The 571,885-nt window shown below is 47.1% G+C and overlaps 7 protein-coding genes and 1 pseudogene across 20 annotated transcripts; 4 read left to right on the top strand and 4 right to left on the bottom strand.

Annotated features, from left to right (window-relative positions):
- Positions 1-718: 718 nt before the first annotated feature.
- Positions 719-59,959, bottom strand: GALNT11 (polypeptide N-acetylgalactosaminyltransferase 11). Of its 5 annotated transcripts, none has more exons than XM_057732472.1 (12): positions 59,817-59,959; positions 36,321-36,653; positions 32,767-32,890; positions 31,202-31,368; positions 28,700-28,825; positions 21,132-21,381; positions 9,448-9,565; positions 7,957-8,109; positions 7,231-7,449; positions 5,721-5,825; positions 1,631-1,768; positions 719-1,405 (listed from the first exon to the last, which is right to left on the bottom strand). In XM_057732472.1, exons 2-12 carry the CDS (start codon positions 36,613-36,615, stop codon positions 1,274-1,276), a joined length of 1,827 nt encoding a protein of 608 aa, XP_057588455.1. In that variant the 5' UTR covers positions 36,616-36,653; positions 59,817-59,959; the 3' UTR covers positions 719-1,273. The 5 variants fall into 5 exon arrangements, with proteins under 5 accessions (XP_057588455.1, XP_057588458.1, XP_057588457.1 ...); XM_057732475.1 differs by lacking the exon at positions 59,817-59,959 and adding an exon at positions 33,663-33,765 and having other exon boundaries at positions 36,321-36,457; XM_057732474.1 differs by lacking the exon at positions 59,817-59,959 and adding an exon at positions 33,657-33,765 and having other exon boundaries at positions 36,321-36,457.
- A 4,414-nt stretch (positions 59,960-64,373) lies between these two features.
- GALNTL5 (polypeptide N-acetylgalactosaminyltransferase like 5) lies at positions 64,374-130,924 on the bottom strand. 3 transcript variants are annotated; one of them, XM_057732044.1, is made up of 10 exons: positions 130,767-130,924; positions 129,242-129,337; positions 121,584-121,884; positions 111,679-111,799; positions 100,882-101,048; positions 97,122-97,244; positions 84,066-84,315; positions 79,070-79,187; positions 68,248-68,397; positions 64,374-64,711 (listed from the first exon to the last, which is right to left on the bottom strand). In XM_057732044.1, the coding sequence occupies exons 3-10, from the start codon at positions 121,843-121,845 to the stop codon at positions 64,556-64,558; spliced, it is 1,347 nt and encodes a 448-aa protein (XP_057588027.1). In that variant the 5' UTR covers positions 121,846-121,884; positions 129,242-129,337; positions 130,767-130,924; the 3' UTR covers positions 64,374-64,555. The 3 variants fall into 3 exon arrangements, with proteins under 3 accessions (XP_057588027.1, XP_057588028.1, XP_057588029.1); XM_057732045.1 differs by lacking the exons at positions 64,374-64,711; positions 79,070-79,187; positions 111,679-111,799; positions 129,242-129,337; positions 130,767-130,924 and having other exon boundaries at positions 68,333-68,397; positions 121,584-121,698; XM_057732046.1 differs by lacking the exons at positions 64,374-64,711; positions 68,248-68,397; positions 79,070-79,187; ... (1 more) ...; positions 129,242-129,337; positions 130,767-130,924 and adding an exon at positions 82,141-82,250 and having other exon boundaries at positions 121,584-121,698.
- A 58,819-nt stretch (positions 130,925-189,743) lies between these two features.
- PRKAG2 (protein kinase AMP-activated non-catalytic subunit gamma 2) lies at positions 189,744-464,418 on the top strand. Of its 8 annotated transcripts, none has more exons than XM_057730691.1 (18): positions 189,744-190,480; positions 267,426-267,497; positions 271,962-272,241; positions 365,659-365,870; positions 403,934-404,003; positions 424,119-424,225; positions 440,093-440,174; positions 441,222-441,280; positions 448,526-448,571; positions 450,287-450,341; positions 451,339-451,465; positions 454,147-454,312; positions 454,636-454,673; positions 456,094-456,240; positions 459,204-459,297; positions 459,447-459,525; positions 461,068-461,217; positions 463,295-464,418. In XM_057730691.1, exons 1-18 carry the CDS (start codon positions 190,367-190,369, stop codon positions 463,428-463,430), a joined length of 2,034 nt encoding a protein of 677 aa, XP_057586674.1. In that variant the 5' UTR covers positions 189,744-190,366; the 3' UTR covers positions 463,431-464,418. The 8 variants fall into 8 exon arrangements, with proteins under 8 accessions (XP_057586674.1, XP_057586675.1, XP_057586676.1 ...); XM_057730692.1 differs by having other exon boundaries at positions 424,122-424,225; XM_057730693.1 differs by lacking the exon at positions 459,447-459,525 and having other exon boundaries at positions 189,745-190,480; positions 463,295-463,429.
- Positions 322,739-323,373, top strand: LOC130851022 (protein BEX4-like). The gene has a single exon (XM_057730699.1). It carries the CDS (start codon positions 322,846-322,848, stop codon positions 323,218-323,220), a length of 375 nt encoding a protein of 124 aa, XP_057586682.1. The 5' UTR covers positions 322,739-322,845; the 3' UTR covers positions 323,221-323,373.
- LOC130851023 (40S ribosomal protein S29-like) lies at positions 334,520-334,849 on the bottom strand. Its single transcript, XM_057730700.1, has one exon. It carries the CDS (start codon positions 334,778-334,780, stop codon positions 334,610-334,612), a length of 171 nt encoding a protein of 56 aa, XP_057586683.1. The 5' UTR covers positions 334,781-334,849; the 3' UTR covers positions 334,520-334,609.
- Positions 464,419-489,892: 25,474 nt separating the features above from the next.
- Positions 489,893-533,929, top strand: RHEB (Ras homolog, mTORC1 binding). Its single transcript, XM_057732067.1, has 8 exons — positions 489,893-490,131; positions 514,739-514,810; positions 520,423-520,490; positions 526,062-526,144; positions 526,806-526,862; positions 526,983-527,030; positions 527,796-527,877; positions 533,432-533,929. The coding sequence occupies exons 1-8, from the start codon at positions 490,080-490,082 to the stop codon at positions 533,522-533,524; spliced, it is 555 nt and encodes a 184-aa protein (XP_057588050.1). The 5' UTR covers positions 489,893-490,079; the 3' UTR covers positions 533,525-533,929.
- Positions 533,930-535,944: 2,015 nt separating this feature from the next.
- LOC130852493 (diphthamide biosynthesis protein 3-like) lies at positions 535,945-536,441 on the bottom strand (annotated as a pseudogene).
- A 16,241-nt stretch (positions 536,442-552,682) lies between these two features.
- CRYGN (crystallin gamma N) lies at positions 552,683-560,659 on the top strand. Its single transcript, XM_057733858.1, has 4 exons — positions 552,683-552,703; positions 554,747-554,995; positions 556,539-556,684; positions 560,524-560,659. The coding sequence occupies exons 1-4, from the start codon at positions 552,683-552,685 to the stop codon at positions 560,657-560,659; spliced, it is 552 nt and encodes a 183-aa protein (XP_057589841.1).
- The last annotated feature ends 11,226 nt before the right edge of the window (positions 560,660-571,885 follow it).

The following is a 571,885-nucleotide window of genomic DNA, read 5'->3' on the forward strand; positions in this document are numbered from 1 at the left end:
CAAGGTGCCATGACAGCTGGACTTCATTTCCAAGAGTTGAGGACCCTCCCACAGGTCACCTGACAACACTTGGTGCGGCCACATGGACACAAGCCAGGGTCATTTGGACCCATTTATATTTAATCAAATTACATGTAATGTGATTATTGTTTCTGGTCTTTGAAGTTGAGTGACAGATAAAATGTTTAGTGTGTGTATATATATACACATAGATACACACACAATATATTATTCTCCATTTTTCAAATATGGTACTTAAACTGCTTTGTGCTTCAAGATAAAATAATAGAAAATACCCTATAATATAAGACTATGTCTCCTCTGAGATATAATTTTGGTGAAAAAAAACTTGCTTTATATTTGGACAGTTACAGTATATACAGATGATTCCTAAATTTATATCTCTAATTGAGATATATCTTGTGAAATCCTGACTTCTGTATCTACATAGATATAACACCTATTGAACAACTCTACCTGGGTGTTTCAAAGGCAACTTTGAAGCTGAATGTATGTGAATTTGAATACTTTGAACTCACATAGTTCAAGCTAAGAAACGAAGACATCCCTAAGATTAGGGCTAACACCTGCCTAGCTTATTGGTTCATCAGCCAAATCCCAGTCTATGTCTCACCATGTATCACATACCTAGGATAACTCAGAGCAGAGGCCCCAGTACAAGAAGAAAGGTAGAGCAAACAAAAAGTCCTAGGTAAGTGATCAAAAGGATCTTTTATTGTAAATGCAGACAGTACCATAATTTCTCAAAATAATTTATAATAGTTAACTGCCTCTTAAATATAATCTTATAAATGATGCCTTCTGAAGTTAAAAGTAATGTGGATTTAATCAGTTTATTTAAAATTATTTAGAACATCGTTAAAAAAAAATTGTCACCTACGAAATCTTCTAAGAAAGGAAATCATAACCAGTTTCTGATCAGATAAACACCACGCCATTATTTAAGGGTGTTAAGAAGAAGCATAAATAAATTTGAAAGACATGTCAATTTCCTGGGCTTTATCCTTTTACACAAACCTGACTCTTTTAGAGTTAACACTGCATTCTGGTTTTCTAGCATAAGTAAGAAATTCCTTAACAACAGTTCAGAAAGGACCCCAAACCTCTTGGTGAACCACACTTCTTCACCTCCTGATGGTCACGCGGTGCTCCAACCTCTACCATATCTGCCGTCTCACCTCTGCGACTGTTCCTAGGCATCTCCATGTCAGGGACGAGCCTGACAGATCACCGTTCCAGCCACAGCATCCACCTAACCTTCCAAATGCCACTGCTGTGAGGAGGAGCCATCACAGATTGCCATGGCAACAGAGCCTCGGTGACTCAGTGGATCAACCACTCTCAGGCACTGTCCAACTGACACCTGGTACAGCCGATTATTCCTCTGAAAATAAAGGGGTAGCAAGAAAAAAAATACTGCCAGTTACTTGCTTTAAGTTTAAAAACTTATTGCCAGAATATTGTAAAGGAGAGAAATCTAGAAGAGACGTGGAACATTTAAGCTTACTTACTTATTTATGGGACACGACAACTCAGAACAGCTTTCCATAAGGTAGAATGTGAGTCCCTCCCCACACATCCTCCCATCACCAGCAAGCAAGCTCCTCACCCCGAAGGTCCACTGCTGGGATCCTCCTGACCCGTGGCACTTCATGAGTCGTGGTGGGTCCGAGGAACGAGTCTCTGACATATCCAGGCAAAGGAGATTATTTAAAACCAATTCATGCTCTTCATTATAAATCCAAATCTAAGGCAGAAAATAAAAGATCAAAACCTCAAGTTTTGCTTTAGGTTCTGAAATTCAGACTGCACGACACCTGACACATTTGTGGAAGAATGGGCTTATTACGTATGGTCTCTTACAGCAGGAACAGACCAGCTTCGTTATCTGAAAATGGAATGAATTAACACAGGATGTGCAATTCCCAGAAGAAATGTAAGCACTGGTTGAATTAACTTAATTGTCGGAATTTGCAGATCTTTCCAATTCTAGGGTTTCACAATTATACAATGCTTTTAACTTTCAGACTGTGTAGAACTGAAGGAGCCCAGTGAGGCTGCTGGTTTGCCTTCTGTACACAGAAAGCACAGAAGGCTCTGGTTTTCATTTTTCCCTCATCTGCTGGGCAGTGATGGTGAGCCTGAGCTGTTGTACACATCATGCTGTGGAACAGTACACTCTAATCCTGGCTCACAATAACATATGCACTGAGATTACAATCTCATTGACAGCCCCAAAGCAGGATTTTCCTTAGATTTGCAAATGATCTTTCAGGATAGCTGTCTTTATGGTCTCTCAGATTATTTTCAGGAACAAAGGCCTGAAACTGGCTGAAATGGACAAGTGCAATGAATAAATGTATTCTCCAGCACACACCATCACTACATGCAAAAGGAAAACATTTTCTCCTGTCTTCTGAATTATTTTACTCATTGCTACTTCTACCTACAGGCCCCAAATATACGTCTGCGTCTTTGTTAACACGAAGAGAAGGCTCCCCATCAGTGCCATAACAGAACACCAATAAAACATCGACACTAACTTAAATCTGTGTTGTCTAACAAAGGAGCCACTGGCCCACGTGTGGCTACTGAGTCCTGCAAATGTGTCAAGTGACTGAGGAAATGAATTGTTAATTTTATGTCCTTTTAATCAGCTTAAATTTCAATAGCCACATGTGGCTACTGGCTAGGGTGTAAGTACAGTTCTGTGCAGTCATGACATAGTACGGATAGGAGACTGTAACTCCACCTCCTCAGACTTCTTACATTTCCTGAAACGATTTTCAGCAATCTCATCCTAAACCAGCAAAACCTCACTACAATTTAACACTTCCGTGTCTACAACACTGACACCTCTTGCACCAGATGTGGCAGAAAAACCTTTTTTAAACCATGTTTTCCAGTATGTTAACACTTTAAATAGTGTGCATGAACTCTCCTAGAAATAAGATGTGTTCTGTGAAATTTCAGAGGACACACTCTATCCAAAAAAGGCCCAAGTGTTCATTCCTGAATGACCCCATTCACCTTTCAAATGGAAATGTAAGTAAATAAAGCTGGCGTACTTAGGACATTTTGTGAGCACTGTAGTAGCCTTGAGGCAGTACACCTAGGAGATGAGACCAATGTTGGCTTATGCTATTCAATGAGATAAACTATCAGACAAAGCAGTCTGCAGTAAGTTTTCTGCTTATTTTTAGGTTCACTTAGTATCACTAAAAGGACACATACAATCTGAGAATAAATTATGTGAATGACATGAATTGAAAATTTGTTGTGGTTCCTCTGAACTACTAAAAATCAGTTAGGAAAACTCAAATTCACAGAAAACTCTAAAAAATATATTCTGATTCATCCAATGCAGATGTAATGTTCTTGGCGAGAGAGAAGGTGCACTTCCTTTGCCATTTCTAACATTCATATAGCTTTCAGTTCTATATAATTCAAACTCATTCTGTATAACTGCAAAGTACAGATGATGCTCTAAACAAACAAAATACTATGACAAACAATGAACATAGGTAGGAAAAATGTACAAAGGAGACAACAATAGTAATAGATCTCTATAATTTCTAAAATCATTCCCAATGTAAACAATAATTTAACTTCAGCAAGTAGTATTGGGAAAGCTGGAGAGCTGCATGTAAATCAGTGAAGTTAGAACACACCTTCACACCATACACAAAAATAAACTCAAAATGGCTAGAAGACATAAATATAAGACATGACACCATAAAACTCCTAGAAGAAAGCACAGGCAAAGCATTCTCTGACATAAATTGTACCAATGTTTTCTTAGGTCAGTCTCCCAAGGTAAAAGAAATGAAAGCAAAAATAAACAAATGGAGCCTAATCAAACTTACAAACTTTGGTACAGCAAAGGAAACCACAAACAAAACAAAAAGATAGACTACGGACTGGGAGAAAATATTTTTAAATGATGTGACCAACAAGGGCTTAAATTTCCAAAATATATAAACAGCTCATACAACTCAACAACAGAAAAACAACCTAACTGAATAATGGGCAGGGTACTTCCCTGGTGGTGCAGTGGGTAAGACTCCGTGCTCCCAATACAAGGGACCCGGGTTCGATCTCTGGTCAGGGAACTAGATCCCACATGCTGCAACTAAGACCCAGCGCAGCCAAAATAAGTAAATAAGTAATGTTTTTTGTTTTTTTTTTTAAAGAAAAGAAAAATGAGCAGAAGACCTAAATAGACATTTCTCCAAAGAAGACATACAGATGGTTGACAGGAACATGAAAAGATGCTCAACATCACTAATTACTAGAGAAATGCAAATCAAAACTACAATGAGGTACCACCTCACACTGGTCCGAATGGCCATCATCAAAAAATCTACAAATAATAAATGCTGGAGAGGGTGTGGAAAAAAAGGAATCTTCCTACACTGTTGGTGGAAATGTAAACTGGTGCAGCCACTATGGAAAACAGTATGGAGGTTCATTAAAAATCTAGAGCTACCATATGATCCTGCAATCTCACTCCTGGGCATATATTCGGAAAAAACTATAATTCAGAAAGATACACACACCCCCAATGTTCATAGCAGCACTATTCACAATAGCCAAGACATGGAAGCAACCTAAATGTCCACCAACAGATGAATGGATAAAGAAGATGTGGTACATATATACAGTGGAATATTACTCAGCTGTAAAAAGCAAGGAAACTGGGACATTTCTAGAGACATGGATGGACTTGGAGACTGTCATACAGAGTGAAGTGAGTCAGAAAGAGAAAAACAAATACCGTATATTAACACATATATGCAGACTAGAGAAAAATGGTACAAATCAACCAGTTTGCAAGGCGGAAATAGAGACACAGATGTAGAGAACAAACATATGGACACCAAGTGGGGAAAGTGGGGAGGGTTGGTGGGGACTGAATTGGGAGATTGGGATACCAAACTGTATGCTCTAAATATATGCAGTTTATTGTATGTTAACTGTATCTCAATAAAAAAAAAATGATTACAATACAGTAATAGAATACAAAATAATAAAATATAAAATATAAAGAAAAATAAGTTAACCTGCACTTGCCTTTAAAAAAAAAAAAAGATGTGGTGTGTGTATATACACACACACACACACACACACACACAAAATGGAATAAAAAGAATGAAATAATGCCATTTGCAGCAACAGAGATGAATCTAGAGATTATCATACTAAGCGAAGTAAGAAAGAAATACCATATGACATCACTTTTAAGTGGAATCTGAAATATGACAGAAATGAACTTAGCTACAAAAGCAGAAACAGACTCACAGAACAGACTTGTGGTTGCCAAGGGGGAGGGATGAATTGGGAGTTTGGGATTAGCAGATGCAAACTATTATATATAGAACAGACAGACAACAAGGTCCTACTGTGCAGCACAGGGAACTGGATTCAATATCCTGTGATGAGCCATAATGGAAAGAAAGTACATATAACTGAATCACTCTGCTGTACAGTAGAAATTAACACATTGTAAATCAACTATATCTCATTAAAATAAATTTTTTAAAAAAACAACCAACCCCCCCACAAAACATTATAATTTAAGAAAATCAGATTAAAATTTTTATCTTCACCCGTCCCTCCTCAAGAGCGACTGCCAGCAGCATCCCTCCACTGAAGGACACCATCCGCGGACCAGCTGAAAGCCCAGCGGCCTCACTCACCTGATCTGCGTCACTGTAGTCACATGCCTTAAGCACTACTAGGCCTCCCTTCTGACTTGGGCGGCCCTGGGCCGCCAGACACTTGTGGGTCTGGAGGTGATAGAGCTGTAAAAGAAGAGACTGCTCTTGACAACCTGGTAGGTATAGAAAGACCAGTGGCAGAAAACGCCTTAACATGCTAGAAAAGGAGGTTTTAGATGAAATATTAAAATATTATTCCAGAGGTATGGATTCCAAAGGTCATAAAAAGATAAACATTATTTATTACTGAATTCTAGCTTAAGAACATAGGAGCATCACAATAGAGATTTCAAGGTAACAGGCAATTTTAACAACATATGCAGGCAGTGTCAAGTAGAAATTCCACCTCAAGATACAAGGTTACTAATCTACTATAGGGGAGGAAGGAAATTAAGTACCATCTCTGCACTAAAGAACTTTAAGATGAAACTGAGGAAATAAGAACAAAAAAAGATACAGACTACATAATTATATGTAATGTACACACCTAACTGGCGATATATACAGATTATAAACGCCACAGGAATTCCAAAGGTGAGAGACATAAAAGCAGCACAGAGTACCTAGTCTAGGTACAACAATTAGTTTAAACATTAACTCTGTTTAGATATGCAAGGCAAAAACAATGTAAGGGATTTCAACTCTATGGACATACACTGGTACCTATTTTTACTTAAAGAGAAAGCACCTAATGATAAACATCCTGATGACTTTTATAAGGTAGAGAGAACAAGATAGCAGAAAGTGCTAGGCTTAATTCTAGCCACTTAAGAATTGCTGGCATTGTGAACCCAGAGAGACATGTCTTGTTTATAGCACAAAAGAGAAATCCAGGCAACAACTGCAACATCTACGCTTTTAGAAAGCAAACTCTAAGAAATGGTTCAAGAAGAAGGTATGATTTTTATGGCTAGACCCCTAAAACTGAAGTGAGATTATAAAACTGAAGAAATTTTATACAAAACAAAAGGGAATATCTAAAAAATTGTGGTTGATCAATGGGTTTCTGCTAAGCTCAGATGGTGGCTCAGGACATCGGGTGTAAAATCTGACCTCACACCTCTTAGACCCTAACCACCACTTTCCACTTCCTGTCTGCAGTCAGTTCCAGAGCTGAAGCCAACAGTGTACAGCTGCCCCATTTCTCCTTTTGTTTTCCTTTTTGGACTGGTCTCTGCCAAATGAATTGTATACTCACTTGCATTGCTTTTATTTGTGTATTCACATTTATATCCATCCTCTTGGAAGCTAGCACAGAACTTAGAGAAGTCATGTTCTCTTTAACACTGGCAAGTTAAAGGATCTTAATATAAACAGCAGAGCTACTAAAATTGCTAAGGTCTTACACTCGAGTTGAGGAAATTCTCCTAAAAAGAATACAATGGAAGGCAAGCTAAAGCCTATCCTTAAATATTTTGTTACGTCTACAGTGTCATTTATTATATCACAAAACATTCAATAAAACATTTTGATAAGATCACTTTCTTACCCTTCCACGCTGAAGGACTTTGGGGCGTTTGGGCCCTCTATTGATAAAAATGGGTTGCTGGGGTTTGGCATTGGGCCCAGATATCTGCATCTCTGGATAAATATTATCCAAATACCACTTAAATGATTTACAGTCCAACTTCTTCCTCAATTCAACACGTTCACTGATATTTCCATAACTCCTGGTTCTCAGATCAGGTCTTAGAGAAAAATACTGCTCCTAAAATTAAAAAAGAAAAATAAGAGAATGGATTTTTTGTTTGTTTAAATGAATCACACCTCAATAAAGCCATTACAAAGAAAATACTGAAAGCTGCATATGGCAGAAGAGGAGGCAGGAAGGAATATGACATGTGCAGAGTCTTGACAGGGGAAGCAGGGGACTGGATCAGAGCAAAGCCCAATGAGCAAAAGAGGAGCCAGGTCCCTAGGGAGTCACAGGAGTGGGGCAGGAGGAATAAAGAAACTGAAGAAAAACGGAATTTCTTCTGATGTTGGCTACATTACCTCTCAGAGACTAGACACTTGGAAAATGTAAAAAGGAGTCAGAACAAAAAATGAGTGAAAGACTGGGTGAAAAGAAGAGAGAAAAGACACCCAGAGGGAGGTGGCCCTAAAGCAAAGGTCATGAAACAGAAATAGGCAAGAGAGAAAAGCAAACAAAGCCATCCCCAAAGGAGTGACTGGCCTTATCATCCATCCTTCTCCGTGAGAGATTTAATCTCACCTTGTATTCATCCAGCCAGACGTGTGCCAGCCGCAAGGAGTTGTGTGTCATGGTGTCCTGGCCCTCAGGAGAACCATATGGTCGCCTTTTCCGGAAAATGTGTCCCACTCTGGAGCAAGGGATGATGAAGAGCTGGCCCCCGCACATCCAGATCTGGTCAGGGCGGAACACGTGTTAACAGTTCCTCACAGTGCTGAGACCACCATGCGCATTTTCATGAAACCTTGCAAGCTGCTTTATCTTATTAGATATAACTATTCAAATAGAATAAAGTCAAAGTGTATATTTTTGAAAATTATCTGTTTTTATGATTAAAAAGAAACAAAACTCTAAAATGAGCTAATATTCTTTTACTACCCTGTGTCTAAAATTGTACTTACCATACATGTTGTTTTAACAGATTAAGGAAGTTGACCTTCAGGACTTAAGGACAAAGAACGCTTACTAATCAATCCTCTAAACTCATTTTTTCAGGTACTTTCTCGTAACACACGTGCACACACACGTTTTAGAAAAAAAATTTTTTTCCTAAAATATACAGAATAACTCTAGATTAAGATTCAGAAGATCTTAGTTCTGGTCTAAATTTTGCCCTTGACTGAGTTACTTTATATAGTTATTCTAATTTTTATAGGACTCAATTACCTTATATACAAAGTAAGACTGAACTAATAATATCTATTATACCTTGCAACTTTCAAATTTTAAAGATAATGTAGGGAAAACTGCCTTTTAAAAACACTGTGGTCAGTACATTTGCAAAAATACAAAATGACATACGCACCAGGTATTACAGTATCTGAACTGGGATTCTGTTACACAGACCAGGAGATGGGAGGCAGGGAATGGGGACATCTGCCAAGAGCGAGAAATCTGAATTCCTTTCCTTGCCCTCTTTCCGCCTTTTCCAAAGACTGTCTTAGCACCAGCACAACTGAGCCACAGACCCCACCCACAACTGTCATCTTTCCAATCTTAGCAGTTGGAGGAACCTGAATATATGAAGGATTCGGCAACCTATACACAGGGTGTTGATATAATTTATCTTATCAACTGGGCTACTCCTGAAAGTGAAATAAGGAGCTGTTAATAATTTCTCCAGGAGAACAGGTGTGAACCAGGATGGTCTCGGGCAGTCAGGAAAATGTGATGACCCCAGCTATATATATCCAGGGTAATCAAATAAGAATAGTAAATAGACAAAGAAAAAACAAAACTACAGATTAAATGCACATGAAGATTTCTTAATTTATACCCAACTATTCATTACAACTATCACTTTTAAATTCTTACAAAATAAATATAAGGCTTCTTACAGGCTTTTGGTGTTTTGAATGGGTATTATCCATACAATAGATTACAATAAAGTAGTATTCATTCAGGACAATCTGTTAATAAAGACAGTCAAAGTCACAGAACACATGGGATCATGGATGAAAATTATAGTCCACTGCACACAGTTAATAAGCAAGCATGAAAAAAAAAATTTACCCGAAATGATATTTCTAAATTTTCTCCTCCCCAGATATCCATGCCACTGTCATACTGTCCAAGTTCATTAAAATAGTTTCTGTTCATGGCAAACAATCCTCCAGCCATTGTAGGTGACCTAGAAAAGGAAAACAATTACTGTACCAATTCTAGAGTCAATTATCTACTGTTTTTGTTTTAAAAAATTCAGTGCAGCTTTAGAACATTACTAATAGAAACTAGATTAACTATTATGAAATATTTTATCTAATTTATGAGGGAATGAGCTGGGCCCCATAACTTAATTTTCTAGATCTTGAGACCTGGCAAATGAAGGCTACTTTTCTAAGTGTCACAAGTACTTTTTAAAATCTATTATAGCTACTATTGACAGAAATCCACCTGAATTATTTAATTCCTTTTGACCGTCTCACAGAAGCACTGGCAGAAAACCTGGGCTCCAGGGCCTGTCAAGGAGAGACCAGACAAACGCCATGCTCTGAATGAGACTCAAACGTGTTAGACCAGTGGTTCCCTGGAGACATTTTTAGCTGTCACAACTGGTGGGGGAGGGGGTGCGACTGGCTTCTGATGGGTTAGGACAGGTATGCTGCTAAACAGCCTAAAATGCACAAAAGAGCCCCCACAAGGAAGGATTCTCTGGCCCTAAAGGTCAATCCTGCCACAGATGAGAAGCCCCGGGCTGGTGCTCGTGAGAATCTGATGCAGACTGGCCCCTCAGAGACTCGAGCCAGGCCTCCAGTCACCTCACTTCCTAGAACTGCACCAGGGGGTCGTGGAGCCTAGTGTTCTGAGCTGCCTCCCAGAAGAGAAGCAACATTCTCTGCAGGAGAAAACACCACCCCAGTACGAATGTATTTCTATAATTTTTCATATACAATGTCCAGCATTAAACAAAAATAAACAAGCAGACTAACAAATAAACAGGCAGTCAGGAAGATAAATCACATGAAAGAAAAAAAATAAGAGAAACAATCTACAAGAGAAGCAGACATGCAGGGGTTTCAAATAACGGAGTTATCAGGCAGAGACTTTAAAATAGCTGCTTAATATGTTCAAGCATAAAAGACAAGACAGAATTTGGCAGAGAATTAGATGCTATCAATAAACTAAATTTATACATATCTGAAAAACACTTCTGACAAAGACAGAAAAAAAAAAAATGTAAGCAGCCAATAAAAGAGATTACCCTCAAAAGAAACGAAACTAAGACAGTTCTTGGCTTCTCAAAACAGTGGAAGCCAGAAGGTTGTTTTTTGTTTTTTTGTTTTTTTTATTTAGCCATGGGGCTTGCAAGATCTTAGCTCCCCAAACAGGGATTGAACCGAGGCCACAGCAGTGAAAGCCTGGAATCCTAACCATTAGGCAACCAGGGAACTCCTGCCAGAAGGTTCTTGAATGATACCTTCAAAGTCCTGAAAGAATATATCTGCCAGTCTAGAGCCAAATATCAAGTAAAATTATTCTTCAACATAATGGTGAAACAAAGACATTTTCAGAAATAGAGGAGTAATAACCTGAGGGTCCAACCAAAAGAAATACTAAAATGTTTTCTTTAGTCAAAATGAAAATAAATCCTAGATGGAAGCTTGTAGATGCAGAAAGGTGAAAAGGTAATGTAAAAGAGGAAATATTTGGGTAAACCAAAATGAATAATGCTTACATAAAAAAGTCTCTTAGACTTAAACACACACACACACACACACACACACACACACACACACACACACACACACACACACACACACACACACACAGGAATTCCCTGGTGGTCCAGTGGTTAGGACTCTGCACTTCCACTGAGGGGGCCCAGGTTGGTTCCCTGGTTAGGGAACTAAGATCCTGCGAGCCTTGCAGTGTGGCCAAAACATACAACGATAAAAACAAAAAAACCAACCAAAAAAAAAAAACAAAAAAACCCAAAATCTCTCTCTCTCTCACACACACACACGTGTATATTTCAACAACATAACTTGAAGGGAGATAACTGGAGTATGAATATTCTGAGATCTTTGCATTGTTTGGAGAAAGTACCAATTCATATTACACTTTGATAAGTCAAGCATGAAGGTTGTGGGAGAAGAATCAAGATGGCGGAGTAGCAAGACGTGCGCTCACTCCCTCTTGCAAGAGCACCAGAATTACAACTAACTGCTGAACAACCACTGACAGAAAGACACTGGAACTCACCAAAAAAAACCACCCCACATCCAGACAAAGGAGAAGCCGCAATGAGACGGTAGGAGGGGCACAATCACGTTACAATCAAATCCCATAAATGCTGGGTGGGTGATTCACAAGCTGGAGAACAGTTATACTGCAGAAGTCCTGAGGGTTCTGAGCCCCACGTCAGGCTTCCTTACCTGGGGGTCCAACAACGGGAGGAGGAATCCCCAGAGAATCAGACTTTGAAAGCCAGCGGGATTTGATTGCAGGATCTCCACAGGACTGGGGGAAATGGAGACTCCACTCTTGGAGGGCACACAAAAAAGTGTGTTCACCAGGACCCGGGGGGAAGGAGCAGTGACCCCACAGGAGACTGAAGCAGACCTACCTGCTGCTGTTGGAGGGTTGCCTGCAGAGGTGGGGGGCAGCTGTGGCTCACCAAGGAGACAGGGGCACTGGCAGCAGGGGTTCTGGGAAGTGCTCACTGGCATGAACCCTCCCAGAGTCCACCATTAGCCCCACCAAAGAGCCTATAAGCTTGAGTGCTGGGTCACCTCAGGCCAAATGACCACCAGGGTGGGAACACAGCCCCACCCATTAGCAGACAAGCAGATTAAAGTGTCACTGAGCTCCACCCACCAAATCAGATTAAAGTTTTACTGAGCTCCACCCACCCAGCCCAACCCACCATCAGTCCCTCCCATCACAAAGCACCCACGAGCCTCCTAGACAGCTTCCTCCACAAGAGGGCAGACAGCAGGATCAAGCAGTATCAGCAGTATTTCAACTTGTGGAACTGAAAATCACAGCCACAGAAAGACAGAGAAAATGAAAAGGCAAAAGACTTTGTACCAGATAAAGGGACAAGATAAAACACCAGAAAAATAACTAAATGAAGAGGAGACAGGCACTCTTCCGGAAAAAGAATTCAGAATAATGATGGTGAAGATGATCCAGAACTTTAAAAAAGATTGGATGCAAAGATCAAAAAGTTGCAAGAAAAGTTTACCAAAGACCTAGAAGAATTAAAGAGCAAACAAACAGAGATAAGCAACACAATAACTGAAATGAAAAATACACTAGAAGGAACCAACAGCAGATTAACTGAGGCAGAAGGACGAAAAAGTGACCTGGAAGACAGAATGGTGATCATCACTGATGCAGAAAAGAGTAAAGAAAAAAGAATGAAAAGAACTGAAGACAGCCTAAGAGACCTCTGGGACAATGTTAAACGCACCAACATTCGCATTATAGGAGTCCCAGAGGGAGAAGAGAGAGAGAAAGGACCTGAGAAAATATTGGAAGAGATTCTAGTTGAAAACTTCCCTAACATGGGAAAGGAAATAGCTACCTAAGTGCAGGAAGCACAGAGAGTCCCAGGCAGGATAAACCCAAGGAGAAACATGCCAAGACATATAGTAGTCAAACTGACAAAAATTAAAGACAGAGAAAAATGATTAAAAGCAACAAGGGAAAAACGACAAATAACATACAAGGGAACTCCCATGAGGTTAACAGCTGATTTCTCAGCAGAAATTCTGCAAGCCAGAAGGGAGTGGCATGATATATTTAAAGTGATGACAGGGAAGAACCTACAACCTAGAATACTCTACCCAGCAAGGATCTCATTCAGATTCAACAGAGAAATCAAAAGCTTTCCAGACAAGCAACAGCTAAGAGAATTCAGCACCACCAAACCAGCCTTACAACAAATGCTAAAGGAACTTCTCTAAGTGGGAAACAAGAGAAGAAAAGGACCTACAGAAACAAAAACAAAACACTTAAGAAAATGGTAATAGGAACATACATATCGATAATGACCTTGAATGTAAATGGACTATATACACCAACCAAAAGACACAGTCTGGTTGAATGGATACAAAAACAAGACCCATATATATGCTGTCTACAAGACACCCACTTCAGACCTAGAGACACATACAGACTGAAAGTGATGGGATGGAAAAAGATATTCCATGCAAATGGAAATCAAAAGAAAGCTGGAGTAGCAATACTCATATCAGATAAAATAGACTTTAAAATAAAAAATGTTACAAGAGACAAGAAAGGACACTACATAAAGATTGAGGGATCAATCCAAGAAGAGATAACAATTATAAACATATATGCACCCAATACAGGAACACCTCAATACATAAGGCAAATGCTAACAACTATGAAAGAGGAAATCGACAGTAACACAATCATAGTGGGGGACTTTAACACCCCATTTACACCAATGGACAGATCATCCACACAGAAAATTAACAAGGAAACACAAGCTTTAAATGACACAATAAATCAGCTGGATTTCATAGATATCTATAGGACATTACATCCCAAAACAGCAGATTACACATTCTTCTCAAGTGCACATGGAACCTTCTCCAGGATAGATCACATTTTGGGTCATAAATCAAGCCTTGGTAAATTCAAGAAAATTGAAATTGTATCAAGCAACTTTTCCGACCACAATGCTATGAGATTAGAAATCAATCACAGGAAAAAAACTAAAAAACACAAACACATGGAGGCTAAACAATACGCTACTAAATAACCAACAGATCACTGAAGAAATCAAAGAGGAAATCAAAAAGTACCTAGAGACAAATGACAATGAAAACACAATGATCCAAAACCTATGAGATGCAGCAAAGGCAGTTCTAAGAGGGAAGTTTATAGCAATACAATCCTACCTCAAGAAACAAGAAAAATCCCAAATAAACAATCTGACCTTACACCTAAAGAAACTAGAGAAAGAAGAGCAAACAAAACCCCAAGTTAGTAGACGGAGAGAAATCATAAAGATCAGAGCAGAAATAAATGAAATAGAGACAAAGAAAATAATAGCAGAAATCAATAAAACTAAAAGGTGGTTCTTTGAGAAGATAAACAAAATTGATAAACCTCTAGCAAGACTCTTCAAGAAAAAGAGGGAGAGGACTCAAATCAATAAAATCAGAAATGAAACAGGAGAAGTTACAATGGACACCACAGAAATAAAAAGCACCATAAGAGATTACTACAAGCAACTACATGCCAATAAAATGGACAACCTGGATGAAATGGACAGATTCTCAGAAAGGTATAACCTTCCAAGACTGAATCAGGAAGGAACAGAAAATATGAACAGACCAATCACAAGTAATGAAATTGAAACTGTGATTAAAAATCTTCCATCAAACAAAAGTCCAGGACCAGATGGATTCACAGGCGAATTTTATCAAACATTTAGAGAAGAGCTAACACCCATCCTTCTCAAACTCTTCCAAAACACTGCAGAGGAAGGAACACTCCCAAACTCATTTTATGAAGCCACCATCATGCTGATACCAAAACCAGACAAAGATACTACAAAAAAAGAAAACTACAGACCAATATCACTGATGAATTTAGATGCAAAAATCCTCAACACAATACTAGCCAACAGAATCCAACAGCACATTAAAAGGATCATACACCATGATCAAGTGGGGTTTATCCCTGGAATGCAAGGATTCTTCAATATATGCAAATCACTCAATGTGATACACCATATTAACAAACTGAAGGATAAAAACCACAGGATCATCTCAATAGATGCAGAAAAAGCTTCTGACAAAATTCAACACCCATTTATGATAAAAACTTTCCAGAAGGTGGGCATAGAGGGAACCTACCTCAACATAATAAAGGCCATACATGACAAACCCACAGCAAACATCATTCTCAATGGTGAAAAACTGGAAGCATTCCCTCTAAGATCAGGAACAAGACAAGGATGTCCACTCTCGCCACTACTATTCAACATAGTTTTGGAAGTCCTTGCCACAGCAATCAGAGAAGAAAAAGAAATAAAAGGGATCCAAATTGGAAAAGAAGCAGTAAAACTGACACTGTTTGCAGATGACATGATACTATACATGGAAAATCCTAAAGATGCCAACAGAAAACTACTTGAGCTAATCAATGAATTGGGTAAAGTTGCAGGATACAAAACTAACACACAGAAATCTCCTGCATTTCTATACACCAACAATGGAAAATCAGAAAGAGAAATTAAGGAAACAATCCCATTCACCATTCCAACAAAAAGAATAAAATACTTAGGAATAAACCTAACCAAGGAGGTAAAAGATCTGTACTCAGAAAACTATAAGACACTAATGAAAGAAATCAAAGAAGACACAAACAGATGGAGGGACATACCATGTTCTTGGATTGGAAGAATCAACATTGTGAAAATGACTATATTACCAAAAGCAATTTACAGATTCAATGCAATCCCTATCAAATTACCAATGGCATTTTTCACAGAACTAGAACAAGAAATTGTACGATTTGTATGGAAACGCAAAAGACCCCGAATAGCCAAAGCAATCTTGAGAAGCAAAGACGGAGTTGGTGGAATCAGGCTTCCTGACATCAGGCTATACTACAAAGCTACAGTGACCAAGACAGTATGGTACTGGCACAAAAACAGAAATATGGATCAATGGAACAGGATAGAAAGCCCAGAGATAAACTACAGTCAACTAATCTATGACAAAGGAGACAAGGATATACAATGGAGAAAAGACAGTCTCTTCAATAAGTGGTGCTGGGAAAACAGGACAGCTACATGTAAAAGAATGAAATTAGAACACTTCCTAACACCATATACAAAAATACACTCAAAATGGATTAAAGACCTAAATGTAAGGCCAGACACTATAAAACTCCTAGAGGAAAACATAGGAAGAACACTCTTCGACATAAATAACAGCAAGATCTTTTCTGATCCACCCCCTAGAATAATGGAAATAAAAACAAAAATAAATAAGTGGGACTTAATGAAACTTCAAAGCTTGTGCACAGCAAAGGAAACTATAAGCAAGATGAAAAGACAACCCTCAGAATGGGAAAAAATATTTGCAAACGAATCAACAGACAAAGGACTAATCTCCAAAATATATAAACAGTTTGTGCAGCTCAATATCAAAAAAACAAACAACCCAATCAAAAAATGGGCAGACGACCTAAATAGGCATTTCTCCAAAGAAGACACACAGATGGCCAAGAGGCATATGAAAAGCTGCTCAACATCACTCATTATTAGAGAAATGCAAATCAAAACTACAAGGAGGTATCACCTCACATCAGTTAGAATGGCCATCATCAGAAAATCTACAAACAGTAAATGCTGGAGAGGGTGTGGAGAAAAGAGAACGCTCTTACATTGCTGGTGGGAATGTAAATTGATACAGCCACTATGGAGGACAGTATGGAGGTTCCTTGCAAAACTAAAAATAGAACTACTATATGATCCAGCAATCCCACTCCTGGGCATATACCCAGAGAACACCATCATTCAAAAAGACACATGCACTCCAGTGTTCATTGCAGCACTATTTACAATAGCCAGGACATGGAAGCAACCTAAATGTCCATCAACAGAGGAATAGATAAAGAAGATGTGGTACATACATACAATGGAATATTACTCAGCTGTAAAAAGCAATGAAACTGGGACATTTTTAGAGACATGGATGGACCTAGAGACTGTCATACAGAGTGAAGTGAGTCAGAAAGAGAAAAACAAATATTGTATATTAACACATATATGTGGACTATAGAAAAATGGTATAGATCAACTGGTTTGCAAGGCAGAAATAGAGACACAAATGTTGAGAACAAACATATGGACACCAAGTGGGGAAAGTGGGAAGGGTTGGTGGGGAATGAATTGGGAGATTGGGATACCAAATTCTACACTCTAAATATATGCAGTTTGTTGTAAAAAATAAAAAAATAAAAAGTTAAAAAAAAAAAAGGATGAAGGTTGTGTTCTCTAACCACTGACAGAACAGTATGTAAGAATTTATAATGTCAGGACTTCCCTAGTGGCAGCAGTGGTTAAGAATTTGCCTGCCAGTGCAGAGGACATCAGTTTGATCCCTGGCCAAGGAAGATCCCACATGCTGTGGAGCAACTAAGCCCCAAGCGCCACAACTACTGAGCCTGTGCTCTAGAGCCCGCATGCTGCAACTACTGAAGCCTGCGCACCTAGAGCCCGTGCTCCACAACAAGGGAAACCACCGCACTGAGAAGCCCGCTCACCACAACAGAGTAGCCCCCGCTCGCCACAACTAGAGAAAGCCCACGTATAGCAACAAACACCCAATGTAGCCAAAAAAACATAAATAATAAATTCAAAAAAATTTTTAAAAAAGAATCTATAATGTCTAATAATGGGTGGCAGCTGGGAACAGAATAATAAATTGGAATTCAGGCCAAAAGCAAGTAAGAGCAGGGTGGGATGAATTGGGAGATTGGGACTGCCATATATACATTACTAATTAAAAAAATATCAAATTGTACACTTTAAATATATGCAGTTTATTGTATGTCAATTGTATCTCAATAAAAATTCTTTAAAAAAAAAAGCAAGTAAAAGCAGAAGAAAAAGTATAGAACAGATAGAAAGCAAATGGTACCACTGTAATCATAAACACAAAAATATAAGTAATATTACCGAATGTAATCAATTAAGCCCTAATTAAAAGACAAAGTTTTCCACACAGGTTTAAAGACAAAACAAAAGCAACTACATGCTGCTTACTAGGACACACATAAATATACGACCATGGGAAGATTGACAGCAAAAGGGAAGAAGAGTTACATAATTAAATACTAATGAAAACAAAACTGGACAGCCATATTAATGTCAGACTCTATAGTGAAGTTTCACTATTCTAGAAGTAAAGGATGAAAGACAATTCATAATGATAAATGGTTTCATCACCAGAAGACTTAATAATTCTAAACTGTCATGCTTCTATTAACACAGCCTCAAGAGATATGAAGAAAATATGTAAAGAACTACAAGGAGAAGCAGACAAACACAATTGTAGTGGGAAATTAATATACCATTTTCAATAACTGATAGAAAATGTGAATTAAAAATCAATAAAAATATAGAATATTTGAACAACTCAATAACTTGACCCAACAAATATAGAATCTTATCTTTAATAACTGCAGAAAATACAAATTCTAACTACAGTGTAAGCCAGGATTAAATAACAACTATAAAGTTTCCATATGCCTGTGAAATAATAAATGCACTGCTAAATAACCTACAGGTCAGAGAAGACATAACGATGAAAATATTTTGCAATAAATGATGATAAAAAATGATGTATCACAATTTGTGGGATGTAGCTAAAGCCATGATTAGAAGAAAAATTATCATCTTAAATACATATATTAGAAAAAAGCCTGAAAATTTTAAAAATCTAAGCATCCAACTCAAGAAGTTAGCAACCTTGATGTCATAAAAGTGAAATAGCTTACAAACAAAAGGGGAGAAAAAGTAGAAAAAGGAGAAAGGGGTGCTCATAGCCTCACCGTACAAAGAAGAATGTCAAATGATGCTGTCAAAAGTCAACAGAACAAGAAACAGATTTCTTTTTAAAGTATCAAAAAGAACCAATACGATAACAAAATAATTCTACTAAAACAATAAAAAGTACATGGGAGTAATATAAATGAGCTAAATCTTCATTTTTCCAACAGAGAGAGTTTAAAGTTGGTTTGATGTTGAAAAGAGGACTATGCATATAATTCAGAGTTCAGGAAGTAAGAAACGGAAGGCCAAAAATAAAAATGGTTAAAAGAATTTGCCTCTGGGGAAAAGGACTGAGAATGAGGAGGGAAGGGGTAGAGCTGGCCACTTTTAATCCTAAGTTTTCTATACTATTTGACTTATTATGGTGAATACATGTTTTTGGTTAAAAACATTAAAAATTAAACAATGAAAAACAAATACCCACAAAGAGGATGAAATAGGCAAAAACTGGCACTGCACTAAAACTAAGAATGAGAACACCTAACAGTCTGAGGAACTTTCTTCTTGCACTGGCAAAGGGAAACTTAAAATGGAGTCAGCACTGCTGTCTGCCTGTGAGGTCGCAGAGCCCAGAACACAGGACAGTCCCCGGATGCAGCCCTGCTCTCCCGAGCGATGTGCTCTAGCATCTAACTCCCATCTGCAGAACTGCGGAGTGGAGGGTGGGGAGAGACCCACACTGAATGCCCTAATAGGAAGAAGGGTTGCAAGCATGTGAAGACTGGAGGGCAAGGAAGAGCTGGGTGTGCTTTTTTTCATGGACTTCACAAAGAACTGCAACAGATTGTCTCACAAAGCCTGAGAGTGGAAGACAAGCCCACCCTTCCAGAAGAGCACCGCGGCCACCTGAGCCAGGCCAGCTCTCTGTCAGCCTCCCCTTCAAGTCTGGTTCACATGGAAGGAAGCTGGGAAGTACCTGGAGGCCAGCTGAGGAACCAATGGCACTCTAGTCACCTGAGGTGTGGGGAAAATGTTATTGACTGAAGGTGAAGACAGCGTGCCTATGACTGGGCATTTCACTCCTGCAAGCCAGAAGCCATGAATAAGAATGTTGGCAACAGCACTGTGTGTAAGGTAAAAAAAGGCAACTGAAAACTCAATTGCCCTGCCCACAGTAAACTGGATGTTATGATACACTGATATAATAGAATGTTATATAGCAAAACGTGAATCAACTATAGTTATATAATGCAGCAGAGGCTTTTAAAGCAATGCTGACTGAAAGAAGCAAGACAATGATGAGTCCAATGGCTTCATATACATGAAGTCCGAGAGCAGGGAAGTGGACTATATTACCCTGTTTAGAAATCATAACAGGTGGTACAAGTCTCCAGGAGAGCAGGGAAACGATGCATGGGTCAGGTAAGGACACCTCTAGGGACAAGAGCAGGGGCTGTGACCAGGGAGGGGTATACAAGGGGCAGGTGGGTGCTATTTCTTGATTGGGTGGTAGTTTCAAAGATGTTCACACTATAATCACTTATTAAATCATATGCATATATACATACATGTGTACTTACTACATATGCTATTTTTTACAATAAAGTTTTTTAAAAAAGTAGGTGCAAAAATTTTAAAAAGTGCAGACAAACCTCTCTGAAATCTATATGACAAACTTAAAAAGAAAACAAAAATGAGGAATAACATATAAGAGCAGACTTATAATATTAGAGAATATGGATGAAAATTGAAAATAAATCACATACTGTGACTTAGTAATTGTATGAGTAGGAATCCATCCTGAAATCCTAATTGTAGAAAAGGCGTATGTAGTACATGCTCTTCACAGCACCACTCATACTAGCAAAGAACTGAAGATGTGTTAACAACTAACGCAACAACCACGGTGTGTGACATAAATGACACAGCACGGGGGTCCGCCCAGGCTATCCTGTGCAGCAGTTACCCCAGGGTATGGCTGACTTCTGCCTTTCTCACTAAGATATAAATCCTTGAGGGTCTGGACAATTTCTTATTCGTAACTCTTTCCTTAGGACTTGGCAGAGTATGTAAAATTCAGTAAGCACTCAAAAATTTTTAATGGACAAAAAATTAAGCCAACACTTTTGCTTCTTCCAAAGAAAAAGGAACTATCTTTGAATATGTTTTCTCTTTGGGGAACTTTTCACATATACAGGAGAAATCTTACTTTATTGGTGCAGTAGCTCCGTCTGGTCCTCCGAGCTCAGAAAGGGGAACGAGGTCCCATTTGAAGTGCAGCCCCCAGTTGAACCCTCCGCGCACCACAGGGGACGAGCTGTAGGCCAGCGTGTCAGCGCTGATGATGTCGATCACTGGGCACACCACCGTCTGCCGGTCCTCCCAGATGGCAGCCAGCAGGGGCTGCAGCCACATCACATTCACCTCACAGTGGCTGTCCAGGAACACCAGGACTTCTCCTGGGGAGGCAAACAACAGAGGCCCTGAGAGCAGCACTGCACTCAAATTAGGGATGGCCACCCGTTCAAGTGCTGATGTGTTTACAGGCGTGAAAGGTAACTGCCACCCTTTCAGCCCAAACTATTAAACCAGTACTTGGGGAGTAGCAAGAAGAACTATACTCCTGCAGCCTGTGAATTGAAAACCACAGCCACAGAAAGACAGAGAAAATGAAAAGGCAGAGGACTTTGTACCAGATGAAGGAACAAGATAAAACCCCAGAAAAACGACTAAATGAAGTGGAGACAGGCACCCTTCCAGAAAAAGAATTCAGAATAATGATGGTGAAGATGATCCAGGACCTCAGAAAAAAACTGGATGCAAAGATTGAAAAGATGCAAGAAAAGTTTACCAAAGACCTAGAAGAATTAAAGAGCAAACAAACAGAGATATGCAACACAATAACTGAAATGAAAAATACACTAGAAGGAACCAACAGCAGATTAACTGAGGCAGAAGAACAGATAAGTGATCTGGAAGACAGAATGGTGGAAATCACTGCCATGGAACAGAATAAGCAAAAAAGAATGAAAAGAAATGAAGACAGCCTAAGAGACCTCTGGGATAACATTAAATGCACCAACATTCACAATATAGGGGTCCCAGAAGGCGAAGAGAAAATATTTGAAGAGATTATAGTTGAAAACTTCCCTAACATGGGAAAGGAAATAGCCACGCAACTCCAGGAAGCGCAGAGTCCCAGGCAGGATAAACCCAAGGAGAAACACACCAAGACATATAGTAGTCAAAATTGACAAAAATTAAAGACAAAGAAAAATGATTAAAAGCAACAGGGGAAAAACAACAAATAGCATACAAGGGAACTCCCATAAGGTTAACAGCTGATTTCTCAGCAGAAACTCTGCAAGCCAGAAGGGAGTGGCACGATATACTTAAAGTGATGAAAGGGAAGAACCTACAACCTAGAATACTCTATCCAGTAAGGATCTCATTCAGATTCGATGGAGAAATCAAAAGCTTTACAGACAAGCAACAGCTAAGAGAATTCAGCATCACCAAATCAGCCCTACAACAAATGCTAAAGGAACTTCTCTAAGTGGGAAACATAAGAGAAGAAAAGGACCTACAGAAACAAACCCAAAACAATTAAGAAAATGGTAATAGGAACATGCATATCAATAATTACCTTGAATGTAAATGGAGTAAATGCTCCAACCAAAAGACACAGATTGGCTAAATGGATACAAAAACAAGACCCATATATATGCTGTCTACAAGAGACCCACTTCAGACCTAGGGACATGTACAGACTGAAAGTGAGGGGATGGAAAAAGATAATCCATGCAAATGGAAATCAAAAGAGAGCTGGGGTAAGCAATACTAATATCAGAAAAAAATGACTTTAAAATAAAGCTATTACAAGAGACAAGGAAGGACACTACATAATGATAAAGGGCTCAATCCAAGAAAAAGATATAAGAATTGTAAATATTTAGGCACTCAACATAGGAGCACCTCAATACATAAGGCAAATGCTAACAGCCATAAAAGGGGAAATCAACAGTAACACAGTAATAGTAGGGGACTTTTAACACCCCACTTACACCAATGGACAGATCATCCAGACAGAAAAATTAATAAGGAAACACAAGCTTTAAATGACATAATAGACTAAATAGATTTAATTGATATTTATACGACATTCCATCCGAAAACAACAGATTACACTTTCTTCTCAAGTGCACATGGAACATTCTCCAGGATAGATCACATCTTGGGTCACAAATCAAGTCTCAGAAAATTTAAGAAAACTGAAATCATATCAAGCATCTTTTCCAACCACAACACTATGAGATGAGAAATTACAGGGAAAAAAACGTAAAAAATACAGACATGTGGAGGCTAAACAATACACTACTAAAAAACCATGACATCACTGAAGAAATCAAAGAGGAAATCAAAAAATACGTAGAGACAAATGACAATGAAAACACAATGATCCAAAACCTATGGGATGCAGCAGAAGCAGTTCTAAGAGGGAAGTTTATAGCTATACAATCCTACCTCAGGAAACAAGAAAAATCACAAATAAACAATCTAACCTTACACCTAAAGGATCTAGAAAAAGAAGAACAAACAAAACCCAAAGTTAGTAGAAGGAAAGAAATCATAAAGATCAGAGCAGAAATAAATGAAAAACAAAACAGCAAAGATCAATAAAACTAAAAGCTGGTTCATTGAGAAGATAAACAAAATTGATAAACCTTTAGCCAGACTCATCAAGAAAAAGAGGGAGAGGATTCAAATCAATAAAATCAGAAATGAAACATGAGAAGTTACAACAGACACCACAGAAATGAAAAGCATCATAAGGAGACTACTACAAGCAACTATATGCCAATAAAATGGACAATGTGGAAGAAATGGACAAATTCTTAGAAAGGTATAACCTTCCAAGACTGAATCAGGAAGGAACAGAAAATATGAACAGACCAATCACAAGTAATGAAATTGAAACTGTGATTAAAAATCTTCCAATTAACAAAAATCTGGACCAGATGGCTTCACAGGTGAATTTTATCAAACATATAGAGAAAAACTAACAGCCACCCTTCTCAAACTCTTTCAAAACATTGCAGAGGAACACTCCCAAACTCACTCTATGAGGCCACCATCACCCTGATACCAAAACCAGACAAAGATACTACAAAAAAAGAAAACTACAGACCAATATCACTGATGAATTTAGATGCAAAAATCCTCAACACAATACTAGCCAACAGAATCCAACAGCACATTAAAAGGATCATACACCATGATCAAGTGGGGTGTATCCCTGGAATGCAAGGATTCTTCAATATATGCAAATCACTCAATGTGATACACCATATTAACAAACTGAAGGATAAAAACCACAGGATCATCTCAATAGATGCAGAAAAAGCTTTTGACAAAATTCAACACCCATTTATGATAAAAAAAAAAAACTCTCCAGAAAGTGGGCACAGAGGGAACCTACCTCAAGATAATAAAGGCCATATATGACAAATCCACAGCAAACACCATTCTCAATGGTGAAAAACCGAAAGCACTCCCTCTAAGATCAGGAACAAGATAAGGATGTCCACTCTCGCCACTACTATTCAACATAGTTTTGGAAATCCTTGCCACAGCAATCAGAGAAGAAAAAGAAATCAAAGGATTCCAAATTGGAAAAGAAGAAGTAGAACTGTCACTGTTCACAGATGACATGATACTATACATAGAAAATCCTAAAGATGCCACCAGAAAACTACTAGAGCTAATCAACGAATTTCATAAAGTTGCAGGATACAAAATTAACACACAGAAATCTCTGGCATTCCCATACACTAACAATGAAAGATCAGAAAGAGAAATTAAGGAAACAATCCCATTCACCATTCCAACAAAAAGAATAAAATACCTAGGTATAAACCTACCTAAGGAGGTAAAAGACCTGTACTCAGAAAACTTTAAGACACTGATGAAAGAAATCAAAGATGACACAAACAGATGGAGAGATATACCATGTTCTTGGATTAGAAGAATCAACATTGTGAAAATGACTCTACTATCCAAAGCAATCTACAGATTCAATGCAATCCCTATCAAATTACCAATGGGATTTTTTACAGAACTAGAACAAAAAGTTCTAAAATTTGTATGGAGACATAAAAGACCCTGAATAGCCAAAGAAATCTTGAGGCAAAAAAAACAAAAACAAAAACGGAGCTGAAGGCAATCAGACTCCCTGACTTCAGACTATACTATAAAGCTACAATAATCAAGACAATATGGTACTGGCACAAAAATAGAAATATAGATCAATGGAACAGGATAGAAAGCCCAGAGATAAACCCACACACCTATGGTCAACTAATCTATGACAGAGGAGGCAAAGATATACAATGGAGAAAAGACAGTCTCTTCAATAAGTGGTGCTGGGAAAACAGGACAGCTACATGTAAAAGAATGAAATTAAAACATTCCCTAACACCATACACACAAATAAACTCAAAATGGATAAAAGACCTAAATGTAAGGCCAGACACTATAAAACTCCTAGAGGAAAACATAGGAAGAACACTCTTTAACATAAATCACAGCAAGATCTTTTTTGACCCACCTCCTAGAGTAATGGAAATAAAAACAAAAATAAATAAGTGGGACTTAACGAAACTTAAAAGCTTTTGCACAGCAAAGGAAACTATAAGCAAGATGAAAAGACAACCCTCAGAATGGGAAAAAATATTTGCAAATGAATCAACAAAGGATTAATTTCCAAAATATATAAACAGTTCGTGCAGCTCAATATCAAAAAAACAAACAACCCAATCAAAAAATGGGCAGAAGACCTAAATAGGCATTTCTCCAAAGAAGACATACAGATGGCCAAGAGGCATATGAAAAGCTGCTCAACATCACTCATTATTAGAGAAATGCAAATCAAAACTACAAGGAGGTATCACCTCACATCAGTTAGAATGGCCATCATCAGAAAATCTACAAACAGTAAATGCTGGAGAGGGTGTGGAGAAAAGAGAACGCTCTTACATTGCTGGTGGGAATGTAAATGGATACAGCCACTATGGAGGACAGTATGGAGGTTCCTTGCAAAACTAAAAATAGAACTACCATATGATCCAGCAATCCCACTACTGGGCATATACCCAGAGAACACCATCATTCAAAAAGACACATGCACTCCAGTGTTCACTGCAGCACTATTTACAATAGCCAGGACATGGAAGCAACCTAAATGTCCATCAACAGATGAATGGATAAAGAAGATGTGGTACATATATACAATGAAATATTACTCAGCCATAAAAAGGAATGAAATTGGGTCATTTTTAGAGACATGGATGGACCTAGAGACTGTCATACAGAGTGAAGTAAGTCAGAAAGAACAAAACAAATATCATATATTAGCGCATATATGTGGAATCTAGAAAAATGGTACAGATCAACCAGTTTGCAAGGCAGAAATAGAGACACAGATGTAGAGAACAAACATATGGACACCAAGGGTGGGGGCAGGGGAGGATTTGGGGGTGGGATGAATTGGGAGACTGGGATTACCATATATACATTAATATGTATAAAATAGATGACTAATAAGAAAAGAAATCAAATTGTACACTTTGAATAGATGTCATTTACTGTATGTCAATTATATTGCAATAAAATTCTTTTTAAAAGGAAAAAAATAAAAACAGTAACAATAACAAAACTAAACAAAACAACCCCCACTACTTAGAAGTCTTTTAGCCAGGAATTCTGCCTGAAGTGTAATGCTATGATTGAAGGATGTATGCAAACAATATGCACGACTCTTGAAAAAATTTTAAGTCATATTCTCCTCAGTAAAAAGATTCAAAGTGTCACAGGAACAATTCAGTTCTCAGGACAGTCACGTAAGGAGTGTGGTGCAATGAGATTGGTCAGCTGTGTGTATTTTTATCACAATTAGCATAATGGAAATATTTATAAATTTACTATGTATTTCCCTGACTTAGTAAACAGAGGCTAGAGAGTGTAACTCATTTTCACTGTTGACTCAGAAACACAACCCCGGTTACCGATTACTGCTACAACACAGCAATTCTCAGGAGTGAGAGAGGTGTGCACCCCTCACTGTCAGTGACAGCTTTCTTCTCCTCGGATTCACCACCTGACTGCCACATGCTCATTTCTTTTTCTTCCATTTCCCACCCTTCCTTTCTAATCCCCCCAGTCTCATTAGCCACGGCATGCACTATTCTTCTAGTTAGTAAAATAAAAATAGTAAAGATTTTATCATGCATTTTTAACTACTCTTGATAAATGTGAGCAGGAGTGAGGGTTTCTTTGATAATCCCAAACTTCTTTGCTAACTCAATGGTTATTCTGAACAGCTGAGAAACTTAGAATCTCATCGTCAGACAGCATTATTATTATTCCAAAGGCTTATCCATGAAATGTATTGACATAGATTTTACACGAATTTCATAAAACACCAGATGCATCCTATTCCAATTAACAGCAGAAATACCTCTGGCAAGAAAGTTCTCCAGGATGACAGTGACTTAGCCGTGTCCTTCAAGGCCTGTGAATGACCTTATGAGGATGTAAGGAACATACAGCTCACCAGATGTCATTCAACGCAGGAAAGCAAAATGTTCAACCTGTACACTAGTCAAGTGAAGTGAAGTCAATTCAATCAAGGTTCCTTTGAGGAGAAAACATATTATAGCTTCTCTTATTCTAAAAATGTTACTTTTTCAATTAAAGCCAATTTAAATGAAGTTAGATAATTTGGTCACATTGAACCTGAGATTGATATCCCAAAAACTGGCTTATTTTTTGACAGATCCTAAACTATATTTGAACAAGGACCAAAAGATCATAAAGAAAAAAAACTAAATGACTATTGTTACCTGAAAAAAATAAACTCTCAGTAACAACATACTATAACAGTATGATGTCCTGTGACATGATCTTGCCAGTCCCTACAAACACTCCACAATTTCCTATCTCATGCCTTCAATAAGTCAAAACTGGACTCTAAAGAAGAAAAATTATAAGCCTTGAATTCAATCTGCATGTGACTGGAACGAGGGGGGTGGTATTCTCATTTTTTGTTAATGCTCCTGCTCACTGCAGGTTTAAGAGAAAGGAGAGAAGAAGAAAGATTCTAAAAATGAAGTCACAGCTAAACCCAGCCAATGGGACGGTGGCTGCACAAGAGGAGTGGTGGCATAAGCAGGACCAACTACCTTAAACCCCAGTGACTGGTTATCCTGAGGAGAGCAGTGATGGGAAGGGAGGAGATTTTTTCACTAGTAGGGAATGCCCCCCAAAGTTCTGAAATTCTAAAATTATCTTCATGATTTTTTTTTTGCCATATCCAGGCACAGTATAAGATACCTAATGTTTTTAAACAAATTCATTTGTTTTAACTTAAGTAAGTGTATTTTAAAAGGAAAAAATTTTATCAAGATCATAAATGAAAATTAGGATCACCAACCTTCCATAGAGGTAACAGTAAGGAAAGACATTTGAATTGATATAATGTAACTGAAGAAAAACCAGAAAAGCAGACCAGTGAGGACTCCAGAGCTCACCTCCTTGGAGCCTGCGCTTTGGGACAACAGAGCTGGACTTACGGAAACGCCTTTCCCAAACTGAACTTGTCCTGCTGGCAGAACCCACTAAGACACCACTTTTCCCAGACCGATGCAGAATCAGGAGAGTAGGAAACTCAGAGCCCTCATCACTCAACGCCCACCAAGAAAAGCCAATGGGAAGTTCTACCTGTTGCGTGGGCTGCTCCAATCATTCTTCCTCGAATCAATCCCTCACGCTTTGTATTTCTTATTACTTTAATTTTTCCAGGGAGGTATTTTTGAATGTATTCATCTAGTTCTCCTTTCAAATCATCTGAAAATGAAGAGTCCCATAATTGTTCAAACCACATAAGACATGCACAGACACTTTACAGGTACTCTAGAGTTGTATCTGGTACTTGCAACAACAAATTTTCAAGTAAATATTATAGAATCTTCTGCTTTATTTTAAAAGAAGATCATAGCTTATCCTGGAAGGAAGCAAAAGGAAGAAAATGAGGGGTAAGAGTTGGAATACTGAAGGAATCATTACTTAAGTTATAGACTTATTTGTATTTCCATAGCAAGTAACACAACGCTTTGCATAAAGAATGTTCCAAATGAGTATCTTAAGTGAATGAATGTTTGGCTGACTGCATATAAATCAGATTTAAAACAAAATGATATGTAAATGTCTTTTGTTTTAAAGTAGTTTATTAAGTCCTACTCCATTTCAGAATAGTTGAGAAACAACTTCTGTTCCTCAACTATTCTGCCCTACCAAGAATTATATAATAGCAGCAGGAAATACATTCTTTAATTTAGCACCTTCCATGGGCACTAAATATTTTTTATAAATTCTAGCTCATTTACCTTTAAATTTCATAATAACTACAAAGATCATATTCTTTGAAGTAATAAGAAGTAATTCTTTCCATAGTTAGTATAGAAACCATTGTAAATGATCATGAGTTTTCCATTTTAAAAAAAATACTCACAAAATGAAAAACAAAATACAGGCTGACAAAAAAAAAATTCAACACCATAAATTCTAGAATTATATTATTTAGCCAATCTTCTACTTGGTCCAGACTCAAATTCTTGGTTTTTTTAATCATTCATTTTTGAAATTAAATTTTTTCTATTTCTCCTATGAGTTTTTAATGTTTACCAAGGTTGGAGAATTTTGCTCCCACTGGTCTCAGTGGACATTTCCTCATTTTGTATACTTAAGTATACTGCCATACCATTTCCGTTGTTGACGTATAAGAGATGCTTAATAAACACTTGAGTTGTGAAAAAATATGTAACTGACATACAGTTTATCAGTGTATCTCTGCAGCTTACTGTAATGAAAAGAGCAGAAGGCCTGGAGTTACGTGGACCAGGAGTCTAATTTCAACTCTACTACTTAACAGCTATGGGACTGAGCAAATTACTCAATATTTCCTCCTCTGTAAAATGGGGATACAACCTCTCTCACAAGGTTAAGGACAGCCCTCCATCCCACCGTGTGTACATGAAATCACTCTTAGGAAAAGTCTATGTTGAATTAAAGAAAGGTGTGAAGTATGTACTGAATCATAAAATACTGGCCTTCAGAGATCATCTAGGAGCTATCAGAATGCAATCCACTTTATCGGGAGACAGCTGATGTAACAGACTGACGGGATAAACCTATGTCAAAGTGTCACATCACGAAAGGTCACATACTATATGATTCTGTTTATATAACATTCTTGAAATGACAACATCAGAGAGATGGAAACAAAATCATAGAGATTAGGGTTGCCAGGGATTAGTGATGGTGTGGGGAGAGAGGTGGGTGTGAATATAAAGCAACAAGCAGGTGGGAGATCTTTCGGGTGATGGAGTAGTCCAGTCTGTACCTCGAGGGCAATGCTGGTTACAGAAATCTAGTCATGGGATAAAATGACAAATAACTGTACACATACTGTGCCAGTGTTAAATTCTGGGTCTTGCTATTGTACTATAATTATGTAAGACATAACCAATGGAGGAAACTGGGTGAAGGGGGACACAGGACCTCTCTGTAACTTACTGTCCATCTATAGTTATTTCAAAGTAAAAATATTCTCTTTTAAAAAGGTAAGCCAAGGGGACTTCCCTGGTGGTGCAGTGGTTAAGAATCCGCCTGCCAATGCAGGGTACACGGGTTCAATCCCTGGTCTGGGGAGATCCCACATGCCGCGGAGCAACTAAGCCCGTGCGCCACAACTACTGAGCCTGTGCTCTACAGCCCGCGAGCCACAACTACTGAGCTCACGTGCTACAACTACTGAAGCCTGCTCGCCCAGAGCCTGTGCTCCGAGCAACATGAGAAACCACAGCAATGAGAAGCCCATGCAATGAGCAGCCCCCGCTCACCACAACCAGAGAAGGCCCGTGTGCAACAATAAATAGCAAACACAGCCAATAAATAGAAAAAGAAAAAAAAAAAAGGTAAGCCAAAGGAAAAATTTCAAGGGCCAAATTTGGGTAGCACAGTTTTGAAAACAGATTCGAAGATGATGCAGTTTCTCCGAAATGACCCTGTAATCAAGCAATTAATTGTGGTTGGCTCTGTTGCAACTGCATGCGTGAGGTTCCTCCTATCCACTAAGTATCGAATGGCCAGCTCTGCTGATGTGGTCAGTACTACAGTGAACAACAGCAGAGATCCCATGCTGCCAACTGCAATGTTCCTTACCGAAGTCACTGTCATCGTCCACGAGGATAACTTCATGAAGAAGCCTGGCTGGCGTGCGGTCCAGGACGCTATGCACGGTCCGGAGCAAGGCAGACAAGGCTTCATTGTAGAAACAAATAACAACACTCGCGACTGGCAGATCTGTCGGGTAAGACTTGTCTTTACATCTATAAAGATGGATACGGGAAAATTCTGACATCTTAAAAAGCGCAAATGTTTTAAGGTTATTATTCACTAAACATTAACTGTACCCTTGTTCAGGCTCTTCCTTATAAACAGTTTTTAAAAATAGTTTTTAAGAAAACAATGTGGTTTCTTATTCAAGAGTTTTACATTTATTAATAATTTCTCCCTCCAATACCTGACACTCTGCTTACTTTTAGGTCAACGTTTTAAAAACTTGAATTTTTTTTTCTTTTTTGGTACAGAGGTTACATAAAAATGTGTTTTTATTGAAATCACTACAAGTTTTTAATGCAGCACTCATAAGCTGATGTTCAGTTTTTTCTCCTCAATGAGGTTTCAAAAGGAAATAATGGAAATATGAAATTTTGTATTTGAAAATTTTATTTTTTGCCCAATAACAGAAAGAGATTTGAGTAAACTACGACATATATGAGGATAATGGAAGCACTTCCATGTAAGCAACTATTTGATAAAAAGGGTTAAGTGGCTTTAAGCAACCACAATTAAAAAAAAAACAAACCACTAACTTAAAGAAGAAAATCTGGAATTCCATGTTCTATTGCATGGCATACAACGCCTTCCACTGTAGGCCCTGCCTACCTCCAGTCTCCTGCCATTCTTCCACGACAGGCAAAGTGAACTGTTTGAGTCCCTCTGACAAACAGTATAATTTTATGTCTCAATCTGTTTCCTATATAGGGGAAATCCTTCCCTTATATCACTGCTAAGTCATCACCCTCTGTGAAGCCTTCCTTGGTCACTCTGGTTTGGAGGCCCCCATTTCACCCACTCCTATCACAGGCCTCATTCTTGTGGTACTGTAATTACTCACTTCCTTATCTACCTCCCCTGCTAGACTTTAAGCCCTGTGAACTGAGGGACTATGTCTTATTTTGTTTATTTCCAGGGCCTAACAGAATGTCCAGCAAACAGAAGGTGCTGAAACAGATCTGTGGAATGAATGACTGATTGACCATATGAATGAAAAGCCTTTGAAGAAACAAAAATAATGAAAACAGAAAAGTGAGATGATGAGAATTCTTCACCGATATTAATTCCTTTTTGCCATGAATCCAATAAACAAACATTTAAAATACACTTATGCTCAGAAGGTTATTTAATTATATGCAGTTAGCACCTTACTCCTTTTTTCCACATGATTTCAAATTTCAAAAGAAACACAGCAAGCTCTAGAACTTTGCCAGTACAATCTCAGACCATGTGGCTTCAAGCATAATAAGTGAAATCTGTCTTAAGTTTTCTAGTATCCTGAAGAATAAGCCGAACTGCAAAATATCAGCACCATCCCTACAACCTAGTATGGTGGCACTAAAAGCACGGTCATTAGGATGATTAGCAGAAACGAATAAGGAACGTACGCTGCATTCCTTGTATCTGGCACATCTCTGTGGTAGCCCAAGCGGTTACTAATAAGCATATTGAAGGCATGTTTCTGATACCCCAAGTCTCTCAACTCTTGATCACGTTCATTAAAAATCATACCTGCAAAAGAGTGACGTCACAGTGCATTAAATCTGAAAAGGAATGCTACAATTATTGCTATATTATGATCTTCAGAAAATCTTGACTTTAAGTTTGTCTCCATTTTCAAAAAAGTAAATTGAGGTTTAAGTCAAATTTTTACCAGTTTAGCTCAAAAAGCAAGTGTACCTTAACCATAAATGACACCTGCTCACTAGCCATAATCTTAAGAATATTTTCAAGAGAAAAACTTACCTATGTTCAAGAAAAAAGAGACTTAATGATGATTTTTTCCATAAAAGCAACAGATTATAGAACCCCATTTGGACCTCAACAGTCCCCAATTAATGGCAAGGGTTTTGGGGCGGTTTCTTTTTGTTGTTGTTTTCTGTTTTTCTGATTTTAAAAGTATTTTTTAAATCCTTTTCTTATTTTTAAAAATTATCTTTACTCATAGTTACTAAGTAAAGAACCACAGAGTTAGTCCAGGAATCTTCAAGTTGGGGGAGACCTAAAAAAGCATCTAAATCAGTACTTCCCACCAATTCTCTGCTATTAGGTGACTTTTTAATTTTGTTTTTAAATTTCTGTCTAAAAAAACTTTTTTTTAACATCAAGTTTTTATATGAACTCCTCCACTAAAAAATTAGACCACTGATAAATCTTTTATATAAAAAGTCTCTGGTTCCAGACTTTGATCAGCTTCATGGTCAAGAGAATCCTCCACAGATCTAATCAAAATCACTATAATTTAACATCTTTGCTCTAAAATCGCCAGAAATCTTACCTTTACCTAGAACAATAAAGCCTCCTTTTGCTTTCTCTTTCCCACATCAAACCTTTAGCGTCTCCTCACAGAATGACTCCCAAAGTCTGGTCATGGAAAACTAATTCCACTGGACATTAATAGACATTAAAAAAGAAAAAAAGATTTCACAGTCAAATAATTCAGGAAAACACTGGATTTTATAAGTCAAGTAAGGGCATTTCCTGGTGGTCCAGTGGTTAGGACCCACGCTTTCATGGCCGGGGTCCAAGCTGAGTTGAGGAGGTTCTTTTTTTTTTTTTAATAAATAAATAAATAAATTTATTTATTTATTTTATTGGCTGTTTGGGGTCTTTTTTGCTGTGCGCGGGCTTTCTTTAGTTGCAGTGAGTGGGGGCTACTCTTTGTTGTGGTGCACGGGCTGTTCATTGCCGTGGCTTCTCTTGTTGCGGAGCACGGGCTCTAGGTGCATGGGCTTCAGTAGTTGCAGCACATGGGCTCAATAGTTGTGGCACACGGGCTTAGTTGCTCCGTGGCACGTGGGATCTTCCTGGAACAGGGATAGAACCGTGTCCCCTGCATTGGCGGGCGGATTCTTAACCACTGCGCAACCTAGGAAGCCCTCTGTTTTGTTTTGCTGTTAAGAATGCTGATTCTTCTATGGATACCCAGGTGTGAGGGGATGAGACACAGAACGCAGTGTCTCCCCAGTTTATTACTTGACTTATCCCCATGATTTCTTCCAAGGGTTTTATGGTCTTGGATCCATCCTGAGTTAATTTAATATGATATGAGGTAAGGGTTTGACTTCATTTCTTTGCATGGGGGTATCTAATTGTCCCAGCACCATTTGTGTTGAAAAGACCATTCTTTCCACGTTAACTGCTCTTGGCACCCTTTCTGAAAATCAACTGACCACAGATGTTACTTGTCCTCAGGTATTACTTGACCACAGCAGTCACAGAATGTATTTTTGGACTCTCAGCCTATCCTTTGACCTATTGATATATATCCGTTCTTATGCGAGTATCACCCTGTTAGGAAGTTTTGAAATAGAGAAGTGTGTGTTGACCAACTTTGTTCTTTTTCAAGACTATTCAGGCTATTCAGAGCCCCTTGCAATTCCTTATCAATTTTATAATCAGCTTTTCCATCTTTTCAACAAAGGTCATTGGGATTCTGATAAGGTTTACATTCAATCTGTGGGTTGCTTTGGGTGGTACTGACATCTTAACTATATTTAGCATTCTATCCAGGAACCTCTTTCCATTTATTTAGGCCTATTTTTATTTCTTTCAATAGTGCTTTGTAGTTTTCAGTGTACAAATCTTACAACTCCTTGGCTGTATTATTCTTAAGTACTTTATTCTTTCTGATTCCATTGTAAATGGGCTTGTTCTCTTAATTTTACTTTTGGACTGTTCATTGCTAGTGTCCAGAAATACAACCAGTTTTTGTGTGTTAATCTTGCACCCTGCAACTTTGCTGAATTCATTTATTAACTATAATATTTTTTTGAGATCTTTAGGATCTTTTATAAAGAACTTAGTTTTTCAGGTAGGCAATCTGGGTTTGTCACTTCAAATACCTACAATTTTCTCACTACTTTCAAAGGCAAAGTCCATTCAAAATGGTAAACCCAATGTTCCTTCTTTATAAAAATTTTATGAAAATTATAAACAGGCAAAAAACTAGAAATTTTCCCATTAATGCTTTTAAAATGTTCAAATAGCTGTTTGAAAAAGATTAGAAGGTATGTTTTATGAAAACTAATGTAAGTAATAGCTTCCATTTCCTTATGTAATTTTAAATATGCTCAACCTCCTGTATTAGGAAGTGATTAAATCCTAGAAACAGATTTTATTATTTGAAACTATTATGAAATGAAAAAAAAAATCTGTTCTAACATTTCCTTTATATTCTGTGGCTCTTTAAATCTTTCAGAATCTCTTACTATATGTTTTTACTCTTAAATTACTTATTATTTGGTGGTTCAGTGAAGATCAAAGTCCTCTTTTAAGTTTCAAAGATAACCAAAATGGCTCATTTATCCCTTAAAATAAAATTTGCTGAAACCAGGACTCTAGAATTACAGTATTCAGTCTTACTTCCAAATTGAACAGAACATAATTTCTGAAGAATAAAAAAGTTTCCATTTTATAAACTCCTATATTTAATAAATATATTCCAGCACCTGAATAATTCTTATAAGTAAAAATCTTATTCGATATAGGTAATCTCAACTTATTTCTAAACTCAATGGTTTATGTTCTGTTTTAATTAACTCTGCCTTTCAAAATGTTAAATATAGTCACTTTTCATCCATTACTTTCCCTTAAATAATTCAATAATGCTAGCAATTAAAATCTTTCCCCATAGGTTCCATTTTCTTTCCAGCCACTTAATTTTTCCTTTTTTTTTTTTTCTTCCCCTAATCTGGACTTCATTAGTTTCTCCCAAGTCCTCATAAAATATTGAAGTCAGAACTGGACAAAACAGAATATAACTCCCTACTGAGTGTGCAGAAATCATATGACCTCAGCTACCTCATGAACGAAATAAATCAGTGCAGAAAAAAATGTCACATTTCTAACCGTCTGAACAATACATGATTTAAAGAATAAACTTAAACTTTCAATGATTAAATACTTTGAGATGCTGCTAGCGAAAATCAAATACACTTACCCAATTCAGAAGAGAATTTCATGTCGCCTCTTTCGGGATCTTCAATATGATTATCCATCACATCTTCAATTTTGTTTGCTTTGAACTGTGATTCTAATACTTGACTCGGACCTCGAGTGAAACGGGGATAAAATTTTTTGGGGAATGGTCCATGGGGCCCAGACCCCTTGATGGGCACATTCTTAAGTGGCTGAGTCACTTCACTGAAGTTGAAATAAACAAAAAGCAAGACCGTCCAGGTTGCAGATGTAAAAAGGCATCCGTAACAGAAATATCGAACTGTGACACTTCCCATTATAGACCTAGCATAGCTGAAGGGCCATTTTCAATTTCCTAAAAGAGAAAGACAAATATGTTAGACACATTAAGACACTTATAAATCAACTACCGAGTTTACATTCGCTGTTTTCCAAACTACCAAGTAGCACTTCTAAGCAATCTATTTAGGACCCCTATGCATACCATTAATCAAGAGTCAAATAAAAGAAGATATATGGATAGCACTGAATAAAAAAATGAAGGGATTCAACAATTAAAACCACAAGCCAATGGGTTAGTACTGGGAAAACCAACAGCAGCAAAATAGCTGACTTATTCACTTACCCATGTTAATGGATACTTCACCTTTGTTCTGGTTCGCTTTCAGTTTGCTAATTTTTTTTCAGGTTCTAACTTTTCATAAGGAAAAAACAAGTAATACATGTGTCATGACAGTACATCTAAGGTCCCTTCTAATTGTAAAATTAGAGGACTAAATCTTTTCATCCAAGGATATTAAAATGTCATTAAAAATAAGCAACTTGAAAAAATAGTTATACTTTCCAACAAAGATTAAACCTGCCCTAATGTCCACTCTAGATTCAACCGTTACATTTCAGATTTATAACTGAAAGAGTTCAAATAATTCTATTTTCCCTCTCCTTATGATGTCCTATAAACAATATGGCATTGAATAGCAGTTTTTTCCTAAGCTTTCTGATATCTGGTCTTAAAGAGCCCAATGCACATATAATAGTTTCACTGAACATGAGGGCAGAGAAACCCTTTTTAAGTAATGTAAATACAGAAGAAATCTACAAAGCAATACTACTTATACATTATTACTTATTTCTGTAGTATGAAATAATTTAAAAAATAATATTATCATGCCCCCCAAATCAGGACAAAGGAAATCAGCATCAGTAAATTCCAACTAAAAAAATTAAGCTATTTTGTACAATGTTATGCCATAAGCCCAGAAGACAGTAAATAGCTCAATTTCTTAACTATCTGCCAACCAAGAACTATTAGTTATTTCACTACATGTTAAAAAACAAAAGAAAACACCACCACCACCACCCAAACAAACAAAATCTCCCACAAAAGTAATGCTAAAGGGAAAGGACTACAGCACAAAAGAGAAGTCAGGTACCAGTGAAAGTGCTGTCATGTGGTTGTTAGCACACACAGGAAAAGAACCACTTTATTTAGAAGTGGAAGACATGAAAAAATAAAAAGTTGCCAATTTGCAACTCTGGAACGAAATACAGAGTAGAAACATTTAGGTGAAATAGCAGACTTGGACTAAAACAAGCATTATAACTTCCTAAAACATTTGCTTAGAGGAAGGAAAAAAGCAAACAAATATCAATAACATCAAAAACAAAAGCACTAATTCCTCAAAAGGCCATGAAATTCTTTAGTTCAAGACTGACTGCACAGGCTGCTCTGATTCCATAAAGAACTGTGCATCTAAGGAACCAATCGCTTCTTCAACTATACAAGGAGATTTACATTTAGACTGTTTTCCTCAAACCACTCCAGGTCTTCCCAGTTCAACCTTGGCCTCTGTGACCCCTGAAAAAAAGGGAGCCACGCAAAAGGGACCAAGAGAGAAAACCGGCAAATCCCTTCTCTAGTCACAAGAAGTTAATCAAGGAGTATTCCATCAAGCAGCTCTGGACAACAACTGGACACTCTGACATTTCCTTCACGTCTTTTTTCTTTATCCCAAACCCCACCACCATGCTGAGCGATGTCCAGAATTCTTCAAAACCCTCGTTTCAAGATGTCTTGACTCATGTCCCTCTTACAGCCTTCACCCACATTTTACTCAAGGGACCCTGCCCCTATCCTTGATTTCATCATCATCCACAACTGATCAATGAACCTCTTTGATATTAAATGAAAACCTCACTCTCTGACCACAATTCTGACTCCCCAGCTGTGCTGTTCTCACCCATACTAGCAGTTGTCCCTTCATATCTGTCTGGGTTGATTTCCAGAGCCCCCGTGTATACCAAAATCCGGAGATGCTCAAGTCCCTTCTATAAAATGGTGCATATTACAAGGAATACAGCTGGCCCTCTGTATCCATGGGCTTCATACCCAGGGATTCAACCAATGGCAGATGGCAATTTCTATCTGTGGTTGGCTAAATCCGCAGATTCAAAACCCGTGACTACGGAGGGCAAACTGTATGTTTATTGAAAAAACTCCCCAGATGAGTGGTCCCAGGCAGTTGAAATTCCTGTTGTTCAAGAGGCACCTGCACTATTAACTTACTCTTTCTGTCTCACTGCAGGTATCCAATCTCACCCTTCTCCTAAAGCTTACATTCTGTTTCTGTCTCCAGGCACACAGCCCTTAATGACTTGACTTCCTTCCCCACCCAGCTTTGAAAACACTGGTGGGTAATATTAGAAAGTGATAAGTGCTAAGGAGAAAAAATAAAGCAGGGAAGAGCTACCTGAAGTAGAAGAGAGTATGTGAAATTTTAGGTAGATGGCTAGGAAAGGCCTCATGGAGAAGGTGGTATTTGAGACAAGGCCTGAAGGAGATAAAGTAGCGAGCACTGCAAATATCTGGAGAAGAGCTGTCCATGAGAGGGCAGAGCGAAAGCAAAGGCCCTCAACAAGTGGGGTCAAAGAGTTTACATGCCGTGATCACTAGACAACTAAGTTAAAAAAACAATCAGTGGGGCTTCCTAGGTGGCACAGTGGTTAAGAATCTGCCTGCCAATGCAGGGGACACGGGTTTGATCCCTGCTCCAGGAAGATCCCACATACCATGGAGCAACTAAGCCCGTGTGCCACAACTATTTAGCACATGTTCCGCAATTACTGAAGCCTACATGCCTAGAGACCATGCTCCACAACAGAAGCCACCGCAATGAGGAGCCCACGCACCACAACAAAGAGTAGCCCCTGCTCGCAGCAACTAGAGAAAGCCCACGTGCAGCAACAAAGACCCAACACAGCCAATAAATAAAATAAATTTATTAAAAAAAAACAATGACAAAAGGATAACCAGAAAACTCAAAAAACGTCTAAATGGAAATTAGAAACTATTTAGAACTAAATAGTGAAAACACTACTTTGCAAAACTTATGAGATATAGCAAAAGTCAAATTTATAGCCTAGGATGCTAATATTAGAAAATACAGACCACAAACAATGAATTTAGAAAAATAGAATAAGCCCAACAAAAGCAAAAAAGGGAAACAAAAACAGTTACATCAAGAATTAACAAGAATTGAACCTGGTGTACCCGCCCCCCAAAAAAAAAAGAATATATATATATATATATAAAATCTTTCTATAAATCTAAATATGTATATAACTCATGTATATGTACACACACATTTGAGTATATTTGGAAGTAGAATCCATGGGTCATTGGTAAGCTTGTGTTCAAAAACAGTATATACTTCCAGAGTTTTCCAAAATGATTGCATTAATTTACATTCTCATCAGTAATGTATCCCTGCTTCATACCCTCGCCAAGGCCTTGTACTTTCATACTTAAGAATTTTAGCCATTCACTGTGATTTTTAGTTTCATCTCTTTGGTGACCTAGGAAATTTAGTACCTCTTAATGTCTTAATGTGCTTGTGGGTCATTTGAATGATCTTTCATGTGAAATGTAAGTTCAAATATTTTGCCCAATTGAAACTGGATTATCTATCTTTTCATTAATGATTTGCAGAAATTCTTTAAAAAAAAAAATTAACAGAAAATGAAAACGAAACAAGTTAATAAAACCAAAAGTTGGTTCTTTAAAAGATCAATAAAATTAACAAAGCACTGGCAAGACTAATCCAGAAAAAAAGGAAAGAAAGCATAAGTAAATAATACCAAAAATGAAAAACAGAGCAAAAACATAGATGTGGATTAAAAATAAAAGCGTTGTTCATAAATTTAGGTGAAACGGATAAATTTCTAGAAAAATAAAATTCAAAACTAAGACTGAAAAACCAGGAAACCAGGATGGCTGTAATAGTCCTTTTGAATACTAAACCATTTCTAGACAAAAACATTTCTAGACAGTTTTACAAGTGAGTTCTATCAAACATTTGAGGAACAGATGAATACAGTTTCATATTACTGCCTCCAAAGAACAGAAAAAGAGGAAATGTTCTGTCTCACTTTCTGAGGCTATTATCATCCTGGTAACACAACAGGGACTATGAGGAAGGACTACTGAAGACAATCTCAGAGAGATTATAAAAATCTTAAAGAGAACACTAAAACTGAAACAAGTAATAGTTTTAAAAAACGAATACATACTAACAAGTTGTATTTACGAGTACTTCAGGAATATAAGGCTGGTTCAATATTTGAAAACCTATTATTATTATCTACTACCTTAAAAAAATTAAAGGAAAAATGCATATGATTTGGTCAGTGGAGGATATAAAGAGCTTATTAAAATTCAACACTCAATTCTTAGCAACTAGGAATAGGGAAATCCTTAATCTGACCAAGAGCATCTCCAAATATCTTATAGCAAAAATGATCCTCAATGGTGAAATGATAGTCATTTTCTCTAAAAACAGGAACAAGATAAGGACGCCCACCATAAATATAATACTGAAGGCAACAGTTCCAAAATAAAGGAATCCCTAAAGTGCTTATTACAAATACAGATTTCCAGGGCTCTGTGCCAAATACGCTAAACAAGAATTTGCAGAGCTACTGTTAAGGAATCTATAGCTTTAAAAAGCTTCCATAGTTAATAAGTCAACCAGATAGATATGGGAACCAAACAATGCTATAATGAAAAGACAAGATTAAGTTCTAACCCAATTGTCACATACTGGCTATGCAGCTTTGGAAAAAGTACCGAATTCTCTTAGCCTCACTTTCATCAACTGTATTCCAAATTAACAATACTGTCTATCTTATTAGATACTTAGAATTAAATGAAATACTTATTAGAATTATGTAAGATAATATATGTAAAGCATCAGGCACAACAATTAACAAACACACACTGATTTCCACTGGACCAAGATAATCTCCACAAAAACTGTGGCTACTTTTTGTTGCTGTTTCTTTGCTCACTGTACTCCCTTCACTTAGCACAATAAACAGCACATAGAAGACGCTGAAAAATATCTACAGAATGAAAGAATACAGCACAACTTTAACAAGTGTTTCCTCCTCATTAGGTCTAAATTTAAAATATAATGTGAAAGGTATTTGTGACCATCTGTTCCTTACAATGGCCTACAAGTCTCTATATAATAGCCTCACTATATCTCCCACTACTTCCCTCCTCATTCATTTCTTCCTAGACACAGGTCTCCTTATGGGTCACTAAATGTATTAGGGACTATGCATTGTTCTTCCCTCTGCCTAGAGTACTCTTCATCCCAGCTAACTTCACCTCTATTGAATCTTTGCTCAAAGTTCTATCTAGACTACCATATTTAAAACTGCAACTCAACCGCCAAAACACTAGCACTTCCCACCTTCCCTACTCCATGCAGCTTACCACCTTCTTACATACTACATTAATTCCTTATTCATTACGTTTATTATCTATTGTCTATCTCACCCTTGCTAGAATATAAGCTTCATCAGAGCAAGAGTTTTTTGTCTGTTCTATTTCCTGCAGTATCCCCTGAGCTTATAACAAAGTCTGACACATAGCAAACATTTAATAAATATTTATTTAAATTAATGAAAAAATTACTGTGATATGGTTATCAATATGCTTGCAAAATGCTGGGAACTCAAAACAAATGTATTACTATCCTGTTTGAGCCAAGCAACACCTCACTGCTATGCATGGAGATCATGACGGCCGCACTTCAGCAACAGTAAGACAACAGGCAGAATGGCAACCGTGTTTATTACTAGAAGAGATACAAAAAAACTGCCCAAATTCACAAATTAAAAAAAGCTCTTTGTGATAAAAACAGGAGGCTACTTCCATTTTGTTCACTACATGATTTTAGGCTACCTCTTGGCTGCCAGCACCTAAGGGCAAAATGAAAAAGTTTTCTCCTAAAGACCTCGCCCAGGGCTTCCTAGGTGGCGCAGTGGTTGAGAATCCGCCTGCCAATGCTGGGGACATGGGTTCGAGCCCTGCTCCAGGAAGATCCCACATGCCGCGGAGCAACTAAGCCCGTGTACCACAACTACTGAGCCTGCGCTTTGGAGCCCGTGAGCCACAACTATTGAGCCCATGTGCTGCAACTACTGAAGCCCACGCACCTAGGGCCCATGCTCCACAACAAGAGAAGCCACCAACAAGAGAAGCCACGGTAATGAGGAGCCTGTGCACCACAACAAAGAGTAGCCCCCACTCATAGCAACTAAAAGAAAGCCCGTGCACAGCAACAAAGACCCAACACAGCTAATAAAATAAATAAATAAATAAATAAATAAATTTATTAAAAAAAAAAAAAAAGACCTCGCCCACAAGACTTGGCCAGCTCTGTCCAGATTCTTCCCAGCATACCCCCAGCTCATCCTCTCCACACAGCTCAACATCAAGAGTCCTTGTCCTGAACTGTAAAATGCATTAACTTTCAACAATCCTATCAAGTAAATATTATTTTTTCAAGCCATATTATGGTAATTTTTTAGAGAAATTGTTTTATGCAGTGAAATCATTATACTAAATTAAGGAACCTATAAAAATAAGAGGAATTTACAAAATCAGGTCATGTTTAAAATATAATTAATCACATATCTTCAGAAGCAAAAGACCTTAGAAGTCTTTTAGACAAGTGAAGAAGTTAACAACCAAATATAAAGAAAGTGGAAACCAATGAGATGCCTGTTATATATAATAACAGGTCCTTAACTGCTTAAGGAAAGAAATTAAAACATCCAAACAAAAAATCAAAAGGCTAAAAATTTAATCTAACCTATGCTAACAAATAATGAATCCAGCATCTATACAATAAAGTCTTTTTGCTTCATGCTGTTTGCCATTCCTTGTATATACCCATGGCTTCAACATCCAAGGCTTTGAAAGCCTTTAAAAGGAGGGACAAAGCAAACATTTAAGGTTAGTTAATACAAAACAACTAGTAACCAAACACTTTCAATCATAAACTTGAATAGTTAATACAGTGAACACTTCAGCAGTTAGATATCAATGTAATATATTAAAAAAATTAAATGAATAAAAGGCCAACCACCTGTTTACAAGAATTTGCAGTGAGACAAGATGGTATGGTTTCATGTTTCCTCTAGCCCTTGTCTGGGAGCTGCTCAGGAACAGGTGCCCTGTAAGCGGAGAGTCAGGGCTTGCCAGGGAGGTACAGAAGAAGAATGGGGAAAGGTATCCGCAACGTGCTGACCAGACTGACAAACCACAGATTTCAGCCAGACAAGGAGAAGTGAGGATAAGGAAGACGGAAGCAGGATGAAAAACCATGGACAGGCCAGAGGCTCTGATGTGACAGAATGATTGCTGGAGTAAGGTTACCCAAGACAGTGACCTGGAAAGACTGAATGCTGTGGTTAGAAAATGAGATGCCAACACTCAGATTCTGGAGAGGTACAGTTAATGGTAGAAGAATCCTTTCCAGATACAGGAACTGGAGCTATCTCAGTGAACACTGTGCCTGCAGGAGCAGCACTGGTATACTTACTGCAAGCAAACCCCTCAGGACAGGGTCATTCCCATCTTTTCAAACCCAGTATGTTTACCACAGTATCTGGTGTTAATAATTAAGATATAACTGTACAATTTTTAAGCTGTATTTCTGTTCCAAAAGAACTTACAGGACCTTGTTTACATTCTGTGCAACGAGAAATCTTAGAGTATAATATGTAAGCAGAGCACATTCTGGGAAAGAAATGTTTACTCTGAAGGAGGAAGAGGAGAGGAAGAAGACAGCTAAACAGTTTACACAACAGTTTCGTCATTATTATTTTACTTTTTTCACAACACACTTACAATATTATATTAGTCTCGGTTATACAACAGAGTGATTTGGTATTTTTATACCTTACAAAATGGTCACCACGATTAAGTTCAGTTATCATCTGTCACCACAAAGTTATTACAACATTATTGAATGTACTTCTTAGTGCTGTACATCTCATCCCTGTGACTTACTTATTTTATAACTGGAAGTTTGTACCCCTTAATCTCCTTATCTATTTCATGCATTTCCCCACTTCCCATCCTCTCTGGCAACTACCAGGTTTTTTTTTTTTTCCATATCTATGAGTCTGTTTCTATTTTAAGTCTGTTTGTTTTGTTTTTTAGACTCCACATATAAGTGAAATCTTTCTCTGACTTATTTCACTTAGCATAATACCCTCTAGGCCCACATCTTCTTTATCCATTTATCTATCAGTGGACACATAGGTTGCTTCTATATCTTGGCTATTATAAATAATGCTACAGTGAACACAGGGGTGCATACATCTTTTCAAATTAGTGTTTTATGTTTTCTTCAGAAAAATACCTAGGAGTGGATCTGCTGGATCATATGGTGGCTCTGTTTTTAATTTTTTAAGGAACCTCCATACTGTTTTCCATAGTGACTATTCAAAAACCAAGCTTATTTTTGCTGCCCTGAGCATCTACTGTTATGTCAAAAATGCTTTGTGGCAAACTATTTAGGTCACAAAAGTCTAAAATCTCATGAGATCTCACTCAATTTAAATTATCAGATTAGAATGAAGGGTATCTCTCAATAGTTGAAGCTAAGAAGACACATTTTGAGATGCTTTTCACAGTCACCTTCTAGTAACAGAGTACATACCCACTACTAAATTACGCTCCATAAAGTAGCTAAATTATGTAAAGTACACTAAGACAATGCCTGTTTTACAACGTCAGTCCACAGATGATACTTAAAATCATTCCATTAATTTTCCAGTCATAGCCTATTAGATATACTAAACAACCCAACATTTTTCTTCTGAAAATCATTAATCCTAAAGAAAAGGCTAACGCTGGGAACACAGTAGGAGCTTCATAGGACACCGTGCAAGGTTCTGGGGATTGATACTTTAAGTTCTGTTATTACGCTAAAAATTCAGAAAATACACGTGTTGAGGAGCTGGAGCCGGTGTACTGAATTAAGAGTGCTGAGTGAGGAGGCACGAGCCACCTACACGGAGGCAGCAGGTAGCTCCCCTCAGCATGCAAGCTCTCACTTTGGAGAAGTGAAACCCACCGGGTCATTTTGACTGAAGGCAGTGTTTCAGTATACCCTCACAAAGCATGGAGGGTCACAAGACATAGTACCACTTACGGATCCCAGAATCGGGGTGGGGGCACAGGACAATAAGCCAGGGGCAGGGCAGTCCTCTGCCCTAGGTCATGAGCAGGAGACAGAGCCGGATAGCAAGCACCTATTACTTCCCGATTGGGGTGGCCCAGACGAACTTTTTGCAGGCTTAACTCTAAGTGGCTATTTTAAAAGATGCCCTGGGAAAAGCAAAGTGGGAACTTAGGGCAGGCACCCTAAACTCAAACTCTGATCTAAATGTCCAGACTCTGGGTGTGAGTAGAGTTATCTTAGTGTAAAATGCCTCGGGAGCAACTCAGAAAAACAAAGTTGTTTTCCTCAAAAGTTGTCTTTCTCATCACAATGCAGATGAACCAAAAGTTAAAAATTAAAATCCCCCTGAAATCTCACCACTATTAATGTTTTCTGTAAATTCTACTAGCTACTTTTAATCTTGCTACACTAGCCATATAATGTTATACTATTTGCAATTACTGAAAAATAAATTTAATAGATCCAGGTTTGCAGCATGATGGATAATGTTCTACCTACTTCATTTAAAAAAAAATACAAAGAATATATTTCTTCAATATCAGGGTAAAAATTTTCTTAGGAAAAAACTTCCTTTCCTAACTTAAAAATATAAGAACAAATTTGGAGAGGATTAAATAGTTTAAGGCTTCAAATGAAATATATGGCTTTTCCTTTTAACCTCAGAAGCAAAGGAATTTTAGCATACTTAAAGGAAGAAATATTTTAATTCCATTAATTTGTCAAAAATTTGAGAATAAAACGTGGATACTAAACAAATATTCTAAAAGCATAGGGACTTTCCTGGTGGCTCAGTGGTTAAGAATCCACCTGCCAATGCAGGGGACACGGGTTTGATCCCTGGTCCGTAAAGATTCCACCTGCCATGGAGCAACTAAGCCCAAGTACCACAATTACTGAAGCCTGTGCACCCTAGAGCCCGTGCTCTGCAACAAGAGAAGCCACAGCAATGAGAAGCCCACGCACCACAATGAAGAGCAGCCTCCACTTGCCACAACTAGAGAAAGCCCACGCACAGCAATGAAGACCCAATGCAGCCAAATAAATAAATAAATAAATAAATAAATAAATAAATAATTCTTTTAAAAAAAAGCATGATTTAAAAAACGGTTTTTTCTCTATAAATCATCCTCTAGTCTGAAATTAGCATGCCTCTTTGAATATCCATCTCTTCTTTTTGTTTTTTTACTCCAAGACTATTAAGACAATTCCATTTAACTGAACAGGACAGGCCTCATTTTCCTTCAGTACAAAATAATTTTCATAATATTTAATGGAGTTTAAAATGTCTACCTTTAAGTGTTAAGTATTTACCTTTCAGTGGTTTCCAGCTATTTTCTCATCACTATACTCTCTATTCCAAAGGGTCAAGCAGCAAACATTTGTTAGCTTTTCCCATAAAAGAGACATATTCATATTTTAACTCAGCTGTTGTCATATAAGTACAAATACTGTTTTACAAGTGTCCTTCCTACATACCCTCTGAAATTACCAGGTGATGACAATACAAAAATACTTTCTCATTCCTTATCTGCTCTGCAGACTAGAAGGAAATGTATTTCATAACTACAAATAAGGCGATTATTGAATTAGGAAAGGTTCAGAGCAAATTCCAGACATCATATGCTCCCTGGGAACAATCCTTTGACCTCTGATATTTATGAATCTCCTCTCTACAACAAAATCAAGAAGCAGAAATACATGTTAATGTCTATATATTATATCTCAAATGCAGATGAAAACCACGTGGTAATGTGGATTGGAGACAGAAGCAAATTTAATTAAACACTAAAGAAAAGAAAGCTAAAAGGATAGTCAATATGCCAAAATACTTAAAATATCCAAACTTAGGGCACCTGCTTGGTCAGTGACCATGGGATGGTAAAGGCTATTAGCAGAAAGAAGCAGCTCTCCCTGGTTAGGCCCTGTGGAAGACAATACGGAGAAAGTGACCACAGCCTCATAAGGCCTGTGCAACAAGCATGTACATCTGTAGTCAGAAGCCAGGCAGACAGAAAACATGAGAGCGGTGGCAAATGGCAGGGCACGTCCCCCACCTGAAGCAATTCAAATTCACAAACTGCAAAAGCTGTCGACCAGCCTCCAGACTGCAACTTCTTACGGGGTGCATAAAATGAACAGTATGTAAACATGAGCCCCCAAACTATAAAAACCATTACCTCTTGTTCCCTTTCTGCCCATAAAAAGGAGAATGAAACCAAAAGTACATCAGATAAAGATGAAATTAATGAACAAGAAAAAAAAATGGTTGCTAGAAATGTGTACTGAGATATCCAAGTACGATACAGACAAGCTACGGGCTCACCCACGGTCAACAAAGTCTCCTACAGCCAGCTCTGTCCTCGGGGCCCAAGACACACCAGCCTTAAACCATGGCTGTTGAGTGTTTTATTCTGCTAGCACGTCATAAGCTTCTTGGGGTACACAGTACCAACAAACTGGTTTATGTACATTGGTCAAGTTAAGACTAACAAAAATAGAGCAAAATACTAGTCCAGGGTGTAAAATATGATAGGGAAAGAATGATGCTTCTTATCTTTTTCCCTCTTGATTTTAGAGAAATTAAGTAACTTGCTCTAAGGATACATAGCTAGTAAGGGGAGAAACTAAATTTGAATCCCGGTGATCTGATGTCAGCCCTATGTCCTTAATCACTTTGTAATACCACCTGGCATGGAATAGACCAGTGACTTCCCATTTGCCACTCTTTAAAAAACATAAGTCATTCAGTGATTTTTTTAAACATAAATTTATGTTTCCCACAAGAGTCAAGATATCAGGAATTCTCCTCCCAAGCAAGATGTTCACCTCTCTCCATTTCTGTCATCTCCTAAAATCTGAGCCCAGAAATTCTTTACTATTTTGTAAATTCTCAGACTTTTCAGGAGCATCAACTAGCTTGAATGAAGTTACCCAGTCTGCCATTACCAGAAGCACAAGGCCAGGGTTACGTTCTAAACCGCTGCTTTTGTATTTTGCCTGTGTTTGGTTTGTTTTTTGGGTTTTTTTCTTTTGCTCTTTTCTTTTTTGGTTTTTTTTTTTTTTTTTTTGTCTGCATCACATGGCTTGCAGAATCCTCGTTCCCGGACCAGGGACTGACCCTGGGCCCTCGGCAGTGAAGTTAGGGCTGGGGGTCCTAACCATGAGACTACTACTAGGGAACTCCCTGCTTGTGTATTTCAAAGTGCACAGGCTAGGTACTGCCAAAAAGAGACCATCAGCAAATCACAATGTGACAGAATCTTGGGCTTTTTTCAGAAAACTTATTTCTGAATGCAATCTACCACCTCAAGAGGTTTAGAAAGCTAACAAATCTAATTAGCAAGCAGTCAATTTCTACCCCAGCTCATCCTGCTGAATCAGGCTGTAGGAAATCAACACAGCAGACACTGTCATTTGCCCACCTCAGGTCTGACTTGAAACTGCCAGCACCTGCATCTCCAGCCTCTGGAGCCCACCTGCCCACCTGCAGGGCAGGCCCACAAATATGCAGCAATGTCTTTCCCAAAGGGCAGCCCTCAACAGTGGACTGGTGAAAAAGCCCAGCTCCTTCACACCCTCCCTACCACATCTGTATTCTACACTGGCTCCCAGTGTTCCCTAGCATGAGTAAGCTTTAACTGCCCAGAGTGGAAACTGCTTTAAAAACATGCTCTTTAGTGGCTGACTTTCCTACCTCCTACTTTCTCATTCCCCTACTGGAGCGTCCTGAGAGTACTCACCAACAATTTGGATTTGAATTTATCTCAGGATTTGCTTCAGGAGGAACTCAAACTAACAGAATCAAGTTTCAGCAGATAAGGGACAATTTGACAAATTCTTACATGTACTAATTTTTTAGTTCTAAATAGAAAAGTTGATAAAGATGGAGCTTCTACAGCTTTTGTTGCCTATAAAATGCAAAATAATGCATACAGGAAGTTTTTCTGAAGAGCTGCAAGATATTTTTATACTGGAAAGAAAAGAACATTTCAAAGTGATAAGCTTTTCTAAGGAAATCATAAGCTATTGAGCAAGGCAGCTAGAAATCATTATCGATCAGCTAATAAATATGAAGTATCAATTTAGCCTACATAATCAACTCCAGACACAGCACCACAGTCCTGAACCTATGTATGTATCTAGTTCACTCAAGATGGTAACAAGTCATAAAGTCTGTTAAAAAGCATGCTTTCAGCTCCAACATGAAAAGAGCTTAGAAGCCATCTCTTCCAAACTTGTAAGAACAAACTGAAAATCAACGACACTTTTGAACCCATCAGTGAACCAAGGTTACAGGACAAACTACCACCCAAAACCTGGAGACACAGCTGAGATCTGCTTACCTGGAGCAGAAGCTGCTAGAGCCATAAACTGGTGCTGGAGACTAGGTGTGAATTGGTGTGAAAGTGAAAAACTGCAGGGTTGCAGTCTTGGGGGCGAGGGGTCACACTTCTGTGGGCTCTACCTCCAGGAATCCCACCAGGTCTGCACTGTGAAGGTGAAGGCCCCAGAAGTACAACCTCGTGACTACAGCAGGGGAGGGGAAGAGTAATCACTGCAAAACATGAAAGGAGCCCAAAGTTTTCTTCATAACAAAGGCATATGCTCCAGGGGAAAAGACACAGCCAGAGCTTTCTCCGGATTAAGAAAGGGCATTCCTCCCGCTCCAGCCCCTCCCAGCCTTCCAGTCAAACCTAAGGGGGAAAAAGTAACAGAAAACAGACTGGGAACTCTGCACCTAGGGAAGGGAGTAGGCTGCAGGGAGGAAAAAAGCCACAGCAATGGAGCACACTTGTGAAGGTCACAGACACGGGCTGAGATTTAATTGGAAGACTGCAGAACTCTTACCTTCCCTCACACTTTACCACCACACCAGCAGGGCTCCAAACACCACACCGGTGGGTGACAGCTGAAAGAGCTTCAAGACACACACTCTCTCTGGGGAAGAGTATTTAGAAAACCCCGGAGTCAAGAGGGAAGATATAAACAAGGGCACTAAAAGAATTTGAAGCCTCTGGCACCTGTAGCTGCAGCAAACATTAAACACTGCCAAACCACTATTAGCCTATTACCTGATACATGTCAGCCTTTCAAAAACAACAACGACAACAAGGCACAATAAAAGACAAGAAAAAAGTGATGGGACAAAGCAATCATTAGAACCAGGCTCAGATGACACAGATTTGGGAATTATCAGACAGAGAATTTAAAATATCTGTAATTAATATGTTAAGGGCTCTAATGGAAAAGGACAACATGCAAGAACAGAAGGATAATGTAAACATATGGAACCTATAAGAAAGAATCAAAAGGAAATGCTAAAAAGCAAGAGCACTGTAGAAGCCGTGTGGAACACCTTCCACAAGCTCATCAGAGACTCCGCACAGCCAAAGAAAGACGCAGCGAGCTTGAATATAGGTCAACAGACTATGCAAACTGAAATGCAAAGAGGAAAAAGAATGGAAAAAACAGAACATCCAAAAACTGTGGGACAATTTCAGAAAGGAGAAAACATACACATTATTGAAATATCAGAAAGAAAAGGAAAAGAAAAGGAAGCATTAGAAACATGTGAAATAATAATGGCCAAGAACTTTCCAAAATTACTTACAGACCCCAGGAAGCTGAGAGAACAGCAAACCGATTAAATATGCTCAAAAACCTTCACCTTAGGTACACCATTTTCAGAAAATCAAAAGACAAATAAAAATCTTGAAAGAAGCTACAGGGAGGGAAAAACACCTTATCTACAGAGGAAAGAATAAGAATTTCAGCGGACCTATCAGAAATCATGCCAGCAAGCAGAGAGCAGAGTGAAATATTTAAAGTAAGGAAGAAACTCCACCACCACTTTAGAACTCAACATTATAATTCAAAAGCGAAGGAAAAATAAAGGCTTTTTCAGACAAAAAACTGAGGAATTCATTGCCAGTAGACCTGTCCTGCAAGAAATGTTAAAAAATTCTTCAAGCAGATGGAAAATGATACAGGCAGAAACTTGGATCTATATAAAGAAAAGCGCATCAGAGAAGGAATAAATAAAATGAAGATAAAATCCTTTATTTTTTTATTCTTAACTGATCTAAAAGACAACCATTTGTTTAAAGTAATAATAGGAACAATATATTAGGTGATCAAAGCACACTGATAAGTGAATGAATGACAGCAAGGTCACAGGGGTGGGAGGGAGACACTGAGACTACTCTATTAACAAGGTATCTATACACATCAAGCAATATGGTGTTACTTTACGGCAGATTCAGGTTAATTTAAAATGTATATTGTAAACTCTAGGGCAATCACCAAAAATTTTTTTACATAAGTATAATTGATATGCTACGTGGTAGGCAGAATAATGGCTCCCAGAAATATCCACATCCTAATCCTTAGATGAAGGCAGCAGACAGAATAATGTTGCTAATCACCTGACCTTAAAATACAGAGATTATTCTGGATTATGTGGGTGGGCCGATGTAATCACAGAGTCCTGTGATTATGGAAGAGGGAGACAAAAAGGAGATAAGAATGATGCAATATACTGGACCCACTACTGTTGGCTTTGAAGACAGAGGAAGATGGCCACCAGTCAAGGACTGTAGGTGTCTTCTAGAAACTTAAAAGGCCAAGGAAATGGATTCTCCCCTAGAGCCTCCAGAAAGTAACACAGCCCCGCCAGCACCTTGAGTTTAGCCCACTGAGACCCATTTCAAACCTCTGACCTATCAAACTGTAAAATAAATTGTTATTTTATACCACTGAGTTTGTGTTCTTCTGTTACAGTAGCAACAGAAAACTAATACATGCTAAGAGACAGAGCTGAATCATACAAAATGCCAACTAAAAGGAAACAAAGAAAAAAGTAGTGAATACAAAACAGTTACAAACATGGAAGGTATTTATCCAACTATATCAATAATCACTTCAAATGTGAATGGTCTAAAAAATCCAGCAATAAAAAGAGAGATTGTCACAGTGGACAAAACAAGATCCAACTATAAGTTGTCTATAAGCAACTAACTTCAAACATAAAAATTTATATACATTAAAAATAGGGACTTCCTAGGTGGCGCAGTGGTTAAGAATCCACTTGCCAATGCAGGGGACACGGGTTCAAGCCCTGCTCCAGGAAGATCCCACATACCACAGAGTAACTAAGCCCCTGCACCACAACTATTGAGCCTGTGTGCCACAACTACTGAAGCCCAAGCGCCTATAGCCCGCGCACCACAATGAAGAGTAGCCCCCACTCACCACAACTAGAGAAAGCCGTGTGCAGCAACAGACCCAATGCAGCCAATAAAATAATTAATTTTTTAAAAAAGTAAAGGATGCTAACACTAACCAAAAGAAAGCTGAAGTAATTAACTTCAGACAAAGCAGACTCTGTCAGATAATTAGGGATAAAGAGGGTCATTATATGATAATAAAGAGGTCAATTCTCCAAGAAGACATAACAATCTTGAACTTGTGTACACCTAACAAGAGGGTATCAAAACACATGAAACAAAACCTGAGAAAAATGAAGAGACAAATCCACTATTATAGTTAAAGACTTCAGAAACACTGTCAGTATTTGATAGATCAAGCAGACAGAAAATAAATTAGGAAATAGATGACCTGAGCAGCACTATCAATCAACTTGATCTAATTGACACTTAAAGAAAACTCCATCCAACAACAGCTGAATACATATTCTTCCCTAGCCCACATTCACCAATGTAGACCATGTTCTCGGCCATAAAACACACTTGAAGAGATTTAAAAGAACAGAAATCATACAAAGTATGTTCTTAGACCCAGTGGAATTACTAGAAATCAGTAACAGAAAGGTTAAAAAAAACCCAAAAAACCAGATATCTGGAAATTAAAATCTCAAGAGAAATTTAAAAACATTTTTAACTAAATGAAAATGAAAATACAACTTATCAAAATTTGTGGGATGCAGCAAAATCAGTGCTTAGAGGGAAATTTACAGCATGAAAATGGATTAGAGGGACTTCCCTGGTGGTGCAGTAGTTAAGAATACACCTGCCGATGCAGGGAACACAGATTCAAGCCCTGGCCCGAGAAGGTACCACATGCCACAGAGCAACTAAGCCCGTGAGCCACAACTACTGAGCCTGTGCATCACAACTATTGAGCCTGCATGCCACAACTACTGAAGCCCACACACCTAGAGCCTGTGCTCTGCAACAAGAGAAGTCACCACAATGAGAAGCCCGTGCACCACAACAGAGTAGCCCCCGCTCACGGCAACTAGTGAAAGCCTGTGCGCAGCAATGAAGGCCCAACACAGCCAATAAATAAATAAATAAATTTATTAAGAAAAAACCTCTACATCTTTAAAAAAAAATGGATTAGAGTTTAAAACATCAGTATGAACACATTTAGCTTAACGTGTTAGCTTTAGATACAGATGGTTACACATATATTTACATATATGTACATGTATATTTCCTTGCTTGTCAGCTGAGAGGACCTAGAATAATGACATCCCAAGTGATGACAAGCATACATAGTGCCCAAATCTTGGTTTCTAACAGCATCCTCCAATAAAAGGAACCAAAGTGCCTTGAAGAAATGACCGACTCTAGGACTGGGAAAGGAAATATACAAGATGAGCCTGAAGTAACTTGTAGTGCCAGAAAGTAAGGCAGTACTCCCCGCCTTCCCCTCCCCCCGCCCCCAAACACCGCACAGAGAAAACCCACAATGATGGAGGTATGTCAAAGGAACACATGGAACCAGCTGAAAGAGCTTACAGTGGCCACAGCTAAATCAATTTGAGCAATAAAATAGAGTGGTATTGCATTATAACCCAAAGTAGAAGATAAATATCCTTGAGTTCATAGTGATAGGGATTACAGATGAAAAAGGGCTGTCCATTAATAGGTTATTTAAAATCTATTAATTTTCTTCATGTCTGAAATTTTCCATAGAAAAACTTTTAAATATATATACGTGTATATATATATAAATGTGTATATACAAATGTGCGTGTGTATATGTGTGTGTGTGTATATATATATACCCACCTACAAACCCAACAAATGCTCCTCTGACTCTGACCTTTACACTACCGTGTTGCGTTCTGTGTGTATGTTGGTTTCTAGGGGTTATAATGTGCTTACACGACTAAGTCCTCAACTAATCTTGTCCATGGAGTCACAGGACAGATTCTAGTAGTCTGTCCTTATGGGTTTTGTGCGTATTTGTATATATCAACTATTTTCTCCTCACTTCTGCTTCCTCCTCATTACTTAACACAAGATTCCCTGGAGATCAACTTTACAATTTAGTCTGTAGCTAAGAGAATGTTCACATGGAAATGCACGTTGTAGGATGAGTATAGATGCAGCGTATCAGGAAGCGTGAATTGCACCGTTAAGTCAGTCTCCTAGCTCCAAGTCCACTCGCTATACTCCAGCAGTTCTCAGCCAGAGCCTGAGAGATCTGGCAATGACTGGGAAAACCTGGCCACCATGGGGGTCTTTTGGTAATGTCTGGAAATGTTTTTGGTTATCACAGATCGGGAGATCCTACTAACATCTGGTGGGTAGAGGCCAGGGATGCTGCTAAACATCCTACAATGCACAGGACAGCCCCTAGTAACAAAGAATTCTCTGGCTCAAAGCGTCAACAATGCCAAGTCTGAGAAACTCTGTTTTATTCTGTAACGCTGGGGCTGGGACTCTACATATAGCACTTGTCAAACTACAGCTGATCCTTGAACAACAAAGTAGGTAGAAATGCCACAACCCTCCACGCAGGTGAAAATCCGCTTATATAGCAGGCCTTCAGTATCTTCAGTATCTCCGTATGGGAGGATTCAATCAATGGCAGATCTTGTTGTAGTGTAGTATTTACTGTTGGCAAAAAATCTGTGTATAAATGACCCTGCACAATTCAAATCTGTGTTGTTCAAGGGTCAGCTGTATTGATAAATGAAATGATTTGCAAATACACAGGAAATGTATTGAAATGAACTTGGAAATGCATAGGAAAAAGTCTTCAGTCTCAATAATTAATAAAGACATGCAAATAAAAATAAGGTACTATTTTCTAACTCTTAGATTAGCAACATTTTCAGCATTCACTGAAGTACATGTAGTTAAATGCTACATTTATCAGTGATGAAAGTAGTAAATTGCAGGGCCTTTTTAAAAAGCAGTTTCACAAGGGCACAGGAGCCTTAAAAACCTTTACACCCTTTGGTCGGTAATCCCACTTTCTTAAAGAATACAAATCCTAAAGAAATAATAAATTAGGTGAAAAACTGGGCATATCCTAAAGCAAACTCTAAAAAAATGCTACAATAAAGATATAAATAAACCACAGTATATAGAAACAAGTATGAAGGACAAATTAATTTTATATGAAAAACTTGAAGGAAATGCCTTATAGAAGTTGATTTGTTTGCCTTTAAAGATTAAGACTTCAATGGCCAAAAACTGAAATATCTCAAGCAGAAAGCAGAAATCTTGAGAAAATGCAACATGTATTTGTTTTTTTAAAGGAGAGAATGTTATCTTTTTTTTTTTTAATTTATTTTATTGGCTGTGTTGGTTGCTGCACACGGGCTTTCTCTAGTTGCGGCAGAGCAGGGGCTCCTCATTGTGGTGGCCTCTCTTGTTGTGGAGTACGGGCTCCAGGCACGTGGGCCTCAGTAGTTGAGGCACGAGGGCTCAACAGTTGTGGCCCACGGGCTCTAGAGTGCAGGCTCAACAGTTGTGGTGCACTGGCTTAGTTGCTCTGCAGCATGTGGTATCTTCCCGGGGCAGGGATCAAACCCGTGTTCCCTGCATTGGCAGGCGATTCCCAACCACTGTGCCACCGGGGAAGTCCAACACGTATTTGTTTTTAAGTTTTCCAAACAGAATAACAAGTAGGATGATTAGCAATAATGAATACACACAGCTGGTCAAGGTTAGTGGAAGGTGATTAATTCTATGAGGACAGGCTGGGGCTGGGCCCCTGAGGATGAGAATTAACTTGTTCTGCATGCAAAAGGAAGCTAGCTAACTACTGACTTTAAGCAAATATATCTTAGGAAGAATATTCTAGGAACAGTGGGTAAAGTGGTTTGGGACTGAGGAAAAAAAAAATCTAGAACCAGGGAGACCAGTTAGAAAAACTCTGATAAGAGGCAATCCTGGCTTGATTTAGAGCTGTGGAAATGAGTGGAAAGGAGGATCAGAGGCAGAACTGTCTGCACTTAACAACTGGACCACACAAGAGGCCCTAAGGGAGAAAGGAGGAATAAAAACAACACTCACTTTTCAAGTCTCAGTGACACTTAGGAGCATGGAGAGAATGGGTTTGGGAGGATTAATAGAAGATAAATTTTGCTGTGGACATGCTGCATTGGAGAGAACAATAATATGGAGGTACCCATAGCTTGAAATTCAAATCTAAACCTCAGAGAGAAGTTAAAAATAAACATCAAAATTACAGTTTGTTACATGGAAATAACAGCAGAGGAAGGTTTATGAAGAGAGCAAGATAGATTACTGAGCAAGCACTGAAACCCTGAGGATATGCATATTTAAGGATCTTGTGTAGAAGGAAGAGACTACGAAGGACCTGAGAAGGATTATAAAGTCCGAGAACTTCAAGAGGGGTGTACTGACCAGCAACACGAGGCGTCACAAAGATTTACAGAGACGTCAGATCAAGCCAGCATGAGTTGAGGTGGGGCCATCAGATTTAGCAACCAGTAAGGTATGAGGCCTTTAAGAAAGCAGTTTTTAAAATGCGAAGAAGAGTTTGTTAGTTCCTCCAAAAGTTAAAACACAGATTTACCATATGACCCAGCAATTCCACTCCTAGGTGTACACCCCAAAGAATCAAAATCAGCCTCACACAGACACACGTAAACAGCAGTGTTATTCACAGCAGCCCTAAAATGGCAACAACCTAGTGTCCCTCAATGGATGAATGGATAAACAAACTGATATAGCCACTCAAAAGAATATTTTCCAGCCACACAAAGGAATGAAGTCTGAGATACACTACAGCATGGATGAAACTTGAAAACATTAGGTGAAATAAGCCAAACACAAAAGGGCAAATATTATATGATTCCAATTCTGTGAGGCATCTGGAATAAGCGAACTCAGAGACAGAAGGGGCTGAGGGATGGGAAATGGGGAGTTGCTGCTTAATGGTTACAGAGTGTGTGTTTGGGGAAACAAAAAGCTTTTGGAAACAGGGGTGATGGTGACACAATATTGTGAATGTACTGAATACTGAAACAGGAGGGAAGGGCACAACCTCTGAAAGAATGACAGCCTGAGGACATACTATAAACTGATTAAAACCAAATGGGTCCAACATGGTGGACAAGTCAACCTCCAGCCACCATGACAGTTCCAAGGCAGACCATGGGGATCAAAGAGTGGGTGGTGGCCCAATTTTGGAATTCTCCGCCCATTCATTGGCCTATGAAATTACCCAGCCTTACAAAAACTGACAACCCGCATACCCTGGCCCCTTTTCTCACCTTCTGAGACAGCCCACACTCTGACTGCAGAGTGTGTTTCTCTCTAAATAAACTTCTTACCTATCAGTTTGTCTGTCATTGAATTCTTTCTGTGATGAGACATCCAGAACTTGAGCTTCGTTAAGTCCTGAAACCAGGTGTGTGATTTCCGTTGGAAGATCTGGGTTTTGGCCAGGTTTGAGTCCCGGCCTCCTGGGTTCAAGTCCCAAGCTGAGGTGCACAGTTTCAATATCTCTGAGTTGTACACTTAAAAATGCTTAAAATGATAAACTTCATGTTATGTGTATTTATATATAAATAGTAAAAGAGTAAAAAAAAAGTGAAAGTACTCACATCGCAAAGAACAGCACAGAAATTGTCAAGAGAAAGCAGAAGTGTGGACTATTATTTAACAGACGTTTAATTTGAAAAGCTCAAACTGATAAATATTGAGGGTAGAGAGACGTTTTCTGGTTTTGATTCTTCTGAAGGCAGAGTAAACCTTAACATACGGTATATATCTAGGACGTCTAGGTAAGAGCGAAGAATTCAGTGTAGTTAAAAAAAAAAAAAAAGTCTGGCCTAAAACTGTTATTTGGGGGACAAGAGTTGCACCACAATACTTTATTGGTACACAACAGTATGAGAAGCATTTCAAAGTTATAATTTCATCTTACATTTGGAAAACCAACCGACCAATTGCTTTCCTAACGCAAAGTAAAAAGGAATGCTGGACCAAGTCTTCTTCGATGATAAAAAAATGCACAAAGCTCTTCCATCACGAGCATATGAATATTCCTCAAAGGGTGAAATCTATCAGAATCGGAGGGCTGGGACTTGATATTTCCATATTTATCCAAACGGCACGTATTTAAGAGCCCGGGAAACTGTACAAGACAAATAACCCAATTTCTTCAACAAATACAAGGGAAAGAAAAAGAAAAGGGAAACTTAAGATGCTCATCGACCGAATGCCATGCCCGGTCAAATCCTGAGTGGCACAAACCAACCACTGGAGGAAAAAAAAAAAAAAACACCAAACCAAAAAAAAAAACCCACAGTTGTTTTCTGGTTTATTTGCTGCTGCTGTTGTTGAATTCTTGCAAGGGAATGTGCCCACTGCCCCAGTACTGTGGAAACTGAGGGCTGGGTCCCGGGGGCGCACCCTCCCATTCGCTCTCGTTCCTCCGTCCGCGATGTCCCGCGGTCACTCCCGAGCACTGCCTTCTCCCAGCGCCCGAGCCGCCCCGCCCGGGGCCGCCCCCGCGAGCCCGGCGCCTCCCCGGCCCACCCCCGGCCTCCCCGGCCGCGCCGCCTCCGCCGCCCGCGCCCGGACGCCCGGCCTGCGGCCAGACACCCGCGGAGGGCGGCGGCCCGGGGGGGCGAGCGTGCGACGCCCGGGGCGCTGCGGCCGCGGCCGCTCGCCTGAGGCGCTGAGGGGACGGACGGAGGCCGCGCGGGCTCCCACGCCGCCGGGCCCTCCGCTACTCACCCCAACGCCGGCAGCACAGGACCCCGGCCTTTCGGGACTCGGGCTGTGGCATCCTCCCCTCCCGCCACGGCCCGGGACCGAACCGCGTTCGCCGCAGCGGGCACAGCCGCCGGCGAGGACACGCAGCAAGCGGCACGCGAGCGCCCCCCCCGGCTCGCCCCGCGCCCGCGCCCGCGCCCGCGCCGCCGCCTCGGCCCGAGCGCGCGCCCGCCGGGACCACGTGACGGACGCCCGGGCCGCGCGCGTGACGTCACCGCCCGCGGGCGCGGGCGGTCTTGGGCTGGTGACCTGTCGCATACATGGGCTCGTGAAAGACAAATGTGGTAAACGTATTGACAGGGGTGAGGCCCCCCTTATGGTAAAAGAAACGTGGGTTAAAGTGGCAAGGCTTGGCCGACGCCGTGTGAAATCCTCGGGAATGGGGGGTGAGGGGGAAAGTGCAGCGCCCCTGCAGAGCGGCCGCCGGGAGATGCTGACTCTCTAGCCACGTATCAGCAAGCCGAGGATGTCGCAGCCAGCAAGCCGTCACGTGACAGCTACCTCCGCCCCCCCCCCCCCCCCCCCCCAGCCTGAGCCGGGGGTAGCACCAGACCCCAGCCTGTGCGGCCTCCCGCAAGGGGGGAGAACAAGATGCTGGCTCTAAAAAAAAATGACCTCTGTAAGCCCAGGCTCTTGCATCTTCCCTTAGAGAAGCACTGAATTCCTTAACCTTTGAAGTTCTGCCTGGTCTTTGCTGCAAAAACTCCTCTGTCTCCTAGCTCCTCCCTTACCTGGTCCCAGCGGGTCCCTCAGAGCTATCTCAGAGGCTGCATGACAGGCTTAAGTCCTCAGTTTTGTCTGCAGACAAAATGCAATTCTCAACATTTAGGTTATGCATTTTTTTTTCAGTCGGCAGGCCCAGCTGCCAGACCTGCTTAGTAATCAAAATATGCATTTTACCTCGATCCCGAGGTGATTTACATACAAATTAAAGTTTGAAATCAGTGTCCTAGGATACAGTTGATGCAGGAAACCTGCCATTGCCCCACCTTGATGGTGTCAGATTTAAATATTTGCCATTCTGATATGCAAATATCTGAGTGATCTGTATGGAACAGATCTGTTTCTAGCTGTTATTTTAAACAGGTTCATACTGTGCCACCAAATTATTGTACCATCCCAGAAATTGAAGTTTTGGGTTAGCTCCAATTTTTTACCATTAGAAAGAATGACATGACAATGCTTTTTGCAGTGTAGCGTTTAAACCCAAGGTCTTTGAGGCTGGGCAGATTAGGCTAGCCTATGGGCAGTGTTCATTTGTCCCTAAAGTTGCCAGAGGAAATACAGGAGGCCTAAAAATTTGAATTTGAGATAAAAAAATAATGCACTGGTGTGTCCCATAGAATATTTAGAATATACTTATACTAATATATTATTGTGTATCCAAAATTCAAATTTACCAGGGCATTCTGTACTTTTTTTTTTTTTTTTTTTTTTTTGCCTAAAGGCATGTGGGATCTTAGTTCCTTGACGGAGAATCAAACCCCTGTGTGTGGGAAGACATTCAGGAGTCTTTCTGAAACCTTGAAAATGTTAAAGTATGTGGGCCGAGCAGAATGTCCTGCTTGAGCAGTGGAGGAGCTAAGGGTGCTGGGCGTAGAGACTATGGGGGCATAGGCAGAAAATTGACCGTCTCTGGGGGCGCAGCCCCTTTCTCACTGCATTCCTCACATCACCCTGTTTGGCCCTGGAGGATGGCTGGTTAGCCAGAGACGGGTAAGATTCCTCAGGGGAGGAACAACCTAAGACAGGCACAGTCGCAGAGGGGCCAACAGGGGTGGGGCACAGACCCTTAATCCTTCTGAGAGAGGTCTCCTGCCCCCAGGGCTGCTTTGCTCTCCACGCCCAGCTCAAATCCGCACCCTGCTCAGATCCACACCTGCTCAAATCAGACCCAGGAGGCAAACAAAGATCATTGCCCCAGTCATGTGAGGCCTTTGATTGTTTATGGGATTAACCTGGGAGTGTTAGACCCTTAGGCTATGCCGAGAACTCAAAAGCAACGTGGGATCAATCAGCAAGGCTCTTGATCCTAGAGGTCTTGAGTCCCCCGGTCCCATCTTTCTCTTCAAATCTGTGTCTGTGTTTTCCTTAAGCTTGCGGCACCTGTCACTCACCTCGGGTCGCTGAGCTGGTCTCGGCACCTGTGCCCCCTGCAGTGGGAGAGGAGAGTCTTAACCACTGGACCTTCAGGAAAGTCCCCATCCTGTATTTTTATTTGCTAAATCTGGCATTGCTAACCCTGGACAAGTTCTCACCTTAGTTTTCTGGTTTATGAAATGGTAATAGTAAATAGGAACTATCTCATAAAGTTGTACAGATGAAAGGAGATAATCTATGCAGAGTACTTACCAACGGTATGAAACATAGTGAACTTAATAAGTGTTAGCTCTTATTTTTATTTCATATCGGGGTGTGTTATAAGATAAATTCCTGGAAGTATGCTTTCCTTACAGAATTCTCTGGCTACTTTAAGGCTTGTCTGAGTGTTTGGTCATACCCAAAACTGTTTTGTGCAAAGCCTTGAGCAGGTGAGCAGATGCTTTCTCAAGTAGCTCCAGAGTACAAGTCAGATTTTTAAATTTCTGTACAAAACCCAAAATTGCCACCTACGGGCAAGTATGGATTTCCTTTCAACCACACCAAATACTTGGATGTTGATTCTGATTTTTTTTTTTTAATACATTTATTTATTTATTTATTGGATCTTCGTTGCTGCACACGGGCTTTCTCTAGTTGTGGTGCACAGGCTTCTCGTTGCAGAGCATGTGCTCTAGGCATGTGGGCTTCAGTACTTGTGACACTCAGGCTCAATAGTTGAGGCTCACGGGCTCTAGAGCGCAGGCTCAATAGTTGTGACACATGGGCTTAGTTGCTCTGTGGCATGTGGAATCTTCCTGGAGCAGGGCTCCAACCCACATCCCCTGCACTGGCAGGTGGATTCTTAACCACTGCGCCACCTAGGAAGTCCCCTGATTTGTTTTCTATTCGAGTCAGCTGAAACAATATTTAAGAGGAGATTGTTGAAGCAACATTCTATATTCCTAAGACTTACTCAAGTTATCTAGTACCTGAACTAAATTACATTAAAAAACTAAGATCGAATATTAGGCCCATAGCTCTAAGAAAAAGAATATTTTTCTTTTGGCAAAGCTGATATTTACAGCATCCTTCTTTATGCTTACCAAACGAGAGATTCTCTGAATTTATACTACAATTCTTTTTTCCTTCGGCTACAGAATTTTTATTTTGCATTTTACTCTAATTTTAATAGATTCATAGGTTTATTATAATCAATTTTTTATTACTTTCTAGAAGCAGCTAAGGTCTAAATATGGGCCCAGAATAGAATAATAATGTGGCAATTACTTTGTGCTGCCAGATTGATCTTTTAAATCTCAACCAAGTAACCCTGGCCATCGCTAATACATGAGCACAGGTTTTTCCCATCTCTTTCTAGCTATAGATTTTATAGAGTATTTTGCCAAATACCCGGGTATAAAGACATTATAAACTGTTTTTTTTTTTCCTTTACATTGTATATATTATTTCAAAGAACACAAGCTCCAGGAAGGGAGGGATGCTTACCTACCCCATTGTCTGCTGCATCCCAGCACCTAGAAGGACACCTGGCCGGCGATGACCATTCAGTTGTTGATTAAATGAGCGTTAACAGATGAGTCAAAGTTGTTTTCTGCTGTAAAAAACTAGTTTATATTTTCTCCAGCAGAAGCTATATTTAGTGATTCTATCCTAAGTCTCCTCCTTTTTACTCCTTTCAATGTGTTCCTTCCCTCATTTTCTCATCCTGTTTGTTTTGTGAATTAAATATATTTTCACTTTTCTAGCTGCCTTCACCAGGGTTAATGCCACAGCCATCCCTCTAACCTGACAGAAGCACTTTAGACACCTGCGAGTGTGTCCATGCAGGATAAATATGGAACCCAGTTACTTCTTCCCCAGTCCCAGCTAAACAGTTCTTGAGTCACGTCGAATATAGGTTATCAACAAGGCATGCAGGCCAAGACGTGTCAGGGGAGCTGCAGGCCAGAGTCAGAGGAGGGAACAGACATGAAAAAGGCAAAATCAGAAGTAGGGAAGAGGGAATGTCTCCAATTAACTGAAGGGCCGATGGAAACACACAAGGAGGCTGGCCTGAAGAGCCGAACCAGGACGTCCAGGCAAGTGACTGGACATCAGAAAACTCAGGAACCCAACCAAGCAACGCGTCAAGGCCAGAATCTACCCTGGCAGCAAGAAAGGAGCTCAAAACAGTTGAGCTAAAGTCGGTATGGCCAACCAAGGCTCTCTGAGAAATCTTTCTGGGGGAGTCACTGGAGTAGGAACTGAGTTGACCAAGAGTGGAGCAGCCCTTATGGTCTACCAGGACGAAGTGAGCTTGGCAAATAACTGGAGATAATACACTTTATCTCAATCAGTTTTGTGATTGTCTTAAGTGTGTGACAACACACATGTGTAAGGTTTAAGGTCTTGCCCCCCCAGACATTTGGTGGCAGATGAAAAACAAAGAGCTATCATTAAAGGAGGAAAGAAAAGTCACTTCTTTTGTAGATGATTCTGGTTGTATTTCTTACTGTATGTCACATAATTTCATGATGTTCCAAACGTGTCCTCTTCTCTACGTTGAAGGACTACGGGACTTTTTAACCCTTTATTAATGAAAACGATTGGTTTTCCTTTCACGAGACTGTCTTAGATGCCTCCAATTCTGGGAAGACAGTATCCAAATACCACTGAAATGACTTGCAGCCCAATCGTTTCCTTAATTCAACACGCTCGCTAATATTTCCATAGGCAAGAGATTTCAGACGAGGTCTTCGTAAAAAAAACTGCTCCTACATGGAAAGAAAGTCATTTCATTAAACCCAACAAATCTTTGATAATCAAATCACCATATCTAACATCGCAGTATATATTTTCAACATCTGAACTAAAAACAAAACAAAACAACCAACAACAAAAACCTTTCCTCCGTATGGGGAGGGCAGACACACACGTAGGACCTGGGACTCACTCACCCCGCACACATTCGCAGGATGTGCTGTGACAGACCAGGAGGAAAGTAGTATGGAGGGACTCAGGAAGTCTAGGCTCTGCTTCTCAGGAGCCCTGGAATCACAGCCACCGACTGTAACGTCCCCCTTTCTCCTGCTCTCTCAGTGATGCTCCAGGACAAACCCCTCCCCAGTCCCAATCAACACGTCCATGGTTTCAGAGATGGGGGGTGGGAGGGGGTGGCTGAGGCCTCAGTGACTCTGAGGAAGACAGCCTGGCTTCAGTTTCTGGTTCTGCTATTTATTAGCTATGTGACCTTGGCCTCTACCCTCATGAGACTGTGGTGAGGACTGGACACTTTCACACACGCAAAGCTCTTAGGAGGCGAAGGCTGGCACATAGCAGGTGTCAAGTCCATGCTGGCCATTATTACCACCACACCTGGTTAGTCTTGTCCGCACTCTGATTTAAGGAAGCACCAAGTATGAGTGTCTAATGGACTCAAGCTCCCCCATGTTAAAAGAGGCAGTCTGAGGAGACCAAAGCCTCCTTGAAAGCAGAACCTTTGTATTTTCATCTGTGTATTCTCAGTGCCTGGTATAATAGCATCGTACTACTGTTGGATGAGAGGAGCTTGCTTACCCAAATTAGCATAGCATGGGCAAACCACGTTGGCTTCTCCCCAGGGATCGTTAGGTCTTTGCCATCATGTCTTGCCACTCCTAGTTCCCCAGGGGGGACTGGTGCAGGGAATGGGCCTGAGGGAGGGTGTCTTCGTTTTGGAGTGAAGGCAGAGAAGACCTTAGGCCACACCTCCCTGTCCAAAGCCTGACGTCCAATGGCACTCACTCAACTTCCCAGCAAACTGTCATACAGTCCATTGATTTTATGCCAAACATTACATGCTTTTTATATTAGATGGAACTGTTGGTAACTATATCCCCCATGAAATTCAGTAAACTACTCAGTCCTAACTCAAGTCAATCATTTAAATCTGTGACCTCTGATCACAGGGAAAAAAAAAAGAAAGAAACCTCAAAATCTCTCATAGTTAAAGAAATGCAATTTTAAACAATAAGATATCATTTTTTAACCCTAGAAGAAATACAAAGTTTAATGAAAACCAAGGTTGGAATAGTTGTGGGGAGACAGGCACTTTTATAAAATACATTTGATGGCAGTGTAGGTGACAGTGTGGACAGTGAAGGCCACTTTGGACATTATTCATCAAGATTTAAGATGCACTAATTCATGGTCCACGAGTCCATGTCTCTAAGATTTATTCAATTTATATCTGCACAAATGTGCAATAAGATATGTGTAAAGGATGTTCATTTCAGCAGGGTTAAGGAATATCAAAGCTGAGATGATCTGAGTGTTTATTTCTGGGCGCTATTTATAAATGGGATCAATTTTAGGAGACCTACTCACCAAGGAAATATTTAAAAGAATGATATGTTTATATGCTCTGGTTTTGAAAGACTTTGAAAGTATTTTTTTAATTCTACTAATAAATGGAAAAATTGCAAAACAAAATATTGCCGTTCAAATCTAGTTATGTAAAAGACAAGGGTACATACTTGTGTGCAGGTTAACAGGACACTACAGACTGTAATTTAGTGATGGTTTCTGAGGGGCGGAACTGTGAGCTTAGAAAGCTTACTTTTTAAAAAAATGCACCCGCTTTACTTTTTTAAAAATAATTTTTTAAAAATCAGGAAATATAAACATACCCCCCCCAAAAGCACATAAAATATAAACGTGCACCTTAATGAACTGTTGAAAAATCAACCCCAGTAACCCTGACTAGGACAAGAAAGAACATAACCAGCATCTCAGAAGGCCCTTGCCTTTCCCTTCTTGATCATAATCCTCTCAGTTTGAAGTGCTATCCTGATTATGTCATCATTTCTTTGCTTTTCTTTCTAGCATCGATGTCTAATTATTCATGCATAGATTACAAGGTTTGACCTGTTTTTTTTACTTTATAGAAATGGAAAAATACATTATATATTCTACAGGGTTTGGCTGCTTTTGTTCACCATTATAGCTTTAAGATTTACCTATACTGCTGTATGTATATCTAAAGTTGATAAATTTTCATTGCTACATACAATTATACTGATTAAACATATCATATTTATCCATTCTACTCCTGATGAACACTTGGGTTGTATTCCGTTTGGGCTAACAGAAACAATGCTGTTTATAAACATTCTTGTTCGCGTGTCCTGGGGCACAACAGCATGCATTCTGCAGTGTATGTGCAGGACGGAATTGCCTGATCGTGAGATATTCATATCTTTTACTACTTGATAAGCTGTTTTCCAAAGTGAGTTTGTAGCAACTAGTACTCCCACCCACAGTGTCTGAGACTTCCTGCGCTTGCCAACACGTGGTCCCATCAGACTTTGAAAATGTTTTGCCAATCTAGGTGGCTGTGTAGAAATGTCTCATTGAGATTTTAATTCATATTGCCCTGATTACTAAAGAAATGAAGTATTATTACTTTTATAATTTAAAATAATAAAGAAATATTAGATCAAGACCGGGATATATAATATCACAGAGAGATTCTTACATATTTCCACCCATGTATCTGAAATGAGGTCTTGTAACTGTCCAAATTTGTTTGAACTTTCAAATTAAAATGAAGCTGCATCTATATGTTCTCTGTATGTGCATTCTAAAGGTCCCAGCAAGGGACTTAAGTCATGGGAAGATGCACAAATGAAGGGACCTGGCTTTGATGTAAAAATCTTTGACTGTTAGAGAAAAAAGGTAGCAGAGGTTCTCATGTGGTCCCCAGACCAGCCGCAGCCTCATCACTTGGGAGCTTGCTAGTGGAGGAAGAGAATCTAAAACTTTGCCCATGGCAGCCTGGATGGGAGTGGAGTGTGGGGAAGAATGGACAGACGTACATGCACAGCTGAGTCCCTTTGCTGTGCACCTGAAACTACTACAACATTGTCAATTGGCTATAAAAAAAAAAAGTTAAAAAAATAATAATAAAAAATAAAAATTTGCCCATGGGAATGGGGACAGAGAGAGGTATTTGCCACAGAGGGGCAATCTTTGGGAGGGGAAAATAGATCTAGGGAGAAAAAAAAAAAAAGACTTCTTGTGTTGGTTGATTTACTTCTGAGAAACTTGAGTTTCCCTAGTTAAAAAAAAAGAATAAGGTGCAAGTATAGCAGCTTAGAATGAATTAATTGAGAATAGGGTCTGAAAATGTGTGGGTGAGCTGCTGAAGGGGGTACCCTAATTTAAGGAAAAGTACAAAATTTGGTATCTGGAAGGCAGCAGAAGGCTTCTCTAGAGCCAGTGCCTCTCCATACTCTTACTCATCTTTCCAAACCGAGGATATGTCCTTCACCTTGTATTCATCTAGCCAAACGTGCGCCAGTCTGACACTGTTATATGCCAAGGCTTTTATAATTCCAGTGCAGTTTCCGACGTGTTGCTTAACAACATGCCCTACCCGGGAGCAGGGGAGTATAAAGAGTTGGCCTCCGCACATCCAGATCTAGACAGAAGAGAAACAGAAATCATATGAATGGTTAATGTGTATTTGCTAGTAACAGGCAACTGCTGAATTAAAAACCAAAAAGAACAATTATTGAGTTTCTTATTTCATTGACTCCTCACAACAACCCTATCATGTAGGTACTGTGATCCTCCCTATTTCACAGACGAAGAAACTAAGAGGTACGTTGGTTAAGAAGCTTGCCCGGTGATACGGCGGCCAAGCACACATCTGGAAGTCTGGCCCTACAGTCAGTGCTCTGAAGACTAGGTGATCCGGCCTTGCTTGTACATGACCAGTTCTGACGCTGATTATGTAGGAAGACTGGCAAGATATTTTATCTTGGGATATTCTCAAACAATATTCTGAGAGTAACATTTTCTGAGGTGATTAAGTATTGCTGGATGTAAGCAAGTAACGAGAGAAATACTGATAGTGGCTGAATTCAGTTATTCATCTTTTTTGTACTTAAGATTCTTTATAATGCTTATTTTTAATGCTTATTTTAATTTTAATAACTTTTTATTACACAAAAGCAAAATATGACCATTGAAAAACTAATAAAATGTAGAAAAGCACACAGAAAAAAGTAAAAATCACTTTTGTTTTAACATTGCCAGTCAACATTAAGCCAAGTAAGTATACATCCATAGATACACAATATTACGATAACTTGCTTCTTTTCATTTGATGTTTTCTGAAGTTATTTTTAAAAATCAATTAATTTCTTTTTTGCTGTGTTGGGTCTTCATTGCTGTGCACAGGCTTTCCCTGGTTGTGGCGAGTGGGGGCTACTCTTCGTTGTGGTGTGCAGGTTTCTCAATGCAGTGGCTTCTCTTTTTGCGGAGCACAGGCTCTAGGCACGAGGGCTCAGTAGTTGTGGAGCACAGGCTTAGTTGCTCCGCGGCACGTGGGATCTTCCCAGACCAGGAATCAAACCCATGTCCCCTGCATTGGCAGGCGGATTCTTTTTTTTTTTTTAAGAACTTTTATTGAGATACAGTTAACCTACAATAAACTGCATATATTTAGAGTGTACAATTTGGTATTTTTTTTCTTATTAGTAATGTATATATGGCAGTCCCAATCTCCCAATTCATTTCCCTCCAACCCTCCCCAATTTCCCCACTTGGTATCCATGTGTTTGTTCTTTACATCTGTGTCTCTATTTGGCAGGCGGATTCTTAATCACTGTGCCACCAGGGAAGTCCATGTGAAATTACCATTATTATTATTTTTAATAAATTTATTTATTTATTTATTTGTTGGCTGCTTTGGGTCTTCATTGCTGCACATGGCTTTCTCTAGTTGTAGCAAGTGGGGGCTACTCTTCATTGTGGTGCACAGGCTCCTTATTGCAATGGCTTCTCTTGTTGCAGAGCACGGGCTCTAAGCATGCAGGCTTCAGTAGTTGTGGCACATGGGCTCAATAGTTGTGGCTCACGGGCTCTAGAGTGCAGGCTCAATAGTTGTGGCGTATGGGCTTAGTTGCTCTGCAGCATGTGGGATCTGGAGCAGGGCTTGAACCCATGTCCCTTGCATTGGCAGGCAGATTCTTAACCACTGTGCCACCAGGGAAGTCCATATGAAATTATTTAAAAAGTCTTGTATTGTTGGACATTTTGGTAGTTTTTGATTTTTATTATCATACATAATACCACAAAGAATGTGCTTGTGACATAAATCTTGTGTATGGTACACCTGCATGACTCTTGTGTTTACTTTAATTCAGTGATTCTTGCATGGTCTCCAGACCAGCAGCATTAGCACACTAGGGAACTTAGAAATGCAAATCTTTGGGCCCACCCAGACCTACTGAACTAGAAACTCTGGGTCTGGGTACCCAGTAATCTGCATTTTAACTAGCTCTTTAGGTGATTCTGATGCATGCTGAAGTTTGTTCTAATTGATTAAGGTCATTTTTCCCAGTTTTATAGACATTTTCTTAGGAAATCCACCTAATCGTTTAGGGAACAGTAATAGGGAAATAAGAACTCACTGAAAGCAATACTCAGAAGTATTATGGAGAAATATATCACTCAGATAGAAAGGAGTATGTTAAAGAAAATGCAAAAGCAGAATTTCTGATATAACATGAGACCTAATGACTGGTGCAAATAACCTCTAGAGTTCTTTAGAAATACCCAGAAACATCCCCACAAAATGCCTAGAAAATATCCATTGAATTCCTTCTCTAAAATGGGTGGCACAGTAGAAAAACCCTTAGACCAGAAATCCAAAGAATTAGGTTCTTTTACCACCTCTGCCACATGCTTCTGATCAGACATACCCTCTCTGGCTCTCATTTTCATCTGGAATTGAGAACTAAATAGTTGCTCATTTAAGCTACTGCTTGGGGGTGCTTTGTTATGCAGTAAAAGCTAACTGATACTAGCCATCTATAATATCTTATTCTCTTTTTTTAAAAGTGAGAACTCAAGGAATTTGGGGAATCATTAATATCTGTTTAATAATTAGAATGGATACAGAAATACTTGTTATTGTTGGTACATTCTTGTGTTCAAAATATCTCTTTATTAAAAAAAGAAATCTGGCTATGAGTACAGAATAGAAAACAAAAGTCAAGTAACAAAAGTGATAAAGGAGGAACAAAAGTAAAAAAACATATTTAGAAACCTTCTCAAAAATCAAATTGAGGGAAGCAATTGCAATTTAGCCCAATCTTCACAGGACCCACGAAGTTGCTCTTTTCCTCTTGGTTCACTCTCAAAGGGACATGATCCATCTGGACATCTGCTCATTGTTCATGTAGGTGATGGTCAGCTTTCTTTCTCGCATACACTGCTGGAAGTAGTCTGTCCAGTTCCCTGTTTCTACTACTACTACTACTACTACTACTACTATTATTAGAGGAGGAAGAGGATGATGAGAAGGCAGAATATCCCCTTAAGAGTTAGTACAGTGCAGTGGTTCAGAGCACAAAGTCTGGGGCCACTCAGTGTGGTTCAAATCCCCTATGAACTGCATGATCTGGCACAAGTTATTGAAGTTACTCAGCCTATTTGTGTCTCAGTTTCCTCACCTGTAAAATAAGAATAACAACAGTACCTGCCTCATGGGATTGTTACGAGCATTAGATCATCTGATACTTGTGAAGTGCTCAGAGTTTGTGTTTTGTAAAATTAGAGTGCATCTCTGCTGTAGTGAAATGTGGTAGATTGCAAACGTGGCCACAAATGCTCAACATTCCTACATGCACACTTAATTGTAATATAACTCTGTACTTCATTCCATTAAGAAGTAAGGTTTATTTCTCCATCTCTTGAACCTGGTCTTGGCCTTGTGATTTGCTTTGGCCAACAGGACATGTACAAAGGTGACGCAAACAGATGCTTGCAAAGCATTTGCAGCACTCCGGGACTTGCCTTCTCTTGCTGCTCTTGGGAACCTTGTGACCACTTCACTGTGAATGAGCCTCTCTAGCCTATCTGACAATGAGAGACAAATGGTCTGGACACCTCCACTGCCCAAGCTATCACTGGGCCAATGTCCAGGCATGAAAATGAGTCTACCCCATACTAGCCAGCACCAGATGAGGCTCCAGATGAACACCAGTAAAATCAGCCACCCTGGCTATGACCAAAAGAACCACTTTAGCAACATAACAAATTTTGAGGAATAACAACTGTGTGTGGTTTTAAGCCACTTATTTTGGGATGGTTTGTTATACAGCAACAGCTAACTGATACATGAGGGAAGTAAACAGGACCTCCATCCACTTAGCTGCTCATTCCTGAAACTTGGTGTGATAGGTGGAAATTCTGTTCAGCAAATATTATCTCACTCTCCAACCCTCACTAAGGGGCACAGTCTATTTCTCTGACACACTGACTTTGGGCTTGTAAGCAGACACGAAGCCTGTGGAGGCTTTAAGGATGCTGTGTAGTCTGGCTTGACTTTTGCACTCCTGCCTGTCAACATGAGAAGAATGTGCCCAGAGTTGCTACTACTAGAATGATGATCAGAGCTGACCAAACTCAGAGCCCAGAGCCCAACCCTGCCAGCATACACTCCGAGGCACAGCCGCGCTGGCCAACCCACAGACGTAGGAAAGAAAAAAGTAGATGCTTCCTGTTCTAAGCCACCCAGCCGTGAGTTGGTTTGTAACAAGCATCACCATGGTATTAGCTCACTGATCACTGGGTTGGCCATGACACCCCTTTCTCTCAACATCCACTCTGCTGGTCAGTCTCCAGGGTCCGTCCATTCTACTTGTAAACACGCCTGGAATTTGTCGAGTTCTTTCCAGCTCCATTGCCACTGCTCTGGTTCCGTCCATCGCCACCCTTTGTCCAGGTTATTGCAAGAAACTCCTGGTCTGCCAGCGTCTCCTCTACTATGTCAGCCTCCACGGCCACTGTCACTCTCTACTTAAAACATATAGGCGGCATTTCACTGCACATAAGGCCTCCACAGGGTCCTCTGCGGCCTCCCTTGCCAGCCTTAACTTGCCGTCCTCTCCTCACTCATTCTGGTGCAGCCTCCCTGGCCTTCTCCACTGACGCATATGGGTTGGAAGGCTGTCCACTTTCCAAGTCAGTGGGCAGAAACCGGGGCATTACTGAGTATCTTCCTACTCTCCGTCTGTAATCTGCATCTGGGAGGGGAAGCAGGGCGCATTGTGCAACAAAGCAGGGTAGGAGTTTCTCAGCTGACCTTGCTGGCCTCACAGTTATGGGGCTGCCTCCCAGATACAGGCTGCCTATTCATTTTAATTTCTAGTGGGATCTCATCTTTTCCAGTCTCAGTAAATATCTTAGTAGAAAGCCAGGAGAGGCCGCTGCCCAGATACCATTTTAAATTAGAACTCTGCGGCAGCTGTAGCATAAAAAGAAAGGCACGAACATTGGCTGAGGGCACTTTAGGGGCAGAAGCTGTGTCAGACGCTTTAGGCACGTGGCCTCTGTGAACGCACACAGCAACCCTGCAAGGAGTCTGCTCTTCTGATCACTTACACATGGGGCCCTTTGGACCCTGAGTGGTTCAACTACTCAGCATATACTTCTCGACTATTTTTTACATAGTCAAAGTACCAGGTGCTGAGAACACATTTTGAACAGGCCAGACCTTGTCCCTGCCCTCACGGAGCTCACAGCTGGCGGGAACGCACAACGGGCAGGGCCCAGCACAAAACAAGAATGGGGTCTCAGGATCAAAAATTATTAACAGATGGCAACAGCAGAGCATTGTATCAAGGGTGGGGTCCCTCTAAATGTGGTATCGCATGCCACCATACAGGCTGCGTGTCTACACAGCCTGCCCTGCACACACAGACAAGGGACAACTGTGACACAGCACAGTAAGTGCTGTCACGGGGGGAGCATGCATAGGAGGAGAACGGATCCCGGACTTGGGCGCGCGCAGGTGTGCACGTGTGTGCAGGGGGAAGGAAGATACCGTCAAGAAAGTCTTCCTGAAGAAATTACATCAAAGCTGTAGCCATAGATTACGGTGGCGGGAGAAGAAGAAAGTGGTGATTTACAGGTAGAACTGCCCAGATAAGGTGAGGTTAACGTGGGGCAGCAGAGGGAGAGCGGAGTCTGAGGAGGTTCTCGGTGTGGGATGTGGGCGGGTACTTGGCGGGGTGGCGGAGGGGTAGCATGTCATCCACTCAGAGAGGGACCATGGGAGGAAGGATCTGGGGTTAGCGCAACTGTGGGACATTCCTGCGATGGTAACGTGTAGGCAATTGGCCACACAAGCTTATGACTCAGGAGGAGGAACTGGGAAGGAGCGAGACGGTGTCATCGGCATCCGTTAGTCAAGGGACTGTGACGTGGATGTGGCTATGGAGAAGACGGAGCAAGCAGAGAAGGGGGGACTTGGGGAAACCCCTGAGGGGTGGGAATTCTGAGCAGATGGGCCAAGAAAAGTAACCCACTGAGGCCGTGGAGAGCCACGGTCCGAGCAGGGGCCTGGGTGCTGAGCGACTGGCCCAACCCTCCCCTACTCAGACGCAGGAGAATCAGCTTCAGCCTTTCTCTACCGCAGGCACGGGCTTTTTTGCTCTCAAATCACAGCATCCAAGGGATGTAGCAACCCTGGGCTGAATCTGAGCTGGTACCCGCGTCTAAGAAGCTCAGTCTGGAGGGTGAGGTAGGTGATCCTCCAAGTGTAGGGCAGGGGCCCTGGTTCCTGGAGGAGTGTATCTTGCCCCTCTGGGGACACCAGGATGGAACCCTGCGGCAGTGGGGCCAGTCGCAGAGCGGACTGTCTGCTCTCTCAAGGACACAGAAATGCCAGCTTGGAGCCTGGCTATGAGGCCTATTCAGAGGCTGGGAGAGAGGCTGCAGCTTCGTGGGCTCCGGCAAATCATCACTTTCCACAAGCAATGGTGACAGTGAGCTCAGGGCAACTGAAACAAATTCGGGGCATTGGAGGCTTCCAATATCCAGCCAGCCTTAGAGAGAAGGGACTCAGAAACAGGGTAACCAGAGCTGGGAGGCGGGGAGGTGCAGTCTCAAGACCTGAAGTTGAGAAGCTCATACAAGGCAGAAAGCAACAGGTTTGGAGCACACTACTTATGAGCACTGTGAACTCGGGCGTTACTGTACCTCTCTGCCTCAGTTCCCCCATTAAAAATAGGAGATGATGCTGAGTTAGTATCTGTAATCTTCCAGAGCAGGGCATGTCACACATAATAAGAACTTGAAAATGAAATACATTTTTCTCCTTTACATCACAACTTAAATCCACTTCTGCAGTGGCACACACATACCTCCCCCAAGACAAGGTGAGGCTCCTCTTTTATATGATTTCATAGTACTCTGTATTTCTACTTCACTGTGTTTATCAGAAATAAAACTAAATAACTAAACATCTCACTCTACCCCAAACAGAATGGGAGCTTCATGCCATTCGAAACCACTTTTGCTTTCAGTGCTGTATTTTAGCACCCAACACAGCGCTCAGCACATACCAACAGGTTCTCAATAAATATTGTTGAATGAGCAAATGAATGAATGAGTGAGGACTGTGTCTTCTGATGCCCAGCACGTGACACAGCCTGATGCAGGAGGTGCTCCTTAAACGACAGCTGTGCTGAACACTGAACGTCACTAGAGCTCCCAAGAGAGTCCTAAACGGAAGTGAGATTTGGGTCTTGCCACCACACAGGTGTTAGTTACAGCCATGGGAGTTGATGTAGGTGTATTAGGAAAAGTATTGACAAGGACACGCACAGACGCTGGCCGAAGAGAATACAGGTGCCGCCACAGGTCCTGGTGGCCCTGCCCCGCCGGGTGCTACCCTTTTGTTTTTGGGTCACGGGAAGGCTGAGATGTGGAGAAGGGAGGCATGGTGGGCGGCGGGTGGGAGGTATTCAGCTGGCTCAGAGGAGAGGTTCTTTCCCACCAGATGAGGAAATCATGCACTAAGTTAACAACTAGCGTGGCTTCACAGGTGCAAAGTGGCTACACGTCAGCCCCGAGCCCTGAAGAGCACATGGGGCGAGAAGCGAGGGTTGACCAGAAGAGCAGCCTTGGGAGCACTTGTGGTTAAGAGACCCACAAAAGAAGATATTCCTGTGAAGGTGATTGAGAACAGCCGAGCAACACTAGGGGATTTTTCTTGGATTTTGTCCTAAAACCAAAGAAAACTTCGGGAAAAGACTACTATGTCAGATGCTACAGTAACCTCAAGTACATGGATGATCAAAAGCACCAATTAGGGGCACCGATATGAAACTGGTGACAGTGCCAGAAATGATGTCAGAGGAAGGATGCTGAGGGCCTCCAGGATGCTGATTTACTGGAATGAAGAGAGAGTGAGAAATGAAATAGATACAGGTGTAGCTGATCTTTCCTTAGGAAAAACCAGGTTACTCAGGTAGAGAGGTCTGCTGGTGTCAAGAGAGTGCCTAGCTATTTATTAATTTACATATTTATTTATGAAAGGAGAGACCCAAGCATACTTAAAACATATGAAGGGGCTATTTGGAATGAAGTAGCTGAAAATATTGAAGCAAAGATAATAAGTGCACTTGAGTAATAAGTTAGCTGTTTTTTGCTGTCTGGAGGGAAAGTAAGGCCAAGACAAGGGATACAGTCACTTTTCAAATATGTATCACTCAAAAAATTGATTCTATTCTGAGACACAAGAATGTGCTTATTAAGTTACGAGGTCCTGAAAGGGGATATTTCATATGCTTCCTTCTCAGAGAGCAGTGTAATAAAATGAGGAATAATCCACCAAGCAATAGAAAGTACCAAAGGCACCGGTTCACAAAAATAATACCTGGATCAGAAGGGAACAAATGAGTGGGAAAAAAAATAAGCAATGAAAATAATGAACTTACAGGATACTGCCAAATAGGGGCTTGGAGGGAAAATATATTGCTCTAGATATTCCTATGTTCAAAATAAGGTATCTGAAGCATTACAAAGGAAGACTGTGCTGGAACTAACTTTTAAAAATGTAGAAAGTAGCCAGCCAAAAAAAGAAAGAGGGAGATAAAATCCAAAGCAGAAAAAAACTGAAAAAACACAAAAAGCAAATCTGGTAAACATGCTGAGAGAAATGCAATTCAAAGTATAATCACTGCAGATGGTTTCAGAGAGTACAAAGAACAGATGGCAGCATTTTAAGTAGAACAATCATTGCTGTCACTGATTTATCAGCTCCTATAAATCATCTCTTAATTTTACAACAATGTTGTAATAGAATTTTTTTCTTCATTTTACTTGTAAGGAAACTAAAGCTCAGAAAGAATAGGAATTTAGTCATAAATTAAGCTGTCTTCTCTACACCTGGTTGTCTCTGTTGGGAAAAGAGAACAGAGAAAAGGGAGAAACAAATGTGAAAGGCAATTATGGTGAACTCACAGCCCAGATTTTTATGCACAGTTCAAAGTGATCATTATAAAAATTTATTAAAATTCAGTCAAATACAAAAAATTACCTATAATAAACATATGATAAACGTTTGAATTGTCATACCATAGTATTTTCTTCAGACTCTCCAGGAATATCTACTATGTACCTTATTCTCCACCCCAGTTATTTCATTAAATTTTTTTTTTTCTGAGCGTGCAGCTTGCAGGATCTTAGTTCCCTGACCGGGAATTGAACGCAGGCCCTCAGCAGTGAAAGCACAGACTCCTAATCACTGGATCACCATGGAATTTCCACATTAAATCTTTATAAAATTCTGAGAATGGCATTTTTTACTATTCCTGTTTTAACTGGTGAGGAAACTGAGAACTAGAAAAAGGAATGACCTGCCAAGAATCATGCAGCAAGTGAGTGGTAGGGCTGAGACTCACCCTAATGTCTAATGTCTAGTATTCTAATATCATAGGATTTTTAAAAAAAATTAAATCTGTTTTTATTGAGATATAATTTATACACCACAGAAATCCACCCTTCTAAAGTCTACAACTTGGTGATTTTCAGTGTTTTCACAAGGTTGTGCAAATCATCACCACCTAGTTCTGGAACATCTCACCACCCCACGAAGAAATCTGGTACCCGTTATCAGTCACTCGCTTCCCCCTGCATCAGTCACTCACTTCCCCTGGCCTCTGGCAACCTCTACTTTACTCTCTGTTTCTGTGGATTGCCTTAGTCTGGACATTTCATGCGAATGGACTTATATGGCCTTTTGTGTCTGGCTTCTTCTACTTACCATAATGTTTTCAAGTTTCTTCCCTGTTGTAGCGGGTATCTCAGGATTTAAGAGCTAGGAGACAACTCAGACATCTTGTACCAAATCCTCTCACTTTACAGATGGAGGAACTGAGACCTAAGACAGCCCATATATTCAGTGACACCCAAGTCCCCTACCTCTGAATCCTGCGTTTTTTTCCAATGTGCTGCAACTACCAAGGCAATCAGTAATAATAAAAAAAGATCCCACAAATAGATTAAAAATATCAGGTCAATTTGACATACCATACATTAGAAATAAAATAGGTAAGAAAATCTGATATTTTATTAAAGGTTTTCCATTTCTATAAGGAATCCCATAAATCAGCAGTCCCCAACCTTTTTGGCACCAGGGATTGGTTTCGTGGAAGACAATTTTTCCACAGACGGGGTGGGGGGGATGCTTTCAGGATGATTCAAGCACATTACATTTATTGTGCACTTTATTTCTATTATTATTACATTGCAATATATAATGAAAGAATGACACAACTCACCATAATGCAGAATCAGTGGGAGTCCTGAGCTTGTTTTCCTGCAACTAGATGGTCCCATCTGGGGGTGACAGGACCGCCTCAGCTCCAGGCATTAGATTCTTAGATTCTCATAAGGAGCATGAAACCTAGGTCCCTCGCGTGTGCAGTTCACAGTAGGGTTCGTGCTCCTATGAGAATCTAATGCTGCCACTGACCTGAGAGGATGTGGAGCTCAGGCAGTGATGCAATGGATGGGCAGCGGCTGTAAGTACAGATGAAGCTTCACTTGCTCGCCTGCCACTCACCTCCTGCTGTGCGGCCCGGTGTAATAGGCCACAGGCCGGTACCAGTCCCTAGCCCCGGGTTTGGGGACCCCTGCCATAAATCATTTACTTGATGGGACACCTGAATGGCCCCAGATGCTACTGTAGGGAAACAGGGAATAGTTGCCACAGCATATCATGTGACTTAAAGTTAGATTTTACTTTCTGTGTACAAAGGTAACTATTTAAAACAAAAAATCTGAATTACCCTTAGTGAAAGTTCCAAATTTTCTGCTCCCCAGAGACTCATGCCCTTGTCGTACTGTCCAATTTCATTAAAATAATGCCTATTTATAGCAAAAATTCCTCCAGCCATTGCAGGTGATCTAAAAAGGACACACAAATATTAAATTGATTCTACATATTCATTCATTATGGATATTGGCCAAAATTATATTGAATATTGGTGGTAACAGTTAAAAACTAGGAAACACCCATATTAACTAACACCAAAATTTTCCTAATATACATTTAAGTTATGTCAAATTACTAAGTTAAAACCACAGCTACCACAAAATAGGCAACAACAGCTTTAACTTAGCTCTCACCAAATTTTGTAAGCAATCTATTGTAAAACGTTGTCTGGTGACAGGGAAAATTATCTTTAGTATGTGAGCTTCCCACAGGGATGAATTGGGTAGTGGGAATTTAGAGATCTCTCTTTCTAAAGGTACTAAGTGAATTCTCAAATTTACTTCTGGGAAAACCACAATGTTACAAAGCACCTTTTTGTGTCCACCAAGAGCAGGGCCTAATAATACCAAATTAAGTAGTTTGAAAATAATTACATATTCATTCATTCATCTGTTCTAAAAAGTATATGTAAAGCCACTATGATGTGTTAGGGATAAATTAGTTCATCAACAGGCAAAGGTGAAAGTAGGGAGACTAGTTAGAGATTGTTGCCGTGGTCCCAGACAAAGACGATGGAACCTTGGATAGGGCACAGCAATGAAGGAGGTGAGATGTGGTTGAATTCTACATAGATTTTGAAGCTGGAGCCAGCAGAATTCGCTACGGGTGGGATGTGGGGAGCTAGAGGAAGAGAAGGGTCAAGGTTGACCCCAATGTTTTTGGCCTGGGTAACCTGGAAGATAGAGTTACCATGCACTGATTTTTTTGGCTTTGTTTTTGTTTCTTCGGCCACGTCACACATATGGGATCTCAGTACCCGACCAGGGATCGAACCCATGCTCCCTGCAGTGGAAGCGCAAAGTCCTAACCACTGGACCACTAGGAAATTCCCTAGAGTTACCACACAGTGAAATGGGGAATGCTATAGGTGGAACAAAGTTTTGGTGGGAAGGTTCAGTGTTGGACCTATCTGAGATGTCTGTTGAGCATGCAGGTGGAGGTGTCAGTAGGCAGCTGGATAGATGAGTCGTGTTCTGAGAGAGGTCAGAGCTGGAGGTGTACGTCTAGGCATCTCCAGTACAAGGTGGATGAGAAGCGCTCCGTGAGCAAGGGGAGCTGAAGAGGACAGAGCCCTGGGCACTCCAACAGCGAGAGGTCGGGGAGAGGAGGAGGAACCGGCAAAGGGGTTGGAAGGAACCAGTGGTGAGGGAGGAGGAAGAGCTGGGGGCCGTGGTGGTCTGGGGGCCACGGGAAGGCGGACCGTCAAAGAGAAGGGAGAGGACGCGGCTGATAGGCCACGTGAGACCAGGACTGAGGACTGGACGTGACAGTGTGAGGTAGCGGGGAGGGCAAAGCCCACCTGAAGTGAGTTTAAAGACGAGTGAACAGTTTAACAGAACTGGAGAGAGCGATCCTGACAACTCTGTCTAGGGGTTTAATACCAAGGAGAGGAAAGGAAAGGGGAAATGGCTGATAAAACAAAATCACGTTATTTTTTTAATTGTGAGAGAGAACAGCATGCCTGCATTCTGCTAGGAGTCATGCTATCTGGTAACTGGATGAAGCTGGTCCCTGCGTGTCCCCCTCCCTGGGGGCCTATGAGTGTCACTGGTGGAGACTCAAGGCCACGATTTTCCTTGATTGTTTTAAGTTTCACCTACGTTCTTACATATATTATTATACATTGTAATTGTATTATAACACATACGTATCATATATATTCCATGTGTAATATATACATATATAATCACACAATTGGTGTTACACTGATATGTCTTTTTTAATTGCAGTAAAGTTGGTTTACAATGTTTTGTTAGTTTCTGATTTATAGCAAAGTGACTCAAATAGACATATATATTATTTTTCATATTCTTTTCCACTATAGGTTATTAAAAGATATTGAATATGGTTCCCTGTGCTACACAGTAGGTCCTTGTTGATTATTCATATTATATATGGTAGTATATATATATGTTAATACCAAATTCCTAGTTTATCCCTCCCCAGCCTTCCCCCTTCGGTGACTGTAAGTTTGTTTTCTGAGTCCGTGAGTCTGTTTCTGTTTTCCAAATAAGTTCATTTGTATCACATTTTAGATTCCACATTATACTGATTTAAGTTTTTTATAGCCTGATTTTTTTAAATTGAACATACTGTGAGAATTTTCCTTTTTGGTTAACTAGTCTTCAAAAATTTTAACTCTATAATATTCTACAAAATACGAATATACTTTTTTAACCATTTTAGTATTGAACATTTGTGTTGTTTTGATTTTCTTACTAGAATAAATATGATACAATATACAATTCTGGACTTATCTCTCAACTCCTTAAGGATAAATTGTAAGAAGTAGAATTAAAGAAAAGGAATATTTATAAAACTTTTATATTGCCAACTTTTCAAAAAGCATTTACAAATGTATATACAAGAGTCGCAAAAATGCTACTTTTCAGCAATGGAATATTAGAAATCCAATTTCCATACTGAATTTTTAGAGCCTAAAAAATATTTAAAATGTGAGATACAGAAAAATTACAAAACTTATGTCAATTTTTTGGTAAATGGCATACTTCAGCTACTTCTTACTAAAAGTAACTTCATTTTAATTACTTTGAAATGAACTCAAAAGATTGATGCTTTATTTTTTTATTTTTGAGTAAATCAAAATTTTTACATATGTTTTATTTAAATGAAGTATATCTTTGTTCCTTTTCATGCTGAAGTCTGTAACATTAACAATAGCTACCATTTTGCGTCCTCCATGTCAGGCCTTTAGTTATGTGCTTTATAAGTATTGGCTCATGTAATGCCCTCAATAATCCAGAGAGGGAGGTATTATTATTATCATACCTACCATTTTACAGATGAAGATACTGAAGCTGGGACAGGTGACTGGCCCAGCTCAGGGCTGCCTTAATACACAACTCCAGGGATGCTGATCACCTATAGTCTTTGTGAGCAGTGCCTTCTGGAAATGTGCAGTGCACCGCCTGTGCAGCTGTACATGGCAGTCCTAAACAGCTAATAAGGGATGGCTGGGGCAGAGGAAAGATCAGAGTCATACACAATGGAAGTTATAGGAAGGAATCTGCATGTTATCCTAAAGGCAGCAGAAAGACAATAAACAAGATTGGTGACAGGCACCAAGTGGTGTTTTAAGAAAATTAACGTAGCACCAGAGAGAATGGAATGAGGAGGAGCTGCAAACCAGACTGTCCCTTAGGGTGTAGAGTCTAAGCCTGGGGCAGTGATGGCTTGGGCCATGAGGACCATCAGAGAGATAGACAGATATGATTTGAGAATCATCACAAAGGATGGGTCTCCTGGAGCTGGTTAATCACTGGATTAGAGGAGGCAATGGGAGATCTGGAAGGTGGCTATGCAGTGTTCATACGTGGTCATGCTTAACGGCTGCGTAATAGCCCATTATATCCTGGCATAAAGTATTGATACTACAGAATCTCCCAGTCATTCCTCCCGATTCTTAGTCTTTATTTCATCCTTGAATTAGGAGGTCAGGTTGCTTACTAAGAGTAGGGGTTCAGGGCAGGGGCAGCTATTGGGATTAAGGGAAGTAATAGAGTAGAACTGGAATACCCACTTTTGGGAATGAGTGGATAAAGGGATGCAGGGCAGCGTGAGGCTGGAGACCATCAATGTCTAGACATATGAATTCGCGTCTCTTAAAGGAACAAAGGAAATAGATGGTGGAATTGAACCTGAGTTGGGGCTGTGCAGGGCCATCGTGGCAGAAGTACAGTGGGATGTGGCAGCTGATGGTACTGGCAAGAAGAGAAGAGAATTTATAGATCAGAAAGTCTAGACCACAGAAGCAGAAAGAAAACCGTGAGGGGTAAAATCAAGGAACTGGAGATCCTGATGATGTCCAAGGGTGGGTGTGTGGGGAACAAAGCAGGAAAAAGCTAGAAGGGTCCTAGGTTGTGGCCACGAAGAGGGATATCTGCTAATTTAGAAGATGAAAGATCCAGCATATGGCTATAGGAATAATATTAAATATCTAACATTTATGTAGCACTTACTATGGACAGATACTGTCCTAAGCTTTGATAGATGTCATTTAATTTTCATAACAGCCCTGTGAAGTACTGTTATTCTCCAGACTTATAGATAAAGAAATAAGGTGCAGAGAGGTTAAATAGCTCGTGCAAGATCACATAGCTCTAGCTAAATTAAAATAGAGGCAGAGATCAAGGACTTGCTAGGCTATGGTGTTAGAAAATTGACTCATGTGGTTTGCGAAACAAAGAAGTTAACATTAAAAGAGAAGTGAGTCTGGTGTCAATGTTACCAGTAAATGTGGCAGTGATCTGGAGGAAGTCTCTTGAGAAACAGTCTCATAAATGCAGTTAGAAGTCATAATATTCAAATTATTCTCATATTTAGAAACATATTTTCCAAGACTAATATTCCAGGAAAATCAAATTCATCTCAACCTACAAAATTACAGATGGAAGCACTTGCATAAATATTTTATATATGAATTTGGCAAAGATATTGACTTTTTCTGGGCTATTCACACTGCTAGTATTTTGATCACTGATCAACATGCAACCTGTTCCTGAGAAGCAAGTCCATATTTTAAAGCTGGACATCTGAAATCAGAGGGATACTAACCATGGTGGTACTCCGAACTGGACTGAGATGCTCCTTTTCAATTAAAGAAACAAAACCTACCACATTCTATTACTGTAGATTTCTAGAAAACGAGGTAAATTAAAAAAAAATACTTCTCTTCATTAAGCTTGAGAAATCCAAGTAATAATCTCTGAAAGCTTCCCCCTGCTCCCAATACCTATATGCTATTTTTCCATTACCAGAAGAAATCTCACCGGATAGGTCTAGTAGGTCCTTCTGGTCCATCCATCTCATAAGAGAAAACATGATCCCATTTAAATTGTAGATGCCAGTTGAAAGCTCCCCTTACAACAGGAGAGGGCTTGTATTCCAGGGTCAGATAATCAATGACATCTATCAGAGGACACACCACCATTTGGGGGTCCTTGGCAATGGCGTTCAGCAGGGGCTCCAGCCATACTTTATTCACCTCGCAGTGGCTGTCCAGAAACACCAGAACGTCCCCTGGGAAGGCAAGAACAGGCGAGTGTTAGTGCTTGTGTAAGAAACACTCGACAACCCAAATCAACATTCACCACCACAAGTATTTGTCCAGCATTTACTATATGCTTGGCTGTTAAGGGGCTTTCAGTTTTGCTGGGAGGAGACAAGAAACACATATTTTATATTCTATCAAAAATGCAGGACATTGTGTGCCATAGATATTCAGGAGAAGCTGATGAACTGTGTGTTAGAGAGTAGTTTGGGGATGATTCTACAGAATCAGATGGATCAGAGCTGACCTTCAATTTTAAAATATCATTTTATCTCAGCCTTGACTGATCAACTCAATGTAGCAAATGTTACTGCAAGGAAACCTTCCTTGATATGTAGTTTGGTGCTTAGGATGCAAAGATGCATAATTATTTTGGCTCTTGGGTTCAAGCTTTAATGAGGGTCCATTCTGCTTAGAGAAAACAGAAAAACTTGGTGAAATAAAGAATATGTGTTGTTAAAATATATTAGGTGGTCTCAAATTGGAAGGGACCTCAAAATTCAGGTGCAGTTTAGCCTTCTTGTAGCCAACACAAAATCACAGGAAAGTATGAAAAACATTCTATATTTAGATCAGTAGACTTAGTATTATTAAAATGGTTATAATCTCCCAAATTGATCTACAGATGCAATTCAATCCTTATCAAAATCCCACTGGCTCTTTTTACAGAAATTGATCCTAAAATTCATATGAAAAGGCAAAGGATCCAAATTAACTAAAACAATTCTTGATAAAGAACAAAGTTGAAAGACTTCCTGCTGTCAAAACTCACTAAAAGGCAACAGTAATCAAAACAATATAATATTGGCATAGGATAGTTATAGACTAAAGGTACAGAACTGAAGGTGCAGAAATAAAACAAGCATCTATTGTCAGTTGATTTTTAACAAAGGTACCAAGACAACTCAATTGGGAAAGAATAGTTTTTTCAATAAATGTCCTGAGACAACTGGGTATCTGCCTCAAAAGAATGAAGTTGGACCCCCTACCTCATACCAAACACAAACATTAAGTCAGATGGATCACAGACCTAAAAAGGTAAGAGCTAAAACTATAAAACTCTTAGAAGAAAACAGCCATACATTTTACAGCTTGGGTTAGCTAATGGTTTCTTAAGTATGACACCAAAAATACAAACAACAGAAAAAATAAAAAACAAATTCGACTTCATCAAAACTAAAAACTTTTGCAGTTAGATACCATGAAGTAAAAAAAAAAAAAAAAAATCCACAAAATGGGAGAAATTATTTACAAATCATATATTGGATAAAGGACTTGTATCCAGAATATATAAAGAACACTTGCAACTCAATAACAAAAAGACAGCTTAATTGAAAAATAGGTAAAGGCTTTAAATAGACATTTCTCCGAAGAAGATATACAAATAGCTGATAAGCATAGGAAAAGGTGCTCAACCTCTTTTGTCATCAGGGAAACACTAATCAAAATCACCATGAGATATCACTTCACATCCACTAGGGTGGCTACAATCAGTAAGACAGACAATAGCAAGTGTTGGTGAGATTGTGGAGAAATTGGAACCCTGTCCATTGCTGATGGAAATATAAAATGTTGCAGCCACTTTCAAAAATTATTTGGCAGTTCCTCAAAAGGTAACACAGAGTTACCACACACCCCAACGATTCTACTCCCGGATATACACATACACAAGAGAAATGAAACTTAGGTTCACACAAAATCTTGTACATTAATGTTCCCAGCAGCATTACTCCTAATAGTTAAAAAAAAAAAGTGGAAACAACTCCAATGTCCACCAATGGATGAATGGGTAAACAAAATGTGGTCTATCCACACAATGGAATGTTATTTGGCAATAAAATGAAATGAAGTACAACATGAATGAACCTTGAAAACATTACATTTAGTGAAAGGAGCCAGTCACAAGAGACCACATATTGTATAATTCCATTCATGAAATTTCTGGAACAGGTAAATCTATATATAAAGAAAATAGATTATTGGTTATTTAGGGTTTGGTGGGGGTGGGGGTGGAATAAGATGACAGGGAATAGTTGAGTGACTCCTCAACAGGTATGGGGTTTCTTTTGTGAAGTAAAATTCATATTTTATAGCAAGACAAGAAAAATTTACACATAAAAATTCTTTTCTGCCCCTTGGCCTCCTTTCTCCCCACACTGCGCACTGTGTGTCTGCATGACGCATCCAACAACCCTCTCCCATCGGCAGGAACACCTGCTCAACCATAAAGAGCAACATTCTCCCAGCATCGAGACAACTGCTTAAACGATAACACTCCTCCTTGATCTTGTGAGGGGTCACATGACCCACCAGGAGGTCACTTAGATTTGGATTATGTAAACTGTCAATAACACGTCATTTGATGTACAGTCCTCTGTCTCAAAAAAAAAACTTACATAACTGTGCTTGACTTCTAAAGGGCGGAACAGTTCTCAGAGCTTTCTGAGATGCTCTTCCCAGGTTATAATCCTCAAATTTGGCTTGAATAAAATTTTCCAACTCTTTCTTAGATTGGCTGATTAATTTTTCATCAACATTTTGTACTAGGACAAAAATGTTCTAAAACTACATTGTGGTGATGGTTACACAACCCTGTGAAAATATTAAAAAACATTGCATTGTATACTTTCAGTGGGTGAACTGTGTGGTAGGTGAATTATATCTCAATAAAATAGAATCATTATGAATGAAAAGAGTCATATTGAGAAGAAAGAGTACACCTTCCAAATATTACTATAAAATACAATGAGTATTATATACACTTCACAACAGAATTTTAAATCATTAAAAATGACATAACCTTTATCTCTCTGCTCAGATCATGGGTTTCTTACTCTTATTCATCCATCCAAGATCCTGTCCATGTGTCTAAGCAAATGTTCGTGTGTATTGGTTCTACCAGTACCCTGAATAAGCAGGACTCAGGAAAAGCAACCTAGTTTTGCGCCTTTAAATCTAAAGGGAGGCCTGGTCCATTCCCTGCCATCGGTTACAAAGCAGAACAGGCCCCAAGACGTCTCTGCTCTAACTCTTAGGTTAGTTGAAAGTCTCATTAGACAGTTGAAGTTGAAAATGGTCTCAGTCTAGCAATTAAAATTCCCAGTCCCCTGTTACAATCAAAACTTCCCTGTCTGCACACAGAACCCACCTGTCATTGTCCCCACCACCCCCCACAACGGGTGGCCCTCTGCGAAGGTCATTTGCCTTTGCATTAAATCTTCTTAGCTCTTCCTTACTGGTCTCCTTCCCTAGCTTACCCTCTGTGGGGTTTGTTTGTTTGTTTGCTTTTTTAATTTTTTGAATATTTATTTATTTATTTGGCTGCACCAGGTCTTAGCTGTGGCCACGCAGGATCTTCATGGTGGCAGGCGGGATCTATCTGGGCCCCCTGCATTGGGAGCACAGAGTCTTAACCACTGGACCACCAGGGAAGTCCCACCCTCTGTGGCTTCTGACCTCATTAAAGCCAAAGCAGGGTGAGAGACCAGTGAATGGGGCAGGGAAGTTCTTTTCTGGTGAGAGAGCAGGGTGCTCGGAGCTGACTGCTTCCATCATCATGAGGCTGCATGGTAATTTTGAGCACCCCCCAGCCCCACCTTCCCATCCCTGGTAGTCTCTCATCTGCACGTCCCATAAACCGGGCAAGGGCATTCTCTCCAGGTGGTCTAGACTCCCATCTCAGCAACTTGGGGTCCAGTATTCTACTTCTAGCTTCTCCTCTGCTGAGGTCTGTCCACTCTTCTAGATCATCCCATTGGACATGATCTAAGACGATCTTTCTTGCTCTCTTACCCAAACATCATTGCCTGAGCAAATGCTGCCATCAGAACAGATACTGACACAGAAGCAAATGTCCTTGGTTCCACAGCCCTTCTTCCGCGCTTCTGATTCCCCGGAGAGAAGCCAACATCAGTTCATTTCTCTTCACCCCCAATATGTTTCTGATTTTGTTGTATGGATGTCTGAGGATGTGCTGAGCTCCCAGCACAGAAAATTCATATCAAGTTCCTCTCACCAGGCTTTAGCAAGCAGCTTTCTCCAAAAATCATCTCTCATTCTAACAATCTGATTCAATGTAGCTGAGTTCTCTTACTGCTTCTCAGATATCTATTTTGAATTTTCTTTGTGGTACTGTGTCGGACAACTCACTTTGGAATATCACATCTGTTGTCTCATGCCTCAATCAAAACTGAGCTTAAAAGAATCCCATTTTTAAACATAACAGTTTTTCTTACTATTGGCAGCACACACACTATTGAGTCACCACTTCGCATTTTTTGGCCTAAAATAGCTCCTATAATATTACATAACAAACATTTTAAAATCATGTCGTCTAATTTGATAGGTGAAAAATAATATCTGGTTCTCCAAAGATATAGAACGTCCAACAAGCACATGAATAGATGCTCGATATCATTCATCATTAAGGAAATGCAAATTAAAAACACACTGGACTTCCCTGGTGGTGCAGTGGTTAAGAATCTACCTGCCAATGCAGGGGATATGGGTTCAAGCCCTGGTCCGGGAAGATCCCACATGCCACAGAGCAACTAAGTCCACACACCACAACTACTGAGCTTGTGCTCTAGAGCCCACGAGCCACAACTATTGAGCCCATGTGCCACAACTACTGAAGCCTGCATGCCTAAAGCCTGTGCTCCACAATAAGAGAAGCCACCCCAGTGAGAAGCCTACTCACCGCAATGAAGAGTAGTCCCTGCTTGCTGCAGCTAGGGAAAGCCCGTGCACAGCAACAAAGGCCCAATGTAGCCAATAAATAAATAAATTAATTTTTTAAAAAAGAGTTCACATGCCACAACTAAGGAGCCAGCAAGCTGCAACTAAGGAGCCGGTGCAACCAAATAAATAAATAAAATATTTTTTAAAAAACCCAAAAACACAGTGAGGTACCACTTCATATCTACTAGGATGGCTAGAATTAAATCAAAACTGAAAAGACAGAAAATAACAAGTGCTGGTGAGGATGTGGAAAAATTGGAACTCTCATATATTGCTGGTGGGGATGTAAATGGCACAGCTGCTGTGGAAAACAGTTTGCAGCGCCTCAAAAAGTTAAACAGAATACCATGTGACCCAGAAATTCCACTCACAGGCACATAGGAAAAAGAACTCAGACACATACATGTATACACATATCCACAGCAGTACTCCTTACAATAGCCCAAAGATGGAAGTAGCCAAATGCCCAGCGACAGATAAATGGAGAAACACATATATGTATACAATGGAATACTATCTAGCCATAAAAAAAAAATAAAGTGCTGATACATGTAGATGAATCTCAAAATCATGCTACTGAAAGAGCCAGACATAAAAGGTCTGATTCCAATTATATGAAATATCCAGAATGAGTGAACCCAGAGGCAGGATACAGATTGGTGGGTACCAGGGGCTGGGAGAAGGGGAAATGGCAAGAAACTGCTTCATGGGTGTGGGGTTTTCTTTTGGGATGATGAAAACATTTTGGAACTAGATAGGGTGATGGTAGTACAACATAATGGCTATGCTAAATGCCCCTGTAATGCTCATTTTAATCTTATGTTAAGTACATATCTCACTTCAATAAACAATACCTGGTTAGTTTTTTAAAACTTATTGGTGAGGTTGAACTTTTTTTTCAGGTGATTAGCCATTTGCAAATGAAATGTTTGTACCTTTTGACCATTTATATATTGGAGTCATTTTTTTTAATGGCTTTGTAAGTACGTTTTACACAGTAAGAATATTAACTTTTTAATCTATCTTAGTTATATTATTTCCCTTAGCCTACTCTAATTGTATCATTTTTTACTTATAGTAGTTTTTCATTTTTTGCAGTATGCTCTGTCTTTTCCATTCTTTTTCTTTATTTTATTATTTATTTATTTATATTTGGCTGCATTGGGTCTTCGTCGCTGTGCACAGGCCCTCCCTAGCTGTGGAGAGCTGGGGCTACTCTTCGCTGAGGTGCGTAGATTTCTCATTGCGGTGGCCTCTCTTGTTGTGGAGCATGGGCTCTAGGTGCAGGCTTCAGTAGTCGTGGTACACGAGCTTAGTTGCTCCGCAGCATGTGGGATCTTCCTGGACCAGGGTTCGAACCCGTGTCCCCTGCATTGGCAGACAGATTCTTAACCACTGTGCCACCAGGGAAGCCCCCATTCTTTTTCTTTTTTAAGGTAAAATTGACATATGACATTATATTAGTTTCAATTGTACAATGTAACGATTTGATATTTCTATATATTGCAAAACGATTGCCATAGGAAGTCTAGTTAACATCTATCACCATACGTAATTACAAAAAGCTTTTTTTTTCTTATGATGAGAATTTTTCAGTCTATTGGTTTCAAGCTTTGAAATTTCTTCTTTATAGAACAGGTTAAGTATTAATCTATGTTTTCTTTTTCTATTTAAAAATTTTTCTTATAACAACTTAAATGATTTGACCTTTGAAAACACAATTATTAATCCAACCAGAATTTTGGGGGGTGTGGTATGAGACAAAGATTAAAATTCTTCCCAAATAACGCAGCACCATTAAACAACAACCACAACATAAACAAAACAATGCCTTTCTTCCCCTACTAACTTGCAGTGTCTTATTTATCATATATAGCATACGTACCCTTGGCATTTAAAGAGTTAAATATTTTCAACTTTGACAATTTGAATGACCCAGAAAGACCACAAATATAACATTATAAACTGCAAAATAATTAAAAATTATACCTCATGTAAAGTAATATTGAGTTTTTCTGAGTACTAATTTAAATTACAAAGCACGTGGGAACAAGCTACCTAGCCCCTACATTTCAATGAAACGTGATCGTTTTTTCACTCATCATAAGTAAGTTTCTGGGGGAACCTTACATGCTATAATGAGAACAAACGGGTACTGGGGTCCCTCCTGGCTGCTTCCCTCAGTCACAACAATATTTTGTGGGAATCTTAGTTTATTGCCAGAAAGTGGAGCAGTTGTTTGACTTTTGTTGGCCTTGGTAGTTATAGAAAAGATTGTGCTATTTATTTTACATGCAGAGAACCTGCATGTAATCATCAGTATCTTATCTAAAACCTTGTCTTCCCAGATTAAACCAACTTCTCCTTAGGATCTAAAAGAACTGAAGGGCATGAGGTCCAATCTGCCTGATAAAGGATCTTTCCCATACTTCCTTCCAAAAAAATATTTTGTGGAATGTTGAAAACTGACTTGCTCGCTCAAGTTAAAAATTGGAGGATATATTCATCTTTCCCTGAGTGGAAGCTTGCTTCCTGCTTTCCTGTAGCAATCCGTTTGCACAATTTCTCTAGGGATTGTGGTTTGCAAGTTTTGTTACCCTATTTTTAAAAAACAACAAATGCTGTATCAATCTCACTCAATATTCTCAATCTTTTTCTCCTATTTCATTTTCTGCTTTTCTTTAGTTTCTACATTTTTACATTTAAACATAACATATTTATTTTGAATATTTTCGATTTTGTCTCTAAAGCAACCATTTTTAAGGTCTTAAATATTTTCTTTTTTTTTTTTTTTTTTTGGCACACGGGCTTAGTTGCTCTGTGGCATATGGGATCTTCCTGGAGCAGGGATCAAACTCATGTCCTCCGCATTGGCAGGCAGACTCCCAACCACTGCGCCACCTAGGAAGCCCAATATTTTCATTTTTATTAACCTACATATTATGTTACTGCTATCTCCCTTTTTCTTTTCTTTTTTTTTTTTTTTTTTTTGGTCCTTGTGTTTAAGGATGTGGTGTGCAAAATCTAGGTTGGGGAAATTTACAGAGAATCTCGTTGTGCTGAAGTGTATGATCAACTTTTGTAAAATATCCAAGCACTTCCATTTCATTCACACTATAAATCTGTTAAACATAGCCATTTGGATTTTGTAAAAAGCAATCGAAGTGACGATGCTATTTGAATTTCTCATTTTTTGTTTGTTTGCTATGTTTCCATGACCTAGGAGTGTGATGATACTATTTACTGCAATGGAAATCAGAATTTTGGGGTCTGAGTCCTGAATTATGTGACCTGGGACAAGTCTCTGATCTTCTGGGGAGATTAACTTCCTTAACTAGGAACTAAGGTTGGTGAGTTCTAAAACCTCCAACAGACTTGCCACCATGAATGTTCTATATTTTCATTATTCATGCCCTGTATTTCTCCTAGTTCTATTTTATGTATTTTATCATTTTGAAGCATATAAAGTAAATATTTGTGTTTACATTATTTATTTACTTGTACCAGTCACTTTCTAATAAGCATTCGTTTAACATTTAACACAATGCTTAAAAAAGAGTATTCATCATTATCTCATTCTATCATTGCAACAATCGCATTAGTTAGATATCTTTGTTCCCATATCATGGATTGGGAAGCTGAGGTTCAGAGAAGCTGCTCGCCCAAGATCCTGTAGCTGGTCACTGGCACCTACCAAACCTGAAACCAAGGCTGTGGCTCAAAAGCCAGTGCTCTCTGTACTGTCCTGTGTCACCTCCCCTGGGTGTTTGTGGTGGAGAGTCAGACACTGCCCTCTGCAAGGGCCCCTCTCCCCCCAAACCATCCGGCCCCTCTGTTCCGACCCGCAAAGCTTCCCAATCAGCCTGAGCAGCAGCAATTCCAGAAGCAGCTGCACTGTCACATAAGAACCACCCTCCAACTCAAGGTCAAGCACCTACAGAGGCCTCTTTCTAGATATATTAGTGTTCTCTACATACGCTCAGTGGCATAAAACAACAAAAATAAATTCTCTTACAGTCCTGTAGGTCAGAGGTCCAACACAGGTCTTCCTGGGCTAAAGATCAAGGGGTTGGCAGGGCTATATTCCTTTCTGGAGGCTCCAGGGGAGAAGCCTTTTCCAGCTTCTAGAAACTACCCACATTCCTTGACCCCTCTCATCCATCTTCAAAGCCAACCACAGTGGACGGAGTCATGACGCACATCTCTCTGACCTTCTGTCCACAGCCTGGAAGGTCTTCCAGACTTAAAGGCCCATGTGATTGGATGGGGCTCACTGGATAACCCAGGCTCATTCCCTATCCCAAGGCCCTTAACTTCAATCACATAAGACACGTAAGGAAACATATTAACAGATTTGGGGGATTAGGACAACCTCCTTGGGGAAGGGCATCACTCTGTCTACCATATTAGGCAACAGAATCATCTCTCATTCTGTGTGAATGTCAAGCAACAAGGCAAGCTCCCCAACGGGCATGTAAAATTATCTTAATCGTTTGCTTTTAGGGCAGCAATTGAAATCTACACCGCATCTTGGCCATCTTGGCTGCTTGCCAACCATCCAGGCCAGCTCAGTGGAAGATGCTCTGTTCTCACACCCAGATTGCCCTGTATTTATTCCCCCAAATTTCTCTTCCATTGTGGACCACCCTTTTACCCTTTCCACAGTTCTCTTATTTAAAGTAAATTTCCCAGGCTTCGCTGGTAGCACAGTGGTTAAGAATCTGCCTGACAATGCAGGGGACACAGGTTCAAGCCCTGGTCCAAGAAGATCCCACATGCTGCGAAGCAACTAAGCCTGTGCACCACAACTGCTTAGCCTGCACTCTAGGGCCCGCGAGCCACAATTACTGAGCCCATGTGCCACAAGTACTGAAGCCCTCGCACCTAGAGCCCATGCTCCACAACAAGAGAAGCCACTGAAACGAGAAACCCATGTACCACAATGAAGAGTAGCCCCTGTTCTCTGCAACTAGAGAAAGTCCGCACACAGCAACGAAGACCCAACCCAGCCAATAAATAAAAATAAGTAAATAAATAAATAAAATTATTCAAAAAAATATAAAGTAAATTTCCCTACACTAATTTTTTTTTCCCACAAAATTCTACAGACCTTCTTGCCTTATGTAAACCCAGACTCTCCCTAGAAGATGCTATTTCCCCAGCAACGTTACTGATAGAAAGTTCCTCCTTTTCCTCCCGGACTGCATGACTCCTTGGGTCCAGGGCAACACCGGCATTTCCCAGCTGCTCATAGCTGACTCCAAACCATAACATCTCAGCCCCTACGCAAAAAAGTCCCCTTTCCTTTAAATTCAGGCCATCTGATTATAGCTTCTCTTTCGCACCATTTCCCAATTTTGCAAAACCCTCACCTTCTAACTCCCCCCGATGGAGTTATGCACCCAGTTGCTGTCATTTTCCTTCCTGCCCGAGGGCACAGCACACAGCTCATCACAGCTGTCTCAGCTACTGCAATTTATTTATTTATTTCCTTCTTCCTTCCTTTTTTCCTTCCTTCCTTCCTTCCTTCCTTCCTTTCTTTCTTCCTTCCTTTCTTTCTTTCCTTATTTATTTATGCCATGCAGCTTGTGGGATCTTAGTTCCCTGACCAGGGATCGAACCCGTGCCCCCTGCAGTGGACGTACAGAGTCTTAACCACTGGACCACCAGAGAAGTCTCAGCTACTGCAATTTAAGGGCAACTTCAGTTGCCAGGTGGGCAGCAGTCCCCACACAGTCAAGTGGACAGGTAGCCATAAACATTATGAAGAAAAATCCATCAGAGGAAGGATAACAGGGAGGAAGAGGGGCTTGCTGTTTTACACACGGTGATTGTGAAAGGCCTCTCTGATAAGGTGACATCTAAACAGAGAACTGAACAGGGTGAAGTAACAGGTCATGCAGTGTCTGGAAGAAGAACATTCCGGGGGGGAGATCACATTCAAAGGCTCTGAGATAGGAGTACAGCTGGTATGTTTGAGGAGCAGCAGGAAGGTCAGTGCCACCGGGGTAAGTGATGAGGTTAGAGTGACAGCGGGGAGCGAATCTGAAGGCTCTTCTAGAGAGAGAGTCACGTCCTGAGAGTGAGAATATCAGCTCCTTGGGAAGCCAACACAACTCTAAACCTGCTGGTACGCGTGAGCATCGTATGAAACCGGTATCTGTGTTCAGTGGGTACACTTTATTTTATGTAAATTGTATCTCAATAGAGTCGATAAAAATTAAAAAAAAAAAAAAGAACAAATGCTCATGGGACTTCCCTGGTGGCTCAGTGGTTAAGAATCCGCCTGCCAATGCAGGGGACACGGGTTCGAGCCCTGGGCCGGGAAGATCCCACAAGCTGTGGAGCAACTAAGCCCATGTGCCACAACTATTGAGCCTGCGCTTTAGAGCCTGTGAGCCACAACTACTGAGCCCACACACTGCAACTACTGAAGCCCGAGCGCCTAGAGCCCGGGCTCCGCAACAAGAGAAGCTACGGTAATGAGAAACGCTTCGTTGTGTACCTCAACGAAGAGTAGCCTCTGCCCTCCACAGCTAGAGAAAGCCCATGCACAGCAGTGAAGACTGAACACACTCCAAAATAAAAAATAAATAAATAATAAAAAATAAACCTATAAAAAAAGATTCTCAGAACAATATAGTACGATTCAATCTATTAAAAAATCTTAAACCTGTGTGTGTGTGTGTGTACGTGTACGCATATACACACACTCATGTATATTAATGCATAAAACCAAAGTTCTGAAAAAACACATGCCAAGCACTTTTAGTGGTTTATATGGCATTTTGGACAATTAATGTGTAGTATCTGTACAGTTAAATAAGAGACTGTCTCAACTGATCAGGCCAACATAGAAAAAAAGAATCAGATTTTGCTTTTATCTGGCTTTCTAGTCAATTAGCAAACAGCCTTGCTAAGGAACAGAGACATTTCCTCAGATTGCCACATGGCCTGATGAAAGACCCCCTAGACACTGCCTTTGATCCTAGTTTAGCATCCTGCATACAACCCTCTGATCATGTGGGCTTCCGGGAAGCTTGAAAGCCCGAATGCCCAGATTCCTCGCAGGACTCAGTCCACGGCCCAGGGCTCACAGCTGAGCCCCTCCCCAGGTACTGCCCTTGGCAAGGACGGGGCTGCCTGGCGGGCAGGGGGTGTCCTCATCCCTGCCTGGTCCCCTTACCTGGGCCTGGTGGGACAGCTCTCGCTGCTCCTGGTGGCAACCCCGGGAGTGTGCTGCTCAGCCCTCCCTTCAAGAAGAGCAGGTCTGACAGCTTCCAAAGCTTTGGAATCTTCTGCAGGAGTCACACCAAGGCCACACCCGCCCAGAGGGCTCCCAGCCAATCACTGAGCACACTGTGTAGGAGGCCAGGCGGGGGACGACCCCAGGTAGGACTCCTCCAATGGGCAGTCTTTGCTCTGGGGCTGGTGGGGACCCGCTCCATGAGCCTCTCTGGAGCCACGCAGCAGCCGGAAGGGCTTTCAACTTTCCCTTCCTTCCCTGCCTCCTTCCACAGGTGTCAGGCCAGAAGCTCCTTGTCCACGTATCTCACTCTCCCCTTTATCTTTCACAGACATTTCTCTGTAGACACCCCTCCCATTTCGTTTTGGCCTCTGCTTCCCAGAGGCTTGAGTCCCCATGGGTGGACAGCTGCGTCACAGCCCCACTCTCCCCATAAAGTCTTGCTTTCCGCACCCCCATACATGGTTCCCAAGAGTACCCCGGGGGGTTCCCTGCATGTACAGCTCCATCCCAGAGTGTGAACCTGGGGGAACTCATCCTGTAACAGGAGGCTGACATTATGGCCACTGCAAAAGAATATCCTCTATTTGAAATAACAAATTAACAGTTTGAAGCAGAATCTTTTCAGAGTCAAAAGAAGATCAAAGACTCACATGGCTGAAATATATTTCCACTCTTCTGCTTATGACAGTGGAGACTTGGAGGGTCTCCATGAGGGTGATTTCCGCTGGGGCAGGAAGATTTCCGTGACACAGACACGGGGTCATGACCCCAATGACATGTGCATACCTGAAGCATGCGAAGCTCCAATCAGCCTTGCTTGAATCAGTCCCTCTCTCTTTTTGTTTCTTATTAATTTAATCTTGCCCCGAAAAATTTCCAGGTGAGAGTCTAGTTTCTCTTTCAAATCATCTGGAAGAAAAGTCAACACTTGACCGTTGGAAACTGTAACTACAGAAATTAAACCAACTTCTCATAATTTTGATTGATTACTAAAAACTATGCCATACCACAGACTTTCCAACCTTAAAAGAAAATTTTATCAAACGAACATGCACAAAACGTGAACAAAAACAGATTCAGCATTGAAATCAACAGCAAATATTCTTCTAGGTTTCTAGTGAAATACCTCTATTTCAATAAATCACTATTAAAATTTTAATAGAAAAAGCAAGAGTTATGACACTTAGCAGCGTTATTACTTTATTATTAACAATTGTGGGGCTTCTCTGGTGGTGCAGTGGTTAAGAATCCACCTGCCAATGCAGGGGACATGGGTTTGAGCCCTGGGCCAGGAAGATCCCACATGCCTCGGAGCAACTAAGCCCGTGCGCCACAACTACTGAGCCTGTGCTCTAGCCTGTGAGCCACAACTACTGAGCCCACATGCTGCAACTACTGAAGCCTGAGCACCTAGAGCCCATGCTCTGCCACAAGAGAAGCCACCACAAAGAGAAGCCTGTGCACCGCTACGAAAAGTGGCCCCCGCTCTCCACAACTAGAGAAAGCCCGTGTGCAGCAACAAAGACCCAATGCAGCCAAAAAATAAAATAAAAAATAAAACAAAAAACAATGGTGCTCCTAACTCTGTGATAATTCCTAGGCACCTTATCAAACCACTGGAGCCTCAGTCTCCTCATCAGTTAGAAGGCAGACTTACCATATCCCTTGCAGGGCTGCAGTGAGAAGAAGAAATACATCATGAGCACAGCGCCTGGTACCTAACACTCAGTACTTGGAGGCTAATCTGGTGATGATAAAGGAGGCTGGTCCCTGGTGAGATGGGCGCAGATGCCTCCAAGGTTGAAACTCCTAAGTCCCAGGAATCTGGGTCAGGAGGCTGGGAGCAACAGAAGCCTGTTCATTGTAGTCTTGCCGGAAGGAGGGATCTCTTTCCTCGTCTTTAGAAAGAGAGCCAGGGCCCTGCTCAGGGGCAGCCCACAGGTTGCACAGCTCTGCTTGCAAGGTGGGGGCAGCATCTCAGCTCAGACGTCTGCAAACTCCTCCCAACATCCGGGACTCAGAGGAACTCTGTGAGGCAGACCTAGGAGGAAATAAGGCCATGCTGGCAGCAGTCATTGCTGACCTGAAGGGGAGGGTTTGAGTCGTTGAGAAGATGGTCACGTCGCTGGCTTGCAGTCGAGAGGGATCAGGACTATGAGAACTAGTAGGACTAGCAGGTTAGCTCTGGACATGCCTGTTGTGTAACTCAATGGGGGTGGTTGTCTGGGCCCCCCGACCCCTGCTATCCCAAGTTCAGGGACTGCATCAGCAGTACCTGCTGGTATGAGCTAGAAAAGACTAGCTGCAGTTCAAGAAAGTTCTCCTGGAGCCCACGTGAAATCACTGTGGATTAAAAGCAGGGGCACATCAATCCTGAGCTCCATCAGGACACAGAACACCCCATGTCCCCCATTTCCTGTGTCTGAGGTTCTGTGTGAGTCGAAGACTGAGCTCCTTGGGTGAAATGACCACCAACCAGGTGACCATGGATCCAGGCCGAGAAGTAGAGCGTCTGGTCAGCAGCCCAACCATCTCTCAGTCATCAGCAGTGAGTCCCCTGATGCCTAAAGAACATCTGAGCAAGACACCAGGTGTGTCTCTGATCTCTTGGTGTCGTTCTGAAAGGCTGTGGGGGGTTCTCCGGTCCTCCTAGAATTGCATCTCCACGCAGGATCCTTGTCCTTCTGGGTGAGAAGCTGGAACTCCACAGTCCAGCAAAGACCGCACCCTGCTGCCGGCCCATGGCTTTATTGGGGCCTTCTTGCCCCACACGTGGCCAGATGTGTTGCTCAGTGTACTGGTCAGATAAGAAACCTGGCCATCCCTCCACATCCCCTCCCGTACAGTGCCTGGCCAATGAGTGAAATTCCTAAATGTAGCTGACATTAGCTTGAGTTCAGTTTCACTTTTTTTTTCCCTTTCTTTCTTTCTTCTTTCTTTCTTTCTTTTTCTTTCTTCTTTCCTTCTTTCTTTCTTTCTTTCTTTCTTTCTTTCTTTCTTTCTTTCTTTCTTTCTTTCTTTCTTTCTTTTTCTTTCTTCTTTCTTTCTTTCTTTCTTTCTTTCTTTCTTTCCTTCCTTCCTTCCTTCTTTTCTTTTTTGCTGCATTGGGCCTTTGTTGCTGTGCACAGGCTTTCTCTAGTTGCTGTGAGCAGGGACTCCTCTTCATTGTGGTGCGCGGGCTCCTCAGTGCGGTGGCTTCTCTTGTTGCAGAGCGTGGGCTCTAGGTGCGCAGGCTTCAGTAGTTGTGGTGCATGGGCTTAGTTGCTCCGCAGCATCTGGGATCTTCTTGGACCAGGGATTGAACCCATGTCCCCTGCAGTGGCAGGTGGATTCTTAACCACTGCACCATCAGGGGAGTCCTCCCATTTCACTTTTGAGTTGACTGATCTACAGTCACTTCTCTGGGGTTGAACCTCCTTTCTTCCCCTGCCTGTTCTTCTTCTACTGTTTCCTCCTCTTTTTCTGTCCCAGCCCATAGTGGGTCAGATTCACAGTGGATTAGGTAAATTTTTAGGTAGAAAACTTATCCAATATAGATACATTGCTCCCATGAGAAATGGACCTCACAGGGAACCTGCAGACTCCAAAGAGCTTATCCTTAATCTGGGTCCTCTTGGCTTGCCTGAGTTTGTAATTAAGTTGTAAAGTAGACACCTAATCTCAAATGCTAAATGGAGTTAATCAGATTTTGTTCTAGGGTCATAGTTCTTTAAAACCAGTGAACGTGGAGGAATGAGCCCTGAAGTGTAGTCGGTGTGATTAGAATTCTTGCATGTAAAGTACCTGGATTCTGTCACTCCCCTGCCTTAAGCCTTGGAGTCTGTCCCCATTTTCTCCAAGTAAAACTCCAGCAATGCCTTCCTGAGGGGCTGCCTTTGTACATTTCTGGTTTCAGGCCCGCCCCCCCCCCCCCCCAAATTATACTCACACATAATTTACATAAAATACACAGCTATCCCAAACTCGCAGTGTTTTCTCCTGCCTCTGGGCCTTTATAATGCCACTTCCTCTGCCTAAAATACTTTTTCCTTCCTCTCCATCTGTGTAGCCCCAACTGAGCCTTCAGACCTCAGTTCACCCATCACTTTGTAAAAAATTTACTTTATTGAAGTATAGTTGATTTACAATGCTGTGTTAGTTTCTGCTGTACAGCAAAGCAATTCAGTTGTGCATATATGTACATTCTTTTTCATATTCTTTTCCATTAGGGTTTATCACAGGATATTGAATATAGTTCCCTGTGCTGTACAGTAGCACCTTGTTGTCTTTCCCTCCTGTATGTAATAGTTTGCTAGATATCACTTCCTGGACATCATCCACGACCTCTAAAGACAAGCCTGCCCCTACATTTGTCTCATGGAAGCACTCGCCATCCCATTAGCCCAGCACCATAAGGACAGGGACCAGCTCTCACATCGCCACCGGTGCACCAAAGTCCCTGCCTCAATACCCACCAAAAACTGTTCTTTGTGTAAAATAACTCAAGTGCCACAGAGATGGCGCTGCCATCAAAGTAGATTAGATAGATGATTAGTGCCTGTCTTACCAAATTCACTCATATCATCTACCAAAATAATTTCTTCAAGGATGTGCTGTGGTGTGAGGGCCATGACACTGGACAGCGTCCGAAGCAAGGCACTGAATTCTTCATTGTGGAAACAAATGACAATGCTGGCGGTAGGTAGGTTGGATGGGTAATGTTTTTTATGACACCTGCAGGCATAAGCAAGAGGAAGAAAATGATTTACCTAAAAGCCTTAGATGTTTTGAGGATTCATTCAAACACTTTTCTTTATTCACATTTTTTCCTCTTTATTCCTTTGATCGATGATTAGATAATAAGGTGACAGTACATTTAAAATACAAAAATTAAGATACAAAAATTTCTTTCAACTTCTTATGCTATTCTCATATTTTCTAAATCATGGCCCCCTTCTCAATGCCAGTAATAATTACCTTTTCCTGAGACTCTGTTTTGATAATATTCATTCTGTTTTGAACATAGTAGAAACACAAATTATACCTATACTTTGGTTTCTATTATGAAAATGAATTAATAAACTTATACACACTAAAAGGTTCAAATTAACTTCACTATCTTCAAAGAAAATCCACATGCTATTCTTACATTTGTGAGGTCAGTTGCAACAAAGAAATGTAATGGATATGATGTAATCAGATTTCTTCCAAGGATCTGACAAAAATGTTTTATTATTTTTTTGTGCACACTTGAGAGAAAAATAGACACTGAATTCTAGTAATATTAGTTTTTAGCTGTTAAGTACTGTTTGGATTGCTATATTATTTGGTTGTATCTTGAAATAATTTGGTTGTACATGACAAACCCACTGGAACTAGCTTAAGCACAAGAGAGGTACACGATAAAGGGGACCCAAATGTCCCACAGGACCTGGTGACAGGCAGGCACCTGGAGCCTCCAAGAACAGTTCTAACTAGAGGCTGGAAAGCCACCTGGACATGCTCCATTTCTGCTCTTGTCTTTACATCCGGGAGTAAAAATAATAATGATGATAGCAGGAACTACATCAGCCTACCTCATAGGTTGTGAGGTTTCAATGAATTCACACAAGTATTGACAAAATGCTCGGCTCAGTGCCTTGCAGGTAGTCAGCATTCTCTAAGGCTCATTTTCTGCCTCTTACTCTCTCTCTACAACCTGGGTTGTTGCCCCTTCTTTACCCCACAGAGCAGGAAATGTGGCTGATGTCAGCATGCCCTGTAGTCCAGCATCCAAGGAGAAACTGGTAAGACTTCCTCCTTCCCCAGAATTCACAGGACAGGGTTCACTGGCTCAGTACGGCTCCGGTGCCCATTCCTGGGCTACTTGATCGTGGCCAGATAGTGGAGTCAGAATAGAAAGTCACTCTTCCCACTGCCACCATGTGGAAAGGGGGGGTGGGGTGGGAAACCTCAGGGAAGGAAGTGCCGGGCAGGCAGCCCCACAGGGACCCCGGACAGACCTTCAGGATATTCACGGATGGATGTCAGCATGGAAGAAGAGGACCTTGTCCTGGTCAGTATTTTTATCCAAGAGTAGCTGAAGGTATAGAAGGTGTGCCCACGAGGCGGAAATGGACCTTGTGCTTCAAGGAATGAGAATATGAAATGAAAGAAGCAAGAAAAAACCTGAGGGGATGGGAAAGGGGGTGAGTGCTGTGGGCTGCACGTGGTCTAAAACATCAGGTGGGAAAATGTGGCTTCACAGAAACAGGTAGGATTAAAAGGCTTACATTCCAGTAAGATCACTGAGTTATCAAAGAGCAAGTAGACGAGAGAGGAGAGAGAGAGAGGGTGACTCCAAGAATGAGAGAGATGATGGTCCAGGGTGAACTCAGGCTACTCAGATCACATCTCTTATACTGTATTTAGTCCTGGGTATATCGTTTTGAGAATACTATAGATAAACTGAGTCCCTTCAGAGGAACGGGACAATGATACTGAAGGAGCCTGAACCCAGTGACACGGGTTTACCCCCCTAAGAGAAGTGTGACGTGCATGGGTTTCCCTAAAATTAACTGATGAATGTTGCTGTGGCCTTTCTGTATAGAAAAACTTTTCAGGCCTAAATAAGCTGCTTTTCAGGGTGAAAGTAACTTGGACAAGGCCTGCGCCTCGTCGTCCTCGGGTAGCTGGTCTCGTCTTTGCTATCACGATTCCCGACAGTATAGTATCAAGCAGGACTATCAGGGGTTGAAGTGTGTGCCCCTCCCCCCAAGTTCATATGCTGGAGTCCTGACCGCCAGGACCTCAGAATGTGACCTTTGGAAACAGGGTTGTTGTGATGAGTGAGATGTCGCTAGGGCGGCCCTAATCCAGTAAGACTGGTGTCCTTACAAAAAGGGGACGTTAGGACACAGAGACAGACACAGAGTGATGTGAAGAGACACAGGGAGAACACGGCCATCTCTAGGCCCAGGAGAGGGGCCTGGAACAGATCCTGCCTACAGCCTTGGAAAGAACCAAGTCCGCTGACACCTTGCTTTCTGACATCTGTTATTTGAGCCCCCCCAGTTTATGGTACTGTTACAGCAGCCCTATCAATCCAACAGAAGAATGTTAAATTTTAATGTGCATAGATGCCACCTGAGCTTCTTTGGAGGTGCAAATTCTGATTGAGTACATCTGGGGTAGGGCCTGGGGTTCAGCATGGCTAACAGGCTCCCAGAGGCTGCCAGTGCTTATGGTCTTCAGACTATATTCTGAGTTGGAAGGGTCTAGTGGGCACTACTCAGAATGACAAATGACTACCTTTCAAGCATTTTAGAAAAACATGGTGATAGGTGACTGATAAACTCATTTGTAAATACTTATTAATTTGTCTAAACCCAATCTTAAAAAATTTCTAAATAAGTCTTGGGCCAAAGAAGAAATAAAAAGTTGCAAATTATTTAGAGATTAGTAAAGATGTTAAAACCTAATGTATGTAGCTAAAACCCTAATCAGAATAAAATGAATACTTACAAATGTATTATCATTATTAAAGGAAGAGATGAAATAAACTATTTAACCTTACAAACGGGCAAAAAGACAACAAAATGCATCAAAAGAAAGAAGAAACAACCCCGGAAAGATAACTAGAAATTAATGAGTTAGAAGACCCAAAAAGTAAAATTGATAAATCAAACCAAAAGGTGGCTTTCTGAAAGGTGACTAATATAGACCAATTCCTATCAAGCTTTTGACAGAGAGAAGAAAAATGTACAACAATAAGAATAAGACAGAAGGTAAGGTACCAGAGGAGATAGAAAAGAATTATGAAAACAGGATGTGTGACTTTAAGCCAATAAATTTGAAAGTAGGTGAAATGGATTTTTATTAAAATAGATAGTCCTGAATAGACCCTAGAGATTGCAAGCTTGAGCAGAACAATAAATAACCTTAGAAGAAACTGAAATTTTTTCAATGTCTGACACCAGAAAATGGAGCAGTGATTCATAATTACCAGACAAGTTCCATTTCAACATAAGAAATAGATAATGATATTATTTCAGCAACTTTAGAGCACAGAGATGTAGGGAAAACATCCAAATTCATTTTATGAAGCTAGTATGAACGTGATATAAAAATCTGATGACGGTAGCTCAAAGAAGGAAAACATGAAGCAGGATTTCTTAAAACTTGAGTCATACATAGACTCAGGAGAAAATAAGCTGTCAATCTCCAGGGTCGATTTCAATTGCTTTAATGTTTCCTAAATATGCATATGCAAACAAAAGTCAACCTCCTGGTGCTTATAAGCTCTTATATAACTATAAATAAAACAGTAAAAAAAATAATGAAATACAGCTAAGACCAGTTAAATTCCAATTAACAAACTAATTTTACTTTCGGGTTGTGTTTTGCTGAAATGAAAGCACCGCTTACAACCTATGTACTGCTTCTTCCACGAAAGTTTCTTTAAATTTGACTAGCCTGTACTACTGCGTATTAAGTGATGGCTCAAATCTCCAAGCACTGTTTTTGTATTTGAAACATTTTTTAAAAAACCAAAACTTTATTGGTACAATATGCTGTCATTTGGCATGATTTATGTAATTTGTGTATTAGGTCTGCCTCTGTTTCACATCATTTATATCATTTAACTGTTACGTCTACCATTGCTTTTTTTCATTACCTACTGACACTGAGCGACAATAACAAGGATGTCACCTTGCGTATACATATATTAATTTTTAAATATTACATACAAATGGGAACACCAAATTTTAAAATTCTCATGGAGAATTTGCAGACTTCTGAGGGACACTGATATAAACTAATCTCATTTATACAGATGAAAGCAATTAAACAAAATACTAGCAAATCAGATAAAGCAGCATTTTAGAAGAATAGTGTACCGCGACTAAGGTCAATTTTTTATTTCAGGAATGTAAGGATGGCGCAACACAAGTTGTCAATAATTTGAAGGAGGAAAGCCACAATGATCATGCTAAGAAATTACTCGACAGAATTTAGCAGTCATTTCTGATTAAAATAAAATCCCAAATCAAAACAAACCCACTCCCAACTGATGGAGCTTTGGCCCGTCACTACACATGCCAGTGGTGGACTCTGCTACCAACAGAGCAATACTGTTGTTCCTCCAGAATCCTCTGGCATTCCTATGACACACCCAGGAGAAAAAAATGTTTTTAAAGAAAGGAAAGGAAAATGAATGTTAATAAAATACGTAAGGGAGAAAACGTCAAGTGAAAGAAGGAAACGTCTCCAGTGTAATCAAAAGTATTTAGCGGAAGTCCACCACAAACATTAAAAAATTAAATCCTAAAAGAATAATTCCCAACTCATCCTACATGGCCAACATTACTCTGATAACAAAACCAGACAAGGACATTCAAGACAAACACAAATCGATAGCCCTCATGAACACTGAAACAAAATTCCAAACAAAATTTCAGCAAATCAAATTCAGTAATATGTAAAAAGGATAACGCATCACGGCCAAGTGGGGGATATCCCATTAACTTCTGTTTAACATTAGAGAATCAACATAATTTACCATCTTCACAAACTAAAAATACACACATCTCAATACACACAGAAGGATGTGACAAAATCCAACATCCACCTGATGAAAAACTCCGAACTCTCAGCAAACTAGGAATAGAAGAGAACTTCCTCAACCTAAAAAAGAACATCTATAAAAAACCTAAAGATAACATCATACTTACTGATGAAAAACTGAGTGTTAAGAGCAAGAATACAGCAAGGTTGTCCAATTTCACCCCTTCTATTCAACACTGTATTAGAGGTTTTAGCCAGTGCAATAAGAAAAAGAAAAGCATGTAGATTGGAAAGGAAGAAGTAAAAGTGCATACGTCATGCCCATCTACATAGAAAATCCAATAGAGAAATCTTTGTGATCTTGAGCTAGGCAAAAGCAAATTAAAAAAAAATTAAATTAAAAAATTGAACTCCATCAAAATTAAAAATTTCTGCTTTTCAAAAGGCACTGTTAAGAGAATGAAAAAACAAGCCATAGACTAGGAAAAAAATTTGTAATCATAAATATGATAAAGATCTTATACCAAAATATATAAAAATTCTCAAAACTCAATAATAAGAAAACAAAGAGTCCAATTTTAAAATGGGCAAAGTATTTGAACTTCGATAAAGAAGATACACAGCAAATAAACATATAAACAGATACACACCTATTAGAATGGCTAAAATTACAAAGACTGGCCATACCAAGTGCTGGCAAAGAGGTAGAGAACTGGAACGCTCACACACTGCTGATGCGAATGCAAGATAGTACAACTACTGTGGGGAAACGGCAGTTTCTTAAAAAGTTAAACGTACAGCCTGAGATCTAGCCATTCCACTTCTAAAATATTTACACATGAGAAAAAAGAGCATCTGTTATGCAAAACTTGTGTAAGAATATTCATACCAACTTTATTTGTGATAGACAAAAACCGGAAAAATCTGTCTTATCAACAGATGAATGGATAAACAAATTGTAGTATTTACATTCTTATAGCAGAGCACTACTCAGCAATAAAAAGGAACTCCTTGCAACAACATGACTACATTTCAAAGTAATTCTGCTGCATAAGTTTCATTTACATAAACTTCTAGAGAAGAAAAATGAGCCTATGGCTGAGCAATCTCATTCCAGGAAACTTTACTCCATAGATACTAACATGAGGGCTTAAAAATATGTGTACAAGGGTGTTTATTACAACATCTTTGAAAAGCTGAAAAATTAGAAACAACCAGGATTCCTCTTAATGGGGAAAATGTACCTTTATACAATGGGTTACTGCTCTCAACTTCGTTAAAATGAATGAGGCAAATTTTATGTGTGATGCTTTGAAAAAGTTCTCCATGATATGTTGTTAAGTTAAAAAACACACATTATAGAATATAAAAAGTAAGCCCATTTTCACGAAAACGATATGATTCTATGGTCTGCTTACTGTTATTTATAAATATGTGTATATGTCTATAAATTCTGGGAGGATATACACTAACATCCTGACAGTCTCTCTCTGTCAAGTGCGGGGAAAGTAGTTATGTGACACCTTATGCATTAAGACAGAAGAAAAATTTGTACATCATGTGTTTTTACTTTCCCTTTTTGTGCTTTTCCAGGTTTTTCACAATTAACATTTACAAGAAATCTACACCCTTATTAATTACAAAAGGATAAATGGTAATTTTACTATGCAGAAATCTGACAGTCGTTTTAATCCAGTGATCAAATTAACTTCACCCCAAGTCACTTCACCAGTAATGGGACAAAGAGACATCATGTGACTTTTAATATGATGTGCTGAGTAGGACATGACATTCCTTCCAAGGTATTTCTACAAAAATGCAGGACCTAGATTGGATCATGAGGCAATATCAAACTCAGATTGAGAAGCATTCTAGAAAATAACTAGTTAGATCCCTACAACTGTCACCATTGTGGACGATAAAGACTTAGGAACAGTTCCGATGAAAGGAAATCCAGGGGACAGGAACATTGCCCGCAATGTGTTGTCCTGGGTTAGATCTTTCTAGAAAGAGGACACAGTGGGGCACGTGTAAAAACTTGAATACTGTCTGTAGTTTCACTAATGGTATAGTATTGTTAATTTCATGGTTTTGTTCATTGTTCTGGTTCTGAGGGTATGGACGATGTTAAGATTTGGGGAATCTAAGAAAATGATAGGCAGGGACTCTTTGAAATACTTTTGCAACAATTTTTGTAAATCTGAAATTATTTCAAAATTTAAAAGTTAAGAAATAAATTTTAATTAGAAAACCAATCAATGTAAAAAATCTATTCTTCAAAGATTTGTATCAAACATTTCTTTAGTGAAAATAATATGAATTTTAAAGTAAGGCAAATCTGAAATGGAAGTTCCATTTAATGGAATAATATGATTACTACAATAATGGCTGAAAATCTGCTGGATTCTAGAGAGTAGTAGTTACTCCTAGTAGTTAACATATATTTTATACACAGAACTGTATTTCATACAGAATTGAATTTCGTATTAACAAAGTTAACATTTAGAATACTGAAACTGCCAAGTTTGCTTCCTTCTTTGGACAATCTCTCTCTAAACTTCCTATTTTTCTTCAAATAATCATGTGATGAGGGAATGGAAGCAAAGGTGGTTACTCTATTTTAGAAGATGAGGTTTAAGAGGAAGAAATGATGGCCTGGAGAGAAATTCATAACTTGTAAGCATGCAAAAATATTGACCTTCCTTTGTGCTAGTTCAATATTCAATTGAGGAAAAAAAGTTGTCCTCTAAATTAAATTTCTACCATGTTCTATGGTTTGAAGAAATTTAAATTCTTTTTCTTTTAATATGAGCCAGATAGATTGCACCATCACGTACAAACATTATCTCTCCTTTTTTTTCAGTGAAAGGTATTCTTTTTTTTTTTTAATTGAAGTATACTTGGTTTACAATGTTGAAACACTACATCCCTTGAATGTGCCACATCATAAGGGATCTTTAGCTACTTAGAAACTTTGTTGATTCTTATATTTGTGGCTTCAAATGTTTGTGTTGTACACAAGTTGCAACAAGACAAAGTGGGTCACACTGTCTCCTGTTTTTTGGAACGTGGCCTTTGTCTCCATATTACTGGAAGAGGCTTACATTCCTTAAGTACTTCTTATTTAGTAAAGAGAGGATGTTAGCCCTCTTTGACTAGAAACCATCAGAAGCTAAAATTTATCAGAAAGGTATTAACACACATTTGCTATGACATAAATGAAACTTGAGGACATTATACTAAGTGAAATAAATGAGACACAAAAGGGCAAATATTGTATGATTCCACTTTTATGAAATACCTAGAGTAGATAAAATTCATAGAGACAGATGTAGAGTGGTGGTTGCTGGGGGACCAGAGGGAGGGAAGAATAGGGAGTGAATGTTTAATGAAGACAGAGTCTCAGTTTGGGATGATGAAAAAGTTCTGGAGATGGGTGATATGATGGCTGTATAACAATGTGAATATACTTAATGCCACCAAATTGTAGTTAAAAATAGTTACAATGCTAAATTTTATGTTATTTACAGTTTACCAAAAGTTTTCAAAAAGACACTTACACAAATGATTGAGGGAACAATTTTTTTTTTTTAAAAAGCAGACTTTGAAGAAAAAATAGGTAGCTGTCTGAAGCATTTTGTATTAGGAATAAATCTTCCTTTGACCAAAAGTCTTTATTGGTGGTTTAATAAAAAGATCTTGTGAATGATACAATTCTTGGAACCCTCTAGAACACACTCTGTGCCAAGGGAAAGATATTCTCTACACTATAAGCTCTAGGATTTTGAAATAGGCTCTTGACATTATCTGACTTCAAGTTCTAAAAACAGGAACCTATGTTACAAGACTTCTAATATGCCAAAATTAAAATCTGAGTAGTAAGTGTTTAAAAATTAGACCTGATTTGTTTTTAGACCAGTACACTGAAAACTATGACATTAGCAAAAGAAATGGAAGGAAATGGAAAAATATTCTGTGTTCCTGGATTGGAAGAATTAATATTGTTAAAATGTCCATACTAGCCAAAGCAATCCACAGGTTCAGTGCAATCCCTATCAAAATTACAATGGCATTTTTCACAGAAATAGAACAAACAATCCTAGAATTTGTATGGAATTACAAAAGTCCCCAAATAGCCAAAGCAATCTTGAGAAAGAAGAATAAAGCCGGAGGACTCATGGTCCCTGATTTCAAAGCTATAGTAATCAAAACAGTATGGTACTGCCATAAAAAGACACATAGATCAATGGAACAGAGTAGAAAGCCCAGAAATAAATCCACACATTTATGATCAATTAATTTATGACAAATGAGCCAAGAACATACAATGGGAAAAGAACAGTCTCTTCAATAAAGTGTGTTGGAAAAACTGAACAACCACATGCAAATGAATGAAACTGGACCTCTATCTTACACCATAATTTCAACTTAACTAGAAATGAATTAAGTGAATATAAGACTGAAAATCATAAAACTTCTAGAAGAAAAGATAAGCAGTAAGCTCCTTGACATCAGTCTTGATTTCTTGGAACTGACACTAAAAGCAAAGCCAACAAAAGCAAAAATAAATAAGTGGGACTATATCAAACTAAAAAGCTTCTGCACAACAAAGGAAACCTTCAACAAAATGCAAAGGCAACCTACTGAATGGGAGAAAATATTTGCAAATCATATACCTGATAAAGGTTTAATACCTAACATATGCAAAGAACTCGTACAATATTGAAAAAACAAACAAACAAACAAACCTGATTAAAAAATGGGAAGAGGATCTGAATAGACTTTTCCAAAGAAGACATACAGATGGCCAACAGCCACGAGAAGATTCTGAACATAACTAATCATCAGGGAAATGCGAATCAAAACCACAATGAGATATCACCTCACATCTGTTTGAATGGCTCTTATCAAAAAGACAAGAAGTAACAAGTGTTGGTGAGGATGTGAAGAAAAGGGAACCCTTGTGCACCATTGGTAGGAATGTAAATCAGTGCAGCCACTACGGAAAAACCAGTATGGAGGTTCCTCAACAAATTAAAAATAGAACTGCCATATGATCCAGCAATTCCACTTCTGGGTATTTATCTGAAGAAAACAAAAGCACTAACTCAAAAAGATATATATATGCACTCCCATGTTCATTACAGCATTGTTTACAAGAGCCAAGACATGGAAGCAACCTAAGTGACCAAGGGTGGACGAATCAAGAAAAGGTGATATATATCTATACAGCTATATCTATATATTTATGTATCTATATCTATTTATCATCTATCTATCTATCTATCTATAATTCAGCCATAAAATAGGAGGAAATCTTGCCGTTTGCAACAACATGAATGGATCTTGAGGGCATTACGCTAAATGAAACAAGTCAGAGAAAGACAAATACCATATGCTCTCACTTACATGTAGAATCTAAAAAACAAACAAACAGACAAAACACAATCCCCACCCCCTCCCAACAAGCTCATAGATAGAGAACAGATTGGTGGTTGCCAGAGGCAGAGGATGGGTGAAATGGGTAAAGGAGGTCAAAAAGTACAAACTTCCAGTTATAAAATGAATGTCATGGGGATGTAATGTATAGCATGGTGACTGTAGTTAATAACACTGTATTGCATATTTGAAAGTTACTAAGAAAGAAGATCTTAACAGTTCTCATGACAAGAAAAAAATATTTTTTGTATCTATGTATAGTGACCAATGTTAACTAGACTTACTGTGATGATCATTTTGCAATATATACAAATATCAAATCATTATGTTGTATATCTGAAACTATGTAATATGTAAAAAAATATCAGGAGGAACATACATTTTATTCCTGGTATCTGGGACCTCTCTGTAGTTGCCCAAGTTTTTACTGATAATGGAATTAAATCCATATTTTGAATATCCTTGAATAAGTTCTGGGTCCGAATAGTTAAAATCCTTACCTGCAAGAAAAGGTATGTCACATAAGTATAGGTTTACTACCATCATGTTGATAAAGGACTATAACAACTATATCCTGAAGTCACTCCTTTCATAACATGTCAGAGTAGTTTTCTTGGAACCTAAACTACTCCCAGATGACAAGGTTAAAATCAAAGTAATCTCACAAATCAAAGCAGAGTCGTTAGCAAAGTATGAACAATGAGCTACTCTTCAGTCATTCAGTCTCTCCAGGGAAGGAAGTGCTCAGCCTCCTTGGTCCCATCAGGATTTGCAACTGCCATGTGAAATGATATTAACTGAAGGATTTAGGGAAGGTTGGGAGAATGGGAGCTGAAGCCCCTCTCCCCAAACTCTGTTTGAGAGAATAAAACAAGATGACAGAGGACACCCCAAACATATCAGTCATAACAATAAATGAAGTTGGCATAAATTTCCCACTAAAAGATAAAAACTCTTAGATGGTCATAAAAACCAAACTGTAACCATAAAAGATAAATAAGATGAACTAAAATGGTTAAAAGGAAAGAATGGTAAAAGAATACAGAAGTCAAAATGCTTTTTAAAGTACAGAATTCATTGGAAGGATGGTCCAGAAAGTCATTTTATACTCACAGTAAGTCACAGTAAAGACTTAATAGTAATGAGCTTGTAGACATCAAATAAAGCTGCAACAAAATGCTTAAAAAAAACCCAAACTGTTACAAATATCAACATGTATTGCCACAAATAAGCAGTAATGGAATTTTTAAAGAACAACTCTGAATCAGAGAAAAAGTTAGGAAGTTGAATAATGTAAATAGTTAAGTTTCCTTAGAGATTTTATATTGTTCTTTGTTTTTGATAGAATAAACTTTCTTTTCCAGTGCCCAAGGAGTGTTTTCCAAAACTCAAATAAATTTTACATTGTATATAAAGGGGATTCCCATCAAAAAGTGACCCCATATCCCCTAGGTCCTCTTTCTTACATCTAAAAATTCCTTGGCACAATTCAGCAGATAAGCATAGGGGGGCTCCAAAATGTGAGTATAAGGAGGCAGGTTGTCTAGGAGCCTCAGGACAGGAGGAAGGACATGGTGCGCTCCTGATTTTTTTGTTGCCTCCCAGACAGAGGGCTGTCAAAGCCTCCAAGTAGAACCACTAATAGGTACAGATAAAACAAGTGCCAAGATAAGCCTGTTCCTTCAGCCACAGGGCCAGGAAAAAGGACAGCTAACCACAGAAAACCTTTGGCAGCACCCAATCTAGTACCAACGGAAGCACCAACGGAAGAACCACACTCCCCTCTGTTGCTTCAGTGGGGAGAGTATGGAGCAGGCCCACCACACCCCAAGGGAACAAGGGGTCGTGCTCCTCTCCCCTGAGCATAACCTACACTTCCATCCCCCTTCCTGGCAGAAGAAGGCAGTGTTCTGATGACCTGTCTGGTTGGTGTGGGTGGGCTGAGCAGGGTGCAGGTCTTCCAGAAGCCTGCCTGATAGGAGCAGGTGGTGCTCTGATTCTCCCTAAGGTGGTGTCTTGTCAGTGGCATGTTGAGCCTCCAGTCCCACCTGGCAGCAACAAGGCTAAATGAGGTGGTGTAAGGCGAGGCTAGTCACTACTTCATGTACCCACTGCCCCTCATATCCATGGGGGTCCAGTGGAGAGCTGAACCTCCATCCCCAGTGGTAGCAGGTTGTGCAAAGTAGGATAGTTGATACTCTGCTTACCCCATCTCCTGATCCTGGTGTCAAGGAGGCCCACTGGGGAGCTGAACTCAGAAACAACAATGTTATGCAAGTCAGCACCCCATTTCACCAACAGGTAGGCTGAACTTCCCCTCCACCATCCACAGCGAGGCAGTGTCCATGCACCACCGTTGCCAGGGTGGAGTCGGTAGGTCCAGAAGAAAGCAAACACACCCACCCACCTGGCCCCTGTGCTACATCTCAATGGAAGTCGGCCTAACAAAGAAGCTTAAACAGGACGCAGAGTTTCGTAATGTCCAAAATGCCCAGGATACAATCAAAAAATCTTTTATCATACCAAGAATCAGGGAGATCTCCAACTGAATGAATAAAGACAATCAACAGATGCCAATACCAAGATAAATCAGAGGTCAGAATGACCCGACTCAGTTGTTAAAGCAGTCATCACAGAAATGCTCAGAAACATAAAAAGAGAAAATCTCAGCAAATAGAAGCTATAAAAAAGAACCAAATGGAAAGTATAGAACTAAAAATAATCTAATAAAAACTTGCTAGATGGGCTTAATAGTAGAATAGTGATGACAGAATCCACCGAATCTGAGCAAAGGAGAAAACAGACTAAAAAAAGAAAAAAAGAAAAAGAAAAGAGTCTCAGGACCTGTGAACTAACAACAAAAGAGCTAATATGCATATTATTGGAGTCCCAGACGGATAGCAGAGAGTGAGGAGTGAAAAAGTACTCTAAGAAATAATAGTTGAAAAGTTCACAAATTTGGTGAAAGATGGACATCTACAGATTCAAGGGGCTGAGCAAACCCCCAAGTAGGATCCACCAAAAAAATCCATACCACATCACAATTAAACTTCTGAAAACTCAAGACAAAAGAAAACTCTTGAAAGCTGCAGAGAGAAAGGATGCACTACTCACAGAGGAATGACATGAATGACTGGATTTCTCATCTGAAGTCATGCAAGGAGAGAAGGAAGTGGAAAACATTTTCAAGTGCCAAACAAAAAGAACTGTCAACAGCAAGGTCTATGTCAGCAAAAATATCCTTCAGGAATCATGAGAAAAATAAACACATGCTCAGATGAAGAAAAACTAAGAATCTGTGACTAGCAAACCCATCTTCGAAGAATCAAAAAGGAAAGTTCTGCAAAAAAAAAAAAAAGAAAGAAAAGAAAAAAAATTCATAGCATAAAAAGGGTTGCAACCTCAGAAAAGAAAAAAGAACATCAAAATGGGTAAAAAAATATAATAGCCTGTGCTCATGAGTTTCTTAAATCTTATTTAGTGGTTGGACCAAAAATTATAACACCATCTGACATGGCGCTCAATGTATACAGAAGAAATACTGAAGATAACTATATTTTAAAATTGAGGGTGCTAATCCAGCCTTACACCTAAAGAAACTAGAGAAAGAAGAGCAAACAAAACCCGGAGTTAGTAGGAGAGAAATCATAAAGATCAGAGCAGAAATAAATGAAATAGAAACAGAACAATAGCAAAACCCAATAAAACTAAAAGCTGGTTCTTTGAGAAGATAAACCAAATTGATAAACCTCTAGCAAGACTCTTCAAGAAAAAGAGGGAGAGGACTCAAATCAATAAAATCAGAAATGAAACAGGAGAAGTTACAATGGACACCACAGAAATAAAAAGCACCATAAGAGACTACTACAAGCAACTATATGCCAATAAAATGGAAAACCTGGATGAAATGGACAGATTCTTAGAAAGGTATACCCTTTCAAGACTGAGTTAGGAAGACATAGAAAATATGACAAGTAATGAAATTGAAACTGTGATTAAAAATCTCCCAACAAACAAAAGTGCAGGACCAGATGGATTCACTGGTGAATTTTATCAAACATTTAGAGAAGAGCTAACACCCATCCTTCTCAAACTCTTCCAAAACATTGCAGAGGAAGGAACACTCCCAAACTCATTCTATGAGGCCACCATCACCCTGATACCAAAACCAGACAAAAATACTACAAAAAAAGAAAATCACAGAACAATATCACTGATGAATTTAGATGCAAAAATCCTCAACAAAATACTAGCCAGCAGAATCCAACAGCACATTAAAAGGATCATACACCATGATCAAGTGGGGTGTATCCCTGGAATGCAAGGATTCTTCAATATACGCAAATCAATCAATGTGATACACCATATTAACAAACTGAAGGATAAAAACCACAGGATCATCTCAATAGATGCAGAAAAAGCTTTTGACAAAATTCAACACCCATTTATGATTAAAACTCTGCAGAAGGTGGGCACAGAGGGAAACTACCTCAATGTAATAAAGGCCATATATGACAAACCCACAGCAAACATCATTCTCAATGGTGAAAAACTGAAAGCATTCCCTCTAAGATCAGGAACAAGACAAGGAGGTCCATTCTCACCACTACTATTCAACATAGTTTTGGAAGTCCTTGCCACCGCAATCAGAGAAGAAAAAGAAATAAAAAGAATCCAAATTGGAAAAGAAGAAGTAAAACTCTCACCGTTCACAGATGACATGATACTATACATAGAAAATCCTAAAGATGCCACCAGAAAACTACTTGAGCTAATCAATGAATTGGGTAAAGTTGCAGGATACAAAATTAACACACAGAAATCTCTTGCATTTCTATACACTAACAATGAAAGATCAGGAAGAGAAATTAAGGAAACAATCCCATTCACCATTCCAACAAAAAGAATAAAATACCTAAGAATAAACCTTACTAAGGAGGTAAAAGAACTGTACTCAGAAAACTATAAGACACTAATGAAAGAACTCAAGGATGACACAGATGGAGAGATATACCATGTTCTTGGATTGGAAGAATCAACATAGTGAAAATGACTATACTACCCAAAGCAATCTACAGATTCAGTGGAATCCCGATCAAATTACCAATGACATTTTTTACAGAACTAGAAAAAAAATCCTAAAATTTGTATGGAGACACAAAAGACCCTGAATAGCCAAAGCAATCTTGAGGGAAAAAAACGGAGCTGGAGGAATCAGACTGCTTGACTTCAGACTATACTACAGAGCTACAGTAATCAAGACAATATGGTACTGGCACAAACACAGAAATATAGATCAATGGAACAGGATAGAAAGCCCAGAGATAAACTACAATCAACCAGTCTATGACAGAGGAGGCAAGGATATACAATGGAGAAAAGGCAGCCTCTTCAATAAGTGGTGCTGGGAAAACTGGACAGCTACATGTAAAAGAATGAAATTAGAACACTTCCTAACACCATACACAAAAATAAACTCAAAATGGATTAAAGACCTAAATGTAAGGCCAGACACTATAAAACTCTTAGAGGAAAACATAGGAATAACACTCTTTGACATAAATCACAGCAAGATCTTTTTTGACCTACTTCCTAGAGTAATGGAAATAAAAACAAAATAAATAAGTGGGACCTAATGAAACTTCAAAGCTTCTGCACAGCAAAGGAAACTATAACCAAGATGAAAAGACAACCCTTAGAATGGGAGAAAATATCTGCAAACAAATCAACAGACAAAGGATTAATCTCCAAAATATATAAACAGTTTATCCAGCTCAATATCAAAAAGACAAACAACCCAATAAAAAAATGAGCAGAAGACCTAAATAGGCATTTCTCCAAAGAAGACATATGGATGGCCAAGAGGCACATGAAAATCTGCTCAACATCACTAATTATTAGAGAAATGCAAATCAAAACTACAATGAAGTATTACCTCACACCAGTTAGAATGGGCATCATCAGAAAAACTACAAACAGTAAATGCAGGAGAGGGTGTGGAGGAAAGGGAACTCTCCTGCACTGTTGGTGGGAATGTAAATTGATACAGCCACTATGGAGGACAGTATGGAGGTTCCTTGCAAAACTAAAAATAGAGTTACCATATGACCCAGCAATCCCACTACTGGGCATATACCCAGAGAATACCATAATTCAGAAAGACACATGCACTCCCATGTTCATTGCAGCACTATTTACAACAGCCAGGACATGGAAGCAACCTAAATGTCCATCAACAGAGGAATAGATAAAGATGTGGTACATACATACAATGGAATATTACTCAGTTGTAAAAAGGAACGAAATTGGGACATTTGTAGAGACATGGATAGACCTAGAGACTGTCATAGAGAGTGAAGTGAGTCAGAAAGAGAAAAACAAATATCATATATATTAACACATATGTGCGGAATATAGAAAAATGGTACAACTCAACCAGTTTGCAAGGCAGAAATAGAGACACAAATGTAGAGAAGAAACATATGGACACCAAGGGGGCAAGTGGGGGGGACAAGTGGGGGGGGGCTTGGGGGGAGATGAACTGGGAGATTGGGATTGCCATATATACATTACTATAAGAAAAAAAATCAAATTGTACACTTTAAATATATGCAGTTTATTGTATGTCAATTGTATCTCAATAAAAGTTCTTGAAAAAAAAAAGAAAAAAATTGAGGATGCTAAGGGACTTTGTTTTTTACATTTTACTTGAAGTGGCAAAACACTGATTCAAGGAGACCTCAATAAGTTACACATGTATCATGATAATACCTAGAGCAACCACGAATAAAACTACACAAAGCAATACAGTAAAACAACACTACGTAAATCAAGATGGGATTCTGAAAAATGTTCAAGTAACTCACAGTAAAGTGAGAAATAAGAACAGAAGAATGAGAAACGGAAGAAACAGAAAACAATAATAAAATGGCATACTTAAACCTTAACACATGAATAATTATATTAAATGCAAATGACTTCAATATATCAGTTAAAGACATAGATTGGCAGAGTGCATTAAAAAAATGTGTTCTAACAATATGCTGTCTACAAGAAACTCACTTCAGTGTGATGTAGGTAAACTGAAAGTAAAAGGATAGAAAAGGATATATCTTGCCAATAATTTAAAAAGCAGGACTGGCTATATTAATATTAGGTAAAATAAACTTCAGAACAAAGAAAATTATTAGGGACAAAGAGAGAGTATACAGTGATAAAAGAATCAGTCTACCAGTAATACATAATGGTCCCAGGTAGAAACATACCAAAAAACAGTCTCAAAAATACTTGAAACAAAAACCCATAGAATTGAAAGAAGAAACAGACAAACCCACGATAATAATTGGGGTCTTCAACACCTACTCTTGGCAATTGTCAGAACTACTAGCCAGAAACTCAGCAAGGATACAGAAGAATTGACAATACAATCAACCAGCCGGATCTAATTGAGGCATATATATATACACACACACACACACACACACACACACACACACATATATCCATCAAACACCTCAGCTAACAATACCAGAATATAGATTTCTTTCAAGTGTCCATGGTGCATTCACCAAGATAGACCATATCCTTGATCATAAAACAAACCTCAAAAAAGCCTAAAAGAATATATTAGGTATATTTTGTGACTACATAGAGTATATTTTCTGACAACAATGGAATTAAACTGGATGTCAATTATAGAAAGACAGAAAATTATTCAACACACTTGGAAATTAAGCAAACTATTTCCAAATAATCCAAAAAAAAAGTCTCAAAGGGAATATAAAAATACATACAATGGAATGAAAATGAAAATTCAACATATTAAAATATGTGGGATGCAGCTAAAGCAATATTATTAAGATATCAATTCCCCCCAGATTGGTCTATAGGCTCAATACAATTCCATTCAAAATGCCAGCAGCCTCTTTTGTAGAAATTGACAAGCTGTTTCTAAAATATATATGAACAAACAAAAGATTTAGAATAACCAAAACAATTTTTAAAAGAACTGGAATAGAGTTCAGAAATAGATCCAACAAAAATGGCCAATTGATTTTTTCTAATTAATTAATTAATTAATTAATGGGCTGCATTGGGTCTCCGTTGCCAGGAGCAAGCTTTCCCTCGTTGCAGTGAGCTGGGGCTACTCTTTGTTGTGGTTTGTGGGCTTCTCACTGCAGTGGCTTCTCTTGTTGCGGAGCACAGGCTCTAGGTGGGCGGGCTTCAGTAGTTGTGGCACGTGGGCTCAATAGTTGTGGCTCACGGGCTCTAGAGCACAGACTCAGTAGCTGTGGCACACAGGTCTAGTTGCTCCGCAGCATGTGGGATCTTCCAAGATCAGGGCTCAAACCCGTGTCCCCTGCATCGGAAGGCAGATTCTTAACCACTGTGTCACCAGGGAAGTCCCTGGCCACTTGATTTTTGACAAAGGGACCAAGATGGGAAAAGGAAAGTTTTTCAACAAATGGTATTGTAGTCATAGGGAAAACATGAACACTGATCTTCACCTCACAGCATCACAGAAATTAATTCAAAATGGAGTTAATGTAAAACCTAAAACTTTAAAATTTCTAAAAAGATAAAAACCATACACAGAAGGGGGCTTTGCTGGGGGCGCAGTGGTTAAGAATCCACCTGCCTGTGCAGGGGACACGGGTTCGAGCCCTGGTCTGGGAAGATCCCACATGCTGAGGAGCAACTAAGACTGAGAGCCACAACTACTGACCCCACACACCACAGCTACTTAAGCCCACGAGCATAGAGCCTGTACACCACAACAAGAAAAGCCTCCTCAATAAGGAGCCCACGCACTGCAAAGAGTAGCCCCTGCTCTTCGCAACTACAGAAAGCCTGCGTGCAGCAATGAAGACCCAATGTAGCCAATAAATTTAAAAAAACAAAAACCAAAAAACCCCCCAAAACCCCCCACACCATAGAAGGAAATATTTGTGAACTTGGGTAGGCAAAGATTTCTTAGATAAAACATAAAAAAAATGAACCACACAAGAAAATGTGATAAATTGACCATCGAAATTGAAAATTTTGCTTCTTGAATGAAACCATTCAAAAGAGAATGAAAATGTACAGCATAGTGACTATAGTTAGCATACTGTATTATATACTTGAAAGTTGCTAAGAGAGCAGATCTTAAAAGTAATCACAAGAAAAAAAGTGTAACTGTGTGATGATAGATGTTAATTAAATTAATTGTGGTAACCATTTTGCAATATATACATATATAAAAATCATTGCGTTGCACACCTAAAATGAACACAATGTTGTATATCAATTATATCTCAATTTTAAAAAAGGAGAGAATGAAAAGACAAGGCACAGACTTGTGCAAAATATTTGCAACTCACAAATCAAAGGATTTGAAATCAGAATATATTTTAAAAGTCTTAGAAATCAGAAGACAAACATCCCAATTTAAAAATGGACATAAGACTGGGAGAGACACTTTACAAAAGAAGATGGAAGCATGGCCACAAAGCACACGAAAAGATGCTCAAAATCTATAGTCACAGGGAAATGCAAATTAAGGCCACAAGGATACCATTACTCACGCATCAGAAGGGCTACAATCTAAGTCTGACCATGTCAAGTGTTGGCCAGATCTGGAGAAACTGGAATTCTCATCCACTGCTGAAGGAAATACAAAACGGCATCCTTACTTTGGAAACCGATTTGTCATTTTCTTTAAAGTTAAGCATACAGCTAAGCTACCTTATGACCCATTCCTCCCATACCTAGGTAGTCAATATTTACCTAAGAGAAACAAAATATGCTTATACAAAGACTTACTCGTTAATATTCATAGTGGCATTGCAATTCATTCCCGAATAGCTACAAATATATTAAAAATACATAATAAATTTTGCTTAAAGAAAATACATAAAGGAAATGAGGAAGATATCCAGGGAGGAGGAGGAATGGGGGTGAAGTTTTTACTGAACCTATTAAACTTTTTTTCTTTGAAGCACAGAAAGCTATCTGCAGCAAATTAGCAAACTACGTAAAAACTGTTAAATTTAGGTGGTGAGTACATACAAGCCTGTTTTATTATTATTGTGTGTGTGTGTGTGTGTATGGATATATACCGATATATATGAATATATATGAAATATTTTACTTATCTGTGTGTGTATGGATATATATGAAAATACATATGAAATATTTTATATGAATTGCTCTAAAAAGAGAGATTCTCTTACTCTTCCCAATGTTAAATGTATGGTATATTTTCCCCTTAAAATGGCTAACAGAGGAAATCAAACCACTTACCTAATTTTAAAAATGACATTGGTTCTGTAGTTTCGTCTTCATCAGGCCTTCTGACTCTTGCATAAAGTCTTGGTATTTGCACTGAGCTATATTTCATTTGCAGTTTCTTCCCGAGGGACCAGATTAGTGGATTTCCTTTCTCCTGGATCTTCTTCTCCTGGTTCTTCACATGATTATGGTGAAAATAGATACTAAAGATGGCTGTCCAGATCCCAAGGGTCAAGGATCCACAGAGTAAACAGTGAATTATAACATTTCTCATTGTAAAGCTAGCATTTTTGAAGGTCTATTTTCATATTTCCTAAACCAAAGGGTTTAAGAGAAGCTGTATTAGATATTTTGTTGGTTTCGAGATTATCTACTTGGTTTAAATTCAATTTACAGTGTTTTAAAAACAGGATCATCTTGATACCAGCGCTTATCATATACTTTGATAAGAGAAACTGATATTCATCAGATTTCTTAGCATCAAAATGTATAACATGCTTATAACACATACAATACCATTTAAAGTCGCTGACCCAGACTTCTGAGATAAAACTAAAGGAAGCAATGTGAAAGAAGGGTTTCTCATCCCTTAAACACACTAGACCCATCAAGGAGTGATAGCATAGGTCTCTGCTTTAAAAAGCTGAGTTGCCACTAATCAGAATTTCTAATTTCTACACTGTTAGACATGCAAAAACATACACTATCCCATGGTGGAAAGAAAGTGGGCAGTGAGAAGTGTGGACCTCGCTGATGGGACTGTGAAATGGTACAGCCGCTTTGCAATCTCTATGTAGGTTGAGTCTATACATAGGGAATGTGGAGGCAGTTCCATCCCTAGGAGACTCTCACCAGGAGAACACTTACTGGAGTCGTGTTTGTGATAGAAATTAGACACCATTCAAGTTTCCCTCAACAGGAAAACTGATAAACTGAGGCTATTCATTTAACATTGGAAATGAATCTACTGGAACAACAGATTAATATCGTAAAATCTAAAAACCATAATGTTGCACAAAAAACAGCTAGAGTATGATGTTACCTAGAGAAATATGGAAAACACAAAAAACAGTGCAATTGTTTATGCACACCCTTTAGGGTAGCAAATGCTGGGGAAAAATACCATATGTGTGCGTGGTCTACACAAATACAGGAAAAATACAGGAGAGCGATCACCTCCGTGTGGGAGGGCGTCGGGAGCAGGATGAAGAGCTTGGACTGTGTCCTTCATGCTTTTTATTTTTATTTATTTCTCTTTTTGGTCGTGGGTTGTGGGATCTTAGTTCTCCAACCAGGGATTGAACCTGGGCCCTCAGCAGTGAAAATGAGAAGTCTTAACCACTGGACCACCAGCGATTTCCCCTTAATGCTTACTCTTAAAAAGTTCTGAAGCAAATATGGCAAAATGAGGAGGTTTGATAACGCTTGATGATGTGCACACACAATGTTCCTGATGTATTTCTCTGTATTTCTCCTATGTTTGAAATACTTCATAATTTATCAAAAAAGAAAGTCTTGAGAAACTTCCTTTACAGTTGATAGATTGAACGTGTGTGTCTGTGTCCTCTCCCTCCTGACTCAACTGTCAACAAACATACAGCTGAAAACTCTCCTGGGAAAAGAGCAGTAGAGAGAAAAACACACGTATGATTTCAACACAGGTTTGGAAGACAGAATGTGACTGTATGTGTGGCCATGACTTGGAAAAACAGAGGGAATCACAACTCCAGGTGGGCGGAGAGAGGACTCTGGGGCAGAAAGGCGTCTAGCAGACCCCAGGACAGCTCAGGGCTTGGAGGGCCAGGCTTGACAGGGGACATGAGGGGAGGCTTTGGAAAAGGCCATGTGATTCCATGCAGAACCGTCAGCTCTGGACGCCCCTCCCTGCACAGGAAAGTCAGCTCTGGACATCTTTCCCTGCACAGGAAAGTCAGACGAGAGCCTGGCAATTTCTCCTCTGGAGAAATGGGACTGCAGGGGCCCAGCCTCCACAGAAGGAAGCTTGAGGCTGAGGCCAGGAGGGTCACCTGGGCCTCTTTCCCGCCTCACGCACAGGATGCCGGCAGCCAGGCGGCTCTGCCTGAGGCGGGAGAGGGGAGAAGATGATGGGAAGACAGGCCCCAGAGAAAAGCCCTCCATACGGCGAAGCGTGGGGGTGCCCAGCAAAGCAGCTGCCTCCCCCCGTGTCACCGTGAAGACAGGACACCTGTGGGGGTAGCCCAACACCTAGAGGTCCCCAGCAGCGGGTTAGGGGCCCACTTTCCCGTCGGAATGGAGTGCTGTGATGGACTGAACTGGGTCCCCTACACTCATACGTTGAAGTCCTAATTCCCAACGTGACTGTATGCAGAGATGGGGCCTCTACGGAGGTAATGAAGTGTAAATGAGGCCATGAGGGCGGGCCCAGTTCCGATAGGACTGGTGTCCTTATAAAAAGAGGAGGAGACACCAGTGAGGCACAGGCACAGAGGAAAGGCCCTGTGAGGACACAGTGAGAAGGTGGTCGTCTGCACGCCTAAAAGAGAGGCTTCGAAAGATGCCAACCCTGCTGACACCTGGACCTCGTAAGTCCAGGTTCCAGAATTGTGAGAAAATAAATGTTGATTGTTTAAGCCACCCACTCTAAGGGACTTTGATGTGGTGGCCCTAGTAAACTAGTGCAGATCAAGGATTGGCTGAGGTCCTTGAGGAAAGCCTTCAGAAAGAAGGAAAATATAAACTGAGCCAGAAAAGGGGAAGAGCAAACGAGAGCTTTCGAAAAATCGAAATACTGATTTTGATTGTTCAGAGAGAGCTAAGAAAACATTACATTTATGAAACCAGAGAAGCAGGCTTGAAAAAGGGACACTTTGAGAACAAAAAAAGAGGCTGCTGAAACTTCAAGTGTGATGACTAAAATTAAAAATTAGCAGGTTGGAAAGTAGCATGAAAAGAATACCCTGGAAAGCACCACAAGATGAAAGAGAAGGAAAACATGAGGAAAAAAAAATGAGAGATGAGATATTTCATTCTAGGAAGTGTAACATCCAACTAGCACAAAGGGTTCCAAAAGGTGATCAGAGAAAAGTATCAAATAATACAAACATTTCCCCCAGAACTAAAAGGCCCCACAGAATGGCCAATGCGATGAATGTGAAAAGATCCTAAAAGCTTCCAGAGGCAGGAGAAACCGTTGACATCTTCAAGGAGGAGCCTAATGAGATCAAACTTCTCAACAGCACCGTTGAATTCTGAAAAACTGAAGAGAAATGGATTCAAAATTCTAAGTTACGTGATATCCCACCTAGAATCCTGCATCTAGTCAAAATTCAATAAAGCTGGAGAGTGGAATAAAGATATTTTCAAAAAATTAGACTCCTTGTCTTCCTTTTTGGGAAACTACGTGTAGATTATAAACGCCAACAAGACAAATAATCAACAAAGAAGACGAGGACCCAGGGTAATGGACTGAACCCAGAAGAGAGGCAGAGTGGTCTCGGAGGGCGGGTGTGCAGCGGGCTTAGGGTGCAACCAGCAAAGACTGGAGTAGAAGCTGACATTGAGCCCCGGGCGCTGGGCCCCCACCTCACAAAGGAGATGAATCTAAAGAATATCAAACAATGTATTATTTGGGGGTGGGGAAGTGCAGGCAGATGACCTATATGATGGTAAAAACGAAGGGACAATATTTATAGAGTGATGAAGATGTAACCACTGATAACTGTATTAACCAAAAACAAAACAAAACAAAACAAAAATCACATAGATTTATTGGAAAATTAGCTAAAAAAAAAAAATAGAAGCCATGTAAGAGAAATGAAGTTGATGTATAATATAGATAAACCGAAAAACAGAAGTCAGTCTGAGAATATCATTTAAAATGTGAAGGTAACTGTCATTAAGAAACAGATTAAAGGGTCTCTTGCTTTTAGGGAGTTGAACTGGGGGTCAGGGCAAGAATTGGGAAGGGCCTGCTGACTTTGAAGATTTGTTATTATTTTATTTATTATATGTATGCATTACTTCGTACAATTTTTTTTTAATAAATTTATTTATGTATTTATTTATTGGCTACGTTGGGTCTTCATTGCTGCACACGGGCTTTCTCTAGTTGTGGTGAGCAGGGACTACTCTTTGTTGCGGTGCGCAGGCTTCTCATTACAGTGGCTTCTCTTGTCGTTGGGCACGGACTCTAGGTGCATGAACTTCAGTAGCTGTGGCACGTGGGCTCAGTAGTTGTGACTCACGGGCCCTAGAGCACAGGCTCAGTAGTTGTGGTGCATGAACTTAGTTGTGGCTCACAGGCCCTAGAGCACAGGCTCAGTAGTTGTGGCACACAGGCTTAGTTGCTCCGTGGCATGTGGTATCTCCGTGGGGCAGGGATGGAACCCATGTCCCCTGCACTGGCAGGTGGATTGCTATCTACTGCGCCACCTAGGAAGTCCCACATATGCATTACTTTGACAAATGTCTTAAAAGCAAAGATTAAAAAAACAAAAGATTGAAGCCAGGACAGGGAAGCAACCTAAATGTCCATTGACAGATGAATGGATAAAGAAGATGTGGCACATATATACAATGGAATATTACTCAGCCATAAAAAGGGATGAAATTGAGATATTCGTAGTGAGGTGGATGGACCTAGAGTCTGTCATACAGAGTGAAGTAAGCCAGAAAGAGAAAAACAAATACTGTATGCTAACACATATATACGGAATCTAGAAAAATGGTACTGATGAACCTAGTGGCAGGGTAGGAACAGAGATGCAGACGTAGAGAACAGACTTGAGGACGCTGGGAGGAGGGGAAGCTGGGATGTAGTGAGAGAGTAGCATTGACATATACACACTACCACATGTAAAATAGATGGCTGGTGGGAAGCTACTACAGAGCACAGGGAGACCAGCTTGATGCTTTGTGAAGACTTAGAAGGGTGGGATAGGGAGGTTGGGAGGGAGGCTCAAGAGGGAGGGGATATGGGGATATATGTATACATGTGGCTCTTTCACTTTGCTGTACAGCAGAAACTGACACAATACTGTACAGCAATCATACTCCAATAAAGATTAAAAAAAAAAGATTGAAAATGAAAACAAACCATGACCATCAAACAGCATGGATACTGGCAAACACGTGAACACAGATGTTCCCAGCCCTGCCCCTTTACATCCCCTGGCGTCCTGACTCCTGGGAAAAGTCATCAATGAAACGAGCCTCGTGCTCTCCAGCTCTCTCCTGGGTCTAGGTCCCTCTGATGTGGGTCCTCCTTCTCATGCTTGGATTCTTCCCAAGTGACTTCCTGGCACTTGAACATTTCGTATTATCTCCCATTTTTATCCTTTCTCAGACTGGAGGGAAGAATTTGGCGTCTACAGTTTTGACTTTGAGCCTTTCCTAGCAGCAAGCTTGCATACCCACCCTGACTCCTACTGCTCGTGTTCATGTAGGACCTGCTTGGCAGAACCCAGTGCCCATAACAGTTCCGTGGCATCAAACCACCTGGATGCGATGCCTCAGGCGGTGGTAGGCACCCGTTCCCCCTACCGCCAAAGGCTCACAGCCAAGTCCCCGCCCCAGAATTACCTTTAACCAGAGCAAGCTGCTTTGCCCAAGGTTGCCCCTCCCTGAGGGAACGCACATTTAAAGACTGCTCGATGGGCAGAAACCTCGTGTCTCAACTGGGGACGACTCTGAAGGCCCCTCTGGCCCAGAGCTGCCCGTGCGACCGGCAGAAGCTCCTCAACCACGTCCCACTCCACCCTCTTCCTCTGCTTGATCCACGTGCCTCACTTTGGAAACCCAAACCCACGTCAAGAAAGTGCTTACACGCAAATCTCAGTCTTACACAGTCTCAGAGTCTGTTTTCTGAGAAGCTAGAACTACAACAGTTGGTGGGGGGGGGGGGCCCTGGGAAACAGTCTAAAATGGGGTTTGGGGGCTGGGTCGCTCCTCTTCCCTGAGAACCCATTGCTGGTGGAAAGGCAGCATTCTTTTTTTTTTTTAGCAGTTTGTTTTATTTATTTATTTTTGGCCGCACCACTGGGCTTGCAGGATCTTTGTTGCCCCACCAGCGATCAAACCGACATCCCCTTACACTGGAAGGCAGATTCCTAACCACTGGACCACTGGGAAATCCAATAGCAGCACTATTTACAATAGCCAAGACATGGAAACAGCATACATGTCCATTGACAGATGAGTGGATAAAGATGCGTATATATACAATAGACTATTACACAGTCATTAAAAAGAACGAGATGCCATTTGCAACAACATGGATGGACCTAGAGACTAGCATACTAAACAAAGTAAGTCAGACAGAGGAAGACAAATATCATATGATATCATATATGGAATCTAAAATGCAGCACAAATGAACATGCCTACAAAACCAGACGCACAAACATAGAGAACAGCCTTGCGGTTGCTAAGGGGGAGGGGGGAGGGGAGGGGAGGATTGGGAGTGTGGAAAGGCAGCATTCTGACAGCCCCTGGCACGCTGAAGCAGTGTCCCCATTAAAGCCTGGCTGGGGGGCCCCGGGGGGGAATACCGGTGGAAGGAGTGTCCTGGCTGGCACATTTGAGAGACGAGGGCAGAGGGTGCGCGTGACAAACAGCACGGAATCAAAATGGCTGTAGCGCAGGCCGTGGACACATGTGAGAAAAGTAATGGAAGGCTGAGGGCTATTTGTCCCCAATTTAGGGCAAAACATCTGAGTCGGAGGGCTTCCTTAGCAGGGTATAAAAAGACTCATCCCTACAACCAAAGGGCAAGAAAGCAGGGCTTCACGAGGGCGTCCGAGCTGCAGGGAAGGGAAGGTTGATTCGCACTCTGGGTAGTCTTCACCCCAGGGAAGGAGGGAGACTGAGCCTTGGGATGGGAGTGTGCAGGCGGGACACGTCAGAAACCCCAGACCCACCGGACACTCTGGACTCACAGCAAGGGCCCTTCCTCCCCACAAAAGGCTGGCTCTCCTCCTCTCCATGAGAATAACACAGAGGCCTCCGCTGCAAAAGGCAACACATTCCCTCCCTCAGGGTCACCTCTCAAGTCCGCTCTTGGCCACCAGGTCAGTAATGGGGGGGGGGCGGGCCGAGTCATAACACAGCTTGGCTGGAAATGTGCGAGGCCCCCTCAGGGAGGAAAGTCTGCTTCCCGAGAACTGCAGGGCCCAGGCATCACCACTGAGTGGAGTCAGGGGCCTGTGCCTGGGCTGAGTCCTGTGGCTGCTGGGTAAAGGGAGGGAATATAAAGCTGGATTTGGGAGAGTTTAGAATTATTACTGAATAATAATAGAATTAATACTGAAAAATACAACAAATCCATATTCTCTAGAAGGATTCTAATATGCTAAGAAAACTTGGGAAAGAATAGATATGTGTATATGTATAACTAAATCACTTTGCTGTACACTTGAACCTAACACAACATTGTAAACCAACTATACTCCAATATAAAATAAAAATTTTTTTAAAAATTAAAAAAAAATTTGGCAAAAGTTTTTTTAGATATGAACACATAAAAATATCCCTCCCTCTAAATTTCTTATTTTACTAATATGTTGTCTTATATTACATTTTCTTAAAGCAGAACTCCCAATAGTTCTCTGGAATATGTACCTCATCTCCCCTCCTCCCCACCGCCAACACCCTCCCCCATACTCCCAGAAAACACAGAAAACTTCTCCTACCAAAAGATAGATCCGGCAGGTCTGTGGTTGGCTTTTCAACTCTCTATTCTCAGAAGGAAATCATGTTCAATGATTTTCTTCACTAAAACTCACATGCTAGAAAAATACAGAATAAATTTGTAAAACATTTCAGGGATGATCTGTATGTACAGCAAATAAAATTTTAAATGCATTAAAAAAAAACAAACCCTGAGAGTGAAAAGAATCCAGCAAAGCAGAAAAGAATGCTGCCAATAATCCCTAACACATGTGCACATGCACACACCGAGAAACCAAAACCCTAAAATAGATCTGGATTTACAGTCACTGAGGTTTTTTTTGGGGGAGGGGAGCATGCGAGCTGCATTGGGAATTTGTTGCTGTGCACAGGCTTTCTCTAGTTGTGGCGAACGAGGGCTACTCTTTGTTGTGGTGCACAGGCTTCTCAGTGCAGTGGCTTCTCTTGTTGCGGAGCACGGGTTCTAGGCACATGGGCTTCAGTAATTGCAGCACTTGGGTTCAATATTTGCGGCACGTGAGCCCTAGAGTGCAGGCTCAGTAAGTGTGGAATGCCGGCTTAGTTGTTCCGAGGCATGTGGGATCTTCCCAGACCAGAGATGGAACATGTGTCCCCTGCATTGGCAGGTGGATTCTTAACCACTGAGCCACTAGGGAAGTCCCAGTTATTGAGGTTTTTTTCCGTTTTTTTTTTTTGTTTTTTTAAAGATTTATTTTATTATTTATTTTGGCCCCTTTGGGTCTTCATTGCTGTGCGAGGGCTTTCTCTAGTTGTGGTGAGCGCAGGCTACTCTTTGTTGCATTGCGCAGGCTTCTCATTGTGGCGGCTTCTCTTGTTGCGGAGCGCTGGCTCTAGGCACGAGGGCTTCAGTAGTTGTGGCATGTGGGCTCAATAGTCGTGGCTCTCGGGCTTTAGAGTGCAGGTTCAGTAGTTGTGGCACACGGGCTTAGCTGCTCCTCGGCATATGGGATCTTTCCGGACCAGGGATCGAACCCACATCCCCTGCATTGGCAGGCAGATTCTTAACCATTGATCCACCAGGGAAGTTGCAGTCATTGAGTTTTAAAATGTAAATTTTTAGAGCCAGGAAAACATGACTATGCTTTAGATAATGTCACAACTAATTTTTCTGCAAATAATCAGTATTTGTAATCCCTTGCTCTCCTAGAACTGATCTCCATAAAAGATCTATGACTTTCTGACACTACGAAGAGTTTTTTTCCTACTTTGCTTTTTGAATAAGTAATATATTCCCTTTGTATAAATCTTAAGAAGCACAAACGGTGTACTTCATGGTATACAATGAAAACTGGCCCTGAGTTTCAAGAACTAAAGTTATTATGATGCCCAGTAAGCCTCGAGGGTGGCATAACCCAGCCTGAAAAATCGGATCTTCTTAATTCTAACCCCCAGAGCCAGCGTCCCATTCAAGATTCAGTGATTTGATGTGCTGCTCCCACTGATTCTAGGTGGAAGGATCCCCCCCCTCCCATCTTTGTTCCCATTTTTCAGAGCTAAGCCACCTACCACTGAGACGACCACTGGCTGCTTTGTAGTTGATGTAGTTGACGTATTCTCCAAGCTGAGTCATAGGTGGAAGCAGGAGTCTACACTGAATGATCTCAAAGATGGAGTTGCCTCCTGAAAGGCTGACTCTATGGTGCCTGGATTCTGAGCAAATACTTGATTGTGCTGGGTACCCTGCCTGCATGGCAGGGCTCAAACACAGGCTGCCCAAGGCCACCTCACAAAGCCCTGTGACATCACACAGGGGCTTGCCAGCCCCAGAGGCCCCTGCCCAGGAGCCCAATCAGCGGGCAGGATCCAGGGATTCTCAAGTTCAAAGGGTCTTTCCAGAAAGTCTGAGAATCCTCACTCCTCAGCTGAGGAAATAGGAAAAACCTCATATTGGGCAAGTCAAAATCCTAGCCTTCTCTAGGGCAAGTCTCGTTTTCAGCTCTTCTGAAATAAACTTAAACCAACAAAGAAGTTTTCAGAATACCTCAAGAGACTTAAAGATGAACCAAGGGTTACTTGGCTGCCTTTTTCTTTCTTATTGTGTATTACTCAGCTCTAGATATTAGTACATGAATTCAGCCAAATGCTTGTAAAATGTCTTCTTTCTTAACATGTCTGAGCATATCCAACTCTCCCCACCTTAAGGAGGCTGACTCAGTGTTTTTCCTGGGACCAGCCATCTGCTGGTATGTGAGAGGAAGGGGGTGGGCTGGGGTTTTGATACCTCTCCTGGGGCAGATACAATAGCCAATTATAAACCTCAAAGCATAGCTTCAAATCTCCTTTTGACAGGCTCAAAGGGAAGGTCCTTTTTTGTCCTTTTATAATAATATTAATATTAAAAAGTAAGCATTTATTCATAGTAGCCCCCAACCAGAAACAACCCCAGTGCCTTCAACAGGAGAAAGGATAAATTGTGCTTCTACATATAATAGAAAGCAAAGCAGCAGTGAAATGACTGAGCCACAGTGCCACACAACAGGATGAATCCCACAGACGTAACACTGAGTGATAGGAGCCAGACACAGCCTATAATCCTAATTCTATGAAGCACAAGAAGCAGCAAAACTAGTCCCGGGTGATAGCAGTCAGAGTGGTGATTGCCTCTGGGAGGGGGTGGGAATGCTTGTTTCTGAGAGAGGCCTAGGGTGAGCCTTTTATTGGGCCGGACATGCTGTATCTTCTTGATCTGGGTGAAAGCCTCACAGAGCCGACATATACAGTCACTGGGCCATTCGCTTCACTGTATGTATGTTGTAGCCTCACAAAATGAAGGAGAAAAAGGTGAGTTGGCCCCATTTTTGGATAAATTTATCAGGAGTTTTGCAAGCATTGCATGATTGGTCTGTTGCAATAAAGTCAAATTTTTCCTTCTGAGAAAGGTGTACTTTCAATAGTCAGAATTTTATTTTTATCTATTTTTTATTAAGATGTAATTCACACACCACAAAATTCACCCTTTTAATATATAATAGTTCAGCACTTTTTTAGTATTTCACAAAGTTGTGGGACCATCACCACTACCTAATTTCACAGCTCAAAGAAACCCCATAACACCTAGCAGTCATTCCCATTTCCCCTCCTCTCCTTCCTCCATCAACCACGAAATCTACTTTCTGTCTCTAAGAACTGACCTATCCCGAACATCTCATATAAAAAGAATCATACAACACATGGTTCTTGTGTCTGGCTTCTTTCACTGAGCATTATATTTTCAAGGTTTGCCCATACTACAGCACGTGTCAGTACTTCAATTCTTCTTATGCTCAAGTAATAATTCATTGTATGAAAATACCACATTTTGTTTATCCATTCATCAGTTGATAAACATCTGGGTTGTTTCCACTCAGAATGGATCAAAGACCTAAGTGTTGAGATAAAACTATAGGACTTCCCTGGTGGTCCAGTAGTTAAGACTTCACGCTTCCACTGCAGGGGACGCAGGTTCAAATCCTGGTCGAGGAACTAAGAGCCCACGTGCTGCAAGGCACAGCCAAAAAAAAAAGAAAGAAAGAAAGAGAGAGAGAGGTAAAACTATAAAAACTCTTAGAACAGGGTAAAAACTTCATGACATTGGATTTGGTAATAATTTCTTGGATATGACACCAAAGTATAGGCAATGAAAGAAAGATAAATCAGACCACCTCAAAATTAAAAACTTAAGCATCAAAGGACACAATTAAGAGTGAAAGTGCAACCCACAGAATGGGAGAAAATATTAAATAAACATCTATAAACCATGTGCCAGGACTGTCCACAGGAGTAGAAAAAGGGGACGTACTTCTCCACCAGCTCTTGTTTTCTAGTGGGTGAAGGTCTGTTAGCTCCGCCATGATTCTGAGTTGGGTATTTACAGCACTAAGGGGAGTCCCTGGGCCAGGAGACAAGGGGGACAAAAGGGATCAGAGATGAGCTCTTGCTCGTGCACCAGCATGAATCGGTCAGGTGTCATCCCAGAACCAGTCACCCCCATGGTGGTGAGGGCAAGACTGGGTGAAGCCGAGAGTATCTCAGATGAGGCAGAAGAGGGGTACCATACAGGAGGTTGTTAGGAATTGTGACATATAAGCCAGGAATAGATAGAAATGAGCAAGCCAACCTTCACTTTTCTTCTCAAATCTCCAGCCTCCCTTCCTGCCCACCCTCATTCTCAGCTGGTGATGGCAGAGAACAGAAAAGCACTCAGATGAGAACTACTGGGTTGGCCAAAAAGTTCGTTTGGGTTTTTCCATAAGATGTTACAGAAAAACCCGAACGAAATTTCTGGCCAGTTCAATACCTCATTTTTTCCCCTACCACCTATTCCACCAACCACCAATATTTGTACGTATACTCTCTGCCTTTTCTCTGTTAGAAAAGGAAAAATGTCGCTGCTCTTCCTAGAGGTAAACCTCCTCCTATGCTCAGAATCCCATCCTCTTGCCTCTTCAAGGGCTGACCTCAGACCAACGTTTGTCTCAACTTCCTGCATCATCAGTTTCTCCTGCTCCACTGCATCTTCTAGGCTGTCATCAAAAAGATCACAAATAACAAACGTTGGCGAGGATGTGGAGAAAAGGGGACCTTTACACACTGTTGGTGGGAAATGCAAAAAGGTACACGCACCCCAATATTCATAGCAGCACTCTTTACAATAGCCAAGACATGGAAACAACCTACATGTCCATCCACAGGTGAATGGATAAAGAAGATGTGGTACACACATACAATGGAATATTTCTCAGGCATAAAAAAGAATGAAATAATGCCATTTGCAGCAACATGGATGGACTTGGAGGACATTATGCTACGTGAAACAAGTCAGACAGAGAAAGACAAACACTATGAAATCACTTATAAGCAAACTAGTTGAATATAACAAAAAAGAAACGAACTCACAGATACAGAGAACAAACGAGTGGTTACCAGTGGGGGGGGGGGGGTAGGGCCAATACAGGGATCAAGGAATGGGGGGGGTACAAACTATTGGGTCTAAAAAGATAGGTCCAAGTATGTGTTGTGCAACATGGCGAACAGAGGCCAATATTTTGTAATAACTGTAAATGAAAAACAACCTTTAACAGTGTATAAAAAATAAAAAAAAATTAAAATGCCCTTCCTTGACCCTTTGTCCCCTTCCAGCCACTGTCCTCTTGGAAAATCGTGGAAGAGTTCTCCATGGTCACTCTCTCCATCCCTCACATCCATTACTCCCTGCGGTAAAAGCTACATGAGGTCTCCTGGGCTGGCTCTCCTCTCCTTCCTGGGCACAGAGGAAGGCTTACAGCCCTTGGCAGTTAAGTGTGACCATGCTCCTAGTTCTGGTCAGAGGGCTGTGATTCAGGGGATTTAAGATGAAGTAAAAGGTCCCCCACGCACCTGCTCTTTTCCTGCAGAGTGACCTTTGAAGTCTGCTAGATGGTATAGCTACAAGATGGAGAATGTAAGATGCCAGATCCACAGGAGGCTTAATTTAAGCAGCAAATGAACGTTTGTGTTAAGCCCCTGAGACTTCAAGGGTGATTTGTTCCCCCTGTCTAGTCGAGTAATACTCTAAATATACCATGCTCAGTCTCCTATCCCTGTACCACTTCACTAGACCACTCCCATCAAAGTCACCAACAAACACCGGCCAGATCCAATAGTCACTGTTATGTCCTCAGCAGAGGTGTACAGCTGACCACTTCTCCTTTTTGAAACAGTCCCTACACTTGGCTTGCCTAGAGCTTACTCTCCTTTGCGGGATCATCCTCTTTTTCTCAGTCTCTGAAATCGGAGTGCTGTGGGGTTTGGTCCTGGATCCTCTAGTACCATCCATTTGCACGTTCTCCCAGATGATCTCAACGATCCCTAGAGAGGAAAACACCACTTGTGTGCCGCTGACACCCAAATTCCCATCCCCAAGTCCTACCTCGCCACTGAGTTCTAAACTAATTTATCCAACCGTCTAAGCATCTCAAACTCAACAAATCCAATTAAAATGAAACTTCTAAGATACAACAGTTTTTGCTTAGCCCACAGCCACCCAGCTAGCAGCCACATTCCGACCTCCTTTGGGTCCCTCAGTACTTCTTCTGAGTGCTGGATCCCGGGAGTGGGTGTGAGTCATAGGGTGGAAAGTGTTCCTCTTCGACCAGGGCATCTCTGCCTTTATCCTATTCACTTCCATTTAAAGACTTCATTTGAGGGAAAAAATTTCTCATCTAAGAAGCCGTCTTCAGAGCCAATGAACAATTATATGATTCCGCTCAGTTTGAAAAATGCCAGTATAACCTCTCTGGGCCTCAGCGGTCTGATCTCTAAGCAGGAAGAATAGCATTGACCGCCTAGGGTGGCTGTGTAGGTGACGTATTTGGAGGCGTTTTTAGGCACATTGTAATTAGAAGAAAATCCGCAAGATGGGAACCGGCGAACAATCAGGGGAGGGTCGTGTAATAACACAGCAGGACGGTCTTTCCAGGGGAACTTGGTAAAGGTCTGACATAAAGTTTGGGTGAGCTGTTATCACGGGGATGATTGGAGCAGGGAGGCTGTTTCTTCCTTGCATTCTCGGACCCCAGCACGGAGCTGGGAATCCTGCCCTGAGTCCGGAAAACAGCAATGTGATTGGAAGTGGAGGACATCCACTTCTACACCTGCAGGGAAAGCATGCTAAAGAACCCAAGGTGTACAACACCATAAATCAACTATATTTCAATTTAAAAAATAAGCTGAAAAATTGCTGTGCAGCAGAAATTAACACGACATTGTAAATCAACTGTACGTCAATTTAAAAAATTAAGAAAAAAAGAAACCAAGGTGTGGGGTGGCCCCCTTCCTTCCTGGGGTGGGAGCAGTCGCACCCCTTCTGGGGAAGAGGCAGGCTGAATTAGACTGTGTGGCTTTTCTCGTGGCCCTCTTTTCAAAGCGGATTTAAGTGGCTCTTACCGACAATCACCAAGGAGGAAACTGGGGAGAACATCAGCAAGGTATGCAGTAGGTAAGGTACTACAGGGAGCAGAGGGAGCGGAGTAACCAACAGCACTCTTCCTGCTGCCACTAGCTGTATTTCATTCTTCGAGGTATCCTCTTATTATGGGCTGGACTGTGTCTGCCCCGCTGCACCCAATTCATATGATGGAGTCCTAACCCTACTACTTCTGAATGTGACTGTGTTGGAGACAGGGCCTTGAAAGAGGCAAGAAAGGTAAAATAAGGTCTTGTGGTAGGCCCTAATTAGGTAGGCCCTAATCCAACAGGACTGATTTCCTTATAAGAAGAAGAGATTAGGGACGTCCCTGGTGTTCCAGTGGGCAACACTCCACGATCTCAATGCAGGGGGCCCGGGTTCGGTCCCTGGTCAGGGAACTAGATCCCACATGTGTGCCACGATTAAGAAGTCCACACGCCACAACTAAAGATCCTGGGAGCTGCAACTACAGATCCTGCATGCTGCAACTAAGAAGTCTGCATGCCACAACTAAAGATCTTACATGCCACAACAAGGATCCTGTGTGCCACAACTAAGACATGGCACAGCCTAAATAAATAAATAAATAAATAAAATCAACACGAGGAGGAGGAGGAGGAGGAGGGGGAGAGGGAGGGGGAGGAGGAGAAGAGATTAGGACAAAGACACATATAGAGGGATGACCATGTAAAGACCCAGAGAGGAGATGGCCGTCTACAAGCCAAGGAAAGAGGCCCCAGAGAAAACCAGTCCTGCCAACACCTTGATCTCAGACTTGCAGCCTCGTAGAACCATGAGACAATAATTTCTGTGGTTCAAGCTGCCTGATCTGTACTGCTTTGTTATGGCAGCCCTAGAAAACAGATATACATCCCAATTGCAGAAACATACCTTCTCGGAAGCTTCTGCTCAATAGAACGGAGTTCAAGAAGAATACTTTTGTAGAAAGGCAAGGAATAAAGTGATGGAATGGAACGTATGGAGAGCGTGGAAGGGAATGCTTGCTGCCCCTCCTAAGACAGAAGATGTCTCCTCTTCTTTCCTACTAGCTGGGCATATGGTCCACAGCCTGTTGCAGTTGGATGTGGCCATGACTACGGTCTCTTCAATGGAATGCAGGTGCACCACTCCAGACCTGGCCCAGAAACCTCCCAGGAGCATCTCTGCCTGGGGAGATGGAAACCACATGTTCAAGATGGCAGAGCCTCCATCAGCCTGGTTCCTGCAGGACCATGTGGAACAACCTGAAATATTCACCCTGGGTAGTTAAGTGAGCAAGAAATAGACTCTTACTTGTTGTTCTATTATATTTTAGATCTCCTCCAACAGGTGTTCAGCCTGCCCAAAATATAAGACACATGAAAGAAAAGGCTAAAGAAGATGTGAAAAGCATTAAAACAAACAGGTATAAACTGAGAGCGTGCTGATGTTCGGTCTTTGCTGTGGGTATAAAGCACAGAGAAGACACAGGTGCTGCCCAGGAGTTGCTTAAGTGTTGCCAGGGAGACAGACAATCATCCGAGAAAATGGGGGAAGATTCAGGATAAAAAGTGCTGAACTGTGTGGCACGGACTGGAGTAGCCACAGCCGGTGTCAGGGAAAGAACGCCTGTGTCTGGGGGCCCAGCTGCCAGAACCGACTCGTAAGGCCAAAGGGTAATGTGACAAAACAAAACACCAGGCGGGTAGCTGGCAGGAGCTGAAGGGAGGATGAGGAAAACAGAATTTATGGACGGCAGGGAATGTCAAGGAGCAGGTGAGGTGCTTGTGCAAGAGTGGAGGCCACTTCCGCGGGACTGACCGGCAAGCCTGGAACTTTCCCTGTGGATAAGAGGAAATTAGGTGACTGAAACTCTACATGTTTTCTCTCAAATTCATAGGCACATTTCACCCTACTCGATTCTATTTAAACAATTACAAGGAGAAACAAAGCAGCCCTGCTTTTATTCTCAGGTTGAGAAGGAAAAGGAAAACACGTGATGGGGAAGATATCACCCTGTCAGGATGTGGGTAGAACTTCAAACCGAGAGCCAGGAAAACTGTCTTCCTTCTGCTTCTGTGTCTTGGAAGGGAAAAAAGCAATGCTTAAAACAAAGGACAGAGAAGCAGAAATAGGGAATGCAAGCTGAAAGGAAACAGGCAAAAACACTTGGATATAAAACCTGCCAATTATTGCAAACCATCCCAAGTGTTTTTGAGGGTTGTAAGCTCTTGGAGGGCAGTGCCCCTGTCTTGTCCATCTCTGTGTCCATGCTGTGTGATGATGCTAGGAGACAGTCACTAAATAAATTCTCAAATAATGGTAACACTTAGGACAAGACAAAAGATGATGTAATGGGAGTATCTTGGTGGGGGAGGGGAAGGAAACGAAAGGAGGGAATTGGGGGAGAAAAGGACCTGAATGTTCATGAAGTGACCTTAGTCTCAGTCCTGCCTGGCTCCCTCCAACCAGTCCAATTGGGCTCATTATCCAAGATCTCCATTCTGTCTGATTCTTGCGCCAATGAAAAAGGCCTACAGGCCTTTCCAACACGTGACTCTTACCTATAAGTTCCTGCACATGCTACTAGTCTAAGTTACTAGCCCACACACTTCCTTATCTTAAAAATCGTTCATAAAAATCCAGTCCCCGTCCACTCTGGCTCCCAGTCATTCAAACAATTCATTGCCACCATGGTTTGGGTACCAGCGGCATTAGGAAATGCACAAGCAGGGCTGTAATTGGAGAGAGTCCCACTGGAAATTAACAACCTGCTGTCTTAAAGTGGGCAGTGGGGGTGGGTTATTGTGGGCCCAAGACTGGGGTGTGAGGTTGGGGAGGAGGTTGAATCTGGTAGTAAATGTCAGACAGAGGCCTTCCCCTGGCCGATATCCGAGGAGGACCACCCTATTTGATAGATCATGAGCTGACTGCTTTTACTCTAAACGAGCATTTTGTTTGACTCAAGGTGATAACACTTAGTACACGACAAAGGAATTTGTAAGCAATGGCAAAACGTGAATGTTTGGTGGAGAAGATGTTGCTTTTCATCTTTAGGAACCTCCTGGTTGAAGTAGCTGAAGCCTCTGTGTACTGAGACCTGTGCGAGGCTACACCAGGGACACAAAATAAGAATCCGTAGTCCCTATCCTAGAGTGGCTCAAGTCTTCAACAGGGAAAAAGACATTGTTCAGGACATTGGTTCAAATCCCGTGAGTGGATGTGGCCTAATGAGGCTAATTCCCTTGGAGAAGTAGTACCAAAAGTGCTTTTGGTAGACGCCAATCAGTGGCCTCTTGGTGAATGATCAGTTTTGTCTTCAATTACCAAAAAACCTCAGAAAACTCTCAGATGTCAAAACATCTGCTGGACAAAGATGTTCCAAAGATGAGAATTACATATACTCTAGGGCTCTAGGTCAATCATTCAAAATATTATTTAATTAGAAAGAGTCTATTTGGAGACTTTTGATATTGGCAGCTTGGTTCACAGGCCAAATAAGAAACTTTTAAACTGCATCATTCATGGTAGCTAAACATGGAAGTAACCCAAGCGTCCATCCACAGGTGAGGGGATAAGCAAAATGTGACATGTCCAGCCAATGGGATACTCTTCAGCCTTACAAAGGAAGGACATTCTGACAGATGCTATGACGCGGGCAAATTTTGAGGACATTATGCTAAGTCAAGTAAGCCAGTCGCAAAAAGACAATTACTGTATGACTCCTCTTATAACAGTAAAGTAGTCGAAATCTTGAGCGAGAAAGCAGAATGCTTGCTGAGGCTGGGGGAGGAGGAGGGGTGGGAAATTATTGTTGAGTTTTACAAGATGACAGAGTTATGGAGGTGGCCGGTAGTGATGGCTGTGTAACATGGTGATTGTATTGTATACCCCTGAACTGGACACTGAAAAATGGTTAGGATGAAAATTGTTATGTGTATGTTCCCACAAATAAAACTGGGAAAAGAAAGAACCTAAGATGATTGATACCCTTCGACTCCTGCTAAGAAAATTTCTCCCTCATCCACTGAGCTCTTGACGTGCTTTTTAAAAAGTGGTTTCATTTCCACACCACACTTTCTGCTTCCTGTCGACTTCCTGTGACACTTGTTCACTTTCACTTCTGGTCTGCTTTGACTGCTCTGTTTTGGCTGTCATTTTCTTTTTAAGTAGACATTAACAGCTCTGATCCACAGCCCACATATTTTTATCTTAGTAACAACAAAAGCAAGGAAACACCCTAGTGCTTTTCTCCTTTAATTCAAATAGATATCCAACATGAGATATATCAGGCTCTGGAGATTTTTGGATTAGTTAACGCCCTCTCTTACTTAAAAATAAAAGGGGGAAGTTTTATCAGAAAATGGGCAGGGCCATGTGCCCCAAAGGACTGGGTCAACCCTATACGGTACAGACAGCTCCAAGGAGCTCAGAAGCAATTCATAGCTCCTTTGAGGGCTGAGCAGAGAGCAGCTATAGAAGACATTCCCTTTTTCCTCTTTTCTTCCACCTGACTTTTATTTCTGTTTTTCTGTTGGTTCCAGTCAGACACACGCACCACCTTCCGGCACTGACATAGCCTTTGACCTGCCACACGACATTCAGGTCAGCTGGTCCAGGAGGAGGATGAGGCCGGGATGGGGCCCCACACTGACCTAACATGATCACCAGTTCCTAAGGACTGAGAGGAAAACTAATACATGACTTTAAAAATAAAGTTTTCCATGCTATCTTCTTTTTCTTTTCCTTTTTTTTTTTAACAAAATATTTATTTGTTTATTTGGCTGTGTTGGGTCTTACTTGAGGCATACAGGATCTCTGCTGAGGCATGTGTGATCTTTCATTGTGGTGCGTGGGCTCTTCATTGCGGTGCAAGAGTGTCTCTCTAGTTGTGACACGCAAGCTCAGTAGTTGTGGTGCATAGGCTTAGTTGCCCGTGGCATGTGGGATCTTAGTTCCCCAACCAGAGATCGAACCTGCATCTCTTTCATTGGAAGGTGGATTCTTAACCAGTGGACCACCAGGGAAGTCCCCCAATGTTATCTTCTAACAATGAAGTCTTTTTTTCCCTTAGGGATCTAGATGCCTTTCATTTCTGTTTTTTTCACTCCCTTCTTACTACCTGAGCATTTTATTGTTTTTCCTTATTTATCCCTTAATGTTACATAGCCTCTTCTGTATGTAGGATGACTTTCACATATGTGTGTGTATATATATGTATGTATATGTGTATATATGTATATAAATGAATCACTTTGCTGTACACCTGAAACACTGTAACTCAAATATACAGCAATTAAAAAAAAATAACCCAGTTGGGAATCAACATGTGGAAGAGGGCTACTTGGCACCTCAAACATTGTCACTGAAACCTGTGGCAGAGGAAAGGCGAACCCTCCTGTGCTGCTGGTGGGAAGGTAAATTGATGCAGCCACTATGGAGAAAAGTATGGGGGGGTCCTTTTTTTTTTAATTAATTTTTATTGGAGTATAGTTGCTTTACAATGTTGTGTTAGTTTCTGCTGTACAGCAAAGTGAATTATTTATATGTATACATATATCCCCTCTTTTTTAGATTTTCTTTCCATTTAGGTCAAGTATGGGGGTTCCTTAAAAAACCAAAACCAGAACTACCATATGACCCAACAATCCCACTCCTGGGCATATATCCAGAAAAGACAAAAACTGTAATTCAAAAATGTTCACAGCACCACTATTTACAATGGCCAAGACATGGAAGCAACATTAATGTCTATTAATAGATGAATGGATAAAGAAGATGTGGTACATATATACAATGGAATATTACTCAGCCATAACAAAGAATGAAATAATGCCATTTGCAGCAACATGGATGGACCTAGAGATTATCATACTAAGTGAAGTGAGTCAGACAGAGAAAGACAGATATCACATGATATCACTTATACAGGGAATCTAAAAAAATGATACAAATGAACTTATTTACAAAACAGAAACAGACTCACAGACATAGAAAACAAACATGGTTATAAAAGTAGAAAGGGAGGGGGAGGGATAAATTAGAAGTTTGGGTTAAAATATACACATTGCTATATATAAAACAGATAAACAACAAGGACCTACTGTATAGCACAGGGAACTACATTCAATATCTTGTAATAACCTACAATGGAAAAGAATCTGAAAAGAATATATATATATATATATATATATATATCTCACTTTGCTATACACCTGAAACTAACACAAGATTTTAAGTCAACTATATTTCAATAAAAAATTTTGAAATGTTATTTATTTATTTATTTATTGGCTGCATTGGGTCCTCAATGTTGCACATGGACTTTCTCTAGTTGTGGCAAGCAGGGGCTACTCTTCATTGTGGTGTGTGGGCTCCTCATGGTGATGGCTTCTCTTGTTTGTGGAGCGTGGGCTTCAGTAGTTGCAGCACACAAGCTCAATAGTTGTGGCTTACGAGCTCTAGAGTGCAGGCTCAATAGTTGTGGCACGTGGGCTTAGATGCTCTGTGGCATGTGGGATCTTGCTGGAGCAGGGATCTAATCCGTGTTCCCTGCATTGGCAGGTGGATTCTTAACCACTGTGCCACCTAGGAAGTCCAATAAAAATTTTTTTTGAAAGGTAAAAATAGAGTAGTACAAACTTTTTGTGAACAATTTGGCAACATGCAGAAAAGTTGAAGAAACCAAACACAATGATCTAGCAATGCACCCTAGAGAAATTCACACATATGTGGGAGGCAAGTATAAGAATCCTTGATACGGTATTGTTTGTTGTGAGGAAAATTCCAAATAATCTGAATACTTCAGAATAAGAGAACTGGTAAAAATATGGAGGTATTCATACAAGCAATAGAATACAGAAGAGAATGAGTGAGTTGGAGCCACAAAGATAAACTTCAACAGAATCATATTGAAGGAGAAAAGCAGATTGCAAAAGAAAGCAGGCAGCGTCATAATGTCCTCATGAAGCTAAAAAATGTAAAATAATAGTTTGTATTGTATTTTTTAATTTCATTTTTTTACTGATGTAAAGTGGATTTACAATGTTGTGTTAGTTTCAGGTGTACAGCAAAATAATTCAGTTATACATACATATATATCCATTCTTTTTCAGATTCCTTTCCCTTAAGGTAATTGAAAACTGTTGAATATAGTTCCCAGTGTTATACAGTAGATCCTTGTTGGTTGTTTGTATTGTGTTGATACACGTATAACATGGAGAAGTATAAAAATATGTATGGGAGTAATAAATACAACTTAAGAATAATGGTTACCTTACTCTGTGTGTGTGCAGAAAGGGAGGTACACAGTGGCCCTCAACTCTATCTTGTTTATTTTTTAAAAGATCTAAAGCAAATATGGGGCAAAATGTTAAGATTTGATAAAGCCAGTATGTGGCTGCATGGGTATTTTTATATTATTCTCTATGCACTTTTTCTTTTTAAGATTTATTTTCTTATATATTTATTTATTTATTTACTGGCTGCATTGAGTCCTTGTTGTTACGCACAGGCTTTCTTTAGTTGTGGTTAGTGGTGGCTTCTCTTGTTGTGGAGCATGGGCTCCAGGCTGCAGGCCTCAGTAGTTGCAGCTTGTGGGCTCAGTAGTTGTGGCTCGCAGGCTCTAGAGTGCAGGCTCAGTAGTTGTGGTGCACGGGCTTAGTTACTCCAAGGCAATGTGGGATCTTCCCGGCCCAGGGATGGAACCCACATCCCCTGCATTGGCAGGTGGATTCTCAACCACTGTGCCACCAGGGAAGCCCCTCTCTATGCACTTTTTATAAGTTTGTAATATTTTGTAATAAAACCAGTGAAAGGTCCTATTCAACTCACAGGACTCACAGAAATCAATTCTTTATAATCAGTAAGATTCTTCATCATATCTATTATAAATAATTGGTGTGTTTTATTTCATAGATGGCCCACAAGAGGGAGACCTAGAACGAGTCAGTGACCAGATGTATCAATGTATATAAAGACAACGGGCTTCTTGGGGAGTGTGGCTGGAGCCCTGCTGAAACCAGGGACTGTTGAGGCTCTGTCAGGCCTGTCTAAGACAGGACAGACACATGCACAAATCTGCACAGCATCCACTCATGGGAAAGAAGACACATCACAGGATGTGGTGCTAAACTGAATGGTATTTGAAAAATGTGATCTATTTTTATTATTTTAAACATGTATTGATTTATTTATTTACTTACTTACTTACTTTTGGTGACTGGGGGCCACTCTTCATTGCGGTGCTCAGCCTTCTCAGTGCAGTGGCTTCTCTTGTTGCAGAGCACGGGCTCTGGGTGCACAGGCTTCAGTAGTTGTGGTGCGTGGGCTCAGTAGCTGTGGCACACGGGCTTAGTTGCTCCAAGGCACGTGGGATCTTCTCAGACCAGGGCTCGAACCCATGTCCCCTGCGTTGGCAGGCGGATTCTTAACCACTGTGCCCCCAGGGAAGTCCCGAAAAACACAATTTAATGAGATGTTTGTAGCGTGAAGAGCACGTGGCAGCAAGGGGAAAATGGATTAACGGTGCAGACAAACACGGGGGACCTGTGGTGTCCTCTGGAGCCTGCAGCCAGGTGCTCAGGGTCTGCTCCCCTGGAACAGCACAGAAAACCAGAAACTCCTGCTGCTTATCCAGGGAACAAGGAAAAATGCTGAGCTAGGAGTTTCTACCACTGCAGCCAGAAACAATACAGATAGTGATAAGCTTGGCTGTCTTACAGCTATGATTTAAATTTACCATTAGGAGGACTCCCTCAAAGATTTAAATTGTCTATGATGATTTTTAGGCTTTTCCATTAATATTTCTGCTACTTATTTTATTCATTAAAAAAAATTTATGTATTTATTTGTTTACTAGGTTGCACCAGGTCTTAGTTGTGGCAGGCAGACTCCTTAGTTGTGGCTCCAGGGCTCCTTAGTTGCGGCTCACCAGCTCAGTTGCAGCTTGTGGGTGCCTTAGTTGCAGCAGTCAGGCTCCTTAGTTGTGGCTCCAGGGCTTCTTAGTTGCAGCATGCATGTGGGATCTAGTTCCCTGACCAGAGATGGAACCTGGGCCTCCTGCATTGGGAGCACAGAGTCTTACCCACTGCACCACTAGGTAAGTCCCTGTTTTATTCATTTTTAATCAGGTGCCCAAGGGTTTTAGTAAAAATTGTGGAGGATACATAAATTAAGAATAGTCTCTTCACTGGTATCTTTGTAAACCATTACTTCTAGCTGTTACTATTTAGTGCCTCTTCACCTCTGGGAGGGCAAGAACCCCCTAGCTACCTCCACAGCAATCATCTCCAGCAGCAAACCTCGTGCCTGCTACATCACTGGCACTCAAAAAATGTTTGCTACATTAATGCTATAGCCAAGTGTCCATCAACAGATGAATGGATAAGCAAAATGCGGTCTATGCGTAAATGGAATATTTTTCAGCCTCCAAAAAGGAAGGTAATACTGTTCCTTGCTAAAACATGGATGAACCTTGAGCACATGAAATAAGCCAGTCACAAAAAGACACATACTGTGTAACTCCACTTCTATGAGATACTAGAGTCATCAAATTCATAGAGACAGGAAGTCGAATGGAGGGTGCCAAGGCCTGGGGGGAGGAGGAGTGGGGGTTAGTGTTTAACGAGGACAGAGTTCCAGTTTAGGGAGATGAAAACGTTCTGCAGAGGATGGTGGTGATGGCTGCACAGCACCGTGAATATACTGAATGCTACTTCACTATATACCTGTAAAAATGGTTAACACGGTAAATTTCATGTTAAGTCTATTTTACCACAACTTAAGAAATAAATAAGGAAAGAAAACTAGTGCAATAGAAAGAACAGTGGAGAGAGTGACATTCCCTCTGTTTAGGGTGGAAAGGCTCTGGATGGTTCTAAACTAGATGAGTGGGTCATCGTGGCCCCCACGGTGGGGTCTGCAACGCAGTGTGATTTGGGGCGTGTGGCCTCCTCAGGGGGTCCTTCTGGAGGGAGGAGACAGTCTGGAGCTCGCCCCCTCCCTGCAAACTCAGGAAGCTGAGACTGGCTTAGGATGAAGCACACGGGTCCTACCTCCCCCGCCCCCGGCCCCAAACACGGCAACCCAGGGGTCATCACTCAGCTGAACACCAAGAGAAGCTGGGACCAACAGAAACCAAGGGAGAGACGTGAGACATTGCCTTGTGAGTTGAAGTGTCACAGGTGAGCAGGGTCACGGAAACCGCCAAGCAGCCCGAGGGGTAGAGAGGGAAGAACAGAAAGGCCTTTGTGCCGCAGCCATGCACTGTAGCTTCCTTCCTCCAACCCACACCTGCCCCGGCAAGGTTCCCGGAGGCACGGCATCACTGGTCACACCTGAGGAAGAATGGGTAAAAGGGAGGCGAGAAGAAAAAGAAAAAGAGAACACCTGCAGGAAGAGCGAAAACCTAGCACATCTTCATTTTCAGAGACAGGAGCTGGATTCTGCAACCCATGCACCTGTCATCTGGAATCCCCCCATCTCTCCTCCCAACCCCCCCACACTGGGCAAGGACCTAGATTCTAGGACGCAGAACAAAGCGCCTTCCCAAAGGGAAGTTTATCACAGGGAGAAATCACAGTTCTCCAGAATTCTCAGAGAAAGGCTGCCACCTGCCCTGTTCACTAGGAAAGGGTTTTTATTACACAATCATGTAATAACTTTGACCTGCGAGCTGGCTTTTATCCCCCATGTCAGGCTATTGCCCTGTGAGGCAACAGAAAATGTGTGTATATAGTGGTCTCTGCCCCGGCTTCCTGGCACAGAGCTCTTAAATCGCTTGGAATTCCCTGGGTGATAGCAGTGACGAGACTTTGGCATATTCAGCCCCCGCTCCCCCACCGCCCATTCTCCCGAGACGGGAGACGGGCTGGAAATGGAGTGATGATGTACCATGCCTCTGTGATGAAGCCTCCATGACAATCTCCACAGTGTGGGGTCTGGAGAGCTTCCGGTGGGTGAACACGTGGAGGTTGGGGGAGGGCACGGCAGCTCTGCACCCCCTTCCGTTAACCTTGCCCTGGGCATCTCCCCCATGTGGCCGTTCCTGAGCTGTCCCCTTTCACTGGAAGTTTCTAATCTAGTAAGCAGAATGTTTCTCTGAGTTCTGTGAGCTGCTCCAGCAAATTAATTGAACCCGAGGGGGGTTGGGGGTTGATCATAGGAATCTCTGATGTGTAGCTGACGGGCCAGACATACAGGAGACAACCTAGACTATTGTCTGAAGTAGGGACGATCCTGTGGGACTGAGCCCTTAGCCTGCGGGATGTGACACTGTCTCCAGGCGGGTAGTGTCAGAATTGAGCTGAACTGTAGGACACCCAGCTGGTGTGACAGAGGGTCGCTCGGTGGAAAAACCCCTACGCATGTCAGAAACGTTGCGAGTGTGCTAGGGATGTGAGAGCAAAGGAGAGACACAGGAGGCGGACTGAGGTTTCCTAAAACACACCCAGAAAGAGAGGACGGGCCCTGTCTGGCCGTCTTTGGAGGGTGGGCTTCCTCTCGGGGGCCTGGGGTCTCCACCCAAGACATAAGCAACCAGAGACCAGGAACAGCCTTAGACATCAGTAGGCTCCACCCCTCTCTAAGTCATCCTTTAAAAGAACGGAGAAAACCTGGCCATTCAAGGCTGGTCCTCTCTTTCTCTCCCTTTCCGCAGGGCAGTTCACAGTAAAGAAAGCACAGACTTCCAACTAAGACAGGCAGTGGGTGTGAACTCTGGTTCCATCACTTACTCATTACATGGCTTTGGGAATTTTAAGCCTCAGTTTCCTCCCTTTGTAAAATTAGGATAATATTACTTGTATCATATGCTGGTTACTCTAAGAATGAAATTAGTACCGGTAGAGTGTTTCATCCACTGACTCATTTTTAAGAACCCACAGCCTACCAGGGCAATGATTTGCCTCACAGATGTCAGTTTCCTTTTCCCTTCCTCTAAAACAGGGAGAAAGGAACTTCTTTCATTATCCCTGACCTGTAGAAGGGATGATAAAAATCTTTTTTGAATTTATATTGGTGCCCAGATCATTAAGGTTATTTGGAGAAAGTTATATGTGTGAGTATATAAATACACACATACACTTATATATCATATATTTCATGTAATATCAAAATATTTTAATCTGATTTTTAAAAAGGATTTGCATCGTTTAAGAAAACAACAACAACAAGAGAGTTAAAAATTGTTCAGTCATTTAAATACTCTTTTCCTCTGCTGGTGGGAGTGCCAATTAGTAAAATGTTTTTGAAATGCATTTTATTATATCAAGAATGTTAAAATCTTTTAATATTTTGACCATTTCTAGAAATACATCCTAAGTATTAGAGTTTAAATGAAGATGATGTTTTAAAGGCATTTATTACAGTCATTATTTATAACAGCAAAATTTACAAAATGCCCACATGTTTAAGAATGAAAAGAGGGCTTCCCTGGTGGCGCGGTGGTTAAGAATCCACCTGCCAACGCAGGGGACACCAGGGTTCAAGCCCTGGTCCGGGAACATCCCACATGCTGTGGAGCAACTAAGCCCGTGCGCCACAACTACTGAAGCCTGTGCGCCCAGAGCCCATGCTCTGCAACAAGAGAAGACACTGCAATGAGAAGCCTGCGCACTGCCGAGGAGCAGCCCCCACTCGCCACAACTAGAGAAAGCCTACATGCAGCAACGAAGACCCACTGCAGCCAAAAATAAAATAAATTTTTTTAAAAAGAATAAAAAGAGAAGGTAAATAAATAACCGCAAATGACATTAAGTGAAAAATCAGGACACAAACTGTGTATATAGTATGATGGCAACTATGTAATGATATATAGTTACACACGTGTAGAAAACAAAAGATCGGAAATGAATGCACCAAAATTACCAGTAAAGGTGAAATTACAGGTCGCTACTGTTTCTTTGTGTTAGCATTTTCAAACTTTGCAAGTTCACTTTCTTTGCAAGAGCAAAGAAAATGTAAACATAATGCTAAAAACATCAAAAATTAGTTTCTGTAAGAGAGGTAAGAAAATACCAGTGCCTTTCTGAATGTCAGCCCAGCAGCCTGGCTCAGTCTTCATCCTCTGTGCTCTTCCTGCAGACAGCATTTGACTCTGTTGACCACCCTTACGTCTAGAAACCCTTTTCCGTTTTTCCCCTGCAGCACTGGGCTCTGCAAGAAAACGTGCTGTGATGGATTAACAATGCCTGCTACAGGCACAGGAGGAAGGGGGGTCTGCATGCTACATATGTGCCGCCTTTGTTCTACTTTCCCCTTGATAATCCCCATCTCCACAGCATCCCTCATCATTTCTATGCTGATTCAAGCCTCCAATTCCAGTATCTCTCATTCTCTCACCTTCCACTCCCATCTATTCAACTTTATGTTTTACTGATGTCAGGCATCTCAAGCCCAACAAATTGAACTTATTTTTGTTTCCCTTTTATCTTCCCTTGAGAACGTCTCTTCCTTCCATATGCTCCCATTATGCCAGCATTATCCCAGCTTTTAAAGGTAACATCCCTGGCATCATTCTTAACGTTTTCCACTCCTCTTCCCAAACCCAATGAGTCGGGAAACCCTGTAGGTACTGCCTCAGAAATGGCTCTCACTTAGATCCTCTCTGCTTGGGCCTATATCACCTTCCACTAAAACAATTTCAGCAACCTCCTGATTGGCGTCTCCTCTGTTTGTTTCATCCTTCACTTTGCTGCCAGCCTTGTCTTCTCATAAACAAAGTAGATAATGTCTCTCACCTGCCTAGAATCCTGCTGCCTCCCTTTGCCTGCAGGATAAAGACCTGAGCGTTTCAGATACATGCAGGAAGCCCTCTCAGCTGCTCCGACCTCACAGGCCATGCCAGCCCCGGGCCCCCCTGCTCCCTTTGTTCCAGCTTCTGCAGTGACCACCCTACAGTCTGACTCCCCCTTGGAGATTTAGGTCAAATGACACTTCTTGGTAACGCCTCCCCACCTTTCAGAGTTTGTTTTCCGGACTCTGTTGCTGGTGGGTTTTTGTCATTGCTGCACCAGCAGCTGCCTCCCTGGGCTTCTGTTTGTATTTTCTTGTTGGCCTCCCCGACGGACCGCGGCTTCCCCAGGAAAGCCCCCGTGCTCCTTCACCTCGGGGACCATGGAGCTGAGAGCCTGGCTCCTAAGTGAATTTTACTGAATGAACGTATGAACAAATGAGAACCGAAAGGGGTTAGAGTCTCTGATCAGGAATCTGAGAAAAGATTGTTTTTTTTTAAATCTGAGCATCACATTCACGTGGTACTCCTGGTAGCCATGAAACCTGGAAATAGGAGAGGTGGTCCAGTTCTGCCTGTCTATCCCCACATTTGTTCTTTAGGCAAAAGAAGTGCTTTGGGCCTTGAATTGCAGTTGGATTTGCTCCTTTATGTCCTCTTGCGTGACACACGCTTCCCCAGCTCCCGGGCCAGTCTGAAGAAGGACACTGCAGGACATGAGGGTGACCCAATCTTTTGGTCCAAGCCTCATCCAGAAGAATCCCCGGCATCTCAGTGTCCAAACGCCTCCCTGCACCTGATGGCCCTGGGTGGCACAAACATTCTCCCGTCAGCCCTTGGAGAGAGCTGCTCAGAGGTGCAGGCTCACATGGACGTGGCTTCACTGTCTGCATTCTCCCCACACTGACTCCTCCTGGTGCTGTAGCTCAGAAACACACAGCCTCCATGCAAGGAGCAAAAGCACTCAGGAACCTCTAGCGTGGAATCAGATTATCTTTATTATAACAGCACTTTAAATAGACAGACGTAAAGGGCTCTAAGTTTACGAAAGTTTGAACTCCTGTACTTTCTCCGCTAGAGAAACAATTTCACAAGATAAATCTCCAACCCCTTTAAAGCCACATTAATTTGATGTGAGGGATGATGCTTTTTGGCTAAAACCAAACCTCTAATGTTTGTTTTAACAGCAAAAAAAAAAAAAGCAGCCTTAGGTACAGTTCAGTATTTAATCTGCTTTAGTATTTCTGGCTCTAGTACTAATGCAGAGGTTGTCTTCTTGTATCAGCATACTGTACAAAATGTCATTATTAACTTACAGGGTTTGAGAGCTGGTTCAGAATTGTCAGACCTCGTATTTAACCAAATTCTGCCATCCAGCTATCTGAAACGCCAATTTAAATGGGATATTGTTACAAACCGTATAACTGTTGCTCACATAACAACAGAGTTAGCATGAGGCGATACTGAATAGCCCTTTCAAGAGGTATCTAATTTAATATTGTTGGAATCAGAAACAGGAATTAATCACTAAAGTTGGTTATTAATGCCCACAGAAAGAAAAAAAAAAAAACAAACAGTTCTAGTGTCAGCAAAGGCTGTTGAAGGAAATCGGTGAATGCTGGAAATGACACATTCATACACGTTCAAGAATGATCTGACCGTAACTCAGGTTTCTTACTGCTGCGTTCACTTTGTCTTCAGGTTAAAGTATCCAAACACAGCTTGTCACTGGGCTTCACTTGCTGCAAAGCTTTATTTACCCTCTAGGACCCCCGCTGCTCTTTTCTCAGGAGCCCTCCCCTCCACCATATGCATCAAAGTCCCAGTGGACTCATCACACAAGAAAGCGATGCTTTTTGTATGAAAATGGCCTTCAACTGCAAATTATCACTGCAAGAGTTTTAGCATACTGATTATAATTTAAGATGATGATAATATGATTTACCCCAAGTCCTATGTGTCAGGGGACGATTCCAAGGAGGTGACACAGGCTCATAATCAAATCTTATCCAATGTCCCCACGTGGAAAATAGCACCCCAATGCCCTCCTTGGGGTGTGCTATAGACTGTCTTACCAAAAGTGGGGGTACAGCTGCTCACCCCTCTAAAGCCAATAAAGAGGCCAGGTTGGTGGAAAGGAAAGTTTGCTTTATTTCAGATGCTGGCAGCCGGGGGGAGGGCGGACTTGGGTCCAAAGGCCGACTCCCCCCCACTGACAACCAGTGGGCGAGAGCTTTTATAGTCGGAGGGAGGGGGCTACGTGCAGAAACAGCACAGTCGGCTCTGATGGTCACCCTGAAATTGGTATCGGTGGTCTGACCCGCGTCATCTTGATGGTTTTAAGTACAGTTAATCTTCTGTTCCAGGGTTGGTTTGTTCCCATTTCTTTGAGGCCAGTGCTCGGAATTGTGGCAGCTTGTGTCATGGCTACAGCCTGGTCATCACGTAGTTAACGTCTTCCAGCTGGTGGGGGTTTCAGTATCTACAAGGCAGCTCCCAGGACGTGGCTCAGAATATTATCTATGGCCCTTGAGGAGGGACTAAAGGTCCTTGACTTTGTTTACTGACTAAACTATTATTGTTTTGTCCTGTTTGTTTTCCTTTGCTTCTGTATCTTCTCACGTCTGATTAAACTTATTCTTTGGCTAAAGTTTTTCCACAGACAAAAGGCAGGTGGAGGAAATGGGGGGGGGGGGAAGGACCACAAGGTCCTGCTCCGTTTCATCTGTGTCCCCCCCAAATTCATATGTTGAAACCGAGTCTTGCAATATTAAAGCAGACACTTCCTGGACACAGATTCCAGTATTGCCCGGTACTAACTTCATCCCCACCGTGATATTTGGGGGGGGGATTGGCTTTGGGAGGTGACTAGGTCACGAGGGTGGAGCTTCAGGCGTGGGATCGGTGTCCTTGTTAACCCAGGGAGCTCCCCCTCGCTCTCTGCCACGTGAGGACACCTCCAGAGCTGTGAGAAACAGACATCTGTTGTTTACAAGCCCCCCGGTCTATGTATCTGCTCAGAGCAGCCGCGGGGATCTTTTCCTGTCACTGCTCCCCGAGTGGCCCTGGATGGTGCCCCGTCCCTTTCTCCCTCGCCCAGACCTGCAGGGCACAGAAGACTCAACATCCTGATGGAGGCTGACAAGCTTTGTGAAGCAAAGGGCCAGACTGCACCGTGCAGAGCCTTCTGCTCAGCCTCCCTGCAGAGGTAAGGCAACGTGCACCTTCCCAGTGTCCCGCGGAGAAGGACAGCCCGTCCAACAAGAGAGGGTCACCTTCCCAGTGGCTTAGACAAGCTGTCAGCACCAGGACACTAGACTAATATAAGTCCCCTCCCCCCGCCCCAGTTAACAACATTTCAGGGATCTTTGCTGTGTACAAACTATCCAACTCTCAGGGGCTTGAAACAACAGCCCTTCAACTAGCTGGTGTGATCCTGCGGGTTGACTAGACTCAGCTGGGCGTTCCCTTCCACGCGACGTCCATCAAGGCTGCAGCCGCCTTGGGGCTGGCCTGCACTGGAGCCTCCAGAGGCTGGCCGGTTGGCTGGAGGGTGGGCGGGGCTGGGATTCTGGGTGGCTCTTCTCCAGGCCCCTCCATGTGGCTTCTTCATGAGGGTGGCACGTGGGCAGCAGACGTCTCCCACGACGGGCCAGAGCTCCCCGGAGCACAAAAGAGGAGGCGGCGGGTCTTCTATGGGCTAGTGCTGGAATGCACAGCATCGCTACTGCAAAGTCACAGGAGCAGCCCAGGTGCGGAGTGGGCGGGGCTATACGGGGAGGGGGTGGAAAACGGGAGGGGCGGAGACTGGGGCAGGAAGAGATGGAGTCGCTGGAGCTCACAGCTGGTGAGAGCTGGTATCTTTGCCAAGATCCAAGGTCCAAGATCCAGACTCAGGTCAGCCTAACTTCAGACCCACGTTCCAATGACTGCTAGTCTGGAAATGACCCAAAACCTGATAAGAGAGGGGCAGAGGCTAAACCAGTGTCCGCTGAGGCTCACAGCTGATGCTGCGTCAGCTTTTAAAACAGATTTCAGTTGTGCACAGAGAAACAGGAAGGAGAAGGAGGGCCCCTGCCTGGGACAGATGGTGAAATTGAACAGATGAAAACACAGAGCTGCTGAAGTCTTACTTGGCTTCTATTCTTTCAGGGACCACGGTCTTCAAACCACAAAGGGCAGAACACACGCCAGCCTGAGGGAGGCTGTGTGATGCGTCAGACGTTGAGTCAGAAGACCTGGGCTTTGCCAAGCTCTACCCCGGCCAGCTGCTCTAACAGGAGCAAACCACACCCACCCGCTGAGACTGTGGCCTGGTCCCTAAGAGGAGATGAGAGAAACAAGCACACGGCGGGTTCTGAAGGTTGAATGAGATGATGTGAGGGTTCATGAGATAACCCGGGTCTAGCACAGAGCTAGGCTCAACGAACGTGAATTTGATCCACCTGAGGAAATCTTATCTCGTGACATGTTTTCATACGGCAAGCTTAGTGATCAAATGAAACAAGGGAAAATTTGCTCCCAGCTCAAAATTAAGAGCTGGCAGGGCCTCAGAAGTTTTAAGCTGGGAGCAAATTCTTCCTGGTTGTATGAGGACAATTAGTGGATTAGTGGAACCCCTGTTTCTATTAACCATTCCCTTCTGTAAATGTCTTGACTCCTTCAAGGCTGATCTCATTCTCATCTCAAGCTGAATTTCAGTCTTTCAGAGGGATGGTCTGTTCTGCTGGCCCTTCCTGCAACTGAGCCTCGGTGCCTCCTGGGCCGTTCTGCCCAGCGGGCACAGAACACTAGCTCTCCCCCCAGTTCTGTGAGGCTGCTGCGGAGTCTGCTCCGCCCTGTGCGGCTGCTCTCGGCTTGGTTTCTGAGCCTCCAGCCGGGTGGTCAGGATTTACAAACGCCCTGAAACCTGGGAGGCAGAACTGAATGTCAGGCTCACGTCCCTACAAACCCCTTTTCTCTGGGTTCTTGGCCCCTCAAATCCTGGCCATTGGCTTTCTTTCCTTTGCCTTTGATTTCCTACCATTTAGGGGGAAATAAAATCAAGAAGCCCTATTTTTCTTGCACCCATACGATTCCACTGGGCTCCTGCCTGCTGCACTGGCCTCTGGCTCCTTCACCTCCTCAGCTTCACCCTGTGTCGGTGACCCCCTCACACAGCTCAACACCAGACTCTGCCATAACCAAACACTCTACCGCTTCTGATATGTCTATCCCAGACACACACTGAGCATCACCTTTTTTTTTTTTTTGGCTTGCGGGATCTAGGATCTTAGTTCCCTGAACAGGAATTGAACCTGACCCTCGGCAATGACAGCACGGAGTCCTAACCACCGGGCACCAGGGAACTCCCCGACCACCACCTCTTATCACAGACCACTTGTCTGTACGCCTGCATCAACATCCCTCCCCCAAAAGAGCCCTCTAGTCTGCAGCCCTCCTCTCTCCCCTTCCCAGCACCCCATCCTCCTACTCCCTGCTTCACGGGGCCCAGATTGTACCATAATGGCTCCTTCGGGAACCCGCAACTCCCCTTGCTCATTTCTCCTTCTGTTGAAGCCCAACTAGGATCAAACCCAACCACCCCTCACCCACACCTGCTGCAGGACGTCACCAGAGGGACCGCTGAGCATACTTCTTCCATGTCAATTTCCAATGGGCACTGGACCAGCCTGACCCCTTGCTGGACACTGCTGGTGTGTCCACTTCCCTTTCTCTAAGTCACACTGCACAGCTGCACCTCCTACAACCTGCCCCATCCTTCCCCCACTTCTCCACTCTCACCAAAATCGATAGATGGAATATAGGCCATCAGACGAGAACCTGTCATCTTCCCAACACCAGTCCCACGAAGTCCCTGCCCCTGCACTGGAAACATCACAAACGTCCCTCCTGTCACAATGATTGGCCCGTCCTGTTCCTCTCTGAAGCCATCCTCCCCAAGTGTAAGGGATGCTGGTCCCTCCCGAGCTCAGGGACGTCCCTCCTGACGGCACGCCTCCCCTCCGGCATCACCAACTCCCCACTCAGACTCGGCTGCATCCCATCTTCACACAACCTCACGCATCCTTTCCACCTCCCCTGACCCCATCTCCACACCCTACTTCTGAGGCTCAGAAAAAAGATGTCTCTACTTGCTGTTTTCTTGTTTTGTTTTGTTTTGTTTGGGGGGTGGGGGGACGGCACCACACAGCTCGTGGGATCTTAGTGCCCTGACCAGGGATTGAACCGGGGCCCCACAGTGAAAGCGCCGAGTCCTCACCACTGGACCACAAGAGAACGCCCATCTACTTGCTGTCCTTATTTTTCTTCTGTCCCCACGCTGCCTTCAACCCGATCTAATCGTGCTTTTGCCCTACCGTAAAAGGATCTTTTTAAAGTTGCCCATTATTTCCATGTTTCCAAAGCCAAATGGTCAGGCAACCCTGAGTGGCAGGCAGCAGGGCTGCTCACTCCTTCCCTGGAGCAGAACCTCCCCTGAATCGTGGGACAGCCACGGCCATGCTCTGCCCGCCCTCCTCACCAGGCAGCCCCTTCTCCTCTCCGTCCTCGCAGTGTCAGCACCCACAGTTCTGTCCCCATCAGGTTTCTTCTCTGTCTGCACTCTTGTCCTGAGTTGAACAGCGTCCCCGCAAAAACTCATGTCACCTGGAACCTGTGAATGTGGCCTTATTTGGAAATAGGGTCTCTGGAGATGTCCTCAAGTTCAGATGAGGTCATACTGGAGGAGAGTGGCCCTAATCCAACAACTGGTGTCCCTATAAGGAGAGGGAGATTTGGACACAGACACAAAGAAGGATGCCCAGTAATGACAAGGCAAGAGTTGGGAGTGACGTAGCTGTTGGCCAAGGAAGGTCCGTGACGCAAACGACTGACCAGGAGCTAGAAGAGGCAGGAAGGACCCTCCCCTACAGATTTCAGAAGGGAGCATGGCAGTGCTGACCCCTTGATTTCAGATTTCTGGCTTCCAGGACTGTGAGTGGATATATTCCTGTTGTTTTGAGCAGTGGCATTTGTGTTACTTTGTTACAACATCCACCAGCAACCAATACAGCAGCCAGTTCCATGACGCCAACCTCCATCTCTGCTCTGCTGATTCTGAAACACCTAACTCCAGGCCAAAGCTGGTAGAAGTCCCACACAGGACTACCTGACTGCCTGTGTGGAGTCACCTCTTAGATGTCAAAAGGCACCTCGAACTTAACATTGCTGGATGCCCCTAAATCTGTTCCCACCAAGTCTGCTCCCTGCTCCATGCAATTTCTCAGCCCAAATTCACTGTTTTCTCATATTTCAGCTCTGCCATCTTTAATGCTGAAACCTTAATCCAGGCTACCATTATCCCTCAGATGAAACCATTATCACTCAAGTGAACCATCACCCCTCCACTGGACCATCACCCACCCCTGGACCATCACCCCTCCCCTAGACCATCACCCCTCCCCTGGACCATCATCCCTCCCCTGGACCATCATCCCTCTCCTGGACCATCACCGCTCCCCTGGACCATCACCCCTCCCCTGGACCATCACCCACCGTGGGCCATCACCCCTTCCCTGGACCATCACCCACCCCTGGACCATCACCCCTCCCCTGGACCATCACCCCTCCCCTGGACCATGACCCACCCCTGGGCCATCACCCCTCCCCTGGACCATCCCCCCTCTCCCGGACCATTGCCCCTCCCCTGGACCATCAACCCTCCCCTGGACTATCACCCCTCCCCTGGACCATCACCGCTCTCCTGGACCATCATCCCTCTACTGGAACATCACCGCTCCCCTGGACCATCACCCCTCAGCTGGACCATCACCCACATCTGGACCATCACCCCTCCCCTGGACCATCACCCACATCTGGACCATCACCCCTCCCCTGGACCATCACCCATCCCCTGGACCATCACCCCTTCCCTGGGCCATCACCCTGCCCCTGGACCATCACCCCGCTCCTGAACCATCACCCCTCCCCTGGACCATCACCCCTCCCCTGGGCCATCACCCCTCCCCTGGACCATCACCCACCCCGGACCATCACCCCTCCCCTGGACCATCACCCCTCTCCTGGACCATCACCACTCCCCTGGACCATCACCCACCGTGGGCCATCACCCCTCCCCTGGACCATCACCCACCCCGGACCATCACCCCTCCCCTGGACCATCACCCCTCTCCTGGACCATCACCCTTCCCCTGGACCACCTCCTATGTCCCAGTTTCTGCTTTTACCCTGCAGGTACAGGGCATCCCACATACAGCTCTGGGCGTGATTGTTCTACAGAGAAAACCAGACTTGGCCACTCTCAATACCCCTGCAGTGAAAGGCAAGCCCTTTATGAAAGACAGCAAGCCCCATGCTGTGACCTTCTGCCCTCCCCACTACCATACTGGTCTTTTCTCTGTCTGCTGACCAGGCTAAGGGGGCCCAGAGATTTGTCCTTGTTCTGCGCCCCTAGGTCGTTGCTGGCTTCTTCCTCCTCACTGCTCAGGTGTCCTCTGCACTGCCTAACCATGGCAGCTGAAGCCACCCCTCAGTGCCACATTGCTGTGGGGTCTTCATAGCCCCTGGGCACATCTGAAATGATCTTCTTTACTTGTTTACTTACTTCAGCCATTCTCCTTCTGCTGGAATGATGCTTTTTTTAAAAAGTTATTTATTGGCTGTGTTGGGTCTTTGTTGCTGCACAGGCTTTCTCTAGTTGTGGTGAGCAGGGGCTACTCTTCGTTGTGGTGCGTGGGCTTCTCATTGGGGTGGCTTCTCTTGTTGTGGAGCACGGGCTCTAGGCGTGTGGGCTTTAGTAGTTGTGGCACGTGGACTCAATAGTTGTGGCTTGCAGGCTCTAGAGCACAAGCTCAGTAGTTGTGGTGCACAGGCTTAGTTGCTCTGCGGCATGTGGGATCTTCCTGGGGCAGGGATTGAACCCGTGTCCCCTGCATTGGCAGGCGGATTCTTAACCACTGCGCCACCAGGGAAGCCCCTGGAATGATGCTTCTTAAGGGTAGAGACTCAGCTTTGTTTCTGTGGCATATCCACGCCCTAGAGCAGGGCCTGGGGTCTGTTGGACAGAAGGTTCTCCACATTTATTTGTTCACTGATGGATAAAGTCCATTATGAACAAATACTATGGAACCACACTTATCTTTGAATATGCAGTTCCATTTGAAGAACAAGAAGGAAAAAAAAAAAAAAGCCCTCAGCTTGTATAGTGCTCTCCTTGGACTTTGACCTCAAGAAGTGCTTCCTCTAAGAGTCTCCAAAACTAACAAGATAAACCCCAGGGCTGTACACAGTCAGGGGCATGACTGCCACGTCTGCTGGCCAGCGCATGCAGCCCACACCTTGCCCACAGCATCAGGGACGGGTGTAGAATCTCTCAACAAGGGGGATCCTCCTCCATGAGTTAAACTCTCTCCTGGGTCACTACCTAGAATTTGCAGAGTTCTCAACGTGTACACAGGACTCTGTTCTATTTTACTGACGGCGGCAAGGTCTACAGCAAACATACACACTCAGATACGAATGTTGAATCAGGAAACCTTGGATTTATTCCCAGGTTTGCTTCTGACTTTTGTGATTTTTATAAAGGTCATTTGATTTCTCAACGCACCTAGAGTAAAGCTTGCCCTTTCTTTACTATACGGGGAGGTTGCAAAACTAAATGAGGCTGTTTGTGAAATGTCTCAGATACTTATAATCACAGGATGTACTTTCAGTCTCCTGTATAGTATCACCAAAGATGTCAGCATCACTAAGGCCACTTTATAGAAGAGGAAACTATGGCAACCATGATAGGATTTCAGCCTGGAGTGGCCATGGGCACCTGTCACCAGGTAAGGGTAGGGCTTTCCTTTGTACTGATGGAGAAGGCTGGGGGCGGTCAGTAGGACCCAGGAGTCCCTCACTCTTGCAATGCATCTTCGGCTGCCCACACCCAAATTGTGGTGTATAGTCTTGACACATCCCTCTTTCTGAACAAGTCCTGCTTGTTTATTTTTCTGTACGAGTCTCCCTTTGTCCCTTCCTTTTCATTCCACATGGCTATTCTCTTCTCTTTTCTGTATTCCTGAACTTCTGATGTCTCTGAAATAGGATACATGGAAACAATAGGTCCCCTACCTGCAACCTATTGCTTCTATATATCCTGCCCGTTACCACCAGATTAAAATTCTCCAAATACTGCTTGGTGTGCTCCTCCCCTGCTCTAAAAGTTTCTATGGCTCCCCATTGCTTAAAGAATAAACTCCAAACCCCTTAGGGATGACTGTAATCTGGACATGAAGTTGACCATCCTACTTTATCCTATTTCTCCATCTTGGACAGCTTTCTACCTTTACACGCCTACGCTGCCTGTGTTTGCATCTCTCCTCTCCTGTGAACGGCCCTCCTCAACTCCACCCAGATGGTACTGGTCCAACTTGCATTTCAAGATCCAGCCAGTAACGACCACTTCTAGCCTCTCAAGCACCTTCAACTCCTCTGAGAGTCAAGCAGGCACCACCTCCTGCTATGAGTGTGTGTCCCACCCCATCCCCCCGAGAAAGATTACAGCTCTTTAAAAGGAGACATGGTGCCTTGTACCGTATTTCATCCATCCTCAGACACACCTCTTTTGGCATTTTAACAACGGTGAAATCAGGATACATCTTACGATCGATATGTGTCATAGTTTAGCTGCCAGGGCATTTCTTTCTCGACAGCAAATAAAACAATGGTCTGCTGTACCATCCATTGTGTCTTGGGTTCGATGCTTCTTTCGATTTCCTGCAGCTCCTAGCACGGGTCTTGCACACAGAAATTGATTTTCACAGGTCTTACTGGTTGTCTGATGGGTGGACGTACCTTCAGGCCACCAGAGCAGGCGCAGGTTCTGGATACATGAGGGCCACGTCAGCCTTTACAAAGTGCCAGTGCTTCAAACCAGAGACGCAAATGAAAGCCAAAGGGAGCAGGGATTTGGGACCGTCACTGCTCTCTGCCTCGCATGTACGTCACAGTCCTCGGACCAGGCACCTGCCATGCGGGGAGTCACAGGAGGATGGCAACACCCCAGTGGATGGTGTCAACCAGGTAGGACAACAGATCGGATGCAGCGGAAATGCTGCCGGAGGAGTCCCCTGGGAGATGGACGGGCCAAAGTCAACCATATGCACGTGGGTCCAGGAAGCCTGGAGGAGCACCCTAGCAAGACACAGCACACGGCTGCTCAACGCTGAGCTCCGCACTCCAGGGTTGGTTACCAAAGCCCCAGCCTGGCCAGTCGAACACACAAAGGCCATGAAATGAATTCCTATTGTTATCAAAGGGGACTCAGTGATCGAAGATTTAGGAGAGAAACAGGCTTAAGAAGGAATTATCCTCTGATGGGGGATGCGTGTGGGACCATCACCTGCACGGATGAAGGGTGCTCCATGCCACTATCCCTGAGCCCCCTCATGGAGTGCACCTGTCCTACTTAATGAGGTCTTTAGCAGCTGCTGCCAATGGTAAAAATTACTTGAGCAATTCTGTGAACAGTAACAGCTATTAGTCATAGTCCTTTATTTACAGATTATTTTCACATGCACTGTTTTCTCTTGCCTCTTAAAACAGCACTTGATGGTAAGATTTTTGTCTTCTCCGTTTTACAGATTAAGAATCTGAGGCTCAGAGTGGGAGCAGAGGAGAAAGGCAATATGGATTCATGAAGCCCTCCCAGTTCTGGGCACATTGGGACCCTCATTCCATTTTCGCAGCAAGTGATTCTGAGGCTTGTTATCTCCATGGTTTAGAGGAGGATGCTGAGGTCCCCATGGCTGGCTTGCATGATGGAAACAGGGCCTGTACCCTGGTATCCAGACTCCTTCAGAATCCTTGCTTTTTCCCATTAACATAAGGCTCCATACACTGTTCTGGGGAAACAGAGGCACAAAAAAGGGCTGAGCCATGCTCTCTGGCCGGTGGGCGTGGTCTTCAGACCCTAGGCTCTCTGTGGCTTCCTGGCTACATTTAGGTCCAGAGTCACCCCGTCCATCTTCACGCAACACACAGCCCCTCCCTTTCTGGGACCTGGCTGCCTCCCTAGCCATGCTGCTCAGGGAAATACCTTTTCCAACCTGGAGGGAAGCCCTATGTGCTCTCTGCCTCTGGCCAAGACATCATGTCCACATCCCAACTGTCTCTACCTTTCTCTTCCCGTTCTGTCCCCTTTCAACCCCTGAAGCAAAAAGTAAAAGGACAGATTACCTCCCTAAGTGGCAGAAAGGAAAGGCGGAAGGAGAATGTTGTGGGTTGACTGGTGGTCCCCCAAAGACATGCTGAAGTCCTAACCCCCAGCTCAGAACGTGGCCTTATTTGGATATGTGGTCATTGCAGATGTAATTAGCTAAGGTGAGGTCACCCTGGAGCAGGGCCTGCTCCTGATCCAATGTGACTGGTGTCCTTATAAGAAGATGGCCACGTAAAGACACAGACACACAGTGAGAAAGCCATGAGAAGAGAGGGGATTGGGGTGATGTGCCTTCAAGCCGAGGGATGCCAGAGAGGGCTGGCAAAGGCCCAGAAGCTGGGAAAGGCCAGGAAGGATTCCCAGACAGCTTTCAGAGGGAGCACAGCCCCGCTGACATGTTGATTTTGGACTTCTAGGCGTCACAACTATGATACAATAAGTGTCTATTTTTTTAAGCCACCCAGTTTGTGGCAGCCTCAGAAAACAAATTCAGAGAAGTATAGAAAAGCACAAGTGAATGCCTACGAATACAGCCTCCCCCCAAACCATGAACTGAAAACGAACACTGCTAGAGTCACTCGCAATTGATTAGAGGGACACTTGATTCAGACTTTGAAGAAGAGGTAAAGGATGAGTTCAAGAAGAGTAACGCATCATGGAGGGAATGGAGAGGGCTTTTCAGGCCAGAAGTGGGGCTGAGCTTCAGGGAGCACAGGCCATGAGGCTGGATGGGCAGGGAAGAGCCTCAGACGCTGCAGGTCTTTAGACGGACTGCTCTAGGTGATGGGAACCAAGTTAGGTTTTAAAGCTGGGAATCGCGATAGTAAAAGCAGCTTTTACACAAAACGTAGTGGGAAAAAAAGAAGGGCTCTGAAGTTAGAACCAGGTTCAAATGCTGGCCTCCTCACTCACCAGCTGTGTGACTTTAAGCAAATTAGTTAACCACTCTGGGAATTAGGCTTCTCGGGCTATAGAAAGGAGATTGTGGGGGAGTTCCTGGGAGAGACATGTCTTTGAATGCAGTTTTGGGTCTTCCCAAATCCCCAGGTAACAACAGGCAGAGCAACAGAATAGAAAAAACTAAACCCTATGCATGACGTTTGCCAGATAATCAGGTTCCAGGGTGTCTCGGTGAACTCCAAAAGAGACACAGGTGCGACACACCAGCAGCGTCCCAAGGCCTGCACGGTATTAGCATCCACACGGGAGGCTGCAGAGGCGTCTAACAGAGCAACAGGTAGAAGCTGGCAGATGAATCTGCAGACGGCGGCTGAAACTGGGAGAGGTTTGGCCCATTTTAACAGAGACTGTGAGGGTCCTGCAATACAGCCTCAAGGGGCTGGATCAGTCCCACTCTGTGAACTCCTGGAACCAGCCTTCTGGGGCTCCCTTCCTGGCTAGGGCCCCACAATGAGGCCATACAGCTTGGAGCAAAATCAGGGTTAAGGAGCACAGGGAGAACAGAGGCGAAGAAGAGAGAACATCCAGATAGTGGCGCACGAAGCCCATGCATGTCCCCGGCAGCCCACTCCATGGAAACAACAGAAGGATCTCTGTGAAGTTTTTTTTTAAAAAGCTATTAGCACTAAGCCTGCTCATAAAAGTTCAGGAAGACTAACTTCACATAAAGATTAACAGCAGAAAAATATCAAGGTCAAACCTTCTCATACAAAGATACTATTTAGAAAAAGAAGAAAAGGAGTAGCATAACATCCGTACAAACAGTGCACAGGAAAGACCTGCTCACGGAACAGGGCAACGCTGCAATGTACTGCGTTCCTTTTCCATGGGAACAGAGCCAATCGCCACACACTGAGAAGCTTAGAACATATTGGTTGGGACGTCCCTGGTGGCGCGGTGGTTAAGAATCTGCTTGCCAATGCAAGGGACATGGGTTTGAGCCCTGGTCTGGGAAGATCCCACGTGCCACGGAACAACTAAGCCCGTGTACCACAACTACTGAAGCCCACATGCCCAGAGGCCATGCTCCACAACAAGAGAAGCCACTGTGATAAGAAGGGCAGCCCCCGCTCACCAAAACTAGAGAAAGTCCGCATGCAGCAACAAAGACCCAACGCAGCCAAGATAAATAAATTTATTTATTTATTTAAAAAAAGAAAAAAAAACCGAATATAGTGGTTTTCTTGCAGTTCCTGTGGGCCAGGAATCCAAGCACAGGTCAGCTGGCCCTCTGCTCAGGTTCTCATGAGGCTGGAATCAAGGTGTTGTCTGGGACTGTGGTCTTATCTGGGGCTCAGGGTCCTTCTCCAAGCCCACTGGTTATTGGGAGGATTCAATCCCTCGTGGCTGTAAAACTAAGACCTTTGGCTCTTAGCGGCTGCCCACTCTTCCCACTACGTGGCCCTCTCCACAGCGTGGCAGTTTGCTTGCTCAAGGTCAACAGGAGAGTGTTTCTGCTGCTTTGAATTTCTCTGACCCCTAGAGTCTCATTTAAATAGTCTCCTGATTAGATCAGGCCCATCCAGTATGCTCTCTCGGTGAACTTAAAGCCAATGGATTAGGGATCTTAATTATATCTAAAAAACCTTCTGGCCTTTGCCACGTAACACAGCCTAATCATGGGGATTACATCGCTTCCTGGTCCCAGGTCCTGCCACACTCAAGGGAAGAGGATTGTATGTGACACATGTATACATGTGGCCAGGCTCTTGGGGGCTAGCTTTGAAGGTAATTCTAAAAAAGCTAAAGATGTTAAGAAAATAACACAAGATGAAAAACAACATAAATCAAAACTGGAAAATCTCAGAAATGAGTTGACAGACATAAAAAAGAACTAGAAATAGAAGAAAAACACATCTTAGAAATGAAGACTACACTTGAAGAAACTCAAGAATAAATAAAGGCAACAGACAATGACAAAAATAAAAACAGAAGGGAAAAGAAGAGGAATTTAAAAATCAAAAAAGGATAAAGAAAAAGGTAAAAAGATTCGAGACTGTGACAGGTATTGAAGATACTCAAAGAAGATTTAACACATGACTAACAGGAGCCTATGAAGATAAAAAACAAAGCAAGGGATCAGAAAAAATACTAAAAACTATAATTCAAGAAAATGTTTCTAAAAAAAGATTTAAAACTATGTTTTGAAAGAGAACACAATGTACCTGGGAATATTGACCCATAAAGATCAACACCAAAGCATATTCGAGTAAAATTACAGACTTACAGGAAAAAGAATAAATAAACCTGAAGTATCTAGATAAAAAAGAGAAGGTGACTTACACAGAATACTGAGTTATCATATAACTTTTCAGCATCCATGCTTTATACAACGAGAGTAATATATTTGAGAAGGATTTGAGCATCACTGACAAACAGCACCTGCATCTCCCGGCTGATGTGACCATCAAATAAGATGACGCAGAGTGCCTCCTACCACCTGCAACAAGTTCACTGTCAATGCACATTATAAAATGTTATTTACAAAAAAACAGGCTGGTGGCTGTATGTAGCATGGGCTTCTCTTTGCCCTGCTTCCCATATTCTGTTTCTCAGGACTGGTAGCAAATGTCGAGAGTGGGCCAGGTCTTGATTTCCCAGCAGGTGGGGGCAGCCGTGGGGGAGCCCTGAACCTGACCACCCACCATTCCTCAAGAACAACTTACACCTTAGACAGCCTGTAATCTCACTGAGAAGAAATATTTCCCCCCCTTGGCCTGTTTCAACACCTGGAACATCACAAAATAAGCCAGTTCCCTTCTCCATCATGTAGTTGCCCAGGTAAGAGGGAGTTCTCAGATTTTCTCTTTTCACCATCTTCGCTTTCCCAAAGGAGGTGAAGCAACAACTTTTCAAAATGTGGAACGGGACCACTCTGGTGGCGGAGGGTGTTGCTAGGCTGCAGAAGCCGTGCCTGGTACAGCCTGCCCACCCCCCTCCCCCTCCTTCTTTCCCCTCCCGCACACTTTTCCTTTCATCCCGCTACAGACTAGTACTAGTAGTCATAACTAACGTTCCTCCTTACTATGTAAGTACCAGCACCAGATACTGTTGTAACTGCTTTACATCAACGAACTCATTCATTCCTCACCGCAGCCCTATGAGGTAGACTCTATTACTATCTCTGCTCTATAAATGAGACACCGGGAAACCTGCTCACAGTCACATGGGTAGTTCAATGGTCGAGCTAAGATTCAAGCCCAGGCTCTGGAAGATTGGCTCCAAAGCCTGTACGTTTCATTACCATCTTCTGCTGCCTCCAGTCCTGGTATGATCAAGATTTAGGGTTAGGCTTTGGAGAGGTGAAACTAAGCAGGCTTCATGGCCTACTTTAGTCAGAAACCTAAGTAACTAGGAAAAAGGAATGCTTCCTGAGGTCCAGTCCAGCTAACAGAAATCCCCTGCAGGGGATTCGCGAACCAGGTCAAGGCCACCACTACAGAGTCACTGGTGTAAATACCTAGCGGGAACTCCTGGGGAGGGGCTGGCCAAGGTCTGGAGCAGAGTCTGCTGTTCCCGGCTCCCCAGCACTGAGGCCCCCATTGTATCTACTGCAGATCACCCTCTGGGTATGGGAGGCCATCTGTCACATGTCCAGTCCTCTCTCCATGAGGCTACACGGCCTCCGTTCCTTCAAACATTTCTCCCGGGGAGTGGGGAGCGCGACAGCTCATGCCTCCAGTGCCTGAAGCCCGCCAGCCCAGCCCTGAGCTCCCTGCACCACGGAGGCTGGAACCTGCGCGCTCAGACTCGGCTCTGGCACCAGCCCCACCTCGGGCACAGAACCTCTGGTCCACACGTCATCTTATAACCCCAGAGTCCCGGGGACCAGACGACACGTGCTACACGGGCTCCCACCTAGGAGGTGTTCTCTGTGCTCTTCAGAGATTCCAGCAGAACCAGGGGTCCTCAGCAGTGACCTTGATAACACACACGCACAGTGGTTTTCGGTGTCCCCTTCCTGTTCTCTCAGTCCTGCTTCTACAAGATCACCTCTGAAATAGTTGACTTAGAAGAAAGTTCTTTGTCTTAAGCTCTTCTGCTGTGGAAGGAAGCCGAATCGAGACACCTAGTGTCCTTATGGGTCTTCACCCCCAACCCCATCTCAGAACGCTCCTATAGACTTCAGCCTTACAGCAAACCCGCCCCCCCCCAACACGAGAAGTTTCCTGAAAATAAATCTCTTCTGGACTTCCCTTGTGGTGCAGTGGTTGGGAGTCTGCCTGCCAATGCAGGGGACAGGGGTTCGATCCCTGGTCTGGGAAGATCCCACATGTCGCGGGGCAACTAAACCCGTGTGCCACAACTACTGAGCCTGTGCTCTAGAGCCCGCAAGCCACCGTCAAGCCCATGTGCCACAACTACTGAAGCCTGCATGCCTAGAACCTGTGCTCCGCAACAAGAGAAGCCACCGCCATGAGAAGCCTGCGCACTGCCACGAAGAGCAGTCCCTGCTCGCCACAACGAAGAGAAAGCTTGCGCACAGCAATGAAGGCCCAACGCAGCCAATAAATAAATAAATTAATTAATTAAAATATGTAAATAAATGAATAAATCTCTTCATGTATGTATCAATCAGTCTGGAGAACCCTGGCTGATCTTTACGAACCAAATTTCTCCTTACTGTATGAGCTTGGAGGAGTGCATAAAGGGACCTGTATGTGTGATCAGTCCTGGGTCTCACCCTATCTCAGTTATAACTTTCTAAATATTATTGGGAATGAGTTGGCCAATTCCCAATAGAATGAACTTGAATTTTTCTGCATCAGAGTTTAGGTGCTGATATAGATTTGCTGACGTCAGTCCTCACAACCCGCTGGCTCTTACTGGCTAAGTCTGCGACAGGAAACTAGATGGGGTGGAGACTGCCAGGAGCGTGGTCCTCACGCACAGTCTCTAGGCTGGGAAACGGGGCCGTCACTGCCCGTGTGATGAACATGCAGGAGCTTGGAGAAGCCTCAGCTTTAAAAAACGTCCCCACCTACCCATGCGGCTAACGCTGAACGACAGCATTAGAATTCCTTAAAGGTCTGGTTTCTGTCCCCATTTTTACTCATCATCTCAGTGATGCAATGTCATTTTTGTACCACGCCCACTGGCTGAACAGGAGTAGCCCGACATCCAGTCTTCCATGCTTGGCTGAACAGCCTGGGGCTCTTTCTTCAGCCATCAGTCCCTGCAACCCTCTTGTCAGGAGGCTGAGCCAACAGGACAGCACAGAGAGGAGCCAGGGGCTGCTCTGGTGACAGTGACCACAGGCAACCGAGAACTGGGAGGTGGGAGGCCAGAGGCGGGACAATGAGGCCCTGTGGGGTGTTTACTCAGCTTTCATTTTTACCATCTATGTATGCAAATATAACTTCAAGAGTCAAATCGGTTAAGAAGTCAAATAAAGACCTGAAAATTGGACAAAGACATTAAGAAAAAAAAAAGCTCCCAACTTTCTCTAGAGAGCAACTACTTAAGATAGTTTTTTAACTGATTCTTAGGTATTTGCCTCCATATCACATATCTCTGTTGGCTTTTCAAGGTTAAGATGCCCCACTTTTATAACTGATCCAATTCCCAAAGTTGGATGTTCAATGACTGTTGAAAGAGAGAAGGGTCTGGTGCCAGAGTTTTTAAAGCGCAAAACATGGAGACCAGTGATCTCACATTAGCGAAGCACTTGACAATTATCTAAAGGATGGAGGTTCATGACTCAAAACTTTCATAGCATGTTTCCCTGGAGCAGACCCGAAATATTAGAGGCAATTTACGGGAAATGTGTATTTAAAATTCTTTCTGAAAATGTTGCTTTTTTGCAAACTGATAAAATCACCTGTGGTAGTATCTGTAGTATCTGGCCTGGGAATAACCCTGGGAGACAGTCTTCGAAATATTATGGTAAAGCAAAGAGGATGGCCTGGAGCACAGGGGTGGAGACCTTCCCGGCAAAGTGTTCTGCATCCTTTAACACAGACTCTCCACATTGCAGGTTCAGGTTCATTAAAATGCAGACCCTTCTAGGAGGCAGGAACGCAGTCCCCGCAGAGCTGGTAATGACTTTCCAGGCATCCTTCCGCACATCAATCTTAATGGAAGAGAAGAGCATGAGTGCCGACCAGGATGTCGGTTTCATCTTCCAGGGATCCAGAGGTTTCCTGTTCTCTCCTTCCTTCCCAATCCTATAACTCACTTTGGAAGGACCTGGAGAAGCAGAGGTAGCCTGTGGAAGTCGTTTAATGATAGCACCCGTGTCACCTTCCTGACCACATTGTTATATAAATTATACAAATAACCGTCCACGACTGAAAATGTCACAGTGAGCATCTCTTACATGATCATCTGGGGTTTCATTGACTTGCCTGCTTCCTATTGTCCCATTAACACGTTGTTTTTACTACTACGCTGTGTAATTACGTACCTACCATCTGCTGAAGAAAGGCTCCCCTCATTATACATTTTGTCCCCTCCCAACCCGTTAACGGCTTTTTTCCTGTATTTATTCTTCTGCAGGAATTTTAAAAGGATTCATTCCAATTTCTGACACTCCTGTGAGGGGTTCACTGTATACGGTACTTTGGGAGGTGTTGGAGGCTTTATATCAATGAGTCTCCTCCACAACTGTGACTGCCATGCGGCCTTCTGCAAGTCTCACCCTGAGGTTTTGTCATTTCCTTTACGCACGAGCTGCACATTGATTTTTGCAAATCACATCTTCCTTCCCTTTAGTTTTCCAGCTGGTTTCTTATCATATAAGAAAAGCATTAAGTTTTGAGTATTTTCCAGCCAGTCACTTCATGGAATCACGTTACTAGTTCTAAGCATTTTCAGTCGATTTTAATTTGTTTTCTAGGTAGGTGATTATATTATCAAACGAACTCGTCTCCCTTTCAATATTTATAATTCTAGGTCCGTTCAGAATTGAATGAGAATATTTCTCTTGTTCCAATGATTTTGTTAAGGATTTTTTTATTATGTTAAGGAAAAAACATAATAAAAGTAAAGTGACATTTGATTACTGCTTTACTATGGCTTTTTTTAATCCAGAGAATTCTGGATTTTGTTCAGATGAAGACTGTAGCCAGACTTTGGTGTCAGGTCCCATTGAGCAAGTGGAACATAAGATGCTGTGTGTCAGGAAGACAAATCTGTTGGTGCATGAGAAGGACTGATGCTTCAACTTCCAGGAAGTTGCAGTAGTTCATGGCATCAATAGGACAGTGTATTTGAAGTTAGATTATTCCAGGTAAGCAGGGCGATTCCAGGTGGGATTGATGGCGTGCCCTCAGCCGCCACTTGTTCCTGCTCATGCTTGCCCTCCCTGTGCAAGCCTAGTGGTGGGATTAAATTTCCCAGGTTCCCCTGAGCCCTAGCTCCCTGCTGGCCTGGCCCACGGAGGCACTGGAGGAGGAGGAGAGGCAACGGGAGGCCAGAACATTTCTCCCCCTCGTTCTCGGCCTCCTGGGGTGTCCCTGCAAGAAGCTGCGTGGCCTTCTTCTGTCCACTCTCACTGAACAGCCCACCTCTGATGGCCGAGTGACAGTCAGACGGCCCTGGTTTGGGGGTTTTCGGTAGAACCACCTCAAACCACCTCTCCTGCCGTTGGAGGCCAGCCCTAAGGGCCGCAGCCGCCAGGGTGGGCTTCACGGGCCTTCCGGCCATGCAGCTGTGCGGGCACCGTGCTCTATACTTCATTCTCTCCGGCTGAGACTGTGCAGAGAGCCCAGACTAAGCTGGTCATCCGTCTGTGTAGCTGCTGAGGACTCTCGCCCTGCAGCCCGGGCGCCTGACCTCTGCGGTCAGCTTCTGCGCACACTTCTGCTGTCCGTGTGTGTGAATGTGGGTGGGCAGTCTTGAGTCCCAGTGCCAGGGCCGCTCCTTTCCAGACCCACCTGCTCCTCTGCACTGGGAGCCTGGGAACAGCTGCTGTGACCACCCCCTCCCTCCTCCAAGCTCCGCAATCCGCCACGTGTACGGCCGGGCTTCGGAGGAGCCCTTTCGCAAAGCACTTGGCTCAGGGAGAGACCTGGACTTTGGTGCGGGCAGCGGGCGGTCCTCGTTACAGAAGTCGTGTTGACGAATGTGCTGATCACTTACGGTTTTCTTGCCAGCAGCTTGGCCGGTATGCTGGAAGCAAAGCCAAGTCCAGTTTTTCCCTGGATATCAGCCGATTCTTTTCTACCGTCCCTGACATTGCCTCCCCCTTGCAGGCTGTTCCTCTTCCTCTCTGTTCAGCTGGAGGAAGAACAACCACTATAGTGGTTAAGAGCTTGGGTTTAAATCCAGCTCTGCCTCCTACTAACTGTGTGGCTTTGGGCAAATACCTTAACCTCTCTGTGCCTTAGTTTCGTCACCTGTAAAGTGGGAGTAACAGCAGCACCAACTCTTCACCAGCTTCCGGGCTCTCTCTCTGACTCCCTGCCACCAGACAAAACCCAGCGCCTCGGTGTGGAGCCCCCAGGAACCACCCCCACCCCTGCTGTTTGGAGCACCCACTGTCTTGCACACACTCGACCTCCCTTGGTTCCCAGCACAGATTTGCAAGGCGGTGTTATTGCCTCTGTTGACAGATGAGGAAACCTAGCTTAGATGGTTAAAGAACTTGCCCCAAACCTCACCTGGTGGGAGGATGAGCTGGGTCAACAGTGTCTGCAGGATGCAAAGTCCTTACTCCACAACCCACATCCTGAGGTGTCCATGTATTCTATTTCAAACTGAACTTGTCGCAGTTTCCAGAACATTCCATGCTGTTTCCTTCCTGTTTCTTTGCCTACACACTGTTCTCCCCAGTGCATTTTGAGAATTATGAGTAAGCGAATTTAGCAAAGCAAGTTGTGAGGATGTGCAGGCAGTAGGGAGAGTAGACAGGTGGGTGGAAGCCAGGGATGGAGCGAGGCCACCCAGGCTGTATTTAAATTTGTGAACAGAGGTGTGAATGCACCCCCGTGCCCTCCTGCTCCTGAAGGGGGTGCTGTGGCTTTCTACTTGGGATCCTGACACCAAAACCCGTGGCTTCAACATTTCGGGCTGAGGTAGAAAAGTGCACACAGCAGGTCTGCTTCCAATTGACTTAAACTCAGCTTAGCTGGGACCAAGCAGTTGTCATGGTGATGTATAATTACCATGGCGCTATTGGATATGGGACTATCCGCCTAGTCACTGACTGTCAATCTGCACATCTTTGGTTCCATCCCCTGCAAAGCATTTCCCTTCATCCTCAGCGTAAATCACTCTATCTCCGCAGCTGGGGCCAAGGGAAGAAATGGGGAGAATTTGCTACCCACGGTGGCCTGTGACAGGGGCCCAACAGTTTGCTGCAGCGCCCAGACATCCCAGGAGCCCGGGCCCCTGCCCCTCAGGTGTGATTTAAAATCCCAGTCACTGATATTCCCACTTCACTTCCCAACTTTCTGACGCTACCTCGGGCTTGGCTCCTCCGGCAACTGACCTCACTCTACCTGAGAGAGGAGCTCTGAAGAAATACTTCCCACGATTTCACAAGTCTTATAGTTTATCCCAACCATACTATTAACTTTCTAAAATTATTTAATTAATTTACTTTTATGTATTGGCTGCATTGGGTCTTCGCTGCTGCGGGCGGGGTGGGCTTTCTCTAGTTGCAGAGAATGGGGGCTACTCTTCATCGCAGTGCACAGGCTTCTCATTGTGGGGGGTTCTCTTGTTGTGGAGCACGGGCTCTAGGCAGGCAGGCTTCAGTAGTTGTGGCTCACGGGGCTCTAGAGCTCAGCCTCGGTAGTTACGGTGTATGGGCTTAGTTGCTCCGAGGCATGTGGGATCTTCCCAGACAAGGGATCGAACCCATGTCCCCTGCATTGACAGGTGGATTCTTAACCATGGTGCTGCCAGGGACGCCCAACCGTACTATTTTTATTATTAAACTTTATTCTTCCTTCAAGGCTCAGCTCCAGTCTTCACAAAGCACTCCCAGCACCAAAAATTAGCTCGTGGGACCTAACCCAGGCCTTACTCCTCCCTTCCTTTCCCCCTGGAGCTCTTGGTCTGCCTCACATTCACTCATTCAACAAACACTTACTGACCATCTACAAAGTGCCAGGCACTGTACTAGGTCTGGACACTGAACAGAAAACACATCTGTTTGCACACAATACACGCAATACATAAGTAAATTATGCAGTGTATTAGGAGGTGACATGTGAGCCAAGAAGAAAAGTGAGCAGAGGAGGGAGACAGGGAATGCCAGGAACAGGGATTTCAATGTAAAAAGGGTGGCCTGGGAGGCACTCACTGAGTGCATTTGAGTGGAGAGTCGGAGGAAAGGGGAAAGTAGATCATTGGGACTGCAAGAAAAAGAACGTTGCGGGCAGAGAGTAGCCAGTGCAAAGGCCCTGAGGTAGGAGGGTATCTGGCCTGTTGGAGCACAGCTGGGCGCACAGCTGGCTGGACCAGGGCAAGGAAGGGAAGTAGTGGGAGACAAGGACACAGAGGAGTGGAGGCCTGGTAGGTCATTGTGGGTGTGTGGCTTTTGTGTGAGTGAGATCGGACCTTCGGGGGGTTTGGCAGAGGGTTGTTTTAACTGATATTTGGAGACTAGACCACAGAGGCCGGGGGTGGAAGCAGAAACCAGTTATCAGGTGACAGATGATCCAGTTTGGAGGAGACTGGCACTGAGGAGGTGGTGAGAAGTGGAGGTTCCGGCTGTGCTCTGACTGCAGGACTACCTGGATTTGCTGATGGGATTGGAAGTGTGTATGGAGAAAACAGGCAAAGACAGCTCGGTTTCTGGCTTGAGTAACAGGAAAGCTGCCAGGCTGTGGTGAGAAGGGAAGGAAGAACAGCTTTGGGAGGGGGAGGAAGAGCAGGACTTCAGCTCGGGGGTGTTCCATGTGAGACCTGCGTCTATGAGACACCAGAGGAGATGTCAAGTAGGCGTTTGGATCTGTGGGTCTGGAGTTCACAGAAAGAGGTCCAGACCAGAGGCATCACCTTGGGACTCGTCAGGGAACAGATGATTTCTAAAGCCGCAGGATGAGAGGCGCACACAAGGGAGAGAGAGGAGGTCCCAGGATGGAGGCCTGGGCCACCAGCATGAGTAGATCAGGAGGAACCAGCAGCAGAGAAGGGGAAGAACAGCCAGTGAGGTAGAAGGAAAGTCACAGAGTGATGTCGGCAGGGAAGGAGCACTTCACGGAAGAGAGAGAGAAGGGCAGTCAGTGCTGCCAGTAAGAGGAGCTGAGTGAAGAAGGGAGATGGGGAGTGCCAGGAAAGCGGAGCTGAGGAAGATGAGGCCGGGGACTGAGGTGGTTCAGCAACACGGCAGCCCAGCACTTCAGGGCAGTGTCGGCTCCAAGGCCAATTGCAGGAGGGTCTGAAGAGGAAAATCAGGGGACAAAGGAGGGACAGTAAGGCTAGACAGCTCTTTGGAGGAGTCTGGTTGGAAAGAGGGGCAGAGAAGCGGGCAAATGGAGCCGTACTTGGTGGGAAGGAGCAGCTGCTGGTGGTGGTGGGAGCGGCCAGGAAAGCACATCCTAGGCTGCAGATTCTGGGAGCTTCAGGTCTCCCCATGCCTGGGAGGACGACTCCAGGCCAATGAAGTTAGAATCGTAGGGGCCCCTTGTTTTTTTTTTTAAAAACTTGTCAGGTGATTCCAATGTCGCCAAGGTTAAGAAAAATGTAGGAGAGAAAGAAACATTGACTGTGCAGGGAAGAGAGGGAATCATTGAGTAGAGGAGGGCATCTGGTGAAAAGGGCCTGGTGTGCCCCTGTGGGCGTCATCGCTGGTGGGGGGCCATGCGGGAGTTCCCTTCTGATTGTCTCTTTTTCCGAGAAATAGGTGCGAGGTTATCAGGGAGAGAGGGTAGGGGGGCGTGTTAGAGGCTTGAGGAGGGTGAAGAGAGTGAAGAGAGCTTGAAACGTCACCCCGGGGAGTGGGAGAGAGAAGGCATCACGGAAGTGTCTCGTGGTCCCAGGCAGCACCTTTAAGGGCCTCTTAAGCTTCTGGTCAGTAATTGAAAGTGAGACCACGCAGCCTGGTGATCCTCTCCCCACAGCTCCACGGTCCTGGGCACCTGCTTTGGGGCCAGTAGACCTGCTTGAAGTCCTGGCTCTGCCACTTGGTGCTGTGTGACCGTGACCATCTTATTTAATCTCCCAGAGTCTTCATTTCTTTTTCTGTGAAACAGTGACAATACGTTCCACCAAGAAATGAGTTAGAGGTGAGAGGTCACTGCAAGCACCTTGTCCCCCTGTTTGCACGTCGTCATAAATGTCAGCTAGCGTTGTAACTGCCGATTAGTTCCCGACAGGCTGTATTTGAACCAAAGAGCCTGGTTTATCTTCCCTTTGGGGGGTGGAGCCCACGCTTTCTTCTCCATGTCCTTCAGAGAACATGTTACCTGCCGGCCACATGGAAATCAGTTGGTCAATAAATGCTGTTGGCTGAAAAATTAGCTACTTCATGAACATTTGCCTTGGTATAAGCTCTGAGATCATCAAAACCAAGAAGATGGCAAAAGCAAGGTACAGATACCAGCCTGTTTCCCCGGCCTGGGCAGACCTCGGAGATATTCTGGACCACAATAAAGTGAGGTATGTCTGTACTTTCTCCTCTACAACCCTCCCCATTTAAATACTAGGATTCTGATCTTCACTGCAGAGTTATGAGTAAAATGCATGATTTGTCCCTCTTCTACTTAGAAGAAAAACATCAGATCACGTACAATAAAAGCACACATGTAACAGAGCCATTAAGAGAAGGATGAGAAGCATGACTGGACAACCCAATGGGGACAGAACCAGAGACCCCACAGGAACCCGTGCAGTCTTCACTCTGGACTTCCCGAGGCTGAGAGAGCACGCCTGTTTGAAGAGATCACCCCTAATTCTGCAGGCGTACCTTCATCCAGCCGAACGGTGATTTTTTCCCCCTCTGTTTCAGAAAATGGCACACTTTCAGAGCCCTCTAAGACACAGCTTCCTCTGGGCTGTGAGGTGGTCGCTGGTGACAGCACAACAGCCCGGGGGGGTTCACTCTCTGCCCCCAAAGGCCACTCATGGTGAAGTAGAGATGGGTGGGGGGCCCCCCTGTTCCTCCTTCCCCGGGCTAATAAGGAGCAGCCTCATGGGAAAGGGGTGCTGACCACACTGTTACCGAAAGGCAGGAAGGAGGTGAAGGTCAGGCACCAGGGGCCCTGCCAGCCTACTTCCAGGTCTGCCTGGAGTGCAGGGCCGTCCCTGGTGAGGAGGCCCAAAGACGTGCAGGGAGAGGCCGGCCGGGCACCATTCCATGGGCTGTGAGGTCCACTGCAGATTCTGTGATCAGAGGGTCCCAGGGTCCCAGGCACCCCAGGCTGAGGCCCCCGCCTGCTTCCACGCCGTCAGCGTGTGGACCTCTGCTGCTGCCACGAGCCCCCAACATGTCCATTCCAGCAGCACAACAAAGCAGAGCATCACGTCCTCATGTAGGAACGTGGGTCCTTCCTTCCTTGGGCTTCTCTGATGGGTGCAACATAGCAGTATAATAAAACACTCCCATCAGGAGAGCGCTTCACGTTTTACAGACTGCTGTTACATACACATCCTCCTTCAGGTCCCAGAATAATGGCCCAGGTGAGACGGATGCCCGCTGCCCAGGTGAGGGAGCTGAGGCAGGCTCAGCCCACGGGGCTGGGAGGGGGCCTCAAATGCAGGCCCCGACTCGCTGTGAGCAGAGCCCGAGGCAGCAGTGAGAGCGGGGGCTCGGGGGCCTGAGGTCTTCCTCGTTGGAAAGGGACGATTAGAGCAGAGGGCCTGGGTCCCCCCAGTTCTGACGGCCCGGGATCCTGTGAGAAGGTTTCTTCGTACACACTCAGCTCACAGGTCGGGGTGAGGCTTCGGGGAGGCACCGTGCAGCCACCAGGTGCCACGAGGGCACAGCTGGTCCAGGAGGCCCCGCACGCCCAGCTCTCCCCGAGACCCGCCAGATTTCACGGTGTCACGAGAACCACTCGTTCTGTGGCTTTGACTGGAGAGGAGCCGCGTCCCGTCTTCGTTAAAACGGAAGCTTTTGGGTATAAATGCAGCTGTTGCAACATTCAATGCAAATTTACATCTGGAATGGGTTCCCCTGTCCTTTTTTTGTTCACGTGGCAAGGTCTGAAATCTATTATTATTATTACTATTTCCTACTGAGAGCTGCTAAAGGACTTGGGGGGTTTGAAGCTTGGGTGGTTTAAATTCTGCTCACATCCCCAACTGACTGTCTTCTTGTAGCTTTTGCTTTAGTCCGGCTGCTCAAATCACAGACAGTCAAGGCCTTCAAGACAGAGACTCCTGGGACTCACGACAGAACGTGGCAGAGCTGCTGTCCATCTAGAGTTGGGAGATGGACACAGGTGGGTCCCAGACAGCTGGGCTTGTAGGAGGCCTGCATCCAGGAGGTCTGGCTGCCGCTCCAGGAAGGCCCTAAGGACCTCGTGTTGAGGTCTGCTGTGTGTTCGACTCTGAAGCTGGGGATTGGCTTCAAAAAAATTAAGTCAGTCTTGAAAAAATATAACAAATAAACCTCTCAGCAAACAATAGGGAAGCAGTGGTTGCCTAAAATCCTTTTATGGAGCAAGGTGAGACATACAAATACGTCCAATAAGGATGTTTATCCTTAAGTGCTAAGGGGTGTGGCAGGGGCTGTACTTGAGGGCCTGAGCGGAGTGACGGCCTCCATCTGTCTCTTTGGGGACCAATTCAACCCACACAGCCTGCTTATGGTCACGGAGCCCATAAGAAGCACCCGTTGCGGCCCAAGACCAGCTGCAGCAAGGGGGGCTTCTAGTCACCCCACAATCTCACCCTCCCTTTTCTCAGTCTCCCTCGAGACGAGAGGCTCAAGGAACCGTGGGAGAGCTGCTCCCCAAACATGCATGGAGAGGTGGGCTCGTGTGGTACAAGGGTGGACGCGGTGGCCATGGAGGTGACCCCCAAGTCTCCTTCCAAACGACGTGGGGCAGAGACACCCTTGAGGGACAGCTCCCGACCCCACCCCCACCCCCACGGGGTCTCCACTGCATTTGCCCTGAGGCCACACTTTTCCCAGGCTCTCCCCACGCAGTGACAGAACACGCGGGGTTCTACAGCTGCCCGTTCCTGCCTTCAGTTTTCCTCTGACTGCTGACTTTTGCCTGGAGACTCCCCACGGGTCTGGTCAGACGTTCTCAGGACTGTGTGGTCGGAGGCTTTTCCTACCCAATCCTGCCTTCCCACACTCCGTCCGCAGGTGTCAGACCTGCACCTGGTCTGAGGATCTCCCCGCCCACTCCTGCTCATTCCCCTGTATCCTTCATACGCATTCCCCTCCCCCCGCAACATCTCTTGCATGTCTCATCCGTCTTGGCATCTACCTCCCCAAGGATCCCAACCAGCACAAATGCAGTAGGAAACGGGAGCCTCTGAGGTTGTCTGTTTCTTTGTACAACAGAGAGATGAACTGAGTAACAATCCCTGGGATGCTAGTAGTTCCACCTGCAACAGATCCCACCTTTCATTTTTTTATTTTATTATTTTTGGTTGCCTTGGGTCTTCATTGCTGTGTGCGGGCTTTCTCTAGTTGTGGCGAGCGGGGGCTACTCTCTGTCGCGGTACACAGGCTTCTCATTGCAGTGGCTTCTCTTCTAGAGCACAGGCTCTAGGTGCGCGGGCTTCAGTAGTTGTGGCATGTGGGCTCAGCAGTTGTGGCACACGGGCTTAGTTGCTCCGCTGCTTGTGGGATCTTTCCGGACCAGGGATGGGACCTGTGTCCCCGGATTCCTAACCACTGCACCACCAGGGAAGTCCCCCATTTTTCATTAATAAGGGTCAGGGAGAGCAAAATTCACAGGCTGGAGAGATGTGGACAGAGACTGTGATAAAGGAATTTCACTCTGACCTACAGCAGAAATTCCTACTGGATTTTTTATTCGCCTCTTCTATAGACTAAGGATTTTGCTTGGTACTTTCACAAATATGCCATCATATTTATCGACATGGAGATTTTTTGCTCTTTGCACCTCATCAACTGGCCCTAAATTAATTTTTAAAATAGTTCCAAAATATTTTGAGCTATGGGAAAATCATTAGAATAAATACAGATCTCCCCAATGGACTATTATAATATCATTATTTGTGTCTGCTACCGGGCAGAGCAGAAAAGTGGTAGAATACAAGGCAGGGTATTTTGTGATCTCATTTAGCCCTAGGACCGGCCATTCTGTGAATCTGAATGTAAAAACAGAAAGAGATACTAGGATCGAAGAAAAATGAGGACGCCGTAAGAGTAAACCAGAGGAAAGTAAGTTCTTTTGCATCAGATCTTGGAAATTCTCTGAACTATCAATCTGACCATTTATGTCAGCCCAGCAACCCTGTATTCTCCTCATTACTCGGTCCATCCCCGAGCCTGGAGGTATCTGGTTACAGCACCACGGGAGTTTAACCAAAAATAAAGAGAACTGAATTATGCCTGGCAAAGCAAACGCCCAGCACACACGTGATGATGCTGGGTCTCAGCTTCTGTAATCACCACTTTCTTCTTGCTCAGGGAACTTGACAAGTTACTAATGGACATCAATAATCCCAGCCATTAGTATACTTTAATCAGGCTTTCTCCAAGTACAAAGGGGAAAATTCTCTTCCGATAGAAGATTTACGCACTCCAATTCCCAAACACCCATCAGAGACACTCATCTGCGTCCCCACAGTAACAAGAATACCCAATGCCTCTGCTTGAGCTGAGCCTCTGAAAATGGCCCTGGCAACCCACAAGCACTGTCTGGAGTGTGACAACCGCTGAGACTTGCATTCCTGCAGGTACTCAGAATGGGCTTGGGGATACACACCCTGGAGCGGCAGACCCTCTGGGAGATCCCCGGTCATGAAGGCCAGGGCTACCTGACCACAGCGGGGAGCAAGTCAGGGGTGGCCGAGGGGCAGAGAGGTCAGGCTGTGACAGTTGAATGACAGGTACTGGTATTAGTTACAAACACTGCTTACACAGCCTTCCTTTGCTTCCCTCCTTCCTTCCTGCCTCCCTTTGCCCCTCCTCACCTTGTTCTAGAAAGAATAACCTATAGGGAGACAAAAAAAAATACAACAAGATTAAGTTAATTAAAAATGAGAAGTTTATCAGTGAGGGCTCTTGCCTTGCAAGAGACAGAAATCCAGCTGTATCTTAAGAAAAGACACAGGGAGAGGGAGGAGGAGCTGGTTTTAGGGACAATGGGGACCAAGGCATCCATGTTCTCCCAATCCTACTTCTCTGTAAGTGCTGTGTTCAATCTCTCAGGCTACTGTCCTTCAATTGGGGTCAGCTCCAGTTAGAATCCCAGGGAAGGGCTCTGATTGGCTGCCCAGGACCATTCCCCTGTGAGGGGGCTTATGATTGGCTGAGCAGGTGGGCAGGGACCAGAACACTGCGTCATAGGAGCAGCCTCTACCAGTGACAAAGGCAAGTCTCCCAAAAGGAGGATAAAGCAATTGATGGACACCATCTGTGTGGGTGGGTTACAGCTTTGATGCTCTGTGTTCCGGCCACCTGTGAAGAAGGCTGCCGGTTCCAGTGCCCACAAGGAACAAACAAACCAAGAATTCAGGAGAAAGACAACTGTGCCTGGTTCCAAGACCAAACAGGACTTTCTCTCTGGGGATCTAAACATATGTCTTTTTTATGTTTCAAAGGATCAAATCCCCAAGTTGGCTAGCCACATGCAGCCCCTGGACCTCATAAAAATGAGTCCTCTCAGACACAGCTCTGGTTGGAACAGTTCTGGGTAGAAACAGTTTTCTCTACTGGGTTCCTCCTTCTTGGAACCCTTACCCAGATAACTCTCTGTCTCCCCTCTCCCTCTGGGGCCCCCTGTGCAAAGCCCATAATGCCTTCCAAAATCTCGTGCAATCCCTCTTCTGCCTTAATAAAAATTCCTCTTTCCACCTGGTCCTTAAGTAGTATCCCATTTCCAGGCCTCTAACTCACTCCCCTGTAACTCGATAATCTAAAAGTCACTCCAGAAAGACTCTTAGAAAATCAATAACCCTAAACTCACATTTGCATCTCCTACAACATAATCTCTCTTCAGCAAACGTCTGAAGACATTACGTATGTAAAATGGAAATGGGACACATGTGGGCATCCCCTTCCCTACATTCACCCCCGCTGGGAGCATGAACTCATGGGCTTGCCACCCACGCAGCCGGGAAGTAGGCTCGGTTGTCAGGGAAGCAGTATGCTCTTCTGCCTGGTGATCCCCAGGGATGGGGCGGTTCTCCAAGGGCATCCTCCACAGCCACACACCTCCTGGTGACAGGCAGGTGTGGCACCTGCAATTCCCTTGGCAGGAAAGGCAAAGTGTGCCGGCATTTCTGCCTCTGGGTCCTAAAATACTTTCCCAGGGAAGGAGATCAGGAAACTCCCGAGTGTTTCTGAAGCAAGTGCTTGAGGACCACTCAGGAGGAAGAGGAAGGTGGCTCCATCTCTGAGCTGTCAGCGCCTCAGCTGCCTCTGGACCCACGGCAACTCTGGAACAGTGCTTCTGGGAAATGAGCTCTGCTCCAGGGTGGACGTCACCCCTGAGTGCAGGCCACATGGACTTGAGAGGGTCACAGGGCATGTGCCCAGAAAACTATGGACTTTTCGCAATTTTCCAGAGGAATTTTAGAAAGCAAACAGCCCTGACCATGCCACTGCCATGTGCCTACTTTGGGGACTGACATGGAGAAAAGAAAGGAACTAAAAAAATTTTTTTGAGGCGTTAATGTTTTTATTGTGGAAAATGTTGAGTCTGAAGTTATAATGGTTCAATCTAAAGCATCCCTTTTCCAACAGTGGTGTCAATTTATGCAAAATATTTTTTCTTGCCTATAAAAAACAAATCGAACAGTATTTTGATTGTAAGGAAACACAAACGTGTGGTTTAAACTAGCTGATTTGCTCTATCATAAAAGAAATAGGATAGTCTTTCCCTTCCCCTAGTGCATCTCCCATGCATGGGGGCTTACCCTCTCCCAGGCACTCTTATCCCTGCATTTTGAGGTGGTTACACATTCTCATCCCTGCATTTTGAGGTGGTTGCTCGCAGGTTCTCCACCAGGGAGTGGCAGAGGCAGGTCTGACTCCAGAGGCATGCTCTTTCCACCGCCCTTCCCTCCTGGGGCTGCCTGGCAGAAGCTGGGCCTGCGGAGGAGGGAGGGTCTGCCTGGTGGCACGGGAGCCATGGGGGAAAGAAGCATTGTCCCAAATGACCCGAGGCAAAACAAGGGAAGACGAAATCCCTGGGGTCCCTCCTCCTCCACTCCAGACTCCAGTCTCCCCCACTGCCTCCCACTGACCAAAGCTGGCCAGGCACCAGGTGGCCAACGATGCTGGGACTGCAGTTTCCAGCAACACAGAGCAGGCGGTCACACAGAGTACACATCTAAGAGTAGAGGCAATGGCCCCACAAAACACACCCCCAGACGCAAGAGCCAGTCTGCAGACAGGCTGAAAAAGCAGTCTCTGGTGAAGGACCAAAGGACACATGCTCTAGATGCATCAGTTCTTAAACTTGCAAAGATAAAAGATCTGGAAGCAGCGATCCTGTCCTGCGGAGGTCTAGGCGCTCCCTGAAGCTCGGCCAGAAAGAGCGGCTCTCCTGGCCTTCTAACCACAGGCGTCACGGACGATGCCCCGGCCTCAGTGTGTGAGCCCTGGAGTCTCGGCAGTGAGCTCCCCCCACCCCCACCCTGTGCTGCACGCCAGGACCTTGGGTGTCCACACAAGCTGAGGCACCCACCTCCACCAGGTGCTGGGAAGCCCTGGGCCACGGGTGAATAAGCTGCAACGGCAGGAAAATGTTCTCTCGGCTGGTCAGAGAACAATGAACGCTGTAATTATGCTTTATTTTTTGACCTAGAGGGTAAAGAGCCACCATGAGCGGGGAGAGGAAAACAAGCCAGGCCTCTGGCACAACGATGCTGTCGGGAGTGTGTGTTGCAATGATCTAAAATGAGCTGACGCGAGCCCGCCGCTCGGCGTTTTACTTGGAAAAATCTCTCTCCCCATCCTCTCCCAAGAGCTCACGCAACTCTTAGGAGTTCTATTTAGGAACATTTTACAAAGTGCCATTCTGACCCACATGGCACAAGGAGGGATGTCAAAGCCACTATGTCCTTGAGAGCCTCCCTGCCCAGCCGTGCGGAGCCCTTGAACCGAGCCTCTTGTGGGCTCTGTCTGTGCACCAAACGGGCACTTATTGATTACGGTATAAAGTGCTAAGGTACAAGGACAGGGATAAAAGCTGGAGAGATCACGCATGGCATTAACTCTGGGTGTGGCTGGGCCCTTGTGGGAGGGATACCTCTGAAGGCTGGGATATAGCTGTGCATCTTCAATGGAGCTTGGAAGTCAGCAGGTCAAGTCTGTACATTCCTGGAAATTCAGGACACGACCTGGTGCTCTGCTCCCCAAATGCAGCTGCCCAAATGTGGCCAAGCCCAAGGGATTGTAAATATATTTTTTTCTGGAATCTTTTTCAGAAGATCATTCTTTTTTTTTTTTTTTTAAAGTATACCCTTCAGCCCCCCACTCCTTTTTTTTTGCTGCACCACAAGGTATGCAAGATCTTAGTTCCCCAACCAGGGATCGAACCCACACCCCTTGTAGTGGAAGTGTGGAGTCGTAACCACTGAACAGCCAGTGACATCCCTGTAACTGCATTCTCGAGGCCAGGTCTGGACATCAGCTGCAAGTCACACAAAGGCATGGTAACAATGGTGCTGGTAAGCGCCCTCTCGAACTGCAATATATGAACTTTGGGGCCAGCCTAATTACCAAAGTAATTTTATTTGCTCGGGAAATTATTATAATTAATTTGCAACATTTAGTCATGTCCCAAATAGGCAGGTGAGTGAGAGGTCAGGAAGTCAGTCATGAGTGGCGGTCCAAATTTCCCAGGGTTCATCTGTATGCTTACAGCCTGTTCGGAGCTCAGAACTAAGTTGAGAACCAACACATACGGACCTCTAGTCAAATTCTGCAGCCCAGGGAGCCCAAACCCATTACCCTGATGGGAGGTAACGTCACATCACCGGGACAAAAGTCAGGAAGGAAACTCTGTAAAGCAGCCATTGGCAGAACCAAAGATTTCATTCCCAACGAATGCTGTTTATGTGTCGAATACCCTTAGTCAAGGAAGGGAGCATAATTGCTGGGATTACTTATTCTTTTATTTAGCAAAAAGACCCCTCCCCCTGAGTGGTCACATATACCCTGCTTGCTGAATCTGTTATTCGTTAGAGCCGCCAGGTGTGCGGGCAGGCACAGAGTTGTTCAAGACAGCAGGCTACTCTCTAGAGAAAAGACGGGAACGACAAGTCTGTCCTTGGGAGAATATTGCCACAGAGTTTACCTTAATCCAAAGCACTTCTTGGATTCCGTGCTCGGGACGGCCTCATGGTCACCTGGTGTTGTGGGTGAAGAGCAATCTGGAACACAGATAAAGAAGTGGCTTGCGGGACTTCCCTGGTGGCACAGTGGTTAAGAATCTGCCTGCCAATGCAGAGGACACAGGTTCAATCCCTGGTCCTGGAAGATCCCACATGCCACAGAGCAACTAAGCCCGTGGGCCACAACTACTCAGCACTCGAGCCACAGCTACTGAAGCCCGCACACCTAGAGCCTGTGCTCCACCACAAGAGAAGACACCACAATGAGAAGCCTGCGTACCACAATGAAGAGTAGCCCCTGCTCTCCGCAACTAGAGAAAGCCCACAGGCAGCAATGAAGACTCAGTGCAACCAATAAATAAATACATTTTTTTTTTCAAAAAGTGGCTTGCATGGGTCCCCATGTAAATTCAGAAGGGCCCCGGGAAAGGGCTGTCAGGAGAGGTGCTGTCCCAAGACGGTCCCATCCGCAGGTCCTGAGCGCCTGCCTGCACTTCTCCCCATGGACAGATATTCATGGTTCCATTTGCACCAGGGAGCACAAGCTATCACAAGGTTACATAATCAGCGGCCAAGTTTAAAGGGAAATAAAAACTGGAATGTGACTCTCAGTCTGGTTTTCATGATTAGATAACACCCCCTTCGCTTGGTATCCCATGAGTTATCAGAGCATTTACAGAGTTCTGAGTCCAAATCTTATGGTTTCATTTTCCCAAGAGTTGATTTTTGCACAGAATTGAGTCACTGGTGTCCCGACTACACAGGCTACTGTTCTCCCCACAACTCTAGGTCACAGGCACAGAGACCAAGGCAGCTAAGACGTTCAATCATTTGTCCAAGGTCACCCTGAAGGAGATTCCTTGATAGTGTTGTCAGCCTCGTGCAAAGCTTTTAAAAGAGGGGCCACATTTTTAAATGTCTTTCCAGAGGACACAGCACATTAAGACCAATGGACAGAAATTAAATGGACAGCAAAGCACTCTGACAGCTAGTCTCAGTTTCCCTCATCTATAAAATGCCTAGGAAAGTTTTCTTAGGGGATTTTAATAGAAATTAGGTAAGATAATTAATATGAACTACCTAATATAATGTCTGGCATGTAACAGGGAATCAAAAAGTTAATTCCCTTCTTCTTCCTGACAGTGGGATGTATCACCACTGAATATACGAATCCCCCAGACACAGAAGTCTGTCTACAGACCCTTGATCGCCAAGATTCCTTCTAACTGTGATATTCCAAGTTTGACGGCAAGTCTGGACTTTAAATCCATGAGTACACCACCGATTCTAAGACCTTCTAAGTTGTCAATGCTCTACTAAGATGACTCATGGTTTCCAGAGTCATTTTCATTTATACAAGCTATTAATAGACAAAATGGAAAAAAAAAAAAAAACTCAGGGGGTGGGTGGGTACGGACCAGTTAATCTAGAAAACTAGGCTAAGTGAAATTAAACATCCTGTAAATTCTTAATCCAGGGTTTCTCTTACGCTGACTGTTGTACTCTGTGTATTTCACTTCTCAACTAGATTGTAGGTCCTCAGTGCAGCATTTTAAATGGTATTCTCTGACTGCAATGCTGCCCTGCCTGGGGAAGAGGTGGCACCATTACAGGGGGCCAGTGTGATGACCTGGAGCCCTGGGGGTACATCAAACGTTCAGGGGATGTTAGTCTGGGGTGTTAGTGGTGGTACAGCAATTACACCAACACATGTGTGGTATAAAACAGGGTTAATAACATCCTCTCCCATAGATGTATTGAAACACCCCAGAAACAGCACCTAATAGGTACCATATATCGGTAATTCTCACTATGAGCAGCCTGGACAAATGATGCCCCAAACAGGCACATCTTCAAAACACTCCCTTCCCCTGAGAAGCTCTGTCTTAAACCATCTGTGTGGAAGGACCAGAGGTCTTTTGTCTGTATGTTTGTTTTAAATGTTCAATTCATCATGAAATGATACTTTTGAAAAGTTCAATTAAAAAAGGGATTCCTAGAGCAATAAAATTAACAAAGACATATAAAATACAATTGGGACAAAATACCTGTCCCCATTAAAGAGACCTTAGAAATCTTCTAAAGGCCATCCCACTCCTCTTACAGGTGTCAGAACAAAGTGCCTTGCTCACAGCCACAGCACAGCTCGGCAGCACTGCCGCCAGAGGACGCAGCTCATTCTTTTGGGACACAGAAGCTGGTCCTCGTGACAGCCCATGGTCCTGCCCAACTCTACTTCTCATCCGTCCATCAATCAGAAGGACAAGGCACACCAGGGTGAGGCAAATGAAGCCCTTGCCCTGGGTGTGAAATGTAAGGAGTTGCCCCAAACTCTTGCATGAAGATAAGTAATTCAATGCAATATTTTTTATAGGCAAGGCTATGCTGTGATAACAAATTACCAAAACCTCAGTGGCTTAACCCATTTCAATCAAGTCCAACACAAGTTGAGTTGCCCTCCTCCATCTTACTGGGTGCCATTTGGAACATGTGGCCTGAGAGATCACGGTGGGAGGGAAAAAGGAAAATGGGGGAGACACACTACCTCTTCACTGTTTGACTCAGAAGTAATGCTACTAATTCTACTCGCATTTCCTTGGCCAGAATTAATTACATATTCCTATCCTAATTGCCAGGGCACTAGGAAAAGTACATAATCACATCTATTATGTAGAAAATCATAGATATTTGGTGACTACTAAGAGCTTCTGCTTGATTTTGGGGGAAAAATTATATCTATACATTTCATCTTATACCAAAAAACCCCCACAAAAATCCAGAATTTTAGACAGGATTTAGACAGGATGTAAAGGCAGGACTGGTAACAGTGCTAAGCTGAGCAATATTGGAGCCTGAGGCAAAAGACAAAATCAGTAATGCTGTCTTTATTTAAAATTTTTCTATTTTGTTCAGCACATTTGATTGCATTAATTTTGCAGAGGGGGGTCACAGGTCAGGGGATTCAGAAACAGTTGATGTCAGGAGTCATTACAGAGATGCTGTGGCTTGGGCAAGCCACATTTAGTTACTGGCTAAAATAACTGTGCAGCCAGGTGAAGGAGAGAAGGGGTTTCAGAGGGCACCCCAACACAAAATCCCTGTGTCCCCTCCATTCTAAGCCTTTACTCATTGGAAGATATATGGTCAATTTAGTAATATCTTTCCAGAAGGAGAAAAACGGCTGGTAAGCGTCTTCTGACACCATCTATAAGAAAGATTTCACCTAGATTTCAAAAAAGAAAATAACATGTGGAACCAAAAAAAGGGGAGGCTCTTAAAATGTAGGCAATACGGTAAAAATGTTTTGCTTTAAGATTCCCAGGCAGTAAAGTCTGCACTCCAACAAAACAAACTCGGAGAACAAATGCATCTTATTAATGAATGATCGGGCATATTTACTCAAATCAACTGACAAAGGGACGTATTCTAACAATTACTAGACGCAACCTGTCAACCATGACAGGCCTCAGGCAAAGCATGCAGTGTGAGAAATAACACAGCGGCTTCCTCATTCTGAGTCGCTCCCAGGAGGGCCCTCCCAGTGGCTCCCCGACTTCCCTTCCCAGTTCTCCATCTCTCCTTTCAAAACCAGTTCTCAGCAAACGGAGTGATTTGCATGCCTTGCCAAATGATCACTGTGACGGATTAAAATAGTAAGCGGAAGAGATGAAAATTCAATGACAGCTGGGGAGTCATTCTGAGTGGGTAAGGGTGGGCTTTATACCACCTCACATAGGCTGAAGGCCCACCCTTTTCCACACCTAACCAGTGTTTCCAGCATTTAGTGGAATGATGCAGCCAGTCTCCCTGAGGCTCCTGAAATCCTCCCGCAGGCAGCCGGTCAGAAAACGGCCAAAGCGAGAAATTCCACACCTGCGGGGCAGGGATGGCCACTGGGTTTTTGAACCCAGGTGCGGTCCCCCGCAGAGCATTGCAACCTTCTGTCGAGAAAGCACTGCGATGGGACCGGGAGTGTCTTCAGTCTGGCTCCATTATGCACTGGAGAGCCGGGAGGAGGAGAAGACAAACCCACCAGAAACCCACCCCTCTGAACCACGGCGCCACCCTGACTGTAGGACATTTACACAAGCAGATGGGGAAACAGGGAAGGTGGCTGAACCAGGGTTCCTTCTGGCTGGGTGGGGGGCACCGCCTAAGGGGCGGCCCTGAAGTGGGCTCACCCTCCTCCCCAGGAGAGAACTGGGCGAATCTCCGCACCTGGACAGGAGCGAAGGCCATCTCCTCATTCCCAAAGCGACCTGTGTCCCATTCTCTCGAGTGGCCTCCCCGCACCACTGATCAAGGGGAGCAGCAGAGCTGACGTCAGCATTCAGGGCGCTCGAGTAACTTTCAGGGCCACCCTGTCCTCAGAACGTATAGAGCAGGAGGGGAGGCGACTCCCCACGAAGCACTCCCCTTGCTTCCAGCCACACGGGTGGGGGGTGGGGGGGGAGGGTCAGGGTTGCGCCATCCCGGGCCCACCTGGGGGGGGGGGAACATACCGCCACCCGGGAGAACGCCCCACCCGCCCTCGGGCCAGATGCGCAACACGGTGGCGGAGACCACGGCAGCACGTGGAGGCCTCGCCCGGGGTTTACCGCCCTCTCCCCCACCATTTATTTCTTCCGCAGTCTTAGGAACCCCGCGTTTCCCGCGGCGCCGGGTTGCTGACTCAGCGCCCGACACGTACCCGGGTTCCCTTGGTGAACCTGAAAAAGCCGGGTGGGTGGGGTATGGCGAGAGGGGGCTGAAAACGCGCCGTCGGCCCGCAACACGGACCACTCTCAGCGCGCACGCAGGGCCGCACGCCGGCCGGGAGGGCCCGGGGCCGCGGGCTCCCGAGAAGCACGTGCGGGTCGGCGCGCATCCCACCGAGACCCGCGCTTCCGCCGCCGCCGCCGGGTCTGCGGGGCACGGGGCGCGTGTGCGTGTTTCAGGGGGTCGCGCGTACACAGACACTGGGGGACCGCTCGGGTCGCAAATCATCTCGGGGGGCGTCCCGCGCCGCCGCGGCCGCAGGGGTCGGGAGCCGCTCCCCGCCCCCCCCCCGCGGCGGGCGACCGTGCGCAGCGGCCCGGGGGCGGCGGCGGGGGGAGCGCGCGGCCCGCCGTGCACTTCCTGCTCGCGGCACGCCGCCGTCCACCGCCCGCGCTCCGCCAGCCCGCGCCCGTGCCAAGCCCGGCCCTCCGCTGACCCCCTCGGGCCCGGGGCGGCGGCGCGGCGGCGGGACGGGGCGGGCGCCTGCCCCCCGCTTCCCCGCGGGCTCCCGCGCGCCCTCCGGCCGGCAGGGCGGCCGCCAGAACTCGTGCTCGCCGCCGAGCCTCGGGGCTCGCGCTTGCACCTCCTCTTCCCCTCCTCCCCCTCCCTCTCGCCCAGAAAGGAGGACGGACCTAGTTCCAGGCTGCGGGCTGGTTTATTCTGCGGCCGAGGGTTATACTGATAGCCGAACCGTCTCGCTCGCGCCAGATTTTCCACTTAGGCACGGGCGTAGGAGGGGCTGCTTTCCACAGTGGCCTGTTTAATTGCACCTGCCTTTCAGGTTACCTCTGGGAATCTGTGGCAGGAGCCGAGAGGGTGGAAAATGTTGCTTCGCTTTGCAAAAGGAGGAAAACTTTGTCACCCCGCGGGAGACCTCTGCCACGCGTAGCCCGGCGAGAGACCAGACCCAGGACAGCCTTTGGCTTTGAGTTCGCATCCGAAGAGCCCGTAGGAGGAAGCGGACACGTGAACTCGGCGCTCCCACCGGCCGCCACCCCTGCTCCACCTTCCCTCCCCGCGGAAGTCCCCACGCGGTGGCTTCAGGGTGGAAGGACAGTCGACAGAGCGCGCGGCTCGCGGCCGACGGCAGGGGCCGGGCTGGGAAGGAGAGGACCGAATTCCAGGAACGAGTCACCCGGAATTAACTTCTGGTTAAAGTTATGGGAAGCGCGGCCATGGACACCAAGAAGAAGAAAGATGTTTCCAGCCCCGGCGGGAGCAGCGGCAAGAAAAACAGCAGCCAGAAGCGGCGATCGCTGCGAGTGCAGATCCCGGTGAGTCCCACCCCGCCGCCCCCGGCCCCCAGCCCTCGCGCTGCTCGGACCCGGCGCGGAAGCGGTTAACGCGGGACGCCCCGCGCGCGCGCGGCGTGCCCCTCCTGTCACTTCGGGCTCGGGGAAGGGTGGAGGCGCAGGGCGGAGCTGGGCCGCCGTGCCGGGCTCCATCTCTCTCCCCACCCGCGTGCCCCCGGGGCTCGGCGACCGTCTGCGGCGGGGACGGGGGCCGCGGGGCCGGCTGGGCGTAGCCCAGGATCGCGCCCGGTGCGGGTGCTGGGGGCGGCGCGTAGTGTTGTTTTGTTGAAAGAGGACAGTGTGGACTGCGCTCCGGGGAGGAGGAGCCGCGCGCCGCTGCCGGGGACTGAGGGGAGGGGCGGTGGGTGGGGACAGCGGGGGAGGTGGGGTTGGCTGTGTAGCTCTGCTCAGATGGACCCCCCACCCCCGCTCCTCAGTTTCCCTTGGATGACTCTGGGCCGGGGGCTGGAGACTCCTCTGCACCGACCCCTTTGCCTGACCCTGGGAGCACATTTCAGGCATCTGGGGGCTCGGGACTCCCTAAGGCGTGCAGGGCCCTCGCGAACTTCAGCCCTGGCCACGGCGGCAGCCGGGCCCGGACTTTGGTGACATCGATCGGTCAGCGGCTTGACTTTGTCCAGCTGGAGGGAGCGGCGGGCGGGGTCGTGCGCCCACCCTGCGGTTTGCCTGCCCAGGTGGTCCGCGCCCCCACTCCGCGCGCCCCTGCCCGCAGCCTTACCTAGCCTGCACGTGGTGGCAGGGTCAGGTGCTGGGACACGCGGGGCAGTCCTTACCCGCACCAACTGGGTCACACCCCCAGCCTTCATCAACCAAGGAAATGTTTGCGCGCGCGCGCGCGCGGGACACACACACACACACACACACACACACACACACGCCCTCCATGGAAAATGCAGTTTTGATCAGGGATGAGGGTCCTGGGCACAGGTTGGGGGTGCGCAGTGAGTCCCACCCTCCAGGGCTGCCTGTGACACCTTGTTAAAGACACCTCCTTAAAGCTAATCCTCCCGGACAGCAGTGGGGCCTGGGGTAGAGCAGCTGGCCACCCACTTTCTGCTGGGAACCCCCTTAGGCGCTTCGTTCCTGTGTCTGTTGGTTGCAGCTCCTACTTCCCAGGCCTGTGTGCAAACACTGGCCAAGAAGGGTGGGGCCCACTCCCCCACCCCCCACCCCCACCCCCACCCCCAGACATCTGATGGGTACTTCAGGGAGCAGCCCCAAGTTGGGAAGGGTGGCCAGCCCTCCCTGGCAGGGGGAAGCTCAGGGAGCAGGTGATGAGCCACATATGCAGGAATAAGCATTCCTTTGAATACACATTCTATTGGAAAATGAGGTATTCCTGTTTGCATTGCTAACATGAGACATTTAAAGGCGTATTTGTAAATGAAAAGTTAGACACGGGTACTCCAAACCTCCCTCCAGCGGTCGTGACTTGGCTGAGCCTTTTAATCACTCAGCTTCTCCCATTTGTCAAACAGGTAATAATTCTGCCTTGCCTACAAAGTAACTCGCGAGAAAGCTCCTACAAATGTAAAGTGTTACATGAGTGTATGGCTATTACATCGACATCAGAGCACCTAATTTAAAAGAAAGAGAAAAGAAAATGACCCTGTCCAGTGCCCAGGCCATATGGTGTTCAGGTTGATTGGTAAGGCTGGTCTCAAATAGGAGTATGCGTGTGAGGTGCGCTCCAGAGGTGGTGTAGGGCAAAATGCCGAACCCCAAAAGGGACTGAGCGGCCAGACTGTGAAAGTGGAAAAGCCACGATATAGTTGGAATACTCCAACTTCCTGCTGCTGCTGCTGACTTTGGCTGCTGTAGACAATGTTCTTGGCAAGATGCAGCCCTTACAGAAAATACTGTTCACTCAATTATTCCATGACATGTGTGCCCCGCTGCTTGATGGTGAGATCCAGAGGGGAACGAGAGGGACTCTGTCTCCACCTTCACAGGGCTTGCATTTGCTGCGGGGACCAGGGGGTCTTCTCATTAACCAACTAGTAATGACTTGTTGAGCCGTGTGCTGGGCTAGGTGAGAGTTACACTCTAACTGGGGAAGTACGGCATGCAGACACGTTAGCCGTTGACCCAAGGGCACAAGACGACTGGTGTAGGCAGTCCCTGCTTTCAGAGGGGAGAGATGGCAGTCATTGACATGTTCAGAGACACATTAGACCCAGAGGTGGCAGGCAGGACAGAGACATGTCAGGGGCGTGGCGGTGGAGGAGGGGTGTGTGGCGGTTAGCCCTGCCAGGGAACCAGCTTGAGCACACCCATGGAGTCAGGGAGCTGGAGGACTGCTTCCAGGTCAGTGAAGAGCCCCTTTTCATGGAAGAAAGGGTTTGAGAAATCAAGGTAATCAGAAATACATTGAGACCAGGTCAAGGAGCGCCTTGAAGTTGGATTGCATGATTTAGCAAATAAAAATACTAAATGCCCAGTTAAATTAGAATTTTAAACAATGAACAACTTTTTAGTATGTGAAAGTGCCAAGCACCATTTGCAATTAACTTATACTAAAAACCTATCCATTATTACCTGAAATCCCAGTTTAACTGGCGTCCTGTATCTTCTCTGGCAGCTCTCCCTGGAAGGTAGGCCCAGGTGTGAGGGTGCCCCCTGACGCCACTGGGAAGCTGCAGTAGATGGTGTTGGTGCCCTGCCCGGTGTGCCCATCGCCCACCCAGCGTTCTCCTCAGCCTTGCTGAACAGCTCCGCTCCACACCACAGCTCCTCTCCCTGTCTTTCTTGCTCCAGAAGGAACCCTCCTGAATAGTGGCAGTTTGCTCAGCCTGAATACAGGCTGGGCTGGAAGTACTGGAACTGGGATGATACCCTCAGGGGCAACCCTCAGCCAAGGAGGGATGCAGGTGGGACAGTTCCCCAGCCTCCCCATTCCTGGGGCCGGGGCCAGTTCTGGCATGGGTTCTGCAGGTTGCATCAGAGGGTCCCAGCAGGGCCCAGCCCCGGTGGTCCTCAGTGGTGGTCCGATCGTTAATGCACCCTTTCTGGCTGGTCTGGCTTCCGTGCCTCACTTCCCCCGCTCCCTGGGATAAACAACTGAATCTAAGTCATTATCTCACTGTTCTGGGGTGGAAGGGGGGTAATTTAAACTAAGAAGTAATTCAAGGTGATGAAAACAACACTTTGTGAGCACTAGCCTCGTGGCCCCTACACCAGGACATTCGGGATTCTAAAGAGTGGCTCCTGGAAGACGTTGTGGCCTGGCAGTCCTGTGGGTGGGGTCATTTGGTAGCGTCCAGGGACACCCACAGTGATGAGGCCTCCTGGGACCTCTAGTGTCCAAGCAGCTTGTCTTTTTACTGAATTGGGTTATGTCCCTTTTGGACCCGGTTGGACTCAGTCTCCACCCCCAGATCTTGTACATAAACAGAACCATGACCAAGCATCTTGGGGGCAGTCATTGCACACCTTCATCCTAGGCTCTGATTATGTTTAACCATCTTCACCCTGCCTTCCTGCCAGCGGCACCTACTGTGCCCTGAGACACCAGGAAAGAGAAATCAGTTTTAGGGGATACGCTAGGGGCTTGGGTGACAGCGGGTCGTGGAGTCCCAGAGTTACTAACTACAGTAATTTATTAATTGACATATTGAAGGGAGAATGGCCCTTGGGCCTAACAGAGGGTGTAGCCTTGCTTGATTTTAGTCCTAGTTTGGACCACCTTTATGGGAAACCCTCTCAGATCTTGTCGGGTGAAAGAGGAGCGAGAGGAGAGGAAGAGGAAAGCTTGAGCGCAGGTTCCTTTGGGATTGCACTGGGCCTTTAGGAGCCGCAAGACGGGCGTTGTGTTCAGAGTCGTGGAGGGCTGGCACCTCGCCCGGGTTCCCTTCCCGCAGCCTTCATCCCTAACGTGAGGCAGGAATAGTAGTTGAGGTGGTGGGAATGCTTCTAGAAAATACCTCATTAGAAGCCTAGCTGTGCCTGGCAATCCGCCAGCACCTTGCCAGAGAAGCCACTGCTGGCAGGAAGCATGTTCTTTCCAACTTTTTGTCGGAGAAAAATCGTTTTCCCTGTTAACGCTGAAGTTTATGTATCTCAGGCATGTTTTAGTTGATGGGTCTTTGACCGGACTGTGGGTCTCTGGAATTGTTCACAAGCCAATGACAGAGCAGGAGGCCAAGGGGGCAGGGAGGGCTTTGGAGAGAAGGGCCCGCACGGGAGCCCAGGGGGATACTGAGGCAGCTGGAGGAGGCCAGCCTCCATGTGAGGCAGTGGCCCGATATTTACTGCTGACAGAATGCACAAGTCCCCAGGCCTCTTGGGAGAGGTGCTCCAGAAATCCTGCACAGTCCCTGGAGACCACCTAAAAATAGAGCCAGGGGCAGCTGGCCGGTCACAGAAGGTTGTGGAGACACAGCTCGGCTCGGGCCTGCCATTAGGGATGCCTTTGCCTGTGGTGTCTCTGGAGGGAAGCCTCGAGCTGCTTGAAGCCCTGCGTCCTTCACTTTGGCAATGGGCCCGTGACCAGTAGCCTCCATCCAATCAGATCCACTCCGCTTGGGCAGTGCATGAAGGAGGGGGTGTCGCCCGGATGCGGGTGGGGATGGGAGCTGCCCTTCAGCCCCAGGGACTAGAGGACCCTGTGACAGCAGTGCTCACTGCCCAACACACCATCGAAACACCCTGGACTGAAGCCTGGGTGAAGGGAAAGGGGGTGCCATGTGGCACAGTGGGGGAGTGGGGGTGATGTCAGTTTTGACCTTGGCCTTGACCTTAGTCAGTTTGTACCACCTTAAGCAAAATTTGTTCAGTTAGGGTTTAGGGCAGTGTTTTTCAAAGTGCAGTTTGTGGACCAGCTTAATTAGAACCACCCGGTGTTTGTTTAAAATGTAAAATCCTAGGTCTCAGCCCAGAACTGCTGAATCAGAGTCTCTGGGGAGTGGGACCCATGGTTCTTTGTTTCAGTTCTCCAGGTGACTCTTATGCCTACAGGGGTTTAAAAAAACAACTGATTTCCAACTTTCTCAGTGTAACACTGATCCGTTCTCCTGCCCGTGAGTTATTCTTTCTGTCCATCAATCTGTCCATCCACCCATCTAAGTATCCATGTATCTATCCATCTGTCCATCTGTCTATCATCTGCCCTTTTTCAGCTGTCATTGAGAAGAGACATCCTTGGATGCTGACCGTAGAACAAAGGCAGAATATTTCTGGCTCCCAAATAAAGATGACTGTCCAGTTAGGCCCCCAGCCCAAGTAACCCAGTGTGGTCCAGCCTGTTAGGCCTCCCTGTAGTGTTTCTCAACTCAGCCCTTCCGTGGTTTGGTGCATCTTGTGTGCCCTGAGCACAGGCTCTTAAAGGGCCCAGAGTATGATACTGGGACCTTCAGGCGTCAAGGTACTCAGTGATGGAGGCCCTGGGACTGTCCTGTAGCTCCGGGGTTTATGAACGAGGCCTGGATGCCTCTCTACAGCTCGCAGAGTGTGAGCACGGCTGACCGGTGCGTGGGCTTTCTGCAGCGTGGGCATAGCACACTGGCTGAATACCAGTTAAACACCACCCAACGCTGGGCCTGGGGGTGGGGGATGGCAGGCAGAGAATGGATATAGGGGTCCCCTTTCTTGAAGACTTGACCCTGGAGATCATGCACAGACCGCCGTGGACCAGCCCACCTAGTGACGTAGGCAGGGCATGCACAGAACACACACAGAGTCATGTCCAGTGACTTAGGGCGTATGCTCGGGCCAGATTCCCTGTCTCATCCTCTTGTCCCCACTTTACAGGTGGCCCAGCTGAGAACAAGTATGTTCCCTGCTCCGTGGCTGGGTGACACTTTATCCAAGTCTAGCCTCTGCTGCCCTGGTCTCACTCTCTCCCAGTACCTGTTTGTGAAGGGTCCAAGATACTCGTGTAAACCAGGCTCTGAACACTGCACAGTGGCCCAATGTTGAAGGGGACCATTTAGATCCTGAGTCATTACTGCATCAAAAGGACGTCGCTAGGACTGTGGTTCCGGAAGCAGAAGCAGCAGCCTGGTACAGTGTGTGTTCAGTATTGTGTCTTTCCACACATCATGAACTCATTGTGGTTCTCAGTGCTTCACAAGTATCTTTCCCTGCCTGTTTTCTTTGAACTGCCCTCCGGCCATAAAACCCAGCAACACTATATTCTACTGCTGGTCTGCACTCAGGGGTTTCCCTTCAGACCAAAGTTTGACTCAGGAAAGAACTTGGAAGCATGTCTTACTTGCCAAGGGCTTTTCACCTGCTCAGACATCATTCACTTAACTTCTCCCTCAGCCTGGCCTCTGAAACCATCCAGACAAGTAAATGTGCTCTTAAATGATGCTGTTTCTTGACTGTTCTCTTCAACTTTTTCCATCTTGATATATTCAGTTCACTGCCAGCGATGTCTGTTTCTGGGCACTATTTCTCTCTTATGGGGCTACTCAGGTCACTAAACAGGCCACAGACCCTCGGAAGAGCTGGGTTAGAATCTGGCCCTCTTTTCTCCCAATCTCCTCCATCCACCACCCTCTGAGCCCAAACAGTGAAAGCCTGTGATTCGCACTTCTTTCCAGACAGTGGACCAGCCGGTCTTGATATCCCAGGGCAGGGGACCAAATGTCAGTGTGTGGTCAGCGTCTTTAAAATGTGGGACAGAGGCCAATGAAGTGCTGAGCAGCCGGGTTGAGACAGTCCTTAATTTGCTTGGTCAATTGACCGCGACCTTGCTGTCAGACAGGCAGAGGAGCCACATGGGAGTGAAGCTACGTCCCCAAGGTGTAACCACAGGGAATCCTTAGAGAGACCCACTGCACGGTGTGTGCGACTGAGCCAGAGGAAACGGTTGGGGGCTAACCAGCCGGGCTTCCCCTCCGGTGGTGGAAGGCTTCTCGCGTGTACCTGGTTCAGCCCTGCGTTGGAATGGTTAACTTGAACCTCTCTCATCTCTTTCTTCCTCTACCTCCTTTGAAAATAATTTGATCCCCAACCTTTCCTTCCTGTTGACAGGAAGCCCTTCTCTGCCAGCTCATAGCTTGTCACAGACCAATAAGATATCCGGGCTTTGGGGCTTCTGCCAGAGCCTGTGTGTTTTGATATACTCTGACCTGGCAGCGAAGTCGCTGATGAATGTACAACAAAGACCAATTTGCTCTTGGTCACCCCAGGAGGCCAGCCTTTTTTCCATGCGGCGAGGCCAGGTCCTCGCTGTGGGAGCCGTGCAGCCCTGCCAGCCTCCTGCGGGGGCCCAGTGGGGACTCGGTGCAGGCACTGGGGTGACCTCTGCTGCTGCTGGGGGGCCAGGAGGAGGACGTGACGAGGCTGGATTTTAGGAAGTGGGGCCCCAACCTCTCAGCTTGTAAAGAGATGGAGAGCTAGGTTGCTGGGACCGTATTGACAGTTGGGCACCTTTAGAGCTGGGACTTTCGCACCTGTCAGCTGGTTTATGTCAGTTTCCCAGGTACTGTGCTAGGGGTTGAGGATACAGAGGTGAACAGGGTTACGGGCTGTATTGTGTCCCCAAAAGCTATGGTGAAGTCCTAACCTCTGGTACCTGTGCATGAGATCTTATTTGGAAATAGGGTCTTTGCAGATGTGATCAAGTTACTGTGAGGTTAGGCTGGGCCCCTAATCCAGCATGACCGGCGTCCTTATAAAAAGTGGGAAATTTGGATACAGAAACACAGAGGGAAGATCAGGTGAAGACAGAGGCAGAGCCTAGAATGATGCTGTTCCAGGCCAAGGAACCCCGGGGCTACTAGAGGCTGGAAGAAGCAAGGGAGGACCCTCCCCTGGAGGCTTCCACGGGAGCTTGGCCCTGCCGACACCTCGGTTGCAGGCTCTGGCCTCCAGAACTGTGAGAGAATTTCTGTAGGTTTAAATACACAGTTTGTTTGTGGTGCTGTGTTACATGGGCCGTGGGGACCTCATACAACAGGGTCCCTGCCTTCACAGCACAGCACAGCTGGGGACAGTGGTCACTCTGCTGTCATCCCCAGGCCCTATTCTCGTCCACAGGACATTGTGTGACGAGCACCTACCCCATGGCGCTTTCTTCCTCCCAGCAATTCAGATGCTGCTCGATGGGTAGTCTCACTTGTGATCGATGTTATTGGTGATCCGATCCTCTGGGACGGGACGTTGTCATCAGGTTTAGCTAATGCCGACAGAGCACTCGCTGTGTGCCAGGTGTGTGCTTTCATGTAAGCTGTCTGTCCATCTCCTGATACCCCTGCGAGATGCCGTGGTTGTTTTCAGTGTTCGTATCCTTGTCCTAGAGAAAGAGCTCCAGGCCGTCCACAGCTCCCAGCTCTTCTCATCCAACCTGCCCAGAAAGCTCTGTTGTGTTTAATCGGGTTTTGATGTCTCTGCCCTGCCCCAGCCCCAGCGTTTGGATGCCCGTGAATGGTCCAGGCAGCCTGCGGTGGAAGGCAGGACTGCTGGGCAGGACAGACAGCACCCCGTGATGCACACACGGAAAATGAAATATCTGGTCTGGCAAATATCTGGTTTGCCCTTGGGGTTGACTGGGTCTTTATTTGCTCCCTTTTACATGAAAGACATTGAAGGCCATTATTTACCCTTCTCATCTCGAAAATAGATAACCTGCCTTTTCTAATTTCATAGGTCTTATTCTCTAGTGCCTTTTCATTTTTGTTTTTTTAAATAATTGAATATTAGAATAAACACCAAAACCAGCAACCAAGAAGTCCTATGCTGGGTCCTCTGTCAAATGCCTGCAGGGCTACTTCTTGCTAAGGTACCAAACATTCCCCAGAAGCCCTTTGTGCACCAGGCACTGGGCAAGGCTGAGAGTAAAGCTGTAACCAGGACGGGCACGGCCCCCACCCATACAAGGCGTAGCGTCTGCAAGGGAGCGGTGGGCACAAGTCACCTCATTGGTTCACTTTTGCTACCAAACACCCCAAAACACAGTGACTTAAAACAACAAACATTTATCTTCCTCAAATATGTATATAATAATTAATATTATAGAATAATCGATATGTTAATCTTATTACTATGTAGTTACGTACTATAATTATATGGTACAGTTATATACAATTATATATAACATGTAAATTATACATAACATATAATATATGCAAATGTATGTAACTAGATAGTATATTACACAGTGTATTATAATACATTATATATTATAATTATGACGTTAATTATAATTGTTAATTAAATATTACTTTATAATGATATACTTATTACTATGTATGTTAAGAGCTTAGACAGGTTGGCATATTATGTAATTATATTATTGGTCAATAATATATTATCATTAGTCATATAATTGCTAGATAGTAATATTCTATGTCATATCTATAAAAAAAAGAGGATTACAATCTAAGGTCTCCATTTGGCTTGGGCACCATGATTGTATGGAAGCTGCTTCGTCCCAAGGTCAGGTGGGCGTGGAGGGCCCCTGAGTGGGGGTGAGGCGCTCCAGTCCTCCCGAGGCTGGTATTTGATAGCCACGCCCCACCCCCATCACTGAGGATGGGTGAGCGTCAGGGGAGCTGCTTTGCCCTTAGGGAGAGGCCAGTGCCAGGAGAACAGAGAGGTAACTTTCACCACTGTTCTTTGCTTGTTAAGTGTATTTAGAGATTTCTGAAATGACCTTGGGGCACAGGTAATAGAATATTCTTGGCTCGGCCGCAGTACCAAGCTGGGTTAAGGGGGGAACCCGGCCAGGAAGCTCCCTGCCAGGTGCAGAAGTGTCCCAGAGCCCGCGTGGTGGCCCCCGGGAGCAGAGAGGGTGGCGGCACGCTGCGGACCACAGAGGAGGCAGCCTCCAGAGTCACATGACTGGCCAGTGGCAAAGCAGGTGGAAAAACTAGGGTTTTCTCCTCGGAGAATGTTGAGAAGAGAGGAAACCCTCTCTGGCAGGCAGGCGTTTGTGGCACAGGTGAGGAGGGCTTCCGGGGAGCCCCGTTCCATCTGCCTGGCCTGCATGGTGCTCTGCAAAGGTGTCTGCACCTCGGATTAGATCAGAAAACGATTTCAAAGCAGCTCTGTTTTGCGCTGGCTCAAATCAAGGCTGTGGGCAGTGGTGAGCGATCATGGCGTCGTTTCAACACAGACCCAGGCTCCAGGCTTGCACTGCCGTCCGCTCCATCCACACCCTTCTTCTCTAGACGTGGAGGCATCAGTTTTCAGGGAAGGTTCAGAGCGCAGCTCCATAGTCTTGGAGTGCGGGCACCACGTCTATGACCATGATAAAATACGGCTTAAAGCCAAATGGACATATTTGGTTATATTCCTTGTTTAATGATGATCTACTTCTGAAATGATCTTTGTTCCCTTCACCTAAAAATTATCCTTAGCCAATGATGCTGTGCCTGTAGCTTTGGTCCTTCAGTGGCGGGGGGAGGAAGGAAAGCCGATGGGGCAGAGGGAGAAGCTGGAGGGTGGAGCAGTCACGACTGACCTCAGCTGACCGCCTGGAACCGGGATGGCCCTTCAGAGCTGTCCCAGATCGGGTGAGCGGGGTCCAGACCTTGTCTCAGTTAGACCGTGTGCTCCTTTGAGGATGGCGTGCACCTACACCTTCACGTCCCAGGCCCGAGAAAACCAGCTCCCAGGCGAACGACCCTCACGCTGATGTTGACAGTGATGGAGAGAAAACGCAGAAGCCAGACAACATAGCAGGAAAGAAGGAAAAAGTGAGTCTCTGAGAATCCACATGTTTAGTTAACTCTGTGAACTAATTCCGAGAAAGCTCGGTGAATCGATTATTTACAAATCTTATGGGAGTCAAATATCGTAAAGAGAAAAGTTTCAGATAAACCGTGCCTTGCTGGTTCAATAAAAGGGTAATTTTCAGCAGTGTTATTGTGTTAGTTGTTTTTTCCCTCCATCGCCTACCCGGGAACGTTATTTGGGTTTTTTGCTCAGGTGAATTGACTAGTAAGGACTTCATAAATCTGCCAGGAGGTATTCTAGATGGCACGATAATCCTTTGACTGGAAACCGGTCTAGCACCTAGACTAACAGAAGATGCCAAGCACAAACAGGGAGGGTGGGCGTGGTGTGCCCAAGGCGAGGCGCTGGCCCCTGTGCTTCACCACCTTCGAACCGTAGGAGGCGGGGGCATCCACCTTCCATGGGGACAAGCTGGACCTCGCTGTCATTTGTACCAGGTGCTCGAGAACAGAATCGTTTGTGCAAGCTGGGAAAACACGAGGGTCTTCACCCGCTCTGTAAAAGGGTAGCGTGATTGGAGGGCCATGAGTTTGGGCATCAGAATTCAAGGTTGCAATTCTCACGCTTTCTTTGCTCCTCTTGGGCTGTTTACTGATGCTTCCTGAGCCACAGTTTCCTCACCTGTAACATGTGGACCACAGTCCTCCCTTTCCCCACAGGGCTGGGGGGAGAATGAGATGAGATCCCTTCGTAAAAGCAAGTAGGTGATGCCCTAGGAATGCTGGTTTCCTCTCCCCTGCAAAGACGCCCGTGGGGAAGACCACCCTAAGAATATAGCTGCGGCCCCCACACCACTCCAGGATTTCTGGGATGGTCCCATGGTAACAGAATTTTTTTCTTTTCAATGGAAGTGATTCTTTAATTGTAAATTCCATGTAGATCCCTCTTTTTCCCGTGTAGTGCTTTGGCTAAATACATTTACAGATTTGTTCCGCAGGTGTCCTTGCTCACAGTGAGATAGTCCAAATGGCCGAGGCCTTGACCCCAGAGTGAAAGCCAATGTGAGCGCCTGCGGCTGAGAGGTGGAGCCTTTAACTGACCGTGGTTGGAAAGGGCCTTTGCCGGGAACGTGAAGGTCTTGGTGGGGGGCGTGGGGGGCTGCTGAGAGTTCGGTGGTGGGTGTGCCCATGGAACCCGGCAGGCTCCACCTGGGCGCGGGACACCCCTGGGGGCTCCCAGAGTCTCTCGCCCTGCCCCCTCCCTCTGCCGCTTTCCTGCAGGGCCCAGGGGAGCTGCTGGCTTGGGTGGGGGGGGGGGGGGGGCGGGGAGGGTGCTCCTCTGAGCTGGAAGGTGACAGCCTAGGAGCAGGTGCTGAGCAGCTGGCCTGCTGCGGTTAATGTGCGTCTGTCCTCACCCCCTTGGGCACCTGCCATTTAGGCTCTCCTGGGGATTTTGCCTCTTGACTCCAGAGAGTGAATGCTGGGGCCTTTGGGGGGGTCTCAGGTGGGGCGGGGGGCTGGGCTCCCTTTTGTGGTGGGACCTACGCCCCCTTCCAGTCAAGGCCTCGGGTGCCGTGGTCCGCTCTCGGGTGGAGTCTGCGCTTCTGTTTCTCAGCCCCGCGAGCTCAGGGATGGACCGGAGCGCGGGAACGCGCGGCAGGAAGGAGGGGAGCGGGGAGGGCCGGCGAGGGCGGGAAAGCCGGGGGACGGAGGAGCCCCAGCGGGGTGCAGGCAGGGAGTGGAACTGGAGGAATGAAGTGTGCTTCTGCGAGGTCCGGTGACCTGTGTCCCAAAGAACGAAGGCGAGACTTTTCAGCCTGTGGTTTTGCCCTCCTACCTCCGCAGGCCGCTCCCGAGAGCAGCTGGCCGTGCTGGGTTCTGCCCGCCGCCTGCCTCCCTGGGCTGGCGGCGCCTCACGGGCTGCTGATGAACGGTCCTCGTTTCGGGAGGGACGGAAGCAGCTGATGGGGAGATGGCGCCTCACTAGGGGCTGGAAGGGCCCTCCCGGGTCTAGCATCCCCGTGATTCTGTGACGCCTGCCGACACCACACGGTGCCCACCCACCTCCTTCTCCCTCCCAGCCCTCCGTCCCCACAGGCAGGGCCAGGGCCACCGTGGAAAGCGTCTTGGGCTGCGTGGCAGACGGGGCGTTCCAGTCCCAATCCCGCGTGCCCCAGCTTTACTGACTTGGGCGAGTCCTGTAAGCCCAGAGTCCGGTCTGCTACGCGAGATGCTGAGACGACTGCCGTCTACGTGAGTGCATCAGTCAACACGCTGAGCCCTGGACCGGGGTGGGGGAGGGGGTACCTCCCCCGGTGCGCTAGCTCCTGCCCTCACCTGGGACAGAAGAGGGTCAGATGGCGTTGGTTTGAAAGGCCCAGAGGATTCCATACAGACCCCAAGGAAGCGGGGTTCCTTCCCCAGCTGGCATCTTTCTACAACAATCCTGAAATGGGACCTGTGAGCAGGAAGCTGGCGGGTCTTGCAGATCTCACAGCACGCCTGCCCAGCGTGGTCCCCAAATAAGAGGGGACATGGGTGTGGGGAGGTGAGTCCACTCAGCTGGTTAGTGGCTGAGTAAGCGCAGGAGAGAAGCACCAGGTGTCACAAGCCCTCAGCTTCTGATGGAGAGAGGACAGCTTGAGGCCGGTGGCCCTCCTGTGCATGAAGCTGGGGTACCCTCAAGCCTCGCCCTGCCAGCCCTGCCAGCAGCTTCCCTTGGTGCATGGGTGAAGATCCTGGAGAAGGGCTTGGCTCCACCTTCAAGGTCAAGATCAAGATTGATTACTGTCCCCTTACTTTTTTTTTTATTTTATTTATTTTATTGGCTGTGTTGGGTCTTTTTTGCTGTGCGTGGGCTTTCTTTTTCGTTGCGGTAAGTGGGGGCTACTCTTTGTTGTGGTGCGTGGGCCCCTCATTGTCGTGGCTTCTCCTGTTGTGGAGCATGGGCTCAGGCACGTGGGCTTCAGTAGTTGCAGCACATGGGCTCAGTAGTTGTGGCTCACGGGCTCTAAAGCGCAGGCCGAATAGCTGTGGCGCATGGGCTTAGCTGCTCCGAGGCATGTGGGATCTTCCTGGAGCAGGGGTGGAACCCGTGTCCCCTGCACTGGCAGGCGGACTCTCAACCACTGCGCCACCTAGGAAGCCCCTTACTTTCTTTTCTTTAGAGAACCACGGGTTTCCAAGGGGGGCGAGCAGCTTCACACACCCTCCGCACACAGCTCTTCCTGCTGGGAGGCTGGGAGGCTGGGATGACACAGTCTCGGGTCTCGCTGGGGGCAACGTCCTGCATCCCCCGCAAGTGCAGCTCAGGACCAGCTGGGTCCGCAGCTCAGGACCAGCTTTGGGGCTGGGTCCGCACGCTCATTGGTACCGTGGGAGAACATCCCAGTGGTGCAGCAATCCTGCCCCTAAGCCAGTGTCCTCGCCCTGCTGGCAGCCTCCAGGGCCTGCTTTTCCTGAATCTGTCCTGTGGCTGATGTGAGAGACACTGGCCGGCGTCCAGTCTCTCCTCAGAGGACGCTGGTTCTCCCAGCTTTCTGTGGTCTGATGCTGAAAACTCCCCCGGGCTGACGGGGGCCAGGGAGAGGCTGGACCTACTGTTTGTGGCCCGGTGTTGCAGGAATAGGGGCCCTCGGGGGAGAGAGGAACAGGGCCCCTCTTCCACTCCCCGGACTCCTCTGGCGAATTTCTGTTCCGTTAGCCTTTCCTCAAAGCGCCCAGTGTGTCCCATGCAGCAGGCGCTCCCTAAACACTATTCTGGCTTCTAATGAGGTGACTTTGGTTTCAAAGGTCAAACCAAATCCATCTCACTTTTAGAAAACTCTCAGGTCCAGGACTCCCAGAAATGCCAAAGTGAGTTATGATACCACCTTGCCTCCCAGCAGCGATGGCGTCGGGGGTTCTCGTGGCCCAGGACCACCAAGGAGGCAGGAGTTCGGTTCCCCTAAACCTCCCCTCCTCTCCACACTCACAGGGAAGGAGAGGGGAGGGGGGAGGGGAGGGGTCACAGAATCTCAGAGTTGGGAGAGACGTGGGTATTTAAATGTGCACCAAGGACCTCCTAGTCCAGTCCTGAGAAAGCGTCATTAAAATACTTGGACTCTGAAACGACAGGAGTCTCCGGGGCACACACATAATCTCATGCTGTCACATAATCTCCCTACGTCTCGTTTGTTTTTAGTATTTATTTACTTATTTGGCTGTGTCCGTCTTAGCTGCGGCACGTGGGATCGAGTTCCCTGACCAGGGATCAAACCCAGTCCCCCTGCACTGGGAGCGCGGAGTCTTACCCACTAGACCAGCAGGGCAGCCCCAACCTCCCTATTTCTTGGAGCTGCAAGAAGCGTCAGCTTCAACCACCTTCTCACCAAGTGCCCTGTGTTGGGCTCCTGGGTGAGCAGACTCGGGTGGGGACGTGCACTGGGAGCGGTGATCAGCAGGCAGGGGGCTTTGGGGTCAGCTCCGGGGGAGGGGAGGAGGCAGGGTCAGGTGGGGGAGGGGCTGAGCGGCGGTGCCGTCCACGCTCCCAGGTTGTGCTGGGTTAGTCAGTCCCGCACCTGGTGAGGGCGGCCGGCCTTGGGCGAGGCGGCTGCCTCCTGCCGGGGCAAACCTTGAAAGGGAGGCAGTGGGAGCCCAGCACTGCCGGCAGCCGGGCACGAGCCCCTCACCCCTGAAGGGGCCCCGGGAGGTGCACTCGTCACGCTGGACCCTCCACAGAACAGCGGAGGGGCCACCTGCTACCCTTTGTCTCCTCCATCCCTTCCCGCCCAGCACCGAAACAAAGGTCAGGGTTGTGTTGAAGGTGGAAGAGGTGGTCATGTCTGCCTCCACGGCACCTGGTCCATGTAGTTCTCAAGGTCAGCCTTGAAGGGAGAGGAAGAGAAACGGTGACTAATAAAAATAGCTGATACTCACTGAGCCAGCACACCTGAGCACGTGTGCACGGTGGCTTACCTGAGCCCCACCTGTGAGGTGACGCCCGTTCTCCAGGTGGGAAAACCTTTGCAGCAGAGGCCAGGCTCCAAAGTCCGAGCCATGTGGCACCTGCGCCCCCCTGCAGAACCACTGTGCCCTACAGGTGGTGCTGGGAGAGAAGGTGGGCCCTGAGGACATGCATGGAAGGGACGAGGGTGTTTACCTCCTGCTGTTGTTACAGGCTGACTGTAGACACATGAGTCTGGGGTCTTGCACCTGCCGCTGCTGATGGGTCACCTTGGGCACAGCGGCCCTGTGACGGGCGGACCCCCCACTGTGGAGCTCTGTGAACCTCGGTGGTCTGCAGAGAGCCAACGGCAAGAGAAGAAGGGTCCTGAATGTCCCCAGCCGAAAGAAATGATTTCTCCCTCCTCTGAGTCCTCACGTCAACTTACATGCAACACTGTGCTTCCCCAGCCCTCTTGGCCCAGGCCAGGCCCCCACGGGCTCTCCTTCGCTGTCTCTGCTTTTAACCACCCTTCCTCCTCCGCAGATATTCTTTCACGGCCATGATCAGTCCTTGGCTAATTGAGAACTGGTGGGGCCTAGCGTTTTTCCCTAATGTAGCTTTCCAGAAATTCTACTGGTTAGTGTCTTTGGACCCCCAAGAGACCACCTTTCGTGGAAAGCTGAAGGAAGAGGACTGGCACTCAAGACTCTTGTCTGTAAACCAGTCGTGTCTGTTTTCACCCATTTTCCTTTTTTGTCTCCTCCTTTACATCTCTTTTTTTTTGTTTCTTGTCTTCTCCTGTCTCTCTGCCCTGTATCTCTTCTCATCCTTTGTTTTGTTTCTTTAGAACTAGGTTTCAGCAGGCTCGGAAAACCTGCTTTCTGACCCAGTTCCCTGTATCGCAGCCCCAACCGAGAGGCACCAGCCGAGTCCCTGTGGGGACCACTGTCCCTGGTGCTTCGAGGTTCGTCTGCTTGTTCTCAGACTGTTAGGTCACCTTTGGATGGAATCGTGACACATATGCTTACCAGACAGTATGTTAGGTGTTCAGCCACGACAGCCTCGGTCACGTGTTTCATCACTTAACTCTTCAGCAACTCTGCCTGGTTCATATTGTCACCCCCATTTTTACAGTTGGGGAAACTGAGGCCCAGATAGACTGAGCGATTTGCCCAAAGGACAAAGCTGGCCAGGGCAAGGCCAGTGTTTGAAGCAGGTGTGGTTGTCTCCCAAATCCATGCTCTTTCTCCTGCAAACTTTCTTCTCCCTCCCCCTCCGAGTCCTAATGGGGGTGGGAGGGGAGGCAGAAATGCCTGCCCAGAAGCTGCCAGCTCCAGGAGGCAGGTGGACGTTCCTGTCCCCTGTGCGTGCTCCAAGGACCCGGCCTCGGAAAGATTGTCACAGTGAGCTGGGGCTTTGGGACCTGGGTTCCCGCCAGCATCTTGGCATCCCTGAACCTAAGTTGTTTCATTTGTAACATAGCAATGAGAACATCCACCTGAGGCTGGTGAGAGAATTAAATGACATCAAAGCACCTGGCATGTAGCAAACCTGAATGAATTACACGTATTAAAATGTCATCCTCTTCGTTTGTCGACTGCAGCGTTAGAGAAGCCCTGAGAGCAAACTGTGTAGCGGGGCCTGCAGGGCGGGAGGACTGAGCTTTGGGTACAGCTCACGCCAGGCCCACCCTGCTTGGGTTTTCTGTGGCTGCTGGTTTTCCTTCTTACAATATATCTTTCATCGTACTGCACTGCAGAATCCTTTTAGGAATGAGGATGGGTATAAATAGGTATCATTGGGACCTGATAAATTCTGGTTAAGCAAACAAACAAATCTCCTTGGTCCATATGTTGGATGGGGGCGTGGAGCTGGGCCCGTTCCCGGTCTTTTTTATTTCTGCCCCCACGTCTTCTTCCCCTCCTCCTGTTCCCACCCCCCCCCCCCAACCGGCACATCCCACATGCACCTGATCTTCCTGCTATTTCCTTGGCGAGTACATCCCTCTGCCCACAGTGGGGTTTGTGGACTGTGGGTGTGTGGGTGGTGGGGCGTGGATGGTGGGGTGTAGACAGTGGTGTGCGTGGGTGGTGGGGTGTGGACAGTAGGGCTTGGACAGTGGGGTATGGACAGTGGTGCGTGTGGACGGTAGGATGTGGATTGTGGGTGTAGAGAGTAGGGTGTGTGAGCAGTGGGATGTGGATGACGGGGTGTGGATGGTGGGTGGGTGGAACCCCCGTGCGCAGCCTCAGTCTGGGAGGCCAGAATCCCACGGCCATCCTTAGCCTGGCGGAGAGGCCGTGTCCTGCTGGGACCCTGTCCTTTCCTGCAGTGAGCCCTGCGTGTCCCCTGGCTCTGTGGGTCCCTGTGCTCTCGGCGCTCCCTCAAGGCAGTGGTTTGGGAGTCATAGGAGGTGGGACAGGAGGAAAGACAGTCCTTGTGCACTGAGGGCAGGAGAAAGTGCTCTGGGCCCTGGGAACCAAGAGAGCTGTGTCTAGTCCCGGCTCAACTGTACAAGCTCAGACGGGATCATGTCACCCCTGTGGGTCTCGTTCTAGAAGGACTTTAAGGCCCTGTGAAGCCCTGGGGCTCAGGCATCAGGTGGTCATCCTCCCTCCCCTGACAGAGGCTAGATTCCCCCTGCCTGGCCCTTGCAGGGAGGGGGCTGCAGGTTGCCCTACGGTTCTGCCTCCACGTGCCCGTGACGTGCTGGTTTAGTGGGGGACGCGCACAGGCGCTCACGGGGGGTGTACTTTGGGCAGGGGCTCTCCAGGCGCTGATGGAGGTCAAGGACCACACCGCCCTCAACCTCACAACCAGCCACCCAGGAGCATGTTCTTCTTGAGCGCTGGAGGGGTGTGTGTGTGGAGGGAGAGCGAGAAAGAGAGAAGGAGAGAGAGAGGGAGCGAGACATGGAGAGAGACATGTAGACACAGACGTGCAGATACAAATGAGGATGGGGAGAATGGACTGGGTTCAGTCTTCTGGAATCTGCAGCTTGAATCAAGCTCCTTGTTGGCTCATTTATGACAGGATCTTTAGAGGAATAAATGACAGCGACCCCGGGGACAGGACTCTCCTTTATGATCCAGGGTGGGCGTGGCATCGTAGGATGGGACGTGAACTGGGATAAAAATAAGTGGATTTGGCTTTGGGTTTGTGGCCAATCACCCAGGTGTCCTCAGGCAGGTTGCGGGGCCTGGGCCCAGCTTCTGCTGTGGTTTAGGGGCTGGAGACGCTGTGGTCGAGGGGAAGAGCCTGGATTGGGAGTGGGACCAGCTTGATTTGAGTCGCATTCGTTCCTTCTCATTTTTGTGTCCTGTTTCCTCCGTGGTAAAAGCAGTTGATAACATTAGGTCAAACCGTAGGACATAGCCAGTATTTCACCATTTTTTTGAACCTAGAAAATGATACGCTTACAGAGTTGAACCTAACATCTGACCCACCCACCACGTAAAATTGTTGAAGTTTTCATATGAGAAATGTATCTAAGAACCAATTTTAAACAGTTAAGTTTCAAAAACATGAATTCTTTTATTGGCAACCCTGTCATGCTGATTTTCCCCCGTTGCTGAGGCAGAGTGTTTCTCTTCCTTTTTCTGGACTCTTTCCGGAGCCCGGCTGCAGCCCTCTCCGTCCCTCCACCGACACACGGGGCGAGGCACCGTGCACGGCCAGCCGGAGCCCTCACCGGCCTTGTCCCAGTCGTCACCTATTTTTACGCTGGAGAGAAAGTTGGAGAGAAAGAGCTGTGATGTCAGCACCTCCCAGTGCGAGCTCTGCGAGGAGGACACAAAGGGGTGACCAGGGCTGATTCCGGAGATGCTCTGAGCTCGGGGAGCCCTTCAAGGCAGCCGCCCTCCCTCTGTGGGGGGGAAATAAATTTAGTTCAGAGCCGCAGCAAGAAGTCCAGGGCCCCTGCCTTCCCGGGAGGCCCACTGAGCTGCGGCCAGGCCCCCCTCCTCCCATCACATCCTCCTCCTGGTGGCTACTGATGCTGAGTGGGGGCCCCTTGGGGGCCTGAGATGGGACAGAGGGAGAGCCCGGGGCCCTGGCTTTCTGGGACAGGGGGGTCAAGACCTGAGCACCTGCTCCCCACCTGCTCCCCACATTCCTATGGGACGGGAGCACTTCTAAGGCAATGGCATTACTAGGGGAGCCTCAGGTCTCTGGCGTCGGCATCTGCACTCCTGGGACAGAGTCTTTATCCCTCAAGCTGGTTTCTTTGGACCCCAAGCCTCAGCGACCCTTGCACATCCTGTGACCTATGATGGAGTGTTCCCCATGCACCCTGGAGTGGGTGCTGGGCTGGGGCCTGGGAGCCACCGTGGAGGAGGGGGGCTCCAGCCACTCCCACCCCCTCCCCCAGGGCCCCGGTCCCGACTGGTGTCTTTCAAGAGCCTCAGTTCAGGGTGACCTGGCCCCTGCAGCCTGCAGGCTTCGAGTGGGTGCCCGGGGTCTGGGCCATCCACCCACTCCCGTCTGCGGACAGTAGCTTTGAGGGAGGCATTCTTCGAGACACAGGGGAGGGGAGGTCCAGGAGACGGGCGAGGCCCGGCCTCCCTTTTCAGTCTTGCCCCACGTGGGGCCCAGTGGAATGTTCCTCTGAGCTGCCTTGCAGCTGGGCCTGCTGGCCCTCCTCCAGCTGAGGAGACGGGAGGCCAGCCCCTGACCTGGGCGGATGCAGAGGCAGGCACGGCCCCAGATCCCCTTATGTCCACGCCTCTGAGGAAGCTGAGGGGCCTGAGGAATGAGTGCCTTAGAGGTGACTGGACTGAAGATGCACTCGGTTCACAAAAGAGAACTTTACAGAGTAAGACATTTGGATGCGAGGTGTGGAGGGGACCAGTGAATAGGAGGGTTTCCCATCCTTCTTTCCAGAAGCATCCACGCCTGGTTCTCCTGGCACAGGAGACCTCCCAGCGTCCACAGCCCCAGGAATGTGCTCCAGGCGGTTTCCTTTAGGGCTCCGCAGGGTGCCAAGGGTTAATGGTTAATGGTTTGACAGTGGTGATGAAACCAAAAGCCTGTAATTTTTGCTGAACAGGGGAATACGGAAATTTCCATTTGTAGCTGACTCTGGAGAGAAACATAACATCAACCTCAGAAAAAACAGCCCGCCCACAACGGGGCTGCTGTGATGCGCGTCTCAGAGCCCAGCCGGTCGCGACAGGCAAGGGGCAGCTGCCACCGGCAGAGACTGCTGACGGCGAGGGGGGCGACAGTTTCCAGAAAAGGGGAAGCCTCTTGGCAAAAGCAGAAGCGACTTGTTTGCCAGGCAAACTCAGGCCCCAAACTCACCGGCCTCAAACGGGGAAAACATGGTCTTAGCAAAATGCCCAAGTGCGTTATGACAGCAGGAAAACTCACTCCGGCTCCGGAAAGCTGTGGGTTGGCCTTTCACAGGAAGAGGCACCATTTATTGTCATAAGCCAGCTGAACTCTGGCACTTGCTAAGTTTCTTTTTCTTTGCTTTGTGTGTGTTTGTTTTTTGATATTTCCCTACGAGGCGCTTAGAAACCTGTTGGGTGAAAGTTGTCTTAGGGGGAAAGGTCTCAGATACAGACGTGCAGGCTCAGAGAAGATAAAGTATTTAACAAAATTCCTGGCTATCATTGCTGGAGGGACCTGGAGTCGATCTGGTCACCCCTCACTTCTCAGGGTTGGAAGCAGGTGGAGGTCATGCCCGTGGGAGGCTGAGAACCTGGCCTGAGGTCAAATGGGGGCAGCTCCCCCCGAGGACTCTGCGAGGTTGTCAGCAACTGCGAGGGGAGAGGTCACACCTCACGCATCTTCCCTGTTCTCTGCTCCAGAGGAGGCACTGACTCAAATTGATCGTCCCTTTGTGCAGACAGCCAGGCGAGCTGGAGAGACGGGGGTGTGAGTGTGGGAAAGGGGCTTTTGTGGGGGCACAGGATGGTGGGGGGGAGTGTGAAGGAGCACAGGACATCTTAAGGGTCTTGGAATCCGACCACCCAAATTCAAGTCCAGGCTCAGGATGCCTTTGCTGAGCGTGCTCCTGGGCTGGTGCACCTGACCGGGCCGCTTCCCAGCCTCAGCTTCCTGCCTCCAGGTGGAGGGAACACCCACTTCAGGTGACTCTAAGCACAGCACAAGTTACCATTGGCCTAATGTCTGTTCTTCCCTTTCCAAGATGAAGTAATATCTTGTTCGCTGATCATTTCTTCTCAATTTAAATAAACAGGCCGGGACTTGCCTGGTGGCACAGTGGTTAAGAATCTGCCTGCCAGTGCAGGGGACACAGGTTTGATCCCTGGTCCAGGAAGGTCCCACATGCCACGAAGCAACTAAGCCCTATGAGCCACAACTACTGAGCCTGTGCTCTAGAGCTTACAGCCCACAACTACTGAAGCCCTCATGCCCTAGCACCTGCATGCCACATCTCCTGAGCCCATGTGCTGCAACTACTGAAGCCCTTGCGTTTAGAGCCCGTGCTCTGCAACAAGAGAAGCCACCACACTTAGAAGCCTGCGCACCACAATGACATGTAGCCCCCACTCACCACAACTAGAGAAAAGCCTGTGCACAGCAATGAAGACCCAATGCAGCCAAAATAAATAGATAAATAAATAGGCGAATTTTGTCCCTTCTGGTGGGGACGCGGGTTCTCACGCTTTCTGGCATGGCCCACCAGGACCTGCCGACCACCCTCCTGAGCCTGTGCTCCCTGTGCTGGTCTCCCTCTCTGCAACAGCTACACTCTCCTCTGGGGAACAGCGGGGTGCTGGAGGGTGGGCCTGGAGCGGGTTCTCTGGACCAGAATATGCTCAGAAATAGTAGGTGTTACGGGCTGAATCCTGTGCTCCCCCAAATGTGCCCACATCCTCGCCCCTGGTGAGCGTGGCCTCCTTTGGAAAAGGGGTTGTTGCAGATGGAATTAATTAAGGTGGGTTAAGCACAGGGAGCCCCTGATCCAGGGTGACTGGTGTCCTTCTTAGAAGAGGAGAGAGACGCACGCGGAGAAGAGGCTGTGTGAGGATGGATGGAGGCAGAGATTGGAGAGATGCGGCCGCAGGCAAGGATGGCCGGCAACACCGGAAGCTGCAAGAGGTGAGGGAAGATTGTCTGCCCAGGTTTTGGGGGAGCCCTGCTGACACCTGGATTGTGGACTTGCAGCCTCCAGAACTGGGAGAGAACACATCCGTTGTTCGAAGCCACCCTGTGTGCGGTGCTTGGTCAGGGCAGCCCTGGAAGACAAAGACAACAAGGTTTCGTGTCCATTTTCACCTCCACCTTTTGCTCTCGAGTCGTCTAGACGGAGACAGAGACCTGTAGAAACAGGCTCAGAGCGCCTGGACCACAAGCTCCCCACCAGGCTTCTCAGGTCTTGAGATCACTTGGATTCTTGCAGACGGGAGGGGCCAAGTTCAAGGGAAATGGTGCTTTGCCAGTTGCCAGCACGGCGCCCAGTGTGGAAGAGAGGTCTGTGCAGCCAGACACTTTCCCTGAAGCCGCTTCGTCGGGAAACCCTGTCCCTAAGCAGCTTGTCTCCAGGCCTGAGAGCCGGCAGGCGGGAACTATGCACTCCCTGCCCCAGGAGCGCAGTTATAACGCCCGTTTCCATCACGGATCACAAAGAGCTTCCTAAACAGTAATTAATTTTTGTTCAGAACTCCCCAAAGAAGCCACTGGGAAGAGGGCCCGTGGGAGCAGGAAACCCGGGCCCTGGGCCTGCCTGGACCAGCTCTGTGCAGCCCGCGGCCCCCGCCCTCCCTCATCTGCAACAGGGATGTGAAGATCAAACGGGACCAGGGGTGCAGACTGCATTCGAACTGACTCTTTAAAGTTATTTATTTTCCTCCGCTTTGTTTTCTCATTTCCAGATCAAAGCATGTAAGGTGTTTGTCCAAGCTTTGGTCTGGACAGTCCGTGCATAACAGCTGCACTCTCGGCCTGGGCTCTGCAGTTTGGCTCCGCAGCGGGGGTGGGGGCAGAGGTCTGAGGGCCCCCGGGCTGCAGGCAGATGACCAGCACTGGCTCCAGGAGAGCAGCCCTGACCTGTGGTGTGAATGCTCCTCCCTCAGCCCTTCTTTTATTTATTTATTTATTTATTTTTGAGGTACACCAAGTTCAATCATCTGTTTTTATACACATATCCCCGTGTTCCCTCCCTCCCTCGACTCCCCCCCCACCCTCCCCGTCCCAGTCCTCTAAGGCATCATCCATCCTCGAGTTGAACTCCCTTTGTTATACAGCAGCTTCCCACTGGCTATCTATTTTACAGTTGGTAGTATATACATGTCTATGCTACTTTTCTCACTTTGTCTCCGCTTCCCCTTCACCCCACCCCAAACCTCGAGTTCTCCAGTCCATTCTCTGCACCTGAGACCTTGTTCTTGTCTTGTCACTGGGTTCATCAGTACCATGTTTAGATTCCGTATGTATGAGTTAGCATACAATATTTGTCTTTCTCTTTCTGGCTTACTTCACTCTGTATGACAGACTCTAGGTCTATCCACCACATGACGTATAGCTCCATCTCATTCCTTTTTATAGCTGAGTAATATTCCATTGTATATATGCGCCACATCTTCTTTATCCATTCATTTGTTGATGGCCATTTAGGTTGCTTCCATGTCCTGGCTATTGTAAATAGTGCTGCAATAAACATGATGGTACATGTTTCTTTTGGGATTATGGTTTTCTCTGGGTATATGCCCAGGACCTCAGCCCTTCTTTATCTCACGGTGCTACGGTGCTGCTCTGTCCCTCCTTCTCTCTCTCTCTGTCTCTCTCTCGACCTGGAACCCCGAGGAAGGCATTTTCTAAAAATTATTTTTATTTATTTTCTCTATTTTTTTGGCTGCATCGGGTCTTAGTTGTGGTACGCAGGCTCTGTAGTTTGTGCACGCAGGCTCTCTTGTTGAGGCGCGAGCTCAGTAGTTGTGGCACAAGGGCTTAGCTGCCCCGCGGCATGTGGGATCTTAGTTCCCCGACCAGGGATCGAACGCGCGTCCCCTGCTTCACAGGACGGCTTCTTTACCACTGGACCACCAGGGAAGTCCCAGAAAGAGCCGTTTAAACAGCCTCCCGGTGCTGGGGGTGGGAGGAGCACTCAGCACTTTGCCACTTACATTTACCAGATCAGCTCCTCCTCACTTTGGGAGAAAAAGGGATCTGAGCCTTCAGAGGAGGAGCCAGGCTGGGGACAGGGGATGGAGATGGGAAGGGTCCGGCAGAGGCAGAGCCTGAGCACACCCCGCCATGGGGGCCTCAGGGGCCTTAAAGGACCAGTTCCTTCCTCCACAGAGGCCGGGAGAAGCACCTAGAGGCCACTGTCCCCTGAGGATGCGGCCTGAAATAAGGAACAGAGCTGATAACGGGAGGGAAGGTCACCGAGGACAGACACGCCTAATTCGTGCCTTCACCAGGCAGGCCGCCTCGCCCTAGCCAGTTAACCCCACCTCAGCCCGGCCAGAGGGGGACCAGCAGCAGCCCCGGGGCTCCTGTGGATGCTTTGCCAAGGAGGAACACTCCTGCCAGCCCCAGCTCAGCTCTCCAGTGCAGCTGGCGTCTGGAGTGTAGGATGCTGCCCGGTGCCCAGCGTACCACTAGACGTCCAGGGGCCCCAGCTTAGGGCTGCAGTCTTCCTGCAAGGTCCCAGGGGGTTCATTTTCCATAACCATTTCAACCCGCTTTCCTCCTCGCAGGCATCCTCCTGTGGGCACCAGCTCTGCACACAGCAACCCCCCCGGCACCCTCCGCAACCTTTTACCCCCACGCCCACTTTTATTATCAGGGGCCTTGGTGATTTTACTGAGAACAATTTTTTTAAAATTTCTGTTGGAGTCTAGTTGATCTACAGTGTTGTACAGCAGAGTGAATCAGTTATACATACACATGTATCTACTCTTTTTCAGATTCTTTTCCCATATATGTCATTACAGAGTATTGAGTAGAGGTCCCTGTGCTGTACAGTAGGTCCTTATTAGTTATCTATTTTATACATAGGAGTGTGTATATGTCAATCCCAATCTCCCAATTTATTCCTCCCTCCCCCCTTTCCCCCAGTAACCGTAAGTTTGTTTTCTACATCTGTGACTCTGTTTCTGTTTTGTAAATCTCTAGGTCGATCCATGTTGCTGCAAATGGCGTTATTTTGTTCTTTTTTATGGATGAGTGATAGTCTGTTGTATATATATATGTACCACATCTTCTTTATCCATTCCCCTGTCAGTGGACATTTACATTGTTTCCATGTCCTGGCTATTGTAAATAGTGCTTCAGTGAACACTGGGGTGCATGTATTTTTTGCAATTTTGGTTTTCTCCGGATATATGCCCAGGAGTGGAATTGCTGGGTCAATCCTGCTGGGTCTCTGAGTGAAGTAAGTTAGACAAATACCATATGATATCGCTTATATGTGGAATCTAAAAAAACTGGTACAAGTGAACTTTTTATAAAACAGAAATAGTGTCACAGATGCTGAGAACAATTAAATAAGCAGGTAGGGACTCACATTTGTGTCATTAAAACACAAAGCCCCTTGCAAAACAACTGGCTCCCATTCCCAACTGTGGGCTCCAGTGGGCCCCCCTCATTCCAGGACCACAGCTCACGGACCAGTCATGGAAACATCCTAGGATCAAACTTGGGAAAAGTATAAATATGTAAAATGTGTTAGAACATGCTGTTTATTGATACGTGTGGTGATTATAAGAGTAGGATTTATTTTACAAGGTTAACTGGAAGAATGCTCACAGTTACATATACACGTGTACACGCACATGTACACATACATGGGCTGAAACACCATCTCCCTCTAGTGTCCTGAGTTACTTGCCCCTCAGGGAAAGAGAGGCAGCATTGCAGGACAGGCTTGTCCAAAACTGCATTCGTTCACAACCTGAGCAATTTTTATCCCATCTTAGTATTTTTTAACCTAAATCTATTCTTAAAAGAAAGACCCAAAGACTATCAGAAATGGAAGTCCACCGTGGTGAAAACGAATATGTAAGTGCTGGGTAACTGGTGTCCATCAGGGTGTCACCTGAAATCATCTCATGGGCTCCACTGCTCTGTGGCCAGAGCGGGGGTCTCTCTCCGGAGACCCTGCTGGCCCTCTGGCCAAAGGACAGCTCTCTTCTTTGCTCTGGTGGCCACGCACATGGGTCTCAGGAGAATCCGGCCCCAGAAGTTGAGCAGTTTCCTGATGACTGTGTTCACGGCCAGAGGTGGGGCCAAGGCCAAAGGCTGAAATGCTCGTGTGGGTCACGGCCGCCCCTCCACTGTCTCTCCATGGCCACTGCGAGCCTCCTGGGGCTGAGTCTCCTGTTCCCTCCTCAGGCTCCCTGGCCCAGCTGTGAGAGCACCCACGCCTTTGATCATCACTCGACAACAGATGGAGGTGTGAGGGGGTGAATTTCCATCTGCTTTTAGCCCCTTAGGCTTCAGTCCAGGTGTTTGAATTGGGTCCAGATCCTCCTGACCTTCAGTCTGCTGACTCCCAGTGAGTTTATTTTGTTAGTTTGTTTGGTAATAAGTGGTTTCAAGTTCCGTGTCAACTTTCTTGGGATGCCCCACCCCCGTGTGGCTAGAGACAGGCTGCGTGATCCCAGATCTGGAAGAGGGAAAAATCTCTTCACTCTCTTTGGAAGCGCACCAGCAAGATAGCCCTTCAACTCTGCTCCAGAAGTGATTATTTTTTTGATGACATAATTTATTAAACTTTTGGGAAAATGACAAAAGGGCAACAGAGTTGAAAAACATAGCAACGGCTCAGCCACGAGATCACTCGGCCTCACTTTGACGACTCTTCCGTGGTCCTTAGGAACGGCCGGCCCCCGGTTCCTTTCAGGGACCCAGAACTAGAGTGAGGTGTCTGGTGTGTCTAAACGTCGGAGCTTAGCAGGTGGAATACAGCCCCGCTGCTGGGTTCCATTTGCTTTTCTGTGCCCACCTGATGGTTCATCTTAGGTTCTGGACATGTGGCCAATCTGCGCTGTCTGTGGATTGCGCGTGCGTGTGTGTATGCGCGCGCATGTGCGCCCGTGCACACGGGCTCCCATCACAAGTGTTAAGTATCCAGGGCATTGCACACTTATGTTCATGCAGGTATAGTAGGTGTAGACACCTGTGCGTGTACGTGAACGTGAAAGCGTTTGCACCGCGTGTGTACGGACTTTAAGCTCTGGTGTAGTGGCTCGTGAGCCTGCCCAGACTGGCAGGTCGAGACGGAGCCTGCTCTGCAGCTCTTTAGGAGCTGGACCTGGAGGGAATCCCACAGTCCTCCTGCTCTCCATCCTGAAGACATGCTTCCACCTGAATTCGGAAGATCAGGGGAGAGGGAAACGTGCACGTAAGTGCTGTTGGTGAGGTCTAGGCATTGTCTATTTTCATAGCGCGTGGAGGCTGGACTTCATGTTTGTCCCCACCCACCCCCCGCCCCCATCGCTGCCCTCCCCGCCTCACCCCACGCTCCCCGCACGCTCACTCTCTCCTCCCGGGTCAGGGGCCATGCTCAGAGTTCTGACCCCAAATCTCTGATTTGTACAGTAGTTTGCGTTTATTAGCACTTTACATTCTTTCCCTGCCTTCATACTCACATTTGACAGATGAGAAACTGAAGGTCAGAGAGGGTGGGCTCCTAGCCTCCACCTGCCTTATGAGGGGGAGTCAGGTCTTCCTCTTCATGCATCCTCATCTCCGCCTCCCCCCCCCCCCCCCAATCATCCAGGTATCCTCGGGGTCCACTCACAGCCTCTCAGAGCTCCAGGGAGGGCCCTGCACAGCCTCTGCTGTCACGTGACACCCCTGGGGAGGCCTGTTCCCTGCACAGGCTCCAAGCAGCTGTCTCCCTGGAGGAAGGCCGCCCCCTCCCCCCGTGCCCAGTGACACTGCAGGTGTGACAGCGCTCCAGCCAGGAGTGCAGCTCAAATCGGCGTGGGGTCGTCCATCGTCCTCCCCCTCTAGGCACCAGGCAGCGTTTCCCATACACCCGGTTCCCTGGTTGAAGGAATAAGTTGTGCAGGTGAAGCATATGGTAAACCCAAAGCAGGGTTAAAATATAAGACATGAGTAAGGTGTGTCAAAGCTTTTGGAACTGCAGACACTACTGTTCTTACAGGTAATGGGCACCGGAGTAGTTTGCTGAGTGAGGAGTGAGACGTAACAGGTCCGTGGACCAGCATGATTTTCTCGGTGGGGAAACTGAGGCCCACAGAGCTGGGGCAGGGGGTTGCGCCCGGGCTGCAGAGCAGGGTGAGAATTCTCCTCGGGTGGCTCTGCCATGCCCCCTGCCTCTGTCAGTATCCTTTGATTTCTTCTTTCCTTGTATTTTCCTTCTTTCCTCTGGTCAGTCTCTGTAATTGCCTCATGACTGAAAAAAGTCATTCCATGTTTGATTCTTGAAAAAAACAACATGATTTTCTAGGTGGATTTTGGTCCAGAGAGCACTGGGTGGGAGCTTGAGCACAGCGTGTTCCACTCCTAGAAGATTAGGAAATGACCTGATTAATGTATCTGGCGGCCGCGAGTCTACAGACTTGGCCCTGCGAGAACCCACTCTTTTTCTTAGTGACCTTGCCTCCAATTAAGTCAAGTGGGACGTGTCCAGGGACGGTGCTTGCCCGAGACCAGGGAGGCAGCCTGAGGCAGCTCAGGCCCAGCGTGCTGCGGGGACAGACGGGGGCCCTTGGGGCCGAGCCTGGCAGAGCCACCATGGCCAAGTCCAGGGACACCAGGCCCTTTGTGGCCCAGGAAACCGTGCTGGTGGGGGTGTGGGGTGCCGTGGCCCCGCTCACCGCAGCCTGGGATGCCGTGGAGACGGAGCTGGCCTCCAGCCTTCTCCTCTGGGTGTGCATCTAGTGGGTCACCATCGTTGCTTCTAGAAGTAGAGCAACCACCTGGAGGGAGAGAGAACAGGCAGGTGAAGTTCATATTATAGCGCCTCCTACTCCTCATACCCACACCCCCCACAGCCCAAGCCTTCACAGGGTCCACGCCTGATTCCCGGTCTAGCCCTGCCCTCACAGACATCTCTTCTCTGGTCTCCACTTTGCCAGGAGACGCGCCATTATCGCCCATTAAGCGCTCTTGCAGGGAGGTAGGGGCGGGGACCAAAGACTCCGTTCCTGGGAAAGTCTCCTATTGATCAGCCTTACAGTTTCAGCACCGCCCCCCCAACCCCGCCCCTGCTCATCTAGCCCAGAAAAAAGCAGGAAAAAAATTCCTCTCTGCTCAGGCCCTCTCAGTGGGGGCCTTCTGAAGGCGGGAGGATAAAGGGAGGTTAGCTAGAAACGGCGCTTAATAGATGAGCAGCATCTTGGAGGGAAACGACAAAGGTGTTAGCGCTTAAAAGCTCACGGCCGACAGAGTGGGAAAAAGAGCAGCGTTTAGCCTTCAGAACCTTCTCTCTCTTCCCTGCTCCCAACTTTACAGTTGCCCCCTTCCCAATATGGCTCTCATCTTTAAAAAATACTTAATGCTTTCTGTATATGTCAATTCTACGTGGACTACTTCTGTGTAAGTATCAGCCATCTCTCTGCTTCAGTTGTGAAGCACCGTGGATGCTCCAGGAAGCTGGGACGCAAGTGCCACATGCACGTCGGGAGCCTCGTCCGGGTACCGTCGGCCAGGCGCTCCCCAGGAGCTTCCTTGTTTTCCTCGCCTTTTTCTTCCATAATTACATCTTCCTGCCCACTTTGTTCCTTTCCCTCCCATCACCCCTGAATTGGCTCCAACAGGGAATCGAAGGCCATTTAAAAACACTTGTGATATTCTTTGAAAAAATACAACTTTCTCCTTAATTAAAGGACAGTATCTCAGCCCCAGTTCTAAGGGGTGTGTGCTCTCCTGTAACCGGGCAGGGGTGGAGGGGGCTGACCCCAGGGCCTCCCGCGTGGCCCTGGCTGGGAGCCACAGACATCACCCTTAGGCCAAGCCGTCTGTCTGTCTGTCTCTCTTACCTGTGTTCCCACGGGGAGATGAGGGCCGGCCCTGGAGGGGTACCCAGGGCAGGGCTGGGCTCAACGTAGGGATGTTTCAGTCAAATTTAAACAAGTAGCCACCTCAGATGAGCACTGGCTGCTGGGTGGAGTGGCCTTTATTTCTGTGTGACTTTGTTTGGGGGCCTTTCAGCACACAGGCTGAACTGGGGGCTTTAACAGCAAAGAAACCGCTCCTCTCACTTCCTGGGGGGTTTCCACTGAGGGACGATCGGCACTTGAACGCTCGAGTCTCCCTGTGGTCCCGAGGGAACTTGACCTAGGCCCTGACCGTGGAAACCAGCCCACCTGCCCCTCGGGGACGTGCCCGCCTCCAGGACACAGCGCCTGCCTGCCTCGGGGCCCGAGGGGCTGGGCAGAGGCCCGGGAGACCCGCACACACTCTCCCTGCCCCCGCCCTGGGGGCTGCAGGAACAGGCAGGCCAGCTGCCCCAAGTGACAGGCCCTCCTTTTGCATTTCCATCCCCGTGATCTGTTCCGGTGACCTCAGCCTCACGGGGAGAAGCGTCTCTCTCCTCTGCTGATTCGTTCAAACGCACTGCCTTTCTCTTTGGGTGTCCGTCCACATAGAAATGACCCTTATCTAGCAGGCAGTCACAGAGCAGAAATACATGTGGATGTGAGGTGTGGGGGGTATCCGCTCACCCACCCTCAGATGTGGGGTCTGAGGACATTTCATATTTATTTTAAAGGGGCTGCAGCTCCTGCTCGGAAAGTACCGCATAGTTACCAGGTATTGTGGCTGCTGCCATTGTCGACTGAAGGACCTGGAATTAAATCTATTTTAGCTTCTACTGTTCGAGTCAGGACAGCTTGATCTCAGGATGCACGTGAAGTGCCGTTTTTAACATTTTACAGGCAAGACTTTGGCACTCTTACTAGGCTTGCAGACTTAAGAGTTGTGTATTATAGTAGTAAGTGCCTCTGAAGAGGACAGAGAAGCAAAAGTAAAAAGGGCTTCCTGTTAGGATTTGAACTGAACAGTCAGATGTGTTGGAGTCCTAACCCCAGCACCTCAACATTTGGTCTTGTTTGGAAATAGGGTCTTTGAAGATGGAATTAGTCAGTATGAGGTCACAGTGGAGCAGGGCCCCTAATCCCATATGACTATGTCCTTATAGAAAGGGGAAATTTGGAAGTGGGGGGGGATGCCGTGTCTGGGAGCAGCGGTGGGGCAAAGCACCCACAAGCCACGGAACGTCGGAGGATGGAGCAGCCACCAGAGGCCCGGACCAGATTCCCCCTCGGAGCCTCAGAAGGAGGTAACCCTGCTGGCACCTTGAGCCTGGGTTCCTGGCCTTTAGAGCTGTGACTCACTGCACTCCTGTTGCTTGAAGCCACCCACGGTGCAGTGCTTTGCCACGGCAGCCCCAGGAGGCTCACACACGGCCGCGGGGAAGGGGCTGCATTGGGGTCAAGGCTCCCGCATTCGGTGCTGACCCTCGGCCGCCACCTCCCACCCCTCTGGGCCTCAGGAGAGTTTTCTAGGGTCCCTCCTGGCGCTGAAGTAGAGGGGATGCTTGTTCCACTGCTACTCGCCGCCCGTGCTGCTTAGAGACAGGTCATCAGCCCCGAAATCCTCCTGCCTGAGAGCACCGCACGATGCAGACAAGCTCTCGAGGCTTCGTTGCATCCACTCCTGGGAAAGGGAAGATGGAAGTTCAGTCCGCTCCAGGTCCCAGAGCGGAAGGGATGTGTTGAAGGCCTGACTCACGCCAGCCTCGTGGGGGTCTGGTGGGGACCTAGCTGGGAGTGCTGGCTGGTGGGATGGGCAGAAACCTGCACCTGCCCCCTGGGAGTCGTCCACCTGCTCCCCGAACTCTCTGTGATGTTGGGGTTCGGTAGAGTCATGCTGGAGAAAGAGAGAGGTTTTCTACTCAGCTCACCACCACTGGAGACTAACAAGAGTCCCCAAGGCTGTCCCACCATCAGCAAGGAAGGGACCCAGAAGGACATGGGGGATCAAAACTTACGTAGGGAACAGAGGGGCGCTCGGAAAACTCCTAAGTTCCGTGCACAGAGTTTTGTGGTCATCGAACCGGGAGGGGGCTGAGTCCTGAGGTGGGTGCAGAGGACATGGACTGTGCTGAGCAAGGTCCTCACGCTCTCATCTCAGCCCCTGTACTGGGGGGCGGGGGGCAGGGAGGGACCGGGCTGGGATGGTGCAGACATTACTCACCAGCCCCACTGCCTCCACCTGGCCCCAGCCGCCACCATCTCTGCTTGAACTGTAGCAGTAGCCTCCTTGCTGGTCTCCCAGCTTCCATCTTTTCACCCCAACAGTCTACTTTCAACAGGGTGGCAGAGTGAGCATGTTAAAATAGATTGTGTCATCCCCTGCTAGAACCTTCCAATGGCTCCCTGTCATTTTCAGAGTAGAAGTCCTAGTCCTTCCAGGTCCAGAAGAGTGGTTTCATTACCTTTCTAACTCCTCAACTACTTCAGCCACACAGGCTGCTGTGCTCTGCCTTGGATAGACCTGGCCTGCTGCCTCAGGGCCTTTGCACTTGCAGTTCTCTCTGCTGGAAAACTCATTCCTGAAAGAATCCACACATGAAGTAAGGAAGAGATCCAGCTGCTGACCATCAGGGAAGGAAAGTCCTCTCATCGCCTCTCCCACAATCACGTCTCCCCAGACACCCTCCCAACCCCTTCCTCCTTCAAGCGTGTTTTGGTCTCCTGCTTTACGTTTGCTTTCTGCCTGATGAGAGCTGTGGTTAGCCTGTTCATTCAGTGCCTCCTTGATCGGCTCCGAGGACCTCAGCTGAGCTGGTGATGTGTGAACTGCTCTTCTCTTGAGCTCGACTGAATCAAGTGCTGTGGATGGCCGTTGGCCAGCACACGCAGACAACGCGGCTTCCCCGGCGAGGAGGGGGCCTGACTGTGGAACACAGTCCCCGACGCAGACCTGTGGGCCGTCTGCAGTGGATCTAGCGTGCTCAGGTGCACAGCAATGTGCTTTCGTTAGGTATCACCACATTTCCCTCCAAGAGGGCGGTACCAGCTTTCACGTGCACAGCAGTGGACAGGCGTGCCCAGGGCTGTTCCGCCTGCTGACAGAGGTGCAGGTGAGAGTCCGGCATGTGAGAGATGGTCTCAGCGTTGTTGCTGGTGTTGTAGTTTGGTTGCCCTTAGTACACCTTCTCTCTCCCTTTCGAAAAAGCTTTATGGAGATATAATTCACATAGCAACAATTTGCCCACATAAATGGTACAATGCAGTGGTTTTTAGTATATTCACAGTTGTGCAACCACCACCACAGTCAATTCCAGAATATTTTCATCTCCCCCAAGAGAAACCCCTTACCCTTTAACTATTTCCTTTCTGTTCCCCCATCCTCCCCCACCCCTCCCACCCCCCAGCCCTAAGCAACCACAGAACAACTCTGTCTCTGTAGATTTTCCTCTTCTGGACTTTCATGTAAGTGGAATCACATAACAACATGTGGTCTCTTGTGACTGGCTTCTTTCACTTACAGTAATGTGTTCAAGGTTCATCCATGTTGTAGTACAGTCGTCCCTCAGTTTCTATGGGGGCATTGGGTCCAGGACCCCCACAGATACCCAAATCTTGGGATGCTCAAGTCTCATATAGAACGGCATATCATTTGCACGTAACCCACGCACATCCTCCTGTACTAGAGATAACACTTGTAATACGTAACACAATGTAAATGCTATGTAAATAAATGCGCAAATTCAACTTCTTGCTTTTTGGAACTTTAATTTTTTTTCAAATATTTTTGATCCACCGCTGGTTGAATTTGTGAGTGTGCGCATGGTGGCTGTGGAGGGGTAATGCGTGTATCTATGTTTCTTTCCTTTTCTGGCTGAACAGTATTCCAGTGCGTGAATGAATATACCTCACTTTGTTTATCCGTTCATCAGTTAAGGGACATTTGGGTTGTTTCTGCCTTTTAGCTATTAGGAATAATGCTGCTATAAACATTCATGTACAAGTTTCTTTGTGGACTTATGTTCTCATTTCTCTTGGGCATTGCTGCTTGTATAGTAACTCTGCGCTAACCGTTTTACATCCCCACCAGCAGTGTATCAAGGGTCCAGCTTCTCCACACCTCACCAACACTAGTTATTGTCTGTCTGTTCATTCTAGCCATCCTGGTGGGTGAGAAGTGGTATCTCACGGTGGTTTTGATTTGCACTCCCCTAATGACTAATATTGTCAAGCATCTTTTCATATGCTTTTTAGACGTTTGTAAATTTTCCTTGGAGAAATGTCTATTCATATCCTTTGCTTGTTTTTAAGTTGGGTTGTCTTTTTATTATTGAGTTTAAGAGTTCTTTATATATTCTGGATACAAGTCCCTTATCAGGTATATGATTTGCAAATATTTTCTTTCATTCTGTAAGTTGTCTTTTCACTTTTTTTGGTGGTACCTTTCGAAGCAGGCAAGTTTTTAATTCTGATGAAGTCCAATTCTGTCTATTTTTTCTTTTGCTGTGTGTGCTTTTGGTGTCATAGCTAAGAATCCTCAGAGCACATTGGAATACACCGAGTGGACTCACGTATTGGTAGTTTCATATTAATATTTTCATGAAGCCAAAGGCCCAAAGGAGGGAGGAAGAGCTGAGACAAGGCCGTTGTAAGATATACATTTCCTAAATCTGCAGACGTTCCTCTCTGTCTCTCATATTTGTTTTACCAGACTCCCTAGTGTTGTCATCTCAGTGAGATGGGCTTTTGGGGTCGTTCTCTTTTTTCATGCAGTAAATTAGTCTTTCTCTCTTCCAACAAGTCTTTGCTGAGCATCTACTCAGGATCTGTACTAGGTTAGATGCATCAAATGTCAGTCCTGCTCAAGGAGAGCCCCACCCCTGCTTGTTGGCCAGGATTTGATATTCTTCCCAAGACCCCTACACAGCCACTCGGACCCTCGGGACCATCTCATGGCTCCACCGGGAGGAGATGCAGGTCTTCCTGACACAAGCATGGAGGCCCTTGGAGAAGGGGTTGCATTCATGCCCGCCTCAGGGCTCCTCCTCACCGGGGCAGCAGGTGCTGGTGGCTACTTGTTGAATGAACTGATGATGCCAGAGCCCCGCATCCACCTGAGATTCCTCCTCTGTTCCAAGATGAGCTTGAATCCCAGGCTCCTGTTGACCCGGATCGTTACTCTGGCAGTTTCTGGGCAGGATGCAAAGAGACGGAAGCAGGATGAGGCAGGTCCTTCACATCTGCTGCAGACCTGGAACCCAGCACAGCCCAAGGCACCTCTGAGGAAATGCAGCACTGGCCTGGCTGGCCTGGGGTCCCCCTGGGGCCGCCCACAGTCCAGAAGAGGCTACAGCCTCCAGATCCTACCTACGGCCCTCTCAAGGCTGCTATTGGAATCTGTGTTCAGAAAAGTTGTGCTTCTACTTGGGAACTGGTTTATTTTCTCTTTCCATAAAATGAACAATCTGCAACTCATTGTGGTTTGTTTTTCTGGCTACAGCAGTGGTTCTCAACCTCTGCTGTGTATCAGACTCACCTGAGGGGCATTTAAGACGCCCAGGACCCAGCTGCACCCTAAATCCATTACATTAGAGACTCTGAGGCTAGGCGTTGCGGTTTTGTTGTTCTTTGAATCCGCAGGTGATGTGCATCTGAGGATGAGAGCCAGTGGGCCACAGAGCCAGTGGGCCACAAGTTCCAAATGTCCAACTTGACCGTAGTTCTCTCCTGCACGCCTGCTTTCTCTATTTCTCTGGTTTCGGTTTTCCATCTTAAGTTGTTTCTGATCCCGATTTCTGTTGGCCGATGGGCAAGGAAGGTAGCCTTTGGCGTAACTGTGGCCTTTCCTGGCTACAGTCTCTGCCATGATGTACATCCGCAATGTTGGGAAAGCATTCTGCTGGATGAATAGATGAGTACATACAGTAATTAAAAAGCAGGAGACTAAGTGGAGTTGCCATGGGGTTTTATTTATCGCCAAAGTGGTGTTTTATGAAAAGCAGGTTTGATTAGAGGAAGAAGAAGAGATACTTGGAGAATGTTATGGAAATTCTAAAGGGCCTTCTTGACATCCTCGGTATATTTGGGAATGTGTGACTCTGATATTTATGTTTCATTTCACTTTAAAACTTTTGTTCTCACTTATAGCAGTTACTTTTTCTTGATAAACACAAATCCCTGGCTTTCTTCTTATTCAACAATTAGGGTAAATTTTTACCTTAGAAATGAAACAAAGAGAGAGGAAGGGAAAGCGGGGAGGGGATTTCCTTAGCTACCAAAGAGCTGCGAAATGGAAAGAGGAAATGGGTGAAATTAATGGAGCTGGAAGAGGTGAGAGACAGAGAAAAAGGGCACGGACGGGTGTGGGAGGCTAAGGGTGGGGGGGATGCCCAGATGTGCACATGATATCCCAGGGCGGGGCAGCAGGAGAGGTCACCTACCTTTTAGGGCCACCAGCTGTCCTAAAAGGGGTTTGCCTGGGACTAAGGGGTTTCTAGAGACATGGTACTTTCTTTTTTAAAACCAGGACAGTTATGGGCAAACCAAGACTGGTCGGTCACCCTAACTATTGGCTGAGGACCTACTGGTTGCTTGGTTACTAATTTTCGTTTGGCGGGAGTTAGAGGCAGGAAAGGGCAGCTGGAGTCCCAGGTGGGACAGGAAGTGTGACCTGGGTCCTAGTGGCATGGATTTGAAGCTCCGGTGTCTACAGTTCTGGGTATACCTTTACCTGACACATTTGTTCTAAGGAAAGGAGAGATCCCCAGTGGAGAGGGTGGGGAGTGAAAGAACGGGGCTCCCGAGGAGACCCACAGAGTGAGCAGGGCAGGACGTGTCCTGCTCGGAGGCAGCAGGCTTGGGCCTTTTAGACAAAAACCCTGCTGGAACGTATTCTCCCCCGAGACTAGGACTTGCTTGGAGGGCGGACTTTGCCCTTCCTCCTGGTGTCCTCATTGCCTGAGTGCCTGGTGCACAGGTGTCCAGTACGTCTTTGTTGCGTTAAATTCAGCCGAGGGGAGGCCCGTGTTGGGGTGTCTGGCATAGACATCAAGGATTATGGGTATTTACAGAAAGATCGGCATAGCCCTACTTAAGACATCATTGAGGAGACAACACATACGAAGTGTTAGTACAGAGAGAGGGGACTTCCCTGGTGACGCGGTGGTTAAGAATCCGTCTGCCAATGCAGGGGACATGGGTTCCATCCCTGGTCCAGGAAGATCCCACATGCCTCAGAGGAACTAAACCCATGAGCCACAACTACTGAGCCTGCATGCTGCAACTACTGAAGCCCACGTACCTAGAGCCCGTGCTCCGCAACAAAAGCCACCACAGTGGAAAGCCTGTGCACCACAATGAAGAGTAGCCCCTGCTCATCACAGCTAGAGAAAGCCCGTGCGCAGCAACGAAGACCCAAAACCGAAAACAAAAAAAACCAAACCACTTAGAGAATAATATGAAATGAATTTGTTGAAGAAAACCAAAGCACCGCGTCATGTTTGGGTTCAGGGCTTACTCTCTGAGGACGGTTCAGTCCACATCGATTCATACAGCATAGCAGGGCGTGTAAGCCAAGGAAACAACCGTTGAAGTCACAGAAAAGTTATCCTGAGATTTTGTAGGGATAGGAACGAGACGCAGAAAAGTAGAGCGTGTGGGCCGAGCACGCTGAGGAACAGATGACCCCAACCCCGGCCGTGAGCAGTTTCTCTCTCATCTGTGTGTCCACCACCGGCAGCCGGGACATCCTCTTTGTTCTGAGAACCCAGGCTGAAGGAGCACGTCCTATCTGAGTCCTTGTTGTCAGAGGGAGGAGAGGGTATCAGAACTCAGGACAGTTCCTGGAGCGTCCCCTGGGAAAGGCAAGCTGTGTGGCTGGCCTGCTGCGGGCGCTGGGGACGCCACAGGAAGGTGGCTGTGACTTCAGCACAGTCTGACCACAATTGAGAGGACACCGGCCACGCTTTCCAAGGACACTCTCGCCACAGCGATTCCTGTCTTCTGACATCACCCGCTTACGTGCGATCTATTTCACACAGCGGATGTTAACACAACCAGCACAACCCAAGCACATGTGTATCTTCTTAGAATCTGGATGTCAGGAGACAGGCAGAATGACACATGGGTGGGGAGGAGCAAAATAGGACAAAATGCATCCTGAATTGGGATCTTTGGCCTTGGCCAGTCACGAAGCCTCCAGCTAAGATGCTTTCCAGTTCATAGAATATGATAAATATTCAGGATCGAGCGCAGTTTACTGAAGTGCCCTTGAATAACCAAAGCCTAAGTGATTGCTGCTTAGTTGGCATTAAATCAAAACCGAATTCCTTCCTAAAGGGAAAACTCAGATTTCTGATTTCATATTTCCCTTCTCGGGCGCCTTCTATGTTGACTACACATTATGGTGGGAACAAACGAGGGGCCTGGAGGGGTCGTCTTCTCCCTGTGCTTGTTTGCCTGTCTTTACAGTGAGGCGCTGGACCGCACCAGTGGCTCTTAATTAGGATGATGTCAGTCACCCCGTCTCAGCCCCTGACATTCACATTCAGCAGTTCTCAAGGGGCATCTGGCCATCTACGTTTCGAAAAGGTGCCCCTGGGATCCCAATCTTCCCTCTGGGTTAGGAGCCGTGAGACCAGTGACTTAGCCAGGGGCTGGCTCTGCCTCCCTTCCAGCTCCCACCCACCTGAGGTGTCTCTGGGCCCCGTCTCCAGGCCCAGCCGGGGCGGGGAGGACCATAGGACCAGGCCCAGGAAGGCTAGAGACGGACCGAGAGTGTCATGTGTTCCCACCTCCCTCCCCAGCCTCGTGCGTTGCTGAGACGTGAGTTTTCCAGGGAGCTGAGGCTCCTGATGGTCTGAAGGTCAAGGCTTTATCTCCAAGGCTCTGCTTTCTTGTCCACGTGGTGGAGGGGTCTGTGCCGCCGGTCCCAGCGCCTGGCACACGGGGAGTCATCAGAGACAGAGGCCAAACTGGGCTTCGTGGTTCGTGTCATAGAGCTTCCAAGGGTGGCCCCTCCTCCTGGGTCCCCTGCCTGTCCCGGTAGTGCCTTCATGTCCTTTGGGCGTCCCCGTCTCGGTCACTAAGCCCGATGGTGACGTTGGGCCCTCGGTATGTGAGCGGCCTCCACCTCATCGGCAGGGCCGTCAGGTGGCGGGAAGACTGAGATGGGTTCCCTTCCCACAGCAGCTCGTGGTTGGGTCCCCACCCCCACATCACAGCGAGGGACAGTGAGCTGGGTGGTCACACCCTCGAGGGTGGCGGTCAGGCTCATTTCTAGAGAATTCAAAGCAGTAATTATTTGTGCTGACTATTTAATTCAGAGAACCTAGCACTAGGCTACTTCATGTAAAACTTCTCTTCATCAGCTACTAGCAAAGCTCAGCATCTCGGGGAAATTCACTGGAAGGGCCCCGGGACCTACCTGCCCCGGTATCCCCGACCCCACCTCTGCATTAAATGACAACTTTAGGAAGGGGCAACTCGTCTTCAAGGCGTGAGGACAGGACTAACAGTAAAGCCAGCGGTGCCAGGCCCACACGTGCGTGGTCACTGAGTCACCACGCGGCCCTGAGGCTGCTGTCGTCTCTTTACAGAGGGAGGGCTCTAGGCCAGGTTAAGTGAGGTTAAGTCACTCACGTAAGGTCACAGAACCAGAGAGTGGGGGACAGATTCAAACTCTAATCCTAAGGCCAGTGGGTCCCCAACAGACCCCCTCCACACTCCACCACCCCGCCCCCGCCCTCACCATCCGTATAGCACTGACCCACGTTTAAATAACTAGGTTATGTTTTAGTTGAGAAGATCAGGAAGCCAGTCACAAAAAAAGCACATGGCGAATGATTCCATTTATAAATGTTCAGAAGAGGCAAATCCACAGGTACAGAAAGTAGATCAGTGGTTGCAGGGGCTGGGGGAGGAGAGGGGCGTGGGAAGTGACCACGCGTAGACGCGAGGTTTCTTTGGGGGGGGGGTAATGAAAACACTCTAAAGTTGATTGTGGTGATGGTTACACAGGGCTGTGAAATCCTTAAAACGGTTTATTAATGCACTTTAAATGGGTGAATTGTACGGTATGTGGATTCTATCTTGATAAAGCTGTTAACAAAAGAAAAAGCAAGTGGGCGAGTTTCCTGGGGCTGCGTAACAAAGCACCACATGCTGGTGGCCTTGGAACCGGAGATATTTATTGTCTCCCTGATCCGGCGTCCAAAGTCTAAAATCAAGGTGTGGGCAGGGCCGTGCTGGGGAGGGCCTGTTGCAGGCCTCCATCCTTGGTTCGTGACTGGTCATCTTCTGCCTCTCTCTGTGTCTGCATCTGTGTTCAAATTCCCCTTTTTATAAGGACACCATCACATTGAACTGGGCCCACCCTAGTGCCCTCATTTTAACTTGTTTATTTCTGTAAAGACCCTATTTCTCCATAAGGTCGCATTCTGTGGTCCTGGGGGTTAGGACTTCCATGCATCTTTGGGAGTGTGGACGCAATTCAACCCCTAACAGCACGGAAGAGTACCTGTGTAATACATTCCGAGAGACTGCTTTCAAAGTTGTTAAACAGTTTATAGGTTTCAGCTTAAGTTTTAGTGTGTATTCAATTTTCAGAAAAAAACTAATTGATAGGGAATCTTTGTAGCCAACACATCTGGATACATGAGGCTTCCTGTTCTTGCGGGGGCGTCTGCAGGCAGGGGGCTGGGGGCCGGGGGGCAGGGGAGGTGCAGAAAAGCAGCGTCTGGTTTAAAAGGACGAGGGAAGACATCCTCCTCGGTAGGCGCAGGAAGAGGAGTCCAGCTTGTCTAAGAGAGGACATGCTTGGGGACCACTGTTGTAGAGGGCAGCCTGGAGAAAAAAATGTATGCCCCAGTGTGATTTGTGTTGGTTTCAATTAAGTTGGGAAGACTGGGGCCTGTTAAGCACCAGCCTGGCCTTCTACCACCACCTGGGCAGCCCGGAGCCTTCTGTTCTGTGCCTTTGAGGTGATTTTAGGTCACAGGCTCTCAGAACTGGGGCACCTGCCTGAGCCTCACCAAGCTCAGCCCGTCAGCACGGGCTGTGGCTGAGCCAAGCCTGGCTTCTGGCTTCCATGCAAGATCAAGTTACCAGGAGCCTTCCAGAGCCTGGACAGCATGTCCAGGGACCAAAGGGGGGGCCTCACAAAATGCAAGGACCCTCCAGTGCCTCTTTATTCACTTGGTCCTTCTTCTCTCTTGGACTCTCAGCCTCAACCTTACTCCTTTCTTGAAGCTCTTTTTTTTTTTCTTACAACTTTCTTCCAAAGCAGCCGCGTCCTTCTGGAAACTGCTGTGGTGGCTGCTGTCTACACCGCACAAGGTACTGCCCCGACCCTCAGCCTGCTCGCTTCTCGTCTCCACGACGTACTCCTCATCCAGGACTAAAGTCTACGACATCGGTGGTGGTGGCGGGGGGGGGGTCTCGTCTCCTACTTCTCTTGGGTCCGAGGAACCCAGCATGAGGCTGGCACGTGGTTGGGGGTCCCCTGGACATTTGAGAGACAGAGCAAGAGCTGTGGTGGACGGTGGAGAGCCCCGCAGACCTAGGGGGCCTTGCAAAGGGGCAAGACCATCCTGTGTGTGTAACTGCAAAGTCAAAGAGGAAAATGGGGGCTTCCCAAGTGCGAACCTGCTCCCATGAAGGTGAGCTTCCTGACCTCCCAGATGACGGGGGCCCCTGAGTCTCAGGTCTGAGGAGCTTCATCCTTGGTCGGCAGTGACCCTGGATGAGACGTTCAGGTAGAGACTTGAGGTGTTCAGAATCACGTGGGCTCCCCCAGAGCTTCGGGCTGGGGCCTAAAAGTTAACAGAGTGGAAGCAGGAGGAACCTGCTGCAGTCGGGGGTAGGGTGGGGGTGGGGAGTGTCTTTGTGACGGGCGGGGCTGGGAGTGGGCTCAGAGAAGACCCTGCGAGGCGCAGAGGCCTGTGTAGGCTTTGACAGGCAAATACCTAAATGTGTGCAGTTTGTTCACCCCCAGTCCATCCGTGCTCCTTTTGTGTGTGTCATCCTTTTTGACTGCTGGCAAGAATGCCAAATCCTTCCCCTTCTACTCTGTTCTCTGCACCTGAGCTTGTTTGGACTGACGTTAGGGAAGAGGCCACTGCAGGGCCATGTGAACAAACCCAGCTTTCCCGCAGGCAGGGCTACGTTGCTTCTTGTCAGGTGCAGGGGGTCAAAGTTAAGAGCACCGGGTCCTAGTCCTGGCCCTCTCAGCACCCATCCAGGTAGCCTTGGGCAAATCACTGCCCAGTTGGTTGTGTGTGACTTAGAGCTTATTATATAAGTATTAGTTATGGTTTCTGTAAAGATTTTTTTGATGTGGACCATTTTAAAAGTCTTCATTGAATTTGTTACAATATTGCTTCTGTTTTATATTTTGTTTTTTTGGCCGGGAGGCATGTGGCATCTTAGCTCCCCAACCAGTGATCCAACCAGCACCCCCTGCATTGGAAGGCAAAGACTTAATCACTGGAGTCCCAGGGAAGTCCCCATGTTGGTTTTTTGACGGCGGTAACCCCGTGGTTCAGCAGGTGACATGCTCCAACACAAACGCCATAACATGTGCTTACAGTCAGTGCACGTCCTTGGAGGAGGCTGGAGGACCCTGCCCCATATTCATGGCTCGGTGGGGGCTTGTGGCCTAGAAGCAGCCTCCACACATGGGGCCCCAGGGAGTGAGTCTCTTAAGACCCTTGAGGGTCGAGGACGTGGCTGTGAAAGATGGAGAAGCTTTTACCCTTTGGGGTGCGGGGCTGGTTTGTTTCTGGTTCCCCTCCATTAATATCAGGGTATGAGATCCTGCTGATCCAAATGTCTTTGCAATTCAGCAGTTCAGAACTGCTAGTTCCACCTGGATGGAGGTATTTCGTGAGTGGCTGGGTGGCAGCGGAATCTAAGCCAGTTTGGCTATTTAGCAAACACCTGGGCGCGTTGGTAAATATCAGTGGCCTCCGGTACTGGAGGTGGATAAGGGCATGTGTCCCCCACCTCCCCCCACCAGACAGCCTCAGTACCAGGTGATATGTTACAATGAAAGGAGATCTGAGATCAGAGTTTGCAAAACCCCTATGGATGGTTTTAGGCGGCAGTTACACCCTGTTGTAGCTCGGAGGAAGGCTTGCTGCCCTTCAACAGGTTCACTCTGAGCAGACCCCAGAGGTATCCTTGGGGCAGGACTGGCCAGCCTAACAGCAGAGTTCAGCAACCGGTCCCGTGAGGTGGAGGATACGGGACAGAAGGCATCCCAACCTCAAGGGCTGCAGTGGCAGGGCTGCCAAGCTGGCCAGATTCTCTGACTGCGTTTTGCCAGGCTGCCGCAGCCGTGCCATCCTCCTCAGCCAGCACTTATCTTGACACCACTCATTTTGCCAATGAAAAGGAGCTTTAACATTTCTTGAGCTGATTAATAAGCCCTCTGCCATAGATTTCAATAAGGATGTTCCAGGTGCCAAGTTGCCGTCTTCCGCATGTTGAGTCCCAACTGGGATGCTTTAGTGTATGTTCTACTTTTCATTGACGTGTAGTTGATTTACAATGTTAACAAAGTGATATATAGAGAGAGAGAAAGAGAGAGAGAGAATATATATATTCTTTTCCGATTAGGGGTAATTACATGATATTGAATATAGTTCCCTATGCTATACAGTAGGTCCTTGTTGTTTATCTCTTTTATATACAGTAGTGTGTATCTGTTAATTCCAAATTCTCAATTTATGCCTCCCCCTCCTTTCCCCTTTGGTAACTGTGTTTTCTATTTCTGTGAGTCTATTTCTGTTTTGTAAATAAGTTCATTTGTATCTTTTTTTTTTAGATTTCATGTATAAGTGATATCCTATGATATTTATCTTTCTCTGTCTGACTTACTTCATTTAGTATGATACAGTAATCTCTGGGTCCATCCTTGTAGCTGCAAATGGCATTATTTCATTCTTTTTTATGGCTGAGTAATATTACATTGTATATATGTACCACATCTTCTTTATCCATTCACCTGTTGATGGACATTTAGGTTGCTTCCATGTCTAGGCTATTGTAAATACTGCTGCTGTAAACATTGGGGTGCATGTGTCTTTTCAAATTAGAGTTTTCATCTTTTCCAGATATATGCCCAGGAGTGGGATTGCTGGATCCTATGGTACCTCAATTTTTAGTTTTATAAGGAACCTCCTTACTGTTCTCCATAGTGGCTGTACCAGTTTATAATCCCACCTTTCCTCCACACCGTCTCCAGCATTTGTTATTTGTAGACTTTTTGATGATGGCTACTCTGACCAGTGTGAGGTGGTACCTCATTATAGTTTTGACTTGCATTTCTCTAATGATTAGCAATGTTGAGTATCTTTTCATGTCCCTGTTGGCCAGCCGTATATCTTCTTTGGAGAAATGTCTATTTAGGTCTTCTGCCCATTTTTTGATTGGCCAACTGGGATATTTTAGAAGCCACCAAACTGCCCTAACATACTGCATAGTGAGTGGATGCAGGAGCACTGGCCTCAAGCTGCTTGTAGAAATGGGATTCCAAAGTCAAGTGCCATACTACCCACATCTCTGCTTGACCTGAAACATCACCTGTGCTGTTGCCAACGGATGACCGAGCCAATGCCATGCCAGTGCCATACCACACCCCCTCTTCTGGGCTGCCCAGCTTCCAAGTGAAATACAAGTGCAGCTAGTACAGCCAGGAGCCAGGCCCTGGGCCCAGGGGGATCCTCTTGTTTCAGTGTTTCACCAGCTCCACTGCCCCGCCTCTGGCTTTCCTGTGCACAGAACCTGCAGCCCCAGGATTGCTGGCTGAGTGCAAGGACAGCATGGGCCACCTCCAGAGGAAGGGAGGACAAGGCTTTCCTTAGCGGCTGCTGTCCGTCTGCGTGTTCCTCGAGGGTGTGACACGCAGGCCCGGTGCTGTGGCTGGTCTGGATGCCGGGCTGTAGCTCCCTTTGCTGCGAGGGCTGTGGCTGCCCTCCTGCAGTGGCGCCTTGCCACAGGGATGAGCTTGGCATGCAGCGTTTGAGTGTGGGGCTCATGGCTAAAGATGGTGTGGGACTTGGCAAAGGGCTTGTGCTCGATTCCTGGACTGCTAAGACTCTTAACCCTGGTCTGGCGCACAGGGGCTGGGGTGGGGGCACTCTTACTAGTGTGGGACATGTTTCTAGTCTTCTGTGTCACACAGCGAGGTGATACTGTCACGGTTTGAGATTTTCCTGCCACATCTCCCACGTCATAAGAATTCTTTGACGTCGCCGCTGTGATTTCCTGACAGCACAGCACGTGGCTCTGTCAGAGCGTCCTTGACCCCCACCTTGTGCACTCGGGTGGCATCTGGGCTTCCTCATTGCTGCACACTCTCCTCGTGCAGAGAGCTTTGTTTGCAGTTTGGATTTTCTTTGGGACGGACCCCTGAAAGGGGAATTACTGACTTCGGGAGTGCGATCACATTCCCCTTATTGCTTTTTAAAGATTTTTGTTGATGTGGGCCATTTTTAAAGTCTTTATTGAATTTATTACAATGTTGCTTCTGTTTTGTGTTTTGGTTCTTTGGCCGCGAGGCATGTGGGATCTTAGCTCCCTGACCAGGGATCGAACCCAAATCCCATGCATTGGAAGGCTAAGTCTTAACCACCGGACAGCCAGGGAAGTCCCACACTCCTCTTGTTTTTAATTACATAAGTAATAAGTCTGTGCCACAGAAAACCCAAAAGATACAAATACAGTAAGTCCCCTACATAGGAACCTTTGAGCTGCCAGCTTTCAAAGATGCGAACGTGCATTCACACGTCCAGTCACGTAAGTTAGTTCACGTGTCTGGCGTACACTGTCACGTGCATGCATCCTCTACAAGCGGTTGTGCTTTTATGTACTTTACTGTACAGTACTGTATAGAGTACGGTAGTACAGGATCTTTATTTCAAGCCCAGGATGTCCAGAAGCAAGCTTAAAAGCAGTGATGTAGCTGGTACCACTGTACTTTTCAAGGCACTGTACTGTAAAATTAGAAATGTTTTATTTTTGTGTTTGTTTTTTATGTATTATTTGTGTGAAAAGCATTATAAACCTGTTATAGTACAGTACTGTATAGCCGATTGTGTTAGCTGGGTACCTAGGCTAACTTTGTTGGACTTATGAACAAATTGGAGTTACGAATGCACTCTTGAAACAGAATTTGTTCATATGTAGGGGACTTGCTGTAAGCAAAAATAAATAGATAAAAGGGGGTGGGGTGTGAATCTGTCAGAACTGGAAGGAAATGCACCTGTGTTTGAGTTCCGGACTTGCAACTGGTTTGTCTGTAATCTTGCTGACTTAGCCCCTCTGAACTACAATTTGCTTATTCATACAATAGACAATATTTTACCCATTTACCTATTGTTCAGATTGAGATAGCATATTTAAGTGCCAGCACTAAAAATACACTCAAAAAAAAAATCAATTCCAGGAGAAAAGCCAGGTCATGACCTACAGATGCCAGTGAAGCCTGTTGCGTGTGGGGGGCCCAGGAGGGCCCTGGGTGACAGTTTAGCACATGCCCACAAGGTTGGACGGCTGTGGGCCCAGCTCTTGTGGGTCTGGTAGAGCACCCTGAGGAATTAGGGTTTGTTCTGTAGGTGATAAGGAAGGAGTGTTTTAGTTTTTGTTTTATTTTGGTTTTGCTTTGTCTTTTTGGATCTGGTGAGGGTACTGATACTCATGTTTGGAAAACAGCGTTTAGGAAGATTAATCGTGGGCTAGCGAGTTGGGGCGGGGAGGCAGGGGGAATGGCCGCAGGCAGAAGCATCCTGGAGATCAGAAGTGGGGCCAGCAATGGTCTTCCAGCTTTGCTAACATCTTTGACCTACTGTGGCTCCTCCTTCAAGAGCGCTGACCTCCACCCTCTCAGGGGAGTAGGTGGAAAAATCTCGGAGCCTGAAGGGGAACCCTGAGCCTTTACAGGTCAGTGGAGACTTTGGAAGCAAGAACACATGCAGGAGAAGACGTTGGCCATGTTTGTGGCAGTCGTTTGGCAGCCGGAGCAGAGGGGTGTGTGCTTCTCCATCTGTAATGAATAGTACCAGGTACCTGAGACCGGGGCTTGCTGGTGGTCAGAACTGCAGAAAGCCACTCATACCCCCTAAGTCATTTGCAGGCGCTTGTCTCCAAGTGTAGCAAACCTTTGACCACTTTGGATGGGGGAATCCATTTCTCTGGCATGGCCAGCTCTTCCAAGCAAAACTAATTAGGCTTTTTGCCTCAAGCTTGTTTGTGTGCTTTGGGATAAAGCACACAGAAAATACAACAAGCCCAGCTAACCCAGCGGGGCTAGTTCCAGAACCAGTTGGAGAAAATATTGTGATTGGCTGGGTCCCCGGTGGACCCCTTGTTCCCGCGTCCTGGGGGTGGCTGCAGGTCTGGTCCAAGGCGCCCGAAATGGCACCAGTTTTTTTTTTTTTTGCCAAACCGCGCGTTTACACTAGCACTGCCTCTGGTTCCAGAATAATCCCTCACATCCCGAGCCGATGCTTATTTTTGTCCAAATGCTTGCTCACCCGTTATCCCAACAGCAGCCCTGGGACGTGCCCAGAGCACGTGTGCTCACTCAGACTGTTTTCTCGGAGCAGGAGTGAGGTTCAGAGAAATGGACCTGGGCTGCTGTCACGGAGTGTTTGTGTTTAGGTCTGAGAGGACCTGGAGGTACTTCGGGGGACCCCGGGGTGACTGCCACCAGGAAGAAGTTTATTATACTCCTGAGCCCTAGAAATAGGAGGCTCCCACGCCACATGGGGCAGCACAGGGTGGGTGAGGAGGCAGGAGGAGCCGGGGAAGATGTGGGCAGGAGCCTTTGCTGTGGTTTCTGTGGGAAGAAACAGGCGAGGCAGGTGAGCAGAAGAGGACTGGTGAGTATGAATAACTTCAGCTCCGGGGGCTCTGGGTGCAGGGGAGACTGGTACCTGCTGAGGGTGAGAGCAGGATGGAGGAGGTGAGGGGGTGCGGGCCCTACATCTGCGGGTTTTCATATGAAAGGTGGGCTCTCCGGGGAGCAGTTTACTGTCTCTAGGGATTGGCCAGCCCTGGGAGGGCCGTCCCTCCAGGGTCAGCGAGGCCTCAGATGTCATGGCATCAGGATCACAGGAAGTAAGACACGGTTGTTAAAACAAGCAGGGACAGTGTTGCCTTTGGGTGTTTGTTTGCAGGTAGTCTGGTCGTGGTTGGCGATCTTGGGTTTCAAATGAGAATTTCCCCAGCAGAGCCTTTTGGAAGGACCTTGGCCATCAGTCTCGCCAGAGAGAAAATGGCATTCACTGTATCCCAAGGGCAAGGACCCCCAAGGGGTCCAGGTTTCTGGAACTATCATGCTGGTTCCCTCTGAAGGGAGCTGGGGACCATGCAGGGCGCTGCACTGGCCAGAGGACTTGCAGCTCAGATGCCATCCGCTGCGGCAGCACCAGCCTCCCCCACCTCCATTCGTCCTGCTGCCTGTCTTTTTAAAAGACCTTGCCGGGCCCTCCCTCCTGCTCGCTTGCCTGTGTAGTAAGGAGTTGCGTCCCCGGCAGCCCCTGACACGCTGGTAATGACAGTTTGCTGCAGTCCCATCAATGAGGGCGTCTGCCCGTGCACCGCCTGCGTCGTGAGCAGCACGGCGGCTCCAGCCGGCAAGGCTGCCGCCTGCGCCGTCTCGGGCCAGCCCGTGCTGCCTGCCATCGCTGGCTGCGCGGCTCTGGGAACTGGGAACACACCCAGCCCGGTCCCCATCTGTTGCAGACGTGCGGCAGCGGCAGCTCAGAGAGCAGCTGAACCCTAGAAATCGCCGGTGCCGAGGGGGCTGGGAAGCCCCCCCTCCCCTCTCTTGGACACCTTGAGACTGAGTGAGGAGGCAGGGTTTTTTGGAGCTGGGGGCGCTGTGTCTCCCCCATCACTTGTCAGCCAGCGTTTCCCAGCCCTGCACTTCTGATGAGCACCCGGGAAGAGGAGACCTCCAGGACCACTTGGGGCTGAGTAAGCAGACTTGGCGGAGCTGGATTTCTGGTGCGTGGTGATTGTGCGTTCCCGGGGTGCGGCTCTGTCCTCTCACGATGCTTTGTCTCCGCCGTATGCGAAGACGGATGCTGAATTCTCGCTTTGTTCCTCGGGAGCCTCTTATTAAATTAAACACCTCCAGCTGAACCAAGTGTTCCTTCCCTACCTAGGAGCTGTGTGTTCTCGCCTTACGTAACTTTTTCTTGATGGTTTGGAGAGTAACTCGTGAAGGTGGCACGTATGTGTGGGGGCGCATTCATCCCTGCTCTGCCTCTGAGTTCGGTCCCTCCCCCTCCACCTGAGCGCAGGGTCTCCCCCACCCCTTCCCACCCACCTTAGAGTTCCCTCGCTGAAATCTCAGCAGAGTCTAACCTTCCCTGCCTTTCCTCTCCTTTCCCTGAGTCATCATTTATTGAATCTGTCCCAAACGGAAAGGATCGGGGGGCCCTTGGGCACGGCCGCGGGGTCCCTTGGAAGGCTCTTGACCACATACTCGCGTTGGCTGGTCTCCTGCCCCTGGAGGGTGAGCTGTAGAAAGCGTACTTGTTGCTTTTAACTTCTGGGGAATACATTGAAGAAACAGAAAATAGAAGGGCGGGGAGAAGACAGGAAGGGGAGGAAGAGAGGATGGGAGATCTCCTCACCCAGAACTGAGCTAAGGCTGGTCTGCTCTTTGCGGGAAGGAGGAGGGTGGAGGCTGAGAACCAGAAGCCTGAACTGTTGCACGAGTCCGTGGAGCCACAAGTGGAGCTGCGTGCTGGGAGGTCCAGGCTGGACCCGGAGTCCCAGCCCGGCCTCGACCTCCGGCGGCACTGGTGCGCGCTGCTTTGAGCAAGCCACTGCCATTTTTCTTGTGGGGTGTTCCCCCTGCAATCCCCTTCCATAAGCCAGGGGCTGCACTAGTTATGTGTGGAGAGGACTTGAGCTTAGAGTCCGTGATTGCTGGTACTGAGTCCTGGCGATTGGGAGAGGTGGGGCTGGGGGCGGGGGGCGTGGTTATAATAGAAGAATGAAGCTTGAGCCTGTGCTTCTGAATTTACAGTCTAGTGGGGAGAAAAGAGAATAGGAGATGATTCAAGACGTGGGGGCTGTGGGGTATCAGACACTGGATCGCTGCAGATTCTAGGTGATGACAGACAGGTCCTTGGGGTTGGTCGAGGGCAGTTGGGAGAGGGCCGTGCAGAGGGACTGGAGCTCAGAAGGCACCCCCTGGGCCTGGGGGGGCGGTGGGTCAACAGGACGCAGATAGAAGGGTTCTGCCCGGGGCTTACGTCTGAGGGCAGGGGAGACCCCAGAGCATAAACAGGGGACTCTCAGGTGCTGTCAGGTGTGACCAGGTAAGAGGCCTGCAGGGGGAGGGGATAGAGGGTCAGTGCGTGAAGCTTGCTGGGAAAGGGAGAGACACAGGCCGTGAACTTGAACCAGCCTCCCTGGGCTCCAGGGACCTCTCGGCGAGGCCCACCGCGCGCTCTGAGCCCAGCCCGGTTGCCTTCACTGGCCCAGGGAGGCACGGTAACCCAGCCCCTCAGGACCCCGGCTCCCGCTGCTTCCCCCGTTCGCGTGGAAACTGCCAAGATCGCGACAAATCTAAGGTGGGGTGTTCTGTGTGTTTTTGTTCTGTTTTTTTTGTTTTGGGCTTTTTTTTTTTTAACCCAATAGTAGGCCTATGAGACAGGTATAAGCTCCTTTTTAGAGAAGAGGAACTGGAAGGTTAAAAGGTTAAATGCATTAAGGGAAGATAATGGAAAATCCAGGCTGTTTGAGGTTCTTAATCTCCTTTCCTCACCTAAAGTCACAAGGGTTGAACTGGGAGGAGAAGCCAGGTATCTTGAGGCCTGACCCGGTCTTCAGTGTGTGTGTGTAGGGGTGGGGTGGGGTGGGGTGCTGGGAGACTGAGGATGGGTGGGGGGACCTCATCCCAGGCCGTAGGCTCCTCCTCAGGGGTGGTCCCCAGGCTGGTATTAAAATCAGCTCTTCAGTGAAACAACCTCTTGAGTCCGACGTGGCAGGCTCTGGCCATTCCAAGATGAGTAAGACGTGGGGCCTTGACCTCATCAGTCAGCGGTGCTGAACAGCCAGGGACCCTGGAATGGAGGTGCGAATTTTGGGTTCTCATTTCGGCTCAGCTGTTTTTGTGTTTTGGGGTTTCTGGTGCAAACACACTTTTTAAAATAGAGATATAACGGACATACAACATATATTAGTTTCAGGTGCACAACATAATGAGTCAATATTTGTATATAATGTGAAATGATCATCAGAGTAAGTCTAGTTGACATCCATCACCATTCATAGTTACAAAAAATGTTTTTTCTTGTGATGAGAAATTTTAAGATCTACTCTCTTAGCAACTTTCAAATATGCAGTATGGTATTATTAACTATATAGACTCAGCTGTTAACTAATGGACTCCTTCTTGGATTTTTCCACCCTCTTCTTACTGGTCTCCTTCAAATGACAGACCTTTTTTCTTCCTTTAAAAGTATTCCAGTTTCTCCTCCCACAAGACGCCCGTCCCCTCCTAGCAAACCCCTTTAGCTCTGCCTCGTGGGCTGCCCGTGGGCTAATATAGGTGAGCGCCTATGCTTTTTATTAAGCTGTGTTCATTTAGTTCTCGTAGGCTGAGTCAGTCGATCACTCCCTACGGTCAGCTCGGGTGCTCACTTCTTAGAAGGACTGTCTCCACATCACCTCTTAGGCTGCTAATAGCTGTTTATGTTTTGGGGAATATTTATTGACTAGGTACCAGACACCAGGCACCATGTTCAACGTTTTCATGGGATGCTCATTACTTTAATTCTCATGACCATCTTGATAGGTTTCCCGCATTTTGCAGACGAGAACATTGGGGCTCTGTGAACTTGAATTATTTACTGAGGTTGCATAGCTGGTACGTGGAAAACCAGGGTCATACTCAGGCCCTCTGACTCCAAGGCACCCCCGCACCTCCTGGCACTGTATGGGCCCTGTGGCCAACATCTGGCCGTGAAAACTCGCATCTCAGCTCCCATCGTGGGTGGTGACTTAGCAAGAAACCGAGGCAGCACCTACAGGCCAGTGGCTTCCTGCAGGCCCGAGCTTCCCCACCTCGTTCAGCCCTTGTGTCTGCCTGGACCAGACTGCTTTCCCGTGAGCATGGCTTACGGCCCTAGAGGCCTAAAGGGGCTTAAAGACAGACTGCAGGGCTCTCGCCTCAGTGACGGAAACTTCAGTTATGAGAAGAGTATGATCAATTTCCTCTTTAACCCCAGAGCCCTTGGGCACTGAGATTGGAGTTGGATTTGAGTTTGAGTCTGTGTCCTACTCTTTACCAGCTGGGGATCCAGGCAAATTATTTCATCTTTCTGAGCCTGATTTTTCTTCTAAAAATGGAGATAACAATAAGGTCTCACAGGGTTGGGGGAAACCAGTTGACCAAGGGCCAATTCCGGGCATATAATAGATGCTCAGTAAACAGCAGACCCCTCCCTTTAGGTGGTGGTCATTGTAGGGTTCCCCAACTGAGCCCAGCAGAATCTCTCCAAGCAGGACCTTGAAGTGACCTGGTTTTCTGAGTTCTCCAGGTCTTTTCACTTGGGTTAATTATCAGGAAATCAAGGCTGGAGGGCTCTGGGTTCTGTTGGGTTCACATAGTTCCCGTGCGGCTCCAGTCTGGCCACTTCTCCATCTGTCCTTGGTGACCGTGACGGACATGACTGGTCCCTCCCCCTCCATGCCTGTCCTGTGGAGACAGTTTGTGCCCTCAGGTGGGTCACCTGCGTCTCCGTGCGGCTCCTGAGGCTCACAGTGGCCTGGTTGCATTATCTTCCTTGAACCTTAATTCCTTTCTTTTTTCTTTTTCTTTTTGTTGTCTGTGTTGGGTCTTCGTTGCTGCATACAGGCTTTCTCTAGTTGTGGTGGGCAGGGGCTACTCTTCACTGTGGCGCGTGGGCCTCTCATTGGGGTGGCTTCTCTTGTTGCGGAGCATGGGCTCTAGGCACTCAGGCTTCAGTAGTTGAAGCACCGGGGCTCAGTAGTTGTGGGGAGAAAGTAGGAGAAAAGCAAACCGGGACCTGGGCCTCTGTTTTGATTTTGTTTTTCGGATGAGGTATGTGCTGGCATTTTACTGTCTGATGTCTACTTTTAAGGGCATCTGCCATGTGCCTGTGGTCGTGGCTCCAGCTCTTTAGTTAGAGCCTCGCCACGCAGGTCCCAGGAAATAAGAGAACAGAACCCAGCGAGGCGGCCGGAGTCGGCTGCAGGCAGCCGCACATCAACCCCTGGAGGGTTGGGGGGTCCGGGCCACCCAGGGCCTGGGAGTCAGGGGTTAGCATTGTCTACCAGCCAGCTCCTCCTTCTCTTCTGGGTCCAGGGTTCCCAGAACAGGGTCTCACGGCTTCTTGGAGTGAAAACGAGACTCAGAATCAGTGGCAGAGGAGAGACAAGGTGAGGCAGCCTGGCAGACTCCTAACCCAAACAGCAGAGATTCTCCTTGATGGGCAGCTGCATTGACTAAGTCACGTTCAGAGTCACGTTTTCATGGCTGGAAGTGAAGTTGGGGCCAACACTTGTGAGCATTTGGGGTGTTCTGAGACGTCCACCGTTGCAGGGAGAGCTGGGATGGCCTGTGTTCGGGAAAAGGTTATAAGGAAACAGACAGAATGTTCTCCTCACTTGGGGTAGGATCGGTGCTCGACCCTCCAAATAACCAGGAGCAACAAGCAGACTCTTCCATGAACCATAGTGGGTGTGGGACTGTCTCCGGAAGGAAAAAAGATGACAAAACATCAAGGAAAAAGCGAGCAAGTGAGCACGGGAGTGAGTCTGGCCCTGGGACCCGTCGCCGCAGCTCTGGGGCTGGTTGAGGTGGAGGCTTCTGTGCTTTATACAAACCATGGGCATCCGACGGGTAAATCCTACCCACCCTATTCTTCTTATCAAAGCTGGGAAGACATTTCCAGAAATATTTTCACCAGTAAGGATCAGAAGGGTGATTTCTACTTATCCAAAAACCAACTATAATTCTTTTTTAAAAAGTTTATGTATTTATTTTATTTATCATTATTTTAAAAATTTGTTGGCTGCATTGGGTCTTCGTTGTGACGTACGGGCTTTCTGTAGTTGCAGAGAGCGGGGGCTACTCTTCGTTGTGGTGCGCAGGCTTCTCGTTGCGGTGGCTTCTCTTGTTGAGGAGCACGGGCTCTAGGCACACGGGCTTCAGTAGTTGTGGCTTGCGGGCTCTAGAGCACAGGCTCAGTAGTTGTGGCACACAGGCTTAGTTGCTCCCCAGCATATGTGATCTTCCCGGACCAGGGCTTGAACCCATGTCCCCTGCATTGGCAGGCGGATTCGTAACCACTGCACCACCAGGGAAGCCCCCCAAAATCAACTATAATTCTTTAACTCCATTGCTAGTACCGAACTCTTCCCTACCCAGCTTTGGCAGAAAACAAGCAGTTCTCAAAGGCAAGTTTCTGGATGATGGAAACCCCTCCCCAAATAGAGCACTTGAGTGGCCAGGTGAGCCTTCTTGTCTCAGAGTCGAGGCTGAGCTGGTGGGGAGTCTGGATGTGCCCTTGGAGGGTTGTCTGCTTTTTGTCAGACAGCAGGACTGATACGCTTTTAAGGCTGGGAAGATGATGATGGAAGGGAGACTTCCAGTATCCAGGTGCTGGGGAGAGGCCTCTGACACAGGGACCGGGCAGCGACCACTCCCTCTGAATGAGGCCAGGCTGACTCCGGCCAGGAGTGCCGGGGGCTTCCTCATACCGCATTGATTTGGGGGTGGGTGCAGGTGGGAAGGGGCTGGGTGGACGGGGCTGGGGATTCATCCGTTTTGAACGGACTTTCTGCTCAGATTCCCGGAGCCCCCTGGACCCTGGTGGGATTTGTCCTTCACGTCAGGCCAAGTCCCAAGCCAGGCGTTTCCCCAGAAAGGCCAGGCCTGGCTCGGAGTTCGCTGCAGGCATCTGTCACCACCCACTCGCTCTGAGTCATCCCACACTTATCTGCTCAAATCGCAGAGCCTTGAAATGCGCTTTCCAGTCGGCCTTCCAACCCAGATCCGGGGGAGCCCTCGGGAAGAAGGAGGGTCCTGGGGCTTGGAGTGCCTTGCTCGGGGCCGAGAACCCCTTGTTTCCATCCCCTGGGGTAAGGTCAGGATGCCCCTCCGGGCCCCGCCTGGCCCCTCAAGGTCGCCCGAGCGGCCACCTGGCGGCTCCCCCCGGAGGACGCACTCCCCTTCCAGGCTGGCTGCCTGCACAGGGGCACCAGGCCTGGCTGGGGGGCTGGCCAGCTTCACCCCCGGGAGACGCTTGGAGGGAGGCTGCAGGGCCTGGGAGAGGAGGGGGTAGCTGCTGCCTCCTCGGTCTGTTTCTCCTCCTCACCTCAGCCCCTCTTCCCGTCCAAACCCCCGCGGGGTAGATGGGACCCGTTCCTCCACTGTCTCCTAAGTGAGGAGAAGAGACTTCAGCCAGAGCGCCAAGTGTCTCTCCTAGTGTGACCCCACCCGCACTGGGATCTCCTGGGGGCTGGGCTCCCACCTCACCCACTGCATGGAGGGTCCCAGCAGCATCTTCTGGGTCCTGAAGACCAGCTTTGCAAGAGAGGGATCTGGGTGCGTGAGTTGGAATCAACTTTTCCCCCTCCTGCTCATTTACCTAAAAAGAAAATGCTAGACCTCCTTGCCCAAGATCCAACCTGGCACCGCGTCTAGCAGTAACCCCTTCCCCCCCCAATCAGTTTTCTCTAATAATAAGGAAATAATTGTGCAATTGCCCAAAAAAAAAAAAAAAAATCCAGAGTATTTTTCAGTATCTCAAATGCTGAGGAACTCTGGTTAATCCAGGGTCCTGACTGAGAGGTACAGCCGTGCCTCATCTGGAACCCTAACTGTCAGAAAACTGGAGTCCAGCGAAATAACACGCACTTAACAATGAAACTAACCTGACAGCAGCCAGGCTTTAACACCCGAGGTACTTTAGGGACTCAGTCACCGCCATGCTGACAAAATCTGGAAGCCAGTGAGTAAAGATGTCAGGTTGAAATAAGCTGGCTGTGGGCAGTGTCTTCATCACATTTCAATCTGCACGTGTTCTCAGTGCTCCGTGACCCCTACACTTCCTACTTGGCAGGAGGGAAAGGTGTGGTTTGTGGAGAGGGGGTGGGGAATCATGGCCTCAGCCCCAGAGTGTCCCTGGCGTCCCCTTCCCCACTCCTAGGGACCCCTCCAATGCTCCCCAAACTGGCCTCACACAGGCACCTTTTCTGTCTGTCTCCATGCCATCCAGATTTCTCTCTTCTCTCTCTGAGGCCTTCAGGGTCCTCTTCTGAGATTAGCTAATCCAGTAACCTACCAACTCAGAGAAGGGGTTAGTGTAATGAATTCTCTCTCCTAGTTATTTAAATACGGCCTTGATACAAATAAGGGATCTTGGGATGGGAAATGTAAGCACCTTTATAGGTTTGGGACATCTCATATTTGGGGATTTACCTTTGGGAGAAGTTGGGCTCTTGGTGTCCAACACATCTTTTCTCCTGGGTCTATAGCTACTGTGTGTCCAAACTGGGTTCTGGAAGGTGAAACTCTGGCCTTTCAGATCCCAGGTAAGGGAAGAAGGGACAGCTGTGCCCTATCTGATGTGTGTAACAAGGCGCTTTGGCATCAAGAGGGCAATTGAAACTGGAGAATTTTTGCTAGAAAATTAGGTATGTAACTGGTCTATAATACACAGCACAGCTGCTTCCTGGAAATTCTACTCCCACTGCTTGAAAAAGCATATTCCATATTCCAGAGTCAGTGACGTGGACGTCTTCCCCAGGTTCTGTGGATGGCTTGTTTTGCATTTTCTCCCCTATGGTATAGGGATGGGTGGTGGTTGATCGGTCACTTTTTGGCCAGCTTTACTGACACGTAGTTTACATACAATAAAATTCACCAATTTTAAGTATACACTGAGATGTGATCAGTGTGCAGTCACGTGACCACTAGCACAGTGGTGATGCAGAAGATTTCCATCACCCCAAAAGGTCCTTCTTGTCCCTCTGCAACCTGTCCCCTCCCCATCCCCATCTTGAGACTGAGGGCGGCTCTGTGTCTTCCCTAAGAACGTCTTACCTGTGTATCCAAGTGCCACCCCAGACACACAGGGGCTACTTAGCAGATGTTTAAGTGGATAAATACATCAGTGGTTCTAACATTTAAAAAAAAAATCCCCCCGAGACTCCTTCTGGTTCCTCCCCTTCACCCTCAGTTCTGAAAGATCGTCTAACAAGTGTTCGTTAATAAAGAATTTCTGCATGTAGTCATTCCTGATCCCAGCCTTCTGATTGGCATTAGATAATCAGCGTTACCAGAGTTGATGAAATTCCAGCGAGAAGCAGAGCCTCCCTGTCCCCGTTGCCTGTGCTGTCATGGGCACGTGTGCAGTTCCCTTGCAGAGGACTGGAAACACCGCGAGGCTGTCCGTTGCCGCTTTCTGCTCTCTCCCATCCTAGACCAGAAAGTACTGACCTACATCACCCCCACCTTCTTTGGTTTTTCGGACTGTTTTTGGTAATAACTGAGGAAGTCAGCACTTGAGCAGTTTAGGGGTGTACCTGGGGAGCACCCCCAAAGGCTTTCTCAGTTTGCAGGGACTTTCTACGTCCCTGCGTTGTCAGCAAGAGCTCAGAGTCCCTTCATCGTGCCAGGCTGAACTGCCTTTTCTCCTATAAGTTTGGGGTGGATCTAGCAGTTGTGAGGGTGCCGTTGAGCCTGCCTGTCAGAGCTCTGAGGGACAAGATGCTGTGGTCTACCCACTGGCTTCAACAATCATATTTTGCCCCTGAATAATGACATCTTACCCATAAAATCAGTCATTTATTTTAAAGTAATAGCTAACATTTTCCAAGAAATGGTCGTGCATTATTATAATCCATTAGTATGTTGGTTCAGATGTATTCTGCGTTACATGATTAATATGTTAACTCATAATCTCACAGGAACTCCTATGATTCCCATTTTATAGATTAGAAAACTGAGGCTCAGAGAAATTGACCTTCACAGGATTACATAGTTTGCTGGTCAGCTGTTGCTGTATCACAAACCACCCCAAATCTTAAGGCTATAGTTTGGGATCATCATGGGTCTAGGGGCTGCCTGGCTCAGCCCAGCAGTTCTCCTTTGAGCTTCCTCATACATTTCCAATCCAGTGGCCCCTGGGGCTGGAGTTCTCAAGGTTTCTTCACCCTCCCGTCTGGTTCCTGGGCTGGTTTCACAGCCCCTTCTCCACGCTGCTTCACCGCATGGCTAGCTTGAGCTTCCCCATAGCGTGGTGGTCTCAGGGCAGTGAGATTTTTAACTTCCAGGAGATCCAGGGACAAAGTTCTTGTCACCTAACTCGGAAGCCTGACTAACTCAGGTAGTTATTCTGTGCTTCCATGTTTCACCGAAGATTAAATAGAATAGATGCAAACGTAGATTACACAGACACCGTTTCTCATCGATCCGGCGAATGTTCAGCGGTCTGAAGGCGTTGTCTGTTGGTGAGGCTGTGGGGCAGGCAGATGCCATCCTACACCAGAGCAAGATGCTCCAGTCCTAAGGAGGGCAGGTGGCAATATCTGTCAGAGATCACGAACGCATTGCCTTTTAAGCAGCGATCACACGATCCTAGAAACGAAGAAAGTACAGAGTTTTCATCGCAGCAGCCTGTGACGTTGACAGGGGCTGGTGGAACTAGCATCCCATGCAGAGGAGCACACCATAGATACCAGACAACCCTACACGCTGACATTGAAAGATCTCCTGCACATATACAGTGATAAACAAAGATGGAACAGAACATATAACAGGGAGCCCTTTGTATTAGAAAAGGGGGGAATACTCGCTGTATGCGCTTGCATAAAGAAACCCCAACTGGATGTGCAGCTAAAAGTGGTCCCTTTGGGGGCGCGACGTGGATGCGGACAAGGGTGGAAGAGCCCAGCTTTTCAGTGAATCGTGCATCACTTTGTTTTGACTTTCGAATCCTGTGAGTTTAGTTTTCTGTCCACACACAATTAGTCGGATGACATCGCTGTTGCCCTCAGAGAGCTCACAACCTCAACAGGGAGAAAGCTGGTACATAAACAGCAAATGGACAGTGCTTGAGTGGGTTGATTTTCAGTGCAGTGGGGTGAGAGATCGGTTCCGATGGACTTGACGACAAAGGCAACGTGAATCTTTGCATTAGTTCTGAAGGATGAGGAGGAGGTGAGTGGGTAAGAGAAGGGCGGGTCAACCCCAGCTGGACAGTGTGGTGTCCGCCAGCGCCTCTTAAACCCCGGAAGGAGGAGGCAACTAACCTGCTGGCCTTGACAATGGACCCTTGCAAACTCCTTTGTGAGAACCACTGGCTTACAATTATATTCCATCAAATTATTTTTAATTGCCAATTGTCTCAATAAAGGAGTGCTGGCTTCCTGACTGCTACCTTCAAGCTGCTTTGTGTATAATAACCTTGACCTTGCGGGGAGTCATGAGCCCTGTCTGGAGGTGGGGAGGGATAGAGGTATCCTAGGCTGTGTGCAGGCAGCAGAGTAACCAAGAGGCAGCAGAGGTAAGGCCGGGCTGTGGCCTGGGTGCCCTGGACACCAGGTGAGGAGAGGGGCACCTTCTCCCGCAGGCAGGAGGGGCCACAGAAGGTTTCAGCCAACAGGGTCCCTGCTCAGTGCTGCTCTTTTCCCTGGGCTAGACACACAGACAAGAGAGGACCAGCCCACGTGATCTTCTGACTGTGTCCTTTGAACCGTGAAAATGGGCCGTGTGCAAACTAAGAGGGGACCCTGTGGTGTCTCTGGAAGCCCCCCAGGCAGCTCAGGTTTCCCCTCCACCTGTGGGATTTCCCTTTCTTCTTCATGAACTCCCTGGCGATGCACTGGTCTCCTAGATCAGTTTGGAACAGAGCTTTGGCAAATGTCTCAGCGTCACAGAGCGGTCCTGGAGGGTCCGAGTCCACTCGCTTTGGACACAAGGACCTGGGACGTGGAGCCCCGTGTTTCACAAGCAGGAGAAAGTTGTCCCCAAGACCTGGTAGGCACAAAAGGCAGAGATATGTGGTCCAGAGGCTTCCAGGACCAAGTGACCAAGAGTGAAAATGAAGGCCTGGTGATGCCAGGAGACCGGCAATTCCACGGGGTCCTCTGGCTTTAGGGACGTCCCCACAGACCTGACCCAGAATCTTCTGTGCCTTTTTCAGTGAGAAATAAAGATTCCCAAACCATCTAGCAGGGACTAGATGAGAAATGGTGGGGAGTCACTCAGGGAGGTGTTTCTAGCCCAATCCCGGACCAAAGGGAGGCTCAGGTGGCCTGGGGACCCATGGAGCACATGAGGGCACGCCAGGGACTGGGTCTTCCTGAGAGATGATGGCTTTTAACCCAATTCCTAGGCTGTGAGAAGCAGCCTGTTTTTCCCCTTCCTTGAAAAAGCAAAGCTGCAAACAACCCCTGTGTTTTGTACCTGGCTCCCTGCTGTGGCCACAGCTGATCTAGAAGTTTCTGCTCTTCTGGTGACTTTGGCTTCACACCCAGCATTTTTCTTCCCTCCCCTCCTTATATAACGAGCCCCCGTCTTGAATAGATTGGGTTTGTTGGCAGCAAAAACAAAGACAAAAACCCCAGCAAACTCCTTGTTTGGATTCATTAGCGCTGTGGTCGGTGGCCTTGAGTCCCCCACTGAGAACCGCTCGTTACTCTGTGGCCACGGGTTCTCCAGCCGGGCCCTGGGATTTGTGTCCCCCCACCCGCCCCCGACATCCTGAGGCTGCCCGGGGACTCCAGCTACCACCTGCTTCCATCTGGAGCGTGGAGGCCAGAGCCCTCGCCCCGGGGTCCACGCTGGCCAGCTTGGCCTGGGAGGGGACGTGGGTTTGCAGGCCTTCCTCCCGGCCCTCCTGCTGCCCGACCCCAGCTAGCTGTTCCATCTCCCGGTTTCACTTGCCTCGTTTATCTTCTCTGCCCGCGATCCCCTCGGCCGCGGGGCGCTGAGTCTGGGCGTGTGCAACGTACCTGCTCCCCTGCGTTGAGGAGGGACTCAGAGCCATGGATGCAGGACGAGGTGACCACTCCCGCTCCTGTGCCCACAAGGACTGATGACCATGGGCCTCTTGGGGGAGCCCCGGCAGCCCTTCTGCGAGATGGCAGGCTCCCCGCTGTCTCCTGTAGAAGCGACAGGAGGTGGGTGATCAAGGCCCTGAGTGATTGCTTGGCCGACAGAACTGAGGCCGTCTCTGCCTGTTTGCTGCTATTACTTTTTTTTTAATGAATAGACTTTTCTGGGGGGAGCAGTTTTAGACGTACAGAACAATGAAGCAGAACGTGCAGAGAGCTCCCGTGTACCCCATTCCCCTCCCCGCCAGCATCCCCTATTATTATTAGGGGCGCATTTGTGACAATTGATGAGCCTTCATTAATACCTTTGTATTAACTGAAAGTCAGCGTTTACTCTTGGGTTTGTACATCTCCTGGGTTTTTTTTATTTTGGGGGTTATTCATGATATTTTTATTGACATTTACAATGGGATAACTTTGTAAAAATTATGAACATTTGGAAGTAGTTTTAAGTCCCATCACCGGCACTTTATATGCGGTACTGAAACTGGTCTTCACAGCAACCTTTTGAGCACACTTCATGGGTCTGGACGAGTGTATGGTGACATGTATCCACCATTACCGTATCAGAGTAGTTTCACTGTCCTAAAAATTCCCGGCACTTTGCCTGTTCATCCCTCCCCCAACCCCCGGCCGCTCCCACTTTGAGATGTGTGTCCTGCCGCCTCTGGGTCTGCCCCCGGGGTGCGCCCACCAGCTGGGAGTGGGACCCATCATAGCCTTGGGGCTCAGCCCAGCACGTGGAAGAGAATCCGTCGTCTCGGCACTAGAGGGAGGGAGGGCCTGAGACAGAATCTGGGGGCTGAAGGCCCTCTGGAGAAGCTCCAGGGTTCAGGCCCGAACACCTCCTATCTCCGGTGAGGAAACTGAGGACCGGAGATGGGACGTGAGTTTCCAGGCAGGACAGCTGGTTCGAACAGAAGTGTGCATCCAGGCCTCAGAGAGGGCCTAGGCTCGATTCAGCTTCTTTTTAAACAATAGGAGCTAAATTAGTAAAAAGGACCAAAACATAAACTTTACAAAAGAGCTAGCCTCTTGGCCATTTTGAATGTCATGATTAATCTGCTCTGTAGGGACTCTGGCCCAAGACGGGGTCCCTGGAACCCTCCGTGGCCACTGGGCTCTGAGGGAGGACGCCGTGTGCCCCCAACGCCCGTGTTCTACCTGAGAGCTCTGATTTCCCGCGTGGAGCTGCCCAGCGTGTGCCTGGCATCTGCCCAAGGGGCCCTGCCCTGGAAGAAAGGGGAAGTGGGCAAATAGAATCTCCTGGACCCACTGGCCTCCACGTACCTGCTGCGTTAGGCTTTGACAGGCAGCACCTGGAGCCCTCCTGTGCAGAGGGACCGCCAGCCTTCCACTGGCAGGAGGACACTGAGGTTTTTGTGGTTCCCGAAAGTTCCTGGAGCAGCTGCTCACCCTAATGGCCGTGACCACAGTGTGGAGGAATCCCAGGAAGTCACAGATTCACACAAAGCCCGCGGGTGACAAAGGGCAACGTGGAACACGAGCTTTGTCGCTGGATGCAAAGATGCCAGGAGAGCTGAAATCAGAGGACGGCCTTGTGTGATCATTACAGCTCGCACTCACCGCGTGCACAGCACAGTCCTCCGCACAGTGCTGGGGGCTCCGTCCGCACTGGGACTCTGCAGGACGGCTGTTATTGTCTTATGTAATGGAAACATAAGCTAGAAGGTCGAAGTCAGCTAGAGAGAGCACGGTGTGATAGAGAACTTGGCTAGAAGTTGCAAGACCAGGATTCGGTTCTGGCTGGGTCATGACTCTACCACGTGGCTTTGAGCAACTCACTCACATCTCTCTGGACACCTGTTACCTCACCTGTAGTAGAAGGGGGTTGATTTGGAAGACCGTTTCCAAGGGCAACATCCTATGACTGTATTATTTCCCTGGTTCAGGCATCAGGACACCAGGGGGTCTGTAGCAGGCCTGGGCCAGTGGGGTATAGGTGCTGACAGATACCATCTGGAGGGGTCTGGGTGGGTGGTTGCCCCCAGGGCTGTAACTGCTGTTCTGGCTCTGGGGTGGCCTGGGGCTGCTGGGGGTGGCAGGACCCACAGTGGGTCAGAGCAGCAGTGCCCACTGCTCCAAGGCCAAGGGGAGGGACGGATGGGGTTGGATGAAAGGGGAGGTTAGGACTCTGTGCTTTCACTACCAAGGGCACGGGTTCGATCCCTGGACAAGTAACTAGGATCCCACAAGCCATTCAGCACGGCCAAAAATAAAGGGGGGAGGGGAGGTAAGGAGTTTCCCACCTCCTGTGACTGTGATGCGATGTGATTCTCTGTCTCTGTTCTTTGTACATATTTCTGGGTGCAAAGTACAAAGAGAGGTCAGAGGGCTTCAGCCAGGACAGAGGAAAACAGATGGTATGCATCCCTGTCCACTCTCATGACATCTAGAAGGTCAGATTTCTGAAATCTACCTGCACTGCTTCAAAGCACATGCAGTGTGCCATTGTTCGGACTTTTTTTTATCCATAGTGCAGTAAGATGTGTATTTTATTCATGCCTATGTGTGAATAATTGAAACAAAAATTTTAGGAAAAAATGAGATGCATTCTTATTTTATTCTAACTTTTATTCTAATTTGGTAATTGTATAATCCACTAAGTCGATTTCATGATCCACTGATGGGTTGGGACTGTCAGTTAGAAAACTGTGGCTGAGTCCTTCTGGAGCAGCCGGTTCAGCCTGGGGTGAACGTGAGAGAGAACAAATAAAAGCACCCTCTTCATCATGCATACTTAGTGCGGGAAGCCCTTGCGTTCTTTTTAAGGCCCTGGTGTTCGCTGCTTTCCCTGAACTCTTTGTCCTTTTCAGTCAGTAGCACGTGGTCACAGAGCAGGTGGTGACACACAGGGAGGAGTGGAAGAATCCTTGGGCACCTGCAGAAATGTTTAGGAAGAATCTTTTGATAAACAGGTTTTATAAATATGGACATTGGGTATTCCATATTTAATGTGGAATTCAAGATTCTGAGCTGAAAACTGTGGACTTCAGCTCCTGGGCCAGGTCCCAGAGCCACACTGGGTAGGTGGTTAAGAGCAGAAATTAGGTCTCTAAGCCCTGACTCTTGCGTAAGAGCCCCCTGCACGGAAGAGGATGTGTCTCAGAGCCGCCAGCGGCACTGTGACCTTATAAACATGTTCCCTGGGTGCTCAATTTTATCCTCATTCAAGGTTTCCATCCTGCAGTTTGTCCTGAAGCACAGACCAAAACCATGTGATTTTCTGCCTGCGTTGCCCACGCCGCCCGTGGGACGCTAGGCAGGCGGGTGGGGAGGCGACGGTCGGGGGCCGTTTGGGTCTGGGGGACGCCCCCAAGAGCATCTCCACTTTCCCTTGTGGTTGCTTTTTTCCTTCACTGAGAGGACTTAACATGTGGGAGGCTCGATGACCAGAGTCACCTCGCTGGCCGGGCAGTGGGTGGCACCCACAGAGGGTTCAACGTCAAGGCTCCCACAGTCTCGGTTGGTGGTTTGGCATTTTATTTGTGGGTAAACAAACCTCCCCAGAAACCCAGTGCTGGTCTTTGCAGACCCTATCTTCGAGTGTGTAACTCAGTAAAATCATGGAATGTCAGAGTTGAAGACAGCCCTCAAAATGAAGGGCCAGCCATCCTCTCATAGACGGCCACTTCTTCTGTCTGTCCTTGCTTTCAGATGGCCCAGGCGGCCCGAGAGATTCCCTTAGAACATCCTTCTCTGATCATGAGGTCTTGCTGTTTCCTGTACCCTGGGCTGTCTTCAGTCATTTATGCCTCGGTGTGAATGAGCTTCTTAGCACTTTTTCCAGTGTCGGTTTTGTTTCCCCACACGGAGTCCTGCTGGGTGTCCGGCGGTGTAGAGGAGCAGGTCACTGGGTGAATAAGACGTGTTCCCTGCTGTCAGCTAGCTGATCGTGGCAGGTGGAGGGAGACGGCGGGCAGGTACTTCACGGCATCATCACACACCTGGCAGAAACTCACACCACTCACCCAGCAAGTGACATGAGAACAATTCCCGTCATTCCACAGGTGACACTATATTGTGATTTCGAGACTTTTCCAACCTGCTGTTCTCCTTTACATGTTGTAAATCTTCTTCCATGACAGTAAAAATAGGCCTATTTGGGCTGTTTCCTGTTTTTCACTGAACCTGCAGGAGGGAAGACCTTTCACATCCGGCTTTTCCTCTCATCCAGCTATTTCCTTTGGGGATTTCGAGGCCCTTGACAAAGTAAGGGCTGCGTGTGTACAGAGACCCCCTGCTGACCCAGTGGGCCCCACTCACCTCCCCGGGGGCAGCTGACTGTCTCCAAACTGCCACCTTCTGGCAGCCAGGCTCACCCAAGGTCATCGCCCACCAGCTCAGATGTCTAGGTTTCTGTATCAATCAAGCCTCCGGAGACAGAGCCAAGAGGAACGAGAGATAGACGCACTGTACACATGCATCAATATGTACATCCTATATGTCTGTCCTTAATGCACACACCCAGGTATCTTTATGATTGAGTTGGCCAAATAGTTCGTTTGGGTTTCTCCATAAGGTGTTCAGAAAACCCAAATGAACTTTTTGGCCAACCCAATATATATATTATCACGTATTAATTATCACGATATTAAGTATGCATTGTGAATACACCTCCTGAATCCACGAAGCAGGGCCAGCAGGTGGAAACGCAGCCAGGAGTTGACGCTAAGATCTGGAGGAAGAATTTCTTCTTCTTTTGGAAACCTCAGTTTTTGCTCGGAGGCCTTCAGCTGACTGAATGAAGCCCAGCCATGTCGTGGAGGGTGGTCTTCTGTACTTAAACTCTGCTGATGATAGATGCTAACCTCACCTGCAGATACGTACACAGCAGCTTCTAGATTATGCTGATTAAACCACCGGGTGCTGTGGTCTGGCCAAGTTGACACATGAAATTAACCATCACAGGCTCAGTGATGGGACTTGGTCGTCCAAGTCCAAAGCTCTCTCCTCTGTGATATCACGCTCCTCCCATCACCTGGCTTGGCCTAACATACCACCTGTGGAGGCTGGGATTTTTCTGGACTGAGGCTGTACCTGCAACCCCGGCTATATTTGCTGATGGGAGCAGGTGGCCTCTGGGGCGCTGCAGCAGACCAGGCAACTCAGTGCCTCACTTGTGTCTCCTGCGGCCCCCCAGGCACTTGCCTCCCTCCTTGCTGACCGTGAGCTGACCCTGACCCGACCCTGACCCGACCCTGACCCCCTGCAGCCTCCACCCAGCCCGCCCCTCCCACTCCCTCCTTCTGGGAAGAACTCAGGCTGGAAGAAGACAGAAGCTGGGTCCTAGTCCTCAGTGGTGAGCAGAGGCTGGACTCGACCTGGCTTGGGCACGTTTGCCTTTAAGAGGTCATTTTGGGGGCCTTAGCTGGGAGGGCGTGGAGGCAGGGCCCTGGGAACGTGGATCGGGGGGCCCAGGCATCCCACAGCCCAAGTCCCTGTTCCCCTCTGCACAGCGCCATGGCTGTAGAGCCAGGAGGCCATGGGGACCTTCCAAGCTTCCATGTATCTCTGATTAAGCAAAGGCTGCCCACAAGGCAGGGCCTGGCCCCACAGCCTTTCAGCAAGAAGAGAGCCCCTGGGAGCAGATTGCGCCATGTAATCCCACTTTAGAATTGCCGGGTTCAGGCTATTAACCAGCCTGTCTTCTGCTTGGGAAAGGGATAAAGACAGCTCTCTAATTATAGGAGGGGCAGCCAGTGTCTTTGCAGAGACTCTTCACCTGATTTCAGGCCCAGGTGGAGCATGAGAGACTTCCCTGGCTTTCCAGTTTGGCGGTTGCCCCGGGTGATGACCTTGGCCTCTCCATGGCCTTGATTGGTGAGGCGGGAGTGCATCTCGGCCAGTGGTCCTCACAAGACCCAGTTCCGCATTAGAAATCAAGCTATGGGAAGGGCTGTCTTTTTAAAATCTTTTTTTATTGATTAAAGTATAGTTGATTTACAGTGTTTCAGGAGTATAGCAAAGTGATTCAGTTATACATATATATATCTCTATTCTTTTTCAGATTCTTTTCCATTATAGGTTATTACAAGATATTGAATATAGTTCCCTGTGCTATACAATAGGTCCTTGTTTATTTTATATATAATAGTATATATCTGTTAATCACAAATTCTCAATTTATCCCTCTCCCTCTTTCCCCTTTGGGAACCATAAGTTTGTTTTCTATGTCTGTGAATCTGTTTCTGTTTTGGAAATAAATTCATTTGTATCATTTTTTAGATTCCACATATAAGTGATATCATATGATATTTGTCTCTGTCTGACTTCCTTCACTTAGTATGATAATCTCTAGGTCCATCCATGTAGCTGCAAATGGCACTATTTCATTCCTTTTTATGGCTGAGTAATATTCCATCCTATTTATGTACCACATCTTCTTTATCCATTCATCTGTCAATGGACACTTACGTTGCTTCCATGTCTTGGTTATTGTAAATAGTGCTGCAGTGAACGCTGCAGTGCATGTATCTTTTCAAATTAGAATTTTTGTCTTTTCTGGATATATGCCCAAGAGTGGGATTGCTGTATCATATAGTAACTCTACTTTCAGTTTCTCGAGGAACCTCCATACAGTTCTCCATAGTCACTGCGCCCGTTTACATTCCCACCAACAGCGCAGGAGGGTTCCCTTTTCTCCACACCCTCTCCAGCATTTGTTATTTGTAGACTTTTTGTTGATGGCAGTGCTGACCCGTGTGAGGTGATACCTCATAGTTGTTTCAGGAGGGACCTTTTGTATCATCTGATCTGGTCTTCACAACACTGCCCTGTGATACAGAAGGCACTATAGCCCCATTTTACAGACTGAAAAACCGAGGCCCTTGAGGGCTAAAATGATTTGCTACAGGCCAGCAGTTAGGGGAGAGCTGAGAGGAGAGTGGGGGCCTCTTGACTGCACTGGTCTAGGGTTTCTGAAGCTACTTGGTGTTGAGAAAAGGGTTTATGTCTGGCGCTGCTATGGAGCTGGAGAGGCCGCTGGGTGAGGAACTGGGGACAGTGGGTGGGGGGCAGGGTACTCCCTTAAAGCCAGGGAGAGTCAGGTGCCAGATTTCTGCCTTTTGCACGGCCCAGGGTATCTTTCTTGGGAGAAAGGCCTGCCCACCGTGGGGCCAAAGCACTTTCCCTCTCAACGTTGGTCGGTAGGCATCACATGCACACAGACCCAGGGTCACTGGCCGCGGGGGCCGGGGCGTGGGGAGCCCCCAGGCAGCTGCGCATGTCAGTCCGGGGACCACCAGATGTGGGGAGGCAGGAGGGTGGCTGCAGGAGTGAAAAATACTGGTTTTCTTTTCTCTTTTACATTAGGAAGTCTCTCAGGCTGCAGTCAGAAACCATGGTGTCTTCTGTGGAAAATAAAGAATTCTGGAACTTCTCCAAGAGTTAAGTTTAGGCTTTTTCCCAAGTTTGTCCCCTGTCCCTCCCCTGTTGCCAAGCTCCAGTAATTCAGGGTTTGCTCCTTATTTTTCTGACAGTGGTTACATAACGTGACTGTTCTCAAAGCTCCACGTGACCGTGGCTCTGGTCACCGCCCCCCGCATGGGTACCAAGAATTGCCCACTGGGTGGTTTTGAGGGATTGAGCAAAGCCAATCCCTCCGGAGACGCCTCCCTTGAGCCTCCCACCTGAGGGGCTTGCCGAGGCTTTTGCCGCAGGAAGCGAACCTCCAGCCGCAATTCCAGCAGCTCAGATACAAACGAAGTTAGGTGGTGTGAGCAGCCCCCTGTGTGGGTGACAGGGAGCAGGGGCGTCGGGGGGACAGGCAGGGCAGGGGGCCGGGTACCCGAGGCTCTAAGCATGCCACCCCAGCTCTGCAGAATCACGCCGAGCATCCGCTGGGATGCACGTGGCGTGTGTACTGAGGATCCAGCGGCTTAAGACTGAGGGACCTTAGAAATCACTTGAGAAACTAGAGCGGTGGTACTTAAGAAGCAGATCGAGACCCACGTTAAGAAAGAAAGCCAGACGTGCGTCTGGGTCCTAACCCGCTCATCTGTGAGACATCACCAAAGGAGCCAGGGACACCCCCTCATCCCTCCATTGGTGGAGGGAGACTCTGTGTCTGGAGACGCTGCCCTGAGCGGGGAGAGCAGTGAAAAGTATTTGATAGTGTGAGAGATGAAGAAAATGATTTGGATGACAAATCCTAGAAGATGAGAAGCCTTTTATTCTCAACCTAGCGGTGCTCCCTCAGAATGCTCCTGATCCCACCTGCTGTTTAGCCCAACAGATAAGAACAGAGAATGTCTGAACGAACAGGCATCTTCTGAAATTATCTAGGTAAACCCTCTCATTTGACAGATGGAAAACTGGATTCAGACGTGCCCGAGATCCCCCAGATTCCCAGGCAGTAAACCACAGAACAGGGCTGGAACCCAGCCTTCCGGCTCCGTCTCTGTGAGCAGGTCGTGTACGTACGTGCCCAAGGGGTGCAGGCTTGTCGACGCCCAGACAGCGCCCTGGGTCAGCTGTCCGTGCTGAGGTAGCGCCAGATGCCGGACACTGTGTGGGCACTGTGACGGCTGCTCTGTGGGCTCAGGTCTGCTCGGCGGGAGAAGAGCACGCGACCATCCCCGATGTGTGCATTCCTCCCTAGGAGTCACACCTCTGGCAGTTGCACAGGAATGTTCCATGGTGATCCTGGTTGGCCCTCAGGTGCAGGCCGTGGCCCCTGACATTGGTGGCCTTTCTGTTTGTCCTGGTGTGCACTTCGTCAGGGCTCTTTCTGGGGTAGCCCAGCTGCATCAACAAAGGAGTTTTGTAAGACAAAGCATCAGAAATGCTGAAAGGGCAGAAGTATATCTGATCGATACACACCTGCTATGAAGTCTAAAACATCGGTTGGTTGTAAACAGCATGGAGAAATGTTGGGATAAGTGGCCAGGGAGTGGGCGAGCTGTAAATAAGACCCCAAACCATATACAATGTAGAGTGGTTGCATTTGGCGGTGGGATGCTTGATATTTCTCTGTTCTTTGCAACATCAGCATAAATTACTTTTTAAAAATTTTCTATTGAAGTATAGCTGATTTACAATGTTGTGGTAGGTGGATTACTTTTAATTAAGAAGTAGACCTGAAAGAGACAGGATCACAAGCTGCCCTGGGAGTGAATCGCTGAACTATACAAACCCTCCTCTATCTGTTCTCTTCCCCTGAGATCTCACTGTGGCAAAGAGACTCACTTTGCATAGAAGAGCCCTGAACTTCACAGCCTCCGATACCGAGTTGTTTTTGTCACTGGAGCTGAGCCATCCCAAGGTGGCGGGAAGATTTATAGAAAGAGCTCCGAGCTGGGAGCAGGTGGACCTGGGTTTTAGGGCCTGCTTGCTACTGTCTGGCTGATTGACTTTGGGCAAGTGGCTTAACCTCTCTGACCCTCAGTATCTTCATCTATGGACTGAGGTGATACCACTTGCCTCTCCTACTTGTATGGGCTGCTCTGAGGACCAAATGAGAGAACGACTGGTAGTTTCAAGGACATACTAATGGCAAATTAATGACAGCTCTGCTGCTGAGACCTTACTTTTCGTGTGTGAGACTTTTTTGGCTTTTACCTGAAATTCTGACGGGGGCAGGGATGAGGGGATTAAATAAGCTACTTTTCAGGTCAGCTCACATCTTCAGAATTTTTTCAAACCTGGGGCTTTTCTCTTTTGTCCCGTTGCTTTCCTGACAGGTGACTTTATCAGCCCAAATCCTGAAAGTGCACTTTCCCCAGAGACGCCACTATTTATCTCCAGAGCACACGGTCAAGGTCGAAAATATAGCGTGTGCAGCTGAGGACAATCCCAGAGGACAAAGCCATCTCTTGGTGCCTCAGTGTGGCCCAGTGAACTGGCCACCCAACGCCAGGGAGACGGCATTCAGGGATGGCCAGGTGTGGACAAGGCAGTGAGGGGGGCACGGAGCTCTGGTGGGCATTTACACTTTAGAAGCCCTGTGTGTAGGACGAGCTCCCGGCGCCTAGCCTTCCGGAATGTCGGCCGAGCTAAGAGGCCGGGTCCCAATCATTCCACCTGTAATAGTCTCGTGGTCACCGCTGCAGTCGGAGATTTTCCCACACCAGCCTCCAAGGTGCGCACTGTTCCCTGGTGAGCTCGGGGAGGGGAGAGCCCAGATTAGCATCGTGGAATGTGCGGTGGGGGAGCCTTCCAGCAAAGCCCGCCACTGGTGCCAAGGGACTTCGCTGTGGGGATGCTTGACCGAGCGAGACACACCGCCCGCCGCCGTGGTCTCGGGTGTGATGCTCCCCTGGGCTCTCTCTGGGCGGGACGAGCTGCAGGGGACCAGCCGCAGGCCCACCAGGGATGGGATTGAGACCCACCTCCTGGTCTTGGCTCTTTCATGACCGTCTTGTCCTAAGCCACTAAATCACCAGGGCCTCAGTCGCTGGAGCGTGATGCCTCTATGAGGAATAAATGAGTATGTGCGAAAGGGCTTTGGCGAGTGGGAACTGCTGTGCTGAACGAATGTTAGAGGGTAATGATTATTTGAAACCACAGAGGAATGTACTCATTAAAATGGGAGATAAGCGCCCACACCTGATTCCTCCTCCTTCCCCATGACCTGCAATTGCACAGGGTCTGCCTGTTTGCGCCCCCCCACCGCCCAGCCACCACATCAGCACAGGCCGGGCAGCCCCCATGCGTGATGCTGGGGCAGGGGGTGCTTTGTCCAGGAGCTGGTGCAGACAATTCTGCACACCTGCTGCATGTGGCAAATGCAGGGCACAGGACAGCAAGATGAACACTCTCCCCTCGCCCTCGACCGGTTCACAGTCCAGTGAGAGAAACAGACTGATAATTGACGGTAATACAGCACAGAAAGTCCTGTAATAAAGGCGCGTATAAGGTACTGTGGGAGCACAGATAAGAGAAGAATTCTGCCTGAGGATGGGTCCCAGCCAGAGGTTGTATCTGAATTGGGCTTTGCATGACAGTAGGCGTTCACCCTGTGAGCCAGGATGGAGCTGGGGGCTAGGGGAGGGCGGGCAGGAGGAAAGGGCTCGAAGCTTCAGAGGTGGCAGCCAGCTCCGTGCTGGAGGCTGGCTCGGTCCTGCAGGGGCCCAAGGGAAGCGAGGTCTATTCTCCCAGGAAGGGGTTGGACAGTTGGCAAAGGGTGACCTCGAACGGAGGAGCTGAGATGGCATTCCAGGCAAAGTGCCCACAGATAGCTTGCCTGGGCTCTTGCTGAAAGAAGGAGACAAGGTGCAGAGCACATCAGAAATAGAGCTACAAATCCACGGGGCTTGGATTGGAGCCTGCAGGACCTGGCCATGAGCTCCTGACTCTGAATCACCCGTGGGACGCCAGTGGCTCCCCACCTGGGCTATAGCGGCTAAATCACGGTGACGCCTGTACTGCACCGCAGACCAGTCAGCTCACCTCTGCGGTGGGACCCAAGCTCCCCAGGTGACTCTAATGTGCAGCCAGTCTGGGACACTGAAATAAACCAACCCCAGAGAGGCTGCGTCTGGAATCTGCCTACGTAGGAGATTGCCAACGCGTCCCAGGGGACTAGGAGTGGGCGCCGTTGCCTAGGCTATGGTGGAGGCACTGGGGCTTTAGGGGAGGGGCCAGCATAGGGAAGCCACGGTTTTTGGATCACTCTTCTAGCAGAGGTTTGCAGAATGGCTTGAAACAGGCTAAGTTGAAAGGTGTGGAGAACAATTAGGAAACCCAAAAGAGGGCTGGGCAAATGAGGGTGCAGACCTGGACTCCAGAAGCAGAGAGGTGGGGAGGGTGGAAGGGTTAAAAAAAAAAAGGTTAGGTACAAAGAAAACTACAAACATTGCTGAAAAAAATTAAAGTAGACACAAATATATGGAGAGACCTCCCATATATGTGGATTGGTAGATAATATTAAGGTGTTAACACTACCCAAAGTCATCTACAGAGTCAATACAATCCATATGGAAATCCCAGTGGCATTTTTTGCAGATATAAAAAAACCCATCCTAAAATTTGTATGAACTCTTGAGGGACCCCATGTAGCCAAAACAATCTTGGGAAAAAAAAAAAAAGTTAGAGGTCTCACACTTCCTGATCTCAAAACTTATTACAGAGCTACAATGATCAAAACAATGTGGTACTGGCATAAAGATAGACATATACAGCAATGCAATAGAATAAAGAGTCAAGAAAGAGGGTCTCCCATACGTATATGGCCAAATAACTTCCTACAAGAGTGCCAAGACCATTCACTGGGAAAAGATAGTCTTTTTTTTTTTTTTAATTTTATTTATTTATTTATTATTTTTGGGGGGGTACACCAAGTTCAATCACCTGTTTTTACACACATATCCCCATATTCCCTCCCTTCCTTGACTCCCCCCCACCTCGAGTCCCCCCCACCCTCCCCGCCCCAGTCCTCTAAGGCATCTTCCATCCTCGAGTTGGACTCCCTTTGTTATACAACAACTTCCCACTGACTAAAAGATAGTCTTTTTAATATACGGTGCTGGGAAAATTCGATATCCACATGTAAAAGAATAAAATTGGACCCTTACCTTATTATACAATATACAAAAAATATGATAGTTCCCCATTTCCACAGGGGATATGTTCCAAGACCCCCAGTGGATGCCTGAAACCATGGATAGAACTGAGCCCTATATATACTGTGCTTTTTCCTATACATACATGCCTGTGTTAAAGTTTAATTTATAAAGTAGGCACCGTGCGAGAATATCCAAATTGCCAGCATCACTCCTCTTGCACTTTGGGGCCATTATTAAGTGAAATAAGGGTCACTTGAGCACAAGCGCTGTGATACCACAACAGTCGATAACCAAGACGGCTACTAAGTGACTGGCGGGCGGGCGGATGGAATGTATACAGAGTGGATATATTGATATGCTGGGCAAAGGGATAACACGTCCCAGGTTGGGCAGAGCGGGACAGTGCAAGATTTCATCAAGTTACTCAGAATGACACGAAATTCAAAACTTATGAATAGTTTATTTCTGTAATTTTCTATTAAATATTTTTGGACCCCAGTTGAAAGCAGAAATAGTGATAAGGAGGGAACTTCTGTAACTCAAAATGGATCAAAGACAAATATAAGAGCTAAAACTGTAAAACTTAGAAGAAAATATAGGGGAAGAGCTTCATGGCATTGGATTTGGTGATGACTTCTTGGATGTGACACCAAAAGCACAATAGATAAATTGTATTACATCAAAATTAAAAACTTCTGTGCACCAAAGGACACGATCAACAGAGTGAAAAGGCAGCTTACAGAATGGGGAAAAATACTTGCAAATCATATATCTGATAAAAGGTTGATTCCAGATTATATAAAGAACTCCTATCAACTCAACAACAAACAACCTGGTTAAAAAATGGTCTAAGGACTTCTTGAATAGACATTTTTCCAGAGAAGATATACATATAGCCAACAAGCACAGGAAAAGATGCTCGACATTAGTAATCATTAGGGAAATGCAAATCAGAACCACAGTGCGATACCATCCCATACCTGTTAGGATGGCTGCCGTAAAAACAAAAACTAAAATAAAACAGAAAGTAACAAGTATTGGTGAGGATGTGGAGAAATTGGCACCCTTGTGCACCATTGGGTGGGAATGTAAAACGGTGCCGCTGCTATGGAAAAAGTATGGGGGTTCCTCAAAAGTATTAACAATAAATTACTATATGATCCAGCAGTTCCACCTGTGGGCATATACCCCAAAGAATTGAAAGCAGGGTCTCAGAGTTATTTATACACCTATTGTACTGCTTTGCTAGGGCGGCCATAACAAAGTGTCACAGACTGGGGTGGCTTAAACAACAGAAATTTATTTTCTCACAATTCCAGAGGCTAGACGTCCAAGGTCAAGGTGTCGGCAGGGTGAGTTTCTTCTGAGACCTCCTTCTTTGGCTTACAGATGGCCATCCTCTCTCTGTCTTCATGTCTTCCCCCTGTGTCTGTGTCCTAATCTTCTCTTCCTATAAGGACACTAGTCCTATTGGATTGAAGTCTTATGGGAGGGCCCGCCCGTATGACCTCATTTTAACTTAATTACCTCTTCAAAAACCCTCTCTACAAAGACAGTCACATTCTGAGGTAATGGGGCGGGGGGTGGATGACGTGGAACCTGTGAGTTTTGAGGGGCACACAGTTCAGTTCCTGGCACCTGTGTTCACAGCAGCAGTATCCCACGGTAGGGAAAGGTGGGAGCAGCCTGTGTCCCTCGATGGGAGAACAGATCACATGTGGGCTGTCCACACAATGGAACATCACTCAGCCTTTAAGGGGAGGCGTTTCTGCTTCACGCTGCCGCACGGATGAACCTATTATGCTCAGTGAAATAAGCCAGTCACAAAAAGGCAGATACTGTACGATTCCACTTACATGAGGTCCCTAGAGTTGTCAGGTTTATAGAGACAGAAAGTTGAATGGGGTGGCGGGGGGAGGGTGCCGGGGGCTGGGGCAGGGGGCTGGGGAGCAGTTGTGGAATGCGTCTGGAGCTTCAGTTTGCAAAATGGAAAGGGCATTGTTTGCACATTGTTTGCACAGCAATGTAAATGTGCTTCACTCCACTGAACTGTCCCCCTAAAGTGGTTAAGATGGTAAATCTTGTGTTGCGTGTATTTTAGCACAATAAAAAGGGGAGAAAGGGGAAGAAAAGAAAGGTTAGGAATGCAGGCAGGGTCTCCCCGTGGAGGACTGCCCAGGTGGGGTTTCTGCCGGGATGTGGATGTTTCCACCAGGCAAGATGCAGGGCGGGGGGGGGGGGGGGGGTGGCAGGGGGAGGGTCACATGATGGCTTCGTTTTAGTCTGTGGTGAGCTACTCCCCTCAGGGCCATCTTTCTGGGCCGCGTTGTCCTCAGGCTTTTCTGACCATTTTGCCCCAGCGGCCAACCCCCCACACGACCCTGTCATCTTTCCCAGGAGGACACACGTCCTTGGGCCACATGTGTGTCATGAGATGAAGTCCTGCCCATCAGCCGCTCCCCGAAGCACCGAGGTGGCCTTCGCCCTCCCCTTCCGCGTTCCTCCTTTGCTCTTTCCCTTCCACCCTGTGGTCCTGGCCTCTCCTTCCTGCTCCTTCCCCGGGGGGACAGGAAGGAAAGGTGGAGAGCGGTCAGGATCTCCGAGGGGAGCCAGCGCGTCTCTGCCCCTCCTTTCACCGTGTTGGCCATCCGCGTCCCTCCCTGGGAGTTGACATTTGAGCAGGACTCAGGAAGGGGGTGGTGACACACACGGAGAGCCACATGCGGCCCTGGATGAGGCCTGTTGGCCCCTGAGGACCAGGTCAGTGACCACAGTGCTCTCTTTCTGTCCTAGGACCTGAGTTCCTTTGCCATGCCACTCCTGGATGGAGACCTGGAGAGTTCAGAAAAGCATCCTTCTCGTAAGGTAAGCCACCTTCCTCACAGCTCCTCACAGCTCACCTGAGCTGCCACTGAGGCAGAACTCCCTCAGCACAGGCGAGCTCGAGACACACTTCTACCTGTACTCAAGGATGCCAACCCTGGGAGTTCCCTGGCGGTCCAGTGGTTAGGACGCCACACCTTCACTGCCGAGGGCCCAGGTCCAATCCCTGGTCAGGGAACTAAGATCCCACAAGCCACGTGGCACTGCCGGAAAAAAGAAAGAGGATGCCACCCTCGCATTCCCAAGCGTCAGTTGATGCGGGAGCTGCCAGGTCTCCCTACCTGACCCTTCTCCTGGTTCCCCTGCCCCCAGAGGTGGCAGCTCTTTGGCACATAACACTTCAGTGCAAGAGCTTCTGGTCACCTTGACGCTGCACAGCTCTGGGTACCGCTCCCGGGCCGAAATCTGGAGGAAGGTCAGTGCCTTCGATGTCCCCGGGATCATTCAACACCACTGCGGTCACTCCGGGTCAGCCAGCGTGGCCTGGGTCTGGGGCAGTGTGTGGCATGCCTGGGCAGTCCCCACCCCCCCCCCCCACCGCCACCAGATGACCACGGGGTTCCTGCCTGTGTCCCTTGATCGTGGGATGAGGAGCCCAGCTCCTCTGTCCATCTTTCCTGGCAACGTCCCTTCTGTGTGACCTGGGACAAGATGCTCTCTGTGAACCCGTCTCCCCATCGGCAAACCCAGGCTCCTGACGATGCTCACCTTTCCTTATGAGGATTGAATGAGTTCGTGTATAGCAGACCTAGAACAGTGCCTGGCCCAAGGCACATGCTCAAGGGCAGTCTGGGAATACAGGTGTGACCTCAGGACAGCCCCCCACTCTGGAGCACCGTGAAGGGGTACGTCCACGTCCCCTTTACCTGAGCCACTGGGAACGTTACATCAGTCAGGCCTTGGGCGTAACTCGGTCACTTTTGTCCGTTGCTGGCGGTGTGCACTCTTCCTCCAGCTCTTCTGCCGAGAACACCAGCCCGTTTCTGTCTGGAGTCCACGGGGCCTCAGACGGGCGCCACCCACCATCAGCTCACTGGCCCCAAGTGCACTGGACGTGCCCTTGCATCCCAGCCCGGCCTCCCCACCTCCCCAGCCTGAGTCAGGCTCCGGGGCAAGGTGTCCCAGGCCCACGGACCCTCACCTCGAGGTTTTGTCTAACTCAGCCCCCCTTTCCTGGCGCCCTTCACCTGTGACCTCCATCGGGCTCCCAAGAGGTGCCCAATGTCCAGCCGTCAGTCACCACCAAGGCCAGCCCCACGGACCCATCACGCACCTTCACACCTGCAACTCTCTTCTTCCCTCCCCCGCATCCTCAGGGATGCAGCTGAGACCCGAGCACTGGGTGGCCTGGTCTCCGCGGCCCTCCCCGCAGCAGCGGACAAAGGCAGGCCTGGAAGCTCTGCTCGCGGAGCCCTGAGCGCCCACCCCGCAGCTCTGCGGAACCCCAGGCACTCGGGAGGCTCTGGGCCCTTCTTCATCCAAACCCAGGGAAACGCTCCATTACATTTAGCAAGGTATCGTTTTACTGCAGCTTGGTACACGGCACGGGCCCTGTCGCTGGTGGCTCTGATCGGTGCCAATATCTGTGCCACCCCCACCCGCCCTGCAGGAAACAAACCTGGTGGCCCAGCCCCTGCCCCCCCCCTCACTTTCTCACAGTCAGGGCTTGAGACCAGGGCTCACGGTTCCCCAAGGGTCAAGGCCGAGCTGGGCCACAGCCACCACTGTTTGGCCATTTGGGGGGAAGGTCTGCTTTCTGGGGCTCCCTCCTCAAGCCTGTGGCTGAGTGCCTGGCTCTGCTGGCCTGGAATTCTGAGCACAGGATGGAATCCAGTCGAGAGAATCCTAGGGCTCCCCCTTGCCGGTCAGATAAAGTTCACACCGGCACCCGGGCCCTGCGAGACGGGCTCTCCAGCGGCATTTGGCTAACTTTCCCCGGTGACCCATCGGTGGTGGCCCAAGTGAGTGGTGGTGTGTCTGTTCTTCCGGCTCCAGCTCCTCTTTCCCGGCCCTGGGAAGCCTCTGCCCGTCGGCCTGTCCACAGCCCATCCGCTTTCAGCACCTTCTCTGCTTCAGCGCTCCGTGAAGGGCACTGTCCCCCTCTGAAATCTCTCCCCATCCGGGCCACTCTCAGGGCGGCCCGGCCTTGCCTGCTGTTCTCCAGGGTCTCACGGGGACCCCAACCTTGCCCATGTCTTGCTCCCTGCGTGGAAGGATTGTCAGCTTTGCTCAGCAATTCCTCCTCCCTAGGCAGAGCTCACGTGCAGTGTGAAGAGGATGTCTGCGGGGTTGGCCTCGCAAAGTGACTCCCTGCCTCTGCCCTCAAACTTGACCTTGACTCCTCTTCCGTTTCACGGTGCCAGGCTGCACCCCTCCTGGCTGTTTCTGCTGCTCTCTGGAGGTATATGGTGTGAGGGTCAAGGCCGTGGGCCAGAGGTCCCACCCACCACTTACCAGCTTTGGCGCCTTCACTCTGTCTCCTGCCAGCGCCCTCTCCGAGCCCCACGCTCTGTGGCACCCAGAGGGTGATGGTGACGGGCCACCAGAATGTCTGCCCTACATGGCCCTCCCCCTCCCCCCATCCCCGTGCTGAAGAGCCTCCGTGGTTCCCCTCACAGGAGCGTCGGTTCTCCGCACGTGGAGCCTTTCCGTAAATCAGTCCAGCCTCCCTGACGGCCCACAACTGTCAAGCATCTATTCCTACCGAATTCATGACCTACCTGCTGTGTGCTAGGACCCATGGCGGGTGCTTCCCTCGTGTGCATCCTGTCATTTCATGACCCTGAAACTGGCCTGTTCTCCCTATTGGGTACACGTGGACACTGACACTTAGGTCACTTGTCACTGCTGGGAACCGAGCCGGGCTTCAAACTCCTGCGTCCTTGCCCAGAATCCTCGTTTGTACCGCCCTGCTGTGGGGTCCTCTCCACCCCTGGGTCCACAGTTCCTAGGCCCCCAGACCCCGTCCACAGGCACACGCTGCCCACCGGTCCAGAAGCTTCCCGGTGTAATCATTGTTAGGATTCAGAAAAGCTTCAGGAAGCCTGAGTCCCACAGGTCGGTGGGTAGTGGCTGAACCCAATGCTCTAGAGGTAAAGAATCTAAATGCTTTTCGTATCGAATGGTTAGGAAAAGAAAACCTTGAACTTCTCCATGAGGAGGAGAGCTTGAGTTATTTGGCCCTGGTGAAGCACAGCCTCTCCCTCAGACGCCCACTGGGTGCAGGGATTGGCACAGAGCCAGCCTCTGCACCCCACCCCTCCCCACCCCGTAGCCCTTAACGCAGGATGGAGGGTCTCTGGGAGAAGGGGGCGTGTGAGGGTCCCCAGGAGGGCATCGCTTGCTTTAAGGGACCGCAAGCCCACCTCGGGGCGCCCTCTGGTGGTGCAGGAGCTCACGGGGTCCCGGTCCAGGCAGGCACCCCCAGGGGACAGAGGCACCGAGGCTGCCCCTGCCCTGTGCTCAGTGCACCCGTGGTCACCTGCCGTGCAGAGCCCAGGGTCTCAGCATGCTGGGCACTCCTGCCAGGACTCGTCCTCCCCCCCAGAGCCCAGGGGACACATCGTTTTCCTTTCCTACTGCAGAGCCGGGTGGGCCCCAAAGTCCTTCTGGCTCCTGTGTTGCAGGCTTATCCAGGGGACGTCAGCAGGTCAGTACAGAGATGATCCCATGCATCAGGTCTGGACGATGCCCCTTCAGACGGCCCTGAGGGGCGGGTACGACCCCTCATGTCACCCAGGAGGAGACCAAGGCTTGGAGAGTCTAAGTACCGCCCGGGGTGGCCCAGCGAGGGGCCAGCGGGTCAGACCCAGGCACTCTGATGCGACTGCCAGCTGCTGAACCCACCGTCAGGACACGTTCGAAATTCCTCGCAGCTGTGCCTTGACTTAAATACAGAGTGCAGTGATGTTTCAAACCATAACTACAATTTCAAGTCATCGCCAAAGTGAGCCTCAGAGCTTTGCGGGCTTGTTAACTTTCTTCCCACCCTCTGCCAGCAGCCCCGTCACTCCAACGCAGAAGCTGCTTGGAGGTGAAAACCTCATCACTTCCCACATCAGGCGCCTCAGGCCCGCTGTCTTTCAGATCATAGAGATTTGTGTTTCTTCCTTTGAAGAGGGACAGGAGAACATTATTCCTGTGGAGTCAGACCTCGGGAAGGACAGACGTCAGGTCTTGAGAAGTGAAAGCCGGGAGACAGGGCTGCACACAGGACACGGGGAGGGGGATGCTGTGTCTCGAGCCTTCTCGGCTGCCTGGCTGACCTCCCCCGCCTCCAGGAGCTGGACAGAGGCCGGGGGCCGCCTCTGTCTGTGGAAGAGCATGGGGCTGTTTCTCGGGCTGGGTGGTGGCGGCCGGTGGGAGGGCAGGCACAACAGGGACAGGTCCGCACCGGCTCTGAATGACCTCACCCGTCTGTCTGTCTGTCTGTCTGTCTGTCTGCAGGTGGACAGCCCCTTCAGCGCGGGCAGCCCCTCCAAAGGCTTCTTCTCCAGAGGTCCCCAGCACCGCCCCTCCAGCCCCGTGTCCGCGCCTGTGAGGCCCAAGACCAGCCCCAGCTCCCCCAAAACCGTGTTCCCGTTCTCCTACCAGGAGTCCCCGCCGCGCTCCCCCCGCCGCATGAGCTTCAGTGGGATCTTCCGCTCCTCCTCCAAAGACTCTTCCCCCAACTCCAACCCGTCCACCTCGCCCGGGGGCATCCGGTTCTTCTCCCGCTCCAGAAAAAGTAAGGCATTGATGCTATTGTCCAGGTGGGTGCAGGGCTGCCGGGGCGCTGCTCCTGGCCGCGTGGCCGCGGTGCCCCCTGCAGGGGCACCAAAGCTGGCCGGGGGGCTGTTAGTGGTGGCGCTGAGCGCGTGCGTCTGGTCCGTCCCCCAGGAACCGATGTATCTCCAGAACGACGTGTTTCCACCTGGCGCTGTCCTCCTGCGCTAACCCGCCCAGGGTGGCCAGGCTCGTGGGGTAAATGTAAATATCGCGATACTCACAGTGTGGCTGTCAGGCTGGCCTCCAGCCTTCTCTGGAAGTCAGTAGCCACAGGAAGCGAAAGCCGGGCCCATGCCAGGGCCAGAGGGCCCAGCCCTTGCTTTGGTCTGTCCTGTGCAGCCCCCAGTGCTCGAGGTTTGGCATTTGGGGGCTTTGAGTCTGCCGGTTTCTGGAACATCCTGACTTTCTCTGTTTGGGGCCCTGGGTAGCTGGGGTTGATTTGTTAGAGAAACAGGGAGAGTGTGTTTAATAGAGAGTTCTTTAGGCTCGTGAGTATGTGTGATCTAAGGATAAAATATTCTCCACTGAGCACCCTTAATCATAATTGGAAAGAGACATGGCAAACCACAAAGTAGATGGAGTTTATTTTCACCTTTCCTGTGTGTTAGGGCCTCTCCCTACTCTCTCCCATGACATAGGAAGTTCCTATTCAGGAAGACAGTGATTTGGAAAACAAGCTTGCCCTTGGGCATCAGGAGTGGTCCTCCTTTCTCTCCGGGTTGTATCTGCAAGAGGATGTGTAGGTTGGAGCTATACTCTATCTGCAAGGCCAGCCCAAGTGCAATTTCAGTCTCCGTGACTTACAAGAAAAGGGTGGGGACTCCTTTCATTTTTTGATGCTTTGAGGTATTGTTCCTAGCACCCTTAAAGGCATCCCCGCGACGACCGAACTTATGTGTGAGCGTACAAGTGTCACATGACGAGGTGGTCCTCGTGCAGACAATACGGGGGACGTGCAGTTGGGAACTCAGATATGAAGCCAGATAGGGAGGTGTGTCCTAGCACTGATGTCCCAGCGCCCTGGAGAGCGTCCCCAGACAGGGACCTTGAAATTCTCAAATAGTCCATTGTGCACCACCTCTCAGAGAAGGGGAGGTCAGACCAGACCTCCGCCAGGTGTCCTGTTTCTCCAAAGGTGGCATCATACCTGAGCTGGTTACAGCAGAACTAGGTTGTATTAATTTTGTGGGACAGCCATTACAGAGTACCCCAAACTGAGTGCCTTAAGCAACAGAAATTTATTCTCTCACAGCTCCAGAGGCCAGAAGCCAAAGTCAAGATGTCATCAGGGCCGTGGTCTAGGGAAGGGTCTAGGGAAGACTCTGTTCCAGGCCTTTCTCTTAGATCCTTGGTGTTCCTTGGCTGTGAAAGCAATACTCCCATCTCTGCCTCTGCCGCCATGGTCACGTGGCCCTCTCCCGCCGTCTGTCTGTGTCTGTGTCTCTGTCTGTGTGCCTCTTCTCCTCTTCTTCTAAGGACAACAGTCACTTTGGATTAAGGGCCACCCTACACCAGGATGACCTCCCCCTAATCAGTTACATCTGCAGTGACTCTGTTTCCAAATAAGTTCACTTTCTTTGTTTTTTCAATTTATTTATCTAGTTATTTATTTATTGGCTACATTGAGGCTTCGTTGCTACTCGCGGGCTTTCTCTGGTTGCGGCGAGTGGGGGCTACTCTTGGTTGCGGTGCGCGGGATTCTCATTGTGGTGGATTCTCTTGTTGCAGATCATGGGCTCTAGGTGCTCGGGCTTCAGTAGTTGCAGCACGTGGGCTCAGTAGTTGTGGCTCTCGGGCTCTAGAGCACAGGCTCAGTAGTTCTGGTGCATGGGCTTAGTTGCCCTGTGGCATGTGGAATCTTCCTGGACCAGGGGTCAAACCTGTGTCCTCTGCATTGGCAGGCGGATTATTAACCACTGTGCCGCCAGGGAAGTCCCAAATAAGTTCACTTTCTGAGGTTCCTGGAAAGGCATGAATTTTGGGGGGACACCATCCAAGCCAGAACACAGGTCACATCGAAAAAGTCAAGATCTGCAATTCACGTCACTGGCTGAGGAGGTGGAGGTCTTGTGGGAATAGGGTGGTCATTCTGTTGAGACCAGGGTCATTTCTGAAGGCATAAAGGAACGGCCAAGATACAGGGTCTGGGAGGTCTAGGGGAGCCTGCAGGTGGGATGCCAGGTCCTGAAGACAGGCCAGACATCCAGCTCCCCGGGAAGCAGGAGTCCGTGCTGCCCTTTTCTGGTCAGTGTTTTTAAAGGCCATCCAAGTGTGCTAGAAAACACCCAGCTGCAAAGGTGTGTCTTGTTAGGTGCTGTTGAGCAAGTGTGGCTGGACAGCCACAGGCGGGGCTCAAGAAGGACGTGGAGTGGCTGGGCTGCCCATAAAGACACGCGTGGATTAGGTTGGGGTGGGGGCTTAGCTTCTTCAGAGAAGCTCTCTGGGAGCGGGTGTTCAGAGCAGGGTGAGCCTGGACCCAGGACAGTAGCCTGTGCTGTTGCCCTTGAACCACCGAGCCCATGTCCTTGACTTTCCCCAAACAGAAACCAACCCTGCCCAGCCCACTGCTGAAGCAGGAAGGTCCAGGTCTGTGTCTATGCAGACTGTGCACTGCTCCACGGGGTCCTCCCCTCGGGTCCTCGACACCTGATTTTCTCATCGGGCTTGGGGTGAGGCTCACGTGGAGGGTGTGCAATCCATCTGCTTTTCCTCCTGCCTGAATCTGCGCCCAGGTCAAGGTGCCCAGACTACATGTTGCTCCCACCGGCCCAGAAGTGATTTCACAAAACTGAGCTGGAGGGGAAAGCCAGCAGCCTGTGTGGAGGGTCTAGATAAGCAGCTGCCCGTGAAACCCGCTGTGTCTGTTGGAAAGACGTCGTGAAGACACCGTTCGTCACACGAGGCCCCTGGGAGAAACTTCCTGTCTTGGTACAAGAATAGCTGTACTTCGGAGCAGCTGGAATGTTTTTGTCTGTCGTAGACACTGATCGTGCAACGACCCAATTTTCCCTGTCTGCACTGCCTGCTGGAAGTCTTAGAACCAAATTTGCACTAGGGGCATTAAGGGATGCAACTCTAGCCTGGTTCCTGAATCCATTTTTGGGCCTCATCCTTTTACTTTCCCTTCACCTTTTTTTGGAAGCAAGGAAAACAATTTATTAGAAGGATTTGGGTGTATTTACAGAATCCACAGAAGAGCTGAATGCTCAGGACTCGGGAAGGGAAGGAACCAAGCTGGTCCTGGGGGAAGAGGGGGCCTTGGCAGCAAGAATTCGTGGAGATCCCGAGAATTTCTACTCTTTGTGTGTCTCCACGTACCATTCCACAGTCCTCATTATAGCATCTCTGAATAGCCGCGTCGGAATCTCTGAACCAATCAGTTACTGGGGGCCTGGGAGGCCGGGTCTTACAGCAAAAGCAGAGTAACCAAGAACCCACCCAGGAGGTGGAGAGGCCCAGTCGGCAGCCCTGCAGGCACCTCTGACACCCTCCTCGGCCACCACCCGGCGTGTGCACACACAGCCCCCCGCGTGTGCGACGATGCCCTCATCACACGCGGTCCAGTCCCCTGCAGGCAGTGGGGAGTATCCTCCCCACTGCCCCTGCATCCTGTCCAAGCATCACCGCTGACGACGGCCGCATGATGCACTGTGTCCTCCATCTCAACGTAATGACATGGAAGAAATTAGAGTTGCCACACTGTTCTTTCCACATCCATTGGATCGTTTTGCACACACTCTGGGATGCAAACACCCTAATTTGGAGACTAACCTCCTAGGCGTTGGCATTCGGGGTCCACGTCCTGGGTGAGCAGACAGGAAAAGTAAGATTCTCAAAATTAAGAACTGTAACAAGTTTCCTAAGGCAAGGTCATTACGTAATGAAACCGTTTCTCCTCCAGTGCTGTCTGCACCCTGTCCTTCCGTCCTGTGACTTACCACCCATGGGATGACATAGAATCTAAAGGGGCAGCAAACTCCCCAGGTGATACTCAAGCTTGGTGAACGCTGCCATCTCTCTCTCTCTCTCTTTTTTTTTTTTTAAGAAATGTATTTATTTTATTTTGGCTGCATGGGTCTTCGTTGCTGCACGCGGACTCTCTCTAGTTGTGGTGAGCAGGGGCTACTCTTCGCTGCGGTGTTCAGGCCTCCCAGTGCGGTGGCCTCTCCCGTTGTGAAGCATGGTCTCCAGGCCCTTGGGCCTCCGTAGCTGTAGCACGTGGGCTCAGTAGTTGTGGCTCTAGGGCTCTAGAGCTCAGGCTCAGTAGTTGTGCCTCGTGGGCTTAGTTTCTCTACATCACATGGGATCCTCCCAGACCGGGGATCAAACCCGTGTCCCCTGCATTGGAAGGCAGATTCTGTGTGTGTGTGTGTGTGTGTGTGTGTGTGTCTTAAAGTAACAGAAATGTTTTCTCAGATCTGGAAGTGAGAAGTTCAAAGTCAAGTGTTAGCAGGGCTGGAAGGTGGATTCTTAACCACTGCGCCGCCAGGGCAGTCCCGCCATCTCTTATGAGGGGAAAGAGGGAAGCTAGAAATTATGAGCACAGTCGTTTTCAAAGAGAAGTAGAGGAAAAGGAGATAATTGAATCTTCAGACACGTCAAGAACGAGAGAGGGAATGCAGATGGAGGCGGCAGTTCCAGTTGCTACGTCTGGTCCCGGGACCGGTGGGTACCTAGGCTGGCTGGTGCTCTCTGCCCGGGGAGGGGAACCAGCCCTTTGCTCCAGAAGGACCCTGCCTCTTGGAGGGGCTGGCTGTATGGAGTGGCTGTAGCCCTGCTCTGGTCTCCCAGCGCAGCGGCGTGATGACTGGGGCGACTGTGGGTTTTCACCACCCTCCTCCCGCGCCCGCTGTCAGTAGCACACACTTCCCCTGCAGGACCAGGCTCCGCCACCCCAAGCAAAGCAATAACCCGCTTTACAGCCTCTTCCTCTGATACAGTGGTCGGCATACTGCAGCCTGGGACAAAATCCAGTCTCCATCCCTTATTAATTTCCGTATATTAATCACTGAGACATAGTCACGCCTTTGTTTCTTTTCCCTGTGGCTGTTTTCACACCGTAACGGTAGACTCGCGCTGTTGTATCTGAGACCACGTGACCCACAAAGTGGAACACGTTTACGCCTTGTCAGGTTCCCAAGAAGTCTTACGTGGCCATGTGGCGATAGGAGCGTCCAGAAAACAGCAAATCTTATCTCTAAAAGATTTTTTACAACTGGATTGAGGATGACCTTGCCTTTGGAGATGAGGAAAAGGAGTGTACATCAGTATGTCCTTGAACTGCAAATAATAAGGTGAAAGTCTTTTTAAAAGCGAAAACAATCTTGCACAGTCATCAAGGCAGGACCTCAAGAAGGACTGAATTTCATGTCACTACACTTTGCTGCCTAATCACTGATAATAATTATCAGGGTCTACTATGCACGTTCTAAATGCATGGTACACGAGCATTTTTTCCACCATACACATATTTCTTTATTTTGCTTATATGCTTGTAATACTCTGCTAATGCATTATGTACCTCATAAAACACACCAAAAATTAATTTAATTTAAAAATTTAAAGAAAGAGATAAAAATAAACAGAAAGTAAAGTTGCCACGCTTCTCTTTCCACATCCAATGGACCATTTTGCACACACTCTGGGATGCAAACACCCCAATCTGGAGACTAATCTCCTAGGCGTCCACATTCGGGGTCCACTTCCTGGGTGAGCGGACGGGAAAAGTAAGATTCTTAAAATTAAGAGCTGTAGCAAATTTCCTTTGTTTGCTTTCTCGATCGCCTGTTGCCCAAACCTAAAAGCATTTCCATATCAGGCAGTTCCTTTCAATCCAACACACAGCAAACACAGAATCAAGGACAGGACCGGTAGTGGCACCAAACTCATCTACATCCTCAGACTCCCATGGGACCAAACTGAAAAGGCTCCGTGGGTGGAATTGGTCTTAAGCAGGGCACAAGAGAAGGGAATGGCGAAGAACGGCAGAGAAAGGACAGGAAGAAGTTCCAGGTGGGCCGAAAAACCACAGGCTGCGGGGAAGAGCATGTGGGAGACGGAAGGATGCTTTCTTGGGCTGAAGGAGAGAGACTGAGCCCGGAGAGCACAGCTGGCATGAGAAGGCCAGTTGATGTGCGTGGGATGGTGGGGGACAAACTTTTAAAAAAAAACAAGACTTCAGGTTGACCACAAGAGACAACTGACAACTGTCACAGGTCTGTGGAAAGGGAGTGTGGAGCAAAAATGATTCTGGGAGACCATTATCAGGACTGCGTGTGTAGAGAGTGAGAGAGGCCTCTGGGGAAACGCAGCCACCATCCCAGTCCAAGATGGCTTGGGACCCAGGCCAGGGACTAGGAGCACTGGAACGGTTGGCAGAAACAGCGAGAGATGGAAAAAGAATTAATGGGAGCGTAGAAAGGGTGGGGAAGAAAGAAGGAAAGGAAAAGAGAGGACAGCGCCCAGACCTTGTGTGTTCTTGCCACTCCCGGGCTCGTCCAGTGATCGTAGTTACTGATACCAGTAGCTTGAGACAAACTACTTCTTGTGCCGGGTCCTCCACAGCCTCTTCTTCAGGGCCTTTCTCAGCTTGGGGCTGCTTTGCACCAAGACGCTGGAGTGCAGACAGATGCCTGCATAGATCACCGCTTCCCAGGCCCAGTGCCAGTGATTCCGGAGGGTTGGCGTGTTCAAAACAATGATTAGGGACAGGAAATAGGCCGTGTAGAAGATGAGGAAGAAGGCAAGTGACTTGAGGGCCACGGTGTGAGCCCGGGTGCTGGGATCACGCGGGCCCCGTCTGTGGTCCCTCATCTGCCCCACGTGCCGGCGCAGTGAGACCATGAGCGAGAGGGTGGACACCAGGAACAGCAGGAACGGAACGAACCACCTGAGAATAAACCGAGATAGAGAAAAGTACAAAGACACAGTCTGTAGTCTATCAGCCCGGGTGTCGTTTCCATGGAAACTCTGGGCAGCAGCCTTCTGGACAAGAATGGAATTCTCCATGGCTGTCGAGATGCCGGACAGACCAGACAGGATCAGGGAGCTGAGCAGCAGCCGGGTCACGGACCGGGAAACCCTCCACTTCAGCCAGAAGAAGACGGGGTGAGAGAAGGACGCGATCTTCACGCAGTAGAAGACAGCAAGCCAGGCCGTCATCCAGAAGGTGAGCGTGTTGAGGAAGTCCCAGGAGACTCTGAAATAAATTTGGGAACCCAAACCAAAGGAGGTCAGGAGGTTGTTCTGGAGGGCGATCGCATGCAGACAGAAGCGGGAGGCGGCCAGGCAGGCCACAATCGTGTCGCCTGCGGGCAGCGTCCGGCACCACATCCACTCCCGGCTCAGCACGGTGACTATGAAGCCATTCTGTAGCATGGCCACCAGCGACTCCAGGAAAAAGATGGCCATGCAGATCAGCGTGGATGAGGGGGGCATCTTCTCCAGGGAGGCTTCTGCTCCGGGTGCTGAGACACAGCCACGGGGAAACACAGCCTCTCTGGTCAAGCCACTCTGTTGAGACCACAGGCCCAGAGGCTCTCCCCTTGGATTCCCTCCCCAGCCAGTCCTCCAGGATGTGAAAAGAGGATCCCTGTGATTTTCCTGGGCACGCAAATCCCTGCCAGCACCACGATACCCTGTCTCTGTTTGCATAACCTGTATTTGCCTGCTTTTTGTCCGAGCCAGGCGTAGGGAAATGGTAACAGAAGAGAGGCTCCAGGGGTGATTGGAAATACCCATGTTTTGCCCTTTATTTCTCACCACACTCTTTCTTTCCTAACTTTTCCTTAAAAGATCTCCTTAACCTTGTTTCCCTCCCGTAACCACAGCCCTTCCCTGGCCCTTCATGTCCTGGCTTAATAGTTTATTCTGTATCTTGTATATATTATATTAAGACCCACCTCCGGGAGTTCCCTGGTGGTCCAGGGGTTAGGACTTGGCACCTTCATTGCCGAGGGCCCGGGTTCGATCCCTGGTTGGGGAACTAAGATCCCACAAGCCGTGTGCAGCGTGGCAAAAAAGAAGACCCACCTCCCGAGTGGGTGGCAAAAAAAAAGACCCACCTCCCGAGTGGTGGAGGAAGAAGTCATCTGTATCCACAAGGCTTGGAAGCACTAAGAAAAGGCTCCCTGTCACCTCCAGTGACAGCTCCTGCCACCTAAAATCCCCCTGGCAGACTCCATATTGGAGTTTGAGGAGTCTCCACTTCAAACATGGGTTCTCCTGATGTATTAACATTGATTGTTATTGTCATTGTTGTTGTTTTTAATATTTATTTATTTAGCTGCGTCGGGTCTTAGTTGCGACATCTTTAGTTGCGGCATGTGGGATCTAGTTCCCCAAACAGGGACTGAACCCGGGCCCCCTGCATTGGGAGCACGGAGTCTTAACCACTGTGCCACCAGGGAAGTCCCTCAGTTGTTGTTGTAATCTTCATTAAAATTATATGACGTTGGATTTTTACCATTTTCATCAAAGTAGAAACTGAGGCACAGAGAGGCTAAGTCACTAAGCAAATGCCACACAGCTGGTAAGTGGCAGAACCAGGATTAAACTCATGTGGTCTGACTCCATTTTCACCCCAGATGCTAAGACTCTGCACTAAATGAGTGAGTTTTAGAATATATAAGCCAGTGATAGGATGACCAGCCAGCCAGTTTAGGGAAAGGAAAGATGGAGGTCCTTCCTTACAGCAAAATAATTTCTATGTGGAACAAATTTTTTTAAGTGTTCCCCAAAGTGAGTGAATATGTTAAACTAGGGGCGTCAGGCCTTTCTAAAGGGTGCAAAGATGTTTATAAATGTGATGTAACGCTCACAGGCTTCCTCGCCGCCCCTGGAGGTGGGCAGGCTTGATTCTCAGAGCTTTGGTGTGCTGATCGGTGGAGAGCTGGGTGGTTCACGCTGGCAAGGGCAGAGAGCTGTCCACGGGAAGAGTGCACAGATGCATGATGGGGTCAGGGTGAGTGAACAGAAGCTTCTAGAAGGTGGACTGAGCTGGGGAGGATTTGGGAGAGTTCCGGAAAGTGAGACCGAAGAGAGGAGCCCGGTTGCTGTGCTGAGCAGGGCAGTGGAGAAGGGGTGGGAGACCTCAGGATGTACTTAAGGGAGCATCACTGAGTGAGGGACAGTGCCGCACCCCAGCTCCCATTCCGCTCTTCTTAACACCGCCCCCCAAAGACTGCCTGGGAGGATTCCCTCGTCCAGAGGGCCTTCCTTCAGCGCCTGTGTAAAGTAGAAGCCATCCCCAGCACATGGCCCTACCCTGCCCTCCTCCACAGGAAATGCTCTGTATTTGCTGTATTTTTACTAGTACTGGCCAGCCTCTCCCCACTGGAACGCAGGCCTCTGCGGGGAGGGACTAGGCTTTGTTTCGGGTCCTGGTCTCCACGTCCAGAGCAGTGCTTGGCTCCCAGGGGCGTCCAGCAACCCCTTGGACGTGCGTCCGTCAGGATGTAACCTGCTGTTCAGGGCTTCCTCACATTCACCTGCTGCTCCAAATACAAGGCATAGCCCGTCCTGGCGGGTTGGATACGCGCAACGAAGCTCAGAAAAAATGAACGAAAGCTCCTTCTCCAACCACAGTCGGGGGCCCCGCCAGGGAGAGGCTCCCCCCCTCCCCGGCCTTCACGCGGGAGAGAGCCTGCACCCAGGGCCCAGCGCTGCTCCGTGCAGCCCTCCTGCTGCTCCAGGTTCCACAGACACCCACCCATCACCAGGCCTCAGCCTCTCCCCCAAGGAGGTTGGCATCAGACCCCGCGCGGCTCGGGGAGGCAGCATCCCTGCCGCCAGCCCGGCCTGTGTGTTCTCAGCCTGACACCCCGTCTGTCCTCCTGCTCAGGCCCCTCCAGGCCCTCTGCCTGCCCAGACCAGCGCTCGTCCTGCTTGGTCCTTCCAGGGAGCCTAGCTTTCCCTCTTCCTTTTAGCCGCTGTGGCCTAACACCCGACTGGGGTGTTAGGCGGGAGGGCCTCCCCTGAGCTCGGGGTCCCGGGGACCTTCCTGCAGGACTCGGCCTCGCTGGCGAAGGGCCCTGCTCTCTTGTGGGGTAAGCCCCACGGGAATGGCTGGGAGCACTCAGCACAGCCTCCAGCTGCAGCGGGGAGCCACGGGATGGCCACGGGTGCGGGCCCGGGTGGCTGGTTTCAGGTGGTCTGTACACGTGAGACCCTCCTCCCCAGGTCTCGTGCCCCACGGGGGGGGGGGGGGGGGGCGGGGTCTGCCACGGGCGTCGGTTCTGCCGCCTGTTATCCTAGGTGTGTCCTGTGTCTCCTGGTACGCTGCCTTAATGCCTCCGTGGAACAAGGCAGCCTGTGAGTTTCAAGAACATAAACTTGGGCTTTCTTGCGTATGCTTCTGGAACTGGGCAAGGGTCACAGGGTCTGCGCACGGCTCCGCTTGACAGGGATTGAGGGCAAGTCGATGGTCTCGGCCACCACACTTGGAGGTTGGTCATTTTAACGTACCCTGGCTTTCCCCTCCCCTGACATTTGTAGAATTTCCCTCCTCTTCCCAGGAGCCCAGATTTTCTCTCCCAGGCTCCTATTCAAACCTTCAGGGGAACAGAAAAGGTGCACATCCTGCTCCAAGGGAGATGTTTCTCTCGGGAGTGTTTACGTTTCCCTCAGAAGCAAAGACCTTGTTTTGGGTTAGTCCCAGAGAATGATTTCCTAGCTGGGAGACGGAGCGTCTGACGCCTAGTGACTCAGGCTCCGAGTGAACACAGCCTCCAGGTGCATCGGGGGCTGTTCCCTTCCTCCTGGAAGAGCACTGGGAGCGTGACCAGGTGGCCAGGCAGTGGTCTGTGCAGCGGGGGCGAGGGGTCGAGTCTCCCCGACGCGGGGCCCCTTGGGTGTGGCAAGACGGGGAGAAGTCTCTATGGAAACTCTGGACCATTTATTCTTCTTTCCACAATGAGAAACAGTAATTCCTCCCATTTATTTATTTGTTTATTTATTTATTTATTTTGGCTGCATTGGGTCTTTGTTGCTGCGCACGGGCTTTCTGTAGTTGTGGCAAGCGGGCTTCTCAGTGTGGCGGCTTCTCTGTTGCAGAGCACAGGCTCTAGGTGTGTGAGCTTCAGTAGTTGTGGCACTAGGGCTCAGTAGTTGTGACACTAGGGCTCAGTAGTTGTGGCACACGGGCTTCGTTGCTCCGCAGCATGTGGGATCTTCCCGGACCAGGGATCAAACCCGTGACCCCTGCATTGGCAGGCGGATTCTTAACTACTGCACCACCAAGGAAGTCCCTTTCCTCCCATTTTTGAAAGTCTTCTTTGAGAATTCCCTTCAGAGCCATATCTACTCTTTAATATTCTTGGTGATAGGCAACCTTTGTCTTTGGAAGATAGATTTTCTCTCTGTAAAGAGACCTCTTTGGGCCAATAATGTTTGGCGTCAGAAGCTGAGATGAAGCTGCGTGAGTAGAAGTGCATGACCGGGGGCCTGGGGGGTCGTGGCACAGACTCACCGCCGTGCACAAGGCCAGCCAGGGCTCCAGCCGCAGCTCAGCTCACCGCTTCGGCCACAGCAACTACCTCGCCTCCCTCTGCCCTCCGTACTTAGCAGTGTCCTTCTGGCGTGACTTCCTCATCCACGTGGCAAGCTTTGGGGACAGTTAGTGGTTTTTCTGCTTTGACTCCTAGTGCAGAGGGTGAAACACTTTAATAGAGAGTATGTTTTCAACTTGACTCTTTCTTCCTTTTTCTCTCCCTTTGTGTCCCAGGGAGCAGAGTCGGGCCAGGGAGGACCACAGGACACCCTACCCATCCCAATGCAGCTCCGTAGGGTTGGCCCCTGACTTGCTAAATGCACTGAGGCGTTGATGTCCACACAGGTCTGTCCCTTGCCCTTCATGGCTTTCTGACCTGATGATGTTCAAAATAAGGCCCAGCACCAGACCCCTGGGGAGAGAGGGGGTCCCAGCCTGAGCACTAGAGGCACCTTGTCCTACCGCTTACCTTTTGGGGTCACCATTTTTGCTGCATAGTGGGTTGGGCGTCCCAGGAGGGGCAGGAGGTCTCTGGCCGTGGCTGTTTCCCTCCTGGTGCAGGAGCTTTTCCATTTCTCTTACCTGGCCTGGCTGCCCTGGGGCACCGCCGGCCGAACGCTGGCTGTTCTGGGCCAGTCCGCGGCTCTCTGGTCAGCCTGAGGTTCTCAGGGAGATCCTGGCCCCTTTCCTTCCCTGTGAATGTTTCGGCTCAGAGACTTGCCCGGCTCTGCTCCTGGTCCTGGGATGCTGCAGACAGGCATTCAGGAACATGTGAGCTGTGGCCACGAGGACACTGCCCTCTGACAACCCGTTAATCCGCAGAGACCTGGCCTGGAAGAGAGTCAAATGCAAACCGCCAAAGGGTGAAAATTCCTGACACTGGGAGGAGGAGACGGTTTTCTGGAAAGCGCATTTCGCGTGGGCCTCACTTCCCACCTCCAGCCTCCCCCACCCCTCCACCCCCGGTTGTCCCACCCACCATCGCCTCCTCCAGAACGTCTGCTGTTGACAAGAGCCTTCCAGCCAGCCCCTCCCGCCCCCAGAAAAAGGAGATAGATTTTGATGAGTGCTGTGGTCTGCATGAGTGACGTTCGAGAACAAAGCCTTCCAGGGTGCCGCCAGCCGCTTCCCCACCCTCCGCGGAGCTTGTGTGAGAGGACATGACGGCACCTCTGTTCTTTCCAGAAGATGTTGGTGTGCACTGGGTGCTCCGTGTGGGATTCCATTGTACGGCCGGTCACGTGGCATCGCAGGAGGTGAAGTGGAGGCTGAAATTGCTTTCAGTAGAGTTCCCGGAGGTGCACTGACACCCTGTAGGCTGTGCACACAGCAGATACTCAAACCATCGGGGAAGGAATCGTCCTCTGATGTTAGGAAGACACCTGACCCTGGCCCACAAGGCCGCCGTCAGCATCACATTAGCAGGTCAGGATGTAGGGGTCAAGTAGGGTTCAAGGCAAGCTGTTAGGCCGGGGCTAGCTGGGGAATTGTGCAACATAAAGAACTGGTTTCAGACACTGTTAGGTGGGTTATAAAGACACACAGTTTCATTTAATCCTTCTAATAACTGTTACGGATTTAATTGTGTCCCCTTAATTGAAGTCCTAACCCCCAGCATCTCTGATTGTGACCTTATCTGGAAATAAAGTCATTGATGGTGTAATTAGTTAAGATAAAGTCATACTAGAGTAGGGTGGGCACCTAACCTACTATGACTGGTGTTTTATGAGAAGATGGTGATGGGACAGAGACACACGGGGAGAACATCACATGATGACAGAGGTAGAGACCAGAGAGATGTGTCTATAAACCAAGGGTTGCCAGCAACCCCCAGAAGCCGCAAGAGGCAAGGAAGGGGCTCAGCCCTGCTGACACCTCGGTTTCAGACTTCTGGCCTCCAGACCACGAGGGGATCCATTTCTGATGTACCTGGTTTGTGGTGCTCTGGTACAGGAAGCAGCAGGAGACCCAGACAGGGACCTTCCACAAGAAAGTGATGCCACTGAACGGATGGGAGGCTGAGACACATAAAGCAGGTTTCGCCTCTGATCTGCTGTCCATCACAAGGGTACCGTCGGCGGGGGAGGGTGCCATGTGGCTCAGACGTGCCCCCCTCTCCCCAGATGGGGAGAAAAGGCTGAATGTGAGGCCATCTCGGCTGCTGCCAGTTCCTCGTGTTTTGACCTCCAGAACGTTGGTGATTTTCGAGAGAGCAGTTTGGGTGGCCCGGAAGGTAAAGAAGCCGTGTTAGGGGCCGAAGATCGAGTGGGAGGCCGGGAGTCAGAGAGGCTGGCCTTCTCTCACAGCCTCTGGGCCGGAAGGGAAGGTGAGCGCCCGTGCGGCGGGGTCTCCGTGCTCACCCACAGTCTGGGCTCCTTGCCCCTCCTGGGTCCTCCCTGGAGGCCGTCTTGGGACCACGTGATGGGGTTTCCACCAGAGGGAGTGAGAGTTCAGGGCTTCCTGCCTAAGACAGTTCCAGGCAGGTGGGAGGTCTTTCTTCTGCAGCTACAGGGCGGGAGGCAAAGGAAGCCGAGGTGACACGGATGGACAGATGGACGCGGGAGGCAAGCGGCTGGATCTGGTGCCTCCGTGTGGGTCGCGGCCAGGCCAGCTGCCTTCCTCCTGGGGGCTGTGACGTGAGCAAGAGAGAAACCCTTCTGAGGGCACACTACTGAGAACCCAGGGCTCAGTTCTTACTGTGGCGGAAGGGAGCCCATCCCGACAGAGGCAGGCAGGGAGTAAATGGAAGCTAAGGGTTGGCTTGTTTGCTTCAAGATAGGAGAGACTGGGGTGCATTTGTGAGCGGAGCAGAGATGCATGGGCAGGTGAGATGGGGCAGAAGCGTGAGCTTGTGTCCCTCTCTGTGATGGCTTCTGTTCTCCATTACATTGCTGGGCTTTTGCTTTGGGGGGACATGTCCCATTTGTCCTCATGGCCCCAACGAGGCCATCTGAACCCCCAGAACCGCCATCCCCTGCGTCAGCCCTCTGAGCCCTGTGGGGACTGGTTTGCCTATCAGTCTCCTGTTTTGTGCCGTAAGGCGAGCTTCCTCGGGTGCCCAGGTGCCGTGCCTCCCCTGCAGCTCCTGCAGGTTCCCGGGGGCTCTGAGCGGGGACCCAGGTCCACCCTGTGAGCCCAGGGCAGGCACTGGCCTCCGGCCGCCCTGCAAGCAGCCGTTTATCCTGAGGCAGGGAGTGATTTGCCCCAGGTCCCAGAGCTCAGCAGGGAATCGTGGCGTGTGAGCTGCTCTGCCCCAAACGCAGAGGGTGCTCAGCGAAGCTGGACTCAGCCCTTACCTGAGGGCGCCCCGGACCTTGCTCCTGAGAAGAGTTAACCTGCCCTCTGACCGCCCTGAATTAGCTCTCAGTGGTGGCTGCTGTGCGGAGCCCTGGGAGCCACCAGCGCCACCTTCCTGTGTCTCTCTGGTCCCTACACGTACGCATATGCTTTAGAGTGCAGCGCTCATCTGTGTAGATGCCGTCAGGCGCCTGAGCCCTGCATCTCTGCGCACATCCTCAGGAGTGTGTCCTGCCGGGTACAGAGGTCACCTCCAGCTCAGGAGCTGCAGGCAGGTGGCCGTGCTGCCCTCCGCTGCCGTGTGCAGCGACCTCCTCTTTTCTGCTTCCCCATCCCTTGGCCTTCCTTCTCCAACTTCATTACAGGTATCTCTGTGCACACTTCGTCCCCCACCAGGAGGCTCTGACAGCCAACTGGCAGCCTCTCCCCCTCTTTCTTCACAACAGAACCTGGCTTCACCCAGGGCCCAGCCCCCAGGCACGAGTTATAGATGATCTAATACCCCTTCCCCACCTGGGGACGTGCCTGGCTTCCACATCACTGGCCTTGGGGTGAACCAGCAAAACATAAGGAGAATTCTGTGAGGGGTCAAAGAAAAGGTGCCTCCCCCCCAACACAAAGAGATGCCCGAGGACCCATCCCCCTCCCTCCTCTGTCCGTGGTGTGAGGTCATGGTTTCCAGGGCACATTGGCCGTCTCGTGACCATGGGTGACACGGAGGATGGCAGGGCAGACAGGTAGGAAGGTAATCTTGATGCAGTTTGCCTCCTAGAGCTCATCATTTTAGATCATAAATGTCCTGGTAGTTTAGCTTCTTTTAAGTTATATGTTTCTGTTATAATGCCATGATAGCATCCTAACTAATTTACACATCTCCTTGGTGACAGAGGTGAAGTTTGTTCGGATGGCGATTAAGGCGAAACTGGAAGAGCTAATCTGGAATATTCCAGACCCAGGGCTGGGTGGGGGAGGATTGCGGCACAGACGGACTTTAATCCGCCCGCCCCTGTGCTACGTGGAGAAGCAGAGCAGGTAAAGGGACAGCTGGGGGCGGGGTGGTCTGGGGCGGGGTGGTGGCAAGGGGCGTCTTCTCTGATAAGTGACCACGATGAAGCCAGAGGAGGAGCTGTAGGGAGGAAATGCTAAGTGCAGATTAGCAAAAAGCGTCATTATATACGTCAGTCCCCAGCCTTTTCCGTCCAGCACTCTCCCTGATAAGCTAGCGAGCTTGTCAGGCCACCTTTTAGTGAGGTCTTGGTCTGAGTTCTGCCTCCTGTAAATTCACTTTTTCTGTGTTTTCTCTGTACCACTCCTTCCACTTGGTTCCTTTTTTTCTTAAGTTTACTTTTGAAACGCTTCCATGGCTTGAGGCTCTCAAGGGGGTGGCTGTCCCCACACTGTGCAAAGTCCCAGGGCCCCTGGTCCACCGGGAACCCCAGAGCAGAGGCAGGATGTCTACATTACCTCTCTCCCGTATTCAAGACAAGATGGGTTGAATGTGTGCCCCCCTTTCACCTTTCTAGCTGAATGTTTGTTTGACTGTGATTTCCCATAGAAAAGTGTAGAGGTGAGAAGGCAGCTCTGGGTCCCACCGCCCCGCGAAAGTCCGGCGGCTTTTCGGGCCTTGGGGCCGAGTGACCACTAGAGGGCGACATAGCCTCACGTGCTGAGCCGGCCCAGCGGCCGAGGCAGGACCCGCTGTCTCCGCCAGGTTTCCATGTGCGCCTTCAGTGCACTGGACGTTGCAGAGCGGGCAAGCAGGCCTCACCCCTGACCGGCCTGACCCGGCCTTTCAAAGGGGAGCCATCTCACGCTGAACGCTCTTTCGGTCAATATTTAAAAAGAGCCTGCTGTGAGCCTGGGCGCTGGGGACACAGCCACGAACAGGTGAGTCCCTGCCCTTGTGGGGACTGCATTCTGCTGGGGGGGGGGAGGACAATGAGAGGCAGAACCGTTGCACGGCTCCAAGAAAAATGAGGGGGAGAGGGGGAGGGTTGGAGGGCTGCTCTTTAACGTAGGACCATCAGGAAAGCTGATTCAGAGGCATCCGAGCAGAGACGGGATGGAGCCAGGAGTGGCCGGGCAGAGGGGAGGGCAGTGAAGATGTCCTGAGGCAGGGGCCGCCTCTGAGCTTTCGGGGAACAGCTAGCGTGGCTAAAACAAGGTGGGGAGGAGAAGGAGGTGTGGTCACAGGGCGAGGAGGGGTGGGTGGTTCCAGACCCAGGGAGGATGCCAGGGTCTCGCCGAGTGCTCCAGGGAACCGTGGGAAGCTGTCGGTGGGGGGATGACTTGCTCTTGGGAGGGATTAGTCTGGCTACTGTAGAGAGAGACGGTGGACACAGAAGTGGGGGTCCAGCCGGGGCCACCGAAATAGACCTAGAGATCAGTTATGACGGTCTCCCACCTCCTTGGAGACCTCCTCGCCCCCTGCGTCCTCCAGAAAGCCTCACCTGATTACTCCTGCCTTGAGCGAGCTGCCAGAGCTCGCTGATTTTAAGTTTCTGCGCAGTAGGTGTCCCCTTGTGATGTGCTCCTGTCACCTTCTGTCGCTGGGAAAATCCTGTGTTTGGCTCTTCACGTAGTTTGCGTCTTACTTCCACACTTTTCCTCCCCAGTGCCGGGCAGCACGAGGACCCTGGACGGTCTCCCTGCCTGGGAAGAGCGCCGGGTCCGGGCTGAGAATGCCTGTGGCTGTGCACGTGGGTCTGGAAGGAGGATGGATGCCCTCCTCACCTGCAAGACAAGGGCGGGCCCCCGTCACACTCCAAAGGGGCAGGTTATTCTGAGGACCCTGGAGCTCCCTTTTCTGTCCTCTTCCTCCATGGGCTTCTGGTCTGAGAGCTGCAGTGCCTTTTCCTGGCACCCTCAGACCCAAACCAACTCTCAGGGAAGGTTCTGGCTAAGGTATTCCAGCTAAGACATTCGTTATAGAAGTTCAAGGCTACATCCTCCGGGAGTAGTTGACACATGTAACATATAAATGAGAAGGGGCTTCTAGCATCAAAACCAGATGCAAGAGACTTCCCTGGTGGTCCAGTGGTTAGGACTCCCACCTTCCACTGCAGGGGGCACAGGTTCGATCCCTGGTCAGGGAACTAAGATCCCTCATGCCTTGTCGAGGGATGTTCATAGCGACTCATAGTGGGGAAACAAACCAGATGCAACAGATGACTTTTTTTTGGAAGCACTGGCCTTCCCAGAACCCATGATCGTGTGGTATTGGCTCCTGGGGTGAGACGGTGGCATTTTGCTAGCTGACCCCCCACTGAGCAAGAAATGGCATCTTGTCCTACATGGGCAGCTGTCCACCCCGAGTACCCGCTGCTGACGGAAGTCAGCCCCCTGGGCACTAGGACATTATCTTTGTCCTACTAGAAAAAACAGGATTGAAAACCGCTGACTTGGACAGCCACCTACTATGATGACAGCAAGGGCTACTCTCGGTCACAACCACGGCGTCTGTAGGACAGGCCAAGTGGAGAAGGTGCAGCACATACCCTGGGACCTGGGGACTTGCAGCAGCCCATACAGCACAGGGCATTCACATGAGGCCACGAAGCATCGTCACAGCCGTGGTCTGAAACTTCTTTGCAGCCCACAGTCAGAAATACATCTTAATCCAGCCCATATACGTGTGACTAAAAACCATTTCTCGTGAAACAATATTTACCCTGGCTCGTGTGTGCTGTTTCCAATTCGACTCTCGTTGGTTGTAAAAGCACGCTTTATCTGACCCACGCAGTTGGTTGCATGATGGGGCAGGCGTGGGGGGAGTGATTGCACTTTGGAAAATGCCACCCTAGATGGTCGTAAACAGCAGGATGGTCTTGGAACACCTGCGGAGCGAGTCTGGCTGGGAACTTCAGGGCACCGAGAATCAGTGGGGTGGAAGGAAGTGCTGGTGTTTTGCCAGAGACGCAGAGATGGCAGACGTTTGAACTGTTTCTAAGACCAACTCACAAGCGTGACCGAGGTCATGTGTACTTTGAGCACCCCAAATAAATTTAATTTTCTGTTCGAAGTTAAATTAAAATACTAACATTCTATCGTGGAAGACTACGATTCTAGGTTATTTACATCTTGCTTCTTTAAACCCCCGCTCCTGGTCTTGGGATCTGATCAGAGGATGTAATGAGAACCGTTTGAAATGCGAATGAGTTTCCCAGCGAGGTTTATTGAACTTGAGGTTTATTGAACTTGTAAAACTTCTGTCCTTTCACACCGTCTCAGTGTTGGATCACTGACAGCTCTTCTTTTCTCTCCCAGCAACTGGAGTTTATTTTTCAAATAAAAGTCTGTTTTCCCATAAAATGCCAAGGGTTTTTTACTGTGTGTGGAGGAATGAACTTGGGCTTTTAACATTTTAATTTGGAGCCTCCAAGTCTTGGATTCACATGCCAAGGGCTGCCCGCACCGAGAACCTCCTGCCTCCGCTCACCCTGGTGCCAGGGCCACTGCCCACAGCTTGTGCGTGTCGACAGGGCCTGTTTGCGGAAGTCCAGAACAGGGTCAGACTCAGCGATTTAGTCCCTGGCAAGTGGGTCTGGACCTCGAGGCTGGTTACCCTGCAGAACCTCCATGCTGATACCAGCCTTTCGCAAGGAGGCCGTTTCCGTGACCAGCAGGGTGGAAGCGCGCTGAGTATTTAAAACAGATGGAACTGAATGACGAGATGGTTGTAAAGGAGGGGGAGGAGCTGAGAAGCCGAGAAGAGTAGGAGGCCGACTGCGGATTCGTGAGGACCCCTCTACTTCCCTGGTGGGAGAGGAGGAAGGCCGTGGGGGTGACCCGGTGGGAGCTGTCTGTCTGGCAGGATCGGGGGCCAGAGATGCTGTGGAAGGCCTGGCCCCTCCCCCAGCCAGAGGCCAGCCAAGAAGGGAGCCCCGGGCACAGCAGTTGCAGGGTCAGCCCCCTGTGCGCCAAGCAGGGCAGGGGCGGGTGAGGAGTGGGAACGGGGGCCAACGGCAGGCCGCCAGCCCCCACAAACGCCACTGGGTGATGCACCTGCCCGGGCACCTGGGATGCGAGAGCAGACCCGCCAGGCGCCCCTCCCCCAGCACTGCGGTGATGGGAAACCGTCTTTCAGGGCACCAGAAGCAGAGATTCTTTTCTTTTTTAAAAAAATAAATCCCTAATTTTTTTTTTTAATATTTACTTTTTAATTATTTTTATTTTTTTATTACTTTTTATTTTGGGCTGTGTCAGATCTTAGTTGCGGCACGTGGGATCCTCCACTGCTGTGGCCCGTGGGCTCTCTAGTTGTGGCCCGCAGGCCTAGTTGCCTTGTAACATGTGGGATCTTAGTTCCTGGACCAGGGATCGAACGCGCTTTCCCTGCACTGGATTCTTAACCACTGGACCACCAGGGAAGTCCCAGGAAGCAGGGATTCTTCGTGAAACTTTGATGCCACCTGCATTTACAGGAATCAGCTCTAAAAGGACGTCCTTGTCGTGCAGCCCAGCCCACGCTTCCTTCACGTGCGGATCCCTGTGTTTGATGCTAGTTGAGCGCCATTTTCATACCCGCACACGGCTGATTCTACCCCTGCTCTAGAGGAGGCCCCAGGGTCGAGGAGGCGGGGAGGCCTGTGGCAGGAGATTCGAGAGGAGACAAGGCGACCTGATTGCTGCCTAGAAGCTGCGAGTGGGTGGCCGACAGGGAATTTCACCCCACAATACGCATGGGACCCCCTAAATCTCTCCCCTCCCAGTCCAGCACTAGGACAGGCAGCCTCCCGCTTCACCACGACAGATGTCACTCACCTTTTTCACTCCCCACCTTTCCAGCCTGCCTGCTCACCTCTGGCCTCCTGGACCTTACTTTCCTTTCGCACATTTTCTCCTATCAACCAGCGCCTTTGGGACTCTTGGTCTGTGCGGCTGTCCGCCTGCCCCTGATGGGCACAGTGACGTGCAGGGACCGTGCGGCTCACGCGGGACCCTGTGCAAGGTTGGGCAGTGTTGGGGGGTGGGGGGGGTCGGGGATGCCGCTCCTGTTACAGGCAGGGTCCTGAGGCCTATGGCTCCTGCCTGGGGGGCCTGGTAGCCTCCTGGAGTAGCCTCTGGGCACATACAGTGATGCACAGACATGTATCACTAGTGCAAAAGATGCGTACTCAGCCGTGAAGCTGAATGCTGTAAACATGGAGGTGAGAGCTGGGGAGGGTCTCAGGGCTCTCGGACCCCATGGGAGCCACCTTGCTGCCTGGGAGGTGATGCCAGGAGGGGGTCTTTTATTTTTTTATTTATTTATTTATTTTTTATTTTATTGGCTGTGTTGGGTCTTTTTTGCTGTGCGCGGGCTTTCTTTTTAGCTGCGATGAGTGGAGGCTACTCTTCGTTGTGGTGCACGGGCTCCTCATTGCCGTGGCTTCTCTTGCTGTGGAGCACAGGCTCTAGGCGTGTGGGCTTCAGTAGTTGCAGCACATGGGCTCAATAGTTGTGGCTCACAGGCTCTAAAGCGCAGGCTCAGTAGTTATGGCGCATGGGCTTCATTGCTCCGCGGCATGTGGGATCTTCCTGGAGCAGGGATCAAACCTGTGTCCCCTGCATTGGCAGGCGGATTCTCAACCACTGCACCACATAGGAAGCCCAAGGTGGGGGGGGGGGGGGTCTTTTAAAGCAGCGTTGGCAGACTCTTCCTAAAAATGGCCAGGTGGTAAATGGTTTAGGTTTTGTGGGGCACCTGGTCTCTGCTGCCACAACTCAGCCACAGACAAATGTACACTGTGTTCCAATACATCTTTATTTATAAAAGCAGGTGGCCAACAGGATTGGCCCGTTTTAACAAATCTGATCATCTCACCCCCTTTTCAACCCCTTAATGCCTCCCCAACACGCTCCAGTTAAAGTCTGAAGTCTCACCACACCCTCCACACTCTGGCCTTTGGCTGGTTCTGACCGCAGCCTGTAACGCCCCCCTGGCCTCCTGCCCTCCTGGTCCTCGAAGACGTTGAGCTCATCCCACCTCCAGGCCCTCTGCTCCAAATGCCCCAGTGACGGACACCGTGCTGCCCCCAGAGTCCCCTTTGAGAGTGAGGGACTCAGTCCCTGAGCCGCTGGCCGTGCCACCAATGGAGTCCCCTCTCACCGCATCGTGCCCCTTCCTGAGCCGGCCTGCACCCAGCAGCTGGCCAGCGTGCGGGTGTAGAGGACCGGCCCCTCACCCCCGTCCAGACAGCTCTGAGGGTTGTCCCTGCTCCGGAGTTTTCTGTAGGTACCTCACTGGGTCTACATAGCCCCTCACCTTCGCCCCCTGCCCAATCCTCCTCCTTCCCTGGTGATGGATGTCAACGCCAAGAGCATCTCTAAATCACATCCCGCCAGTTTCCATCTCAGGTGTGCCTCTGTGGAACCTGCACCAGCTCTCCTCGCAGGTAGCTGCAGGCACTGCCCTGCCCTCAGGTCTTACGCGGACGTCCCCTTGTCAGTGGCCACTTGAGTGAAGGCAGGATGGAATGGATGAACAAACGAACGGATGCTCAGGGCTGGAGGGCGGGTGCCGTGCGCAGGCTGAGCCTGCCCGTGAGGTGGGAGAGGAGGCAGGCTCCCGGGGCTGCTCGCGGCTGCTTGTACCAGTGGCCCTGGCCTGTCCCCAAATGTTGCGCAATCAGAGTCGCGTGAGTTTTACCGTGTGCCTGGGTGACTGAGACTCTCTCTGCTTCCCCGTGCTCCAGGCCCGGTGCCGAGGCGGAGGGCCCTGCACCCTGCTCTCCCAGGCCCAGGCCGGAGCCCTCTGGATCCCGGCAGCTGGTCCGGTCTGACTCCTGGGGCTGAACAGACTTCAGAAAAACGTGACTCATCCTGCCTGCCCGCAAAGAAAGGACAAGTATGGGTGGCATCCAAGTTTCCTGAAAAGTTCAGCCAACACCTTGCTGAGTTATGGGGCCTGACACCCTCTGCTGGCCGCCACGCGGAGGACCCCGAAGGAGCCGCTGTAGGCACTCGCCGGGCCGGGCTGCAGGGGTCACCAGTTATTATTATTATTTGGGAGAAGCCACAGAGAAATCTCCTTTCCCTCAGCAAACTGTAGAGCTCTCTCGTCCACTAAGCGCTGCTTGGGCGATGCTTCTATCGTAGGAAGCAGTGAAAGGAGATGCAAACGCTGCATTCTTGCTCGGACCACTTTACTTCTTAATTCCTCTTTAAAAATAACATTTTATTTTGACAATTTCAAACTTACGTAAAAGTTGCAAAGGTAGTACAAAGAAATCTCATATACCTTTCATCCGGGTGCCCCAGGGTTAACATCTTGTTACCACATTTGCTTATATTTACCCCACTTTCTCAATACGTATATATTTGTGTGTTGATGTGAAATCTGAACCATGAAGAAGACGTTGCAGTCACCATGTCCCCTGACCCCTGAGTGTACATTTCATCGAAACGGGGACATTCTCCTCACTGCGCTTTAATTATCAAAAGCGGGAAATTAACATTAATACAACCGCATTGGCTAAGCCACAGACTTTATTCTCAGTTCAGAAATTGTCTCGATGACATTTTTGGAAGAGGAAACCCCCATCACATGCCACGCGGGTTGCCCTTTCTCCTCGGTCCCTCTCGATCAGGAGCTGCCCTCAATCTTCTCTTCATGACATTTCTCAAGACCGCACAGGCCAGTCACTGTACAGACCGTCCTTCACTCTGGGTTTATCTGACGTTTCCTTGGGATTCAATTCAGGTCAGCTGGTCGGGCAGGAGGGCCATGCATTTGATATCCTGTCCTGGCCTCACAGTGGGGAGCAGTCGGTGTCACGCTGACCCGTTGTGGATGACATAACGGATTGCTTGGTTAAGGGAGGTGTCTGCGCCAGCTAAGAAAGTTACTACTTTCCCCTTGTAAGCAATGAATATTTCACGGGGAGCTGCTTTAGAATCATGGAAACAGCTTCTTTCTCATCAAGCTTTCACTTGCTAGCTTCAGCATCAGTCATCTCTTCCGCCTGATTATTACTATGGTGGTTGTGAAGGTGATTTTCTGATATTATCACTAATTCTACGTTGATTGGTTGGAATTTCTACTAGGGAAGAAATTTTCCTTTTCTCCTTGTGTATGTATGTAGGTGTGTACGCGTGGGTTCATATTTTATCCAACAGGTTTCGGTTTGTCGTTATGTTTCGATGCTCACATTGTCCTGTTGGCCGGCAGCAGCCCCTTCAGGCTGTGTCCCATGTCTGCCCCCCGCATGCTGTAAGCTTTTCTTATTTTCTGGTGCAGCAACACCGTTCAGCCGTAGCCTGTGCTTTCCCTACCCTAGTCCTGGAATCAGCCGTTTCTCCAAAGAGCCCTTGTTATTTTCAGTGGTGAATAGTATTTAGAAATAAGATCCAAAGTGTGCTCATTGCAACTGAGCTGTCACGGCTTCTAAGCCTTCTTGGCAGATGTACATGAAATACGCTTCCATATAGGAGAGTAGTTGGATGAGATAAAGAAGGTGCATCCACACGGTGGAGTATTATATAGCTGTGAAAATACATAAGCATGATATCTTTGAGCCGGTATAGCAGAAGACATGCATAGACAATTCTCAAGAGACATGAAGATGGCCCTGGACAGTACAGTGAGCACTTAGGCATCAGCAGAAAGCCTGCCTCTCAACCCAGAGTGCAGGATTCACCTATGTGTTCCTCTAGTGTCTGCTTTAGTTTAACTTTTGTGTTCCAGAGCTTTTTCATCACCGCAAAAAGAAACCTCAGTAGCTGTAAGCCCTCACTCCCCCCACTCCCCACCCAGCTCCTGGCCGACACGAGTCCGCTTTCTGTCCCTGTGGATTTGCCTCTTCTGGGTTTTTCATATAAATAGAATCACAATGTGGCCTTTTATGTCTGACTTCTCTCACTCAGCATATCACTTTGAAGGTTTATCCATGTTGGAGCGTGTCAGTGCTTCATGCCTTTTTATGGCTGGATAATATTCCATTGTATGAATAGAACACATTTTGTCTATCCATTCATCTGCTGGTAAACATTTGGGTTGTTTCCACCTTCTGGCTATGGTAAGTGGGACTGCTATGAACGTTCATGTGTACACGTTTTTGTTTGAACACCTGTTTTCAATTCTTTTGGGTAGATACCTAGGAGTGGAATTTCTGGGTCATTTGGGAATCCTCTAACTTTGTGAGGCGTGATTAAACTGTTTTCCAGAGTGACTGCACCACTTTACATTCCCACCAGCAGTGTATGAAGGGATTCCTTTCTCTACATCCCCTCCAGCACGTGTTCTTTTCCATTTGTTGCTGTTATTATTTTTGCCATCCTAGTGGATGTGAAGTGGTATCTCATTGTGGTGGGTTTTGTTTCTTTTGTTTTGTTTTGTTTTGTTTTTGCTGCGTTAGGTTTTCGTTGCTGCACTCAGGCTTCCTCTAGTTGCGGCAAGCAGGGGCTACTCTTCGTCGCAGTGCACAGGCTTCTCATTGCAGTTGCTTCTCTTGTTGTGGAGCACGGGTTCTAGGTGCGTGGGCTTCAGCAGTTGTGGCACGTGGGCTGGCACATGGGCTTAGTTGTTCTGTGGCATGTGGGATCTTCCTGGATCAGGGATCAAACTTGTGTCCCCTGCATTGGCAGGTGGATTCTTATTCACTGCGCCACCAGGAAAGTCCTCTCATTGAGGTTTTGATCTGCTGTTCCCTAATGACATTGAGCATCTTTTTATGTACATGTTGGCCATTTGTATGTCTTCTTTGGAAAACTGTCTATTCATTTTTAAACTGGTTTGTCTTTTTGTGGTTGAGTTGTAGGAGTTCTTTGTATATTCTGCGTACCAGGCACTTATCAGATATATAATTTGCAGATATTTTCTCCCTTTCTGTGGGTGTCTCTTCATAGTGTCCTCTGATGTACTAAAATGTTTAATTTTGATGACAACAGGGTTTTGATGCCCAAAAATACTTAATATGCTGCTCCTTAGTACCTGGTCCGTGGAGACACTCAGACTTGTCGACATGAAGGATGGGGAGTGGGGTGCGAGGAGGTGGGTACCACTGACCACAGGTCACTGATTCCAAGGAATGAGCCTCTCCTGGGAGGATGAGAGGCCAAGACAGGCCGATGGAGCAGGGGACAGTCTGACTGTCACTCACCACGTTGTGAAAGGATCTAACCGTCCCTTTAAAACCTCTGGGAGGGGAGAGAAAAAACAGTAAACTCTCTGGAACATCCGTTTCTGAGTTTTATCTTCTGATCCTCGGGAAGTCCTCCTGCTTGACTGCGGTGCGTCTAGTTTCTTCCCAGCATTTCTCTCCGGTGGAGACGGCTGAAAGGCTTCCTTTTCTGACTTGTAGGCCTCTTTCCATGAGGAGAACTTTCCACCTTCCTCCTCACCCCCTGACCCTCCGAGGACCCTTGACCAGCCCCAAGTTACGTAAAGGCCGGCACTCTGGGTTCTTTTGAATGTTGGTGGTGAATCAGGTCGTCCCTGAAGAAAAATTGCGATAAAAGTTCCCAGCTGATCTTCTGGAGCAAAGATAGGAGATAAGAGCCGATGGCCTGGGAGAGGCTGCTGGTTCCAACAGTGTTCCTCAGCTTTTTTTTTTTAAAGCATTTGCTAGAGCAGTTTAGCAATTGAGAATGTACTTTGCTAATTTTTTTCTGCTGCAGACACTAATCACTGTTTACTAGATTTTTTGTTGTTTATGTTTTGTTTTCTCCCCGTTACATTTTGGTTTTCAGTGAAGTAGTTCGATTACATGGTTTAAAAAAAAAATCAAACAATACAAAACAATCAATATCAAGAGGTCCCTGCCCCACTCCTCCAAAACCCAAAAGAGACCTCTTTAAATTATGTACGTCTTCCACGGCTTATCAGTGACAACCCTGCGTGTGGTCTTATCACAATGGGTGATGAATACTCACTCCTTCACATCGTCCTCAATTTCCTTCCGTTCTCCTTTCTTAAAATTAATCAACTTTTTCTTGTTACCACCCCCTAAAGAGTCTTTTTAGACATTTTAAAATCACCCCCTTAAAATTTTAATAAAACATAAATACTACATATTATTTGTGTGCTGTATGTGTCTATGCTTTGTATATAAAAGAGGACTTCCCTCTCCCCTCAAGAGCCAATTTTCACCCCCTTAGGGAAAATATTGCCCCTGTGGAGAACGTAACCTAAGCAGAATTTGAGGGGAGGGATGTCACTGAGTATGGTAATATCTGATTCATTTGGGATAAAGCCAATCTGAATTAGCAAACGATCTGAATGATAGAATATCTTTTTAATATTTTGTCAACTTCAGGAAACAAACCAGCCACAGAAGTTAACTTTCTAGATATCGGAACCCTAAAGCCTTTAAACACCCACACAGGCATCTTTTCAAGTGTTAGGTGCATTAAACACGTTGCAGTTTTGTTATTCAAAAGATACTAAAAATAATTTCGCTCTTTGTAGATGATCTAGGGTCCTTACCAGATTGGCCTGTGAGGGGCATGGACGCATCCAGCCGCCGCTGAGATGTGAAGACTGTTTGTAGACGTAGGGCCTGAGGGCTTCCGACCCCCCTACTCCTTGGCTTTCCTCCTGCAAGCCTCCTTTCCAGTACCAGCTGCATGGTCTGCAGCAGTGTTTTGCCTTGAATAGCACCCAAGCTCTCCCCACTCGAAACCTGCTGCTAAGAAACTGGGGTTCCCTGTGTGTGTGGTTGAAAAGAGTCAATGACTAGGAGGAAAGTCCCTTGGCTCCTCATTCGAGAAATGCAGTGCTTGGGCTTTGAGTGTTTTAGCTCAAGAGCAGGGTTCTGTCCGCGTACCTCTGACTCAGTAGAGATCTGGAAGAGGAACTGCAAACATGTGGTGCTCCCAGTTCAAGTCCAAGTGCCCCCGCCCTCTCTCCAATGCAGAGCCCGGGCAGCCAGCCCTGCACCAGCCATCGGGGGAGGGGAGGCAGCTTCGGAACCGGGCTCTCCAGGTGATGCCCTGTGAGGCGCATGGAGTCCTCTTGGGGCTGCTTTAGGGTCCTGGTGATGCCGTCTGAGCATAAGTGCTCTGCAGCTGACAGGGCATTTTTCCTATTTTATCTCATTTCCTAAAAACCCTGTGGAACGGGCTCAAGCTATATTATGATCTCTCTTATGGGAGAAATGTGGACGAGTAAACAAAATGTCTCAAAATTGCGTGCGGATAACTGAAGCTGCATTGCTGCTACATCTGACTCAAGTCTTTTAAACCTTTCTGGCTATCACCTTATTGGAGAATCTGTTTCACTAGTCAGAAGGAACAGATCACAGGCAAATTTCAACTCAGGCCTCACACTCTAAACCAGTGGTTTCCAAATGATGGAAATGCCAAAGCAGTTGGGATTTTCCTGGGAGCCGCAGATTCCAGAAAATGGAGACGGTGCTTGGTTGCCCGGGAGATGAGGGCCCAGGTGGACCTCACTCCGGCTTTCCACCAAGCCTGTGAGTTCACGGGTCTTCACCCTTGCCAAGGGTTTTGCACATTCCTCTGGCCTCTGGCCTTTCTAAGACATAACTTAGAGGAAGAAGTAAACAGAAAAGCCAGACTCTTGGCCTCTGGATCCTTTGTAATCTAGTGTTTAAAAGCCCTTGCTTTGTGGCCTTGAGTCTGGGGTTCACCCTGGGGCCATCTGAAAGCTGGAGTCGGGAAGCAAATCTCATCAACTCTTGTCTTTGGCGCCTTCAGAGCCCTTGGCCTGGCGAGAGACCCCGGGGACAGCAGAGCCCACAAGATGGTTTAAATGAGCCTGCTGCTGGGTCCTTCCCTGGGGCATGTGATGCCCCCGTAAGGTTTTAAGGAGAGCTTGGGATTCCATACTTTTGGGGTGCTGCACTTTGGCGTGCTGAAAATAATTATTGCCATTGGTTTTCGCTTTTTCTCTACTTTTCTGCATTTTTTAAATTAAGATACCCCTATTGTCACGGGGTTTAGCTGTCACTGGTATGAGTTGAACTGTTCAAGATGAAGTGGTTTGTCTTTGCCAAAAAAATCACCCTCTTGTCACGGAAAGCGCCTGTGCGCTCGCGTTCCAGGGAGCCAGGAGGCGAGGGTGACCGCGAGGGTGCGGCTGACGCCGAGGAGCCGGAGTCGGGGCGGGGAGTGTCATCCTCGGCCTCGTAAACAGCTCTGGGGCAGAGGAGAGGAAGCCCCGAGGAGGTGACACACCATCCCACTCAGAGTCAAGTGCCACGGTGACCTTTAGAACTTTCCATGAAATCCGACACGATATTTTGCAACCAGCAGGAGCGCGCCAGCAAATCTGCACTGGCGGGTGTGCGGCCCCTCTGCTCCGAGGGCCCCACAGCCTCTTACATTTTTTGGCTTTTGGGTTTTGTTTGGCTCACGGCGTCTCAGGGATCTGGTGCTTTTCAGGTACCGTCACGTGACCCGAAAAGGTTACCGAGTGCATTCGCAGTGGATGTGTCTTCATCTTCTTTTCCAACATCCCAACCCAGAAGAGGCAGCCTGGGGTCCTAAACACCGCCGGGTGGGGGACTGGCGGACCCTGGGTACAAGCTCAGCCCTGCCCCCTGGGCCCCGGGGTATCCTGGGCAAATCATTTCACGTCTCTGAACTTCCGTTTCTTTTGTTTCTTAAACTGAATAGTGAGGGCTGGCCTCGCTGCCTCACAGCATGGTTGAGAAGCACCGAGGAGAGTGCTTTGGGAAGAGCCTGTAAACTCGGTTCGCACAGAAGGCCCTGGTCTACACTGGGATGTATCCTCCTGCTGGCAGCCCTGCTCTGCCGCCTGGTTCTGCCTGCACAGAGCCCGGCCTCCTCCTCAGCCCTGCAGCCCTGGGTGGCGGCGCCCAGTTGAGGGGTGTGTCTGGAGCCAGGGGTGAGAAGAGGGGAAGGTCTGCACTGGGTCTCAGCCCCTTCTCTCTCATCCAGGCCTCCAGAAACCATCTCGGGGAGATTCTTTGCAGCAGCACATAACTCAGCACTCAGAAAGCCTTCAATGACAAGGGAGGTTTAGGGTTTTACATTTTTTCATTAGTATTATTTTTAGTATTATATGAAAACTGGAAATCCAGAGGTGGGGTGGACTTCAAGGAGGGTTGCTCCTTGGGGTGGTCCGTGGGCCACCCGGCCTGGGCTTCTGATGGGAGGACGGTGGGCCTGTCTCCACGGCCACTGGGCCCTCAGCCGTCAGGGCCTCCTGCTGCACACGCTGGGGACAGGGCGCGTGCAGGGACCAGCAGACGCTGCGCATCGACTGTGGTGTCCACACAGACAGATGACGGGGGGAGGTCCAGCAGGAAGCCCGGGGTAGACCCACTTATGGGGACAAAAATGCCTCCTGGCTCAGCAGCTGTCCCCTCCTCTCCCCGACTCGCGCTATGGGAACAGGCCTCCCACACCAGCCGACAGTTTCCAACGGTTGAACCGGTTTACCCGCACCTGGGGTCGCCAGGGTCTCCGTGAGAACTGTTAGAGCTCGTGGAGGAATGCAGCTCGCCATGTGGAGGGAGCCAGCACCTGTCTGCAGCCCCCCCCCAGCAGGGCCATCTGTTAAACAGTCACCTCCACACCTGGCTCTTGACGGGGCTGCAGTATCCAGATGTTCAGAGGCCAACACATCTGGTAAAATCCGAAAGATCGGGTACCTGGGCCCATTCCCCGTCGTCATGCAGGGGATCTGAGCCCAGCAGGTGCCACCTTAGGGTCAGCGCAGAGCTTTGGCTGGCGGAGGTTAGGGCCTCGGCAGGCAGGGGAGCCCTCCGCTCAGCCTCCTGCGGCTCCTGGACGGTCAGCTAATCCCCCCTCCCCTGAGACAGGATACGCTGCCCCCAAGGTGACCAGAGAGCACAGAGCACAGCCGCTTCTGTCCCCTGGCCCCCCTGCCTGCTCGTGAGCCGCCTCTGAGAAGTCATTCAGAAAGTACTGATTGTATTTCTCCCATCAGGTTAGATCCCCGCTGTCAGGGAGCTTTCAGTCTGTCTGGGGAGAGAAGAAACACATGAAATTAAAAAATGAAGCAAGCTCACAGTATGAAGTGTCTCCAGGAACTATGCTTCAATACTATTTTATTTTTCTAGTTCTCCAGGGTGGGCTTATAGTTGAAAAACCAGGAGGAGAACAAGAGCAGAGACAGTAAAGAATGCAGTTTGCATCCCCAGTAATTCCGCCCTCCCCAGATGTTGGAGACCCCGTAGGCAGGGATCTGGGAAGCCTTGTTCCCTCAGCCTGGGGAAAAGCACAATGACATGACGGCATCTGCTGCCCCCACCACCTGGTCCTCCTCCAGGCCTCCGGGGTAGCACCAACCAAGGGAGTGATTTCTAAAGCACGCTCCAGAAATACATTTTCAAACAGAGTTCCATCTTGGACGCCACTAGTTCCTTCTTCTTCAGCCCTTCCCTTGAAAAAAAATCCCCGAGTGTGGAAAGCATGCCACGCGGACGTATTCCTGCCAGCTGAATCACAGGCTCGGGAAGGGGCTGCACCCCTTGTTCCTGCGGGACCGTCCGCTGGCGGAAACCACGAAGACGGCGTGGTAATGCTCCTGAGAATGGCCGCTGCTCCCCAGCCCGTCGGTCAGATGTCCTGAAGGAAGTATCCTCGGTCACTCGGCCTGCAGCACGCGTGTCGCCTCACCCTGTGCATCTGCACACAGCTCAGTGGTGCAAAGGTGTCGTCCCCAGTTAAGGAATTTCATGCACGTGTAACTCAAACACGGAGACCACAGTGGTAAGGGGGCCGGTTGCAAAATGTCCAGGACTTTTGCAAGCCTGTGCGTGCCACATTGGTGCCCTGAAATGGACCAAGGGGGGAAGGTTTGCACCACAGACCCTACACGTCGCCCCCCTCCTCTAGCAGGGTACCTGTTCCGCATCTCCCGCATGCTGCTGCGTCTCGACTCCTGAAGTCCACTGTCACCCGCAGCCTTCTTCCCTGGTCTAGGGTGAACCTGGCCCTGGGAAGAACATTTTGAGTGAGGTCAAAAGCACATGTCAGTGAAGTCGGGGTCTCTTTGAGGCCTTGTGTCCTCTGTCAAGGTCATCATGTCTGTCGTAGCGTAGCTTGTCTTAGAGCTGCACTTAACCCTGCTCCCCACCTCCTTCCATCCGGAGCTTCCCAGGATCCAGCCTGTGGGACAGAGGACTGTTCTGGGCCCAAAAGAACTTTTTGCTCAACCAGGCCACCTCCACCATGTCTTCTCAGAATATCCTGTTACCATCCTAGTGACAGAGCAGTGACCCTGAACGACATAGGTCATTCTTTTCTTCACCCCGCCTGAGCTGCCACGTCCCTACTCCCCGCTACGAAGGCACCAAATGTTCCTGTTGAATGAATCCGTAGCTCCTGGAGCCCAGAGCTGGGCAGTGGCGGTGGGCTCCATCCCCACAGAGAGTTATTCAACTTCAAATAAAATGGTGTTAATAACACCTGCCCCACGGGCTTGTGGGAACGATGAAATAAAGTCACAGTTGTGAGGTGACCAGCCCTCCACCTGGCATACGGCAGGCACTCCGCAAATGGGATTTATTGTTTTACTAATTAAAATACAGTTCTTAGAGGACAAGACTGTCATAGAATTATTCATAGCTCTAATCCCCTCCGTCCACAACTGTCCTGCACGTTTGGTAGAGGTTTAATAACTACTTGATGAGTGAACGGCCACATAAACTACATACAGAACCATCAGACATGCCCAAGTTGCTCTTTATTTCCCACACGAATTTAAACCCATTCCCTTGTAGTCACTGCACTTTGAAATGTTATCTCTTTGTGCATACTTTATCATATAGTACAAGAATCTTGCATTGGCTTAGACAAAGCCTTTCATCTTCCTTTTAATCAAATTTGGCCCTTTCTTACTGGAATCCTTGTTTAGCGATCTTTCCTCAAGAAGTTCTGCTTTGTTTTATTTTTAAATCAGGAGAACATTTCCATTTCTGTTGAGATTAATTGATTTTTTAAAAAGAGGAAATCTAAATATGAAATTTCAAAACCTACCTTCTCAGACTTTTTCAGAACTTAATCACAGTAAGTTTGGGCTAGCATTTTTTTTTTTCACATTTTTTTTTTGGGGGGAGGGCTAGCATTTTTAACACAGATATAATCCACTAGGATATTAGAGGACCCAAGTGGAGGTGGGTTTTGTGATTTGTTTTGGAAAACTAGGTTCCTCTACAGGCACAATGGTGGCCTCTCTCCTTTTCTCTGGACCTGCCAGCCCCCAAGGCCACCTCAAGCTCCCCTTTGCAAGCAGGACCGTGCAACTGTCCCTCCATCCGTTTCTACTCGTGACACCTGTCCATGCTGGCCATCGGCCATCGATCACACGTGCTATTTTATGCAGGTAGTACTATAACAGTTTATCTTTGTCTCTCCAAGTCGTTTTCACATTCCTTGAGGGCAAGACCTATTTCCTTTGTTCGTTCTTGCATCCTGGCTACAAAGATCTGATAGGTCCCAGCAGAAAGAAGAGGCGTGGCACACAGCCATAAACGTTCAGACTTCTGGAAGGAGCTGAAATCCTAATATAAACAGGTCTCGTCGTGGTTTAGAGGGAAACTGGGGCCAGAGACGAGGAGTCATTTTCTGAAGGTCACAGAGCTAATTAGCAGCAGGTCCCGTAACTTCTCTTTAGTCTAGGGAAGATATCAGCAAAAGAAATTGAAAATTTTTTCCCCTATCTTTTTTTTTTTTTTGAGTTTTATTTTTAGTTGTAAAACACATCCATACTAGAAGGTTTTTGTTTTATTAGATCAGGGGTTTGGCTTCGGAGTCAAGGAGGTTAGCATTCTAGTCCTGGTTTGGCCACTAGGACTTTGGGTGAATCACACCTCCTTCCTGAGCCTCAGTTTCCCCTTCTGTCATGGAAGGGGGTTGGATGCGGTCCTCTGTAAAATCTCTTTGGGTTCTGTCATTCTGCAGTTCTTAGCAAGTCCCGGGCTCAAATGGGACATGTGCTCAAGACCCTCCCGTTGGATTCCCCAGGGACCCCACGTCCCCTCCTTAAAGGTGGTCTTGCTTCTTTCACCTCCAGGAGCTATGAGCTGAAATAGATTCAGCGATTTCCAGCCCGGGGACCTGCTGCTTCTCCAGCGAGAAGCAGCCGGAGCCTGCTCACCCCAGGGAGCCCTGGAACACATGAATCAAAATAGTTGTGTGATGTCATGTCATGATGGGAATGTGCTCTGGCCAATTGGTGCCAAGAATTGTCTGGACAGGGTGGTTTCCTTTTACAGTCTTTTTAAAGAGACATCTGCAGAGCCGCACATGACTGGCAGGCCGGCCCTCCGTTCGCCTATTTCGTCTTCCCTCCCTTTTTAATTTTAAGGAGGAAAAAGCCCTGAGCGTCTGAGTGCGTGGCTGACCTTAACTACATAAACAGACCCACGGCGAGGCCCTGCCTGTGCTTCCGGCGGCTTCTTGCCTACTTAAGGCCAGCGGCTGCTCAGGCTGCGGCGGCCGGAGGTGCAGAGGTGAGGACAGCCGAGCGCCCCGGCGGCCGCCCGGCGTGGCCCAGGCTGCCGGCTCCGAGGCACCCCTCCTGCATTCCCTGGAGACCCCGGCAGGACGCCCGGCCCCCCCAGACTGGGGCGTGAGCACCCGCGGCGTCTCTGAGCTCCCGGGGCCCCACACCTGCCGGCCGATGCGGAGCCTGTCCCGGCGCCCGGCCACCTGGGGCTGACGCCGCGCCCGCGAGCCCTGGCATGCTCACCTGTCCCCGCTCCTGTGGCCACAGCTCCTCATGAAGCGGTTCGGCAGCCTGCGGGGGAGCAAGAAACGCAAGGACCCGAACCGATGCAGCGCGCGGCGGCAGTCGGAGCCGCATGGTCTTTTTGGTAGGACACCTTCCTTTGCCCAGGTCTCTGCTGGTCCCCGTGTGTGTGTGTGTGTGTGTGTGTGTTGGGGTGCGTGTGTGTGTGTCTGTGTGCGTGCACAGCCTCCTGAGTGACAGCTGTGTGTGGATGTAATTGCTAGGCAGCAGTCACAGGAACAGGGTGACATGCACGCCCTTAGGGACGGTCCCGCCGCTGCCACGACCTGCCCACAGTGCTTTGCTTTTCCTAAGGCTGTTTCTCTAACTTGCCCTCACGAGGTTAGGGATGAATTGGATTGTCATTCACTCGGGCAGAGCCAGCAGCCCAGGGAAAAGTAAGAATGGATTGGAACCGTTGTTTGCGGCTGTTAAGAATGAAAAGTGCGTGTGGAGAGAAAACCAGTGCTGGGGGTCAGGGAGCAGGAGTTCTCCTGCCCTTTTTGCCCCGTGGCTGTGTAATCGGGAAGGTCAAGGGTTAACCCGGAGGGAAGACCGCCTACCTGATTTGTGTCTCCTGGGGGAGAAGCCTAGTCTGTGGGCTCCCTGGCTTCTGGGACCACCTTTTTATTTATTTATTTTTTTATTGGGGTATAGTTGTTTTACAATGCTGTGTTAGTTTCTACTGTGCAGCGAAATGGAGTTATGTGCTATACAGCAGGTTCTCATTAGTTGTCTATTTTATACCTATTAGTGTATCTATGTCAATGCCAATCTCCCAATTCATCCCAGCCCTCCCCTTTTCCCCCCTTGGTGTGGGACCTTCTTCAGCTTCTCTTGGTGCAGGGGGTTGGGACCAGTGTGGCTGGGATGTGGGGCGAGGCGTCTGCAGTTCAGTATTTCCAGGGGCCTGCGGGTTTGAGGGGGGTGCCCCTGTCTGGCTAGCGTCAGGCAGGGAGCTTCCAAAGCATTCGGAGCTTCCGGGGGCCCGGCTGAGGGCTGCCCACTCAAAATTAGGCGGTGGACTTTATTTGACTAAGAATCGGAGTTCGCCTGCCCTGGACACCGCTGCTTGTATGACATGGGACATTCCGGAACACTCGGTTGTAAGAGTAACAGGGCCTCGCACAGCCCAGTGGTAGCAAAGATGAGGAAGGCTGACGGGTGCACTAAATCGTGTCCCTTGAGTAGCATGCGACACGGTACAAGGCAAAAAATACCTTGTTATGTGTGGTAGCGAAAGGACTCTGGCAAAACATCTGGGCAGCACTCGGACACTGAAATACAGGCGGACCTCCTTTCATCGAGTTTTTTACAAATGGAAGGTGTGTGGCAACCGGCAACCCTGTGTGTGTAGGGTGAGGGATGAGCAGCAGCGTTGCTGAGTACTGATGTGTTTTTAATTAAGGGATGCACGTTGATTTTTAGACATGATGCTATTGCACCCTTGGTAGACCCGCAGTCTCCAAACTTTTTGGCACCAGGGACCGGTTTCATGGAAGACAGTTTTTCCACGGACTGGGGAGGGGGCGGGGCGTGATGGTCCAGGCGGTTACGCGAGCGACGGGGAGCGGTGGGGAGCGATGGCGGGGGCAGATGAAGCTTCGCTCTGCCGCCCGCCGCTCACCTCCTGCTGTGCCGCCCAGTTCCTAACAGGCCCCGGACCCCTATAGAGACTCCATCATAGCCTGCTACCTTACTCTTTCTTATATGCACCGGGGAACCGAAAACTGTGCGTGGTTCCCTTTATTGCCATACTCGCTTTATTGCAGTGGGTTGGAAACCGAACACGCAGTATCTCCAAGGCGATGCCTGTAGTAAGAGAAGGAAAAGGTAAATAGAAACCTTGCCGACGTCGCTTGCTACACACAGTGTAGCCAGTTACTGCTGGAAGCCTTAGTGGACCTAGTGGGACGCTGAAGACCTCGGGGAGGACAAGCAAAGGAGGGTTTTCAGTCTCGTGAAGGAAGCAGAGAGTAGTATCTAATCGCATCACGTGCAAAGGGGAATTTCTGGAGCTACACGATGCCTAGGCTGACGGGGTGGGGGTGGGGTGGGGGGGTGACAGACACCCTGGACTTAATTAGACGTGGTTTAAAAATAAGACTCTTCTTTTAAATAATAAAGTAATAAACATTCATTTACTATAGAATTAAATCTAAACCTATTATTTAACCAGAAGTCTGGTTTTGCTAATGGGCACAGGTGGGCCCAATATTAAAAGCCTATTATTGGCCAGACAGTGGTTTCTCCACTTGTATTTAAAGTCTGTCATCCTGTCTCCTCTGGTGCTGAAATCAAAATAATATTTGCATGTCGACCAGGTTTCACAAGTGCTCACATGCAAATGCCAGCTCTGACCGCAGGGTAAGGAAAATCAGAGCTCCTTCCAGAACCTTCCTCTGGGATTTGGGAAGCAGCCCAGGTATCCAGGATTTCCTTTCCTGGGAGTCCCAATGGGAGAGCAGGCATGAGCAGGGGCAGAGGGCAGGTGCTGGCCCCTCAGTCATTGCTGGGTGTGAATACGCTGAATGAAAAAAAAAAAAAAAAAGAAAAAGGAAAACAAACAAACAAACAGAGAATGTGGACCAAGCATCCTCCCAACTCCCTGCCTGCCGCCTACACCTTCCCACCGTCAAGAACCGGTGTGACCATCCCTATATAAAACCATCCCCATTGCCTATTCAGGGACCTCCGGGCTTCTCAGGGACAGGGACCATGCCCCCAAAGGAGTGTTCCATCCGTCCTTCTGACCCTGACGCCTCGAAGCATCACAGGCTCTCACTACAGAATTGCTGGTTGTGGGATGGATTGAAAAGGTGTCACTCCAAGAGTATTCCTTGTTCTCCAGCAGCATTGTTTCAGGTTTGTTTGTTTTAATTCCCTTCCAGCCACTCCCTCTCCTGCCCACAGTAATTCCTGTAGTCAAAAGAATTCCAGAGAAGGCCTCTTCTTCCTCCTAAGAAAGCTTCCATGAGGGTCGTGAGAATGTCTTTTCCTCATCCTCCCTCTTCCCCAAATCAAGCGAAGGCAGGTCATCAGCACGATTCCATGTGCTCTTTGGCTACCTCTGTGGCCACGTCAGTCTTCACCGGCAATCACTCCCTGTATCCTCTGCTCCAGTTCAAGCTGGAACTGTTCATCACACACACTTCTTTGTTACACACACACACACACACACACACACCCCTGCCCCCATATGTAGCCACTTGAGCAGCCAGAACAACCACAGGAGAGAATCAAGGTCCAACAGGTCGGCAACTAGGAAGTCCGCTTTCGTTCGCCTGCGGCTGCCATTTTCATTTGGAAGTGTGTGGCTCTGGTTGGAATCTTGGACACTTCCAGCCTTGTGATAAAATACCCCAGAAAGTTCCAATTCACGGAAAGCTTGTCCCTTTCGACCCCAGAGCTTAGCGCCACCCAATGCCCCCTGCAAAGCGAAGTAAGTGCATCCCGCCCGCCACAGGTGTGCGTGCTCTGTGGGATAGACCAGCGATGGCTTGAAATTAAGCCTTTCCTTTCAGCCTCTTTGGTCAACAGAGATCCAGATTATGTGGCCAAAGAGCACGTGGCCATAGTAATAAAAATGTAAAGGAAGATTCGGAAAGGGTTTTGCTAATCAGATAAGAGAATTGACTGTAGCAACTTTTCTACCCTCTGCAATTAGAGGCGAGTAATTAAACAAAAGCTACCTGGAGTCTTAAGAGATCTCTTCTGAGGGTTTTCACTAGAGCCGGGAAGCCAGTGGATGAGTCAGGAGGCTGGCGCTCTGTCCCCAAGCTGCCTGCCAGGGTTCGAGTGACCCTGGAGACCAGAGCCTCTGGCCAGCCTTCCTTTGCCTAAAGCCTCCTCCTGCCGTCCTCGGAATGAATGGAGAACCAGTACTGGAACAAAACACCAGAGTTCCTCCTGCCCAGGGCCACTCGTCACCCCAGCACTGCCTGTCCCCATCTCTTGTCCCCTGTTCATGCCAGCGGAGCCCTCGGCTGGCTGTGCCCCTGGGGGAAGCATAGACTGTTCTTTGCCCCAAGCAGCGGGCAAGGCTGCTGTCCATCCTGCCTCCCCCACCCTGTCCCCCAGGGGTCCTCTGCTCCCCGCCTGGCCCCTCGTGGTCTTCATGCTGCTCCCGGATGCCCACCTGCCCACCTGGCTCCTGGTGTCCAGATCCTTGAAGATCCCAGCATTCATTCAGCCACTCATCAGTATATACGTATTTAGCTTTTTATGATGGAGAATTTCAAGCATACGGAGAAGTAGGGAGAATGGAGTTAACAGTACCCCTCTTCAGGCTCCTCGGTGAGACACACTCTGCCAGTCCCACCAGTGTCTGAGCTTCTCTGTGCCAGTGCTGGGGGCATGGACAAGAGTCCACCCTCCTGGGGCAAACTGCTGAGGTGGCTTTTTAAATTGTGGTAAAAGAGACAGAGCATAGGATTTACTGTCTTACCCGTCTTTAAGTGTGCAGTTCTCTGGGATTAAATACATTCACTCTGTTGAGCAACCATCACCACCTGCAACTTCCCAGCTTCCCGGCATCCCCACCCGAACCTCTGCATCCACGAACATCAGCGGTCCATTCCGTCCTCCCCTAGCCCTGGAAACCCCCCACCCCCACTTCCTGCTTCTGTGAACTGGCTGCTCCAAGTGCCTCACGCGCATGGAATCACACTGTATCCCTCCTTTGTGTCTGGCTTGTTCGACAGCCCAGCAAACTTTCCTTTGTGATGCCTGGCGGTGGTGAGCACTATGAAGGAAGAGGAAGGATGAGGGGTTGGCCAGCTGGGCAGAGGGCTTGAGTGACAGGAGGGGTGGGCCATGCAGACCCCTGTGGTAGGTCCTTCCAGACAGAAGGGAGGCCCAGACCCTGCGGGGGAGACCCCTGGGGTGGTCCAGAAGCACGAAGGGGCCAGTGTGGCTGGACGGCACGAAGCCGAGTGAGGCACTCAGTCGGGGTCTCAGTGAGACGGCGGGCACCGAGGCTGGTTTATTTACTGTCTTGTGGGCCTGGGGTGTGAGATGAAGCCCCGGGGGTCTTGAGAAGAGCATCCCTGGGCTCTGGGGGCTGGGGCCTTGCCCAGGGCCGCAGCATGGCGAGGGCAGCACTGGGACAGGAGCCTGTGCCCCCACCCTCTCCGCAAGCCTGGTGCCCACCCAGAGCCGCCGGCCCAGCCTCCCGTTCTCTCTGCTGAATCTGTGCCCACACAGAAGACGCTGGAGAGGCAGCACCTCATTTGCAAGGGGGGGGTCGGGGTTTCAGACTCTGTAAAGTCCATGGTGGAGGCGTTTGGGGTCAGAGGAGAGCGTTCACCGTGCTCCTTGGAGAACCAACGCACTTCAAGAGCAGTAGTCCAGGCTAGAAATCAGAGGAGGCCCGGCCCACCGCCTCCTGCCCATCCCACCCTAAGCCGAGCTGGAGGAGCTCATCACTTCTCTGCCCCACTTTCCTCTACGTAGTCGCCACCAAATGCCGCGTGGCAGGCCCTGGACCAGTCCCCGTAGATGACAGGTGGAAGGAGGGGCCCAGGCGAGGGCTTCCGGGGAAACCTCAGTTAAGCACGTCCGGATTCATCCTCTCCCAGAGGACGCCCTGCATCTCCAGCAAGTCAGCCAGTCACCACCTGGCGGCAGAGTGGCTGGGGCGGGTGTGTCCTCAGCCAATTCACTCTGCAGCTCTGTGCCTGTTTCCACCTGTGCACTGCTGCCCCAAGGGTGGAGGTGGGGCTGGAGGAGACAGGGCAACTGAGCTGTTGTTCTCAGTGCCCCTTCCCTTTCCTGCCCCCAGCGGGACAGACTAGGAACATTCTAGCAACAAGGCCCAGGTGGTGATGGAGACGGTCAGTGAAGTGGGTGTTTGTGGGCTGCCTGGTTTGGGGAGCTGCTTTCCTCTGGGGGATCCCGATTCTGGGCAGAGAACCTTGATCCCGGACACGGTGTGTTTGTGATTCCAGGACTGAGGATGTCTGACCGTATCTTAAGACCATAGGACACGATGGCAGAGCCTGGTGGAATGAATAGAGAAATAAGGGAGAAAGAAGGCTGGTGAGAGGGGGTGGACCTCGCATAGTGACCCTGACAGTATTGGAGATGCCTTGGGGCTGTAAAGCCTGGCCAGGGTCAGACAGCGCCTGCCAACTCATCACCCAGACCCTCCCGCAGGACCTGGTCCAGGGTGGACCTGAGGGCCCAGAGGCCTCAGCACCCAAGAGAGCATCAGCTGGGACTTCCAGCCTCCAGACCAGACTGAGAACCTGGGGCGTTTAAAGAGAAGGTGGACTCTGTCCTCAAGTCATAATCTGTCTCTGATGACTGAGAAGGGAAACAGGCGTGGTCCAGATCCTCTGGAGAACCCGAGGGCCAGGATGCTTCTGGTACCACTGCGGCCCATGGCCCCGACCCTGCTGGCCTCCAGTGGTGTCTCCCGACCGTGGCAGTGGTCCAGGCCATAACCCCCAGGAGGGAGTGCGTCCCCTCCCAGGGAAGCCCCTGCTCAGACCTGTGCATGGCCCGTGCAATGGCGCCCCCAGAGCCCCACGATGCAGTGTGGGTAGACCTCCAGCAAACCCAGGCTGGCGGGTGGGGGCGCGGTGCCTGCCTGGGGCTCCAGGGCCAAGGGCACTGCTGAGATAAAGAGGTGGATGGCTCAAGGCAGATTCGGGGAGAGTTTTGGTGAGTCATAACTAAACTGCTTTGCTGAAAGAGGTAACACAGATCAGCGAATACCCGTGATTTCACGAATGCACAGCAAATAAGTGATAAAACTGCCAGGGCTCAGTCTAGCCTGCGTTCAGCCATCCTGTAGCTTTCATGACTACAGTCCGAATCCCCAGTCCAAGACCTTGCCTCCTAGAAACGTTCAGCTTTGCTGGGGACACGAGGCTGAAAGAAGCAGAGGACGAGACCCTGACTGCTCAGTTCTGAGCCCCGGGCCTCAGGCCTGGGGTTGGCTGTCTTCCTCTGTGCTTGGGAAAGAGGAGGCCTTGGGAAATTGCTCAAGTATGCGTGCGCTTCTGCAAGGGTCTCTGAGAAATTCTCTGTTAGTCAGAATCGAATGCGTGCTTTTCCTTGCGGCAATTCTGTTGACAAATAATTTACTGTGTATATATACTGGGAAATCGTTTCATGTCTGCCAGTGCAGAGCAAAGAAAGAAAAAGAGAAGGCCTGGTATAGACAATGGGGAGTATTTTTAAATGTAGGTTTTATTGCTATTCAGGTGCGGTGAGGCCAACAGATCAGGAGAGGACGCCACGGAACAGGCCATTGGTTACTTCCTAGTTCCCAAGAGAAGGGGGCATGTCACCCCCACAGGGAAGCCCCAGGATGGGTCGGGGGCAGAAGGAGCGAGGGGAGAGCTCGGGCAGGAGCCTTATTGTGGTTTCCATGGGAGGGGCCAGGTCAGGCAGAGAAGTGGGTTCAGGACAGGCTAGTTTGAATAATTTCAGCAGGCTCTGGGGGCTCTAGTTGTCTGGTACCTGCCCCTGGGATGGTCAGGCCGGGGGACGGTGCCTTCTGGAGTGTAAGAACCAGCTGAACAAGGGAGCTTCCCAGTACAGGGTCTGCACTGGTTTATTTGCATATGAAAGGCACACTCCCTCTAAGCCTTGGCTCACCCTGGAAGGGGCGGTCTCTCCCCAGTCAGCCAGGCCCCAGGTGCCAGAATAGCAAGAAGACAGAAAGTAAGAAAATGCAGTCAACACGATGTCACTCTCGTAGTTCTCACTTGTTCTCTTTACCTTTAATTTCTTTTCTTAAAAATTGGAGTATAGTTGATTTACAATGGTGTGTTAGTTTCAGGTGTACAGCAAAGTGAATCAGTTATACATATACATATATTCACTCCTTTTAAGATTTTTTTCCCATATAGGCCATTACAGAGTATTGAGTGAGTTCCCTGTGCTATACAGTAGGTCCTTATTAGTTATCGATTTTATATATAGTAGTGTGTATGTGTCAATGTCAATCTCTTATTCCTTCCCCCCTTACCCTTTGGTAACTATGTTTGTTTTCTACATCTATAACTTTATTTCTGTTTTTTTGTTTTGTTTTGTTTTTCTCTTTTTTTTTCTTTTCTTTTATTTTGTTTTCTATTTCTGTTTTATAGATAAATTTATTTGTACCCTTTTTTTAGATTCCACATATAAGCAATATCATATATTTGTCTTTCTCTGACTTACTTCACTTAGCATGATCATCTCTAGGTCCATCCATGTTGCTGCAAATGGCATTATTTCATTCTTTTTCATGGCTGAGGAATATTCCATTGTATATATGTACCACATCTTCTTCATCCATTCCTCTGTTGACAGATATTTAGGATGCATCCATGTCCTGGCTGTTGGCTTCAACTTCTAAGTGTTTCCAACTCTATTGGGTGGAGATCTGCCTGCCTGCAGAGCCCAGCCTTCAGCACAGAGGGGAGGAAGGGCTGGTGTCCCCAAGTCCAGACGTCCTGGACTCCTGGGCCTCCTGGCAGCTCAGGCAGCTGAGGAGCAAGGTGAAGGGCTCTCTGTGCCTGACAGGTCTCCTGCAGGTCCTCCATCCCATCTCCAGGCCACAGAAAATACCTGTGAGTGACCACAGACCAGCCTGAGGGTGCCACCTTCCCCCCATTGGTCATCAGTGCTTTTCCAGGAAATAACCACGTGCTGTCGTCAGTGGCTGGTGGACGCGTGAGAAGTGGGTTCTGAAAACACACGCAGCTGGGGATGCGTTAAGCCGCTTTTGCATGGAGTCTGGGAGTTGCCTAATTGTGGCCTTATTTCTGGATGAAAGTGACAGGCAGGGGTGGCCAGACCAACACGAGGGCCCCTGGAGGATACGGCATCACCTGTGGGCCCTCAGGAGGCACCCGCGTCGTCCCACGTCAGGGTTTCCTTGGAGCGGAGCTCCGCTCACTGTGCCGACGCCCCTGGGTCTGGCCCCTCAGCCCTGTCTGCCTTCTCTCCCGGGTTGTGCACCCCCCTCGGCTTCCCACGTGAACAGCACGGCTCTCGCGGTTCCCGCCTCCTGCTCCGTCGCTGCGGCTCTCTCTGCTGAGGTACTCCCTGAACGCATCTATGACGATTCCACCTTGGGGTGGGGGTCCAGCTGCCGGGGCGAGTGGTGGACCGTATAGATGCGGAGCAAACACACATAAGTAGTAATTAAAGTGCATAATGAAATATTACAGAGTGAACGGAGATGTCAGAAGGGTGGATTTCCGTGTGCAGGGAGGCTGCTCTAGACAAGAACAGGCCCTAAAGAGGGAGATCGGCAGCCAGGGGGAGGAGAAGGGAGAGGAGCAGAAAGGGTCCAGACGGGAGAAGCAGCGTGCAGAGGTCTGGGGCAGGCCCGGCCTGGCACGTGGAGGGACCTAAAGGGGTTCCCAGAGACCAGGGGGACCCGAGGGTGTCTCCGGAGCCTGGAAGGTCACCCTCAGTGGGTACCACTCAGCTCAGCATCCCTCACAGATGTTTAGGGAAAATGATGGCCATCACTCCCCCAGCCGACCACCTCAGCTCCTAACTTCCCTGCTGAGATCAGTGTGGCCGTCCCCCGAGGCAGGTCCACATTTACAGAATCTGCCTAACTTGGGGCTGGTCTGTCGGTAGCACAGGGAAGGGAGCAGTTCCACCCCAGAAATGCAGGTTTTCTAATCCACCTCTGCTTCCTGGGAGCGCCCAGCTAACAGTGGCCTCTGCGGAGTTTGCCCTCATTCCAGGCTTCTCTGGGTCACGTGGCTGAGAAGGGCCCATCTGGGTCCACGGTTGTCTTCAGAAGATAAAGGAAAGAGAATCACACGGACTGTGCTTTTCCTGCCACCTCCTCCTCTAGTCCACTGCCTTGGAAGTGTTCTCTACAAAATCTCTCCTGGGCTCTCCAGGACCTGCCTCAGTCTCACTTATTTCTTTTTTAATTTATTTATTTGTTTATTTATTTATTATTGGCTATGTTGTGTCTTCGCCGCTGCGCGGGCTTTCTCTAGTTGCCGCGAGTGGGGGCTACTCTTTGCTGCAGTGCACAGGCTTTTTACTGCAGTGGCTTCTCTTGCTGCAGAACATGGGCTCTAGGTGCGTGGGCTTCAGTAGTTGTGGCGCATGGGCTCAGTAGTTGTGGCTCACGGGCTCTTAGAGCAAAGGCTCAGTGGTTGCGGCACACGGGCTTAGTTGCTCCGCAGCATGTGGGATCTTCCTGGACCAGGGATCGAACCTGTATTCCCTGCACTGGCAGGAGGATTCTTAACCACTGCACCATCAGGGAAGTCCCAGTCTCACTTATTTCTGAGTAAGACAGTAAGTCAACAGCAGGGCCTGGTTAATGTGGCCAAGCTGTCTCGTGAACTCCTGGAGCATGGATACTGTCTCATTCTTCTCTCTGCTTGTGACGTATCTCTGGCTGTTACTCTTATTCCTGTTCCCGTGTTCCTCTACAACAGGACCCCAGTTTCATTTCGTGGCAGTACGTAGGGCTCAACAGGGCATGTGACAAAGTTCTTCAGTGATCCATACGTGGGAGTGCTGTTTACACTTATGTGCAAGACTCTTAAAAGGGGGAGACATGAACTCCCCTTTGTTCATTTTAACGTTCCCCTGCCTTGAACATAGATGTGATGGTGGGAGCTCTTGCAGCCACCTTGGATCATAAGGCGACTGCTGAGGATGGAAGGCACAGGATGAGGTTAGTGGAAAATAAAGATAGGAGCCTGGGTTAACATTGTAAAGCTGCCATAGCAGCTCTTGGCTGCCTGTCTTTCAGACATCTTTTGTGTGAAAGAATAAACTTCTTTCTCGCATAAGCCACTGTTATTTTGGATTTTTCTATTAAATAAGGACAAACATAACCCCAACTGATGTAGCCTAACATGGAGCTTGATCAATATCAGGCACTCCGTACTTACTTGAGGACTGAGCAAGTGATCTGTGAGCTTCTCCCGTGTGTAGGTGAGGCTGCTTCAGACCCAAGATACCGAGGCACAGGTGGGTGAGGGCTACCCAGACTGGGATGAGGGCCCTGTCTCTGAGGTCATCCCACTGACCTTTGTCCAGCTCCGCATTCCCTAGAGCTGTGTGCTCACTATACCGCACGCAGACTCTCTTTAAGGAAACTCTGATACTCTAAATTTAGACTAAAAAAATTAGGCCTGTGGGTGCTTAATACAAATAGGTCATGTCTTCAAATTGCTGTGTCCATTCCCGTGGATTTTAGACTATGACTTAGTTTGAGGTGATCCAACTGCAGAGAGAGGTGGATGTGCTATTTCAGCTGAAGGTGCAAAGGCAAACGTCACACCCACCTTTTGGGCCGCCGTGTAGAGCTCGGGAGTAGCTGTGAAATCTGGACTCTGTATCAACAGGGCTTAAAAAAAATTATTACCGTTAATCATAGACTTTTTATTCTTCCAGTTTTATTGAGATACAATTGACACACAGCACTGTGTAAGTTCTAGGTGGACAGCATAATAATTTGACTTCCATACATCATGAAATTACCACAATACATTCAGTGAACATCCACCATCCCGTATAGATACAAACTAAGAGAAAAAGAAAAAAAATTTTTCCCTTGTGATGAGAACTCTTAGGATTTACTGCCTTAACAACGTTCGCATGTAACATAAGCAGTGTCAGTTATATTAATCATGTTCTACATGACATCCCTAGTACTTGTTTATCTTATAACTGGAAGATATAACCACCTTCATCCAATTCACCTCCCCCAGCTCTGGTAACAACTGCACTCTCTTTTTCTGTGAGCGTGTTTGTTCGGTTTTGAAGTATAATTGCCTACAATACTGTGTTAATTCCCAGTGTGTAGCATGGTGATTCACTATTTCTGTACATTTCAAAACGATTCCCCCTGGGCCCCCCGGGCCTTGACATTCCTTTCTATGATGTGTCTCTGGTGCACATCATTGGAGAAGCCAGATACCCACAAGTTAACCCGTCTGATACATGTATTTATGACACACGTGTCAGGCTGGTGCGAATGATGTGAAGACGTAGGAGGTGCCTTGGCGGCTCGCGTGTAGGTGGGGTTGAGGGACCCCTGCCCGGAGAGGGGCCCCCAGGACGGGCGCTGAGGCTAAACGCTCTGGGGCTTGGGTGCGAGTTGGGGAGGCGTCTGCTCTGAACCCAGGGCTGAGGTCAGATTGGTGGAGACATGGGGGTGGGGGGGTGGGAGAGGAGGCAAGGAAAAGTCTAGAAAGAGAAGATGGGTCCAGATTTTAGAAAACCTAGGATTCCCGGCTGGAGGGTAAGCCATGCCTGGGGCTCCTGGGGGTGTGAGCAGGGAGCACCCAGTTAGGAGGAGTTCGGGGAAGGAGCTGGGGAGCTGGAGGCTTCAAGGAAGGAGCTTGTCCTTCAGGAACAGAGCCTTCCAGGGTCTCAGCTGCAGCCTCCCCAGGGCTGCAGGGGTGCCGAGCCCTAAGGCAGCTCCCCGTCCCCTCGCCCGTCAGCAGCCCCGTGTCTCTGAGCCTAGTGTCTTGCGGGCAGGTGTCTCCTGGTACCGACCAGCTGTGGGTCCGGGTCGCCGGCCTGAAGAACCAGGCCTGAGAGGCGTCTGGGGGAGAGAGGAAGGCCAAGCAGGGAGGCACCTGGTCCTGGCCTGGGTGGTGGGATGTCACCGTGAGGTATCAGTGGTGATGTCCCTTGCGTGGCTTTCTCACATTTCATGTTCAATAATTCTCTTAGGGCAGGTAGAATAAAAGGTGGAGGTGGGAAGCGGAGGCCCAGAGAGGCCAGGAGACGTGGCAGTCACACGTGGCAACCTGCCCAAGAAGAGATGGCATCTGGCATCTCAGCCACCTCCAGGCAGCACAGGCCCTCGTGTCACGGGCCCTCCTGCTGCTGAAGGTGTGTAGGGTGGACAGCTGCGCACCTCTCCCCTCCTGCAGTGACGTCAGAGCATCCCCTTCTCTGCCACGTCCCTCATGCCCACCCGCTGCTGCCCCACTGGCCGTGACTCACGGGGGAGACTGAGTCAGAAGTCCCCTCTTGCCCTCCCCGCTTCTCATTCCTCGTGACGCAGCTGGTCACAGAACAGTCAGAGCTGATCGAAAGGGACAACAGAAGTGGCCAAGCCTAGAGACGGCCTCCGAGCGGCTGCGGCCGTGACCCTGAGGAGGTGCCTAGATGCGGCCGCAGGGAGAGCTGTACCTTCAGGCCGGCACCTGTGGGCCGGGCACGCGGAGTGTGATGAGCCTGGGAGGATAACCCCGCCCCCCGCAACCCTTCCAGGGTCTCCCTCCTCAGGGGTCTCCTGCTATCATCGTCCTGTTGGCCACATCTGGGCGCTTCTGCCCCCGGACTCACTGCAGCCACATGGGCGGGTCCCCTCCTCCCGGGGGGTCCCTGCTCACCACGCGCAGGTCTGCCTCGACTGCCTCCAGCGCTGACTTGTTAAAACCTTGTTCGCATCGATGTTGCTACAGCGAAGCTCACAGAACCGTGTACAGAGCGTAGGTGGTGGATTTGCACAATTTAACACACTCGTGTAAACGACACGCGGGTTAAGAGACAGAACATCCCCAGCAGCCTCTCCCAGGTCCCCTCAGTCACTGCCCCCCAAGACGAGTGTTGTCTGGCTTTGAACTTTATATGACGGGTCCATACACGATGTATCTCTGTCCGGCTGCTTTCACCTGAGCGTTATGAGATGCAGCCCTGCCCACGCCGTGGCTGAAGTTCGTTCACGTCATTGCTGGGGGGTCGCTCCCCTGCAGAGACCACCCCTCCTCCATCCCCCGCCTGCGGGCAGGCACTGGCGGGTCTCCAGACTGGGGCCCTGACAGTTCCCGGTGCTGCCGTAAGCGTTCTTGTACATCCTTATGCGTTTCTGTTGGACACACCCTAGGCCTGCAGTTGGAAGGGCAGGCGTGTGTGCAGCCTCGGTGGACGCTGTGGCGTTAGCGGACGTGTGTGCCCTGCCTCCCGGTCTAGTCTGTGAGCAGGAGCTGTGGCCTCATTTCCCCATGCTCCTCACCTAGTACCTCGCGCTGTGCAGCCCTCCTCCTCTGCCCATCCTCCAGCTCCACATACATGCAGGCATCTTCCCTACCTGGTAATTGAGGTGGAGCATCCCCAGGTGGCCCCCAGGATCCTTTGAAGGGTGGGACCCAACACCCCATGTCCTCATGCGCTTCTGCACTAGCAAGGACTCAGGCTCAGCCTGCTAACTGCACATGGTGAAGACTGGGGAGGAGTTCCGTTCTCTAAGGCTGCTTTCTTCCTGGGGCTCAGTGTTTGGGGTTTATCTATGACTGGGAACTGTAGCAGGACCTGGTTTGTAACCACCAGCTGTCGCTATAGCAACTCCTCACTTACACCACTAAAAATAGATCCTCTTCATCCCTTGGATAGAAAAATCAAAGAAGATCAAAGTGGGGGAGGGTCTGTCCGCTCAGCTGCGGGTCCCCAGATGGATTTCAAGGTGCAGCGGTGTAGCTCTTGGGGCCTCTTTAACCGCCCGTCTAAGAGCAGAAAGGGCTGGGGTGGGTGGCAAGTCCTCCGGGCTGGCATTCTCCCGGCTCCAGGGATGCTAGCGTCTCCCCCACTCTCAGTTCATCTGTCTTCTCCTTTATAGGCTGCACCACAGAATTTAATCCTTAATTATAAAGTCATTTCACTTGGGCTTTATTCAGTTTCTTAATCTTAAATCTTAATTCTTCTCTGGGATTGTAAATATTTTTCAAGGTCAAGGACTTAATTAGGAGGGCGGTATGAGAACTCGAAATCCTGTCCTATGAGTAAGAGTTGAAAGAATTGGAAATGTTGGCATGAGCAGAAGTGAACTTGGGACCGGGTGGGAACAGTCTTCAGATACTTGAAGGACTGTCGTAGTGAAGAGGGACTTCCTTGTTCTCTCTCACCCCACAGGAACACGGAGCTCAACTCCATGGGAGAAGAAATATTCCCCCCTATGAAAATGTACGCATTTCTTTGTAAAGCATTTTATTGCATTTTTATTTTTTTTATTTTTTTAAATTAATTAATTAATTTATTTTATTGGCTGTGTTGGGTCTTTTCTGCTGTGCGTGGGCTTTCTTTTTAGTTGTGGTGAGTGGGGGCTACTCTTCATTGTGGTGCGCGGGCTCCTCATTGCCGTGGCTTCTCTTGTTGTGGAGCACGGGCTCTAGGCACGTGGGCTTCAGTAGTTGCAGCACATGGGCTCAATAGTTGTGGCTCACGGGCTCTAAAGCGCAGGCTCAATAGTTGTGGCGCACGGGCTTAATTGCTCTGCGGCATGTGGGATCTTCCTGGAGCAGGGATTGAACCCATGTCCCTCCATTGGCAGGCGGATTCTTAACCACTGCGCCACCTAGGAAGCCCTATTGCATTTTTAAAATCATGAAAGTAGTAAAATCATTTCGAAATGTTTGAAAGCAGGGGAAAGCCCCCAAAATGATATGCCTGCACAGCACACTAAGACCTTTGTGGGTCTCTCAGAAGCACAGGAGGTGGCGGTGGCTGCTCCGGGAGGCGGTGCCCGGTATGGACAGGGCGGGGCCGAAGCTGGCTCCACTCTGTCAGGCTAGCGGGGTGGCCGTCCTCGTCCTCGTAGGTGGCTGTGAAGACTCAGGGTAACGCCCAGAGCAGCCTGCCCTGCATACAGTCAGCGCTCAGCAGCGTTAGTTGTTATCTCCGGGGACCTTTCAGCCGAGGGTGAGTGTTCAAACACAGGATGGGAGATTTACTGAGAGGTCCTGGCCCTGAGATTCCGGCTGGAGTAGAGCGAAGATGTGAGTGAGAATGAGACATTAGCTTGAGACGTGGAGTGGTCGGGACCAACGGTGCAGGAAGTAGTGCACTGGCCAAGGGCAGGCAGGGGCACTAGGGAGCCTTGGCTTTGGCCATTCCTGGCCTGACCCCACCTCCACCCCTGCTCCAGTGGAACCCTCACCGCCCAGGAGTTGGTGATATACCCGCTCCTTTTTTTTTTTTCCTTATTGTCATAAAATATACATAACATAAAATGTACCATTTTAGGGCTGTCGCTTGCTCCCTTCTCGGTCCCTGCTCCCGGTGGCCGGGAGTGAGTGTGGGCCAGGGGTAGGCCCGCAAGAGTAGGAGGCGTTGGGGGAGCAGGTCTGAGAGTCGAAGTGTCCAGCAAGAATTGGAAGGCGCAGGAGACAGCGAGGATGGGCCCAGGAGCAATGGCATCCAAAGAGGGACAAGCAGTAAGAAATCTCAACGTGGAAGATGCCCAACAGGAAAACGAAGGAGGGGGCCAGGTCCCTTTGCAGGGAGAGGAATCACGCGATTTGGGAGGGGGCGGAGGCCAGAAGCCGGGAGGAAGTGTCAGGCTGGGACGGGTTAGACGACGTGTCCCTAATTTTAGATGGGCCATACCCAGCAGGCATGCGGATCACAGTGAAATGCGGGGTGATGTAGAGAAGCGCGTAGGGCAGATGATGGAAGTCAGGAGGAAGACTCAGAAGCAGCAAATGAGGCATCGTGTGCACTACCAGACTCCTGAACCTGGCAGGCATTGTGAGTTTTGCCTTATACCTTGAATCCTAAGAGTTTCCCTGAGGTTAATAGTGTGGCCTCTGCTCTACACGCTTGTAGTTCCGTGATTTACTTTTTTCTGTAAACCTTTTGGTGTTTCCACTTACCGGTTTCTATTGTTTTGTCTCAGTGTAAAACTTTCTCTCAGCGGGGCAGGTTCATCCAGTTATAGGAAAAAAAGTATTCTTTTCATAACATGAAATTAATAAAGCAATTTAAAAAGCAAAAAAAAAAAAATGTACCATTTTAACCATCTTTAAGTGTCTGGTCCAGTGGCGTTAAGTACATTCACACTGTTGTGCCGCCACCACCACCATCCACCTCCAGAGCTCTCTCATCTTGCGAAACTGAAACTCTGTGCCCAGTTAAACAGCAGCTCGCCATCCCCTGTCCCCAGCACCCACCGTTCTACTTTCTGTCTCTGTGAATTTGACTGTTCTAGGACCCTCGTATAAGTGGGATCATACAGTATTTGTACTTTTGTGACTGTTGCTGTAGCACGTGTCAGAATGTCCCACTCATCCATCGTGGACACAGTCTCTGCCTGCCCAGATGGCAAGCCGCTCAAGGCAGTGATGGGCCCCGTTCCTCTCATCCTGGACCAGACCTGTGCGCTCGCTTCACGTGCGGCAAAATGATCGGCCCCGCTGCTGCCGGGCCCTCCTGGGGCTGCACGACGAGTACCGCCAAGGCCCCTCATTTTCTCAAGGCACAGACTTTGGGTCCCAACATCATCCTCTTCTGCCTCATCCGTCCCAGACGCCTCTGCCTCTTCAGCCTGTGCAAATCGGCAGCAACGCCCAAGCAGGAGTTAGCTTATCACACAGAGCAGTGGCGGTGGGTGAGGGCTGGTTCCGTCAGGCTAGGAAATGTGTCTGGAATACTGGGCTGGGGAGATGGTCTGAAAGCACGGGGTTCTCAGAAAAGATGGTAGAGAAGCCGGGAGGGCTTCCAGGAGGAGGCAGTGGGCCTCGGAGACAGGCCTGGCATTCATCATGGGTGAGCGAGGGCCAGCCCTGCCTTCTGAGGCTCTGGAGGGCTTTCCAGTGCCAGGGGCTCCGAGCAGCAGAGCCCACGGGGGGCGTCCCCTCTTCCTCGTGTGCAGGGTCGGCAGGAGCCGGGCCGAGCTGACTCCCTGTGGAGAGCCTCACCCTGGGCTTGCCAACAGGATTAGGAAGGGCTCTGGGGCCGAAAAGCTAACAGTTTATTTGATTGTGTTGGCTGAAGTGTGGACCCTGTAAAAGAAGGTCTCCAAAGGCTTAGGGAGATTGGAAACTTAGCCTGGGTTAACATGTAAGACTCTCACTCTCTCTGTTTCTCACACACCACACACACGCCCAGAGGACGCCCCTTTCACCAAGACCGTGACAGTTTGTGAGGGCGGCCCCAGCCTCCTTGATGAGCCCCGTGGCCGCTCTCCTCCGAGGTCAGAGATGGCAGTAGGAGCCACAGCCACTGCTCTGGGAATCCCGCGTGCATGGGGATCACTGGATCCTGGGTGGCAGGGCCACGTGGCAACACGTCACACCAAAGAAAGGTGGGCGTGGTTACCGCAAGGAACAGCAGCGTCAAAGCAGCCATCGGAACAGCCCGACTCCGGCGGACCGATGGCTGGTTGATCAGGGTGGTCCTAGACGTGAGATAGATGGGGGCCTCGAGTTCCAGGCCAAGGGAACCAAAGTCTGACTCAAATCATAAAACAGAGTGTCCTGGCCCCTCCGGTAACCCCAAGGTTTGAGCCAGTTTACAGACTCAGAGCCCTTTGAGTGAAGGACCCCAGGGTATGGCCAAAAACATATCAACAGACTACTGACCCTCCTCCCAGCCTTCCCTGAAGCTGCCTGTGGCCTTCAGCAGGGTGAGTGCATTGGCGAAAAGGTAATAATTAGGTTTTTCAGAGATGAGTGGACATTGACTCTGAGCTGACACCACCGCCAGGAGACCCAGAGGGTTGCTGTGGTTTCCCCCCCACGCCCTGTGCCTGCCCCCCCGCCCCCCCCCCCAGCAGGAGCTTAGCGAGGAGAAGGGGCTGGTGGCTGCAGCAGAGGATCTCCCCAGCTCCCTCGGTAGAGGATGACCTCAGGTCCCGTCTGCAGACCTCAGTTTCCCCATTTCTGGAGGCGGAGACCTCCGTGGAGGGTGGGGAGGAGAAGGGAGGAGGCAGGGCGGGGGCTGCTAGGGGCTCAGAAGCGGTTGGAGGGCCAGAGACATTCGGGGAAGTGAGGAATGTCGTGTAATAGACACGGCGGGCCCACCTCTATCTAATCAGGTTGGGTGTGTGTGAGCAGCACGTCCAGAATCAGAAAGTGCCGGGTAACGTGACAGCCCATGAGTGGGGACTGGTGTTGAGCCGCTGGCGGACGGGGGACCCGAGGTGCCTGCTCTCCGTCCCCCACCCTCGCCGGCACAGAGCCCCGAGGGCGTCTGTCCCCACCAGAACCTTGCTGGTTTCGGGAGAACGGACAGAATTCTACCTCCCCTGGGCCGCTGGCAGGGAGAGGCTACAAGTGACTGAGAATAGAAGCTTGTCCTTGGCAGGTGTGATGCCCAGGGCAGGAAAGGAGCCCTGGTGTCTGGGGAGGAAAAGACTGGTCAGTGTGGGGCAGAAGAAGGAGGAATTTTCACACAGTCCTACCACCTTTGCAGCTCCACTCAGTGCAGGTCTTTCAGGCCCAGCAAGCCACAGGCAGGGAGCAGCATTTATCTTTGCTCAGAGAAGTCGCGGGGCCCCTGGCCAGGATACACAGTTTTTGTGCCCCATTCACAGGGGGTTATAGATCTCAGAGCAGAAGGAATCTGAAAGGCCCTCATCCCAGCCTCCTGCTTTCAAGTAGGTACGACATCATTGCACCTGTTTTACAAATGAGGCACCTGGGGCTCAGATTATCTGCACAACACCAAGTAGCTAAATAATCTGGGAGTTCCCAGATCAACTTCAATCCCTGGAATAATATTGTTTTGTTTAAATACATGTGCAACTGAATAGGTAATACTCGTGCATGTTAAAACATTCAAGAAGTATATAAAAAGATAATGGTAAAAAGTAAGTATCTTCCACCCAGCACCCCAGCCTCCCAGTTCCTCTGCCTGGGAGGCAACCATTACTCAATACCTTTCAGAGACAGTCTGTGCATTGACAAGCTCTTTGTGTTTTTGTATCATGCCATCATCCTGTGGTGCAGCTCCGTTTTTAAGCCCTTGGAGCACATGCTGGCAGTCACTTCACAGCGACTCATCAGGAGATGCCCTGTTCCTTTTCGTGGTTGTACGGTGCTCCGTTTCGTACTGAACCAGTCCTCCGTCGATGGAGCTGCTCTCAGTCCTTGGCTGTAGAAAATGTTGCAACAAATACTGTTGTACATACTTTTCGTGCATGTGTGTAAATGTGTCTGTGATATAAATTCCTAGGAGTAAAATTTTGGGGTCAAGAGTGCATGTATTCCTGCTGTGACAGCGGTGGTGGAATTGCCCTCCGCGGAGGGTGTACAGTGTATACCCTCTAAACGAGGCTGTTCCCCGACATCCTAACCACACGCTGTGATCAGAGCTTTTTGATCTTTGTCTTTGTGGTGGTTTCAGCAGTGAGCTACGATAGATAACCTTGGCGCTGGAATAGGGGCCAAAACGTGAGCGTGAGGGCGCCAGGCATTGATTCGGAGCCCGTCCCTCCCCCTGATCCCTGGGTGTTTCCGGGTTTCACAGCGGAGATGCCCCTCCCTGGCCTGCGATAGCTCCTTGGGCTACTAAAATATTTCCACATGTGCTGCCCCACAGACCCGCCCAGCGCCCCGCACAAAGGAGGAGGGCCAGGGAGTTTCACCTGAAACACCCCAGTGCCAGAAACGCTGGGAGCTGAAGTGCCCCCAGGCAGCACCACCCATGTCAAGGGCAGGCGCAGGGGGCTGCCTGCCCCCGCACCCCACCCCGCCCAGCCACACACACACACTGCAGCCTGATGGCATCCTCACAACTGTAGCTGCCATCACGGCTTGCCTGTGATTTTCCCAAAGGCGACGGAAGAAAACTAGAAAACTCCACAACTCAACCCTCACCCCCCCACCTCCACTGTACAGGCTGCCTCCTCTGCATGCACGGATGCGGGGACCCCCCCAGGTGATTCTGCCTGGAGTCACCCCACCCCTCCTTGGGACTTTTCCTGCCCCGCCCCCGTCACCCCTCCCGCCACCGTTTGCATCCTCCAGGCCGAGGTGGTGCTCCTGTGCGAGGGCTTACTATTGATATAAGGTGTCCTCGTCACCAGTGTCCTCCTTTGTGCCCCCACTCGCCTGCAAGACCCTTTGGTCTCCGTGTCTTCGGCCCTGAGATCCTTGCACAAACATTTGTGGAATAAATAAATGAAGGGTCCCTTCCGCTCTAGGAAGTGCGTCCTGCTCTGCATTCCACGCACGTCCTTTGTCCCCCAACTTGGGTTCAAGGAACTTGGGGAACTCCGGAGATGTGAATATTTCTAATCTGTTCCGTGGAATGTGACCCTACGCAGACGAGATCGCATCTCCCCTCTGGTTACATCCTTCATCTCGGGGTCCCCCGAGACCTCAAGCCACTCAGCCCCACCCTGGCCTCCCCTCCACATGTCTCCACCAGGCCTGATGCCTCAAGTTTCCACTCTTATGTGTATAAAAACAGATGATTGAACTTGGTGTACCCCCCAAAAAAAATTAAAAAAAAAAAATTGGTATTAGTTAAAAAAAAAAAAAGGAAAAAAAATATATGATTTGAGATGTAATTCACATGCTGTATAACATTCATTTAAAGGGTACAATTCAATGGTTTTTAATGTACAGATCTTCCATAAACACGCCATAAGTTGAAAATATCCACAGTTGAAAAGCATTTAATACCCCTAACCTACCACGCATCACAGCTTAGCCCAGCCTACCTTAAATGCGCTTAGAGCGCTCACATTGGCCTACAGGTGGGCAAAGCCCTCTATCACAAAGCCTGTCTTATGGTAAAATGTTGAGTATCTTGTGTAATTCATTGGCTACTGTACTGAAGTTTGAAAAGCAGGATGGCCTGAGCTTAACTCCACAGGAGGAAGGGCACCAGGGAGACCGAGTCTTATGCGACAGCAAAGTGAGGGGGAGATGGTTTTGTTCTGCTCTCGGACAGATCAGAGTCCACACTGGTTATATGGGAATCTGGGGAATACAGGAAATAACCAACCAGTAAACACAGGCCTTAAAGCTCGTGGCGCTCCAGGCACCAGGCCTAACCGTAGGAGATATGCCAGCAGGATTTTGCAACATAGGTAATATTAACATGCAGGACACCGCAGCCAACTCCCTACGACGTGCTCCAGCCAGCGCTTGAGGAATTCCGCGAGGGCGTCGGGCGGGAAGGAGTAGTCAAGGGAGGCTGCAAGGAGGAGGCGGCCCATGAGCTGGGCCTTGAGGGGCACGGGGCTGGTCAGCAGAGGAGGGGAAGAATTCATAGCCGTGGTATGTGTGGTGTTTGTACAGGGTTGCCATGGAGACCAGGGGCACGGGCGCCACCAAGGAATGGTCGGGCCAGACAACATCTACGAGAGCAGTTGAAAGCAAACACAACACAATCGCCTATACATGCGTGATGGGGCACCGGCCTGTGGTGGTGAATACTCCACAACTGTCCACCCCGGACAGGCTCCACTTGTACTTGGAGCTTAGAGACGCCCACCCTGCTGTGCCCAGGCCACCAGGGGAGGGGGTTCTGGATGCTCCCATGTGGCCACAGGCCAGCAGCCGAGGGGACGTGGAACGGGCAGCACGGTGGTAGCGCCGCTCCTGCAGGAGCTAGCGGTCACCCTGGGTCCCCAGACAGGAGAGAGTGCTCTCAGGAATCAGGTCCAAGGTCACCCCCCAGCCACATGGCCGCATGGCATCATTCTGCTGGCCTCTGGTATCGGCCCTTTCTTCAGTTTGAGCTCAGTCCTGGGTGAAAAGCAGATCATGAAAGAGATGAGAGGGTGGAGGGGGCAGGAAGGGGGCATTTCTGAGCCTTGGCGTGGGGAGCGGGCCAACCCCAGAGATGCCAGCTCTGCGGGGCGGGAGCTGCTTGTGTGTGAGGCGGGACAGGGCCGAGTCTAGGGCTCCGCTACTGTGCCTGGCGGGGACGATGCCAAGGGCTGGGAAGGCAGGAAGTCCAGGAAGGGGGCTTGCAAATGGGCGGACCCGGGGGTGGCGAGGGCCCCGTCCTGTGGGCACACAAGGCACATGGCCCCCTAGGCTGCCACCCCCGCCTGGAACGCTTTGACAACCTGGGTGTCTTCCAGGTGCTCTGTGAGCTGTTTGTTCTCCACACAATTCATGTGCCCAGTGCGGTATGTTTCCAATTGTGTTTCTTTAATAATTGGATCCTGTGCTGAGAACAGTAAAAAATCAGATACCATTTCTCTTACTCTGGAAAACAGGGACCAAGATTTGGGGCAGGCTTTTAATTCAGAAGGTGACCCCAGCAAGCAGGGAGGAGGAAGAGGGAGGGGCCGCGTGGGTGTGTTACTGTGGTTACCAGGTGGGTCCAGGCGGGCTGAAGATCACCCCTGGGGCTGTTAACACCTCTGGGCTTCACGGCGGGGCTCAGCTGTGGACCAAACAGGCACTGGTGGCTTCAGCGGGTCCGGTCCGCATGGGGGACCGTCCACCACAGCTGCCCAGGAACCACAGATGGCCCTGGGTGAGCCCTGGGTCCACAAGCCCTAACTCACCAGGAGAGGTTGCGTTGGGGACCCCTTTTATCCCCTTCTGTCACCTCTGTCCCCTCTGGACTGGGTTCCTGGACCTTTCTTTCTTTTTTTTTTTGTTATAAATTTATTTATTTATTTATTTATTTATTTTATTGGCTGTGTTGGATCTTCGTTGCTGCACACAGGTTTTCTCTAATTGCGGCGAGTGGGGTCTACTCTTCCTTGTGGTGTGCGAGCTTCTCATTGCGGTGGCCTCTCTTGTTGCAGAGCACGGGTTCCAGGCATGTGGGCTTCAGTAGTTGCGGCACATGGGCTCAATAGTTGTGGCTCACAGGCTCTAGAACACAGGCTCAATAGTTGTGGCACATGCGCTTAGTTGCTCCACGGCATATGGTATCTTCCTCAGGCAGGGATGGAACCCGTATCCCCTGCATTGGCAGGCGGATTCTTACCCACTGTGCCACCAGGGACGTCCTCCTGGACCTTTCTTACCCAGCGCACATCTTCTAGAGCCTGACAGAGCTTTGTTTTAAAAACAGAGACTCTGAATGCTTGAGTTCAGGGTGTCAAGGTCTGTTCTGAGTTATCTATCTTAGGAAAATTGTTTTCTACAAATAGCAGAAGGAACACAGTTTGTGTCACACACCCACAGAGCTGTAGTTGCCCGTAGACCAGACTCCTCGGCTAGCAGCGTCCACTCGCTCTGGAAGGCCCATGGGGTCGTCCTACTAGAAAGAATCTCCTACTTCGGGTGCCCTTGGGTTGTAAGCAACAGAAAGCCTAACTCAGCCCGGCTTGAACAATAGTAACACTTGTCTCCGGACGGAAAGTCCAGGGTGGTGCTGTGATCTTTCTATGTCCGCTTGGTCTTCAGCTACCTTTCCTCGTGGTCACAGGTGCTGCCAGCAGCTGGAGCGGTTTCTATGTCCCTGTCCTGGGAGGAGGGGGAGAAGAAAGAGTACCTCCCCCACCTGGGGACAGAGGCCCAGCCCCAGCCACGCTCACCTGGGGCCACAGTGGGTTTCCAGGCCCTTCTCAACTCCCAGTTGGTCATTGAAGTGGGCTGTCCTGGGCAGGTGCTCTGGAGCTGGGAGAGTCAGGCTGGTCGGGGAGTGGCCCCTAAGCGGCCCTGGGCAGAGCAAGTCCAGCCAGCAGGGAGGGTTCTGAGCGAAAGGCCCAGACCAAGAGTGGTGACACCTCCTTAAGTCCATCCCAGGAGGTCCCCGCTGTGTCACAGGCAGGGTGGAGGGCCTCCCAGGGGAGCTGGCAAAGTGCAGGGTGTGGGGCAGGCCTCCAGTTCCCGGGTGAGGACAAAGCAGAGCCCCAGCCCCACGTAGGTTCTGTCACCAAGACAGGACGGATGGCATGGAGAACGAAACGCGTCTCGTAGGCAGAACCTGGGTACAAAGTGGAGCGTTGATGTGCTGTGAGGAGCAGATGTCAGGGCAGAATTCAGTGTGCCAGGGAACCGCTGAGTGACCGCCCTGGAAGGATAAAAGGTGGGAGCAGAAATGGGCAGGTCTGACCCCCAGGCTGAATGCAGGTCGACCCCGGGGATCCAGGGGACGGGAGGATGGGGAGGGAGAACCCCAGACAGCTGCCCGGTTCAGAGGAGGCTCTGGCCAGGAGGCCGTTGTGCTTCAAGTCCCACGTCCCATCCCACAGGATCAGGCCCATCTTCGCTCTGCACGAGTCATGGCCGTGGCCGTGGCCGTGGCTGTGGCCGGGAGCCACCGGGGCTGGAGGGGCTCGGCCTCTGTGTAGAGGGGCATGAGGGCTGTGCTCCCCGTCAGGAGGCCTGAGCTGCATCCTCCTGCCCGAGGTGGCAGCTTGTGTGAGAAGCTGGGCCCCAGCTGAGCCTGGGGATGGGGTGCAGAGCCCTCTCCAGGATGGGGAACTTTGCCGTCTGGCACTGACGCTGCTTCTGCTTGCTTAGCTCCTTGGAAGATACACATGGTCTCTGGGCAGCCCGTGGGCAGGGGCAATTTTTTGGGCATCTCTTCCATACCCCCCGTTTCCCAAGTTCAGGGCCTTATGCTTAATAGGGCCCCTGTGCACGGAGAGAGCAGGGATGAGACGAGAAAGCCCACCAGGTGACCAGTTCTGGCAGCCCAAGCAGACGGAGACAGCCCCCATCTGTGGAGACCAGGCAGTCCTGCTTTGCACCTACTTCCGTGCAGCGGGTGCTGAGTCTGACCCAGGATGTCCATCCGTCCGTCCATCAGTCTAGGTCCCCTGGGGGGCTTGCCGTCGCCACAGGGGGCTGGGAAAGTGAGTCATAGAGCCCCTTTCCCACTCTAGAGGCCAAGCATAGGGACGATGTATCAGATGCTGGGTGGGCCAAAGAACGGACACATGTCCTGCCAACATCAGGGCCGTGGAGTTGAGGGAGGTCCCCAGCAAGGTTGAGACCAGCTGCCAGGAGACATCACCCATGGGGTAATGCTGCCTGGTAGGTCACCAAGTCTCAGGATGGGTGATAGCTTTGTAGGCTAAAAAAAACCCCACTTTTTTCAGCACACCAAGAACAGATCGTGGTTCATAGAAACTATCCAGAGCTAAGGTTTTCTCATCCACGTGTCACAGATAACAGACACACGCGTGGACCAGTGTTCGTACACCAGCACTCTACCAGCTGGGCGATGGGCATTGCAGGGATGATCTGGAGGGAGCTGGAACCCGGCCGCCCTTCCCACAGACTGTGTGTGGAAGGACGTTTGGCGCTGCCTGCTTTGTGGGTCACCGTTTCCCACCATTCTCTTCTCTTGGAGTTCCTCCAGAAAGTTCCTTCCTGCTCAACCCGAGTAAACTATTATTTCTGTCTCCCTGCAGGTGACCCAGGTCACTTCGAGTGGAGCCCTGAGTGTTCCCAAATACTTACACTGTATAGTCACAGTCTCTTGGGTCCTTCTCATCAATGGCCAATTACGTCTTCTTTTTCTGTGTTTTTCAAAACTTAACTTTATAAGGGGAACCTCGTGCCTTCTTTTGTTTCCCCAGATTCTTATGGGGCAAGTCACTGCTGCTTCTGCTCACTGCCAACAGTTATTTCTAGAAAAGGTTACAGAGGCTAAAGGTGCAACTACTGTGCCCCCCGCCGCCGCTTCCCCCGCCCCGTGGTCGGTATGTGCTCTCCCGTGCCCCGTAGACGTTCATATCTTTGAATCAGTTGCCTGCCTCAGAGCTACGTGTTTTCCAAAGTGTTTAGAAACCGCTTTCCTCAGAGGCCTTCAGACCACTGGCTGATGGAGTTGTATGAACCGCTATGCCTCGCACAGTGTCTGTGGTGCCGCCTTAGAGGCTCAGCTGTGCCCAAGCCTCAGTTCCCACGTCGGCCTAATGGGAAACATGCCGCCGTCTGCCTTGTAAGTGATTATCATGCACCTGTTACGTGCAGCACTGGGCCGCGCTCCGGTTGTGCTGGGCGGGCTCCGGTGGCTCGAGCCCTGAGCTGATGAGACCAGGGCTGGTGGGCTCACTCCCCATCTGGACAAGGTGGGCTTGCTCTGCCCAGCCCCCTGCTCCTCTCGTGAACACCCCGGCTCACAAAGGGGCTGGAACGTCACAGCACTCTAACTAGACGAAGGTCTCCATCCCTTCCCCTGGTGTCTGACCGTGAATGCTTCCACACGCATTCTCCTTTGATCTCTGAGTTAAAGGACGAGGGGACCCTGGGTTTTGTGCTATATCTGACCCCTGGGGGTTCGTTAATATCGACCTGCTTGTGTACTGTTTGTTTCTCTGTTGGTCAGTGACCCTAAACAGGAACGCACACGGCTCTACCTTGGCACCAAGAGACGGCTGGGCTCATGGATACGGATGAAGGCTCTCCCTTGGAAGCCCCTTGCAAAATCTCTATCTTGGTGTCCATTTCCCTTGGGGCTTGGAAGCCAAACATAAGTAAAGAATGTTGATAAGAGCAGGGGGTGTTTAATGAGCGTTTACTGTGTGTCAGGCACTTTTCTTACCCTGTCTTGTTTAGTCCTCCCAACGCCACGCTAATGTCTATATTCAGATGGAGACATGAGCTGAGAATAAGAGACTGGTTCAAGTCACCCAGCTGGTAAGGGGCAGAGCAGGGACCCAAGTTCAAGGTTCTCTACCCACCCAGATGAACCCTTCTCAGTCAATGAGAACCCTCTAGGGGATGGATGGAGAAAAGTACAGATTCTTGGACTTGACCCCCTAAACTGTGATATGCTTGGCCTGGGGTGGGGTCCAGGATTTCGCGTTTTTGACAAGGCTTCTACGTGATTCCAATGCAGCTGTTAGATACCATCTTCATGAGTCGATATTTGTTGACAGTGGGTTATGGGAAAATGGAAGGCATGAGTCTCTTCTACGTGTTCAAGTGTTTAAATAGTCATGCCAAAAAGTTTAAAAACAAAAACAAGAAACAATACTGCCTTCACACATGCAAGAGACTTGGCAATGCATCCTTTAAAAACCTGCTGATTCACAGCCTGCCTTGCAAGCCAGGGCTGTGTCCTGAGAGACCAGAATTAAAGGATTGAGGCTGCCTTGGTGAAGGAGGGATCAGAACAAAAGACAACAAAGTCCACAGTTCTCTCCACTCCCAGAAGACGGTTTAGGGCATTTATTTTTTTTTTTTTTTTTGAAGTTTTAAAATTTTATTTTATGTACAAAGAGTGAGCATTCTTTCTGAAGAAGGTAGATATGCTGGATGACACATTCAAGGAAGTTCACACTTAGTCCAACTTGATGAAGCCGATGTCCTTCTTGTACTGGCGGAAACACTGGCGGCACATATTCAGGCCGTACTTCCGGATCAGGCCGTGCCGGTTGGAGCAGACGCGGCAAGAGCGAGAACCCTGCCCGAGTTTTCTCGGGTGGCTCCAGTAGAGCTGCTGGTGACCCATGTTGCTTTCTCGAAGGCGATGAGGCAAAAGGAAAGAGGCGGCGCACGCAGGCGCTCTTCAAAAATTTTCCAGGCAGTTTACCCAGAAGGCCGTGCTGACAAAGGACGCGTGCGCAGTGCGGCCCGCGCCGCCTCGCCATTGTGGTTTAGGGCATTTAGATTTGCAAACGAGCCTCTCTGGTTTCTGAAATGGCAGGTTCAGAACTCTTTCTTCACTGACACGCATCCCCCACCCCCAACCCTTCTGGGATTTTTGCACTTGAGTCCTTCTCTGGGTTCAACATAGTTTGTTATCCTACCTCAATTTAATTATCCGGCTGCAGAAAGGAGACATTGGGAACCTCTTCAGCTCCAATGGAAGGTCCATTCAGTGGGGCGAAGAGTGTTTGTGGAGGGAACCCCCAAAGCAGCTTGTACCCCTCTCCTCCATGGCATGAACGCAGGGACGTCCCATAAACACAATTTGCTTCAGATGCTGGGAATCTGCTGAAAATACCCTGTACTCAGATGAGTGATGGAGAATGAAAATGCACGTGGAACGAATTTGCAGGGCTAGAGCATTTTTCTCCTCTGAATCATCAAGCTGTACGTAAGTCTCCACAAAAGGTAAAGATTGAGGTAGGAGAACATGGCCGCACCTTCCGTTAGCATCGGACCCCAACTGAGCGCGTGGTTGACCCTAGTTATAGATACTCACCATCAACTCCCATTTTTGGTGACAGGAGCCTAAGTTTCCCTGGACTCCCCTCCTGCAGCTGGCAGCCCTAGGAACCATCTCCTCAGTCAGGCCAGCGGGCACCCCCCACTCCCAGCCCTAGGGTTGTTTCATGGAGGGGCATGGGGACTTTCTCTCGGCAACCAGAACAAGCCATCTGCAGTCATTTGCAGAAACAGGGGAGGGAGAACCCACTGTGGGTGCCTCACTTGATCCCCAGAGCCAGCCGCACAGGAGGTCCAGGCTGAAGGATGAGGGCCCTTCTTGTGCATCCATGACGAGCTGGCAGAGCAGTGGGGGCACTGGGGTGGGGGGGGGTCCTGTTACACCATGTGACAGGCAGGCTGCGGAGGAAGGCTGGGTCCCAGGTGGCCAGTCCCACCTTGACCCTGGATCTTCCAGCTGCCCGTCACCTGAGAGGCAGCCCAGCCCCTGGGTCGGGGTGAACATCACCCCAGGAGGCGGCACCAGGAAGTCCCAAGGCTGCTGCCAGCCCTGGGCCCCCTCGGGGAAGGTGGGGCTTCTCGGGTGAGGGCGCCAAACCCAGCCGATGGCTCTCAGTCCACCAACACTTGACCTGCATCCCATGTTCCCGGGGTCACTGCTGGGCTAAGGCGAGGAAGAGTCCTCGGATGTGAGGATTTCTAGAACGTAGACGAGAATCCACAGACAGGCCAGCGGCTCTCATGAAAGTTCCATCGGATGTTTTAATCTCCTCTCAGTCACCCTAACAAGTAGTCCTCGATTTCTGTTTAAACGTTTCTAGTGATGGGAAACTTGTTCCTTCAGCAAAGATTTATTAAATGTCTGCAGGTTACCTTTCCCGTGCCTCAGTTTCATCATCTATAAAATGGAGATAATAATAACTACATCACCAGTTTGGGGGATTAAATGAATAGTCTTACAGTGTTTAAATATATTCACCCAGTGAATATTAACGCAAGTATTTTCTGGAGTATGAATACTAACATGCTCAGTAATTACTAACTGGGAAATTGATGTTAAAATGTCATTATCATTTTTACTCTCTGGCTTGGGTTCATCCTTTTAGACTCTTTTTTTTAAAGATGTTTATTTATTTAGTTGCACCAGATTTTAGTTGTGGCATGTGGGATCTAGTTCCCTCACCAGGGATCGAACCTGAGCCCCCTCCAATGGGAGCACGGAGTCTTACCCACTACGCCATCAGGAAAGCCCCTATCCTTCTAGACTCTTGGCTGCTCTTTGGGGCTCCAAGGGAAACGCTTTTCCTCCTGAAATCCCTTCTGAAATGGGAAGCGCCCATCGAGTCCTTCACGCACTCAGTGTCACATGTCCTGGTCCCCAGAGCCCAGAACTGAGTGTCGCTCACCTGCTGGGCTCGGACCAGAGCAGAGAAGGGCTGGTTCTCCTGTGGGGCGCTGGGGCTCCTCTGGCTGCCTGGGTGCCCACATCGCCCTGGTGGCTTCCAGGGAACTCGAGTTATTGGTATTGCTGAGAACATCCCATAGATGTGGTTCCGAGCCATCACTGTCCTACACTTGTCCGGTTACTTTTTCATGCTCTGTTTCCCTGTAGAACTTGCCGTGGTTTTCAGACACTTCACCTCTCTGCTGCTCAGTCCAGCATTTCCCAGATCATCTTGGTGTAAAAAGAGGGAAGTACATTCAATGGGACGAGTGTCTTCTCACTGGCGCGGAAATGTGAGAACTGTGATACACCTGGCCTGCGTTCCTCGCCTGGCTGACTCAGTAACTTCAAATCTGTTGTGACGAATGCCCTCCCCTGCTGAAAAGAGACGATTATAGAATTCAAACATTTCTGGCCCTTAGAAGATATTTATATTCTCCGTGTTCTGTGTCCTCAGCTCTCCTTAGGGGCGGGCAGACCTCAAGTTGTTGTAGGAGGACACAGTGGCAACAGAAAGCCTCACTGAGCAGTGTTGCTGAGGGTAAGCCTAGATGCCAGTAGTTACTGGGATTCTGAGTTCATTAATTAGGCCTCTCTGAGCCCAGTTTAAAAAAAACAAGAAGAATAAGAATATTCGTCCTACTTTCCCTCCCTGGTATTCAACAGTAGCTGGCATCCTGGAGAGTGTGAGTAGAAAAACAACTTGAGTTTTGGAGCCAGGTAGTCCTGGGTTCAAGTCCAGGTCAGCCCAGTGACCTTGAGGAAGTGACTCCATCGCTTCCTACTGTGGTTTCCCAACTTTACAGCAGAGGCAGCACCACGCCCTGTGACAGGTGATGGCCAGGGTGTGTTTGTGCTGTCTTGCCAAGGCCAAGGTCGATGCTCTGTGCATTGTCCCTCCACGCCCTTACCCCACCCTTTTAGGGTGTGCTGAGAGTTTTCTTGCTTAATGTGACCCTGTTCACTGCCGCAGCTTTTTGTGCCCTTGGACCAGAGCTGCCCTGAGCCTGGGCTTTGCGTTGGCCCCGGGCTGGCCCACCTGGAGGCCTGTGTTGCCCTGGGCCCAGGTCCGTGGCTGGCCTTGCCTAACCTGGCTCCTGGTCAGGCCCTCAGTCCTCTGTGGGCCCTGCATTACCCACCATGAGGATGCAGGAACCTCCTCCAGGGCCTGACCTGGCCCTCTCGCTCCCAGGACGCAGAGTGGAGGGATTGGGGGTGGTCTTGAGGGGCTGTGCTTGTCACCTCTCAGCATCCCCACTGAGAAGAGAGCGCTTGGCCTTTGCGTTTCCACTGCTCTGCCCAGAGGCAACAGCCCCATGCAGCCTGCACCTCCCCCAGCCTTGGGGATCCTTGGGAAGCTGGGGGGCATGAGTGAGTTTCTCAGAATGTCACTCAGTGGTTCCGCAAAGCAGCGGAGGCTTCTCCAGCCCCTGGTCAGGACGAGGGACCCTGGAGATGAGGCAGCGGCAGTACCCCCACTATTCTGCCCTGTGATGCCAACTCACGACATTGGCCCCATCAGGGTCGCACAGACGTGGCTGTTACTCCCCGGACGAAGCCCCTGCAACCTGGGAAGAGTCTGAGACGGGGGCGACTGGGTTTCAGGGACATGACCCAGTTGTTAACCCAGGTGCGTGAGTTTGTCCTCTGACCGACGCTAAACGTTGTGGGTGAGTGAACAACTCTTGGTCCCTCCCTGAGTTTTTCCTGGCGAACCAGAGTGATCGCAGGACGGGAGCTCCCAGGGCGGCCACAGGTGGCGAAGGACATCCTCCGTGTGTCCTGAGGCAGAGGCAGGGCTGACAGCCCCGTCCTCCCTGTAGGTAGGCACCTCTGAGCTGTGTAGTCAAGTGCCCTGCTCCTTGCGCTTCCGGGAACCACAGCGGCCTCAGGGGCAGGTCTGAGCCAGAAGCAACTGCCCGAGCACATCCTGGAGGCCGCCTGCAGGGACGTCGGCTTAAGCTACTGCCCCTGCCACGGCTGACACGCGGGCCAAGCAGGTTTGCGTCTTTCTTGTGAATGCGTTCCTTGGAAGCAGGTGGGGGGGCCTTCCGCCAATGAGATGATGAACCGGAAGTTCCCTTCCAGGGTGCGCCTCCGGGAAGCAGATCGCCGGCTGCTACGCACACTCTGGCCCCCGTCATCGCCTCGGTGTCTCCCTAGGACTCACCTTTACAGTTTATCCGTGTCCCTCATGGGATGCTCTGACCCTTTCAGGACCTGTTTCATGGCCTGAAGAGACGAGTGAAGGGGATGTTTTGAGACTCTCACTGGTTAAATGCAGGGCGAGGTAGGAGCCTGACTTCCAGGTCTAGGGCTGTAAACAGGTTTTCTGGCTCCCTCACCTCTAACTACTCATTTCTTCCTACACGGAAGGCTTGATTTCTCCTTTGGTGCCCTGGGGCCAAGAGACAGGAGAGGCCAGTGGCTCAGAGCCTGGACTCTGGGGCCGGACTGCATGGGTTGACCGCGACTCTGACTCCCACCAGCTTGGAGCCACGGGAAAGTCCTGTGATCTCCCTGCACCTTATTTCCTCATCTCTCAGGGGCCACAAAGCCTCCCTCAAGGGATATGGTGAGATTAAATCAGCTACTGTTTCTAAATTGCCCCAAACAATGCCTGGTACCGAAGAGCCACTTAATACAGGGGCTGGGGAACATGTGCTTTCTCATCAATGAGTTTTCAAAAGAACTGACGCTTACCACTTATCCGAGGATACCGCTCGTGCTTATCTGAGTATACCGCTCGTGCTTATCCGAGTATACCACTCTAATGGCATCTTTCTAGAATATGCATCCCTGACCACCCAGCAGCAATTCACGCCTCGGCAGCACCACTGAGGAGCCGAGACGGAGCCTGCTGCTGGCCTGGGGCTCCCGCAGGCAGCTTCCCTGCAGCATCCCCGGACCCCTCTGGCTTCTGCCTCTCATACACTGCAGCTGGGACACCAGCCGGAACAGGCCAGGTAGCAGCCTGTGGCGAGAGCAAATACGCCGCAGATACGCCCAAGGACTCCAGCTGCACCAGGTGCACTGTGGCATCATAGTCTGCCGTCATAGCTGTGGTGACGGGATGTGGCCCAGGGTGTGACTGCCGGGGAGATCACTAAGTCACATCCTGTCCCTGGTGTCCTACGGATGACATCAGTCGTTTTCAGTGGTTTGTAATTTGCTCTGTTGATTGCGACCCTGGGGGTCATTGGGAAGGCCTGACTTGGCATAGAGAAATGGGGCCTTTGACACGGCTTGGTAGTTGAAGCCACCTGTTGGCAGGGGCTCGCCTTGCTGGATACAAACCCATTTCCCTGTGATGGGAAGCTGCAGCCCCCGGTCACACTGATGCTGGGTGAATAGTTTGGTATTGCACCTTTCACTCCAAGGAAAGATGCCGTCTGTTTCTGACCTGCCTGACAAGGCAGTTCCGCGGACCTTGTTTCATCTTTACCCTGATCGGCAGGACCTAGGAGACCCAGGCTCCAGGCTTGACGTCCTCCCCTCAGTGACACTGAACTTGGGAGTTAGGGAGCAAAATCCTAAGGCCGATTTGTGCAGCTGTCTGGTAAAAGAGGCAATAGGGGAGGTGGTGTTGGAGGCCAGCCCTGTCCCTGAGACCCCGTGGGCCTGACGCTGACTTAGAGCGTGCCCCGGGAGAACAGGCAGACCTTCGGCTCTGGCTTTACCTCGGGACGGGCCCCAGAGCCCGGGCACTCAGAGGCCGAAGTTCCCTCCAACCCTTAGAAGCTCCAGGAGGGCCTCAGGGAGCTGATCTTTTGGGCCAAGAGGATTGTTTTCTTTCTGGGCCCTTGTGAAAACGGACTGCACTGAATCTCTCTCTGAAAAGTCCCAGTTTCCCTTCCTGCTGCCCACAGCTGTTCAGTTGGCCGGGCACAGCCTCATCCCTTACGTAAGACAGCAGATCAGGAGCTGTCCTGACTGGGGCACGTGCCTTCTAAGGTCGGCTGAGCTTAGGAGTCACGGACAACTTCCCCCACCATCTCTCCCGGGGAGGGAAACACCACCACATCGAGGGAGAGTACAGCGCTGCAGGAAAAAGCCGCAAAACAACCTTTCGTGCATTCATAACCTCTTATTAGGTGCCCATGTGTACCGACTCAGCCCACCCCCACCGCCTGTCTCCCTAAGGATTGTCTGTCGCAGACAGCTTGGCTGTGGCAGAAACTGCACCCGATGGTCCCCAGGGCCAGTGCTGTGTTCAGTCCGCTGGACTAATCCTGTTTGGGGCCTAGTGCTCAACCACCAACTTTACCAGCAGGATTAACTTTTTCTGATTCTTGTACATCTGCGTGTGTGTGTGTGTGTGTGTGTGTGTGTGTGTTTTATGACCAGATTGAGAAAAGGGAAGAAACGCAATAACGCTTTGTTTTCTTGGTGTTGCTTAAAAGGAAGTGGGCCCTTCTCTTATCAGCAGCAGTGAAAAGGAAACCTGACATCCTCCTCGGACTCTGATACCAGCAGCCGGATAACAGAACATTTCATCTGTATTTCAGACGCCCGGGCCTCTGCTCAACCCGATTGCCTTTACATTTTATCAGAACCATGGGAAATTCTCATTACCTGCTCATCATCAGATGTGCGTTTGGCATTTGGCGGGTCAATTCAGTGGTGTATCTTACAGTATCTGATGCTCAAGAGAAAAAAAAACCCTCATTCAGCTCAGATTCTTTGTTTCCTGTTGCTGAGACTGCCAGGGGTAGGACTGTTGAGCGGTAACTTTTCGGGACACGCTCTGTGCACTGAATCGTAGATGTGGGTGGTTGGTCAGACTTGGGTTCAAAACCTGGTCCCCACTACGTTCCAGCCTTACTCCCTCTGTGCTTTCCTGACCAGTAACATCCCTCTTCTGCCCCCCGCCCCCAAGCCTTGGCATCCCTCGGTACAGAGGGAGGAGTACCTGCCTCACAGGTGGTACTGGGCTCCCTCAGATGAGACGTGTAGCCCAGCGCGCAGCAGAGTTTCCGCAGACGCTCCAGTGCTAGGCTCCTCCCCTTCTCCTCTCCTGTGAGATTATTGTGCTGAATAAAAACCTCCAAAGAAGGCAAGCAGCGCCTCCCAGAGAAAGCGTACCTGCCTTTGGTGAGCACACACATGAACGTGCAGATGGCATCATTGGTAACCGTCCCGACGTAGAAGCTACCCAGATGCCCACAGCAGTCAAAATGATAAATGCACCGCAGTAAGTTCACACGATGGAACGTTCTGTGAATAAACGGTCTGCAGCCACGTGCAGCAAGTATGGTGAACCCCACGAGTAACACAAGCACGAGGAGCCTGATGTAAAAGAATATAAAACAAAACAGGCAAGACTCGTATATGACATTAGAATCATGACGGGGATTGTCTTCGGAGGCGGGTGGTGCCTCCAAGGGGCTCCTGGGATGTAGGACCGTTCTGTTCCTTACCTGAAAGCTGCTTCCACAGGTGCGCACACTTTGTGCAGAGTCATCCGGTCGTGCACTCAAGATGGGTACATTTTGCTGTATTACTCTGTATTATGCTGCAATCTTTTAAACCACGAGCAGCGAGATGATGTGGGAGGAGGAGAGCTATCGAGTTGATTTCATCAATAATAGACACGGAGGAGAGCGGGGGAGCCGTCGAGCCCCGGGGCCGGAGCTGGGAGCGGAATTGCTGCTGTCCAGGCAGGAGATGGTAGCGGGCGGGAACACTGATTTATTTGCCTATTCGTAAAATAAGTTGGAAACACACCGAGAAAGCAGCCAGGGGAGCTCTGCAGATTTTCTTGCTAAAAGCAGCTGCAGTAGGTTAGTCATTGTGGCAGAGAAGAGCTGCTTTTCCTCTTTCCCTTCTGTGCCCCTGGCGCCCACTGATGAGTGCGTCAAAGAGCTCAGAATGGCATTAAAGAAGGATGAGCCGCTCTCAGCGACTGCAGGAGACGGGAACGGAGGGTGGGATGGGCCGGGGCCTTTCTGCCCCATGTTCCCTTTCTCTTTGGGCAAACTGATGTGTGCTGTGCTGGAGGGAGGAAGCGGGTCCAGGGAGAGATTAACAGTGCCGAGGACAGGTAAGAACGCTTAGAGGCAAAATTGTGCCGTTGGCAGCTGGGCGTCAACTGTACTTTGTTCCAGTTCTCGGGCTGTAGCCTACAGCTTCTGGCCTGGGGGGCTCCCTGCAGTCCTGAACTTCAGCCCCTCCCTGGATACCGCTGGTCTTTGGTCCTCCCCTCTTCAGCATCATCCCACTCCCCCAGTCACGCCCCTTGGCCTTCACATGGTCATTGTTACTTCATGCTACTGTCTTATTATCCAGTAACTTGCATATTTTAATTTGGGGTTCTTGGGACTGTGAATACATCATCCTAAGGCCTAAGTTATTAGCAGGCGAGTGTTAGACTTCAGAGTTGCATTTGCCTGTGCACAGGGTGGATATGCATGCCCTTGACGGGCTTTCTCGCAGATGAGGAAAGAAATCATGCCTATGTAAGAGATAAGTTAGACCAGCAGATGGGAACACAGTGACAGGAACACACTCTGTGGATCTGGTTCTTGGGTCCAGCCTGTCCCCTGTTAGCACTGATGAAGACACTGGCCAAAATGTTGAGGTCTACTTTCTCATGTCAGGGAGACGAGCCAATGAGTGCCTTTTGATTTCCCTTTGACAATGGGGGCGTCTACCCCCCCCCGCCTTGTTTTTGGCTGTTGTGTCTTCATTGCTGCGCACAGGCTTTCTCTAGTTGTGGCGAGCAGGGCCTGCTCTTCACTGCGGTGCGTGGACTTCTCATTGCGGTGGCTTCTCTTGTTGCAGAGCACGAGCTCTAGGCACACCGGCTTCAGTAGTTGAGGCTCATGGGCTTCAGTAGTTGCTGCTTGTGGGCTCAGTAGTTGTGGCTCTCAGGCTCAGTAGTTGTGGCACACAGGCTTAGTTGCTCTGTGGCATGTGGGATCTTCCCGGACCAAGGTTCGAACCCATAACCCCTGCATTGGCAGGTGAATTCTGAACCAATGCGCCACCAGGGAAGTCCCTTTTGAAGGACTGAGATGAGGGATATTGGGAAATTTTCTTGGGCTAACCCAAGAAAATCGAACTTTGACGTTTTCTGAAAATCGAACCGTTAATCTTTGCTTTATTCTTAGAAAGGCATGCTGTAGAACAACACTGTCCAATAGAACTTTGGGCAGAGACGGAAGTGTTCTGTATCTGTGCTGTCCACTATGGCAGCCCCGAGCCACGTGTGGCCAGGGAGCACCAGGAATATGGACAGAGTGCACCTGTTCCTGGGGCCACGGTAGTGAAGCACCACAAAGCAGTGGCTTAAGGCAGCAGAAATTTGTCTCTCACGGTGCTGGGGCTGGAAGTCTAAAATCAAGGTGTCAGAAGGGGGGCTCCTGCTATAGGCTCTGAGGGAGACTCTTCCAGGCCTGTGTCCCAGCTTTGGCAGTGGTCGGTGTTCCTCGGCGTGCAGATCCTCACCCCCATCTCAGCCTCCATCCTCACGTGGTCCCTCCCTGTGTGTCTGTATGCTGATTTCCCTCTTCCTGTAAGGACACTGGTCCTACTGGATCGGGGCCCACCCTAATGGCCTCATTTTAACTTGATTATCTCTGCAAAGATGACAGGGTCCCCATAAGGTCACATTCACAGGTTTTGGGGGGTTAGAACTTCCACATATCCTTTTGGGAGACACAGTTCAATCCGTAGCAACAATGAGAAACTGACCATTTGACTTTATTTAAAACGTAAACATCCACTCGTGGCTAGCGACTGGCTCCTGGGCAGCCCAGCTGCAGACTCTGGGGGGAGAATTTGGATAATTCAGCTTTCTGTTCAGAGCTCCCCGTGGCCCTGCAGCTGCAGTGAGGCTTCTTCCCTGGCAGAAGCCTCCAAGGGCTGGGAGACGGATGGGCCCTGACTCACCCCTGACGGGGGAGGTGCGAAGGGCCGGCCCTCTGAGGGGCGACGCCAGGCTGCTGCTCCTCAGACCACACACTGAGGAGCCCGGGTCTCAAAATCCAAGCTCCTCAAGGCCCAGGCCACTTCTCTCTTGCCCGCTGTTTCCAGCACCCAGAGCTGCGCCGAGCACAGACCGTGCTCCGTTCACTCAGCTTAAAAGATTGGGGTGCCAGAGACAGGGCTGCCAAGAGTCACCTCACATTCTCCTTGTGGGGGAAGAAGGATCTTGCGATGACTAATTCGATGACCTCTTTCCTACTAAATAGTAAGACAGAGTCCACATTGCCCCGAACTGCATCGCAAGATTTCATTCATCTCAGATGCAGCCACATATTGGCAGGCGTGGACGTCTCCTTTGGGGGCTTCCTGTCTTTGCAGTTAGGGGGCACTACTTTGTGACAGATGATGGCAGCAGGCCACTGTCCCCTCCACCACCCTCCTGCTTCCCCTCCCCCTTCCTCCCCCAATTTCTCTAATCCTCCCTGTTCTCAAAGACCAGCCTTGTGCAGAAACGACCCCCCCCCCCACCACGCCTACAGCACTTTGCTCTGCTGCATACCAGCCTCCTTATCTTATCTTACTTTCATTGATTTATGAACACCTTTGCTTTTTGCAAAAAGGATTTATGCATACTTAATCATGTTCTTGCACTGCGACTTAATGGGCTCATAGGTTCCTTTCTGTCTCTGCGGCCCAGCGGCCTGTTCCATTATCCCGAGCACAGGATCTATGGCTCATGGCCTTTTATCCTCCTCCAAACACTACACTATGCAGAAGGTGCTCAGGAAATACTTACTGTCTCATTGACTGATTATTTCAAAGCAAGAATACTCTGAAAGGCCCCTTTGCCGTGTCTTAATTGAAAAATAAACATCTCCATCAGGAAGGGGGAAGCTCTTTATACCACCCTCCTTCATGATCAAAGTTGCTGGGACATGAAAGGGAACTGTTTCTCCCCCATCTCAACCCCAGTGAATCTGAGGCACCAGTCTCCCCAGGCTCGCCGTGTGACCCTAGCTCCTCCTTCTCAGAAGGGGGCTGAGACTGTAACCTTACCCCTAACCACCCAGGCCAATCTCCCTGAGATCTTCTGGGACGTAGCCAGCAGCAGCCTCACCCAAAGGAGGAAGGCTTCGTGGGGGATTTTCCGTAGTCACCAGGCAGGACCTCTGCCCAGAGATCTTAACTGCAGCCATGCCCTCGTGATGACCATTCATGTGGCTTCTCAGGCATCTCCTACTAAAACGAGGGCGAGCTTTTCACAGCTGACACCCCAGCTATCAAGGGGAGGACAATTTGGCCTGAGGGGGAGGAGGGGATCATGCTCAGAGAAGAAAGGGTGGCCTCGAACGTCAGCAGGGCGTTTGGGGTTACTGCCCAGAGCTGACAGGGAGGCTGGTGACTTGCAGGTTGTTCAGCTTCTAACTGAAACTCGACCGTTTAAGCTTGGTCGTCATTGCAGTGCAGTGTGACTGATTGCAGGACCTTCCACGGAAGTGGGTTTTTCCAGGGACACAGACTGCATCTCTGGGTGCCGGGGGCAGGGAGAAGGGCATGATCCAGGTGTCCCGAGGCTTTCTCCTCTCCCAGGTCTGCAGGGGGTGATGCCGGTGGCCACGGCACACATCCTCCTGCTCGAAATGTGGGTTCCCTCAAAAGCAATCTCAGAAACGAGGGCTCAGGGACAGGAACTTGCTTGGGTTCGCCTCAGCCTTCTGCATGCCCCCTTCTCTGTCCTGGTGCCCTTGGGCCTTTGTGTCAAGGAGATAGAAAAACCAGGTGGAGGGGGGTCCAGTGTGGTGTCATTTTGGTGGCTCTGATGTTCTGATCCGTCAGGACCTGACACCTGCCTTGGCCCCGCCTACCCCCTGGCTCCGGTCCTTGCTTTGCTGTGTCTGCGGGGGGGCAGGGGCAGCACCTGGACTTGTTTGGGTCCCACTGACTCAGATGTGATTGACCACCTGCCCTGTGGCCTCTACTCCCGTGCAGCAGCTCCCTGAGGGCAGGTGCCCCTTTCTTCTCTCTCGCCAAGAATCTGGGGCAAGTGGCCAGAGCGAGAGGCTAGGCCTTCAGGGGGCAGCCGGCCAGGGCTCCAACGGGCCTGGAGAGGAAAGCTGCCCCAGGGCAGCCGCTCACCACGCTCCGAGGCTGGGCACCGGGCTGGGCAGCTCTTGGGCCCGCTGTGGCTGGAGGACCGGCCAGCTCAGTCCGGAGCAGCTGGTCCTGCCTCTTCACTTCCCTTCGGCTGCCCCGTCACCCAGCCTTTCCTCCCAGCCATGTTCGCTTTCCCTGACTTGAAAGTAGAGGGAGGTTCGTCTCAGCCCTGACCGCACCGGGATCTCAAGCCTGCTTTTCCGACTGGGGGTTTAAAACCCAAGTCTGCATTTTTGAAAGTTTGATGCTGATGGGTGGGTGGTTGAGGGGGAGCCTTTTGTAACATTTCAGAACTGGGGGTGATGGTTTATAATATTTAGGCAGGAAAAAGACGTCCTCGTTCTGAATCAGAGGAGAGAGAATGACGTCCGGAGCTGTGTGACGCCCGGCAGGAGGCCTGGCCTGCGGAGCACTGACCACAGCAGTGAAGAAGGCCTAGCCTCGTCCCCCCCCCCCAAAGCCCCCCACTTCCCCACTGGCCCGGGTCACCAGAGAAGCCACTATGCCACGATAAGGTCCTGAGGCATCACGCTGTCCCAGAGCCCGGCTGGGAGACCCAGCTGTCTCTCCAACACTGCAGGTGGCCACGCGAGGCAAGGCGGAGGCCCCAGGCGGGCCGTGGTTTTCTCCGAAAGCGCGCTTTGCTGGGCCTGAAGCTTGTCAGAGCCACACTCTGAATAGTAAAGAGCAAGGGGGAGGAGGAGGAGGTGGTGTCTGGGGACCGAAGGAGAACAAAGTCCTGTAGAGCCCCCGGCAGCCCTGGCAGGGGCTGGGGGAAACCCTGACATGAGGCCAAAGCCCTGGGCTTTCAGGGGTGTGTGGGAACTCCCGCAGGCCGCACGGGGCCCTCGCGCTGGCATCAAGCACACTGACACTGGACGTGCACAGGTGGGGTCTACCTCCTCCACCAGAGGAGCCCCAGACTGTTCTTATGCTGTCGAGCCTGGTGGCTGCAGTGCCTACGGTGCGGCCCGCTCTGAAGGTCTGCAGGCCAGGGGTGCCCTGCACGCCGGGCGGAGGGCTGGGCCGACACCCAGCCTTGCAGCTTCTGCTCAGACCACCATGAAGAGAACAGCTTTCAGCAAGCTTTGGAGCTGAGTTAGCCTGCTCCCCGGTGCAGGTATCCCATGCCAGACTTCAAGGTTGATTTGTCCATCCCACTGACGGCTAAACTAAAGCTCGCATTATAAATGAGCATCCCGGGGCTCCCCTGGTGGCGCCGTGGTTCAGAAGCCACCTGCCAATGCAGGGGACACCAGTTCGAGCCCTAATCCGGGAAGATCCCACATGCCACAGAGCAACTAAGCCTGTGTGCCACAACTACTGAGCAAAAGTGCCACAACTACTGAAGCCCACGCGCCTAGAGCCCACGCCCCGCAAGAAGAGAAGTCACTGCAATGAGAAGCCTGCGCACCGCAAGGAAGAGGAGCCCCCACTTGCTGCAACTAGAGAAAGCCCTTGTGCAGCAATGAAGGCCCAACACAGCCAATAAATAAATAAATTTTAAAAATAAACAAAAAAATTAATGAACGGCCCTGTGGGCAATGGAGCTGAAGTTTGTGCAGAATGAATTGAAAGAGGGCAGGGGCTGTGTGTCCCACCAGTGCATCCGAAGCCCCCGGCTCAGCGCCCGGCTCAATGCTGGCCTCCGTGAGCCCCACATGAACACGTGTCTGAGCGAACCCACAGGACGGCCTGTCCCCCACGCCTTCTGGGAAGGGCTTGTCCTCTCTGGGAATCTCTCAAGTAATTCACACCGGGGCATCTGCCTTATCCTCCCCAGGAAGCTGATAGGTATTTTCTCAAATGGCTTTCTCAGGGAAGGGAAGGCGGAAGAACACCGAAGGGGACGGACGTCGTGACTCTGTGGTCACGTCAGAGGGAACAGGTTAAGCTGTGACACAGAAGAGCAGGTGACCCGTGCTTCAATTTACACAACACAGAGTCATCGGACTGGGCCCAGCTGCAGGCTGCGTGCCCAGGGGACACACCCCCACCCGCCCTCCCCCAGCCATGGCGCTGTGGCGGCCTCACCAGGTGTCATGTAAATGTCACATTACCCTTGGCAGGGCTGCCCCGATAGCACATCGGAAACTTGGCTGCGGGAGGCGAGGACTGTCTGACGCCTCCCTGGACTCCCTCCCACCGTCAGCCTGATGACCCGTTCCTGGTCCTGTGACTGTGGCCCTGCCTCTCGCACACACCCAGAGCCCAGAGATAGGGACGGGCCCCGGCGTGGGCTAAGACAGATGGATTCTGACCAGCAGGGGCAGTGGGGACGTCCCCACGGGATCCTGAGGAAGGTGTGTGCATCAAACACCCTGACTCCCTGGTCTGGCTCTTTGCATCCCGAGTGATGGGGCACGTGGGAGCTGAGCTGTGTGGCTGCGAGGGGGCTGCTGACTCCACAGGAAAGGGCTGCCCGAGACCTAGGGGGAGAAGCACAGCAATGACAAAGCAATAGCAAAGCGGGGAGGCAATTTTAAAAGAAAGCACTCTGTGGCCTGGCCATGCAGTGGAATATTATTCAGCCTTAAAAAGGAATAAACTCTGACGCCTGCTACCATGTGGAAGAAGCTTAGAGCATTACATTCAGTGAAAGAAACCAGCACAAAAGGGCAAGCACCAGGTGACCCCACTTATATGAGGGACAAGAGGAGTCAGAGTCATAGAGTTGGAACGTAGACGGTGGGTGTCAGGCTGGGGGAGGGGAGCAGGGAGACAGTGTTTCATGGGGACAGAGTTCAGCTTCAGGAGATGAAAAGGTTACGGGCCTGGATGGTGGTGATGGTTGCACAACAATGCGAATATATTTAACGCCACTGAACCGAACACTTAAAAAGGGTCCAGGGCTTCCCTGGTGGCGCAGTGGTTAAGAATCCGCCTGCCAGTGCAGGAGACACAGGTTCAAGCCCTGGTCTGGGAAGATTCCACATGCCACGGAGCAACGAAGCCCGTGCACCACAACTACTGAGCCTGAGCTCTAGAGCCCAGGAACCACAACTATTGAGCCCGTGTGCTGCAGCTACTGAAACCCACGCACCTAGAGCCCGTGCCCCACAATAAGAGAAGCCACTGCAGTGAGAAGCCCGAGCACCGCAACGAAGAGCAGCCCCCACTCGCTGCAACTAGAGAAAGCCCGCACAGCAATGAAGACCCAATGCAGCCAATAAATAAATAAATAAATACATTTTTAAAAAGGGGAGTTCAAATAGTAGATTTTATGTTCTGTGTATTTTACCACAAATAAAAATAATTTTTTAAAAAATGAGAAAGTTCTAATCAACAAATTAGCTTTTTCAGAAAGTTCTACTAACAGATTTGTCGGTTGTTTGTAGGTATTCATGTACTCGGCATGTACGTTTCTAAATGCAACAAAACCACAATTTTTACAAACAGAAAAATAATAAGGCAAGCCCTGAAGGTGTGCAGACGCATGGGACCCTCTGCAGGCCTGGAGGGGCTGTGTGGACGTAGCGGGGCGGGGGGTGGGGGGGGGGATGGTTGCGGAGGGACATGAGCCTGGGAGGAGAGGTGCGCATTTCCACTCCTGCAGAAGCAGCTCTGGCCCGGCAGCCACCTGGCGAGGGCCTCGCCCCTGCACCTTTGCTCCAGAACCCCTGTGTGGCCCTAGAAGAGTGCTGGAGCCTCCTGCACCGGCCCTGGGCTTTACTGGGAGCTCAGACCTCCCGGGGGCCCTGTGAAGAAGATGTTCCGTGTCAGGGCCACGGTGCTGCCCTGGGCGAGGCTTGGCGCTGTGTCCGCCCAGAGGCGCGGAACGTGAGGCTGCCTCTCCTGCCGCTGTGCAGGGTGTTCTTCCCTTTCCCCCGCCTGACCTTGCGGCTCTCTCCCGCTGCCAGGCCTTCCCTGCAGCCCGGAGGGCGCGGGCTGGTGCATGGGCTCCAGAGCCAAGCCCTCACTCTTTCCCCCGGCTCCGCAGGGGTGGCTCCAGCCTGTCTCCTGAGAGGACCTTCAGGCCAGAGGGAGGGGATTCCAGCTGCTATTTTTAATCGAGCAGATCTTGGGCCCCAGGCCGAGGTGGTGCTTCTGTTGGAAGGCTTCGGACTCTCCCTCAGAACCCACCCTTTCATCTTTCAAGGCCCACAGGAAATGGTACCAGGTGCCACCGCCCCCCACCACCATTAACCTGGACCACACAGACCAGCCCATCAGACTCAGGTTAGAGCACTTTCGTGAGCTAACCATCAGGTTTATTGCTGTAGAGTCTACACACAGTAAAACTCACCCTCTTTTAGTGTGCGGCCCTGTGAGTTTTGAGAAACATGGTATGATTACATAATCAGCTCTATCAAGATAGCGGACAATCCCTTCACCCCCAAATATTCCCTCAGACCCCTCTATAATCAGCTTCTCCCCCTCCCCATCCTCAAGCCCTGGTGACCTATAATTTTTTCCCCTCCCCTATAATTTTGCTTTTTCCAGAATGTCATGTAAATGGAAAAATCCAGCATATAGCCTTTTGGGTCTTGCTTCTTTCACGTAGCAAAATACACTTGTGAATCACCCACCTGTTGCCTGGATCAGTGGTTCTTTCCTTTTTATTAGCGAGTAGTGTTCCATGGTGTAGATGCACCCATGTGTTTATTAATTCACTGCCCAAAGGATATTTGGGTGGTTTCCATTTTGGAACTATGAATGAAGCTAATATAGACATTTGCACCAGGCTTTCCTGTGAATATAAGTTTTCATTTCTCTTATGAGTGGTATTGCCAGGTTATATGGTAAATGTAAGTTTAACTTCATAGGAAACTGTCAGACTACTTCCCAAACTGGCTGTACCATTTTGTATTCCCACCAGCGATGTGAGAGTTCCAGCTGCTCCATGTCCTCACCAGCACTTAGTATTGTCAGTTTTTAGAAACATTTTCAGCTAGTCTAATAGGTGTGTAGGGGTATCTCATTGCAGTCTGAATGTGCAGATTCCTGATGATTAATGATGTTGAGCATCTTCTAGTGTTCCTGCCATCTGTATATCCTCTTCCGTGAAGAATCTGTTTAATCTCCTGTCCACTTTTTTTGTTTAATTGAATTATTTGTCCTCTTATTATGGAGTTTTTTGTTTGGGTGTTTGTTTTTTTTTTGAGATTTTTAAAAATTTATTTTATTTTATTTTTATATTTTTGGCTGCATCAGGTCTTAGTTGCGGCATGTGGGATCTTTCGCTGCGGAGTGTGGGCTTCTCTCTAGTTGAGGTGCGTGGGCTCAGTAGGTGTGGCACACAGGCTTCGTCGCCCCGCAGCATGTGGGATCTTAGTTCCCTGACCAGGGATTGAACCCACGTCCCCTGCATCGGAAGGTGGATTCTTTACCACTGGACCACCAAGGAAGTCCCCTATTATGGAGTTATGAGAGTTGTTTATATATTCTGGATACAAGTCCTTTATCACATATGTGTTTTGCAACTATTTTCTCCATCACTTCTTTTTTCGTTTTCTTAATGGTATCTTTTAAAGAGCTTAAGTTTTAAATTGTGACGGATCAGATTTATTCATCATTCTTTTATGGACTGTGCTCATGGAGCATTTTGTTGGACAAAGGGGGTGCCGCATATGTCCTGCGAATATTTATTGAGGAGGGACTGCACGCTAGGCCGCATGTGTGCTGGGAGCTCAGTAGTAAGTAAGACTCACTGCTGCTCCCGCTCAGTGCAGGAGGCTGGATCTGTAAAGACGTGACTACAGCAGAACATAACTTTATAATGTCAGAATGTGCGCTGTACTTAGAAAGGAGGAATAAAAAGCTCCAGAAACCAGTGAAGGCTTTACAAAAGAGGACCTTAGCCAGCCGTCGATGCTGAAGCTGTGGGCTGAATCAGAAGCTAAGGGGGGGAACTGCTTCCCCAAGCAGAGCATCTGAATCTCACTTCTCACACTGAATCTAGAAACCCAGATAGAAGATGACGTGGAAGCGGAGTGTGCTAACAGGGTACCACTGAATCCAGAGACCCGGCCCTGTGCTCGCTTCTCCTCCCCGCGGCCTCCGTGCCCTCCTTCTCGGGGCATGTGTAGCAGCTCTCCCGCCAGCCTTCAGCAGGTTGGCCACGATTGACAGGGATGGCGCCTTTCAGGTAAAAATGACCCGGAGAAAGGGGAGCCTGGGGCATCAAAGAGATTGATCAAGCAGGTGAGGTACTTGGAAGGGGGCCCACACACAAGGGCTGCCTTCTCACCATCCATGAAACAAGCTCTAACAGCGGTGGTTCTGGTGGGTCAGGCTCTGAACGGTGAAGAATTCTAGGCTCCCGGAAAGACGGTCCTTTTCCAGTTTCCTCTGGTGGAGTTGTAAGCGCCAGGAAAATTCAGGACTGATGCTGCGACCTTTCATCATGGCCTCAGCTCCTGGAGCTGTTCCTGTGTTGCTGTTGTGGTTGTTGTATAAGGTTCTGGGTTGCCTCTAGAAGGATGCAGCGGGAGGTGTGTTTCCACCTGAGATGCTCGATGCCGTTCAATCAGCAGCTTTCCTTGCTCGCCTCTTCCTCCGCTGTGGAGTCTACCCATTAATCCCGGGTGGGGGGCTCTCAGCCCCTCTCCAGTGAGGCAGATGAGGAGAGCTGGGAGCTGAGATCAGCTCCATGGAAACAGCACTGGTGACAGAGGCTCGGCCTGGATGCCCGCCCGGCTGGAGGCCGCCCCGGCCTCGCGCACACCCGCCACCCGTCTCACCGGCGCCTCACACCCAGGAGGCCTGGCGGGTGGTGTCAGGTGATGTGTTGAGTCAACAGAGCTGCAGGAGAGCCCTGGTCGGAGTCCCATGGCAGCGGCTGCCGCCAGCACCCTGGGGAGGGGAGGGGATGCCCCCACTGGCCAGCAGCCACCTGGCCTGCTGGGCACCCAGCGGGAGGCCAGAGCCGGGCATCACACTCACCCACAAACCCACTCCCGGCTCCGGCCTCGGCCTCCTGCTGTGCTGAGCGAGGCTTTCCAAAGTGGTGGTTTGCAAACTGCTCCCGGGTCCCCGGGCCACCGCGCCTGCTAGGGACGTGTGTTCCGGACGCCTCGAGGGCTGCACGTCTGGAAGTGACCACGCACCCCTCGGGGAGGGAACAGGGGCTCAGAGCCCTTCCTAGATCCCCACGGCCCCTCCCCCCGAGACTGAGGCAGGCATGTGGAAAGGGGGATCCGAGAGCCCCCCGGGCTCAGGCTAACCAGCCCAGAAACCACCCAAAGTGGGGGCCACCAAACGTGGCAGGAGAGGCCACGTTCCACGATCCGTGGGTGCCTGCAGTCTGTGGTGGGGCGGGGCTGGCATCGAGGGTTCTGAGTGGTTCCAACACACAAATTGCAGAGAGTGTGGGAATAACTCAAGGTACAATTTCAGCTTTTAAAAAGTCTGCCCTGGGAGCCTCCGTGTGCCGGGCTCCTAGTGAGGCGTGCTCGCTGCCTTCTCTCTTGTCTGGTTATCATGCTGACTTTCCACCCAGTCTTCAGCCCCCATCTTCTCCTACTGAGGGTCCCTCGGAGATGTCTGAGTTTGGGGTTCAGACTGCATCGTGAATGTAGCTGCTGTCAGAAGCTGAAACACTGGGAGTCCGGCTACCCTGCAGGATAGGGCACCATGACAAGGCTCTGAGACCCCTTGGAAGTCAAAGTCTTAAAACCTGGTTTTTGGAGGTTATTTCAAAAAGAGAGAGAGAAATCTGTAAATCATGCTTAATGTATTGATTTCATCAAATCACCCAAGGGTCCTGGAACCCCACACCTTTAAGAATCATTCCTGCCCAGTTTCTGGGGAAATTTCCTCCTTGGCTGGGGATTCTAAGAGGGGCTAGAGACAGAGCAAGGAAAGCCGCGTAGGGTCAGCATCCCAGGCGCAGAGAGGGGAGGCCCGGCTCGGAGTCCCCGGTCAGCACAGGGGCGTTTTCAGGCGGAGGCTCTGCTGACAGAGACTTCTCTTGAGGAGGCCCGCTTCCGGGGCCTGGCGGTCTTGCCCCTCCCTGTACAGAGCAGTAGTCCCAGCTCAGCAGGCTGAATTCCAAGTGTACCCTCAAACCAGATCCGCCAATTTACATCACAGTGAGGTCTGCGAGTACCAGCAGGCTGGCTTTGCCAGGACAGTTTGCCTGGATGATGCTGTGTTATAAACAGGCATCTCTGAGAGATCAAGGTCAGAGTGACCTGTCTGAACGTGCACAGAAGCTAGTCCTGACCTGAGGGCACACCTGAACAGGGCAGGGCACGAGGAGGGCTCCTGCCCAGAAATATTCTGGCCCCGCCTGTGGCCAGTGTCAGAAAGCCTCTCCCCTGCCCTTGGGCACCTTGGCACCAGCCGGCGAGTATGAAACTCCGTGGCCTCCTGCTGAGTTACTGTCCCTCCCTTATGTGCTCTCAAGAGATGACAGGCACCACACTGACCGAGGAAAGACCCTCCTCCCCATCTCCCACACCCAGCATGTCTGAGTCAGGGCCGTCCACTACCCCCTCCACCCTGTGCAGCCTCTGGGGGTATCTGTGGCGGCTGGCAGGCATGGTGAGAGGAGCCTGCGTGCAGTGAGGTGGGTACCCGAGTGCCACCCTCCCACCTCTGAGCCCATGCAGCTGCCATGCCCCCATGGGAACACGTGTTCCTTCCTCTCACCTACCCAGACGGTGTCCTCCCCTGACACTCATGCTGATGAATGGAGTCTGAACCCTCTCAGAGGTCAGGGAAGGGGCCCACCTGGGGGTCTGAAGACCCGTGTCATTGCCGTGCGTGGTCCAGCTCGCATCCTAGCTGTCGCCCATGGGCCTGACCCATCACCTCCCAGGGCCTGCGTTTCCTCCACTGTAAAATGAGGTCACGAAACATCTGTCTGCTAAGGTCGCCCGCCGCCGTTCCCACCCTCCCCGATTCCCTTGGGGGGGGCCACCCTGACCCTGTCACATTCGGCCGAGTTAATCTGTGCGGCACAGAGGATGCCTGTTGCTTTTGTGATTCCACAGAGACCACCATCAGAGGGCACTGGCGTAGCTATTTCCCTACATGGTCAAATCCTTCGCAAATTGTTTCTTAGAAACTGCTTTACGTGGGAACCGATTGTTCTGGAATCTCTCCCTCTTACAAAGCAACTGAGGGTCTTTTTTTTTTTTTTTTCCTCCTCCCTTCCTGGAGGACTGCCTTTGAGCTTCCACATCAAAAGGCACATATGCTCTTATCTCTTGCTGTAGCGAAGTAGCCAGGGTTACATTTGGGGACCACGAAGCAAAACTCAGGCCCCCAGAGGAGCATGAAAAGGTCACAGCTCTTCTAAAGGCCATGAGACACCAGAGGCTGGACCACGCTGCTGGGACTGATCCGAAGTTACCCCTGTGAATGTCCGCGCCCATCCCTCACCACTGTTTCTGTTTTGTTCTCTTTTGCCAGTTTGCTCATGCAAAAATCGACACGCCAGAGCCAACTGCTTAATAATTAGGTCCGGAATGCTGTTGGGTATACAAAGCCCTGTAAAACCACAGCTTTTCCTGCATTCCTTCTAGGAGAATAAGACCCTTAGAAAATGTCCTAAAAGAGTTTGTCTTCTTAAAAGAAAGAATTTTTCACCTACTGCATTACCATCATGCTTTGACTCCAGAATGACTTCCGTCTCCCACAGATTTTGAATAGTTTCAATGATAAAAGATTGTAAAGCAGACTCTTAGAGTCTAGAAGCAAAACTTGCAGCCCCAAACCTTATTCCAAATTAATACATGAATTGAGAGTAAACGCAAGCATGGCCAGAGCCAAAACCATTGGATATAAAGCTATCCAGGCCCATTTCTGGAGAAGAGTTCAGAAACTCTATCCCTGAGAGAGGACCCTGGTGGAGTGGACTGGGTGGGGAGGACACCACGAGAGCATATTTTAGGAAATGGGTGATTCTAGAGCATTCGGAGCAAGGTCTCAAAGTGGCCAGCTATAAAGGCGCAGGGCCCTTGGGACAAGGCGTAATTCAGGGGAGCCTCTGTGGTGAGACTCTCACAGGCTACAGGAAGAGGAATTTCCATCAGAGGCCAGGCAGGGGGCTTGGAACCAGAAAGAAGAGAATTTGCTCTTAAGGAAGGGACTGTGAGAGAAAGGGCTGAGACCTGCTTCCACAGGGCCATGAAGAATGCAAACTAGGGTTACTTTAGAAGTCTCTTATCTGTAAAATGAGGAAGTTGGATTGAATTCATGCTTCAAAACTTGTCTGGCCACCTGTGTCACCTGGGGAACTTCAGGAATGCAGGTTCCCAGGCTCTACCTTGGATCCATTCAACAGAACCTTTAGGACCAGGGACTGTGTATTCTCTGAGCTGCCGGGAGATCCTGCTCAGCCGGATTTGAAGACAGTGGGCTGAGAGCCTCTCAACTGACCAGGTGAATCACGCCCTGCCCAGCGTGTCGGGTCAGACTCCGGGGATGGAAACCAGGGACTCCGGAAGGGTTATGGGGACTCTTCAGGGGTTTTCTGCCCAGAGCCTCAGAGCGGATCACCGCTGGGCTGGGACAAACCCAGAGCACGCACGTGCCAGGGGTGGGGGAGCCAACCTGTCCTCCTGAGCAAAGGAGAGCACCCGCTTCTGTTTGCACCCAGGGACCCCAGCCACAGAGGCCGGAGAAGTCTGGTTTCCCCTCAAGCAGAGTGCAAGCCCCAGAAAGTCCAGCTGCCACCAGACATGGTTGGTTCCTTAAAATCAAGAAGGACGTAGAAAGCTAGCATCGAGCCTCAGACCTCAGGTCGAGCCTGTGCCCAGGATTCACCAGGGTCTCAGGTTTAGGCCCAGATTTCCTGATGATGCAGCTTCCTATTTAGACACAGAGCTCACACTGCCTTTGTATTTCCCAGGCTCCCATAGGTTATCCCAGAAGACACCGCAGGGAGGGGCGAGGGGGAGATTTCCTTTCCTTCCGGAGTGCCCATCTCAGGTTATACCCCCGCCGCCTTGCTCTCTTGCCCTGTTGAGTCAGTCGGCAGCTCCAGGCTACCTTTCATCCCATCAGGCACCAAGCAGGCAATTCGGCGTGCTGGGCAGACGAAGCGGTGAGCCTGCGGTCCGGGAATTCACAAAAGAGGCACGTGTGCGCGTCTGCGGCTGCCTCTACCTGCACCGTGACTGCGTGTCTGGAGTGTTGCAGGCTTGCCTCCCGGGCAGGGCCTGGCTCAGGCCAGCCACTCCTTGTCCTCGCTCCATCCTCGCGTGCCTGAGTGATGGATGCTTGCACCGAGGCTGAGGAGGCCTCCGGGTGCTTGTTGTGACCCTAGAACAGGACCTGCTGACCAGCTCTGGGGAACTGGCCCTGCACCTTTGGTCACATTGACATCAGCCCTGGGTGGGAACACACTGGTATCTGACGGATGTCACTGGTGCACCTGTACACAAGGACCACTCCCCAAGGGGGAGACCGGACCCCCGCACGTGCACACCCTCCTTGTCTTCCTTCTACTGCCCGCAGCTCTGTCCCGTCTGAAGTCCCTCTCTGTGGCATGGTTCCTTAGCAGCGGAGTCCCCGCCTCTCCCTGGCTGGGGCATTCTGTTTGACACACCCCATCTGTGTCACCATCCCCCCATGACCCTGGTCACCATCCCTCCAAAGTTAAGAACGGTACCCACCCCGCCCCCCACCTCTGTGATACACAGTTGGTTGTTTTAAAAGCTGCATGGAAGCAAACCCCCATCCAGTGTAAGTTGAAAATGTGTTCTCACTCTTTGCTCTTCGAACAATGGTCAGCAAGGATGTTTAAGATCAGGAACAAAATGAATTTTTACATTTTGGTGTTTCTTGGTACTTCAGACCATATGCATGAAAAAGGCTGGTGCTGCCCAAGGGAGGGGGCAGCGAGAGGGGCCATCTAGTCTACCTGGTTTATTTTTACAAAGCAGGGAGTTAGTTTGCTCAAGGCCCGTGGCTAGTTAGTTGTGAAACTAGGCCTGGACCTTGAGGCTCCTGAAATGCAGCCTCTCCTCCCCGTCCATCCCCCTGCTGGCCCCTGTTCCCTTTCTTACAGCAGTACCGCTGTTCTCCCTTCTCCCCTTCTCTCCAAATGTGGCTCCCGCCAGCGCGACCGGCCCTGTGAAGTCACCAGCTCAAGGCTCCCTGGTGTCTGGAGCCGCTGGCCTGGTGTCTGGTGTGGATGCCAGGAAGCCTTTCTGTTCACTGGCTGAGCCTATTCACTGGCCCAGGCTGCGGCCCCGGGAGACTCGGAGGCACTGTTCACACTCAGGGGCTGACGGCACTGCTAGCAAAGTCTGCAAGGAGCAGGGGGAGGAAGGAGGAAGAGTCTTCTCAGAAGAACAGAACCGGGAGGCTGTCTGTCCTCCTTGGTTATGTTGCCACAGCCCCATCCTGTCTGGGCCCATCGCAACATGGCCTTAATTGGAGGCAGATCCAGTTCATTCTCCAGAGTTGAGGCCCAGCTCTTCCCAGTGTTTCTGTGGAGAATTCCCGCTCCTCCAGCCTCTTCTCCAAGCTCCCTCTGCTTCGGTCTTACAGGCATTTGACTCTCGGGCTCACTGTGTGGTGCTGTTGGGGTGGGTTCTGCTTTTGCTTTTGCCCTGTTTCCTCCAATCAGACTGAAAGATGGGGCTCATCCGCTGCATCTTTTGTATTTATTTATTTATTTATTGGCTGAATTGGGTCTTCGTGGCTGCACACAGGCTTCCTCTAGTTGCGGCAAGCAGGGGCTACTCTTCATTGTGGTGCGCAGGCTCCTCAATGCGGTGGCTTTTGTTCTAGAGCACGGGCTCTAGGCGCATGGGCTTCCGTAGTTGTGGCATACGGGCTCAGTAGTTGTGTCTCACGGGCTCTAGAGCACAGGCTCAATAGTTGTGGTGCACGGGCTTAGTTACTCTGCGGCATGTGGGATCGTCCTAGACCAGAGCTGGAACCTGTATCCCCTGCATTGGCAGGCAGATTCTTAACCACTGCACCACCAGGGAAGCCCCTCGTCTGCTGCATCTTGACCCGGCCCGGAGCAGCTGGCCATCGGACACGCGGTTCTCCTGAGAGACCGAGTTGGGCAGTTTATCCTACGATTTATTTCTTAATTGGTCTCTTAAAAAGTGATGGGGGATTGTGTCAGCATTGTCCCATTTTTCTTTTTATTTATGAACTGTGACACCAATATTCCAAAAACAAGAAAAAAGATTTAGGAACATCATTCTTACCTGCCCCCCCACTTTCATAGGACGGTTTTCACCCCGCTGGTGAAACGGCATAAACGTGAGCAGAAGTGGCCTCTCTGCTGAAAATGTCTGTACTCTTTCCAGCTGGCATGGGAGAGAAAACATCTTCGAAGACACCCATCCGCGCCCCTCCCCAAGGCCACCCCACCACCACAGGAGGCACCCCCTCCTCCTGAGCCCCCACCCATGGCAACACCAGCTTCCCTGCAGGCATCCAAGCCCTCCCTCCTCTTGGCCTGTGAAACCCCACTTTCTGGAAGGGTCATTCACGCACCCAGAGTGTGATTCTAAGTCTTTGTATTCTTTCTCTGGGTGATTTCCCAGTTTAATCATGGCAAAAAGAGTCTAGAATTTGGATTCGGCTGTGACCTCTGCCACGCGCTCACTGAAGTGAATGGATGCGTAGTTTTTCTAAGCCCCAGTTTCTGCACCTGGGAAATGGGGTCATAAACCTGCCCCCTTCTCTCTTGCGCATGGGTGGGGGTTGGGGAGCAATTCCAGGAGCAAACAGAGCAAGAGTGTGTCCCAGCACTTTGTAACCAATAAGATGGTATTGTAAGACTCCACCTTCTTAGAGATGTTTCAGGTTTCAGTGCAAAGAAGGGGCATATTTTTGGTTCTAGAGAAGTTTTTTTCCTGTACCCTAAACTACGCACATTCCTAATCCGCAAATCCTCTTACCTGTCCCCTCCCCCACACCTCCCCTTCCTCTCCTATAGTCCAGGGTATCATCCTGTTTCCCCCACAGGAATCATCTGCTCTGGGAAGGGAGGAGAGAGGAGGCAGGAGGCCAGGTGGAAAGGCGGATGCATCTCCTGAACCTGGAAAGATTTCTATGAGAGCAGCTTTCTTGAGGGGCGTGGAGTTCCATTCGGTTCCACCAGAAACAGACGGTTCCCACCCCTGGCTGGAAAGCCCGCCATCTCCTCCTCATCCTGGTGGCTCTGCAAGGCTGTGTGTGTCTAGGGCGCGTCCTCTGCATCCAGCCGTCCCTCGTGCCCTCCGTGGGGACCCGGTCAGGATCGCCTGGGTGGTCACGTGGGATGAGCCCCGGGGGACACAGAAGCTGCTGTTGGGGCTTTAAGGAGCCCTCTTAGGTGGTGAGCAGCTTCGTCACGGTCTCTTTAATTCTTCGCACTTGAGAAATGAACATTCCATCACAAAGAACTAACCAGGAATTCCACCAGCTCTCAAAGTCTCCTCCACAGCAGCCACTGGGCTTTGACCTGAAGACCGTCCTAAGTGAGACAGCATCTCGCAGAGAGAAGAGGAAATGCGGGGAGTTGGGGGGAGCAGGCCCTGCCCTCCATCTGGTCGGAGTCGTCCAGGCACCGGGATCAGGGCCTCTTGCCGCAACAGCAGAACCGTGGCTGAAAAAAGTAATTTTCTGAATAGCTAATACGTCATTCATATGATATGATACGTCACATTGAGAAACAGCAAGGGGGCCACGATGACCATCCTCCCGGCCGGTCGTTCTTGTCACCAGACGTGGCCAGTGTTTCCAGATCCTACCAGATACTCCCAGCAAGCAGATGGGCGGGATGCAGGTGTACAGGTTCTTCCCCATCTGTGAAACTCTAAATGAATCCTTCTGTGCAGAGGTCTCTGCAGTTTGCTTTCTTCACTCCCCCTCTGTCCAGGAGAGAGGAGAAGGATGGGGGGGGCGGGGCTTGCCGTCTTCAGTAGGGAAGATGCTGTGGCCGGGCAGCGGTTTACCTAGTCTTCCTGCTGATGCACGTGCATCTCAGGCTCTGCTTTGAGCGCACCAGGGGGATGGATGGCCTGGTTAGCTGGCTGGTTAGCGCCGACATGGACACATCTGCGGCACGAATGCCTGAAGCAGAGTGGCTGGGGAGGAGCTCATTTTTGTAATTGTGAGAGATGCTGCCGAGATGACCATGCAGAGGCACTGATTTCCTCCAGCCTCGGAAAACTCCCCCATGGACTTGGTTTCAGCCAGAAGCCCCGGCCAGGCCTGGAGTGGGGTCGTGCTCAAATGGGGGCAGGTCTCAAATGAGCCCTGCGGGATGGGGTAGGGTCCACCCCGGGAGATCACAGGGGCTGCTTGTCCTTTACGTGAAGAACCGAGGCCCCCAAGGGGCTCTGCCTGAGGGGTCCCCACAGGTTGTCAGGATGTGGTCGGTGGCTCAGGCTTTTGAGCCTAAAATGCCCCCACCCGGTCCTGCTCTTTCCTCCTCTGTCCAGTCTCCAGCACACACCCTGGAATGCAGGCAACACCCCAAAGAAAGCACAGGAAAGGCCTCTGTGTCCAGTGGCCCAGGCGAGAGTTGGGAGCAGGGACCCTGACAGTTCCCACCGGACCATGGCGCTGGGAGCCAGCCTGTTCCAGGCCACCACATCTGTGCCGGCTGTCACTGGAGCCAGTGAAGGCCATGCCACGACCTCGGGGCCTCAGGCCGGCGAGGTGCCCTGTCCACAAACAAAGCAGCACAAGAGCTACCTTTTCCCCCGCCGGTCCCGGCACAGCCCGCTGAGAGGCCCGGGCCCGCTCCCCCGCCTGGGCCATGGCCTCACCCCTTCCGGTCTGTGGGCATCACCCAAAGCCTGGCCCACCTGCCAGAGCACCCCTTTCTCCCCCAGCAGAGCTGCTGGACCATCAGCTGTCCCCCTGCTCGGGGTCCCCCCTCTCCATCGACCCCTCCTCCCTCCCCCAGCCCCACCTCCAAGCAGGCCTTGCGTCTCAAGACCTTTGAAGGAAACTTCTTTCCAAAAGAGTTTGAGGTTTTGCTCTTAGGGGCCTTTCACGCCATAAGTCTGGAGACCTTCAAAAGCACGGTAACAGCGTTCTACTTCCTGCTTTCACCTAGAGCTCCTCCCAGGTCAGCCGAGGGCCCAGGGGGCAGTGATCCCCACTTGGCGTGGCTCCTTGGGATAAGGGGATCCCTGGAAAATGACACTCCTCCTTTACCTGGTTACTCCCGATGCTCCCTCCTGGAAATGTGGGAGGGAAGAGTCTAACTAAGCTTGAGCCGTGGCCCCGCCCCCTTCTCTCTCCCTGCCTGTTGTGGGGGGGCATTGACCAAGCACCTGCCCCTCGCCCAGGACAGTGCTAGGCAGATGACGCATTGCGGGTGGGAGGAGCGAGTAGAGGGGGAGAGACTTACGTACTTGTACTTTACATGTGCGTTGGGGTGAAGCAGCTCGTTGTTACCTGGTAGCACTCAGTACAGACGAAATGTGCTGAGTTCAGGGGTGGGAGGCTCACAGGGCTGCAGAGTCAGGAGGAGGGAGAAGGGATGAACTAGGAGGCCGCTCTGAGGGGTGAGGATGGAAGCAGAAGAGGAAACGTGTGCACAGCGATGGCCGGAGAGAGTCTGGACGTGGCACAGAGCAACACGGAGAAGGAGCTCCAGGCTTGCGGCTCGTAGGTCGACCAGTCTTTGTCAAGGTCAGAAGGAGCGAGAGGGTGGCCCTTGGACCATGTCTACTGATGTCTTTGCTTTGGCTTGCATGATTTAATATTTTTAAATAACCAATTTAAAATAAAAAATTTATTCAGTTACCTATAAATGTGAGAGATCAGACTCAAATCCAGAGTCTGACCTTGGAAGACAAATCAATATCAGGCGACAGTATTGTATTCGTTTCCTAGAGCCGCCGTACCAGAGTGCCACACACTGGGTGGCATCAAAACGACAGACGTTCCAGAGGCTGTAAGTCGGAAACCAAGGTGTCAGCAGGGCCACGCTCTGTCTGAGACTCTGGATAGAATCCCTCCTTGCCTCTTCTAGCTCCTCTTTTTCTTTTTCCAGTTATATTGAGAAACAATTGATATGCCCCACTGTATGTATTTAAGGCATATGGCAGGATACTTTGATTTGCCTGTGTTGTGAAATGATCGTCATGGTGGGTCAGCTAACATCCCTCATCTCTATAGAAACGATAAAAAGAAAAGAAAAAAGAAAAGAAAAAGGAAAAGAACTTTTCTCCTTGTGATGAGAACTCAGGATTTACTCTCTCTTTATTTTAATTTTATTTATTTATTTATTTGTTTATTTATTTTATTTTTTGGCTGCGTTGGGTCTTCGTTGCTGTGAGCGGGTTTTCCCTGGTTGTGGTGAGCAGTTGCAGTGCCCAGGCTTCTCAGTGCAGTGGCTTCTCTTGTTGCAGAGCACGGGCTCTAGGCACGTGGGCTTCAGTAGTTGCAATGCGTGGGCTCAGTAGTTGTGGCTTACGGGCTCCAGAGCACAGGCTCAGTAGTTGCGGCACATGGGCTTAGTTGCTCTGCGGCACGTGGGATCTTCCCGGCCCAGGGATTGAACCTGTGTCCCCTACGTTGGCAGGTGGATTCTTAACCACTGCGCCACCAGGGAAATCCAGGAGTTACTCTCCTAACTATCCTGTATATCATATAGAGGTGTTAACTAGAGTCATCACCCTATACATTACATCCCTGGTACTTATTTATCTTATAGCTGGAAATTTGTACCTTTTGACCAGCTTCCTCCAGTCTTCTAGCTTCTGATGGTTGCCAGCAGCGCTTGGTGTTCCTTGGCTCCTAGAGGCATCACTCCAGTGTCTGCCTCCATCATCACGTGGCCTTCTCCCCTGTGTGTGTGTGTGTGTGTGTGTGTGTGTGTGTGTGTGTCTTCTCCTCTTTTAAAGACACTGGTCACATTAGGTTAAGAGCCTGGCCCATTCCAGTATTATCTCATCCTAGCTTGACTCTGTCTGCAAAGATCTTATTTTCAAGTAAGGTGACATTCATAGGTACTGGAGCTTAGGACTTTAACGTACATCTTTGGGGGACATAATTCAGCCCATCACAATGATCTGATGGTGTGTAATCAGCTAGGTGTGAGTGAGACAGGCCCAGGATTGCACAGACCCTGTGGCTGCGGGCAGCCTCTCACTCCTGGGAGATTCATGTCCCCGGCCTCCTCGAAATTCTTTGGCCACCGCTTCCCACCGGCTTCCTCTCCAAGTCTTTACTCTGCAAGGCCCCTTCCTGCCCGAAGCCGCCCCCAGCATTCATCTTCGTGGTGATTCTCACTGCTGCACACTCACAGGGACTGTCTTCACATTAAACGTTTTGACAATAACAGCGTGTCTCATCTGGTCCTTGGTGTGTGTTGTCAGGTGACTTTTGCAACCCTGACCTTTGTCTCTGCTGAATATTTCATCAACTTCCTTATGTCTTATCTCAAGTAACATGGGTTCCACTCCGTGAGCTCTTGGCAGTCTGTAGGGGAGGAGGGGAGATCCAATGGTCTTAGACCCAGTGGAGGAAAATAGCATCTGGTGTGTGTGTGTAAGAAGTCTTTCACCCCAACAACTTCTGAATTGTTGGAGCAGCCCCCTCACAGCAAGGGGACCCTGCCCGTGGCTCAAGTCAGATGGCGAGGGGATTTCTGGACACGGCTGACTCTAAGGGATTAGAAGTAGTTTATACAAGCTGGTCCCCAATATTCAGAATTTAATCATTTAGATTCTTGCCATTTAAGCTTTTTGGGACTTGGAGATGGAAGCCCCTTCTCTGTGTCAGCCAGATTTCTAACGGGCACTGTGTGGTTTCCTCCTCAACTCCAGGCCTCTCTTCCTCTCCGTCGACCCCCACCCAAGTGGCCAAGCAACACACGTTTCCTCTCGAATCCTATAAGCATGAACCTGAGAGACTGGAAAATCGCATCTATGCCTCGTCTTCCCCTTCGGACACAGGCCAGAGGTTCTGCCCGTCCTCCTTCCAGAGTTCAGCCAGGCCTCCGTCAGCATCTCCGACACACCAGTCTCCCTCAAGATCTGTAAGTCTGGGCCTTCTCCTGGGGGCCGGGCCGCCAGGTATGGGAGGGAGGGCCGAGTCTGTACAGAGCTGAGGCTAAGACTTTGCACTCCTGACATTTTTGGTATATTTTATTGTGAGGGAAAAAAATGGCAAGAGCGCAGTAGGCAAATGGAAATCAAATGAATGGTAGCATCTGGAACATGATCAGAAAAAGTTTTTTGCTCTCTCAGCTTCTTTTTAAAAATCAGTCATTAAAAGCTTTATTTGAATGTATCTTGATTGGAATACTAAAGTAAAAAGTCATAGGCAAAGCCAAAAAATGTGTTTTTTATAGAAGTTTTATTCTGAATTTTAAAGATTTACAGTCTGACATCATTTGACTTGGGAAGCATTCTTTCAAAGGTGAGCCTTTCAAAGCGGAGCGGGATGGGAAAACAGGTGTCTTTGCATCCTTCAGAGAATGAGAACTAGTGAGCATGGATGGAGGAAGCTGGCTTAGTGCCAGCACCGAAACACTCTGCATTTCAGCACCGTGGGCCCTAAGTGTGGGGACCACCATCACCACCTCCTGGTTCACGTTGGGTACCACCCAGTATCATTCCTGTGCCCAGCAAGGATATAAGAACCATGTCACTAAAGTCTATCCACATGGATGTAACTGTTTTATTCATTAGCTGTATTAGTTTCCTGCGGCTGCGGTAACAAAGTAGCACAAACTCGGAGGCTTAAGCTATTGTCTCAGGGTTCTGGAGGCTGGAAGGCTGAAATCAAGGTGTTGGCAGGACTGTGTTCCCTGCAAAGTCTCCAGGGGGAGATCTTTCGTGGCCCCTCCCAGCTTCTGGTGCCCCAGACATTTCTTGGTTTGTGGCAGCTTCACTCCAGTCTGTGCCCCCGTCTTCCCTCTGAATCTGTTTGTGTCCACATTTTCCTCTTCTTATAAGAACACCAGTCATATTAGATTAGGGGCCACCCTAACTCAGTATGACCTCTTCTTAACTTGATTACCTCTGCAGAGACCTGATTTCCAAATAGGTCACATTCACAGGTATCTGTGGTCAGGACCTCAGCATCCCTTTTGGGGGGACACCATCCAGTTGCTGCCTTTGGGAAGAAAGAAGATATGTTCGTCGTGCAGAGAACCTACCATGACTCTTCTCCTTGTTCCTCTGGTGATTATTTTATTAGATGCAAGCTTAGCAGAGCATTAAGTGCTGGGGGATAAAATGCAAGGTGTTGACTCTGCCCTCTAGGACTTACAGTCTTACTGGGAACAGAATAGCACTCAGATAAAACAGTTACATAACAGCGGAAAGTAGGCTGGGTGGGGACCGGGGATGAAGAAGAATAGTCGACCCTGCAGGGGGTGGGAAAGGGAAAATACTGTTGTCTGAAAAGGGCCAGGAAGCCTTGGGTGATTGTAGGGTTTAAGTAAGGGGAGAGGTGGAGGGAGGGCCTCCTGGAAAAGAAAATTAGCCGTGACTTGGGGTGGGAAGGAATGTGACATATAGCATGGGGTAGGAGCCGGGGGCAGGGGGGCTGTCTCTGGGGGATGGGCATCTGGCAGAGATTGGAGAGAGGAGGACCCCTAGGAGGTGGGCCGGCCGTCCAGACATGGAGAGGGGCAGGGCTTGGCCCCTTAGAGCCAAGGGCCCAGGTGGAACATCACCTGTGTTCCTGGGTGTGAATGAGGAAAGACCTAGAGGTTTCTGTTCTCCCAGGCACTTAGCAAAGAGACTTGGTCATAGAGATAATAGAACAAATATATCCAAAACAGGAATGATGAGGCAACCCGAAGACTATCCAAAGCAGGAAGCCTCTAGTCCCCTCAGGCTGGAGGGATGTGTCGGGAGCCCACCAGATGGGAGGGGGAACCAGTGTTCCCCCTCAGGAGCTGGAGCCACAGAGACGCGGCCACTGGCCAGAGATGCCACGCGAGGCAAAGGGATGGAAATCCTGGTGTCTCCCCCGCTTCCTGCCCTCCACCTTGTGCCAACCCTGCTGAGAGGCCGGCAGGCCAGGAGACCTGGGACAGAGACCCTGGGGGAGCAGGGAGGGGACTGGAGGTGGGAGCCAAGAGGGAAGTGACCGGCAGAGAGGCGTGAGCGCATAAGGTCTCAAACTACTGGCTTCTTCTCATAGACCAGGGATCACTGACAAGATAGCCCCATGTAAGAAGAGACGCTGATTTGAAGAGAAGAAGGTGATTTTGTCTTTTGATCATTTGAAGTGATGGTGCAGAGGCAGACACAGGGTTTTTCCATGATTGCGGAAGTTCTGTGCCCCGGACAAGCCCACAGCCTTTCCCAGTTTAAATGAGAGCGAATCCAGAGGGCATTCTCGGTCTGCTTTCTGTGTACCCCCACTCCCAGTTGTGACTAGAAAGTAATATTCTTAACTGTTCATACCACACAACTATGAAGCTCTTGGTGAACGCCAACAAGCCTGGGTCCTTCCAGGCTTTGTGAGGTGGTTCTGTGGCCAGGGAGGAAGTGCTCTCAGCTGCGGCCCATACTCAGCGGTGGGCACGGACCCTGTGCTCTGGTCAGAGCCTGCAATTCCACAAACAGACCGAGTGAATTGATAGCACAGTGAAATTTCAACAACCATCCGAATGTCATGGATGAATAAACACGATGGAAACATACAGTGGAATATTATTCAGCCTTAAAAAGGAGGGAAATCCTGACAGATGCTACAGCGTGGACGAATGCTAAGTGAAATAAATCCGTCATGAAATGACCAACGCCGTATGATTCCACTTATATGAGGTCCCCAGAGTCGTGGAATCATAGCAGAATGGCGGTTACCAGGGGCAGGATGGGGAGCGATGGGGAATCGGTGTTTAACAGGGACAGATTTCCGTTTGGGAAGATGAAAAAAGTTCTGAAGATGATGGTGGTGATGGTCGCACAATTGGAATGTACTTCATACCACTGAATTGTATTCTTGAAAATGGTTTAAATGATCGATTTTATGTTGCGTATGTTTTACCACATTTTTTCATAGTTTAGGAGGCCACATTTATTTGGACTCCATATACCTCATTGTTCATATTCATTTTACAAAGGTTGCCTTGTGCAATCTATTGAGATGCTTCTAGGCAAATTGGTAAAATAAGTAACAAGGGGGTGGTAGCTGTCTATTTTAGAAACTATATTCAAAATTTATATTGACTCTTTTAGCAGCACATATGTACAAAACAATTAATGCACTTAGTTTTACCTATATATAGGTCGTAAATACAATTTTAGAAAACCCTATACATCTATCTACAGCAATTAATGATAGTAAATCCCTATAGTCTCAAAATATATCATTATGCCCAATTATACCTTCACATAATACATATTTGATTAATTCTAATATACTATTTTTTAAAATTTATTTATTTTTAAGAACTTTTATTGAGATACAATTGACATACAATAAACGGCATATACTGAAATTGTACAATTTGATATTTATTTTTCTTATTAGTAATGTATATATGGCAATCCCAGTCTCCCAATTCATTCCCCTCCAACCGCCCTGCTTTCCCCACTTGGTGTCCATGTGTTTGTTCTCTGCATCTGTGTCTCTATTTCTGCCTCTAATATACTATTAATGCTGACTGAGCATCCTTTAATTATTATGAATTAGAGACACTTTTGGTTATATCCTTTTACCACATTTTTTAAATGAAATATATACATTTATTTATTTTTATTTATTTTTGGCTGCATTGGGTCTTCATTGCTGCACATGGACTTTCTCTAGTTGCAGTGGGCAGGGGCTACTCTTTTTGGTGTTGCTTGGGCTTCTCATTGCAGTGGCTTCTCTTGCTGTGGAGCACGGGCTCTAGAGCGCAGGCTCAGTAGTTGTGGCGCACGGGCTTTGTTGCTCTGAGGCATGTAGGATCTTCCCGGACCAGGGATGGACCCAGTGTCCCCTCCTTTGGCAGGCAGATTCCCAACCACTGCACCACGAGGGAAGTCTCTTACCACATTTTTTTAATAATCCAGTCAACACTACCATGTTTATATAGTTTGAACTTCAGAAAATCAAAATCAAGTCAGAATCAAATCAGAAAGTCAAAATCAAAACACTTATGTTTTGAAATGATCTGTTTCAAAATTGGAAGACAGTGTTCCCAGTGGCTGCTGACATTAAATGGGGGCCTTAGCACCACATGGAAGTTTTACCACGCAAGGCCCCTGGGGGCTTCTTCGAGCATGTGGGTCACAGGCCCTGCAGCTGTAGTTTGGCCCAGGTCTCTGCTTTCAGAAGCCCTTGGCAGCAGGGCTGGTGATGGATTCAAGTTCATTGACGTGTTTCTTTCTAATTGGATTGTGTTGACTGTCCTTATGTGCTAAGTTCCTTGAGAGCTTGGCTGATTTCATGCATTCGGTTACCGGCATAATCTTCATAGAGGAATGTGAGTTGCTTAAAGACTTCTATCGGCCTGAAAATATTTAGATATAATTTATCTCTGCCTTTTGAAATAAAAAGAGGCTCCCTGTAAACACTGACCATGAAGAACACTTTTATAAAATTTGTTCCCATGAATTTTATTCTAAAATTGGAAAGGGGATGAGAGTAATGAGTTAGTCTTTGGTAGACAGCAACTCATTTTATCATTTATTTGCTCGGCAAATATTTATCAAGCAACTCCCGGGTGCCAGACAGTGTGCTTGGAAAGGCTGATGGGATGACAAGTATGCGAGTGTCTCTTATGAGGCAAGGACAGTATTTGTTCTAGTCACCACTTATTAACAGCACCTTATGCATGGGAGGGCTTCAAGAAATAGCTGAGGACTCATTGGACAAAGGAAGGAGTTTTGTGTATTTGGAGGGTACATACGGGTAAGCAGTTACAATAGAATTTGATAGAACCTGTGTAGTTACTATGGGAGAAAATTCCCAGTCTTAGTGAGTGGAGAAGCCAATCCCAGAGGAAGGACGTGGACATTCTTTTCAGCATCAGAGAGCAACCCTCAGCTCTGCGTTTTAGGATGATCCCTCTGGCTGCGTGTGGAAATTAGATTGGATTTGGGTACAGCAGGAGCTCAGATGAGATGCAGTGTGAAATGATCTGGGCCTGGTGGCAGCTGACAGTGGAAAGAAGAGGAATGATGTTAAAATGCAAAGAGCTGCTTAATAGGTCAAATTGAAATGAATTGGGGATGTAGGGATGGGTTAGTTGAGGGCAGAAAGGAGAAGAGTCAAGGATGACTCCAAAGGTTTTGCCTTGGGAAACTGGATGGACGGTAGCTGCATTTGCTGGGACAGGGAACAGAGGGAGAGGAGGAGCCGGCTGTGTGCGTGTGCGTGTGTGCATGTGAGCACGTGGCGGGGGGGGTGTATATAGGTGCACACATGTGTGTGTTGGCTGGTGGTGTACAACAAGGTGCCCAGGGGATAATTAAGTGGAGGTGTCCAAAGGGCAACTGGGTATGTGAGTCTGGAGCTCGAAATTAAGATTTTAATTTGTTTGTTGGTTTGTTTTTATTTTTCGGCCACGCCACGTGGCCTGCGGGATCTCAGATCCCCAGCCAGGGATTGAACCCAGGCCACAGCAGTGAAAGCCTGGAATGCTAACCAGTAGACCACCAGAGAACTCCCCTGGAAATTAAGATTTTTAAATCATCAGAATGTAAATCATCGGAATGCCATGATAGTAGAGGAAGTAATCTCGAGAGATGTACAGTAGGTGAGAAGAGAGCCAGAGAAACGTGGGCATTTGAAGGGCAAAGGATAGGGATTCTGAACTGCCTGGAAAGTAGGCAGAAAACCAGGGAAACGCAGTATCACAGAAGCACAAGGACTGCGTTTCGTTGTGTTTCATGCATTTGGAGGGCGGGATCAGTGACGTTCCTGGCCATGGAACGTAAGGACTGAGGTCATCGGTAACCTTGGCAGGAATACTTTCAATGGCACGGTCAAGAGCAGAAGCCATGTGATGTGGGGTGAACAGTTAAGAGGTAAAGACATCGAGATCCCTAGTGTAGATAACTTTTTCCAGGATCCTGGCTTTGAAGGGGAAGAGATGGGGCTGTAACTGGAAGAATGGAGGTGATGGTTTGTTCCCATAAAGTGGAATAGATTTAAACACCAACGGCGAAAGAGTTAGTAGGACAGGAGCAGTTAAAGATAGAAGGGGAAAAGCAAACATTACGTCTGGGCTTGTAGAGGAAATAGGGCGAATTTCCTTAGGAAGTGGGAGCGCGCAGTGGGGGTATTTGTCTTGAACCAATGGAAGAATCATCTTCCATGGGGTTGAAAACTTGACGCAAAGATGTTAAAATGATTGACACTTATCCAATTTCCTTTCTACAGCAGTCACTCCCATCTCTCCCTCGTTTTATTCTAGGAATTTCATTCTAGACCTGTGTCTTGAATCAGAGTCCCTAGAAGCAGAGCGTGAGACGGGGTCTCAGGTGCAAATTTGTTTATTTATCATGGAGTGCTCTCAGAAGAAAACCCTAAGGAGCAGGGGAAGGGAAGAAGCAAAGCAAAGATGTGGTTTCAGATGGGATTTGGCCTCAGCCTTCTGACAGGGCAGCTCTGCAGTGTAAACCTCCCCCTCCAGCATTTGCTCTGCCTCAAGGCAAGGAAGCTGAGCTTTTGTATCTCCATACTGACAGATGTTCGCTATGGGATGCCCAGGAAGAGGGAAATGCAGCTGCAGCTGGGATGGCACCTGTCTCCAAAGGACAGTCCTGTAAGGAGATTGCAGCTTTGGGCCGTGAGCAGCAACCCCTGCAGTAACGTGGTGTCCCAGAGCCAGTGACAGGGGACCCGAGACACCTGCTGCAATCCAGAGTCTCCATTCTCCTCTTCTCTTGCCGGCTTGATTCCTGTAGCCAGCAGAGTTGGGTCCTGTATCAGTTTCTCTATTGCTGTATAACAAACCTTCCCCAAACTCCAGGCAGCAACCATTATTTAACTCACCATTGTGTGGGTTACGGTTTGGGTCGGGCCTTCTTCTGGTCTCGGCTGTGCTTACTCACACATCTGTGGTCACTTAGCAGGTCACTTGGGGACTGGCTGGACCAGAGCAGCCTCAGCCAGAACAGCTCGTCTCTGTTCCCTGCGGTCTCCTCCTGCAGCTGGCGAGCCTGGACGTGTTCTCATGACCATGACGGGGCTCAAGAGACAGGGAGGTCCATGCAAGGCTTCTCGAGGCTGGGTTCAGAACTGGCACTCAGTAGGTCCTCCTATCCTGGGTAGAATCTATGTCCCCTCTCCCCTTGGATCTAGGTTGGGCTTATGACTTGCGTTGGCCCACAGAACGAAACAGAAGTGACAGTCACATTGCGGAGGGCGTGGACACAGGAAGAGGTGGAGGACGCAGGCTGATTGTAAAATCTACCTCCTGTCTTATCACTCAGTTCCAGCAGCTGGGCCTGCAGTTGAACACACAATGTGCTCGAGTCTAGAGGCTCATTTATCTGTGGTTAAGGAGTCTAATTTAGATGGTTAACCTCTCTGAGAGTAACTTCCTATTAAGCAGACCATTGCAGTACGTGTTCCCTGAGAAATAGAGAATCTAAGGTAGAGACTAGTATGCAGGACGTTTATTGCGACATGATCTTAGGATCAGCACCTGTGGGAGAAAGGAAGGAGGTGGGATGGGCAGAGGGAGAAGTTGAGGTGCAGATTCAACCAAGTCCTCCGCAGACCACAGGGAGCTCCCCAGAGTGGCCCCAAGTTGGGCCAGAGGAGCCAGGCCTCTGTGCCATCATCACCAGTCATTAGATGACAGCCATCCTGGAATGGGCTTGACACTGGGCAAGGCGGCGCTTTTCAGCCAAGGGCCATGCCCGCTGATAGTTGAGAGTCGCCAGTTGGCAGATTCCCAAGAGCTGGGGGAGGAAATCCTTCATTGTTGAAAGGGGATCAGAGTAGTACAGTTGACCCTCGAGCAACACAGGCTTGAGCTGCGTGGGTCCACCCCATGCAGATTTTTGTCAATAGTAAGTACTGCAGTACTGCACGCTCCAAGGCTGGTTGAATCCTTGGACGCGTGACCACCGATTAGGAGGAACCGTGTATGTGGAGAGCTGACTGTAAGTTACACTGGATGTTCCACTGCGTGAAGGGCCAGCACCCCTAAGCCTCACCTTGTTAAGGGTCAACTGTACATCACAGCCTCTAATACATGGATCTATTCTCTATTTTTCCAATTTATGTTACCAAGATTCTGACGGGTGAAAATAAGGGCTACCATATTTCTCCTTATGATATAGTTAATACGTAACTAAAATGAAGAAAAGGGTTCAGGATGGTGGGTTGGGACTGAATGCAAAGGCTTCATTTTAGGCCCAGGGGGAGAGGAACGAAAGCCCCCTGCCAACAACCACCACCACTGTCCACAGTGGGAGTGAGCCACCTTGCAAGTGGGTCATCCAGCCCCAGTCAGGCCTTCAGATGAGACCACAGCCCCAGCCCCAACCCCAACCCGGTGAGACACCTGGTGAGAGGTCCTGCAGCAGGACCACCCGCTGAACTGCTCATGGTCTCCTGACCCGTAGCACCGTAAGGCATAACGTATGAGTCTGCTAGGGCTGCCATAACAAAACATCACAGACGGGGTGCCTTAAACAACAGGAATTTATTTCTCATGGTTCTGGAGGCCAGAATCCAAGATCGAGGTGTCGGCAGGTTCGGTTTCTCCTGAGGGCTCTCTCCTTGCGTGCAGGTGACCGCCGTCTCCTTGTGTCCTCACCTGACCTTTCCTTCATGCACACACATCCCTGGGGGCTCTTCCTCCTCTTACAAAGACACCGGTCCTGTTGCATTAGGGCTCCACCCTTATGATGTCACTTGACCTTAATTACTTCTTTAAAGGTCCGAGTTTCAAATACAAGCCCATTGAGGGTTAGGGCTTCAACACATGAATTTGGGGGGGAGCATGCAGGGGGGAAGCACAGTTCAGTCCATAACAGATAAGAAAGTATTATTGTTGTCTTAAGCCTCTGAGTTGTGGGGTGATCTGCTGTGTATCAAAAGATAACTAACACTTGTTTGATCCTGTATGTGGGGAAGCAAGCAAGTCAGTGGATTCGGGAATAGATAATAAACTCAGGAACTTTGGGTTCTTTTTAAAAACTAATCATCTTGCTACTGATTCAACATCCCTAGTTTTCCTAGTAGGAATATTTGGAAAGAAATCACTAACCAATTTTCAAGATTGCTATATGGAATAATTAGCCCCTCTTTTAAGATAGAAAAGGTCCTTGAAAAATATTTATTTATTTATTTGGTTGCACCAGGTCTTAGTTGCGGCTCGCCAGCTCCTTAATTACGGCATATGTGTGGGACCTAGTTCCCCGACCAGGGATCAAACCCAGGCCCCCTGCATTGGGAGTGTGGAGTCTTATACACTGTGCCACCAGGGAAGTCCCAGAAGAGCCCTTTAAACATCTAAAAATATTTCAAATCACTTGACAGTAAGGAGTAGTTAAAGATTTTCTAGGCACGACTCTGTTTTATATTCCTGTCTACCATTTAATATATCAAGTTATAACCTAATAAGGTCTTGACGTTAAGACTGTCTGCCCAGAAATGGTAAACTAACAGTTTCATCATCTGTTACTCACAACAGATTAGATATTTTTAAAATAGTTTGAAAAAAATCACATTGGGTCCAGGAGTAGGAGCTACAGAGAGAACTGGCTCGGGGTGGGGTTGGTTATCATGAGAGCTGGAACTCAGACAAGTGCTGCCTGTTGTGTTGAAGAGACAGGCAGAGAATGTGTATTCTTCTGGCTGTCAAGAAAAGGTATTATCATTGGCATTCTTCCTGTGTCCCTGCACTGTTGGGATCATGACCTGATGAGCGGAAAGAAGGCAGAGCCCAAATAAGGGAGACATGCTTGCCTGAGAGCTGGGCCCGCATTCCGGGCAGTGGCTTGCGTCTGTGGGACTCTCGTTTACTCTGTTCCTCAGGGTAACTGAACTCCAAGGAGAGGACGTTGAGTCTTTTTACCTCAACGTTTTATTAAAGCTTGATGAATGCCCTGCCTCTGTCACCTCCCCAGGGACCCAAGAAGGAACTCATTCCTTCAACAGTTATTTCCTAAGACCCTGTTATTTGCCCGGCACCTACTGAGCACTCAAAGATGCTGAGGTGACTCCTGCCCTCAAGAGTTCTCCCCGCAGGAAGTGAGTCCTGCAGAATCAGGACCCTGAGCTAAAGCACTGGAGAAGCACCCACCACCTCTTCACTCGGGGGTCACAACCTAACAGCTGGGGAATCAGCTCCAAAAGACTCTCAGGCCCCACGGCCGCGCCCTCGGCAGTGTTGGGATCACAGAGATGCACGTGTGGGGTAAAACATGTAAGTCTCCGGTGGTGGATTGCTTTGCTGGCTTGGCTGATGGAGCCAACCCTTCTCGTGGTTAAATCTGCCATCCCGACAGGGGACACCTTAGGATTCGTCTTGAAATACACCCCCTGGAGGAGCAACCCTGCCTTCACCTGGCAGAGGCAATGGTTAAAATGTTGGTGTCACACAGAGTTGGGATGTTTGCTGGTGTTTATCACGAGGATCTGTGAGTAGTCCCTCTACCAGGAGGCAGAGTCCCTCTTGATCATCTATGTCTCTCGCTTGGGCTGGGGTGAAGGGCATCACCTAAGTAAGTAACAGGCTAAACGTATCTCTGCTGAAGAAAGTGTGCCGATCACCGGATTCTCTAAGCTCAGGGCAGAAGCCAGCTTGCAGAGGGTGGCTGAGTGGCTGTGAGATGACCGAGGATGGACAGAGAGTGTGGACAACTTTATCAAGAAGTCTGGTGTGAAGAGGAGACGTGATAGAGGGCTGTAGCCGGGGGAGTCCAGAAGGGCATTTCTTTTAAAAGACGAGCATGTGAATTTGCTGGTGAGAGAAGTTACACGTTCCTCAACCTTTGAGGCCTCTCTCCCCATGCCTCTGTTCGAGAGGAAGGTAGTGTTTACTTCACTACCTTCCTGACGGGGATCAAATGAGATAATCTGTGTAAAGTTACCCAAAGGCTCCTGAGCTAGCCTTGAATTGAATTGAATTGAATTGAATTGAATTGAATTGAATTGAATTGAATTGAATTGAATTGAACCAATGCAGCTGGGTTCCAAAACCCATCTTCTTGCTATGGTTTTTCGACTACCTCTTGAGAAGTCCCAGGTTCTCAGCCTATCCATTGCACATTGACTCAGCATCTTAGCCCATATCCCAAGCTCAGGGGTTGGGACATTCTGGTCCTTGAGCCAAATCTGGCCCATCTTCTATTTTTGTCACTAAAGTTTTATTACTGCGTGGCCACAATCATTCACTTAGCTTTCATGCTACAACAGGAGAGGTGAGTAGTTGCAGTGGAGACTGGGTGGCCTGCAAAGCCTAAAATATTTACTACCTGACCTTTTTTCAGAAAAAAAAAAAAAAAAAGCCAGCTTCTACTCTGTGCCAGAGCTTCCCTCTACTGTATTCCCGTTACACCTAATTAGTCGCTAAGACATCCTGTACAGAGTGGCAGAATGAGACTAGTCCCCAGAAAGGCAAGAGACAGGCTGTAGAGCTCTGCCTCCGCCAAGTATGTGGGGGGCACATCCCGCTAGGGAGGGCAAGTGGGTTAGTCACCAGTCCCGCCTGCAAGAGGCCCAGGAATCAGAATGGCTGAAAAGATGGCAAACTGGCGAACAGTCCTATAGAGCTAGGACTGAAGGATTTGCATTCTCCTCCCCCTCAGAGCATTGTGACATGATGCAATCTGCTTTTGGACCCGATGGGGACATTTGGAATAATATGAGCTAAGGTGGAAGGGCCCTCGTTCTTCCCCTCAATCTCCCTGAGTTAGGAAAGCATGCAGACTTGACGCAAGCAGCACAGATGAGCATCATAAACTTCTCCTTGGCTGCCCTGGCAGTGGTTTTCAGAGGAGTGCGTTAGTCAGACTTGCATTTTAATAGAACGATGACTCCGGTGACGAGCTGGAGGTTGGACTTCAGGGGGGAGGACTCAGCAAGCCGACCAGTCAAGAAAGTCCTACAGTAGTCCAGTGAGAGATGAGCAAGCACTGAATTGAGGCCACAGGAGTGGAGATTGGGAGGAAGGGATTAATTATAAAGGAATCTAAGAGATAAAATAGGCAGGCCTCGGTGATGCCCAGATGTGAGGCATGTGGACAGCGGGGTCTAGGGTGACTCCAGTTTCTGGCATGAAAGGATGGATGGCTGTGTCATCAGATTAGGAAAGGGGAGTAGGTCTGGGGATGAAGGACAAGGTGCATTTGGGGCACACTGTCTTTGATTCTTTTGGGACATCAAATAGAAGTATCAGGGGCCTGGATATATCGTCTGGAGTGGAGAAGCGGAGGTTAGAAAAAGGATCCTCTTGGTCCATTTCATTTACCATTTATTAAGTCAAGGAAATCAAGACTCTGAACACCTTTGCCTGTATAACTCCTGGTGCCGGGAAGAAAACATAGTTTCATCCCATAAGGGACACTTTACCAACACAGTTGTATGAAAATGCATTTTAGGGGCTGAAAATTCAATGGTGGAAAAATTACTGTACCTAATCATGCATTCGAGATGGGCTTGTCTTGATTTGCATTTAAATGGGAATTCCTTTAGCTCAGAACCAGGATTGTCCCCTAACTCACAGCACTTAGAAAAGCATTAACTTTAGCTGGTGAAGTATCGTTGGTACAACAGTGACACAAACCATAACAGCAGTATTAACAGTGTTCCCTTAATGACTCAGGAGAAATTAGCTGCTGGAATGAGGGAAAGGTTTAGCACAAGCCTTTCTTGGCATCTCTCTGAGAACGGAGTGTCTGCCCTGTTAATGAATGACACCCAGATTCTGCAGCAGGGCTGGAGTAAACCTGTTTCAAGGGGGTGCGTGTTGTAACATTCTTTCCACTATTTTTTTTTTGGCCGCACCACATGGGTGGCGTGTGGGATCTTAGTTCCCTGACCAGAAATCGAACCCGTGCCCCCTGCACTGGAAGAGGGGAGTCTTAACCACTGGACCTCCAGGGAATTCCCTCCACTCTTTTTGAGGCTTAGCACGGAACCCTAAACCAATTTTATTTTGAGTCCTGAGTAAGAATGACATCTGCTCCTCTTGAGCACGATTCACGAAGGGAGAGATTTTATTCAGAAAGAGGGAAATTGAAGCGAGTGATTCAATAAAAAGCCCTCTAAGGAGCTACACAGAGGAGATTCTAATATGATTTCTACATCTCTGCCAATATTTTCCTCTCCACACACTGTCTCAAAAGCAAATTAAAAGTTCATTGCTTATAATGTGTTCACTCACAAATTGGTAAGGCTATTCAGTGACCTTGGTTTAGCCTGATTAAGCCATTCCATTTATTCAGTACTTTCTTTGCAGTTAGTTTTAAAAATTAGATGCATCTGGAGAAGTATTTCATCCTCTCTTTTAAAAAAAAAATAGCATGTCTCTAAGATGAAGAGTTCTGGAGATTGGTTGCACAACAATGTAAATGTACTTGACACTACAAACTGTGCACTTGAAAATGGTTAAGAAGGTAAATTTTATGTTATGTGTATTTTATCAAAATTAGGATAATTTTTTAAAATATCATTCCTCTAATGATATAAAGAGAAGCATAAAGAAGAGAATAAAAACTTCCACTTCGAGACAGTTCAATTGTAGGGCAGCATTCTTTGCGTGGCTTTTGTTGTTCCTTTATACACAGATATAGAAATAGACGTATTAGAAATGTAGATCATGGAATAAACTGTTTAGCAACTTAGCTTTTCAGTTAATATTACAATCAGGCCCCTGTCTTCAATGTACATACTGTGGTTGTCAGGAGAATGTCATTTTTAAAAGTCTCCTGTTCATAAAACTTGGTGGTTACACAGCATTAACTTTATAGTGTTCAAATTAGAAAGCACACTGCTGGCTCTAATATGGTAAACAACAAATATCACACATAGCCTGGAGCATGTGTGTCACATACCAAAGCCCTCAGATAGAGACCATGTTGATATTTGGATACAAAGTAATGCAATTTCTGGGACTTCCCTGGTAGTCCAGTGGTTAAGACTCCGCCTTCCCAACGCAGGGGGCCTGGGTTTTATCCCTGATCAGGGAACTAGATCCCACATGCATGCTGCAACTAAGAGTTTGCATGCCACAACTAAGGAGCCCATGAGCCACAACTAAGACCCGGCACAACCAAATAAATAAATAAAATTAATATTAAAAAAAAATAGTGCAATTTCAATAGATGTACTCACTAGCAATGAGATTCTTTTAAGACACTGAGTACATACAATACTTCAGTACCTGGAGGTCAGAAGGGTTTTGAGCTGTTTGCCTGCCAAAACTCAGCTGTCAGTTGGAGGGGTCAGGTGAGCAGGGGAATGAAGGGAACAGGTTTTACCTGACGATCTGTCCTCGTTCCTGGACTTGAATCTGGCCTTCCACTTTTATTGTGTCTGGCAAGACTGGTTTGGGGATTCCCAAATACCAATTCATGTGTTTGTTACCCATGCTTCATGAGACTAGAATTGGGTCCTAATATCAATTTGGTTTATTCTTGTCCGGGAGGTAAGAATGACCTACAGAAGTAATTTCCCACCAGCTATGCCTGATGTGTTAGAACATAGCTAGTGGAAAATATCTACTTGATTCATTCAGGATTTTTCTTTGGATGCTCCCCACGAGGCTGTATGCAGCACTACATGCTGAAATTGTCAAAGGAATGATCTTCAAAAAGAGGCCTGGTCTTGGTGGTTCACGTTCCCGTCTTCTTCCTGCTGTCAGGACACGGTTCCACAGACGGGGCTATGTTTCCACTCTGCCTGTCCTCTTGCTCAGTCTCACAAACGGGAGATTAAAGAAAAAGTCTGTTTCCCACTTTGCATAAACCGTAGACCGCGTTCAACGTGTGCAGCAGGTTTGCAAGTTTCTAGTCAGTGACCATGCAGGGACCCCTGTGTTAAGGTATCTGTGTGATGTGAGAGAAAAGCCTTAAAGTCAGCATAAATACCCATCCCTTGCCTTTTTATAAGGTGGTAAAAGCAAACATAAAGGCTTTTAGAGGCAGTAGCTCCAGGCACTTAGCGTGTCATCAGCATTTAGCTTGTTGGCCTGACTTAAATGGAAGGGTGTACACACCACGGGCCCCCCTGAACAAAGCAAAGCCATTTTTAATTTTTTTTTCTGGGAAACAGAGGGAGGAATATATTGCCTGGATAAAGCAAACAAACAATAAAAGAAGGTCTATTCAAAACAAAATCAGAGATAAAGAGACTGCATTAGGAAAAAAAAAAAACCACCAAGACCAACAGGAGAAGATCAAGTTGTACTTACAGATCTACTTGGTTGAGTGCATAGAATAAGGTCAAATTTTATTTCCATTCAGACAGCAGTGTTACAGGTTGGTTTGAACCCTGGCTGATTGCTGGGTTATCAAGTCCTTTCACTACATAAAGAGTCAAGCAGGGCCTTCCTGCAGCCCGTTGTGAAATCAGAAACTCTATAACCATCCGCTCTGTCTCATTATCTTCCCCTCCAGTCTTCATGGATTAAATTCTGAATTGACTTAGAGGATCAGCAGCAGCAGTTAGGAGATTCTGTGCCTTATTTCCAGCTTGGTCCTTTTATACAAAAGGGCAGCAGTCGAAATAATATAAACCAGCTCCTTATTCATCTACATCAGAAAGGACTTGGTTGGAATGATTGTCACACACGCTGCTCTAGATGCTTGGTGATGCTGTAGGTTAGTTAAAAAGCATCTAATCCATGTTCCACGCTGACTCTACCCAAGACGTTGACATTCCTTTGCTCAGATCCTTATAAGTGGATCTGAGCCTTCAAAGATTTATGCTTAGCTAAATATATTGTTGGACTAAAGATACTTGCATATGAAATGAACTTTTTTTCTCATTGTCATGTAGCATATTTTGTATTGTCCTCCATTTTAAACTTCTATTTCCAGTTTTTCTTGATTCATCAGATAACGTTTATATTTCTCTGTGGTCATGATAAACAATGATGTACTTATAATTTTTCAAACTTAACCACAAAAATGAAGCACAGTATAGTACTACTAAGATTTTAGGTTTAGCCTGAGTTTTCAGTCATTATAGTTTATTCACTGAAAAAATCCCAGGGCTTAAGAAGCACATCGTCCTTGGCATATTGCTGTTATCCAGATTTATAAAGTTGGGTTTGTCTGTCTGACCATATCACAGAGAACTGGCGGGCTGTTTTTTTGTCTTTGTTTTTTAATTGGCTGCATTGGGTCTTCATTGCTGCACACAGGCTTTCTTTCGTTGCAGAGAGTGGGGGCTACTCTTCGTTGTGGTGCGTGGGCTTCTCATTGCAGTGGCTTCTCTTGTTGTGTAGCACGGGCTCTAAGCATACGGGCTTCACTAGTTGTGGTGCACGGGCTTAGTAGCTCTGTGGCATGTGGGATCTTCCCAGCCCAGGGCTCAAACCTGTGTCTCCTGCATTGGCAGGCAGATTCTTAACCACTGCGCCACCAGGGAAGCCCTGGCGGGCTGTATTTTCATCACACTTGGGTAGCATGTTTGAGATGGTCTGACTTGAAGCACAGGCTGTGTGGGGATGAGATCATCGTTTCCTGAGCTCTTGCTAAAAATGCTGGTATAGGTGCTCTATGTGTATTAAGGTACATATTCCTTACGACCCTGTGAGGCGGGTACAGTTTTGATCCCCATTTTACAGATGAGAACACTGAGGCACAGACAGTTTCATGGCTGTGGGACCCATGCAGTCACACGGGGCCCTTGCTTAGAAGGGCCCCCTCTCGGTTTAATGCTCTGTTTTTGTCATCTTGAAATTCTTAATTGTTGAGCCAGGGCCCCTCGTGTTTGTTTTGCTCTGGTCCTGGCAAACAGTGTAGCCAGTGCTGAAGTTTAAAACCATGTTCAAGTGCAAGAGCCAGGCTTAGGCCCGTGGGCCTGCTCCAGAATGTGCACTCCTGGCCCCTGCTAGAGAAGGTTCTAGTCCAGGAGCTGTGGGCTTCGTCTCCTCTGAACCACCTGCACACGTGCAGTTCTCCGAAGCGCACGGGAGGGCACAGCCGTGGGGAGTGAAGACTTTCAGACGGTAGACGCCTCCCAGGAGGCATCAGCTACAGGTGTCTCGTGGGTTATGGTAAAGAGGAAAATGGAAAGAACAGTGCCTGGCAGCGTCCTCGTGGGTCCGACTCCTCCCGTGCCAGGGCAAGGCTGCCCAGAGACAGGGCCCTCGAAGCCCTCGGGTTCTGAGCCCTTTACGAGTATAAAACTATTGCTGTTATTTTCTGAAGAATGCCCGAGGAAACAACACCTAAGGAGAAAAATAAAGTATAATTACCTGTTCACATATTTCCTGACTAATAACGTATAATTTGTGTGACTCTCCTAAGATTAAATGTGGGAACAATTTCCTTTTCAAGAGTGAATTAACAACAGCAGTAACACAGCCCGAGCTTCTCTGACCACCCCCTCCCCATTTGTCTCATTTCTCTGTCTCTGACACTGTCCCAGACGTCAGACCGAGGACACGAAAACAGAAGTTTGGGAGAAAAACAGTCAGGTACAGCGCGCCGCCCCTTCACACTATAGATGCTGGGAGTGAATTATTCTTTGCTCAGCTCTAGATGGTTGTTCTGCTTGTAAAACCTAAGATGCTGTGCGTGTCCTCGGTGTCAGTCATATTTGAGCTGCCCTGTCCTCCTGGCCACTCCGAGCCTGGGTCACCTCATCTGCGAAGAGCCTTCACCAGCAACCAGAAAGCAGGCACCGTAATACTTTGATGAGTTGCTGATAAAGGTTAGGGAAGGAAGGGGGGGGAGAAAAGGTCCTGAGCTGCTGGGGATGATGAAGCTTTAAAAAAAAAATCTTGCAAATGATTGTTTAAAAATATAAATAAAAGACTTGGAGCACTATTTAGGACCACTGGACGAGACCAGTACTAACCAAAGTTTAATTTCCAAGTTGCATTCTTTTGAGGAGAGTTATAAACAGAGCAGAATACAAAGCCACTGAGCCACCCAGGCACTAAAACGGCATCGGCAAAGGCCTTAGCTAAGTAAACTCATAACTTCTGGACCTTTTGAATATTTACAGCCACACTGCGTGGCTTTTGTGATCCTGTCCACTTTCCTTTATTGGCTTTCTTTTGCTTCCATAAAGCCTTCATTGCTGTATTTAAAGGCTTCTTCTGATGAATCCTTCTAGTTTTAATTATTACTCTTCTTGGAAACCTCACCTTCAATTGAAACGGGGGTTTGAGGACTGTAGCTCAAAGACACAGGGACCTCTGAAGGCAAGGGTGTGAGTTTGTTTGAAGCTACCATACAGACACCCTCGATTCTCGCCTTCATGAGAAGTCTGCTTTCTGAATACTTGCGCAGGGCTATGGATTCTGAAAACAGAGACTGACTAAAGGCCTATATACAGATTGGTGAACCCCCCTCCAAGCCCCTGTCCCCCTGCTTGGCTCCCAGAATGCTGGCGCCGGGCTGTCCCCATGACCACCCACCCAAGGAGTAAAATGGATTTGCCTTGAGAGGAAAGACCTACAGAAACAGCAACTGTGGCTTGCCACTTGTGTGCAGTGAAGCCACCTGTCAGTGATTCCCATCCATGGATACAGACCCCCTGACCTAGCTCGCGAGGGCATCCCTATTAAACGTGCATCCAAGAAAAACCAGACTCTGAGGAAACCCGCAGTTGTGAAAGGCAGAGACAAAAAGCAAACAGAACAAAGGAACTTGAAGGAAGCAACTAAAGGGAGTGAAAGGCACAACAGCATGAAATAAGAGCAGGATGCTATAAAAAAAAAAAAAAAGGCAGGGGGAAGTATTCCATGATCAAGAGTTCTAGGAAACTAAAAATATGCGAATAGATATTCACACATACCTGCACTGGAAGGTAAAGTTGAGCACACCTCTCAGAAAGTAGACAAAGGCAAACGTTAAAATTTATTTTAAAAAGAAAGAAGGAAAATTACAGCATCTGTCCCCAAGGGTCAACCTCTAAATACTAGGCATCCAGAGAGAAGAATCAGGGAGATAGGAGGAGAATCAGAGGAGGAAAAGTTCCTCGCCTGTGAGTGAAGAGCCTGAGTTCCCAGCCTAATGCCTAGCACAAAACGAAGCAAAACAGAAAGAAAGGAAAAAACAGGGAGAAGAGAAAAAGACCTATACCAAGACACAGCATCATGAAATTTCAAAATGACAGGGATAAAGACAGGATCTTAAAAGCTTCCAGAGAGAAAGTACAGACAAAGTTTGTTTGTTTGTTTGTTTGTTTGTTTTTAGCTTGCTGGGTCTTTGCTGCTGCATGTGGGCTTTCTCTAGTTGTGGCGAGTGGGGGCTACTCTTCGTTGCGGTGCATGGACTTCTCAGTGCAGTGGTTTCTCTTGTTGTGGAGCACGGGCCCTAGAGCACACAGGCTTCAGTAGTTGCAGCACGTGGGCTCAGTAGTTGTGGCTCATGGGCTCTAGAGAACAGTCTCAGTAGGTGTAGTGCACGGGCTTAGTTGCTCCAAGGCATGTGGGATCCTCCTGGACCAGGGATCGAACCCATGTCCCCTGCATTGGCAGGCAGACTCCCAACCACTGCACCACCAGGGAAGTCCCCAAAATTTAATTTAAAAGACAAGAATTGTGAGTCAGAATGGCATCAGGCTTTAGAACAGCAGAAGCTAGCAAGCAGCAGGGCACTGTTTTCAAAACGGAGGGAAAATGATTTCAAAATTGGTAATGTGGCAGGGCATCAAATTGAAAGCCATTATCAGACATGCAAGTTCCCCCAAAATTACCTCCCCATGTACCTTTCCTCAGGAAGATGCTGGAGCATCTGGTCCTGCATGATAAGAGTGTAAATTAAGACCCAGGCATCAGGAAAGATGCCCAGGCTGATGGGGCAGGGAAATGGCCATGGGACCACCGTGTGGAGGGTCCAGATTTCAACTGGAACCTGGAGAGCCTGGGGAGATGTCTCCAAGGAAAGAACAAAACCCACAGATCACCTGATGCGCCTGATCGTGTGCCAGGCTATCAGACTGGCAGCCTGAGGTTATGCAGCTTCGTCATACCGGTGGGTGGGAGTAATTCCAGTAGTCATATTCTGCTAATTATTGAGAACTCATTTTATAAGGACAGTTTTTATCCTGTTTTCAAACTGGACGTGATTCAAGCTACATTAGTCAACACTAAAATAGCTAAAAATGCCTTGCGCTTTAAAAAATATATATGTTGGAAAGCATTTAGGCAAAAACCTATCTTTTTTTTTTCAACAAGCGAATTTCTTGGTAGTTTTCTGACATTGAAAAAACGATGAATGACATGACTGGGATAAAGCAAACAGGACGTCTTGGTTTATAAAAGGTAATATAAATTTGGGGCTTTGGGAGTTTTTTTAATTGAAATATAGTTGATTTACTATATTAGTTTTAGGTGTACAGCATAGTGATTCAGTATTACAGTTTATACTCCATTAAAAGTTGTTGTAAGATAATGGTTATAATTCCCTGTGCTGTGCAATATATCTGTGTTGCTTATCCAGTTTATACATAATAGCTTGTATCTCTTAAACCCCTACCCCAACCTGCCCTCTCTCCACTGATAACCACTAGTTTGTTTGCCATATCTGTGGGTTTCTTTCTGTTTTGCTGTATACATTCATTTATATTATTTTTAGATTCCATAAAGAAGTGATATCATACAGTATTTGTCTTTCTCTGACTTATTTCACTGAGCATAATACTCTCCAGGTCCATCTGTGTTGCTGCAAATGGCAGAATTTCATTCTTTTTATGGCCGAGTAGGATTCTAATGAATATATGTACCACATCTTTATCCATTCATCTGTTGATGGATATGTAGGATGCTTCCATGTCTGGGCTGTTGTAAATAGTGCTGCTATGAACATTGGGGTACATGAATCTTTTCAAATTCGTGTTTCCATTCTTTGATTGTAGCTGTAGTGGGCTCTACTATGATCATTAAGATTTTCTCTCATAATGATCAAAGTGAGTTTCTCAATAAAAATGGAAAGAGATCCCTACCCAGATAATCCAAGTTCATTGAACCCAGAGGAGAGGATGAAGGGGCATCTCCTCTAACTTGTACTAGACTGTGAGTTGCCTCTGAGCGTTGGGTTTTGCTCCTGTGCGGTTCAGCAGTTTTCAACCTTGTTGGTCTCAGGATCCCTTTATACTCATGACTGTTGAGGACCACGAAGGCTTACTTTTTGTGGGTTTCATCTACTGATATTTACCATATTAAAAATTAAAACTGAGCAGATTTTAGTTATTAATTTATCTTAACAGATCAATAGTAAACTCATTACATATTATAGTATCATAAATATATTTTTAATCAAAAAATAGTGCACAGAGTGTCACTGCTTTACATTATTGTGACTCTTTTTAATGTCTAGGTTAAAAGACAGTGGGATTCTCATATCTGCTTCTGCATTCATTCTATTACCATATGTCATTTTGGTTGAAATCCATAAAGAAAATCCAGCCTCACACAGATAACATAGTTGGAAAAGGGAGGAGTATTTTTAATAGCCTCTTCGAGAAATTGTGGGTAGTCTTCTTGAAAAGTAGTAGTTTCTTAAAGGTTAGTTGCAATGTGGAATCTGAAACCATATCAATGAATTTTCATAGTCTGTTTAATAGAGTCTGTTCTACTACATTAAAACCCACCATTCTGTCTTGCACTTTGAATAGATCTTTAACCCATGCATGATTTTGTAACTGGCCACGCAGAAAATGTCAAGTCAATGATTTATGCAGATCATATAAATGTTGGTACACCTCATTCCATGATATCCACAAAGCAAAATCACGTTTATTAATAACGCTACCAGTCTTCCCCAGAGAAGTCTGTAAGTATTGGGAAGCTGTCACACTCATGGTGGCAGATACAGCTTCTCCAAAATGTTCATTTTCACTTGAAAACTCAAATTTTATCATTGGCAACAAGTCCGGTCTGTTGTTTTCCTCGAAGTGACAGACTCACTTTGTTCAGTTTGGACAAAACATCTGCCAGATACCAAAGTCTGCATAACCACAGTTTTTCAGTTTTTCAATGTTTCATTAAAAAAGGCAGTTCAGGGCTTCCTAGGTGGCGCAGTGGTTAAGAATCCACCTGGCAATGCAGAGGTCACGGGTTCGATCCCAGCTCCAGGAAGATCCCACATGCCGCGGAGCAACTAAGCTCGTGTGCCAAAAAAAAAAAAAAAAAAAGGCAGTTCAGTCACACAAGCGCCTTTGCTGAAGAATACTGTCATATGTAAGCATGCAATGGAAGTATTTTATGTGTACTTCTTGTTTCATCACAGAGAATATTGAAAAGACATGCACTCAAGGGATTCAATAAAATGAATACATTTTGCCACGCCATCAAAGATGCTCTTGAGTGAAACTGGCTTTTGCCCCTGGAGCACAGGATTGGTTGAATCTGCCCCTGCCTCAGTGTGGGCGCTGGGGTTTCCCAGTGTGCTGACAGCACGGGGCACTGGCAGCGGTGGCTGAAAATCAGACGATGCCCTAGTGTTACCATGAAGCTGTTTAACCTTGTAGGCTCCCTGAAAAGGTTGCCGGGACCCTCGGGAGTCCCCTGACCACATTTCGAGACTGTTGTAAGCCTCTGCTGTAACCCACAGATCCTTAGGAATGCTAAGTGACAGAGACAGGGACTGCTGGGCCTCACAGGATTTATGACCACAACCTCGTCCTCTGTTCTGGCCCCAATTTTAACGCACAAATCATCTCCTAGAGGAAAAGTTTTCTTAACCACCCACTTCCCAGCAGGAAAATAATAAACCACGACCACTTTTCTTTTAAGTTTTTGATGTATGGAAAAAAAGTAGAAATACCAAGTAGTCATTATTCTTTGCCACTCCCATGTCTGTGTGTGTGTGTGTGTGTGTGTGTGTGTGTATGTGTGTCCTTCCAGATATGCAGATCTACATTCCTGAATATATCTTTAAAAAGCACCAAACAACATGTCAAGGCAGTTTGGCGTAGACTAAGTTTTCACTGTATCACTTTCTACTTAAAAATGAATGAGTCGAAAGCATTCTTCCCACAGGCCTTAGTTCTTCCAGACACTGCCTGCCTTCTCTCTAGTGAAAGGAAACTTGAGCATGGTTAGTGACAAGCTCAACATTTCCGGTAACTAACGTCCCATCCACGTGACTAAATCTTTCAGCCAAAAGGTGTCAGAAGGTATAGACATCTTTCTTTATTATCTAGTCTATGGCCATAAACTACAATTAAAAAATCTTGGCCCACTACTCACATACACGTATATATAATTAAGACAGAGTTCTTGAAACAATGACTACCCTCAACAACCTGCAACGCAAAGTGATATTTCTATGATATTTCACTTTAAACTAAGGTAGTCCTCACTCATTAAACTGCTTTCATGAATAGGTCACAGTTTAGCATTTTAAAAGCGCTGGTTTAGAGTTGCATTCTTATCTCACATTCAATAAAATCGGGAAAAAAAAAAAAACAAAACACTAACATTCTTACCACCGGCTTTGTCCTGTTCCAGGTAGAGCAGATGTGCTTGTGGGGCAGTTACCAGGGGCCGCTTCTCTTTCTTCCTGCTGACTCTTGTGGCTTCGATAAGGGGACTCTGTCTTCCCATCGAAAGCCTCCCCCTTTTGCCCTGTGAACTCCAGCCCCGGGTCTCTGTCCCTTGGTGCTGACTCTTCTTGTCCTCCTGGACCAGTTTTCCCAAAGTGCAGGGTAAGCCACTGTGGTATGCCAGACGGCTTCAGGGCAGTACGAGGATGAACATTTTCACAGCAATGTATTTGTGAATCAGGAAAAAAATATGGAGACTATCCAAACCTATGACTTCATGGAAATTTGGCTAAAGACTAGTTTTTTTTTTAAGTCAATTTAAATACTTGTACAGTTTGTATGGGGACATGACAAAAATCATAAAAATGGCACCTGACTGAAGTTTGGGAAGCACAGCTGATGAACCAAAAAAAAAAAAAAAAAGTCACCCCACCCACTACCCCTTTCCCTCAGACAGCCACAAACTCACAGCTACCCTACTTATATCCCGAAAGGCGCTTCTTGGACAGACAGGCAACATCTGAAGTTTAACAGCTTTATCACAGCCTTTCTCCTTCCTTCTTACCTCAAACAGGCTCATCCTGCCAATTTCCCCTGATATTCTAGTCTCTTTTCTATTTATTTCCTAATTTGCTGAAATACCAAGTCCAAACTATTTTTGTCTCTGTGGTACTTCTCAGACTTGCTTAATTTCTACATTCATTGTAAAGACATCTGAAATATTCTCACTGCTTCCACTAATCCTTTCCGCGCTATGCAGATATTAAAACCTTTTCATGTCGCCAAAAAGTTTGAGGAAATTGACATTCACTCCTTATGCCCCACATTTGAAATATAATTCCATTCCCTTAGCTTCCAGTGGTGTCTACCAATCTTGCTTTAACTTCTCTGCAAGGACACTGCACTCTTTACAAGGACCTACTGTATAGCTCAAGCAGCTATACCCCATAACTTGTAATAACCTATAATGGAAAAGAATCTAAAAGAGAATATGTGTGTGCGTGTGTATCTGAATCACTTTGCTGTACACCTGAAACTAAGACAACATTGTAAATCAACTATATTTCAATAAAAATTTTTTTAAAAAAACCACTCCAGTCTCAGTTAAATGCCATTTGCCTGCTGTGTCCTGAAGTGTCTTTACCATCAGGGCTTGTCCTCCACCACAGCCGTTCTCTGAGATGCTCTCCTTTCTTTGGACGCCAAGTAGGCAGCCAGTAGTATCCACTACAGTTTAGTACCATGTGCCACATACTGAGGGCTGCACGTGGCCAGCAGCTGAGTCTAAGGTGGGGAATATATACCCATATGTACACATATATATTCATACGTATCATTTCATATGTAATGCGTAATATTACACATGTACATATGTTACATATACATACATGTATATATGTTGCATAATATCACACAGAGTAACAGAAGTATCGTCTTTTCTGAATAAAGAAACAAATAAACTGATATATTTAGATAAGAATCGAGTGTATGTATAATACACTAAACACATAAATATGGGTAAGATTATATAGTATGAGGGAACTGCAAAGTAAAGAACTAAAGGTAAGAGGCACTAGATGACAGGATTACTTATGTAGAAAATCCTAAGTCATCAACAAAACGGCCACTAGAACTTACAAGTAAATTTATCAAGGTCATAGGATACAAGGTTAATAAACAAAAATCAATTGTATCTTTATATGTTAACAGCAAACAACTGGGAAATGAAATTTTAAAACAACTTCATTTATGACAGCATCAAAAAGCATAACATACCCAGGAATAAATTTAACGAAAGACATGTAGGACCTCTACAGTACTGAAAAGTACAAAAGATTGCAGAGAAATCAAAGACACAAACAGAAAGATATAACATGATCATGAATTAGAAGACTCAGTATTATTAAGATGTGAATTCTTCTCAAATTGACCTACAGATCAAATGCAACCCCAACCAAAATTCCAGTAGCCTTTAAAAAAAAAATCCCAAAGTGTATAAAAGACTTAGAGGAGCCAGAGCAATTTTTTAACTGAACAACAAAGTTAGAGAATGTTCAGTACTTGATTTCAGGACTTGCTATAGAACTATAAGAATCAAGACAGGATGGGGACTTCCTTGGTGGTGCAGTGGTTAAGAATCTGCCTGCCAATGCAGGGGACACGGGTTCGATCCCTGGTCTAGGAATATCCCACGTGCTGTGGAGCAACTAAGCCTGTGTGCCATACTACTGAACCTGTGCTGTACAGCCCACGAACCACAACTACTGAGCCCATATGCCGCAACTACTGAAGCCAGAGTGCCTAGAGCCCATGCTTCGCAACAAGAGAAGCCACTGCAATGAGAAGTCCATGCACTGCAACAAAGAGTAGTCCCCGTGCACTCGCCACAACTAGAGAAAGCCCATGCTCAGCAATGAAGACCCAACACAGCCAAAAATAAATAAATAAATAAATAAATAAATATTAAAAAAGAAAAAGAAAAGAAGAATCAAGACAGGATGCCCATGATGAAAGTATAGAAATAGATCAAAGAACAGAATGGAGAGTCCAGACCTAGACCCCACATACATGGTCAATTGATTTTATTTTCTTTTAAATTTGTTTTATTGAAGTATAGTTGATTTACAATGTTGTTGTATTAATTTCTTCTGTACGGCAAAGCAATTCAGTTACACATACATATACATTCTTTTTCGTATTCTTTTCCAGTATGCTTTATCACAGGATATTGAATATAGTTCCCTGTGCTATACCATGGGACCTTGTTGTTTATCCGTTCTCTGTAGAATAATTTGCATCCCAGTTGTTCCCTCCCCTTCTCCCCTGCCCCTTGGAAACCAAAAGTCTGTTCTCTATGTCTGTGAATCTGTTTCTGTTTCATAGATAGGTTCATTTGTGTCATATTTTAGATTCTGTGTACAAGTGATATCATATGATATTTGTCTTTCTCTGACTTACTTCACTTAGTATGATAATCTCTAGGTCCACCATATTGCTGCAAATGACATTATTTCATTGTTTTTTATGGCTGAGAAGTATTCCATCTTATATGTACCACATCTTCTTTATCCATTTATCTGTCTATGGACATTTAGGTTGTTTCCATGTCTTGGCTATTGTGATATGGTCAGCTGATTTTAGATAAAGGTGTCAAGGCAGTTCAGTGGGGAAAATAAAGTCTTTTTAATGAGCAATGTGGAACAACTGGATATCAGTATGGGAAAAAAAAAACCTAAACTCTTACCACACATAATAAAAAAGTTAAACCAAAATGGATCACAGACCTAATGTCAAAGTCAAAATGTAAAGTTTCTAGAAGAAAACACTGGAGAAAATCTTCACAGCCCTGGAGGAGGCAAAGATTTCTTAGGACAAAAAAAGCATGAATCATAAAAGGATAGATTGGATCTCATCAAAATTTTTAAATTTTGCTCTTTGAAAAATATGGTTAAGAATATGAAAACACCAGCCACAGAATGGGATAAAATGTTCACAATACCTGCATCTGACAAAGAACTTGTATCCTAACTATATTTTTAAAAACTCATATTATCTGTTGCTGTGTAACAAATTACCACAGACTTAGCAGCTTAAAGCATGTATTTATGATGTCACACTTTCTGTAGATCGGAAGTCCAGACACAGCTCAGTCGGGTCCTCTGCCTGACTTTTATGACAGTCAAGACATCAGCCAGGACTGGGGTGTCCTCTGAAGGCATGACGGGGGTGCAATGCATTTCTAAGATCATGTGGTTGATGGCAGACTGTTGGACAGAGGGCCTCAGTTCCTTGCCAGATGGCCTCTCCAACATGGTAGCTTGCTTCATCAAAGCCAGCAAGGGAGCGAGTCTGCTAGCACGAGAGAAGCCATAGCCTTCTGCAGCCTAATCATGGAAGTGACAGCTCATCACCTGTGTACTGTCCACTAGAAACAAGTCACTAGGTGCAGCTCACACTCAAGGGGAAGAAGTACCACGGGGTCTTTGCAACAGTTACAGAAACATTAAACACTATGACACTTTATCTTTTTTAGCTATTTTAATAGTCTTCTATTTTCACTCTTAATAAATAAGCTTGTAAAATCATGATTGAACAAGCTTTAAACTGTCATTATGACTTTTTTATTATCTGAATGAAATTTTTGAGGCAGATGTTGCATTAATGGTCATAATATAATTAAAAAGATGTACTGTGAAAAAGAAAAGTCCTTCTGCTACATTCATACAACCCAATCTGGACAAAAAAATCCAATCAAAAAAATGGGCAAAAGATTTGTATGGTCACTTCATAAAAGAAGATCAATGAATGGCCAATAAGCACATAAAAAGATATAATTAGTCCTCAAGGAAATGCAAATTAAAACCACAATGTGAGAAACCATTATATACCCACTAGAATAACTAAAAATCAAAAAAATTTTTAAAGGCTAGCCATATGACCCTGTCATTCTACTCTTTGCTGTTTATCCAAGAGACATGAAAATGTGTCCACAGAAAGACTTGGCCATGTATATTTACAGCAGTTTTATTCACAATGGTCAAAACTTAGAAACTTCCCAAATATCCATCAAACAGGTGACTGGTGAGACAAAATCTGGCACATCCGTACGATGGAATACTATCCGATGATAGGAAGGAACAGACTACTGATATACTGAACAATGTGAATAATTTCAAAATCATCATGCTAAGTGAAATAATCCAGGTGTAAAAGAGTATATCCTGTGTGAGTCCATGTATACAAAATTATAGAAAATATCTATAGTAACACAAAGCATATCACTGGTTGCCCGAGACCATGGACAGAAGTAGGAATGAACCCCAAAGCAGCAGAAGGAAACTTCGAGAGGTGATAAAAATGTGTTGTATCTTGATTGTAGTAGTGGTTTCAAGTTGATACACCAAATTGTACAGTTGAAATGGATATAGTTTATCCTAGGTAAATTATATCACAATAAAAAGAGACACAAAAATCTTTCTCAAAAGATTGACGTGTTGAGGTCCTACACCTGCATTTAGTTGGTCGTGTGTCCCCAGCTCATCCTCACCCATCCTGATGAGCTACACAGCACCAGAGAGTGTGAATAAAGGTCACAGAATTCCCCAGAGTCAAGTGCAGAAGGTACAACAGAAGCATTAATAGGTCCCTTTAATTTCAGCTTGACTATATCGTACTTGCTTTTGATCACTTTTCGTAGACCAAAATGGAACAAAAATGGAAGTAGTCTGTCTCAATCATTTCTGTAACTTTTCACCAGTTTCTGGCCAGAGTTTCCATAAATGAAGAGATAAAAAGGGCTGAAAAAACTATAAACCGTAGTCTGTTCTGGGAAGGGTTAATGAGTAGGCCAGCTATAGGGGAGAGAGTAGAGAACAGTGGGGGAAGACTTTATATCATTTTGGAGGCTGCTTTATAATAGAAATACAAATTTCTATTTCCTTCGAAACAGAAATTTCAGAGTTTATGGCTTGATGCACAAGGAACTGAAAGGTTGATTGAACTGGCTGAGCAACAATTATTTTTTTAATTTGCACAGTATTATGGGATAATAAGAGGTGTCAACATAATAAAATGTATTTAGCTTGCCAGTAAGTCATGTTAAACACAAACCTGATAATAAAAGATTTCAATTAGCAAAAAATAAAAATTAATTTGGATTTATTTGTGAAAGGCAAAAGAAATACATATTGTAGACCCTGGCTAATGAGCTCCACAGAACCAGAATTTGAAGAGTAACAAATTAATCCTGTGTGTATGTTTAGGGTTCCTACTTCATACCTTTGATGTGAATTTCTAATCACACCAGATATTTAACTGACTCACCTGCTGTGGTTCCTGGCACACAGCAGGTAGTAAATATTTGTTGAATGACTGTCTTCAAAATCTTAATGTTGTCTACTTTTTGGAAGTTAGAAGACAATTTAACAGGAGCCAGACAAAAGGATTTTTTTTTTTTTTGGTTTAATCCATTTTCTTCATGTCTGATTTACTAATACCTCCTTTGAAACAGGTTTTCAGCTGACTTGTTGAACTGCAGAAATTGGTTGCCACACTCTCTGAAAAGATCCTATGGAATAAATGCTCTGTAAAGGAAATCATAAATAGGGACTCCTCTGGTGGTCCAGTGGTTAAGACTCTGAGCTCCCAATGCAGGGGGCCTGGGTTTGAGCCCTGGTCAGGAAACTAGATCCCACATGCATGCCACAACTAAGGAACCCTTGAGACACAACTAAGACCCAGCACAACCAAATAAACAAATATTAAATAAATTAAAAATGAATTAAATAAAAAATTAAATAAATATTAAATAAATAATATTAAATAAATATTGAAAAGAGGAAATAAATAAATGTTAGGAAGGAACTAACTGTATTTTATACTATCCGAAATTGTTATTTAGAAAACTATCAAAATAAACAAAACCTTTTCCCCAAATATAAGAATTAAAATTGATCAGAAGAATTAATAGTTATGGAATTAAATATCTTATATTTTCGAGTTTTTACCAAATTTCTACACTATTTTTAAAAAATCAAGTGTTCTCACTTAACAGAAACTAAAATTGTAGGTTGACGGCAAGAGCTGGCAAAGCTCTTCACCAACATCCAAACCAGAATGTGAAGTGCTGTCAACAACCTCTAGTCCTCAGAGAGAGTCTATTCAAAAATGGAAGTGTTTGCTGCTGTTATTTCTCAGCACAGTCACTTTCTTTTTTCTTCAAAACACCAGCTCCAGCGCTCAAGGGAAAGTGGTTATAATTATTTCTAAATAGAAATGAGGTCCAGGAGAAGCGGGAGTAAATAGAATGAAATCACCTCTGAACCCATTTATGCTGTTAAAATCATCCACTTACCCACCATGTTTTTAATTGATTTGCTAATAATTTATTTCACTGAAATATCTTTTCAATGCCTACTATGTGTCAGGCGCAGGTGGTACAAAGATGATCTAACAGACTCATTCTTCTCCTTCAAAGAGTTTATGGCGTTTAGGGGAGGCAGAAAAGTAAATCCCAATTCCATATTAAGTGCCTTAGAGAAGCATGTGGGTTCAGAGAAGCCATTAACCAGGTTAGTTGTGAGAAGAGGTCAAGAATCAGGAAAGCCTGCCTGGTAAAGACTGAGCCTTCTTTTTAAGCCTCATTCTTTTTTTTGTTTTTTGTTTTTTGTTTTTCAGTAAGCAAACCTTGAATTTATTTTAGATCACATCTTTTCAAATAAAAATTCTTAACGGAGGACTTCCCAGGTGGTCCAGTGAGTAAGAGTCCGTGCTCCCAATGCAGGGGCCCCGGGTTTGATCCCTGGTCAGGGAACAGGAACCCACGTGCCGCAACTAAAGATCCCACATGCCGCAACTGGGGATACCGTGCGCCACAACTAAGACTGGGCAAATAAATAAATAAATAAATATTACAAAAAAGAATTCTTAACAGAAATTTTCTTAAATTAAGATCTCAGGGAAAAATAGAACCAAATGATAAAAAGTATGATGAGTACCGAGGGCTGATTTTTTTTGGTTTTTTTTTTTGCTGCACCGCTCGGCTTGTGGGATCTTAGTTCTGCAACCAGAGATCAAACCCAGGTCCTGGCAGTGAAAACACCAAGTCCTAACCACTAGACTACCAGGCAATTCCGTGCTTTTTCAGTAAATTGATGATTATTGGCTAGGCTACTCCATTCAAATAAAAGTGGCTCGTTTTAGCATCTTTCTTCTTTCCTGGACTAGTTCTTAATATGACTAGAAAGTTTTTCTCATCTCTAAGACTCATTCTTAAAGGAGTGAGAACAAACTAGCCAAGTGGCAGAAGTAGGAAGAGAGGCCAGAATATTCAAACCCTTAGTGCCGTAAGCAGAGTATACTCCAGGAACAAAGCATCAGGGCTCCAGTGCAGGGGACGTAGAGAGGGTTGGCAAGTGAAGATGAAGAAATGAAATGAAATAGTTGCCAATGAAACAACGGACAAAGGATTAACCTCCAAAATATACAAGCAGCTCATGCAGCTTAATACCAAAAAAGCAAATAACCCAATTCACAAATGGGCGAAAGACCTAAATAGACATTTCTCCAAAGAAGACATACAGATGGCCAACAAACACATGAAAAGATGCTCAACATCACTAATCATCAGAGAAATGCAAGTCAAAGCCACACAATGTGGTATCACCTCACACCAATCAGAATGGCCATCATCACAAAATCTGGAAACAACAAATGTTGGAGAGGGTGTGGAGAAAAGGGAACTCTCCTGCACTGTTGATGGGAATGTAAGTTGGTACAGCCACTATGGAAAACAATTTGGAGGTTCCTTAAAAAACTACAACTAGAACTACCATATGATCCAGTAATCCCACTCCTGGGCATATACCCAAAGAAAACCATAATCCGAAAAGAAACATGTACCATAATGTTTATTGCAGCACTATTTACAATAGCCAGGACATGGAAGCAACCTAAATACCCATCAACAAATGAATGGATAAAGAAGATGTGGCATATATATACAATGGAATATTACTCAGCTATTAAAAAGGATGAGATGGAGCTATATGTAATGAGGTGGATAGACCTAGAGTCTGTCATACAGAGTGAAGTAAGTCAGAAAGAGAAAGACAAATATTGTATGCTAACTCACATATACAGAATCTAAAAATGGTACTGATGAACTCAGTGACAAGACAAGAACAAGGATGCAGATGCAGAGAATGGACTGGAGAACTCGAGGTTTGGGGGGCGGGGGGTGAAGGGGAAGCTGAGACAAAGCGAGAGAGTAGCATAGACATATATATACTACCAACTGTAAAATAGATAGCCAGTGGGAAGTTGCTGTATAACAAAGGGAGTTCAACTCGAGGATGGATGATGCCTTAGAGAACTGGGACGGGGAGGGTGGGGGGGGAGTCAAGGGAGGGAGGGAATATGGGGATATGTGTATAAAAACAGATAATTGAACTTGGTGTACCCCCAAAAAATAATAAATAAATAAAATTAAAAAAAAAAAAAAGAAATGAAATGATCAGCTCCTGCCCAGGGCTGAGGAGTTTGCACAGCATTCCTAAAGGTCCCTGAGAGTCCCTGGATGGTTCTAAACAGAGTAACAAGTCTGGGTTTAAAAGGAGTCCTGGCTCCAGGGTATGGAATGGACTAGAAAAGGGCGAGAGGGGAGAAACTGGAGCTGTTCCAACAACAAGCCTCGCTGAGGAGTGTGGCAGTGACAGAGACACCGGGGTGGCATCAAAGGATGCTGAGACAACTTGAGAGAACCCAGGGACCATTTGAGATGAACGAGTTTGAACTGCCCATAGAAGATTCAAGTGGAAATGACCAGGTGATGGTCTGGAGGTCACGAGAGCTGTGGGCTTGTGGCTGAGGCGTAAAGGTTGTCAGCACAGGAGCAGGGGTGAAGGCTGGCTAGAGAGAGCAGAGCAAGAGGTAGAAGGGGGTGCATGCACATCTCCTGCCCCCGCTGGTGGGAGTTTCCCATCCCACCTTTGCTACCACATGGAGGACGTCTTTGCAGAAACCCAGAGCTCACAGAAGACAGCAGAGGGGCACATCGAAGCTGCTAAATCATTCAGGAGCTTCTTATCCAGTATTTAAGTTGATTTATTTCTTGCAGGAGCTATTTCAGATTGAAAAAAATAAAAGGGCGAAGTGAACTCATATCCGACCTTGTTGCATAAAGGAAAGCTTTTTTGGCAGTTGTTTTATGATTAAGTCTTCAGGCTGATGTTTCCCCTGCTGGTAGTCCTTCAAAACACTGTCTGGGCACAATTATGTAAGACAGTCCTTAATCATTTAGCATTTTTCACCAACCAAAAAGTCACACTTGTAAGGGCCCCATATTTTTCAGGCATTCTTTCAGTAAAGTTCAACTCTGCTCCCTCCCATCACAGAGTCCAGTAAGCCCAGACTGCCTGCAGAAGCTGATGGTGAGCAGGTAGAAATACCGTGAATCTGCACGAGGTCCAGCAAGGAAAAGCTGACACCTCTCTACCATGATATGCCAATTTAGTGCCCAAGAGAGATGAGTTAGCATCACAGTGCAAGCCTCTTCTCTCTGCGTGCAGAACATCACCCGAGCCCTTCCTCTCCGCCCTCCTCCTCTCCTGGCTTCCCCGCCTGCCTGAAATAGCTAAAATTAAGTCTGGCATGTAAGTCTGTTGAGACTTTATGAAAACATCACCATGAAAGGGCAACCAGCGACCACCAGCTTCAAATCATTTGTATTGACCAATCCATCACGCATTTCAGCCTGTTGACATTTCTGTGCACATCTGAAAAGCTTCACAGGCCTTCAGGCCCCTGAAATTGACCTCACGTATCATAGAACAGTGTCACCTGCCTCTTTCTGGTGTCCTATGACTACACTCCTTTCTAAGGAAAAAAGTATGAGATGTCTTACAAAGTGAAAACAACCTGTGGAAATAAATTCAGCCTCACTAGCATTTTATACAGAGACATTTTTATTTTAGTCTACTTCTGTCTACCCATTATCAAGTGAAATAAAATTGAGACACATTAATTTGTTTCAATTTCTATTCTCTACACATGTCAACAGTAATAGGTACAGGACTTTTTGGTCTGAGGACCCCTTTTGCGGAGTTCACAGCCTCCAGAAATACATACTCGCGCTAGCTGTCCATTTCTGCCTCCCAAGAAACAATTCATTAGGATTACAGTGAAATTGATGGTACGCCTAATAAATGTCAATGAACGATATCTTTTTTTAAAGTATGCCAAAAGTACTGCAGGAAATTAAAATGTAGACTTTTCCAAAATTAGGATGATTGACATTTCCACCATGTACTACCGAACTTTTTTTTTAATAATAATTTTATTTATTTATTTATTTATTTATTGGCTGTGTTAGGTCTTTGCTGCTGCTCGCAGGCTTTCTCTAGTTGCGGTGAGCGGGGGCTACTCTTCGTTGCAGAGCATTGGCTCTAGGCGCACGGGCTTCAATGGTTTCGGCACGTGGGCTCAGTAGTTGTGGTACATGGGATTAGTTGCTCCGCAGCATGTGGGATCTTCCCAGCCCAGGGATTGAACCTGTGTGCCCTGCATTGGCAGGTGGATTCTTAACCACTGCACTACCAGGGAAGTCCCTACTGAACTTATTATTAATTAGACTTTTTATTTCAAGGACATTGTGGATTCACATGCAGTTGTTAGTGATAATACAGAGATCCTGTGTGCCCTTCACCTAGTTTCCCCCAATGATAACATCCCCTAATGGCTAATGATGTTGGGCATACCTTCATGTGCTTATTTTGCCATCTGTGTATCTTTTTCATTGAAATGTCTCCTTGTATCTTTTGCTTGTGTTCTGACTGGATTGTTTTTTCTTTTTCTACTATTAAGTTTTGAGAGTTCTTTATATATTCCAGATACTGGTCATTTGTTGGCTTTGTGATCTGCAAATATTTTTCTCCCACTCTGTAGCTTGTCTTTTTATCCTCTCTACAGGGTCTGTCACAGGGCAAACATTTTTAATTTTAATGAGGTCCAAATTATTAATTTTTTTCTTTTATGGCTCATGCTTTTGGTGTCATCTCTTTGCTTATCAATAGGTCCCAAAGCCTTTCTCATATTTTTTTTTCCTAAAAGTTTCATAGTTTTACATATTTATAAGCCCATGATCCAATTTTAGCTCATTTTTGTATAAGGTATGAGGCTTACATTGGGGTTTTTGCCTATTGATGTCCAATTGTTCCAGCATCATCATCTTGGCACCTTTCTCATGCATCGGTTTGCAATATTTATGTGGGTCTGTTTCTAGATTCTCTACTTGTTTCTGTTGATCATCATGTCTATCCCTTTGCCAATACCACACAGTTTTGATTACTATAGTTCTGTAGTAAGCTTTAATATCAATAGAGTCATTCCCTTCCACTTCATTCTTCTTTTTGGGGATTGTTTTAGCTATTCTAGAGCCTGTGCCTTTCGATATAAATTTTAGAAGAAGCTTGTCTTGTCTATGAAAAACTTTGCTGGGATTTTTTTTTTGGGGGTGGGGAGCTGCATTGGGTCTTCGTTGCTGCATGGAGGCTACTCTTTGTTGTGGTACACAGGCTTCTCTTGTTGCAGAGCACAGGCTCTAGGCATGCAGGCTTCAGTAGTTGTGGCTTGAGGGTTCTAGAGCACAGGCTCAGTAGTTGTGAAGCACGGACTTAGTTGCTCCATGGCATGTGGAATTTTCCTGGACCAGGGATTGAATCTGTGTCCCCTGCATTGGCAGGCAGATTCTTAACCACTGCATCACCAGGGAAGTGCCCCTTGCTGGGATTTTGATATGAATTTCATTAAACCTAGAGATCAATCTGGGGGAGAACTGACATCTTTACTATGTTGAGTTTTCCAATCCATAAACATGGAGTGCCTCTCCATGTATTTAAGTATTCTTTCATTTCATCCATATTTTGTAATTTTCAGCATACAGATATTGTACATGTTCTCTTAAGTGAATACCTAAGTATTTAATTTTCTTTGTGGTGACTAAATAATATTGTTTTTAATATCAGTTTCCACATGTTTATTGTTAGCCTACACAAACGTGATTGATTTTTGTGTGTTGATCTTGTATCCTGTAACCTTGCTGAACTCATTAATTCTAGTTTTGCTGTTTGGGGGGTTTTGTGGTTGTTGTTTTTTTTAATTAGTAGAATCCTCGGGACTTTCTATGCAGACAACCATGTCATCTGCAAATAGGGATGGTTTTATATCTTCCTTTGCAATTTGTATGCCTTTTATTTATTTATTTTCTTGCCTTATTGCAGTGGCTGGAACTTCTAGTACAATGTTGATTAAGAACAGTGTGAAAGCAGACATCTTTGCCTTGTTCCCAAACTTAGAGAGAAAGCATTCAGTCTTTTGCTGTTAAGCATGACATAGCTGAGAGTTTATACCACCATGTCTTACAGAATTAGTTTTTTCTTTTTTTCCTCCCCCCAACATTTTTTAAGGTAAAGAGTAAGACAGGGATTGGTGGGACTTTCCTGGCGATCCAGTGGTTAAGACTCTGAGCTTGCAATGCAGGGGGCATGGCTCTATCCCCGGTCAAGGAACTAAGATCCCACATGCGGCATGGCAAAAAAACCAAAACAAAACAAAACCAAAAACAGTTGGAGATTGGCCCAACTGAGATGACAGAGCAAAAAGAAAGCATAAAGGAGATTTCAGTACTTCCTCCTACAGGCTAGGCTTGCAAGAGTGACAGAACCAAGTTCCTGTTTGGGGGGGTGGGGCTTCATAGCCTTAATCAGAGCTGGGGAGCTAATCTATCACAGCCCTTGCACTCTGAAGTGAACTAGGCGACCCCTGCACCTGGGGCAGTCATTGGCTTTAACACAGGAGAGCCTCACGGAATGCGGTGCCTGTCCTCTCTCTGGCCACCCTGCTCTTCCAGGAAGCTCTCGGCTGCCAGCCTCATAGCCTGCCAGCCTGAGTTGGCGATAGGAGCGTCTCAGATACCCAGATGCAGGGTGACAGGAGTGGCCAGGGCTAGATTTAGATTTGTATGTGCTTTTGGCAGTGACTCCCCAAACAGAATGGACTATGAAGAGAGGAAGCAAATTAAGAGTTCCATGGCTGGGTAAAACAGATAGCAACACAATGCATCTACAATGTGTATATTCCACAGTACAAAAATTTTAATAGGGGAAAGGAACGGGCAATGTAGTCTAAAATTTAAAAAGAAAAACAAGCAATCACCCCCTCATCCACCCCCCCCCCCCCACCCCCGGTCTGCAGTGTCCTCTTCCCCCGGGGTCCTGCAGCCTCCATCCCCCTCTCCCTGGCACGTCGCCCCGCCCACCCCACCACCTGGCAGCGCTCCCCTCGCGCCCCACCCCCGGGCTGGCCGAGACCACACCTGCGCAGGTTAAACCTGCAGGGACGCGCGGCCTTGGGTGGCGGGGGAAGGTGAGTGGAAGCGGGGGGCGGGGAGGACGAGACGAGGATGAGAAGAAGGGCTTCTGCTAATGGCCGGCCGGCGGCCCTGCCGGGAAGGAGGGCCGCGGCCGGAGGGGGGCGCCCCGGCCGCCCTCGGGCGAGCCAGCCTCTGGCGCCTCGGGGTCCTCTTCCCACGGTTCCAGCTCGCCGGTCCGTACCAACGCGCGGGGCGCGGAGGGGAGGCCGGGAGCGGGCCGCCCTACTCGGGGGGCGGGGGGGGAGGCGGCGGGTTAGGCCGCGGCCCGCGCCACCTGCGGGCAGGGCCGGGGGCGGGCCGGGGGCCGGGCCGCGCCGCTCGGCCCGTGAGGTGCAGGCGGGCTGGGCCGCGCCGGCCGCCCGGGAGGCCCCTCCTCCTCCTCCTCCTCCTCCTCCCGGCGACACGGCGCGGAGCGAGGCCGGCGCGCTCGGCGGGGCCGCAGAGCCCGCCCCCGCGCCCCCGCCCGGCGCCCCCGCGCCCGCCCCCGCGCGCCCCGCGGCCCCGGCGCCCCCGCCCGCCCGCCCGCCCGCGCGCCCGGGGACGCGCGCCGCCGAGCGCATGCTGATCCCTGTCCTCCTCCTCCTCAGGCGGCGCTGGCGGCGGCCCCGGGACCCGCGGAAGCCGGCATGCTGGAGAAATTCGAGGTGGAAGACGACGGTGAGTGCCCCCCGCCCGACCGCGCGCGCGGCTCTGCGCCGGGGTTCGCGCCCCGCAGGCCGCGGGGCCCCGGGCGGCTCCGGGCGGCGCGCGCTCTCAGGCGGCGGCCGCGGCGCCTCTCGCGGGCGGAGCCCCGCCGGGCTCCCGGGGGGCCCGCACCCCGCCGTCCGCGCGGACGGTCGGTCCTTTTGTCCCGGCTGGCCCCCTCGAGGGCCGGCGAGGTGGCGTGCGGGAGCGGCGGCCGCAGGGCCGCCGCGCGCAGGGGTGGCCCCGGCCCCTACCTGTGAGCGCCGCGCGCCGGCTCCGTCTCGGGGCGTGTGGGAATACCGCCGGCAGGGCGTGTCCCCTTGTCTCCATGCGGAAAGTTCCCGGGAGGACCGGCGGCGGCTCAGCGCCTTGGTTTTGGAGTTCAGGTGACCCCGTCGTTCCATCGTTTCTGTCGCCTCGTCCCTCGGTCGGCTTTTGGTGTCGATTTTGCCTTTCATTTTCCTGCCCCGTTTTCTTCTTACCTGGATCTTCTTTGGAGGCTGTTAAAATGTGGGGGAGGGTCCGTTTTTTCTTTGAAACTTGAAATGTGAAGGGGATGAGCTTGTTCTTTGGCAAAATTAGTGTTTAAGATGGGATGCGATGAGCTCAGAGTCAAAAAAAGAACTTTGTGTAAGATGCTTGACAGCTTGAGGAGTTTAAAAGACCCCCACGCTATCTTGTCTTCCCCCATTATTCACTTAGTGACTTCTCTCTTTTCCAAGAGTATTGATGGAATAAAGCTACTGGAACAAAGCATGTGCCTTGTGCAACTTTGCTTTAACGCTTCCGTCCATTTACAGTCAGGCAGTTGCTTCAATAAGCATGCACAACCAGTTCGAGAACCTTAAGCCCACCGTGTCAGGCCGGAGTTTAAGGTTTATTCTGTGTTTCAGAGTTCCCGCATTTCACAGGCGTCAGCCAGAACATGATGCCCTCGTAGTAATAATTATCGTTAAAAGTCGGCAGTCGTATTTATTATTAACAAGCAGTTACATGATACCTTTCAGAATTTTACTAGGACCTAATTAGCATTCTGTCCTACTGAAAAATAATCGTGCCTTCAGTCGAATCCACTTCATTATTCCTCGATTTTGTTCTACTGCAGCTCAAATTTTGGGTGCTGTCCGCAGGGCAATATGGTGTACCCCCCCTTTCCATCAAGACTTTGAATATCTAAATGATAGAGTTTTCTTTGTCCCTGATTTTAGTAACAATGAGAGTCCATTACATTTAATCATTTTGCAGATTCACATGGGGGTGAAAGGAAAGTAGAGAGCAGATGCCATAGTTATGGTTCAGAGCACAGGCCCAACTTCATATCCTGTCTTCTTATTAAGCTGTGTGACCTTGGACAAGTTACTTAACCTCCCAGTGCCTTAGTTTTCTCATTCATAAGGTGGAGCTGATAGCAGGGTGTTTTGAAGATTAAATGAGATAATCCAGGTGATGAACAATGTAAATCCAGAGTAAGCACTCAGAAGATGTTAGTTACTATTATTTTTTAAGTAGCATTTGCCATTGTACTGAACTCATGGACTTTTTAAGGTTTTTACTAATGAATCTTCCATAGAGATTCTTCTCAACACACGTTTGTCACGTTTTTCTCCTTACTTGAGATTTATGAATTTAATTATGTCGCGTTCCTCAAAGCAGATATACTGGCCTTATTTCTTTTGCATTGTTTCTGCCGATGGAATGAATGTAAAACATTAAACCTAATCACCTAAGAAAAAGAATTTCCCATTTTCACCCATCTGTTTTTATCTATATTGCTATCATTACTTTAAAGCATACTGAATCCCACAAATAACCCTGTCAAACTTTTCTAGATTCTTAAGGAGGCAAAATGTTAAGAAGCAGTCGCTTGGAAGCTGTTAGCCAAGCTGGAAGGAGTAATGTTGGCGTGGTTGTCTAAAACGCTGCTTTGTTTCTTTTGAACTTTAGATTGCTTATTCATGCAAAATACGGAAAAACTGAATATCAAGCGGAATCTTACGTTTATGTGGGGGAAAATAAGTCCTACCAGTGAGACATTGCACCTTTAAATATCCTGTGAGCTAATGTGTTAGCAGCCTACCTAATATTGATACTTAGCTGTTGAATAGGTCCTCATTTAATCTCCCAGCTTCCTTCTTATTCACTCAAAGGCATCGTTTGTGCATTGCACCCTGGCTGCTTTCCTTAGATGGAGATACATTTGGTATACATGGAAACACATGATTACTAATATTTTTGTTACCAAGTATTTTTCTGTTTCCTAATGAATTATAACAGATATTCTGTTAGAAACAGCTTGGCAGGCAGTAATAAAGTTGGAGTAATCTCATAAAACATTATTTGCTTCTGGGAAAAAAGAAAAAATTGTGACTCAGTCTCCCCTGTTGTCCGGGTCCTCTTTTGCCTGGGTTGTAACATCATCTGCCCACCCACTTCTTACCGTCGCACCCTGACAGAGGGACCTTTCCAGAGCGCGAACTAACAGCACCGCTCCTTTACCGGAAAATCTTTGCCACTTTCCTGTGTCTATATATAGAATACGTGCAGACTTCTCTTCATCTGCAGCCTTACAGCCTCCTCCCGGCCATACACACCAATGATGGGAGAGCTTTCTGTGCATTAAGCACCGCCAGAGATCTTTTTGAAAGGCAGATTCTAATTCTGTGGGTCTGGGGTGGGACCTGGGCATCTGCGTTTCTGCCAAGCTCCCAAGTACTGCTGCTACTGCCGCTCCACAGACCCCGCTCTGAATAATAAGGCTCTAGAACAGGCATCAGCAAACTTTTCCTGTAAAGGGCCAGATGGTCTCGGTCTCGGCCTCGGTCTCGGTCTCTGCCTCGGTCTCGGTCTCGGCCTCGGTCTCGGTCTCGGCCTCGGTCTCGGTCTCGGTCTCTGCCTCGGTCTCGGTCTCTGCCTCGGTCTCGGTCTCGGTCTCGGCCTCGGTCTCGGTCTCGGCCTCGGTCTCTGTCTCGGTCACAACTGCTCAGCCTGCCTGGGCAAGCAGCAAAGCAGCAACTCGGTCCAGCTGGCAGGGCTGCGTTCCAGTCCAACTTTATTTACAGAAACAGGCCAGGTTTGTCCCACAAGCAGCGTGGGCCGGACCCCTGTTCCGTGACCCCCCTTCATGGTCTTGGTGCCTGCGGGTTTACGTCCTTTGGAGGGTAGGACCGTCTCTTGCAGCCTTTCTCCACCTGCCAGCCTTACTAATGAGCACATCACGGCTCAGCCCAGGTCTCACCCTCTCGGAGGCTGCTCCCTAAAGCCCGTCTGTACTTCTCTGCAATCCATCTTTCTCTTCCCAGCACGTGACACGGTGGCACGTTGTAGGTGCTCAGCAGTGTGTTGGTATCTCAATGACTATATTCAGTGTTTATGGTTCCTTTGTGGGAACGATGGGAAGATGAACTGATTCGCTATCTGCAAAGTGACACCAGCAGCGCCTGGCCCGTTGCAATCACTTTATGTGTTTGCTTTTCAAATATTGTGTTATATCGGCCATAGCTGTTTGTTTCTATCAACATTAACTATCTTGAACTTATGTAACCACAGGACCAAGCACCTTCGTAGGCACCTGAACACAATCAGTGAACGCTTTCTCAAGTAGATGCGTATTCAGAAATGTATTCATGATTCATAAATCTATAATCCTGGCACTACGTCAAGAATTTTACGGCCCCTGGAAACTATCTGTGTTATCTCCTCGCTTCCCTCTTATCATTCCAGCTGTCGCAGACTCTCTGGTTATTTCAGGCTGTCAGTAAGTCGCTGTGCTTGGTTCGTCCCACTTCTTCCCAGTCCCCTCCCCACCCGCACTCCCATTCCCCCTTCCCCCTCCTCCCTGCTGCTCCCTTCCGTCTGGGGGGGTCCTTTCTGTCCGAGCTTTTCCTTCTTCACCTGCAAGGCATTTCCCAAAGGATAAGCGTTTCAGAACTTGCCTCTAAAGTCATTTTTCTAGCAAGACTGGTCAACCTAGTCAGCATAATCAAAAATAGGTAAGAAGTGGGGGTAAGAAGTAAAAGTAAGAGGGAAAGCATTATTTTTCAGTCAAGAATCTGGGAATTTTAGGCCCAGTTCTACAATGAAGTAGCTGTATTCGTGGGTGATCCTGGTCTCTTGGGGCATTGCTGGCTTACTTTGTTGTTGTCATTGTGGGTTTTCGCTGTAAAACAAAGCCCAGCGTTGGTGAACGTGTCCTCCTTCCAGTTTGAAAATATGACGAGCAACCGCCCTCATAAACCACAAATGTGCGTTCACGCGCACGCGTTCATTCTCCACTGGGGGACGTTGCCCTGAAGTGAGCAAAGATGGTTCCTGTCGGGGGACAAAAAATCCTAGATATTATAGTGGTTTGTGGCTGTTCAAAGGGCCCCTGAACGGATATACAGTGTGTCTGCGGTATTAAAGCTTTGTGGGGGTGGGACAGTTGAGGGGAGAATGTCTAGAAAGGCTGGGGGGGTGTGGATAATGAGAAGAAGATTGAGACACGCTGCTCTGACGTCCTTAAGGGAGAATGTCTTCCTGTGTATTTGTGGAACCTTTGAAAGTATCTCCTTATCACTTAGCTTTGATGAGGGAGGCTCAGCTGGGTCCACTTGGTTCACGGGCTGTCGTGTGAGGGGGACTGACCTCTGGTGGTGACAGGTGTGTGGTCACAGCCTGGTTGCTGGCCGATCATCTGGTAGTATTAGAAGGCTCTGATAATCTGTCATGCAGACTCTACCCTTCCCTGCTGAGCTTGCGTTCTTATCTTAGACAAGAGATTTACTGTTTCTTGATTATAAAAATAGTTACAGCTTTATGAAATATTTACAATTAAACATTTTCTTCTCTGGCTGGCCCCATATTGGAAAGCTTGCCACATTTAATAGATTTTAGGTATACATTTTCAAGTTTGTGAAGTCAGGCTGTAGCTTCACATTTGATGAGATGGAGTGGTTGTTTTATAGACTGCGGAGATTTTGTTCTGAAATGTTAAGGTCCCTGACCACTGTAAACAAGAGGGGGGTGTACAGCCAGGTTTGGAGTTCCAAATGTGGGACCTGCCCCTGGGCTTCACAAGTACCTGGACAGTCCTCGCGAGCCAGCAGCGCTGAGTCACCTCCATGATGACGGCTCTCCATGACCTTCCCTCTTGAGACCGGCTCTGCCTGCTCCTTGGTGGGCACTTGGAGCCCAGCAGGCAGCTGGCAGGAGTCCCGGCCGGTGAGTCAGACGGTCTTCGCCATGGCTGGGGTAGGCAGAACCCTTGCAGAGTTGTTACACCAGGACCCCTGTGGCTTTACTTTTCACCTGTGAATTTTAAAGAGGGAAGACTTTGATACCACGAAGCATTTGGAATTTATTTGAAGAAAGTGGAAGAATTTTTGTGTCCTTTTCCTGTGATGGTGACAACTGGAGTGTATTAAGTATATTGAGGCCCTGTTGTAAATCCTTTACATTTATCTCATCTAGTCCTCAAAACAGCTCTGAGAGGTAAATGTTTTTATCATCCCTGTTTATAGAGGAGGAAATTAAGATGGTGAGAGTGAGGTAAGTGACCACGGGGGACATATCTGGGAAGGTGGGGTCACCAGGGTTCAAACACCATCGTTAGACTTGCGGCCCAGGCTCCGAGCTGGTCTGCGTAACCGATATGACGTGATCCCACATCCGGAAACCCTCTTTCCCTTTCCTCACCTCCCACCCCTTCTTCAGCGCATGTCCATCCTCCACCCAGATTTCCTGAGGTGGGCACTCACGGCTCCATTTTGCAAACTCCAATGGGTGGTCCTCTTTTCCTCTGAGCTCTTAGCAGCGGTCAGCAGAGACACCCCTGCTGCCTTCTCCCACGGACACGCCTGTGTGCTCCTCAAACCTGTCCGCTCGTTCGCTTCCTTGATGGTTCTTACCCTTCTTCTTCCTTGTTTTGTTTTGTTTTGTTTTGTTTTGTTTTGTTTTGTTTTGTTTTGTTTTGCAGTAGCAGGTGGAGTGAGGTCTGTTCACATGCTGTAAACCTGAACGTTAGATACTGGACTTGCTCCCGGCTCTGCCCGAAGCCCACTTGTCCTCTCGTCCTGTACTCTCCCCTAGACAGTCTCCCTCACTTCCATGGCTTTAATTACCACCGGCCTGTTGCCCAGTGTTTAATTACCACGATGCTTTAATAACTGATGATGCCCAAATAGCTATCTCCCTGCAGACCTCTCTTCTGAGTATTCAGTTGCTTATTGGATGTCTCCACGTGAGTCGTTGCACTGTCTCTCTGGTCTGTCCTCCTGCTCCTCTGATGTTGAGCTCCGGCTCGCTCTCTCTCCCACACGCAAGCGGTCCATCCTCTCACTTTCACCTCCTGAATACCTACCTGTCCCATCACTTCTGCCATCGCCACCTTTCTATTGACTATTAAACAGCCTAGTCTCTCCAGCATCTACTCCAGCCCCCTCCAATCAACTTCACGTGCTGCAATTAGAGATATTTTCTAAAAACATGTGTCTATTCGTGTCACTGCCGTGCTTAAAAGCCTTCTCTGACTTTCCTCTGCCTTTAGGCGGGAGCCCAGACCTCCCCCCCAGTTCTGCAATGTGCCCCCTCTTCCCTGTGCCCGCCTCACCGTGCGCCTCCCTCCTCCTGGCCTTGATCCTCTGTGCCTGCTGGACTTCACACAGGCTGTTTCCTCTCCCTGGATTGCTCTTCCCTGTTCTCTTGGCCACCTGCTAGTTTTCTGCAGGTCTCGGCCTACGTGTCACTTGGAAAGAGTGACTTTCTGGCAGCCCCCGACAGGCCTTCATGTATCTTTTCATGATCCCTCATGGTTGATGGGCCTGTTAAGGTGAAATGCATTTATTCATGTTTCTTTGCCTGTGGAAACTCTGTGAGGACGGGGACTGAAAACTTACTATTTGCCAGGTCTCAAAGATACCATGATGAATAAGACCTAGCTTCAGTAAATATTTGCCACGTATGTGAACACATATACTTTTTGGAGCTTTAACTTTGACTCTGGCATATGGGCTCAGTATACTTCAGTGGTTAATGTTATTTCTTATAAAGAAATAAGGCATTTCTATTTAAGGCAATGAGAGGAAATCCGCTTGCAAAGTTTTTGGGTACTAATCGAAGAGCAGTGACAAGGTAGGTGTAAGATGACCTGCGTGTACCTCCCAGATGTGCCGAGACTTTCCCTCTTAATTAAGTGTGGGGTCGGAATAGGCTGTGTCCAGTGGCCAGACAGCTCAGAGGCAGTGACAGCAGGTAGAAACGTGACGACTAGCTTACATAATCTGGTATCTGAGGAAAAGGTCTTTTAGATGTTTCTCTTGTGGCTGTAATTGCACTTGCACTGATGTTAGGGGAAATGAAGTGTAGCTTAACGCGGATGCAGAAAAGAGAGAGTCATTTCAGGGAGGAAACTAATTTGGGAAACTTTTGGTCAAATTAATCACTTTTTAACCTTTTAATTTGCTGCTTCTGTCCTACTTTGAGCTATTTCCTACATATCTGAATTTATGTCACATCACTGAGGTTTCTGAACATTGTAATACCTGATTCATTTTATCTTAGGTTATGCTTTGGTCATTCTTTTTTTTTTTTTTTTTTAAGATTTATTTATTTATTTATTTATTTTTGGCTACATTGGGTCTTTGTTGCTGTGTGTGGGCTTTCTCTGGTTGCAGAGAGTGGGGGGTACTCTTCATTGTGGTGTGCCAGCTTCTCATTGCAGTGGCTTCTCTTGTTACAGAGCACAGGCTCTAGGCACCCAGGTTTCAGTAGTTGCGGCACATGGGCTCAATAGTTGTGGCGCATGGACTTAGTTGCTCCGTGGCATGTGGGATCTTCCCAGCCCAGGGATTGAACCCGTGTCCCCTGCATTAGCAGGCAGATTATTAACCACTGCGCCACCAGGGAAGCCCCTGGTCATTTGTTTCTAACAGTAGTTGCTACCGATAAATTGTTTTATAGACCACATACTATGGGATGTTTAGTTGTTCCATTAAGACCTCCTTGAGAATACACAGTCCACATTCTCACGTGTTTAGTTTCAGCTCTGTTTGGCTCTTACTTTTCACAGTGATTCCTTTAGCTTTGATGCTTACACATGTGGCAGGTCCTCCCTTTAAGCTGCATATATAATTAGTGTCATGTAATTAACAGTATGAGTCAGACCCAGATTGGAGTCCCATTTCTTCTGCTTAATAGCTGTGAGACCTTAGGCAAGTTATTTCAAGCTGCAGTTTCTTCATGTATAAGTAGGAAGTAATAATAGCACCTCGCTAATAGGATTATACGTGCATTAAATAACCTGAATGTAACAGTCACTTCAGTACCTGCTGCGTAGTACGGTCTCCACAGATATAACTATGATGATGACCCTAGAAAGGACCAAAAAGGCAGCTAAGCAGAAATTTAAAATCAAGCCACCATTAGTGCATCATCCGGCAATAGCCATTTGCCCAGCAATGGCTTTCCCCCTGTGACTATCATACACACCATACACACCACCCAGTGGACAGCTTTTGTGCCTGAATGTTCGAGTTTATTTATCCTCATTTCTCAGAATCACTCTGCAAGAAAGATAGTGTTATCCCCCTCTTAGAAATGAAGAAATTCAGGCCAAGGGGAGGAAGAAATTTGCTCAGCGTCACACAGAGGTAATGGCAGTTCTGATACAGGTTTGGTCTAGATCTGCCCCATTCTTTCTTCTACACTCGCTCCCCGTGGAGCCCAGAAGTCCTGGAGTCCCTGTTGCAGAAGACTGGCCTGCTCCCTGCCGTAGCTGAAGAAAGGACCCAGGCCCGTGAGCTTATCAGGGAATCGTATATTGTTAGTGCCTTACTCTGCAGGTCATTTTCGTATTTTGATTTGAAATGGTAACTCTGAACAGCACTTAGACATGTTGTAAGAATGATGGTGTGCGGTGTTAGAGGCAGCTGGGGGCCCACAGCAGAAGGATTCATTGTATTGCTAAACCCCAAAGATGTGCACGCGTTTATGGACAGGTGTGTAAGTGCTGGTACCTGAAACGTGTCAGGATGCGTTCGAACAGCATTGTGTCCGAATGTCAAACTGCTGCACACTGGTGGGGACGTGGTGACAAGCCCGTCTCCAGTGCACCTGACCGCCTGCCTGAGCTGGGCCGCCACGTCGTGAGCGAAGATGGTTTGCTGAGGGTGTTCGTTTCTCTCTCCTCCCCCTAAAATGCTGCTGAAATGACAGCAATCAAAAAGTAGTCTTGCTCAACAACAGCAAAAGCTTAATTCTTGGAAAAGACCAATAACGTCGATAAACCTGTGTCAAGTCTGTTCAAGAAAAACAGAGTGAAAACACAAAGTATTAGAAATGAGGGGCTTCTTAATTATAAATGCAAAGATTTAGAAAATAACATTAAAAGAAATCTGAATATATCAAGCTGTATCAATACATCTAAAAATCTTTTCAATCAGTTTTGAATAAATCTTACCGGTTTGTATTTTCCTGGTAAAGTAACCCTTTCATCAGTCACCGTAAAAGAAACTAAAAAGTAATTAATTGGATCGCACACTTTAAATGGGTGAACTGTGTGGATGTGAATCATCTCAGTACGGGTTTTGGGGTTTTTTTTAAGTAATGGAAGGTCCTCACCCTTCCTCGGCCCCTGCAGAAGAGGCCTGGTGTTCAGTCTGGTGCTGGGTGAATTCTGTAAAACCTTCATGGAACAGTTAAAGCCTTCATTTGAATTACTTTAGGGCCCGGGAAAGGGTAACAGCTTCCCAGTTCCTCCTGTGACGTTCCCTTGGTGCTGACATCAGAACCAGAGGATAGAAAACAAGTGATGAACCTGGCATTTAAAATACGGGCAGAACTCCTACAAAAACATCAGCAGAGTGAGCCATGCAGTCTGTTGTGACCAAACAAGGTTTCATCCTAGAAACGCAGGACTGCAGTTTATTCAGAAATCCACCAAGGAATTAATGTCAACAGATCCAAGGAGAGAAACCCCTGGTCATCGCAGTAGATATTGAAATGGCAACTGATACAATTCAACATACGTTCCTTTCACAAAGTCCTTAATAAGCTCGAGAGAGAAGGAAACTCCTGGAAGTTGCTGAAAGCGTGTTTGACAGAAGTGGGGACTGACGTGTGTACACTGCTGTGTTTGAAGTAGATGGCTGGCTGGTGAGGCCTACTGTATAGCACGGGGGGCAAAAGAAGATACAGTCTGTTTGCAGGACATGCATTAAGTTAACCTTAAAAATGCATTCCAGTATACATTACGTGCAGACAAATACTGTTTGATTCCACTTACAGGAGATACCTAGAATAGTCAGATTCATAGAGTCAGAAAGTACATTGGTAGATGCGGGGTGGGGAGGGGAGAGGGAATGGGGAGTTAGTGTTCAGTGGGGACAGAGTTTCAGTTGAGGGAGGTGAAACATTCGGGGGATGGATGAGGGTGAGAGTTGCACAACAGTGTGAATGTGCTTAGGGCCACTGAACTGTACAGTGAAATACAGTTAAAATAGTATGTTTTATACTATATGACTTTTACCACAATAAAAAAAAAAATTTAAAAAAAAGTGGGCTGGGGCGGCCGCATGCTGTTCCTGGCATCAGCATCTTCCAGGTGTTCCTTACCCCGCTGGCCTGTGGGGCTGGGGGCTGGCCCCCCATGAGCTGACCTTGGTCTTCCCTGTTGCTTCAGCTTAGTGCAGTACTTGGGTTCTGTTTCCTGAAAAAGAGGAAACGTTGGTAGTGGTTCCTAGAATTAAACCCAAAGCCATTTTAAAATGGATGGGGTCAGTGTCATTTCACGGTCACAGCCTTGTCGGGTCTGTGACATTCCTTAGGCATTCACTGCAGCTAACTGTGAACTGTCTGATTGGGGAAACTTTGTGCCTTTGCTCAGCCACGCTTTTCCTTCTTTCTGAATACCCTTTGCCCCCTTATCTAGCAGGGCACAGGCGTCTCCCTCGTCAGTGGCCACTTTGGCCCCCAGCACACACAAAGCCAAATACAGGAAGCCCGGAAAGGAAAAAAATCAAATGCACTTCATTTATTCTGCTACCTTATAAGTCCTCTTAAATTATGTTTGAGCTTTGGCTTTGTTAATATTCATGTTTCTAAGCACTTTAGGAAAATGTATGTATACGAGAGTTTAATCTTTTCCATATACTTTTAATTTCCATATTCCCCTTTTTGCTTATTTCTTGCTTAACTATTTTAAGTGGTCTTCTAAACAGAAAAGATACTATATGAATAGTAAACTTATGCTTCTAAATGTAGAATAAAGTATAAAAGACAAATTTTAAAATAACTAACCTATTGATAATCTTTTTCTTTGTGGAATTACAATGAAATGGCTTACATTAAGTTAAAATTATGGGGGTTGGAAATAAGGAGTTAGTTTTTTTTGTTTGGGGGTTTTCCTTAGTGACATTTGGGCAGTGTGTAAATCTTGTGTTACAATGCCTCTCATCCTCGCACACTCAGCTCTTTAAGACAGGGTGACTCAGAACCCTGGCCCCTGCCTTTCCCTGATGTATCTTCCAGTGACATACAGTTTAGCAGGCATGAGCGTGTCCTGACACCTTAAGGAACTTGCTGGGGACCTGTCTGCTGCCTCAGAAGCTGCTGTCTGAAGCAGATCTATAGCTTTGGTACGAGGCACATCACGGCTCCAAAAGGGCGTTACTCACAAACAGCTCGCTAGTGGGGGTGTTGACAGTTGGTGGGGAGGTGCTTGTGGCTTGAGGGCCTTTAAGGAAGGTGCACTGGGCCTGTGAACTGAACTTGGAAGGTGGAGGAGGCTCCTGAGGACGCCATTGACAAAGTGCCACAAACCTGGTGGCTTAGAACAACAGAATTTTATTCTCCCACGGTCGGGAGGCCAGACATCTGAGTTCAAGGGGTCTGCGGGCTGGTCCCATCTGGAACCTCCGAGGAAAATCTGTCCCCAGCCTCTCTCCTGGCTTCTGGTGGTCACTCACCATCCCTGGCGTCCCGTGGCTGTGGCAGCATCACCATGATCTCTTCCTCCATCTGACATGGCCTCCCCTGTGTCCGTGTCATCTCTTATCTGTCAGGACATTGGTTATTGGATTTAGGGCACAGCCTTATAACCCAGGGTGACCTCATCTCAAGATAATTACACCTGCAGAGACCCTTGTTCCAAGTAAGATCTCATTCTCACGTTCCAAGTGGACGTATCTTTGAGGGACCAGCATTCAGCCCATACAGAAAGTCAGGTAGGATTTCAGTGGCCACATGGGCTGTGTGCCCAGCAAAGGCAGACAAAGGACAGGTCCCAGAATTCAGAAGCTGCCTTTGAAAAGGAAGTGTGGACGGGATCCCGGGGTGTGAAATTGCTAGGGGGCACACAGCATGAGGTGGCTGTGACTGGTGGGGCTGTGCTGTGAAGTGCGGACTTGTCAAGGGTGGTGTGTAATCGATCTGCTTTCAGAGAGAAACACTTACTGCCGTGCTTTCCTAGTTAGAGTATAGAATTGTTTGCATGTAAACTTAGATGTTGCATTTTCCACATTGTTTCGTTAACCTTCACAGATTAAACACTGTAACATATATATACAATAGTCCTCTTCAGTGGCTCCCTGGGACTATGCTGTTGGGTTAGCGTGTGGTTGGATGTGCGGTGTCATTCCACAATGGGCGGCTTTCACAGACCAGTGGCTCAGGTGCCAGCGTGACGCTCCGCAGTTACACTGCTCCCCAGGGGTGGATAAAGAACCCGACAGCGGGACACTGCGGTACTTTCTTAGCCCCAGTTACCTTTTGAATAATGAGAGCTTGAACTTGCCTGCTCAGGAATTCTAATAACTTATTCCAAACAACCTGTTATTGTTGAATGGTTTTGTTTTTTGGGGTTGTTTTTTTTTTTTTTTTCCTTTTTGGTGTAACTCCATATACTCTTATTTCTATTTCAATGCATTTCTTCCTTCAGGTACAGTTTGAGCCTTCATCATAATGTAAACAATGCGAATGGTGTCCTAATCAGAAAGTTTTACCAAATGTGGAGAAGCAATGACATTTTATAGTATTTTACTTTATTCTCCTAACCGTAAATGCTAGCAGTTTTGTTACTCATGTTAGTACATCAGTAATAATCTGCCTTATCACAAACCAAAATACATTTTAGTGTCATTTGTTTTACATATTTAACATTTTGCTTTGTTTGGTCAAGCTTTTTATGTTAAAAAAAAATGTTATAGATCCGCCTCAAAACCAAGACCCCAGGCTAATCATGAGAAAAACATCAGACAAATTCCAGTCCAGGGGCGTCCTCCAAAGTACCTGCCCAGTACACCTCACAACAACCGAGGCCACCAAGTCAAGGTCTGAAGAGCTGTCACAGGTAGGAGGAGCTAAGGAGACAGGGCTGTCCTGGAAGGATAGAAACTGAGGCAGTTGAATAATTGTAACAGACGTACCACACTGACACGCAAGACATTAGTGGCTGAGGGCACACATCCCTCCACCTGGGGGCTGCTGATCCTCCGGCGGGGAAAGGGAGCTCCCCTCGCACCAAAGACCCTGAGGGCCCAGCTCTCCACAGCCCCGCTGGTGTGGGGGCTGCGGGTAAGACAGGGAAGCCCTGGGCGGGGGGGTGGCAGGGTGTCACAGCCCCTGCGGACTCAGGAGAACGTGGGCCGTGCCCCACGCAGCCCCGTCATCGGGGTGGGTCCTGCCGGCTGGGGCACTGGGCCTGACATGGTATTGCACTGTGATTGTGACTCACAGTATGAGACAGATACCGTGAGTCCGTACTGAGATAAACGGACAGACAGACAGACAGCTCTCCTGTACAGAAATGTTCCAAGTGCAGTAAGTCCCCTACATACGAACAAGTTCTGTTCCGAGAGCACGTTCATAAGTCTAATTTGTTTGTAAGTCCAACAAAGTTAGCCTGGGTACACAACGAACACAGTGGGCTATATAGTACTGTACTGTGATAGGTTTAGAATACTTTTCACACTCATAATACATAAAAAACAAAAAATAAAACATTTTGATATTACAGTACAGCACCTTGAAAAGTACAGTAGTCCAGTACAACAGCTGGCATCCAGGGGCTGGCATCGAGTGAACAGGCAAGAAGCATTACTGACTGGAGCAGGGAGAGGAGGTGGAGATGGTAGAGCTGGAGGATCGTCAGCAATAGGAGATGGAGGGCGAGCTGCAGGTTCACTCACACCTGACGCTGATGGCACAGGTGCTGTCCTTCACTGGATTCAATTCTGTCTACCCTCTTGAAAAAACGACCCAGTGATGTCTGGGTAGTAGCTCTTTTTCCTCATCATAGATGACACGGTAGCACTGGACCGCATTCTGAACGGCTGCTGCAACCTTCATGTACCATACTACGTTCGGGTCCTGTGCCTCAAAAACTAACAGTGCTCCTCGAAGAAAATCCCCTTGCCATTTCCTCCTTTCTGGATCTCTTTGGTTCTTCAGTTACTTCTTCTTCCTCTTTTCTCTCTTCATCCTTTCTCTGGGCCCCCAGTTCCATCAGGTCCTCATTAGTAAGCTCCTCGTGTTGCACAGCAAGGAGCTCAGTGATGTCGTCCTCCTGCAGATCTGGCTCCAGCTTCTTGCTGAGGGTCACTGTGTCACTGAGGATCTCTTTGGACTCCTCATCCACCTTCTCAAATCCACGAAAATCGTGAACAAACTTCAGGCAAAGGTTCTTCCAAACCCCATTCATGGTGACGGCCGTAACCTCACGCCAAGCAAACTCAGTGTTTTTTTATGGCCTTGTGGATGCTATAGTCCTTCCAAAATTGTCACAGAGTTGTTCCTGATTTGTCAGTCACCTTTGCTGGCTGACAAAAAGTGTAACGTAAATAATATTTCTTGAAAGCTGCTATGACTCCTTCGTCCATAGGTTGGCTGAGCGATGGCGTGTTCTGTGGCAGATGCGCTGCTGTGACATTGGGATGACAGTTGTCTGTGAATGGGGGCAGCCTGGAGCATGTCAGGTAGTAAAAGAATGTTGAATGGGATGACCTTCTCCAAGCGATATTTCTCTACCTGCAGGATAAAGTGGTGGAAAAACCAGTCCTGGAAAACGGCCTGTGTAACCCAGGCTTTGGGGTTACTCTTCCACACACCAGGAAGAGAGCGCCTGGCTATGGTTTTTAGGGCTCTCAGGTTCTCTGAATGATGAACTAAGGGAGGCTTCAGCTTCACATCGCCGGAAGCCACTGCCACCAGACAGCAGCGTCAGCCTGCCCTTTGCTGCTTTATAGCCTGGCATCAACTTTTCCTCCTTACTGATGTAACTTCAGCCTGGCATCCTCTTCCATTTACCTGCTTGGGTAAATACGTGCCTTTATCAGTAATTTCTTGAAGCGTTTCAGGAAATTCCCAGGCAGTGTCTGCACTGTATCTGCACTCGCTGCCCCTCCAGTTACTTTCATGTTGTCAAGGTTGGCTCTAGCCCTGAATCCATGAAACCAGCCATGGCTGATGTTAAAAGATGTGCCCTCAGATCCTTCACCGTGATGCTTCTTCAGGTCTTCATAAAGGCCTTTATCTTTCTCTCGAATCAGTGTTAAGCTGAGCGGGACCCGACGCTCCTGCTGACCCTGCGTCCGCACACTGAGGAGTCTCTGCGTCTCCCCCATCGCTTTCCACGCTTCCTCAGTATTGTCATCGACGTCATCAGCACAGCAGACTTCGTGTGTTCCATGACCTTGCCCTTGTTCTTTAGAAACATGCTGATGGTTGAATGATTCACGTTATAAGCACGAGTGGCATCTACCACCTTTTCACCTCGCTCCACTCTCGATTATTTTTTCACTTTTGTTTCCATGATTGTCGCTTGGCGCCTCTTAGCGGGAGCAGCTACATCACTGCTGCTTTTACGCCTGCTTCCGGACATCCTGGGCTTGAGATAAAGATGCCAGGCTCCTGTACTGCATACAGTCCTGTACAGTAAAGCACACAAAGCACAGCCACCTGTAGAGGATGCACCCAGATGACAGTGTGCGCCAGATGCATGAACTAACTTATGTGACTCGACATGTGAACGCACGTCCGCATCGTTGAAAGTTTGCAACTTGAAGGTTCATATGTCGGGGGCTCACTGTAATTTACGCAGATGCTCCGCCCTCAGGGAGGTGGAGTGTGACTCTTGCAGGTGTGGGCTGCATGTGACTTCCCTGCCAAGACTGCAGTGTGGGAGGAGGGGAAGAGTCCCTGTACTGGAGAAGCCCAGCAGATCCCACCTGGGCCAGGTGATGCAGATGATGAGGCGTGTTGACAGCAGGTGCCCTTGACACGGGGGGATGGGAAGGCACTTCGCCTTCTGGCCCTCCTGCCACAGCATACAACCCCAAGATTGAGATCACGAGAAAAACACCATACAAATCCGGAGTGAGGGCCGTCTACAGAATGCCTGCCAGTCAGGGTCATTAAACTGGAAACTGTCAGGGTCATTAAACACAGGAAGGCCTGGGAAGCTGTCATTGCCTGGGGGAGGCTACGGAGCATGATGACTGAACGTGCCGTCCTGGATGGGGTCAGGGAACAGAGAAAGGATGTGAGGGAAAAACTGAGGCAGCCCTATTAAAGTGTGAACTTTTAATAGTGTGTCAGTGATGGTTCATTGGTTGTGACAGATGTGCCAGAGCAACGTCAGGTGTCATCTTTAGGGGGACCTGGTACGGGGTATACAGGGAACTGCTGTGTCCTCACAATATTTCTATAAATCTAAAGCCTTTCAAAATAAAATGTTTATTTAAATATTTAAGAGAAAATCAACAGACAAATTAAGATGGTACCCAAAAAATATGTTAAACACAAAGCTTACAGAGTTTAAAAAATTCTAAAAGTTTGAATATTTCTTTTCATAGTATTTTAAGATTTTATTTCAGATATTCACATTGTGATATTAACATCTATAAAATATACACTCCTTTTATGAAAATTCTTGATTTAATTAATAGACAAACTATCTTACAACGGTCCCTTTCTTGGAGATGGAGTGTTACATTTTAGTATAGTTTCCCTCTTGATGTCATTCATTTGAATTTTAGGAGCATGGATTTGCCCCGCAATTTGTAACTTAAATGTTAGTGACGCGTGTGCTTCACTGCACTGGTCTTGGAGCCTCATGTCCGCCCAGATCCCCCGCTGAATAGGCTCGGACGAAACGACTCATTCAGCAGCCTGGAAATCATCACCCTTGGCCACATTGGACCAGTGATGGCAGAGAAGAACCGGAACTTGCTGTGCGGCTATTGATGAACTTCCTGTGTTTTAGTTCTCTCCTGTGCAAGACTCCTATTTCCCGGGAGATAAATGTTTTGAGAAAACCGGAAGCACACTGGCTCAAATTCCATCCATCCATTCACTGCCTGCCACTTACCTTGTTCATAAGCCCGGACTTGTCCTGTGGTAGCTCTCATTTCATTTATGTGACAGCCTTGAAGGGTGTGCTTCGATTTCACGGTGTAGTGATGGTTTCTCCCCTACTGGTTTGTAGTGTCTGCAAGGCAGCGGCATGTGTATTGGGCCCCAGGGACCCCCAGCCCCCAGCACAGCGGAAGCTGTGGGGCAGAAGATGCTGTGGGCGCCTCGCCTGCATCCGGGTTCTCTTATTTGAACATCTCTGCCTGAGCGTATTCTTTGGCAGCTGGGCTTGCGGGTGCAGAGCAGGAATGCCGAGGCGATGCCCCAGGGTAACCCCTAACCAAGGAGGGCAGAGTGGTCCTGACGAGGAGGCAGTTCTGAGGTCCGTGCACAGCCTCTCCAGGGTCCCTAGCACCTGCTTACTGGAGCTCCTTTTTGACTCTTTCCTTCCATCTCACTTCCCCTGGTCTCAGGATCCACTGTGGGAGAACCCACACTAAGACCATGTGCAATAAATAGGTGTTGACAAAATTAACAACGTGAACGAGGAAGATCCTGACCATTCAAAGAAATCATCATCCAGGAAGAAAATATCAGAGCTGTGCAGATCACAGGAATGAGACATAAAGTGACAGCTGATGAGAAGCACAGATAGAACGTGCACATTCGGGGGAGGAAGTCATTGCAGACTTCCGTCCTCACGCTCCTGGCTCTGGGTTGGCTCCTGCCCGGGTCCTCGTGCGATCAGTGCCTCCCCTGTTGTGTGGCTCACGTCCCGGTGCCTTCGCTCTGCCAGCTTGGGAGCTGGGAGGACAGAGATGTGGCTCCTATGTCCCCCTCATGTCTGACACCGGGACAGTGCCCAGTAAACAGCAGCTCCACAGGTGTCTGTCAGACCCGTGCGTTCCTGGGGAGACAAGCGGTAGAGTTTCCACAAGGAGGGGGTTGGAGTCTTGGACATGGATTCAGATCCCACTCCAGTCACTTCCTAACTTTCTGACTTCAGGCCAGTTGCGTCGTCGGCTCATATGTAAAGTGAAGAAATTGAGGCACACCCTTCAAGCTTGTCACATAAATTAAATGAGGTCGTTTCCTGCAGTACGTAGAATTGCAGCACAGAAATGAGCATTCAGACGTTCACTGCTTTTGTGGAGAAGACAGCATTTGAGGTTGCATTGAAATTGGACAAGAAAAAGTAGAAAAGGGACTTCCTAGGTGGCTCAGTGGTTAAGAATCCGCCTGCCAGTGCAGAGGACACAGGTTCGATCCCTGGTCCAGGAAGATCCCACATACCACAGAGCAACTAAGCCCATGCGCCACGACTATTGAGCCTGTGCTCTAGAGCCCGTGAGCCGCAACTTTTGAGCCCGTGTGCTGCAACTATTGAAGCCCACGCGCCTAGAGTCCGTGCTCCACAACAGGAGAAGCCACTGCAGTGAGGAGCCTACGTACCACAATGAAGAGTAGCCCCCACTCTCAGCAACTAGAGAAAGCCTGTGTGCAGCAACAAAGACCCAAAGCAGCCAATAATTAAAAAAAAGAAAAAGAAAAGGAAGTTTAAATTGCAGCAGAAGGAACAAATGCCAGAAAGTGAGATTAAGGACAGCAGGGGACCTAGCAGGGAGTTGTGAGCCTGGACCCAAGAGCAGGGAAGTAGGGAAGTGAGGTCACAGAGAAGGCAGCCCGCGGAGGTTTGTGAATGCCAGCCTGAGTTGTCTGACTTGATTCCACGAGCAGGAGGGGAGATATTTGAAAAGGGGATCTGTCCAGAAGGTAATGGGAACAATGAGTTACAGTACCCTGAAGAGAGGTCAGAAAGGAAAATAGAGGCTTGGGAGAGGGTCACATAGTTTAATTATGAAATTGGCAAACCAGTCAGCGTATGCTGCATGTTTACCCAGGAGGAAATGGAATAATGGGCTCCTTTCCACAGGCAAGGAACTTGGTTAGTATCATGTTGTTTAACACTTATCTTGCTAATTAGTATGTATAATAAAGTAATTTCTCTGTTCCTGGATGTTTCCCAGACAATCTAAGTCTTCCCCAAATGTACAGATTGGTGTGGGCTGAGCGGCATTGTCAAAGAGGGCTCTTGGAGATGCATTCTTTGAGTGAACCAGGAGACAGGAGTGAGGTCCTTGCAGGCAGTGGGCAGTGGGCCATCGTCCGGCTACAGGCACAGCTTTGGAGTCACAGTGCCTTGTCGTTCCTCTTGCCAGCTGTCAGTTAACGTCTACAGAAATTTAAATAATAAAGACCACTTTATGTGTATTTGTTCACACAGTTGCTGTTTTCAGGGCTCCTCGTCTCCTGGTGTAGATCCTTATTTCCATTTCATGTTTATATAAATGAAGCCTTTAAATTTTTTAAATTTCCAGTTGTCCGTTGTTAGTATACTATAGTAATACAGTAGCATGTTTTTTGGGGTTTTTACTAACTCTGCATTCTCTGACCTTGCTAAACTCTGTTAGATCTGGAAACTTTTTTGTAGGTTCTTTGGTGTTTTCTATGTAGAAAATCGTATCGTCTGCCAAAAAAGACAGTTTTGCTTTTTCCTTTTCCGTCCAGAGGCTTCATTTCTTCCTCGCCTTCTTGCACCAGTGAGGACAGCAGTGTCAAGGAGAATGGGCTTCATGCTCTCACAGGGAAAACATTTCTTATTTTCTACTAGGTCTGTTGGCAGTAGGCTTTCCATGCATACTTTTCACCCGATAGAGGAGGTTCTTTATTATTACTGATATTTGCCTTTTTCTCTTTCCTTTTTAGCAGAAGACTCAGAAAGTGGCGTTTACATGCGATTCATGAGGTCACACAAGTGTTACGACATCGTCCCAACCAGCTCCAAGCTTGTCGTCTTTGATACCACATTACAAGTGAGTGTGTCCAGTTTCCCTGATTTGGGGTATATTGTTTGGGTGGCTGCTTTATCAGGTAAGTTAAATCCAGCAATTCCCGCAGGTAGTATCCAGCCCTTTCTGCATGTCAGGCCCTGTGCTGAGGTTTTGTCTGAGTTCTCAGTCGTCATGGCAGCCTTCTAAGGAACGTGCTGTTTTACAGATAAGGAAACTCATCTAGAGTTTACTAACATTCTAGAATTTAAGAACTCAGCCTACAGAGCTGGTGAGTGACGGGGTCTGGAGTTGAAGTCAGGTCTGCCTGATGTGTGTTGACCCCAAGCCTTTAACCGTTAAGCTGGGCTGCGTCCCTCGGCACATCCTGATGGCCTTAGTTATTTAGTAGAATAATAAAGTTGAAATAACATTGGTTAAAAAGAAAAAAATTATTCCAGTGGATAATCTCTTGAGAGAAAACTCTATTGATCTTTTCTAGCAGAAAATTTGAACCTGATTATTTTGGTATTAAATTTGTGTTTGTTGCAACTCGTTTTATACCAGTATGACTTACAATTGTATGTGAAAAGTCCCAAATACATTCAATGCAATGACCAAATTACATCCAGTGTAACAAGGTATGTCATACACACGTATACATGTCTGCATTTAAGTTTATACATAAATCCTTACCAGGCAGGATTGTTTTCACTTGGGTTCCCCAAAAGTTGCCGCTGAGCCAGGAATTCATGGGCAGTCGACGCTTTATTAGAGCCTCCTCCCAGGAGAGCCCCTGAAGGACTGGGGGAGAAGGGGAAGAGGCAGAGGCCCTGCGGGGCAGATCTCAGGCCAAGGCCAGAAAGCATGGCCTCCGCAGGCCCTGGGGGGTTAAGATGGCTGTATGAGCTCACCTCAGCCTCACTCAGCGTCATCCGTCTGGGGCTGTCCTGGGCCGTTTGTGCCCAGGCCCTGCTGGCCCTGCCCAGTGCTCGGGGCCTCTTCCCGCCCCTCCTCCACCTGGTTTCCTGGCTCTTCCTCGAGATGCCTGGGCTCTGGGGGCCACTTTGCCTGCATTCAGGCCCAGCTGCACAAGATTCTCAGGACTATAAACATGGCTTTGTTCTTAATTTTATTTTCCAGTTGTTTTTGATTTTTGTAAACTGGCCTAATATCCTATGACTTTGCTAAATTCACTTTGGAGCAGGCAGCCTCCAAGGTCCCTTCTACAAGGGACACAAAGAGGACAGACAGGCATCCACACACAGTGTTACAGGGAAAGGGCAGATGGTAACTTCAGGAGGTGTTCTCTACCCCTGTTCCTGCAGACTTCAATAGTGAAGTAACTAGAAATTCTGAATTCCCCAAATAAAGAACTAGATCAACCTTCTCACCCTCACTCCACCCCCCACCCCCCCCACAAAGGCCTGACCCTGGGTTTTCCACCAGCAGAGAAGCAAGCACGTGACAGCGGGTACACCCTGCACCTGCTTTCACTCTTGCTCAGCTTTTCCCGTGTCGCAAAAGTGACTCTTTTCTGAATTTAGAATTTAGTCAGAGTGAGTAATACGTGAAAAATGTGATGCTTTTTGGCTCATCGGAGGTCACTATTCCAGTGACTATCACTTCCCTAGTTAATAGAAGCTGCCCTTGCTTGTCTCCTGGAAGTCACGAATCCTTGAGGCTCTGAGCTTTAGAGGAGCTAAAATTGGTTACCATGGAAATGGGGGGGTTGGTACTGGTTACAGCAAAGTTAAAGATGCGTTTGAAAGGGCTAAGTCGGATGTTGTCTAGACACAGCCTGCAGTTGTGGCCGTGGACACGTCTGGAGAGCTAGGGAAGCGAGCAGGGGAGATACAGCCCGTCCTGGAGACCACGCGACCGTCCTCCAAGCGAGGTCGCGGCCTAGACGGCTCCCGGTGTGCGCGTGTGATAGGACAGCACACAGCCACTGAGAAGGGCAGGAAAAACATTTGTCGAGAATGTGTTTATTTTTAAGTTAAAAAAAAAAAAGCAAGTCACAGAACAATACTTATATTCTGACCAGGTTACCCTGAGGGTACAGAGTATCAAAGACACAGCTGGACTGGGGAATCAGTCAATGCCGTCCAAAAGTAAACTGAAAATGGGGGTCACAGACGACAGGCAACTAGGGCAGCCTGAGAATAGCAGGAGTGAAGGGCCGCCTGTCCCAGGCGTCCATGCCCTTGGCCTCCAGCTCAGCCTCTGGGAGGCCATGGGCCTCCCGAGGGCGGGGCTGTGACGCCCCGTGTCGTGTGGGTGTGTCTCATGTGGGTGTGTGCAGCGGGGCCTGGTCCTGGTGACCTGGAAGCCAGGTGCCTGTCCTAGAGTCCCGTCCCTCCCCCTCAGGCCGCCTGGTTCTCCCTCAGCATCTGCGGTTGTCAGGAGCCCCGGGCTGCAATGTGACTGGGGAGGAGGCCACCTGCCTCCCTTGCTCCTTCGCGGGCATGAGCCTCCCTTAGCTGGTCCACTGCCGGAGGCCAGGCTGGACAGGACAGACGCCGCCCGCTCCCTCCCTTGCTTGCTCGGGGCGGGCCCTCGGCCTGCTCGGGCACTCGGCATCTTGGCTGAGCTGTTCTTTACCTACGAGGGCCCCGTCATAAGCTAGGAACTGTTTCCCAAAAGGAAAACAGTTACCTGCAGAAGGAAGCATGGTTTTCTGCTGGGGTTTTTTCCCCAAAAACCCAGTGAATCTCCCATTGGTGCCTGGTCGGGGCATCATTCAGTGTCCCCAGCTCTGCCTTTGGGGATCCCAGGCCTGGGTGGGCGAAGGGCCTGGCCTGCTGCAGAGCCATGTCTTGCTCTGGGCCCCTCTGAAGACTCACTCGGTGGCTGTGTCAGAACAGCACTCAGACGTGGTGTATGTTGCTTCCAAAGACCAGCTGAGGGTGGTGGGGTGTGGGTGGCAGCCTGAGTTTCACGGGGTGGGGAGAGGGAGGAGGGTGTCTCTGACGCCGCAGGCCGTTGCCTCCCTCACCCTGACCCCGCACCCTCTGGCTTGCCAGCGTCACACTGAGGCATCTAAAGCATCGCTACTTCCTGTCCATCAGACCAGTCAGCACGGTGTCGTCCGTGTCACGGGCCAGTGTGGCGTGAGGCCTGTGGGGTGGTGAGCATCTCTGCAGACTGTGTGGAGTCTGAGAGCCAGAGGTGAGGGGGTGAGCGTGCTGGGCCAGGTCAGAGCAGACTGCTTCTCGGGGTCCTCGTATGTTGGTACAGAGAAAAGTCGTGCACAGGCGACCGGTGCAGGGCCCCGAGATGCTGCATCTGTAGCTACAGTAACCCAGTCGCTCTGGGAGACGCAGTCACAGCCAGACCAGGCAGTTTCCCTGGGGTGCGACCGTCAGCCTCTCCATCTCTGCACTTCCCCGCGGACGCTCTGCTGCACTTGGTTTGCCAGCCTGGCGGTCTTAGGGGCGTCCAGGTGCGAGAGCCAGTGTGGGGACCCCAGTGATACGCCAGGGACTGCGGGGATCACCACACGTGGCCTGCAGACCCGTGGGCTCCGCGTGCTTGACCTCGGCTGAGACTCCATCTGTCACCTGACCATAAGCCCCCATTTGACCGGCGACCACAGTGGCGCTTGGGGTTCTAGGAATTAGCGTCCACTCAGAGCCAGTGTCTAGTCACCCCGAAAGGCCTGTGCCTCCTTTTACCCAGTACTCAGTCATCCTAGAAAGTGGGGCAAGAGTAACAGCATATCCTGGGCGGGGCACCGTCCTCAGGGGACCCCGTCCCCCGCAGGACGGGGCTCTGATCTGAGAGCTGGCTCAGGTCTGGAAATGGTGAGAGGACAGGACTCCATACTGATGACTCAAATCGGGGTTCTGGCCCCTGGACTGAGAGTTTTTCTTGTTATACAGATTAAGTAACATTTTAGAAGGCCACGCAACTGCCTCGTTCCCAGGGATGCTGTAATCAGTTAGCCATTACCAACCAGCCTGCGGATTAGAACATTCTCCCCGCCCCGGTCACGTGCCTGCCCTGCTCCCACAGGACCTGTCACCCCACTGGCACCCGCGAGGCCACGGGTGCCGGCCCCTGCAGAGCGCAGCCAGCACGCAGCTTCTCGGGGGGAGGGGTCCCCAACGCAGACATTTCTCAAAGACGTGGGGAGGGTGTGACCTCGGGCCCTTGAGGGGAAGGTAGCTGGGGGCCGGGTGCACAGGCCGCATATGCTGAAATCTCTCTAAGCCTGTGGCTTCACTCTTCCTCCGAAGTTAAGCATCTCGGCCTCCTTAAACACGCACGCAGCAATGCCGTGCGTTTCACAGCAGTCAGCTCAGAAAGCTTTAGAGCCATTTTCAGTGGTGTGCGCTAAACGTTAAATCCCCATTTCCGATAAATCCACCTGTATCAACAGACTCTGCCAAATCCAGTGTCAAATTCCCTCTCTTTGGTCTGTTATTAGAAGCTGTTTCCACACTTACTTCCCAGGTTTCTGCAGATGTGAAACAGCAAAGCCTTGTCATTGTTCCCTGTGTGACCCCGCCTCTCTGGGGCAGGCTCCAGTCCGTCCCCACTCAGGTCTCGTGGCATCAGGGCGGCTGTCGTTGCCTGGAGAATGAGTGACCCCGTGCAAGGCATCTGCCCAGGAAAGCTTGTCCCTGAGCTTCCAAGCAAAGAAAGGCAGTTCTGACTCTGCAGAGCCAGCTGTTTCCACTGCCAGGGAGGCCGGAGTCCCCTGGGCATTCGGGAATCTCAGCTTCGTCCGAGTCCAATGCTGCGTTGTGCTGGGTCCCAGGGTGGCCCTCCTTCGAAGTCAGTGCCCCGGCTTTCACGTCAGAGACACGGGGAGGCTGTGAGTTCGGGGTGGGGACGTGCCTCATCCTGCAGAATTACATTTTGTGTTTGATTTAGGAAAGGTCAGCCCAGTAGCTACAGGATAAGGGCTATTTTAGGGCTGCCATAGGGGCTGTCGGGTTCGTGGTGACCGAGCGTCCGCCGTCTGAGCTTGCCCTTGCCCGTGTGTGCGAGCCCCAGCCTCTGGCAGGACTCTGTGCACACCAGGTCCCATGTTCCTTTCGCTGCAGTGACAGCTGATGCAGCAGCCCCGGCCCCTGCTCTCCTCTGCTGGCTGCGGGGTGGGGGCGGGGACACTGCGGCCGCAGGGAATGCGTGTTCCACAGGGGCCACGGGAATCTGAGTCCCCGCTGACCCAGAGCTCAGCGCTGTGTTCAGGCCCAAAGACATGCGCCCGGTCCCAGCCCCGCGGTCCCCAGAACCCTGCCTGGTGCGCTTCTGTATCAGCCGGGGTCCAGTCAGGACACAGAAGCCACAGCAGCCATTGAACAGAAAACTAACGTAAACCAGTGTGGACTGGACGTTAGTCCGCTGGGTAGCGGACGGGGTAAGTACTGAGCTCTAACCTGCAGCTGCAGCATCACTAGCAACTTCTGGGAGACGCAGACGGTCAGGCCGTCTCGGGCCACTAAACCGAAAGTCCTGGTGAGGCCCAGGGGTCATGTCCTAACCGAGTCCTTGCGATTCTGGTTCTAGCACTCTGAGGTTTGAAAACCACTGCTCGGGGGCGTCGTGGGGGTCAGAGAGGGCCTGCCTGTGGCCGGGGCTCGTCTGGGGTGGGGGTCGGGAGGCTGCCCCGGCTGGATCCAGCAGCGGCTGCAGGAAGGCGGCAGGAGCAGCAGGCAGGCAGCCCACAGGTAGGGGTGTGTCCCCTCCCCACAGGCCTGTGCCCGAGTCCTAACCTCCAGGTGATGCAGAACGTGACCTTGTTTGGACATAGGACCATTGCAAGGGTAATTAGTTAAGGAGGTGGGGCCCTAGTCTACCACGTTGGCATCGTTATAAAAAGGGGAGAATGAGGACACAGAATCACACATACAGGGAGAATACCAGTGACAATGAAGGCAGCAGTCATTGTGATGCTTCTGCAAGCCAAGGAGTGCCAAGGAGGCCAGCGAACCTCCAGCGGCCAGAAAAGGAAGCAACCCTGCCGACACCTCGATCTCAGACTTGCAGTCCCCAGGACTTCGAGGCGATAAATCTCCACTGTGTGTGCCCCCCGTTCATGGTGCTTTGATGTGGCCGCCCTCGCAGACGGACCCTCGCAGACTGGTCCAGGTGGCCAGCGGGTGAAGCAGCCCTTCTTCAGCCCAGCCCTCCAGTCCTCGCTGGCTTCCCTCCTAGCAGAGCCCGTGGCAGAGCGGAGATATGGTCCACGTGGCCCCAGTGTCATGAAGCAATGTTAGAAGGGAGGGTTTGGGGCCGAGAGACAGTAATTTAGTAACTGATGCAGTAGAGGACACATCCCATCCTTCCCAAAGAAGTCTGGCCGGTATAATTTAGCGCCTTCATATTCTAAATGGTGACTCCTCAGGAATTATAAAAGGCTCCAAGATAAATAGATTTTCATAATGATCTTATCACTGCCAGGATTGGGGGGCGAGGGGAGCATTCAGAATCATAGGTCTTCCCTCACAGTGGCAGAATGAGGGAATGTGTGTTTTTAGCAACATTCTGCAAACAATATTTTTAGTAAACTTTTTTAGATTTATAGAAGAGTTGTGAAGATAGTACAAATCGTTCCCGTATAGCCCACACCCAGTTTCCTGCATTCTTGCCACCTTTTGTTAGTATGGTCACATTTGTCACAGTTAACAAACCAGCATCGATACGTATTTATTGTCTGAAGTCCATAGTTTGTTCAGGTTTCCCTGTGCTTTTCCCAATGGCGTTTTTCTGCTCAAGGATCCCATCAAGGCTACTGTTACATTCATGTAGTTGTCACGTCTCCTGAGGCTCCCTTCTGCTATGACAGTTTCTCAGACTTCCTTGCTTTTGGGAACCTTGACAGTTTTGAGGAGCTGGGCAGGTGTGCTGCAGGATGCCCCCAGTTGGAATATGTCTGATGTTTTATCTCTTGCTCAGACTTGGAGTATGGGCTTTGGGAGGAAGACCACAGAGGCAAGGTGCTCTTCACGTCATAACAGGGGTGCTTGCCGTCAACCTGACTTATCACTGTTGACCTTAACCTTGATCACCTGGCTGTGCTCTATGTCAGGTTTCTTCACTGTGAAGTTAGTCTTTTATTTTCCTCTTTTCCATACTGTCCTCTTTAGGAGAAGGTTACTCTGCACAGCCCACACTTAAGGAGTGGGCAGAGTAGCTACATACGTTAGTTGGAATTCTGCAAGGGACGAGTGTCTCTTCACCCCCTTTATTCAGTCATTTGTGTCAGCATACATTTTTGGAGATATGTATACATTCCATTGGGTTATAATCCACTACTACTTTGCTTTGTTGCTCACATCATTCCGGTTGACCTGATTTTTAATAATGCCAATGAAAGAGAAAACAATCTTATCCAAAGGGGGCTGCCCAGGGTCCCCTTAGTTGGGGTTAGAATCGAAGTCCACAGGCAGGAGGTGGGTGCTCGCCTGCTTTAGAAGAGGAAAGAGAAGGGTTCGACCTGCTACTCGGGATTCATGCTGCAGGTGCTGATGAAGAGGAAGGGAAACTCTTCAGCTCGCTTTGTGCTTTTTCATTATCAAGGAAAATGATCTTCAAAATGGAAAAAGTACAATAGTGATTAGAAGAAATTAAGGCCCAGGATAGGTGTGGAGATGGTAGGAGGGTGCCTGTTTGCTTTCTGATCCCTAGTTTAATCAGGCTGTTTGTGGTAGTGGAGGAATTGTGGAAGACAGGTCTGAGGCCTGATGCCCAAGATTAGAGGTGAGAGGAAAAAGAGTCCCCAAAAAACGGTGGCAAATGTGGTGTCAATCCCAGGTAAGGTGTTTGAATGAATTATTAATAAAATAATAAAAGTAGTACTATCTAGAAACCTGTCATGAAGTGACCCTCAAAAGTCAGGAAGAGGATCCCAACTTCCTTTTTGGACTGTTTGTAGATGTGATAATACCATGAAAGGCAATCTGGGTCTCAGCTCGATGGTGGACAGAGCCTCTTGCAATGTCCTGATGGATAAGATGCAGAAGTATATGTGACAGCTCAGTGAATTAATGCTCGTTATGGACCTTAAAAGAATGTCGATGAAATCTCAGTCTGCCTAGAGCCTCTCATGGGCCAGGCCACCCATTACTCCAGGCACCACCTCTCCTGCAGGGGCGGTGGGTGACACCGCTTCTATAACCAGCAGAGGACAAGCAGGTGGGTAAAGGCCCATGCCTCACACCCTCAGGGAGGACCATCCCAGTGCAGTCGAGCCGCAGTCAGGCCGCTGTCCGTGGCCAGCTCTACCACCCACCCACCCACCACTGGCTCCTCTGCTAGCCTGTGTCACTCCTGCCCCTGGGGCCATGTTCTTAAATAAACCACGTGCGAGCCAGGCTCTGCTCTCTGGGGAGCCTAGCTGAAACACTGCCGGGATGCCTTAAGATTCTTTCACTCTAAGCTCACCAGCATTTGGAACAGTGAGTTGAATGTTGATCTTGTTGACAGCATCATCTGATTAACAGATGACTTGAAACCAGGAGGGACAGCAAATAATAACCAATATCCAGAAAGAGTCCTCAATCAGCTCAATTACTCCTGGGCCCAGTTAATAAGTAGCTGGCATCTGGAGCAGTGGGAATTAGAGCCTGTCGGTATTCCAGGGAAGTGAGGCTGGGGGTGTGAGAGTGACCCGACAGGGCCCCACCCTCATCAGGTCCACACGAGGGGGTTACCTGCTGACACCAACAGCCAGCAGACTGTTAACCCAGAAGTGCAGGCAATGGCTTTAAATGTCAGAGAGTTTAAAAGTGGTACAAAAAAGCTCACCCCAAAACAGCAGCCCCTGTTCCTCACACCCTTGTTGGCTCCCCAGAGCCGACAGCTCAGCTGTTAAATCTGGCACTCACCGCCAACGTACCTCGATCCGTTCATTTTCAGTGCCTTTTCCTTCCTAATCTGGCAGCCGGGTACATGGTTCCTTGTGTGGCTTCCTTCCTGCCCTCACCCCGGTGTGACTGTCTCAGTACCGGGGGTGCTGTCATCCATTTGACTGTGTCGCTGAGCCCAGTGGTTTACTGTGATTACGTTTCCTATTTGTACAGTTCAGTGTTATTCCTGGAGCTTAGAATACTTCCTTTTTTATTTTCTTTGCGCATAAAGAAATATACTCAAATAGGCTCTTCTCCCTGTCTAACTTCTCACACGTTTGCAGCCCCACTTAGAGCCATTCCTGCCGGTTCCACGTCTTCCTGCCCATCACCGTCACCTGAGACTTTCCCTACTTCATACCGGAATTACCTCCACCCGCTCCGGATTTTTGAACGCAGGCTTTTCTGCTTTCGTGATTTATTCCCTCTGTTTTGGTGCAGCACTTTCTCCTCTCCACTTTCTCCTGTCTTAGTCCACTCGGGCTGCATACCAAACCCAACAGGCTGGCGGGCGGAACAGGAATTTCTCCCTCCGTTCTGGAGGCTGAGAGTCCAAGATCAAGTGCCGGTGGAGGCTGTCCCTGGTGAGGCCTCTCTTCCTGGCTTGCAGACAGTGCCTGGAGAAAGAGCGCACGCTGGTCTTTCTCATAAGGACGCTAATCCCACCCTTGTGACCTCACTGAAACCTAACCAGCTCCAGCTCCATCATACTGGGGGCTAAGGGGATGCAGACATTGTCCACACACGCCCAAGAGAAGATACACGAGAGGTAGTTACTTGAAAAGTTACGTATCTCTTATACTCAACCTGTAGACTATGTATAGAATTCCGTAACGTTTATTTAGAATTTCGAAGGCATCCTTCCATTACTTCTAGCTGCCAGCATTGCTGAAGAGAAAGCTGTTGTGGTTTTTCCTTCTTTAATCTCCATCTTTTATATGTGATTTTTCCCCTCTGAAGCTGTTGGGGTTCTCTCTCTCTCTCGCTCTCTCTCTGGTGCTCCCGAATTCCATGTGACGCGTCTGTTGTGGTCTTTTCCACTCATGAGCTGGGCACTCAGTGGACCTTTGGACCTGCCACACGTGTCGCTCGGTCTGTGTTCACTGTGCTGTTTCTTCTGAGATTGTCTTCCCGCTGTTTCCTTTCTTCTGGAACTTCAATCAGATCTTGGGCCCCCTGAATTAATCCTTTAATATTCTTATCCTCCTTCTCTCATTCCCTTTTTGTTCTACTTTTTAGAAGTTTCTTTGTTTTCTTAACCCACCTAGTGAGATGTATACAAACTAGAAGTTCTGTAGCTTCAACATTCAAGGTTGTGTTGAGCAGCTCATAATTAAGAGTGAGCACTGACGACTGGGCGGGGGGGTAGTGGCACACTGTTCACAGGGGGCTTCTGCCTGGTGGGTCTCACTGAAGTGTTGGGCCACCGTCTTTTTCATTGGAAGCCCCCAAATATTCATCTCTGGGTATTTTATTTCTGAAGCAGTTTCTGCGGAAAAGTAATCCTTTGATGGTGACAGCGAGTGGCTTCGGTTATGACCTGATTTGAAACAATCTTCCTGTCTGTTTTCAGACCTGCCCCTGCCCGAGCATCCGGAGCCTCCAGTCGGGGGTCTCCCGTGTTGGGGGGGATCAGTGGGCTCCTCTCACCACGGGCTCTCCCGGCCCCCCCTGCACGGGGCTTCTCTTCCTCAGCACCAGCCTCGCTCCTGCTGCTTCTCAGCCTGGCATCTCCCTGCTCGTTCTCCTTCTAGTTCAGGCTCTTTGCAGTTTCAGGATAACTCTCAAGAGGAAAAGATGTCAGAAGTGTCTTTACTCTGCCACTTTTAAACCGAAGGAGCCACAAGAGAAACTCCAGGAAGGAGGTAGAGAAGGTACTGTGGGAGTAGAGGAAGCATTCTCAACTCTGGTGGGAGTGACGCGGGTAGGTTGTGTTGAGGATTTAGAAGTTACAGGTGAACTGGGCTTTAACAGGTAGAGCAGAAGGTAAGTCCATTTGAAGTGGAAGGAACGTTGTGACACAGAGGCAAAAAAAACGGAAGATAAGTTCATGGACTGAGGCGTCTGCTGGACCGTAGGGGTCAGGCTGGGGCTGCATTGCTGAGGGTCTTGGAGACCAAACCTGAGAGCCGGGCCTGTCCTCATGCAGGGGAGAGCCATCGGAGACCAGGAGAGACGCCTGGGGGCTGTGAAATCCACTCAACAAGCTCTGATGTAAAAACTTAGTAACCTGTAGTGAACAGTGTTAAAGAGCGTTAGCTATGCATCAGCATTCATTTTAAAAGCCCCACAATTAATTTAATTACTGAAAATCAGGGCAAAACTGTGTATAGAAAGCAGTAAAGCATCAGAGGAACCAGAGGCCCATTTTTTTTTGGAACACGCAGAAGTGCTACTTGGCATTAGATTGCCAGAATCTCTTAGAGCAGCTAAGGCCTGGTTACTCTTTTTAAAAATCATTTTTATATAAAAATTTTATTTTCCTCTCTACTTACCTAATTATCACATTTGGTTGTTTGAAAATCCTATTAAAATATAAATTTTTGAATTGGTAACAGTTTTAGCAAATTGCATATCAGTTGAAAAGAAATTTTCAAAGGTACTCAAGGCCCCTAGAGGTTTTCCCTGAAAGTTAGAATGAGATTGTGGCGGTCCTCTTTTATCCTGTTGATTGGTTAATTGGTGACACCCTGTGCCTTCTGTCATTGTGAAGAGTTTTCTAAGTATAGTTTTAAATTGCTCCTCAAACGACTCCTCGCACGTGGCGCTAAGGAGGCCAAGTTCAGAAGGCTCCATGACTGCGGAGAGGCTGCAGCCCCACCACGGCGGCAGCAGCAGCAGACACTGAAACCTTCCCTGTTAAGGGACTGTGAGCACGTCTTGTCCACTTGAGGGTGTTCTGTCACAGTGGTCCCCAACCTTTCTCGCACCAGGGACCAGCTTCGTGGAAGACATTTTTTCCACGGACGGGGGGTGGGGGGGTGGTTCAGGTGGTAATGTGGGCGATGGGGAGAGATGGGGAGAGGGGGGAGTGATGGGGAGTGAGGGGGAGAGAGGGGGAGTGATGGGGACAGAGGGGGAGAGCAGGGGAGTGAGGGGGAGTGATGCGGAGAGTGGGGGAGCGAGGGGGAGCGATGGGGAGAGAGGGGGAGGGATGCGGAGAGATGGGGAGTGGCAGAGGAAGCCTCGGTCACTTGCCCGCCACTCACCTCCTGCTGTTCGGCCCTGCTCCTCACAGACCAGTACCAGTCCGCAGCCACAGGGTTGGGGACCCCTGTTCTGTTGGGTCTCTGGAGAGTGGAGCCGTGACTCCCTCCATGACGTATGGATTTGTCAACAGTTTGTGTGGCTGAAATTAAAACAGTAAATCTTTCTCTGCCTCTGGTCTGGTCAATACAGAGTGGAAAATCCAGGCTTATTCTTTTTGGCTCTTTGTGGCGAACATCTTCATAGAAGGTCCGGTTAATCTATGCACTTGCCGGGATCCCCTGGTGCCCAGTGGTCAGGACTCTATGCTTTCACTGCCAAGGGCCCAGGTTCAGTGCCTGGTCAGGGAACTGAGATCCTGCAGGCCTCACGGCATGACCAAAAAAGGGGGAAAAAAAATCCACGCATTTGTTTGGAAAACATTATCTGTTAGTCCCATTTTATAGCTAAGGTTCAGAGAGGGTTAAGGACCTGAGCTCACGAAAAGTCAGAGTCTTTCTGGTCCTGAAAGCAGTAGGAGGCATTTTTACTTCACTCCCAGTATTTCCCTTAGCATCTGGTTGTTTTACCTCCTCCTGCGGAAGTGAAGGCACTCTTCCCCTGGAATCCTTAACGTTCCCTTTGCCGCTGGATGGCTGCTTCGCTGGGTTTTTCCCTCACGTGGCATCAGCAGTCTATCCCAGGAAGACCCGAGGTCCGCACACATCACCAGCGCCCCGCCCCCCCCACCACGTCCCTGGCCTCAGTCTGCTGTACGCATGAGAGTCAGTGCTGTGTGGGCATCTCCCTGTGTTTTGTGTACAGAGGCCTTGAGACCCCCTTTAGTAACTTGGAGCATTTGGGGGCTAAGAGCTTGCAGGTAGCAGATTAGTCAGAGAAGTTATGGTGGGGAAGCAGGGTTTCTTCTGTTTCTGAAAGAACAGTCACCATATTGAGTGTTAAAGTCAGACCCCTGCTTCTGTTGGTGTCACTATCTGTCCGACTGTTGCTCCTTTGAAAGTTAATGCCTTTTTTCCTCTGGCTGATTTTCTCTTTGACTTTGATTTTTAGCATCTTACCTGTGATGTGCTGGGTGTGGTTTTCTTTGTATTTTTCCTGCCTGGGTTTTGTTTGATTCCTTTGATAGATTCCAATTTTCTATTGAAATCCACCTGTTTGAAGATGGTTTGGAAAATGCCTTTGGGAAAATTCCAGAACCACTTTGTAGCTCAATTCCTGTCTTTCTTTTCTCTCAAGAATTGTAGATCCTTGAATCCAGCCTGTGTGGTGCCCGCCAGTGCTTTCGAATGGGGATTTGCATGTTTTGTCCAACTTGTGTGGTTGTTTTCAGCTATTTCATCATGGCCAAGCCAGAACTTTCTGGAGTGGCATTTCAGCAGCTGCGGTCACTTAGGGTTACGTGAATGATCCTGATGAATGATTTTAATACTGGATTTCTCTGCTAACTCTGTTATTTTGGAGAAAACAATAAGCAATTTGTGGTTTTAAAAGTGCCCCCACTCCCTGCCTACTCCAGCCAGTTAGAAAAACAAGCTAAGCAGATATTTAATGTTTCAAAATCTGTTTATCTGTGACTTTCCCCCATATTCTTTTATAGTATTTTCTAGGCCAACAGTCAAGGATTCCCAGAGCATCATCCAGGTAGAAACAGACTGTTCACACTGGCACGCCATCCCTGGATGCCATTTCGTTACACAGTGTGACTATTTTTGTGATTATTGGTACAAGCTGTGGTTCAAAAATCATTTCACCAATTTGTGGATACCGTTTAGTTTCTGCTTGGCTCTCATGTCCTTGGGTTGGCTCTGCTCACTTCCTCTTCCCAGCCCCCTGCCAGTTTGTTCAGCAGGTTGCTGAACCCCCCCGCCCCGTGCCCCAGACAGTGCAGGACTCGGCTGAGACAAGTGTAGAAAGTGACTAATGAGAGTCCCCCTCACCCACCAGCCAGCCTGCCCCTCTTGTGCAGGTGCACCAGGCACCTGCATAAGTCATCCTAAATAAAGGCCAAGTGAGAGCAGAAACAGGCGCTGAGTTATTACTCCTACTCTGAAGTTCTGGTTTCCGGAAATCCTCTTTTCAGTATTAACAAGCGGTTTTGGAGTATAGTGGGTGGGAAAATAACTTTTTTCTTTCTTAGTTAAAAAGATAACTATACCACAGAATAAATTTTTTTTAGGAAATATACTTTCACTGCCTCAGCTCCATAATATAGAAGTTTAATTTTTTTTGCTTCTCTTTGATCTTTTCTGTGTAAATACATGTTTTATATAATGCATACTTTTATAGTGTTATTTTCACTGCCATAAATCTTTTTTTTTTTACTTCAACATAGTCTTCACAGTTTTACTGTTTGATGCTTTTTTCTCACTGGTATACCAGTATTTAACAAGTTTTGTTGGAGGCAGAACTTTTTCCAGTTTTCAGTATTAGAAATAATACCACATTGAACATCTTTGATTCAGGAATCCTACTCCTAAAATTTTTGCATGAGTAACTAATTCGACAGAGAAAAAGTTAGTACACTCTATGAATATTTTGTGATTCTTGATATAAGCTGTGACTCAAAAACTATTCTAACAATTCATGATGCCACCAGGGGTTTAACCACTGCACTTGTATTGGGGGCTGTAACTACAAAATACTGGCTTATTTAGCAGCTATAAATGATACTTTAAATTTGCTTTATGGGACTTCCCTGGTAGTGCAATGGTTAAGAATCCGCCTGCCAATGCAGGAGACACGGGTTCGATCCCTGGTCCTTGGAGCAACCCTAAGCCCGGGAGCCACAACTGCTGAGCCCGAGTGCCACAACTACTGAAGCCCATACGCCTAGAGCCCGTGCTCTGCAACAAAAGAAGCCACTGCAGTAAGCCCGAGCACTGCAACAAAGAGTAGCGCCCACTCAACACAACTAGAGAAGGTTCATGCACAGCAATGAAGACCCAATGCAACCAAAAATAAATAAATAAATATAAATAAAACTTTAAAAAAGTAAAAAAAATATTTGCTTTTTCATTTCTTTGATTATCAGTAAAATTGAACCATTTTCCATATGTTATCTCTCTCTGTATTTAGAGGTCATTTTCAACACTGAGCTTTTGGCTTTTAATAAATCATCACCTCTGCTGCCTTCTTTCCCTGTCACGGTATCCCAGAGGGTGTTTGTCCAGATGGCTCAGGGAGATGCTGTGTGTAAACTACTCTGAACAAGGCCCACCCCGTAACAGGCACACAGTGAAAGTCTGTCTCGAGAAGATATAAAAGTAGGAGTATATTACATCTTTCCTTCCTTCTCCTTCTCAACCTCAAGGAAGTGAAAGGGATGTGCTTGTTGTTTTGTTATGAAAAACAAATCTTCAAGTACTTTGATGTATTTCAGTGTTTTCAAGTGAACTAAAAACCACATATAGGAGAGATCAAACTCTGAAGTTTGGGGAATTCCCAGTGGTCCATTGATTAGGACTTGGCGCTTTCACTGCTAAGGGCCCAGATTCAGTCCCTAGTTGGGGAACTAAGATCCTGCAAGCGTGTGGTGTGGCCAAAAAACAAACAAAAAAACTCTGAAGTTTAATTCTTTTATATGGTTTTAATTACATAAAGTCTCTCTAATTGCACTGTTTCAGTTTGAAAAAATAATCTCCAATCCCTATATGCCTTTCAATATAATACAAAAAGCATATTGCTAATGTTAATAAATGCAGTTATTTTTAGCTTATCAAATTTACAAAACTTAATGTTTAAGATAACTGGTAAGATTTGGTTGAATGTTTTAGTTGAAGGTATTTTTCTCCCTGCATATATATGGACTTTAAAAAACTTGTGTTGTTTCTCTCATTTGTCTTAGGTTAAAAAGGCCTTCTTTGCCTTAGTAGCCAATGGTGTTCGAGCAGCGCCTCTGTGGGAGAGTAAAAAACAAAGTTTTGTAGGTAAGTAGTGCAGGCCTGGGAAAGAAATCTGAAAACCTGAGTTATTTTAAGAAGTGCTAGTTTGGAATCCAGCCTAGCGAACATGTTACCAAATCATAGAACATTCTTGCTTGTACATCCTGTGAGGTAGGGCTGCTAGTAAATTCAACACGTTTATGTGCCTGTATTGAGTTTCCTTTCGCTCATCACCTTTGCGGCTCCGATGGCTCCTCGGTGCCTTTGGCGGTCCCCTGTGAATCCAGGGGACGTGGTCCCCAGGCTGGGGCCCGACCTCTCCCTGCCAGCCCCCCTGCTTGCGTTCCCGCTGAGGGCCATCCCCGCTCCTGTCCAGGTGAACACCTTTCTGACCCAGCAGATGGAAATGTGATTGGTACCTTTGATAAAGCATCATTACACTATTAAAAGTGGCACATAACTCACAGTATCTAAGCTCCATGATTCCTCCTCCTACAAGTCATAGTGGACCCTGGATGTCATCCCTCTTAGGAGGCATCGTGTCATTTTGAAGTGACATTCTGTGTCCACCTCCCCTCGGGCTGCAGCTTCCTCAGGAGGGGGTTCATGTCTCCCTCTCTGTAGTCTTGGTGCCCGGCACGCAGTGGGCCCTTCATAGATCGTGCCTGTGGAAAGCCATTGTTTTTAGAAGGATTCTCGGAAAGCAATCCAAGTGCTACCAAAAATGTCATGTTTCTAGAGCTTATGGGATAGTTTATCTTACTTTAAAGTATCCTAAATTATTTACAGGTAGCCGCAAGTCCTTTGTGATGTCATAACATTCAGGGAGTTTTCTCTCGGTGAATTGTCAAATACTGCGATTAAGTCCATTAATTACTATCAAGTTGTTTCAGCTAAATGTTTATATCTTAGTGTAGTGTAGATAATTAACAGATTATGAGTTTTAAATAATATATTAAGCTGTGCTGGTAGTCTTTAAAGTATAATTTAGAAGGTTTTCTAGTAAATAAATATTCTAGGTTTGCTTATCATCTGAAATTTTTCTTTAGTGTTTTCTTACTTTTATATTTAATATATAATTCTTTCTTCCAGGAATGCTAACAATTACAGATTTCATTAATATACTACATAGATACTATAAATCACCCATGGTAAGTGCCAGAAACCCTTACGTCAAGTCAGTGGAGCTGTGTATTTCTCTATGCGTATGTGGAGCTGTGTGCATGCGTGCGTGCACATGTGCGCGCGTTTTAAGATTTTGTTTATTTGGTACTGGGTTGGTGGTGCTGGTGGTTGATTTTTCCCAATATATATAATGTGCAGGAAACCTCAGTGTAAATCAGTCTGATATTTGAAGCTTGAAAAAGTCTCAGGAAACAAAAGGCAATAGCCTTTTTATTCAGCTTTCAGAAATCCTCGGATTTGTGAAATTCTATGTGCTTGTTTATTGCCCAGCTAGTCTATGCATGTCACCAAATGTGTGCCCGTCAGCGGCCCTGCGGGTATGCTGTAGTGCTGGTGAACGAGGCCCCTGGCAGCCCTCTGGGCCGGGTGGCTGTCCCCGTGCAGCCTCGCAGTGGGGGTGAGAACCACCCGGGCCTGACTTCCGGGCCTGCTGATGTGCATGCAGCATCGTACAGTCAGCCCTGAAATTTTATAGCAAGAACTACGTGGACTCTGTGGTTTTAATGAAGTAAAAATTAAAATTGGGGAAATTCAGTCCTGACATTTTTCTGCAAGTTAAGAAAAGACTGCTACTGGCTAATTTTAGTGACAGAACTTGCTGGTCCCTGGTCCAGCTGTTTTATAAGAGCATAGTTTGAAAACTACATATGGCCTTTATCTAACACTGTGATCTTTGTGATTGTACTAGTTTGTTTGGTTTTTGGTTTTGGTTTTCTTTTTTGAGGAGTCCCCCCACCCCCCGCCACACACACACACAGTTGGGGAAGGACAGAATTGTATACTTTGTTTCTTTAACTAGTACTATTTTGGGTATCTAATAGGTAAAAGATAATCCAATGATACTTCTTTACATGTAATGGTCAACCTTGCCCAATAGTTAAATTCCTACATAAAATGGAAAAATAAGCTTCATAGGATGTACTCTTAGAAGGAAGTTTTATCGAAGACTTCATCAGTATTCCATATTTATTTCACATGACATATCTGATTTCTTAAATACTACCAAATGCAGCTGAATATTAGTTTTCCCTATAATGGTCATATCTTTGCCTTTGGACTAGCAAAGTCAGCACAACTATGATTATTAAGTGGCTGTATTTTAATAAAGTGCAGCTAAACCCCATATACTAAATCTCAGCAGTAGTTAATTAAATCAGAATTTCTAAAGAGCAGTTACATCTAAATATATAATTCAAAGGTTTTCTTAATACTTGAGGGTGCATTTTTTTTATCTCCATATTACACCTCATTTTCTAATTATAAACAGAAAAGTGCTACTGTGAAAGCTATGGCTTATTTCATTTTTAAGTATCAGCATATAAAAACAGTTGATTTTTATAAATTAACCATTTATCTTGTAAGGTTCACTTATTCTGGTAGTCTTTTTGTCCATTTGTTAGGATTCTTCTGTGTACATAATGATGTCATCTGCAAATACAGTCAGTTGTGCCCACCCCATTTATTGAAAAGACTTTCTTTTTGTCATAGAATTGTTTTTCTGCCTTAAATGTGGGTCTGTGGCTGGGCTCTGTTCTGTTGTTCTACTTGTCTGTCTCTATGCCAATACCATAGTCTCTTGATAACTGTTTAAAAAAAAAAAAAGCCTGCTGGTATATTGGGAGTCTGTAGATCAGTTTGCAGAGGAATTGGCATTGTAACAGTATCAAGTCTTGGAATCTGTGAACATGATGTTTTCTTTTCTTGCTTTATTTCGTTGGCTAAGACCTCCAGTACCTAGTACCACGTTGACGTCAAGAAAGCAGATCTCCTTGCCTTGTGTTCCATCTGAGAGGGAAAGCATCAGTATTTCACTGTTACTTATGGTGTTAGCTGTAGCTTTTTCATAGATGCCCTTTATCACATTGAGGATGTTCGTTCTTTTCTAGATTTGCCAAAAGTGTTTCTCATGAATGGATGTTGAATTGTGTTACGTACTTTGTCTGTAGCTATTGAGATTATCATATTCTTTTTCTCCATTTTCTTAGATTTTATGTCTTCAAGTATTTTTCTGTCCCTTCATCCACTATCTAGGATTCTAGTTATTCAACTGAGACTATTGTTTTGTAGGGTTTTCTCCAGTATTGTTTTCTTTCTGTGCTTCATTTCAGATATATTTTATTTCTGTCTTTATTTCCACTGTTCTTTTCCTTCACAATATCTTATGTACTTTTTTTTTCCTTTCAAATAGTGTATTTTCTGTCCCAGAAGTTCCATTTGGTTCTTTTTTATATTTTCCATTTCTTTCCTTATGTTCATGTTTTCCTTTAAATCCTTGAGCATGTTATATAACAGCCGTTATATATCTGATGCGTATATATATCAGATGCTATTTCCATCATCTCTGTCCTGGGTCTGATTCTAGTGACTGGTTTTTCTCCTGTTATGGCTCACACTGTCCTGCTTTTTGCAAATGTAATAATTCCTAATCAATGCAGGACAGTGTTAATGTTATGTGGTTGAATATCTGTATTGTCATCCTTTAAAGAGTTGGAGTTTTTTTGGGCAGGCAGTTAAATTACTTGCAGATCCTTTTTTAAAAACAGTTTTTATTGAGATGTAGTTCATATATCTTATAGTTCACCCATTTAGCATCTACAGTTCAATGGCTCTTAGTATATTCACAGAGTTTTGCAGCCATCACTGCAATTTCAGAACATTCTCATTACCCCAAAAAGAAATGTCACACCTCTTAGCTGTGACATGCCACCAGTCCACCACCACCTCCAACCATAGGCAACTACTAATCTACTTTGTCTCTGTAGATTTGCCTATCCTGGACATCTCATATAAATGGTATCACACAGTATGTGGTCCTTTGTGATGGCTTCTTTCATGTAGCATAATGTTTTCAAGGTTCCTCCATCTCATAGCATACATCAGTACTTCATTTCTTTTTATTGCCAAATAATATTCCATTTTGTGGCCATTCCACATTTTACGAGTACTTATCGGTTGGTGGACGTTTGAACGGTTCCCACTGTTTGGCTGTCACGAGTGGCGCTGCTGTGAACAGTCACATGCAGGTGCTTATGTGGGCATATGTTTTCCTTTCTCTTGGGTACAGACCTCAGAGGAGAATTTCTCGGTCACACTGTAACCTGTGTTTAACTGAGGAACTGCAGACTTTCCCACAGACTGCATCATTTTGCATTCCCGCCAGCAGTGTATAAGGAAGGGTGCCAGTGTCTCCACATCCTTGCTGGCACTTCTCACTGTCTCTCTTTTTGATGACAGCCATCCTGGTGGATGTGAGCGGGTGCTTCCTGGTTGGTTGATTTGCATTTCCCTGGCGGCTGATGATGCTGAGTACCTTTGCACCTGCTTATTTCAAGGCATGTTTTTTAAGCTTTGTTAGGGTGATACTCGTTACTCTGGCTGGTTTAGTTCTACTAGTACTTCTGGGATCTCCATGGAATTCTCTGGTTGTTCACCAAGGACTTCCCACTCTGCCTGGTCAGAAGGAAAATGTCTCTTCACCCCACGCATGCGTTGCTTAGTATTCAGTCAAAACCTTAAGGAGCTCTCTGTGCAGCCTTCTCTTCTTTTTCTGGACAGCTGCCCCTTGTCTGGTAGTCTGTCCTGTAAATTCCACTTGGCTTTGGCGGCCCAGACTTTGATTTCCGCCTCCTCAACTCAGTGAGACGTCGTGCTGCACTTGGGGTCAGCCGCGTGCATCACGGTCCAGAAAGTACCTCTGCAGAGGGACGTGGCTGTCAGGGCTCAGTTTGCTTCCCTTCTCCCGGGGACGACGGCCCTGCCTCGCCTATTGTCTTATGTCTGAAAACAGTTGTTCCACGTATCTTTTTCCCATTTTCTAGTTGTTTTCCGCAGGAGAGTCAGTGTGGTCTCATCTGCTCCATCGTGACCGACAGAGCTCTGCTAGTGTTTCAGCCATACCTCTTCACTGTGTGTCGTCGTTGTGTGGGTGCTGAATGGGTTTTAGCATCAATTTTAACTCACCACGGTCTAAGTTAATATTGGAATTATGTGGAAAATATAGTTCCATTTAATCTGCCCCTATCGTTTTTGTTTTAAACAAAATGAAAGGTAAAAGGAAAAGAAACAAGTTTTTTAAGTTTACGCACACAGGTGCCACTTCCTTTTCTTCTGTGTGGGTCTGAGTCACCATCTGTTGTCACTTCCGTTCCTCTGAAGAATTCCCACCAGCGTTTGTGCAGTCCACGTCGATGATGAATTATCAGTTTTTGTTTGTCTGACAGTGTCATTATTTCGTCCTGATTTTTTTCTCCATCTTGATTTTTGAAGGACAGTTTTGCTCTTTTATAAAGATTGATGTAATTTCATTGTCTTCTGGCCTTCCAGTGCTTCTGATAAGTCAGTAGAAATCCCTATCCTTGTCTCCCCCGTGTAAGGCACCGTTTCTTTGTGGCTCAAGGTTTTCTCTTTAACCTTAGACTTCAGCTCTTAACTGTGGCATATTGGTACTTATCCTGTTCCAGGTATGTTGAGTTTCCATGAACTTCTAAGTTACTTTTCTACCTAATATGGGAAGTTTGGGGCTGCAGTTTCTACAAAAATTTTTTTCTTATTCTCTCCTTCTGGAATTTCGATTCCTTGTATATCAGACGACTTGATACTAATCCGAGTCTCAGTCTTTGGTGTCTCATTGATCTTCAGATTGGATAATTTCTGTTGCTCTGTCAAACTCGCTAATTCTTCCTTGGGTGATCTCCAATCTTATTTTCAAACCTTATCCCTACTGAATACTTCTTTTAGATGAGATTGGGAACTTAAACATGAAAGATTTTGTAGCTTCTTTGTAAAATTTCCTAGGCCGATTTTCCACAGAATGAAAATGAAACTTTTAAATGATAATTTTATGTATATTATGGAAAGAACTGCTCTTTATGAGAAGACCCAAGGCTGCTACTTTTCCTATTAACCACTATATTTACACAAATGTAGGTACTAGACACCTTTTTTTTCCTGATTAGATTTTGTACTCGAGCAGTAGTTGCTTCTTCCCTGCCTCCTGTAAAGCCTGCCAGGGTGTTACTCACACTTGGCAGTGGTGGTACTTCTTGCTTCTGCTCTCCTGCTGACCTGTCCACTCAGTTCTCTTTCTTCCTTCTGACTCCTCTGCTCTCGTCCCTGTGGCTTCTCTTCTTTGGAAATCTGACTCCACTTCCTCCACGTACACATTCTCCTTCAGGTCCTTGGTCCTTGCCAGTTGAAATTCTGGTCTTTCAGAATCGTCCTCGAGAACCACCTCAGTGAACCAGCGCTCCCTGTGCCGTCTCCCTGGGGCAGAGTTAATCACGATCTCAGTGCCCCCTGTACTTAGCCACGTGGCACCTTTCATATTGTATTCTGATTCGTTGTAGGGCAGCGTTTCTCAACTGGGACTGATTTTTGTCTCCCAGGAGACATTTGACACCATCTGGAGACATGTTCTTATAGCTGGGGGCAGGGTAGGGTGGTTCTACTGGTGTCTGGTGGGCAGAGGTCAGGGGTGCTGCTAAATGTTCTGTAGTGCACAGGACGGCCCTACGGCGGAGTTAGCCAGCCTAAAACGTCCGCAGTGCCAAGGTCAAGCAGTGCTGTTGTAGGGGTATCTGAGGTTCTTGTTAGGTCGTTCTTTGAGGTGCAGACTGTGTTTTACTCACGTTTGTACATTACACACGCCTTCCCATCGTGCCAGGGCCAAACACCCCTGGTTCATAAGAGACCCCATGTTAGCTGAGTCACGTCCACGCTGGTGATCGCAGCTAAAGCTCTGAGGCAGTTGTGCAGGCAGAGCACGGGCTTCACCGCAGAACCGCCTGAGACGTGGACCAGGATGTTCTACTTTCAGCTGTGTGAAAACCAGAGCCTCATCTTCCTCAATTAGGCTTCTTCTCTGTCGTGGATTTTATCATTCAGTCACCTAGCATCAAAATGGGTGAGGGTTGGTGTTGGGGTTCTTATTTATTCATTCATCTCTGTTTCACCCATTTTATTATTCTCTCAACCTTTTGGTCCTTCCTTCTCATTGCCCCTTCATTCCCACAGTCGCCATTCAAGACCTAACTCACTAGACACTTGGTTCTGCATGTGGCTCTGGTGCTGTCACGTCATCCTGCTGCGCAGACCCCTCAGTGCTGGCCTGGCCTTCTCTCCTGGACACGGAGCCCGCCCTTGGGTCATTAGTCCCAAGACCCTCACCCCTGTCCCCCAGCACCATCTCCTTTCTATGTGTCAGGAATGTGGGGGAGTCCTTTTCCGCTCCAGGCCCTTACTCAAGTTTTTATTTTTTTATGTGAAGTCCTTCCCGTCATGCAGAGCGTGGCTGAAATCAGCCTCCTAAAGGTTTCCTTGCCCGACCTCTGACCTCTGTGCATCCCTCCTTTCCCTGCATCCCTGCACTAAATAAGCCTTGTAGAGTATGCTCTGATACGTTTGTGGTTTCTTGCCACTTGTTGGTGGCATTTCTGTATAGGACTGTCTTAACGTTGCCAACTGGATTTTAAGCTTCAAGAAGAGGCCAGGTTTTCCTGCTGCAGGGCCTCCAGGAACCCCCGTGTAGTGCTGCGGGATGCAGAGGGGCTTCCTTAAGCGGAGCCGGTGCGGAGGCTGCAGCAGGCGGGGAGGCCCTCTGTCTCGGGCTCCTGCACGTTGTCCTCATAGAAGCTGAATGGGGAGGGCCTTTTATCCAGTTGTTTAGGGAGAGAAACCGATTCAGAGACCTTAAGTTCTTCGACCAAAAGCAACAGCTAAGATGCGGTGATGTGTGTGCTGACGACTCCAGGTGACTAAGTGCTGTACCCAGTGCTCAGCCCCTGGGCTCCCCAGCCCCCAGCCTCACACCCTCTCGACCTTTGTGAAGACACCCATGTGGTCCACCTGAACAACCTAATTAGCACATGATTTAGCCAACTGCCCTTCTTAAATTAGAGATGCTGAAAATCTTATGTATCCTCCGAAAGAAGGAATGTGTGTGTATGTGTGTGTCTGTATGTTTTAAAATGTAAGTGTATTAGAAATTTTCAAATTAAATTAATGAAAATAGTATTATGTTGGCTTATGTTTTAAATTTATAAAACATTTGTCTTCAGAGAAACATCTCATTTATATTTCTAATAGTTCTGAATTATCTTGATTGTTTCCATCTGCTGAATTATGGAACTCAGCAGTACTTATGAAAGTCACTTCTTTTTTTTAATATTGTATATATGTTAACATTTGTAAATAAGAATTTTTCTTATTTCTAGGTACAGATTTATGAATTAGAAGAACATAAGATTGAAACATGGAGGGGTAAGCACTATTGGGTGTTAAAAATCTTTTAATATCAGGAAGAAAATGTTCTGATGTGTAAAATGTTTTAATTTCACAGGTCCTATTCTCTGCTTAATCGACTACATTAATTAAGACATTTATTTCTATCTTAATCTTGATAGTACACCATACTACTATAAATATTACTCATTCTGTTTAGTGCACATGTATGGAGAGCCTGTAGCAAGTTGTTATACCAAGGCTGGGATATACCGATTGATGAATAAGTAACCAGCGCCCAAGTCTCTGGCCCCCATTGAAGCCACCATTCACCACTAAGTACTGCCTCCCAAATCTTTGCCTTTGTGTAGAAAATGCGCCATAGGAATGCCTGAAATTAACAAAAACAAGGATCTGTTCCTTTTTAAATTCAGTCATTATTTCTTTACATTATTATTATTTCTTTACAAAGTATGGAGACACATAGAACAAGTGACCTTAAACTAGATGATTTGGACTGAATCACATGAAAATAACTTCAGGATTGCTTTCTTTTGTTTGCAACGTTGAAATTCACCCTTTCTAATCACAATACCCTTTTCTGAACTGGAGCCATTTTTTAAATTGTAATTTCATGATTGTGGGATTGTTCTGTCTTAATGAGACTCATCCTGCTGGGTTGGTAGAGATGGGGCAAAGGACCACCAGTAGGAATGTCAGAGAGAGGAGCCTGGGATGGGCATCCTTGAGGAAGCAGCCTTTGCAGGGTGTTCAGGGAGGAGCCTCATGGAAATGGAGGGACCAACTGAAGGAAGTTTTTTAATTTAAAACTGAGATTTAGCTTTGTACTCCCTTTATCTGCTTGGTGTGATAAGCGCCCCTTGTGACTGGCTGCAGAATCTGAGCATCCATTAGAATTCTTCAAAGGCCGGGGCCTCTTTTAATCCCATGTGATTTAGAAGTTTCATTGAGTGATATATTGATATATTTGATTTACGATAGCTTTATCAAGGCAAACCAAAGTAAGTCAACATGGGATCCACAGCTTAGCACTGCCTGTTACACAGTGAATATATATTTTAACACCAAGACAGATACTTTTTAATAAATTCTACTGTGTAAGTAATATTAGACCAAGGTTTAATATGTTTACATTTTGATATTACATGGTATTTGGTAGTAATAATAATGTCTAGATTTTCTTGAATGCCTTCTGTATAGAAACCTCAATAAAGCAAATTAATTACAGTTTATCTTTACAAAGATAATTTCTACATACTAGAAAGATCCCCAGATACAGTAGATCGAGCTGTGGTGTGGAAAATAAAACTTAATGACATTTAAAGAACAAAGTTTGTTATAACTTTCATCTTTTAACTTATGAAAACTAGTTTTAAAGGATTTCATATATGCTTCATTTCTTGAGGGTGATAGTGACTTGGTAACATTCTGGTGTCCTCTGCGGGTATTGCTCTTTTATCAGATTTCTTGACTTTTCTTCTGATTTTTACAACATCTATTGTAACACTGTTTTAAATACTTAACTTTTCCACAAAGGCAACATCCTGAAAACAGTTTGGAAGTTGTTTAAAATAACCATAACTATAAGTAACACAGTAGTTTTCAGTAAATTAATTCGATTTGGGTTTTTAATCCTTCTAATTATTACCTGTAAATTGAAGGGTATTTTAATTTATGTAATAATTACAAGCAGCCAATGTTACTAATTACATATTTTCTTTCTATAAATACAGAGCTTTATTTACAAGAAACATTTAAGCCTTTAGTGAATATATCTCCAGATGCAAGGTAAACTTGTAAAGTTTTTCTCCTTTGAAAACATTCATTCATTCAGATTCATCTGTTTTGTTACCATGGGTGATAGATTTTTTTTTTTTTTTAACCTGGATAGGGGCCAGCCTCCTTAATATTAAATTCAGTAAACTTAGAGACAATAGAAATCACAGCCATTGTTGGTCCAAAGGGTTGATGATGAACTAGGAAGATGGGCCTACTGAGCAGCTTGAAAATCCAGGTCACCTGCAGCAGAAACCCCCGGGGAGCTTGTTAAAGCTGCAGATTCCTGGGCTCTTCTTCCAACCTATTAAATCAGCCTTTGGAGGGGTTTAGTGCCCCGGAATGTGCATGAAAACAACTCCCCCTTCCAACATGCACTGAAATTGAAAAATCAGCCTCCTTAGGCTCTGATCCAGAGTTGCTCAGAGGTCGGAGCTGCCCACACGTGTTGATCCAAGCCTTCTGGGACAGCTCAGATACGCTTTCACAAACAAAAGCATTCTTAAAACTAGCGCCCCAATAAGAAAAAGTGGAATATTGATTTTTATTATTTTATTTCCAAGTCCTAAAGAACAGCTACACCCAGCACGCCTCCTTGTCAGCAGTCACAGGAGAGGCCGGAGCAGCCAGCAGTGGGCTGGCCGAGCGCGGAAGCGGCCAGTGCAGGGGCCTACGCCACAGTGCCTGCTGCTGCCAGGGTCGTCCGTTAGCTTCCCTAGCAGTTAGCGTCTGTCATTTCTCAAAAGCATCAAAGCTGCTACTAAAAGACTGCTCTCCTAGAGATTTATAGCTCATACTTGGATTTGAGGTTTATTAACACAGACTGTGGAAGATCAAAAATTTGCTGAGATCTCCAATTTAAAACTTTACCGGAACGCTGTTTGAGGTCAATCAGCCTTCAAATAATTGTAATTTAAAGACACTGAAAATACGTTTAAAGCAGGGGTGGCCCAAAGTTTTCTAATTCTTCTTTAAAGCCTCCTAACAACTTTAATGGCTTTTCCCGCAGCCTCTTCGATGCTGTACACTCGTTGATCAAAAATAAAATCCACAGACTGCCAGTTATTGACCCTATCAGTGGGAATGCACTTTATATCCTTACCCACAAAAGAATCCTCAAGTTCCTCCAGCTTTTTGTAAGTAGTTTTTAGTGTTTCTAAAGACATAGCTGCATCTACTTTAACTAATTTACTTCAAGTAAATTGGCTCCTGTTACCCTCAGTGAAGAAATTGTCAGTTTCGAGGTCTCCATTTCTAAACTTCAGGTTCTCAACTCAATGCTATTTGAATTGTACCTTCTCAAAGTTGATTCCAGTTACAAAGCAATCACCTTTCAGTGCAAGTATCAAAATAATACAAATACTTGCTTGGCATTCTCTATTTAAATTCAAATATTTTATCACCTAAAACGAGGGGAAATAAAGCAATTTGCAAGTCAGTCTGATTAACGAACTGCCACCCGAGATAACCTGAGCCAGATTGCCTTATCATGCTTTATTGGTATCATGGTTTTGGAAGCATATTCAGAAAATCCTGTCCCCAGGATCATCTTCTTCTTCACTTCAGCCGTGATAGAAAAGCCCAAAGCAAATAAATGTCTACCAGAGAATACCATGTTGGTCCAAATTAGGGCTCTGTTGTCTGTAGGTTTTCTCAGCTGTGTCTGAAATGAGGTGGCTTCATAACCACCCAAAACTTAGCACCTCTTCGGTCACAGTATTTTACCAAAGAGGCTCAGAAGGACTAGAGTGTTTACAGGAGGGCTTTATTTTTTTCCTTTTAATTACATGCACTGAATTTGAGGTTATAAGTAATTGGTCAACTAGAACCAGGAGAAGCCCTCTTTCATGGTTCAGAAGAGGTCATATTAAGAATCATTTTTTAAAAGAATTCTGTAGACGTTAAAAATCTACATCACGTTAGCGTTCCTTTTCTTCTCCACAGCTTCAAATAAGGGAATAAAGCAGCATCCTAGGGCAGCATGAGAGGCCCAGGTTGCTCCTCTGGGGGCCCCACCCTCACTCTTGCTGGGCAGCAGCGCAGAGGGTTTAGGGGTCAGGAGAAATGCCTTGTCCATTAAACCAGCCCTGTGTTTTAGTAGTTTGTGTAACACTCTTCATGTTTAAATAAATGCTGAGAAAGAATGTAGGAAGGAGAAAAGCAATTTACAGAAAAGCATGACATTTGGTAAAGGGACAGTCTAGGGAAGAATTAGCGAGGTGTGGACATCGTTGGTCAGACTTCCTGTCTGCCATGCACTGAATGCAGTCACCTTGGCACTGAGATTTAACAGGACCCAGGGCGGGGCTAAGCCAGGCTCTGCGCCCACGTACCCCTTAGAATCTTTATTTTAAAATAGCATTCATCGTGAGAGCTAAACACCGGTAGGCATTTACACTGCGTCAGGCCCTTCACGTGATAAAGCTAACCCTCACCACCACCCTCTCAGGTAGGTATTTTCATTCATCTAATTCGGAAGTGATAAAATTCAGCGAGGCTGGTTGCTCTACCACGGTTACGGCTGGTGGTGGTGCAGCAGCCCTCCCTCCAACAGCCCCGCCAGGAGGCGGCTGAGGTCCTCGGGCTCCGGGCTCCTGGCTCACAGGGCCAACCAGCCGGAGGCCCAGACCCTAAGAGGTGGCATCCAGCCCGTTTCCACGGCTGCACTGCCAAGGAGGAGTCACAGACTGAGACAGGCCTTTGGCGATTTTCCTCCTCTATAAAAAGTAGAGGAGGTTGCCTCTGCCAGTACTGCCTTATATTTGGGCCAATATGGTAATTAGAATCATGCTATTAGAATATTCAGCTAGGGATTTTCAGATAAAAATAAAGAATTTTAAGTAAACTCCAGAACCTGATTTTTACTAAATTGAGATCACTTTCTGAGAAAAAGTAGCATTGCCCTTGGAGACATTTGACAGTTAGCCTAAGTGTACAGTATGAAACAGGGGTTATCCTGCATCCAGATGGGCTAGATGACCTAATAGGTCTTTCTTTTTTTTTCTCTAAATTTCTAGGATTCTCATGATTTGAATATTGATGAACTCTTTGACTTGAACATTTTGTTTCTTCTAATTGTTCATCTTTTCCTGATAATTATAAGGTACACCAGGAGGATGGAATCAACTGTACCCTTTATAAAAGGTGGATTTTTGAAACCATAGACCTTATTTTGTTTTAGTCAAACATGATCCTAGACTTCTCTCTTCTGAATTCTCCCTCCTCCTTTAAAACAGCCCATGAAAAGACAAGTTAACTTTTAAATGTTCTTTTAATTCTGTTCAGTTGTCTTGTTGTTGTTTCTAGTAGACAGAAATTGGAGTCCTCCAAAGCAGAGTTCAGGATGTAGAGGTGGGATGGTGTGAGAACTAGCTTAACAGCTCACTCAGCCACCATCGAATGCTTTGGGTTTGGAAATGTGTGGGTTCTTAATAAATATTACTTAATGATGACCACAGGACCACAAATTTAATGTAAATAATTTTAAAAGATTCTTGGTGGCTCATGGGTCTTAATTTCCAAATACACCTGTTTTTCCCTTCTGTCCACTTTTCCAGTGGGTGAAGAGAAGGAGAAAATGTTTCAATGTTAGTGCTTTGCAGTATCTTACAAAGTAGTTAAATATAAGCATAGGCCTATAAGCTGGTTTGAACAAAAGACATTTCTTATGTGTAACATTTTCATATTAATTCAGATATCAGTAGATTGTTAGAAAAAACTAACTTGTTGCACATAGTTTTTCATTCAAGTGTGGACATGTGAACATTAAAAAGGTCTATTCTGGCTCTAGAGCACCTGTATTTATCTTTCTGTGTAGATGTCTGATATGCCAAAGCCTGCCTTCATGAAGCAGAACCTGGATGCGCTTGGAATCGGGACCTATCACAACATCGCCTTCATACACCCAGACACCCCCATCATTAAGGCCTTGAACGTCTTTGTGGAAAGACGAGTGTCAGCCTTGCCTGTCGTGGACGAGTCAGGTCTGTGTGCTGGGCCGTCGCGGTTGAACAGAAACAACGGTTTATCTCCTTAGGGTCAAGTTATTGTTAAATGATCTGGCGTAGCAGATAAGTGGGGAAAATGAAAACTTAGACCAAGGAGCACTCAGGATAATAAGAACAAGAATTTTAAACTGGCGTATTTTCACATTGTCCGTTAAGATATGATTTCATGTCCATTTCAAAATAGACGTGTTTATTTTGTTTAGCAATATTTAATTCCTAGCAATTATCTAGCTAAGATTGATGTTAAATGCAATTTTTTGTTTCTGAGACATTTTTCTAACATATATTTTTATTTTTAGGAAAAGTTGTAGATATTTATTCCAAATTTGATGTAATTGTAAGTATTTTTAATTTTGTTAAACCTGTCACCTAGAATGCATTTAAAGTACATCCATTAGTCTGTTTTTGTGATTTTTCCTAATTTAATAATTCCTGACTTTTTTGAGGATGAGGATCTTATCAGAGAATTCCACACACTCCACATAGTAATTGTACTGTTAATACTCACTGGGTTAGCGGTGAATAACGTATCAGTAGCATTTTATAATTCGTTGTCTTTTTAGTGCCTGAATCACGTATCCATTACTGCCGCATGTGTGCATGTTCAGTGGTCATATTTCTACACGGGGGACAGTGATTCACTCTGCAGACAACAGGCCTGTGCTCAGTGCACACGTGGCTCCCTGGTCACACACACCCCTTCCTGCTGGGTGGGAATGGCTGTTCTAAAGAGGACAGCAAGTATATTAAATAGCTTTATGTAAACTATTTTTTAATCCCTGATTTAAATTTACTAGATTGATTTTGGTGCTACATCCTTTCACTCGATACTTTTCCCCCATACGTTTAAATGCATTTCCTTAAAGAGTTTTACAGTATTTCTAAGAAAGGGAACTGAAACTTTGATAGCTCCAAACATGCATACCATTTTTTTTGCCTTAAAATTGACCACAGCATTAAGTACTCTTTTGTAGCTGTCTCAGACCCTTTTGTTTCATCCTGTTCTGTTGAATGTAACAGACACCAAAAAACAAGCTTATTGGAATTTGGTTGGGTGGGACCCTGTGAGGTTAATCAGACCCTTGAGAAGCCATTCGGATCTACAGGGCTTCCTCCGTGACTACTTGATCCTGAGGGGCCCCCAAAGCCTTCCTAGCAAACACCTTGTTCCCCAGCCCTGGGGACTCCTCACCCTTTGCAGATGTTAGTCCACCTCTCAAAAGACTATTCATTCAGGGAGTAGAGCCCAGTAGGGTAAGAGGGGGAGGGATAAATTAGGAGTTTAGGATTAGCAGATACAAACTACTGTATACATAATAAATAGCAAGGTCCTACTGTATAACACAGGCAACTATAGTCAATACCTTATAACTTACGATGAAAAAAATGTGTGTGTGTGTGTGTGTGTATATATATAAAAGTCACTGTTGTATACCAGAAGCACTACATTATAAATCAACTATGCTTCGATTAAAAACAACAAAAAAACCCTATAGGGTAAAAATTGGGGAAATCTTCTGTAGGATGTACAGTCAGAATTTAACACAGTTGCTTCATAATAAAGGTACACCTTATAAGCTTTAAATTATTATTGATAAGATGTTGAAATAACAGACGGGGTGTCATAAGCTGGTACAGTGGTACTAAATTAAGATAAACAGTAATGTTTTTAAAAATCGGGTTGCTTTGAACTTACTAATGTTGGTCATTAATGTGAATTGAAATGCAGGATATAATTCACTGTTCCTTTATTACAGAATCTTGCTGCTGAAAAAACATACAACAACCTAGACATCACAGTGACCCAGGCCCTGCAGCACCGGTCACAGTATTTCGAAGGTGTAGTAAAGTGCAGTAAGCTGGAGATACTGGAGACCATCGTGGACAGAATAGTGCGAGCTGAGGTGAGGTGGCTGCACCCAGGTCCTTCCCTCCCTCCCTCCTTCCCCTCTAAGCAGACTGCCATGAGCACTAACTAGGAAACAGTGCCTGGGGAATTCTGAGTCACAGGACCAGCCTGCAAGGCAGCCTTCCAGTCCAGTCCCATGGCGCCGTCTCCCTGTTCCAGAACCTAGCAGGTTTCTTGGCACATAGTAGGTTGTCTGTGAATGTTCATTGACTTGATTTAAATTTATAAGTCCTGACATCATAGCTGGATCAAATAAACTGGTAAGATACTTTGATGGTTTTAAAACATACTTGAGAAAACAGAAGTCCCAAGAGCTTTAAGTTTCATTAGAGTATGGATGAATTTAAAGCTAAAAATGTGTAATTATATGGTTTTAACAAAATAAATAAGTCAATAAAATGTATTCTGATCTTTTTTTTTTAAGTTAGAGTAAATGTCTGTTCATCTCCCGACCCTCAGCACTTGTGTCCCCTTCTATTTTACTGCCTGTAAGATTTTTTAGTATGCTTTGCATAACATGCTAAATAAAAGATAAGATCTTTTTATAGAGTATCTAATTCAGTACGCCCATTCTCAGAATAATCCCTTCCCGTTCTTGTTGGGGAGAGGACTGGTATCCCCTTTATCTCTTTAGGACTGAAGGGTGCAACGGTGCTCCTTCTAACCCCTAATTAGGCAAAAGCAATTCACAGTAAGTCTGCTTTGATTTTTATTTAAATGCAAGAGTACAGTCCAAGGAGAAAAGTACCTGATTGTTTTTAGGCTAATTACCAGCGACCTCAGACTGCTTTCTGAAAGTTACCTGTGAAGTGGTGTGTGGGTCAGAGCACAGAGCCCCGTTTCCGGAGCCATCGCCGTCCAGGTCACCAGCCCTGCTCCTGCCACACGCAGGGGCTGACTCCCCCAGCTTCAGCTGCCATGGCTTTTAACCCGTTTCACTACTCAACACGAAGTCTTTTTCTACTTGAATTTAATATCCATTACTAGTTTTCCAAAGGGTTTTAATTGATTTAGGAATACATCGTATCGAAGCTTTTTATTGTTTTTTTTTATATGCCCTTTGAAGGTCATGAGCAGAACTAGGTAAGACATCCCTCCCTAATTATAAGGAAGATGGACCACATCCATCTGATGGAACCCTTTATAACAATTAAAAATCATGTAGAAGGAGAATACTGTTGCTATGGAAAGAAAAATATATTGCTAGGAGGAAAGGCCAGTGACTGTATATAGTGTGATTCTTTGTGTTAACATATGTGCACGTGCATACAAAAGAGACTAGGAAGACTCACAGCACAGTATCAACACGGCTGCTTCCGTGGAGAACGCCAGCACTCCTCCGTGTTCCCAAGCCCCCAATTTAAGCACATATTACTGTCAGGTGAAAGAACATGACTGGCTTGTCCTGGAAGTTCATCTGGTGAGCAGCACAAATGTCACTGTAATATGAAATCGGAAAATAAAGATGTAATTAAAGTTTTCTCAAGGTATCCATCTTGACGTTTTTCGTCAATAAAATAATTTTTTTTACCATATGACTCCTTAATGGGGGACAAAGAACAGTTTTTAACTTCAACATTTTTCTTTTTTGGCTGCGCCAAGAGGCTTATGGGATCTTAGTTCCCCAACCAGAGATTGAACCTGGGCCCTCAGCAGTGAAAGCACAGAGTCCTAACCACTGGACTGCCAGGGAATTCCCAGCTTCAGCATATTTTGTTAGGAGAAGAGTATACGGTATCAGTGATGATTTGGCTTATTTATATGACAAATATCACAGTAGCTTTTAGAAAAGGAACATTCGTAAGTTTAGACTTAGCAACAGATGATAATATTTTTGGTGGTCATTTCTGTCTGGTAGAACTAATTCTAAGTGAAATGGTTTCCCCTTGACCTTTAGAAGTTCAAAAGATAGTTATTTATCATTATTAAATGTTAACAACAAAATGTCTCTAGTATAGAATATAAAGCATTCTCTGGCGCTTGATGTAAATCATCAACTTATGATTATAGTTAATAGATAATTGTGTTATATCGCAGGGTTATTGAAGAACCTAAATTTTTCTAGGAAGCTTTTAAAAGAAATTTATGTTGATTAGCATGAGAGAGATGACAAAATGATTTCTTTTTTAAGTAAAGGAAGCTATGATGTCAAAAGCGTCACCAGCACAGTATCATTAGAGACAAACTATAAGAACGGTTCCCCCTCCTTCCGTCTCCCTCCTGTGCCCCCTGTGCTGTACCAGCGGAGGGGGTGGTTTAACTGTTCAGTATGGAGAAGAGGATCTCCAGGGTAACAGACTGGCATGTGGCTGCCTCAGGCCTAAATCCAAAAGCTCTTAAATCAGAGAAGCCTGATGCCCTCTCCCTCCTTTCCTGTTGTAAGGACGCTTTGTTATAGTAATACCTCAGGACATGGTCCACTCATTTATAAAAGACTTGCAAGTAGAAAACAAGACATAAGTATCATTTATTTCACTTTATTATAGTTGAGTATCCGCTGAATGTTATTCTTAGTGTATGAACTTCACAGAGAAGAGAGAAAATATAATTGGAGAGCAGTGACCTTTAGTTCACTGCTGATTTGGACTTCTCCCCCATGTAAGCACAGTTATCTGAGAATTAATAGAAACTGAGATACAGCTTTAAGAAATTAAAAACCATGTAAGATGCTATAGCTACATGAAGTAACTACTATTATACTGCATGTTTCGAGTTGTATCTTTTATATAGTAGTATTTTGAAAATAGAAACCTCAGCAGCACATAGCTGGCTGATTTTTCTTAGAAGTAGTGAAGCAAGTCAGCATTGCCTTTTAGCCACTGCATGGCTCTGCACCGTTCCTTTCTCTCGTTTGTGGGGTCTGTGCATTGTGTAGCACATGAAAGGTTTTTTTCTAACGTCCGTTTTAAAACTACTTATTTCAGCTTTCACACGTGGCCTCTTTTCTCTTGTTCGCAGGTCCATCGGCTAGTGGTGGTAAATGAAGCAGATAGCATCGTGGGTATTATTTCCCTGTCAGACATTCTGCAAGCCCTGATACTCACCCCCGCAGGTATAAACGCCCGTGTCTGACCTTTCCTGTAAGTGCGTAGGGAGCTGGGGGAGGGGGCGGGGCAGCAAGCCCTCCCCGGCCCACCTGCCAGCCGCAGCTTTCTGTGCGGAACTTTGTAAACCATTTTCATTTTCTTTGTGGTTTTGAAGTTTTACTGTGCTACCTGAGTGAGAGAGAAAAGTTTATAGAAAGTATTCCAAGTAAAGAGCATCCTGTCAAGGCCCAGAAGTACGTGAGTAATCAAGGGTTCATCATAACCTCGTCCATTAAAAAGTTAAGATCTCCTCAGTTTTGCTTTATTTTTAGGGCTACTAACTGGACATCAGGAGGGAGGTTCTTTGGGATCTAAGTATTGAAACTGTCTACCCTTCAAAAAGTAAAAAAGCTTACTAGTAGTGAGTATGTAAAACAAATGACCTACAGAAACTTTTTTTCATTAATAGTGTATGGAAATAATGTCAACTGTCAAACAGTGGTGACTGTGAGCTCATTTTCTGCCAGACTCACAATAAGCAAACCCTCACGTCTCAGTCAGGGAGCCCGCGAGGCAGGGGAGGCGGCTTCGGTGTTTCTCCTGGGTCACATGTTTAGTACTTTAGTGGCTGAAGGGGTCCTAAAACCACCAGCCCTCCACTTCCCCTCCCCACCCACATTAATAAGTACAAACAACCCAGCCTCAGGCCCCACAGGTTAAGGCCAAGACGGGAGGCTAAACGACGTGCCCTTTGAACTCTTAGGAGTTAAACATTAAAATGTGTATTTACTAGGGTATTGATTTTTCTTTAGTTCAGAAGTCAAACTAGTTAAGACTAGTTTTTACAATTGGCCTATAGCCTGAAGATGTGGACTCCACCCTAAAGGAGTCCCCACGACCAGCGAGAAACAGCAGGGGCGAGATTCCAATGGAGCAGGGCCTCAGGGCAGGCCCCAGAGCTGCAGCACCTGGCCATGTCACACATGTACGGGGGTGCCCAGCCCACATCTGCCGAGGCAGGAGCTCTAGTGACAGGCTCGCTGCAATCATTTTCAAATCTCAGATACGTGAGAACCTGAAACTCCTGATAACCTCTTCCTGAATTATGTAAGTTTCAGTAACGCATGGCAGTTCAGCATCTGCACACACTAGAGGGGTCACCCCCCAGTCCGGCTACCATCCACCACCACAAAGCTGACCCTCACCTGCTGCCCCCACCCTCAACCCCCTTCCCTCCTGGTAACCACTGCTGTGTTCTCCATGTGCTTTTGTTGCCTTTTGTTTGTTTGTTCATTTTGGCTTGGGGAGGGGGCTTTTTTTAGATTCCACATGTGAATGAAATATGGCATTTATCTTTCTCTGTCTTGACTTATTTCACTTAGAAATAAGTGAAAGACCCATCCACGTTGTCAAAAATGGTAGGATTTCATTCTTGTTTTACGGCTCATGGTAATGTCTGTAGTCATGAAATGAGGAAAGGACTGAAACAATGGGCGCTTGTTCATAGCATTACTTGTAATAACCTAAAACCGGAAATAACCCAGATATCTTTGAGCAGAAGAATGGACAGATCGCGTTCTGCTCACTGGTGGAACGCGTTGACAGTGCCCACGCAGCGTTATCTGACACTGAATGAACCGCACAGACGAACAGAGCAAGGAAGCAGGGCCCGTGCAGAGAGTGTGGTTACATCTATATACAGTTGACCCTTGAACAACACGGTCCACTTATATGCAGATGTTTTTCAATAGTAAATACTGCAGTGCTACACGGTCTGCGGTTGGTTGAATCCACAGATGCGGAACCCGGGATACGGAGGGGAATCGTGGATACAGAGGACAAGTTGCGTGCAGCACCCCAACCCTGTGTTGTTCAAGGGTCAGCCATGCAGCTCCTCTGTGCACGTTAGAACAAGGGCTCGTCTCCTGGCAGGCTCACCCCCACAGGCACGTAACTTGGCACCTTTGGAAAAAGACACCCCTTTTCTCGTCGGCTGGCCCTGGGCCAAGGTACACAGCTCACCAGGTGGAGTCAGGCCAAATGTCAGATCCCTTCTGTCCCCGTGGCCAAGATTCTTTGTGCATTACCAATTCAGAGTAAGCAGTTCTCTGTCCTCTCCATGCCTTGGTGTCACAAACCATAAGAATGAGAATGTTCGTCTGGATGAGTTTACATGTCCATCCAGGCTTGATATTTCAAACATTCTAAGTCATTCATGCAAGTCAGCATTAATGAAAATGCAAGGAGGAAACCTGTTCCACAGCTGGATTTGAAATGTATGTTGCCACAGAAATAATATTATAAAGACAGGGATAGTCGAATTAGAATTCTTTGTAGTACAGTGTGTATAACGCTGGTTATATAGGAAAATGCCCCGTGTTCCTAATCACTGGATTACCAGTGAACAGCGGGACCAGGGCTCTCTGGGATCAGAGGGAGCGCTTCCATCAGATCAGATGCTCCCATACACAGGCGACCATGTGGTGTAAGCATCAGACGAGAGGTCCAGCCTAGGCAGCCCGCCCTAGCTCTCCCCTCAGAGCTGGGTGAGTGTGGGCCCGCTCAGTGCTCACCTGTGTAGCCCCGTCCTTTCAGCTCCAAGATGAGCAGCCTGACACAGGCCTAGGGGCCCTCCAGAGATACTCTGATTGAAACCACAGCCGTGGGTGAACACTGCACCGTGAGACCCCAGACCCAGGACACGCGCTCCTGGGTGGATGTTTATGGAATAATCAGTAAGAGACGCTTTTTGAAAGCATCCACTATTATATGAATAAAAGGGTACCAGTGGTTGGACTTCCTAGGTGGCGCAGTGGGTAAGAATCCGCCTGCCAGCGCAGGGGACACGGGTTCGATCCCTGCCCCAGGAAGATCCCACATGCCACGGAGCAACGAAGCCCGTGCGCAACAAATATTGAGCCTGCGCTCTAGAGCCCGTGAGCCACAACGGTTGAGCCCATGTGCTGCAACGACTGAAGCCCACACGCCTAGAGCCCGTGCTCTGCAACAAGAGAGGCCACCACATTGAGAAGCCCGTGCACCACAAGGAAGAGTAGCCCCCGCTCTCAGCAACTAGAGAAAGCCCGTGCACAGCAATGAAGACCCAACACAGCCAGTAAAATAAATAAATTTATTTAAAAAAAAAAAAAAGGGTACCAGTGGTTATTTTTTTCACCAGATAATGGACACAATTCCCCATTAAGGATACTGATTCCATATAACGTTTTCTCTCTTTAAAAAAGTTTTAGCAGTAGTTCGTTGTCCAGCTTAGACCACCGAACGCGCCTAAGTATCCACGTGTACAACCAATGAGTAAACAGCTGATGGCAGTAGCTACAGTTTTTTGAGCCCCTTATTTTTATAGATTGTTGATCTTTTTCAAAGTGGAGTGTCTTCTAGTGTCTGAAGAGAAAATAGAGAAGCTGCTGTAATGAAAAAAAAAGGGCAGCTCCTCCCTCCCAAACCATTTCGAAATATCCTGGCAAGATGAGAGTAGGTGTTATGTGCAGTACTGTAAACATGTTTAATGCTTTCCTTTACATTTTTATGAGTATGCACAACAGAAATACTTTGCACCTTTGCTAAAACTTAAATACATATTTCTTTAAAAAAATTTTAGCAGCAGAGCCCTCTTCTTTTCCAAATTAAACCTTGCATATTTAGAATTACAACATGAAGGGAATTCCCTGACGGTCCAGTGGTTAGGACTTCCTGCTTTCACTGCTGTGGCCCAAGTTCAGTCCCTGGTCAGGGAACTAAGATCCCTCAAGGCGAACGGCACAGCAAAAAAAAAAAAAAGTGCTAGAATTACGATATATACGCAAAAAGCCTGCTGCAGTGATGGTAGCTGGGGGCTGGGAGCCTGGAGCCCGCCTGCCTGTTCATTCCCCACATCCCCTAAGACTGTACAGGTGCGGGTAGATGCCACCAAGCAGAGAACCACCACTGCACTCAGATAGGACATGCACAGCTGCAACATATTTTTATAGTGCTTTGAAACTTTCGTTTCTCATCTCCTGACAGGTGCCAAACAGAAGGAGACAGAAACCGAATGACGGCTGTGAGTGAAAGAGCCCTTGCAGGAGAACTTGAACAAAGATGCTGGGTCACGCTTTGCCTCATGAACACTGACCGCGATAGAACAGAGTCAAATGGCTGAGAATGTGTATCAGGGTTTAGTGATGGGTGTTTTTCCAGTGATGTTGAAACTAAGCATAAAAAAGAAAGATTTTATGTGTTTGAAGATTTGAGCTTGCATTAAAAGACTGTTTTCAGACTGTTGTCTGAAAGATTTCAAATGCTGTATGTCATTAAAGTGCACTGTGTCCTGAATTTTTATTATTTTTCATTTTAAAGAATTCACTGGTATCTAACAGGTAATATGACATAAGGCGAGTGTGTGGCATATTCAGATCTAGTGCCTTATGTCAGAACAGCGGTATGTCATCCTTACTGCCCATGGCAGCTGGAGCGCGTCCTTGTGAAGTGACACTGCTGCAGTGTGAATGTCTTTAAACCTTTACCAAATCCGTTTGTTTTCATTAGATTTGTTGACTAGCTGTAATTTGAATATAAATAATTACTTTATAAAACTTTAATGATGGTGTTATGTTTTAGTGTTCCGTTCTGAACTATAGTGTAAACAAGGCTGATTTACAACAGCTTTATTTATTTTTACTTTCAGTTTTTTACACATCTTTTGGTGGGTATACTTCACACCATTGGTTGCTATTTTAAAAGAGCAAAATTCTCATTATTTAAGTTTGGATCTGGAAAGGATGTGACTTCTCAAATAGCCACTGTTAGGTTTTAAAAGCTGAAGTTTCTAACAGCATGTGTGGGAACCTGCTCTGCGGGGCTGCAAACAAAGTGCCGGGAAGATGTCTGTTTTTTCTTGTGTTTTGACATGAAAATCATGTTTGTGTGATTGCTGATGCGATTGTTTTGTAAATTTTACTGTGGCATATACAGTATTGTCATATGGTTGAGGAGAAACACAATGTTTCCTAATGTAAGTGCTCTGAAAATGTTGACACTGTATATATATATATATATATATATACATATATATATGAGTATAGTTTGGTTTTTTGTTTTGGGGGTTTTTTTTTGCAGATTGAAAAATTAAAATAAATCTTACTATCTGCCATCTTGTTAAAGAAGTTCTTTAAAATACTTTGTATTTCAGCACGTTAATTAAAATTCTATATGTAGTTTCCCACTTAGATATTTCTCCCCAAATAAAGAACATGAATTCTCATATCTTTTTACATCAATAGCAAAAAACCTTAATGATTTGATTCATAAACTTTCTCTCTCTCCATTATTAAATAGAACGTATTTAATTAAAATTGCCATGCAGATTTTCTTGTGCTAGGTATCAATTTTTTCATCTCCTAGTAGGCCAAATATGAGAGAAAGATTTTGTCTCTGTTTTCCTCATAGAAATAGTAGTGGTTGTGACTTAGGCTAATGGTATTACTTGGAAAACAATTAAATATCAAAAAGAAATATTTTTTTAAATCCCTTTTAAAATTGTGTCCAAAAAAACACACCTAGGCATAACCCTGACCAAGGAGGTGAAAGACTTATATGCTGAGAACTATAAAACACTGAGAAAGGAAATTGAAGATGATTCAAAGAAATGGAACTATATCTCATGCTTTTAGATTGGAAGAATTGTGTGGATAGGTCAAGCACATCAGGGTGTGGAGCAGCTATAAGTGTTACGCATGTTGGCCTAAGTGAAGCAGCCTTGTCTAGTGGTCAGGCTACAACTAACAAAGCTCTGTTACCCTTTTGTTTCCGTCTGAGAGTTACTTGTTCCCAGCAAATGATGGAGACTGGGTTACAGTAAACATGCTTCTCCATGCCCCTCTAGGAATAAGGAAAAGCGGCATTTGAAGGCCAGGGGAGGCAAGGATTCTAAGGGGGAACATCTAACAACCTGAGAGAGAGAACTCACCTTGGAAACCCTTTCAGGACAAGCCTCAAGTGTTTGCAGTGCCCTCATCACCTTGAGGCTATCTAGGACCCAGCAGGCCATGGGCTCACTTAGCCGCCCCCTGTGACCCTGGCCCTTGCACCAAGAAACTGACAGCACCTCTGAAGATTGTTATGAACAAACGCGACGAATCTGAAAGCAAGAGCATCTCAGAAACAACACGCCTGTTCCAGAAATGGAGGGCATCTGTTCTGGTTTGTATTCTAATCTCTGAGAAAAACTTATAGACGTATTGAGCCGATAACATTTCCCATAGCATTTTCTTAGAGAAACATCTTCACGTGAACAGACAGTCGTCTTAAACCACTGGTTCTCAATCCGGGGAGATTTTGATCCTAGAGGACATTTGGCAAAGTGGAGACGTTTTTGGTTGTCACCACTGGGGGGTGGAGAAAGGAGCTGTGTGCTACTGGCATCTGATGGGTAGAGACCACAGGTGCCACAAAAAAAGCTACACTGCACAGGATGGCCCCATGACAAAGAGTATCCAGCCCAAGATGTCTGTAGTGTTGAGGTGAGAAATTCTGCCCTAAACAATTAGAATCTTCTTGGTATTTTGATTGTATTTGTTACTTCCTAACTGAATCCACCTGTCTTTGGAAGAGCAACTCAGCAGGCAGTCTTTCGGGGAAAGGAGACCTTTTGAAAGAATCCATAGGCCAAGTCCACGGTCCATATGACCCTCATCACAGTTTCCTTCCAAAGCATTTTCACCAAAAAAGGGACTTTTGCTTTGCATAATAGCACTCAAAGGAGAAAAATGCGACCCATAGGGAAATACTTGGAAAGTAAATTTTACCCACTTTAATAAATCTAGAACAAACTCAAATTGTTTTCACAATTTTTACCTGCAGAGCTGGCACAATCAAAGCCCATGTATGCAGCATGCTTAAAATACTTCCACGAGGAACCCCTAAAATTCCGCCTCCTGGATCACCCCATCTTACTCCTTGGACTAAACACGCTGCATTAAAATTTGCCTTTAGATGTCGACCTAAGCAAGGGCAGACTACACCACTCAGCTCTGGAAGCAAACCGAGGTTCCTTCCTGCAAGGAGGTTGGAAGAAAACCAGGTGCCCAGTTCTCTCTAGACATCTCTGTGCCCGGAGCACTGCCGACCTCTATACCTCACAGATCAGAACCTGAAAACTCATTGAAAGACGGGTCCTGACTTCAACTTCGTGTCTCCCTCCCTGGAAAATCTGCCTCGCAACCAACGGATTTCACTGGCGACCAGAGCAAACACCTAGTTCTGGCGCATTGAAGACAGAGGCTTGGTGCCACGTTCTTACTCGCCAAGGTCAGGACTCCAGCATCTCTGCCCTCCCGCTGCTCCCGGCCCCCGGGACACAGGACAGCGGAGCACGCGGGCGGCCCTCACCAGGTCACCAGTGCTCGTCGCCACAGGCTGGGGCCACCTCGCTCATTCCAGTGACCCACTGGTCCCGCGGGCATTTGAGGGAGAAATGCTTCCCACCCTCCAGGGCCAAAGCCGCTCCCTCCCAGCTGGGGCCTGTCCTCGCGCCTCGGCTCCAGGGCCCGAGGTTCTAACACGCCCGGCACCTGCACACCCGAGGCCGCGGGCTCCGCCACCCTTTCAACAAGCGCCCGGGCATCCAGGCCGCCCCCGCCGTGGGCTCGGCTGCCGGCGGGGGTGGGGGGAGCTGCAGGGCCTCCCCGCGCGGAGCGGCGCCCCCACCTCCGGCCCCGCACCCCCCGCACCCACGCGGGACTCACCGTCCTCACACGCGGCGCAGACACACTGGAGCCTTTTCATCGCCTTCTCGCCTCCCGTCCCTCGAAAAGACATCACAAAACGGCGGCGTTTCCCATTCGGAACGATAAGTCCCAAGAGGTGACGCTGCCAACTTACACTCGTCACAGTCGTCAACTGCAATTTTAAACCAAAACGCTAAGCATCCCACTTCCCTGCTCAGAAACCGTCAGCGGCCCGGAGCCCGGCAGCCCGACCTCCTCAGTGGGGATGAGGCCCCTCCCACACTTGCCCACCTGAGCTGCGCCCCACCCCCGCCCACCTGTAGACGGTCAGCTCCTCTCTCCAGGCTCCCATCAAACACACGACTCTCCCCAGCTGCGAACACACCTCCCGCCTCGCAGCTTCTCCTTGCTCTGACCTGCCTTCTTCCCTGAGACCCGAGAGCAGGCTTGAGACCACCTGGCACCCCCAGGCAGCAGAAGGGCACTCCCAGGAAAGCACTGTAAAATCCCTCACCCCTCCTAGCCCGGGTCCCCCCCTCTATAGAGTCACTGGAGCGGGATAAATACATCCATACACATGCTTACATAGAGGGATGCTCCGGAAACGCTCAAGGACTATGTGAGGTGCAGATGCTGTCATCGTTGACACGGTGGTCACCTGAGTCGCTAGGAAGGTAACAGTATCCTATTTGTCTCCGTTCACTTGCCCTGGCAAGTGTCTTCCTGACGCCTGGCGCCTGGGAGGTGCTTCCTGAATATACATCCAGTGTTTGAGGAGCGGTTGGTAAAGGCCAGCACTGATACATCTGCTAGAATGGTGGGGCTGGTGTCATGCTCTGGTCACAAGAGCTCTTCCCTTTAAATTGCTGGTTGATTTGATAAAGTTAGAGAGATGCCACAGAAGATGGAGTGTCATCCTCACACTCAGAGGCAGCCCTCTTCTCTGCCTTAAGCTTCAACATTCGAAGACCGACACAGGGATCCTGGAAGGAGATGCTGAAGGCAGGTTCCTGAGGATAAGGGGCTTCTTCCCTTTTAACACAACGGGCACTCCCTTATCGGAGGAGGGGATGTGGACCCCCAGACAGGTGCCCTTGGTCAGAGGAGAGAGCTGCCCTCAAGGGATGGGATGCCAGAGGGCACAGAGGTCAAGAGCAGGGAACACAATGGACCCCACCGGAAGGGAGTCTCCCTTGGAGACAAGGACAGCAGCGCCTGCTAAGAAAGGAAAACGAGACTGCCTTCAGGAGCTGGGAGTGGAACAGATCAGAAGGATGTGAATGTAAGGCCGGCCCCTCACACTGCCACAGAAGGAGCAGAGGATCCGATGAGCTCTCTCCTGACCCTCTTAAACTCCAGAAGCAGCCACCCAGTGATGTTTTGAGAACTCCACGCACCATCTTTCTTTGCCCCTTGTCTTTTTTTGCCAGCTGAAACAATTTCTAGAAACCAAAAAAATGCCTTTTGAGGAACAACCCCAGGATGAGTCCCAAGCAGAAGTGTCGAGTGGAAGGCAGGGCAGCTGGGTGGTCCCTGGTTTGCAGGTTTCCAGTGAGCCAGCCTGGAATGAGGGGAACTGGGTGGCCCACGGCCACATCATCCCTGTTACTTTTCAGAACCACGTCAAAGAGGAGAGCTGTTTCGTCCTGATAAACGGGGCTTCAATATTAATTAACTTACCTGGCAATGGCTGCACTGTGCCCAGGGCACCTGCCTGGGCCACACCTGTGAACACCACAAGTCCCTGCCCTCGTGGCGGGGGGGGGGGGGGCGGGGGGGGGGGGGTGATAAAGGAACCAGAGCAACATCGGTGGTCTCAGGGCTTTTGCTCCAGCTGCTTTCTCTGCCTGGAACCCCCACCCCAGATTTCAGCTCAGCTAATTCCCTCACTGCCTTAGAGTCTTGCTGAAGTCTCATCCTCTCGATGAGGCCTGTTCTGACCACATTCTATTAATAATTACGACCAACACAAATAACAATGCAAAGAGCAGAAGGGGGAGGCGCCAACGTGCTTCCCCTGCAGGCGCTCTGCACACACTGTCTACTCATCCTCACACACCATCGCCAGGCAGTCCTCCTCAGCACAGGAATGTTCACTAGGCCAAGTTCATCCTGCTTTGAATTTGGGGACATCGGGATTTGATATAACAGTCCTAATTCCAAAGTCTGTGCTCTTGACCCCAGTTCTAAACAGCTGTTGTGGGTGAAACTGTGTCCCCCAGAAGGATTTGCTGAAGTCCTCACCCCCAGCACCTGGGAGTGTGACCTTATTTGGAAATAGGGTCTCTGCAGATGTCATCAAGTTAAGATGAGGTCGTAATGGAGTAGGGCAGCCCTAACCCTATAACATGACTGGTGACCTTATGGGGAGAGAAAGAGACAGACACAGAGGACGGGCCATGTGACGGCAGAATGATTCGTGTGACAAAGCGAGATGCTGAGTATGTGTCTGCATTGTAAACAGTTTGGGACTTCCCCTGGGACTTGGTGGTGCAGTGGTTAAGAATCCGCCTGCCAATGCAGGGGACACAGGTTCAATCCCTGGTCTACGGAGCAACTAAGCCCATGTGCCACAACTCCTGAGCCTGTGCTCTAGAGTCCACGAGCCACAACTACTGAGCCCGTGTGCCACAGCTACTGAAGCCCAAGTGCCTAGAGCCCGCGCTCTGTAACAGAGAAACCACTGCACGGAGAAGCCCGCGCACCGCAACGAAGAGTAGCCCCTGCTCGCTGCAACTAGAGAAAGCCCGGGTGCAGGAGCGAAGACCCAACACAGCCAAAATCAATCAATCAGTCAATCAATCAATCCTATGGTAATCACCAAAAATTATTTTTTTAAAAAGTAAAGTTTGCTTTCTTTTTGAAGTAATTTTATCTTAATCTAGACATATTAAAATTAAAATAAGTGATAGGGAAGATATAGCTGAGAATTAAAAAGCAGATATGAGATTTTTCAAATGGTGAGAGATTCATTCACCAGTACCTTGAAATCTGTTCATTAGAAATAGGCCATACTTCTCAAAATTATTAGCACATTCAAAGTTGTCACTCAGAAGTTACCATGTTACAGATTTCAGACAACTTAACACTTAGTGATGAATAATTTAGATTTGTTCATAATACTTGCGCACCTGAAAGTTCTATTTATTATGCTATAAATTAGTTGATCCAAATGCTCTTTTCCAAAATAGGTGTTTTTAAGAAACGTAAACAGTTTTTAAAAGAGAACAGTGTGTACTTTCTTCTATTATTTGCAAATCATCTTGGAGAAAGACTGCTTCTCACCTTGTTTGTGAAACAGAAATGATGGAGTAAGCAAGCAGAAAGTGCACCTTGCAGGGATGTGAAATGATGGGAAATGCCCCGCCCCCCAGCAGCTCAGCAGCAGCCTCAAACCCTCCTGCTGGTGCACGATCATTTTCAGGTGGGGGTCGCTGACCCTCCTCCTCCCCCAGCCCCAGCCCAGTGCCCTGTGAGCCCACAGGACGTGGCCAGCCCACAGCCCCGCAGCCCCCACTGTCTGCCCCTCCTGCCTCCCTGCCCTCCTCGCCCAGCCTAGACTCCAATGTTGGTGCCCAGACACCAGCAACCCCACGCCCCTCTGCTCCTGAAAAACCCCATCCCTGGATGGCTCACGCACTGCCTGGCCTGACCCCAGCTGTCACTTCTTCATTTGCTTAGTTTTCCATCACCTATCATTAATTCAGCTCCAAACTCTCCGCAAGAAATCCTAGTCTCCCCACACTGAGTTGAAAACCAGGAGGTAATCCATCCGTGTCCTGGCTCTTAGAGGCATTCCTCCCGGGCCTCGCCATCCTCCTGCTCAGCCTGGACCAGTGACTTTTCTAGTCACTGCCCAGCCAGATGCTTGTCAATTTTATTAATTCTTCCCCAAACTAACATTTTCCTTTGCTGGTAATATTTTTTGTTTTGTATATTTTTAATTTCAGCTCTTTATTTGCCCTTCATTCTGCTTTCCTTTTATTGTGTTCTTATCCTAAATTCTTAAATAGGTCACTAAAATCATTAATATTCAGCCTTTGTTGTTGTTGCTCTAATGTAACCATTTAAGGTTAAAATTTCCCTTTTATGGCATCCCATAAGCCTTTATTTGTAGTGTTTATGTGTAGCATTTTTATTATCATTCAGTTTAAATATTTTCTAATTTCCTTTATGATTTCCAATTTGAGTTCTATAATTCCTTTATGAAGTATATAGAAGTATATTTCCTATTTCCCAAATGTATGGGGTTCTCTTTCTATGTTTTTGTTATTGATTTCCAACTTAACTACACTGTGGTCAGAGAATGTGGCCAGTATGAGAAATTCTAGGAAATTTGTTGAGACGTTTCATGACCCACTACATGGCCAGTTTCAAAAATGGCTTGAATGTATTTCTTTTCATTTGTTGAGAGCAATGTCTGATAGGTAGTTACTGCACAAGTTTGCTAATTCTGCTCTTCAAATCTTTCCTCTCCTGATTTTTTTTTTAATAAATTTATTTATTTATTGGCTGCACTGGGTCTTCGTTGCTGCATTCGGGTTTCTCTAGTTGCAGTGAGCAGGGGCTACTCTTCATTGTGGTGTGCGGGCTCCTCATTGAGGTGGCTCCTCTTGTTGTGGAGCACGGGCTCTAGGCACGCTGGCTTTACTAGTTGCAGCACATGGGCTCAAGAGTTGTGGCTCATGGGCTTTAAAGTGCAGGCTCACTAGTTGTGGTGCACGGGCTCAGTTTCTCCACTGCATGTTGGATCTTCCTGGAGCAGGGATCGAACCCGGGTCCCCTGCATTGGCAGGCAGATTCTTAACCACTGCAACACCTAGGAAGTTGATCCCTGGTCCAGGAGGATCCCACATGCCTTAGAGTAACTAAGCCCGTGTGCCACAGATAGTGAGCCTATGCTCCAGAGCCCTCAAGCCACAACTACTGAGCCCATGCACCACAAATACTGAAGCCTGCATACCTAGAGCCCATGCTCCGCAGTAAGAGAAGCTGCCTCAATGAGAAGCCTGTGCACCACAACGAAGAGTAGCCCCCACTCACCACAACTAGAGAAAAGTCCATGAGCACCAACGAAGACCCAATACAGCCCAAAATAAAAAAAACAAAAAAAACTATTTCACCTGTCAATTACTGAGAAGTATTAAAATATCCTATATGATTCCTTTTTCTCCTTGTAGTTTTGTCAAGTTTTGCTTAATATATTTTGCATGAATAGAATGTTATTGCTTGTATAAGTTTAAAATTGTAATATGTTCCTGGTGATTTAAACCTTTTATAATTAGAGACCCTCTATCCATACAAATGGTTTTGCTTTAAAACCTATTCTGTTTTGTTTTTTGTTTTTATCAATGTAGCTTCACAAATTTTCTTTTGGTCAGTATTTGATATATCCTTTTCCAACATTTACTTTCAATTTTGTGTATGTTTTAGACGTTTCTCTTATAATCATATGGATAGATTTTTTGAAAATCCATTCTGCCAATTTTTTGTCTTTAGAACATTTTAGGTCCATTTGTTATAATTACTGATATATTTGTATTTAGGTTTATTTTGTATTTTCTACTTGCATGGTCTTATTTTATGTTTCTTTTTCCTTCCTGTTTTTGGTGGGGGTTTTGGGGTTGTTTTGTTTTGGCTGTGTTTGGGTCTTTGTTGCTGAGTGTGGGCTTTCTCTAGTTGTGGTGAGCGAGGGGTACTCTTTGTTGCAGTGTGCGGGCTTCTCTGTATGATGGCTTCTCCTGTTGCAGAGCCTGGGCTCCAGGCCCACAAACTTCAGCAGTTGTGGAGTGTGGGCTCAGTAGTTGTGGCGCACGGGCTTAGTTGCTCCACAGCACGTGGGATCTTCCCGGACCAGGGCTGGAACTCGTGTCCCCTGCGTTGGCAGGCAGATTCTTAGCCACTGTGCCACCAGGGAAGTCCCTCCCTCCTATTCTTTTGATTATTTTTTTCTCATTCCACTTCATTCCTTACTCCATCTTCTCCTTCTACTATTTGGAATTTTTGCATATTTCAAATAGACAGGAACTTTTTAAGACATTTAACTATCATGCAATTAATTATCCCAACTAAACATAATTAATAAAACCCCTTATTATCATGCAATACCCTTCATTTTCAAACATCCCCAATGCAGCACACATTTGGTGTGTTCAAGTCAGGATCTAAACAAGATCCACACGTTGGAGTTGGCTGATTTCTCACTCAGCTCTTTTAAGCTGTGAGAGTTCTCTACCCACCTCCCTTTTTCCAGGTCATTTAGTTGTTGAGGAAGTCGGGAGGTTTATCGGTAGCTGTCTGCACATTCTGGATTGCTGATGCTTCACTGGGTGTCATGTAGCATGTTCCCCTATCCCAGCAGTTAGACCTGGAGCTTCTTCAGACTCGGGTTTAATTTTTTGGCAAAAATATTTCATGGACGGGACTTGTACTTCCTATTACAAGACAACCAGACATTGTGTGTTTCCTGACATGATGCAACTCAGCATAAAAGACAGAAAGCAAACAAACACTCAAAAACAAGAAATGGAGGGTCAAACAGCCTCAGAAATACTCCACTGATGCTCTAGTCTGGCATAAACACAAAAACTTAACATTCTAGAATCTTTAGTCTTATTTTAGACCATCCATTTTCATCTTTGATTTATTTGAAAATAAGAATCATATTTAAAAAGAAATGCTTATTTTGTGAGTTATCATGACAAAAATTGTCCTATATATTCAGTGAAAGAGAAAAGTATGACCACATAATGCTAACACTAATCAGTCCAGCAGCTAGCATAAACTTCTATTTTTTGCTCTTTGGAGGTAGGAAAATTTAAACATTCAAAAGATGAAATAAAAATAATTAGGATTTCCCTCGTGGCACAGTCGTTAAGAATCTACCTGCCAATGCCTGAGACACGGGTTCCACCCCTGGTCCAGGAAGATCCCACATGCCTTGGAACAACTAAGCCCGTGTGCCACAACTACTGAAACCTGTGCGCCCTAGAGCCCGCATGCTGTAAATCCTGAGCCTACGTGCTGCGACTACTGAAGGCCGCTGCTCTAGGTCCCACATGCCACAGCTACTGAGTCTTCGTCCTGCAACTGCTGAAGCTCACAAGCCTAGAGCCCGTGCTCCACAACAAGAGAAGCCCAGGCACTGCAATGAAGAGTAGCCCCCACTTGCCACAACTAGAGAAAGCCTAAGCACAGCAACAAAGACCCAACGCAGCCAATTAATTAATTACTTAAAATAAATATGTGCCCATTTTAAAAAATGATTAAAATACATATAAAGATTTCATGGTGGTTTTGTAAAATGGGTTTTAAGTACCATTTTGGAACAATGCACTCCAACTATTAAAGAAATATCAAAGTTTTATCCTTGGATTTTATCCAATATATGTCAAAAATTTTGATGGCTCAAGAAATTGTTTTCAGCTGTCTTTAACAGAAGCCGCTTCACTACCATACTGCTTTGGGTATTTCAAGTTTCTTTCCAGTTAACGGCACAGCCTAGAGAGAAGTAACTGGGAGCAGCTGAAGAGAATTATGTTCTGACAAATTTTTTTTTCAAAGCTGGTTTTTCCACATATTATTTCTTACCAGTGCTCCCTTTGCTTTGCTCTCTTGAAACCCTCCCTCAAAACAGATATATACTGACAACAGCCCAGGTACGGAAGAGGGAAATAAATGAAAGTTGTCATCCTCTCCACCCCTTTCTATCCTATTTTTGAAAATCTCAACTCGGGCCAAAATACCTCAGTTCTAACACCAGGCTTCAACCTTAACATAAATGTGTGTAAATGGGAAGAATACAGGAAACACTCGGGGTTTGCAATGTTTCCACCAGTCACTCAAGGAGTGGTTCCCTTCACTTGGCACCCTAGTGTTCTGTACACCTGAAATAATGCTACCTGGTAAGATTAAGGACTGGTGAAGGGCTACCTTCTCTTGTAAAGTGGGGAAAGAGCTTATGATGAACTCAGGTATGTTCGCAGACAGCTCCCTCTAGGAAATAGTATGCTCTTAAGTTGAAAATCCAGAAGTTGATTCTCTTTAAATTATCTGTTCTTGTGTGTCTCTTGGAAAGCTTCTGCATCCTCCTTGGGTTACCTGCGCTCTTGTTTGAAGACCTTCAATTTTTAAGTGCATACTGATACCGCAGAAGACTAAAATCAACTGGTCCCCCTTTTAAGTACATTTCCTAGGTTTTTACCAGCTGACAGAACACATTCAGAAACCTAAATGCGTGCGCCATCAGAGCGTCATCCTAGGAAATCTGGATTAAATTGACCATTTCTCAGAGATAATCTCAATCACGTTGGAAAATACATGCCAACCTCATTTAGCATCACAATTTAACAGTACTGGAAGTCAGCCCTTTACCAGCTTATGAAACTCACTCTGTGGAAGTACTGTATTGGGTTCAAGTTACATTCAGCTAGCAGTTGCTTGAAATAACCTTTGTGAGGAAAGGTACTGTGCTCTTCTGCAAGTGGGAGATGACTGCTTTCCTACTGGGAAAAGGAGGGGGCAGAGTGGGTCTTGTATAATGTACGTAGGGATGGTCTTTAATCTGTGGCTTTTCAGCATGCGGGGAAAGATGCAGGGGTGGGGGTGGGGCAGAGGTCCTAGAACAGGGCCCTGGGGAGGAGCAGCCCCTGTCCTTCTGTCTCCTAGGCAGCGCATCCCCTCTTGGCTAAGCCTGGGGAGGAAGAGACACTGCCAGCAGGAGAGGAACTCTGCCAGGGCCCTCTGTGAAGCGGAGCAGCCTCAGGACCACGTAGTGCCCTGAATCTGGGAAGGTCTGCCCACAGGAGCGGAGTGGAGGGAATTACCACTGCGAGCTCATCAAGGATAGAATTAGCATACATTGTAATCTGAGTTTATTAAGTATCAGTGGGAAAGGCATAAAGTCTTATTGCTGTCACTTTAAAAGCTTGTTCTATGACATTTAAATGTTCATGCTGCTTAATAAAATTGTATATTTAGCAAAATAATGATTGGCATGGGGCTTTCTGGAAGTGCACAACAGGAAGGACAAACGCGCAGTTGTTAGGCATGTGGGTGCTGGAGTCAGACCCCCGGCATTCTGGGTGTTAAGTGGAGATACTGTATCCAACCCGTCCTCACAGAGCTGGTGTGAGAATGGACTGAGATAATGCATGTAAAGCAGCTGGAACCAAGCAAAAGCTCCATAAATTGCTACTATCACAGATCATGATAGAGTAGCACAATGGAATGCTACACAGGTGATCAGAATCATGCTGTAGATGGGTGCCTATTTGCCAAACAAAGACAGAGTAAAATGCCAGGGTCAGTATTTCGTATCTATAGGCTGTAAATGTACAGATATGTGATGAGGAAAAAGCCTAGAAATCTGTTACACCAAAGTACTGATAGTAGTTACCTCTGGATAATGGCATTTTTAATTATTTCTTCCACCATGTGAATATACAGTAAGAAATCTGCTACCCAGACGAGGACCTTCACCCAACCCTGACGGCACCCTGATCTGGACTTCCAGCCTCCAGAAGAGACATCTCTGTTTACAAGCCACCCGGCCTGTGACACTTTGTGACAGCAGCCCAAGTGGGCTAAGACAGGGTTACTTAAGACAAAGCCTGCATCTGAGGTCATAAGCCTGTGGTCATATGGATCTAGCCAGGGATGGTGAGGAATCCTGACTCCTCTGCTAACTCTTCACCCAATTTGCAAAACTTACTTAAATGGGGAAGGGAACCATGCATGAAAAAACAAAAAAACTGCAAAACTAAAGTTAAGAAATGTTGACAATTGTCAAAATCAATAATTCTTGTTTAATGGAAAGCTACTTTCACAATCTGAAATTTGAAAAGTAACAAATTACCATAATTTCTAAGATTTCACAGCATTTATGTGGCCCTGCCCCCTGATATTTTTCTTGAGTGCATTACCCACTGGTACACCCCCCTCTCCCTCTGCACACGTCCTGACTAAATACTGACAATGGCCAACTCTGTACCAAGTTCACTCAATGACACGAGAGCTGCTCCTGAGAACTGTCAGTTAATAAGCGAAGGCCTTGCCCTGCATCATGGCTCCTGGGAGAAGCTACGGGTTGATCACCTTAGTGACCGGCTACACAGAAAGGGGAGGCAGAGAGAAAGCACCGCCTTGCACGGCTGGCTCCGGGAGGCGGTGCTGCCCCCCAGGAGCACCAGTTGCCCCGTTTCTGCCTGTTGCACGCTTCTCTGCTGCATGTCTTCAGCGGCTTATGGCTCCTGTTTCCCTGTGTGTCTTTCAGCTTCTGCTCTGTTTCTGACTTGACGTATCTTACACTCAAGCTCCGATCGGCTGGGACTGCTGAGCTAATCACACAGAACATATCACCCTTCCTCCGAGCTGGGCTTTGAGCAGGCAACCCTTGGGTCAGGTGTCCATTCTGATCCAGCCAGCTCTGGGCCAGAACTGCAGCCACATCACATAGACCATGCCAACCTGTGCAGGTAGAAACCCCCCAGGAGGGCCCTATGGGCATGAAAAGCCTTCCAAGATCTCCCCAGAAAGCAGATGTATAATTAACCAGCGAGCACCTTGCCTGTTCTGCTCACTAGAGTTGAAAATAAAACTTTCCATACAGACTCAATGCACTAATGTAATGACTTTGATCTAATATTAGCTCCAGTTACTAATGAGCTTCTACATTTCAGCAAACGCTGAGACAAAGCTGCACTCCCAATCAGGATGCAGTATTTCCGTTCAGAATTTATGTACTGTTAAGTGAAGTTCTGTAATCTATTGTTCAACCAGGGCACAATGCTTATTCCCCAAATTCTCCTGTTTGAATATTTTCACTGTTTAGTATATGGCATACTAAATGACAAATTTTCTTGAACTCTTGACAGCTGGCTAATTTATGCTTGCATTAATCTGAAAAATTATAAGTCTCATGGAAAGAAATTCACAGCCAAGTTTTCTTACACACAATAAATTCAAGCTGGCTTCCTTCTGGTAGTTCATCTGGACACATCACTTTTTTTTTTTTTAAACATCCAACCCATTTTGTAAGTTTCCTCTTTGACTCTGACCTTGGTCATGCTGACATCCGACTAACAAAGGAGACTTCTGAAACAAGCCTGGCGCTGCCCAGTTCAGGGAAGACCTCTGTATAGCACACTGAAGTCAGATCTCTTTCTTCCTTCAGCCAAGTGCTTCCTCTAAGGCTTTTCATTGGTCTGTCTCCAGCTGGCTGTTCCTCTCTCCTCTCAACTACTGTAGCTGGTTTTTGCCTCGTCTGGGCTACCTCCCTAAAGGTCGAGCAAAAGAGCCCTCCCAACTTTAGAAGTTCTGGGATGGGAACCTTTCTAGTTCAGGGAAGCATGTGATACTCCTTTCACGTTTGTGTTTTGGTTGACTCGCTTTAATTTCAAAAGACTTATGTAGCTACTCTTTCCGCCATCAAAATCAAAGGAAAGTTGGCCTTTCCTTGGAAATGAAATTTTTAACAAAAACCACATTAAAGAACAAGTAACAAGAAATGAACTGATATTATGAAAGAATTCAGAGAAAAGTAAATATTGTAGAATAATCTGAAAACAAGGCTAAGAGGAAACTTTATATTCAGTGCCATATCACATACTGTATGTCACACTGAGGACAGAATTAAGCATTTAATCCAATCCCTAAAGAGAAAAGAAAGAAGGCACAGTAAAGGGACAAGGCGACAGACTAAGCCTCCCCAGGTGTTAGCTCACCCGACCCCATCGGTGGACCTGGGAGGCACGTGGAGGTTGCATGGCTTGCCCAGGGCTGTGCAGATTTTAGGAGGCAAATCCAGGGGTACTCATTTGAAACTGAAACCCTTGCCTTGCTGACAGGCCATTTCTGGAATAAAACTGGCAACGTTTCTACCAGTCAACGTTTCTTTTTTCGTAACAATTTAAGATACAAGCATCTCTTGCTAAGGTAGGAGAGTCTGAACCAATGGCATCTTGTCCTCCAGCAAATAAACACCACACTTAATGGTGAAACTTGGACTGCTTTACTCCCTAAGATCAAGGACAAGACAAGGATATCTGCTCTCACCACTTCTATTCAGGATCATACTGCAATAAGAAAATTATATAAAGCATCCAAAATGAGAAGCAGCATGTAAAAACTACATGATTATCTACATAGAGAAGCCAATGAACTTCTACCAAAAAATCTACTAAAACTAGTGAGTTTAGCAACATTTTAGGATAAGAAATCAATAGTCAAAAATCAATTGTATTTCTATATACAAGCAACAAGCAATCAAAAATCGAAAACTTTTAAGCCCATTTATAACAGCATCAAAGTATGAAATACTTAGAGTAAATCTGATTTATATAGCCTATACACTGAAAAGTACTAAATACGGCTGAGAAATTAATGAAGACCTAAATAAAGGGAGTGATATACCTTGCTCATGGGTCAGAAGACTCAATACTGCTAAAATGTAAGTCCTCCCCAAATTGACTATAGATTCAAAACAATGCCTATCAACATTCCAGCAGGCTTTTTTGTAGAAACTGACAAACTGATTGTAAAATGCATGTGAAAACGCAAAGGTCTTAGATTAGTCACAACAGCTTTAAGAAAGAACAAGGTTAGAGGGATAAAACTACCTTATGTCAAGATCTATTATAAAGCTACAATAATCAAGACAATAAACTGTTGATATAATGACAAACAAATGTGTCAACAGAACAGAAGAGCATCCAGAAATAGACCACACATATATGGAGAACTGAATTTTGACAAAAGATGCAAAAGCAATTCTGTGGAGAAAGAAGGGTCTTTTCAACAAATGATGTTGGAACAAGTGGATATTCATATGCAAAAAAAAAAAACTTTGATCCATACTTTTCACCACATGCAAATATTAACCCAACAAGGCTTCAAAAAAGACACAGAATCCAGAATTTTTATAACATTTCATCCATAATGATCACTATAAAATATAAATTACTAGATGTGAAAATAAACCAAAAAATGACCTACAATCAAGAGAAAAAGTCATTCAATAAAAAGACCTATGAATGATCCAGACATTACAATTATCAGACAAAGATTTAAAATAACTATGATGAGTATGTTAACCTACAGAAAGCATGGATATGTTGGGGAGAGATGGGAGAACTTCAGGAGAGAGGTAGAAACTATAAAAGAGGACCAAAGGGAAATCCTAGAACTGAAGAATACGTTGTCCAAATTTTTTTAATTATTAAACTAGAAATCAGAAAAATAGAGAAAAGAATAAACAGAGGTGTAGTGACTGGTAGAAAGCTATCAAAGTGTCTAATGTGTGTGAAACTGGAGTCCCAGAATAAGAGAAGAGAGAGTATGAGGGCAGAAAAAACATCTGAAGAAATGTTGGTGAGGAAGTTTTCCAGGCTTGATCAAAAACAGTAACTCACAAATCTAAGAAGCTCAGTAAACCTTAAATAGCATTAAAGCAAAGCAAACTACACACAAACACATCACAGTCAAACTCTAAACACCAAAAATAAAGACAAAATCTAAAATGCAGGGATTTCCTAGGTGGCACAGTGGTTAAGAATCCACCTGCCAATGCAGGGGACACAGGTTCAAGCCCTGCTCCAGGAAGATTCCACATGCTGCGGAGCAACTAAGCCCGTGAACCACAACTATTCAGCCCGTGTGCCACAACTACTGAAGCCCATGCGCCTAGAGCCTGTGCTCTGAAACAAGAGAAGCCACGGCAATGAGGAGCCTGCGCACCACAACGAACAGCAGCCCCTGCTCGCTGCAACTAGACAAAGCCCGTGTGCAGCAATGAAGACCCAACATAGCCAATAAATAAATAAATATATTTTTTAAAAAACCTAAAAAGCAGACTGGTAGTGGGAACATATTACATAAAGGAATTAACAAGATGATAGCTGATTTCTCATCAGAAAAAAATGGAGGGCAGAAGAAAATAGAACATCTTTAAATACACACACAGACACACTCTCATAGCCCTGTCTACCTAAAATTCTACATCCAGCCAAACAAAAAAAAAATCTTTTGAAAAGGTAGAGGAATAAAATAATATGAGGGAGATCTTTGTGGTGATGGGACAGTTCTGTATTTTTTTTTTAACATACAATAAACTGCATATATTTAGAGTGCACTATTTGGTATCCCAATCTCCCAATTCGTTCCCCGCCAAACCACCCCGCTTTCCCCACTTGGTGTCCATATGTTTGTTCTCTACATCTGGGTCTCTATTTCTGCCTTGCAAATGGGTTGAGTAGTACCATTTTTCTATAGTCCACATATATGTGTTAATATACGATATTTGTTTTTCTCTGACTCACTTCACTCTGTATGACAGTCTCTAGGTCCATCCATGTCTCTACAAATGTCCCAATTTCGTTCCTTTTTACAGCTGAGTAATAGTCCATTGTATATATGTACCACATCTTCTTTATCCATTCATCTGTTGGTGGACATGTAGGTTGCTTCCATGTCCTGGCTATTGTAAAAGCTCTGCAATGAACATTGGAGTGCATGTGTCTTTCTGAATGATGGTGTTCTCTGGGTATATGCCCAGCAGTGGGATTGCTGGGTCATATGGTAACTCTATTCTTAGTTCTGCAAGGAACCCCCATACTGTTCTCCACAGTGGCTGTATCAATTTACATTCCCACCAACAGTGCAAGAGTGTTCCCTTTTCTCCACACCCTCTCCAGCATTTACTGTTTGTAGATTTTCTGATGATGCCCATTCTAACTAGTATAAGGGGATACCTCATTGTCGTTTTGTTTTGCATGTCTCTAATAATTAGTGATGTTGAGCAGCTTTCCACGTGCCTCTTGGCCATCCGTATGTCTTCTTTGGAGAAATGCCTATTTAGGTCTTCTGCCCATTTTCGAATTGGGTTGTGTTTTTGATATTGAGCTGCATGAACTGTTTATATATTTTGGAGATTAATCTTTTGTCTGTTGATTCATGTGCAAATATTTTCTCCCATTTTGAGGGCTGTCTTTTCATCTTGCTTATAGTTTCCTTTGCTGTGCAGAAGCTTTGAAGTTTCATTAGGTCCCACTTATTTATTTTTGTTTTTATTTCCATTACTCTAGGGGGTGGATCAAAAAAGATCTTGCTGTTATTTACATCGAAGAGTGTTCTTCCTATGTTTTCCTCTAGGAGTTTTAGTGTCTGGCCTTACATTTAGGACTTTAACCCATTTGGAGTTTATTTTTGTGTATGGTGTTAAGGAGTGTTCTAATTTCATTCTTTTCCATGTAGCTGTCCAGTTTTCCCAGCACCACTTATTGAAGAGGCTGCCTTTTCTCCATTGTATACCCTTGCCTCCTTTGTCATAGATTAGCTGACCATAGTTTACTTCTGGGCTTTCTATCCTGTTCCACTGATCTATATTTCTGTTTTTGTACCAGTACCATACAGGACAGCTCTGTATTTTAATTGCGGTTTCGGTTACACAAATCCACACGTAATAAAACTGAATAGAACTACACACACACACACAAATGAGTGCATGTAAAATTGGTGAACTCTGAATGAGTTCTGTGCATTGTACCAATTTCAGTGTCTTGGTTTTGAGACTGTTCTACATTTCTGTAAGATGTTACCATCTGGAGAATGGTACACAGGACCTCTCTACTTTTTTTTAAACTATCTGTTAATGATTATTTCAAAAAGAAAGTTAAAGAAATGAGATTAATTTTCAGATAAATAAATGTTGAATTAGTTGCCAGGAGACTACAAGAAATGCTACAGGAAATTTTTCAGGCAGAAGGAAAGCAGGGTAAAGCACAAATCCCCCGCCCATGAGGGCTGCACACAGTGACCTCCTTCCAAAGAGGACAGCATGGAAAGGGAGACAGAAGAGTACTTACCCATGGGGAAGCTCACAGCCGCTACCTCAGACAGGCGGCCCAGGAAAACACCCACGGGTTAGGTCACAGGCACATGATGCACCCTCGATGTGATGAAAATGGCACTTGACCTCTGTGGTCTTCCTCCCAAAACCCATACTCCCAGTCTACACCTGAGAAGAACATCAGACAAACCCCAATTGAGGAACAATCTACAAAACAGCTGATCGGCATTCCTCAAACTTCCAAGGTCATCAAAAACAAGAAAAATCTGAGAAATGGTCACGTCCAAGGGGAGCCTAAGGAGACGTGACGACTAAATGTAATGGGGTGTCCTGGATGGGACCCTGAACCAGAAAAAGGGCATTAGGGGAAAACTGAGGAAATCTGAATCATGTATGAACATTAGCATATAATAATGAATCAATATTGGTTCATTAATTCTAACAGTACCACTATAACGTGAGATGTTAATAACAGGAGAAACTGGATGCAAAGCATGTGGGAATTCTCTACACTGTCTTCCCAATTTTTCTGTACATCCAAAACTGTTCTAAAAAATAGTTTACTTTAAAAAAAAGATAAGAAATATAGCAACCACCCGCATTACATAGACTAATTCTGATTTGAACAAACTGTAAAAAAATATATGAAGGATTAAGAGACATTTGAATAGTCTGGATATTTGGTGGTATTCATGATTCCTTAATTGGCTTTGTTTTCAGAGTAAAAATGGCATGCTATTTTTTTTTTTTAAGTGTCATCTTTCAGAGAAAATACTGAAATACTCATGAATGAAATGGTATGACTCCTGGGATTTACTTCAAAACAGTCCATGTGTGGGTGGGACATGGGTAGCACGAAACAGGACTGTCATGACTTGGGAAATACTGAACGAAGCAGGTGATGCGTCTGGGGTTCATTGTACTAATCTCTCCAGTTTTATATATGCTTGAAATTTTCTACAGAAAACAGTTGCAGAAAAAGTTGTAAAATCTGCCTTAGTGCTCTGGATGCTTAGTTCTTAAACATCTCATTGTTTGTTAAGGGATATTCACTACATTATTAGCTAATATCAAGGTGTAATTACACTTAGTCATCATTCATGATAGTGGATGTGAACTCGTATTTTAAATGCTCTTAATTTTTACCTTTTTGTAAAAAATGTTGGTCATTTTCTTGCAAGATACAATTAGACTATCATATTTACCTTTAATGCAGCTGGCAAAGAGCTCATACAAGGAAGAGGTGGCAGCCCTGCGATTTTCCTCAATGTGTGCTTGTAATGCATTTTTATTCTCATCATTTAAATTATTTATTTATTTATTATTTTGGCTGTGTTGGGTCTTCGATGCTGTGTGCAGGCTTTCTCTAGTTGCAATGAGCAGGGGCTCTAGCCGTAAGGGCTTCAGTAGTTGCAGCGTGCAGGCTCAGTAGTTCTGGTGCATGGGCTTAGTTGCTCCGAGGTATGTGGGATCTTCCCGAACCAGGGATCGAACCCATGTCCCCTGCATTGGCAGATGGATTCTCAATTACTGCGCCACCAGGGAAGTCCCTTTATTCTCAACATTAATTCACGGTTTCTTTGAAGGAAATCTTTTAAGACCCATGATGAGATTCAGTTTACCAAAACTTAGATAATGCAATCTGTAATTTCTCAGAACCAGACACGTGAAAAGCAATATGTTATAATATTCTGAACACTAAACAGTGAGGGCAGGACTGCCAGCCCCTCCCCATTGTGGAAGCCCCACCAGGACACTGTCGGCCCAGTCACCACTTGCTGCCGTCTGCCACACAGGCCATGAGGGCGCCACGATCAGTCCATACACAGTATTACATATTAGCAAAGCTCAGTTATTTTATTAAAATAAAAATGTTAAAAACACAAGAAGTTCTTTTTTCTCCCCCTGCACACCAATGGTAGAAACCCCGGATGCCAACATGCTGGATAAAACCCGACACTGAGAACTCTTCCCGTGGGAGGAGGAACCAATGGTGACTGCGTCCCTCAAACGGTAATTATAACCTTCGGTGGCTTATGAGCACTGTGGCTGAATTCCACATCTAAGGCACATTTGAAGAGCATATGTAATCAAAGCCTTGCTGGCCAAGCCCTCGCCTGTTTTATTGCAAGGACCTGACCTCCTGGCTCTCCCCGAGCATCCCCAGGCGCTGTTGTGCAGGCTTTTAGGAGCAGCTGCCTCCACTCCGGCCATCGTGCCTGATGACCACACAGGGACCCTCAGGACCTGCTCCGCTGGGCAGCTGGCACTGTGCTGGTGAACACTCCCCCTAGGCGCACACTGGTGTGGGGCGTTGGGAAGAAGGCCAATTTCACCCACAGACCAGCAGAAGCTGGATTCAAACTTTAAGTGAAACTTTACTGACAATTTGAGGACAACTGATGGGTTAGTTTTCTAGGGCTGCTGTTAACAGAGTGCTACAAACTGAGACTTAAGAAAATGTAAAGGGAATTCCCTGGCGGTCCAGTGGCTAGGACTCCGTACTCTCAATGCCAAGGGCCCAGATTCAATCCCTTGTCGGGGAACTAAAATCCCACAACCCATGGGGAAAAAAAGTAAATTTATTTTCTCACAGTTCTGGTGGCCAGAAGTCCAAAACCCTCCCTTCAGAGGGAAGCAGGGCCTTGCTCCCTCTGAAGTCTCTAGGGGAGGACCCTTCCTTGCCTCTCCCAGCTCCTGAGAGCCCTAGGCGATCCTCGGCTGTGGCAGCATCACTGCAGCCTCTGCCTCCATCTTCACGGGGCGGGTGTGTGTGTGTGTGTGTGTGTGTGTGTGTGTGTGTGTGTGTGTGTGTGTGTGTGTGTGTGTGTGTGTGTGTGTGTGTGTGTGTGTGTGTGTGTGTGTGTGTGTGTGTGTGTGTGTGTGTGTGTGTACGCATACCTCTTTTCTCTTATGGGGAAACCAGTCATATTGGATTAAGGCCCACCCTACTCCAGTATGACCTCATCGTAACTAATTATATCATCAACAGCTCTATTTCCAAATAGGATTATACTCAGAGAGTTAGGACTTCAACATACCTTTGTGGGGAACACATTCTGAGATAGGCTGGGACCCTTTACTGCAGGGCTTGCACCTGGACAAGCCTATCCTCTCCCCACTCCTGGAGCAACAGAATGCAAAGAAACTAAAAGGGACTAAAAATAGCCGCACACATGCACTGTTGCAGTGAATTATGAACAATAAGATACAAAAAGGCCAAAACCCAACTGCTACTTCTGAGGTAGGAGGACCAAAAGCATGAGCCCTGTACACAGCATCACCAAGGGGGTAGGCAGACTGCCTAAGCCACCCCTCCCGGCCAACCCACCAGTCCACCCCCACCCTCACCCCATTTAAGGGACCAACTCACCAGCCCCCCCTCGGGAAGTGAGCAAGGGCACCTGCTGCTACTTCTCACTCCCTCCTGTTGCAGCACAAGTCCCAGTAAAGCCTTGCCTGCATTTCTCATCTGGCCTTTTATCAATTTCTACTCATTAAAGAGTCCAAGAACCCTGTTCCTTAACAATTCAACCCCCAACATCAAGAACAATCTACAGCTACTGCAGAGGCCTAGATCTGTCCTCAGAGCTCCTTGCTGAGCTGAATTCCTTCCTTACGTACAGCTCACTCCACTCCCCACTTCTGGGAGCATCCCCACAAAACCCCACACCTCAGGGTCTGGGCCAAGCTGACCCCTGGCTTTGGAAAGAAGAGGATCTTCTTACATCCCAGTGTAAGTTGGGGGCATGCCTTCCCCAGGATGGCCTCATGCTAGGAAACTGAGGACAGGCCTACCAAGGCCCTGCCAAGGAAACCGCTCTCTCATTCACAAGACCACGCAACGAAATGACCTTGGCATGCTGCCGCAAATCTACACTGTTTGATTTTTAACAATACTCTATGTGAGGCATAACAGACCAGGCTGATATGGCTTGTGCCAAGGTTAAGATTAGTCTAGTTCTTTTTCTAGTCTTCCTTCACCAAGTACTTAAAAAGCAAAACAACAACAAAACGCCTTCATGCCTACTTCCATTTAGCGTCACCCTTTCACGTGTAAAAAGGTAAAATAATCTCACAAATGGCTTTCTAGCAAAAAAGAGCATAGCAGTAATTTTCACTCCTCTCTTTCTCAGTCTAACCCAATGTAGAAAAAAAGAAGTTTTGTACATTACCTCTGGGAATTAGTTTGAACTAGAAATCAGATGTCATTGGATTTAGAAATGACGAGTCCCACAATATAATCCCAAACACTGAACAGTTCAAGCTTTAAATAACTGCCATTAACTGCCGTAACCAGCTACACAGGAGGTCTGGGCCAGCAGAGTCTTACCTGACCAATCTAAAGGTTTAGCAAGAGCTCCTCATTCAAGAGATAATGGTAATTAGCTGAACCCATCATGTCTTCTCTCTGGAATTTACATGGAAGAGACAGAATTCTTGGTTCTCAGGGAAACAGAAGGACACACAGAGAGAAGGCAGCATGCAGAGACCACAAGACAGAGCAGAACCTGCACAGGAGAAACTGATTGGTGGCAGAAGCCCCTGCTGCTTAAAAGGTTAACAAGTGTTCTCAATCAGTAAACTACAATTGATCCTTGAACATCGCAGGGGTTGGGGGCACAGATCCTCAGCCGAGTGGAAACTCCGAGTACGGCCCTCCGGATCTGTGGTTCCTCTGTATCTGTCACCTGGCATTCACAGATTCAACCAACCCTGGATCGTGTAGTACTATTATATTTGCTATTGAAAAAAACTGGGTGTAAGGGGATCCTGCAGTTCAAACCAGTGTTGTTCAAGGTCAACTGTACTTTTGAATTCTGAAACAAGTCCATTTCCTATATGGTCTGGCTGCAATCAGTTATTTCTATGTGAATTCACACACCAATCCCAAATATCTTAGGTAATCTGAGTCACTCCTTGAACCAAAGAATTCCAGAATTCTCCCCATTCTGGAATACAGGAATCTTCAGAACTCCTGGGTCTGGCCTCAAAGGGCTTTAACACAATTGAAACATTTCTTGAATGAATTTGTCCATTACAACTGAGCTTCCCAGTCTGGACTCCTAAAATTCGCAGGCTAGGGCGGTGCTCTCAAACTTTTTCAGGCAATGTACAGTAAGAAATACATTTTACAATGAAATTCAGTACACAATACATATATAAAGCATATCTATAAATACATATATACACACACAGCAAGAGTGTCATGAACCAATACCCTTATTATGCAAGGTACTATTTTCTATCCTGTTCTTCTATCAAAACAAACAAAAAAACACCCACTAAGCTGATTTCACAACCCACTAGGGAATCAGTTCAAAATCCTGCAGTTGGTGCATCAAAATTCACAAGTTAAAAATTATACATTTTCCTGGAGAGTTCACTTTAAGACCTGAATTTTTAAAATATTTCAACTAATTACAGAGTGGAATGCAAAAATCCATTAAGATAAAATACAACTTCAAAGGCATTTCTCACTTTCAGCTGGTGCCTTGGGGCTTGGATCGGTAGGACCCCCACCCCCAACCGGACAAGAATGCCCCTTCTCCTGTGAGTACTTCAGCGGGATGGTGGAAGGATTCTGCCCTAACGGCAGTGTTCTCGCTCCACAAAGCGTCTTTATGGGGCTGTCACCTCTACATCTTCACACCCAGGAATTCTATCCTGCCGCTCAGCTTCCTGGGGGCTCCTCCTCTGTGCTCACTGGGAGAGGCCATGACCAGAGAGCGGTGGTCCCACTCAGCCACGCAGGTCAACACTGCCAAACAGCCCGAGGACAACAGGCGACACTGGTAGGAGGAGCGGGTATCTGCTTCTTCGGCGACCGCCGTGGGCAAGCATACCTACCATGACGGAAAGCTCCGATCGCATCCTCACCTTCTTTTTGCTCGACCCAGGCCTCCCGGGCCGGCGTCCCTCCTCGCACTCCAACACTGGTGCCACCCCAACGGCCCTTCACCGGCACCACTGGACAACGGGGCTGTCCGTGCGCCTTGTGGGGGACATTCAACATCGTCCCTTTACCGGGGAGGTCGGCCCACACCAGCGCGCGGCTGGTCTTCAATCCCCCCGCAAGGACGGTTCTGGAGAATTCTCAGCCAACAACGGCTGGTGTTTCGTTTGCCTACTGAATTAGCCACGCAGGTGTTGACAGGTAAAGGTGGGCCGGCTCGCGCTATTTATTCGCCGTGAGGTACTCGGGATGCGCAGAGCCCAGGGTCGGGACCAGCACTGGCGGGGAGCGCACTTTTTAAATGAAACGCAGAACATTTTCAATTAACGTATATTTCATTCTCCCCACGGATGATACTCAGTCATCACCTACGTCTTCAAACTAGACTTACGAACGCCAACAGGACAAAGAGTTTAAAGAAAAACGCAACGCACAAGAGAAACGCGCCAGCCAACCCACAGCCCGACGAGCCGTCGCCACGCGCCTCGCGCCTTTTAAGGGCGCAGCGGGCGCGCGTCCACGAACCGCTCAGCGTTCCACCAATTACCGCCCCCTCCCACATCTTTCCCCGCCCCTCACCCGAGCGAACCAATCATTGGGGAGCTAGCTTCTCTCCGCCCCCTCCTCGCGTCCGCCGCCGACCCCTACGCAAGCTCGAAGCCTTCAAACCTCCCTGGCGCCCAGCCGCGAGCTCGCGGTCCGACTTTATTTTTAGCTCCCGGGCACGCAGCCCTGCCTCTGGCTCCGCCTCTTCGCTGCCCCCAATGGGAGAAGGAGTTTCCGTCGCATCATCGCGCGGGCGGGTGGGAACTGTCCAATCAGCGCTCGGGGAGCACTGGCGTAATTAAAAAGCGGCGGAAGACGGTGGGAGGGTCATGACGCAGCGAGTTTCAGTCGTGACTTTTGCAGGGGTCTCTCTGCGTCCCCTCTTTTTCCCTTTAAAGTAAAGCGGCGCCCGACGCCCCCTCGTGCGTCTCGGGGGCGGGGGCGGCCGCCGCAGCGGGAGGGCGGTGCTAACGCGAGCCGCCGGGGGGCGGGGGGAAGCGGGGGCCCTGCGGCGGCGCGCGGTCACGTGGGCGTGTTTGGGGGCGGGGCCGCGCGGCGGTTCCGGGCGGTGGGGCGCGCGAGCGAAGAGCCGAGGCTGCCGCACCCGCCCGCCCCGCCCCGCCCCTGGATGCCGCTGTGCCCCGGCGCGGCCGCCGCCGATCGCAGCGCAGGAGCCGCCGCCGCCGCCGCCGCCGCCGCGGTGGATGTGGTTGGCCCGGGGCTGAGGAGGCCGCCAAGATGCCGCAGTCCAAGTCCCGGAAGATCGCGATCCTGGGCTACCGGTCTGTGGGTGAGTGGAGGGCGCCGCGCGGCCTCCTCGCGCCCGGGCCCTGCCTCGCCTGCGCGCCGGGACGCGGCGGGCCCGGCCATGTGGCGGCCGCGCGTTTCGTAACGAGCCGCCCGCCACCGTCGCCACCTCCATCTTGAGCGGCGGCGGCGGCGGCGCGGCCGGGCCCGCGGGGCGGCGGCGGGACGCGTCTGGGAGGCCGCGGGCGGACGGGGAGCTCGGGCCGGGGCGGCGGCGCGGGGTCTGCTGCGCGGCGCGCTGCCGCAGGGCCCCCGGAGGCCAGAGGCGCACCTGTGCCCCCGCGGCGAGCTGCCGTGACCGTTGCTGGCCTTCCCCACCCCACATTAGAGTGCGGGGGTTTTAACAAAGGAAACAGCCCCTCGGGGCTCTTCTGCCTGGGAAGCTCAACCCTGTAAAGAAAACCAGGGACCCAGAGGACGCGTGGCTGCTGAGGGCGAGTTTCCTACGGAGGAAACTCGGAAGCGCCCTCTTCAGAAGCCCCCTAGGGTGCTGCCCGCGGCCGGAGCGGGAGGGCAGAGAAATTTCTGATCTCTCGGTGTCCTATTTTTCTTTGCGAGAAAATAAGGTCAGGTACTTGTAACCAGGCTGCTGAAGTAATTCAAAAGTTTGTGGTGTCCCCCCCCCCCGAAAAAGGTTGACATATATTTGAAACTGTTTCTGGCAGTCGCTTTTTTTGCCGAACAGAGGTGGTCTAGGGGTGGGGGGTGGGGGGGCCGGGGGGCCAGAAAACGGGGGAGAACACAGACCCGTTGAACTTAGCCCTGCTTCGGGGTGAGGCTTTATTGTCTGACAGCCGGAAGCCTGGAGAAGTTACCTTTATCTCTCCGTGTTATTTTAAGAAGTAACTGTCTCAGGGAAATGTGCACTTGACCGCGGGGGGGTGGGGGTGGGTGAAAGCAGGGGTTCGGAGTCTGTGGTGATTGCAGACGGAGGTGACACGAACCACCATAGGAAAGCTGGCGACTGCCTGCTGGTCGCTGGACGAACTCCCCGACTTCGCTCTCTGTTCTGCTTCTTCACCCCCACTTTCCACGGCCGGTGCCAGGGTCTGTGCTCTTTGACCAAGATCAGCTACAGCATGGTTACTCATCCTTTTATCATCTGTCTCTGGGGGGGTGGGGGGAATCAAAATCAGAGGCTGGGAGACGATTGTATAGAGATAAGGGGTGACTCCTGTAGGATGCGGTGCCGCACCGTGTGGGGGAGGAAGAGGTGACAGCTGCAGCCGTAGAGTAACCGTGCGTCAGACGGAGGCTTTGAAAGTCTCTAATAGTCCCAGATGCCCATATGGAACCCGGCATCCCACCTGTAATTGGCAGTCTGACCCACAGAGCCCTTGCTTCTCTGCATTTTGAAGAGTGGGACTGTGACATATACTGGCTCTTGAGTGAGTTCCCTCTGATCAGATACAGAGTGCCCACTAATTAAAGGTAGCAGTCTCTGTATAATCAAGTTACAGGTGACATGTACCTGGGCTACCTGATTTCAACTGAAGAGAACGTCCCACAGATCCTGACTTATTTACCCCTTGAAATTCTTGAGCTGGCGATTCTAGTCTTTAGTAAGCAAGTGTCTAGCATTTTATCACTGTTTTGCTAAAGAAGTTCCTTATGTCCAGTTGACATCCATTCGGTTTTATCTGCCTTCTAATCGTCATCCTCCTAAAGACCCAGAAGTGACAGGTCACCCCTTTGTCCTCACTTCACATTTATTTTAAACTGCTGTTAGTAAAACACTGTGCTCAGTTAGACTCCAGCGGGATACAGCGTAAGGTCACCCCCTGTTTTCTGTGCCTTCAGTATGTCATATTGCTATATCCTACTTCATTTTCTCCATGTTTGTTTTCATACGTCGTGATTAAAATGAAATGTATATTGCAGAGGTTAGATTACTCCTAGTCTTTGCATTTGATTTTACAGTTGTTTGCCTTTGTTATGAACCAGGACGTTTTGTAGTTTGTGAGCTCTTTTGTTTTGCCAGCATCAAAAAAGGAGATAATTCTCTTATTCTACGTACTAGACACACTTCAGAGAATTATTCAGGATTCAGACTTCTGAGTTTACTGACATGGTTGCTTGCGAATGGTGCTATACTAGAGAAATTTGAGTATCTGTGTTTCTAGGTTGTGTTATTTTGTGATGCTAAGCTGTTGTGTCATATTGACTGGGGGTAAATAGTGGTGGGAAAGGGCTAAGCTAGAAACCACACCTTTCCTAGAATGTTCTCTTGATTAAATATCTCATATGCCAGTTTGACTAGTAGATTACTTATCATTGTGAGTTTATTTTAAAAGTTTACTGTCAGCTAGAACTACCAAGTGCAATGATTGTTCTACTACTTGGCATTTAAATTTTGTATTTTTAAAAAAACATTAATAAAACCACCAGGGAGGAAAATATAATTCTCAGGTAATTTATACAACCCTCCCCCACCCCCCACCACCCAAGTACTTTTCCTGTTATTTACAATGTTAAGCTTTTAAGGACACGTCACCTGTAACGCAGGCTGGCTTTGAGGGAGTGCTTTGTATTAATTGTTTTGGTGGTGGCCCAATGTACCAGCTCCCTTACATCCATTGTTTGTAATACAAATGAGTAGTCCCGTCATAGAAGGTAACCAAACTTAATCGAGTTAAAGTTATAGTGTCATTTAAATATCTTCAAATAAAATCTGGCATGTTTTTCACTGGAATGTTCTACAGACAGCTTTGATAATCGACTTTACCATTAGACCATAATCAAAAGACTCTCCTTTGTAAGCCTCAGGTTAACAAGCAGGACGGAATCACAGGAATGTGAAAGATCTTAAGAGAAAATGAAACTATTCTGTGGTTTGGTAAAAAGCAGTTCAGTAAAAGTAACCCAGATTATTACCTACCTTGTCAAAATGTTTTAGGCAGTAAAGAACTTGCATCTCTGATTTGGATACTTCATAGGGAAAGATGTTGTTAAATTTGTTCCCAATAGAATACAGTCCAATTGTATTCTGATTTACTGTCTATTTTAAGTCATTCTTTTTTTAGAAATAAATTTTACTGGGACTTCCTAGGTGGCACAGTGGTTAAGAATCCGCCTGCCAACACAGCAGACACGAGTTTGATCCGTGCCCCAGGAAGATAGCACATGCCACGGAGCAACTAAGCCTGTGTGCCACAACTATTGAGCCCATGTGCCGCAGCTACTGAAGCCTGTTCGCCTAGAGCCCGTGTTCCACAACAAGAGAGGTCACCACAATGAGCAGCCCGCGCACCACAACGAAGAGTAGCCCCTGCTCGCCGCAACTAGAGAAAGCCTGTGTGCAGCAACGAAGACCCATTGCTGCACACGGGCTTTCTCTAGTTGCGGCGAGCAGGGGCTACTCTTCGTTGAGGTTTATTTATTTATTTATTGGCTGCGTTGGGTCTTCGTTGCTGCACACGGGCTTTCTCTAGTTGCAGCGAGCAGGGGCTACTCTTTGTTGAGGTGCGAGGGCTTCTTATTGTGGTGGCTTCTCTTGTGGAGCACAGGCTCTAGGCGCGAGGGCTTCAGTAGTTGTGGCACACGGGCTTAGTTGCTCCACCGCATGTGGGATCTTCCAGAACTAGGGCTCGAACCGGTGCCTCCTGGATTAGCAGGTGGATTCTTAACCACTGCACCACCTGGGAAGTCCCAAGTTACCCTATGTTTTTCTAACAAATTGCTTTGAAAAATTTTAAGGTAAAACATTGTTTGCCATGTATAAAATGTATTAGTATGTGAAATTGTATGTCCAGGTGCTTAATAACATTTTGAAGTTGCGTACTTGTGGGTGGGACTAGTCCTGAAGTATAGTTGATGAACAATATTTATATAAGTTACAGGTGTACAACAAAGTGATTCACAGTTTTTAAAGGTTATACTCCATCTGTAGTTACTATAAAATGCTGACTATATTACTTTCCGTAAAATACTGGTCATATTCCCTGTGTTGTACAGTATATTCCTGTAGCTTATTTTGTACATAACAGTTTGTGCTTCTTAATCCCCTACCCCTGTATTGCCTCACCCCACTGCTCACCATTGTTTCTGTATCTCTGTGAATCAGCTGCTTTTTTGTTATATAGAATGTTACTTTGATGTCCATGTGGGTTTATGTGGATCATACTTACCTTCATCCCCCAGAAAGAAACTACTCATTAGCAGTCAGTCACTTCCCATCCTCTCCTCACCTCAGCCCCTGACATCCACGAATCTACTTTCTGTTTCTGTGAATTTACCTATTCTGGACATTTCGTATAAATGGAATCACATATACATGGTCTTCTGTGCCTGGCATTTTTCATTTAACATAGATATTTTATTTGTGTCATATTTTAGATTCCACATATGTGTTATCATAGAGTATTTGTCTTTCTCTCTCTGGCTTGAATTCACTTAGTATGATAGTCTCTAGGACCATCCATGTTGCTGCAGATGGCATCATTTTATTCTTTTTTATGGCTGAGTAGTATTGCATTGTATATATGTACCACATCTTCTTTGTCCATTCATCTGTCGATGGACCGATGGATGTTTAGGTTGCTTCCACGTCTTGGCTATTGTAAAGAGTACTGCTGTGAACATTGGGGTTCATGTATCTTTTCAAATTAGAGATTTTGTCTTTTCTGGATATATACCCAGGAGTGGGATTGCTGTATCATATAGTAAGTATTTTTATTTTTTTAAGGAACCTCCATACTATTTTCCATAGTGGCTGTACCAACTTACAATCCCACCAACAGTGTAGGAGGGTTCCCTTTTCTCCCTCTCCAGCATTTGTTATTTATAGACTTTTTAATGATGGCCATTCTGAGCTGTGTGAGGTAATACCTCACTGTAATTTTGATTTGCATTTCTCTAATAATTAATTAGCTCATCTTTGTTTCTTGTACTAGGCATCCTTATGGGTGTGAAGTATCGTATACTGTTTGCGAATAATTTCTTCCATTCTGTGGGTTGTCTTTTCAGTTTTAAATTTTGGCAAAGTCCAGTTTATTTTTTCTTCTGTCACTTGTACTTTTGCTGTCATATGTAAGAAACCATTGCCTAATCCAAGGCTGTGCAGGTTTACCACTATGTTTTCCTCTAAACATGTTATACTTTTATCTCTTACATTTGGATCTGTGATCTATCCAGAGTTAAATTTTTGTATGTGGTGGGAGATAGGAATACAACTTGATTCTTTTGTATGTAGATATCAAGTTGTGCCAGCACCTTTTGTTAAAAGACTGTTCTTTCCTCATTGGATTGTCTTGACATTCTTGTCAAAAACCAGGTGACCATAAAAGTACAGGTTTATTTCTGGATTTAGTTCCTTTGCTCTCTCTATGTGTTGGTCCTTGAGCCAGTATCACACTATCTTGATTACTGTTGTTTTATGGTAAGTTTCAAGATGGGGAAGTGTGAGCCCTCTAACTTAATTCTTTTTCAAGATTGTTTGTCTATTCTGAGTCCCTCGTATGTCCATATGAATTTTAGGACTGGCTTATCAATTTCTGCAAAAAAAGCATCTGGGACTTTTTTTTTTTTTTTTTTTTTAGTTTCTTTATTGGCTGTGTTGGATCTTCTGTGCTGTGTGTGGGCTTTCTCTAGTTGTGGCGAGCAGGGGCTACTGCAGGCTTCTCTAGTTGGGGAGCACGGGCTCTAGGCATGTGGGCTCAGTAGTTCTGGCATGCAGGCTCAGTAGTTGTGGCACACGGGCTTAGTTGTCCCGCAGCATGTGGGATCTTCCCGGACCAGGGATCAGACGCATGTCTCCTGCATTGGCAGGCGGATTCTGAACCACCAGGGAAGTCCCACATTGGGGATTTGATGGTGTTTTACAGTTTTGCAAGTACCTTCAATACCTGGTTTAAAAAACAGTTAAATTCTCATATCTGCTTCTGAATTCATTCCATTGCAATATGTTGCTTTAATAAAGAATATGAGCCTGCGCAGATACGTACCTGGGAAAGGAAGGAGTATTTGAATACTACTTTTTCAGGTGATTGTGGATATTCTTTCACACCCACCAAGACTCCATAAATGGTAGTTTCTTAGAGGTTAATTGTAGTATCTAAAATCATATGGATGAAGTTTCTTTTTACTCTGTTACATTGAACTGCATTGGTTTGTATGCACACTGGATCTTCTATCCATACCTGATTTGGGAACATCATACGTTGGTCATTTGGAACAGATTGGTTCACAGTTACACAGATTCTTCCACATTTTGACACATTTCAATATATTTCCTTAATATCTTTCTTTCAATATATTTCAAATATTTCTTTAAATGACATTTTTTAGTATCACCACCAATCTCAGAAAAATCTAAATATTGGGAAGCTGTGACGTTCACCCCAAGCAATGCAAGTGACTCAGAATTCTAATTCCTCTTTTGAGAGTTCAAATGGTAGCAAAATGCTACCAGTTTTACTTGAAATGACAGTGCCGTTTCTTTCCTTTCCAAGAAAATGCCTGTCAGATACCCACAATTGAAACACTGATAGTTTGTTGGTCATTCTTACAAGTGAAAATGGTGTTGCGTAATGAAAGTGCATGTTTCAGACCACGTCCCAGTCACCTGCCCAAGTGCTTTTCTCCCAGACAGCGTCATGCTTCAGTGTGTCACAGCCATGCTTGATGCATACATCCTATTTTGTCTTCAGAATGTTAAGAAGACATGTATTTAAAGGTCAAGATTTAATAAAATTAATAATTTTTACTGCTTCCTCAAACATATTGTTAAGTAAAAATGGCTTTGCTTTTTTCCCCCTTTTTTACTGTGAGTGCACGGCAGTGAAGATACAGTGACTGCCCTCTACAGTTCATAACCACTGACCACTATCTTGATTTGTGCGAAGGGGCAAAAGTCTAGCAGTTTTACCCACCGTTGGTTTTGCACCATTAATGAATAAATGAACACAGTGGAAAAGGCAAATAACGTATGGTATTATGGAAATAGTTTTGACTCGGGCCCGCTGAAAAAGTCTCCAGGGACCCCCCGAGTTGTGCAGACTGCACTTGGAGAGCCACTGAAGCCCGGCCTGCAGGGTCTTGCTAGACTGCTGCTAACTTCTGTGCGAGGGGGTGTGGTGACCGCAGTCTTAGAGGAGCCTCCCAGGGGAGGCCCTGCAGCATTGGCCGAGACCAGGGTGGTGAGGCAGGAAAGAACTTGGCATGTTGAGAACGGAAGGAAGTGGGGTGGCTGAGCATCGCGAGGTGGGAGGAGGGAGTGGGGTTGGAAAGGTGGTCAGGGGCTGGCTGTGCAGAGAACTGTAGGGGAACTTTCCTCCTGCGTAGTAAGCAGTGAACTCTTGAAGCCTGGAGAGAGTTAGGTTGTCTAAATGCCAAGTGACCTGGCTTCTGACTGTTGTGCAGTTTGAGGTGGATTCTTGGTTTTGTACCTGGTACTAGTGAAGCTCTCAGAGATTAATAAAAATTGCCCCTGTGGCAGCACACCAGGACCTATACGCTAATTAGCATGGTTTTCAAGTACAAGTATCTGCAGCTTTATCACAAAATGAGAACTAGTCATCTCTGCCTGTGATCGTGAAGTCAGAAAGGTGCAACATTTTCCTTAGCTTAGGGTCTGGAAGAGAGTTCATAACACTGTCCATGAGTGGATTGTACTTACTTATTTCAGTAAATCAGAACTGAACTTGGACATGATTGTGCAAGTTAAAGCATTATGAAATCTTTAGTGCTCACACTTGAGAGAACCTTTATTCTTAGTTCTAATATATTTTGAAGTACCAAATTCAGTCTTAACAGTAGTGTACTCACAGTCTGTCTTAAGCTGATAACCGTCTGAATGCAAACTGTTGGGTACCTTTGGCATGAGTTGCTTGATTGACTTAGAAATGTAGTATCTCAAACACAAAGGTCTAGGGATACTATTTTAGTGTTTTAATAGTCCTAAATATATATTGGGCACCTGATAAAAGAGAGTTCCACATAGGGCATCGGAATTTGAAGTTTAAATTGGTATTAGTTCAGAATGGAAGTGCCGGAAACCTGGGATTGCGCTCTGTGGGCAGGTGAAAGCAGGATGACTTAAGGATCCTAAGAAAGTGAACTCCTGAGCGTCCTTGGTTGGTTGGTGTCCCCTTCCCTCATTTCTCTTTTTGTTGTGCTTTCTTGCTTGCAGAAAGACTCCTTGGGGATGTTTGAAACAGAAATAGATATTTTAACGAGCTACGTTACGATCCTGCTTTTTGCAAGATTCATAGTTGAATGTTATTTACATGGTGGCATGGTAAATAATTTGTGAACACGGAGGTGAAAATACTGCCTTTTCAGTAATATAGTTTTAGGACATGAAAATGCTTTTCTCATTAGACTTGTATGGCTCGGACATAAATGCATCTGGCCAGTGTTTTGCTGGTTTTCAAATCTACATCCCTTTTGGAATTTATTTTAAAGAGAATATTTAAAAATACAGGTTCTGTTTAGTCTTGCTTATGATTTTTATGAGTGACTGAAAAACGTAACTGGCAAAATTCAACCATGGTGGCTGACATCAAGATGGAGGGAGGTTCAAAATGACCTTGGCAGACTGGACAGACCATGCTAAAATGTGATGCTCCATGGTGGGGGTAGAAATGGGAAAGCACTGTGGGATTTCCAGCCCGTCTTCTGGGAAGAAACTGTAAGTATGGCCTTTGAGTACACCCAGGGGCAGGAGTGCCTGACTACAGAGGAGAGCTCTGCAAAAGTTTAGAGCAGAACATCACTGAGGTGGCTACTGGAGGAAAGGAGCACCACAAATGTAAAGTCTTATGTTTACATTTCAGAAGAAGTCTCCTGTGCACACACAGGTTTAGAGACCTGGATTAGTTTTCTGAGCAGTTTAGTTGACAGGTTCTCACCATAAACTAGTTCAGCCGAACTCTGGACCCCAGACAGCATGGTGTCTTCAGTTCTGGTGCCCACTTCAAGCAGTGGTTCTTAATTTGGACTTCATGAACTTTGCCTGAGACTGTGTGCATATTTTCTGGGGAAGGAGTCCAGGGCTTTTAGCAGCTAACCAGAGGATTGCAGTCCTAAAAGACTGAATTGCTAAAATGACTGGTTGGAAGAGGATGGTGTGTGGGTTGAATGTATCATGTTATTCAAATAGGTGTTCATTAAACGTTTGAGTAAACTAAGTCCCTACTACGTACCAGGCATGGTCTACTTAGTCACCAGGGGTAGGGCAGTCCTGATCTCTGCCCCCAGGGAGCTTCCATCTACTGAGGGAGCCACAGTAAACAGTTATTACTACTATTACTAATGATTGGCTGGTGTTGTTAAAGCATCTGCTGGTGTGGGACACTCTTACGCTCCACGAGGGAGCACAGGTGTCATGAGGAATGGATTGGTGTTCGTATATGGTGTCAACACAGATTTTTAAAGACGTTTTGAAGAAGTAGTCTTTATTAATAACCATTCGTGCTGATTGATAAATATGCTTTATGTCTCAATTCCTTTTCCTAATTTTTTTGTTGTTACTAGTTTGCTTGTTTTAGGCCACTAATCTTTATTTATTTATTAAAAAAAATTTTTTTTATTGCCTGCGTTGGGTCTTTGTTGCTGTGCACGGGCTTTCTCTAGTTGCAGCGAGCAGGGGCTACTCTTCGTTGTGGTGCAAGGGCTTCTCATTTCAGTGGCTTCTCTTGCGGAGCGCAGGCTCTAGGCGCATGGGCTCCAGTAGTTGTGGCTCACAGGCTCTAGAGCAGAGGCTCAGTAGTTGTGGCGCACGGGCTTAGTTGCTCCGCGGCATGTGGGATCTTCCTGGACCAGGGCTCAGAACCCACATCCCCTGCATTGACCGGCGGATTCTTAACCACTGTGCCACCAGGGAAGCCCCTTGCTGCTAGTATTGATAATTCTTAAACACCATGTTCTTGTTAAAGATTGTGGTGTAATTTAGGAGTTTATCTCTTGTTTGCTTTTCTGTAGCTGTTTCCCACCCTGACCCCCAGCCTTCTTCCCAATTTTGGCCACAAATCTAGCAAAACTCATTCTTCATTGTTGCCAAACATGTAATTGACTATAGTCTATTAAGACTGTTCCCTTGTCTTCCAATTTGGCTTTATCTGTAAATCATCCCATAGAGATGAATATCCTATTTTTAAAATCTTTAGGGAAGTAGGTCCATGGCCTTTCTTGGCAGCACTTTCTTTTTTTCCTTTTAGATTAATAACCCTGACAGTTAAAAAGTTCTTCATTAATGTAGCACAGATCTTCATGTAATAGTACAAACTTAATTCTCTTATTTTCCTCAGTGGAATGTAGCATAGTGCATAGCACTGGTAAGCACCCAGTAAGTATTTGAATGAGTAATAATTTTATGAACCAGTTTTATTTGGTTATTCTCTTTGTCATAATAATAATTGCAATAATAATTAATTTTTTTGAAATTTGGTAAGGGAGTGTGAGAGAAAATAAGATGATGTCAACCCTGCTTAATTCATAGCAACAAGTGAGATAATTCATGTGAAAATGTTTTGTAAACTCTTAAAAAAACAGTGTCTCACTTGTAGGTTCTGGTGAACAATTAAAATTTGGATTTTCTGCATCACATGCCCTCAACTGCCTCTGCATGTGATAGAGCTGTGGGGATGGGTGTGATGCATTAGAACCACGGGAGCACTTCGCAGAACACACAGCAACTCCTTAGGCACCCTTTTTAAAATTAGAATAGTGAGGTAAGTGGTTTTTTTTATGTTTTTTGTTGTTGTTTCCAAAAGACTTCCTTGGTGACCCTGATATGTATATATCTCACCCTGCCCCCCTCAAAAAAGCAGCAGCAACCAATGCTACTATTGACAGAACTACACATTTTTTTTCACTAAAGTGGGTCGGGAACTTTAGTAAGCATGTAATGTAATTGGTATTGTGTATTGTGTAAGGAACACATTGTTAAAGAAACCATCACACTGTTCATTGTTATTCTAGCCCTTTTAACAATGATGATATATTCAGATTCGCATCCGTTTACAACCCCAGGTGATTCTGCAGTCTTTCTCTGCCATGTGCAAACCTGGCCCCTTTTATCGACGTCCTTCTATCAGTGGCTCCCAGAGAAGCACCTCCCTGATACTTTTTCATGTCCTGGCCCTGTGGCTCTCGTGACCAGTGGAATTCTGCATAGGTGATGATGGGCCAGCGCCAGCCTTCAAGCCTTAAGAAGTCGCCAGCTTCTGCTTCTGTGTTCTCTGGGGCTTCGAGTAACACGGGGGAGAGGCCTTACGAGCCGACACGTGGAAAGGGAGAAGGTCCAGCCACTTGCCAGCAGAGGCAGCCAAGGGGTGACTTTAAGACCAGCAGAGGAGCCAGCTGAGCCTGGCCTTGATTGTAGAATCAGGAACAAATGAAATGGTTACTAATTTCAGCCACTAAGTTTTGAGGTGTTATGCAGTGAATAATAATGGAAACAGTCAGTAATTTTCTGCATTAGGGGTATGTGTGTGTGTGTGTTTGTATTTATTGATATTTTTTCATGTGAGTGAGAATTTCAGTAGTTGTTACTATATATCATTTTCTTAGATTTCAAGTTAATATATTAGATATAATTATTAGAATGTAAAGTAGGACTAAGTGAAAATATCTAGAATGTGGTTGTGTAATAAGTCCTCAATAAATGTCATTATTGGGGACTTTCCTGGTGGCGCAGTGGTTAAGACTCTGCGCTCCCAATGCATGGGACCCGGGTTGGATCCCTGGTCAGGGAACTAGATCGGACATGCTTGCCTCAACTAGAGAGCCCACCTGCCACAACTAAGATCCAGCGCAACCAAATAAATTTAATTAATAAAAAACGTGTAGTTCTTTTTAAAAATAAATGTCATTATTACATGGCAGATATTCTACATGTATTTTCATTTAATCTTCACATCTACCTATAAAATAGGTATTATTATTATATCTATTTTACAAATGAAGCAAACCAGGAAAACTGCCTACTGTCACATAGCTAATAATCACCATCCTGTTCTGCTTGGTGAAAAAGTAAATATCTTCCCTTTTTAAAACTTTCTTAATCAAATTTTGTCTTTCTATGTCTGACTTATTTCACTTGACATAATACCCTCCAAGACAAATACTCTGTGATATCACTCATCTGTGGAATCTAAAAAAACACAACAAAGTATTGAATATAACAAAAAAGAAGCAGACTCACAGAGAACAAACTAGTGGTTACCAGTGAGGGGAGGGAAGCTAGGAGGGGCCGTATAGGGGTAGGGGATTAAGAGGTACCAACTATTATGTATAAAATAAGCTACAAGGATACATTGTACAGGGACTTCCCTGGTGGTCCAGTGGTTAAGAATCTGCCTTCCAATGCAGGGGATGCAGGTTTGATCCCTGGTCGGGGAACTGAGATCCTACATGCCACAGGGCAACTAAGCCCTTGCGCCACTACTGCCAAGCACGTGAGCCACAGCTAAAGAGAAGCCTGCACACCACAACAAAAGATTCCCACATGCCGCAACTAAGACCCAACACAGCCAAAAATAAAATTAAATAAACTTTTTAAAAAAGGATATATTGTACAACACAGGGAATATAGCCAATATTTTATAATAACTGTAACAGAGTATAACCTTTAAATATTGTGACTCACTGTATTATACATCTGTAACTTATGTAATACTGTACATCAACTATACTTCAATAAAAAAAGAAATCAAGTTTTATTGAGGTTTAATTTATATGTAATAAATACCCATTTTAAGTGTAAAGTTAGGTGGGTTTTGATAGGTTTATTCATCTGTTTAAAACCTTTACTCCATTCAAAATAAAAAACTTTTTCATCACCCCCAAAAAGTTCCCTCATATCACACCCCCACTCCCACACAAACACTGGTCTGCTTTGCAGATTACTATCAATAAGTTTTTCTTGTTCTAAAATTTCACATAAGTAGAATCACACAATAAATACTCTTTTTGTGTGACCTCTTTCAGTAAGTGTAATATTTTGAGGTCCATCCATGTTGTCATATGTGAGTGGTTTCTTTCTATTGCTGAGTCTCTTGTGTGGATGTACCATAATTTGTTTCTCCAGTCACTTGTTTCCAGTGTTTCACTGCTAAGAATAAAGCTTTGATGAGCTTTTGTTGTGTGTTTGTGAACATACAGTCATTTCTCTTCGGCAGACACCATGGAATGTGGTTGCTGGGTCCCCTGTGTTAAGTTTATAATTTTCTGAGAAACTACCAGTTTCCCAAAGCATTTGTACCATTTTACACTCCCACCAGCAACAGAAGAGACCCATCCTCACTGATACTTGATGTTATCAGTTTTTTTAACTTTCTGGCCATACTGATGTGGTAGCTCATGGAAATCTGAATTTTCCCAATGATTAATGACATTGAGCATTAATGACATTTTCATATACCTCTTGGTCATTTGTATATCTTCTTTTGTGAAGTGTCTGTTCAAGTGTTTTGCCTTTGTTATTGAGTTCTTTTTATTGAGTTATGTATTCTGAATAATAGTTCTTTTTCTTGTATACGTAATATTTTCTCTTGGTTCATGGCTTCCTTTTCATTTTCTCTTATGTTTCAAAGAACAGAAATTAATAATTTTTTTAAAGCCCAGTTTATCAGCTCTCTTGTTTATGGCTTACTCATTTTTTTTATCATGTAAGGAATCTTTGCCTGCCTGAAGATCATAAAGATTTTCTCATGTTTACTTCTAGAAGTTTAATAGTTTTTGCTCTTAAGTTTAGGTCTATGATCCATTTCCAGCTAATTTTTGTGCATGAGGTAAAGGTTAAGATTCTTTTTTAAACTTGTAGTGCAGTTTACATACAGTAAAATGTATCCCTTTTGGTGTATGGCTCAGTTTTAGCAAACACGTAGTTAGGTAACCACAACCACAAGACACAGAACAGTGCCACCAACTCTCAAAATGTGCTTGTTCCCCTCCGTAGTCAGCCCTCAGCCCCTTCTGTTTTCTGTTCCTGTAGTTTTGTCTTTTCCAGAATGTAATAGAAATGGAATCACATTTGAGATTTATCCGTGTTGTTGTGTCTATCAGTAGTTCATTCCTTTTTATTGCTGATTCGTGTTCCTTTGTGTGAACTTGATATAATTTATCCAGTCACCTGTTGAAGGACATTTGGTTTGTTTCCACTTTGGGGCAATTATGAGTAAAGCTGTTACAGGTATATGCATACAAGTTTTTATGTGACCATAGTTTTCATTTCTCTTGGATAAATACCCAAGAATGGGACTGCTGGGTCATCTGATAAATGTTTTGTTTTTTAAAAACTTGTTGCATCCCCACCCAAGAGATCAGTTGCTCCGCATCCACTCCAGTACTGGTATTATCAGTATTTTTTATTGTAGACAGTTTTAATTTGGTGTGTCATTATCTCACTGTAATTGTATTTGCATTTTCCTAATGAGTAATGATTAGCATCATTTCATGGGCTTACTTGCCATTTGAATATCTTTATTAAAGTGTTCAAATCTTTTGCTCATATGCTTAATTGGGTTGTTTTCTTAATGTTAAATTTTGAGAGTTTGTTATATATCCTGATTCACGCCCTTTGTCAGATAATGTGTTTTGCACAAATTTTCTCCAGGTCTGCAGCTTGTCTTTTCATTCCCTTAAAAAGAATCTGTTGCTGACCCGTTTTAGTATTAGTGAGGTCCAATATATCCCTTTTTTCTTTATGGATTGCACTTTTGAAATCTTTCTTAACTCAGGGTCATGAAGATTTTCTCCTGTGTTCTCTTCTAGAAGCTTCATAGTTTAGGTTTTGCAGTTTGGTCTGTGATCCTATGCTTTTATATGAGATATGCTCAGGTTCTTCCTCTTTTTCAGTATTGACATCCAGTTGTTGAAAAAGACTATTCTTTCTCCCTTGAATTGCCTTTGCACCTTTATCAAAAATCAGCTGATCATTTATACACATGGGTTTATTTCTGGAGCCTTAATTTTGTTGCATTAATCTATATGTCTGTCTTTATGGCAGTACCACACTGTCTTGATAAGTGTAGTCTCCTAATAAGTCTTGAAATAAAGTACGTACTTGTTTCTTCCTAAAACTTTCTGAAGCTCTTGTTTCCGTTACAAAACACTTTTTCTATTTTCTCCTTTTCTGGTTTGTAATAAATACCCATTTTGAAGCAGGTTAAAATGCCCATTTTTCATTTCTGGTCCATTTTTCAGAATTTCATCCTGATCTTCTTAGTGTTTCATCATTTCACGTCCCTCTCCTGAGTGGAAGTTCTCCAGTGGGTTTTATTACAGGATAAAGTGGAAAATCTTTGGTGGTTTTTTTTTTTTTTTTGGCTGCACTTGCATGGTATATAAGATCTTAGTTCCCCAACCAGGAGTCAAACCTGTGCCCCCTGCAGTGAAAGCGCCGAGTCTTAACCACTGGACCACTGGTGAAGTCCCTGGTGGTTCTTTTTTAAAACAAAAACAACAGTGCTTTCCAATGCTGTGGGGAGTGGGTGTGTACTTGACTTTTCACACAGGTTCCTTTCCCTCTGTCAAGATTACAGGATCCCTGTAGGTGGCAATCAGGTGCATTGTACTGACATCTTTTTCAAAATTCAGATGATCACAGAATCCTGGTATGGAATAAAGTTGGTGTGTGCAGACTCAAGGTGTACTGTGTTGATCATAATTTGGGAAAAGTTTTATTGACTTTGGAATGCTGTGCTAGAATTTAATAACCATTTATAGGTGCCACGTGCTGTGCTTTGTATTTATGATTTCATTTAGTCATCACACGCATGAGGGTTCCAAGGCACAAAGGCGTCACCTTCTCCAGAGACGCAGCTGGGGTTCACACCATAATCTGAGTTCAAATCCTGAACCTTAACCCACAGCCCTGTTTTTACTAACTGTATTTCAGTGCCAGGATGTATTGTGATTTTAATTTACTAGTGTGCTCTCGTCAACCCCCGCCTCCTGAAGCTGCCATCAACAGATGATGTTTCTTAGGATAAATGGAGTCCTGCAAATAGGAAAAGATGATTATTACTTGGTGAATATGTTTTGCCCTGTGGAGATAACCACAGTTATTCCATTATTTACTTGAAATGTATTTTACATGAAATAGTAGGAACATATTTCAAAAGATGTTACCTGGGTTTTTTTTTAAACAAAGTATTTGTGGAAAAAAAGTTTTTCATATTCACTTGATCGTGTTTAATCTGTTTTTTCGTAAGTTTTTCAAAGTAGAAGTGATGCCTTGGGTAACCTCCGGCAGCTCTTGGCATGTTTTGTTACCGTCTCTGCAGACCTTTATAAGATTAATTTCACCTATTCTGATTATTCGGATGGCTGCTTTTTCTTAGTAATAGAGTTTTTGTGTGGTTGGGAATTTGGGATTGCAGGTTGGTGTTTGAGTTGTTTTCCTCTTACTTCCTCTGCCCTCTTTCCATCTTTACCCACTCTTTTCTTTGGGGTGTTTTCATTGGCCTTTGTCTGGCCCCAGTCCAGGATCCTCTTGTGGGGAGCTTGCTTGGTTCCTGGTAGGGAATCTGACTGCGTCCTGTCCCATTTGCCACCCCCATCCCAAACACAGAAAAAATGTGACCCCATTGGAGAAAATATGTATCCATTCCTTGTAAAGAAAAGGCTGTAACAAACAATTACCACCATTTTTTAAACTAATGAATGAATGGATCTAAGCAACGATGAGGAGCAAATGTTAATGCCACAAAAAGAGAAACAACCAGGTATTATGGGGGACTCTTGATGCAAACACAGACCAAACAAGTGCTTGGTCAGCAGCTTTCCTTAAGTTTCTGGCTCTGGCCTCTCTCGAGAACCACTGCAGTCAGTTACTAGAAAGCATCACTGATGTTTGTTTCTTTCACAGAGGCCTAAGTTCCTTGAGAAATTTTACTTCCAGATTCTGTCAGTTAAGAGTGGGTGTAGAGTCAAGTGATAAGTAATGTTTCTTAAAGCAAAGAAGACTTCTATCACTCTAAAATACGAATTTATCAGCTGGAAGAGGAGTGATTTGAGTGATCGTCATAGGAAAATACTAAAATTTTCTTTCTGTTGCATTAATACTGCAATCAGTTAGTATGCTTTTGACTGCGAAGTAATTTCTCTCATGCGCAGAGAATAAGGGAAGGGCATTCGTGCACATAAATGGAAGACTGGCAGTTGACTGGTCAATCAACTTCAGAACAGTGTTTCTTGCATCTCTTTTTTTCTGTCATCCTTGACTTTGGTCCAGTGGTTCTCAAACTTGTGGCACATTAGAATCACTCAGGGAGCTTTTAAAAATCCCCGTGCCCTGGCTGCACCTTGTAGTAATTAAATCAGTTACTTGGTGATGAGACCCAGCCAGTAGTTTTGGAATTCCCTAGGTGATTCCGGAGTGCAGCTAAGTTTGAGAACCAGTGTTCTAAACTTTGGAACTTGGTTTGGAGATGAGTAGCACCAGGGAGCTTGGTAGAAATGGATAATCCCACACCCCACCCCAGATCGAATAGATTCACAATCTACACTTTAACGTGGTCCCTAGGAGAACTGCTTATTCTTTAACATTAGGGGAGCCCTGCTTTAGAACACTGGTTTTCAAACTTCCAGACACACCGGCATCACTGGAGAAGTTTGAAAAATACTGAAGCATGGTCCCCACCGCTAGAAATTCTGATTTCTGGGGGTCCTGAAGTATTACACAGAATCTGGGTTTTACTGTTGCTTGCATCCCATAGTATTCACGATGTTCATTTGTCCCCATTGTTTCCTATAAATTGGTAGTTAAATCTAGCAGTTTGGTCAGATTTAGGTTTCTTTGATCAGATTAGGAAGAGAATCAGCTCCCTGCTTCTTTTTCTTTCTTTTTCCTGTCTCTTATTCCTCCCCCAGCCTCCTTAAAATTGCTTCCATGGATAGTGGTCTGTGTTTTGCATCAGGAGATGCGTCATATCTGGTTACTTCTCTTTTTGTGGCATTAATAGCTGCTTAGATTCATTCATTCAGTAGTTTAAAAAAATCATAGGAATTGTTACATCCTTTTGTTTACAAGGAATAGATACATATTTTCTCCAATTTACTGCATTTATTACTTTTTTTATTTTAATATACTTCTCACTAATAGAATTTATGTACCAAGGAAGGGCTTTCTGTCTGTTTGTTCGCTGGCTTATCCCAGAGCCTAGAAACTATCCCAGCACCTAGAAACATTCTTGGAACATAGTAGCTGCTTAGTAGCTAGATGGGTAAATTAATGAGTTAATCCATAGCCAGGGCTTTGAAAACTCCTGATTAGGAATGGAATGAAATGTTACCAAGCTTGACACTGTAAAAAATACAGCTGTTCGGAGGCAGAACCAGGAGGAAAGGTGTGTGGACAGGTTGGGGAGCACATCTCATTATTTTACAAAGTGAATAGTCCAGCACTTCTGTCTGCAACTGGTGAAACTACAAGTCCAGGTTTCAGTGCCAGTGGTGTAACCATCTAGCTCTGGGGGATTGGAGGGGAGAACAGACCACCTGCAGCTTGGTGGCTGCATCAGCATCTGGTCCCTATGGAGGTAGACATCCCGAAGTCACAGTGTGGCTCTGCCCAGTAGTTTCTTGGAATTGTTGTTCTCCGTTGCAGGCTTCACTGTTCTTGATTTCTTTTGTAAAGTGAAAGAGCTGCTTCTCTTCCTTAATTACCTCCATAGCTTTAGCCTCTATTTTCCTGACTTTTTTACTTCAAGGCTCCTCAAACCAGAGGCCAAACACTTTTTGTCAGGTTGTTGTCAGATTACTAAGGACACACAGGTCACCTGCCTCCCCACGGTTGTGATTAACTTGGGTTAGTGGGGTAGAGCTTCAAGCGGCTGAGATCATATTCTGTGGCGTGCACTCACCTCTGTGGTCCAGGATGTAGCACCCAACAGCGGCAGCGCCCAGCCAAGTCTTTCTGTAGCACTTGACAGCGGAAGGGGAACGTAAGTCAGGATGTACCGCCTTGGATTTTTAAACATATTTAATAAGTATTTCAGAGGCGTGTGAACAAACCAGATGGATTGGGGTAAACCAGTCGAGAAATGAAGAATGCGTTTAGAACTGTTTCATGAGGAAGGTTTGGAGGATACCAGGAGGGGATGGGATATAGAGCCCAGGGACTAGAATCACCTCTTCTTCTGCCCCATGGTGATAACGTGAAGAGGGCCAGGCAGACCGGGCTGCATTGCACAGCGCAGGGGCTCCCTTCACACTGATGTGCACGGAGCTAAGACAAGGGTGAGTGGAAGACAGTGGTGTCACAGCAGTGCCCTCTAAGGTTTGGCCCCAGCTCATAGTCATGGCTGTGTCCCAGTTCCTGGCCCGTAGTGTGTGTTCTTTAAATGCTTATGATCTGAGCTGCTGGGAGGGACTGGAGGATTTGGGAACACCCTGAAGGCTGGAGGAAGTAGGTGATTTGGAATGGTCAAACTTGAACTTGTCCCCTGAGAAGAATGGTTCTTAAAACTGAGGGTGCGGCAGATTAGTGGGGAGCTTATTAATACTTCTTTCCAGGAGGTTTAGGTGGGGTTCAGGCATTTGCATTTGTAGTAAGTGACCCTGTGATGCTGCCGGAACCGCACTTGACCGCTTTATTGGGAAAGGGACACTCACAGAAAAGATTCCTAAAGAGAGAGGACAGCCTGGGGAAAGGCCACAGATTGAGAGTGGTTGTCAGCCTGCGTGGTTGCGGAGCTTTTCTGCAGCTGAGCTCAACAGGCTCACAAAAAGCCAAAGATTAGATTAAGATCAGGATTTATCAGAGGGCCCAGAGAAAGGAAATTGGTGGGTTCTGATAAAAGAGTAGTGCACTGTTGTGCACAGTGATTTATCTTGGGCCTTAAACAGATAGGGAAGGAAGTGAACCGTGGTAGAGATTGCAGATGCGGGAGAATCGTAGAGTAGTGTGTATCTAACTCTTTTGTCTTCAGTCTGTAGTAAGAAATAAATTTTACATTGTGACCCAGTCATAAACGTTTATATAACTGAAAAGCTTCGTGATGACTCTGTTATTTGCAGTCCACTCTGGTGTTCCTATTTCTTTAAAAACAGTGCTGGTCATAGCTCAGTATATTGATGTAATGATCTGGTGGGTTACAACCCTTGGTTTGAGGACATTGTTTCCAGAGATGGTCTGGATTAGGTGATGGGAGTCGGAAGGTGAGGGCTCGGAAGGTGAGGGCTCGGAAGGTGAGGGCTCGGAGGGTGAGGGCTCCGGGAGAACACACGCCCTGCCTATTGATCGGTTCGTGGGAGGTGCAGGTGCTGGGGGTGGAGTTGTCTGGGTGTTTCATGTTGTGCTCAGGAGGTGGGCCACTGAAGTGTGTGGAGGTGGCTATTGGTGGCAAGACCAGTGAGCTTGGAAGCAAAATTGTAAGACAGCTCTTATACATGGACATTGAGGTCCCGTAAGGTGAGCTTAAGGACTCGAGGTGGAAATGAAAGCAGTTCTTGGGATGGGTGTGTCCCAGATACATGACATTGGTGCCCATGGACCCCTCCACCCAATGACTTGATAGCCTAGCAGATTGAAACCTGTTCCTCCCACCTTATCCCTGTGAACAAGTGACCGTCTGCTGTTTCAGAGGATGCTGCTTTAGGGGTGGGGAGTGATATATAAGTAGTTATTTTTCTTTTCAGAGAATAAGCGTGAAAAGTTGTTCAAAATTAATCTGAAAAGTATTAAAACATTTATATAAATAGTGCCTGTTTTATAACAGTTGTGAAGCTTGAGAGATGCAGTTAACAACCTTGAAGGTTTATCTTTTGTGAAAATACTGGGTAAAAAAACTTACTGTGCTAAATTACCATTGCAAAATATATATATATAAAACAATGTTATTTTTACCTGGCAAAAATTCAGAAGAAACTTCTTAAAAATAATTTTTATGAGTTTTAAAACTGGTGGTTCTTAGTTTGGAGGGAAAATATTTGGAAGTTAATTGTGGGATACAGAGATACATTTTCAGACTTTTTGTAGTACTGTTATATCATAAAATGAGTGATTTATATCTCTCTGTGTTGATAAACACACTCTGGGCACATGCTGCTTTTCTGTTTATTTCAGCTCACTTCTGTATTGTTTTCATATAACATTCTCCAAAGAGTTGGTCTATAGTTGAAATTCTCTGCAGATTGTACAAATTAATGCATCTTCTGAGAGCATGATCATTGTTGAAACATCTTCAGGAAATAACTGCTGTTTCAGAATCTGAATTTGATAAAGGCAAAAGCCAAAGAAAATGTATGAACTTACTATGAGGGGAAAATTTTAAAGGTGACCAAGTAAAGAACACAATTTGCTGTAGATGAACAAAGTCTTTTGTAGCTGCTGTAAGCAAAGTGCTTGCGAAACTTGACCAAAGAGCTGAATGGCTACTTTGGAGGATGAGGATGGTGAGGATGTCTCTTAAAGCCAGAAGTTACTAGAACCAGGACTGAGAACACTATGAGCAGTGGGATTTATTTAGTAAGGATAATTGTCCTTTAGTGCTGACTTGTAAAGATTTCAAGCCCTAGTTGTCTTATAATTCTAGTTTTTAATGGAAACAGGAGAAAACCGCTGTGTCGAGTCTGCAGATGTAGCCTTCCTGTCCCTTCTTAATTTAAGTGATTGATGATCTCCCCTCAGGGGAGAGTCCAAAGATGAGACCCAAGGGAGACCTAGCTTTTCTTCAGTCCCATTTCTGCTGATGAATAATCCCTTTTTCCGAGGACCAGTCTGATTGAGGAATCCAGCTTGCTCCCTCAGGAACTGGAGTTTTAAATCTGGTGTCCCAGTTCGTTGCGAAGATGATAGTTTGCCGTCAACCCTTGCTGTGATTTGGGTTGAACTCCGTTGTCTGCTTTTGCCAGAATAATTACTTGTGTTTTCAAATTAAATCTTCATTTAGCCTATCAAATAATTTATGCCCTTTATAAAGATACACGTGAGGACCTTTCTGGATGTGTGCCAATGATTGTACTGTTAAGTGTGGTCCACTTGTTAGCTGTGACTCCGTTTTGGCACCGTATCTCATGCTGTCTGGTTCACTGTGTGGAACTTTCTTTCCAGTTTGGTCGTGGCTTCCGATTCCCGAGGCTTTTCTCCCCTGCCTTTGCCACTGCAACTAGGGCTGTGGAGACTTAGCTGGGGCCAGCGCGTGGTGGTTTATTCCTGTCTAATCCAGTGTTTCCTACTGGTTTCCCTCTTTCAGGGAATTTGCGTGTATACCACACCCTCTTTCTTTCACTCTTTTTAATCCAGTTCTACTTTTAAAAAGTTATAAAAATCATTTTTAGTTTTTTTTCCTTTCTAATATTCTGCAGTTTTGCTAGCTTACAAAAGCTGCTAGCTTCCTTGCTGCTTTCAGTACATCAAATAGTTCTGCTATACTTTGAGCTAAATGCTTCTTTATGGGCTGGCTTACGTAACACAGTTTCTTTTGAACACACTTCATTTGAAGCGTGTGGCATTCCCAGGCTGCCACTGTATCTCTGTGTCACAGGCAGGCCTGCACCTGGACACCACCACATACCGGATACTTGTTTCCTAGTCATGTGTGTAAATTGACATCTTATGCTATTGGAGTGTGAGCGTGCCCTCCGGAGGTCTGGGCCCAAGTCAGGTAACTTCAGGCACTAAAAAGAAGTAAAACAAGATGGTTATGAGAGAGCGACTGTTAGGGAGCAGGCACCCCCTTGGGTTGGATGGTCTTGGAAAAGGGACATTTGAGCTTAGGCCAGAATAACGATAAACGTGTGTCTGTACATTCAGAGATGGGGGAGCGGAGGGAGGGGCGCTGGGACAAAGGCATGAAGGCGGGCAGGAACTTGGCAGGGACTGAAGGATGTGACTGGAGCCCAGGAGGGCCCGGGAGGAGGGAGGGCAGCAGATGAGGTGGGGACGTGGGCAGAGCAGGGCCCCCGGGGGGAGGGTTAGGAGCTGGGGGTTCCTCTGACGGCGGTGAGGATTTTAAGCAGGGAAGTAACATTTAATTTTCCAGAGGTCTTGGAGGCTACTTTGTGAAGAATGATTTCAGGTTTTCGTCATTCTGGAGATGCTCTGAACAGTGCTTCGCTGCTTATGAGGAGCGGCAGGCCTGCGGACTTGGGGCTTTTCTCGCTGTCTCCCAGCAGGCCTGACGTTGAAGCTTGCGTGTTAATTCATTTGAGCGTATGGGGACTGCCTCTCGTGTTGAAAACGTTGTGCCTGTGTCTCTCTGTAATGTGGAGGAGGACAGGCCCCGCCCTGACCCCGAGATGTAAAACTCCTTTTACCAGACTTCTCTCCTTGGCTCTCCCTGCACCTCCTTTGAGATGGGAGTTCTGTGAGATAGCATGTGCAGTGTGTGTTTAATAATGCTCTGAGACCATGTGAGAGAAGGAAGGGTTTGGGGTGAAATTAGGGAGGGACCACTTCCTATTTCCTGCTGATATAATCAGTCTGCCCTCCATATTCGCAGGTTTCGCATCCAGGGGTTCAGCCCACCTCAGATGGAAAATGTTGGGGGTGGGGGATGGAATTCCACAAAGTTCCAGAAAGCAAAACTTGAATTTGTTGCACACTGGCAACTATTTACATGGCAGTTATGTAGAGATTTAAAAGTACATGGGAGAATGTGCTAGGTTATATGCAAATACTATACCATTTTTTTAAAAAAATGTATAGTTGATTTACAATGTTGTTAGTTTCAGGTGTACAGCAAAGTGATTCAGTTACATGTGTATATTATTTTTTATATTCTTTTGCATTATGGTTTATTACAGGATATTGAAAATAGTTCCCTGTGCTATACGGTGGGACCTTGTTGTTTATCTGTTCAGCGATTTGTATCTGCTAATCCCAAACTCCTAATTTATTCTCCCCCCCCCCCCGCTTTCCCCCTTTCACAACCATACATTTGTTTTCTATGTCTGTGAGTCTGTTTCTGTTTTGTAAGTTCATTAATACTACACTGTTTCATGTAAGGGACTTGAGTATTCTCGGATTTTGGTATCTGAGGGGAGGGACAGCTGTGATGTGGCCTGTGTTCTTGCACTGTTTCTTCACAGAGTACTCTGTTCTGAAGTTCTCCAGTAGAAATTTCCTGACAGTGGAGAGGCAAGAACTTAGGGCTCTGGGTCTCAATTTGTTAACATTTAGGCTCAGTGTTACTGATGATTTTGTGAAGTCAGAGCATGTCTTTGTTATCTTCTATGTGCCAGACATCGTGAGGCCTTCAGTACTGAATGATTGAGAGAGGATTCCTACCTCCAAGAAGTTTTAAAAATAGACTTTTGTCACGTATTTTCAGATTACCCTCTTTAAAAACTGTACTTGGTAACACTTATAATAGCCATAAATGAAAGAGCCCAAAGAAACTAATCACGCGTTATTAATTTTGAGTTCAAAATTAATAGCCAGATTTCAGGGACACCAGAGGAAATTAGCTTAGATCTTGTTAAAGAGTCTGTTTGCTTTTAAGAGAATATGTGATAGGCTTATTGGTCAGTACTGTTTATTAATGTCACAGAAGTGTTTAATTCATAATAGCTTAATTGCTAAATTCCTGTAGTATATATGAAATTTATTTCCATCTAGACTATTTTTTGGTAAAATAGTAGAATTAAAATTTTTTATTTTAATATGCCAATACATACTGAGCTATTGCTCTCTTTTATAGGGAAATCCTCATTGACGATTCAGTTTGTCGAAGGCCAATTTGTTGATTCCTACGATCCAACCATAGAAAACAGTAAGTATTGTTTTCAAGGATTTATAAACTGAGAAGCCTGCTTTTTGCGTGCAGCCACTGTGTATTCCTGGAGGCTTTGATTGCAGGGGGTATTCAGTTATAGATCTCCAACTGGGGTCCCAGAAAAGCTTCCAAAAGCTTTATCCACTTTACAGTGAATGAGTTTTATTCAGTGTCCGGATCCCACTATCTGGAAATTGTTACTCATCTCCATAGGAATCCAGTCCTCCGTTGGAACCTCATATTAGAGACGCTGCTTTAAGAAAACAAATAGCACAGTTTTCTGTATTTTTTAATTTTTTTCCCTTCTCAATGGTACCCCTTTTTAGGGATTCCAAGCTTGCAAAGAAAGGATGAAAACACCCAAGACCCTTTGTACCTTACTCTTGTAGCAGCACTAGTCCCCATCCGCTTCTCTAGTTCCAGAGACCTGAGAGGATGCTGTGGAGAAGTGAGCTGTTTGGGACTGGAGAGAGCCCTTGCAGTACTTTCTGAAAAGTTGGCTCCAAAGCCTATTGGCATTTCAGGCCACGTGCAGAAAAAAGCACCCGAGACCAGAACGAGCCACAACCTTTACCTTGTCCAGTTTCAATCCATGGTTTCCACATCTTCCTGAAGGATTCTAGAACTACAACACAGGTCGTGGTTCTAGGAATCATGGAAGAGAACCTAAAACACTTCCATCCAGGGAAGCTGGTTTTTTGGAAGCTGGTCTTGTTTGGGGCTATCTTAGAACTCTAGGTAGGCCCTGGAACCAGTCTTCTTAGGTTCTGGACACCAGGGCTTACCTAGGATTTTTCTCCAGGAGCACATAGATTTAACATGGGATTCATCAAAACCTGATTGGCATGTTAAACATGAAGCCAAGTTAACAGCCACGTTCATGAACTTTAGCAGCTAGATTCATAGACTTCACCTGCCCAGAGCTTGCAGGAGACAGACTTAAAAAGAGGCTTACAACAGGGGGATGGAAAAACTACAGCCCACAGGTCACAAAGGCCCCACTGCCTTTTTGTACAGCCCACGAACAAAGAATGGTTTGTACGTTCTTTTAATATTTGAAAAAGAATAGTATTTGTGACATATGAGTGTTCTGTGAGTTTCAGATTTCAGCATCCATAAAGTTTTATGAGAACACGGCCCTGCTCGTGCACTTAAGCTCTGCTGTCTATGGCTGTCTTTGCGCTTCGGTAGCAGAGCTGTTGAGTAGTTGCCGCAGAGACCATATGGCCCACAAAGCCTAAAATAGTTACGGTCTGGCCCTTTTCAGGAAGAGTTTGCCAGCCTCTGGCTTAAAATATTCAGCTGTCCTTCGTGTCCCAGCGTGCCAGTGGCAGGGACGGAAACCTGTTGGTTGCTAAACTGACTCTGGGAAGACCCAAGTGAGAAGTGACCCCTGCTGGTATCTGGAGTCCTGCCCACATCCTGTGTTGGATTGTCAGCCAGCACTTCATAGTCTGCCCGGGGCGGGGTAGCATTCTAATGCTACCTGAACAAGTTTGATTGTCTCGCCACTGGAGTAAGCATAAGAAAGCCATGATCCTGCCCTTAATATTGGCTGTGTGTAGCGATTTCAAATTTTGTGTCCTTACAGAGATAAGGCTCATTTGGAAATTTTATTCACAGAACCATAGAAGACAGTTTTCATGATAAGCTCTGCCTATAAAAGTGGTTCTTCTAATTGTATATCTTTGTGCTATGTAAAATTGAGTTGGAAGGAAAGTCATGGTGTTGAATATAAATACGTTTGCTTTATGTTATGAGGAATGGAGCCAATGAAAGTACAACTTTCTTACCTTGATAGTATCTCAAAAACAGAATGATATGACCCTACTTTGAAGGCTGTCAACATCATCTTTAATCATGATTTTAATGTTTTCCTATCTAATATTTACTGTTCAATAATAAGGAAAGAATTAATAGTGTTTATTAAATCTTTAGGCAAGAGCAGAAATGAGTATCACAGTACTTGAATCCCTTAAAAGTTCATGAGACATATACAGACATCACATTCTGTTTACCAGGCTTCTGTCTAACACAGGGCAGAAACCCTTCCTCCACCCTTTCCCCCACAAACTAGTAGAAAAACAATGTTCAGTAATAACAAGGAATGAGAAAGGAAGTGGTTTCCATAAACTCGTCGCTAGCAACATAAATGAGCAGATGGTTTTATGATTTTAAAAAACAGTACTCTGTAAATATGGGATTCTCATAATTACTTTATACTTAACTTTATAATAATATAGAACAGGTTGTTTCTAGCAAATATTCAGTAGTAACAGTTCTCTATGAAGTATCACTGCAAAAGCAGAAATGCTGTTAGTGTCATCTTTTAGCTTAGGGGTATAGAAGAATAACGTCAGTAAAACCAAAATAATATTTTCTAATTTGGGGAAATTTCTAGACCAAATACTACTATGCAGATGTACTTTTTTTATATACTGTAGTGTTAATCTCACAACTCAATGCAAATTAAATTGATATAGTGAAACTTAACTAGTGGTGGTTTATAATTTAAAGGAAAAATAGCAGCAAATCACAGTTTCTGCCATCTCAAGGTAGCCCTTTTGATGAATTAATAAAGCTATTCTCAGAAAGTTGAAGAGTTCTCATTAGGAGTTTTGCAGCATTATTAAGCATTGCATGGTGGGTAGACTTCTCAATAGGATATGAATTGGGAGCTCTCAGTACACTTTTGTAACACAAATCTTACTTTGTGAGTACCCAATTTTAGAACTCTCTTATTACCTTGTTTTTTAGTAGATTTAACTAGTAAGTGGCTGTTAGTCTGCTTAGGGCAATTTCAGGGTTTTAGGTTGGAAATTGAATTAATTTCTCTAGTGATTGAAAAAGGGAAGGAGAGGGGAAAGTGATCGCAGGAGAGAGCCAGCTTTCCCTTTCTACGCGAGGAGGGCGTAGGAGAATCTGTTCCTGGTCCATGGAGCTGACAGACATACCTCTCATTACACTTCCCTTTTTTCTATAGTAACAAGAAGAGGCAGTTTTCTCGTGGCAGATGGAAGGTCTTCAGTTTCATTTTACTGCAGTGTGTAGGAGGATTTACATCCTTTTTATACGCAACGAAGCACTAAAACGTTTATTAATAACTTATTTCTTGTATGTCTCTTCCCTCACTGGCCAGTGCTTCCCCTGCCCCCTTGGCTGAATCGTCCTTGTTTCAGGGACCTGGCATCGCAGGTGCCCCTCCAGCTCTCCGCACTTGCTCTCTCGTCATCCTCTCTCTCCAGCAGCTTGCTTGTCTCACCACACTCCCAGCCTCTCCTCTCCCCTCCCCTGAACTCTGCTTTTTTCTTTAGCTGCTCTCATTGCCCCTTGGGTATTTCTTGGGCTTTTCAAACTGAACATACCTAGACCCAGCCCCTGCTCTCCCCGGTGCTGCTCCTCCAGGCTTTCCCTCTCTCTGTTGATACTTGGTAACTCGTGAGTCCAGTTGCTCAGGCCAGAACCTTTGGAGTCACCCTGATCTCCGTTCTCTCACAACTACCTCCAGTCAATCAGAAAATCCTTTTGGTTCTACCTGTGCAGTACCTCCAGGAGCCACCATTTCTCACGCCTCTATCTCTGCCCCTCTAGTCCAGGCCACTGTCATCCCTAGATCACAATAGTCTCTGTAGCCACCGTATCATGGGCTCCTGCCGATGTTCCTCATCCGTTTTTGTCCATTTCGGTTATTCACAGCATAGCCAGAGTGATCTTTTTAAAATAGAAATCAGACCAGGTGACACCCCTTGCTCAAAAACCTCAGTTCTCCCACCACATTCTGGATAAAAACCTGCAGTCCTCACTGTGTCCTGTAATGTGTTCTGCCTCCTCCCCAACCATTGCCTCTCAGTCTCAGCTGCCTTGCCTTCCTCACTTTCCTTGACTTTCTACTTTTTCACTCGCAGTTTAGGCTCTGCCTGGATGCTTCTCACAGAGAAGATACCTGCCTCTTTGGGGGTGAGAGGCGGGAGTGTCTCTCTCTCTGTCTGCTTCTTCCTCCCTTTACTGGGATGTCGGCTCACCGGGGTCAGAGACTGCAGGGTCTCGAACACCTGGAACAATGCTGATGGTGATCACGGCGCTCAGGACATAGTTCTTTGAATGAACGGATGTTTGGTTTCAGTGATCTTTTCATGGTAATTCCATTATACTTCACAACCACAACTACTTAGTTCTCATGGAAGGTTACAGGTTTGTTGCTCACCAGCATTCCTTATAGAATTTTCATCAATTCTAAGATTCACGTTTGATCTTACCTGACTGAGGTGTTGTTGATGGGCAGGTTTTCACGCAGGAACATAATGACTGCCCCCTGGCTGACGGGGATCAAGGGCACAGTCAGGACACTGTGCATCCCAGGTCCAGAGAGGTTACAACGTGGGGGAAAAAAGTACAATCGAATTTTTTTTCTTAGAAATAAACAATTCATATTGGGTACTTCCTATCTTGATATATTCTGATTGAGTTTTCATCTAGTTTGACTTTCATTAAAGAGATAACTTTCAGAATCATGTAAAGTGTGGCAGTTGACTTGAGTAGTCTGGTCTGTAATTTTCAGGCACCTGACTCCAGCAGCGCTACCCGCCTCAGAACAGTGTGGTACTGGTGTGAGTGTCTTAGATTAGTGCTCGTCTTTCAGCCAGCCTTCCTCCTCTCCGGGTGGAATTCATCGTTCAGATAAGATCTCTCCTCCTTGTCATGGTTTTCTTTCCTGATTTTCATCTCTCTTTTTGCTTTCTCTTTTGTCTGTGGGACAGAGTGGGCAAAAGTGGGTCCTCTCTCAACGGTGAAGGGATAGATTCTGTTGTCGGGCTCCAGTCAAGTGGAACGGCCAGCCAGGAGATCTGAAGACTCATTTATGAGTCAAGATGGACGGGCTGTGCGGAAGAAATCTGTTCCATTTAGTTATCAGGGTTCCAGATGGTTACTTTTTAATATCCTGTTCCTATTAATAGTGCTTTCCTCATTCCTCTCTATTTGTTTGAAGTCTGTCTCCTTAGAATTCTGAATTTTCCCGAAGTTATTTGAGTCTGATTCCCCCCCTCAATAGGGAAAAGAAGTGGTGACAAATTGCTTGCATCCTTAAACTAAGCGGGAATGCTGGCTTCACATAGAGCATCTGTTACTGTTCTATCTCTCAATAAAATTGCTAATTTTTTATGTACTGAAAGTTCTTAGCACTTCAGTCAGTATTAGCTCTTTGTGCTCTGACACCAGACTTGCTATAAACTGATGAAAAGTTGTGTGCTTTTGGCTCATGCTGGACCTCAGACTTCATGTAATCTATTTCAGTTTTTCACAAGAGGAAAGACTGCCCACAGAGAGAGCATTCAGATTACTTTTATAAGATATGCAGTGTTGCCTGCTTTCGGTTTCTTTGAGAAAAGGTTCAAGGTTTACCCAACCTTGGTTTCAGTCAGTCAGCGTTGCTTAGTTAAATAATGGAAGTAGGGGGAAAAAATCTATAAACTCAGGTATTTTTTGTTTTGTGGGATCTTTTTTTTATGAGATTATTAAGGACTCTGCTTAACTGATTGTCAGTGTTCAGGCTTTCAGTGCTCTGAAGTTTATTTTTTTCTAGCTAATATTTAATTCCTTTTTCACTGTAGCTTTCACAAAACTGATCACAGTAAATGGACAAGAGTATCATCTTCAACTTGTAGACACAGCTGGGCAGGTAAGTGTGTCAGACCCCCACATAGGATGGCATCCGACAGGCCTGGCCCTGCCGCTGATGCGTGCACACGACACTGTCAAGAAAACCCCTCATCATTTATGTCTGTTTGGACATTAACAGACTGTCTACGTTGTCTTTTCTAAGATATTTATGGGAGATTTTCAAATAATTAGCTTGTTTTTCTACTTTAGAGTTGTTTTAAATATATTCATCATAACATCGTGAAGGTTTACATGTATTACAGGATAGTAGTTTTCTATTTGCTAAACATTGATTTCATATCAGAGAATCACATCAGTGCTTTTCCTCCCTCTGTATCCTCCTACATTAAGAGCAAAAGTAGATCTTTTCTAGGGGAAAGGTATAGGGTTGTATTGGATATAGTATATGATTACAAGATGGAGTGTTGATTTGGTTTGCTAGACAGTAATTGCCAAAGGTAAGTAACCCCCCAAAAAGATATTCACAGGTTAATGTGACAGTGATGTGGGGAGTGAATCTCCAGAGGAAGTGACTGGAAGCAAAGGGTGAAAGAAATCTGAAAGAACTTGAAGGGAGCAAAGAGAACCCTTCTGACAGCTCACCTTCCCCATTACATGCCGCCAGTCCCGCTTTTCCTAGAAACCATCTTGTTCAGCTCAATTTATTACTACAGGAGGGTGGGGCTTGTAAAGAAGCTGGGGTGTCACCTTTCATCTTATAATCGACAGAGGATCAGACCAGCACGAGGGTGAGTGCAGGGTCGATGGTCTGCCGTGTTAAATGGAGGGTTTTTCCTGGAACCTGGGGAAACTGGGATAGGCCTAGAATGATGTGGCCTGTCTTGTAGGTTTAGAGGGAATTCCCTCTGAGGTGAACACAGAAGGAAAGTGTAACCCCCCAGTGAAGCAAGAAAATGGCTGCATTGAGTCGTTTTAGCACTGGAGGAACCCTGGGGTTTCCATTCTGGAAGCTTCAAGTAAATCAAATGTGTATGTCACAGAGCTGTGACATTAACTCATTCACTCAGCACCCGTGGTGGACATGCTGGGCTTTTGTCTTCGGGCCTCATGGTGGTTTTCTTAGAGCGGAGCCATCCTAGGCTTTTACTCCACGGGCTACCTGCCCATTGCCAGAATGGGAGCCTGTTGGAACAAGGGAAACAACAGAAGTCTCCATTAGCGACTGACGACGTAGAGGACACAGCTTATCTTAGAAGTTAGTGTAGAAGAGCCTGCAGGTCAGGACCTTGTTCTGGATTCTTGGGGTTGGTATTTTTATAATAGTTCAGGTGATTGTGTAATTTATTACCTAAAACAAGACACTTCTAAGAGTGAAGGGGGACACTGGTAATAACTATGCTGGGACAACAGGTGTAAACTGAGAGGGTCCTGGGTGAAGAAGTGTGGGACTCTGACATTATCCAGGTTTCGGTTTGCTTTTACATCTCTGTTTTGAGTTTTCATTAAACTCATGGAAAGTAAGGGTAAGGATGCAAAAGTGATAAATCACTTTCACGTAACGTGAGTATAGAAATTCACTTTATAATAGGCCAGAAGCAGAACCCGTGTATTGTAGTTGTTTGGAGCGTGGGCTCTGCGGTCACACTGCCTAGGTTTGAGTGCTGGCTTTTCTCACTAACTCAGTCACGTTGAGAAAAGTAACGAACTTTTCTTGTGCCTCAGACGTTTCATCTGTAAAATGGTGATAATTACGGTGCCTGCCTTCTCAGAATTCTTACGTGCTTTAGAGTAGATTTATGAGCTTAAATAGAACTTGATCCTTACTTGTAGCTCTTTGATGCTACTGAGGCTAGAGCAGGGGCCTAGCATGGAAACTCCATTGATGTTCGCGATGTGAGTGGGAGTTGTGCAGGAGTCTCTTACACTTGGAGGAGAGCCGTCCTTGAAAACATTTCTCTGGAGAGAAAATTCTTTATATTGACTCTCCTTATCAAAATAGAAGCTGTGTTCCTCTGAGGTTCTGTTTTGCTCTAAAGCACAAATGTACGCTTGGACATTACACGCCTTTAACTGTTTGAATGATAGAGTAATGCAAAGAATGACCCCAAAGGAATCAGAACTCTCAGGGAAGGAGTGTGCGGTGTATGGAAGGAGCAGAGGTTAACTCCTAGCTCCACTTTCTCGCTCTTTTGGTTTTGTTACCACTGGCTAAGAATATTTAGAGAACTTTTGCACAAAACATATTCAGATTTAGCTACTTTGAATAATTTGTTCTCATTGCAGCTCATAGTTCATAAAGACTGTATTCACAGTTGGGAATCCATAAGAAAGTTATGCTGGTATTTACAGTTCACGATGGCGCAGCAGGGGTGGTATTTCCTTATGCCACGGTCCCACCCTCTTTCTGTAGAAACTGGATGAAATGATGCTTAGATTTACTGCTCCAAGAACTGATTTGAAATTGGATTCATATGGTCTGGGGCTGGGGTTGAGACTGCCGGTAGCAGGGAAAAATGATGAAGGAGCAGTTTCTTTTAAAGTGGTCTGTAGTAAATTTGTTCCCTAACTTACACATCTGAGGAGTAAAAGTGTGCATAATAAATTGTTGTGTAGCAATACATGATGGCGCACACGGTCTGTCTGCTATAGCTGATGTGGTCGCCCAGTGAGGGGTGGTGACAAGTGTAGCTGAGCACAGGCTGGTCATTCCAGGTTGCATGCGATATGCTGTTTTGGCCTAATTTAAGTAAACTCAATTTTAATGTCAAATTCTCTCTCTTTTTTTTTGTTTTAAATTCATTTAAAAAAGTAATAATACTTGTACATGTTATAGAAATAAAATAACACAAAAAGGTAAATGGCGAAACTTAAATGTTTCCACTGCAGCTGTCTTGGCTCCACTCTGCCAGCAGTAACCCATTCTCAGTTTCTAGTAAATGCTTCCAAGCTGTTTTATACATGAGCCTGCAAATATAGTTTTATTTTTTTCCTTTCTGCACAAAAAGTAACATGTCACTATATCTCCTTCTTGGAGATTATTCCATATCAGTGCGTACGGCCTCTTCTTTCCCCCCACGACTGCGTGATATCCCACAGTTAGGTTGTTTCCAGGCATGCCACCACCAGCAGTGCTGCAGTCAGGACCTTGTGTTATTTTAGAAAGATGGTGTGTGTGTAAGAAAATGTCCTGGGTCTGGGATTGCTGGAGCGTAGGGTCACATCCTTGGCAGCAGTGAATGGGAGTGCCTGTTTCCCTGCACCCTCGCCAACAGCGTGTTACCACAGTTTTTGATTATTTGCCAATCTGCTGGGTGAAAAAATAGTATCTCAGTGTCATTTTAATGTGTTTTTCTTTACATGAAGGAATTTGATCATATTTTCCTGTGTTTGAGGGCATTTGTGTTTCCTTTCCGTGGATTACCCTGTCTATTCGTGTTCCTCGTCCTTTGTCTATCGGGAGGATGGTCTTTGCTTGTTGATTTGAAAGATCCCTTAATGTGTGAAGAAAATCAGCATTAGAAAATTAGCTGCAAGGCTTTGTTTTATTTTTAGTCTATCTTTTGTTTATGGTTTTAGTTTGGAAGGTTTTCAGCCATGAAGAAATTCTTCATTTTTATATGATTGAATTTATTAATCTGTTTTTAACCGATACTAGTTTTTTAAAATTCTCCCATCCACTATGTACATAGTTTCAGCTTTCATCTTCAAATCTTTTATTCCCCTGGAATACATTTTTGCTAAGGTGTGAGTTAGCCATTTACCCCCAGACAGCTCTGCATTTGTTCCCAGCAGCATTTTCTGGGGTTACTTTTTATCCTCAGTGGTTTGAAGTACTGAAGTAGGTTATCATACACCTACTTCCCATATCTATTTGGGTCTTTGTAGATTTCCCAGTCTGCTGCATTCATGAGCTAGTACTGCACTATTTCAATTACTGTAGCTTTATGGTTTCCACCCACCTGCCTCTGCAGTTGCTGTTCTTTCTCAGGAAGTATGCTTTTTATCAGGATTATGTTGCATTTGTATATTGATTTAGGAATAATTAATGGATGTCCTTATGATTCTGCATATTCTTGCTGAAGACTGTGGCACACACTTCTGATTTAAGTCTTTTATCTCTTGGGAGTATTTTAAGATTTTCATCAGGCGGATCATATACTTTTATTTTCTTAGGTTTATTCCTAGGAATTTTGTCCATTTTGGTTGCTGTTAAAGCTGAGGGTTTTTTTTCCTCCGTTACACTTTCTAACTAGTTTTTTTACACTGTGTTTCTTAAATATTATTCTTCTTTTCTTTTTCCCACATCTTCCCTTTAGGGAAAAGGTAATTATTTGAACTTTGGGTCTGCTGTAGCTAAACTGGTGACTAAAATCATTTGAAATTTTGTTTTTAATCTGAGTAGAAAAAGCTGTCATTCCATTAACTGTTTTTCAACATCACCACTAAAATAAATTCAACTTAATGAAGGTTGTACTAAAAATGAAATCAAAGAAGGTTTTATTTTTCATATGTAGTAAGTTCTGTGATGTTGAAATGCTATTGTGATTAACGACTATAATATCAGCGAGTTGATAGTAAAACTTACTTTTCTTTGATTTTTTTTTTTTTTTTAAGAGATGCTGTAACATAGGGCAGTGATTCAGGGTCATCATCATAATCACACTGTGGAATTGCAGAATTAACAGAGACAGTTACTTGCTGTAAGGGTGGCTTGCTGTGATTTTTCTACAGTAGTGCTTGGGATGTGTGGGGTATTAACAATTATATTTCAACTGAGAAGGAAGTGTTTGTACCAGACAGTGGCACTCTGGAATACTGCATTGATCTTAGACACTTGTAGACTTTAATAATTCTGTATGTAAAACAGCAGGATTTTTTCATAAAGCTTTATAAAACTGGTACTAACGGGCTATTGCATAATGTGTACCTTTCTTCTTAATTCCTAAAGTTGCTCAATAAATAGCTCATTTGATCCTAAAAAGTCCGAGTATACTGAGTCTGGTGTTTTGTTTCTCTACTCTTTCTCCTTTTCGAGTGCTGGTGGCAACCCACCAATGATCGGTAGATTGGCTCAGGCCATTGTGACTCACATGCAGGAAACAGGTGAAAATACACATTTATGGAATAAACTAGCAGCACTTGTGAATTTCCTGAGTGGCCTCAGAGACTCTGGACTTTACATCCATAAAAGAGATGTGGTGGTGCTTTTCCCTTGATACAAGATCATAGAACCAGTCTTTTCATTCCTTCCATCATCTTCTCCCAAGAACTGCAGCAGATGTTAGCCATCCCCCAAAAGTCTTAGAATAGGGACTTCCCTGGCAGTTCAGTGGTTAGGACTTCACACTCCCAGCGCAGGGGGCGTGGGTTTGATCCCTGGTCGGGGAACTAGACTGTGCAGTGCAGCCAAAAACAAAAGTCTTAGAGTAAGCTGGGTCATTTTAAAGTATTGGCTTAAAGCATATTATTGCCCCTAAACCAGTCTTGAATGTGTAGGCTATGTCTCTCGAATAATAGATCAATCCACTTTTTGTTTCCTTTGATCTCTTTGACCACGTGATACATGTGAGATTGCTTGTTATGCTTTATGAAGACTTTACTCAAATGTAACTACTTTTTTCTTCCACAGGATGAATATTCCATCTTTCCTCAGACATACTCCATAGATATTAATGGTTATATTCTTGTGTATTCTGTTACATCAATCAAAAGGTGAGACCCCCTTCTGCTTGCTTGTGTTTATTTGCCATGCTTGGATGGCATTAATCCTCCTGAGGGATTGTGCTGGAATTGGCAGTAGTAACGATTAGGCTGTGATAGTTTTTAATGGTTACCTTGTGGAGCAGACAGGTCGTTAAGGGGAAAAAGTTATCCCATTAGGTGTTCTCGTCCACTGATGGAATAGAAAACTCTTGTTATTTCTTACCTCAGGCTGCTTAGATAGAGAGTGATTGAACGTGACCTGAGCTTTTCTGCTCATTGAAATGGGAAATTCCTTAACTGACTTAATTTCTGTGTGTTTTCACCGTGTTAGTGAGGCGCGCGGGCTGACTGCTAGGGGCCTCTCACTAAGGAACGTTCTACAGATGTTTATTCAGAGATTAAACCAGCCCAGCTGTACACGTTCCCATTTAAATATCTCACCCGTTCCACTTTGACTATTCTCAGTAAGGGCTACTGAGAATTGAATTCACGCATATGTGAAAGAGAGTGGTAGGAAAAAATAAAGGAGTTCCTTGTGTTCAGTTTACTTGATATAAAAATGGTGAGTCTATGACATTTTCTTTTTTTCCCACTAGAAATATTATATAACAAACATTTTAAAACATCACCACCAAAATGGATGTCTGATTTCATGCTTTTTGTTTTATAGCTTTGAAGTGATCAAAGTTATCCATGGCAAATTGTTGGATATGGTGGGGAAAGTGCAGTAAGTAGTCATTGTTTCTCTCCTTTTTGAGATATACTCATAATAGTATTTTCTGAACAATCAAATCGGGCACTGACTAGTGTACTTAGGCTTTTTTTTTTTTCTTTCTTGTATTAATAGAATACCTATTATGTTGGTTGGGAATAAGAAAGACCTACATATGGAAAGGTATGTAGCTTCTAAATACTGATTTATAAAGTCAAATCTAAGATGATTTAGTCACTGAAGTTCCATTTTAATTATTGTTCTTACAGCAAGAATATTTTTAGCTTTAGCATATCTGTGTTTTCTGTGTTCGGAAGTGTGGCGGTGACTGCATTACAGAAGCAAGACTGCAGCAAAAATCTCACCTGTCTTGGAAAGTGTTTCCTCTAAAAAAGAAAGCAAACACTATAGAAAATTATCTTTAGATTCTTGTACCGTTTCGCATAAAGCAGACTCTAAAAAGACAATGGTAGCAATCATTTATTTAATAAATAGTTTTTTGAGCACCAGGCTTAGGATTTAGATCACTGAGCAGGGGAGGAGCCTGACATCTAGAGGAAGAGACTTGCTGGCTGGAAGCCTGCAGCCGTGCCCAGCAGGACTGCACCGTGGGCCCTTTCAGGATCGCCTGTCTTCGGGCACTTACCACCCAGCGAGCTATAAAACAGTCGACTGTTGCGGATCCTGGAGTATTGGGGTCCTGTTCTCCAAGCTGTAAGAACTTGCTGGAGCAGGGGTAACCCCGTAAAGCAGTGTCCGCTCTGTTCCCTAGCTCAGGGGTGACAGGTGTTCCTCTGCGTTACATTCTGGATGAGGTTATTGAGCTGAGCGTGCTTCTGCTTCATGGGGAAAAACTGATTCAAGTGGAGCCTGTTTCATAAATCAGTTATAGGTGTTTCACATAATAAAGAGCGAAGTACTTTAATTAGAATGTTCTTTTTCCGGTAGGGTGATCAGTTACGAAGAAGGGAAAGCGTTAGCAGAATCTTGGAATGCAGCTTTTTTGGAATCTTCTGCTAAAGAAAATCAGGTGCGTGTTTTTTAAAACTCACTTTGCACTGCATCCCTGCATCCGTCTTGGGCATGTGTTCCTCTCAGTCACCGTCTCACTGCCATCTTCATCTCTGCTCTTCAGTCTTCATCCTTCCAGCATTTCTTTCTTTCTTTCTTTCTTTCTTTCTTTTTTTTGATTTATTAGCTGCTTTGGGTCTTTGTTGCTACGTGCGGGCTTTCTGTAGTTGCGGAGAGCGGGGGCTACTCTTCATTACAGTGCATGGGCTTCTCAGTGCGGTGGCTTCTCTTGTTGTGGAGCACAGGCTCTAGGCGCACGGGCTTCAGTAGTTGCGGAGCATGGGCTCCATAGTTGTGGCTCACGGGCTCCAGAGCACATGGGCTCAGTTGCGCCACAGCATGTGGGATCTTCCCAGCCCAGGGCTTGAACCCGTGTCACCTACACTGGCAGGCGGATTCTTAACCACCGCGCCACCAGGGAAGCCCCCACCATTTCTCATACCCATCTTTGGGTTGCTTTAGGAAGATACTGTTGATGTTTTAATTCAGTTAGTTTTCTGCTTATGATGGGACCTAGAATATTTGTAGGATGAAAAGAAATTAATAGTAAAGGCAATGCTTCCTTTGAGAACATGTAGTCTTAGTTTTGTTTCATACCAAGGTCTGGTACAGAAATAAGTCCAGACCTAGAAAAGAAACAAGCATGATCTTAAATCACTTTGGCAATAATTTTGTACCCATACCCCTCCTCAGTTTCTCTTGTATGAAACTGTTAGATGTATGTGTTGTTTTTAACATAGAAACTAGTAAGAACCATTTTACAAGCATTTTTTACCAATTTCAGCCCTGCAGATATTCCTTTAAAGGCACACCCAAGAAAGGATATCATTTCTATTTCTGAAAGCTTCCTGTATCTCCTTTTTCCTTTTCCTTCTGTGGCATTAATTTAGATGTAGAGCATCCAAGCTTGTCTCCTGCCCCCAGCGTTCTCACTAGTGTATTTCTGGTTGCTGCCATTCACCTTCCAAAGCTACAAATCAGATGTCGCCCTCAAATAAAAACTGTCAGTGGGTTGCCCATCGTCTGTAGAATAAGCCCTCAGCATGGTGTCAAGTGCAATGCTTGATTCATATTTTTCCAGTTTCTTCTTTCACTGCACTCGTGTACTTTTCAGTCACTCCAAACTCCTCCCACTGCTTAAACACAAGAGGTACTTCCAGATGTCTACCCATTCCTCTCATTCTTCTCCGACTTGAAATATCCTTTCTCTACTTAACTACATACTTAGTCATATGATGTTTTATAGTTTTTTAAAGTATATTCAACATATTATCTTGTTTGATCCACAAGTAAGATGAATTGTTTTCCTTTCTACGAGGAAACTGTATTCAGTGAGGGGGGTGGCTTGATGTGGCTGAGGACAGTCAGGTGTTCCTCCCCAGTTGTGCCACCTTTTCCCCACTGAGACCCAGCCCTCAAGGTTCTACTTAAATTCCAGCTTCTCCTTGACCCCTGCATGATTCATCCAGATAAAATTAATAGTAGTTTCTTCTCTCTTATCCCCCTTTAATTCATTCTGAGATTCAGGATAGTGTCATTGGCCTTCATTTTCTCCATAACGCCCAGCACAGTGGTTTCGTATCTAGTAGGTGCTCGGTCAACCCAGGTATCCCTTGATAGGCAAATCTGTTTATCCCTGTGTCCCCCAGGTGAGGGAAGTTAACTCTGTGTAATTGGTTCCAAAGTTCCAGATAGCAAGAGATTTATCTGCATCCGTTTAGTTCCTGAGTGCAGGCAGTGAGAATTCAGATAAGAAGAGTTGAGATAGTAAGAGATACCTGTATTGTTTAATTGAATTAAATCAGACGTTCATTGAGTGTTTAATCTGTCCTTAAGATCATCCAGTTGAACTATCTCATTTTAGAAGTGAGATGTTTAAGATCCAAAGAGGTAAATAACTTCTCTAAGATCACTCTATGCTTCATATCGTATAAGAACTCAGACTGAATTTTAAACTTAACCCAGATTTAGTCCTCTCTCCTCTCCACCATGCTTTCCGATAGATGGGAAGACAGAGCCTTGTGCATGACCAAAGTGTAATAGAGATTAAAGTGTTCTTGAGGGAGGGAGAGAGACTGTTCTGTGTTAAAAAATCTGTGTGTGAACCTTAAATGGAATCTGGTTCTAAAATCCCTCATGTAAAAGACATTTTCGGTCAGTTGGGGGGATTTGATTACGTTTTGGATGTGTTAGGGAAATGGTGTTAATTGTCTTAGGTGTAATGATGGTGTTGGGATTATGAAGAGAATATCCTTATTCTTAGAAAATGCAAACCATGGCGTGCAGGGGCCGAGTCTCATTAACGTCTGCAGCCTCGTTTCAGATCGGGTAGATTGGGGATGCTCAGAGGAGAGCAAAGATGTGAACGTTTGTTGAACTCAGATAGCAGGGCTCAGTGTTTATTATACACATGTCCCCATTTTTCTCTGTGCTTGAAAATTTGCATAATGAAAATTTGAAGGTGGTCAAAAGGTACAAACTTCCAGTTGTAAAATGAAGAAGTCCTGGGGACGTGATCTGCAGCTTGGTGACTATGGTTAACAGCATGGTATATTTGAAAATTACTAAGAGGAGAATAGATCTTCAAGGTTCTCATCACAAAAATAACTTTGTAACCATGTGTCACCAGACTTCCTGTGGTGATCATTTCACAGTATATACATTTATGGAGTTGTCGTGTTGTACACCTAGAGCTGATGCATGTTATGTGACAGCTGTCTCGATTTAAAACATTTTGAGATGGAGGAGCACAGCTGGAGGGCCCTGAGCTGTCTGTGGTTCTGCTTGCTAACCTCACTGCATTGTGTTTCTCTTGGGTGAAAATCCGAGGATGCTAAACAGTTATTCTGTTTGACTTTATAACTACATAGGCATCGGCAGCAGTTTCACTCTTCATGTGGGTGCACGTGCACTCTGTGAGTGTGCGTTGCTGTTCTGTGTGTCTGACAGTGGCTTTACTATTCCTTCCACAAGCCTCGAAGGTGTAGCGCTTTATGGACCCTGCCTCGAATGTAATTAGAAGGGATTGCTTAGTAAGGTGTGTTGCCTCGGGTTAATCTCTCTTTTGGGAGTGACCTGCGGTGGTGTGCTTAGGGGATGTTATTAAACTGCTTTTTGGTCGGAGGATGCAGGCCTTTTCTCTATCTAGTTTATGTTAAACTTTACTGTAGCTTAAGATTTTTAGTATGGTTCTGGATAGATTTACTCTTTAACCTCTTTGTTTCCTTTAGAAGGTACGATACTGCTTCTTCGATACCCAGGTAAAAGATGAAATTGTGCTCAAGGATTAAAGTTTAAAAAATTCCAACTGCTGTAATTCTTTTAACGTTTTGATAAATTTAGCAAATTTACCTGATAGTAACCAGAGCGAAAAGAAGGCAAGGGTGCAGCACGGTGTCCTCAGACACCCGAGACAAGGCCGAAGATCGGGGGGCCCAGCTCACCGTCGTCTCAGTCGCTTTAGCATCTTCATCAGGTCACCAGACACCCTATTAGACGTGAAGTAAGCCTTTAAGGCAGACAGATGCTTGTACCCAGATTCGGTAGATAGTGATGACATGCATGTCCTTGGAAAGCAGCAGTCCTGACGAGCTGCCTAGACATGTCTCAGCCCTCCGTCGTAGCGCTCATGACACTGCTCACCTTGTCGTTGAATGTGCTGAAGACAGTTGGATCCTAAGCCATCGGGTGGGGAGAAACCAAGTAATTCTAACCGCTTATGTTAGAGGTGCAGGTGATTCTAATCCGCTCACTTACTAGAATGCTTACTCCTCCCAGTCTGTGAGTAGGAAGAGAGGGTTCGTGCAGTGAAGAGACACCCACACCAGGAGTCGCGTGATCAGAGACCAATCTGTGTGAACTGCTCAAGTTTTTTATTGATAAAATTTCAAGTGTAGCTTTGTATTATTTACCAGAAATCCAGTGATTTAAAATAAAATGTCCTCAGTGGAGTTCAGTCAAGTTTGTTGATAATGAAGTGCGCGGTGGTAAAAATCATCAAGTCAGTGAGAATACTGCCCTCTGACTGTTACTGAACTAGGGTGTGTGTTTGCGGTTCTGGCTTTTTTTTCTGTGGAGGCCTTCCCAGATTATATGTCAGCAGTTTGGTGAAAGAGAAGGCACTTGGGCAGAGTCAGATCACACAGGTAATCAAGGAGAATGCTAAGATTTATCTAGAAAGCCAGATTCCGGGCACACTGTTGTTTTCTTTGTGAGAGTTTGGTATGCATCTTTCCACACATTTTTCTGTGCATTTTTTGTAGGATGAAATAAATAACAACTTGCCTGTGTAATCATGGGAAAGGTGGGCCTGGGGCTGGCTGGGACTCACTTAGGGGTGCCTTCCTCGTGCCAGCAGGAGAGAGGGAACCCGAGTAGACGAGCCCAGACTCAAGGGCATGGTCATTGGTGGACAGAGTATGTAGAGTTCGCTTTTGAGTGCTGCTTCTGTTTTCCCAGTGAAATGTGGAACCCAGTCATCAGCTGAGAGTGAGAACAGGGGAGAGGTTCAAAAATCCCCGTGGAAGGGAGAGGCATGACCCCTTCATCGGGCGAGTGATGGACCAGGGAAATGTGGTTGGGCTGCTGGGGCGCTCGGGGTCCCCTTTGGATTCAGGGTCCTGGAGGCGTGTCCCTGGGCTGCGTCCACTGTGTGGGTGCAGGCAGTGAGCAGGTGGACAGATGGCAGGGAATGAAGTAGGACAGTGACTGCCTTGGGGTCTGCACTGGCCAGGGAGGAGGGAAGGAAGATGGCGGGGTCCGTGACATTGGGGGCTGGAGGGGCGGGTGCTTGGTAATGACAAGATCTAGACGCTGTCCTGTGAGGCTTTTGAAAACAGGAGCCTTTTTGATTATCACAGTGACCACATTTAAAGCACAGGAATTGACATTTTGGCCCCAGTGTGAATTTACTGCCCTAAATGACAGTGGCTCCTCCTTGTGAAGGGCTGGTCCCTGGGGTGGAGAGGTGCAATCGGGAGAGAGAGGAGGTCCGGGGAGGGGCTCAAGGCCATGGCGCTGCCAGTGGTGGTGGAGATGGAGCCGCTGCCCCGGAGGAGGGGAGGGAACAGGGTCTGAAAGGCATGGGGCGGGGTGCAGTGCAAGGGAGGAAGAGCCCCTGCCCTGCTTTAGTCCCAGAACCCCAGGGGGTGAGGGGGTTGCTGATACTGGACCCTGGAGGCCCAGAGGCACCGCAGGAGGGATGAGAGGATGGGAGTGGGACAGGGCCCAGGGTGACAGCGCCTCGGGCTTCCTGTGGTGACTGAGGAGCACGGGGCTCCCCGGCTTGGCTTGAGGTTGGTTCCCGTGGTCTCCAGCAGTTGGCCATGCGGGGCGGGGTGGGGGTGGGGGTTGTGGGAGGGAGGAACCCCAGCTCCTGCAGCTCCAGGGCCACCTCTTCAGCCTCCACACCTGGACCTCCACATGCAGGAGGGTCAGTGGGCTCTCTCCAGTCCCACCAGCAGCAACAGTGTTCATCACTTTAACATTGTAATTGGTTTTCTCTCTGGTTTCAGACTGCTGTTGATGTTTTTAAAAGGATAATTTTGGAGGCAGAAAAAATTGATGGGGCCGCTTCACAAGGAAAGTCTTCCTGCTCAGTGATGTGATTCTACTGCAGAACCTGAGGACACTGGGAACCTCTCCTGCCCGTTATCCTTTAAGATAAACTCTGCTTCATTTTTCTTCTGTTAACCTGAAAGATTTCATTTGGGTCAGAGCTTCTCCCCCACCCCCTCCTTTCAGATTATGTTAAACTCTGACTCTGTCCAAATGAGTTCACTTCCATTTTCAAATTTTGAGCAATCATATTTTCAATTTATATATTGTATTTCTTCATAATATTATGACCAAGAATTTTATCGCATTCATTTTTCAGTGTAGTTTGTTGTTTAAAATAATGTAATCATCCAGTGATACGTATTGTTACACTACTGTTAACTAGGCTTCCGGTATCAGTGTTTATTTCACTGTGTTAAATGTATACTTGTAAATAAAACAGCTGCAAACCTTAATCCTTGGGCTCCTCCGTGTGGCTTTTAAAGAACAAAACCTGCCCTCCTGAGGGCTTCTCTCCCGGCCCCCGAGAAGGCTGCGGGTTGGATTCCAGGAGCCGGTAGAGGGCGTGGCCACAGGCGGAGGCGGGCGGGGCTCCCAGGTGACTGTGGGCAGTTGGCGTAGAGTGTCCGGATCGGGGGCCCCTGTCGACGGAAGCCGCGCGGCCTGTGGCGGGTCTGTGAGGGGAGCTGCTCCCCAGTAATGACTGTTCTTCCCCCCACCCCCAAGCAGGCACGGCGGCGGGCTTACCTAGAGCCTTCTGGTCACCCTCTTGCTTGTCTCTTAGCTACTTGCAGGAAAGGAGACTGAGAGACACTGTCCCTCCTTGTACTTAGCTTGGTGTCCACGGCAGAGTTTGACTTAGCAACTAGATCGGCCTGCCACTATCCTGGAACTGCCAGGAGTTTAAAGGGTAAGTGTTCTGCGTCAGCTTCGTGACCCTCCCTCACACCCAGACTGTGTACCCCCTGCTCTGCCAGGAGCAGCTCTGAGGGAGAATCAAGGATTTAAATTGCCTGGTGGCGTCAACTTGACTCTTAAGAGTTCGAATTGAGCAGTGTGTTTTAAATGATGCCCCTTCCCAGTTAAAAGTTCACAGGGCCACTTTAACATTTAAGGAAATGCTGTTGACTCTACTGATAAAATGTAATTTTGCTTTGTTACTCATCTTTTAATGAAAAATTATGTTTTTAGAGTATGCCATTATGGGACTTCCCTGGTGGTACAGTGGTTAAGAATCCGTCTGCCAACGCAGGGGACACAGGTTCAAGCCCTGGTCCGGGAAGATCCCACATGCCGTGGAGCAGCTAAGCCCGTGCCCCACAACTACTGAGCCTGTGCGCTAGAGCCCTCGAGCCACAACTACTGAGCCCACGTGCTGCAACTACTCAAGCCTGCAAGCCTAGAGCCCGTGCTCCACAACAAGAGAAGCCACTGCAATGAGAGGCCTGTACACCACAAAGAAGAGTAGCCCCCACTCGCCACAACTAGAGAAAACCCGCACGCAGCAGTGAAGACCCAGTGCAGTCAATAAATGAATTAATTAAAAAAAAGAGTATGCCATTATTTTGGATCTTTATATTGTTGTGTCTCATCATTCCTGGATGAAATTTGAGCCTTAGAAGACCTCCACCGAATACTTTTTAAGTAAGAATAAGTTTTAGCAATGTAGTATCATTGCTTATTAAGCAGGTTTAATTTTAGGCCTGATATTACATGTCAGTCGTCGCTGTATGGAACCAGCTCATCCCAGCAGCCTTTCTCATCTGGGAAGTTGTTTCTGCGTAAACGGAAGCTTGGAGCAGCACATTCGTGCTGGCAACTGAAGTTCAGTTCTCACTGAGCATCCTCTAGGCCTGGCTGTCCTGTTTGGAGGTGACGTGGAGCTCCTTCACATGGTGCAACTCAGCCGCTCATTCAGATGTTTTCTGAGCACCTGCTGTGTGCGACACACCGTTCTGAGTGCCACGAACACAGCACAGCTCTGCACCCTGTAGAGCTTACATCTGACCTTGACCCTTGAATAGCACAGGGCAGGTGGTCCTGCTTCCCAGTGCAGCGACCCCATCCACAGGACGGTTGATCGCATTATCCGATGGGTTGAGCTGGTGGCATGTTCCGGGTGTGACGTTGCTGAGAGGGACTCCGGTGACGGAGCACGTGATCTGCAGGCAGTGCTGGGAGGCGGTCGGCAGTACCTCTTCTGGTTTGCCTCACATTCGCCCTGTGAAGCAGGTGCTGCCCCATTTACAGATGAGGAAATTTCTCTCAAGGTGTTAGCAGCGGTCAGTAACCACATTCACTGTGTGTTCGCTGTGCTAATGATGTGTCCTCTGAGCTTCCAAAGAAATTCTTACAACAGTAACAGTAAATGTTATTTAGTACTGGATTTCATCACTCTTAAGACCTTTCCTTAGATTTTAGCATTTTTCTTTTCTTTTTTTTTTCCTTCTGATATAAAATTATCTTCTTTTAAGTTTAGATGGAAACTTAAGAGCACTTCCAATTCAAAGTTCTAAGCACAAAATCCAGGTATGTCCCATGGTGGACTTGCTTCACCTGGAGGTGAACTTGGCAGCCAGTGCAAAGAAGCCACACTAACGAACAGCAAACTACACAACGATCGTCGCCAGGAGGAAGCCAGTGACTTGGCATTTGATTTTTCCAGCTTGGTGCATCTGCCACAGCTCTGGCTTTGGAGCCCTGAGGTCTGCAGCGTTTACCTAGTTCTGTGTTGGTGAAAGGGGCTGGGACTGTCCCTCCACACATAAAGTGGTCTTTGTCATAAATCATGAGAGAGCAGCTAGGGCGCATTGCCACATCTTCCCCATCCTCCAAATCCTCCTCGGTGATGCAGAAGTCCCCCCCACGCAGGCAAGGGTACGAGTACGTCTACGAATCCTCATCATATGGGAAGTCCTTGATCTCCCCCTTGTCGTGAAACACTGCCATCGTTTCTGGGGCCAGCAGAGGTCTGTCACCTCTGCCATTTTAGCATTTTTCTTAGTGGAAGGTACAATGCAGTCTTAGATTCATTGAAGTACAGTAGGTGCAAATACAAAACTAGGTGTATGTCCAAGAGTATTTTGCAGCTTATAATAAATACAGACTATAAAATCATGACAGGGACTTCCCTAGTGGTTAAGAATCCACTTGCCAATGCAGGGGATATGGTTTCAATCCCTGTTCTGGGAAGGTCCCACATGCTGCAGAGCATCTAAGCCTGTGTGCCACAACTACTGAGCCTGGGCACCTAGAGCCCAGGCTCTGCAACAAGAAGTCACCGTGCTGAGAAGCCCACACACCACGATGAAGAGTATCCCCGCTCACTGCAACTAGAGAAAACCTGTGCGCAGCAACGAAGACCCAATGCAGCCAAAAAAAAAATCACATGACAAATTCAAATTAATGTAATGGAATTTGGCCAAAAGTAACTTGTCCGTTCGCTCCCTGCCCTCTAGTCTGCGATGTCTCGCCACTGCGTCCGCCGCTGCGTCATTGATGGGGATTTTGCCCAAACTGCTCATCACCTTCTTGTCACCAAATCCAGTATGTGATTCCTGGTCTTGACCCTCCAGCAGCATTGCACGCGGTTGGTGACTTCTCTTTGAAAGTGTTTCGCCTTCTGGTCTTCCTCCCAGCTCACTGCTGCTGTCTTAGTCTCCTAGGCTGTTTCCTCCTCCATTAACCTCTCAGTGGGTCCTTTTTCCTTCTCCCCTTCCTTGATTTCATCCAGTCACATAGCGCTCACTGCTGTGTTTCCTGAAGACCAAAATTCATTTCTCCCATCCTAACCTCTGTGGTCTCTAGGCTTATCTCCTCTTAGATGTCTCATAGGCATCTCAAGTTTATCATGCCCAAATTCTTGATTTTCCCTAAAAATGCGGTCTCCCCTGGACCCTTTTTCAGGAAATGGCACCATTATCCACTAGATACTAAAGCTAGGAGTTTGGGAGCCATTCTCTACCTCTTCCCTCATATCCTCTCACAGTCTACCAACAAATCTAAAGGCCCTGCCTTCAAAAATCGTATATTTTGCCCACTTTTCTCCATCTTCGCTGCATACTAGTCTCTAACAGCAGACCTGGCAAACCATTTACTGCAGCCCAAATCAATCTTTTGGTTTTTTTGGCCGCACCATGTGGCTTGTGGGATCTTAGTTTCCTGACCAGGAATCAAACGCAGGTCCAGGGCAGTGAAAGCCCAAGTCTTAATCACTGGACCGCCAGGAAATTCCCCAAGTCAACTTGTTTAAAAGATAAATTGGGGACTTTCCTGGTGGCGCAGTGGTTAAGAATCTGCCTGCCAACGCAGGAGATACAGGTTCAATCCCTGGTCCGGGATGATCCCACATGCCGTGGGGCAACTGGGCCTGTGCGCCACAACTACTGAAGCCCGAGCGTGCCCAGAGCTCAATGAGAAGCCCGCGCACCACAGCAAAGAGTAGCCCCTGCTTGCCACAACTAGAGAGAGCCCGCGCACAACAACGAAGACCCGACTCAGCAAAGAATTTTAAGAAAAAAACTGTTTTATGTTACTCCGTTGCTTAAAATCCTTTCATAATAATTGTGCCTACTCCGGGCCTCTAGGGCATCTCATTTTCCAGCTTTTCTTGTTAAAAAAGAAGAGCTCTTTTGTTAGTTTGTTTTTGCCTCGATGTCAAATAAATTGCCACTGATGGTTTTTGACAGACACCCCCAGGGAAAAGGCAGTCAGGTCAAAGACAAGCCTTGCAGATGGGGTTTTCCAGGGAACTGCCAGACGCTGCCGACCATGACAGTTCTCTGATCGGGGGCTGAGAAAGCACCGGGCCCCTTGGGGTCTGGCAGTAGGGTAAGTGACAGCGCCACAAGCTCGTGTGATGAGGCTCAGCCGATTTTCTCAAACACCCCCCGGACTGGCGTGAGCCTTTCATCTCCAGGCCTATGAAAAAGTTGACATTTGCGGACAATTTTTGCCAATGTCCTCACTGAGTTCTTGAAATTTCCTGCTGCACTGTGCCCAGCGGTGACCCTCCAGGGCCTGCGCAGTAGCTCTCGTCTGTTGAAAGAGTGAGTCGCTGAGGCCTCCCGTGGGCTGCCTGCTACGCAGGGTCCCTGGAATTGGGCCTGTGTCTGCCGTGGTGTGGAGCAAACCCTCACCGTTCACACAGTGTGCCGGGATGGCCTTAATCTTGGGTCCACCCCTTATCGGCCCCTAACAGGGACAGAGCGCTGCTACGTGTCGGTACAGCCAGCCTCGGACTCAGACGGCAGTGGTGCTCGGTTCACAGGAAGTCAGAGGACCCAGAACATGCCGCTGCCTTTTAGATGATCGGCTGAACGGAAACAAGGTTTATCAATTCTTAGGGAGGTCTGGACTCCTGAGAAAATACCTCCGGCTGCTGCAGGCTGCGGCCATACGTGAGAGGCTTGCCTCCGGCTGCCGGGGTTCCTCCAGTTGATGGTGTTGTGCAGATGAACAGAGGCTGCCACGAAGGCTGTGCCAGCAGGAAACCAGGGCTCCTTCAGAAGCATTCTCAGAAAATTCTAGAACCACCCCATTCCTTCACCTCCCCAAGAGGAGACAGTTTTACATTAAGCCAGAAACCTTTACACTGAGTTAAATTTTTGTGCTACCCATCCTTACTGCCTTTCCGTGTCTTTGATAGCTTCCTAGAATGAGCAGGGGAAGTCTGCCCTGGGGTTAGGGCTGCAGACACTTAGTGAACTTAGCATCTGTTTTCAGAGGAGGGGCCTGATCCCTGAGAGACCCCCCCAACTCTTCGTTCACTGTTGTTTGCACTACACCATGTGTGAACACAACCCCAGTACCCCCAGGGAACCCCAATAAATGGAACATCGGACTAAGACTCAGAGCATAGCTGTTGTGGTCCCAACTCTGCAGCTAATATGTTTTTGGGCAACTCCTTTATAGTCTCTGGTCTCGATTCCCGTATCTAGGAAACGTCCCTTTGCCGGGGCTTGTTGTAATGGCCACAAGTATGAAACCCTTGGCTGTTCCCAAAGCCCTGCACGAGTGCAGACCGCTGTCCTGTGGATGACAGGCTGACCCAGACGTGAACATCTCTGCTATACCTGCTTGCTCTCCACCTGACGGCAGGGCCTCCACTGCTTTCTGAAGCTCCCGAGGTTCCCAACTGTGCGTCCCCTGCTGTAGTCCATGACTTCAAATTCCTGCAGAGCTGCTCTAGCGTCCCTGGGCTGCACATCCAGAAAGGCAAGATGCAGAATCACAAAGTGACTCTACAAGCAAGTTAACCAAACCAAACAACAAAAAAAAAAACTTTCTTTCCAGTCTGGCCCAAGGTATCAAGAACACATGACAATGAAAGACAGGCAGGTCCGCCACAGTTCATGGGTCACGTGCACTGAAGGTCCCTCTGGACCTGCAGGGCTCAGTCCCACACATGCTCCATCAAACCCTGTGGTCACACAGTGGGTGAGCCCTGGGCGGAAGACAGACAGCTTGTTCCCTCAGATTCTGAGCAGGGACCTCAGTCCTTCCCCTGAGGACGTCATCACACTCCAAAGTCCATCCAGCTCCCACATTCTATTACAACCTGGGAAATGGCCTTGGCTCACCCGTTTTGTTTTTTTTTTTTTGCCACATCACGCGGCTTGCAGGGATCTTAGTTCCCCTGTGAAGGGCCCAGAATTGAACCCAGGCCCTCCGCAGCAAAAGCGCCAAGTCCTAACCACTGGACAGCCAGGGAATTCCCGGCTTATCTGTTTAAGGTATGAATTTTTTCAAGCAATAGCATAGGATTCTGGAAATATTATGGCCTCAGCAATCACGACCTTTCACCCACTTCTTGCTGCTGCCCAAGAAAGGCCCAGGCAGAGCTATGATTTGTTGCTTCCAAAAACAAAGCAGCCCTGCCGGGCTGCTGCTCCCACAGGGAGAGCCGCCCTCTGCAGGAGTCGCTGGCTTCCCACTGTTTTATCATTTTAGTCCCTCCTGCTCCCATCATTACCAGAGTGACGAAGAATCCAAGTAAATCCACACAGTAATCTGGCTTTTCTACGTGGCATCGCTGTGAGGTGACATGTCCTGAACTTTACCCGAAGAGTCTTAAGCAGAGGGCCAGCCTGCTTTTGACAGCTGGCGCAGCTAGAGAGGTTACATTCCTTGGCTCTGACGTGTGGGTTTGTATCATCGCAGAGCATGTCACTGTGCCTGTCACTGGAGCGTTGCGTCAAGTTGTAAAATGATGGGAACAGCTCCAAGTCGATCACCGACTGCGCTGCGATGGCTGCGGGGGCAGCTCATCTGCCAGCCACAGGTTCTCAAACTCTGACGTGTTCCAGAGCCACCGGGAAGGTGGAAAACAAGGGGGGGCCTCACCCCCAGAATTTCTGATTCTGCGAAGACATCTGGATTTCTGGCAAGTTCCAGGGCTGCCACTGCTGCTGGTAGTGGTTCAGGGACCACATTTTGAGAACCTCTGACTTAGGCAATGATGCCTAAGAATAAGGGGGGCCACAGGTGGGAGTTCTGTGACTGCAGGACTTCAGCATGTACAGGATGCCCAACCGCCCGGGTTTGCCTGGGACTTGAGGGGCGTTTAATTCTGTCCTCCAGAAAGCTATGTTGTAGTCCCAATGTCCAGCACGTGTGAATGTGACCTTATCTGGACACAGGGTCTTTGCAGATGTAATTAGTTAGGATAATTATACCAGAGTGATGCGGCTACACACCAAGGGATGGCAAGGATGGCCAGCCACCCCCAGAAGCTGGGAGAACATGGAATGGACTCCCCTCTGAGCCTCCAGAGAGGAACCAAGCCTGACAACGTCTAAATTTCTGGCCTCCGTACCTGGGAGAGGATACATTTCTGTTGTTTTAAGCCGCCCCATCGGTGGTACTTGTTGTGGCCGCCCTCAAGGGTCCTGCAAGGTCGGACTTTCACCTTCAAAACCAGGACCATCCCTGGCAAACCGGAACAAGCTGGTCACCAGAGGCATGAAGAACCTAAGTGCACGTGGCCGGAGCTCTCAAGGTTACAAAGGAGGAAGCTGATGTTCAGAGAAGCTGTGACCCGCTGTCCTGGTCCATCAGGCCGCGCGCACAGAACACCGCAGACTGGGTGGCCCATCGTAACAGAGGTTTCTCTCTCACCACTGGAAGCTGGGAAGTCCAAGATCAAGGTGCCAGCAGATTGGCTATGGGGGAGGCCTGCTTCCTGGCTCACAGAAACGTCCTCATGTGGTGGGTGAAGGAGCTCTTCCGGGTCTTTCTAAGGCACTAAGGCCATTGCTGAGGCTCCACCCTCACGACTACGCACCTCTAGAAGACCCCCACCTCCTGACACCACCACACTGGGGGTTAGGATTTCAACCTGTGAACTTGGGGGGACACAAACATTCCGTCTGTGGCACCTGCCAAGGGTCACCTCGCATTTGTGTGAGAACCAAGACTAGAACACAAGCTTTCTAAGAGCGGGCCACGGCCCCCAGATGCTACACATACACGTGAATGCGGACACACGTGAGCACCGTGGGGCCGCACCCGCAGGCCTGTGCTCCCGCAGCCTCAAGACCGAAGAAAGAGCGCGGAGTCAGAAGCGGAGACATCAGTGGTCTAATGGGTGGGGGGGCTTACAGGTCTGAAGCAAGGTCCTGGAGCCACACCCTACTGCGTGCTGGGCGGGCAGGAGAGGGCGGCAGTCTTCGCTTCCCGTGGGGGAGGGGAGATTGCCAGCTACGGGGGGAATGAAGGTCAGGTTGGCTCATTAGTTACCAGAGAAACCAGCAGAGGGGCAGCCGCTCACGGCCCCTTTCATAAGAACAGTCACCACCTGGGGCCTAGGTGAAGGAGGTAGGATGAGCAGGTGCAGGTGAAGCAGGCACTGGTCCGGAAGGGGATGTACGGAGAGCAAGAGAACAGCCATCTTGAGTGACCTGACCACGCAGCACGTATGTGAGTGTGTGAGCCGCACCACAGCCTCAGGGCGGGGTGGGGGATGCTTCGTGCAGATTCAGACTCAGTGGGTCCGCCGTGGAGGCCCAGATTTTGCATTTCTGACGCATGCAAGGCGGTGCTAATGCTGCTGGAGGTGGGGGCCACACTGCCTCGATTATACAAGCCTTGGGAAGACTGCAGCCCCGGAAATAAGGAAGAAGGGAGCTTGGGCTGACTGCGGGGGAGGGCGCGGGCCCCACGTGCTTGCCCTTGCTCCGCCACCGGCTCCACAGCCCACATTTCTGGATTCTGCAAAATGAAGAAGCATTTGAACTCGAGAGGTTGTTTCCAGTTATGCCAGTTTCTCGAGCTGGACTCAGGTGCTCCACTACAAAATGAAAAGTTCCCCATTTTTAGAAAATTTTGTTTTATTTTTAGAAAAATGTTATTTCAATCTCAAGGCTGTTTTTCCCAACAATTTTTCTTAAACAGGTAGCACCTGCAGCCAGCTGTCCGTGTGATTTAACCCCAGATAACACATCTATTTGAAGTGCTGCCGGTGTGTCTGGGTGCCACGGACCCCGGACTAAGTTGAGAGCAGCTGGGGCGGAGCCTGAGGCCCCTCCCCCCGCCCCGACGCCCCCCACCCCCTCTGGGTTTGCTCTGTCGCCCCCTGGAGTCCGAGGAAGGCGCGGACCTCTGCGCCCTTTTCTTTCTGCACATTCCCGCCCCGCTGCAGGCTGTACTGGGGTGTCGGTTCCCGAGGCCCAGCCCTAGCGACCTGCGAGCTTGTCCATGGTTTCTTCTCTCCCCTTCCGAGATGCCTTCTCGGGCTTTCGGGGTGAAGGGCGATCTGAAAGAGGGAGGGCTCCCCAGGAGAGGGAGGGGAGCCCACCACTGGAGGAGGAGCCGGGGGAGAGGCCCGGTGCTCCACGTGTTAATATGGCAAAGCTCCGCAAGGAAGGGGCTGTGACAGATGTCACCCGGGTGTCCGGAGCCCGAAGTCCACGCGCACGCGCCACGGCCCCTCGCGTGGGCGCCTGTCCTCTCACCCCGCAGATCCCAGCGTCGAGTGCGCGGCGGGGCTGCATCTTCCTCGCAGCCTCCCTGCCCCGTCCATCCACAGGCACCTGATGGGGGACTGGCCACCAACAGCTCCCGTGTTACCTTTCCGGAGGCGCCACTGGCCCCTGAACGGCGGGCTCCCCACCCCCTCGAGGTGCCGAGAGTCACCAGGCGCCCGGAGCCAGTTCTGGCCTCTCAGGGGAGATGCAATTCCATCCTTCTGTCTACTGGCGGCTCTGTGATGAGTTTCCTGAGCAGGGGAGAAGCCAGGTGAAAGCTTTGCGGAAGACTGATATGCTGATGGGGCCCCGGCTTCCTTTTCTGGGATGAGGTGAGGGAGGCCCAGCAAACAGAAGGAACCATGGAGGAGAGCATCTGACTGCTGCTTAAACTTCTCGACTCCACCCTTCTCCACCCACCGTCTGGAAGATTCTATCGGTTGAGGGAAAGTGGACAGCACCAACTCTTCCCACAATGGGAACACGCTCCAGTCTGGAGAAGCCGAGAAAGGGCCACCCGCCCACCGGTGCCCGGAGACTGGCCTCCTCTTAGCATACCCCACCCAGATGAGGGCAGCCTGAAGGGGGGGGTGGGGGGGTGGCAGAACTGGAAGCAGGTTAGGGGAGGGGGACTTAGATTCAGCACATAGGGAAGGGACCGAGGGCCTCGTACAAACGTTGGATAAACTCAGATTCGAATAGTTGCAATGGAAAGAGAATATCATGGCAGATAAGACATTTAAAAATTTTAAATGGACACAATGAACATCTATATGCCAGTAAATCTGCAAATTTAGATGGATGGTCAAGAGAATGGAAGAGTATAAATTACCAATAATGACAAGAAAAAAATAGAATGCCCCCCCAAAAAACTGTGACTATTAAAGGAATTGAATCCAAAGTCAAAAATGTAACCATATAAAAAGCACTGGGCCTAGACTGTTTTAAAGGCCAGTTTTACCAAAACCACCAAGGAACAAACTCCTCCAGAGAACGGAAATAGACAGTTCCCCATCATCTTTAATGAAACCAGCATAATTTGATGCCCAACCCAGTGACAGCTAACATGACAAAGAAAAATTGTAGGCCAACCTCCTGCCAAAGGAAGGGGACAGAGGAAAAAAGAATCTGGCACTGCAGGCAGGTGACAAAGAGCAGAAGACACACACCAGCCACCTGACCCTCATCGCAGGGGATGCGGCAGGAGGAGCCAGGAGGAGGTGCACCTGCCCCGCAGCTGTCCCAGGGCCTGGGAGGGACAAAGCTGGTCCTCCCTCCAGGGCCACTCTCAGCTCATGAGGCCTCTCTGGCCTCATCAAGCACCCCAACCAGAGGGTCACCGGCCCCCCCAGGGAAGCAGCCCCTGCCCAGGGCCTTGGGGGTCTCTGCCACTGCACCCAGGCGCCCCATCTGCCAAAGCCAGCCAGCCTGAGCCCTGGGCTCTCAAATGCGCCCTCTGCCACCCACTGTCCTGTGACCCATCACTCTGCTCTTCTGGGACCCGGCTTGCTTATCTGTAAAATGGAATAACTGTACAGAACTCTAGAGAGACAGCAGGTTGTTATAAGTGGTCACCAATTAAACAGTCAGAATTTATTAAACACCAAAAAAAAAAAAGGAAAAAGGAGGAGAGTGAAGCTCGCAGCCCAGCCCTTGCGCTCACTCTCACCTGCTGTTGAACGCTCATAGCAGGGCAGGGAAGGAGGCGTTTCTTTGTCCCTTTCCCAGATTAGGTGACTGGGACTCAAGGCCAAAGGCCAAGACCACGGTGGGTGTGATCCGGTGGGGAACGTCTTCCTGCTGGCACAGCAGGCCTGGGGCTTGTGGATCTCAGGCCGCCTGAGCCCTGCTGGGGGGCAGGGGCAACAGTGGTGGGTTGACAGCATGAGCTGTCCCTGCCTAGGACGGAGCAGACACCAGCCCTCTCCCATCCCAAGTCCCATGGTGACATCCATCTGCGTTAACGAACCAGAGGGGGCCAACACGTGTCCCCTTGGACGGCACACAGTAGCCACATTAATTCCTCCCAGGCCGGGCCCCTGTGTGACAGCCAGGGCGTGACTCCTGTTGAATGTGCCCCACATCACCCCACGCTTGGCCCTCCCTGCCCCTGGCCGGTACCAAGGGGCAGGGAGGGACAGCGAGGAAGGAAAAGTGGGCAGCAGGGAGCCAGGTCCACAGGGCCCTGAGGGTCTTGGGGTGACGGTGACACAGAGGGAGGAGAGGTTGTGGGTGGCACACAGGTTCAGGACTTGGGTCCCTGGGCAGGCCATGGAGTGGGTTTCAGAGAAAGAAGATGGATTAGGTTTTAAACATCTTGACCATGAAGGCCCATGGCATCTGGGTGGGCGGAGATGCCCAAGAGGCAGTTGGATCCTCAGCCGTGGAGCTCGGCAGAGTGGTCTGGGTTGAAGACTATGACTTGGGGGTCGTGGGGGGGCTGCTACCCCTGGGGAGAGGCTGTAGAAGGAGGAGGTGTGTGCGGACGGGCCTGAAATGGAAGGGGCACAGGTGAGTTTCCAGAAGATCGCTGGTGTCCCTGCGGCATGGAGAGGCACAGAGCCACCCCTTTGGTCCAGCCCCTGGGGTTCGAGAGGACAGTTTCCTTGGTGGGGAAGAGGGCGGTTATTGCAGCCAGAGGAATTGGACTGTTTTTGTGGCAGGTGAGGAATGAAAATATAAAAAGAGAGGGTTGCATTGTTGAGATGAAAGGGAACTCTTTTAATACTGTTTTTTTTTGGTATAATTTACACACAATAATAATTTACATACCTCTGGACCAGGCACTCTCCGACCTGCTGCCCATCCATGAGGATTCGTTCCACCTTATCCGAATTTCAGACAGATAGAATCATCCAATGTGCTGTCTTTTGTGTCTGCCTCCTTCGGCTCAGTGTAATGTTTTTGAGACTTTTCTTTACTGTTATGTGTATTGGTGGTTTGTCCCTTTTTCCTGCTGAGGGGCGTTCCCCTACCTGGATGAACTACAATTTCTTTATCTGTTGAAGGAGGCCTGGTGCTTCCAGGTTGGGGTTATCAGGAGTGAGCTGCTGTGAGCATCGTGCGCTAGTCTTTGGCAAATGTTCTCATTGCTCGTGGGTAAGCACCCGGTCACAGGGTGAGTGTGTGTTTATAAAAAGCTGTTTCTGCAGGTGGCTGCGCAGTTCTCCATCCCCACCAGTAGCTCAGGAACGCCCACCTGCCCTGCATCCTCACCAAGACTTGTCATTGTCAGTCTTTTTCAATTTCTGCCATTCTAACGAGATAGAGTGATGTCTCATTGTGCTTTGAATTTGCATTTTAGGGGCAGTTTTTAAAGGATGGGCTTATCCTTGGCCTTTGTGGCATTAGATCAGGAAATGTTGACAACTTAGGTGAAGGAGGGGGAACTGGAGGAGCAAAGTCCAAAACAAGAACAGGAAACAGACAAGCTGGGCGTCCTCGGAAAACTGCCAAATGCTGCAGGAGTGTTAAAATTGCCATATCTGTAGGGGTTAGGGGCATGGATTCTGGATTCAAATCGTGACTCCACTGCTTACTTGCTGTGTGACCTTGGGCAAGTTTCTTATTCACTGTGTGCCGCACTTTCCACATCTGTGAAATGGGAATAATAGTACCTCTTAAGATTGTTGAGATTACATGATATATGTTGTCTCAGTTGGCGCCTGACTGTGTAAACACTATGAGACATTATTACTGTCCCCATTATTGAATTTATTATAATTCTATGTCCTCCCATTACCTAGCCCCTAGCAGTTTCCCTGCGAGGGAAGGGGCGGTGTAGTTATTGTAACCACCTCTAGGGGTCAGGCTTCAGCGCCATTGACTTAACCTAAGCAGCACAGTATTTGGGGGTAGGACATGGGGGACAAGAGGATTCTTGTAGGACACCGGTGTCCAGCCTTTATACTCCCACCCTTCCCTTCCCTACCCCAATCCGATGTTCCGCCGTGGAGACCTCTGGCCCCTCTTCTGGGAGGGAGGTGTCTTCTCTAGGAGTGGATTTGAACTAGGGCAGAACAGGGAACCCCTGCTGGTGAGGCCCGGTGCTGAGCAAACCAGTGGCTGTTTTCACCCCTCAACCCACAAGGTTCATGTCCCGGCCGGTCCACAGACTGGGCACAGATTCTGGCTAAAGGTGTTCCCTCCCTCCCTGAACAACACAAATGGGTCCCAGGCCAGGGGTCTCAGCCACAGACTGGGAAAGGCCTTTAGATAATAGGTTAGATTACAGGGTAAAACACACATGGACACAACAAAGAAACAGATAACTGGTTAACACACACAGAAAAACAAAGGAAGAGATAACAGACTAACAGACGTACCACAAAGGAAGATAACCAGTTAACACACACATCAGCCAGGGAGGACTCGGGAAACGTGGGCAAAGAATATGAATAAGCAGAAAGCAGCAGAGCAAACCCATGTCCATAACGTACGTGTGGACGATGCTGAGTGGCTGAACACAAGTGCGCGGGCTGGGGAGCCTGCTGCTGCATCCCGTGGAGCTGAAGGTGTGCTCATGGTCCTCAGCAATTTTACTAAAGGTGTGGACCCCAAAGGGGGCGAGGTTGGCCCCCAGGATCATTTGGAAATTTGAAGGTGCTTCCGTTTGTCAGAATGACAGAGGAGGGGTAGCCTTTCGTAGGCAGAACCCAAGGAGACTTGATACCCTGTAACATGCAATGAGCAACGGTCCCATAATTTCACCCGTAAACACAGTATTCTTGGGACGTCTCTGGTGGTCCAGTGGTTAGAACTCTGCACTTCCACTGCCGGAGGTATGGCTTCGATCCCTGGTTAGGGAACTAAGATCCCACAAGCCTTGCAGCACAGCCAAAACAAAACAAAACAGTATTCTCTGCCTGGTTTAATACTCCGAATTTTCCCAGCATGTAATTTACTAACTAGATGGGAGATTTTACTTAGTTTTCTGAGGGACTTTTCCAAGAATTATTCATTCACCATTTCAGAAACTGGGGTCACTAACAACAAAATAACAAATTGCAGAAGGATGCATATGCAATGTCGCCGCATTGTAAAAATGTATATTATTTCCAGGTATACAAAGAGACAGTAAAGATTTGAAAACATGCAAAGAAATAATAAACACAAAAATCAGGATAGTGGGTATGTGTGGGAAGGGAAGGCTTCCGATGACTTCTTTCTTTAAAGAAAAAAAATCGACATAAACATGGGAACACATTAAGATTTGACAAACCTAGGTAGTGGCTATGTTAATGTTCCTTATAGTATTTTCTAGACCTCTCTATGTTCTAAATTACCCCAAAGGGAGAGAGATTTGACAAAAACAAGAGGCAGGAGGATGGAGGCAGGCAGGTGGGCACTGGTCCAGCACACATTGTGCAACTTTCTGACACTGCGCAGCCACTACAGCTTTTAAGGTTGCATGTTATTGAGATTTTCTTAAAATCAAGATAGCATCCTCAGCCCTGCTCCTTCCACTGTCACCGCATTTACTCTGAGCTCTTTTCCCCAGTATTTTGTCCTTCAGTAGCAGTCATATGTGGCTTAAGATCTCACCTGTTTCAAAGTACATTTTAACAATGTTTGAAGATGACTCACTCAAAGAAATGACTCTCTAATGGTGAGGTTTTGCCAGTCTTGCATTTGTATATGTGTGTAGTTGTTTAGGGCAGGGGCTCTTCTCAGGCACACATAGATCATGAGTCTTGGCAGACCTGACCTCCTTATAACGGAAATCCTGAGTGAGAATTGCGATGTTGCATTGGGAATGGGGCATGGAGGTTACAACTGCAGAAATCTTATCAAGTGCAATTTTTACCAATTCTCTGAGGCTTGTGGCTGGTCATTTTTCATGTATTCTTTGCAGAAAATACCCCAAATCACTGCTTTGTTTTGAATTCTGCCCACGTCATCTGTGTGCACTGTCTGTGGTCCCTGGCCCTAGCATAGTGACAGCAAATACACGTTAAAAATAAGACACTCTGGGGGACTTCCCTGGTGGCACCGTGGTTAAGAATCCGCCTGCCAAGGCAGGGGACATGGGTTCAAGCCCTGGCGTGGGAAGACCCCACATGCCACAGAGCAGCTAAGCCTGTGCGCCACAACTACTGAGTCCATGTGCCACAGCTACTGAAGCCCATGCGCTTAGAGCCCGTGCTCTGCAACAAGAGAAGCCTCCACAATGAGAAGCCCCAGCACCACAACCAAGAGTAGCCCCTGCTCGACGCAAGTAGAGAAAGCCCACGTGCAGCAACGAGACCCAATGCAGCCAATAACAATAAATAAGTAAATAAATAAATAAGACACTGAAAACAACGAGATCCCACTACACACCTCTTAGAATGGCAAAAATCCAAAACACTGACAACACCGCATTCTAGAGAGGATGTGGAGTAACAACAGGAACTCTCATTCACTGCTGGTGGGACTGCAAACGGGTACAGCCATTTTGGAAGACAGTTTGACGGTTTCTTACAAAACTAAGCATACTTTTACCATATGACCCAGAATCACTCCTATTGCTGATATTTACCCAAAGGAGTTGAAAACTTATGTTTATGCAAAACCCTGCATGTGAATGTTTATAGCCGCTGTATTCATAATTGCGAAACTTGGACGCAACCAAGATGTCATTCAGTAGGTGAGTGGATGAACTGTGATGCATCCAAACAGTGGAATATTATTCAATGCTATGAACCTAAAACTGCTCTAAAAAATAAAGCCTATATTAAAAAAACTAATAAGGGGCTAATTTTCCCAGTTGAATGCAAGGGAAGAGACTTCCTTTCCCCTTTTCCTTCCAGAATTTGTTTTTTTTCACATGTACGTGCATCTTTTTAATGGCTACATAAGCCTCTTGCCAGTCTAATACTCTGACTGTTTCCTCTAGCCGCTGGGAGCTATCTCTTTGAAACAATAATGTCCCACTTCCCAGTTTTCTGGGAGGAGAGGGGCTTCACTTCAGCTGTCACCTTACTCTGAATTGCAAAGCCTGTCTCTGGGCATACAGATACACGAAAATTAGCAATTTTATCTTGAGTACATGTACATAATGAGTATGTCTGCCTGACTATATGAAAGGCGGAGATTTGTCTTTCTTTGTGGTCATTGTAGCAGATTGCCTGGGACGCATCACTTGGTAGTTTAATGCTTAGTCAATCATGAAACTGTTCTGTCTCTTTGACCTACATGGACAGGCTTTCTGGGTTGGGAGATTTTGTTTTTAATTACATTTCCGCAACAGGGACCGTGTCTAAAGGCAAATGTTAGAATGTGTGGTTTGGCGAGTGTGATGCCTGTGGAGGCAATAGGTCCCCTGGGAGGCCTGTCCTTGAATGCAAGGGTGACATGCAGGTTGTAGTGTTTGCACAACATGTGACAGCCTCCCAGAGCAGGGACGGGGTCACCCCTGTGCCCCCAGAATCCATGACCTTTTCCTGGACCTGAAGTGTCTCATCCATGAAATGGTGATAAAAATCTACTTTCCTGAGAGCGGCTCAGACTGCTCCCCCCACCCCCTCCTCTCAGCCCTGTCCTCTGTGATGCCCCCTGGGGTCGCCCCTGCTCAGATGAGCTCTCTTCTTTGAGTTCAGGGTTGCCACTCGCCCCAGCTAATCGCCCTGTATTGTTTTCTGCGTACACGTCTCATCTCCCCCAGCAGTTTGGGGGCTGCGCATCTTGTGGCCTCAACGTTGACTCTGTTCACTCCACAAGCTTTGAGCCTCTGTTATGTGCCAAGAACTTCTGCGCCCTGAGAGAGTCCCACGCTGGGGTGGGGCTGTTTCTGTGAGCCCATCCTTGCCGTCCAGGGTGGTCTGGGTGCAGAGGGAATGGGGTTCAAGTTGGGGCAGGTAACACCTCAGCAGATCAAGGGTGAGCATTGACTGCGGGTGGGGGCGAGGAAGGGGTAGAGGGACAGCGTTCCAGGGAGCAAGACAGCAGAAGTGGAGTCGGCAGGACCACAACCTGGCAGAGAGACGTGACGTGCAGAGCAGGCTGCTGCTGGAGCAGAGAATTAAGGTGGGGCTTGGACCTAAGACCAGCGTATAATGGAGCAGGACCCTATGGGACCTTCTTGACAGACCCCTCTCCCCATATCCTCTGCCTTCCCCTTATTTGTAGAAGAGCTGCAGTCTCCCAGGCCTCGCCTGCGTCTCAAACGCCTTGCTCGAGAATTGCTGATTGGAAGGATGTGAACATGTAGTGATAAAAATAGCAGTTGGGCCAGGAGAACTGGTAAGAATTTGAATAGTAAATTAGCCATAGGCAGTCATTCTACAGAATCTAGGTACTTCCTCCCTGAAGTACCTAGATAACAGTAGCTGATGCACATTTCCTGAGTTGTTTTACAGAGGCCAAAATCTGCCCCAAATGGAAGAAGTTAACTGCTTGGTGACCCTGAGCCCTGTAGCCCCCAGACCTACTGGAGCCTGAGGACTGATCATATTAACCCCCGTGACACTGCCCCATTACCTCACCATCAGCCAATCAGAGAATTGTGCAGGAGCTGCTCACGGCACACCCTGCAACTCCCCTCCCTCCCCTGGCCTTTAAAATCTCTTCCCTGAAACCCATCAGGGAGTTGCAGTCTTTTGAGCAGGAGTTGCCTGGTTCTCCTCGCGAGCCCCTTTGCAAGAACCCCAAGAACCCTTTCCCTGTGCCAAGCTCCAACATTTCAGTTCTCTCACCGTGGGTGCCGCATGTGAACCTGGGTTGGCCAACAAGAACAGCGGGCAGGGGGGCAGTCAGGGCCTATCTTCTTTGCCCTCCAGGGCAGGGGTCCGTCCTTCACCCAGAGAGAGAACTCAGTAGCAACATAAGCCTGGGTCGCTGGGTGGGAAAGGGAGTGGCAGGAGGTCGGGGAAGGCTCTGTGCAGAGGAGGGAGGGCGAGGGGAGCCTGCAGACCCTCGGCCCAGGGCAGAGGCGGGGGTGGGTGGGGGACAGGGCCACGAGCCGTCCTGATCCAGCCGGGCCAGCAGGCCGGCTGGGGTCGGAGAGGAGGCCTTGGGGGCTGGCAGGGCTCGCTGGGCGCGGCGAACCCCCAGAGCATCGGGGAGACCCCGGGCGGGGGCGGGCTGGGTCCCACCGGCGGCGCGGCCCCTCGCGGGCTTAGCACGCCCGACAGCACTAACGCGCCGGCCCAGCAAATCTTTTGTCGGGGCGGCGCTGAGCCAGCAGGGCGCCGTCCGCTATATATGGGGCCCCCGCGGGCCGGCGGGACCGCGCACCGGGCGCACGGGCGCACCAGGCGCACCATGGCGCAGCGCTCGGGCAAGGTGAGTGCCCCCAAGGTAACCGCGGGGCTCTGGGGCGGGGCCGAGACACCCCTCCCATGGCCCTTTGTGCTCAGGATGGGGGCTGGGGGCAGGGGTGGCAAACCGTTGCTTGGTTCCCTTTGCCTGACAAGAGTTGGCTAAATTTCTGAACAAACCTGGGGCACCTAGTCGCGGCTGAAGGTCTCTGTGATGTGGGCGGTGGGAAGGGCTTACCCCCAGTCCCTCCAGCATTGGCTCTGGGGCCCCAACCCCCTGGCCCAGAGTCAGGAGCAGGGACGGTGCTCAGATACGAGCGGTGCCTGCACTGGGGTGGGGGACTCTTGACTCGTCTTACAGCCCCTGGGCCCCACTTCTTTGCCGGAGGCTCTTCTGCTGTGGCTGCTCCTTCTTCCGGATCTGTTCGGGGGCACTTGAGGCTGGTTTTCTGCAAATTGTTTACATGTGAGGGACCTTCACATCCTGCGGGTGACCAGTTGTCCTTGAATATCTGGGGGTGGGAGGAACCATCCATCAGACCTGCCTTGCGCAGGAAGAGTGGCAAAGCTGGACCTCTGCCCCCTTCTCTGGCTCCCTAGTCTAGGTAATCTGAGGCTGACTTTGGTTTCCAGGGGCTACATTCAAGGTTAGTGGGTGAGAGCATTACTGTATCTGTCTGCTCCAGCTAGGTTGTGTCTCAGTAACAAACAAGCCCAAGAGCTCACCTACACACCCTCCTCTGTGCTGCAGAGGGTCACCTTGATATCAGCAGAGGGAAAGGGAGAGCCAAGAAACGGTGTGTGGTTTTCAAAGCTTCCACGTCCACACACGTCCCTTTGGCCAAAGCATCTGGCCTTGCCTAACTCCAAGGGGCCCAGAGCGGCAGTTCTACCATCAGTGACAGCACACATATGTGACCACCACAGTTACTGGGCCCCAGGTAACATTACTTTGCCAGGGCCCTTCTAGGTGCACAATTCTTGAAACCCAAAGTTATTGATGGCTGGAATTTTAGGTTCCTCCACAGAAAGTGAGTGAATTTTGGGGTTGGTATGGCTCATATTTTTTGGTGGTTGTTGTTTTTGTTTTGTTTTGTTTCATTTTTATCGAAGTACAGTTGACTGACAAGATTGCATTCGTTGGTCGAAGGGAATGAATTGGGAGATTGGGATTGCCATATATACATTACTAATAAGAAAAAAATATCAAATTGTAGACTTTAAATATATACAGTTTATTGTATGTCCATTGTATCTCAATAAAAGTTCTTAAAGAAAAAAAAAGATTGCATTTGTTTCAGGTGTATAACATAGTGATTGGCTATTTTTATACATCACCAAATGGTCCCCACGATAAGTCTAGTTACCATCTGGTTCATATTGTTTATAGTTTGGGGACAGGGGATCCCCTTAGCGCTACATCACCGTAGGACACGGTGTCTGCACTGCCTGCTGGGTTAGAAAAGCTCCAGATCTGACACATGAATGTCACCCAAAGGAGTGGCCTAGGACACAAAGGGATGGGGTTACACTGAAAAAGCCCTCTTTTGAGCCATTAATCCCCTGAGTTGGCTGCGTCAGGTTCAGTCTCTCCTGTTAAGGGGCCCAAACTCAGAAACCTGACTTTCTGGAAAATGAATATTCGGTTATTATGGTGGGTTGCAGGTGAAGTGTTTTCTTCTGAAAACCTTTCCTTGGATATTATATTTTAACGATAAACAAAAACTGAGTTTAAAAAATGCAGTGGGAGTTTGAAAAGAGACTGTTTCAAAAAGGCCCCTGGACAAAGGGGAAATCCCTGTCCCCTCACATCTTCTGAGATTTGTCTGCTCAACCGTGGGCTCCCGGGGTGGGGAGGGCCGGGCGCTGGGTCTGACCTCAACCTACCATCCGTGCATTCTTTCACCCGGTCAGCGGACAGTGTTGAGCACCTGCTGTATGCAGCAGGTCTGGGCTTCAGGGCCTGGGAGTCGGGGTTCAGTGGAGGGCTTTGGGCCCCATGCGTCCATTCCCAAAACTGACAGGAGAGAAGCCCCTGACTCCGAGCCCTCTAACCTGGCCTTTCTAGATCACTCTCTACGAGGGCAAGCACTTCACGGGGCGGAAGCTGGAGGTCTTCGGGGACTGTGACAACTTCCAGGACCGAGGCTTTATGAACCGGGTGAACTCCATCCGCGTGGAGAGTGGGGCCTGGGTCTGCTTCGACCACCCCGACTTCCGTGGCCAGCAGTTCGTCCTGGAGCACGGCGACTACCCCGACTTCTACCGCTGGAACGGCCACAACGACCACATGGGCTCCTGTCGGCCTGTGGGAATGGTGAGTGGGCCTGGGCCGCTCCACCTGGCCGGGGTGGGGGTGGGGGGCTTCCTGCTGGAGTGACCCAGGGCCTGGTTAGGCCTGGCCAGATGTGGGACAGGTAATCAAGAGGCACGGCCCTCCCAGCTTTAAGAAGAGCCGCTGGGAGTTTTCATGCCTGCGTTCTCGGACGTGTATCAGGAAAGCACTTCCAATTTCTGATGCCAAAATCTTGCTGAATTTTCCACTTAAAATGCAATCGGAAACATTAGAAGTTTGGATTTGCGACCAGATGGGGGAGCATTCAGCTCAAGTAAGGCTGATGTGAGCCTGGTGCGTCCACCCAGGCAGGTCATCTTCTAGCGCTTTTCAGGAGCCTTCCGTGGAGTGGCTGATGGAGGAAGCTTAGGTATCACAGGCCAGGCAGCGGGAATTTGGGGGCAGGAGCCAGCAGGTGGCTGCCTTTTCACAGAGCAGCCCAGTGCGTGAAGGAGAGCCAGTGACGGGTGTCAGTCCCCCGCGGTGAAGCTGCCCCTAGGGAAGGGTTTGAGGACTAGACATTCCCAATCCTTAGGATTCTCCCAAGTTAAAGTCCTAACTGACCTGCTGTGAGCTCTGGAATTTAGGGTGGGAAATGGCTGGTTCCTGAGACCAGGCATGGGCGGCTCATCAGAGAGTCTCAGCCCTGTGTCTGCAGGAGGACCCTCCCCTGGACCAGCATCCGAGGAGCCCCCTCTCTTTTCTACATGGGTTGCAAAACCAGCCGCGCTTTGGCTTCTCAAATTTAAGAATGCTTTCTTAGGACTTCCACCAGGTCATGGACATTTGGAAAAAGGAATTAACGTGGCTGGCCCTGGATCTTGCATAATGCTATTTATATGAAAACTATCCTAGGTATCTTTCGCATGCTGTTCTCGTAAGAGCAATCCTTGGGGCCAGCCATGGCGCAGACCCAGCCCCGGCTGGCGCCGGAGCCCATTGGGAGCTGGCCCACCTCGGTCTTTTGGAAATACGGGGCATCTTACAGGGAGATCTATGTCCTCGTCCCAGGCAGCCAGCAGGGATTTCAGCAAATGAGATCTCTGTTATTTGTTTTAGATTTTTGGCTTCATGTTTTAATAAAAGGTTCTATTACAGTTCATAAAATATTATCATTTAAAGGCTGCCCATGGCCTGCGGCCCAGGGTGGGAGACAGGCAGAGGAATGTGGTGGTTTGTCTGGGGCAGGAGGAAGCCCAGTGCCCCGGGCCGGTCCGGGGGCGGCCGCTGTCCCAGGCGGTCTGGCCCTCTCTGGACCGGAGACTGGACTGGTTCAGGGACTCTGAATCTTTTCAAAGTAATAGACCCTTGCGTCCAGCCAAATCTCACATGCAAGAACAAGCAGCAGTTCTGGGCTGAGGGGCATGTGTGTGGGTGGGGGCACTCACCAGTCCCCCAGCCCAGGAACTCATGGCTGCCCCGGGCCCTGGGTGAGCCCAAGCTCCTGCCCACGCGGGCTTCTGTTTATGGTGGGAGACAGCACTGTTCACCCTCTTCCCTTCCTCCACTCGCGGGGGGCCCGCAGCACGGGGAGCATTTCCGCCTAGAGATCTTCGAGGGCTGCAACTTCACGGGCCAGTGCCTGGAGTTCAAGGACGACTGTCCCTTCCTTCAGAGTCGGGGCTGGGCCAAGAACTGTGTCAACGCCATCAAGGTGTACGGGGACGGAGCGTGAGTAGAACCCGCATGGCCGCCGACTACGTGTCCCCGCCGGCCGGGGTGGGTCAGACCCCAGCAGGCGGTCAACCTGTCCCCTGCCCGGAGACCCCTTCCCTCCCCCAGCCACCTCCCTGGCCCAGGAAGGCCATGGTCAGGGGACGCAGGGCCCCAGAGGCCCCCCTCGACGGCAGGAGGGCACTTTGCAGACCAGCTGTCCTATATGACTAGGCAGAGCTCATGGACTGCACTTTGGTTTTCTCGAGCCAGGGGACGTCTGCTCTGGGCAGGGTGGCCCTGCCCACCTGCTCACCCCTTATTTAGCCTGAACTGGACCTCTCCTACCACGTGCTCAGCCCCCTATGCTGGCCTCCTGGGAAGATGGTTGTCATGGCGGCTCACTTCTGGGGGACGCAGAGTGGCTGGACAGGTTTTCCCCAGGCCCACAGGGGCTCAACTGCCTTGCCCCAAGAGAGGCGTCAGATCCCTGTGCTTCTGTCGACTCCTGCAAATATCAATTCCTTCCACCAGCCAAGGGCAGTCCCTATGCCCACTGTGCACGCCCGTTGTGCCAAGTTTCACGGCCCTGGCTCACACCCGAGCTGGCCATCTCCTCCTCCTCCCATCTACCCGGCTGGGTGGAGAGTGTTGCCCCATTTTACAGAGAAGCAAGCTGAGACCCAGAAACGTACCCCATCCTGCTGTGAGGGCCCTGCTGGGATTGCAGCCAGGCCTTTAGCTTCAAGTCATACTGTCCCTGATCTAGAGGTGGGTGTCTCCCCAGACCCAGCCCCATCCCCCAGGAGAAGAGCCCTAAAGCACGGGTCCCTGGAGCTTGGCCCTGTGGCAGCAGCTGTGGGGTCCCTTTGCTGTCTATGTGTCTGAGGCGCAGGACCAGGGTGCAAGTGCGTGGTTGTGGGAGGGATGGAAGGAAGACAAGGCTGAGCCGGAGGAAGAACCGCTCCCCCACCTTCCCCTGTGTGGCCTGGTGTTGGCTGCTGGGCTCTGGGCCCCCAATCCAAAGACCTTTCAGAAATTCCAAGTTTGCCCTAAGTTAATGGCACCGGAGACTCCGGGGACAGAATTCCAAAACAACCATTTGCCCTGCAAAATTGCTGGCTAAATTGTGTCTCGTGAGGCCGGAGTCATACCTTTGCATAGAAGGTGTCCTGAGCCCCGAGGCCCAATCCCCCTCCACCCACCCTGGGGGCTCCAGGAGCTTGTTTAGAAAAAAGGCGGAAAGGTAGGAGCTAAGATTTGACTGTAGGGACTTCAGCCCCCACTTCACCTAAGAGGAGACAAGGCTCAGAGGGGCGAGGACTCCGCTGGGGGCTGCCTGTTGTAGACCCCACCTTTGGACCCGGGCCTCTGCCCCGTTCCCATGGGCCCTCCGCCTTTGCCTCCCGCGACTTTAACGTGTAAAAAAAAAAATGTAAGCCCTTGGTGAGGAAAAGCTGCCCGATGGTGTCCCCCGCAGGGTCCCCTAGTCTGGATGTGATCTCCTTCAAGGCCTTTCCTGGCATCTGAGGGTGGGGGTTCAAGGTGGGTCTCCCCACCACCTCCCACCTGCCAGGAGTCATCTTCCTCTGGGTCCCAAGTCAGCTCAGGAATGGCCTGTCTCCACAGACCCTGTCCTAACGGGCAGCTGGAGGCGATGTGCCGCCTCTCACTACCCCGCTCCCAAGGACACAGTCCTGGTGTCGATGGGGACAGCGTGCCCTCTCCCTCCCTCTTCCTGCCTTCTCCCCACCCCACAGCAGGAAGCAGGAGAGGGTGAAGGGTTCCTGTGGGGACCTGGCTAGCTCCTTTTCTTCTTCTTCTTCTTTTTTTTTAAAATTTATTTATTTATTATTTTTTGGGGGGGTACACCAAGTTCATTCTTTTTTTTATATTTACTTATTTGGTTGCGCCAGGTCTTAGTTCAGCAGGCAGGCTCCTTAGTTGTGGTACACGGGCTCCTTAGTTGTGGCACGTGGACTCTTTAGTTGTGACATGCATGTGGGATCGAGTTCCCTGACCAGGGATCGAACCCAGCCCCCCTGCATTGGGAGCACGGAGTCTTACCCACTGCGCCACCAGGGACGTCCTGTCCCTCCCTTTTCTTCCTTTTTGGGAAGGAAGGCCCTCATGCTCCAGGGCGGCCCAGGACACTGCTAGGGGTATTTCCCAGCTCACTGGGGTACAGAGGGGTTGGCTGACTCCCTTGGAGGTGCCTCAGGACACAGCCTCAGCATGTGTGCAGGCGTACAGGGAGGTCATGGGCAGGGCAGGGGATGTGGTGGGCGAGGGGAGGCCCAGGGGCCCTGGGTGGGGGGCAGGGGGACGCCAGACTGGACCTGGTGCTCCCTGGTAGGTGTTCCCCACTCACTCTCCACCTCTCTCTCCTCATTCCTGACCCCTGACACTCAGCAGGCTGTGCCAGGCTCCAGATGTGGGGCTGGGATGGAGGAGGAGGGGCGGGGGTGGCAGGCGAGTGGCAGCTGGGGACGCTGCGGGCTCAGGGATAGTCACTCCCCCCGGCCTTGTGCTGGACGTGCCCACAGATTCTGAGAAGGTGTCTCCTGGGGAGAAAGCTCCTTTAAGACCAGAGCGCTTTGGGGTCCGTGGACAAGAACCCTTAGGGCCACGGTGGAGGTTCCTGCAAAGACAGGTCAGAGCACCCCATGGCCTGGGCCTGAAGGGACCCCAGCAACCAGACCTGGGTGTGTAGCCGCCTTTGTCAGAGGCCTATAGGCTGAGCCTGGCTTTGCTTCCCAAGGCCACCAGCTCCTCTGTGACTGACAGAGAAAAGCTGTTTTCTATCAGTGGTCAAAGAGGAAGAGGCCAGAGCGAGGTGGAGAGGGCCGCCCTGGACAAAGAGTGGGTGTGGACCAAGTTGGCTCTGAGGCCCCCTCGGTGCTCCCCGCCCCCAGCCTTTTAGCCCCTCAACACAGGCTCCAGACCCCGCCTCAGTGGGGGTCCCCATGGACCTCCCAGCTGCCCGCTTGTCTCAGGGATGTTGGAGAGACAGGGCTGGGACAGCCACACTCCCCACGTGTCCAGAGGCTTCTCCTAGGACCATACTCCCTCCCCTCCATCCTCAGGCCCCCATCGCCCCTTCTGAGAGAGACACCTTCCTGATTACCTGGGCCCTGGGGCCCTACACCTGCAGCCCCACAGCCTCGGGTGTGAAGGGCCCGGTGTTCCCTCCTGCCCTGGCCCAACGCCCAGCCCCGCAAGGCACTCACAGACGAGTCCACGTCCTCGTCTGCTGGTCTCTGGCTCTCCTTGTCTGCGGGTGTCTGCCCCGGAGCTGGGAGCTGTGATGGGGAACGGTCCCTCCTCCATTCAGCCGCCTCCCCACCCCTCACCCCATGGCAGGAACCTGTGTGTCTGACTGGGACACTCCAAGGGCCTAAAGCAGGGCAGACACACATGTGGACCCAGGAGCACATCTGCTGAACAAAGGAATAGTAATCGGTCCCCATTCTGTGCCAGGCCTCCTGCCAGGTGCCGGGTGCCGTCTGTGCAGAGAGTCCTTTCAGGGAGCAGGCAGGGGTGGGGTGCGCGCGTGCATGGTGGGGTGGGGTGGGCTGGGCTGGGGTGGGAGTCGGGGGATGAGCGTGGGCGTGGAGTCACTGCCGGCCCTTGTGATGAATGTTCTGGGCTGGCCACAAAATGTCAGCTTTTCCTGAGCACCCCTGGACGTACAAGGTCTCAGGCGGCACTGGCCCAGACACGCGGGGGGACGCGGGGGGGAGGGGCTGGGCTGGGGGGGAGGGGCGCGGGGCGGGGCCGCAGGGAAGGCGGGGCCTCGGGGCGGCGGGGCTGCTGCTCGGCGCCCGGCCCTGAGCTCCGCCCGCCCCCCGGCCTAGGTGGGTCCTGTACGAGGAGCCCAACTACCGCGGCCGCATGTACCTGGTGGAGCGGGGCGACTTCCGCAGCTTCTCCGACTGGGAGGCCCACAGCGCGCGCGTCCAGTCCCTCCGCCGGGTGGCCAACTTCTTTTAACCGCCCGCCCGCCAGCCAGAGTCTGGCCGCTATCCGAGCGGCCCGGGGAGAGGGACGGCCCCCTCTGCCCCCCGCCCTGGGACTCGGACCGTGGGGAATAAACGTCATAAAAGCCAAGAGCTGGACTGGCCTGAGTGATTTCTCTGCCCTTCGTGACCAAGGTCATGGAGCCCGACACTGTCATTGCACACGCGAAAAGCCAATGTCCCACATAGGGAGTCATCACCTCGGGTCCCAGAGCAGCTCCTGGTGGAGCCAGGATGGGGCCAGGGTGGTTCCTCCACCCAGAACCCCACCCCAGACCAGTTAGGGGAGAAGGGGAGGGAAGACATGCTGGGGGAGGGGCAAGGATATGCTGGGGGAGGGGCAGGGATGTGCTGGGGGAGGGGCAGGGATGTGCTGGGGGAGGGGCAGGGATGTGCTGGGGGAGGGGCAGGGATGTGCTGGGGGAGGGGCAGGGATGTGCTGGGGGTGGGGCAGGGATGTGCTGGGGGAGGGGCAGGGATGTGCTGGGGGAGGGGCAGGGATGTGCTGGGGGAGGGGCAGGGATGTGCTGGGGGAGGGGCAGGGATGTGCTGGGGGAGGGGCAGGGATGTGCTGGGGGTGGGGCAGGGATGTGCTGGGGGAGGGACAGGGATGTGCTGGGGGAGGGGCAAGGATGTGCTGGGGGAGGGGCAGGGATATGATGGGGGTGGGGCAGGGTGGGGACCAAGGGGGTCTGCAACTGAGGCAGAGGCTCCCTCTGGGCAGCGACAGGGGCTGCCAGGCCGTGGGTCTGGTCCACTCACAGGCAAGCCAGTCCCAGGGGTCCTGAGCCTGCATCTCTGGGGGGATCGTGGCCTCGGGGGTTATAGGGGAGCCCACCTTCTGAAAGGATGGGCTGCACCCCAGGGACACACCACCCCTTACATCCTGAAAGGAGAGAGAAACCGGGGGGCTTGGAAGATGAGAGGAAGGTGCCGCGTGAACAGGTGGGCCCTGGCAGGGTGGAGGGGAAGGAGACTTAGGAGCTTTCAGGGCTGAAGGGGACGGAGAGCACCCTCCCCACCCTCAGCTGTTCACAGGGCTGCGTGACCAGGGCCCAGGCTCTCTGCACCCCGAGGGTGAGTCCGTGGAGCTTCTGTGCGGCCTGGGTCCTCTCCAGGACCCTGGGCCCACCTTGTTGGGGTGGACTTGATGGGGTGGTCACGGCCCCGGGGGAGAGGGAGGGAGGAGCCTGGCCTGGGAAGTAGTGGGATTTCAGGGAATAAGAGGCCCCCCACACCTCCCCACCCACACTTCAGTGTCCAGCGTCCTGTCCCCAGTGAGCGAGGGCCTGCTGGCCCCAGGAGTGGCCCAGGTAACTCCGCCCCACCCCCACAGCTGCCCACCAGAGCCCTGAGCAGCCCGCTCTCATGCAAACCACGAACTCGAAGAACCCACCACAAAACTAACAGCAAACTAGTTCAAATCCCTGAGCCCAGAGCGAGTCGACATTCAGGTGTGCCCTCACCTCGTGTGAGTCCGGAAGAGGGTTTGTTGAAAACCAAGCTCTTGTTTTCTCTTTCTCGGGCCAGTTTGTTTGGGGAGGTGGCGCTTTCCGTGTGCGCTCAGCCACGCTTGTCCCCACGCATGGGAGGTCTTGCCCGCAGCCACGACACTGTCCCTGTTCATCTGGTCCTTCCTGCAACTGTCTGACCCTCAAAGCTCCACCTCAGGCCTGGGAGGGAAGGGGTCAGTGGGTGTAGCTGACCCCAGGCCTCCAGGACCTCATACCCCTCTCCCCGTTGTTGATGTTGATGACCATACCTTTGAGCTTTTATTGTATGCACTGACTTGATGCCAGGCTCTGTACTAGTGGAACCTGTGTAATTTCCCTTACTGTGTACAGTAACACCAAGATTATGATATGCTTATTGTCACCACCACGAAGGAGAGGTAGACACAGACAGGTTAGGCGACTTGCCCAAGGTCACACAGCAGTCAGGATTCAAACCGGGTCTGGCTGATAGCTTTGCTCCTAACCACTCTACTGTGTACACATTTGCATATATAGGTGTATTTTATTGATACAATAGTTAAAATAACAGTAGTCCACCCAGTAGCAATCACACACTCAAAAGCGCAGTCCCCCGCATCACCTTATTCAAACTCCCCATGACCCATGCGGAAGGGAAGCCAGACATCCTCACCCTGGTCACCGAGCATCGTGCGGAGAAGCAGGGCCTGTTGTGAACTGGGAGCAAAGTGTATCAGTCAGCACGGGGCTTAGACAACGGACATTTTTTCTCTCACGGTTCTGGAGGCCAGAAGTCCAAGATCAAGGTGCTGGAGGGTTTGGGTTCTCCTGAGGCCTCTCTCCCTGGCTTGCGAGTGGCCATCTTCTCTGTGTCCTTACATGGCCTTTCCTCTATGTCTGTGTCCTAATCTCTTCTTATAAGGACACCAAGTCATATTGGATGAGAGTTCAACCTAACAACCTCATTTTAACTTAATCACCTCTTGAAAGACCCTGTGTCTCCAAATAGCCACATTCTGAGGTTCTGAGGGTTAGGACTTCAACATACGAACTTGGGAGGGACACGTTTCAGCTCATAACATGAACCAAATGGCCTCTCCTGGCCTCAGTCTCCCGCTCTGTGAAATGAGTGCGATCATGTCCATTGTTTCAACTGTATACAGCTGTAAAGGCCAAACAAGTCACCCTGAGACGGTGCCGTATGAGTGCTGGTATTAGTAGTAAGTGATGCGCTCGACATCACCCAGAATGCTGGGGGAGCAGGGTTAAGGGCCAGCTCTGGGTCTCCACCCTGATCTTACTCCCTGGGATGTGTCCTTGGACAAGTCACTGCCCCGTGCCTCCGTTTCCCGAGCTGTACAGTGGGGCTAAGCCCCTCCGAGGGAATTAAGGGAGAATCACCCATGGCCTAGTCCCCAGTAGCCAGGGAAGGAGCCAGCCTCGCACGAAGCCCTTCCCCGCGTTCCAGAGGTTTCTCTGAACTCCTCCTGGCCCCCCCCACCTCACTAACTGGTGACTGAGTGCTTCAGCGAGAGATAGGCCCGTGCTCCTGGGTGACCTCCTCCTCACCCCAGCCCTCTGCTCCGTAATCTGTCAGCAAATCTGCTTTCTGTCTCAAGAAGAAAAACAAGATTCCCAGCAAAGTGCTTGTGGGCTGGCTTGTAATTTGTTTGAAGTCGGTCCAGGGGGTCGGTGGACCCAGGGCCAGCGCCTTCTGAAGAGAGTCACACATGCCTCACATACTTCTGTCTCTGCTCTGCGGTTTGGAGCCGAGCTCTCACAGAGCTGTCCTCCCATCCTCGGTGCCCACCCCCCCCCCCCCCGCCCTCGCCCCCTGCCGACCAGGAACCCGCATGTGCTATTTCTCAGACCACAGGAAAAACATTCCCTTTGAAATCCCCACAGATGCTCCCCCAACCTCCCTGCTCACCCCCACCATGGGTGAGCCCGGGGTCCCCTGTGCCCCCTGGGGACCCCCCCCCCCGCCACGTTCCCTGACACGGCCTCCTGTCTCCACCTCCAGAGCCCTACAGATCTCTTGGGGGGATCTCTTGGACCTCCCCCCAAGAAACCACAGGGATTTTCAATAAAACCTTGTTGAATGAGAGTTTAAAAATGTAGCTCCAGAGTTTCCGTTTGGGAAGATGAGAACGTTCTGGAGATAACAGTGGCGATGGTTGCCCAGCAACATGATGGTGTTTAACGAATTGTGCACTGGAAAATGGTTTGGATGGTAAAACTTCTGTCCTGTAGGTGTTACCACAATAAAGACGGGAGTCTGGCTTCTCGTTCCTGGGAGGCTGGGGGCTGTTGGGAGGTGATCTGGATGTGGGAGAGCCTCCCTGGATTCTGGAGGACACCATGGGTTCGACCTGCCCACACCTCCCGGTACCTGGGGAATCTCTCTCTTGGATTCCCCACCCAGTGCTGTGCGACGCCTGCTGAGGGGATGGAAAGTGCACAAGGGGACGTTCCTTCCTCGGGGCAGCTCAGGGAGCCGGGGTGAGGACCTGGACTGAACCCTGACCTCTTGACCCCCAGTTCCTGCCCAGCCACACAAACGTCTGGGCCAAATGTCTGGGCCAGCCTGAAGACACCAGAGGGAGTGACTTGCATGGAGGCCTGTGAAGCCTGGACCTGTAAAATGAGCTCTTTTGTAAACAGGCTTTTGGCTTCCCTGATGCTAAAGGCTAAGCCCCTCTTTGGAATCAGTGACTGAAAACGTTCCGAAGAGTCCAGCGGACGTGGTGCCCTGGCCTGGCTCTGCGGGAGAGGCTGGGCGGCGGCTGCCCTGGGGGGGCCTGTGGGTTTGGGGCTGCCCCCTGAGACCAGCCCCGTGGTCAGGGTGTGTGTGGGCAGCAGGCTGAGCAGTCAGAGGTGAGAACCTGCTCCTGGCCAGGCAGCCCCCAGGACTGCACCCCTGGCTGGGAGGCGGCCGCCAGGTGATCTATCCGTCGTGTGGGAGGGTCCAAGTTCAACAGGCAGGGGTCTGTGATGGTCAGGCTGCCTGATTTGGGGATCAAAGTTCGGGGAGTGGGCGCACTCCCCGTGGGCCACTGACCCCGTGGGCCCCCAACACCCAGGGCAGAGAGCCCACCCTGGGGGGCTGAGGAGTTTGTCTCCTGGGTCCCTTTCCCATGAGGACTGGGGAAGCTGTCCCTGAGTGCCTGGCCCGGGGAGCAGGGCAGCGTGTCCACTTCACAGCTGGACCCAGGCCACCTTGGGCCCTGGGCTTCCTGGACCACGTGGGTAGAGAGGACAGCGAGAACGGGGCACCTACCAAATGGGGCCTTTCCTGAGGCCGGCCAGAGAGGAGCCTCCACACAGAGAGGGCGGCTCACGTGCCACAGCCCTGCGTGGAGGCCGTCTGCCAGGGCCAGGGACCGTGGCCACTTGCCTCAAAAAATAAGATGGAAAATGTAAAGGTAAGTGAAGGACTCTTTGGGTTTTTGAAAAACGTAGAAGAAAAGAGGTAAGGCTGGGGTAAGGCTGGTGTCCGCAACGTTCCACTCTACGTACGCAGCGGAGTCCTGATGCTTTGCTGGAGAGTGACTCCGGGTTGGCCCAAAGCAAGAAGCAGGGAAACAAGATCGGTTCCGTGAAGATAAACCAGCCTCCCGGGAGGAGCACAGCGATTCCAGGGACTCGGGCCAGAGAGGAATTTCTTCCCTGGGTCCTCAGAACCCGTGCTGACCATCCCAAGCCGCCTCCTCAACAGATCTCCCCTGCAAAGAAAAGAACAAATTTCTTAGGGTTTTTTGCTAGTCACATCCCATAGGGCTCGGCCAGTGGCATCACGCCAAAGTAAACGTTCTGTGGGGGAGAAGATTTTAACATCACTTGTTTACACAGGAACATTTAGCAATTTCTAAGTGAATGGAATTGGGCTGTTGAGCTGGGCCTGGCCATCCTTGGTTATCAGTAAATACTGGTAACAACAGCACAGCTAACATTTACTGAGCAACTACTACGTCCAGAACACTGTGCTAAACTATTTTTCTTACTTGTAATGCGGTGGGTATGTGACTCTGTCTCATTTGCAGTTAAAAAAATAGACTTACAAGGTAGCTGTAAGTTGCCCAGAGTGGCAAAAGAGGCGAAGAGCTCCGGCCGGCCGACGCCAGAGCCCACACCGGACTCCTGCCCATCACCCACAGCGGCAGCTTTCCCAGCGTTCAGACCGAGACATGCACATCTTAAAAATATTCTTCTCTTTGTAATCAGTGTAGGGTTTTGGTGTCTGATTGACCATGTAGTCCATAGGTTACAGAATATAAGACGGTCTCTCGACGAGAAGTGAACGTTACTCCTCACACTCTTGGACTCGGAGACCAGCCACCCTGTCACACCACTTCGAGGCACGGGAAGCTGGGGGGAGGTGGGGGGCGTCCTTGGATGTTCACCCGTTGGGAGTGGGGCGGTGCATGTGTGGTTCACATAGGAAGCCCCTGGGAAGCAGGAGCCTTTTCCATCAGTGACCATGGAGAGAAGGGTGTTTGCGTGTGAGCACCGGGCAGGTCGCCGGTGGCGAGCGACTTGGATCCACTACAGCTGCTGTGATTCTGATGGGGCAGCAGCCACAGGGTCTAGCTCCCAACCGAGTGAAACTCCAGGTAGGGCAATGAAAGCCTCTCTCCTTGGAAGTGAAATCTGGTGCCAGATCACCCCGGGAGAGAAGACGGCTGGAGCCAAGTGAACTCACAGCCGCATCCCAAAGATGCATTCCTCAAGTTCTGGCTGCTGAGAAGCTGGCTTTTCCGAGTTCTTGACCTTCCTTAATCTGGGTATTCATCTCTCCTTCACTTGCTATCCTTCCAACAAATCTCCCCTTCTTGCTCAAACTCCCCAAACTCAACTTCTTTCCCTGCAACTCAAAGAAGGCTGACTCCCCGCTTCTGCTCCCAGCAAAATAAAGGCAGGTGCGGTGAGCTGGAGTTAGGGCTGAGCTGGCCCCGGCCTCCACTCGAAAGGACCCGAAACTCATGTAAATACACTTCGTAGGACTAACAACCCCGGTATGAATTACACTTGGCTTCAGAATGCACACAGAGAACAAGCAAATGCATGGTTTTGCGGGCAGCTAGAAATCTTCTAAAATGAGTGAAAACAGATGTGGCTAAACCAGCCTCCCTCATCGTCCCTCCGAGTCACACACAAACACGCATGCACGCACACATACACACACAAGCACACGCACACGTGCACATATTCTAACCGAGGTGCCTCACTGTGTCAGATGAGCTTGAAGAGCCGAGGCGCCCACGTGCAGAATCTCTGAGGTGTCTAGCAGGGCAGGGGTGTGTCTGCCCGGAGACTGGCTGTCAGGCTGCTTATCTCACCCTCAGAGAAATGCTCGTAGGGCAGCACCCTCAGGTCCTCATTTGAATATTCAGGGAAAGGCACTCTCGCCAGATCTTTGCCCAGGATCTCTCTAGGAAAATTCAGCGGTGCTGGAGAGAAAGGCAGTACCACAAGCCTTCTGTGTGTTAGCACAGAGGATGGGCCTGCTCCTGCCAAGCTGCTAACTCTGTCATCTGGACACATCCTTAGACTGGGCGATAACAGATCTGACATCTGCACTCAGCAGCTGAGCGACTCTGCTTAACCTCTCGAGGCTTCAGTTTCCTCATCAGTAAAATCAGGACGACGATGCTTATCCTGAGAAGTTGTTATGGAAGCTGAAGTTATTACCCAGCGTGTCATTGTGCCTGCCTTACAAGCATAGGAATTTTTGTTTGTTTAGTGTTATTTGGGGAGGGGTGTATAACACACGTAGGAAGGCTTCTACTATCCTCGTAAATCGTCATTTTCCCATTGGCCAGCGAATACAGAGACCTGGTTTTACCTCTTCGTAAGCTGTTGCAGGCAAGGTGCTGCTGAAGAGTGTGAATGAGGTTAGTTTCAGGCAATCACTTGCAAGGAGTTGGCAGAGGTGGCCTGGAACTATAAACTAAAGACGGCTGGCACCTGCACAGGGAAAAATCAGGAAGCTTGGGAAGGTCTCTCTGTCTCAAATATTTCTCCCTCTGAGGCTGAAATCTGGAACCTAGGTGAAGAGCTCCTCTGGTCCCCTTAATAGCAAATAGAAGCCTAGTAATTCCACTTCAGGAAGAATTGTGCGATATTTAATTGTAGAATAATGGGAGGGACCCTATGCTGGGGCCGGAGAGAATAAAGGGGTCAGACCAGGACCCTGACGGAAGGAGAGAAAGGCCCCCTGGAACAGCAGGGAGGTTCCTGCAGGACCCCCGGCCAACAAAATGGATGCTTAGGCAGCATTAGCTCAGCTAAACTCTTGACTGGACATTTGGGGTGTTTCCAATTTGTGACTATTGAAAATAAAGCTGCTATGAAAATTCATATGTAAGTCTACATATGGACAGATGCTCTCGTGCTCTTGGGTAAAGAGGACTGGATGAGTCATATGGTAGGTGCATGTTTAACTCTCTAGGAAATTGCCAAATTGTTTTCAGAAGTGGTTGTACTGTTTTATATTCTCATCGGATTTGCAGGCACACCTCGGAGATGTGGGCTCAGGTCCAGATCACTGCAATAAAATGAATATAACAACAAAGTGAGTCACACAAATTTGGGGTTTCCCAGTGTACAGAGAAGTTATGTTTACACTATACTATAGTACACTGCGTGCAAAGTCATTGTGTCCAAAAAAGTGTACATACCTTAATTTTAAAATATTTTGTTGCTAAAAAATGCTAACCATCATCTGAGCTTTCAGCAAGTCAGAGTACCATCAAAGGTCACTGATCACACATCAGTGTAATAAACACAATAACAACGAAAAAGTTTGAAATATTTCACGAATTACCAAAATGTGACACGGAGACACGAGGTGAGAAGATGCCGTTGAAAAAATGGTGCCGATAGACTTGCTTGACTCAGGGTTGCAACAAAACTTCAGTTTGTAAAAAGCAGACTCTGCAAAGTGCAGTGAAGTACAATAGAACGAGGTTGTGCCTGTATATGAAAGTTCCAGTCGTTTCATATTCTTGCCACCAAGAATTCTTGGAATAATCAGACTTGTTCATTTTAACCATTCTCATAGGTGTAGTGATATCTCGTTGTGGTTTTAATTTTAATTCTTCTAATGACTGGAGATGTTGAGCATCTTTTCATGTGTTTATTGGTTATTTGTACTCTTGGAGAAATGCTATTCAAATCCTTTCCTCATTTTTAAATTGGGTTATTTCTATTGTTGAGTTGTAAGATTTTTAAAAAATACGTTCTGAGTACTAAAGCCTTATTGGAGATATGATTTGCAAATATTACTCCCATTCTATAGACTGATTTTTAACTTTCTTGATAGTGTACTTTGAAGCACAAAAGTTTTTTTTAAATTAATTAATTTATTGGCTGCTTTGGGTCTTCGTTGCTGCACTTAGGCTTTCTCTAGTTGTGGCAAGCAAGGGCTACTCTTCGTTGCGGTATACCGGCTTCTCATTGTGGTGGTTTCTCTTGTTGCAGAGCACAGGCTCCAGATGTGTGGACTTTAGTAGTTGCAGCTCGTGGGCTCAGTAGTTGTGGCACACTGGCTTAGTTGCTCGGCCGCATGTGGGATCTTCCCTTACCAGAGCTCAAACCCATGTCCCCTGCATTGGCAGGCAGATTCTTAACCACTGCACCACCAGGGAAGTCCCCGAAGCACAAAAGTTTTAAATTTTGATCCAATTAAAAAAACTGTTTCCTTATGCATCGTATCTAAGAAATTATTCCTTAATCCAAGGTCATGAAAATTTACACTAATGTTTTCTTCTAAGAGTGTTATATAGTTTTAGCTCTTACATTTTAGGTCTTTGACCCATTTTGAGTTAATTTTTGTATATGGTGTGAGGTAGGGGGTCCAAATTCATTCTTTTGCATGTGGCTATCCAGTTGCTCTAGCACCATTTTTTAAAAAGATTGCTCTTTCTCTCATTGAATTGCCTTGCACCCTGTTGAAAATTAATTGACTAAACCTGTGTAAATTTATTTCCGGTCTCTCAATTCTATTGCACTGATCTATATGTCTATCCTTATGCCATACATTGATTTTTGAATGTTATACCAACTTTGTTTTGTTTTTTTTAAGAACTTTTATTGAGATATAATTGACATTTTAAAATATTTTTTATTAGTAATGTATATATGGCAATCCCAATCTCCCAATTCAACCTACCCCCATTTAGTGTCCATGTGTTTGCTCTCTACGTCTGTGTCTCTATTTGTGCCTTGCAAACCAGTTGATCTGTACCATTTTTCTACATTACGCATATATGCATTAATATACGATATTTGTTTTTCTCTTTCTGACTTACTTCACTCTGTATGACAGTCTCTAGGTCCATCCATGTCTCTACATATGTCCCAATTTCATTTCTTTTTACAGGTGAGTAATATTCCATTGTATATATGTACCACATCTTCTTTATCCATTCATCTGTTGATGGACATTCAGGTTTCTTCCATGTCCTGGCTATTGTAAATAGTGCTGCAATGAACATTGGGGTGCATGTGTCTTTTTGAATTATGGTTTTCTCTGGGTATATGTTCAGTAGTGGGATTGCTGGGTCATATGGAATATTAAACCAACTTTGAATTCCTGGGGTAAATCTCACTTGGTCTTGATGCTTTATGTGTTTTATATATTGTGGACCTTGATTGCTAAAGTTTTGTTTAGAAGTTTTGCATCTATGCTCGTGATGAATAGTGGCATAGAATTTTATTTTCTTATAATGTCTTTGATTTTGATATCAGAGTAATACTCGCCTCACAGAATGAACTGAGAATTCCCTCCTCTTCAATTTTCTAGAAGCATTTGTAGAGAATTCGTCTTATTTCTTCCTTAAATATACAGTACAATTCCCCAGTGAAGACATCTGGGTCTTGAGTTTTGTTTGTGGAAAGGTGTTGACTACAAATGCAATTCTAAAAATAGATACAAGGCTATTCAGATCATATATTCTTCTTGAAGGAGCTTGTGTCTTTTGTGTTTCTTATGTTTGGGGTTTGGTGAGTTCCTTGGATCTGTGAACTTATAATTTTCATCAAATTTGGAAACTTTCAGCCATTATTTCTTCAAATATTTTTTCTGTTCCCTCCTTTGTCCCTTCTTCTTCAAGGACTCCAATTACTCATATATTAGGCTGCTTGAAGTTGTCCCATGGCTTACTGATGCTTTTTCCATTTTTAAAATTCCTTTTTTTCTCTGTTTTTCATTTTGGATAGTGTCTACTACTATGTCTTCAAGTTTACTAATATTTTATTCTGAAATGCCTAATCTGCTGTTAATTCCATCCAGTGCTGCTGTTTCATAGCAGACATTGCTTTCATCTCTACAAGTTCAGTTGGGACTCTGTGCTTCTATCATACATCACCTTTTGAAGACATGGAATACAGTTACAATAGCTGTTTTCATTGCCACACTACTCTTAGCCCTGTGTGGGGGGTGGGCAGTAATCCTTTTCCCACATTGGGTAGTTTCCTCCCATGCACATGTTAATCTTTCTCCAGCTGCATACTGAAGAGGGTCCTTCCCTAGGGCTCCAGGGGTCTCTGCTCTCTGGTACTCCCTCCAACCAGCTGTAGGCACTCCATTCATCTTGGTGTCCTGGTTGCTCAGCTATTTCTGAAACTTAGGGAGTCCACTGGGCTCCACCCGGGCTCCCCCTTCCTGTTCTCTGGTCTGGAAATTCTCTCAGGGCAGTGAACTGCACCCCTTGCAGGACTCACTT

Source organism: Hippopotamus amphibius, chromosome 4 (assembly GCF_030028045.1).
Source record: "Hippopotamus amphibius kiboko isolate mHipAmp2 chromosome 4, mHipAmp2.hap2, whole genome shotgun sequence".
NCBI lineage: Eukaryota > Metazoa > Chordata > Mammalia > Artiodactyla > Hippopotamidae > Hippopotamus > Hippopotamus amphibius.

What these genes read in the sequence shown, in the direction of transcription:
- CRYGN (XM_057733858.1), top strand. Translation starts at nt 552,683, where the DNA reads ATGGCGCAGCGCTCGGGCAAG. An exon ending in TGGCGCAGCGCTCGGGCAAG is followed by an intron (nt 552,704 to 554,746) that starts GTGAGTGCCCCC and finishes TGGCCTTTCTAG; the next exon opens with ATCACTCTCTACGAGGGCAA. An exon ending in AAGGTGTACGGGGACGGAGC is followed by an intron (nt 556,685 to 560,523) that starts GTGAGTAGAACC and finishes CCCCCGGCCTAG; the next exon opens with GTGGGTCCTGTACGAGGAGC.
- LOC130851023 (XM_057730700.1), bottom strand. Translation starts at nt 334,780, where the DNA reads ATGGGTCACCAGCAGCTCTACTGGAGCCACCCGAGAAAACTCGGGCAG.
- GALNTL5 (XM_057732044.1), bottom strand. Translation starts at nt 121,845, where the DNA reads ATGAGAAATGTTATAATTCACTGTTTACTCTGTGGATCCTTGACCCTT. An exon ending in TGGAGCTTCGCATGCTTCAG is followed by an intron (nt 84,316 to 97,121) that starts GTATGCACATGT and finishes TTGCCTTCCCAG; the next exon opens with GGGACGTTCTGGTGTTTCTG. An exon ending in GGACCTACTAGACCTATCCG is followed by an intron (nt 79,188 to 84,065) that starts GTGAGATTTCTT and finishes TGTCCTTTTTAG; the next exon opens with ATCACCTGCAATGGCTGGAG.
- GALNT11 (XM_057732472.1), bottom strand. Translation starts at nt 36,615, where the DNA reads ATGGGAAGTGTCACAGTTCGATATTTCTGTTACGGATGCCTTTTTACA. An exon ending in TGGAGCAGCCCACGCAACAG is followed by an intron (nt 21,382 to 28,699) that starts GTAGAACTTCCC and finishes TTGCCTCCCCAG; the next exon opens with GAGAAGTCCTGGTGTTCCTG. An exon ending in ATTTAGAAATATCATTTCGG is followed by an intron (nt 8,110 to 9,447) that starts GTAAATTTTTTT and finishes CGCCCTGACCAG; the next exon opens with ATCTGGATGTGCGGGGGCCA.
- LOC130851022 (XM_057730699.1), top strand. Translation starts at nt 322,846, where the DNA reads ATGGGCCCAGGAGCAATGGCATCCAAAGAGGGACAAGCAGTAAGAAAT.
- PRKAG2 (XM_057730691.1), top strand. Translation starts at nt 190,367, where the DNA reads ATGGGAAGCGCGGCCATGGACACCAAGAAGAAGAAAGATGTTTCCAGC. An exon ending in GATACTATAAATCACCCATG is followed by an intron (nt 441,281 to 448,525) that starts GTAAGTGCCAGA and finishes TCTTATTTCTAG; the next exon opens with GTACAGATTTATGAATTAGA. An exon ending in CCTGATACTCACCCCCGCAG is followed by an intron (nt 459,298 to 459,446) that starts GTATAAACGCCC and finishes GTGGTTTTGAAG; the next exon opens with TTTTACTGTGCTACCTGAGT.
- RHEB (XM_057732067.1), top strand. Translation starts at nt 490,080, where the DNA reads ATGCCGCAGTCCAAGTCCCGGAAGATCGCGATCCTGGGCTACCGGTCT. An exon ending in AAAGACCTACATATGGAAAG is followed by an intron (nt 527,031 to 527,795) that starts GTATGTAGCTTC and finishes TTTTTCCGGTAG; the next exon opens with GGTGATCAGTTACGAAGAAG. An exon ending in CTTCTGCTAAAGAAAATCAG is followed by an intron (nt 527,878 to 533,431) that starts GTGCGTGTTTTT and finishes CTCTGGTTTCAG; the next exon opens with ACTGCTGTTGATGTTTTTAA.